Genomic DNA, 576,716 nt, shown 5'->3' on the forward strand with positions numbered 1-576,716 from the left:
CGCTGGCTGTGTCTCTACGTTTCTCCGGGTGGGGGACAGAAGGGAAGGACTTGATTGACCCCCGCAGAGGCCTGAAACTTACAAGAGGTGTCCAGCCTGGGCCCATGACTCCCCATGTCCTTCAGCAGGAAGACCGGTGTGGGACTCCTTTTAGGGATAGAGGGAGGGAGTGATGTTCATACCCTTCATCCCCTGACCTCACAAGCTCTGGGGGGGCGGGGAGGGAAATGGCTCCTACGTGGGGTGAAGGACTGTGGGGCTGAAGTGACACAAAACTATGGCATGGCTGTGGGCGGCCCACAATTTTTCTTAATTAGCTATGGCATCTTGCCCATCATTGAAATAAATAACAGGTGTCCCCTAAGGACACAACATGAGAGGCGCCATTTATCGCCGTTCTGAGAGGAAACTGACAACGTGACGGGTGACATAGCAGAAATAATGAAGAAAAATGGTAGCGGGCAAGGAGGGACCCCATTGAGGAGCCTTGCAGTCAGTCCCCAAGGGGAAGTCCCTGCCCAGCTCCCCCCTCGGGGGAGCAGAGCCTCCCAGGGTGACCCTGGTCTCCAGGCAAGATTGACAGCTTCCATCAGCACCAGGCAGGTGCCACACAGGAGCACTTCAAGGTCACCTGCCATCTCTCCTGTTCCATCATGGGTCACTGTGAACGTGGGTCAGAGCCCCTGACATGCCACTCGGAGAGTTTCATTCATTTAGAGATTTCAAGTTCAGGCCACTCAAATTTGTCTGCGTGGATTCTCTCTGCCAAACGTTAGATGGTAGGCCACCGATCGGCCACCTGACATCCTCTGGTCCCTCGCCTCATCTAAGGGTTGCTAGATCGAGTCCAAAGGCGAGGAGGTGCCTTCTCCTGGCAAAGGTGTATCTCACCACTTGTGCTCAGTATCACCTGCCTGCTGCCTCACCAGCCATTTCTCTCCACCAGTCATGCCCTCTCTGTTACTGACCAGGGTTCTTGGCCATCCTTAATCAATAGAAACTGATAAGAGGCCAGACAAGAAATTCAGGCAAGGCTTTAATGGGGCTCCTGCTGCAGCAGGCGGTGGTGAAAATAAGTAACAGTTTCCCTTGCTTGCTCCCTGAGAAGGGGGGCTAGCGAGCTGGTTCCTTATATGGAGTGAGGGTAGGGGTGTGTGCAGGGGTCGGCCCGGAAAGGTAGCTTAGGTGGTCTGCCCACCCCTTTGGTGGTGCTGTGTGCAGGGGGCATGCACGGTACCCTGCTTTTGCATCCGGCTCTTCAGAGGTGGCAGCTGGGTTTTTGGTCTTTTTGTATCTTGTTGTCCGTAATTTGCCCCAACTGTACATGCACACAGTTATTTTTAGTCCCTTATCATTTCTTTGTATTCTGTTGCTTGAGGAGACGTTTGTCCAGGTGCAAGCACTGCAGCAAAGGATCCCAGGTCCCAGGTCCCAGCCTGTCTCTTAACCATTATATTTAACTCTCTCTACTTGCCTCAGGGCTCAAAAATACACAAGTCTCTTGTACTGAAAACAAAACAATCAAACCAGCCCTGCCTGTAGTTTAAACCCCTCTTCAGCTACTTCTGAAGTAGCTACTTCAGCTACTTCAGCCCCAACGTCTCTTCCCTTCTCAGCCAGCTTTCCCCAAAGCGTCCTCACTTCTTGTATTGACTCCACAGCCAACTTCAGGTTGGCTTTTGCCCCAAGACCCCTGAAACAGTTCCAATGTAACCAATGACATCAGATGACTAAATCCAACAGCCACTCTTCAGCCCTTATCTTACTTACCATTCCTCTTTCTGGAAATTCTTTTCCCCCAGGGACTTGGGGAGGCCATTCTTCCTAAATTCTACTTCAGCTTCTCCAGTTCCTTCTTCTCAGATCCCGAGGCAGCTCCTTTCCCACCACCCATCCCATAAACGCTGGGAAGCTTCAAGGGTCAGGCCTCCAATCCCAGCTCTTCTCATTCACTTCTTAAGCAGACACCTGGATTCAACGCTCTTCCATGTCTTGTTGATTCGCAAGTCTGAGGCTGCAGCCCAGACTTCTCCTTTGAGTTCTGCCCTCATATATCAGATCATCTACTGGAAACCTCTGTGATGTTCTAGAAGCCCCTCATTTTGAATATATCTCAAACTGTATTCCTGTTTTTCTCTCTTTCACACTCATGTGCATGCACACACATGCATATCAGCCAAAACCTCCTGCTTAGGAATGAGGCCATCAGCCACCCTTACAGGGGAAGGGTAGAGACAGAGAGCCAGTAGCTACACAGCTTTTACACTGCTTCACATAATCCCCGGAGCTCTGAGAGCAACTGGCCAAACCTTGCTGGCTGGAACCTTGAGATAGACCCAAAAGTCTAGTGTGTATATGTTTGCCCACACAAAACTGGGCTAAAGACAAACATGAGACTGAGGGCTTCTAAAGATCAGAGATCAATGAGACCAAAGGGAAGGGATACAGCACTGATAATCTAGCCACATGTAGCAAGACTCTTGTAATGGGCAGAGGGATGAAAAGAGATGGAATCCACTCAGGAAGGAACACAAACAAGAACTTTTAGAGACCCCAACGTGCATGAGTTTCAGGGCAGCGGTTCCAGTTGGAAAGGGCTTGGTCTTTCCAGACAGGGAGTCCAGAAGAGAAAATGCCAGAGCGGGGCATTAGAGCAGAAGTCCTAGACAATGAGCTGAGTAATAGCAGATGCATAAGGAAATGCTCTGACTACCAGGCTTCTGGGTACTTCCCAGGACTTATCCAAGGGAACAAGAATCAGTACCAACCTCACCAGATGGTTGGACGGACGCCACTGCCTCAGTCAAGACTTCCTTAAAAACTAGGGAGGCTTAGCTGCAGATCTCTTTGGAAGATGGAGAGATGGGAGAGAACTAAGGCAGGAAAACAAGTTAGGGAGACTGACAGCCTGTGTGCTCTACAATAGTTGACTTGTATGTATTTTGCACTGTAGCGTGTGGGGGTCAGTTCTCTGTGGTCAGCCGACCTTCTCTCCCCCTGTGTACGGTCTGGTTGGGTGTTGCATGTTTGGGGAATGAGTAGCCCAGGGTGACTGAGGGCACTTTCTATGGGCAACAACAGAAGGATGTTGTCCCACCAGAAGTTTTGGCCTCGGACTCATTGATGGGCCAGGAGGGCCTTTCTTGTGTTTCAATTGAGTCTATTGAAGACAACATCAGGAAAAAAATAGCCTTGGTGATGTAATAAATGTGGGAGCCGAATGCCTGCTAAGTATAGATACAGCGGGGACCTTTATGTGTTGACTGAGGATGCCCTTTGTATGGGGATGAGACTGCACTCCAGTCCCCACTCTGCTTTCTGATGGCAGCATGAAGGAGAGGGGCCTCAGCTGGGAAAAATAAGAAATCGGATAAAACTCTTAGAGGAAAACGTAGGAAGAACACTCTTTGACATAAATCACAGCAAGATCTTTTTTGATCTACCTCCTAGAGTAATGGAAATAAAAACAAAAATAAACAATTGGGACCTAATGAAACTTAAAAGCTTTTGCACAGCAAAGGAAACCATAAACAAGACGAAAAGACAACCCTCAGAATGGGAGAAAATATTTGCAAACGAATCAACGGACAAAGGATTCATCTCCAAAATATATAAACAGCTCATGCAGCTCAATATTAAAGAAACAAACAACCCAATCCAAAAATGGGCAGAAGACCTATATAGACATTTCTCCAAAGAAGACATACAGATGGCCAAGAAGCACATGAAAAGATGCTCAACATCACTAATTATTAGAGAAATGTAAATCAAAACTACAATGAGGTATCACCTCATACCAGTTAGAATGGGCATCATCAGAAAATCTACAAACAACAAATACTGGTGAGGGTGTGGAGAAAAGGGAACCCTCTTGCACTGTTGGTGGGAATGTAAATTGATACAGCCACTATAGAGAACAGTATGGAGGTTCCTTAAAAAACTAAAAATAGAATTACCATATGATCCAGCAATCCCACTACAGGGCAAATACCCAGAGAAGACCATAATTCAAAAAGACACATGCACCCCAATGTTCATTGCAGCACTATTTACAATAGTCAGGTCATGGAAGCAACCTAAATGCCCATCGACAGACGAATGGATAAAGAAGTTGTGGTACATATATACAAATGGAATATTACTCAGCCATAAAAAGGAACGAAATTGAGTCATTTGTTGAGACGTGGATGGATCTAAAGACTGTCATACAGAGTGAAGTAAGTCAGAAAGAGAAAAACAAATATTGTATATTAACGCATGTATGTGGAACCTAGAAAAATGGTACAGATGAACCAGTTTGCAGGGCAGAAGTTGAGACATGAATGTAGAGAACAAACGTATGGACACCAAGGGGGGAAAGCTGTGGGGGGGTGGGGATGGTGGTGTGATGAATTGGGCAATAAAATGACTAATGACTAATAAGAACCTGCTGTGTAAAAAAATAAATAAAGTAAACTTCAAAAATTCAAAAAAAAAAAAGAGAAATAGGGAGGAGAAGAGATGAATAATACTTTCCTTTTGTTTCCATTTCCTTTCCATTACTCCTGGATGTCAGGCTACTGGGTAGGTGCTAGAGGAAAAATCTCTACTCTCAGAGAGTTCACAGATTTGGGGAAATGAATATGTAAATGAAACATTCCAATAGTACAATATGATGTGGCAAAACAATAGTAGAGTAATGATGATGCCTGACACGGACTGAGAACTTATCATGTACCAGGTACTGTAGAAAATGCTGTAAATGCATTAGATTCTTTAACCCTCCTACCAACCTCATGAGGAAGACAACTTTATTATTTCCACGTTGCAGATAAGGAAGTTGAGGCTTCCAGAGGTCCAGGCCAAGGAACTCATCTGCGATCACTTAGCTACAAGTTGAAGCACTGAAATTCAAACCCATGATTTGTGCTCCTAGAGCCCATACTCTTAACCCCTCCTCCTGCTGCTGCTTCCCTAGTTTAAGGCAGAGGGAAACAGAAGAAAAGAGAATGAGCATCTCCTCCCAAAAAGTTCAGGGATGGCTGCAAAGAGGCGATGGTCTGAGTTGAATCTTGATAAAATAGTAGGCATTTATGGAATGCGGGGAAGACCAGGGCATTCCAGGTAGAGGGAGAAGCGTGTACAAAGGCAAGGTCCATTTGGAGAACTAGAAAGTATGTCTGCCCCAACACACATGCAGACACACTCACACGCTCACACACAGCCACATATGTGTACACACACTCACATGTGCACACATACACATGCATGCGTTCTTACACATTCTTTCACACACATATACACTCACTCTCACACACACCTATACACACAGCCAGACCCATACACATGCACAGACGTGCACACACACTTTACTCAGTCTGTGATATGTCTGCCTGAAGGTGACCTTCATTCCAGTTATTCCTTTCTCCTTCCTGGTTTCAACTCCACTGGTCCAATAATAGTAATAATAACTGTTCCTTGGGTGCCTCCATGTTCCGGGAACTATACTAGGTGCTGTCTATACATTAACACTAACACTCACAAGAAACCAACAAGGCAGGTACTGTGATCCTCTTTTACGGATGTGGTTACAGGGCCTCTGGCACACTTAGGGTCTCTCCAGGGGCCGCATAATTCATGGATGATTTCTAAACACAAGTCCATCTCTTTCCAGAGCCTGAGCTCTTTAAACCACCAAGCTGCCTCTCAAAAGATAACAGCCCCTAGAGCAGACTTTGTCCCAGGAGTGAGTGGTCCAGCCCATATAGCCTGGAGAGCAGTGGGCTTGACTGGGAGAGTGATGGACCCCATCAAGGCAACCCCTTCTCCCGTCCAGCTGTGGCTTCTGTCAATGATGGCCAAGATGCTGGAGAGTCACTGAGAGAGATGTGAGTGCTTCATATCACTGTGGAGACAATGACTGCCATCATCGCAGAAGTCTGAAGTTCAAACTGATCTTAAAGGATGAGGAAACTGAGGTGTTGGCCAAGGGTTAACGGATCGGTATCCAGAGATTCAGAGAAAACCAGTAACAGGCCTGATTCCAGACCCATCCCACTGGCCACACCGCCTCCCATCAATCACAGTTCTCCTTAGAAATCTTTACCATGGGTACTTTTGATTAATTAACTTTCAGGAGCAAATATATAGGGTTGGAATCATTTGCATGTATGAATTTGTTTTGTTTCTCTGCACATGCTCTAATTCCCAGGAAAGCACAAGACTGAGCGAGGGCCTGGAGAGAGCCCACCTGAACAGATGGCCTAGTTGTAGCCCAAAGAGATTAGCTGAAGCAAGAAGCTTAGAGTAACATCTTGAAGACCAGAGTCTAGATCTCCTTTGTCCCCGATCTGGCCCTGCTGGGTTCGTGCAATTTTTTCTCTTCGTGTTATTTCCTCAAAAGATCGCTCTCCTTTCTTCTCCTGATTTTCCGGGTCTCACACCTCAGGTCTGTATCCTTCCTGAGTGTCTATTTTCCTTCTTACTGGATCCCTTCCTTGAGTTTCCCACTCCATACTGAGCTGATTTATAGGCTAGAGTCGTCCCCTGGGCTGGACAGAAAAATAGCAAGGAGACAGATTAATGATCCCCTCAGCATCCCCAGGAAAATGCCAGCCCAGGAGTGAGACCCTGGTCCAGAGGAAGCTGAAACAGCCTGCATCCCTGACCTGCATGTTTCTCACGGAGGCTGACATACTCAGCTCAGGCCAACACGTGGTCTTGGGGGAAGGGAGGAAAGATTTGGAATGGCTCTGATCATCAATTCCAACTACTGCTTTCCTTTTATTGTTAAGGTAGAAGGGAGGATCTGGGAGAGCAAAGGGAGAGCGGAAGGAGGGGATAGTACACAGGGATTCCCTAGAGAATCTGAACTCCCAAAGTTGACACGGATTAAAGCTTCCAGATAAAAACAACCTTTGCTACATGGCTCCCCCATCTGAAGCACGGCACATCATAAATCCACACCTACATTCATAACACATCTTCACATGCTCACACACACACACACACACACACTCACACTTTTCTAGACACATATCTACATGCAGAGCCATGTGTTCCTGGCTCTGGGGCCTCCTTGACTTGAGGACAGGGCCTGCCCGTGTTGGGAGGTACCGTGGCTGGAAAAGAAGAAAGACACAGAAAACTTTGCAGCCCCACGTCTCCAGCACGCAGCCCCAGCTCCCTCTAAAGCCCTGGTGGGCTAGGATGGCTCCCCTCCTTCCTCCTTTTCTAATTATGACAGGCCCCAGGGGGCCAGAGCAAAGAGAGGGGAAGGCTGAATGAGGACTGCAAGTGAGAAAGGAGGGCACAGGAAGGGGGTGGGGGGAGAGAGAGTGGGAGGTGGCTGAAGCAGATGTTTTGTTCTGGGGAGAAGAAACAAGGATGTGGCCAGACACAAAGCGTGGTCACCCCTCACCTTCCCCACATCCTTGGGGAGGTAAACCCACAAGAATCCCATGGCCAGGCTTGCTGTAGGACCAGCGCAATGGAAAAGGGGAAAAGCCTTTAGGTCTGAGTTTCGGTGGCTGATTTGTCTTGGAACCATAATCAAGTTGGATGTCATTTATTCCGCTAGTCTCTCTGTGAAGCCGAGAGATAAGAAGGGTTTTGTCATTACTTACATGAAGGGAGCCTGAGCTGCCAGAACCACTTGACTGAAACCATAGGATACAAGCTCTTTGCTCCTAGCCCAGGGGATACATCACCGCTCTACCTTCTTGGAGAAGGACCGGCTTCCTCTTCCATCCTTACAAGTGAACAAACAGAGATGTACAACATCATCTGTCACCATTATGAATGAATTCACAGTCATTTGTTCTAAATGAACACATTTTTAGTGAACGTTTGCTATTTGCCAGGCGCTTTGCTGAGTGATGGGATGAAGGTCTGGAGGAGCCCAATCCTGGCCTCGTGGAGCTTGTGATCTAGTGGAGGACAGATGGAGGGTGACACGAATTGTTATTTCATGCACGGTCCTAAGAGCCCTGCTAGGGCAGGGACCATGGGAAGGCACTCACACCTTCTCAGCTGAAAAGAGAAGAATCACCCTGGGGAGGAGGAATTTGCTGTGACACCTACTTCTGTCTTTCTCAGCAGCTCTTGGTTAACCCAGTTCCCCAGGCCCCTTCTCTTGCCCAAGACAGAATTAAATCCGAATGTCAGCTCCTCTCCAGATGATGGAATTTCTTTTCCTCCCAGATCTGTTTTGTTGTGGTCATAAAGACTGCCCGGCCAAAGATTCGGAAATAGCAACTATCCCAATTACGTAAAATGTGATTAAAGCAAGTGTCATGGCCCTTCCCGGGCGCCTTTCACTTAATTCTTGCCTCGCCACCCTTGCTTGGGCTGACAAGCATAATAGATTTGCTTGATACATCTTGTGCTAAAATAAAATGTCTGGTCAAAAGTGCTTAGAATCCGTCAGGCTGGGGTTGGCTAATGATGTCATTACTCCACAGGGCCTGGCGTTATTTTTAGGATGGCCATTTCCTCCCCCATTAAGACCCATTAGGATTTTTTTTTTTTCTCTGTAGTACTCTACCCACACAATAGAGGTCACACACAGGGCTGAGGCCTGGTCTGAGCCCGAGGTGGGTCACTTACCCTTTCTGGATAGCTGAGTTCCGAGGAAGGCCACTTGAAGCTGAAGAAAGCTTTTCTTTAAGGACGGGAGATCAGATCAAGGTCAAAAGCTGTCTGGAATGGGCTTGCATCAACATAGCTGGCTTGCCAATATTGAAATGGCCAGGTTTAGGTAATGTATGCCCCACTTACCTCCTTTTTTTTTTTTTTTTTTTTTTAACACCTCTTGTCCCTTTGTTCCTCTTAGCTACTAGCCTCTTTAAGACACTTCCAGCCTGGCTTAAATCACAGGGCTAAAATAGTCTTGCAAATATTCCATCATCCATGAGATAAATTCTCTGCACTCCAGCGTGAGGCAACCTTCACCATGCAGGGAAAAACATTAATCTAGTTTTACCAGCATAGGCTTTGCAATCAGGTTGGATCTAGGTTCAATTCCTAGGGCTGCCGTTGACTGCCCATGTGACCCAGGGAAAGTTTCTTAATATCTCTGAGCCCATTCCTCTTCCTCACTAAAAGAAAGATAATAATATCAATATCCAGGACTGTTGTTGGAGAACAAATAAGAAAATATATGAAAGGCACTTAGAGTTCCTGGCAAAAGGAAAACACTTATTACATGCAACTGTTTTTATTATTCGTCATCATCTCTAGTATTCTTATAAATCACCAATCTGCAATTTTGAAATCCAAAAAGCTCTGAATACTGGAAGATTCTTCATAACTCATTTGGCAATAAAACCGGACCCGAACTGACCTGGGTTTCTTTGTAGACCTCATTTATTCCACTTAAGATGAATATTTGCTGCAGAAATCAGCATGGTTTTTCCTTCCAAGTTGCTGCTCCAGACTCTGCTGGGGGTTTTATGTAATATCCAGTATCTGTAGCACATGACTTTTCAAAAATCTAAAAAATTCTGAATTCTGAAATACATCTGGCCCCAGGGGGGTTTGATAAGGGATTGTGGCCAATATTCTTTTTCAAGTCAGACAAATCTCACATTGCAGGACCCATGCCACAACTACTCCTTCCTACCTAGAAAAATACCAAAAGTGTGGATTTCCTTACTGGCTGCATCTCCCTGACAAATCACAGGGAGCCCCCAGGCAGAAAGATCTGCCCATTTTGCCACTCATACACCAAATCTATTACTAAACCTAGATAGTTAATTCTTAGAAGTCTGCACCAAAAAAGGCAACAAAATCATCTTGGAGTCATATGTTCTCACTGTGCTCTCATATAAGTAGCATTTCCATTTACCTGCTATGTGCTAGGCTCTTTACATACACTTTAGCCTCATAACAAGAGCAAAGAAGGTATTACTACCCCACTTTACAGATTTCTAAATAGGGACACAGAGATGGTGTGAACTCAGAAAAATTCCACTCTGATTTCAAAACCACTGTGTTTTTCTCTATAGCATTGCTTGCTGATTCTCAAAAACTACAGAAAAAGAACAAAAAGGGAAATCTTATTTCAAATTGATTTTAGTCCCATTGCTATTATATTTGAAGTATGTAGCATTATTTAAGACCCAGGCCCTAAATAGGGGGTCTGTTTGCAAGTTTGGGAAATAGTGACTTTTTCTACTGCCAATGGTCTCTAAGTACCAGTGTTCTCAGAAAATGACATTGACCTGTATTACTCAGCCTTAATCCTTCTTCCGTCTCCTGCAACCTAACTTGTGGGAAGAGTTTCAAGATTGCGTTGGTGGCAGAGGTGGTTGTTTTGGGGGGGTGGATTTGTAGCTGTGTTCTTTGATCTGATGAGATCATTTGAGCACAAAGGCCAAGGAAGGCAATCTGGTAACCTTGTCCCTGAACCCACTGGTGAGGGTTCAGAGAGATGCTCCTCCAGCACACAGCGTGCTACGCCAGGCATGAGGCTCTATCCATGACAGCCTGCCTTCCCTGGAGCCAAATGTAAAAATCAAAGGCAGCAAAAAAGATTAAAAAGCAAGTGTCCAAAACCAGAGAGAGTAACTCACCCTCCCTCATGACACCCGATGAGACAAAGACCACGAAGTAAAGGTGTCGTGCAGCCTGCAGATTAATCTACACTATGCAGAAGTGGTCCGAGTCCTGCTTTCCCCCATAATAAGATGCCCAGGAAGCCTCACAATGAATGCTTCAGTCAACAAGATAGCAAGAACTCTGGCTGGCTGGCACTGCATTGTTTATCTGCTACCTGGGGCTTTGCATTATGAAAAGATGTCAGAAAGAGACTTTGTCATCTCATTGTACTTCTGCAAGTCGCCACTCAGCTCGTGAGCGGCACCGCTCCTCTTAGAATTCCTGACTTTTGATTTGAGGATGCAATTGTTCCTTAGACTGACAATGGTAGGCTTGAAACCCAAGGGTGGCTGCTGGACCTGAGGTCGCCGGCAAAATGGAGGTACAGCTGGGGCTTCTGACGGGTCCCGGTGAATTCCAGGCAGCCTGCCAGGTGGCAAGGTTGTCAGTGATCCACGAGGTCACCAAGGTATGAATCAACGTGGGCAGTACCCATGGTCACATCCGTAATATAGATGGTTCATGTAGCATGTCACAGGCCAATGAGAAAGTGACTTGTCTTGGAGGATTTTTTCTTCTTTTTTAAATCCCAGTAGCAGAGAAAGCAATCATCCAAGAAGTGGAGAGTGTGAAACAGAGACCCCTGTCCAGGTGGGATACTCCTGCAGCTCTGATAATGTGGCCATGGAAGTGGCATAAATTCTGGTCACTGTGCCCCAAATTATAAAGAAACTCTGATCCCCTTCTTTCTCCACCTCAGATAATTAAGGCCATTCCCCTGCTCTACTTTCTCAGTAGCTGCTCAAAGACTCACCAAAAATCTCATCAAATAACCACAATTTATAGATGGGGAAGCTGAGGACCAGAGAAGGGAAGTGATTTTTCCCAGGTCACAGAGTACATGGTAACAAAGCAAGATGAAAGGCATCTTTTCTGATTCTCAGTGCTTTTCTTACCACCACTCACTCAGAAACAAAGACCCTGAGATTTCCTAAGCCTGAAAATCACATATGCAGGAGAATGCTGTAATTTAAAATGAAAATCTGCTCTAGAACTCTGATGACAACTGGTGACTACCGCCGCGTGTAGAGATAGCTTGACATTGACGAAACCAAGTGTTGCAGTGTGAATAAGTGTGATGCTAACAGATGATTCTCCATAATATACTTTTCATGAGCAAACGAGACGATAGGAAATATATATTGTGGAAGATTGTGTTAATGTCATGTTTATTTATGCTGTAGTAACCTGATATTCTTTGCATTGTGCTTTCTCTGTGCCTGAAGATGGTATGATGCTGTGAAACCGGAATTTGGCTCCAAACTTTTCACAAATGCAACCAAGAGTCTGTCCCCGCCACACACACACACACACACACACACACCAATTGAAGGATGGCTTCAAAAGACGGGTCTATAGTCTAACAAGCTGGTCAAGGGTAAAGAATGCCTCCCATCGTGGGTCATCATCTAAGAGTCGCCCCTCTTCTCCCTCTCTGCCATTACATTATTCACACATTGTAGTCACTCAACATAGCCCTCCTCAGGGGTCCCGTATACCTCTTGACTCAGGTAGGAGGAGGGGTCAGTCTCCATTCCTTAGGTGAAGCCCTGCCTGTCCCCACTGAGGCCCTTGGCAGTGGTGGCAGTGGCTCCCTCCTAGGACATTCCTCTCCACGTCTGGCACCGAGGAAGGCAAAGTTAGACTGACAACAACACTAGCAAAGATTAATTCCTGTGTCTGATGAGAGTTAATTTCTCTGATTAGAGGACTCTCAAAGATGTGCAGTGACTAAATCCTGACTGGAAACATTCAGACGGCAGAACAACAGGGCAAAGAGTCCCAGTCACACACAGTGGCTGACACAAGACCTTCTGGGGACCAGGCACTTTACGAGTCAAACAAAGAACCAGGATAAACACACAAGGGCAAGCAGGTAGGTGTTTATGTATTTATCTATTTTAGTCCATTTATTTGTTTATTATTTATTTTCCTTTCCAGAGCTTCTTGGAAAGTCTTACCTGGAACAGCATGTATTCAGAAAGAAGAGACGAGAGGTATGGAGGACATATCCACCTGGAGAAACGTTGGCCCATGGAAACTGATGGCTAACAGGGCTGCCGGACTGGTCCATCTGTCAACCCCTTCCCCAGGAATTTCCTTCGGATTATGGAAGAGGAAGAAGTTGATGGACAGTTGGGATGACCCGCCTCTATCTAGATTGTTACCAAACTAAGGGCAAGTGCACATGGGTCAAGCAGGTGGAGGAGGGCATCTGTTTAGAAACAGTTGACATTCAGGGTGACAGCCTCAGAGGTATCTGTGGTCAGAGGGAAAGTGGGAGGTGGTTGGAGAGATGTGAGCTTGCAAGGCAGACCGACTTGGATTTGAATTCTGGCGCCATCGTTTACATTTGTGTTAATCTGGACAAGGCGCATAACTTCTGAGAGCCTTAGTTCACTCACCCAGAAGGAAGCCTTAGTTAACTCACCCATCTATGTTAATTCCTCAGCATACCCAACTTGTAAAGAACCTGACAACAAGGGTCCCTCTGTCCCCATGCCACTCCCCACCTTTGGGACCTAACAAGAGAAAGGTCCTCTGGCTTCATTCCAGGGAGACATGGATGCTGTGGGGTCTTGTAGAGAAGCTTAGCTACTTCTGGCTGAGGGAGAAATATAGTCTTCCTACTGGCAGGTGCGGGGTGGAGGGAAGAGCTACTTTTCCTTATCTCTCCCCCTTCCCTTCCCTTCCCTTCCCTTCCCTTCCCTTCCCTTCCCTTCCCTTCCCTTCCCTTCCCTTCCTTTCCCTTCCCTTCCTTTCCCTTCCCCTCCACTCCCCTCCCCTCCCCTTCCCTCCCCTCCCCTCCCCTCCCTTCCCTTCCCCTTTAACCCTACCTGTCATTCATTAATCCCATAATCATACACTGAGGGCTCACCAAGGGCCAACACCATGCTGGGAACTGTCCACATTGTGACTCCCTTTAGCAGAAGACTCCCTACCCCACCAAAGACATTTACCAATTCCATTAGCATTTATTGAGAGTCTGTTTTGTGCTGGGCACCAGACGAGCATACCCCCAGACAGGAAGACAAGGTCTCTCTCCTAAGGAGCTCACAGCCTACTGATGGAAAAAGAAGCTGACTTTTGTCTGCAGGTAGTTCGTTCCTTGGGGTTTGGGATGTGAGCGCCCAGCGCTCCGCTCTTGAACTGGGCTGGTACAGATGTAAAGCTGCAGTCAGCACACCACTAATGGGGCTTTGAAAGTCTCTGCTTTATTAGGGCATCCAGGAAAGCCGATTTCAGCTGCAAATGCCTTCATTGCCTCCCCAGCAGAAATGGCTAATACCTGCTTTCTGGGACACGCTCATCAAAAGGAGACTCTCAAAGCCCCATTAGCAGTGTGCTGACGTTGGCTGTACATCCTGAAAGGGCAAAGTCCAGTGGCGTTAAAGGAATCCAGCCTATTTGTCAACACTAGCATGAGTCAGAGCTCCCACACGGTCCCAGCCCGCCACCCTCATTCTTTACAATTTCTCAGCAGGGGGCTCTGCAGTCCTATAACCCACACACTTCCCCCGCCTTCTTTCAGCTCTCCAGCCTCCCTCCCTTCCTGTCTCAATTAATCCTACAATCCCGTGGAAGCCTAAACACCCAGCACAGAACTGTACACCCAGAACTTCCGGCCACCACATGAATCCACCTAGAGAAGCTCTTGGGCTCTGCTCCATCATCACCTTCAGGGGTCACCCAGGCTTCTAGAATCTTGAGGTTGGACGGGATCTTAAAGGTCAGCTGGCCCAACCTGACCCTGTAGAAGAATTTTCCCCTCAGTGCCACCAACATGTGGTCATTCGGTCTCCTAGGGGCAAAGATGGCGGTCACCAGTGAGCCACACGAGGCAGACAGACTTGTGGGTCCAGACTACACACAAGCTATGAGACTATGCTAGTGCACATGGGGCCAACACGGAGAGCTGCCATCACTGCCTGGTGATGCTGGGAACGCCAAGAAGATGGTCTCACCTGAGATCTTCACCAGCCCGCTCTCCCCGACCCAGACCTCATAGGACCTCATCTCAACTTCTGCAATGGCCCAAGCTCACATGAAAAGGATGCCCAGTACCAAGAAAAACTATTCTTGCCCTTTTCTTGGGGACCTCAAGAAGAAAGAATTGAAATTCTCTCCACCTTGTTTATTGTCCCATTACTCAGTAGACAAGCAGGGTCATGCGGACCACTCAGGAACTGGAGTCATTAGACAGTCTAGCTACACCTGTGCTGCAGGCGTGTGCCCACCCCTGGGTGTACGAGGCTGAATAATAAAGTCGGCCCCTTATGTTGAGGACTCACGGCTTAGTGGGTGAAGACAGGCAGAAAGAGGAATTATATGTAGCCTGAAACATGCTTTATCAGCCGTATGAACAAATGGCTTTGTTTTGTTCCTTATCTTATTGGATGTTGCCATGACGTTTGTCACTGTTGACCACGGCCCATTTCTTGAAATTCTCTACTTACTTAGCTTCTGATTTCACTTTCTCCTGGGTCATCTTTACTTCTGAGACCACTCCTAAGTCTCCTTTATTGAACCCTCTCCCTCTGCTGACCCCCTAAATATTGGTATTCCCTAAAGAATCTATTTTTCCCTTTTCACCACTCCTTCTGCAGCTGACATTCTCCCTGGAAAATATCTTTGCTCTTAAGCCCTGACAACACTTACATACTGACAGCCCCCAAATCCACATCTCCTACCCTCACTTTTCTTGAGTGACACCTCCAGAAAATATATTTTTTGGTTTTGTTTGTTTGTTTGTTTTAATTGCATCTTAACCACTACATTGTACCTATTTTTATTTCCTGCTGTTTTTTTAATTACGTACAGTCAAGCATATTATTTTTTAAATTTTTAATTTATTTTTGGTTGCTTTGGGTCTTCATTGTTGCTCGCGGGCTTTCTTTAGTTGTGGTGAGCGGGGGTTACTCTTCATTGTGGTGCATGGGCTTCTCGTTGCGGTGGCTTCTCTTGTTGTGGAGCACGGGCTCTAGGCGCGCAGGCTTCAGTAGTTGCAGCACGCGGGCTCAGTAGCTCTGCGGCCTGTGGGATCTTCCGGACCAGGGATAGAACCCATGTCCCCTGCATTGACAGGCGGATTCTTAACCACTGTGCCACCGGGAAAGTCCCGAGAACATATATTTTTTGAACAAACATTTCTTTACAATACTAACTATCAATAATATTCTAAGTGCTTTAGAAATATCAACGCCTAACGATATAACAACCCTATGAGGTGGGTGCTATTATTATCCTCATCTTAAAGACAAAGAAGTTAAGGCACAGAGAGGTTAGGTAAGTTGTCCAAAATCACACAGCTAGGGAGCATTGAGGCCGAGTTCCAGACACACGTGGTCTGGTCCTAGAGGGTGCCATGCCATGCTGCCTCTCCACCTCTACATATTACAGGCATATGACACATAGCAGGGCAAATATTAACTTGGTTATCAAGAAAATTCATGGAGTGAAATAACATGAATATGTGTGGGAAAGAAAAGAAACTTGGTTATCTTCTCCCCAGGTCTCCTCTTCCGTTTGTATAACCAAATCTTCCACCCTTGTTAATGGCATCATCATCTCTTCAGGCTCAAAGAAAGAAACTTACAGCCTGACATGTTCAGTGAAGCTTTCTGAGTTATACTGAATTGAACTGTTCTAAACTGAATTGAATTGAAGCATAAAGGGAGCTCAGAGTGAGAACTTCCACTGGAGAATCGGGGAAGATTTTAGAGAAGAGGTGACATGTGAGCTGACCAGAATACAACACATTACATCAAACATTCCATATTCACACTGCAAGGGGCTAAGAGGCCAGGCAGTTCTACACTCTCATTTTACAAATGGTGAACTTCAGGCAGATCAGAGGAACCAACAATGGCAACACGTGGAAAACCCAGTGAGGTAGGAGCCTTAGCCCCTTACTATTCAAAGCCTGGCCCACGGGCTGGCTGGACCTGTGATATTGTCATCACATCAAGCCTTCTTCCCACAGACCTGCTCAGTCAGAGTCTGCATGTTAACAAGATCTCGAGGTGATTTATCTGTGCATGAAAGTTGGAGAAGCATTGGCCTAGGATTGTTTCTACAACTGGTCAAGGGAGTCAGATTATTTAGCCAAACCTCAAGATCCTCATGATTTCATTCCCGCTGGAACCCCTCTAAGTTTTGGTAAACACATCTGTTCTCTGGTCTGCTCCTGACAACCTCATGGAAATTAAGAGTAATATGATTGTATACATATCTCTACTGTGTAGAGAAGGCAGCCCAAAGGAGGCACAGCTGTGAACGATGTTGGTAAACGCTCAGCAGTCGGTTTTGACCAAGGAGGGGGGACAGAAGGAAAGAGGATGGTTTTGTTCATGGTGTTAACCCAGTCTCAGGCATTTGTAGTTCACGGGGATACTGGGCCTCCTGCAGTTCAGAATTAAGTGCTAGGAAGGGAGTGAAGAGATCTTGGGAGAACCAACTGCTTGATTAATGTTGTTGGGGGTGGGATGTTGGTTAAAGTCCTGGAAACTGGAAATATTGGGATGACCTCAGCTTCAGAGTATTAACAGGAGCTGGATGGAGAATTGAGGCTTCCAGTGGAAAAGAAACCAAGGTCTGGAGGCCTGGGTTCCCCTCAAAAGTGGATGCCATCGGGATGGAAGTGATGGAATGCCTGACAGAACCAACAATGAAGAGTGGAAAACAAGATCGGGAATCAGGGGAAAGTATAAAAGCATAGGCTACATATAATGGGAAGGAAATAGTTAATTAAAACAGAACAATCTTCAACACAGGATCCAACCATCTTAGGGATGGAAAGAGCTACTGATGGAAGAGGGAAGTCGTCCAGGCAGCTCTTCACCCCAAAGTTACTCCTTTCCTGTCTAACCCCACGGAAGATGATAAAACCCCTTTTTCAACAGCTGGGGAAGACATTCACAGACATTTCATAGAGGTATTTTGTTGCAGAAGGCATTCATGGAACAACAGGTTTACATTGGAAGAGAATTGCACCTCCTGAAATTCCTACATTTTCAGGAATACGTGTGGTAGCAAATAGGAGCAGAAATAGCTAAAGTAGAAGAAATTCAAACATCTGTACACTCTGGAGCGAACAGTTGGAGGCCGACTACAATTCCGCAGTTGGCCTATCAGCTCTGCTGCAAGAAAAGGATGGGTCCAAATTCCACTGGCTGGGGATGCAGAAGCGGACTTGTGGCCAGTGCTGCTCCAGCAGAATAACGCTTAGACAGCATCAGGGCAAGGAGTCTAGGTGTACCTGGCATACGACCGAAGCAGAGTTCTTTTGGAATACTAGGTAGAGCTGTTACCTATAGAGAAACCATACTGTTCATTCCACAAAGTAAGGGCCAAACTGATGTTCCTTGTTTCTGTCCTATAGAGTTTAGAGTTTGGGAGGTGGGGGGGAACCCTTCAAGTATTTAACAGCAGATGGATATGATCTCTGAGACAGAAGATTACGATAGCGTCCCCGTTCCTTTCCTTCCCTTCCCTCCTCTCTTGCACAGTCTCCATCCTCCTTCCTTTTCTCCCCCTACCCCCATCTTTTCTCCTTTTTTTGGCCTTCTTCTGACTCTTCTGGCTGTAAAATGAAACTAACGTTTATCTCATTATTTATTACAGAGAATTTTATGTTTCCTGGTCTTGGTTTAGAAAATGCACAAGTGAACTAGCTTTATTTATTTATACATTTAAATAGACTAGATTAACTCAATTTTTATGTTTTGTGTACCTACCCTCCCACCCTTTGCCCTAAACGATGGCACTTTTGATGCCAAGATGGCATCTACCCAGGTCTGGTACTAACACAGCATTTGCAAAGGATGTTTACAGAGAATGGTGTTGTAGATGCCTCCTGAGCTTGCCTGGTAATTCCAGCCCTTCAGAGCGTAACAGGAAACCTCTTATCTAACACAGTGAACTGAGGATAGAGCCAGGACATAAAGACAGGCAGGTCAGGTAGCGATTCAACTGTGTCCACTGATTCTGGGGCTTTCTGTTTGAAGGTCACAGAATTCCTACTCCCTCACCTCTTAAATCATCTGCTTCTGTCTGCAGGTGGTGACAGAGACTCCAAAAAAATGAAAATAGTCATCTTTCAAGGTTAAAAAGGAGCTGCTTAGAAGCCCCAGCGTGACTGTCAATAGCCAATCAAAGGGAGCTGTCAGTGGCTCCCCTGAGGAAGGGTTTCAGTTAATGCAGAGAGTAAGGCTGGGGAGCCCACATACGGAGAAGAACCAGCTGTTTGGCTTCCTATGTGGGAGTCCAATGCTGAAGGCAAAGGGGTTGGGCTTTGCCATTCCCCCAAGCAGAACGGACCAGAATGGTCCCGGTGGGACGTCTGCAACCAGGGAAAACTTGCTGCAATCTGGGGCTTATTCAGTGAAATCCACTGTTCTCTCCCCATGACAGGGGGTCTCAATTAAATTTCTCCTGAGGTCCTTTCTCTCCCCTAGTGATCTGTTTCTTGCAAAACGTTTTTTTTTTTTTCTCAGCTACTGTAAGGTTGACTCAAGTGAATACTATAGTTCCAGTTTAGGATCAGACTTAACGCCATGCCCTTTACTGAACGTAAGCCTCAGTTTCCTTCTTTGTAAAATGAGAGAGTGGGCAAATACAAAAGGGAAACACAATCACTCAGCCCGACAAGAACGCTATCAGGAATTTTTTTGGAAAGAGAGTCATCTGAGATTAATGAAAATTAAAAGGGCTTGCCTCGGGGCTCCTCCATAAGCTTCCCCCTGAGTTCAGTGCAAGAAGAAGGGGAGAAGGCGGCTGCTTGGAGCAAATGACTTCATGCTGATTGACAGCAGAGAGAGAACAGAACCTCTCAGCTCTTTTTATTTTATTTATTTATTTATTTATTTTTATCGGAGTAGAGTTGCTTTACAAGTTGTGTTAGTTTCTGCTGTACAGCAAAGTGAAGCAGTTATACGTATACACATATCCACTCTTTTTAGATTTCCTTCCAATTTAGGTCACCACAGAGCATTCAATAGAGCTCCCTGTGCTATACAGTAGGTTTTCATTAGTTATCTATTTTATACATAGTAGTGTATATATGTCAATCCCAATCTCCTAATTCCTCCCACCACCCCCCTTTCCCCCTTGGTAACCATACGTTTGTTCTCTACATCTGTGACTCTATTTCTGCTTTGCAAATAAGTTCATCTGTACCATTTTTCTAGATTCCATATTTAAGTAATGTTATACAATATTTGTTTTTCTCTTTCTGACTTACTTTCCTCTGTATGAGCCACGTCTGTGTCAGTTCCTCTTACCTCTGCCTTCTCTACCACAGAGACCAATCTGGGTCTGGGAGGGGGAGGATGAACTCAAGTGGGAACAGCCTGAAGCCGATTATGGGCGGAGAGAGAGAAAAAGAGTTCAAGTCTTCAAGCCTAGACAAATTGCCTCCCAGGCAGGCGGGACTGGGGAACTACAGCTGTAATCTTGGAGAAACAGTCAAGAAGAAGAGGTGCCAAGTGACTGGCAATAGCACGTTTGTCCTGATTTTCAAAGAGAGGGAAAAGCTGCATTCTGGAAATCACAAGCTGCTGAGCTTCATACCAACCCCTCACAAAATTCTAGATTGCAGGATTAAAGAAGAGATTGGGAACAGTTAGTAAGGCAAACAGGAAGCATCAGAAGCTGGCCTGGGTCCGTTAACACAAAGTCATTCCAGGGATGGTTGCTCTGATATAATGCTAAGTTGGGAGAGATAAGCAAGATGCTTTTTAGAGTATCTTTTACTAAAGACTGAGTTTTAAAAAGTATTCATTCATTCATTCATTAATAAACATCTACTAGAATGTAAGCTTCATGTGGGCGGGGATTTTTTGTGGGGGAGGGAGGTTGCTTTTAGTTCACTGCTGCATCTAGAACAATGTCTAGCACATAGAAGGCGCTTAATAAATATTTTTGAATAAATCAATTCATGTGCATAATAAAAGACTGGAAAGAGACATAGCACCAGTTAACTGAGATGATCCCTGGGTAATTAGACGCTGGGTGGTTTTAATTTTCTTCTTAATACTAGGTTTTTTTCCTCTATTTTCCATATTTTCTATAAGCCTAGGTCACTTTTATAATCACAAAAATAAAAACACTATCCTCTTTGAAAGATTCATAACAGCCTGTCCTTATTTTATTCTCTTTGTAAGTATTACAGTACTGGTAAACCAGGGGAATGTGGATTTCCACAAAGTGTTTCCCAAAACCTCCCATGTTACCCTTTGACCCAGAAGGACAGTTAGCAGCTCAGCAAAGGCTGCCCTGGGTGGATTTGTAGAATGACTAAACCCAAGTACTGTTGATTAAAAGATCAATGCCAATGCCAAGGAAAACCTCCAGTGGTTTGATACAGGGATCTGTCTCATTCAGCATGTTCTTCAGAGGCTTGGATGAAGGCCTTCCTTAAAGGCTTACTTACTTAAGCTGTAGACAACAGATAGCTGGGGTACCTAGCTGATACGTGGGAGGGCAGGATTCAGATCAAAAAGATCTCAACAGATTTTATGGACCAAAAACGATAAAGTTAAATTTGATAGGTCCTATGCTCAGTTTCCAAAAATATCTATAGCCCAGATTCTCAAAGGAAAAAACCTGCTTAAGGAGGTTTGTGTGGAAAAAGACCCAAGCAATTTAGCCAGCCTCAAGCTCATGATGAGTCAACAGAACTATGTAGCTGCTCAAAAAGCTAATGCAATCTTAGGTCCCATTAATAGAGTTCTCCTGTCTAGATTTAATGTTGATTCCAGGTTTAGCATTCTACGATCTATGACAGCATTTTCCAGAGTGTCTTCTGGAATATTCCATGTTACATGGGAGTTTGGTGGTCACATATATTTGGGAATCACTTTATACTGGGTTCCCCTTTTGGAGATGCATAGTGCCTATTAGCATATTAAAGGTGATGAGAAGTGCTGTGATAAGAGCCTGCCTAGATTATTTTACCAGGAAATTTTTCTTGTTTTGTGTGTGTGTGTGTTTTGTGTCACATCTGTGGACAACCAGAGCAGGCTTTGGGAAAGGCTGATCTACCATAAACCATACTAGGCATGAACTATATCCTATATATCTTTGTCCTCCTCATCAAATAGCGCAGGGCGGGGCACACAGCAGGTCCTCAGTACCTGCTTGTTGAATGAATGAAAAAGAAAGTACCAGAGCCCTATAGGATCACAAACTCTCCAGATCACATTACAGAAAAGGTGCACAGACACCTGGCACATTTCCAAAGGAGAGCTAACAGGATGGTAGATTTGGAACCTTGGTTATCTAAGGGAGGCTTTGCCTGGAGAAGAGAAGATTGGTCAGAACAAAGCCCTGGTAGGAGGAGGATGGGCTAAACTGAGCCTGGCTGGGGTCTGGAAATGAGAGAGACCCACCAGAAGAGAGTAGGGCATCACAAGTGATTAGCAAAGTCCCAGGGTCAAGCATGGGTAAAGAAGCATGGTTAAGAGCCCCAGGGTCCTGGAGTGCACTTCAGGGGAAGAGACCCCAGAGAGGTCATTTAGTCCAGTGATTCTCAACCCTCGTTGCACATAGTAACCTCTGGCATCATTTTTTAAAAATACCAATTTCTGGGCCTCTTCCTGAACCAAACGGATCAGAATCTCTGGGTGTCGGTCTTCTAGTGGCAGGGCTGGGGCTAGGATGAGGCAAGCCAGACTCCTGGGGCACAAAATGTAGGAAATATCACTCGCAGGGTCACACAAATGTCCCTGAGGGTGAGTCCCTCTTACCCTAGGGGCCTGGCTTGCTTCATCTTAGTCCTTGTCGTGGGCATTGGTACTCTGTAAAGTTTCCCTCAGGTGTTTCTAAGTGGTGGCTGTTTTTAGAACCACTGATACACTCAAACTCATTCAACTTATAGACCAGGAAACAGGGAATCAGAGGTCATGCAGGAAGTTAATGTCAAAGGCAGGGCCAGAAGAGACCAGCAGAGTCTGACAGCAGGCAGTGGGCCAAGGAGAAGCACTTGGCATCAAATACTGAAGACTCATCCGTAGGGATGGGGGTTTGGCTTCAGTCCTAGGAAGGCCTTGTGAGGGAAGATCTAATCCAAGGTAGTGGGTCCCAGACAGGGAGCTGAAGCAGGAATCCAGGCACTAGAGAATAAACATGGCCTCAGGCACAGGAGCTGGACCTCATCGTGAGCAGACGTGACCTCGTGACGGGGCTGTGAGGACGGTGCAGGAGCTGCTGCCCACAGTTCAGAGGCCCTCCAAGTTCCTTCCTGCAGTCCAGCCCCTGGGCAGAGCTGAGCTGGCGTGACAGGGCTCCGCAGCACAGTGGGAAATACAAACATCTGAATGGAAATCATATGGAAAAAGAATCAGGTTTACTCCAAGGGGTTTTGAAAGGCCGGACTCAGGCCAACAAGAGAAATTACAACTTTGCCTCAAGATGAGGCATTTCTACCAATTGGAGATTTCTAAAAATGGAGTCAAGCAGTGTGTGTGATCTGAGTGGAAGGATTAGGGGATGTTTGAAGAGGGCAGACTCCACGGAGGGCGGGGCTGCTTTGTATTCAATGCCTGCTGCTGTCTTTCAATTCAAAGATTCCAAATCCTTGTCTTTAGTTTTTCTTACCTCAAGGAGCTCCGCTTGGATTCTCCAAAATGCTGTATCCAGGTACACAAGCTGGTAAGGAAGACCACATGGGGTATTTGCATATAATTAGATTATGAAAGACTGAAGTTTGAATACACTATATAATCTATTCACAGATAATTTTCTGGTTAAAATTACATCACTCCTCCCCTTATGGTCATCATTCTTTGATTCTCTTCTGTTTCTCCTCCTGTATCTATCTACATGGACCCAGATCAAATCTAATCGAATCGGCCAGCATTCGTGGAGTGTTTGCTGTGAGCCAGGCACTGTGCTAGATGCAGAGAAGAGTGAGCCCCTGCAGTCAGGTTGAGGGGGAAAAAGAAATCCAGGGCCTTGGGAGAACTTCCTGAGGCCACAAACCTTCACTTCCATCGCTAAGGCCCAGTGTGGAGAATAAAGCTGTGGACTCCCCCCCATGCACTCCCTACAACTCTCACTTCAACTGCCCAGAGCCAAAATCAAGACCAGGACACATCACGGGAATTCCAGAATGTATCCACAGGGCTTCTGCAACATAGTACAAGAAAGAAGACTTTAGCACCATCCCTTCCTCCGGAAAGCATTCTTGATCCGCCAGATAAAGCCGGTCATCTGTCCATAACATCTTCAAATTTTCCTGTGTAACATTTTTTTGCAATTGTACCCAGTAACCATTTGTGTCATTTTCTTCTCTCTAGACTATAAGCTCCTTGGGGGTAGGGATCTTGAATGAATAAATGAATGAATGCCATAAGTCAGGGAGCAAAAAGCAGCAGCAGCAGCTAGCTGGAAGCAAGAGAAGCAGGCAAATTGAGACACCAAACCTGGAGGCTTGGCTGGAGCAAATAGGAAACCAGAAGGGCAAAGCCTGGGGTCAGGCACACATCAGGTAAAGAGGGAACAAGGGCTATCGGACCAAGACTGTTAGGCAAAGCTTGCAAATGCTGGATTGCAATAGTATCCCTTGGAGGGAAGGTTTGGTGCTCCCTTCTTGGCACAGGGCAAGCTTTAGAGAAGAGAGCTCCCACTGGACACCTTTGTTTCCAGCCCAGGCAAGATAACCTTCTCATGGCAGAACTAACCATCCAATATAAATTAGGCTGCACATGGGTTTATGGGACATCTGTCTTCACACCACAGGGATTTGAGATCCCTACTTAGCAAGGCTGCCATGTCTTGCTTACAGCTGCCCTGGCCTTCTGTTGAATTTTTTTTTCAGCTAGAGCTAAAGGGACTCTATCAGCCTCTCTCTCTGTACCGTGGATATCTGATGCCCTGAGTACCTCTTGATTACCCAACTGAGACCTCTGCGGGAACTTAAAAGATGGAAGAAGGATGGTTCGTCCCAAGGGGAAGGCAGAGTCATATCTGAGAACACAGTTGGGCATGGACTGATTAACTGCATTAGGACAGGAAAGACAGCAGGAGTCCTGAGATCTGGAATTAGACTCATCTACTCAGGTGGGGCAAACACCGAGGGGAGAGCAGAACAACCAACCCAGTGGGGGGACACAGAATTTGGCAGATATAGGAACAGGCCACATGAGAGTGGGAGCAAGAAGTTAGCTTTGGGGCTTCCCTGGGAAATATTGGGGGTCACCTCCTGGGTGGGTGGGCACAGCGATGCACATAAGTCAAATAAGGGCAGCACTCAGGAGTCCCAGGAGGCAGGAAGCCACCTCTGGGGATGTCTGTTTGCAGGCAGCAAGATCGAAAGGCAAGACGCAGACCCCGAGGGGACTGGAGACCAGGGAAGGACACTTAAGCAAGGAGTGAATGTCCTCAGCCTCTGAGGCCCTGAGAACGGAGAAAATAACCAAGGCAGTGACCTGGGGACAGAGGTATACGTCAGACTATCCACTTGTCAGAATGAGCCACAAGATGAGGGACAAGAAGCAAGTAGCCAGGCTGACAAGAGCAAATCAACGCCGTTGGACGGCAGCAGCTTGAATTCTTCCAGCCTGAAGTCAGAATTGCTCCCGGAGCCTGGGCAAAGCTAAGCCTGCAGACCTGGCAGCCAAACAGAATCAGCATAGGGAGAAGAGGAGCGAAAAGTCCGGGTACGAGGGCGGCAAAGCCCACATCAGAATCGGGCTCCACGTGCACGTGTCCGCAGGCCGCCTCCTCCCTCTCAGGTGTGAGCTGTCCAGGTGTGTTTGTGAGAATGTGGAGCAGCCGCAGAGAGAGAAGCCCTGACCAGCTGGGAAGGAGCGGCTTTTCATGGGTCCGCAGTCGCCGTGTGACATGTGCCAGCACGCGGAATCCTGAGCCAGGGATCTAGGAACAATTCAACATTCATGCTTCCAGGTAACTCTGGGCTGGAGGGGAGGAGGGTCACCACTTGAAGTGAAATGTTTCAAGGAAGACAAAAATAGAAACAAAAAAGTAACAACAATGCCAAAACAGACCCTCAGGGTTAGTGATGGAAATCCGTTGATTTCCCTTGTGGGTGTAAATTACAAACGGGGGCGGAGAACGATCAGTACCAGGGCTGCTCCTGTGAGAGTGTGACCCTTGCTGCGCTTCACCCACTCACTGAGTACCTACCTCTTGTGGTCCAGGTGCAGTACCAGGTGCTAAACTAATAATAATGAAGGAGGTGGGCCTGGCACGTGGAGACACAGACAGTAAGAAGGCAGACACTAGGATCTATAGCAGAGAAAATAGTGCCGGGCAAGCATGAAGAAGGAACACCATATCCAACTTGAGGGGTGGAGTGAGGCCAGGGCAGGCTTCCTAGAAGAAATGACATCCCATTTGAGACCTAAATAGCAAAAGGATCCAGCAAGCCGAGAGAGGGAAGAGGGTTCCAAGAGGAAGCCTCCCCATGCAGGATGCACTGAGTGAGAAGAGAGCAAGGTGCATTTAGGGCACGACCCGGGCTCGGCCTCGTTGGAGTGCAGGAAGGAGTGGTGAGGAAGGAGAGGAAGCAGAGGCCGAGTCCTGAAGGACCTTATAAATTAGCTCCAGAAATTTAGATTTATCATGTTGTCGATGGTGGGGTGGGAGTGCGTGATGGTGGGAGTGCCAGTAGAAGGGTTTTAAGGAAGGGAGTGTGTCCTGGAATAATCTCTCTCTTTCCCTACTGGTTCTTCTTAGAAAACCTCCCTGGTAATGTTTTAGAAGGAGGTGTCTTTCCATTTTCACCAAGTAGTTCCTAAATCCTTCTACTCGGTGACACTGGTTCCCACGGGCTGCATCCCACGGGCTGCATCCCCTGGCACAGAGCCAGGCACACAATACATACTCAACACATGGTGCTGTTCCTTTCAGTAAGATTTAATGGCAGAAAGGACACATTCCTTGCTGTCCTGTCCTTACCTCAGAGAGCTTGGAGGAGGAGACCATGCATACGGGCAGTGAAAGTGGAAATGCTGTCCCAGCCTGCAGCCGAGACTGCTATATACTCATCAAATCCCATTTCCTTTTCCTTCTGGGCAGACTTTCCCCAGCTCCTTAGAGAGAGGTATCACCTTACGACTGAATTCCCAGCACTGAAATGTTGGCAGAAGAGATGTTTTCCACTTACAGGTCTGACCCATAGATCTTCTCTCCTATGATCTGCCATCTCCTTTCCCTTCTTCCAGTTGAGTGAAGAGGATTTTGAAGATCTACAGAAGGCTAGACCACAAGATGGAAGGAGCCTTAGTCCCTGAATGACCACATAGAGTAGGAGCAGCCTCACTGAAGTACAGTGTGAGTTAGGAATGAACTTCTGTGGTTGAACCACTGAGATGTGGGAGCTTATCTGTTATAGCAGCCAGCTCTACTTATCCCAACTAACATGTAGCTTACTCAGCCCCACCTTCACCAGACTCACTCCAAAAAGCCCCAAGAGGGGGCTTAATCTATGCCAGGCTGTCTCATTTTGGATGAGAAGAAGCACCACAGTGCAGAAAATGCCCTTTTCTTTCCCCAAACAAAGTTCTCCTACTGGAAGAACACAGATCTCCCCACTTAAGAGAGTCTCGATACCTATTCGGGAACATTTTGGATTGCTCGTTCTGATGCCCGGTTGATGGAGTTCAAAATAAAATCTCTAAACTGAAATAAGCAACCGAGTCGGTCATTTAATTCTGTGTTTTTGCTGCACATAAATGTTCACATGGATGTGAACTAACATGAGAAATGATATAGAGTCAATGAGTTCTATATGGTGGGGAGACTTGTCTGGCTACTAGTAAAATGAGCAGTGATTCGCTTCTAACCAACCCCTCACCCACCCAAAATAAGTCAGGGACCACAAAGCTCCCCCCAGAGCGCCTCACATTAGCTCAGAGAGTACACAAAGCACAGAGTTCAGCTATGGTCTGTAAAAAGATAATATTCTTGGGGTTTTAGGTAATTTCATAGAAAATTCGTAGAATGAATACAGAAATGGTTCAGTATTGAATGGATCAACACAGTAGCAATTATAAACAGCAGTAGCTAGACCTACAGAAATACAGTGAATGCAGATTCTGTACTTAGGGAGAAAACTAAGAAGCTGCTACCAGAGAGACTGAGAATTTTTTACAATTAGTATAAAAGGGAGCAACCATTCAAAATTAGGTGGAATGTCTATAGAAGCAGGGGATATAGTCAAAGATGCAGAACAAAGGAAATGAAAAAAGAATTTAAACCGAAGCAGGACTTGCCTGGCTAAAGATTTTTAAAAATTTCCTCCTGATTCCTTAAAAAACTAAAAATAGAACTACCATACGACCCAGCAATCCCACTACAGGGCATATACCCTGAGAAAACCATAATTTAAAAAGAGTCATGTACCACAATGTTCACTGCAGCTCTATTTACAATAGCCAGGACATGGAAGCAACCTGTGTCCATCGACAGGTGAATGGATAAAGAAGATGTGGCACATATATACAATGGAATATTACTCAGCCATAAAAAGAAACGAAATTGAGTTATTTACAGTGAGGTGGATGGACCTAGAGTCTGTCATACAGAGTGAAATAAGTCAGAAAGAGAAAAACAAATACCGTATGCTAACACATATATATGGAATCTAAAAAAAAAAAAAAGTTCTAATAAACCTAGGGGCAGGACAGGAATAAAGATGCAGACGTAGAGAGTGGACTTGAGGACACGGGGCGGTGGGGAAGGGTAAGCTGGGACGAAGTGAGAGAGTGGCATGGACATATATACACTACCAAATGTAAAACAGATAGCTAGTGGGAAGCAGCCGCACAGCACAGGGAGATCAGCTCGGTGCTTTGTGTCCACCTAGAGGGGTGCAATAGGGAGGGTGGGAGGGAGATGCAAGAGGGAGGAGATATGGGGATATATGTATACGTATAGCTGATTCACTTTGTTATACAGCAGAAACTAACACACCATTGTAAAGCAATTATACTCCAATAAAGATGTTAAAAATATATATATATTATTGAATGCCTGTTACATATAAGGTACTAGGAGGTAAAAACTAATGAGTTTGAGAAAAAGTTTTAAACCAATGGAGGGGAATATATTTTAGTTTCTAAGAGCCAATCTATTACACACATATTTTTTAAGAAAAAGAGGAAATAAAGCTTATTTAAAAACCTAAAAAAAAAAAAAATTTCCTCCTGAGAAGGGAGCTAGAGTTAGAACCACATTAAATGTGATATCCTGCTTGAGGTGTATCTACAGTTAATTCCATCAGACATCAGTCAAGATGGATGCCTGAACCCATTGACCTGGCTGAAAATTGCAATCAGGTTTCTTGTGTCCCGCAGTGGGGAGTTCAACCCCACAGCACTCTAGAAGAATGAGAACCCTACCAGGTTTTATTCTGCAAGTATGTTGCACATATTATATAATTTCTTAGAAAGCATGTCCAGATTATCAAAGCTCTTGCCCCGCAAATAGCCCTTGTGGAATGCCAGTTAAGTGTCTGAGCCTCGAACGTGATTTGGACAGTAAGATTAGGGCGTGTTACCTAGACTCCGGCAAAGCCATCACTCAATTCTCACTTTTCTTCTCTCCTTGTTCTCCTTTCTCTCCCCAGCCAACCCCATCTTTCAGACTCCCTCTCACTTCCCCATCTTCTTCTCCAGCCCAAGCCCTTGGCTTTCCTTGTCTAGAGATTCTAAAAAGAATGAACCTGGGCTCCGAGTCTGTATCGCATTGAACATGTTCTTGCCTATCTGACCTGATTGAGTGGCCCCTCCTGCGCGTTAAGGCCTGAGCAAATGCTGTGAGAACACCTCTGCATCAAAGGGGTCAGGGTGAGTACCAGCAGCTCAGCTGGGCCCCCAGCAGCACTAAGGGAATTTGACTACTATCCTAAGAGATAGAAAGAGCTGAAGGGGCAGGAGAAAACAGCAGGCAGAAGGCCGGGAGGTAGAGCTGAGGGAAGGGGTCCTTGTGATAGAACCTTTCAGAAGGCGCAGGCTGAGATGAGCTGAGAGTATCGCTCCCTCTGGGTTGATAACGCAGAGGAAGCCCTATCCCTTCCTTCAGAAAGAGAGTGATTTCAACACTCTATCCCAGGACTTCAAAGGGCTCCTTCAACTAATTATTATGGAGATGTGTATTAATTGGGAGGCTGCAACAGCTTCTTAATACTTGCCCTATTACTAGCTTGAAAAGGAACTCTGAGGAGAAAATCCAGTCCAAGGTGATTGGGTGGTGGGTAGGGGAGGGTGAAAGGGACTGACACAAGACTTCAAAGTATTAGGGAACCAAACCAAAACAAGATCTTAGGAGCAGAAACAGCAATGAGGTTATTACTACCACCGTACGAAAAATGGACTTGCCAACTTCAAAGCCCTGCCATACCTCCATCCTTCCCAGCGCCTCACAACAAGGTGTCCTGAGCAAAATAAACACAAAAGGACAAATAGTGTAGGATTCCGCTCACTCTTTGTGAGCAGAATAGGCAAATTCCGCTCACAAATAGTCTAGAATAGGCAAATTCATAGAGACAGAATGTAGATTAGAGGTCCCCAGGGGCTGCGTGTGGGGGGACTATTTAACGTTGCAGAGCTTCTATTCAGCTTGATGAAAACGTTCTGGAAATGCATAGTGGTGATGGCTGAACCTTGTGAACATAATTAATGATATACTGAATTGTATACATAAAAATAGTTTAAATGAACATTTTAGGTTATCTATATTTTACCACAATTTTAAAAATTGATAATGTAATATACCAAAGTGTACCCATTGAATTGTACACTTTAAATGGATGAATTCTATGGTATAGTGAATTATATATCAATAAAGCTATTAAAAAAAAACTAGGTCTACTAATGACCCTCACCTGCAGACACATTCAAGCCTCTTCCAGCTTCTTCTTTCCTCATTCACTGAGAACTCTTTATCTGCCACGTACTCTGCTACGCATTGATGAACAGAATAGACGTGGCAGGAATTGTTTAAGTAGCTTACATCTCTTCCTTCTAGTCATCTGAAAACTTTAGTATTGAGTATCTCTTTATGTTAATACTCAGGTTTACTTTCCTAATACCAACTGCATAATGATTTGGCTCCAGCTTTATTTCTGAGTCTCGGCTCACTGGCAGCCCCTTATTCTGGTACAGAGGTCTCTGTTTTCCTCTCCACCCTGGGTTCCTATTCCACCAGCCTGACCAATCTCCAGTTGACCTAGAAGACTCTGCTTTGTAAGTCCGTTTCTAACCACCCAAGGACAGTGGTCCTGACTGAAACTCCATCCACTGTCTGGTGCCCTGCTAGCCTGTAGAGAGACCTCATTGATGCCCACGGCCCATCTGTCTGAACTTCTAACCCCTCACCACAATTCACCGTATTGTTTTTACCATATTCTTTTCCTTCCTGGCAAGTAACTTTTCAACTTTGCCATGGACCCCCTGTTATTGACTTTATATCTGCAGTGCAATTATAAAGACCATTCTTCAGTCTTTCTTGCAAATGAGTCGGCTCCCTCATCACATGTCCCAAAGGGTAGGTCTTGGTACCACCTCATCTCCCTTGACCCACTCTGAGTAATGAGCCATGATCACAGGATATGACAGTTGTGCCCAGTGCTACATCTGAAACATGGTCCCACCTAGGCCAGGAGGTAGCTTACAAACACACACTGATGGATCTAGAGTGGTAGCTCCCAATCTTGCTCACACTAGAATCACCTGAGGCTTTTAAAAACTACTGATTCCAAGGAGCAGACTGCCTTCAGACTTCATCTGCACCATCAGCTGTCTTGGGTTTCCAGCCTCCTGGCCCACTCTACAGATTTTGGACTTGCCAGATTCCATAATCACATGAGCCAATTATATATGTATATACACTGATTCCTAGACCATATCCTCAAAGATGCTGACCTAAATGGTCTGGGATGGGGTCCAGGAATGGGAATATTTTAAAAGCCTCAGGCGACTCTATTATATACCTAGAGTTAAGAGCTAAGGGGACCATATAATATAAGTATATATTTATTCATTAATTCAACAAGTATTTATTGAACCCCTACTATGTGTCTAAGGCACAGTGAACTAATCCGTAAAGTTTCCTGTTCTTCTGGAGTTTCCAACGTTGGTGGGGAATGCGAAAAAAAAAAAAGTATAATTGTATAGCTAGAGATAGAGCAACTATAAAATATGTAAAGTGGATTTTTAAAATATGTACACAAGTCTCAGGAACCCTAGATTTAGGTTTTCAGAACATATGAGTAGATGACGGGCATCAGGGGATGGAGGTCTCCCAGTGGAGACCAAGCAGGATCCTACTAGCTTTTGGAGTTAAGTGTGACATAGGAAAGTATTCCTTTAGAGAAAGTCAGAAACTCTTTCCCTATGTCTTCCTGAGCTTTAAACCATTCATAAAACTAGGGTGGTCATTGAAAGTCACAGCAGCTGTGTTTTCATGGGGGAGAGAGCCCATGACAGAGCTCTCCTTGGTACTGGGTTTTAAAAGAAAACGAAACAGGTTAAACAGGTTTGATGGCAGCCTGTGGGAGGCAGAGGTGGACTGAACCTTCCACTTCTTTCTTTCCACAACTGACACTTTCTTTCTCTTTCATTTCAAGCTGTTAAGAAGGAAACAATATGGAGGAGGCAGGTTTTCTCAGCTCATTCTCCCTCCCCTGAACTCAGCAGGGCTTTGATTGGAGGTCCCAGGAGAACCAGGCTGACTCAGACCTTGCCAGCCCATGCGGGGAACCAGATCCTGTGAGTCTGTACTGGGTTCTGTGTACCTCATACTTCCGGAGGAAAAAATACAAAAACAGGATGGCAGTTAGTTGGTCCACAGTCAAATATGGAGCCAGTGTCTGACACTGCCATTGTTGCTTTGAGGAAACCCCTGCCCTCAGGGAGCTTATGTTCTGGTGGGGAATTGAATAATAAAGTGACAAACAAATAAAACATGGGATATTTGGACGGAAGTGGACAGAGAGCTAAGTAGGGTACCATTTTAGATGATGTTTTCAAAGAAGTTCTCTCAAAGGAAGTGGCACTGGAGAAAAGGCCTGATTGAAATAAAAGAATAAACTCAAAATTCCCAATAAATAGGAAGCCTCTCACCAACTTATGGCTCTTCCTTTCACCCTTTCAGATAAAAAAATCTGCCCTCCTCCAACCAGCCCCAAGCCCAACTCTCCTCCCCAGAAGCTGCCTTCCAATGGTTTAGGGGTGTAGGCCTCCTGAATCTGGGATCTTGAGCCATGCTTTCTTCAGTGAATGTCTTCATCTATCCCTTGTCTGTGGTCCATAACTCCTGCTGCTGAGTTCAAGGTTCCTTAGAAAGTTGTGACCTCCCAAACCAAGGTTCTTCAAGGCCCCAGCCAGCTCTAACTCATCTTAGTAGATGGAGCCAGAAACCCCTTTCCAGGTGCTCAGATTTGTTATATATCATATATCATCAGGGGAGGATGGTTTCCCCAGATCACCAAGCGTGATCACGGCCCCCAAGCCATCAACCCTGATGCTCACTGTCAGCCCTGTTAGCTAGAAATGAGGGGACAGTGGGACCTGTGACAGCCTCCTTCTCCCAGAGTCCAGGCTGATGAGGTCACAGTCTCTTCTGTTCCCCAAGGAAGGACCTTGGGAAATTCTTCCATGTACTTAAACTTCAGTCTCTTTTCTTCTGACCTCCCCTCTCCTATTGCCTTTACCTGTATTTCAGCAACGAGCTAGAGAGGGAAGGGGCAGGTCTTTCCCAGCCCAAATTCACCCCCAAACTTCTCCTGATTCTTCTGTTGGTGAGGAATAGACCTGAGTAAAGGCTGGAGGAGAAGCGAAGGGTGGACCAAGGCCCTACCAGCCGCTCTTCCTGCAGTGATGGAGTTCAGGGCCAGTGGGCATGTCACAGCCAGAAGGATGATGTAGACAAATTAGATAAAACTCAAGAAAGAGCAACACACCAAAAAAGAAAAAAAAAAAATGATGAAGAGACTGGAGGGATTGAATGATGAGGAGAGATTAAAAGAACTAAATATGGACAGACGGGCTAAACGCCGATTAAAAGCAGCGATCGGAAACGTCTGCGGGTATCTGAACACCAGCAGGGAAGAGGGGCCGCATTGGCAGGTGCGGGGTCAGGCAGGCGGAGAGGGGAGGTGGACTGAGGATAAATGAAGGGAAAGTGTTAGTGGCAAACTGCTGGGTGATGAGAGCCTCTATTAAGGGGGAAAGTGGGGGCGGGGAGGATAGAGGGGCAGTGGGTGTAGAAGGGGGGACATGTAACATCTGGATCTCCCTCGGAGACTTCTAAATATACCCAATGATATTAAGCAGACCCTGAGGGGATAGAGAGCATACCCCAGGAGACCCTAGATGTGTCACGTGGGCTATGTCCTTGTGTAACATCTAAAGCCATAATGGCGAATTCCTGCCGGCCTGGATCCAGGATGGTCAGAAGCCAGGAAGGACAGGATTATCAGCTGGAGTATTGGGACAACACGAAGATCAGACTGTGTGACTGTCCAGTTGACACTGACCTCTTAGGTCCCTTTTTGTTTTAAAAGTAAAATCCTGAACCAGAAATATTCCCCCTTCTGCAGAGAAAGAGGCAGCTGGTCAGCTTGACAGGCGGAAACTGCAGCTTTCTCGTTAATGTGCAATCCTGAAATGGTGATGTATGGCTGGTGATAGATCATGTTGGGTTTCCGGAGAGCAGGGAAGGCTAAAGCCGGAGTCTAATTCATGATGCATGAACGCATTGATCTTCCTGGCTCTGAAAATACAGTGTAATGAACCCCCGCTAACACATCATTTTTATTCCACTGCACCTCGCTAATATCTAATGATTTCACCTTCTACTGTGATCAAATATAATTGTATGGGAGTTCCAACTTTGTTCTTTGATACGGGAACACCACTGCCCGGCACTGTTTTGCTCTTTGCTAGTGGTAGAGCCAGTCTGAAACTTACACATGCAATGATTAAGATCCTACCAATGAGCTGCACTGTGGGCGTTTGAGGGGTCCTATGTATTCACATGTGCATACGAGTGTGTGTAGTTGTGTGTGTGTAGGTAAGCACAAGAATGTGTTCTACGTGTGTGTTGAACCAAAAGCTGATTGAAGGAGGAAAGATATTCAGAAGCAGGTGCATCTTCCCTGGGATGGCTCTACCCTTTCCCACCAACTGGCTCTTGGGAAATGGCAATTACTTAGAATGGAGATTACCTTGTAAATGTTATTGTTTGTGGAATCCCATCTGCTGATTGAAATCACTATAATAATTTGGTTTGAAGTCCATGAAGCTTCCTGGGGGCCCCTTAACAGCCTGTCCTTGACAGTAGCCCATCCTGTGTGCATCTCATGTTTCTTGGACAGAGCTTTCAATTTCACGGCTCCATTCTTCATTCTAAAAAGAGCTTTTTGGAAAAAATTAATATTAGTTTTATCACTCTAGCCATCTGGCCTGAAGGTAGTTGGTTTCTGATGAAGGAACAGATATTTACAACCCTTCTGTGGATGAGCTGAGCTCTCCTTTGCCAGCACTGTACTAGGAGGCAGTGGCAGGAGGCCACTTCTGACACTAGCTGGGTGACCTTGGGTAAATCGCTTAACCAGTTACCTTTTCTGGATCCCAGTTCCCCCCAGACAAAAGGAAATTCTGATGTCTTTCCTTGTCCGAACGCAGGTGGCTGAACCAGATGATTTTTTAATGTATCTTGCAGATCGAGGATTTATGGTTCTGTGATACGGCACCCCTCCATGCTGAAAGCTCCTTTCTTCCTTCTGTCTGCAGAGTCAGCATTCCTTGCGGATCCCGACCCTTCCCACAACAAGAGTTGGATGTGAGTAAATCATAATCTCACAACTTAATAAAGAGAGAGATCTGTACTTCTGTTGTCTTTTTTTCCTTAGATTTGTTTTTAAAAAGAAGAATGACAAAACAAGAGTGAATTAAGGAGAATGGCTGCCCAATTATTTAGATTCTTTAAAGAATCCGTAGTAATATTGTGTTAATGCAAAACTGAGTTCTCAAGGTCAAGCTCCAGCACAGCTTCATAGGTAAAACTTTGACCCTTGTCCAGGCCTTTAATTTTGGCCTCTGCTCTGTTCCATGAGGAGCTGGTAGAAGGTTAATACATAAAAGCTAGTATTCCAGAGAAATACAGTCCAGAGCTTGAGAGGCGGGTCAGAGTACAGCATCTGACTGCAATCAATATGCACTTAAATGTTTGGATCATCTAAACCTCCACTTGGCACAAAGAATCTCCAGAGAGACCTTTCTTAGGAGCAGAGAAATTACTATTCCAGAAGTGACTGTGGGTCTTCTTGGCCCATTTGTGTTTCAAGGGAGATGCTGGTGAAAGGGGCAAGGGAGGTCCATTTGGGATGAATTGGCTGGAAAGTAAATAGTCTGGGGGAGTAGGTAGCCTTGACTCTAATTCTGACCACCACTGCTGAGAACAGTTTGGCCCAATTCCTAATTACCATCTCTCACTCTCTGCCTCTGCAATGGGGTAATTATTGAGACGTGTTAACAAGGTGTGTTGAGACCATTAGATAGAAGACAAATAGTATTGTTTATACTCACAGACTTGACAGAGCTCGAAGAGGAAAACTTTCAGCCACCCATTGTTCTAACTGCAGGAGAATGGAAAATGTCATCTATTCATTTTCATCTTTGCACTCCCAAACCCTATTCATTCTGTGACCAGAATTGAATTTGAATTCTTTATTTTAGTTTTCAATGAGTCACAGACCAGGGCTGGATTAGAACTAGACTTTTTCATCTTACTTTGCCAATTTCTTGAGAGACATAAGAAATGGAAAGTGGAAAAGAAGTAGAAAGACCCCAAGAAGCTTGGGATCATGGCCAAGAATGGGGGCAGGGGTGCAGAGCTAGACTTGGGGTTGAAGGAGGGGGGCTGTACTGGCTCCCATTTTGGTGAGAAACAGAAAGAACAGCTCTATAGCAAGATGGATACATGTTGCATTTATCACATATAGATGTCAATTCATACATTTCCTTAAAAGCTCAATGATATTATGGGGAAGATCTTTGGTTGGGAGTGAAACTGAATTACGGGCAATATCCCAGATCAGAACAATGTGGGTGGTAGGTGTTTTTGAAGAACATGAAATGAATGAAATGAAAAGGACAGATCAGAGGCAAAGTCTTAAATTGTAAGGCAAGTGTTCAAATAGACTCTCTCGGTCTTGCTTAGAGACTGAATATCAGAACCAGCAAGTGAAAAAGCTAGAAAATCTCCTTCCATGAAAAAATTGAACATGTGACACCCTTTCCTAATGGCTTGGTGTACTCCTACCTAGACACCTGGTACTTGACCAGACAATCTTGTGAGGTGCCTTTCAGGTCTAGACGTCAGTGAGGACAAGCCCTGGTTCAGCACGTGGATCAGTTATTCTCCTTTTCCCATCCATTCATTATTTGGCTTTTTTATTTCACTCCATAAATATGTTTCTAAAAAATGTAAATGTTAATGCAAAACCTGGAGGAGGGGAAAAGATGTCAAATATACAAGCATCACTCAGAAGACGTGATGTCTCTGCTGAAGAATTTGACCCCAATAATCTAATTTGCTTTAAATGTGAAACGATCCTTCATTCTCTTATCGTAAGGCTCCATGTCGTTGGCTCATACAGATTACAATTTCTTTTCTTCCAATTGTAATAAATCCAATGCACGTACCCTCTTGACCTGGAAGTTGGAACAACAACACACAGAGGGCCACGCTCCCCTGAGCTGGTTCCTGGGGAGAAGCACACTAGCTTTTTCTGCTGGAGAAAGATGATGCCAGACTATAAAGTGAGCCTCTCTCCCTTCCCCTTTCTCCCCCCCACCCCCCAAACTTCAATATAATCTGTGAAAAGAATACTGTGTCTAAATTATAGCTGATTCCTCATTATCTGGCAGTAAAAAGGTTAGGAAAGCCAGAAAGCCAGACTGACTGCAGCTTCACATTTTATCTTTCCGCCTGGGAATAGTTCAGTTTCTCAAATCCATTTGAAAACACTTCAGCTCATTCTATCCAATCTAGGGATTTTAACCTTTTTCTTCCTTGTTTCTCCTTTTTTTTTCTTTTCTTAAACTGGCAGTTTAGAATTATAACTTGACCAGGCTATAGCCTGCATATCTGTCTATCTGTCTATTGATCAGTCATGGGTCTAGTGTCTTACAACAGAACTTGACTTTTGGATAACATTTGGTATTGATTCAGAGCTAAATTGGATGGATCTTTGAAGGACTTGGTTGTACTATCAAGGGTTTTTTGAGTGATAAATCATCACAATAATTACAGCACTTGATATGAACTTAGTAATCATAAGGCCTCTGGCACCCAAAGATAGTATTTTGCCAACCAGTAACTATCTTGATATAAATGGGAAACTTGACCTCCAAACTGCCACAATTTGTTACATTAATTAATATGAGCTGAAGGAAGCCAGCCACTGTGGTCAGACCTGAAGCTGGGGAGCAAAGGGTCAGGAAGGAATACTGGTGCTCTAGAAAAACAGTAGCTCTCAGACAACGCAGTTAAATCTACAGGCTCAACAATTATTAACAGCGAAGACGCGTCACAATGACAAACCTCTGTCGTAAACGTTATTACCAGATACAGAAGTATACAGGCAGTGGAGGGACGTATGCCAAGATACTAGACAACAAAGATTATGGGCAAAACAATATTAAACACTAACTAAAATATAAAATAATAACTAAAATAACAAAGAATGGATCAGAATACCTAAACTATGCCATCTCCCTGGGGCAGAAGGAAGGATGGGGGAAGAACCAGATCTAATGTTGTGGGAGAAGCAGGGGAAAGGAGGAGGAGAGAGTGAACCCCCAGGGTGGTTCTCAATGTTGGCTACGCACCAGAAAGATCAGAGGAGCTTTTAATAAAAACAGTTTCCTTCCCAGAGACTCCAAGTCAGGAGGTTTGGGGTGTGGTCCAGGAAGAGCTCCCTCCACCAGAGGCTGTGATGCATATATACCCAGGCTTGAAACCACTGCAGTAGACTATGCGTGTCATGGGGACAAGACCAATGCCCTGCTCATCGTTGTCTTTCCAGTGGCCAGCTTAACACCTGGCTCGTAGCAGATGCACACAGTATTTATTTCAATGGCTGAACAAATGGCAGACTGACAAACGGAATGAATGAATAAGCACTTATTGAGTGCCCACCACATGCAGGCTCTGTTCTGCCTTATCTATGGTATCTCCTATTGTTCTGCTGTTCCCAGTGAAGGAGATGTTATTTGTATTTCAAAATTGAGGCACCTAAGACTCAGGAAGGCTAAGTAATTTGTCCAAGTTCACATACTAAACTGGAGAAAGGAGTCTGATGCAAGGGAGGGGAGAGGACAGAGTAATGGTCTGGAACGGTGACCATTTCAGAATTTCTATAAAGAAGGGGTGTATGGATGGCAATCTTGTTGAGTGGGGGTCTGCAGACTTGTCCTGAAATTCTGTTGACCTTGCAGCACATTGATTTTTACATCTCTGTTTACTTGGGGAACTTGACAGGGGGATGGGTTATGGAGATTCTGGGAGTCCCCTCCTCCTACCCCGTCTTATCCCACTCCCCAGCAAGTCACTGGTCTGGAGGAAAGAGTTTGACAGTTCCCAGTTCATCCTTCCAATATCTCAGGGAGACAGAGAAGATAGCCCAGGGTTCTCTTAACCTCCCTCATTTCTCTCTGTCTGCCAGCTAATGCCTGAAATTTATGTTAATGAATAAAAAGTTTTGGTTCTCGTAATTAAATATGAAAGCCTTAAAATACAAATGTGATTATATATTGCGGCTCATTCACACTAAAGTCAATCTACCGATAAGAGTAAATGATTGATAGCAGACACTTTCTTATTTTGAAAGGCAAAGGGAGGAAAGAGCACGCCTGACATTTGCTACCGAGGTGGAATAAAGGAATCCTCCTCGTCTTCAACAGATTTGCCTAGGATGAGCCTTATTTACATTCAACTGGGAAGGGACAAATAGAAGCTGTGCTCAGAGGTATTTTTGTCATGGGCAGCTGTGAATACATGCAGCTTTTCTTCAAATGACATATGAAGGGTTTTTTGTTTGTTTTTAAAATGTGAAATAAAAGAGCTCCATTCCCTGAGGCTTCATTAACCGAGGTACCATCATCCCCAAAGCTGCCTATAAAATCTGCCACGTGCTGAAATCACCCAAATGGGGATCAGGGCCTGGAATTCAAGAAGCTCAGCTCTGCCCCCAGCAAGTTGGGGTCCTTGAGCAAGCTCCTTATTCTTTTAGGACTAGAACAATGGTACCTATGTTCATGGAATATTTATCAAATGTCAGACAGTGTGGGAAGCACTTTTCCTGCTTTATCTCAGTTAATCCTCACAACACCACAAAGTACACACTCATATTTTTCAATTTTAGAGTGAGGAAATGAGTCTTAGAGAGCTTAAACTGGGTTGCCCAAAGGAGCTAGAAATGGGAAAATTGGGTATGGAAACTAAAGCCTGTCTGACCTTAGATACATGATGTTACAATGCTACTTCATGGGGAAGCTATGAGGATAAAAAGAAGTGATCTGAGCAAACATCCTTTAGACAGTTATACATACATGTTCACATATTGTGATATACATATATATATATATACATATATATATATATATATATATATCTCCATTTAACACTGTCCCATGCAGCCCAGGTTGGTTATGTTATTAGTTCTAAAGTAGGTATATAAGTCCATTTCTTGACACCAGTGCTTTTCAAAATGTGGCACCCAGGTCAGCAGCATCTGGGAACTTGTTAGAAATGTAAATCCTAGAGCCCCACTCCAGGCTACTCAATCAGAAACTCTGGAGATGGGGTCCAGCAATCTGTGTTTTAACAAGCTGTCCAGGTGATTCTGATGCCTGTTTCAGACTGAGAGAAACTATTGAGCTAACATGGCAGAGGGTCTGTTCTCAGCCAACGACTGTAAAGGCACCAGCCTACAATATACTCATCCACTGAGCTCTCCATTGTCCTATGGATAAACTTATGGCTTGTCTTTTTTTTTTTTTAATAAATTTATTTATTTTATTTATTTATTTTTGGCTGCGTTGGGTCTTTGTTGCTGCACGCGGGCTTTCTCTAGTTGCGGCGAGCGGGGGCTACTCTTCATTGCGGTGCGTGGGCTTCTCATTGCGGTGGCCGCTCTTGTTGTGGAGCACGGGCTCTAGGCACATGGGCTTCAGTAGTTGTGGGACACGGGCTTCAGTAGTTGTGGCACACGGGCTTCAGTAGTTGTGGCTCACGGGCTTTAGAGCTCAGGCTCAGTAGTTGTGGCACATGGGCTTAGTTGCTCTGCGGCATGTGGGATCTTCCGGGGCCAGGGCTCGAACCCGTGTCCCCTGCATTGGCAAGCAGATTCTCAACGACTGTGCCACCAGGGAAACCCTGGCTTGTCTCCTTGCCATTTATTTTGTATTCTGGTTTTGAACCTTAATGACCAAGAAAAAATTGTGCATGTAATAGTACTGAATTTACCTTGGGAAAAGAGAAGATGACTATTATGCTGAGTGTTAAAGGCTTCATGGAGGATCAAGTTGCATTAAAACAAATGGTCCAGAAAACAGAGAATTACAGATGGGTAGATATTTTTTATGTTATGGAGGCCATGATAAGTATCACTGTATCCTGGGACAATTGACCAACATTTCTAGAAAGAGTAACAGAAAGAAATTGGTTGAAGGCAGGTCATGACATCAGAAGATCTGAAGAGAAGCAAAGAACTATTGTCGAGAACCATCTCCATAAGGGTGATGTTAAAGAGAGTACAATGTGTATGCGTGTGCACGTGTGTGTGTGTGTGTGTGTGTGTGTCGTACATCCATACTGTTTACCATATATTTGGCAATATAACATGAACTTCAGAATTAGACATACAAGTTCCTAACTGGTTCCACCACTTACTAATGGTTATCTTGGGTAAACTACTTAGTATTTTCAACCCACACTTTCTTTATCTGCGGTTAAGGACATGTGGATAAGAATAGTATTTCACTATTATACATAATATTCGACATGATAGAGCTCTCAGCATAAACCCTGGTGTGTATATAGTAAGTGTTCAGTACATTTTCATTATTATCATTATTCTTAATAGACATAGTAGCAACAGTAATATTGTTTCCTTAAGTTAGAAAGGATTCTTGGAAAAAGATGCGGTTTTAGTTGAGTCCCCAAGGCAAGAAAGATGGCATCGAATAGAAACCAGTGACAGGGCCCCAGAAGTTTCTACCTGAGCCTGTTCATGGCGGATGCCTGTCTCCTTTGTGAGAAAACATGGTTTTCAATCATCTTTTTCTCTTAAGCTGTGGATTGCTAAGCATGGGCTGTTCTCCTCAGCCTTTCACAGAGTCTTTACTTGACTCACGCCAGGCTCCATCGCTTTCTTCCTTTCAAAAGTTTCCCCTCTTGCATTTGATTTTGCTTTCCTTCCACTCTTTGATCTCCAGCTTTGGTTGTTTCCAATCATCTTGTCAGCACAGTCCAACTGTCTCTTGTGCGGGTTTTTTTCATTGCAATCTTTGGGATCTAGGTGTGTCTGCTTTAATAGGAAGCAGTCCTCTGAAAGGTTTTTTCTTTTTCCTGCAAGAAAAGCTAGGTTGGATTCTATTCACAGCCCTTTGCTCCTTCTCATTGCCCCTTCCATGAAGCCGCTGTGGCTCACTCCTTTGGCACCAAGCTAAGCCTTAGGACAGTACAAACCCTAACACATGGCATTATATACTATAGGTGCTTGATGGGTGCTTGTGGCGTGAATAGGCCATGCAGCAGTTTACAGTTTATTAGAAAAGAAAGAAGAAGACATAGGGAGCTCAGCCCCAGAAACTTCAAAAGGATTGGGAAAGAGGGTGGTGGGGAGAAGTGGGGGTAAAGAAGCAAAAGGAAAGAGATGGGGGTCGGGGGGGGAGGGTTTCCTCTTTTTCCTGACATCACAGATGATGACTTCAAGAGGGGAATATCATCTGAGAAGACAATTCCGGAGTCATAAAACCCTTGTCCAAAGCTGAGCCTCACGACCAGCGTACCAGTTGGGACTTGTCATTTGACAGCTCCCCATGTGAATTACCCCAGGGAAGAAGTGTTGCCACAGGGCACACCTCCCAGGCTGGGGAGGGAAGGCAACAGCCCTTCAGTCTCCTGCCAGTGGTGTCTGGGCAGCTGGCATCCCCTCCCACCATGCTGTGTATTTACCCAACTTCAAAGGCCAGGGCAGCCATCAAAGGGAGGAAGAGGAAACAGAGATGAAATTAACTACCCCCCCCCCCGCCCCCCCCACCTCAGCCCTCTCCTCTATTAGAAAACCTCCTTTGCCAAAATGTTAACTAGCAATGCACACCGTCAGCGTCAGATAGGTGAGTTTTGCAGCAGTAGCCAGGAGGAACTTTGCAATTTGGGGCGGAGACACAACTCTTCCAGCCAGGTGAGGGTTAAGCCATAAGCACCTGTTCCAAAGGGGGACTCTCAGCCCCAAATCATTGTCAGTTTCCACAGCAAGAAGGCAATGGTGTTTTTTGTTTTGTCAGGATCTGAGTGTATGTGTTGGATTAGAATGGAACCTGTGAGGCAGACAAAAGGAAAGAAATCTACGCATGTACATGTTGAAGCTGGTTACATTTCACATCAGGCTGGGTTATCCTACCCTGACACAAGCATGACTGCCAATCAAGGGAAAAGAAAGGTGCTGAGAAAATATGGTATCGTACAAAGAGCATGGGCTTTTGAAGTCAGATAAATCTGTGCCAGCTGCTTAACCTTTCTGAGCTGCAATTTTCTCATCCACATAATAATACTACTACTCAGTTGTTGCAAGAATTAAATGAGATGTTTTATATAGAGTAACTGACTCATAGAGAACATTCAATAAACATTAGTGTCTGTATTCGTTCTTGAGGCTGCTGTATCAAATCACCACAAACTTGGAGGCTTAGAAAAAGAGAAATTTATTTTCTCACCGTTCTGGGAGCCAAAAGTCCAAAGTGAGTAACATTGTCAAAATCAAGGTGTTGGCAGGGCTGCACAGCCTCCAGAAGCTCCAGGGGAGAATCTGTGCCCTGCCTCTTCCAGCCTCTGGGCACTGCTGTTATTTCTTGGTTTGTGGCAGCATCACTCCAATCTTCAAGGCCAACATCTTTAAATCTCTCTCTGCTCCATCTTTGCCTCACCTCCTCTGTGTGTATGTCACATCTCTTTCTGCCTCCCTTTTATAAAGATAACTGAGATTGCATTTAGGACCCACCTGGATAATCTCCCCATCTCAAGATCCTTACCTTAATCACATCTGCAAAGACCACTTTTCCATAGGAGGTAAAAGTTCCTTGTGAAGGAACATTCAGAAGTTCCAGGAATTAAGACCTGGATATTTTGGGGGGCCATTCATCAGCCTACTACAATGTCCTTCAGGTTTTTGATTGGCAGGAAAGAAGGAGAAAAGAGTAGGAAGGGAGAGGGTACCTTTTTCTATGAAATGAAATCATATGCAAATTTAGCATCCAGTTCTGATTTTTTTTTTTCTCAAGTTGGCAATTCAGAATAATAAGGCATCACTATCAGTAGGTATATCATTTGAATGTACAAGTATAGTAATGTTTTTTGAAGTTTGATTGCATTTATGGTCAATTATGTTATGTAAGGTCTTTTCGTTTTATTCGTATAAGGAATATAAGCAGGTTCTTGAAGTAACTATATATGTACGATAAGAAATCATTTAACAGGATTCTAATATATTTGCCTAGCTTTTTCCCCTCTACATATCAGATGCTTTTCATATACTGCCTTGAGCTATTAGTTAACTTTCCACAGATCTTGCCTCTTTAATTCAATTATAAATTCTTCAAGATAAGATATCATGTCTTGTACACTTCGTGTCTTTCTTAGTGCCAAACGTAGTATATTCATCAATAAATATTTGCTTGACTGATTAATTTTAAAATACCAGGAAAGCAATTGTAAAGGAAGATGAAGGCAGGACCATTTAACTTTTGAGCTTCATGGAAAGAGGTATTAGGAAAAAATATCTTAACCCTTGAGGGAAATATTTACGCTTCTCTCTTTTATTCCATGTTTCTCAGCTTTGATTAAAATTTGTACACCTTTGTCAAAATGCATTTCAAACTAACCAAAGAAAAATAGTTATAAAGCATTTGAATACAGATTTTCTCTTATATCCATATTTCCAGTGATATATCCAGTGACGTAGTTTGACAATCTGAATCCCCTCAGCAAAAATTCAAATAAAGTCTCCTTCACCTATTTTTAGGATCTAAATAAACCTATTTCAAATTTTTCTGCCAAAAAGGGCTTTTGTATGATATACTTATCAGTGTAGGACAAAAAAGGAGAGCCTCCAAAAGAGACTACATGACATATGTAAGGCAAACAAGCACACAGCCTGGCATATAATGTTCTAAAATATCAATTTCCTCCTGCTGTCCATTTCACTTTTTCACCCTAATAAATAAACTTAATAGTCAATGGAATGAGCAACTAACCTTCAGAGAAATGATAATTCCTTCCAGAGTCGAGGGTTTAACCGAAATGCAAAGTGTCTAAAATGATGCATTTTATGGGGGATTGGAAACCTAAAAAGACATCTTATAAATACTAAAAAAGACTGTTTAGTAACGAGTAGGGGGCTATAGTAATGATCTTCCTAATGTGACTTCTAGGTTGTTCTCCTGGTGTCCTTTCAGCGATTCTGAATTAGGGAGCTTTGTGGGAATAGTAGGGACCAAGAGTACTAAGCTCTCTTTGATAAAGAAGATGTAGTACCTATATACAATGGAATATTACTCAGCCATATAAAAGAACGGAATTGTGCCATTTGCAGAGACGTGGATGGACCTAGAGAGTGTCATACAGAGTGAAGTAAGTCAGAAAGAGAAAAAGAAAAATAAATATCATATAATATCGCTTATATGTGGAATCTAGAAAAATGGTACAAATGAACTTATTGAATATTTGCAAAGCAGAAATAGAGACACAGATGTAGAGAACAAACGTATGGATACCAAGAGGGGGAAGGAGGGGTGGGATGAATTGGGAGATTGGGATTGACATATATACACTACTATGTATAAAATAGATAACTAATGAAACCTACTGTATAGCACAGGGAGCTCTACTCAATGCTCCTGGTGACCTAAATGGGAAGGAAATCCAAAAAAGAGGAGATATATGTATACAGATGGCTGATTCACTTTGCTGTACAGCAGAAACTAACACAACATTGTAAAGCAACTATACTCCAATAAAAATTAAAAAAAAAAAAGAATATTAAGTTCTCTTTAGCTGAGTCTTTCCAGAGAAGATACGAGTTTTTTCTTTTCTTCATCATGTTTATTTGCAATGCCTCTCAAAAGTAGAGGAGCAATCTTTTGAAAACGATGAGAACATGGAACTGGTCATTGTAACCTGATTCTGCAAACCAGTTCCATTTAGGTGGTTTTTAGCCTGCCTCCGATAGACAGAAATGGCCAGGCTGGAGTCTCACCAGACCCCAGGTAATTGAGTTGAGCTAGAGTTGTGTACTAGATGTTTGTGCTTTAGCTGCAGCCCTCTTGCCCTCTGCAAAAACAGGTCTCTTTTCTCAATTATTCAAAATAAATCAATGATCCAGTTTTTTAAAAAAGGAGAAGAAGGAGAAGGAGAAGAAACACTAGACATACCATCCCCTCTGTTTCCATACGGAAAGCACAGTCTAAACTTTAGTGATTTTAAAGATGATTTTAGTGAGGGGAGAGAGCCCACCTGTATGGCTTGGCAAATTAATTTTGAATACTCGAAGATAAAAAGGCTGAGTTCCTAGGAACTGGCTTTAAAAGTTACCATCCCTAGTAATCTGAGGGATTCATTGACAGGGGCTCTTCTGTTTATTCCAAATACCTCTTTATCATTGGTTTCAAAAGGATATGGCTCACTGTAAAGCACTGCCAATTGGGAAAAGAAGCAGATAATGAAAAAGTGATGCTTCCATGATGACACGCCTTTAGGTCCTCAACAGGATTTCTTCTAAATCAAAAGACGTGTTTTATTAGCACTTACAATGGAGGAGGGGGAAAAGGAAGGAGAGGGCTTTTTCTTTTTTCTTTTTTATCTTCATAACAAAACACATGTTGAGTAAAAGCCCCTGGATGAGCCACAGTGCAAACCCAGAGGGTGGAAGAGATAATTTTGTAAATTGTAAACCAGAAATTCTATTTGCAGTGGACGTTGAACATATGTAATTTACCAGCGTAACATTGTTATGCTGAATACAAGTGTGATGGACGCCTTGTAAGTTTGAGAAGAGAGGACAGAGTAATTTCAATATCGAGTATGATGTTTCTAGGTTCCCTGGAATTTTTGCCTCCTTGGGAGATCCTTTAGGAGAAGAACATAGACCCACTGGCATCACCTGGAAATGGAGGGCTGGACAAATGACTGTGAACCTCCCCTTTGGGCTGGTGTCATGCTCAAACAGGAATGGAGTCAGATGAAGTGAATTGGTGGTGTCTGATATTAAGATGATCTTGCTTTACAAAGTGCATCTTTAGGAGGCTAATATGCCAGAGACCTTACCAACTTGGAATTGCTAACCTTTCCAAGTTTGAATTGACTTCATAGGATTTTCCCTTCCTTTGCATTAGCAAGCAAAACATAACCTTCATGTTGGTGGTACAAACTGAGAAGCCTGGTAATTGACTTTCCCGTGGAGTATCTCTCCAAGAAAAGTACAGTCATCCCTCGATATCCATGGGGGACTGGTTCCAGGACACACTTAGGTACAAAGATCCCTTATATGAAATGGTGTAGTATTTGTGTATAACTTCCTGTACACTTTAAATCATCTCTAGATTACTTATAATACCTAATACAATGTGAATGTTCTGTAAATTTTTGCTGGCACATGGCAAATTCAAGCTTTGCTTTTTGGAACTCTCTGGAATTTTTTTTCCTGAATATTTTTGATCAGTGATTGGTTGAATCCACAGATTCAGAATCTGCAGATACTGAAGGCAGACTGTAGGAGGTTCTAGGGTCCTGATCCTTAATGTCTCTTCCTTATCCTAGTGTGGTAAGCAGCAGCTGTATACTTTCCCCAGTGGCAATCCTATTTCTGGGCCAAAGCTGACACAGACAAGAGGAACAATTTAGATGAAAGATAAAAAACAATTATTAGAAATCATCAGGACTTTTTTTTTAATAAGTGAAGTCATGAACTGTACTAATTGCCTCTGAAACTATATGCTTTTTACTGCATTTTATTAACTGCAGTGTATAGAGTATGCCTGTTCTATGTATTGGTACCTTGTAGATATATTGAGATTTTTGCATAAATGTGTTATTCATCACAGACTGAGCCACATAAATAAAATATAGAGAGAGATATTAGTACTGTAACGAAGGTCTTAGAGAAATAGCTTAGGAAGTGACAAAGCTGTCAACAAACATGAAAGATTGAAATTAAGTCTTGCTTTTCTTCAAAACATGATCTTTAAACAAACTGAACATCAGTTCTTCACTCTGTGGACAGGTAAAAGAAGACATTCAAAGCGCCACGTAGGGCTCCTGCTAGCTGATAGAAGCGTATCCTTGGAGAGCTGAAATAACTTTTAAAAAAGGAAAAAAAAAAGCTCTACCTAAATCTGCAAAAGAGTAAGATGATTGTTCTTCTTCTGGAACCCTTTTGACAAACCCCTACATTTTCAAAGAGTTACATGGGATTTAGGCAGGCACTGGCTTTAATGTTGACCTGCGTGGCTACACTACATGTAGTCCTTTGAAAATTTAGGATTTGGTTGTTTGCTATAAGTCAGACGATGATTTGATTTAAGTTGACAGAGTTTGAAGAATGAATAAACATGGGCACTTCAGTGCAAAAATACAAAATCTCGAAGTAGCCCATTAATCAGGCAGGGATAACCAGGAAGAAGAAGAAACAAAAGAAGTATAATACCAATTCAAAATGCAGCTGAAGGATTTGCGTGTCATTTGAGATCAGAAGGTCAAACATGAAAACTTGGACAGGGCCATCAAAAGACTCCAAGGATGGGTTTGTGAGACCATTCTCCTAAAAACTTTTCCTGTTTGGGACTGCAAGATAGATGATCAAGACAATTTCTATTCAGAACTTGTCCTGTTTACAACTCATATTACTAAAGTTATATTGCCATTGTCATCTTTTAGCAGCATGAGTGATACAATCTCATATTCATAATATGGCTATTTTATATTTGCAGCTTTATGAAAATCTATGGCTATCAATATCTTTCTTTAATGGATCTTGCTGAAATCCTGCTGCCAGGGAAGTTACGCTGCACTGCTATGGAATTATCACAAAGCTAGATCTGACGATTATGATATCATACCAGGATAATGTGACTTTTAAAATTGTTGGGAAGAACTTTTACAGCATCATCGCCAATCATATTTTAGTTTGGAAATAAAAACTAAGGTCTACATGTGATAATTAGTTGAGTTACCTCAGTTGCAAGGATCCCTCTATCCTACCCAAGGCTGTCTGTCAGTGTCAATGAAATTGAACGTCAAATTGAAAAACTCTAAAGCTATTTCTTCCATATCAGAAAATCACTAGCAAATCACATCTTCCTGCCCTACTGGCAAGATAAGTAAAGTGAGCACATATCTGTCTCCTTGTATTGTCAAACTTGAATCAAGCTGTTTACATGGGATGTCAGACTGGTCACATACTGGACCTCAGCATTTCATTTCTGTTATCAACTCTTGATAATTCTTGTGAAATGTACTTTTTTACTTCTTTGTAGCAAGAAATTGACACGGTTAATCACTGCCTCTTCCTTATTTAGCTCTCTTTTTATTCTTTCCCCATTCCCACGTCTCTCCTTCCTAAGCTCCATCCACTCCTTAAATAATTGGTGTTCATCAGAGTGGTACACCTGGCTTATTTTTCAAAAGTCCTTCAATATATTGTCTCTAGGTAACCACTGCTTCCCCCTTGCCCCACCCCTGCTCAAGTCCCTGGCTTCAACTTCTACCTGCATGCTCTTGACTCCCAGCTCAGTCACTTTTCTGAGTTCTAGACCAGGATTTCAGACTTATAGCCTGGCTAAGTATTTCAAAGACACCTCAAAGCCAAGCTGTCCCGAAGTGAAATCATCTTCTTCCACTGCCCATCCCCCAAACAAACAATAAGCAATCAGATGGACCTATTCCATATCCTTGTACTTGTCTTGGGTGAATCGTACCAACATTTTCTCAAAGGCTGAAAATACAAATCTAAGGTTCATTTTAAGGTCTTTTTTTAAAACCATGATACCACTAAAATAATCTTTCCAGAATGTAAATCTGACCATGAAATTCTCCTAATTCAATGGGTCCCCATTACCTATCATCAACAATGAAAACTTCTCAGCATGTCAGTCAAGACATTTCCCTGATCCCTGTATATTTTCCCCAGCTTCTTCTCTTGCCACCTGTCCTCGGGCGACCTGTGATCCTAAACTTTCCTAAGAGATCCATGCTTTCCTAAGCTTTGGGGCCTTGTAAATGACCTCCCTCGTCACATCTTCCCCCTCTGCCCTTGTCCACCCCGTGGAGTCTTTTTCAACTTCCAGCACTCAGCTCATGAACATTCTCCTGTGGGAATTTTCCCTTGATATATAGACATTCACACTTGCCTCTTGGGTATAATAGGTGCCCCCCTTCTCTGTTCATATAGAGCTGTGTGCACATACTATAAAAACACTTACCCTATATAATAATTGCACTGTTCATGCTATATTCTGAGTTCCTTGACAGTAGATAGTTTGTCATTCATCTTTGTATTCCCACAACTTAACAGTGATTGTTCCATTGGGGTGTGCTATACATCTCTTTCCTTTTAATGAATATATATTTGGATCAGCCATGTATACCTGGATATATTCCTAGATATGATGGAAAAAACTATGACTTGGGTCCCTATGACAAATTTCCCTTCGTGGCCATTGGGGCTGCTTCTTGACCTAGTGTATGTGTAGTAGTTTTCTGCAACCTGCTTCGGTACTTCCCTTTCCTTCACACTGATATTCACCTCTTGATATTCAAGGGTTTGCTGTCAACTCTATGATTCTAGAAGAATAAACCTGTGGGTAAAGTGTTTAACTACTCATTTAAAAATATAGATCTAGCTGGCTTTATATTTCACAAAGATTCATAAACTGATAGTTGCTTGGTCTTAATAACCTAAGAATAGGTGAGATGTCTACTAGGTAGACCAAGAGTCTCTCCAGTCCAATATCTAACATACTGCTAACTCACTTTAATTTATGGAAGACTTTCCATTAAAAGCCGACATTTATTATAATTTTAGTAACTTTTTTGACAATGGAAGTTGAGGTCTAGGGATTATTTTAGTCTGCTCGGGAGGCTATAACAAAATGCCGTAGGCTGGGAGGCTTAAATAACAGACATTTATTTTTTCACAGTTCTGGAGGTTGGAAGTCTGAGATCAGGGTGCCAGTATGGTTGGGCTCTGGTGAGAGCCCTCTTCCTCGCTTGGGATGGCTGCCATCCAGTTGTGCCCACATGGCCTTTCCTCCGTGCCTGCATGTTGGAGAGAGAAAACTCTGTTGTCTCTTCCTAGGGCATTAATTCCATCACAGGGGGTCCACCATCATGACCTCATCTAAACATAATTAACTTCCAAAGGCCCCACCTCCAAATATCATCACATTAGGGGGCGGGGTTAGAGCTTCAACATATGAATTGGGGGTGGGGTGGGGGGACAAAAACATTCAGTTTGTAAACTGTTTAAACCACTTTCCTATGGGTACTCAAATAATCCAGTAGCAAGGAAAATGCTGACTCCATAATATTGTTTTCTTGTCCCTAATAATGGGCCTTTTTATACCTGGCTACTCAAGTAATTAGCATTTTTGAAAAGCAGGACGTCACTAGTTCTCATTGATTGCCTCTGATGTATTTCCCAAAACATGAATCTTCCTTTAATGCTTATTTTTCATATATGTTTATCCATATTTCTCAACTGTTTTAGGGAAGGCAAATAATCTAAGGTCTCTTTCTCTTTTGCTCTTTCAAGTTTTCTTAGGGAAAAGAAAAGAACCGGGCTCTTGGTGCTTCTGGCAATTTTCTTCTAACACAAGTAGCACCCAGATTGTAATTCTGATGACTATTCAGCTCTTTCTTGAAAAATTAAATTCACAAAACAATTGATTATCAGTTATAAATGGCAAAAACACCATCTGGTTTTCAAAAGTGGTTCAATTCATGCAGCAAGGGGAAGAAATGTTGGAACTCATACTTGGGGAGGAGTTCTAGTGCACGAAGCAGAAAATGACGAGCTTTACTATGAGAAAGCCAGAGTAGTCATAACTTGTATTTAGCAGATGCAGGAATTTGATACGTTCTTCACATGTTCCATATGTTAAATCATTTGGCAAGATCTTCAGTGTGAAAGAGCTGAGGGTGGCAGAGGAGTGTGGCTAGTGGATAGGGTAGCAACAGCTTTATCCTAAATTTTCAGCTCTGGTTGTTTCCATGAAGACTTAGTGCTAAAGATGTCCCATGACCTGGGAAATTGGATGTGCAAGTTCCTTAAATGTCTGGCAGGGGTGGCATTTTCTGGTGGAAATTTCTAAAGCTATCTGCATTCTTCTGGGGAGGTAAGTCATACAGCATTAGCATTTCCTACAGAAATGTCCCATGTTGTTCTTTGCCAACTGGAAATCTGCGTAGGTCTTCATTTGATGTGCCAAGAGAATGAAGGGAGATGAAAACACTCCACATCTTCCAATGTCCCCATACTGTGTTCCTAGTGTGGGAGGACTGGGGCCTGACTAGATTCTCTTGGAGCTACAGCCTCATGAGGAATGCTTTTCCTTAGGAGTATAATGCAATCCTGTTATTTAAAAAAATGTTTCTGAGTTGCTGGCATATTTTCACCTTATGTTAAAATGTAGCTTATGCTTATTATTCATGCATTGTAATGTGAAATTTATTCATTCACTTAACAAATATTTATTGAGGCCCAGTATAGCATAGTGGTTAATTGCGTAAGCTTTGCACCTTACAAACTTTGACCTTAGGGCAATTGCTTAATCTTTCTGTGTTTAAAAAATACAAGATGGGAAAGAATACTGTGTGCCCTGAGGACTGTTCCAAGGATTAAATGAGATTACACATGTAACATACTTAATAAGACCTCAATAAATGCAAAAGTAGTAATAATAATAATAATAGCAAGTATAAATTTACACTAGGGTGCTAGATTGACTGGGATATAGGACCTTACTTTATAGTTTATACATCTTTCAGCATATTTATGGCCTCAGTTTTTTTTATCCTGATTGTGGTGGGACTCTGCTTTGCATTTGGTCTGATCGAGGTAGCTTTACTTCTGCAGGTGATAAGAATAGGTAGGACTTTGCGGACTGGACATTATCCCGGTGACCATGTGGTGATGGTTTTCCGCCTCATGTTGTGCTGTTTGCCTGCTGGAGCTTTCCAGACTTCTAGAGGGCTGCCTGCAGTTCATGTATTAGGGACTGTAATTACAGTGCAGAATATCCAGGCCTGTGAAGACAGGGCAGTCTTGAAATTAGTTTATGCATAATGGATAATAGGAGGCTGTTTTTAAGTGTAACTCATTTGGTGGGTTGGCAGATCTTGACTTCCTTTTTGATATGTAACATTTATTTATTTATTTTTTAGCAAGATGAGGACAGAGAGCTCAGACTTAGCAATTTACATTCAGTAATCTCTTGGTCATTTAGCCACAGATAATTTGTCATGGTTTGTTTTAGCTGCTGTGATATTGATATTTATTATGCAAATTGTATTTCCTACATCTTATTGTTCTGCATTCTATGAATACTTAAATTATTATAAACCTTTACACTTAATATGGCTCGTCCTTCAATTTGATGCTTGAGCAACAGAGGGTCAGAGAGCACACGATTTTCTAGAGGGGAAGAAAATAAGTAATTAAAAAGCAGACAAACAAGAGAGCCGGCTGCCTGGCTCAGAAGAAAGCAAAGGCAATTTCGGGGAGGGAGAGCGAGTCCGAGAAGCGAGTCGCTTCAGCCTGGAAAGCCTCTCCCAGAGACGCGGGAAGCTCAGAGCACCTGTTGGTCCCCAGCCGCCTTAGGCGGGACAAGGGGCAAAGGGGCGGTGGGAGGAGTGGGTTTGAGCCCTGAAGGAGGAAGATGGCAGACCTTCTCTTCACACCCCGTCTCCGCCCTCCACCCCGAAGCCTTCACAGAAAAGATTTTTTGTTGAGTGTGTGTAATCGTAATTATCTAATAATACATGTGCATCATGTATATTAAATACACATATATCACATATACATTAAAGCCAGGAAGGAGACCTTCAGCAAGCTGGGGAGCCGGAGCCAACCCTCCTCGATCTACCTTTCCCGAGAATCTACCGCAAACACAGAGACTCGAAAATCCCAGATCCCGATTCCGGCTCCTTTCTCCCAACTATGCCCAAGTCTGCCGCTAGGCTGTTGAGCGGGCTCTCCCGCTCCGCCGGACGTGCAAAGCACGCATGCACTTCTCCCAGATTGTTTTGTCAATCCGGGGACCTGCCTTCTCACTCTCTACTCCCGAACAGCCCCCGTTTCCCAAAGATCTATTCCTTCGGTGCAAGGTGAGTGACGGAAATTTGCAACGTTTTGTTTCCAGGCCAGTTGCACTCTGCGTACCGGGCAGGGGAGCCTCCTAGGGAGATTCTCGTCGTCTGGTTGATGTAGCGATTCCTATAAACATTCCTAATAAAGGTGTACGGGAAGCTAGACCCGCCCCCGGCGCCGGAGCCCCTGTGCGCCACGGGCCCAGGAGAACACTTTTTCCTTGATCCCGGGGAACCGAAAACAAATTTTAACATAAACATATTTGCATACGCCCCTCCCCCTGGCCCCGCCCCTAGGTGGCGCGGGCGCGCTGCCGAAGCCAGCGCCAGGGGGCGGGGTGGGGGAGGGGGTGAGTCCTCCGAGAGCCGGGTTCGGCTCGCGGCGATGTGATTGGTCGGTCCGGACTCCGCCTCCAGCGCATGTCATTAGCATCTCATTAGTTGTCCGCTCGGGCTCGGGAGGAAGCCACAGCCGCCAGTCTGAGGCAGGTGCCCGACATGGCGAGTGCTGTGCTGCCGAGCGGACCCCAGTGTGCGGCGGCGGCGGTGGCGGCGGCGGCGGCGGCGCCTCCCGGTCTCCGACTCCGGCTTCTGCTGTTGCTCCTCTCTGCCGCGGCACTGATCCCCACAGGTAGGTGTGGGCACCGGCCGGTTGGCCCCCGAAATCTCCTAAGGCACCCCGGTGGCCGTAGCCATGGAGGGGGGAAACGTTTCCATGACAACCTTCCCCCACTTCCTAAATCCAAATCGGAGGGAGAGTGGAGAGGAAACTCAGGGCTGAGAATGGAAGGGGTTGAGGGGATCGGTAAATCTCCTCTCCCTTGCCCAGCTCGGTGTGAATTAGAGCTCGTAGGGATGGCTGCACCCACACCTTTTCTCCCCGGCTTGGCGCGGGGCGCGGAGTGGAGTGAGAATGTGGGGCTCGGGGGCTAGAGAATATAGGGGAAGGGGGTGGATCAAAAGCACCCCCCCAAACCTTCCGGACCCTCCCTAACTCGCTGTTGTCCCCGTAACTTGCAGGTCCTCCCGCCTCCCCGGGCTGCCCATTCGCCCCCACCTCTCCAGCGGGCGCCCCGTTCCCCATCCCCGAAACCTCCCCATGGCCGACTAGCGGCCCCCTCCAGCGCGATTCCTCACTGGTCCACAGGACATCTCCAGATTTGTCTGATCGCTCCTGCTTTCCCCGCGCTCTGCCTTTCTCCCCTGTCCACGAACAGTTCGCCCCTCGTGTCTCCTTCCAGCCGGATCGCGGCCCCTCCGCCCCCTCCGCCCCCTCCGCCCGGCTGCGGGTCTCCTTGGCCGGGCTCCAGGCAGCGAAAGTTCCCCGGGCCCGGCCCCGCGGGGGGGCGGTTGCTGTCGCCGCCTCTGCGGGAAGAAGCCGGGAAGCCGCAGCCCGCCTACCCCACAGCGTCCTCCGCCGGGAGTGGGGACCCCGGATTTCCAGGCTGCCTGTCATTTTCGGCAGCTTGGGGGTGGTGGAGGGAGCGTTCGCGGCCTCTGCGGCCAGGCGGTCACCCTCCGGGCCTCCGAGCGTCCCCTGCGTGCAGAGCTGTCTTGGGAATTTGCCCAGGGGCGGCTCTGCGCGCCCCGCTCCTTCCCTGAAGATGCGGAGCACTCGGCTGGAGCACGCTGTTTGGCTGACCGTGTGCCGGGCGCGTTGGCGCGGTCGGGAAAGAAGAGGGCAGTGTTTGCTTTTGCTAACAAAAGGGAGCTGGAGCTCTTCCCTAGCGGAGAGCCCGGCCGTGCTGCACCCTGCCTCCCCTTCCCACCACCGCCGCGCTTGGCGGCCGCACGGCGTCCCAGCGCCCCTGGCCGCCTGCTGCGGGCTGGTAGCAGGGAGCCGGGACTCCAAGGCGCAGGGCCGCGGGGGGCGGGGAGGTGCAGGAGGGGATGCAGCAGGGCTCGGCGCCTGCAAAGCCCCTCCTCGCAGCTCGGAAGCCGCAGGACCCGCGAGCAACAAGTGGCGGAGGACACCGAGAGCTCAGCCCCCACCTGCGGAGCCCCCGACCCGGGCGGGTGCAGCGCCGGGGCCACCGTGCCGCTCCCGGGGTGCCTCTCCGCTTGGGCTGTGCCTTTTGTTTACACGCTAGAGGACACACAGTTACGTAAACACCGCAGGAGACACGCTGTAGGAAACGGGGAGATCTGGGGGTGCTAGCTTTGGATTTGGGGGAATACCGGGGTGGTTGTTTCCCCCCCACTCCCCAAGACAGGCTTGCAAAGGAGCTCGACTTGGGGAACCTTTCGGGGATCCATAGGTGTGGGAATCTGGCGGCAGCTTCAGTTCCAGAGCTGGGGATTTTTTCTTCCATGCCACTGTCTCCGGATGTTGTTTATGTGTTTTTGCACTGTGAATTCCTAATTTATGAGTTACGAGATAATTGGGTTCAGCCGATGCCGGTGTGGTTACAACTTCATTTCGGGTGATGTCTCTGACTCGATGGGTTCCATGAAATGTTCCTGAAAGAGATCCCTCGTTCTGCTGCATTGTAAAAAGCGCCAGTGTCGGTTAAACGTGAGCGTTACAGGCTCGGTAACTGGCGCATAATAGAGGCAACAATAGACTTGTATTGGCTGCAAAAAAAAAAAAAAAAAAAAAAGGCGGGGGTGGGGGGGAAGCGCTGATCGGGATATTGTCTTTGGACTAAAAATGGGAGCCGTGCAATGCCGCTTGCCAGCAGAGCAGCATCAGATTATACCTCCTCTGTCCAGCCTGCTCATTGAAGGCTCCGGGTAGTAGCAACAGTACTGTATTTGTAACTATCTCGCGGTAAGAAGTTGCCTTCCCAGCGAGGGCTATATGCTGACTTAGAAAGGAGCGGTCTGGAACTCAACCGTGCATGTCAAAGCTACAAGAAAATTCTGTTGCCAGTTACCATGGAAGCAGCTTCTTGCTCCTGTGTACATCCCTGTTTGTACGCTGTTATCAGATTGTGTTCAAATTAGAAAGTAATTGGGTTTGATTTGTAGTGAGGGGGTGAGGCGCCTTTCTTTAAATCTTTTTTTTTTTTTTTCCTTTAATGCGTTTTTTTTGGTGCTGAGTTTGAGAAGGGGTCTTGGCCTAGCCCCAGGTCCTAGACCCGGAGAGTAGATTTCAGGTGGGGACCAGGGGACTTCTCTTCCTTACTCCTCTTAGTTTAAGCTTTGTCAGAGACCTCCAGTTCCTACTCCCAGGATTAGAGAAACCTGTTGGCGTTGCCTTTTAACTTCGTAAGGCTTGTTTCATTTACAGCCTTGCTGGGATAGTCATCAAGGGCCATTGTGCAGTGGGTCCAGGTTCTGTCTTCCCCTGTAACTGAATCCATCTATCCCCTGGAGAAAATCTCCCATCCCTCCTGTGGTGTTTGGATGAAATGGATGTTAATGAAATGCAGCTAAAATGGGCTTGTCAAAGCTCACTCCTCAGTGTAAATCACGCCCGTTTAGTTTGGGGTGCTTGCGTGATGTTGTTTCTGACCCACAGTGAACCCGCGGTTGGTCACCCTCCTCTTAACATTTTCAGCAGTAGAGAGGATGGCTGATGGGTGGGGAAGTGTGGTGGTGCTGGGAAGCCCAGGAACTGAGTTTTTGCTTGTCGTGGCCTGTTGGGGCTTGTGTACCGGGGATAGGGACTTTACAAAAGTGCCGCCCTGCTATTGTCGCCTTTCCCTGCCTCAAATCCAATAGCTGCGGGAGGGACTTGCACTTGTCTGTGATAGCTTTGATAAAATATCCCTCATTAATGCCACTTTATATTTACAGTGTGTCACTGGAGACGCACAAGGCTTCATTTAGTGACTTGTGTGACGAGACAAGCTTGCATTATTTGCCTGGGACATTTTGGAGGAACAAGAGAGCCATTGAGCAATCTTTTGAAATGAACAAATACAGAAAAAGGGGGGAATAAAAGAGCAGGCAGTTCTCCGGAACAAAGAGCTTTATTCATATGGATGTCGTACATGCTTTATCCAGTTTTCCCAATGGCCCTCCTGGTAAAGGGGAGTGGGACAGGGAAGAAGCCAAGGCAGGACACTGGCGCTTCCTCTCTCGTTTCCTGACTTCATATTCTTATCTGACTTTGCCCTCGACTCCCTGGACTCCTTGCCTGCTCTGCTCAGCTTGCTCGGCTCCCTCTAAAACCCCAGAAGGTAATGGGTTCCTGGGTCTGAAAAGGAGATTTTCAAATCCTTTCTCCCAGCTCTGAATTACAGCGGAAGAAAGTGCTAGTAGCTACCTGTTGAGATGGATGGTCTTCGGCGGTTATATCGGTTGAATGGAAAGAGATGTCACTTTTCTGTGATATGTGTCAGGAAGTGGTTGATAGTGAATGTCAGATGGGTAAGAGGTCTTGCAATTATAATATTAGCCTTACTATTTATTTTTAAAGAAATGCTGTGAAAACTAAAATCCAAAATTGTCATTGTCATGAATGGTGCTCTTGGAGTTTTCAGTGACTTTTGCCCACACCTGGTACATTTTGGCCTTATTATACATAAGTGAATTTTTATTATTCCTTGGCCTATATTGCTAAGTGATTTTCAGGCTTTAAAAACTTGATAATATTGCTGTGAATATAAACTCAATCTCTCAGTTTCTGTATGTGACATATTAATGCTTAATTGGCCACTTAGAATTTACATTTTAAAAATGGTTTTGTGTGTGCCTGTGTGTTTAACAGAAGGCCCATTTTTATGCAGGGGAATCTCTTAAATTGCACCAAACTAATCAATGTTATGATTTGAATGGAAATTTACCAGCATATAAAGAAATTTTCTACGAAATAAATCCGAAGGATTCAAATGTTGCATCTCTTTCTTGGGAAGAATAGTACTGACCATCATGCTGGGCATTTTCAACTGAAAATCCAGCACAGAAAGGAGAAATCACACAGCGACATCTGTTGCAGAATTGAAAATTTGCTGCTACTAGTTGTAAGCAATTAGTCCCATATAAGCACCTAATGGTATCAGCCTGTGTGTGTGTGTGTGTGTGTGTGTGTGTACTCACACAAATATGTGTGTATCCACATGCATATATGTATATATATGTACGTATACAGAAGCTCAGCCAGCGTTCATAGTCACATTTAAAATTATTTAATAGAAAATATAACATTTTAATGCCAAGTTCTTTTTCTTAATATCACCTGTTGAGGAACTAGACATTCCTATAATCATGGAATTTTTGAAAGGGGAAGGATATTAGAAATCATCTGGCAAAATCTTATTATTTTGCAATGAGGCAGCTGAAGCCCAGAGAGGGAAGGACCGTGCTTACCGCTGAACTGAGGCTAAGTTAGCTATGCTTCCTGGATGGCGAGCTGGTCTCTTGATAGCCAGCCAGTGAACCTTCTCTTCCACCTCCTAGCAAGGATGCCCAGTTAGGGATATGCATCGTGGGTAGATGGTATCTTGGGTAGGAAGAGTTTGTATTCTGAAGGCAGCAAGAGTAATTATTGTTCTGCGTAATAAACCGATGGGTCAGAGGTGTGACCTCTGGGAAGAAAGGACCAGTTTTTGGTAAGGTTGTCTTTAGTGTTGACAAGTCATTCTGAAACCTCTGGACTTCATTTGGCAGTCACACATGAATGTTGTTGTCCAAAGCACCTGAGTAGAGGAGAGCTCTGGATTTGTGTCCCGGTCCTTTAAGTCTGATGCGTGAAAACTAGGCTTCACAGAAGCACAGAAGCCTCAGCTTTAGGCTTTTAAGCTTTTGTTTTGTCATTTCAAGGAGTCAGATTAACAGGAGAACTGGTTCCACATAAGAAAAAAGGAAGGGTCCTTAAGTCAAGAACAAAAACACATCTTGATTTTCTTACCAGGTACTTGTGCCTTTCTGTTAAGGCTGGGAAAAAGCTCAGAATAATTTTTTTTCTTAAAGACAAAATTATTTTATTGTTGCAAGATGACCTTTTTTTTACGTCAATCATATTTTCTTTATTTTTTCACTTTATTATGGAAAATTTCAATTATACACAAATGTAGAGAGAATGCCATAATTAACCCTCTTTGCAGATCATCAGGTTTGGTAATTATCCACGCATGGTTCATTTACCTTCTGTACACCTCCTCCCCTTCCCAGATTATTTTAAACAAATCCTGGACATCCTATCACTTCTTCCATAAATTACTTTAGAATGAATTTCTGTAAGATACAGCTCTTCCTCTATGCCCATAATCACAGTATCATTAGCTGCATGTACATTTTATCCACTGGTATACAGATTTTCATCCTACTCTTGCTTTACCCTGGAAGGTAGAGTGAAGGCTTGTTACAGTGGGTAGAAGCTGAGGCGGGAGCTAGAAAAGCCAGAGCATGATTACTGCCTGCACTGAGGAGACCTTTTCGTGTGGTTTGGTTTATTTTGAGCAAGGTTTTGTTTGGATCGGATAAGATGAGTTTTATTGTGTAAATATGGTTGTGTAAATATGCAGTAATTGTAGCTAATTCCTCAGTGGCGAGCTATGGAAAACACCCTTGGTGAGATTGGCCATTTCTAGATGTTCTCATAATGAATACTCTCCATAGGAGGACTTCTGTAGGAAAGGCTAGTTTAGTTTGATGGCTGTGAGATACCCTCATTCGGAATATTTTCCTTTAAATGTCTCCGTGGTATAAGTGCCTTTGCGTTTTGTAAATATATGGCTTCAAAGAAAAAGATGTCTTTTCCCATTTCTAATTGGCTAAGTGTTAATTTCAGCCTGTATTCTGTAACTGAAGTGATCAGAAAATGCCTTTGGTGTGGGAAACCCCTAGGGAGCTGTAAGTTTTTGGGCCTTATTTTTGTAGGATGGGGGTGTGGGGTGGTAGGAAGAGAAAATGTTACTCTTTTTCACTTTTCAGTGTTTGCCCCATTAATTTAAAATGTGAATTTTTAATTTCAGCTGGAAATGTTAGAATGCTTCAGTGTTAATTTCAGAACTTCTTTGGTTTCTCGGAAGATAGGTTGGTTCCATTTTCCCGGGTTCGTGAAATGTGAGGTTTTGTTTGTGTGTGTGTGTGTCTATCTTTTAAGAAATTCTTTCTCAAATGTATTTAACGTGGACTATAAATCTGAAGCATTTGGGTTTTTGGTTTCTAGCCAAACAAGTAATTACACATGAGATGGTTTTGAGGGGTCCAAGCTGCCCTGGCCGGGTAAAAACCCGCCTCCTGTGCCCCTCTTCTGAGCTGGCCACGGCACCAGAAAAGCACAAAGGAATGTCTACATTTAGGGTTTGGGGAGCGCCACCAAAATCGAATAAAAAGCCTTTGTTTGGAAACCATCAATGAAGGAAGGAACCCACTGGAATGTTTGTAATTACAAGTGGCACCTCCTTGTTTAAATTTCAGAAGCCACAGTTTCTTTTTCAGAGATTTAAATTGCGGGCTCTAGCCAGCAGCTGCTGTTGTGGTTAATGGGCACTTTCTCTTTGAAGATCTTCCAGTGCTGGTTCTCAAAAGCTTTGGAGCAGTTGGCCTTGAACTAGGGTTAGAAGAAAGGGAGATGGAGGTATTTATATACATGCACAGCAAAAGTGATGTGTGGCCTTTATTATTACTCAAAAGAGGAGCTTGGCGGTAAGGTTTCGAGAAAACTGAGCGCTAAGAAAAAAATCTATTATGACTGACAGGTGTCTTGAATGGGGTGATTATCTTACGAGAGATGTGGGGTGGGGAAAAGTTTTTCTTTTAGTAGATGCTTTACTGGAATATAGTCATTTGATATTTCAGAAATGTTAAATAGCCTTGAAATGAAAGTGCTCTGTTTCATATTTAAATGCTACTCAGTGTTTGATGTTGATATTCTAGTGGCATGGACTTTTAAAAATGCCTAGAATAAGTGGCTTGCTCGTGGCAGTCTTCCTTGGTAAGGTAGGCACTCTAAATCCTCTTGAGCCATCCAGCACTAGACGGCAGTGTCAAGTTGGAATTAAGTTATGAGGTCCCTGGAGGGGGTGGGGAGGAATCTCCCTAAAAACAGAGGGCTCCCGGGCCCCATCTCTCCCACTGTCTGTACCATATCTCCACTTGGCTAGGAATAATCTAGAAGTTAACATGTCAGAAATTGAACCTTTCATCTTAGATCTCAACTTTTCACAAAGTCTCCATTATTGCACGTGACACCACTGTCATCCTGGTCTCCAAGGCCCTGAAATTTGGAGTCTTTTTTCCCCTCCTTATCTTTCACCCTTAGACTGAAATAAAATGGGATAAAATGGGGCTGATTATTTCTCCACAACATTCTCTGGAAGCCTCAACGTCCTCTCCAAACCATGTTTTACTAGCAGAAGCTCCCTAGCCAATTCCCCTGATCCTAGGCTCTCTGAGCCAGAATTTAAGTCCTCCTACCACAGCTGTAATTCTTTCCTGGACAGGATCAGGACATGCCCTTGCAGAAAACCTAATCTCAAATTCTTGCTCCTTGCACCGGATTCGAAATCCACATTGTTTTGTCTTAAGGTTGTTCCTTCCTCAATTGCTCTCTCACTCCTTCTCTAATTGCCCTCATTTCTTATTACTTTTCAGCCCAATCCCGATGAGACTGGAAGACTGATGATTCTCCAGTGAAACCCAGGAAGAAAGTGGTTCCCCTGATCAGCCTTCAGCTGGTTGCCTTTGCATAAAACTGCTCTCTGATCGGTTTTCCTCTTAACTGTTTTGGTTTATAATTGTAGGACAGCTGAATCTCCTTGCCCACCTTGAGAACAAACATCTTTCCTTTGCATCTTTCAGTTTAACTAACACATGCCTATCTAAAATATATGCCCACACAGACATTTCCTTTTTCTGCTTTACAGGTGTATACATGAGTTTTTCTTTCCAGTAAGCCACAATATGTAGATATTATTGCCATTATTTTAATGAAATTTTAAACCTTAGAATGCTGAAAGTGTATTGTGCCTATTTGGTAGTACGTGTTGGAATACAGGCATTTACTATAGCATGAAAATAGTGTAACTGAATTCACAAATTACAAGCTGGCAAAGTAAGACTTTGGGGCAAAACGTTAAGCCTTGAGGAGTTGGAGACTTTGGAAGGGTCAGAGTCAGAGAGCCTGGTCTGGAGCTGCTGACTTGGCATTCATGAGATCAGCCCCTCTGAAGATACTCCAAAAGATGCAGCCTTAGAGGAGCATTTGGTGCTCGTTTTCGGTGCATCAGTTACTAAGAAGTACTACCCGGGAAGCCAGAAGGAAGTGCACTAAAACCCAGGTCTTTATTAGCTAACACTTTAAGTAGCGTTGACTTTGGGAGCAGTGCTATCTCACTAAACACAGGCATCTCTCCCATTGTGGCAGATCGCGTTTTAGTTGATTACATAGAGGGTGAATTGTTACTGGCTTAAGATAAAAAATGAAATCTTTGTTTCTCAGTCTAACTGCTAAACCTGTTATCTGAAGGATCTTTTCAAAGCCTTTATCTGGTACTAATATCTGCCATGGTTCTTCCCTTATTTTTTTCCTCGTCTGGCATCCTTCCCCTGCAGAGTTCAGTTTTTGCTACTGGAAGGTTATGCAGCATGATAATTCAGTGGTATGAACACTTGATTATCATGGAGTGTTTGGGGACGGTCTTGGGGGAAAAGGTCGTATGTCAAATGTGGTATGTATTTGGCTCTTTGCTGATTATCAGCCTGGGATAAGCCAAGCCATGCAGAAGTTACTGCACATCAACAGCTTCTGAGTAGAAGAGGAACCCTGCTTCATTTCTCTTGCAGAAACCCTTACTTAAACAATGAAAACTTCAAAGATAGGGAGAAAAAAAAAAGTTAATTCAGTACTAAATTACTGCTCAAATGGTTTTATCTCTTAAAAGGTTCAAATAGAGATTAGCTTAAATGACACTGAACTTCACTTCTCCTTGTGCATATCTTGTGCGCACACATCATTGTGAAGAGACCTCTGTCTCCTTTCTTTTAGTTTTGTTAGTAATCACGTGAATGTTAGTTGCTGTTTGTTTCCCTTTCCTGAAGCAAATCTGTCCATCTCTGGGCCAGGTTGGCAAGCAGAATACCTGGTCTAGATTACAGAACAGTATAAACCTACTGCTTTGCTTAAGAGCTAAAAACAACAAAAACAACCTACCTTACAGGGTGTTAAAAATAAAAGAAGATCATATGTATGAATGTCCTTGAGAAGGAAGTATTTTATATATATGGCTTTCATTAAAACAGCCACGGTTTAGTGATGGGGGTTATGTTTCTGACTACTACTACTGCTAATCACGTTTGTAAATCCCTCACACATTTGAGAATATTGAAAAATTCTGTACTGAAAGGATTAATTCAGGATGTACTCAACTGTCTCTAAGGTGAAACTGAAGAATAAAGTGGCAGTAAGATTAAGATCCCACCCGGAGTTGAATGTTTTTTGGAAGTAAATGGAATTATCCAGTCACCTTGGAGAAATAGACAGTGATTATAATCTCAAGTTTCTGGGCCTTTTAACACAGGCAGGACTTTATGATTTTACTTACCCCTTATATTTTATATACTATATTTAAATCAAGTACTTGTATTTCTGTAGCTGACCCATAAGGCACTTGGAAGAAAAATGAGAATTTAAAAATTATTGTTAAATCAAGTGTCTGCTTTTATACCAGGCATTGTGTTTGGTGCAGTTATAGTTGGGTGCGTTGATTCCTGAGGGATACAGTTGGTTTTCTCAACTTTTATTTTGAAAACTGACAAAACCGCAGGAAAGTTGAAAGTATAACAAATGCTTGTACACCCCTTACTTAGATTCATCAACTGTCAACATTTTGCCCATTTGTTTTATCTCTAGCTCTCTACATAATGTATCCACACATGTCTTTTTTGTTTTTTTCTGATCCATGTGAAAGCAAGTTGCAGGCATAGTGACACGTCACCCTTGAATACTTCAGCACCAGACTCCTGAGAATAGGGACATTTTCTTCCACAACCTCATTATGTTCAAGAAATTTAATATTCACCAATATTATTTAATGTCTAGTCCATGTTCAAAGTTCCCCAATTGTCCCAGTAATATTCTTTATCTGTGTTTCTTTGTCCTCCCTGATCTAGACTCCATTGGAGATCACACATTGGATATGGTTTTCATGTCTCTTTTTCTTTTAATCTAGAACCATTCCCTTGCCCTCCACTTTTTTTTTCGTTTGTTTGTTTGTTAAGGTTCTTTTAAGGAGTGTGTGTGTGGGATGTCTTTCATGGTGTTGACATTTTGTTGAGTCCAGATCTGCAGTTTTGTGGAATGTCCCACGGTTCTACAGATTGTTTGCTTGTTTCCTCCTAGTTTGATTCAGACTGTAATCATAGGAACATGGCACAGCTGATGTTGCCACCTTTTAACATCACATCAAGGGCAACATAATAGCAGTTTGTCCTAATTTTAGCGGTGGCAAGTTTGATCCCTTTGCTAACTGTACGTTTAGTACTTGGTTGATGTGGATTTACAGATTTCTCCACTTCTGTCCCTTTGTCATTAATAAGTGATTTGTGGGATATTTTGAGATTGAAGATCCTGTTCTCAAACACTTCATCTAGTGGTTTTAGCAGCATTGATAAACCTTGTCTAAATCAAATATTACACCAGTGTTTATAAAATTGTGCTTTTTCTGATTGTCATTCCCCTTTATTGGGCAGAGGCCTTCTTGAATAAAGAAGAGCTTGCCTTTCCCCCATCCTTTCCTTTTTATTTGAAAATCACAGTGGACTCATACATTTAAAAAAATTTCAGTGTGATAATATTTCTTTACCGTCAAATTTGGCTAAAGGGAACCCCTTCAGTCTGGCTCTTGTATCCTTCTGACACATCTCTGTTGATTTTTAAGTTCTTTCTTATTTTATGTCACAAGAAGATGTCTAAGCTCACCTTGTATTTTCCCTGCTCCAGATCTGGAATCAGCTATTTCCGCAAGAAGCTGTGGTTCCTTTTGGTGGGCAACTGGTATTTAGATACCAAAGACTTGCGCTCATTGCGGTTGACTTGTTTCAGTGGACAGAACTAGGAGATTACGTGTATATTTATTATTATATAAATAAATTTATTTATATTTATATATATCTGAATACATTTAAAATTTATACTTATTTATTTAAATCATGAGTTCATACTGATGTCTTCAACTCTATTGTAAAACTAAGGTTCTTTCTCCCCTTTTCTCATTCCTTATTTGTACTTTTTTCCCCCCATGGTGAGAACCTTGATTCCCAGCCATATCAGTGTCTTATAATTCATGCAAAAAATAGTTTTGGAATTACTCCACAGATAATACTGTAGATGACAAAACTGCCAAGTGAAGCTCAAGATTTTTGCCATTCTTTTTGCCTTTAAAATAGATCCAGTGAAGGTTGATGGTCAGAGTACTGTGTTCACAAGTTCACAGATTAGTGCCTTGTGTGTGTGTGTGTGTGTGTGTGTGTGTGTGTGTTATCAATGAGATGTATACTTAGGATCATTAATTTCTGTTTCTATTCAATTTTAGTGTTTTACCTATCCTTGCTGATTTAAGTTTATATGTTGAACATGTAAATCATTACCATGGCTCAAAAATCAAAACTATGTAAAGAAGTGTCACTCCCTTCCCTGTACTTCCTGGCCCATTCCCACCCATCTTCCTGTAGTAGCCAATTTCATTCCTTTCTCATGTATCTTTCCTATTTTTCCTTTGAAAAAATAATAGGTAGTGTTGTTCTTTGTTTTCATACTTTTCCATAAACCGTGTTAACATCTGCCTATAATGTCTTATTTGACAAATCCTGGGTTCTCATATTAATTTGATGATTTACCCCCATTTGGCTTTATTTCACTTTAGAAACTTTTTTTTTTTTTTTTAACTATATTCATATCTCTTCCATTTCTTCCTTCTAGGGTAATAGTTGTCTTTGGGTAGTTAGAAGAATGCTTTATTTTTTTCATTTAACTCACCAAATTACTTGCAAGAAAATAGGGACTGCCCTTTTTCATATAATGCAATGTGTGTCTCTGATGTTCATTAACTGTGCCTTACTTTGCTTCTCAGCAGTCATCGTTTACCCTTCTCCTCATCCAGTAAATTGGCAGATCTATGTCTCAAGTCCCAATGCCCCAATTCTTCCTACCCCTTTAAAAAAATTGTGTTATACTTACTGTAAAGTGCACAGCCTTTTGCATCTAAACCTCAGACCATGTTCCAAAGGTGCCTATTGAACATCTCAATCTGGATATTCCACAGTTACCTCAAATAATATTAACAACAAAACAGCAACTATTATTTTGTATCTTCATTCAGGATCTCATTTAATCCCTACTGTCACCCTGTAAGTAATCTCTCTTCCTTCATTTTACAGATGAGGAAGTTGAGAGGATGATAGGACCCTTGTCCAAGAGGCACAAATAATAAGTGGTAGAACCGGGTCTATCTTCAAAACCCATCGTTTTAAACACTTAAGTACATTTTCCTAAAGTTCAAGATGTCTAAAACTGAACTTAGCATGTTTGCTCTCCAAACCTCCCACTATCCTATATTTTCTATGCTGATGAAGGGTATCACCAAGCTGCCCAATGAGTTAAGTGAATCTGGGAGACATCTTAGAGTACTTCCTCCTTCGCTACCCTTTCCCCCTGTGTTAGTAACTAAGTCCTGCTTGTCTCTTGCATTCACTCCTGTCAGTTTCACCACCACTGTCTTAGTTACCCTTATCCTCATTTTACAGTTGAGGAAAGTAGATTTAAACTGATCTGACAGTCCCTTAATTGGTCTGTTTACCTCTAGTCTCATCCCTTCTAATGCATCCTTAACACTGCTTTTAGGCAGATCTTTCTGAAACACATATTAGAGTGTCACTTTCTTGCTTAAAATCTGGAAATGTTCTCTTGGCACCTTAAAGATGACACTTACACTCCTCCAGTGTGGCCTACAGTGCCCTTTATCACCTGACTTATGTCTTCCTCTCAAGCTCACCTCTTGCCAGCTGTGCACACCGTGTTCTTGCTTTAGGAGCTGCACACCGTGTTCTTTACTTAACCAAAGTAAATGTGTCCTAGATACGCCACGCTCTCTCAGCCTTTTGTATGTCACCTCCTCCTCCTGAAGCATGCTTATCTAGATGGCTGAATTCCTACATATCTTTCGAGATCCAGCTCCCAATTTCTCAAGGAAACTTACGTGACCTCTCAGGTGGGTTAGGTGCCTTTTCTTTGTGCCCCTCTTTTGTACTTCCTTAGGGGCTCTCCCAGACTTATCTTCTTTCTTCCTGTCAAGCATCTTTCTCCAAATTGCCCCAGGTTCCCTCTCTATACCTGTGCATTTCATACTTGTCAGACTTGTTTTCACCAGCAGAAACGCCCCATCCTCTGGTCTTCCATATCAGCGTGTTTCAATCCTGTGCGCACATAAGACCCAAGTCCAGTGCTTCTTTTTCAAATCTTAATGTGCTTTCCAGCCTGAATGTAATATTTTCCTTTCAACTTCTTTTACAATTTCTCTAGCCATCCCATGATATTTAACACTTCTTACATTATCATATGTTGACGTGGGTCCATAGATAGGTGTCTCCTAGCCTTTCTACAGGAGGGACTACTGCTTATTCATCTTTGTATCCTTAACAGCATAGAGTTAATGCCCTACACATAGTATGTGTTCAATAAACATTTGTTAAAGCAATGAATGAATTGGAAATTAGGTCTCCATTGCCCATGAAATCATCAGCGTAAATGTGAACAGAGAACATGGTAATAATAATTCAGTCTTGAAGGGCAGTATAAAGATGCATCACTCCGAAGGTTGTTTATTCACTCACCATTTTCCTGTTACACAATCTGATTTCCAGTACGTATATAGCCTATCTTTCCTCATTTGTCATGAATACTGGTAGTTGGGGTTTAGAATTCGCATGAGGCCTTTGTGTATGAATTTAATTTAGTGGTTGTCTAGTTATCGGCTTTTAGAACTGTAATTCTTAGTAGACGTTGTTTGTTCTCTCTTAATGGATGAAGGGCTGTCACTATCTGATGTTTTCGTAGCCTGAAGGACTGACTTCTAGCGTGTTTGTTCATACTTGGTTGTTGGGCAGTCGTTGGGGAGATTTAGATACCAGCCCAAGTAAGAGAACCTCTTTCCATTTACTTAATCACTGTACAGTCCTGATATGGCTGGACTTTGTGTCATTGCTAGGGCCATACTGGCACGTTAGAGTTGCAGCAACAAACCAAGAAACTTCTGTCTGAGGCCATCTGCCCCTCTTCCCCTCAGTTTTCATGAGAGCCTTGTCTTAAAACGGATATATTCTCAGGAGAGGCATGGTACACATAGGAAAATTTAAACCTCAGGGTAACAGTTTTCCTTGTACAGTAATAAAGATATATGTGGAGTCTGTGGCTTCAGGATCAAAAAATAGATCACAGTTGTTGGATCAAACATGAGAAATGGCTTGTTGCTGTGTTTTAAAAAAATGAGATGGGTAGGGCAGTGTGTTTTGTGGAGATGCCTCCACTATTTGTGTGACTGGATAGTTGGTGCTAAATAAGACTGTGGCAAAATTAAGCTTATAAAGTTAATTGCCTACAACTGATCTAGTTTTAAACAGAAAGAAGATTTCCTGTTGTTCTTCCATGGAAGGTGGGAGAGATTTCATATGCAGGCAGAGGGAGAGGGAGTTTGCTAATGTTACCTTTTAATTTAGGAGAAGTTTGGAGTTTGTTCTTTCCTGTGAATATAGAGGTGGAACCCACTCTAACCAGAGTTTATTGCTGTAATATTTTTTAAATGCATTTGTGACACTGATAAATCTGTGACCTTGTCGAGGCGTTTTTGAAGGGGAGGGGGTGGCTAGCCTTTTTCTCACTGTCGTAAGTGATGTCTGCTCAATAACTCTAACTACCTGACGGTATTGGGAGGGGAGGAGGACCTATCATAACTTGTTTTTATGGCCTATTTTTAAAGTGTTTCCTTCATATTCACATCCATCCATTTAGACTTCTCTTCTCCCTGCCTAAGGCATGCATCCAGCCTAGGCTGTGTTTGGTGCTTTAAATGCTTTGAATTATGGGGAATCGTAGCATTTTTTCGATGCTTCCCTTGTAGCTATATAGCTCTCTATTGTCTTAGGTTACACAGCTTGCATTTCTTAGGCGTCGTGTGTGGATTATTGCAATTAGTTGAGGTTTTGACTGGAATGACATATCTTCCTTGATTTTGTGCCATTTGCCATCTTCTCTATCTTGGTAGACACTCTTTCAGAGATTGCCTTCTTAAGAAATCCTTCAAGGCAGAGGAATTAAACCCTTCCTTTCCACTATAAATCTTGGTAAATATATCTTTATCAGTGTGACCTACTGTCAAGTAAATAATGATGTGATAGCGATGTTCACGAAAAATTATATCTTTGAAATATACATTTTGTCAGTGTGTTCATATATAATATATGATTGGTATTATCCAAGAAAAAGAAAAGATTAGTAAGTCAGTTTCTTCTAGAATTAGGTGGCTAATGCTTCAAGCATCCTATTTAAAAACAATTGCTTCTAGGTCCTGTTGGCAGGATTGCTTATGTCATTATTCTGGTCATTTGCATGCAAACAAGTTGATGATTCTTTAAATAACCACCATGTTCAGTCTTCTTTTCCTCTTGAAATGTTATTCCTCCAGCATTGTATTCCATTCATGCAGTAGCATGAATCTGGTCCAGAAAGAATTTCAGGCTAAAGAAGTAGCAGAACTTTTCTTCACCTTTATTTTTTTAACCAAAAATGATGTTTCATTTTTATATTAATTTAGCCATGATGACATCCCTTTATCCTTGTTTCATAAGGTGAGTGCATACAGAGTTAGGCTTTAATAGAATATTTTTCAAGGTCTTAGGATATTTTTAAATGAGGTCATCACCTTCAGGATTTTGGCCTGAACTTTCCATGAACTAAAGGAGGAAGAAAAGGATAGACTAAAAAAAAAAAAAAAAAAAGATGAATATATAATCTACTTATAATGGAATAACTGATGAGAGTTAAATTCATTTTATAACATTTATCTGGTGCTAGTTCCCAGAGCACTGTACCATTTCAGCAAGATAAGTTCCACATTTATATGTTGGATCTCTATAGGAGGCCCCTTGAAAAAGTGTTATACTCTTTTAAAAAAGGTTTGAAAACCACAGATCTAAACAGAATGAGTCCTTCAGGTTCAAAACAACAAGGCTGGAGAGAATGATGCCCTGGTTCCTGAGATCACATCTGGGCTGAGGCTAAAGTCATGGGCAGTAACAAGGAATGCTCATCTGCCTCATCTTTCCTTTCCTCATATTCTCTTTGGGGTCCCCGAAGGTGTGACTGTGGCCACAGCAGAGGACTGGATAAGGAGTTGAGATTTCAGATCACTGTCATCTCTGTCTTTCTATCAGAGGGATATAAAGAAGGGAGCTAACATGGAGTTGGAGTGTAGAAGGCTTTTCATTTAAATGAAGTCTCGAAAACACAGGGAAGATTTCCACCCAGAAAGAGGTGAGGAGAGAGGACATTCCAGGTTGAAGGAGAACCACATGAGTAAAGGCTTACAGGTAGGCAAGCTAAAATGGCATGTGAGAGATGGGATTAGCAAAAGATAACTGGGGGGCAGATTGTGGAAAAAACTTTGAAAGCCAAATTTAGATTTAATTCTGGATGTCATTGGGAACTATTGAAGGGATTTTGAACAGGGAAGTAATGTCAGATTGGTGCTCTAGGACTATGAATCTGGCAATGGTTTGTGATTAGATTAGAAATGAAAGATTGATTAGGGGTATAATAGTTCAGGTATGACTTTATGAAAACTTGAATTAGGGCAGTGGAGGAAGAATGGAGGTGGAATTGACAGGAGAATGGGGATTGAGGGAAAGTAAAGACTAGAAACGAAGGCATGCTTTGATTTGGAACTTGAGTGGCTTAGGAGAGTGGCTGTTCCAATGAACAGAAATCAGAATATCATGGTGGGCTTAGTAAGGGAAGACAATGAGCTTGGTTTTGGACATGTTAAACTTGAGCTACCATTAGAACATAGTAGAAATGTTTAGAAGGTCATTTGAAATGTGATGCTCTAGTTTAGGAGAGAAGCTGAGAGTAGAGCTAGAGATACAGATTTGAAAGTCATCTGTAAAGAGTTGATAGCTGATTCTACATGACGCATTGATTCAGTTACTTATTTGATACACATGTACTGAGATGCCCGATGTGTGCCATTGTGTTAGGTGCTGGAGAGGAGTGTATGAGGGATCCTGAAGAGGGTCATAGAGGTAGAACCTTAAGGGAGGTGTGTTTTTAGGGGACAGGATAAGGAGCTGTGATGAACTAGTCAGGACTCATCAGAGGACTGGAGATGAATGCTGTGGAAGGGGGAGGGAGTTGTAGGCAGGGTTGATGTGGGCTGGAAGTCTGTTAACTAAGTTGCTGAAGAGTCTTGAAGCAGTTAAGGATTGTCTTGAAAGTGGATGAACTCTGGGGAGGAGGTTGTATAAGAATGAAATTAGGTAACTTAGCCAGTCACACAGCTAGGATGTTGGAACACTTATTTGATTCCCGATTCCAGGTTTTTGGACTGAAAGTACTCCAATGAGTCCGGTTCTCATTGTAATACACTGGTACACCACACTGTGCCTTAAAATTCATTGTATAGGGGGCTGTGAGAGCCTGTTCAGTCTGTCCCTAGGACTCAAAAGGTTTAATTACGATTCTAGAGGTTGATGTTGAATAAAAAGCACATTAACGAACCTCACAGTTGTCCTTGTATTTCACGTAATGAATGACAGCTTTGGCAGGCTTAAGCATGTAGGCAGGATAGATGGAAGCTTTTTCTGGAAGTGTGCTTCTTTAACAACCACCACCAGAGAACAAAAACAAATCCTAGTGTAGCGCGGGAAGCCCTTTCAGGATGGCAGGAAGAATCTAGGTCAGCTTAACGGCAACTCCTATTTTTTAGGTAGATGAACGTTTGCTACCCTGGCTTTCAACAAGCTGCGTGAAGTCCAGAAAGACTGGGCATGGTTCCTTTAGTGCATATTAGTCAGCAGGGGGTCACGAATTAAATTGACGTGTGGGAGCATTTTGATTTACATTTGACTAGTGAGAGTGTAGCTCAGGCCAATATGGCAGTCCGCTGACTTGTAGTCTGCATTTCCTTAACTCTTCCATGTAAAAGGTAAATCCTTGTGGAATTTTTGCATATTACCTTTAGGACCTGACAAGTCTCCTCCTATAGGTAGAATGATCAGAAAGGAACTCAGTTGAGCAGTGGAGTGCTGAAACTTTCCAGCCATGTGTCTCCAGCGCTTTTCAGTAGACCTTTCTGTGATGATGGAAGGATTCTGTATCTGTGCCATCCAGTAGTGTAGCCACTAGCCATATGTGACTATTGAGCGCTTGAAATGTGGTTCGTGTAACTGAGGAGCTGAATTTTTAATTCTCTTTCATTTTAATTAACTTAAATTTAAATAGCCCCATATGGCTAGTGGCTGCCGTATTGGACAGCATAGCTCTAGACTAAAAAGTAAGAAGCCAAATTCTCATGCTTATCATTATTGGAAGAGGGGTTGGGTGAGGGTGTTGACTTCACGCCGAATTCAGTAGATTTGTATTGAATCTTGGACTCAGCTGCTGTGGGTCTCCAAATTGTGCATTTTTCTCTACTCTCTCTTGCTTTTCATACCTAAAAGCTTCTAGAATATCTTAATTGTTCTTTCTTCATTTGAAGAATTATCCCTTTTGGCCTTAGAGGGGTATAGCTCATCTAGTGCACAGATTAATAGCTCTAGCTTTGTCCTTAGAAAGCTAAATCTTGGGGCTTCCGTGGTGGCGCAGTGGTTGAGAGTCTGCCTGCCAGTGCAGGGGACACGGGTTCGAGCCCTGGTCTGGGAGAATCCCACATGCCGCAGAGCGACTAGGCCCGTGAGCCACAATTGATGAGCCTGCGCATCTGGAGCCTGTGCTCCGCAACAAGAGAGGCCGCGATAGTGAGAGGCCCGCGCACTGTGATGAAGAGTGGCCCCCGCTTGCCGCAACTAGAGAAAGCCCTCGCACAGAAACGAAGACCCAACACAGCCATAAATAAATAAATACAATTAAAAAAAAAAAAGAAAGCTAAATCTTGGAGGTTACTGTTACATGACTGTACTGCCGTGTGCCAATTCACGTTGTTGTCTTTTCTTTTTTTTTTTTTTTTTTTTAGTTGATGCCGAAAGTGAGTGAAATGTGAAAAAAACATTCTTTATTTTAAATAGTTTTGACTGCCAGGTTAATGCGACTCTTAAGCAGAGCTTCATGAAGTCTGGCCATAGTAACTGCTTTTAACTTGATTTAAAGTTCTTAAACATTCTGAATTGCTTCACCTAATCTTTTTATACTGACGTACAATTTTCAGGCTCTTTTTTATTTTCAAATCCATAACTGACAGCTGCTCAACACCTCATTCAAATAGTTTTAAGAGTTTTAGAGAAATGTTGGGACAGGCTGGATTTACTGACATCAGTTGGATTGAGATATTGTGGATTTAAAGATGATAGAGGAGAAAGAAAAATATGAAATAATTATTGCATGTTCACTGCTTGCCCAGTGACAGTGATTTGAAGCCTAATAACCAGCAAAACTGAGAGATAGCAGAAGGACATTGGAATTCAATGTCAAAACTTAACATAAGGAATGAATTTGGAAACAAAATTTTCATGTGTGGTCCCATTCGTTTTATGACATTTTGAAGAATACTGATGCACAGAAATGCATGTATACCAAAAACTTACTACAGACTTTTTCTTGAAATGTAGTCTACAGATTCTGAGACTGTAAACTCCCAGAAGGAGTGAACTCTTTGGGGGAATCTGTGACGTCTAGTGCACAGCCAGTATTTTTCAAGTGAAATTGATCATTTTATAGAAGAAACAAGATCGTGAGATCTCCCACCATTACTTCCCGTGACAAATGGCACCTACTCCATGACTCGACCCAAGAAGGCTCTGTGCTATAGTGAATATAAAGAAGCTATAGAGTGTAGTGTTTGTCCAAGAGTTAAAATTAATGTGACTATCAATTTTGTCCTCAGCCTTGTAATGCCTTTTGAGTAAATGCTGCGTGCCTATCTGTGTGGGTGTGGGTGTGTGTATGTGTATCCCCTACTATGTGCTGGACACCGTGATAAGTACTAGATTTACAAAGATGAATTATATAGGGTTTCTTTCCTTCAGAGATTTATATTTTAGATTCTTGTGCAGGAGATAGTGAAAATAACAATGCTATGTGCTTAGACCCATAATAGACATAGTTTGGGAGCGCTACAGAAGGAGGAGGAGTACCTACACTCAGTATGGAGACTTAGCATCAGGAAAGACTTTCAGGGGGCCCTTGAGTTGGGACTTGAAAGATCGGTAAGAGAGAGCTGTACAGATGGTATTAGGAGTTTTTCCAGGTAGAGAGATAACATGTGGACAGATGTGGAAGCCTAAAAAGCATGGGGGATTCTGGGAACTGCAAATAGTTTGTCATGGCAGGGGGAAAAAGCCTTTGAGGATGCAGCAAAAGGTGAAGCTGGGGAAGGTACACGGGAGTCAGATCGTGAAGGATCAACTTAGTGATGAGGAGGAGCTGAAGCTTTATCCCATGGAGGGTGTCAGTAGCAGGTGGGGAGAATCCAATTGGCTGTGTGTGAAATGGATTGGGGAGATTAGAAACCAGAGATGGGAGAGCATTTAAGGAGAAGCTGTGGGAGAGTAGCTGGGATTATGAGGGCCTTAGCTAAGGTATCTGATGTGTAGTTTGGGAAGAGTTGCTTTCAGGATATATTGAAGAGGGTGGAATTTCATGACTGAATGAGGAGTGAGAAGAGGGTGAGTCTAGATGAATGATCAAGTTCTGGCTTGGCCACCTAGGTGAGTGATAGGTACACTAGTCAAGACAGAGTTTAGAAGGTGGACAAGATTGGGGATTGAAGATGACGTGCTTAGCTTTGGAGACGGCTCTGGCATGTCCAGGTGGAAGTATCTAGCAGCCCTCTCCAGTACTCAGTGGAGCCATGGCCATGATGAGCTCTCCTAAGAAGAATGTATACACTGGGTAAGGAGAGAAGAGGCATTCCAGGATAGAACTTGAGGGAACATTAACAGTTAAAGATAGACAGAAGATGATGAACCAGGGGCAGGAATGAAGAAGGAACTGTCAAATTTTGAGGAAAACCAGCAAAGACTTTTGTCTTGGGATCCAAGAGAGAAGAGAGTTCTAAGGAGGAGGGAAAAACACTGTCAAATGCTACAGCGAGGTCAGATTAGATAAAGGAGGCTGTTTGTGGACACGGCACTTAGGCATATAAAGGGGAGCTCGGCCTAACAATTTCAGTGCTGGGTGAATGTGGAAACCAGATGGCAGTGGCTGGGGCAAATGGGGAGTGCAGAATAGGAGGTGGGAGAATAGACACGTTCTTTTGTTTGTTTGTTTTTTAAAATTTATTTAATTAGTTAATTTTTTGGCTGCATTGGGTCTTCGTTGCTGTGCGCGGGCTTTCTCTAGTTGTGGTGAGCGGGGGCTACTCTTCTTTGCGGTGCGCGGGCTTCTCATTGCGGTGGCTTCTCTTGTTGCAGAGCACGGGCTCTAGGTGCATGGACTTAAGTAGTTGTGGCACGTGGGCTCAGTAGTTGTGGCTCACGGGCTCTAGAGCGCAGGCTCAGTAGTTGTGGAGCACGGGCTTAGTTGCTCTGCGGCATGTAGGATCTTCCCGGACCAGGGCTCGAACCCGTGTCCCCTGCATTGGCAGGCGGACTCTTAACCACTGCGCCACCAGGGAAGCCCTGACACATGTTTTAAGAGAGGAAGCTGATGAAGTTAGGGCGAGGGAGGAGGAAGTGGAAATAAAGAGATGTAGGAATGAGGGAAATTTAAAAATATATATACTTTAAATTAGGGAGATTTGATAAGGTTTATAGAAAAACCAGAGGGAGATTGAAGATGAAGAAGTGAGAGTTGATCACTGAAGGAGTGAGGGCTGTGATGAAGGCCAGGTGGGGGGGGCATTGGCTTGGAGAGGAGGAGGGAGAGGGACAATTTTTCTTCTGAGATGGAGGTAATGGGAAAGGCCTTGAGGAGAAGGATGGGTGTAAGCTGGACAGTATGTGGGACGGCTGAGGACCAAAGAGACGAAGATTCTCCTTGGGAAAGTTGGAGCCCATGTTGTACCTGCTGACGTTGGATGTGATACCGACCAGGGTTCTTGGCCTTCCCCAATCAATAGAAATTGACTAGAGGCCAGATGGGAAGTTCACGCAAGGCTCTACTGGGGCTCCTGCAGCTACAGCAGGGAGCAAAAACAAGTAACAGGTTCCCTTACTCGCTCCCAAGGCAGGGCGAGCTGGTTTCTTATATGGGGTGAGGGTAGGGGAGTGTCCAGGAGTCGGGCCAGAGGAGAGGCTTGGGTGGTTTGCAGACCCTTTGGTGGTGTTGAGTGCAGGGGGCATGTGCAGTACCCTGCTTTTGCTGCTGACACCGTTTTTGCTCTAGTTCTTCAGAAGTGGTAGTTGGGGTTTTTGGCCTTTTTGTATCTCATCCAGAATTTGCCCCAACTGTGCATGCAAGCAGTTATTTTTAGTCCCTTATAGTTTCTTTGTATGCAAGCGGTTATTTTTAGTCCCTTATAGTTTCTTTGTATTTTCTTGCTGGAGGAGACGTTTGTCCAAGTGCGAGCACTGCAGCAAGGGGTCCCAGGTCCTAGGTCCCAACCTGTCTCAGATGGAGCTGGAGGGAGAAAGGGGAAGGTTTGAAAATTACCTGCCCGCTGCGGGAACTCAGAAGATTGTGGAGAGCACGTGACTGAGATTGGAAACCTCACATTGCGGTGGCCTGACCACAATCCCCCTGGCCTTGCCTCGGCAACAGACGCAATGCTCCTCTTTCCCAGCTGGACACTTTACTACCGAGGGGTCCTTGATCCTTTCTTCCCTTTTAGAGGGGCGGCAGGTCAGTACGTCATGGACATTTAGAGCCAAAGCGACTTCAGAGATCTACAGACTAGCCTCCCCATCTTATAAATCAGGAAACTAAGGCTCAGAAAAGTGAAGTGATTTACTCAAGTAAATCGAAGGCCAAGACTGAGCCCCAGACTCTGACCCGGCAGCACGCGGCTCTTTTCTCTACCCTTGCTGCCTCTTCGATGAGGATTATGAATAAATTCCACGCATTGTAAATGCTCTTAATATCCTATTTTGGACACTGGGAATCCAATGCCATTTTCTTTTCTTCCTCTCTGCCAGGTTCAAGCAGGTATAACTATACTCTCAGCTACTAAAAATAAGTAGGCTTATCTATTTTCTTCCTAAGTGGAGGTGACGTTTGATTAGATGAGAATATTATTTGGGACTTGTAAAAAGGTAGAGCTTAATTGGTGAAATGTTTGAAATTTCTAGTCTTAGAAACTGTCTAATTTGAAAGGTAGGTGGATTTATTCATTCATGCATATATTCATTTAAGTTTCAATTATTCCATATTTCTAGAGTAAGTACCAGCTAGGCGCCAGGCATTGTGATGATGTAGTAGCACGAATTCCCATATCTGTCCGAACGTCTGTTGAGAGTTAGCTCTCATATTATACCTTCCTCATCTAAGGTATCAAGTTTAATATCGGTAACTTGTGAATGCCTCTTTGGGATATGCCATCTCCAACCTGAGCCTAGAGAAGAACTAAGAAGCAGATAATAGCATGTCTGTTGGATAAACACAGATTTGGCAGGAATGATTTAGTGAGGAGCAGGGGGCCCTTAATTAATTACCATTGTTTATAATACATTTTCTCCTTTGTTTCCAAGAATAAGAATTATTCAGCAATATGATTGATAAATAAAACATAAAAGGTCAGTTATGGTTGCCCTGGTAACTATATTTCTCAGTAAGTATTTTGTTTACCATGAAATGTGTCCTGGGTGATTTACTGTAAGTCAGACTCTGAATGTCATGACTTTTTGCATTTGCGTTTCTTATGCACTCATTTAGGAGTGACAATTTTGTAGGGTTTTTTTTTGGGTTGGATTTTAAAGCTCTGTGTGATGGGGATCCTTGTGTTCTTTTCCTTTTTCTGGAAGACAGACAGGAAACTGATTACAGTGAATCTATCTGAGTCAAAGAAGAACTTCGAAGTCTAATGTGGGACTTAAGAGGATTTGAATGACTTGGGGGATACATGAAATCTCTTAAAACTAGAATATTTTCTGTAGAATGTAGACAAAGCATATTTTCTAATAAGTGATCAGGAATGTGTTAAAACATACCTTTTGATTTAATCCCCATGCAAATAATTTTGAGTAGAATAAATTATTCTCAAAAAAGTATTAAAGATGAAAATCAAAATAATTAAGCAATTAAAGCAATTGCTACCTTGAAGATTTTTGGTAGTATGAATTAAAGTTAAGTGGGTAATTAAAAGAAAAAAAGTTGAGCATATTCTATGACCCCAAACAAAAACCTACTTCAAGGAATTCAGCTTACAGAAATAGTTTAAATATATACACAGAAGGATGTAACTGCTGCGTTGTTTTTAATGGCAAAAAATTGGAAACAACCCAAATGTCCGTCTGTAAGAGATTGGTTAAATAAATTGTGGTCTGTTCATATAATAGAATACTTATTAGCCATTAAAAAGAGTGATGTCCATCTATGTCTACTGACAGGAAAAGATTTTCAAGATACATGTCAGTAGGTTGCAAAAAAGCACCTTGCAGAACCGGGTGTATGTGGAATGATCCTATTTCTCTTAAAAACTTATGTTTTATGTATAATTAATCTATAATGCATACTAGCTAATTAGAAGATTCATTTAAAATTTGGAGAATAAACATAAAGCTGTTAACAAAGGTTATGTCTGGAGAATAGGATTATGAAGGACTTTTACTTTCTGTTATATTTGCATGTTGTTTGAAATTTCTATAATGCATATGCGTTACCTTTGTAATTAGAAAAAAAGAAAAGATGCAAAGCTTACTGTTTAAAAGGTCTAAAAAAGAGTCTGTTGAAATGGATGCTGCATGTAAATATATTAGGCTTTGAAGAAACCTTATATTTACAGTTTATTTTTGGCTAGATACCTGGGACTCTGAAGAAGTGTTATTTTTATGTCTCTATACCCTTCATACTGACTGATATCTAGCTCTTTCCTAGGTATCTACCAGCTGTTTTGTTTTCTCACGTTTCACTTGCTTTCCAGCATATCTTTCTCCTTAGATTATCACTTTGCAAGGCAACCTGTTTTATTTCTCTTATTTAGTTGCTATCGATTATGCTTTGATGGACTTTGGCTTTTTGCTAAAAGAATTTTTGGTGGCCCAAATACTGGATTTCTTTTAAAGTTATATAAACTCTGTATACTATGGAATTTAGGAATGGAATTTGTGGTCTTCAGGATTTCATCTGCTTGTGATTGTATTGCACCAAATGTATAGGATTCTTTGTGTGTGTGTGTGTGTGTGTGTGTGTGTTTGATCCCAGTCTCTGCCTGGACCCCAATTGTATCAGCACTCTGGAGAAGAGGCTTCTGTACTACAATCAGTTTTTTTTTTTTTTTTTTTTTTTTGGAGAGGAGTCATCGATGCAAATAGGATTAGGAAGAGAACGCACACGAGCCAGCCCTTTATTGCCTTTTTCAGTGTATAAGCTTAGTTTGTTAGCACACAGAGTGGAGCAGAAAAGGGTCACTATTTCAGACCCTTGCTGTGAGTGAGGCTGTTTCAGTACAGTGATGATGTCTATGAGGATAAAGCTACACGCTGAGGTAGCTCTTAGGTCATAGTGCTGAAATTGTGGGTATATTTTATGGATCTGGTGACATAATACAAATTTAGAAAACAGCGTAACATTTTTTATTTTCTCCCCTTCTGCCTTGGTTACATAGAGCTGGATAGGTAATTCCTTTTCTTGGAAATAACCATTGGATTCTTGTCCTTGGGAAGAGTATGAAAACATGCTTTCAAAGAAGTTTTAGACAAGAGGTTATTATACCATGGGTTAAGATTGAAGGCAGTGGTTTTCAAAAAAATTTTAGACCATGACCCATGCAACCATATACACAATAAATTACTATGTTTGGTGTCCCTTGCTTTTTTTAAGTATACTTTGATGTTTTCCTTCCTTTCCCTTTTCTGTCAATCCTAACCTTTCCACTGTAATCTATCCATTCCTTTTTGTAGCCTATCTTACCCTACTGTACCTTGCTCTATTCTGCCGTATCCATTTCTAGTCTGTTTCACTTAAGCAAATGCTGGGTGGGACCCATTAAATTTATTTTAAGACCCACCGTTTGAAAATCATTGATGGGAAGGATGACAAATGGCGGTAAATAAAATTGCCAAAGGGCTTGGATGTTATATTTATTTCTTGAGTGCTGTCTGCCTTTTCCCGTCGAAGTCAGTGTGTTAGCTCTCAGTTATGGTGTGTCCCCATGGCTTGTTTGCTAGCGTGATGGGATGCCAAAATTAAGCTGCCTCATTTTGCGATAGACGTAATTGTTGATTTCTAAGCCATCTTTCTTCCAGGAGAGTTTTAACCAGGGAATCTTTATCGTCCTGATTCTCTTATCGTGTGAGTGTTGAGCAGTCCAAGTATGTAATGATGCTAATAAAGTCTGCATTTTCTCAGTGTGGATTATGCACGACAGTGTTTAATTCTAGGACTGCTTTCTCCTACCACCCAGCATGTTTCTGGCCCCCTCCTGCTGCCATCTACTGATTTGCATAGAGAATACAAATCCATTGTAATATTGGACTAAGCTTTTGGGCCTAAGCCTCAAAGGTGAGGTAAATATGCCTCTGAGGGAAAAACAAACAAACAAATCACCAATCCCCCCAGTATACTTAAAAACCGCATGGAAATGACCTTGCATTATCTGGCCTTGGTCCTCTTTTATTATTGATAATTTAGTGTTGACTTTGCTCCTGAACAATTTTATAGCTGAATTTTAACCTTAGTTTTTAGATTATGTAACCAGAACATGTTATATTCTTGAAACTCTTGAGAGAGTACAGACACTCTCTATGTCTTATATTTACTGTAGAAGCCAGCTCTCTGCTGGAACATAATTGATCCTTGATAAATGTATTAATTTGATTTGAATGTGGATTGCATATTAAATACTGAGACCAGGTAATACTATAAGAATTTAAAAAATTTACCAAGTGCTTACTCTGAGCACATATTCATCTCATTGAGTTCTCGCAACTGCTCTATGATTTGTCTAGTGATAATTTTGTTTGTTACTTGTAGGAATCTTTAAAAAATTTTACATAAAGACTAAAATTTATTTTTTTGAGGGTGCGGTTCTGTAAATTTTGGCAAATGCACAGAATCGTGTCACTACTGTACGACTACCACAGTCAGGATACTGCTGCCTCATTTACCCAAACCCCTTCATGCTGTCCCTTTGTAGTCAAACCTTTCCCCCACCCTTTTAAAATAATTTATAGTTTAATATGATTTTAAGAAGAGATGTATAGTATTTTAATTAAATAATTTGTAAAATAAACGTTTCATTTTGAATGTGAGTCTCAAATTTTGCAATGACACAAAGTGAAAATTTAAAGGAATCATTAAAAATTCACATTTTTACATTCAGAAGACTTGTCTGTTAAAAAATGTTCATATGCCTTGCTTTTATTTTGTTCTTTATACAAAGAGTTTATTAAATTTGCCAAGAATACAATAAAGAAAAAATTAAAAAAAAACATTCTTTGATATCTTCTGAATTGATACTTGGAGCTCTGTGATTCGTTATGATGTATGTATATCTGCATCTCTTCTCAAGAGGATAGAAAGTCTACTTCCTTAGTGTTCAATTTACTAATCTAAACCCTTTAGTATAAATTTAAAGAATGCACTTTAGTCCACATAGCTTTCGTAGCTACCAATTTGTTCTCCATTTCTATGGTTTTGTGTCTTCTCCAGCATGTCATGTAAGTGGGATCATACTGGATGCAATCTTTTGAATCTGTCTTCTTTCACTTAACGTGTCGCATCTGAAATTCATCAGTGTTGTTGCATATATCAGTAGTTCATTCCTTTATATTGCTAAGCTGTATTCCATTGAATGGATGTACCACAGTTTATCCATTCATCTATTGACAGACATTTAGGCTGTTTTTCAGTTTTTGGCAGTCTCAGTAATGTGACTAGAAATATTTGTGTACAGATTTTTTTGTGGATATAAGTTTTCATTTCTCTTGAGTATATGCCTAGAGGTGGGATTACCAGGCCATGTAGTAAGTATAACTTTTAATAAGTTTATCTTTTAAAGGAACTGCCAAACTAATTTCCGGAGTGGCTGTACCATTTTTCATTCCTGCCAAAAGGCAAAAGGATTTCATTTGCTCTGCATCCTTGTCAGCACTTAACAATGTCACTGAGTGTGTGTGTTTTAATTTTAGTCACTGTAATAGATACATAGTGGTATCCCATTATGGTTTTATTTTATGTTTCTCTAATGACTACTGTTGGGCATCTTTTCATGTGCTTGTTTGCCATCTGTATTTCTTCTTTGGTGAAGTGGTGTCTATTCAGATATTTTGTCCATTTAAAAAAAATTTTTTTTTTTTTTACTCTTGAATATTGAGAGTACTGGATATAAGCCCTTTGTCGGATGTGTGATTTGCATTTATTTTCTCACAGTCTGTAGCTTGTCTTTTTATTCTCTTAAGAGTGTCTTTCACTGAGTTTTAAATTTTTATGAAGTCTAGTTTATCAATTTTGTCTTTTATGGATTGTGCCTTTGATGAGGTAACTAAGAACTTACTACCTAATCCAAGGTCATGAAGATTCTGTCCAGTTTTCTTTGAAAAGTTTTATAGTTTTACATTTTACGTTTAGGTCTGTGATTCGTTTTGAGTTATTTTTTATATAAGGTAGTAAGTATGGATTGAAGTTTATCTTTTTTGCATACGGATGTTCAGTTGTTTCAGAACCCTTTGTTGAAAAGACTAGCCTTTCCTTTGAATTGCCTTTGTACCTTTGTCAAAAATCAGTTGGCCATATTTGTGTGGTTCTACTTTTGGACTTTCGGTTTAATTGATTAATATGAATATCTTTTTGCCAGTTGTGGTAGATGCTTTTTAAATCTCGGATTACTGATGAGGAAACTGAGTCTCAGTCAAATTAAGTTCCTTGTCTAAGGTAATTCAGCTAGCAAATGGTTGAACCAGTGCTCAGACTGGGCTCTCTGACCCCAGAACCCATGCTATGCTGGGAAATTATGTAGGCATCTTAGTTATATTGCTCCTGGTTGAAATTTTTGGTTTTAAGGAAATGTTTGTGCAGTACGTTTCTGGAAGGGTAGATGTGACAAGTAGATTGCATTGAATTACCTAAAATGTGAAATCAAAGTATTTTCTGCTTACTAGGCTATTAATTACCAGACAATAATTAGTTATCAATACCTTTAACAAGGTATAACCTTCTTTCCTAAGTCCAGGATAGCTGTATGTCATTTTCCTTTTATTTTAAAGAGAGCAATAGAAATACATGTTCCTTGTATGGCAAGAAAAGAATGTTTAGGATTTGTGAATGTGAGAACACAGATGGGTGAGAGTGACTTGAATCCAGATGGCTTATGCAAGGAACTCAGTAAGAGGTGAGAGTGTCGCTAATGTGCTGGTGAATAATAAATTAACATTTCAATATTGGCAAACTGGGGAATTTTGAAGAATGTCATATTTAATTAACTTCTGATTTTTAAAAACCAAGCTTGTACATCGATAGGTTAATGCCCAGTGTGCACACACTCCCACACATACCCTCCCCCACACACCTATATATATAGTTTTTGAGAGTCATCTTTAATGACTTCAGCCTAGGTACTCTGTTCTTTTTCTTGTTTTTAAAAATTGAGGCGTAACTGACATATTATATTAATTTCATGTGTACAACATAATGATTCGATATTTGCATACACTGCAAAATGGTCACCACAGTAAGTCTAGTTAATATCCATCATCATTTAACATATCAGTCTGGAAATTCACTTCCTCGAAAAAGGCTCGGCTTTCTCTCGGAGTAACAGGTGTTCAGTTTATACTGTACTCATTTCTCCTTGACTGTGCTCCCCTGTAAGGGCTTTGGTTGATTGCTGTATGTATTCTCCATGTTTTCAACAGGTAGGATGGTGTAATGTGTTCCCTTAAACTGGGGTAGGATGTATTTGGTACATATTTTTGGTGTGTCATTTCACTAGAATATTTGAGAAAAAATAAATTAAAAAATATCAAAATGATAAATGTATATTACCATGTAGAATACAGAACACGCATGAATTTTCAATGTTAGTGATGTCTGTATTCAGGCAACCTTTGGCTATGTCTTAAGCGCCCTAGAATCATTAATTCCCTCTCCTATGATGCTTGAGGCATCCTGGTTAAAAAGGCCGGGACACTTTAGATGACGTGAGGAAAGGGGACATGCACTGTGGACAGTGGAGCCGGTTTTGACTTCTGGGTCCTTCACTTCTTATAGTGATTGATGCACATGTTTGGCCTTAGTTTCCTCATTTGAAAAATTAAGATAATACTGCCTACTTCATGTGATCGTTGTATTGCAAGGATTAAGTGAGATTTCATAGGTAATGTCCTCCTACAATCCCTGTCCTACATTAGGGGATTTATAAATGGTACCTTTTATTACTAATTCAACTAGGACAGGGTATTTTTAAAGAAAATGTCAAACCACAGAAGCAGTTCTGTTCTCTGCAGAGCAGGCACTTAGTAAATGTATTGCCTGGTATATACGGCATTTCATGGTCTTGCTCTACGCCGGCATCCTAATTTGCACAGGGCTTTCAAGTTTTAGTGCTTTATAATTGTTAATGAATAGTAAGAAATACTACTTGACTTTTTGACAAATCCATTGCATTTCTTAAAATTTTTCCATTCAACTTTAGTTTTAATGGATGATAGCTTACTTTCTAATAGGATCTTAAAGGTTTTTATGGTTTTTTCTAGTAGAATAAATTAGGCTAGCTAAATGGGCTTTTTGACATAATGCCCTACCATGAATGTTGTTTCATTGTCAGTGGCTAGTTTAATCAGTCTTATTTGAAGACAGTTTCAAACTACGCTGGGTACTTTGTTCTTTATTTAGTTTTTATTCATTTCCTAACGCATCTAATTAATGGAACTGTCCAGTGGTCTAACACGGAGAAGGAGAGAAGGTGGCATTATGAGAAGTTTAATCATTAAAATGGCACCTAACATTTCAGACAAATGCTATAGTTTACAAAGTACTTAACATGTACTGTATCATATCTCACATTATCATTTGACGTGGGCATTGTTTTTTCTTATTGGGCTGATTAGAGAACTGACTTTCAGATTAATGACTCATCCAAGATCTCAGAACCAGAAATTAAGGGTAATATGGTTATGATTAACAGTACCACTTCCTCATGGGGTAAGACATAGAGACAACTTACAGTTTCATGCCATCCAAAAAGCACCATCTCCCACAATTTACTGATCTGGCACAGGAGTCAGATCACATCGGGTTCAAATCCTGGCCCTGCTACCTTAGGCAAGTCATTGAACCTCTCTGAGCCTCAGTTTCCTCATTTGTCAAATAGAAAGGATAGTAGAGTTGTTGTATTAAAATAGGTTAATAAGTATAAAGCTATTAGAACAATCCCTGGGACATAGTACGCACTATATGAGTGTTAGCTATTATTTTTTTTATTATAGTGGAGAGGTTGAAGTGCCTTACATGAAAGGTAAGTGATTGTGCTTAGACATAACTAAAATTATAGAAGTGGAAATCAGGGCTTCCATAAGAGTTTGTTTTGACAGAACTGTGTAATTCTTAAGCCAGCCTCTATTAGGGTAGAATACATGTATTGTGCATTTTAGGTAGGTATCACTCCCCATCTGAATTTTCATGTAGACTTAGTTCATTTACTGCCCTGGGATAAACGAAAATTTGGAGCACCTGATTTTTGTTTCTAACGACTCAACCCACATGAGAAATACAGTAAGGTGTACCCCTGCCCTATACCAGCAGACTCTTTTTGCCTTCCGAAAGAAACACACTCACGCTACCCACATGGATACCATACAAACACACACACACACACACACACACACCCTGAGACATAAGGTACATTAGCCATTTCCATGATAACTAAGTTTGTTAATTGCTTTCTTTAGAAATTGTAGTCTTACTTTTAGGATTTTCACAAGTGAAACAGATATCCTATTCATGAAGTTTTGTCTGTTCTTTTCTTCTGGATTAGGCAAATCACCTGTTCCAGGAGAGCCTCTATTACTGTAGAGAAAGCTCCAGATCTGGCTGTCTTCAAGCTTTTTTCTTCCCAGTTCTCTGTCTCATCTCACAATGTAGTGCCAGGAGTACAAGACTGATATTATGGTGCTTTACAGCCTTTCTTTTTTGTAATTTTCTGTGTGGCTTGAATTGTTTTTTCAGTGAACATGTAAAACTTAAAATTCTAGTAAATGTTGGAAGTAGGGAATTAACATTTGCAAAATTGCAAATTATTCTTAAAGTTTATGCTTATCTTTCTTATGGATACCATATACAGGCTGCTTTTGCATTAATTAAGTCTCTTTGTATATCAAAGCCACAGGCTGAGTGTTGCACCTGGTTATGAAATGAAATACTTATAGAAATAGATTCACTTTTAATTTATTAATGGCTATAATCAAGATGAAAAGCTTTTCGTAATAATTAATGTCAAGAAGAGAAGTGTAAACGTAAGGCAAGTTTATGACTTCTCTCCAGAGGATGTATAGATGTGACTGGGTTTGTGATTTAAAAAAATTTTTTTTCAGTTCCTTTGGTTTGTTTTCTTTTGTTTGAAGGTCCTTATGTTTCAGCCTTGGCTTGCTGCAGCGTTAGGAGCAACCCCTAGTGTGCCTATAAACTCATTCACTCTTAAAAGGATGAGAATTTTTTAGATTTCTTTCCTCCTTTAAAGAAATTGTTCAGTTGCAATGGTATTGGTCCAGGTGGTCCCTGCTATGTATGGCTCCTCTCTTTTCCATGCTTAACTGAGTGTGTTTATTTCTTAATGTCTTGAAATACCCAGCAAAACCCAAAATGGAAATGTCCTAGAAATCAAGCTGCTTGTATGGCCCCACAAGCATTTAGGAAACACTTTGTGTGAAACTGTTTGTGGGCACCTTTTGTTCTGGTTCCGGTGCTTCTGTCCATCATTTGGGGGTCATGGCTCTTCTAAGGAAAGAGCAGGCCTGCCCCCTCAAGCCTTTCTACCTTCAATCAGTTAGGTGCTCGTATTTGAGCATATTCCGTCCCACGATTCGCAGCCTTTGTGTTAGGTACCCACTCCGAAGTGTTCCTTATCGTTTAGAAGGTCGAAGTAGTCATCAGTGACTGAAGCCCAATTTAGATTCTTAAATCGAAATCACTGTTGAAGAATACTGCTCCTCCACTACAGACGTCTTCTGCATACCATGATTGTGTTCATCAGAGAACAAGCTCTCACCCGGTCTCTCATAAGATAAAAGCTTTTTTTAATCCCTCTTAACAGGTGCTGCTGCAGTTTATTTATAACCAATGCATTAACATGAAAAATACTGAAAGGGTCCTAAGTGGAAGGCGGCTATTGAAATACTGCCGTATTTAAATTACAGAATTTTGTCAGGCTGATTTGTGGAAAGGACGGGTCAGTGTTGCCCGGTAAGTGGTGTACTCACTGGTTTCCTGTAAGTTTGGAAGGTGCTTTCTGCAGTGTGTTTGAGTCATGCAAAATCTGGGGCTTGCAATTGAATTGATTGCTCCCTTGCATATTTATAATCAGATTCATATTTGGCCAGCTTTCATGCTCCTTGACATTTCTGATCTTTCTGAAGCATGGCATATGTTAGAACTCTCTTGGTCTTCTAGACTTACTGCAGCACAGACTGGAGATCCTTCATTGAAAGAATTGCCAAGGAGGTTTCATTTAACCCCTTTCTTCCCAGTCCAAGTTTGAGCTCACACAGAGGGAAGGTAAATGGACCCTTTAATATTGTGCAGTATGTTGGAATTCTTGTTGATTTATATCTCTACCGCATTTTCTCCTTCCTGAAAAATCTCGCCAGAGACTGAAGTAGTTGGGCTGTATTAATGGATGTTTATGTTGTCCTGTGACAGCTGGTTTTGCTAATTTGTTTTTACAGGGCAGTTTATAGTAAATGAATGGCATGCTGAATATTTTACTGAGATTTCAGATTATCTAAAGAATATTTTCCGGTTTACTAATTGGTAGATAATGCTGAGTACATTGATGTTGACATGAGCAAATGGATTTAAAATGATTTGAAGTGAACTTCATTAAAAGATGCTCTAATCACAGTCAGCAGGAAATGTCAAACTAGTTCTGCCTTCGTTCACTCTGGTGGACCAGAACTCTTGTAGACTCAGGGTGTTACACGTCATCATGGTTCTGGTTTTAGGGTAGTCCAGGGTAGGGGAAGTGATAGAGGCTTTTTCATAGCTTTTTTGGCTCTTAAAGTAAAGTAAATAACATATCAATTATTAATTACCTGTATGGTTAAATGAACATTCTCTGAAAATCGTGGTTTTACTGCTGAAGTCCCATAATGCATTATGGATTGGATACATGGAAATCATATTTGCTGCCCACTCTGACCTGGAAGGCAGTAAATTACTTGGTACCCATTCCAGCAGAAACCTATTCTAGAATTCATGCTAATGTGCTCATCAAAACATCAAGAAAAACCTAGGCAAATGCATTCTAAATTCCCAGGTTAAATCTTACAACACTGGTTCTACTTGTCATTCCTGTAAAAGCTGTAGAGGCTTTTTGATCAAAATTGACCATTTGGGGGGGAAAAAAAAACTCTATGGATATCAAATACAGGGAGTAAATTTAACAGTGGAGAAGACAGACTCTGGAATAAGACTTTCCAAGATTCAAATCTCACTTTCTTCCATTCCAACTGTGTGTGTTTGTGCAAGTAACTTAACCTGTCTGAGCCTTACTTTTCTTATCTGTAAAATGGGGATAATAATACCTCCCTTGTGAGGTTGCGGGAATATCTGTGTATCTGTGTCAGTGTTTATATTTCTATCTATAAAATGCTTATCAAAGTATAAGGCACTTGGTAAGGGCTCCATCAGTGTTAGCTCTTGTAACCAAAGTAAATCTATTTTGTCTTTCGGATACCTGTGCTTCATATGCGAAGGCATTAACCAAGCATCTTATTTGTATTGATTTTAAGTTTTAGAAACACCTCTCCTGTCATTCAGAACACAGCTGTCTAGAACCATTGAAAAGTTCCTGATGAGGACATGATATTGGCTGTGATGAGACTACCCCCAGATTCATGCAATCGGTTGTGGGGGAATCTTGCTGCAGAAATCTTATTTTTCTCTTTGAATCCCATCAAAATGCTTTTTTCCTTCCATCCCTGACACAGTGTGCTGAAGGAGTAGTGCTCCCAGGCAGAGATCCAGGGCTCTAATTATTTTCCAGTAAAAATAATATGATGCAGGAACTTGTCTGATGCTAATGAAATCTAGCCACGTGGCAAGCGACCTGTTCTTTTCAGTTTTCTCATTAGCATCAGATTTGCGCTGCTAAACAGCTGTACAGTTGGGGTATCCTTCCAAGAGCATTCGTGGGGGTCAGCCCGACATGTAACATTGAAAGCTCCATGCTCTGTAGTCAGGAGGGCCTCCTGGCAATCACTTTACAGCGTCATACCAGATTAGGAGATTGATAAAGTATGCTGATACCGGCATAGAATGTTCTGAACTACACAAGCAACATCCCTAAGTGACCCAGCATTGTTGGTTCTAAGCTTCTGGCTGTATTACATGTGAATTTGGGCTGTGTGCTTGAGTAAAAATCGTCCAGCTCATCCATTCAGGGTTCTGCAGGGCAGCTGGAGCTGGTTTTTCCCTGCTCCTCAATGGCACCATGTGTTTTCAAGCGGGGAGAGGGAAAAGCAAAACAAAACTTCTCCCTCGAATGACCCTATCAGCTTTTCACTGTTCCCTGTAAACTATGCTGGAAATGTAATAATCTGTGATGGCTTGAGTGCAGGACACAGCCTCTGTTGACAACATCAAATGTGAAAAATGGCCCACCAGACTGCAGATGTGGTTTGTGGGTTAGTACGGACTTCCCTCATCAATGGGGAAATGGGGCCTAAGTCAGGCTTAGAAAATGAGAAAAATGCTTAAGGGACGTGACTAATGTCTGCCATGTGCACTATGCTACATAAACCCATTATGCACTTTAATTTAATGTTCTCTATAAAGATTCAGGACCTGTCAGGAGAAGGAAAGAAACAAGCAATCCATCTTCAGTGAATTGTGAATAGATTTTTATATTTTTTAAAATACACAGTCACCTAAAACCTACTTTTCCCTTCATTCAGTTTTCTCCACGTCTGGTCCGTTCCCTATCTCACATGGCCACTCCCGAGGCTGCTTGTGAATTGTTTTGTTCAGTGAAATAACACTAATGTGTTAAGTATTTAACATTGCTAATTGATTCAACGTAAAGGAAAAGGGAAGAGATGCAGAGTGCCCCGCATCTGTCAGCAGACTTGAGCAGACAAGACTGCATAAAGTCTGAATTGAAGATGATTCATCTCTGAGGCTGTTGGCCTCTGCATAGTATAGCATTTCTTGCAGGTGGTGATGGGGCTGAAATGGGGACAAGATTAACTTCCACCTGGGAGCTGGAAAACCGAGGAACTATTTCCAATAGAGAATTTGGCTCTAATTCTTCTTCTTTTCCCCTCAAAGCTTTTGGTTTTCAGGCTTCAGGTGTAGACTGGGAGATGACCAGGCAATGTTGGACTTCCAGCGGTGTCATCTTTTTTGCGTGTTGGGAACATTAAAACACTTACCTGTACTTCACTAAAGCAAGCTGAAATTTGCTGAAGATTTTAATTGATGAGTGAGGAAGTAGAAACCCCAGTGGGTCAGAGAGAATTTCTCCATTATAAAAACATAACCTTTCAGAGAGTACCCAATGGCAGTGAAATGTCAGGAACCTGGATTTTTACAACGGAAAGGGAGGCAGACCTGCCTTAAGTTTCCTGTAATATGATTCTGAAATATGAATGTACATGTATACCTCCTTTTTTCTTGAAGTTGTTTTGTTGGCCTCTGTGTGTAGGTGAAAAGTCATTGTGATAGTGATATCATTTTTGGCTTTGAATTGGTTTTTTCTTTAAGATCAGAGAAGGCTAATGGCATGATGAGAAATTACTTAAAACCAGGAAATATAAATATTGAAACAAAGGTTGACCTTAGGAGTTAGTCTCAGCTCTTCTTTTTTTCTGGAGGAGAGATGTTAGTAAACTGAGGCAGGGGTAGACTCGTTTCATTGGTTGTGGTCAGAAGTGTAGGTGCTGCAAAAAACCTCAGTCTGGTGACATCAAGCAGTGGGGTCCATGAGGTCCCTCAGGAGATCCATGCCTGGCTTTCAGCAGGTCTGTGAGTTTCCTGAATTACATGCCATGTTCTGTGTGCATTTTTCTGCAAGGATCCGTGTTTTAATAAATAAACATACTGAAATAAAGCCACTTCTGCCAAGCTATCTTAAGTGCCTGTTTCACAGGTTGACATGAGCCTTGTGTGTCTTGTTCTTTCCCTTCCCTGTCACCGTCCCCTTCTGCAGAGCACACCGATGTCCCCTCCGTCATCCCCTGCCCTCCTTTCTCCCCCTTTTATCTTTACACCACTGCCTCTCTTATTTGTGCACTCTTTAAAAAAAAGATGATCTGAGTGCTTGCCAGATTGACTGACACACAGACTTCAAGGGCCTTCCTTAAACCATCCTTGCCTTCAAGTCAAGGAAATTGACTCCCACGCTCTGCTGGGATAGAGCAATTAAGTCTTGTTTGATGATACTCCTTACCTCGTGGTTGCTTGGATACTTGGCAACGTAAGGATGGTTTTCTAACTTCCCTTTCTTCCCTCCCTCCCCCTCCTCCACATCAAAAAGAAATCACTTGTAGAATATTTAATAGGATCATGGGGCTCTGCTTTGGTGTAAGCTGTTTTCATTCTGTATGAGATGAGATGAGGCGCTTGTCAGCAGAGGCCTCTGATGACGTCGGCGCCCCCTAGCTGAGCACGGGTCACCGTGGCCTGCAGACCTCAATTGGGTGGATCATCTGAGGAGCTTCGTGCTGTGGAGTGGGAGAACTTCCGGTTAACCCGAGGTGCCGCTGGCTGTTCTGCAGGTGGGATGCCCAGGTTCTTCCTTTCCGGTTTAACTCTTGCCTTCTCTGCTGCTCTCCGTCCATCCTTGTGGCCAGCTGAAGCAGTCAGCCTTCTGAGCTGGGTCTTGGAGTTTAACTTCTTCCCCCTCCGCTGTCCTGAAACCATACTTCTGAAGGTCACCAAGCACCAGTAGTCCTTAGTTAAGCCTTATCTTCCTTGCCTGCCCTACAGTATTTGGCGCCATTAACTCCTGTTTCCTTTGAAAAATGCCCCTGTTTCTTCTGCAGCACTGCTTCTGCCTTTTAGGTTGGCTTTTTTGGGTGGCACTTGTGCTGGCTCTTTTTCCTTCTTCTCCCAGCCACATGTTTTCCCCAGTGTTTTGTCCTCAGATATTTTCTTCTCTTTTCCATAGGCCCTCTTTAGTGTTCTAGATCTCATTCACTCCCGCAGCTTCGAGTCTGCTTTTCTCTCCAGCGTGACCTTTTTTTTTGGAAATCCCTGCACTGCATTGTCAACTGCCCGCTGTTCCTGCCACCCCTTGGAGTCCCACTGCCCCATCAAACTACTTTGGTTTCCAACAGAATTTATCTCTACCTGTTTCCCATCTCAGATCACCAACAAATATACAGATGCACCCACCAAAGACAAAATCCCCAGTTGGAAAGTCTGCTTCTGCCGCCACCCTACACCTGCTAACCCAGGTCCTTGTGCATCTCCTTTTTCCTTTCATCGCTCACCACCCTTCTCCCAGGCAGCCCCAGGCCTGAGTCTCCGCAGACATCTCTGTTTCCTTCCGTGCTTCATGGGCACACAGGCACCAGGTTCTCTTGACCTTTCTAATAAAACCTTTCTTACCTCACACTTCCCATTGCCATGGCTCACGGTCAGCTATTTATTCCCTTATGGCTTTTGTCTGTACAGACCCCATCCATCCCATGGACTGCGGACGGATTTAACTTCCTCAAGCCCTGTTCTGATCACTCCCTGGTTCCAAAGCATCCTTGTTTTAAAAGCAGAATTCTCTGGCCTGCTGAGCTCACCAGATGCTCCCCTGTGCCAGTCTGTTGACCCAACTTGCCATCAACCATGGTTTGCAATTTCTGACCCCTACAAATTTTTTAAAAACATTTATTGTCTTTCATATTCTTATATTGAGATATTACTCATCCTTTTTCATCTGTTACATTTCTATATGAAGATGAAGCCTTCGCTTATCACCTTGGCTTTATCTGAACTACTATTCTTACTCTCTATGAGATTTATGATATTCAGGTTTGTTTAGAGTTATTTGTGTTTTCATTTTATCACCGTACCGGACTATAAATAGTGACAGAGTAGGAGCTTTATCTATCATGTATATATGCTGCCTAATATAGTACCATCTACATGTTAGGGGGTCCAGTAAATATTTATTGAAAGAATTAATGAACTCCTACACTGAAATTCTACTTCATGTTAGCTGTCTAACCCAAAGTTACTAAAGATCTCTTCCTGCTAAAGATCTTTTGACTGATTTTTTTTTTTTTGGAGCCTTTCTACTGAGTCATGCAAATTAGCATGGGTTCACAGACTCAGAACCTGAAATAAATTAATCTATATTTGAAAGAAACCAGGGTGTGACTGTATAAGGATCTTAGTAAAAGTACGATGGGGAATAGAGAGCCAGTGACCAGTAGTTGATATAAATGACGTGGTTTTCTTTTTCTGTTTTCTAGCACATGGGCAGAATAAGGTGGCTTTTACCTCCAGTAACCCAGGCCAGGACCACCTAAGGTTAAAAGAGCTGAGACATGGGAGAATGAGATCCATGAAAGAAAGGAAGTACAGTGCCTGACCATGTTAATCACTCAGTAACTAACTTCATTACTATTATTACTGTCACCATTGTATTTTCACCATTTATGGTCATTTAAAAAAATACTGGGTACAGTGCATTTAAAGATCATCAGAGGGAATAATGGAAACCCAGTTGTAAAAGGTTAATGCACGGTTCTTAGGCCCTTGGACATGTTTCCACAGCACTTCGTTACTGGCGGGGGAGCATTTTGTCAAACTTACCAGTAACGCTGTGTGTAGCTGAGTTGTATTGTTTCAGGCTATTTGTAAATATTATTTTGTGTGACACACTTCCAGGATCTGGAAAGCCTGGCCTTTGGGACTGATCCGAAGAGCTGTTTACAACTGTGGCAAACCAATACCCATGGCCAAAGGGAAAGGTTTGCACTGGGTGTCAACTTAAATGAAAAGGGAGGGTGTGTGGCTTCCTTAACCCTGCGTGGACTGCCTGTGCTGCAGCATTTGCTGCCAGGAGATAAGATTGCGAGGCTTTGGGCTTCCCTGGTGGCGCAGTGGTTAAGAATCCGCCTGCCAATGCAGGGGACACGGGTTCGAGCCCTGGTCCGGGAAGATCCCACATGCCGCGGAGCAGCTAGGCCCGTGAGCCACAACTACTGAGCCTGCACTCTAGAGCCCGCAGGCCACAGCTGCTGAGCCCACGTGCCTAGAGCCCGTGCCCACGCACCACAACGAAGACCCAACACAGCCAAAAAAACTAAAATAAATAAAATAAATAAATTTACAAAAAAAAAAAAAAAAAAAGCCTCAGCATTGGTGAGAGCTCCTCTGGAAACAGAAACCTCCTTTGTGAGCCTACCTGCCAACTGAAGAAAAAAGGTGTCAGGTGTTCAGGGGCTGCTTTACAGGTACCAAAGCCCCTTAGTACATGTCCAGTTCCAAAATTTAAATCCTATTTGTGGGAAATCAGTAGAGGGTTTAATAGAAGGTTAACCAAATCATACATATACACACAGAAATAGTCTGACCTGAGTATGGAAAGGCCGGGGAGTCTGAATGTTCTGGTGAAGTACTAGGAGGTAATTTATTTTTAAAATTTATTAAACCCACTGAAGCATAAGTGTGAGGATAAGAGAAACCATATGCACATATGGTCCAGAATGAAATTCTTCAGATTTCTGAGATGGTCTCAACCAGTGACTAAGCCATTTTGAATTAACGTGGTGTGTGAAAGTTTTTTCCAATTTAGGCTCTTCAGGTTCACTAGTGGTGGAGAGACAGCTAACTAGTCAGTGATCTCGTTAGACGGGATTTCAGGAGGGAAGTGGCACCCTTCTCATCCTGGCTCTGGGCTGACTCTGTCTTTCAGGGGAAGAAACGGGGTTGGGGGGGCCGTGCGGGAAGGAGATCTCTGCATTTCTTTTCTGGAGAGTAAGACAGGTCTGAATGAAATTTTATCCAAAGCTTTTGGTTTCTCAGGGGAAAATTGTGACACTGTAGTTAGAAATTTTATGTTTTAAAAATATACAGCTCTAACAAGAGACTAGACATTCTTTCGGTTTTCAAGTTATTTGTTAAATTTAGGCCTTTGGTTGCATGGGGGGAGTAGAGACAGTAAGTACGTTTGTGATAGAGAGGAATCTGCAGGACGATCTAATCAGAGGAAGAATTTAGAGGAATCAGACCAGAGACAAATCACTGAGCGGGATACAGAAGGGCATTGTGTGGCAATAACACTTCTTTCCATTCATTATTGCAGTTATAATTATGGAACCCAACATATTTAATTGGCACGGTGTACTCTTCTCTACTGAATAGATTGCATTGTTCCTGTTGAAAAAATACCCTTCTGCATCGGGAATCTCCACATGCGGCTCTTCGGCTCTGGAGAGGTTTCTTTGTTTACGTGATGAGTGATTAACTGAATTGTGGAGACTTGCTAGGCGTCATTCCCGAAGATGAAGAGAAAAGGGGGTATCTGCTCTGCTCTAACTTTGAAGGGCTTTGATTTATTAGAAAAAAATCTATTAGATCTTTGCGAGTATGTATGCCTTAACTTAGAAACACGTAAATGGAAGGATCAGTTGAGTTTGATATCTGGGCTAGTCTTGTATCTGATTCCAGAGACCCCGTTCAGGGAAATGTTGTCTCCTGAGATGTTACTGGTGTGTGCAATGGGATGTCGAGTTGCAGAAGTGGTATGTGATTTCAAGTATCCCTCAAGAGGTGTGTGGCGACTGAACCCCTATAAGTCAGAGCAGTGCTAAATGTGGATGGAGAGAAAAGGGACCTTATATAGGACTTGTTGGTGAATACCGGAGACTTTTTCTTTTCTAACTTGCAAGAAGAAATGCAGGTATGGACTGGGGCAGGGTGTAACATAATAATAATTATAATAATTATTCTTACAGTTATTACAACCAGCATTTATGAGCACAGATGGCCTGCCAAGCACTGTGCTAAAGCATTTTACATTCACTGTCTCCCTGAATTCTCACAACGATTCTAGTGTCTACTATAGTCCCCATTTTACTGATGAGGAAACCGAGCCTTGGATAGATTACTTCATTTTCTTGTCTGAAGATCGCACAGTTGATGAAGCGGGGGGAGGGGGGCGGCGGGGCTTGATCCCACATGCCTCTCAAAGGCCAGGTATGTTTTTGCTCTCTGCTGTAGAACAGGCTGGAAAGGCATAGCTCATTGTTTTAAAGCCTTATGATTTTAGCCATGTTGTTCCTCACTACATATAAGCATTTCTACATCTGAAAATGAATCCGAGCTTAATGTGGTTGGAGGATCTCTGGAGATTTGGGGGTGGGGAACCTTAGCACCCCTGGAGCATCAGGTTGTTTCTTTACCCAGAACTATTTTCTGTGGGCGCCACAGGTAGTCCTGCTGTTCTGGATACAAAAGGTCTCTAGTTCAATTTCTTGCTGGAATGGATGCTTCACAAATAAGGATAATCTTTCATTTGATGTTTACTCACGTGAATTCCTTCTGTATTCTGTACTGTCCACATTGGGCTTTGCAATTTTTATATATTCCTGCCAGAATGCACTTATTCATTAGCTGTTTTTATTAGTGTTATGGTTGAGGTGACATTTTCCATTCGAAACTCCAATTTTCTGTGGCTTTTAATTTTACAGAACAATTACCTATCAGACTGAAACTCCTTAGGCTGGTTTTCCTCTCAGAGAAGAGGTTTGGGGGGAGGTTTTAAAAGTCTGTTCCACTTCTTGGCAGCCTAGGCATTGAGATTTGTGTAAGTGCTCTTTAAATAAAGTTGCAATCACTTAATTATGTAAATAAACGGGAGCTGAATTCTTTAAGGGTTTTCTGGCAAGACAGAAGGTTCCAGATTTTCTCTTCTACCCCTCACTCAGAATTTTCCATCCCATTTTGTGTTGGCCAGTGAAGAATGAATTTTTCAGTTGTGTTTTGCTATGTCTGTGAATCTAGGTGCATTTTGGGGAGGTCTTACCCAGGCTTAAGCCCATGGATTTTAAAAGTCAAGTTTGCAATTTTAGTTGATTGTCAAATGCGTACTTTTAAGTTATGTCTTTTGATGCAATGTGGTTAAAATGAAGCCTTTGATCAAATTCAACTCATTGGGCATCTGTAATGTGAAAGGGAGAGTAGCCGAGTGGAAAGAGTACAGTCTTGGAATTTGAAGGACCTGGGTTTGGATCCTGACCCTGGCATTGATGTGGCTTTATCACCTTGGCAAAGTTATTTAAGCTTTCTGAGGATCAGCTTCCTTTTGTGTTACCCATCTAATAGGCTTGGGGCCGGGCGGGGGGTGGATTAAGGAAATGCATATGAAAGCCCGATGGTACCTAGCGTTTAGTAGACACTCAATATATAGTAACGATAAAGTCTGTGCCAGGCACTATGCCAACTTTTGGGAATTCTGAGGTGGGTAAGACAGAGAGGTTCCTGTCCTTACTGAGCTGTGAATCTGTCAATGGCGAAGCAGAAGAAATTTCAAGCAGAAGGATTAGCCTGAGCAGAGGTAGGTTTGGAACCATGAAAGTCAGTTATTTGGCAAACTGTTAATGTTCCAGGGTGTTTAATCTTAACATGAATATAATTGGAAATATTAAATTGATATGGTGTTTTTGAGGTTTATAATACACATGACGTACATTATTTCATTTGATCCTTGCAAAAACCCTGTGTGGCAGAAAGGGATTACTGTCTGTATTTTATAAGGGATTTGAGTGATTTACCCACATTCATACAGGTAGTGGAAGAGCCAGGATCAAAGTCCAGGTTTTTGCATTTCCTGTTCCAGTGCTCTTTCTACTGTATCATTCGACTAGTCGTATATCTCATCTATATACACAAGTGCTAAGCCTTTAATGATAATTTAATGAGACTTGAAGAATGTTCTTTTTGCTTTTTTTTTTAAACTCAAATTTGTTTTTCCGCAAGTTCATCTGACTTAAGATAAAATTATACAAAATCAAATTGAGGTTATGCTTTAGCCTCTATAGGTATGTCACTTGTGACCTTGTAATTCAAAAAAATTAAAGTTTAGTTGTTTCCTCCCTCGCACCCGAGGATTGTAGAGTCAGATTTCACCTTCGAATTTTACTTAGAGTGCAGGTTCCTTTTCGTATCAATATGTTTTACGTTGTCTTACTGAATGCGCAGGTCACTACTTAGACATTCAGATTCGCCCAGGGTACACATCCACCCCGTTCTCACCGTTCTTCTCCATTAATGGCAACAGTACATCTTTTGGGGGAGGTATTCTCTTTAAAGGGCCACTTTTGTTTCCCTGTACTTTATTCAAACCCATTGGATTTTTGCTGAAACTGTTAAGATTATAGATCTTCGGCCATCATCGAGTTTTAAAAACAAATGCACGGACTAGAAACGAATCCCCCCCCCCCCCCCCCACACACACAGAGCCACTTGTGTTCTCTTTGCTCTCCAGGAACAGTGCCACTGGGCCACCTGTGGGATATGCAACACACGAGGCAGAAGCATGGCCCCACTTCTTAGAGAGGACTTACTTGCACCCCAGAGTTGCTTTTGGACCCTGCCAGTTATTGGCATTTCCCAATAAGAATGCAGAACATGCGCGTGGTGTCAACTTGATCTTTGAACATGAAGTTGCTGTGAATGGATGGCAATGCTAATGTGCCAGCGATCTGTTGGGCACACAGCAGATTAACAGGTTCTTTCCTCTCCCAAGGAGGAGTGTTTACAAGGACCGGCTGCTTCTGGGTTTGCAGGGAAGATATTTTACAGTTAGGGAACAAGTCACAGAACTTGTGTGGCCTTCCTGGAATACTGAAAGATTTTCTTCAGGGACTTGACTCTGTTGGAACCTTTTCCACAGTTGAGAGAGTCAGTGAACATTCCACGGGCTTTGTTCACATTTTGAGTTCTGTGTTTTTTAGAAGAGAGAAACAAACATTTATTTAACATTCGCTGGTATTAAACACTGGCCTTAGTACTTAATCAGATCTGATCCTCATAATAAACATGATTCCTATTTTAGAGATGAGTAAAGCATAACTCAGAGAATTTGTAACTTGCTTAAAGTCACATAACTATTAAATTATAAAAGTGAGAGTTAAAAAAATTTATTGCACTATATAGAAAAGGTACATATTATTCATTCATGTTTCAAAGTATTACAAAGTGAATTACTAGTGAAACTACTACCCAGAAATTCTGAGACAATGGATGAGTTGTCTACTTCTGAAATTTATATAATTTTTTAAATTGAAGTATAGTTGATTTACAATATTGTATTAGTTTCAGGTATACAGCAAAGTGATTCAGTTATATATATATGTGTGTGTTTGTGTGTGTATATATATATGTGTATTTCAGATTATTTTCTACTATAGGTTATTATTGAATATAGTTCCCTACACGTTTTGAGTTCTTAGTACATTTTTATTTAAAGTACATATGGGGATTTTTCCACCAGACACTTCCTCACTGTCTTGGTCTATATTTTTCCCCATTTTTTTCCTTTAAAGTACTTCTGTTCTTAGAGATATCCTGCTCCCTTGCCATACAGACCTTTTTTTTTTTTTTCAAAATACATTGAAGATTTGGAAAGAAATGATTATTGAATTTTTCAGTGAGGGTTGCTCATGAGTTTTTGGAGCTTCATGTATGAGGCTTTTGGAGTTTATTTTGATTTTGCAATCGTGAAAAAAAATGGAAGGACCTAAAGCTAGTAGCTGGTGCGATCCAAGAAGGAGTTGCCATATTGATAAAAAGGATCTGAAAAAGAGAGCCCAGAAAGAGCTGACTTCCCCTCCTTTGAGGCCTTTTCCAGTTTCACCTGAGGGAAGTCACCCCGCCATCTCTGAATGTGGAAGGAAGATCTGAAACTTCTTCTGCAGTCCTTCCAAGAGGTCAAAAGTTTTTATTTTATAAGCCTTTTCATTTTATGAACCAGCAAGAAAATTGGGTGGGGTGGCGCAAGGAAACGGCTTCTTCCTAAAATATCAGAAGATAGGGTGTAAGACTTGTCCCTTAAGATAGAAGGTGGACAGACTTACAGCATAAGCAACAGTAAAAGGCACATCCTTTAGGATGCAATTTGCCTAAAGGAATGGACTTTGACCCTCTCTCGTGGTGTCTGACCTGAAATAAACTCTTGAAAAGACCTAGAGTCTTCTCAGCTTCACAGAGAGGAGGGGGGGCCTTGGCAGTGGGCAAGTGGATCCCAGCGTCCATCAGGAAGGGCAGGCGTTCGTCCCGTCTCCTGCTGGGATTTAATGGGCTTTTTGATTTGTCATTTTGCCAGGAGCTTTCAATGAATTTGAAAGGTGATATGATCTAGTGTCATTGCATTTTATGAGGTTACATTGAAACCCTTTTCCTTGATCCCATGGCAAAACCAGCTTCTTAGGGTTTGAAGATATTTTTAAAACATAGCACAAAAGTGAACATGAAACACTGAAAGAGAAATGCCTGCCTGGCAGACTGTGATTCTGCTCCGAGAGGAGCAGTTTACTTCCACCTTGATTTACCTGGCAGGAAAGTGTCTTTTGCAGACACTGCTGAAGTTTTTCTTAAATTCCTCTGCTTTGAATTGTGTCTCTGGGAGCCATTCATCTTTGTCACCTGCTTTACTTCTGCTATTTTTAGCCAGGTGCCAAAGACCTTACAGCTTCCTCAAGTGAACGATAAAGAAATAAGATCAGTTGTAAACAAAGGCTCATCACAGCATTGTTTTTCTGCTGCAAGAGCTTGCTTCAAGTTTTCCTTTGAGTCAACTTTAATTGCCTAGAACCTAGAGGACTTAGACTTTCTAGGAGAGAGAGCTTTGTCAATTTTGCTTCCAAATCCTTGGAGGGGTAAGGCCTTTTTTTAAAAAAAGAACATTCTAGAAGTAGTGATAAATACAATTCTACAGTAAAGGACTACTTCTCCTCCATCCCTATTCTCATGTTATAATGGTAGGTTATATGTAGTCATTAAAAAAAAAAAAAAGTGAGTGGAGTGCCTTCCAGATCTAGGAGGCTATATCTTATAAGTTGATTGGTTTTGGAATATACCAGTATTTTTTTTAGCTCAATTGGTTAATCTCGGGACTAAGGGATTATAGTGTTTAAATTTTCCTTTTTAGGCTGCTGTGTTTGGGGGGGAATACTTATTTTATTGTTCATGATTTGTGGTCAGAAAGTATGTTTTTGGTGTAATTCGCAACTACCTCTGGGAAGAAAGTTGAGGAAGAAAGTTCAGCCCCGTGATGAGTGCCTCTCTTTCCATGTGACCAGTGTATTTACATGACAACTAGACAACTAATGTAATTTTATCTAAGAAATTAGATTAGATGAAATTGATCCAACTAGTTAAACTAATATAATTTTCCATGCAAATGTTAGATGTTTACAGGTTTGGTTTTTCCCTTTAAGGAAGTGAGTCTACCTCTGAATCATTTCTTCCATCTAAATGTTAAGCACTGCCAACTTCCCCCCTTAAAAATTATTTTGGAGACTGAACTATAGTAGATATTTCCCAGTAGTGATATTTCTTTCCCATATACTTTGTACTTAATTTTTTAAAAGATCAAGAAAAAACATATAATGAAATGTTGCATGTGCACAGAGCCCAGAAATTGTATTTTATTCTACTGTTCTTCCAAGTTGAGTTTTGTTCTGCTCTTATTTTTATCTCTCCATCTATGTTTGCAGGGCTGTCTGTTTCCCCCAAGTGTTAATGTAAATACGTTTTATTTTGAGATAGATCAGTTCACTTCCCTCTGGAAATCCATTCCTATAATGTGGTAAACCTCAATATAACTCTCTGGTCCGAATGACATTTCATAACTGTGTACAAATCAAACACACTGTTGATATTAAATGACAACATTTAATGCTAATGTCAACAATTCACTTAAGTCTCATTTCATTAAAATACTCCTGATCTGGAGAGAAGCCGCTTGTCTGAGCAGATAAAGCACTTGACTTTCACCTCTAGTTTCCAGGTGAAAGTGCAGTTGGTGAGCTGTAATTCAGGTGGATTTCATAGCTTTTGGCCAAGGGGATTGGAACTGAAATCTAGTTCACATAATCAGAGTAAACCTTGGGTCACCTGGATAAGAGAGCATCAAAACCAGAGATTTTGGCTTTATTCCCTGTGTAAATCAGCTGGTCTCTGGGGGTGATTTTTTCCCCCCAAATCTTTGATATAAGAAAGTTAAATAAACAGCTGTGGTAAATCAGAAAGATACTGTGCTGAAGACAGAACTGCAGCTGGCGTTTTGCCATGAAAGAGAGGCTGCTGGCAGATAAGAGAGCAAGCAGGGGCAAACACTGCAGGGGGTGAGACTGGATGGGTGGGAGGATGGGAATTTGATTATAAGCTACATTATTGGACTTTTTAAATGATATGCAAAAGTTAAAAAAAAAAGAAAGTTAAGTAAGAAATTAACATAGTTAAAGTTAACACATATCACTCCTTATTCTCCCTCCATTTCTTATCCTTCACAGCCAGCTTCAGGCCCTTCATTCTTAACTTGAGGCTATTTTGAGAACCTTTCTGTTCCCTTCTAGCACTGAATGCGCTCCTCTCTCTACCCAGGACCATCTTGAGGGGACTGGCTTTTAATGTCTTCCAGGGTATAATCCTAATTTGTGGACTGGTCTTTTATCCACATTTACTCCTCTGCTTGTTTCCCTGCAGTTAGGAAAAAAGTCCAACCCAAATAGGAAACCCCCTCTAATGCCTAAATTAACAAGGACAAGTGTTTCCCACATTTCCAAGATCATGGTATCTCCACTTGGAGAACAGCTTCTTTGTTGGGATGGCTCGTGTCTTAAGCTGAAGCCTATGAATAGTCTGTAACTCCAGGTGGTCTGTAAGGGACATTTGCATAAATAATAATAGTTGCTGCTGTTCTATAAATAATCCCATCATGTTTGTGTTTCATATAACTCATTGAAGTCTGGGGCTTGGCTGCCACTTGCTATCTAAACGCCTTTTGTGTTGCATCTCCGGAGAGCCCTCAGCCAGTGCGGGATAATGGGGGGGGGGGGGGGCGGGGACTGGGCCCGAGCCTTGTGGCTGGGAGTAACTGACATCCTCAAAAGCCTGCAAGTGGTAAAATTCGGGGGTTGTGCTGAATGTACACATACCTGTGTCAATGCAGAAAGACCTTGAGATCAATTACAGCACTTTCCAATGTGGAACAACGGCCATGTGAAATGAATGGCTGTTAGGCTTCTCTCAGCTCTTGATAACTTAGGGAAGGCAGATGATAATTAATACAACCACGATGACAGTGGGTCATAACTGGCTGCGTATTATGAAGTTTAGACATATCCCTCCCTTCTCTCTCTGGGAGAAAGAAATTGTTCTAGCATATGTGTGTAGAAGACATAAAACTTGCTACAGCAGTATTTTTATTTGCAAATTACTCTTAAAGCTGTTTAAAAGTCACCCCAGATTGTGCTTTATAGAAGCAATTTCATGGCTCCTGTAGGTTTTTGTGTAAATCCAGGTAACTGAAGTGTTAGCCCTGATTCATCATTGAATAGGAAGGAAGTACACCAAAGCAGATGCTGAAGTCTGGTTACAGTATAAAGGAATTGGGGGTGGGGGGAAGGATCTCATCAGAGCCTCTTTAGTTCTTTCAAAGAATTTCTGTTGTGATTGGTAATGTCAGGGGCATTTAAAGGATGATCCTTATTTGAGAAATGTTTCTGAACTAGAAACTTGCCCGCTTTGAGTCCTGTTAATACTCACTGGTGATGATAGCCATTTTCCATTCTATGAGATCAATTTGGAACTTGAGCATAATTTTATTTCTGCTTCACAGTTCTTAAAATCCTGTTTGGAAATGTCATTAGGAGGATAAGGGATGTAATGAAAAATACGTTTTCTCATGTACAAAATCAAAGTGTATAGTTTGCAGAGCTGGCTATCTATACCGAACGACATTAACAAAATGAATCGGCCGCTTTCTGCATTTGAAGTTGTATAGTGTAAAATTCAGTGAAACATTCAATAACTGGAAAGATCACATCAGCATCAAGGATGCATTTAACTAGTTTCCTCCTGCCGTGTTACTAGAGAAGAGGCATCGTTTAGAACCAGGAATAAAGGCTGTGAATGAAGTTGAGAATTGTGGGAGGCCTGGACGTACAAGTAAGTAGGAGTGATGGTGCCTGGAAACCCAGACTTGGACGCAGGTGGAAAGAAACTCACCGAAAGATGGGCCTTTGGGGACCAGTATTTCATAAGAGTGGTGCTCTTGTCAACATCTTCTATTGAAGCCTTAAAGCTATATTTCGAAACTGGCACCTGTTAGGCCCCTCCTTAGGGCAAAGGACCTTGTTTTTAGTGGTTGAACTTGCCAGGTCAAATAGAGCAACTATGTTGGATTCCCATGCAGTTTGGAAAAACATAGGGTGGGTGAAAGGAGCTCTCTTTCTAGCCAAAAATTTTAACAGCTTTTTAGTGTGGGAAGTCATTCTGTAAATAAATGAATGAATGAATGAACGAATGAAAAAAATAAACGGCAAGATTTGTTTCTCCTAAACAGGGTTTGTTTGCTGTCAAGAGATCTGGCATAATGTTGTTTTCTCTGGTATAAAATGAAAAATAAAATCCAACAAAATGCACACCTAAGGGGTGTGTTTGTGTTTGTATGTGTTCGTTTCACTATATTATATGAGATGGTTGAACTCACTAGAATGTTTGGAACTATAAAGTTAAACCGTTTTGAAATCTTGCTCTGTTACACACTGGCTTAGAGAAATACACGTTTTCATATAAAACACCAAGAGCATGAAGTGATGACATTGCTGGGAAACACACCTTGCCATCTCAAGCAGTAGATGCAACTTTTAAGAATGCAAATATGCAAAACTGACAGTGGAAAATTACAAGAAGCTCACGTGTTCTCGAATTTTCTCCATCTGAGTTTTAAGTAGGGGCTGCTGCTTCTGGCTCTTCCAGGGGATAAAACAGTTTTACAGGACTGACCTTAGTGCAGAATGGACAGTAATTCAAAGCCCCGAGGGGGCTTAAGAAATGAAGGTAGCTTATTGTTTTTGTCAGGGAAAGACCATTGAGCCCCTTAACTGGAAATGCTGACAAGCTGAGCAGAAAGCCTGTGTGCTATACCAAGCACGATCATTATTTTCATTGGCAGAACGTATTGCTCACAGTTTTGGGTAGTCTGTCCATTTTGTCAGTAATTTAATCTAGGTCGGAAAAGGCATGGGGTATAACTGCTATTGTTGAGCGTCCCTGCAGACATCCCTGGCAGGGTCCTTTCCAACTTTTAATGAGGAGCCTTGCTTTATGTTGGGGTCCTGCGGTGGCTCACAATATCTATTATGGGGTGTTTTAACGTGGGGGTTACCTCTTGAAATTGGACAAGGTGCCTGCCTAAAAGATGATGAGATTTTTTTTTTCCCCCCCTTGGTCTCTGCTCCTTGTTAAATTGATAATTAGGTGAGACTTTTAGACACAAGTAAAAATACAGATGACATGGGATTGTGTCGAAGGTGAGATAGCTTTCCTTTCCGAGGAAGAGTAATTCTGAGGATTAGAAATAAAGAATTTGCAGACAGAAACTTAATACATTTGAGATCGTCTATATTTTTACAGTAATTTCATTTCACAGTGTGTGCCAACAATACATGACATCTTGAATAATGTATTTTTACACTCCTTTACCCAAGAATGTACCCAAGCTGGTACATTTGCAAGATGAGGAAATACATGGTGACTTTGTAATATTGCTGCTAAACCCACTCTGTTTCTTGCTTTCCCTGGGAGTGGTACTCTCATCCCCATCCCCTAACACAAATTCATCTCTTATTCTGGGATAGGTAATGTTCTATATTTTCTATGAGTTTTCAAAATATTGTAATTTATTAACATGAGTTGAGACAAGAGTAAATAAAATGGCTGCTCCTTACATTTTTAAAAATACTAGTGAATTTGGTTCTTTAGATCATTTTGGGAATATCCTTGGCAAGAAGAAGAAGGCATTTTCACATTTTGTCGCATTTAGGTCAGCCAAGGAAGTTGCAGAAAGAATCTTCTAAGGTACATGCTGAATAAGGGGACAGTTAGTTGTGAGGCAGCCTTCTTTTTTATTTGATTCATATATTTGGCAGAAACAGTTGGGGCGTTCTTATTAACTCATTGCTCCACTTACATCATGGAGGGATTTTTGTAGTAGAAATAGGTTCGTGTTCTGGTCAAAGTAGAATGAAAAAGGGAAAGGATTGCCTCTTAAGAATAGGGATGAGAGGAACTCAATCATTTATGGTTGTTATATGTGCTGTTTATTGAACAGGAACTATAAATCAGGCACTGGTCTAGGAAACTGTATTAATCTGGGTCCAATTAAGAGAGAGAAAGCATACAGTAATTTGAAGAGGGAATGTTCAATATAGACTCATTCACTCTAACAGGGGATTCGGATAACAAGGGATTTGCTAGCGAGATTTAAAGAGAATTCTGAAGAGCGTAGGATTAGCAGATACAACCAGCAGCCACGACGCTGAGGTTGAGATAAGAGAACCCTAGGAAGAGCCCCCTTCGTCCTACCCCAGGCTGAGATTCAGAGTGTATTGCCTTGGGCACAGTGACTCACTGTGTCAGGGAAGTTCCTGTGGTGCTGTGGAACTTGCTGGAAATCCGCCCTCTAGGATGCTGGGGAAAACTGTTCATGAGATGGTGCCTCTTTGGAGGCGCTTTGATACAGAATTGCCTGAGGAGGGTGCTGGGGAAGCTGCTAGCCTCTGGATGTTCTTGGTCGCTCTGCTCTGTAGGACCTGGGGAATCGGAGCACCTCAGGAGCTGCATGCTGGAGAAGCCTTATTCCTTCTACAGTGGCCCTCCGGCGCCCTCTACTGACAAAGCTTAACATTGTGCCCGTGGGTAAAGGAAAAACATTCAAAGGGCTCAAATCCATTTTCTCAGAGCAGGCAAAAAGGGTGAATTTGAAGTTAAGAGGCAATAAACCAATACCCAGCAAGGAAATCTCTGCTTCTTATTTAATCCTAAGGAGAGTAGGACTAGCTATTGTTTATCCCTTTTCAACGGGAGAAGATTAAATGACTTTTTCAGGGCCATATGGCTAATAAATGGCAGATCCACATTTCAAACTCAGATTTGTAACTTTTAAGGCCCATGTGCTTTCCACTGGCCTCTTTGAAATACAGATGTTTACAGTCCAATCTAGAACCTGATAATGGCACCAGATACCCTTATCTAGATAATATACCAGAGATCACTGTTTAGTTCATCATATGGTTCACTTCTCACTGGTCCTACGGACAAGGGGGACGACGTGGATAACCACCTGTTCTGTTTTTACCAGAGCTGATCAGATTTTAAGTTTTAAAGGGATAGGTCGTGCCTATTTCAGTGGAGTCCTGAAGCTTCTTTTTAACCATATCTTAGTCAACTTCAGGCTCCATATCTATTTGGCCATTTGACAGCTCCCGGGGTCTCAATGTGGGCTCTCTGGAGAGCAGGGACAGATGATGAGGGTGGCTTTTGGCTTTTTATTTGAAATGTTACTTTTTCTTACCCCAGCCTCTCTCCCCAAGACTGCCTTTCCAGGACACCCTGCTCTTGTTTGTTTCCTGGTTGAGACTGAATTTGCAACCCTGTTCTTTTGGAACCTTTGTGGTCCTATTAGGCTTCTTAGGCTCACCTCATTTGGGATAATAGATTTATTTATACTTCAGATTTTTCTAAAAAGAAGTGTCATTTTCATGCTGATTTACACTATAATTTTTAGAACTACTTTATCTTTTGACTTTAAGTGAATTACTTAACCCCTCTGGGGCTTAGCTCCTTAGTCTGTAAAGGGGGATGGCCTTTCTGAAGCTCGTCTCATCTTAGAAACACTCAGTGCCTTTTTGTAGTTTAACATCTTTTGGCAGCAGTTCCAAACACGTGAGCTTTCAGTTGCCTGATCCCATCCCTGGCAAGTAGCCGATGAATTACAAATAAGTGGAAAACAGTATGATGTACCGATGAGAATGGGGCTTTGAAGTCAGATCCACAAGGGTTGAAATCTTAGCACGAAAACTTTGTTGTTATGAGACCTTGGCCAGTAATTTATTTTTCTGTGTCCTAGCCTTTTGTTTTGTGTAATGGCCACAACAATGCCTGTCCCATTGTATTCATGTGGAGTAAGAGAAATCATACATGTAAAGCACTTTATATAGCTACTGGCACATAGTAGGTGTCTGTAAGTGATAGATACTATTATTACTGTAAAATTGTAAGCTCCTTAAAGCCAGGTCCCCGTCTTGGTCATCCTTGAATTGACTGTAGTTAGTTTTTGACATCTAACAGGCACTCGGTAACATCGTTTTGAACTGAAATGCTTACGGCCACTAGGGGAGTCCTTTCCAAGCTGAGTCTCTTTATAAAGTAAACACTTTTCGTATGAATAATCACCCTGGAGTTTATCTATTTTATAAGCTTGATTGCCCATATTCTTCTGTTGTAAAGCAGTACATCCTTATAATTTTATTAAATGTCTTGTCAGTAATTTTCTGTCTGACTACATGATTTTTTTAAACCACTCTTACGTGGCATAGTAGTAATAGTAGTAACATTGTTAAGGATTGACTATGTGCTAGTCATTATTCCAGGCAGTTTACACGTACTCATGCTTTAGTACTTATAACCCTCTTGTAATCTCCATCGTCTAGACGAAAAACTGAGGCACCCACAGGTTAAATAACTTGCCTCAGGTCACGCAGCTGGCAAGAGGGGGAGCTGCAGTCTGGCTCCAGAGCTGCTGCCCTTCACTCCAGCCCTGAATTACTTGGTTCAACTCTAGTTTTGAAACACTTCATCAGAGGTCACTGATGAAAATCCAATCAAACTCAAATCAGCTCAGGTCTAGAAGGAAAGGGAAGGTGTAAACTTCAAAGCAGCTTGACATAAATCTGTTTTTAAGCCTTTAAATATATTTATGGGGGATTACCTTCCCCTTTCCAAATAACTTCTGAGATCAGGATGAGCAAAAGCCAAACACATGTAACTTTTATGTTTTAATACTAGAACTGTCTTTGATACCAGGGTCTCTGGCAGTCATTATTCGTCTTCGTGCCTGCCTCACCTCTCCCCTCCGCACCCCTGTCCCCCAAAACAGAATGACAGCCATAACCACCTCAAGCTCTATGGATGTCCATCTTCCCTACACGGGATCTAGGGTTAGTTTCTCTCTCTAGTGTCCTAATTTGCTTACTGACGTTGTCTTTGCTATGTGAGTAGTCTTTTAAATATGAGGAAGATAAAGAGGATTTGATTTTCTACTGATAATGTGAAATATTAGTAATTTAATTCCACAATATTGATAAATAAGAAAATGGGACCAATGGCTTATTCTCCATTGAGAATATGTTAATGAGGCCCCAAAAGTTATCATCTGGCCCCTGCCTCTTGACAATTTGGAGATAGAGACCCGAGAACTCAGGAACCTGAATGAAGTGTGTGCTCAGATGCCAACAGCTTATTCCATTTTTCCCTTTATTCTAGTAACAGCATGATTTTCACTGTTAGGAAAAAGATTGGCTTGGTAGACTTCAGGAACCACTTTAGTCAGCGTGGATAAATGAAAAAACACAAGTGATCAGCTTTCATCATGACAAATAGAAACTGTCATTTAATTTTTATCCCCAATTATACAGCTCCGGGACCAATTTTTCAGGTGGAATGTTGGCGCCATTAAAAAGAAATAAGTAAACTATACCATATTCCATCATTTTTCTGGCAGCTAACCAATGATCTGTAGCCATATTACATGTACGTTTTTATAGAGATATTTTTCTCAAGTTTGTAGAAGGCTTTATTAACTCTTTACTGATTTCTTCTGGAATGCATTTTTCCAAATGAATTTTCCCTTTATCACTGAGTGTTGGTTGGGATTTAGTTCTTATTTTTGGCTGGCAGCTATTTTCATCTTTTATGTTCTTCGATTACTAGAATTGAATGGAGCGGTGTTTTTTAAAATTCCAACTAGAGTTATGTTAATGGTCCTAATGTTGGCTACAGACTGTGTTCGTTTGGATTTCAGAATATGATTTATTGGAAATATAATACATATATAAAACCCAACCAACCATCTCTTGTCTCCTACTTTGACAAGATACTGAAAAACATGGGAACTCCCTTCTCTGCACCTGTAGCGTTTTGTCCTTTGTTCTATTGTAGCACTTCGTATGTCATGTTATTATATTACATCTGATTTCATGTTCTCCAGTAATCTGAAATGTAGGGACTATGGGCGCCTTACAATTTGGCTGTTTTATCTTTGCATCCACCAACACAGCTGAATGCCTGGTACATACTAGATATGCAAAAACTAGTTTTTGGAAGACTGATTCAATGCTTTCTTTTTTCCCTGGGTGGATATTTATAATTAAAAATTCTTCAACAATATTGAGATCCAGCATCTTCTGAGGACACTAAAATCCTTCATAACCATGTGTTTTAATCATTTTTATTCCATCTAGAAAAATTTTGCACGTGGCAGGTAGTCTTTGAATTTTATAGGTGAGAGAAATTGAGGGCAAAGGTTACTAATGATTTGCCAGATATTAAGAACTCTGATGATATCACTTATATGTGAAAAGAAAAAATGACACAAATGAACCTATCTATGAAACAGAAACAGAAACAGGGACATAGAGAATAGACTGGAGGTTGCCAAGCGAGAGGAGGGAGGGATGGATTGGGAGTTTGGAATTAGCAGATGCAAACTGGTATATGTAGAATGGAAAAACAACAAGGTCCTACCGTATAGTACATGAAACTATATTCGATAGCCTGTGATAAACCGTAATGGAAAAGAATATGAATAAGAATGTGTGTGTGTGTGTGTATATATATATATATATATATATATATATATATGTGTATAACTGACTCACTTTGCTGTACAGCAGTAATTAACTAACACACATTGTAATTCAACTATATTTCAATTAAAAAAAGAAAGAAAGAAAGAAAGAACTTCAGAGAGAGGCATTGCTGGGATTGCAACCATTGACTTCTGGCTTCCAAACCAAAAGAGGTTTGGAAAAAACTCCAAATTACACTGTTTTGGGGCTTTGTGCTCAGATTGTACAATCTGCCACTACGTGTATTATCAAAAATACCAATGATTATTTTTGATGCATAATTAATCTATAAAGTGGTAGTAGGAGTGATGATTAGAAAACCAGGTGGTTTGGCTTTTGGAGAAGCTGGTTAATGGATGAGGCCTATTAGCTGCATCTATCTACATGTGTTCTTCTGTTTTTTTTCTTGGTTCATTCACCTAATTAGTAAATCATGGGAGCCTTTGGCTCAGAGCTGGAGAATGTTTGTATCTACTTGACGTTAGCATCAGAATAGTTAAACTTAGTTTTCAATAAAAGAGGTCCTGGAGTGTATTGTGAACAATCGGCAGCATTTTCTTCAGATGTATGCCTTGGCATATGCTTGGAGGAGAAATGATACCCTCTTGTATCTACTTATAAATCTGTCATCTGGTACTGTTACCATTAGAATATGCGAGTAAGCTTATAAACATGCTGATGAGAGGACTCTTTTGGCATGGAAACTTGTTAAGTAAAAGGTGTTAGATCATCTATCTTGGCCTCAGGGGTTCTGGGCTAAATAGCTGCACTTATCCTTATTAATGCCTGTAGACTTCTGCTTCTGAAGATGCAAATAGCCTTTTGTAAGAGTTGCTATAGTTTGAAGTTTCTTTTAGACAAGCTGTTTACTGGGAATATGAATATCCTAATATTAGCTTTGCAAAGAGCAAAAAACTTAGCAGTTGGGGAAGGTTTTTCCTAGTTTCTTTTCCATACTTATAGGAGGAGTGAATTCAATGAAATAAATATACATGATTGCTGATCTGTCATAAATCATCGCTTGTGGTAGGAGTCTATTTTTAAGGCTATGTTAGGTCTTCTGATGGGAGGAAGAAATTTTGGATTTGGTTAATGTGCCTGCACTGATGGAGAGATGGTAATATTCTGTCTATTTTCTTGTGTTACAAATGAGGACTTTTCTCGTGGCTTTTTTTGGGGGTGTGGGGATTTGGAATTGGTGAGTCACAGAATTGCAGAGTCGGAAGAGACCTCAGCATAAAGCTTAGAAGTGGGCCTTTTCATGTTTAGATAGCCATACTAGAATGGTCTTACATATATTATGATGATATTAATTATTCTCTGTAACATCCACTCATCGGTCCCTTGCCTTGCATCCCAGAGTCTAATCCTTGCTTGTCGCTGACCATTTAGTGTGACATCCTTGACTGTGCACATTCTTGTTTTGTTTCCTTATATATCTGATGTTTTGTTTTGTTTTGAGATTTTCTTTTTTCTTTTCATTGAAGTATAGTTGATTTACAATGTTGTGTTAGTTCCTGTGGTACAGCAAAGCGATTCAGTTCTCTCTATATACATATATATATTCTTTTTCATATTGTTTTCCATCATGGTTTATTACAGGATATTGAATATAGTTCCCTGTGCTATACAGTAGGACCTTGTTGTTTGTCCATCCTATATATAATAGTTTGCATCTGCTAATCCCAAACTCCCAATCCAACTCTCCCCCGCCCGCCCTCCCCATTGGCAACCACAAGTATGTTCTCTTTGTGAGTCTGTTTCGTAGATAAGTTCATTTGTGTCAAATTTTGATTCAACATATAAGCGATATCATATGATATTTGTCTCTCTCTGTCTGACTGACTTCACTTAGTATGATAATCTCTAGGTCCATCCATGTAGCTGCAAATGGCATTATTTCGTTCTTTTTTATGGCCGAGTAATATTCCATTGTGTATATATCAGCTGTTTTAACATCTCTATGCCTTTGTCATATGCTGTGCCCTCAACCTTCCTTGTCGTCCTAATCATTAAGTCATTCAATTCAGAAGGCAGTTCCTCTGTACATCTATTCCTGTCATTGTTTCTCCATCCCCTAATCCCCAGGTAGAGTTAGATGATCTCACCGTGTTGTGCCCAACTCCCCTCTCCCCTTCAGCCTGCCTCACGCCTTCCTACCCACTTAGCACATGCCTTTTATCTGCCTGTACTTTCTCTATATTTTATTATACTTTCCTATTTGTTCATCAGGCTCCATGCTGGACTGACTTCTGTGAAGGCAGGGATCAGATCTCAATTCATCATAGAATTTGGGGTTCCTACTACAGTGCCCAGCTCTTACTAATTTATGTTACGGAATGTGTATTGTTCCTGTCAGCTTAAAGTGGAAGTAACTATCACTTTTCTTGTTTTTTCCTGTAGGTGCAGCTTTTAAGACACCTGATTACATGTTGCTCATTGAACTTAAGATCAACTGAAACTTTTAGGACTGTCAGAGTTGCCTGATCTAGGGTTTTACATAATACTGGGGATTGTAAAATAACAAGAGGGGTGCTGAAGGGGCCCCAGAACAGCTTTTCATTGATTTCAGAGTCCATATTGTTTTCTGAAAATATTAACCTGCAGTATCCAGGTGGTTGGTGTGCATGAGGGTCAGTATTTTGCTCACTTTCTATAAAGTTTGATCATTTTCACAAATTGACTAGCACTGTGAGCAATTTTCTCACTCGAAATCCCTTACCGGGTCTTTCATGTCATGAGAAAAACTCACCTGTTATTCCCAAGCAGTGAGCCTAATCTTTTTTCCAGTGTTTTTGCAGTTCCGTGTAGGAGTTATAATTATTATTAAATGTCTTGGTAGAAATCAAAGAGTATTCTAGTTTTCTTTCAATCTTGTTTTTGTCTTATGGCATATTCAGTATCTCTGTAAGCTTTATCCATTTTTATGGCGTATTTGAGTGCTTAGACCTTCAAGGCATTCTCTTCATTGTCGAGTTCCACCCTTTGTGGTGCATATCCCCCTCTTTTCATGTAAGGGGAGAGGCCTTCAGCCAAGAAGACCATGATATCTACACCTACAGGGACAGGCCTGAGAAGGCAAGGACTTCACTCTCTCTCGGGGCCTTGTCATTTGTTTAACATTTTTTTTTTCCAGTAAAAAAAAAAGACATATTTCTATTCCATATTTCTAAGAGTGATTGCTAAAATCTTGAGCTAAACTTAAGTTAGGTAATTGTCCTTGAAGAATGAAAGCCAGAGGGCCACTGAGTAGCCACAGTTTTTCAGAAGCTCCAAAGGAAAACTTGAAGAAGCAGAGTCAATTCAATCATTTTTCAAGTGGTGGCCTCCTGGTCTCATTGAACCTAGCGACTCACTCCGTGGTATAAATGGTGTTTCCCCCAAATTCACCTTTGCTGTCTGCATGGAGTTAGTTAATACGTGGATACTTGCATATGACGAGGAACAGTTCAAGGCCCTGGAGTAGTAAAGCATCCTATTGCATTTAGTTAATTACCTTGAGATTTTCCTGGGTGGAGTGCGTAATTTCTTTCTTTATATTTGATTTATTTTTCACTCAAGAATTTAACAAGTATTTACTGTGCACCCATCGTTTACCAGGCACCATGCTGGATATTGGGAAATATTGGTTAACAAGACAGAATCCCTGCCCTCCAAGAGCTTAGGGTCTAGTGAGAATACAGGCAGTGAAACAATTATAGCATATTATGTATGGTAAGTATAGGGAAAACCTCTGTCAGGAGATGAAATGTTTGCTGTTTAGCATATTGATACATATTGATACAGTGATGATATATTCTGAGCCAAAATCCCACAGAAGATTATGGGAAATAAAGATTACGCCAAATAATTTTTTTCCCCAAGACCAACTAGGTATGGAAATGTTGAATATCCAGTTTGGACATTTTGGTGATTTATGAGTACAAAGGAGTAGAATATTTGAAATCAGACCTGCCTTGGCAAATCCAGGATAAATGTTTGCTATACTTTCTGGTTTCTGCCACTTGTAGAGCTGCTAATATAGGGAACAGATTTTAAAAATTTATGAGCATAAAATAAATTCTGTTATTACGAGCATAACAGAATTTATTAAAAATTTGATTCACTTTAGAAATTCTGAACCCTAATCCAGTGTTTTGATGGGAAAAAATAAACTAGAAAAAAGTGAGCAATTGTTCATGCTGTCCGTGCAGATATTATGAAAAGACCTTCTGTTCTACTGGAGTGTAATGGGTTCCCTCTCTCAAAACACCACTTAGCTGTGCTTTGTCACTGGAGTTGATCTGACAATTTCCCATAGATGACTCTGAAATGAGTATACCTTCATGACTTTGCATAATAATTGTATGCCTTTAATATTGCTGAGGTCAGCATGTGGACATCTCTGCAAAACATTAATTAAAGAATTGGTTCTCTTAAGCTGCTATCTGTCAACAGAACACATCCTTTGAGGCCACGAATAGAAATGTGTACTGCTTCAGTGTATTAATCCACACCCGTCAGTGATCCACAGGCCAACAAGGGTAGTATGGGAGAACTGGAAGGCAAACATATTTGAAGTCATGAATGGTTTCTAGAAGAGAGCAGCTATCTGGTCTACCTCTTCCCTGTAGTCAAGTCACCTAAATCATCCAAGACGGGTACCTATCTAGGCTCTTTTTAAGATGCCGTGGCACCAAATCTTTGGGAATATGGTCTTCCTTGTGCCCATAATATTTTCTTTCCCTCCACCCCATTCCTTTACATTTTGGCCAGTTTTTTCTTTGGGAGGTAATGGTTAGCCTTTCCTCATAAAATCATTTCACAAGAGCCCCGTGCTGAAGTAGTGCTGGGGGCTTAATAGATTTCATGTTTGAAAAGTGCTTTGATTTGGAATAAGTTTTGTAACTGCTTTGCGTGGCAGGTGGAAGCCCCACTGATGACTCACTGAGCCACTCTCAGAGTGGGTGCTTTGTTGATAATGCGTCACCTTTAATACTGTTTGACAGGATTTAACCACACATGCAACAAATCAATGCAGTCTAGAGCACAGATGCACTTGATCTATATGTTTGTCTTCCTTTGACTGATGCAGGCAAATAAAACCATCAGATAGTTTCTTGGTTAATACAGCTTTGTTCTGAAAAGCTGGCAGTGATATATTTGGGGGTACATATGGCCAAGGTATGAAACAAGGGGAGGTATTTACCCATCTGGACAATCAATAGTCAATATCCAGCTAAACCATGCTACAAAAGGAACCCGGTTCTTTGGAACAAACAATATTATGTCAAAGTTCTCTAATAGTTTATTAGTATCATTGAAAAATACAGCCCACTAAAAATCATAAATGATCATTTTAATGAAAGCTGCATCATTTGTGAGTGGCACTGACCTATAAATTTTTTTTAGTAAATTAGACATAAGGCTGATGGTTCTTCTTTCTTCCTCTTCTTTTATTTTTTTACCCCTTCCAAACCTCCATGAACAGTTCTGACTGTCTGATTTGTTTCATCGTTTTCCATCCACTGCCTGTAGAACATCTCCTGGAAAATAATGCTTGTCCTGTCAGTTTCCAGAATCAGCAGCAAACCAAAGTGTGTGTTCAAGGTAGATGTCAGCATTATACTGCTGCTGCCACCAGGCTACTGAAAGACAGAATTAATCCTGTACTGGTAAAATTCACTTTTAAAAAAGATCTGGACACCTCGATTCAGGAATAGGAAGTTCATCCCAAAATGGACCAAGCAGAACACTAGCAAAGATGTGATTTTTGGACCGAGGGTGCAAATACAGCATGATGATTGCCTGTTATTTAGTGAATGATTCTTTGTTCTGAGACTAGGTTATACTGTTTTGCTGGAAGCTCACAACAGATCAATAGTAATTTTGTTATGGGCCAGATGTCAAAACAGAAATATGCTCTCAAATCCCACTGACCTGCGATGACAACTAGTATGCTAAAATACATTCACTCAGCAATCAGGCATTTCACAGTACTCCCCTAGTCCTGTTTTCTTTCCTGTGGAGCCTTAAAGCTAGGCATTGTTAGCAGAGATTCTCCTGTTTTTGTTTTCCTTTCTCTAGTACCTACTTCTTTTGATTGAGAGTAGAAAAAACCTCCCCAGACTCTCCCTTTTTCTCCGCCCTGATAATGAGTTAGGTGATGTCTACACTGTAACTTCTGGTGACAGGTATCATTTTCATGGCAATAAATAAAATCTGCGGTAGGAAAGTGGTTCTGAAGGAAAGCCAGCCAGCAAGAAGTGTGTTCTTTGTTTAGTTCCTCTGTCATCCAACTTTGAAGTTGTAATTTTGGTCTGATGAGGATTTGGGAGTTAAACATTTTCTGATGAAAGGGAACTTCAGGGTTATTGACTTGCTTCTTGCTTTGGTACATTCCCGTTTCTCTGTTCTGCTTCTGTCTTTTGTGAAACTGCTGACTGTCTACCAGCTTTTGCGTAGGATTAGGACAGCATTCTGCAGTCCTGAAAACTTCTTGTGCTGATTTGTTTTTATAGAAATATTCAGAATAAATCCGGTGGCAACAACTGGCAGATTTGGGCAGATGCGGCTTGGCAGTGTAATTTAAGATGGTGTTAGTCTCTTAAGTCTATTTGGTCTTGTCCTTGTGTCTTGTCTCTCTGGGCCTAGCCTTCTTCCTCCCCTTGTCCCCAAAACAGGAAAAGGAAAAAGGGAAAGGCTTTCATCTTCAGACCATGAAAGGATTGAACAAGCTCAGAATTTATGTGTTCAATAATGATAGAACTTTCCATTCTGCCTTTGGGCAAGTCTTGCATTTCTTACCATTACCATATCTTTTTGGAGTAGCAATATCTCCAAGTGGGAAGAAATATTCCATCCAAGGATGTAAGTCCTCTTAGAACTTAATACTCTGCCAGATTTTGTTGTGTATTAGTATATATAATCCTTGGTGCTGCCCTGCAGATTTCTCCAACAGACATTTTACTCACAAGAAGGATTACTCTCATTCTGTTGTTCTTTCATATCTTTATTGTCAGTGCTATTCAGAGCATTGAAGCTGCTAGGAGTAAAGTAAAGAGAACAAAGTTCAAATCAGACTCAGGTACCTCTTTTATAGTAGCTCTTCAGTTTATTGACTGACCACTGAAAGAGGGCCTTTTTAAAGCAAAAATTAAGTGCACTGTTAACTGCATTCCAGGCTCTGTGTTAGAAACAGAGGGAACTGCATGATTAGTCAGTCCCTCTATTTCAGAAACTTATAAGCAACTCATCATACGTGAGGCACTGCGCTCATTCTTCTGGGGTGCAGGGGTGGGTGGGTTTGCTTTCATTTATCCTCATTCTCCTGGTTGGTTCTTCTGAAAACTAAGTGCATAAATTACCAATCATGGGACAGAGAAGCTAAATGGTCCACTGAGAGTTAAGGTCAAGTCTTGGACTCGTGGGCCAGAGCTCACTGATTACACTTACTGTCGTTGCTGTTACCTCAGCTGTATTTAAGTCCAAAAGAGTCAAAGTACATAACAAAGGAACTTGAGACATAAAGCAGAGTCAAGAAGAGAGTACCAGGTGGGTCCCCCCGCCCCAAACAAAATTCAGTAAATAGGTAGGGGTTGAGAGCAAAGCAGAAAAGACACTCAGGTGGGTGACATGTTTTCAGGGATACTTTTGGAAAAAGCTCTAACAGTATTTACCCAAATTAAAAGATATAAAAGATTTCAGAATTAGAAAAAAAAGAAGAAAAACGTGTGACCATCTTGACCCTTTGTGTCATATGATGGACATAAAGTAAGCATTTCTTTTTTTTTTTTTAACTGAAGTCTAGTTGATTTACAATATTGTGTTAGTTTCAAGTGTATAGTAAAGTGATTCAGCTTTATATATATATATATGTATACATATATATACTTTTTCAGATTCTTTTCCATTGTAATAGGTTATTACAAGATACTGAGTATAGTTCCCTGTGCTCTACAGTAGGACCTTGTTGTTTATTTTATGTATAGTGGTGTGTATCTGTTAATCCCAAACTCCTAATTTATCCCTCTCCCATCCTTCCCCTCTGGTAACCATAAATTTGTTTTCTATGTCTGTGAGTCTGTTTCTGTATTATAAATAAGTTCATTTGTATCACGAGGTAAGCATTGCTTTATGTGAGGAGTGTATATATATGTGAGATGTATATATGTGTATGTATACATTTACAGTATATAAATACATTTTTTTCCTAATTTATTTTATTGGGCTCAGTGAGTCAGTGAATAAGATGAAGAGCAGAAGATAGTTACCTTTTTCAAGTTCAGAGCCCCCATCACCATGATATATATTAGCCTAAACCCTGTTGCCTAGCGTCTTTGTAGAGATATTCAAGTAGTACCATGTATGGTTTTCCAGAGGGTTTTATAGGTTTCTTAAATGTTCACCATCATGTACTAAGCTTTTTCAAAACCAGAAAATATTGGTGTATGTCAGGAATTGGAAAACTTTTTCTGTAAATATTTGAGGCCTTTTGGGCCATAGGTTTCTGTCACACTGAGTCCACTCTGATGTTGTAATGTGAAAACAGCCATAGGAAATGCATATGCGTGTGGCTGTGTTCCCATAAAACTCTATTATGCATACTGGAAATCTGAATTTCATGTGTCATGAAATATTCTTCTTCTTTTGACTTTCGTCAACCATTTAATGATGTAAAAATCACTCTTAGCTCTCTGGCTGGGTTTGGCCCACAAGTGGTAGTTGGCCAACTCCTGCTCCAGACCCTCTACTGTTCATGTTTCCCAACCCATGTTATTAGTTAATCTGAAGCTTTACCATGTTATAATGAAACGTGGTAGCAACTGTGTAAGAAAGTGAAACATTCATGATAATCCTCAGAGAACTGATACGCTAATCAGAGCTCAACTTTTCTGAAAATCTCTTGTAAAGAGTGTAGTTCATTCCATTTGAATTGGGTCTGGGTAGGAATTCGGTGGCTTGCAGAGTAGGAAGGGAGAGGTGAAAACCAGCAAAAGTGACCGGGTCCTTGCCTCCCACCAACAGTGTGTTAGTGCTGCAGACAGATTGCCTCACTTAATCCTCACAAGATTTGCCTGAGGGGAGAACGATTTTCACCCCATTGTACAGATGAAGAAACCAGGCTTGTAGAGTTCAGAAACTTGAAGGTAAAAGAGTAAAGGGCAGAGCCTGAATTCTAACCTAGCTGAGGCCAGGTGGATAGTCGGAGTAGGAAATGAAAATCACTTGGCTGATTTAGAGCACTATAGGTGGGGGCCTTGCATATGGTAGGTCCTGGGTACCTGTTATCGATGTGTCTGCTTTAAAAGAGAAGGGAGGGGTGATGAGGGAAGTTATAATAAGACCTTAGGGACTAAAGAATTCGATACCTTTGTCAGAGATTCAGTTGAACCTGGTAGTCAGCCTACATCTTGTGAAGCCAGAATATGCTTTTGGAGACCAAAGAGGAGTCCTAAAAAAATAAAAGTTCAGAGAAACTCATGTATTTAAAAATGTGGCAAATCATAGACACGGAGAACCCAGTGTGAAGGTCCTTACTCCTGAGTTCATGAACTCCCATTTGATGGCCAGAGTGTTGTGTTTTAGAAAGCTAGAGGAAATTTTGTGACTCATTGCCAGTCATTTACTTAAACTTAAAAGATCTTAGCATTAAAGTTACTTATTTGAAGCGCTGGCAGGCTAATAAATTCGGGAGGCTATTTTAAACATTGTCAATCTAAGATGTAATCCTATTAAAATAATGGAGTATTTTCTGAGTGGAGAATTCGCTCGTCTTCCTGTGCACAGCTCGCAAGAGAACAACATGAAAGGAATCCCAGAATGTCCTCTGAGCATCATTGAACCAACTGACGTGGTTGCACAGCGTGATTCTCATCAGCAAAGCATTTCCTTGGCTGTACCTCTTTGAAAGGCAAAACGCCACCGTAGTGATGGGTTTATTCTAATACTGGAAAAGGGGGTTTCTATTTGGAACGATCCCTTATAGGTCCTGGGAACTTTCCTGGTTTATTAATTTATGCTCATTTCTCTGTGTGATTGAAGATCCTGTGTAACTTGAAAGGTTTGCATTTTCTTCCTCCTGTTCGTTTCTGGGGCTCCTCTTCACCCAGCAGTGTGGGTTACCTTGAATTAAATTGGTTCATGGCATGCCATTTTCGGTAAAACTCTGCAAAAGAAATGGTCACATAACTCAGAAAGGTTTGCCCTTGGAGTGATTTAGTCATGCTAGATGATAGCTGAGGAGGCTTATTGACTCTGAGCTCCCTTTGGAACCAGATTCAGAAAGCTGTGCACTTCTGTGGCACCTGGGAGACACTCAGTTGAATAGAGCTGCGGAGAAAGCGTTTCAGTTATTGGCATTTTTCCTAATGCATTTTGTATGTGTCTATACCGCAGGGAGAAATGTGTGGTTATTGTTGAAATATTATCTACATGGCTTTGCAGAAGAAAAGGCACCGTACAACAGTCAACACATTAAGTCTCATGGAGTTGTAATGGTTTGGGGACTGTGCATCTGGGGGTATTATTTGGATACCCTTATTGGACTTACAAAAGCTCTTAAAGGGACCTTGAACTTGACAAGTTGGGCCTTGAACATGCCGTGACTTGGAATGTTGTTTAAATACTAGTATTCTTTTTGTTCGCTTGGTTTTAACTAGGAAGCTAGGCCTTGATCATCTAAGTGTGCTGTGCAAATCTAGGGTAGGAAATCAAACTCTCAGAAGTGCACAGAAGTTAATTTCTTTCTCCTTCTGCACAGATAGACTCCTGTTTAAATAAAAATGTGTGTGGACAGATTTTTGTTTGTCATGTGTGAGCTGGGCATGTTGTGTTGGTCTAAAGGGAGCAGTTTTAAGTGGGTGGATGTGTCGGACCCTCAGGCTATCAGAGCCACCTTATTCATTTCCACAAATCTCTTCTCACAGAACAGCATTGCAGGAAGTTTGGATAATTGATTCTCCTGAGCAATACAAATATTGGGATTCTTAATCATTCCAAGAGATGGTCAGAGCTACTGCTTTTATATTTTAAAAACATTTGTTTACTCTTCTCAAGCATTCATTAAGCGCTTATTGATCAACAGTCTACCATGGGCCAAGCTCTAGGCTAGATGCTGAGGATGCCAAGAGGGAAAGAGGCAGAATCTCTGACCTCACAGCCCACTAAAGAAGGCGGATCCCACATGGACAATTGCAATGCATGCAACAATTAATTTGTTTTTATTTAATGAGTATGTGCTAGGTGCTGGGTGGAAGAGGCCGGTGGTAAGCAAAAGCAGACTTGGCCTCTGCCCTAAGGCTCCTTGCAGTCAAGGAGCAATTATTAAATATTTTTAATATAATCATTTATGAAGCAAACATCGCACAAATGTACAATTATAAAGTGGTCCAAGTGTCTTGGAGGAGAAACCTACGGTGCAATGAAATCGTAAACTAAGAGAACTTGATCTGGTCTAGGCGGCCAGAGTGGGCATCACCGAGGAGTGATGATTGAACTGTGGTCTGAAGAAGGGCCGGTGTGAGTTAACCAGGCTATAAAGGGTCAGAAGAGCTTTTCACAGGGAACCAGGTGCATTGAAGGAATTGAAAGAAGGCCATTGTGCCTGGAGTCAGAGGGGCTGGGACAGAGAGGCAAGTGGAGAGGCGGGTAGTAGCCAGATTGCTCGGGGCCCTGCAGGCTGTGGGGAAAGATTGGGGGCTTTATTCTAAGAGGCCTGGGAAGACTTAGAGGGGTTTTAAGTAGGTAGGAAGAGGTAACATGATCCTAGTCATTTTCTGGAAAAGATCACTTTGGCTACAATGTGGAGGGGTGTGAGTGGATGCAGATAGGTACCCACAGTTTAGGAGGCTACTGTCTGGACAGGAGGGGGGCAGTGGCTTTGTATTAGGGTAGTGGTGGGGGGCAAGGAGAGAAGTGGGTGAACTTGAGCCGTAGTTAGGGGCCATATCTACAAGCTTGGTGATGGATTGGATATGGGCTGTGAGGAAGAACGATGGTCCAAGGATGACAGAGTCAGAGGTCATTTAGTGACATTTTGTACTGATGCATTAAATAATCTGAAATAAGTCTTATTTTACTTCTCCAAGATTAAACTTTGTGTGTGTTTTTTTTTTTTTTTTTTAATTAATTAATTTATTTATTTTTGGCTGTGTTGGGTCTTCGTTTCTGTGCGAGGGCTCTCTCCAGTTGCGGCAAGCAGGGGCCACTCTTCATCGCGGTGCGCGGGCCTCTCACCGTCGCGGCCTCTCTCGTTGCGGAGCACAGGCTCCAGACGCGCAGGCTCAGTAACTGTGGCTCACGGGCCCAGTTGCTCCGCGGCACGTGGGATCCTCCCAGACCAGGGCTCGAACCCGTGTCCCCTGCATTGGCAGGCAGATTCTCAACCACTGCGCCACCAGGGAAGCCCTGTGTGTTTTTTTATAGTAGTTGTCAATCTATCTTCCAGTTTTCTGAGACTTTTTTGTATCTTTAAGAAAGGAAATTGCAGTTCTTACCCCTCCTGCTCCTTTTAATATAATTAAGGCAGTGGAAGTGCTCAGTTATGACTCCAGAAAGAAGTGCAAAAAGACGCAGACCCAAGCCAGAAGATAATATCAGAGTAAAATATTTTCAGCAATGTCAGCAAAATGGAAAGATCCCATCAGAAACAAACACGAGCTCCTTCCCACCTTCCCTGCCGATTTTAATTCAGAAAATTTAAATAATTTTTCTCATGTCAAAGATGAGTGAAAATACTAGGGAGTCTTTTTATTCTTTATAAACTGAAGTTGGAGTAATTTATTTTATCTGGAGGAGAGTATTAAATTAGCTGTCAACTGTGCTACACAGGTGGATGGTAACTTTGGAATGAAATGACCAAATCTCTGGTCCTGAGGCATTCATTTTAATCTCTGCTTTCCGTTGAAATAGGCAAAACATGAAATGTTGAGATAATAGCACTAAAATTACAGGTAATTGCTTTTGTTAGCTCAACTCATGTTTACTCATATTAATTACTGAAATTTGATAACCTCTTTGTTTTCTACTTAGCTTGACTCTGAATGCAGGGACAGAGCCATCAATCAGGTAGGCGGTTCTCACCAAAGGCAGGACTCCTTTGCTTTGATGTTGGCAGCTTAAGGCTAATTCCCTCTGCTTGATAGGTTTATATTTCAAGAAGATGTGATTTAATGTTGAAGGAATTTATTTTTGAAACACATAGAGGAGGAAAGCCTTTCAAAGTAAAAAATGAAGTTTTGAGGTAAATCTTAAGTAAACAAAGGCTGTCAGGCTCTCTCAACACCCAATTTTAGAGATCTCTGTAGAATCATGGACCTGTGCCATGCATGTCCACTCTTTAGCTGGAGGCGATGAGGAAGTGAAGAGAGAAAATGCAGGCGCTCTGGAGTTTTATGAAGAAGCTAGGCAATTAAAGGCATCAACTTTTTCTTTCCTCTCCTCTTTCTAAATTTGTTTCACATTACCTTCTTTTCCTCGTTACATTTTATTCATGGTATTCCTTAAATAACAAAAAGTTGTTTTTCTAAAGGTGACCCTGAAATATTAAAATTTTTTATATTTCATTTGAACTATAAGTTTGTAGAGTTTGGAGAAACCCTGAGCCCGTTTTTTTCCAACCTGCTGATTCATACATTTCTTCAGCCTCTCATTCGTCTCATTTATACATTCATCCTCTCAGGAAGTGTTGAGTTCCAAGCACTGCTCTGTGCCTGGGGATTAAGTAGGTAACAAACCACACTAAGTCTTTGCCCTCAAGGACATCTTTGTTTTGGACACTACTATTATTAGTACCACCTAAAATCATCTTATTTTTATTTATTTATTTTTGGTAACCTCATGGCACTGGCAACTCAGTAGAGCTCACCAGACAAACTTAGTGCCTGCTGTTTGATGAAAATGGTACCAAAATAAAATACACAATTCTCTTCCTTTTAAAAAACATAGGAGATTGAATTCCGTTTTGTGTAAATGACCTGAGATCTTGTAGAATACTAATTAACATGTTTTGCTTAGAGACCATTCATATGGATTGGTTGTTTTGTCTCTTCTACACTCGGAGAGATTGCTATGCTTTTCTGAGTTCTCAATAATTTTTAAAAATAGTTTTTCTTGTCTCTTCTTTTGCCCTCAGCTTTTTCTTTTCCCTTAAAATTTTTTTTGTTTTGATTTTGTTGTAGGCCGGAAAACTAGATAACTAAGACTACTAGATGTGTATGAAAAGTATGTTAATGTAGTACATGGTGACAGCCCATCGTCTTGCACTTAATAGAGTTAAGTGTTGTCCATGACTTACGTGGGACTTAAGTAGGCTGGTGACATTTGAGTGACTTAGATGCTCCCCTGTGGAGCTCTGACACTCCCTCTGATGCTCTGGAAAGCTGGGCTTGCTGGATACTGTGGCCTCATAGATGAGATATTACTAGAACAATCTTGCCTAAGGCATGTTTCAATCCTTTGAGGATTGGAACCTCTTCACTATAATGAAGTATAATGTTTTATAATTTTATCCTTTCTGGTTTCCATGCATGCGTGGGGACACACACACACACACAATGCTAACTTTCTTTTTTTCTCCACAGCCAAGCTTTGGTGAGTGAAGTCTTTAAAATGATATCTCTACATTCTGTCAGTTGTATATTAAGAATTATAACAAAGCAAGGAATTGTGAAAATAAGAATTGAGGAGCTTGTAGACAGTTGCAAAACTTCTAGACTGGATACTGGATTGCACGAACACATAACATATTGATTTGGGGAATAAGAGCTATATATAGTTCAGATGCAAGCTGTGACAGATGGGGGTTCACTAGCAACAAATCTGATGACTTCTAGGCACAATTCCAAACACAAAAAAATTCACCAGATGCAAGGACTCTTGCCATTCTTAATGGATTCACTTTTATATAAATGAGTCCAATTTATATATTTTCTCCCATGGCCAATTATCTTGAAGGTGTTATAAGAATTATATTTTATTATTATTTTTCCATTTAATGGATGTATTGCCATGTGATAGTAAGGTAGTTATATTGGTAAAGTTGGCTCTTTTCTAAAGGAACCCATAAATATTTAGATATTTTAAATAAATGTCTAGATATTTAAAACTTAAGGTGACAATCCACTAAAACTTTTTTTTTCTAAATATTTGCACGCTTATCTTGGAACACTTTTCAAAATTAACACTTTCAGAGGAGGTAGAATAAGTTCATCTACTAGTCCTTCGATAGAACTTAGAAGACTCAAGACATATTTCCTTTAGTTCTTGACATTGTCCCCTTTAATTACCTTCCAGTTTATTATAAATATATTTTCATTTTCTTTAATCTCTAATTAGTCAAGAAATACATGAATATATTTCCCTTTCAACATATTTTAGAAAAGGCTGAGTCCTCACTGATGGATTCCCCAATTGTCTCCGTTTAACTAGCTTCTGTTTTCTTCCATACTTTTTCATCTATCTGTCTACTTATCTACCTGCCTGCCTATCTATCTGTCTATCTTGATGTAGATGTAAACATAAAATCCATGGACACACTATGGGGTAGCATATGTGGTATCATACCGTACTCATCATTCTGCAGCTTGCTTTCTTCCCTAGCAGTGTCCTAGAAGCCTGGCCATGTTGTTACATGCAGGTTTTGCTTGTTCCATTTATGTGCTACCTCGTATTCCACAGCACACATACGCCTGTTTATTTAGCCATCCCCCTACTGATAGGCATATAGGTTGTTTGCAGATTTTTCCTACTGTAAACTGTACTCCAATGAAGATTCTTGTACATGTCTCCACGTGCACACGTGCAAGAGTTCGTTGAGAATACACACCCAGAAATAGCATTGCTGGACCAGACAGTATGCACATTTAGAATTTTCATTGTTACCTTCTACATCTGGCTGCTGGTCATTTTAAACTTTCTGTCAGTAACTAGGTGACTTTTTGTTTTAAGTTAATAGAGTGGACCAAGTGATGTTCTCATAAGGAACAGAAAGAAAGATGGATTTATTAATCCCTCCTGTGTTCTTTCACCCTCCCAATTCGTACCGTTCCTGGAGTTTTAGAACAGATTAAGTGAAGTTTGTTAAAATACGTGCCTTGGGAAACATAGCAATGTTTTCCCAGCTCTTGCCTTGTCCATCACATCTCTCTTCCTGTTTCATCTTAGTCTGTCCTCATCTGTGAATGGTAGTGATCCAGCCCTGCCATTCTAACTTAAATTATCCAGATTTTAAAAAGAACTAAAATAGGTCAAACCATCTAAGCTGTGGAGACACCCAGAGGGAGCAAAGGGAAGAAGCGGGTGGTGAGTGAAGGAAGAGCTTCATGGATGACACCAAACATGGTGCAGCGGACCCCACGAAGACCTCGCCCTGCCTGACAGAGTGGAGGTGCTTCTCCGGCCAGGTGCCTCTGCACCAGGTGTATTTAGGGAGGGCCTGGAGGCAAAACCCTTTGAACTCCTACTTCTCAGACCACAAGGGTGCAAATAAGAGGGGAAGGATTGCTCAGTAAGCTAAGGCTTAAGGTAGGGAGTGAATCTGATGTGTGACTCCCACCCCCCTCTGCCTCTAAAGAGATCGGGCAGCCGTACCTTGGGTGGCACTGAAATTATAGGAAACGAAGCTCTGGGTCCACAAGAGGCTGAGGGTCGGAATCTGGTTCCCTGTCTGGGTCCTACTCCTGAGCATGATTAATTTCCTTCAATTTTATATCCTATGTGAGAGAGACCATTCAACCCCATTGATTAGTTTCCTTCAATTTCATATCACATGTGAGAGAGACATTCAGCGCCATTGACAAGTTGAGGTGATAAAACATTTTCTGGCATCCACTAATCATGTAGGATAAAATATTCCTGAAGCTCAAAAGAAAATTCATGTTTGGTAGATGCCTTGTGTCGCTTGCTAAGATTTATTTTCTTTTTAAAATGTCAGTGTCTGTTGCCTTTCCTGCAGGTAGCCCTCCTGCTTCCTTGTCGCCCGAGTCCTTCAGTATCTTAGGTCGGGCTGCATCTGTTCCCGCAGAGCTTTCCCTTTCTCCAGCAGAAAGCTGGTTTGTTTGGCTGACAGATGGGGTTCCCGCTTTGGCCTAGATGTGCCTAGTTAAAGGGTTTCTGCCTGAAGCCCGCAGGTGAGGCCCAACTCCACACAGACCCCTGCTTACAAAGTTCCCTTCATGGCCACGTAAAGCAGTAAGGAAGTTTTTAATTGACATTGTCTACTGTTAAGAGGGCAGAGTGTGGACATCTTTCGAGAGGGTTTACTTTCTCTGTGAAGTGTCAGGCTATCAATTCATTGGATGACGCAGTGGGTTTGCTTTGGGGAAGAGAGAAAGATGTTATTGTAGTGTATCTTTTAGAATCTGGGCACATCAAAAAATCCCCTCAGAAGCAACCATCCCCCAAACCTATGTTGCTGTTGAAACCAAAGCTTAAACTGTTTGAGTGATAGGTATGGTTGAAATAACAGTATTTAATGCCCAGAGCACATCAAATTTGGGTGAAGAGGATGCATTCTGCATAATGCCGAGAGATGTCTCCTTATGGTGTGGTTACCTAGCAACAAGTGGAAACTGTATGAAAATGAGGTGCTTATCTGTTGTTGAAGTGGGTGCAATGAAACTTATTACGCTAGCCTGTTTTGCTTGGCGTGTTATTAAAATCACAGCTAATGTGGAAAGAGCTGGAGCCTGTTCCCATCTGATACAGAAGCAGTGTTAAATGCAGCTACTGTAAAATGCCAGTACTTTGGTCAGGAAAGTAGAAATGTGCAGCCTCCTTAAACACCCAGCGTTGAGATGTTAAAATTTGATTTCTATTGTCAAAGATTTATTAATAATAAAAGCAGACAGAATCTGTAGGGTGACTTAAGAAGCGGCCGGTTGTTTAGATTTCTAAAAAAATTTCCGAGAGCCATTTATAGTCTCGTCTGTAATAATAGCTTGGTACAGCTCCACTTGTCCTCGCCAAATTGTATTTAACTGTCTGCCGAGCTTATCGATGCATCCTAACCACAGCCTTCTTAAGTTTGTTTCATTTATAGAACTGGGATGCACTGTCCCCATTTTTAAAGGTTCTATTTTTATTTAATCACTTTAAAACAAATCTTTCGCAATATATACCAGTATATATTGGGGGCAATGGAAAAGCTTCTTGTCTTTGGTTTACCGCGGAGCTTTGTTGTCATTTGTGTTTCCGAGAAGTGTGTTTTACCACAGGCCTGTCCTACCGCTTCTTTGTGTATACTTCAGGTGGCTTCATATTGAAGTCTTATTTCACATTTATTTTTAAAAAAATCAAACGGAGAACACCTACTGAAATATCTCCTTCTGGGGAGCCCGTGATCCTGAGATGATGATATAGCACCGGTTACCCCACGGAGGAAGAAAAGTTCAAGTACTTTCTGTGCTCATCAAACACCTGTGATGACACACAGAAATCTGGCATACGGGACCCAACTCTGTTAGTTGTATTCTGACATTACTTCTGGGGCTCTGGAAGGTGTTTATGTGTAGCAGATGGAGCTATTAGTTAGCTGTGCTATCTTGAAGAATTGCTTTCCCAGGTAATCAGCTCTGCTCATTTAGGATGTCGTTTCCCCACCTTGCTATGTCAGCTCAAGAAGCAGCAATGATTAATCGCAGTGACCAGGCAGTGTGCTAGAATAACTCTGTAAGGGGAACCATCCCCTGATGCTCCCGTGCAGCAGGGAGTTTGGGGTGCTCTGATGCCAAGCAAACAGCATGGGAACGATGACCAGGATGCTTCCTGAAGCTTACCTGTCAGTGTATAGAGTTGCTGTGGCAACCTGAAGATTTGCAATTCATAGGAAGAGTAGAGCTTGCAATTCATAGGAAGAGTAGAGCGAGACAAAACCTTAAGTCATGGCTGTCATTACAGTGGAATGGGTGCCACCAACACCTGGCAACCTCTATTACTTCAACTTGTTTCTTTTCACGCTTGGAGGAATAAAATGCATAAAAGATTAATATGCCTAGTAAACCTTTTGGTAAAATATGGATGTGCTCTGCATTTCAGATGAGTAAAAAACTTCAAGAGTTCCCGGTCCACTTAAATCAATATTAGTTAATAATGTTCAAAGTGAGCTTGTCGTCATGCTCTTAGAGAGAAGGACCATGATGCAAGGGTAGAGAACATACCACATTCTCTTTCTAGTTAAAAAGAAGGGATAGATCACTATGTATTTAAAAATCTGTTGTCCCTCTGGGAAGTGCTCATAATGTATTAATCTAAATTTTGTGCCTCCCCACCGTTATCCCCCCCTCTCCCATAGTGATGGGTATTTTAAGTTTATCCAGGTGCTAGTACAATCCACCAAGATGAGTGAAAAAGCATACCACTGAAGATTTTCTTTCCGGGAAAAAAAACCCAAACCCACAGATGTTTCTAAATACGGTCACATCATTTATGCATATTCTGTCATTTCATCATTTAATGGAATTATAGGATTCCCAGCATCAAACTAATGTTACAGTTGGCCTCCTTAAGGATTCCCTTGAATGTTGGCGGTCGAGGGCTACATAAATTAGAACATATTTAAGTTTTACCCTGTTGTCACTAAGGCTCAGCTTTTGTCTTTGCGGTCTTAAAAATGCACAAATATTTAAAAAAGCAATGTCTGCAGCATTTTCTAGGTTTATATTTTGTGCACTTACTAACCTGTTAGCATTTTTTTGCTGAAGGAGAAAATGTTTTTTTGTAGAAGAAAATGGTTTTTTTCCAAGTGTGTTTTAAAAAAAGTTAAATTGAACCTTGCTTGGAATTTTCTGGGGTACAGAATCTTTTGAAAATCTGTTTCTGAATGTCAGAAAAATGTATAGTTGCAATAAAACCATCACCGTCAGTATCCTGACAGGTGCATTAAGTCTGGAATTAAATCTAAAGGGCTGATGTGTTAAAAACACATTAAATATTTAATATTAAAGATCAGCCCATAGTTTTTCTCTCCTCTTCTCCAAGGGCAAAGTCAACCCTCAGTGCCCTTTTAAGGAGTTACACTTGTAAAAGGGTCTATTCAGTTTAAACCAGGATCCAGAAATCTAGGTTATGGCTAAGAGGATGAGAAAACAAATAGAGGTGTTCGGCTTCTACAACGGACTTGATAGCTTAGCTGCCATGTTGTCCCTGTTGAGATGGGAAAGCTTTTTGGTTGGTATATTTCTGCTCACCACTGCATTGGACATTTCTTCAGACCAGCATTGTGTTGTAATTGGAAATCATCTTCTCGAAGATGGAGCCGTTTATTTTTGTGGCTTTCTGGGGAGTTGTAATGCCTGCCTGCCTTTCCTTTTAATTAGATGTTTGCGAGCTGCAGCTTCGGGTCAAATGAGCATATTCACACCTGATTTTTACAGGATTTTCAGTAACTTGAGAATTATGTTTAAATGGGAAACTATCCTTTTAGGAAATTGTCTGCCAGAGAGCAGCATTTTCCAGCATTTGGTGGATTTGAGAGAAGGCACTGACATCTGTAATTTGTAACCCAGTTAAAATTGTTTACCTTGTCTGGACACACCTGTGGACAAGGGGAAAGCTGCTTATTTTAAGTTTAGCTGTGTAATTTTACTTGTATGCCCAGATGGCCTTTAATTTATTTTCGGGGGAACTGATAACAGTAGCAAGATGTGAAAGTTAATTGCCAGATTCCAGTAAGGATTCCTATGAATGGGCTGGAAGAATACCCTTAGGGCATAAGCCTGTGTGCAGTTCTGTGACAAAGTGCTAATTCTGAGTTCACGTAATCATCGTACAGAAATATTTAAGATGAGGATCTATCAAGTCGTATCTGTTGAGACGTGATCTCTTTAGTATTTGGCAGGCCTCATGCAACAAATTTTCTTTCTTTTAAGTGATCTCTGAAGCTGTCAAGTTCATTTGAGTGAACCGTGCTTGAGGGAAACATGTACCATTTTCTCTGGCAATGGCATGCTGCTGATGACATATTTTTAGAATTAGCTTTTTCTCTCCCCCACCCTTCTAGAAACTGAACTTTTATTTAAGCTCCCTGCTGTTACCATTGGAAAGAAAGTTTCCCGTGCCAATGTTTGCCCAAATGGAAGGAAATGTTTGCATTTTGTATGCAGTGTTCGTAAACTTGATGAGTCTAACGGTTTGGCACCGCTGGTGAGCACGTCTGCTTCGACTTCTGAAGGGCAGGAAGAAAGAGTGTGGAGAAGCAGTGTGACTATGGTAGAAAGGGGTGGCTGAGGGTGACTGAGACGCTCCTCTTAGAGGCTGGAGGACAGGAATTCAGCATTCACTTTTCCTAGTGTTTTGGAGGTCAGTACTTAGGACAGAGATCTCCAGTTTTGTCAAGTAGATAGATGTGAGCACGAAGATCCTTTCTTCCCTCATGCATTTGGTCAAAGTTAGCTGAAACCCCAGGCTGACTGGATTTCTCCAGGCAGCGTGTTTTAGCAAAGCCATTTGACTCTCTTTATCTAGGCGTTTGGTTTTAGTTGTGAAGATCTCGCCAAACTTTGCCAGGGTGCATTATGGTCTTTAAACCTTTTTTCTGGCAACTCCTGCCATCATATTAAGTATCTGTAACATGTTGTAGGAACACTGTAAAAAAAATCACTGTGGTTTGATTTCACGTAAAGTTAGATTTTGTGTGTGTGCGATGCAGAGCTCAAGGAACAAGGGATTTTAAAAAAATAAAAACCCTACACAAATGAGTCATTTGCATGGAAATGCACCATCGGATGATAAGGCGTGTGAAGGCAGTAGGGAATTAACTGATAAGTGTTTGGCGAATGACGTAGCCAAGGGTCCAAGCAAGAATGATTTGTTCCAAGAACCTGTGTAAGACAATTTAGGAAGATGCATTTTTCTTTGGCTCCCATCCTATAGCAGTGTTGAATCAGGTAAACGAAACTGCTTTGGCTTTGCTTACCATCAGTAAGCCAAGAAGAACATGGCATGGGTCATTAAGATTTACAGCTGAGATGTAAATAATTCAGGACCCACAAACAATAATTAAAAAACCAACTGTGGCACTGCTTGGAGTCAGGTCCTCTGGGCCTCCTTTGAGGGGGAACCTCTCCCGTTTTGGCTGGAGACCTGTCCATCTGGGTACAGATGGTTGTAAGAGCTTTTTAATGACCTTGGCTAATGCTGGTGATGTTGTCTTTGGACACCATCGTAACCAATGGATGAGGAGGGTGGAAACAGCAGGACGGTGGCAGCTGAGGAATTAAATGTCCTGAATTTGTTAGACATCTGCAGAAACATGCAATTTGTTGGGCAGGAAATTGTAAACAAAACAGACTGAGTCAATTATCAATACACCTGTGACACTCCAGGATGCCAGCTCTAGTGGTATAATGGCAACTTTCAAAGTCCATACCCCCTGGAGCAACCTGTTGAACATTGCAGAGGAGTGCCAGGGCTATTGGATGCTTCCTTTGCCCAGGGGGCCAGAGCCTGGCTGACGCTTTCAACCAGCAGAGGAGAGAACATTCACCATCAGGAGGAAGTCAGCTCCAGATTCTCTGCTCTTGCCTGTCTACTTCCTTATGCAGTGATCCTGTGTGTCTTTCCTCGTTACATTATACCCATTGTTTTCAATTCTAAATCACTGGTGCTCAACCAATGGTGTCCTTCAGAGGAGCTTAAGGAGCTTAAAAAGTATACCTGCTTTGGGGCTTCTCCCAGGAGGGTCTAATTCAATAGTTGTGGTAGGAGACTCTGGGCATGTGCATCTCTTTTTTAAAACATCCCTAGGTAATTCTGATTTTCACACCAGTTGAGAAATGTTCTCCAGAGTGTCTCCGAGAAAACATGGAGAGTATGAGAGGTTTTGGACCAGGTCATGGGAAGCCTCAAACGGAATCCATTGATCGAGAAATCAACTCACTATGCAGAGAAATATCATTTGGAGCTTGAGCACAATTGAGATGAAAGTGGGTAAGAACAAAAATGTGTTCCCTTGACTAATCTCTATAGAAGAGCCAAGGGACTGACTTTGGGCTTGGATGGAAGCCACTTCCTGATCTTAGCATCTGTTCCCAGCTCTGGATCTCCCCATCTAAGGTCCATTCTGTCGTCTTGTTCACCCAGTTTAATCAGATTACTGACTCTCGGGGGCTCATTTTCAGGTTCATGGTCAGAGATTTCTTAATTCTCTAGAGGATTCAGTTAATGTCTTACTTTAAAAGACCAGATGGGGTATTGGCTTTATGAACCTGAAAACATAGCTCTCATTAACTGGGAGATTTTTGCAAACTGGACATCTCTGCTGATTGTAATTTTTAATAATTATTAGGAGTAGTTGGAGTTTAAAAAATTTTAAAGTAATATATCTGTTTATGGTGTATTTCTTAAAGGCAGGGGATGGGCGTCAGAGGGAGCCCCCAGCATTCTTTTACCTTATCCTGGGATTCGGGAAAGAGGGCAAAGGGTAGAAATGTTGTTTCAAATTACTGGAGTGTTTCAGAGTGTTTATGAGGGATTAAACATGATTGTGAGAAAGGAGAGTGGTTAGGGGATCAAAACAAAGGCGCAGCCTTTGTACGAAGAAGAGGCAAATGGTTGGAAATTCTTCAGGAACTGGAGAAAAGTGAGAGGTATGTGATCGTGACAGTATAAGGATGGAATGAAATGAGAAGGGGATTCTTTTTTTAAAAATTTTTAAATTTTTTTTAAAAAATAAATTTATTTATTTATTTATTTATTTAATTTATTTTTGGCTGTGTTGGGTCTTCGTTTCTGTGCGAGGGCTTTCTCTAGTTGCGGCGAGCGGGGGCCACTCTTCATCGCGGTGCGCGGGCCTCTCACTATCGCGGCCTCTCTTGTTGCGGAGCACAGGCTCCAGACGCGCAGGCGCAGTAGCTGTGGCTCACGGGCCCAGTTGCTCCGCGGCATGTGGGATCTTCCCAGACCAGGGCTCGAACCCGTGTTCCCTGCATTGGCAGGCGGATTCTCAACCACTGCGCCACCAGGGAAGCCCTTTTTTTATTTTTTAAATACTTATTTATTTATTTTTGGCTGCGTTGGGTCTTGCTGCGCGTGGGCTAGTTGTGGAGAGCGGGGGCTACTCTTCGTTGCGGTGCACGGGCTTATTGCAGTGGTTTCTCTTGTTGTGGAGCACAGGCTCTAGGCACAAGGGCTTAAGTAGTTGTGGCTCGCGGGCTCTAGAGCACAGGCTCAGTAGTTGTGGCGCACGGGCTTAGCTGCTCTGTGGTATGTGGGATCTTCCCAGACCAGGGCTTGAACCCGTGTCCCCTGCATTGGCAGGCGGATTCTTAACCACTGCACCACCAGAGAAGTCCTGGGAAGGGAATTCTTAAGGATAAAAACTTCAAAGGGGACTGTCTAGCCAGTACAACATGCTGTAAGTAGCAGACCATAGCAAAATAAGAATCCCATTTTGCTTTGTGTTAATACATTTACATTTTCACCCCTTATTGATCTTGCCTCTTGCCTTCAAAAGAACTTTCACTGCACATTCATTTATAGGACCCAGTTAGCAGAGCAGTCTCCTTTCCTTCCCTCCTGTAAAATTTGTATTCTAAATTATGATTTAATGGGTTCCTGAATCTTTTATATTTAGTAGATTATGATGTTGTATAGTTCATGTAAATATTTGTCTTGAGGTGCTTTAAGTACTTGCTCCTGTAAAGTCTCACATTTGAATTGTTTTATCGCAGTCACTCTGTTTAAAGTAAGCCCTAATCTCTTCAGTCCTATTGTCAAGGTCTCACTCTTGGCTTGGGTTTAATGGAGATCAAATTTGGTTGGTTGCTTAATGTGGTATGTTTAATTTAATTTTCAGGTAGTGATAAACAGTGGGGTTTGGGCTATGGGCTCCTTGACATTAATATGTATAAACTCTGATCTCAAATATGGTACAGGTTAAAATGTTGCACTGAATGCAATTTGCAGCAGGTTTTTTTTTTAAGTATAATATAGAATAATATTTCTGGTTCAGATTCTGCTGAAGCAAACCCCCAATGGCTCATGCTTTCCTGAGGCTAACAGAATTTTTTGGGGAAGCCTGAAAGGGTAGTAGTTTGATATTTGTCTCTCAGTTCTTAGGTACTGTAGGAATTTTCTAAATATAGCTACCTTGACTGTAAATAGATCACATGAAGCAGTAGAAAAGTGGATGTCCCTTCTTGTTAAGCTAATCATATAAACCACTTGAGTGGTCCACTTATACCCTCGGGCTATGTTATTAAAGAAGTTTCATTTTCTTTTGTGCATTATCAAAATATACAAAGCATCACCATTGAGCCACAGGTGACCTTTGCGTTCCAGAATGGGTGAGGCAAAGGTTTTTCTCTTAGTGTCTTCATTAAATCTTACTTTGTTGAAGAAAGACTTGTTTTTATATGTGAAGGCTGGGAGAGGAGGGAGAGCCAGTTTTTCCTCATGTCAAGTTGAAGTCCCTTACTACTCACCAATATTGCTTCTTAGCTACTTCTGAATAAGGTGTCAAAGAGTCAGAGCCATAGAACTTGAGGTAGATAAGTATAAACGCAGCACCTTTTCACTGCAGGTGTCCCCGGCTTTAAGCAGACTTGATATGTTAAAATCTGAGTTATTTCTATCAGGGGGGGTGTAGTTACTTTAGCGCAGTAATGAATTACTTCACAGATTTCCTCTAAACAGTGAGCTGCCTTAGTCATGTGTTGCATGATTCAATTAAAAATGTTTTGATTTGCATTTAACTTTGCAGGAAGTGACTGTCAAGGTGATGTAACAGTTTAATGAGCTACGGGGGGAAATTGTGTAGTCTCCAGCCAGACAGTTTTCAAGTGAGTTGAAATCTGTTTTCCTCTGGATGGTGAAAGAAAGACATGTATTGGATCACATTTTCCCCTAAACGTTTCCCCCTCTTTTGTGTTTCTATAAACATACCTACACTTACATATAGAATTATTTTTAAATCTGTTTATAGTTAATAAATGTCCATCTCAAAAGCCACTCAATTCACTGAAACTCCTTTTGCTATATTGTTTTACAAGCTTTTCCCTTTTCTTATTTCTACGTTAAATTGAACGCCCTGTGGCTGATAAGATTCAGTCTAAACAATAATTATTTGAATAGTTTGAAAAAGCCAGAAGAGTGTATAGAACATTTTCTAATTTTATTTCTTGACTAGCTGATCACATCTTGCTTGCCTGAGTTTTTAGACTGTGAGTACAAAATCGACCAGTTTGTGCGTGTGTGTGTCTATAATCCTTGCAATTAACCAGCATGAAGGGGCTCAGTGGCTACAGTCTCTGATAGTAGAGCCAACAAGTTAGCATGGTGGTTATGTGTAGAATCTGAGAATAAGCCATCTAGGTTTGTATAGGACAGAATACTAGGACACCAGAACACCAGATGAATTTAAATAGTGTGGTGTGCTTTATCTGTGGTTGTTGGTTCTGTCTCTGCTGCTTAAATACTGATAAGGAGAGTCTACAAGAATACTAGATGTGATTTGTGCTACTTGAGTTTACTGTTACCCAGCAGATTTATTCCTTCCATGTTTACAATCTGAGCAGTTTGCTTCATATCAGGGTTTAGTGATTCTGATGGGCAAAAATAGAAGTACATTGTTTAGTATTTTTTCACTCTGGAGATTTAATATAGGAAAGCAGCAGACAATTGGCCAAAGATGCACAGCTTTTGAATGTGATTCCTGCTTTTCACAAAAATGTGTCTTTGATTATCTCTTCATAAATGCATGACCTGGAGCTAAAATTTTCTGTCAGTGTCTTCAGTGGAGTTGTATATTAATGGTTTGACTTGGTATCATCAGCAGATGAGCTGTGCCACTACAGTATATTTAAACTGCATGTCAGACATGGCAGGTGGCACAGTAGATAATAATGAATTGAACGTCTTCGCAAGCCCCATATTACCTTGTCACCATTGTTTGTGTTTTGAGGACTCTTTTTACAGGGACACAAAAGGAGTAGGATGAACCCAGTGAGGTTGGATGTAAGGTCTTTCAACTCTAAGATAACCCTGACTTAATCTTTCTTTCATGTAGCTTCTTTCAGGAGGCCTACCCTGATTATCCTAGTGGGAATCAAACTATTTCTTAGGAGTTCCAGTGTTTCTTGTTTTTACACCTTTAATGTCATATTACTTATTTGCCTTGTATGCTAATTTTTTAAAGGAAAACCTTTTCTTATAAGCTTTGAAAGCTCACAACTCAAGCAGACTTTTAAAAGCAGATATATTGTTTTATTTTTGGTTACTTCCCTCAGCATCTAAGGTATACAACCAAAAGTCAATCAGTATGTAATCTATGAATGATGAATGCTTGGTGAAATTGACTATCAACTCATGGAATGGCAGTTGAGTTGTAAGAATAACCAACATTTGGTTAGCCATTTACAGCTGAAAAATCGCTCGTAGATGTGCTATCTCATTTTCTACTCATAAGAGCACCATAAGGTAGGGAATATTCCATTTTTCCAAGTGTGCAAACTGTCTGAGATAGGTTAAGAGATTTTTCCCAAACTCACTGCAGCTGTTGTGCAGTTCAGTAGGTATTAGAAACCAGTTTTTCAGACTCAAAACTCTTCCCCCCATTAGATCGCTCTGCTAGAAGATATGCTAGGTCTCCCTCATCCAAGTCTGAAGTTGTGAGTTCCTTTTAAAATGCAGATTGGGTACAGGAGATCCTCCTTATTAGATGATTGATGCCTGGAAAAGGTCACTGAAGTGAATTCACTTAAAGCGGGTACCAGAATTTCATGTAAATAGAGGTAAAGAGATTTGACTGAATTTTATCGTGGAGAGTGAAAGTAAAAATGAGGAATATTATTTTATCTTATATTTAACAACATTTAAAATATACTTGCAACTCTGTAATTCTTAGAATGAGCGAAGGATCAAGTGGTGACTGTATTTGCCATGCAGTTTTTCTGATAAAGTTGGATGACTGAATGTCCCTCCCGTCTCCCAAGTGTTTAGCCTCTTTTTGTCCTTTCTGACTTTCCCTCCTGGTTTTTTATTTGGCTTAACTTTGCCAGATGCTCTTTGATTGGTTAGTGATCTTGCTTGGGATTCGAGCAATCTTTATCATCACTTTCACTGATTTCATGAAATTCTGAATCTTTGATAAGAGCTACAATTTTATATTGAGGGCTGTTGTCTTTGTACATGCAGTGTAGAATCTTCCAGAGACCTATAAAGAATATAATTCTGTGGATAGAGATAGATAGATTGCAGTGTTATTAGGTATGTTTTTTATGTTATGATGACTTTTGCCTTCTTGCTAACTATGGGGGCTCAAATGATTAATATTAAGGTAACTAGGATTCCCTGAACTAACAAAAATATTACATGATTAAATATCATGAAGATGTCCTTTTTTACATAGTAGAAGTGTTGGGTGTTTTCTTTTCCTATTCCCTAATAATATACTTTCATGAAAATAAAAGTCCATTAGGTTAAAAATAATTGAGGTCACAAAAAATAAACAAATGATTCTAGAAGAGGATGTTATTTTAATGCAGCATTACTTGATGAATTAACAATTATATGCTCTGTGTGTATTTACATAAAAATATAATCCATTTGAGTGTGATGTGATGAGAGTGATGGTAGATATTGGCTTGAAATTAATTTTAGCTTAGTGGTTAAGAGCTGAATTCTGGAGCCAGACTCCCTGGGATCCTGTCCTACCTCTGCCATTTATTAACTGTGATCACGTTCAAGTTATGTAGTCACACTATGCCACAGTTTCCCTGTCTGGATAATGGAAATACTTACAGAATCTTTCTTCTAGAGCTGTTTTGAGAATTAAATGAATTAATATTTGCCAAGTGTCTAGAACAGAGCCTGGCACATAGTAAGCACTCAATAAATGTTAGCAGTTGTGATTTGATCATTATTTTAGATTACTATTAATAATGTTGAGTTTTTGCAGAAAGAGGAACCCTGAAGAAAACTGGTTTAAGTTGGGCTGAGAATGTTGGTCTATCTTTTGTTTTGCTGTCCACAAAGTAATAATCTCATAAACATTTGTTGCAAGAAAAAAGTATGATTAATGAATCATTATTGATTTGCTATATATTGAATGACATATGAGAGCTCATAATACTTCCGAGCAAACATTTTGAGGTCTTCTAAACATTTAAATGTATAAATGTTACCTATTCTCAACTCCCCTCCCATGGATAAACCAGGGATTTCTTTAGGTTTTTCACCAAGAAACCTTAAACTGACTAACTTAATGGCTGAAGGAAATGGTAGTTTTAAAATTTCTTTTCTTATGTGTAAACACAGTGGAAGTTCAGTGAGAATTTATCTTTCAGGTGATTACTTGCTTTGGGTTTTAGGAGTGATGGTGACAGATGAACAGTAATTGAGGTGTGAATAAAATTTTGGAAAAGATAAATGATATCATTTCTTGTGGAAAATATTGCATTCTTCCATCACAGTGCGTGGCTATTTATTAGCTATTTTTAATGGGTAAGGGCTCTGGGTGCTTGTAAAATACCTGTAGTTTTGAACTGGCTCAGGATATGTTAATGGTAAATGATGTCGTGGAAGCAGCGACCTCACTCACTGGTTGTCTTAAACAACAGAGCGATTACGAGACAAATTTCGGCAACAAGACTTTGCTTCTGTTTTTCCCAGAGAGATAATGACTCACAGGAGGGCTGTGTCACTGCCTTGCTCACTGCCTCGCTGGCCCTCTACTTTAGGATCAGCTGGGAGTCTCTATCGTTCTCCCTCGTATAGACATGAAATCGTGACTCACTTTTGAAAAGCAGATTCAGTAGAATATTTTTAAATACTGAAGTTTGCTTCATAAAGCTGTTTATAAGAGCAGACTCAGTATTCATTTTTAAAATTTCTTCAGTCCTCTTCATATAGCTGTTTTATACTTTCGCACATCAACTTGATTTAGTCCTGAGCCAAAAAAAAAAAAAAAAAAGAAAAAAGGCATATATTACTAAAAGTGAAACTAGAATATTTCCAAGTTTTACATGAAAAAAATCTAGAAGTCTGTCATTTAGGGTTTTGTAAAAATTTTTGTTTTTAGTCTGGTAAGGAAATGGTTCATAAAGTTCAAACAGCAATTAGAATGAAGAAACAATTACAGTCTTAAGTTATTATTTGAGTTAATGTTTTAATTGACTTTGTTTTTGTTTTTATTAAACTCTGGTTCTCTTTGGAGAAATGAAACTTCAGAAACTTAGGAAGTGACAGTTTTGCAGTGAGGGTATGTAAAATGACATGCAACAAATGACTGATGATTGACTTTGGTTTTGTGAAATTGTTCTAAATAGGATTTCCACTGTCTTCCACTTTCTCTGACCACACTTTTTTAAATTGTTTAAGGATGAAATTAAGTCAGAGACTGCATGAAGTCTACCTATTTCATGAGGTAGACTTGTTTTGCTGTTTAAATACCACATAGCAGATTGGAGTCAGGCTCTCTTAATTCTTAACCTGTCCCACTTTTTATTAAGTTTAAAAATGTAAGCACTTCCTATCATTCCATAACTAAATATAGTAATGCCATTTTATCTGAAGTCAGGAACACTATCCAAATCTGATTTGATGTGTGTAAGACACTGCACATTCATTGAGTGGTACAGATTGTGTTAAATGGGCCTGAAATAATGTTCAGGAAAGAGAATCACTTTCTATTCTTCTTGACACAAACAGTTTGTCACAGATATGCATTCCTATCCCTATCTTGTTAGTGTAGTCGTTATATTTTTCATTACAAGTTTTATGCAACTAATTCTAGTTTTCCTTGATTAGGTTTACATAAATACATTGCAATTATAGACTAGGTGTTATTAATATGTGCGATTAAACTTGTAATTAACATGTGTATTTACATAGTGAGAGGTACACCGTACTGGGCTTTGTGCTGATTTATTGTATAGATGCTGCATGCACAAAGACACGGTTGGGATTTTATGCTCAACATTTACTCCCGCTGTAAATCTGCAGCGGTTTGTTGTTGTATATGCTCTTTCATTTGAGTGCAGGAGACGATACTTATGGTCGTGGGGGCAGCTGGATCATGACTGTCTTTTACTGTGGTTATGACAAATATTCTACCCAGGGAACCCACAGAAGAAAGGTTTAGCGTGATGTCATGGTCCTTCCTGAGTGTGTGACTCCTGTGCTATGCGTAGCCAAACTTGGGAAAGTACAGATTTTATATTTTCTGAAATTTTATTTTATTGAAGTATGGTTGATTTACGATGTTGGGTTAATTTCTGCTGTACAGCAAAGTGATTCAGTTATGTATGTATATATAGTACATTCTTTCTCATCTTCTTTTCCATTATGGTTTACTACAGGATATTGACTGTAGTTCCCTGTGCTATACAGTAGGACCTTGTTGTTTATCCATTCTGTATATAAGAGTTTGCATCTGCTAACCCCAAACTCCAAGTCCATCCCTCCCCCACCCATCCTCCGCCTTGGCAACCACAAGTCTGTTCTCTGTTTTCTGTTTTGTAAGTTCACTTGTGTCATATTTTAGATTCCACATATAAGTGATATCATATAGTATTTGTCTTTCTCTGTCTGACTTACTTCATTTAGTATGATAATCTCTAGGTCCATCCATGTTGCTGCAAATGGTGTTATTTCATTCTTTTTTTATGTCTGAGTAGTACTCCATTGTATATATGTACCACATCTTCTTTATCCATTCATCTGTCGACGGACATTTGGCTTGCTTCCATGTCTTGGCTATTGTACATAGTGCTGCTATGAACATAGGGGTACATGTATGTTTCTGAATTATAGTTTGTCCCCCAGGAGTGGGATTGCTGGATCATATGGTAGCTCTATTTTTAGTTTTTTAAGGAACCTCCATACTGTTCTCGATAGTGGCTGCACCAATTTACATTCCCACCAACAGTGTAGGAGGGTTCCCTTTTCTCCACACCCTCTCCAGCATTCTTAAATTTTATTTTAATTAATTGATTAAATATTTTAAGCTCCAAGTTAAACTTATCTTTAATTAATTTATTTTTTTACAGTCAGATGTGTTAGCAGATAGAAAACCTTTTTCATCTATTTTTTTCATCAATTTTTTATTATGCTAAGCCATTAAGGTACAGAAACTTTTAAAGATCCAGACTCGCAGAGGGCTTGAGATGTACTTGTTTTTTCTTAAAAAAGGCTAAGTATCTGGCAGAGTCCATATAGTAGGCTGGATGTATGCTTTGCCTTACAGGAAAAAAAATCACTTGCAATGGGTAGAAACTACAGCCCACTGCCTGAGAGATCAGATGGACAGATAACATGAATTTCAAATCCTGTGAATTTCAAATAGTCATTGTCATCCATATACAATTAAGCGTATCTTTTAAATGTCTTCTGTTTCTTATATGTTTGGTTACTTTTCAGCTAAGAGGGCTGAACTACCCCCTTTTAAGCATCTTAAGAGCTCCTTTCTGCTTTAATTATGCCCATCTGTGCCCATCATATTCTCACCCATGTCATCATCATGGCACATTTTTTGAAACTCTGTAAACAGGCAGAAGGTACTCTGTTTCCTTTTCAGCATTTATTCTATTGCTCTTTCCCTATCCGCCATCCCCCCCCCCCCCCCACTTCTTGACTGTATATTTCTTTTTCTTAGAGAGGAATTCTGAATTAAACTATGCCAAGAAAAGAAAAATGGCAAAGAGACAGCAGCAGAAAGGACTAAAGGGGGATAGAATCAAGTGAGATTATTGAAATCTTCTGGATGTGAGGAAGTAACAAGGGGAACCGACGTTGATTCTGGGACATACCCTTTCCTCACATAATTATGCTGGACAGATACAAGATCAGATGGAAGCTAAAGAACATAGTTGATAAGAGGTGGAAAGTGGCAGTTGAAGGCATCCTTACACTTGGCGTCCTAAGCGAGCAAAGGAGTCCAGGTCATAGATTGGAGTCTGCTCAAAACCTTGTGTGGAATGTTGTTCTCAAGAGTTTTGGTTAGAATGTGGGGGTGGCCCGAGGGTCCAATAACTGCCAGCATATAATTTTGATTTGAGTGCTTCAGTGGATATGCTTTCCTGAAAAAACATGAGCATTTAAGGTTGACTTGGATTTGTAGTCGGCATGTCTCCAAGGGGGACCTGGGAACAGATGTGTTGTCTGCTCTGAATGCATTGGGATCCATCCATGTTTTGCTTACAGAACCCCTTCTGTCTGGTGCACTCTGCCCTCTAAAAGCTTCCTGAATTGCTTTGTAAACAAGGCAGCTACTACAGCTGCAACTGTTGGATTTGGACTTGTGCCAGCTTGAAATTTATCCCTGCCCTGATGCTATATATCTGGGAGCAGGCAAAGTGGATTTTTTTTTTTTAAGCATATGGAAGCATTCCCTGAGTAAGATTGTATTGAGGGTAAAGGAGCTCAGATTCCTTAAAACTGCACGCTTTCTCCATGGGTTTATGTAGACTTTGCCTCTTTGCCGTGGGGTCAGATTTCAGCACCTTTCCTTTCCTTTTCCCTAGTTACTTAGTCGGTCTATTGCTTCATTAAAAACTCATCATTCCAATGCCCTTTATCTTGGTGGGCCCTGTGGGTTCAAGAGGACTTGATTTAGCCCCTTGAGTGACTGAAGATTGTTTTTTCAAGATTCCTTTCTCTAATATGCTAATATTTAACAATGAAAGAAGAGAAAAAAAAGCAAAACAAAATGAAAAACCAAAAAACAAAAAAGGGATAAAGTGGAGAATTCGATTTCTTAAGAAATCTTGTTTGGGGATTAGCCCTACCTGGCAGTCGCTTCAGTGACTACATGCTACGGGATTTCAGGATTTCACATTTCCTTTGTATACAGAGAGGTGTAGCGACGGCATCTCCTTTGAGTGCCAAAACGCCTGTATTCTTGCAAAAATTGAAGTTTAGTTTCGCTTGATTATATTCTTAGCTTGTTGATGAGTTTTCCATTTATGCCTCTTTCTTTGTCTTCCCTTATCTAGCTTTTGAAGTCTTCTGCTGAGGGGGACTCCTTTATGCCTTCTCACTAGATCAGTATTAAAAAAAAAAAAAGTGCACTGTTCATCTCTTCGGATACTTTATGACTTCCTGGGCTTCTTTTTTGACCTCTTTGAACTGATGGTGTGTGACACTGGGCAACTAGAGTTAGTATTTGCCAGTCTGTCTACTTTTGGTTTGTTTCATGTTACCAGATTAGAACGCAAATCTATTTCATGTTAGTAACAGCAGAAAGCACAAAATCTTGGCAGTTCCTGCCAATATTCTCTTTTTGGAACAATTTCAAAATGTAACATTTCTGTTTAGAGTAAGTATTTTCTGGCCAACATCTCTCCCTGCCCCCACCTTCTGTGCAATGAAATAATGCTGACTTCAGGTTTTGATTATTTAGAAGGCCTTCCACAGAAAAGTGATGTCTTAACTAATTTTCTTGGAGTAGAGTTGATTCTGAGTAAGTGCTAGAAGGAGGCGCTACATAGAACCCTTGTGATTGCAATATGGCAGAGTAACAGGAGGATTAAGTGAGATTTCCTAGAATTAGGATGGGAGCACACCTTTCCCACATCAGGTAATTTTAGCTCACTGACCAGCGCAGCTGTGAGCTTCTCCACTGCTTTTGGCCCCTCCTTATCTTAGAAGAGTCTGGTTTGCTTGGTGGGATAGAAATCCAGGCCTTCATTGATTTATTACTTTTGGTTTCAGTCCCAGATCTTGAGCTGTGCACTGATTTCAGCTCATCAGGGACAGCCAACTAGCAGTAGTATAAAGAAATGAGCTGTTGTGCTGCGGAAAAATTTGTTGTTTGAGGACCTAAAATTGACACATTTTCTTTAGGTAGAGGAAAGATAGCACGTTGGACTGTTATTTTTTTTTTTTAAGGGGAACATCACTGCTTCCTTCTTATTCCCAGTATTCACAAGTAAAAATAAGAAACAGTGTGGCTTTTGTTTAAGCTGTTGCCAACACCAACATTTACCACCTCCTTCCAGTCTTTTAAAGGACTCAGTTTGAACGAAAATTTGCTTAGGGTTGAAACTAGTCGTTCAGTTTCTGAGCCCACGGGCAAATTATTCTCCCTCCCGCCTTTAGAGCAAAGAGAACACGTTTTAGAAATTTGATACTTAAGGGGCTTATTTGCTTTTTAAAATTGCTTATCCTTATTCAATATACAAGAACTAAAACTCTGGCTTTAGAAAACAGCTCGTTATTTCAAAGTGAATCTTGAAATAAAAGTCATCCTCTTGGCATGGGTTTTGGAAACATCCTTGATGTCGACCGTCATCATGTTGGGTGCATATCTAGTTGTTTTAGCAGCGCTTAAAATGCGTGCTCCAGCCTTTCCACACCAAGATGCTGCTGGCCCACCCTCCATACCTGTGCTTTGGTTCTTTTTCCTTATGGTGGTGGCAGATTTGCATTGAACTGTCTAGTGGTTCAACCTGAAAGACAGTAGTAAGCCAGGGTTAGGAAACCATGGCACTAAATTTTTTTCCTGTGTGAAATTAATATGTGGGAGGTTCCTGGTCTCATTGTTAGTAAACATTATTAACCCATAGAGCTCTTAGTCTTGGAAAAGTGCAGTGAATAGGTGAATGGGATCTTTTTAGCCTTCACCCAAACCTTTGTAGCACTTCTAAGGCTAGAATGTGTTGACCTTCTAGGTGGTGAATCAGTATAGTTACTTGTGAAAGTCAGTAGCAATAGCGCATAACACTTAGTGTGATATGGAAAACTGCCTTTCTTGTATATATACTCTGTACTAGATTATTAAATTTTTATCATGCTTCCTCAACCGTGGAGTATTTCACAATTACATATTACTTTTCAACATACAAACTGCACAGTAATGTATAGCCTGACATTCATTATGGAAAATGCAATTGTATTTGGTTATTTAATCTTTGCTAAAGGCATCGTAAGTGATCTGATTTTTTTTTTTTAAATCAAATTTCTTTAAAACATCTTAACATTCTGATTATATTCTGGGGTTCTAACATATTCCAGAAGGATCTGTTTAAAATTTTTCTGAATAGAAATCCTTTAGGAAGCAACTGAGTAATACGAATAACGAGGGAAGAAGTATTTGGATACTTTCAAGGAAACAAAAAGCAGCCTTGTTCTTAGAATATGGGGTCTGAAGATAACCTGTATGTTTTTATACCAATATAAAAATCAAGGAAAAGGAAATACCTTAAAGAAAAAACTGCAAAAACCCATCAAAGTTAAGCAAAATCCAATTGAATAATAAAAGCCCATACTTTATTATGCATATTCTTTTTGAAATGATATATATTGCATTTATAGAAAAACTCATAGAGAATAATATAGGAGATGCATGCGCACACCTGGCTTTGTCACATCTTAATACTTCACCGTGTGTGCAAACTCTGTTTTGCATTTGCCTTTCCCTCACCTCTTTCCAAGGGTTAAACTATAATCCTGCATCTAGTGTTTATTACTTCCTTATCTGTGTTAGTCATTCTCCTATAAACATGTGTCCATATATAGTATGCAGTAATTTTGCATGTTTTTAGGAAAGTATTAAAAATAATGATATAAATACTATCATGCTGCCATATTCTGAAATTTGGTTTTTACCTTCACCCTTTATGTGTGAAATTTATTCATCTTGCTGCATGTAGCTCTAGTTTGTTTATTCTCACTGCCGTATGTTATTCCACTTTGTGAATATACCACTATTTATTTCTTTATTTGCCTTTTGATGACCATCTAGGTTGTTTCCAGTTTTTGACTCTTATCCCCACTGACAGGATGAACGTTCTTGTATGGAGTGCCCAGTACAAGTCTTCTGCTTTTGAACACCTGTGGGAATTTCTCTAGGCTACTATCCGGGAGTGGAGTTACTTTGGACACCCCCCACTTTTCTAGATAAAACAATCTATCTCTTTCCAATGTGATCGTGCTCTCACAGGTGCAGTGTGAGAGCTTCTGTTGCTTCCCATCTTCTCCAACCCTGGTAGCACCAGATAATAAAATTTTTTGTCAATTTGATGGCAGTGAAAAGATATCTCCTTGGTTTAATTTGCATTTTCCTGGCTCGTGAGGTTGAGTATCATTTCATACTTATTGGCCGTTTGGGTTTTCTCTTCTGTCAGTTGCCTGATCAGATCTTTTCTGTTTTTCTATTGGATTGTTTTGTCTTTCTGTTTGATATGTGGACATTCTATATGTTCGGAATACTAATCCATTGTCGCTTATGTGCATTTCAAGTGTATGGCTTGCCTTTTTACTTTCTTTATGCTATCTTTTGTTGTACAAAGTTTAATTTTAATGTAGGCAAACTCAAGGTCATGAAAATGCCCTCTCTTTTTTCTAAGAGTTTCAGAGTTCTGTTTTTTACTTTCAGTTAACAGATCAGAAATTTTTGTGTATGGCTTGAAGTAAGGATCTAATTTTAATTTTTTCCATGTGGATATCTGATTGTCTCAGTGCTGTTTTTTTTTTTTTAAAAAAGCATTTCTCTTTTTCTTTTAAAGAATTTTTTTTAAAATTTTAACATAAAAAAATAACTTCAGACTTGCAAGAAGTTGCAAAAATCACACAAAAAATACCCATAGGGCTTCCCTGGTGGCGCAGTGGTTGAGAATCTGCCTGCCAATGTAGGGGACATGGGTTCGAGCCCTGGTCTGGGAAGATCCCACATGCCGCGGAGCAACTGAGCCCGTGAGCCACAATTACTGAGCCTGCGCGTCTGGAGCCTGTGCTCCGCAACAAGAGAGGCCGTGATAGTGAGAGGCCCGCGCACTGCGATGAAGAGTGGCCCCCGCTTGTCGCAACTAGAGAAAGCCCTCGCACAGAAACGAAGACCCAACACAGCCATAAATAAATTAATTAATTAATTAAAAAAAAATACCCATAGACCTTTCATCCAGGTTCCCCAATTATTAACGTCTTGTATAACCAAAGTGGGCTAAGGGCTATTGGCCACATTTTCCCACAGAGTTACTGTCTTAAACGTTGCCATTTTAGCATCCATTCTTGCTTGTGGTGTTTGCCATATGTTTTTCTATTTCCATAATTCTTCTACATTTATTTATTGGAATTATATTGGCACCATTTATTGAAGAGTCCATTTTTTCTTCACTGTCTTACCCTTTTACCTCTATACTGATTTAGAAATCTACATTTCTGCTGGAAGCTGCCAAGTCCCCTTCTTTAGGAGTTTGTACCATTTTGCCTTCTCACCAGCAGTATACAAAGGTGCTGCTTCCCCTTAGTTTCACAAAGTATGTTGTCAAACTTTTGGATTTTTGCCAATCTAATCAGTGAAAAATGAATGCATGTCTCTTATTATGAGTAACATTGAGTATCTGTTCATATGTTTTGGGCCATTTTCACTTATTTTTCTGTATATTTCCTGTTCATATCTTTTGCCTATTTTGGGGTGAGGGGTGATGTTGATATTTTTCTTCTAGATTTTTTTAAGGAGCTCTTTGTATGTAGGGATATTACCCCTTTGTCCATGATAAGTTGCAAATATTATTTTTTTCAAGTATGTGATTTGTCTTTTGACTAGTGTATTTTTATTTTTAAATACACTTTTATGTAGACAAATTTGTTAATCTTTTATTATTTTTGTCTTATTTTTAGTTATTTATTTTTTTATTGCGGTATAGTTGATTTACAGTATTATATTGGTATCAGGTGTACAACATAGTGATTCAATATTTTTAAAATCTTTTGTTATTTTTGGAGCTGCCTTTTCTCATTCTCAGTTTATAATGGAGTTCACGCAAGTTTTCTTTCTCTCGATAATTGTGTGATTTTATTTTTAAATTTAAATATGTGATTCATTTGGAATGTATTCTGGTATATAATGTGAGATATAAATGTAATTAAATTTTTTTCCAGTAGCTATCCAGTTGTCCAAACACCATTTATTAAAAAGTCCATTTTTTTTCCTTCATTGATTTGAGGTGGTACTTTATCATATACTAATTTTCCATGTATACTTGGGTCAGTTTCTGAGCTTTTGGTTTTGTTCCATTGGTCTGTTTACTTATGTAACAAGCCACACTATTTTACTTACAGAAGCTTTCTAATATGTTACACTATTTAAAGGTTTAGCCCTATCCCCATCCCAACATACAATATAGACACACACACACACACACACACACACACACACACACACACACCCCTTTTCTGTCTCGGATTTTCCTGATAGCTCTTTGTTGGGTTTGTTTGTTTTTAACTTATTTAGTTTTTCAATTTTATTACCAACAGCTCTAGTTGGCATCTAAATAGTTGTAATTTTTTTTGCTATTTCCAGAGACTTTCTTTGCCATCTAGTACTGACCAATTTTTTATGTGTCATTTATGCTTAAAAAGAATGTGTCTTTTCTATATGCTGGGTGCAAACTTTTGTACATACATTGCACACATTTTTAAGAATTTAAAGTTTATGTGGGTTCTGAAGCAATTTGAAGTATATTTAAGCTTCAGGGATATCCTGCAGCCCAATCTTGCGTCAGATATTAGTCATAGGGTCAGTGGGTGGATTGCAGGAGGGCTGTGAACCCACCAAAGCTATGTGAAAGAGATGTCTATATGTAGTTTTCTGGAGAGAGGATTCATTAGTCTTTTAAAGTCTTCTGTCATCTCAAAAAAAATAAAGACTGTGATGGTAAATAGGATCATTTCCTTAATTTCTCTTTCTGATCTTTTGCTGTTAGTGTATAGAAATGCAACAGATTTCTGTGTATTAATTTTATATCCTGCAACTTTACTGAATTCACTGATGAGCTCTAGTAGCTTTCTGGTAGCATCTTTAGGATTTTCTATGTATAGTATCATGTCACTGCAAACAGTGGCAGTTTTACTTCTTCTTTTCCAACTTGGGTTCCTTTTATTTCTTTTTCTTCTCTGATTGCTGTGGCTAGGACTTCCAAAAGGAGTTTGGGATTAACATATACACACTACTATATATAAAATAGCTAACCAACAAGGACATACTGTGTAGCACAGAGAACTATACCCAATATTTTGTAATAACCTATAAAAGAATCTGAAAAAAAAATATATATATACATATATATAAATATATATATGTATATATATATATAAAACTGAATCACTTTGGTGTACACCTGAAACTAACACAACATTGTAATTCAACTATACTTCAATAAAAATAATACTGTTCTAAGTTAAGGAGAATGGAATTTAAATATTCAGTAATGAAGAATGAGAGCCGGCCTTGAAAATTGAGAGATATGAAGAACTAGCTCTTCTTATACTGTCATGCTCAGGATCTATTGATTGTAAAATGAAAGTATATTTTAATATTTTGTTGATAAAGTTTCTAGGAAGTCAATATCCACATTTACAATAATGATGTTTTCTCTCATCTTTTAGGTAAGTGGCTGTCTTATGCTTGAACGCATCAACTTCAGAATGGGTGGAGGTTGGAGCGTTCCCTCTGTCGTCTCGATGCTGTGGTAGTAAGTTATGGTTGACGTGTGTGCTCTGGTCTGGTGTGGGCAGGGGTGTTGCCTTGACAAACTAGATAGTTTCCTATAAATCCTTTGCCTCTTACTTGTACATGTTAATTAAGAACTCTTTGTATGTGTAGTCTCTGAGATTACAGGGAAGAATTAAAAGCCAGGGTTCCTGCTTTCAAGAAGACTGAACTTCAGTAAGGATATAGCGGAAAGAATTTGAGTTTTGGAATTGTATTGGGTTTGGATTTCACACAGCTGCTTCATCAGACTGCTGGGAAGGTTAAATCAGGGAATAACTGTGTTTATCACACTGTTCCAGCATGTAGATTTGTCTCTCATTTCTTCTTCTCAACTCCAGCTCTTTATCCAGAGTCTTAGAAGAAACAGCAAGGTTTAGAAAACAAGAAAATAGAGATCGGCTGTCCTCCTCTTATCTGAAGTGTCTTTGGCTGAGAGTCAGGGAATCTTGGAGACCAGGCGCCAAAGGATTTTGTGAAGGAATCTGTAGTGGGTCTAAGAGGGCACTTTCCAAAGCAGCAAACATCGCCTTGAACTTCGTGTCACACTAGAAAAGCCTAGTTAAGTGTGGCTTAGGTGTTGGTTCACAAGTGGGCCTTAGTGGAATCCCTGAGAATATGCTAGAACATTATGTTGGGAAAATATTCCTTTGTTTAATCTAAGATGGAATTCAAACAAATGACTAAAGAACGTAAGCTGAGGTCTTTTGATCTCATGTGATTTGTTAAATAATTGTCACATTGTTGTGTTCAGAATTATCTAGCTATCTGTCTTAGTAAACAGAAGAGCGAGATTCACTGAGAAGGGGAGTGTCCACAGTCTGGTTTGGAAAGTGGAAGGGAACTGTGCCTTAGCTGGGAAGACACAAATCAGAAAAGGCAGAGGGAACTGCACAGGCAAAATGCAGCTTAGTTGGTGCGGCTCAGATACCTCTTACCAATGGCAAAAGTCCTAACCAGAAATGTCCCTCTCTAAGGAGAGGCTGGGGCCAAGGGAGACTACAGTTCATTGCACATTCAGAGATTAAAATATCTCCAAATTCGTTCCAGTGAATCATTTTAAATTATTTTAAAAGCTCTTTATATTTTAATCAGAGCCTATTCATGACCAGTTAATTTGGATGGTATGTTCTAAAATTACTTTCCTCCAATGATGTGTTGTGCCATTGCCTTAGAATGCAGAAACCTCATGGAAGATGGGAGTAGGGAAGTTTGAAAGTACCAAGGGGCTGTCCATCTTTGTTAAATGTTAACCTTACGAGAGGATTAAAATTTTGTTCTTGCCACCTGATTTAGAATGGATCATGTTAAAATCGCTCCTTTTGTAGAGTAAGGCTAGATGATTCCACAAGGTGCCAGAGGTCTAGCAATGTGCCCACTTTCCCAAACACTCAGGGAAGACTGGATGCTATGACATTGCTCTAGTACATGCGTCTTTAGACTTGGGTGTAGACTTTGGTTTAGTGACGTACTGCTTTAGCAGCCTTTGATAATCTCAAAATGTTTATCCACCATTTTGCTAATCTTTCCTACAGTTAGTGCAGCTGCAGGCCTTGTTAAGCGAAGTTTTAAATGCATGGAACACTTCCTTAGTCATTAAGGTGAACATCATAGAGTACAATGTTCTTTATTGTCACTTTAGAAGAAATAGAGGCCTGTATGGATTGCATGTTGATCCAAGGTGGACTTTTATGTCTCATGCTTAGCAGTCCCTTTCTGCATCCACCATCCCATATCTTTTTTTTTTTAAGCTTGATAAATTAATAGATTTTAATGTTAATTACAGTATTTTTAAATTGTTCCTTACAATTTTATATATACCCCCTGCCCATGTCAGATCATATGTGTGTTGTGAGGGCACATCCCATGCCTTATACATGCCTTGTGTCTTTAGCAATATCCAGTTAATTGATACATTATGAACATGATGAGACTATGGATTAATTTAGCTCAAAACTCTCTCTTTTCCCGTTGCCTTATATTCTTTTTTTTCTTTAACATCTTTATTGGAGTATAATTGCTTTACAAGGTTGTGTTAGTTTCTGCTTTATAACAAAGTGAATCAGCTATACATATACATATATCCCCATATCTCCTCCCTCTTGCGTCTCCCACCCACCCTCCCTATCCCACTCCTCTAGGTGGTCACAAAGCACCGAGCTGATCTCCCTGTGCTGTGCGGCTGTTTCCCACTAGCTATCTGTCTTACATTTGGTAGTGTATATATGTCCATGACACTCTCTCACTTCGTCTCAGCTTACCCTTCCCCCTCCCTGTGTCCTCATATCCATTCTCTACGTCTGCGTCTTTATTCCTGTCCTGCCCCTAGGTTCTTCAGAATCATTTTTTTTTTTTTTTAGATTCCATATATATGTGTTAGCATACGGTATTTGTTTTTCTCTTTCTGACTTACTTCACTCTGTATGACAGACTCTAGGTCCATCCACCTCACTACAAATAACTCCATTTCGTTTCTTTTTATGGCTGAGTAATATTTCGTTGTATATATGTGCCATATCTTCTTTATCCATTCATCTGCCGATGGACACTTAGGTTGCTTCCATGTCCTGGCTATTGTAAATAGTGCTGCAGTGGACATTGTGGTACATGGCTCTTTGAATTACACCATCCCATATCTTGATACATAGACTTTTCATTGTGGGGAGAGGGCAACGTCATTTCCTGGAAGCTGTTCCTTTTGTGGTCAACTAAGGTAGAGGAGCCGTTCTCTTCAATATTTCCATGCTTTTACCCCCGAAGTGTTGGTTCAAATGGTCAGAATCCATCTTGGGATGTTGTGTATTACCCATTAGTCACCAGTCTTCTGCAGGGGAAGAATTAAAACAGAAGAGAGCTAGACAGGATGAGTTTTTAAATTCTAGCACTGAGTAGCAACTGCTAGTCAAGATTTTTTTTGGCGGTTTGTTAGAATCTCATTTTAAAGCAATAACACACTCAGAGTTGTATTCAAACACTGAGATAAATGCATCAACCTCAATTCATGGTTTTGTTTTTTTCCATGTAGCTGCTAATTATTGAACATAACGAGGCTTATTCATAATTTCTTTTCTCCTTCTTGATAGCCATAATCTTGTATTTGTGCTGCTGTCATTCCCATGGTAATAGACTCATGTCTGAAGCATCAGATTATTAAATACAGAACAGTACATTAAAATAATGCTAAGGTTCTGACTTAACAGAGAGACTTTCACTCTGGGGCAAACTTCAAAAAAGAGAACACTTATACAAAAAGCAATTTACTCAACCAGTAATATTTAGTATTCCCATAGCTATTATGGAAGAGATTTGTTTGAATTATAGCCTCTTCCTTCCTGGCCCATCATCTCCTTTGGCTTTGCAGCCAAGTCTTAATCTGGTGTTTATGATGTCAGTCTGTTGCCATGGGACTTATTCTGTCACAGATGCATCGTGACTTCACTGCAGGATAGAGGCAGAAGAAAATTTAGGGCAAAAGAGAACAACTCTAAAGTTAATTTCTAGTATATCTGTTCTGCCAAGAAGTATTCCCTTCACCTTTATGTGCTATGAAAAAAAAAAAGTTAGTTAAGCAGTGCTTTGTCGAAGGTTGGTCTGTCATAAACGTCGTTGAAATCACCAGAATGCCAAAAGCCAGCCCAGAGGAAAAGTGTTATGCAGCTTGACCTTAGGTCTTTGAAGAGTGATCCAGATTTATTTGTTTAATCCTATGCTACAGTGAGGAAGCAAACCATGTTTGTAGCACATAAATTGATGCACCGATTTCCCTGATTTTCTCTAAGAGAATTTCTTGTATCTTAATGGGATGTGATCGCACACACAAGGATGTGCTTCTTGCCTCATGCCCTTTGCTTCCACCACCATTAGCAACTGTGTCTTTACTATTCACGGAGATCTGTGGAAGCACTGCCAGACTCAGAGTGTCTTTGAAGCTAAATTTTATAGTGCTCATAAGCATGTTAGCATTATAGTCCCTCTGGGGCCCCTTCATCATCTGGTATCTGGGACATTCTCCCATTTGGATGGCATAAAAATAATCCATACTCTTTCCTAGGGATGACAGATTTCCGCAGATTGAAGCTAAGTACATAGGTGGTGCTCTGTATGTGATGAACTCTATGAATGTCGTGAACCAATAGTGCAAACAGAACACATGCACCTTTAACCTTTTTTTTTTTTTTTTAGAGATATAGGACATAGAAAGAGCCAGAGGGGAAGAAAATGATATGTAATGAGTAAGATCTTCTGGACATCTTTAAGTTATATGTACAATCAGAAAATTAGCTTCAGTAAGTCCTTTTTTAAATGGAATTAAGGGTTTAGGATATTCTTCTTTCCCTCCTTCTCCATGTTTATACTTAATAGATAGAGAGGGTTTTAACGTTTGTTCCCTTATTAGAAGAAAAACTAAGGTAGGTGAGGCTAAGCAAATTCATGTTCTTCAAACATCTCTTTCTAATTGCTGCCAGCTTGTCACTAGAAAGCTGTGATAGTCACCTTGGAATCTGCATCACCTCATTTTGAGTTTATGATAAGACTCTCTCCCTTCTGCTTCTTCACCCAAATCAGCATCCTTCTCAAAGGAATGATGCTGTGCGGTATAAACTCATGTCAGCATAACGTGCCATGTACCTTAATAATGATTTTTTTCCAGCATTTTGTTGAGCCAGCTTCAGTAATGGCTGTGAGTACATGTGTAAATGATTTTCTTTAAAAAAACAGAGAGTAATGCATTGGTTGAGTGGTATTTCTTTTTTTTTTTCTCTTTTTCCCTTTCTTTTCTTTTTTAATTCCCTGGGATGACATCTATGGTAAATCTCAAAGGAGACAGAAGAATTTACTTGGTTTTCTATACTTTGTGTCAGTGGTTCCCGAACCTGTGGCGCTTCAAAAACTCTGATGCCTAATTTCATTCCTCAAAGATTGTGGTCTACACTACTATATGTAAAATAGATAACCAACAAGGACCTACTGTATAGCACAGGGAATATACTCAATATCTTATAATAATCTATAAGGGAAAAGAATCTGAAAAAGAATATATATATATATATATATACACACACACACACACACACATACATGAAACTGAATCATTTTGCTGTACACCTGAAATTAACACAACATTGTAAATCAACTATACTTCAATTAAAAAAAAGAGGAAAAAAAAGAGCTAAAAGCAAGTGGGACAAAATGTTAGTAACTGTCAATTCTGGATGTGTTGATACATGTTAAAAAAAAGATTGTTTGGGGGTGGGACCTGGGCTTTGGAATTTTTAAGAGATCTCCAGATGATTCTAATATCCAGACAAATTTGCCAACCCTCTACTTTATCTGTAGTAATGGCTGAAAATTAAAATGTCAAGGACGAGTCAAACTATCACAGATACGTTTGATTTTTATAAATCTGCTTTGTCTCTCCTTACTTTATGCTGAATCTCCCTGGTATTCTCTCACTTTTCTCTTTCATAAACACACCAATAAAATAATCCAAAAGTTCTGACCCACTCTTTTGTCTCTTTCTTCTGGAATGAGAACAGTGGGTGGGCAGTAATTACCTCTGATGTTTTCTTTGACATGCTACATTTGTCTGTTAAAAAAAATTGACTCCAAAATTTTAGAACATTTTGAATTAAGACTATGAAAGAAAAACAAAGCACAGGGCTAGTAGGGAAAAGAACAGAGTTCCTGTTTCAGAAACTTGATTAGCAGTGGAAATTGAACTTGAGTTTTTGACATTGGGTTCCACATGATACACCATCGTGCTCAGCCTGTATGAAAATTGTTTTCCTTAAGCTCTTTATAAATGATGAGATGACATTAAAAGAATTGTTTAATCATGTTTTCGTTTTTCAATATGTAATGCTAGAGGAGAAGAGGAAAAGTAGATTTCTTCATCTCATAAAACAAAGTACCTTTGCAATAAAGTTCTGACTAAAACTTAACCCGGCATTTTTTCATTTACCTTGGTTATTGCTTTTCACGTGTCTTGTGGTTCTTGTAAACATGATTTTCCCTCTGGAGCTAGATTCAAAGCAAAGGTTATAAAGGAAAGTCTTGGTATCCAAGCATCATGCTTCTATTGTTTAGCCTTAAGAAATAGATTTGAGCTTAAAAGAAAAGTAATAGGTTTGCTTGAATTTTCTTACCTTTTCTTCGCAGTTGCTTTTACTGCCTCTATGGATAGCCCTAAAACTTGGTTTAGATAGAGATCTGATGTAATTTCATGAAGCAGTGCTGTCAGATGACTGCAAAGGATGTTCATATTTGTTGATACAGTCCTGTAGATTTCCAAAGGGCATGAGCAGATGTTAGTCTGTAGGTCTCTATCTGTAAGCGCAACCGTCTTCTTTGTTTTGAATGTTTAAATTTGTTTTAGAATGGTTTAAATTATTACTCTGCCTGTACAGATTAAGAAAAAGGGCTTTCCTAAGAGCTTGGGTAGTTTTTCTTCTGATCATCTATAAAGATAGAGTTATTTTTATAAATTCAGCCTTTTCCTAGCAGATGATTTATAGCTGTGATCAGTGACTCTATATTTGGCCGATTTATTGAAAAGTCCATTTATTATCAATAATTTTAGTTTATATTCGTGGAGAAGGACAGTGCTAATGCCATAAATGTTTTGTATTTTCTCTCTTTTTTTTTTTTAGACTTCCTCTTTTATAGCTATGTGAGTTAGGAAATAAAATTTACAACATTCCCTGTCTAAAGATTCCCTGTCTAATTTCATATTGAATTTTAAAAGAAAAATTCTAAGAATATACTTTTGGAATGAAAGGACCCTATAGAGGTTATTCAGGACTGTGGTTTCTTAATTTCTGTTTTTTATTTAAGGGGATTAAGGGTGTTCTATTTCTTAAGAATGCTACTTTTGTGTTTTTGCAGATGTTACTAACATTTGCTCGGTTTTTTCAAGTCTTTTCTTTACAAGATTTTCTTCTTCTTGCTAATATTGACAACTCTTAAAAGCATATTTTGTCTCAACTCTTCTATGAAATCTTTCTTTCATTTAAATTTTTTTTCTATTATATAGGTAGAACATGTTTAAAATAAATAAGAAAATTCATAAAAGTATAGTGTAGAGAATAAAATTCATCTATAATCCTACCTCGGAGATAAATACTCTAGATAATAGTATTTTCTGCCTTCCTTGAATATTGCCCTCCATGGTTCAGAACAGATTGGCTTGCTTTCATTTATTTGACATCGTCTTATTCACATTCTTGTCTTTATAAAAGTTCTTCAAGCATACATCTTAAAGACTGTATAATAATTAATTTAGTGGCTGGACCATAATTGACTGAACCATTTCTCCATTGTTAATCCCCTAGATTGTTTCTAGAATTTTGCTGTTATAAATAATGCTTTGATGAACATCTTTGTATTTGATCTTTGTCTATATTTCAAAGTATTTCTTTGGAATAAGGTTTCACAAAATGAAATTCCTAGGTTAGAGATATGGACCTATTTAGCTCTAAATTCTTATTTCCAAATTATTCTCTAGAATTGTTGTTTTAATTTCACTCCTACTGGCTGGGAATGACCGTTTTACTGCACTGTCATTGTGCTGTGAAGTTTTAGTTTTAAAAATCTTTGCTAATTACCCAGTGGAAAAAAAATCTCGTTTTGTTTTATTGTTTATCTGATATTAGTGAGTTTATTTTTCTTAACCATTTGCTGGGCTTTTTTTAGCAGCTGTTGTTTAGGTTCTTTACTCATTTCTGAGTCAGTGTTTGAGCAGTGGGAGGGGGGAGAGAGAGAGAGTGTTTGTGTGTGTGGTCTTTAATCAATGTAAATAGGCTTTTTATAGTAAAGATAATAACCCTTTATCTGACCTATTACAACTGTTTAAAGATTCCCTGCCTAATTTTTGCCTTTTCTGTTTGAATAAGAAGAGCTTTAAGAAATCATTTAGCTTAATGAATGATTCATTCATTTAACTGACATTTATTGAGTGTCTATTATGTACTGGACACCGAGGTATATTAGTGAACTAAACAGACAAATACCCCACCCTCTGTAGAACCTACAATCAGGGAGGGCAGAGGAAGGGGTGAGTGAGAAATAAGCAATTAACATAACAAGTGAGCAAATTATATAGTGTTTTGAGTGTGAGAGCAACTATGGAAAAAATAGAGTAGGGTGAGGGGGACTGGGAGTGCTTGGGTGGGGTTACAGTTTTAAATGGGATGGTCAGCATTGGGCATAATGAGAATAGGACAGCTGAACAAGATTTGGATTTATTGTTTTTACTTTTGTAGAACTCTTTATTCTTAGTGGTGGTATTGTCCCTGTAGCCCTACTATTCTGTTTTCTTTCTTCCTTCCTTCCTTCCTTTCTTTCTTTCTTTCTTTCTTTTTCTTTCTTTCTTTCTTTCTTTCTTTCTTTCTTTCTTTCTTTCTTTCTTTCTTTCTTTCTTTCTTTCTTTCTTTCTTTCTTTCTTCTTTCTTTCTTTCTTTCTTTCTTTCTTTTTTTCTTTCTCCCTTTCTCTCTTTCTCTCTTTCTCTCTCTCTTTCTTTCTTTCTTTCTCTCTCTCTCTTTCTCCCCCCCCCCCTCTCTCTCTCCCTCCCTCCCTTCCTTCCTTTCTTTCTTTCTTTCTTTCTTTCTTTTTTTTTTAAATAATCAAGTTTAATTCTCTGCTATGCAGGTTATCTCTTTTCTGGGATGGCCAACAGAAATCCATCACCTTGGTCCAGGACCTTCCATACACATTGCTGGAGGGTTTTTGAAGCAGGTCTTTCTGTCTGAATGCCTCTGTTGGTAGGTACTCTGCTTTTTATCGGGGCCGCACCAGCTGCAGCACCAGAGCGGTGGCTTTGTGGCCTCTGCACGTCAGAATATGTAGAGCTTTAAAGAAGCTTTGTAAATGTGGAGAGTGGGGAGGCAAGCGGTAAAACTGGAGTGAGATTTATTCCTCACTTGGTAAGAAATAGTCTAGTCTATCCCACAGTAAGTCCCAGTGTTACATTCTGTTTCAGGGGAAAACAGGAAGGACAGTGAAGGGAGTGAATTTCACTTTTCATTATTTATGTGTTGAAATTGCAGGGGTTCCCCCTTCCCCCTCCTCCTCTTCTTTTTTGCCTTTTCCTTCTCCTTTTATTTCTACCCCTTTTTCGTGCTTAATTTTAGAATTTGATAATGTTGCTGGGTGTTATTCATTCTCTGGCATAACCATTGCAGTTGCTTCTTGGAGCTGTGTTCCCAGTCTATTCATATTTGAGAATGGTACTATGTTGTTTTGTCATGCATCACTCGAGTCTGAAAGGCCATTGTAACCGTTTTGCTGATAAAGAACATGAATGCAAAGAAGAAATAGTGGTAAACTAGACAGCCCTGAGAGTTGTGCTGCCTTAAAAGGGAACATGGGATCATAGAGACATTCTTTATTTCTGTTCATTCAAATTGATGAATTCTTTAAATTGTATGTCTAATTCTCATTTTTTATAGTTAAGTGCAGATAGGTTATAAGATTCTAGAAATTAATGCACATTGATTTCTTTCACAAGTTTGGAGACAATTGTTGATTCATAAAACATGGCAGGAACTTTGGGTAATTGTCAATTGTCTATTTTTCTTCTTTGCATTCCTATTGCTTTGCTATTGCAGTCATTAAATTGGTTCAATTTGAAATCTGAATGAGAAATTAGTGTATTCTTATGAATGTACCTCACATAAACTTTAAATGAAGTGTTTGAGTTTTTCATCCAAATCAGGTTGGCAAAAGAATGTTAATTATTTCATTGACTGAGTTATGAGGTTCAGTCGAAGTTCAAGGTTACTCACACCAGAGTATATTGAGAAATAAATATAATTAAATGTTTCCAAATGTGCGTATCTCAAACAGGAACTGAGCTCTAATAATTGTTTAATCGAGAAGCTTCCTCTTTTGTTTACCGTACTCACTTCTCTTAAAAACCCCATTAAAAAAAATAGCCTGACCTTTTGGCAGTGACTGTGGGAGCCTCACGTGCTGTTAGAAAATGAATGGTGGTGTGTTTCCGTTTTCTGTTCAACCTTTCAGTTAACCAAATGTTTACATCTCATCATCTTCGCCTACTTTTTAAAAGCTCTGAAGTTTTCTCCCCCCTCCCCCTCCCTCCCTCCCTCTCTCCCTCTTTCCCTCCCTCTCCCCCAACACACACATACACACACACCTCCTGTCTCTACCTCCCCCCGCCCCGCCGATGAATACCACAATGAACCCTATATGCAGAGGCAAGTTCTCTGCCAGAATAAGTGGGCTGGTCCATTTCCACCTGTGGAACACCAGAGCTGCTGACCAGGACCGAATTGAAGGATTTCAGCTAGAATGTGTGCTCTCCGGCATCTGAGCAAGAGTAGTGAGAAGTGTACTTTTGAGCTTAGCCAGGTACGGTGCGGTAGACTGAGGCCACCACCATGTGCTAGTCCCTGTTGGTGCCCTGCTTCTCTTTTTCCCCTCCTTCGAGGTTGGGTGTGTGTGTGGTGGGGGGATGGGATGGTGTAAAGTAATCTCACCATCTTCCTGTGGCTCAGAATAAGGGGAAAGGAGGCATCTGCGGCTCATGAGTGTATGGTTCACCACCTTAAGTAAGTTCTACTAGAGACCACCATCTCCTAGCATGACTCCCAATTTCTCTCTTTTATTTCCCATCTTTGGAACCAGAAGTAGCTCAAATTAAATTTGGATGGTTGAGGGAACTATATTCAAAGTCCTGTGATAAACCATAATGGAAAAGAATATGAAAAGGAATGTATCCATCTATATATATATATATGTGTAACTGAATCACTTTGCTGTATAGCAGAAATTAACACAACATTGTAAATCAGCTAGACTTCAATAAAATAAATTTTAAAAAATAACTAAAGAAATTTGGATGGTCGGACATCCACAGTAAGTATTTCCTTTTTACAGCAGGTGTCCCTGAAGAACTAGTTTAATAAGTAAATTAAACTTATTTCTTTTTACTTCTATTATATTATTATTCTAAGAATAAACCTTATTTTTATCATAACATTGTAATACAAACATTACATATCTGAAACCTACAGAAAGCAGAAGGGAAAAAGTCCTCGATAAGCCATCTCTGGGAGGGATGACCAGTGTTGGCATTTTCTTGTGTTTCTTTGTAACCTTTTTTCTATGATTTTTTTTTCTCTTTGTCTGCTTTACCTACATGTGATCATGCTATATATCATCTTTAATCCTGTTATTTTCACTTAATATTATATAACATATTTCCGATTGTTATTATAAACTTTTGTACACACATTTAAAGACTGCATAGTGTCCTTTTTTTAAAAAATAAATTTATTTTATTTATTTATTTTTGGCTGCATTGGGTCTCCGTTGCTGCTCGTGGGCTTTCTCTAGTTGTGGCGAGCAGGGGCTGCTCATCATTGCGGTTCGCAGGCTTCTTATTGCGGTGGCTTCTCTTGTTATGGAGCACGGGCTCTAGGTGCGTGGGCTTCATAGTTGTGGCATGCAGGCTTCAGTAGTTGTGGCTCGTGGGCTCTAGAGCACAGGCTCAGTAGTTGTGGTGCACGGGCTTAGTTGCTCCGCGGCATGTGGGATCTTCCTGGACCAGAGATCGAAGCAGTGTCCCCTGCATTGGCAGGCAGATTCTTAACCACAGTGCCACCAGGGAAGTCCCTGCATAGTGTTCTTTTGAATTTACACAGCATAATTTAATTAACCATTAACCCCGGTTTTTTTAAAAATACATATGGTATATTTTTTGCTTTTATAAACAATACTGTAACAAACATCTTTGTGCATAACACTTTCTCCACATTTAGGTGATCTTAACAGAGACAAAGTATGAGATAAGTATGAGATTAGGAACACTGCATTGGGCTGTGTATGCTTTATGGTTTGTGTGTATGAACATCCCTTCCCTCTGTTCTCTTTCCCCATCTTTCGCTATGCATTTTTTCCCTAAATCATTTGAGAGTAAGCTGCATACATCATGTCTCTTTGCTTCCAAATACTTAAGAGTGTATTTCCAAAGAATAAGAACATTTTCTTATATAACTACAGTACACTTATTAACTCTAGGAAACTCAACATTGATATAATGCTATAATCTTGTGTCCATGTTTCAGATTGGTGAGCTGATCTAATGACTTCCTTTTTGTCATTAATCCTCCTGCAGTACTAGGTCCATTCCAGGATCACACATTGCATTTCGTTGTTATATCTCCTCTAATGGGGCTGTCTTTGTCTTTTATGACACTGACATTAAAAAATGTATAGGACCCCCTTCTCTCTCTCTCTTTCTTTTTTAATAAAAATGTGCTCATTTGGGTTCGTCTGATGTTTCCTCATGGTGAAATTAAGGTTATGTATTCCCAGCTGGAATAATAATTAAGTGACATGTCCTTCTTGGAGTATTACAACCAGAGGTACCCAGTGTCCTTCTGCCCTTCATTGGTAATATTAAATTTGATTATCTGGTCAAGGTGTTAGCTGATTTTTCCACTGTATAGTTACTCTACTTTCCCTTGCAACTAATAAGCAATCTGTGGAGAAATGCAAATATCTTATTCTTCTTCAAAAATTTCCCCTTAGGTTTAACTTCTCTTGATGATTCTTGCATGAACTAGTCTTTCCTATGATGAGTTGGAATTAGAGCATCAACAATTACCAGTCAGCAGTCAGCATTCTCCTTTAAAGAAGAATCCTTCATCCCACCCACCACCCATCCATCCATCCATCCATCCATTATCTGTCTCTTCTATCATTGGTATTGACTCTTAGACTCCCCCTTTTTATGGTTTATTACTTATTACTTTTCTTAAATATCTTTGTGCTCAAATTCTAGATTTAATCAGTGAGAGCCCCTTCAGGTTGTTTCCTGTGTTCTTTTGATGTGCCCCCACCATTTTTTTTTCTTTGAGTGCTAACTTTCTTTCTGACATAAGATGTTCTAGTCTCATCTTGTACCTTCTCTGCCATAGCCCTGTAATCAACCATTTCTGTGGAGATTTCTGGTTCCTTTTAGAGGAGAATGGTCTTAGCAACTGATGTTGCAGTGCTAGGTGTGCTACTTACTAATAGAGAAGATTCGCTTCTAGGCCATCTTAGAAGTCAGAGTTAGGAAAAAGACCAGGTGCATGTGTGCTTGCACACATGTCCGTAGTTTAGAAATTGTGAGTTTGCCCTAGTACTTCCAAGTCCAAACATTTGATTCTCCTTCTTCCACATTGAAAACCCTGGCTCCTAATACAGTACTCATTTACTCAGTCTTATAGTACATCTAAACATAGTTCCAGAATTGCTTCACTCATACCACTATGGAAAACAAACTACTAAAAAAAGGTTCAGGACATGTTTGCTGTTTTCCCTTCATGCCTTCTTAGCATGGAGAATATAGTAAAACACTGAGGTCAAACCTGTATCTTTTTCTCCTCTCCTTCATAGTGGTTATGTCATTAATTTCAGGGACATTTGTGTTCATTTGCTTCAGTTTGCTTTCAATTTTAGGTTTTTTCCCCACCCTTGTTTATTTTAATATTAATTTTTGAATATGTAAAACATTAACAAGCTTCCCAAGTTCCAGACTCTATATAAAGGTATACTGAGACATGTATCACTGTAGAAGGTTGGTCATTTATTTAAAGGAAATGTGGTCCATTCTCTTAAAGTTTAAAATCATCCCCTTATTTTATTCTTTGAAAATTTTTTTCCCAATCAAGCATATTTCTCAGGAATTCAAAGGGAACAAAAGCCTCTCTTGATTCTTGCATCCACCCTAAGTTTTTGGTACAGTAGATAATCAGAAGCATTTGGTTCACAGATGGGGAAAGTGCCAGGTAATTTGTGACATGCCCTTTCTTAGCCCCTTTGTCTCTGTATCTTGGGGACTAAGTTCCCTGATTCCGTACACCATTGTTAACTGTTTGGCTTTTTTTTCTCTCTTTGACTCCTTTATAAACTTCCCAGTGATACATTTCACTAGTTTCCACCATTCTAGTTGCAAAAAAACATCTTTCAGTGGTGGGCATATCAAATGAGTGCATTTTTTTAATAGTTAAGCTCCTTATTTAAATATCTTTTGGTTTTTTTGCAACAAGAAGGCTTAAAATGTATTTAATATAAAAAGGCTGGCATATACTCTAGCTCCACATGGGATATGAGTCTGTTCTCCCACTTTGGGTCATGGTGAAATGTATAGTTTTTCTTTATTAAATATTTGGAAATTGTGGACTTGCCCATGAGATATTCTTATATCTTCTTCTTGTTCAAAATTACAATTGGGGTTTATGGAATGATGGACGCACAACAGTTAATCCTGAATGACTAAATGAACTGCCAGATAGCTTCAGGTGAAATGGTGTTCCAGGACAGACTTGATTCGTAGAAATACGGGCACAATGAACTTCGCAGTTGCTCCTTTCAGTTCAGCAGGTAATTTTGTTAGAGGTAGCCCGTGTAATCTTAATATCAGAATGTGTCCAATTTTGTCCTGTTCTTATATAGGAAAAATCCCAGTGAACAGAAGGAAATAAAGCAGCTTGTACACCAAAAACACTTAAGAATTAGTGTCTGAGAGGCTGTCAGCAAGCTTTATTTGTATTTTTGATACTGGCCAGTTGTGACTCTTGTAAGGTGAAGAATTAGAAATGGATTTGAAAGGAGGCTGCCTTTGTGCAGCCCATTAGCTGTTCCGGAGGAGCCTATTTGAATGTTGAAGTCAAGGCTTTATCTACTTGTATTTGTGAGGATTTTCTGACAAACAGATCGTGAAATTTTCTTGATCAAGTTAACCACTAGTCTAATATGTACCTAACTGAGGTGGATGGCTTGTTTGTGTTTTCTTTTCCTTCAGTCCTTCGAATTTTCCTAGCTATAGCAAAAATTTGGCTTCATATTAGATAGACCTCATATACATTCCAAGATAAACTTAAAACCCATTATTTTGAATGCATGTCTAATAGAATAATTGAGATGATCATCAAAAGCCTGTCCCCTAGTAGTGTCATATTCATGACACTGGACAGCTAGATGGAAGCATTTCTTTATAACCTGTTTCAACTATAAGAGAAATGAATAGATGGAGACCTGCATTAAAAAGGACTCACATATAGGAAAAGCTTTGGAGTTTCTTTAGCATTTTACTCAGGAGCAGCAAATCTTATTTCTACGGTTTTTTATTTTTTAACATGTCATGTTGTTGAGCCTTTTTTTTCCACCTGCATTTAATGTTTGTTGTTTTTGTCTTGTTCTTTTGAATTTTTTAATTGAAAACTTATGTTTCTTTAAAAACCCATTAAAAATAAATATATGCTGTTCAGCTGGGTGATAAAAACTAAAATGAGTATGAATGTATGTTTTCTGTAAGGGTTCTGAAAGCAATAATGGGATCTCTTTAAGCTCTACTGTATAGGAAGGCGAGCGGTCCATCAAAAGCACAGTCTTGGATTTGGGTCTTCTATTTAGATTACGAATGTTAGGAAAGATGGATGGTAAATGTCTTTTAGCTGTATTGTCCCCCAAACATGAAATGAAATCTAAAGACTCTCAAAGAAGGTTTCAATTACACTAGCAAATGACTTGAACAAGGATTTGGGTAAGGGGAGGTCATGGGCCAATGGAATGCCAGTTGTGGATTTATACTGTTTAAAATGAAAACATTATTTCCATTAACCCCTTTCCACTAACACCTCCACCAGAGTTATTTTCAGATTGTACGTTTGTAGGTGTTAGTCATACTTGATAGAAATACCTTATCACTAGTGTGAATTGCACAGCCCGTCCATCGGTGCATTTTTTTCCCTGTCCAATCCACAATCCAGGGTTTCATTTGGCTAATCCTCTAGAGAGGTACTGGCATCCTTATGTCCTCCAAACTTGATTTTATAATGTAGCAGTAAGCTATCCAGTTGCAAAGAAGTGTTTATAAATGTTTTAATTAAAAACAGAAGAAATGGATTCTCTGTTGTGATTTTCCATGATAACGGCTAATCAACTGCCATATCACACCACATACTTGAGTTGAGGGAGGGAAAATTCTAGTTTTCAGGGTGACTCTCAATAAATTTGCCCTTAACTGTACATGTGGGTTTGAGTGTGGTTTTTGCCCTCTTATTAAAAACGGAGAAAAGAGTTGGTAAGCAGAAGAAGAAGCATCCTTTTAATGAGTCGGCTATAGTGTGTGCTCAGGACAGACACTTTAAAAGAGCGCCATTAATTTGAATAAAACAGGAGAAAGTAGGTACTTTGTACATCCATAAAGCGCTGAAGGGGATAAATCCAATTATCTGTTCAATATTTAATGTCCATAAAGTTAAAAATTTTAAAGGCAGTACCTCGGAGACTGCTTAGTCAATTCTGTCCATATTATTTTTGACATTCAAAAGTCAAGGTAGACTAGCCATATTGACAGTAGCACTCATCACATGGGTCTGCCGATTTAGTGGCAGTGATCCTGGGATTTGTACTTCTCTACTCTGATGAAGATCAGTGGCTTTTTTTTTTTTTTTTTTTCGAGGAACTCTTATGGGCTCTTTGGGGTCTACTGAGCTTCTACCTTTTTTTTTTTCCAGTTCCTTGCTGTTGGTTCTTGGTATGAAAGGTGTTTAAGGATGACTGATGAAAAAAGCAGAAAACAGAAGAACCAGAATAAAGATCAGCTGTTTGGACTAAATTATTGCTTTTAAAGAAAACAGAGGATTTTAAAAAATATATTTCAAAAATTCCTATCTAAGAAACTCTTTTAGAAATGCCAAGCCTATTTTTACAGATTTTATTTTTTTTGCACCATGCATGTTTCCTAAGCAAGTTGTGAAGAAAAATGATAATTTATTAATTTTGCCACCCTCTATCCATTTCTCTTCTAAAGCTGTATTTAGCTAGTGATGCAGGTGGGCATTGCTCTAACTGTGGTTCAGAGGCAGCTGAATCACGAAGCTTCTAAGAAAATCAATGCACTAGCGACATTTGGAATGAATGTCAATATGACAGAGTGATTTTGTGATATGGTGAAGCTTTATTCTTCTTGCTTATTAGCTAACACAGGATCCTAATTAGGTATTAACATGCTCTCACCTTGTATGGTCCAAACTATAGAAGCATATCTTGTATTTCAGAGAATGTCACTGATAGTTATCTTTTTTACTTACTCTGTTCTATATGTTTCCTTTTGCACATAATGTTCCCCTCTTGTATATCTCCGCTATAGAACTATATGCTCCCTGGTCATTAAATCCCTGTCAATATGGCTTTGGTTGCCTGTATGTAGCTTTTTATTTTTTTATCAAAAAAATTTTTTTAAACTAATACTGTGTGTAGATAAATTTTGACATGATGGAGGTTTACTATTAAAATGTTGTAAAGGAATCACGAAGAAAGACAACCTCAAGAGAGGTTAAAGGGCACAAGTTAATATATTGCATGAATCATGAGATGATAAGGGGACATTTGTTTTTGTTTTAAGATACGTAAGCATTTCAAGAAGGTCCTACCTGTTGTGAGTGCTTTTAAGGAGCCTGTGGTTTTCCTTGGGAATACATACAAAGTGCTTTTCTTTTTCTTTCTTATTTTACTGTTCATTTCCCTTGACAAGGACACTTTGTTTGTTTCACTCAATTCTCAAATGCAAATTCAGCTTATTCTTGTGGCATGTAGGGTCTCTAAGGATGAGACTTGCTGAAATCTAAAACCGTTTCGCGTTCTTGGATCTTACAGTTTTTAGTAGATTGTTCCTTGTTTTGCTCCAAGTGTCTTGAGTGATTTGGCTGTTGAACCAGCAGAACCCTTTGTTTCCTTAGTTTCCCATAAAGAAAATAAAGGTGAGACAAGAATGATTTCCTGGATAATTCAAAGAGAAGATTTAACATACAAATCCCTAACATGATACTATACAAGGACTTCCAAATCAGCTTATGTTACAACTCAGCATGATGATTGTTAAACTCATTTATTTTTAAAGAGCTTTTATATGTGATACATGTTAAAAGAGCCAAGAAGAGGGAGACTTTTAACACCATTCTTCTTGAATATGACTCTGAACTTGGAATATATGTGGTGTTTCATTTGTTTGCTCACTTGTGATCCACATAGTCATTAGATTGTAAACTTTCTGATGACAGAAACACTCTAGTGTATTTGTGTGTGTGTGTGTGTGTGTATACATATATATGTATATATGTGTATATATCTATAAGATAGTGTTTCTTTCCTGTATGATTTTTGCCATATCTTTATATTGCCAATATTATTCTTTACATAATATTTCCCTTTAGGTTGATTAATCTTTTTTACTCAACCTCATCCAAATCAGTATTTGGCATGAAATTACAGGTTTTTGGGGGGCTCTGTTTTCTTTTAATATATGTTTAAATTAAAATCTCAAATATTAAACTTTTAAAGTTTTAGGTACCATTTAAAATTATTTCATGTATCATACTTGAGAAACAGTGTCTTAGCCTGACACATTGTCACATTTAGTGAATATTTGTTTCGTGTTGGGGGGGGGAATTGATTTATGATGTACTTACTGTATCAAGTACTGTTTTCAATAGTTTGTATATGTTTTCTCATTTAATCCTGTTAACAACCCCAGTAAAGAAGGTGTTCCCATTTTACAGATAAGAAACCTGAGGCTCCAAAAGTTTAAGTGACATTCCTAATGTTAAATAGCTTAATAAAAATTAGAACTGAGATGTGAACCCAAGGCCATTGGACCAAAGTCTGTGCTGTTTTTGCTACATGTTGCTGACTCCCTGTTGGCTAATAAGGTTAATGAATTAACCTTATGCATTCATATAATGGTTGGCTTTACCCATTGTTACTCCTCTGTGGTGGAAAGATACTTTCCTCTGAGTGGTGTTTATAGATTGTGATGTTCCTCTGGAATTGCATTTTGCATGACCTTGAAAGTTGTTGTTACTACCTTCCTTTTAGGTTTTGTGTGAAAGGGAGCCTCTCAGCACTTCTGAGAGGAATCTGCTCATTTTTTATTTTTTAAAAGTATCACTAATTAAGAGTTGAAAACAAATATTAAGCTCCTTACTTAATGCTATCTCTGTAGTTGTTTTTCATTTTATGTGGCTTCAGTCATGTTATACTTTGGAGATAAAGCGTGGAGATGATCTGATCCAATTCATCATCCTTATTCAAAATGAATGCTTGAATCCCCTTTTCAGCACACACACATGATCATCTAACCTTTGCTTGGTTACCTCCAATTCTGGAGTCTCACTCTCTGCTTTGTTACTGTTAGTGAAAAATGAAAGAGGGCTTAGGCAACCATAGTCTTTTAAGACTAATTTCCTAGTATTTACAACTTGCAAGTTAGCCTAATGCTTGCTTATTCAATTTATTTATTTTGGTGGCAGAGAACAGAAAAAAGAGTTTTAAAATTACTCTTTGCCTTTTGATAAATTCAGAAAATGTTGTATATTTCCCTTTAAATCATTTGGTTCCCATTTCAGATCATCATTAGGGTTTCCTTTTCATTCAGCCGGATGGCATACCTAGAGATTGTTTAATGGGATCATTTACGTTGATGGACAGTTTAATATTTTGAAGATAGCACACGGTAGCGCTTTTAAGAGAATAATCAGGACTGGCACATGAGGGTTGTGAATTGCTTGAGTTGGACATCACAGCTTGTGTAAGTGCAGTTTTGTGGAACTTCTCTTCAGCAGCTAACAGAGTATTTTATACTCCTTTTTTTTTTTTCCAGATTGTACCCTTTTTGATTTCCTGTCTAGCTTATTTTCCGTATTCATTTTATGTCTTCTAAATATGGGGAAATAGAGGAACTGCATATCTTCCTTTCTGACTATAGATTCTGGCTGCTCTGGTTTTGAGTGGGTTGGAGCCACTGGGTCGTAGGAGTCAATTGTCTTTTGAGGGCTGGAATTAGTGCATCTTCATAGCCAACTTCAAAGAGGTTGTTTTCACCCCATTGATTTGGCCTATATCTGGTGATTTTATTATATAATCTATACTGTAGGCGGAGGAAGAGGCTGCTGTTTTATTATTCCCTCATAAAATTAATTGGGGCCTAAAACAAATATTATTAAAGATACTGTATTTTATAACATACCAAGATGATTGATATAGTTTCAGTATGGAGTTTATGTTCTGTGTGTAACATACCAAGATGATTGGTATAGTTTCAGTATGGAGTTTATGTTCTGTGTGTTTATGTCAATAAATGCATAAAATCTAGAAAATGAAATAAGCCATAATTTCATTTTAGTCTCAAAAGGTAAAGTGAATCAGAGGTGGTGACCATGTAGTTCCCCCAATGACTCAAACAAGCAAATAAGTTAACGTGCCCACGTAGGATCTTGCTCATTTCAAGAAACTGGATCACCGTTCCTTCCTTATTTCATGCAGAGAATTTTAGCTTTAGTGAAGCCAAAAATCTAGTGCAACGTTTTGTCAGTTAGAGAATATTTTGAGCTTCTGTGTTTCGCCTGTTGTTTTTTTCCCCCCCGCAAACCTGTGAAATGTTGGTATCACAAGAAAACCAGGCTATTTTTGATGTTCTAAAATGTAACTCCATGGTCCCCATGCTGGACTGAATTCTTTATAATGTGCTGTTTTCGTCAACCTAACCTTTCTATAGGGAGGAGTAATAAGTTTATTGTCATATAGTGGATATTTTAATTGAAGATAAACGAGTTTTCTTTTTAAATGTCTACCATATTACATGTCTTCGGTTTTATTATCCTAATTTCAGTAGATTGGCAAAACCAGACAACCTTAACAACCCTGACCTGATTCAGCATTCATTACTGTTGCTAAATCAAATAAGACCTGGCTAATAGAAACAGAGCTTGTGCAACCATTTTTCAATTTAATTAGAATATTGTACATTGTGTTCTACTTATATGTATATACTAGAGACAGAACTTGATCATCAATTTGGTAACACTCATGCTGTACCCTCCAGCTAGAGATATTTATCATTTATTGTAAAATCTCCTCTTTGAGGGGTAAGTCTTTAAATTATTAAATATCAGGATTGCTTGAAGGAATGGAGATGGGGCCAGCTCACTTGATACGCCATCCAAGGTGAGGATTTTAGGTCCCACTTCATTATAGCAGAGGTTGGCAAACTTTCTCTGTCAAGGGCAAGGTAGTATATGTTAGGCTTCTGGGGCCATATGCTGTCTTTCACAACCACTCAGCCCTCCGGCTCTAGTGTGAAAGCTGCCGCAGACAATATGTAAACCAATGAGCATGGATATGTTCCAATAAAACTTTATTTATGGACACTGAAATATGAATTTCATATAATTTTCATGAGTTGTGATTTTAGTATTATTCCTAAAGTTTTTTTTTTCAACCAATTAAAAATGTAACAACTACTCTTAGGTTACAGGCTCTAGAAAAACAGACAGCGGGCTGGATTTGGTTCCTGAGCCTTAGTATGCTGGCCCCTGTACTGTCCAGTCCTGCTTCTTTATCCTATCTATCTATCTATTTATCATACATATACATGTGTCAATTATTTTTCAAATTCTTACCCATTTAGGTTATTACAGAATATTGAGCAGGGTTCCCTGTGCTATACAGTAGGTCCTTGTTGGTTATCTATTTTAAATATAGCAATGTGTACATGTCAATCCCAAACTCCCAATCTATCCCTCCCTACCACCCTTTCCCCGCCCCCCCCAGTAACCATAAATTTGTTCTCTAAGTCTGTAAGTCTGTTTCTGTTTTGTAAATAAGTTCATTTGTATCATTTGTTTTTAGATTCCACCTATAAGTGACATCATATGATATTTGTCTTTCTCTGTCTGACTTACTTCACTTAGTATGATAATCTCCAGGTCCATTCATGTTGCTGCAAATGCCATTATTTTATTTTTATTTTATTATTTATATATTTATTCACTTACTTCTCTTAGGTGATTTGCTGTGTGATTCTGCGTGTTCACTTTTCCACAATGCAGGAAATGTGGGTGGACTGATTTTTTTCCTGTCATTCTGTTATCTGCCAGTCTCCGCTTGGTGGGGCAAAGGAGAATCAGGTGTTGAGCCTCCAATGAGAGTAATTTCTGTTATCAGTTGGTAGTTGCTGTTTAATTCTCAAGGTGCAGACCATGCAGCAGAATTGACTTATCTCATTTTCACATTCTGGGAGATGATATGTTAGTCCTGAGGATGCTGTCATTTTTCTGGTGTTCCTTGCCCTGCGTGGTCATTAACAGCAGCGGAGTTCATAAATTGATCCCAGGTTTGAGTTGTAAGTTGTTGGCACTGCAAACTTGGTGGACACGCTTGCTGTCAGTGTTTGTGTTGATGGAAATAGTCTGAGCTTGGCTGCATGACTGTACCTTGTCTAATACTTATGACAGTAGATTTTTAGGTTGTGTTGGAAGAGAGTTCTTGTTCTGGAAATTTGCTACCAGACATATTCACCTAAGATTTTTACAAGACAACGGATCGTTCAAACTTAAGGTTGACATTGTCTTTTTAAAATGGTATTCAAGAAGGAGTGGATTAATTTATAAGATCCAGATTTTGAGAAATTCTTTTCTCTTATAGTGAAAGTTCAATTTGCTAATAAATCAGTGAGAACTCTGTCATTTGACATTATGGACGCTTGTCTCTTTATAAATATAGAATTAGCCATTTAAGCTTGCCACTGGCATCTTTTGCAAGAGTGGACATACTCTTGTCTTTCTGTAAGATACCTTCTAGTTTCACTCAGAAAAAAAAAAAGAGTCTACTAGTTCTCTCTCTTGGTTAGTGGAACTTAAAGATAGCTTTAAGTATATAAATTATTACTGTTGACATTTGTGAATGATGACTATTCAACTTTGGTAATTGTAACCAGCCTATTTCTAGAATTATTTATTAAATAAAACATTTAACTAGCTCTCTCCTTTGTAAGTTTAGCTAAGTCCTTCCTGATCAGATAGCGCTGTGGTTTCCGGCAAAAACTTTTAGTCCTTGTTTCACATCATCATGGAAGAAAATTTAACAAAAAGATGAATGCTTGCTCTAACTCCTGGCATTTTTAAAATTCATTTCTCTTTTCTGTTCTGTGGTATCTTATAAGGTGATTAGAACACCTTTTGAAGTGACTTCTTCAAAAAGGTTCTGCCGTTTCCTTCCCCGCAATAAGCAAGTTATTTGCAAATGACTTGAAAGTAACTCCAAGTATTGGAGAGCTTTCTTGGTAACCACTGCTGGCAGTTTTCTGGGTGGTACACAAAGTTCTGTAGGTCAGCTTGAAATCATAATGCTTGCAAGGAAAAAAAAAATTAAAATTGACTTCAAAGGACAACTCTGACACGGTCAATTAATAATTAAAACAGTTTTTTAATGAGCTATGCAATTACCTGTATGTCCCTGGAGATGATGGTTTATGGTATTATTGCAGTGCCCTTTCTTTAGTCATGGCGCATGACATTTGTAATTTAAAGCCAGCTAGACATTAAAGTGACAGAACTTTCATTAACCTTGTCTAAAGTTTGCTGATGACAAATGACTTATAAAACACGCTGTTGTCAAAACATACCACATATTTAAGTACCTTGAAAGCCCTATGGGCTCTGAGAGACTGTGGAGCCTGAGAGAGAGACCAGGACCACCAGTGTCCTCGGGAATTACCTGACGGATCCCCAGTGACGGGCATTATGTCTTCATACTCAGGTAAGTGGTACCTGCTTCAAACAAGAGCTAATGTACTTTTCATGGCTCTCAGGTTTAGGTGGGGTTCCCATGGGTTTGATACCGCAAGACCTGATTCTCTCGACCCGTGGGTTATGACTATGGAATAATTTCTTCTAAATCTGCTTTGCATTATTTTTTCAGCTTGAAACCAGTGATTATGTTTTGATTTTAGCTTTTCTGATATCTTGCTTTTAAATTTTTAGCCATTTACTTGTGCTTTGTCATTTCCCTCTTTATTTTTTTTGTGTGTTTTCTCCATCTTATTTGAAATAAAACATTCTTTTTTTCTGGCAGAGCCTATATTTGTAATTTTCTTCATCATATTTCTTTAAGAGGAATATTTTGAAACTACCAAGGGAGATATTGCAGAGGGATATCCTTTTATAATTACAACAATAATAAATATATGGTAATTACCGTTTAATGAGCAGCTGCTGCATGCCAGGCACTGAGCTAAGAGTTCTATCTCATTTAATCCCATAGTAACTAGAAGTGATAATACCAGTCCATTCACAAATGTGGAAACGAAGGCACAAAAAGATTAAGTACTTGCTTGATGTCACACAACTTGTAGGTGAGTGAGGATTCCTATCTAAGACTGATTGACACCAAAGATCTTGCTTGTAACCATTTAGCAACATGACCTTCAATTCACTCTGGCTTTTTCACAATAAGTTACATGTTTATTTGCTATACTTTCCTCTTTGTACAGTACAGTAATTTCCTCTTTGTACAATATACCAGTAAATAAATGTAGACTGGTTAGTATATCAGCAAAGATGAATTTAGCATTACAAGTGAAAGTTGAGTATTTATACCTTATCTGAAAGAATAGTTAAAAGAATTTATAACCATCTTTTAACTAACACACGATAGATACTTTATAGGTATTTGCTATTATTATTATTAGTGTATTCCTTATATTTAATATGTCCTGATTCTGTTAGGTCTGTGTCTTATGATTACTTCTCATGAGATTAAAGGCTGTATAATACAACGTTCACAACCCATTGTCTTTTCCTTTTGATCAATGTCCATAAACTTCTTAAACACTATGGAAGTATTATGCATTACAAAGTATTAAATACTTGCATCTTATCGAATGCATTTCCTGTGGTTATACTGATGAATGATGGTCTAGATTTCTGCATACTAATTTTTTAAAAATTAATTAATTAATTAATTTTTGGCTGCATCGGGTCTTAGTTGCAGCACCAGGATGTTTCGTTGTGGCGTGCGTGCTTAGTTGCCCCACAGCATGTCGGATCTTAGTTCCCTGACCAGGGATCGAACCCGCATCCCCTGCATCGGAAGGTGGATTCTTAACCACTGGACCACCAGGGAAGTCCCTTCTGCGTACTGATGTTAACTAATTTTGGTTGAAGTATAACACCAGAAAGTTGCACAAAATATAAATGTTCAATAATAGCACAAAATATAAATGTTCAGTAATACTACAAAATAAGCACCTGAGTTTACTCAGCTCAAGAATTAGACTTTATCCAGTACTCCAGAAGTCTCCCTTCATGCCCTCTCAGAATTACTGCTCTTTTCTCATCCTCAAAGGTAACCCAGATTTGAAATTTAATGCCATAGTTTTGTATCTTTTCTTTGTTTTTTGCTTTTGACATTTTTAAACTCCTTACTGTGAAAAATGTCAAACATACAAAAGCAGAGGGAATAGTGTATTGGACCCCCATGTTCCCATCATTTCAACAATTATTAACTCATGGCCAACATTATTTCATTTATAATCTCACCCATTAATGCCCTTTTCACCCCTCTGAATCATTTTAATGTCAAGTATCTTTTAACCTATAGCTTCTCCCTCATCTTTCTTTTTTCCCCCTTGAAGTTTATTTGTTGAAGAAACTAGACTGTTTGATCTGTAGTTTCCCCCAATCAGATTTTGCTTATTATATCCTCATGATGTTGTTTAGCATATTTATTTCTTAATTTCCCATAAATCAAAGTAGAAGTATATCTGATTTGGGTTTGATTTTCTTTTTCTTTTTTTGAGGGGGTGGGTATATGAAGTGCAAGAATAATCCATAGGCAGGCACATAATATATGTACCTTTTGGGGTATGTGTGACGTTAGTAACCACTCGAAGATCACTGCTTAGATTCTTTCAATAGGGGCTGCAAGATGGTGATAATCTTATTCTGTTATTCCTTGTTCACAAAGAGAAACTTCCCCTTATCATTTACCTTAAGGTGCAGTACATGTAGGAAGGACAAGATAAATGATTGATTCTTTACCTTTATTTAGTAATTTTCCAAATAATTAGTTGGTTCTTCAGTATCCTTTAAAGATAATCGTGGGGGCTTTGTTGTGTTTTGTTTCAGTATTATTTTGACCTCATAGCTTGAAACATACTTTAATCTATTACAATTATTATTCTATTGATGCTCAGCTTATCCTGTTTTTGCCACGGGAACCTCTTCATGTTGGTTCCTGAGACCTTTTAACATGACTCCATGTTAATCTTTGTTAACATCATTTTTCCTGATATGATGAGATATTCCAGGTTTATTTTATAACGTTTGTCGGTTCCCCCCACCCCTTACACCTGGAATCAGCTATTTCTCCTAGGAGCTTGTTCCTTTTAGTGGGAAACGGTATTTAGAAACCATAATCTGGTCACTAGGGGACACTTACTGCTTTCGAGTAAATCATTGTTTTTAGATCTTTTTAGTGTACAGAGCTAGGAAATACATTGTTGTTGTTGTCTTAAAGATAAAATGCATAATGACTTCATCTTGACTCTTCCAATTCAGGACTACACAGTTTTTACTTAAAATCACACACTTACTTAAATCACACATTCTTTTTTCACCTGCCAGCCTTGTGGCATTTCCAGTTTCTCCCTGGACGGTGCCACAGGGCTTGAAGTGGCTTATGCTTGCTGCCCTCTAAATCACACATTTGTATTTTCACTTATTTCTTTATGCCTCAAATCCTGGTTCCTAATGAAATTAATTAACATTAGAGGTTCTCAACATCAGACACACACTGGTATTGCCTCTGGTAGATGAAGTTTGGCATCTGCATTTTTAATTTCCATAAGTGATTCTGATACTCACCAGCATATAAGAACTGCAGATCTATTTTATGAAATGTGTTTGTGGTATAGCTATTTAGCTGTGTCTCCAGTTTTCTTCTGAGAATTCCCCTTTTCTTTCTTGACTCACCATATTTTTGATGAGCCACCTGTGTACCATCTGAATCCTTTTTTCTTGTTTAACTCATTGCTCTACACATCTACTAGAAAAGACTTGCAGTTATTTCAATCCTATAAAAGCTAGGCTGCAGTTATCTTTGACCACGTGGAATGCTAAAATACAGGTGAACCTCACAACTAAGGCTCTGCCTGAGGCCAGAGGGAGAATTCTCACTGCTTAGAGCAGAATGCCTAGTACTGGAGTAGATTTGCTTAAGGGCAATTCTGCATTTGATAAAATATCAGAACAATTTATGTCCTTGTACCCTTGTTCCCTGTCTTTCCTCTTATGCAGAAATGTTAATTGACAATCAAAGGAGTAACAAGTGCATACCTGAATTCACAAGTCTTTGGGGGCCCATCTTTAATACTTCTGCAGATCCAGTCCTGGTTTGGGTTATGCCTTCTTTCCTCCATGCTCACCTGAGAGTGCCACTGTTTTCCTTGTTCTTGTTTCTGGATTCAGAGTTCTGAAATATGACTGTGGCTGGTCATTTTATTGCTTCTCAGAACATACTCTAGGCTGCTGTGGGTTCATCTAGCTTTGAATTGATTTAATATTGATAACAGGGGGAAAAGAGTTAACCTGGAAATGACTACATCATAAGATGAGATTTCAGTTTTAAAAATATAACCACATCAATTTTGATAATCCTTTGGCTTCATTTAATATTAACTCAGCTTTGTGTTTTTAAATTTGTAGACTTTCACATTTTATTAAAATTCTTTTTTTAATTTAATTAAATTATTTTTTTTTGTATAGCAGGTTCTCATTAGTTATCTGTTTTATACACATCAGTGTATACATGTCAATCACAATCTCCCAATTCATCCCACCACCACCCCCACACCCCCGCTTTCCCCCCTTGGTGTCCATACGTTTGTTCTCTACATCTGTGTCTCTATTTCTGCCCTGCAAACCAGTTCATCTGTACCATTTTTCTAGATTCCACATATATGTGTTAATATACAACATTTGTTTTTCTCTTTCTGACTCACTTCACTCTGTATGACACTCTCTAGGTCCATCCATGTCTCTACAAATGACCCGATTTCGTTCCTTTTTTATGACTGAGTAATATTCCATTGTATATATGTACCACATCTTCTTTATCCATTCATCTGTTGATGGGCATTTAGGTTGCTTCCATGACCTGGCTATTATAAATAGTGCTGCAGTGAACATTGGGGTGCATGTGTCTTTTTGAATTATGTTTTTCTCTGGCTATATGCCCAGTAGTGGGATTGCTGGGTCATATGGTAATTCTATTTTAGTTTTTTAAGGAACCTCCATAGTGGAGGTTCTCCATAGTGGCTGTATCAATTTACATTCCCACCAACAGTGCAGTTATTAAAATTCTTAAGAGAGAGACAAAGTGGCCACTGTTATTCTCACTTTATGGTGCAAAATGAAACCTCAGAGCTGTTATTCAACCCCTTTGTGATTTACATCACACATGTTATAAGTGGTGGAACAAATACTCATGTCTCATTCCTGATATTCTTTCTGTTATAAAACATGACTCTTAAAAAAAAGAATTCAAAGTAGTTTCCAGTATTACGGTGAAAGTAAAATGATTTTAGGAGAGGTCAACAACCAATTAGAAGGAGAGAGTGAGTATCCTCCGAAGTGCCTGGGGTGGATTTATTTTTAGACTTTGGCACTAAGTTGAGCTTTGGCTTTCTGATTGTTAGGCAAGACATAAAGGGAAAACTGGCTCCTATAGTACTTACATGATTTAAGAAAGCATGTGAATTCACATGGAATGAAGACATTTTCCTGGCACTGAATTATGTGAAGAGAATATATTATATGATTCTCTAAAGGATATTTGTTACAATGAATTATACCTTCCCAGATGATTTTGTAAACGATATGAAAATAAATTCAAAAGAGCCATTTTCATACTTCTCTTAGCCAATGTCATGTGAATTCTTTGATAGAGTATTACACTTGAGGTATATCACACACTAGAAGTGCAGTGCTTAAGTGAAGCATTTATACTAGCTTTTAGTGTTGACACGAGAAGTCTTTTTTCATCTTTTTACTTTTAACCTATTTGTGTCTTTGTATTTAAAGTGTTTTTCTTGTAGTAAGTATATCGTTGAGGCTTGCTTTTTAAAAAACATGCAGTCTGACAATCTCTGCCTTTTAATTAGGGGTATTTAGACCATTTACTTTTAATGTGATTATTGACATAGGTTAATTCATCTTGCTGTTTGTTTTTTATTTGTCCCATCTGTATTTTCTTCTCCTTTTCTTCTTTTTTGGCCTTCTTTTGTGTTAAGTGAGTACTTTTTATGATGCCAATTTATCTCCTTTGTTGGCTTATTAGCTGTAATTGCTTTTAAAAACATTTGTGGTTGTTTTAGGGTTTATAGTATATATCTTTAACTTGTTAAAGACTATCTGCAAGTGATATAATACCACTTCACGTGTAGTATAAGAACCTTAAATCCTATACTTCTAATTTTCTTTCCCAGCTTATGTGCTACTTTTGTCATACATTTTACTTTTACATATACTATAAACTTCACATTATTATTATAACAGCACATTATTATTATTTTTGTTTAAACAGTCTATTAATTGGCTTTAAAAATAAATAAATAAATATTTAAAGATATCTTTTAAATACTAATAGAACATTCTTATACATTTATCCACGTAGTTATTATTTTTGGTATACTTTATTTCCTCTTTGCATACAAATATTATACTCATATTTCCACCTGATATCATCTTTCTTTTGCCTTATCAAGTTTCCTTAACATTTCTTGTAATGCGGAACTATTGATGATTAATTCTTTCAACTTTTGTATAACTTAAAAAGCCTTTTTTTTTTTAGAAGCGAATGTCACTGGATATTTAATTCTAGGTTGACAGATTTTTTTCTTTAAATGCTTTAAAGATGTTGTTCTACTCTATTTTTGATTGCATAATCCTAATGATAAATTTGATGTTATCTTTATCTTCCTTTTTATATAAATAGCGTGTCATTTTCTTTGGCTCCTATTAAGGTTTTCTTGTTATCATTGGTTTTGAGCAGTTTTATAGTGACACGACTGGGTGTAATTTTCATCCTGTTTCTGTGCTTGAAGTTCATTGAACTTCTTACATCTGTGGTTGTCCCACAGCTTAATGATTATTTTTGTTTTGTTTTATTTTGTTCTGATTTCTTTATTTTGTCTCAGTGTTTCATTTTGGGCAGTTTCTACTGTTATATCTTGAAAACTAAATTTTTTTTTCTTCTGAAATGTCTAATTAGCTGTTAATTTCAGTTTTCTTTTCATTTCATGTGTTGAAGACTATCTCTAGAAGTTCTATTTGAGATTTTATTTTATTTATTTATTTTGGCTGCACTACGCAGCTTGTGGGATCTTAGTTCCCCGACCAGGGATTGAACCTGGGCCTTGGCATTGGAAGTGTGGAGTCCTCATTACTGGACTGCCAGGGAATTCCCTATTTGAGCTTTAAAAAAAAAAAATCTTCTATGTCTCTATTTTAAACACACCTAGTGCAGTTATATTAAGTCTTTTAAGATCTTTGTCTGCTAATTCTATCATTTGTATCAGTCTGGGTCAGTTTTGATTGATTGATTTTTCTTCTCAATATGGATCTTATTTTCCTGCTTCTTTGCATGCCTGCTAATCTTTGATTAAATGCTAGACATTGTGATTTTTCTGGTTTGGTGCTGGATATTTTTGTGTGTACTCTTGAGTTTTGTTTTGGTATGCAGTTAGTTATGTTACTTGGAAATACTTTGATCCTTTTGGTTCTGCTTTTAAGATTTGTTTGGTGGAACTGGAGCAGTGTTTAGTCTAGGACCAATTATTCCCACTACTGAGGCAATACCTTTCTAAGTACTCTATATAGCCTGGGAACTATGAGGTTTTTCTTCTGTCCAGTGGGAACAGGCACTATTCCCAGCCTGATGTGTGTTGCTTACCATTTCCTCTAACACTTCAGATAGTTTTTTCCGCAACCAAGTTAGTTCATCACACTCAAGCCCTGATGAGTGTTCTGCTGAGTACTTGAGAGGGAACCTCTACAGATCTCTGGGGTTCTACATCTGTGTGGCTTCTCCTCAGTACTTGGTCCTGCACACTCTAGCTGCCTTGGTCTCTCTGGGCTTCACTTCAATTTCCCCTCCCTAGGCTGCGTCCTGGAAAGTAAGATTGAGCCAGTAGTAAGGCTCACCTCATTTGTTTCCCGTCTCTCAGGAACCACTGTCCTTTGTTGTCTCATGTCCAGTGTCTTGAAAAACATTGTTTTTCAAACTCATTTTGTTGTTGTTGTTTCAGATGAGAGGGTAAATCTGGTTCCTGTGACTCTGTATTGGCAGAAAGCAGAAGTCTTCATTAGTTTTAAATATAGGTTAAATAGCCAGTAATTAATGCTGACTTCTTTAATAGCTGGGTTGTGGTGGCGTTAGGTATTTCACTGTGGACGCTCCTGACTCTTCCTTCAGAGGTGGGGATATAGGGATCAGGGAGACCAACTTTAAATCCAAATTGAGGGTGCAGCTGCGTTAGTCCCCTTGGGCTGCTGAAACAAAATACCATAGGCTGGGTGGCTTTAACAACAGGAATTTATTTCTCACAGTTCTGGAGTCTGAGAAGTCCAAGAGCAAGGTGCCAGCAAGGTAGATTTCACTCTGAGACCTTTTCTCTCGGCTGCCTCGTGGGAACAGGCACTAGTCCCAGCTTGGTGTGTGTTGCTCAGCATTCCCTCTAACATTTCAGGTAGTTTTTTCCCCAGCCCCAGGTAGTTCATCACACTCATGCCCTGATTAGTGCTGTGGGTGGGTGCCATCTTGCTCTGTGCTCACATGACCTCTTTGTGCACAGAGAGGAAAAGCAAGCTGTCTGGTGACTCTTCTTATAAAGGCACAAATTCCATCATGAGAGCCCCAATCTGTGACCTCATCTAACCCTAGTTACCTCCCACAGGTCTCATCTCTAAATATCATCATATGGGGGGAGGTGGTTAGGGCTTCAACATATGAATTTTATGGGGATACATTCAGTTCACAACAGCAGCCGTAAGTGTAATGTTCTGTGACCTGAATCTTTCTCTATATAACTCGCACAGATTATCATTAAGGTCCCCTGAAACATACATCTGCTCTGATCGCTCTCTTACTGTTCTAGCACGCTCTGTGGCAAAATAAGGAACACTTACCCATCAATAGACTAGAGCCTTACCTGTACTTTTCTGGCAAGAGAATTTTTGTTCCCATAATTCTTTTTGAAGTGCCAAGAACTTATTCAGTTCCAGTGTATTAAAGAGAGCAAAATTATCTGCTTGAATCAGGAGCAACTTATAGGAAGAGATAGGGCTATGAAGCCTGTTGGGAGATCTGCATTTATAAGAAGGTGGCTTCAGCAAGGATAAGTCATATCTTAACATCTTAGTCTTAAATGACAGATTTGTTGCAAAGAAAATGGAAGTGGATGGAATCAGTGCTGTGTCTTTTTTCCTGTGGCAGCATTTCAGAATAATGTATTGTAGCTCGATTTTTGCTTGTGCTTCTCCCTTCAGTTAATACTAGAATCAGAAGCCTGATCAGACACAGTGCTGTTGTTGTTTTTTTTTCCCCTCTAATCAATGCTTATGGACAGGTAAAATCTGTAAGGATATTAATAAAATCAAAAATCTTCTGTGAGTGAGATGGTTGAATTTTATTTCAGTTGTTAATGTTGTGCAAATGCAAATATACTTCTTTTGTTACAGAGATTCTGGGATGCCAGTATGCCCTTAGATTTGTTTGGAATTTTATGTGGCATCAGAATTTTGTATTTTAATTTAGTGTATAGCTTGTTAGCTGTCTTTCCTCTGCAAGTCTGAGAAAGAATTTTCTTCCCAGTTTTAACAAATAATTGAAAAATAAAATGGTGACTATGTTTTGTTAATTAATGCATCTTCTGCCAGGCTTCTTGTAGCAAATGGGATTATAAAATCTTACATGTCCAGTTTATATTTCTCCCTCTGAACGAATGATGAACCGTTCCCATAGAATCTTAGACAGTTCAAAAATAAAATAATTGCCTCTCTAGTGTTTTGTAGGTTTTCCCAAGGGTTGCAAAGAAGGTGCCATAGGAAATATTAAGTTTGGATTGTGGAATTTGTCTTTCTTTTAGTGGCTGCTTTGCAGTGAGACTGGGTGGTTCTGCTCCTTTCAGGGATTCCATGATGCCCTTATTAAGGAAAAGAGGCCTTTCTCCTTAGGATTCATCTAGCAAATTATTATTACTTACATAAAAATGCAAAACAAAACAAAACAAAAAACAATGTTCCGCTCACTCTGCTGAACACTGGGAAGCGGGGAGCTGTCAGAAGGACTGACACATCCCTTCCCCTCTAGAGCTGCACTGTCAGACGGGGTAGCCAGTAGCTCACTGTGGCTATTTAAATTGACAACTAAAGTTCATTTCCTCAGTCGCATTAGCCACGTGACAAGTGCTCAATAGCCACATGTGGTCATTGGCTACCACGTTGGACAGTACAGATAAGAAGATTTCCGTCACTGCAGAAAGTTCTCTTGGACGGTACTGCACAAGAGGTTATTGTACAAATGCATTTGCCCCCAAATGTGGTTGTCATAGTGCTCTTTTCAGTCTTAGAATCACAGTAACCAGGGAAACAAAACACAAACAAAAACATGCTGCAAGAAAAATTACTGTTGGCTATTGATGTGTTCTTGTCACTATGTGTGCCCCTAATATTAGGATTTTTCCCCAGAAATATTATTCCCCAAAAGAGAAGTCATTATATATATTCAAGTTTATTAAAAGGCTCTCCTATTATAGATCAATGTCCCAATTACTTTGAACATCAAAACGGCTTTCATGAATGCTTGCTGAAGATGCAGAGTCAGATTAAAAAAAGAGAGAGAGAAATTTAACACAAATTTAATCATTTAGGTATGACCTCTCAGTTACAAGTGGTGGATATTATTGTAAACAAGCCTTTTTTTATCCCTTTTAAAAAATTAGTTCTTTTTACAATGTTGCGTTGATTTCTGCTGTACAGCGAAGTGATTCAGTTATACACATATATACTTTTTTTTTCATATTCTTTTACGTTATGGTTTATCACAGGACATTAAATATAGTTCCCTGTACTACACAGTAGGACCTTGTTGTTTATCCATTTTATATAACATAGTTTGCATCTGCTAATCCCAAACTCCCAATCCATCCTTCCCCACCACCTGCCTTGGCAACCACAAGTCTGTTCTCTATGTCTGTGAGTCTGTCTCTGTTTCGTAGATAAGTTCATATGTGCCATATTTTAGATTCCACATGTAAGTGATATCATATGGTATTTGTCTTTCTCTTTCTGACTTACTTCACTTAGTATGATCATCTAAGTCCATCCATGTTGCTGCAAATGGCATTATTTCATTCTTTTTTTATGTCTGAGTAGTATTGCATGGTACATATATATATATCACATCTTCTTTATCCATTCGTCAGTCAATGGACATTTAGGTTGTTTCCATGTCTTGGCTATTGTGCCTAGTGCTGCTATGAACATAGGGATGCATGTATCTTTTCCAGTTATAGTTTTGTCTGGATATATGCCCAGGAGTGGGATTGCTGGATCATACGGCAACTCTATTAAACAAGCCTTTTAAAGGACAGATGAAACAGTATTGCAAGTGCCTTTGCCATGGAGATCACAACTGTGTGCTTGCAAGACATGTGAAAACCCGTCCTTCTATTTAGTGACTTGGAGCTTGTGGCAACTGTGTCATACATGAATTTTAAAAAGTGCTATGTCTCAAACAACCTCCAAGGGGAGATGATTTGCTCAGGAAGGTGTCCCTAAAAAAAGTAGCTTTAGTGATAGTAAAGACACTTTTGTGCCTGGGGAGTTCTTCATGAAATGTGAGAGGAGAAAAAAACAAAGCACTTTCCTAAATTAAACATACTCTGATATTCCATATGATTTTGAACATATACATAAAACTAAATACAGGAAATATACCTAGACATTTAGCCATCTCAATCTCAGTCCTAAAAGTTAATATAGTCAAGTTTTTTTTAAAAAGCTTCATTTTTTGAGGGGATCATCTCATATGGAAAAAGGGAGATTTTCTTATATTTAGGATTTACTTAAATTTGAACTTACAAAATGTCTACTAGAGATGACCTTACTGGTTTTGTTTTGTTTTTTTTTTTATGAGAAACTCATGTTCACAGGGGAGGATTGACTTAAATTTATTAAACCAATGAAAGTAAAATCAGAAGATGACTGAATAATCCTCTTAAAATACTGTTAAAATTTATAAAATTGATGCATATATTAATGTGCTACAAGTGCACAGGAAAATAAAAACATAGAGTAAAACAAAATGTTAACGGTGGTTGACTCTGAGCGGTGCGATTCCTGTGAACTCTGTTTGCTCCTTTATTTTTTTCTGTTTCATTTTCTATGATGAATATGCATTTGTTTTATAATTAGAATAAAAAGAAAACTTGAATTATCACTTAAGAAAAGAACGTATTCAAGAGAACTCTTGATTTGATTTACGGGTCTGTACTTCGTTCGTTAACTTAAGTAAATGGAAAGGAGCTTTTCTGCACAAAGACTAGTTATGTGGACACTGGATGGTTTTCTAAGAGAAAACGTACTGTCTGGCCGGCACCTGTTGTTTGTTTTCATCTTTAAGAGTACTCAGAATGTCATGCAAAAAATAAGTCTTAGCAATTTTTAATGTAAATTATTGAGACTTTTGTTTTCCTCAGTGTACATGAGGGCATGACCCAGCCAAGGTCTGAAATATCCCAAATTCCAACTGCCAGGATGCTAGGATACTAGGAGGAAGGACTGACTGCATGTAAAATAGTTTAAAAAGCGCTCAGCTCTTTTCAGACCATTTCACGTTAATTCCTGGTGAAAAATTGTAGAAAGATTACTTTGGAGGTGAAGGTAATTTAGGTCTGCTTTTTTTTTTTTTTTTTGTCATTTTCTTGCTATAACCTTGAGTAAGTCAAATTGTATATTTCTCATTTCCTCTGTATTATTCTTCATTTGATACCTTAAGGGAGCTTTTTTTTTTTTTTGTAAATTATTTTGACCTATTTGGAAGAAATGCATGTTCTAAGAAATGTGAACACAAATCTCTTCTTGGTATGAGATTTCTCTTCTTTTCTACTCCAGTGCCACTTGTTACATTACACGTACTCAGTAACCAGAAGACTTACTTCTTTACACGTTGTTGTGAGGAGTGGAAGAAAGAAAAAGTTTAGAAACTTGCTGCATTTCGAAAGGGACTTTTTTCAAGGTATCCCAGGGGGTGTGGACTCTAGGTTCTAGAAGACTAACCCTCTTTACTGCCTTACAAAAATGCAGTACAGATGACCTGCATGTAAAACATGCTGCCTGTTGCTTTGGACATCACTTGACACAAAAAGCTATGCATTTTGGATTTTTGCATGTCAGAATCTTAGCCAGAGGAATTAAAAATAAATATTTAAGTAGGTTCCTGACTTTTCCTATCAAGGAGGCACGGAGACAGGCAATTTGCTTATCAAGTCTTTTTGTTCGCCTGTTTTTGTGCTGTAGAGAAATGTGATGTTTGCTTCTGATGATTCCAAATGCGCATGCATTATATGATCAGAGCGGAGTCGAGAGTATGCCAGCGCTATCTGTGGAGGGCTGTATGATAACATGTGACCCTAGAGACAGGAATCACCGGGCCCTGGCAAAAACAGGAGCCATAAATCTAGATGAAAATATTACCACACAGTGTGTAGATTAATCCTGGCCCTTTCATGGCAGCAGCCCACATGTAGAAAACCTCCTCTGTGCTCTCACAAGGGGGTAAAATCCTCCCATATTATCAAGACTGAATTTCTAAATGCTCTGGTCCTGAAAATTGATTCTTGGTTTTAAGCAAGATTAGCAATGTGAGCATTTTGGATTTGATATTTTGAAAATATTCATAAATTTGGCCCCCCCCCCCATTTTTTTTGGCTGCATTTAGGACACCCGAGCTATTACATGAGGTGATTAAAAAGTTATAGTAGGTCTTCTTCTCCAGTTTGGTTGATTCTAGTAGTTGGCTAATCAAAAAAGTTTTAACAAATTATAAATACATACTTTCAGCTTTTTAACATTTATAGCTATATTTATCATACACATATATTTTTTTCTTTTTTTATTTGCCAATCTTTGATGTTAGTTCAAAACATTTTCTTTTCTAGTTGGACTTCCCTGTCATCTTTCTTGCATAAACCACACCCACAATGAAATCCCTCTGATTTCCAATCCATGTCTGTCTAAATTGGAGTAGTTATTTAAAGACATGTGTAACAATCTCTGCGCAGAATCCTGCTAGACTTTTACTAAATGTCCCCCGAAACTGTTCAATTATTTAACCTACATGTATTCAGTGATTATTGTTATATGACTCATCTTTATGAAGTTCTTTGAAACATTCTGCTTAATTTTGATAGAAACAAATCACTTTCTTTTCCACTTAGATTTCATTGATTTACATGGTATCATCTGTTCACATACTATTTAGTTACATTTTGTAATTACATTAGCAAACAGAACTGGAATAAACAGGTTTGGGAACACACCCAGTGAACTGATGGTAAAGCGCAACTCACCTGGTGGGACTAGTCTTGCATGGGCATAGTAGAGAATCCCACATGTATGACTTCAGAATACCCTGAGCATCGGTTAGCATGTTTTACAGGGGAATGGAGAGCATTGTTTAATCAAGCCTATCAAGTTTTTCTGTAAACATCTACAAAGAGCTACAGCTGAAAAAGCGATGAAGAGTTTAATTTTCACCATTGTTTTTCTTTCTCTTTTCCAAATTAAAATATTAAGTAAATATTAATGAAACTGTTAAGTGAGGTACATGTCAACATTGATATTAAGTATATAAGTTGTGAATTGGCTATTTTACTACTTTGAGCATTTATTATGTATGTAGCATATTAATTGATTGGTTTGTGATGCTATTTAAAATTTTCAAGAGTACAGAGTGATATCGTGCCAAATGTGTAATAGTAACTGACTGTGACAGGATTCTAGAAGTGTCATGGATATGTATATACTGTGTCAGAAATACGACGTTGCCAGAGTGGATCTGGTCCCTACCAAACAAGTTAAATAAAAGGCTTCTCCTCCTCCCTCTCCTCCTCCTTCTCCTTCTTCTTCTTCTTCTTCTTCTTCTCCTTCTCGCTTTATAATTTACTCCACTATAGAAAATGCATGGGGGACTTTGTAAATGGTGACATTTCTGGCCGTGATAGATGTGTGCTTCTACCAGACCAAGTCCAGGTGTTTCCGTTAGGAATCCGAGGAAGAGGTTGATTTAAAAAGGAGTTTACTTAAAAAGGAAAAGGAGTGAAAGAAAGTTATAAGAGAATGTTAATTGGAAGGGTTTCATGTATAAAAGAGACTTAATGATTGGTGTAAATGTAAATGTTAGGAACACTTTTGAAAGGAAAACCTGGCCTTAGAAAAGAGTTTATAGAAGCAAACATTCCAGGAACTGTAGGTTTGAAAATGAGACACATTCGATGCTAGAATAAGAATGAACATATCTTAGATTTCACTGAGAGGGATCACACGTGTATTCAGAATTACCAGAAGAAGCAGTCCCAAGATCATTTGATTCAGGCCCCAGTGAAAGCACTAGAGTAGTCCAAGAAACTTAGCCTTTCCTATTAGAGAACGAAGTACATTCTTCAGCCTTTCCTAGCTGAACTGATGAACTGATCAGTGGACCTTGAATCGAAGGAAACAAATTTCTGTTTATCTTAAACCTCCTCTATTGTGTTTTTGCATTCATTCATCTTATTCTTTCCATTATTCTTAACTTAGTCATCCAGATTGCTGCTTAAAAAGGAAAATTACCCTAAAACGGACTTGGCAAATAAACAAATCTATCACTGTCTGGGGTTTTTGAATCCTTCTTAACACATTTCTTATAAGAAGAGAAGGAACTGTTTTCTTTAATATTGAAAAGCCATTACCTGGATCACCCCTCATCAACCTTGGTCCAAATGTTCAATGATTCAGTAGAATTTAGAGGGTTCTGACATTCAGAGAACAGCGGCCAACTGTCAAAAAACGGTAGGAGATGGTAATAGTGACCTCCATTTAAGGTCACTGGTGCTCGAATGCATGCGGTACTTTGGCACTAGTTATGCCATGTCCTGCTGGTCGTGGAAGTGGTGCCAGGTTTAATCTGCGGCGTCAAAGGAACTTTGTAGCGACAAGAGGCCAAAGAACCTGAGCTCTCGGCTTCTACCGTTGATCCTTAAGGGAAGATTTATCTGGACTGGGCATGTCTGTCTGATTCTCCTGTTGGTAGAGACTTGAAGAAATCAGTGAATGAGATAAACATTAAGTTCAGATCCTTTAACAGATAATGGCAGCTTTCCTCTGTGTTCCTGGCACCTAGCGCCTAGTAGGTGCTTGATTATTGAATGAAAGATCAGCTGCACTACATTTTCTGGATAAGAAACATTGTGTAGAAGTCTAATAAATTGAATTCCTGCATTGGATTTGTAAAAGTGGTGATGTTACTGGTACGCAAATAAACAATGAGAGGAGTACTTCTTTGGGGGTTATATAAGCATAAAAATACTCAACGACCTCATAGCTTTATTGATGTTTATTTGTGAGAAGGATTAAATAGTATCTGGCGTCTTTTACTCTGCTTTTAATCATTCATTGTTAAATACAGGCTTAGGCCCTCTGTCTCTGCCCAGATCTGCCTAGATATGGAAGACTGTATTATAGAGCAACTAAAAAAAAAACAAACACTCTAATAATCTGTTTATACTATTATTCTCCAGGCATTTCCCTAAAACACTTTTAAGTAAATTTCCTACCAACTAAACCACACATTTATCTGTTAATTAAAACTATTTTTGTTGACTAGGTCTCAGTGCTCTTGAGGCCTGTGGGGATTGTACTTCGCTCCTTTTTGTCTTGAAGATAAGATAGAAAACAGAAAACCTTGTCAGGTTTAAAAGGTAAAATACAAAACTGTAGTTGCCTGATATCAAGGTACATTCTTTTGAGAATCAACATTCCAAATGGCTAATTTAGTTCATTTTCAGTGGTACAAGATAGGGCAGAGGGGATTGACCGTGTTTTGGCACTTGATTTCATTTTATTTTATACCAAGTGCTTCTTAGGCAAATTCTGCCTCATTAATATTCCATAGGTGTAGGCATTGTTAACCTCAGAGAAGAGTTTATTACAAGCCATTGTTAGACCTTGTTTTTGAATAATATTACTCCATTATTTAAATGAGACAAACTACCTATACTCAAACGGAATCAACAGAGTTTAAAATTGGAAGGACCAGGTTTGGGTGTGTGATTTGGGGCAGGATTGCTCGCTTGTGTGTGTGTGTGTGTGTGTGCAGGGACGTGTGGGGATGGGTGCACATGTGCCCCCAGACATGCACCATCTGAAGATACAATATGAAGTCTCTGTGGCATAAATTTGGTTCTTAGAATTACTTCCCTCTCAATCAGATGCAAAATATGGTGGAGAACCATAAGCAATCATAAATAATGGCTGTATACACACACCATTCAGGGTCAACTTCAACAAGACACAGGTCACTCAGTATAGTCAGAGGCTACAGTGCTGAATCTACTCTGGGGCTCTTAAAATGTTTCCAGTGAGTCCTGGGTAGTCAGAGGCAGAATCTGAGTTATACAATCTGATTTCCTTTATGAGCTGCAGATTAACTACAGCACTGACTACTACCTCATTATAATCCTCCTGGCTTCTCTCTGGTAAGAGAATTTCCAGCATACCCAACTTTGAGTGTCTGGAAAACTGTCAGTAACACCAGTTTAAAAAGGATTATTTGTTAGTGATATCGCAGAGACAAACACTAGGTATTGATGGCGATTCAGTTGTTTTATGCTGTATGAATGGTGTTTTACTTGCTTTGATGCTTTTTCGTTTTCTGTTTTTGTAATATAGTTCCCGCCCCCCCCCCCCCGCCCCCTTTTCTCTTTTTAGCGGAATTTGAGATCCAAGAAGCAGGGCATTCGCAGTTACATCTAGACAGAGTCTTTTAGGGATTCTTAGTCAAAATGTAAATTATAGGTTAAAACACAGGTTGAGTACTTTGAAGCCCAAGTACATTTGTACCTGGTAAATATTAGTGATCGCCAGGAGGACCACAAATGTATCCAGGCAGTTTCATCTTACCGTCAAATTAAAATCTCAAAAAAATAAATTCTTGTTGGATCTTGTGAGTAGGCTACAGGGGCCCAGTAAGACTTTAAAGAAAGCACGCCTTTTAGAAGGGGCTCAAGGTCACAGTCATCAGTCTTTCTCTGAAAACGTGTGAAGTGCCTCCCAGACACTTTTATTTCTCCTTCAGACTGCAACAGTGTTCCGTCTAGGGGCTCTGCTGACAGCACGGCCACACGTGTACAGTTCCCTTTCTGTGCATCAGCACAATCGGAGATTGCAAGGCTGCTCGTGGCCATTAGGATTTAGTCATGGAATGTAAGGAATTTGCAACAGGAAATGTATCTGGCTTTGAAATATTTTCATCTGCTGCAGTCGCTGAACCTACATGCCTTTTGGGTGTCAGCATTTCATTCTAGGATTTCGTCTGGAATGTGTGCGTGTATGGTTTTCTCTCTCAAGTTACTCATTGGATTCTGTTCATGTACGGTCCCGGTTACCATTCATAATCACGTAAGCAGTGTTAGCAGGTTTTGGCAAATGCTCCATTTCGTCTGTGCCTAAGAACGGAAAACTTTGATCAGCAAGATAAATTAATTTCACTGTATATTTTTGGTTAGGATGCGGCCACAAAGTCAGCAAAAAGTTCAAGTTGTTGTTCAGGAGGCTCATTTGTATTGTAGTTGGACTTCGATGATTTGGCAGCTTTTTGAGTCTTCAGTAACAAGTACAATATCAATGTCAGCTTTTCTGTGGAACTTAAGCAAAAGTCAAAATAACAAGTATATTATTTTGTTGCCAAAGAAAGGCTTACATATGCCCTCCTCTATATGATTAATCTTCTTACCCACTTGCCTGCAGAATTTGGCGTAGCAGTGCCCGCAGGTAGTAGGTACACAATAAATGGATGCAGCCATTAGTGTGGTTGTTATTCAAGGCTCTCAAAATAAATTTGAGTGACAGAGACCCAGAAATTGAAATATCCTGGTTCACATTTTAGTGTAGGCCTTCTTATTTTCAAGGGTCTCAAACTTAACCCTACTAGAAGAATTGTATTTGGAACAGTACAAAGCCAGTGTGTGTGTGTATGTTTGCATGTGCCATTCTCTTATATTTAAACTAAAGAAATCTGGAACATTCAACAGAGGTTGAGTTGGGAACATTTTATCTTACTCATCCTTAAAAAAGCCTTGTTCAGTGCTAGGCGCAGGAGACACTTGGTAAATATTTATTGGCCAACTAGCCCAGGGCTGAACACATAGGAGATGTGCAATTTTGTGGAATGACTGATTGAAAAGGTAGGAGTCACTGTAATCAAGGAAGGGACCCATTTCTCTAAGGAGGTTTGTAGTATGACTATGTCTTATCTTTACCTTGGGCTGGTTTTCTACCAAGGATGTTACTGTAATGGCTGTGCTATACTGAGGTACCTACTACGTACCAACCATTGTACTTAGTACTTGATATCATCTCATCTTGACGTATGACACTAGTTAGAAATATAAGAAATTTCATGTCGAAATGAAAGAGAATTTTTAGTGCAACTTTTATATCCTACCATTACCTAATAATCTGGTAAAGAGAATCACTTGCCTTACCTTCTGCACTGGTTCTTGACTAGAAGCCCATGCCTTTGAGCAGTGTACTTGACCGCTCAGCTAGAAAATAATCAGTCTTCATAGGAACAATACTTTAGATCCTAGAACATCTGTAGAACAGTTTCTCAAAAATCCCCACCATCTTATGACAAGCCACACAGATGTGCCTCTCATTTTGTAGTGTTTTTTTTAAATGGTAATGCATGTATGTATACAAAGCTATACTGAGAGTCTGCTTTGATGATTGTTTCAAGATTACTCATCTTGGTTTTGCCTGCTTGATGTGAGAGGTGCAAAACATTGCTCTTTCTGTTCTGACAATAAAAATAGTGATTAGTATGAAATACTCAGTGGGCATGTGAAACACTGAATAATGGGGGGAAAGTATTCAACACGTTGCAGTTGGGAGGCAAACCCTTAGAAAAGCAGTTAATTCTAGATTGATCTGTACTCCTCAGGGTTTAAAGGGGTGAGTTTAGTGGGAGAGATGGTATTTGAATCAAAAGGTAGAGGTTTATGTGTGGTGGAGTAGATGAGATGGTCCTGTTTTCCAGTGTGGTTTTTTTTTTTTTTTAATTTATTTATTTTTATTTTTGGCTGTGTTGGGTCTTCGTTTCTGCGCAAGGGCTTTCTCTAGTTGTGGCAAGCGGGGGCCACTCTTCACCGCGGTGCGTGGGCCCCTCACCATCGCGGCCTCTCTTGCTGTGGAGCACAGGCTCCAGACGCGCAGGCTCAGCAGTTGTGGCTCACGGGCCCAGTTGCTCCGCGGCACGTGGGATCCTCCCAGACCAGGGCTCGAACCCGTGTCCCCTGCACCGGCAGGCAGACTCTCAACCACTGCGCCACCAGGGAAGCCCCTCCAGTGTGTTTTAAAATTACTGACGTAACATGAACGAATCTCAAAATAATTGCTCTGAGTGAAATAAGTCAGGTAAAAAGAATACATACTGTATGATTCCTTTTATATGGAATTCTAGAAAAATGCAAAAGAAACTGCAGTGAGACAAAAAAGGATGAATGACTGCTTGAGAGGTAGTGGGAGGTGGTGGTACCTGAAGGAGGGATTCCAGGTGTGTACAAGGACGTTTGGGGGATGGTACATCTGTTCATTATCTTGATTGTGGTGATGGTTTTGCAGCTGTATACATATGTCAGCTCTATATACGTTACACATGTGGAGTTTACTGTGTCAATTACACCTCAATAAAGCTGTTAGGAAAAAAAATATTTTTTATGGCACTTACCACATTATAATCAACTAATTGTTTAGTATCTGGCTCTCATACTAGACTGTAAGCTCCAGGAAGACAGGCTCTTTCTGTTTTGTTTCTGTCTGTGTCCTCAGTACTTAACATGTGAGTGGTACCTACTAAGTACTCATCTGAGTATGATGAGTGACTAAATAGCCGTGGTACTCATGTTGCGTGACCCACAAAGACAGCTCTCATTCACTGAGCACTTGCTATGTGCCAGGTACTGTGCTAAAAATATATTATTTTATTAATCTTCTCAACATATTTTTTGGGAGAGACAATCTCATTATCCCCATTTGACAGAAAAGGAAACAGGACTCAGAACAGTTACATAACATGCTGGAGACTACTGGCTTGGGGTGGAGGGAAAGATAAGAGCAGGCCGTCTGAGTTAGTCTGTGATAACCTTTGCCCTTGGGCCCTTTGGCATTTCTTTATGGCTTATGTGGATTTTTATGAAGCTGGGACAGGGAAATTTGCAAGAATATAAGACTCAGTTCCTGGCACTTTATCTTCAACACAATAGGAACTCAGTAAACGTTTAAAAATGAATGAGTGAACCCAGTGCTGAAAGGTCTTCTTACAGGAAAATCCTTTTCCTTTTGTTTATTTTCCCAGTATTAATAGAGCAAAGTTGACATATTACATGTGACTCTGTCTGTACTGCGTGAAACCTGAATGTGGTGTGGGGCCAGGCAAGCAGAAGAAAGCCCTCTGGGGTGGGTTTCTGCCCTCACCTCCAGCGCGGGCTCCTGAGCACTTGCTCTCCATTGTCACGTTGGGAGTTTGTGCCAGGAGGGGAGAAGAGAGCATATATTTAAATTTCCTTCACAGTTGTATTATTTGTTAGGTTCTTCTAAAAGCCAGTTGAATTTTGTAAGCTAACATTAGAATTCCAAAAAGGGATTACAAAAATGTTTGCATTGTGCTATTATAACATGGTTGGAATACATTCCTTCCCCCTTTTGGTTATAAAACCCATCTTGTTTGAATTGTAGAATACAAAGAATGGATACATTGCTAAAATACATACTTTTTTTTTTAGGTAATTGAGTTTTCTTTTAAAGCGTGTTATATATAACATCTGTTTATCTAAAGTTTGTGTGTGTGTGTCTTTTAATGGTAGTGCATTAAACTTACAAACACTGCCAATATTTTCTGAGTTTAAAGGTAGTAGTTCCCAAACAGTGGTGTTATTTCTCATATACTACTAGGTAGAAGTCATTTTGGGAATTTATGTGGACTGCTATTTTCCCTGTAAAGTGCTACTTAAAAAAAAAACAAAAAAAAACTTGAAATGCTTTATAGCTCCATTCAAAAAATATAATATACCACCGATTTCATTAGACTCATCATTCATTGACATTCTCTTATTTGTCCATCTGTTCATTCAGAAACTATATATCAAAGCCACATTCTGTGCCAGGGTCTATGTTAAGTGTTGACGATAAATGCCTTCTGTTTTCATGGAGGGAATTTGTCCTTTCTGCCAATAGTTTTGCTTCTGGAGATATTAGAAGTTTCAGAATTGTAAATCCTTTTATATTGATTTGTCAGCTCTACCAAAATCACAGGTTATTTAGGTCAAGTTCCTTGGCCTTACTGCCCTAGTTTCTTATGTTATAAAATGGGCATAGCAACTGCTTCTCCCATGTGAGTTACGTAACAAATAATGTACTTCAGGAAGAGAGTTATAAAAATGCATAAGGTATAAGAGAATAATTTAGTGATTAACCCACTTTCCGAGTTTGTGCATGTGACTCTGTGTGTGTGTGTGTGTGTGTGTGTCGTGTGTGCGTGCATGAAATTGGAAGTTGAACTATATCTATTTAGTTTTCAGTTTCTAGGTAGTTTGCCCATAACTTGATTTCTCTTGAGATGGCCTTTGAATTAATTATTTCCTTATCTTTGTGTTCTGGATCGAAAATCCTGAAAATTTGGGATTTGGAGTTTGATAATTTCAATTAGTGTCATTTCAGCAAATTAAACTTCTCCAAGATGTATAGGAGTGGTTTTGTTCAAGTAGAAGGGAAATTAGCACGGACAGGATTCCTTTTAACTGACATAGGTGGCTACATTAGAGATGTTTAGGGAAATCCTCTCTACAGTGTGTTGGTGGTGAATAAAATGAATGCATAATATCTTATAATTAAGTTAATGATCATAATTTGTAGAGAGTCCTTCTTTTTAATGATATCGAGGAACACTCTGGAAACTCTGAGGTGGTTATCCTTAATTTCAGTATTATTTGAAAAATTCTAGTTACTGTAGTTCTATAGTTCCCAGGGAAATTTCTTATGCACATAAACTTGCTTTTTCTCATGACCTCCCTATTGCTATTTAGGGTTTAATTTATCTTAGTTTGTAATTATCTGGCCACTTGCAAATCCCTTAAAGGCAAAGACTATGTCACATTGAAGTTTGTGTCTCCAGTACTTTGATCAGGGCCTGTTACACTGTCAGCTTTAGAAATTGTTGGCTCACTTAACAGAAAGGTACATAAGAAAAGGCTCAGAAACCTCCTAGTATTTCTTGACCCTCCCTCTTGCCCTTCTTCGTGCAGTTGATTTCCAAGTCTTGAGAATCAGGGTTGCGTGGGTGGATAGAGTGCTTGGTACCTGACTGCAGACAGATCTAAGACTGCATATCTCCCACCAGCTGTGTGACCTTGGGTAAGTTACACATTCTTGGTGCCTTATTTTTTTAATTTGAGAGCATGAATCATCATGCTTACTTTATAGATTTGTGAAGACTAATTAAAATAATGACCAGCATAATGGTTGGCACATAGTGGATCCTCAGTAAGTTATACTTTCCCTTTTTCAAACAGTTAAGCCTCTTCAATAATTTAAAAAAATCTTTCTTTGCCCTAGATTATTGTAATAGCCTCTTAACTGTTTTCCCGATGTTTTCAGTCTCTCCTGCTTTCAGATCAGGTTAGATATAGCTGCCAGATTAAATATTTATTATTTACTGTATGCTAGGTACTAGGCTTTTTCTGTCCTGTTCATGATTTAAAATAAACAAACAAGGAACCCATCACTGCTTTGAACCTAGAGACTAAAATTTACTTAGGTTGGTAGTCAATCTGACCAAAACCTAGTTTTCTAGCCTTATTTTCTACCACTTCCCTTCACTTTACAATCCTTACAAATTAAACACTCTTTTCTTCCTATTTGTTAGTGATTGGGATGAGATATGCAAGGACGCAGATAGGCTCAGACCCTGTCCTGTCAATCACCTCTCCCATTTACTACCCTCTCTTCCCAGAGCAAGAAGGTACAGAATGGCAATCTAAGTACCAGCACTTGGGACTCCAGTGCAGAGCTCTGATAGAAGCTGGATCGGATCATGGGTTTAGGCTTGAACCCAAGTGATGCCTTCAACTCCTCTGTCTGTTCCAAGTCTTAATCTTGGAATCTTACTGCCTTTTGGCAGCCACACTAAAGACAAACTGAGAAGAGAGAAGGAACAGATAGAGCTCCTAAGTGAAAGTGAATGCAAATAGGACAGCCATTCTGCCTCAAGAGACTAGGCCTTGCTTGGCTCTGCTTACTGCACGAAGCCAAGAAGCAAGAAGTTAAAGAGAGTATTAAAAATAGGTGCTGAACCATCAACACCCAATGCCTGTCCAGTTGGGACCCTCAGTGCCATAGCCTTTGTGCTCTCATGATAGGTGGAAAAGTCCTTCTTTCTTGGAGGTGAGTTGGACGGTATCTAGGAAGGCAGTGGGCCAAAGTGGATGGCCTGGAGAAAATGGGATAAATGTTTTATTCTCTCCACTCCTATTACATGACATGAGCTGATAATTGATAATGTTTGTGGTATTCGCTCTACTTAAAATTTACTGTAGCTCATACGCCCCTTAGAATGTCTTCCCAATTCATTCTTTGTTCCTTTTCCTATCAGCCCAGAGCAGTCTATAAGTTGTTTGTATCCATTATGGCAAATATAACTTCCATCTTTCATTATCAATTTTCTCATATTTTATTTAGTTCAATAAGTGTCTCTTCAGTGCCTACTGCCTGAGAAGTATTGTACTCAATCCTGGAGATAAACAATGTAAGGCTTAATTTACAGTCCTTGAAAAAATTAAGGTCTACAAATATATAAACAGAACACTACGGAGGTGTTCGTTAGTTCCCAAAAACGGGCAAGTGAGTGATGAGGCCAGGAGGATTGTCACTGACCAAGTTACCATGTCCAGGAGGTACCAAACTAAGGAGCTTGGATTTTATCTTATAAGAGTGAGAACCGACTGAAGGATTTTAACTGGAGGTGTGCCCATGTCAGATCTACATTTTGGGAAAGTCACTCTAGGAGTTTTGTGAAAGATGGGTTTAAAGGAAGCAATACTGGAGGAAGGAAGCCCAGGACAGAGACCATTACAAAGATCCAAATGAAATGATGCACTTATTGAGTATATACTATGTGGCAAATTCTGGGCAAAAATGTGTATATAGTGTGTGAGTATGTGCTTTTGTAGTATTATATGTTTATCCTCATCATAGCCTATAGTAGTTGCCTGGTGATATTTGTTGAATGAATTAGATGAAAGATTCCTTGAGGATTGTTTGAGAAATATGACTTAGAATGAGAATACCTGCTATTGACTCCATCCCCACCCCCACCACACACATATATTTGCAGGGAAGTATGGACAATAGGACATTTACAAGTTATAAAACTCTCTGTGTCAGACTACTTTTATCACTCATATGACAAAATGAGTAGTTATCGAACTTTGACTTGTGAACTCCTAGACAGAAAATTGCTAAGAGTTGATTTCACAAAGGGTGGCATCTACAGTATCTTGCATTTCATTAGCTGAACAAATTGTCTATGTTATAGAATTAAACTGAAGTGTAAGTAGCAGCATGTGGCTATTTACATTTAAACTTAATTAAGTAAAATGAAAACTTTGGTTCTCCAGTTGCTGTAGTGACATTGCGAAGGCTCAGTAGCTACACGTGGCGAGTGGTTTCTGTATTGGACAGTGTAGATGTAGACATGCCCATCATCACAGAAAGTTCTATTGAATAGCGCTGTTATAAATAGTGTAGTGTAGGTTAAAGCATAGATTCAGGATCTAACTGCCTGGCCTTGCAGTCTGGCTGTGCCAGGCACTAGCTGAATGAAACTTACCTCTGTCTTAACTCAGCTGTAGGATGGGCATAGTAATACCGATTTGATAGGCAGTTGTGAGGGTGAAACTAGTAAATTCATGTAAGATACTTCAACAAATGCTATGTGTTTGCCATCATCATCATCATCATCTTCTCTCTTCTTATTGGGAAACACATGTTCCTTGAATATGGAAGAGAAAGGAATTTACTTTGCCCACTCTACTATTTTTTTTTTTTTCCTGCAGATGAGCTCTTATCCGGCTCCTGGAAGAAAAAAAAAATCCGTCTATTTCAGCCAGCACTCTACATTGCCTGTGTTGGTTTAGATGTGTTAGAGGCTGCTTTGGAAGACTATTCCATCTAAATTGTTCATTTGTTCCTTCATTCAACAAGTGTTCAGGGATTGCTTCTTGCGTGCAGGGCGCTGTATTTGCATGAGCTGGGGACGAAGCGGCATCACTCAGTGCCAAAAAGCCCTGTGCCGAAGGAATGCCTACTCATTGTAGGAAGCCGAGACAGGCTTTCCTTTACAGGTCTGTTGTGAGACTCTCGGCTGAGTGTGGCACTGAATTCCCTTTTGTAGATTTATACTATTTGGGAATTTTTGTCATGGTAGCTTGGGGACCTTTCATTATTTTTTATAATAATTTTTTTTTCTGGATTCTTAAGGCAGCATCCTTTTCATCACTGCACATGTACAAGTTGTTCTTGGTGTTGCTGGGAATTGCCGATGTTAAACATTCTGTGACTTTTGGGAATATTAATAAGCCTCTTAAAGTACACGTTCAATTAGATTCCCTGATCTGCTGTCCAGAGGTTGAGGCATCATTAACCTAGGAAGCTTTCTATGGTTTAAGCAGTAGTGGGGAAAACCATTGACTTTCTCCTCACCTTTGTCTTGCCTGTTTCATTGGCTGTCTTCCTGGGAACAGTGGAAGAGCAGGGTACCCCATTCTAGAGCTCCAGAGGGGCTTTCATGCCCTAGAGAAGGAGAAAGGGAGAGCCAGTTAGGTTTTAGATTACTCTTGTGCCTGTTTGTTTTATTTTAAAATGTTTGCTATATCCAGAGGTTTGACAGATGAATAACTTGTTTTCCTTATGTGGAGAATTGCATCTTTTTGCCTCATGCATCAGAGTCAGGGTGCCATATTTTATTTGCATAAAATTTGAAGTATTTTCTTTTAGGTCTTATAGGAGTGAATTTGGAGACTTAAATTGTTCACTGGCTTCAGTCTTACTAATGCTGGGCCTTCAGATCAACTTGCCTAGGATAGAAAAACCATTCTTTCTTTAAGGACACTAAATACTGTCCTTCCGGACTCCAGGTGGCCATGAAATACTTGGGTTTGATGTTGGTACCTCAGGCTCTCAGCCATCTATCTGTTGTGAAATTCTTTTGTTGTCAGATTTGTAGTTTCCTTTTCAGATAATAGCTCATCTGATTTCGAGCATGAAGGTACACCTTCCTAAGTTTCTACGACAGAAAGATATTGAGGAAGAGGGAGAAAAGCCAAATAGCAGAGACCAGACAAGCCGGCAGGAAATTGCAAACATGGTGGAATTTCCAGTGCTTCCCATTTTTTGAAGTCATGGGTAATTTAAAAAGTACTCGCTTTTACTTTTGTTTGTTTCTTTGCTTGGAACCACGTCTATCTGCCAACCTTTCTAAAATGTCATGATGTAATTATTTTAACAGGCACTGTATGCTCCTTTATTTGGGGGATATTAACCTTTCTAAACAAAAGGAATGTTAATATACACTGGAGACACAACTAATGGGATTTCATTTTTCTTGTTAGGCAGGAAGCTTGATTTTTTTTTAACTTCTCGTAAAAGAATGCAGCCAGTGAAATAATTGCCTTAAGCTAATCCATGATAGCGATTTTAAACGTGACTTTCCAGATCACTTTTGTATGGCTTAGAAAGAATAATGTGATTTTCTTGTTTTTGTTTGCTTTAGCTAAACAGTGTTGAAGGATGATATAAATTCAATGAATCCAAAACAAAGAAAATGCTAATTGCTAATGCGCTGAGTTCTTTTGAGGCATGAAATACAGTGTTTAATTCATAAGCGTTGTTTAATTTTATATAGATTTAGTTAATGTTTTGAAAGTTAGCATAGGACAAACTCAGAATAAATTAGCTAGCTAGCCATTTTCTTTACCACTATGTATTCCTATTTGTAGTGGTCACAGGCTCTGAGACAGTAAGGCAGAGCACTTTTAAGATTTTGCAGGGCAAAAAAAATCTTCCTCTCTCCCTGGTTCTTTCCCTCCTCCCTTCCTTTTTCCTTCCCTTCCTTTCATGACTGGGATCCACTGAACCATTTTCATGCACTTCCTGAATCACCCTTTGGCCAATAGCGTACGTTTGCAATGGGATGGCTAGTGCTAAAGATGGTAAGGCAGTGAAACAGAGGAAAGAAGATTGGTCCACGTGGGTGTCAAGCCCATGATTTTGGCCTTGTTATTAAGGACTGTGTCACGGAACTGCCCAGCCTCACAGTTCTGTAGACATGTACCATCTGAGTGAAATATGCATCATTAATCCCTTTGCTGATGGGATGGACCTAGAACAGTGGGGTGGGGAGGGGAAGGGTGGAGAATGCTGTTAAGTTGAACTGTGATCTCTGCCAAGCCCTGGAACAGCTTTCCCTTTAAGCAACAAAGATGACAAGTTTTTGCTATTTTGGATTAGTGAGATGGTATGAAATGGTTTCCCTTTCCTTCCAGGCAAAAATACCAACAGACTCTGCCTTTGGAATGAAAGTGCTAATTTCATTTGGTGACTTTCAGACTTGAAATATGGGCTTGAGCAGGAATTGTGCATTAGTCAGCTGAGGCAGTGGAGGTTATTTTTACAATGCTAATTATTATTTCATGACAGTGATTTACTTTAGGATGTCTGCCGTTTACACCCCCAAACTAGCCATTGTTTTGGGAACAGAATTGGTTGGGCTGTCAGGCTCTTTTTCAAAGACAAATCTTGCTGTTTCATGGGTATAGATACTTTCCTACAATAAAGAAGAGAGCTTTCTTGAAGAGAGTCTTGCATATGAAATGTAATCTGGATAAATATTCAAAACTAATAGGTTTATATTTCAGTCTTGATTTTTAAAGTATATTTTTCTGACACCTTCATCACCTACCTTTATCTGCACTAAACTTCATCTTTACTGGGATGTTTTACTAGGATGCAGCTACATTTTTGTTGCTCACATTGAACTTCGAAAGGAGCGACACACATAGTTAACAAATAAATACAAAATGAAATTTAATATAACTCTTTGATGCGTAAAGGAGAATGAGTGGAAGACAGAGTTGATTGCACGTCTGGAAGCATATCTGCCTGATTTATGCTCTAATTTTAGTACTGAGTTTCCTTTGTAATAGTAAAATGTCACATTAGCATGTCCCTTTTAATAATCTAATATGCTCCCAGTGACAATGAATACACGCACTGAGTCCAGCTAGCTGAGGGTTTCTCAAACTTCGTAGGCCTGTGACCCTTCCCGATGTAGTTAAATTGCCCAGATGACCCTCCTGTCATATATTTTTAATTGTAAAGCACTTGAAAGGAATCATGTTTTATTTCTTTTTAAATAAGCACCTCGAGAGCAGTGGTGAGACGTTTTGCTCACGACACTTATCCACTCTTCAAGAAAATTAAAGATTGGAAAGGGCCTTCAGTCTCAGTGGCAGCAAAGCCATCCATCCACATTGGGGGACAAACAGCAGACAAGAACTGCGGTGAATACCTCTCCCCATAGTCCCTTGCCTGTGCACTTAGTGAAAATTGGCATCGGTGAATAGAACAAAGTAAAAGCATTTTGAATTATTACTGCAAACCTTCAAGTGGCCATAATCCAAGATTTCAAGTACCTCAGTGAAGGCTCAGGTTTTCAACAATTTGTATGGTAACCGAGTGCCATACAAACCTAAACTACGCCGAGCTAATCTTCAGGAGAATTGGAATCTGCCTCTGAACTAATTATGATTTACATAAATTGATAATTTGTCTTCTTCATGTGTCTGCAGGAAGGAATTACTATTCAATTTGATTAACAAACGACAGAATTCAGCCTGGTAATTTGCCATCCTTATTAGCAAACTTAGAAAACTTCTAATAGTCATCTCTCCACTTGTATCAACTCTATTCTGGTAAAGTTTATCTAGAAATAACAGAGGTAGTATGACCCACCTCACCTTTAACAAAGAATTCTGGGTGTGGTTTATCTTTTCAATCCTTGAGCACAACCCAAGCGCTCAGACTGAATTCCCATGAAACTCACAGTATATAACACTGTATAAAAGGAAGCAGACATTGTCAAATGTCTTTCTTTCTCTTTAAACAGGTTGTAGTTGTGTGTAATGGACAAAACTATCCGTGGAAACTGAGCCATAATACGCAATTGACATTGTGAATAATTCTGAAACCTATTTCGGAGGCGCATGACCGAGATGTAAAACTACTGTAGCACGGCATTAAAGTGAGGGCATTCAGCTTTCTTTACATGGGTAACATGGCGCGTTTTAAAAATATATTAGTGTACATATGTTTATACAGTTGAAAAAAAAATAATCTACTGGACTGAGCAGCCTAGTAGAATTGTCACAGTGCTTACAGATGCCCTTTCCTATTTTAGTGTCAGGAGAATCTTATCTTCTTGCATGTCAAAAAGGGAAGTTGAACTATTAGCCTTTTCAAGACCCAGAGGTAAAGTTTAATTTTATAATGACGTGAAATAAATGTTCTGTTATCTAAGTAATAGTTCACCAGAAAAGTCTGAAACGGCCTCCTTTCTCAAGGATGCAGCTTGTGTGTGATGCTAATATTAAAATGGACCTGCCAAATTGAGTGACGGGAGGTGCTAATAACTCCAAGTGGGGAGATGCAAACAGCATATTGCACACACCTGCTCTCTGCTTTACGTCAGTCTCATTAAGTTATTGAATGGGTGAATGTAATGGTGAAGGAGGGGAGTAAGACGTATGCCAGGAAGAAGCTATGTGTGGGGCTGGTGCCCTGCAACATTACGAGTAAGCTGGGTGTCTTTTGCTTAGAAGTCCATCCCTGATGTTAATCCTTGATGTTAGACTTGAGAATGCAAAAGAAGTTTAGATCGTTAATAGCGGTCTATCCTGGGCAGATGTATTGGCAATGAGGATGGTTTTATTCACCTGTACCCCCAGCTCAGTTTATTGGTGTTGCATTGAAAATGGGTATTTATATACCCATTTTGTTTGGGTACCCTCAATTTTGTTCTATCTCTTTGACTTTTGAAATAAATCAATAGGTATCTTACCCTGACAATGTAGGGTGTTAATATTCTTTTTTTTTTTTTTTAATATTCTTTTTAAATAGGGCTGTACGTCATCTGATCAGGTAGAAGGAATTACTTCAGACAGTTTGCTAGCAGTTGTTTCTAGTAATGGTCACTAATTTCAACCGGAACAATTTAACAACAAGCAAAATATAAACCCAGGAACTGAATTGTGGGGCAAGTCCTCATAAGGCATGATGGGTTCTTAGGTGCTCCAGACGGGAATCCGTCTCCATTTGGTCCAATCTAGGCCTCTCCCTGGCAGCTTCTATTCGTCCCAAAGAAGCCAGGGCAAAGTTGAGTTCCAAAAAGAATGCTGGTCAGCTCTTCATTATTCGCCCCAACAGAGAAGAAGCTTCGTGGAATGTCTTTCAACCGTGGGTTCCTAAAATTATTTAGAGTTGATTTTGCGATGTATTATAAAATTTACCCCTGTTTTGCTTATTCTCACACTGACATTCATTTATGTCCCTAAGCACATAACTTCTGAAGACAAGCCACGCCGTGTAGTGGGTGGCAAGGTATCAAAGTGGGATTAAAAAGGCTGGGATAATGCTAAACCACATGTGGATATTTGAGAGGGGACTGCTTCTGCTGTGCCACTGTCCAGCCTGCATACTGAGGATCTCTGGGAAGAGGAACTTTTTTAAGATAATAGGATTCACGTGAGCAAAAGGGCCCATCAGAGGTTGTCTGGTTTCAGTGGTATGATCAACAGATAATGTACTGAATGTGGGCTAAGAAGAAAGGACATCTGGAAAACCTAATGAAGATGATTTCAGCTCATGTTTTCAGAGAACCAGTTAGATGCATGTACATTTTCTCTTTTGATTTAGAATTTTTTAAAAAATTGAAGTGCAAAAAAAAATAATTGAGTAAAGAAATGCTTGAACATCTGGGAGGTGAAGCAAGAGGGTTCCTGGTTTCTGGTAGGGTAAGAAGCACTGTGGTTAAGCTCTGACAAATGGCACCCCTGCCTCTGGCCTCTATCAACAAAAAGTGCTTCTTGGAAAGAACAATAAAACAAGCAGGATGTAAACATCAGCAACTTAAGTACTTGCCAGCTCAGTTGTTAGGGATGGAGGTGAAACTAAAGATTAAAGACAGCTTGACAAAATCCTACACACTATCCAGCCGGGCTTTACACATTGTGAGATGTGGTAGGACAGAATGAGGGTATTTAAAAAAATTATTGCTATTATGCAGCTGGAGGGCATTGGGCTGAGTTGGGAATATGCCAGGAGAACTTGTGCTGCTTGTGTAGATAAACTTGCAGGACTTCAGCTCTCAACTCCATCCAATCCTTTCTGTCAGATTCTCTTAACCTTGTCCTGTCCCTTGCTGAGCACTGACATTTTCAGAGCAGAAGAAAATCATGTTAAATTTATGTATGAGGAGGGGGGATGTCTGTGTGTTTTGCGGACTCTGGGTTTAAGTGTTTGGGCTCTTTTGATTAGTTCTGTCCTGGGTTTGTTTTGTAGTCTCAGAAGAGCTTATAAACCAGTGCTGGTTAGGAGTCTACTTTGGATTCTCGTGTTCTCTGGCCAGCATGGTGGCGGTTGGTTCTGCAGAAGAGCTTCAGCCCCTTCTGAGGAGCCAAAGGGCCCCTGAGTCGCGTGCTGTCGCTGGACCGTTAGGTCTGTTTCAACCCAGGCAGTGCTGTTTTGTCAATTTAATTTATTGGGATTTGGCCCAAGATTTTGTTGGATGAAAGAGTTAAAAAACTGAGAAATATTTGAAAAACTCTGTTGTTGGATTATGAGAGACAGGCCAGAGAGGAAGATTTGGACCAAATTGTAGAGGATCTTGAACATCTGAAGAGGTGAACATGTTTTTATTTTCCCTGTAGACGGATAGATAATGGGGAGCCATTGAGGACGACTAGGCTGGAGAGAGACAAGGTAAGGATGACTTAGAGAGAGACTCGTATCAGAGAGTGGTTAGAGGGCTATTGCAGTAGTGCAGTCGTGATGTGATAAATGGTTTGTAGAAGAGAGGCAGGAGTAGTCATGGTTACCAGGATGGAGACCAGCGATGAGAGCTGGGCTTCATCTGACATCTCAGCTCCAGTCAATGGCTGTGGCTCCCTGAAGTGCTATGATAGTGAGGATTGTAAAGCTATGTCTGGACTCAAGCGAGGGAGTTCTGTGGTCAGTTAGTGATGTCTGTCATGGGTGAAAGAATAGGGGATGGTGCACCTCTTCTGTGCATATGTTGTCCCTGGTAAATGTAATCCATAATCCAATAGAAGTACTGGGGATAAGTGACAAACTGAAGGAGAGAATCAGGATGCTGGAGGAGTAAATTGTGACTGATGTTTAAGCCTGCCTGACCTGATTTAGAAAAGTGCCAATTAAAGGAGAAACATCCAGTAAATAGAGATATGATATTCAAGTTTTGGACTGAGATCTGTGCCAGAGAATTAGACTGGAGGTGGTTTGCAGAGATGTGAAATTGATTTTGCTCTTGCGATTCGGTTGGGGGCGGGGAGCAGGAGAAGGCTCAGGACAGATTAGTAGAGATCAGCTTGAGTTGCTATGTCCATATTGGTGCTGAACTCTGAATACAGACATTTTTACATCTTGAGTCGTATTGCAGGGAGATCAAGAATAATCTTGTAATTAATGCTGGTGTAGCGTAATAAGCATTTGGAAGTAGGTAAGTGTTCAGAGTGCTCTATCTGGACAACATATAAATTTTGTTAAAACTCCATTGAAGTTTTTTGTTTATATTTTTATTTTTATTTATTTATTTATTTATTTATGGCTGCATTGGGTCTTCATTGCTGCGCGTGGGCTTTCTCTAGCTGTGGCGATCAGGAGCTACTCTTTGTTGCGGTGCGCGGGCTTCTCATTGCGGTGGCTTCTCTTGTTGCGGAGCACGGGCTCTAGGCACGCAGGCTTCAGTAGTTGCAGCACGCGGGCTCATTAGTTGCGACACATGGACCCTAGAGCACGCGGGCTTCAGTAGTTGTGGCTCGTGGGCTCTAGAGCGCAGGCTCAGTAGTTGTGGCACACGGGCTTAGTTGCTCCACGGCATGTGGGATCTTCCCGGACCAGGGATTGAACCCATGTCCCCTGCGTTGGCAGGCGGATTCTTAACCACTGCGCCACCAGGGAAGTCCCTTTTTGTTTATTTTAAACTCTTATCTGAACTCTACCTTGTTTATTAATTGGCACATTTTAGTGTTGACTTGAGCAAAAGGTCTCTTCTCTGCTATCTTGAGATTATATAGAATATTGATGCTGAGAAGAAACTCCATCTGAACTCTTACTATAGAAGAAAAAACAAGGGCTCAGAGAGGTTAAGATTTTGACTAACATCACAAAGATAATAGGTGGTATGGTTGGATCTGAGACTCAGGTCTTAAGATTCTCCTTCAACATCCTTTTTCTGTTATTCCATGCTATCTTTTCTAGACTGTATATGATATGGAAGTGAACTTTATGTATAAGAATAAAGGATAAATGATGTGCATATTCTGACGGAATAATTTGGAGAAATGGAGATACTGGCAAGCCACAACTTTTTGCCCTTTATGTTTTTTTTTGTTTTTTTTAGAGAGGGCTGTTCACAGTGCTGAATAGGCAGGTGACTTGGAGAAATACGGAATATATTTGAGCAGTTTGGAAACAGTACTGCATTTGTTCACCCACAATTAGCATAATACTCAAAGCTCAGACATTAGATTTTAAAGGGGGCTTGCACTGCAGGGCAAGACTGTACAGAACTAGGGAAAATGTTATGTTGCGTACTTTATCACAGTTATTTAGTTTCATCTCTTAATCCTCACATTAGATTATAAGGTTATTACAATAAGGAAATGTTCATTCTTGAATAACCTACCATGCCTAGATTGGTAAATTGCACTCTTACGTGCACAATAAAAGTTGGCCTTTCTAAAAAATATACAAAGGTTTATTAAAGTCATTTTAGAAAGTCAAAAGGAGCAAAGCAGTTCTACTTCTAAGAATTTACCCTAAGGAAACATTCACGAAGACGTACAAAGGTTTATGTGTACGGAGGTTCATTACAGCATTATTCATAACTATAATGATTATGATGGTAATAATAAAAACAATTACCATGTACTGTGTCCTTATTTTAAGTCAAGCACTGTGAAAGCACTTTATATTACCTCACTGAATGCTCATAGCTGCCTATAAGAAAGATATTATTATATAAGCTCAGAGAAGTTAAGGTAATTGTCCAAGGTCAAACAACTAGTAAAAGATGGAGCTAGAATTTGAACCCACAAGGTCTGACTCCAAAGTCTATGTTCTTACTATATAGAGCTTGCCAAGTACCAAAGATTGTCCTAAATACTTTACACATCCATCCTCATTTAACCCTCATAGGAACCCTCTGAGGTCAGCAGATTATCATCCCCATTCTACAGATAAAGAAACTGGGGCACAATGGTTAAGACACTGATCAGAGATCACACAGGCAAGAAATGGTAAACCTTGGATTTAAACCTAGGCGGTGTAGCTGTCTTTTCCTGTTTAACAGAGCAAATGACTAGAAATGACCTAAATATTCAAAGACTGGTTTAAATATATTTTGGAATATGTGAACAAAGCAGCAAACTAACAGCAACAAACAAAGCAGCAACACATCACTGAAAAGGAAGACAGTTATATGGAAGAACATCAGTTGGAGAGATTAGCTTTGGCTGGGGGAAATCAAGAAAGGCTTCGCGAAAGAGATGACAGAATTGGATATTAATGGTGCATAGTCTTTTGATAGATGGAGATCAGGAAGGTTATTCTTGGCAGAGCAAGTCCTGCCGTATGGCTGTTTCCATCATTGGGGTCTTAGGGTTTAAGCACATATACTAACCATTGGCTTTGGAGACTTAAAAACTGGTAAGGAGCTTATCTTCTCCACTCACTGTTCCTCCAGCTAGATTTAGATTCTCTTTATCTTCCCTCTGTCACAGGCAGTTTTTGGATTTCCTAATTTCTCTTAGAAATATGGTTACCACGTCATGTGTTACTTAAGTCTGATTCAGGCCAGAGTACACATGCAACTCTTTAATTCCTCACATTGGAGTTCACTTTCTAGGTTCTCTATGATTTTTTTTAATCTGATTTCTCTGAAGAAAAGTTAATCTCTTGTTATAGTGTGATGACAAGGCTTTTGCAAGTAGAGGTATTTTAATGTAGTCAAAATTCTTAAGGTAAGTTAAAGCCTTTTCAGTTGTTACTTATTTTTCAGTGACAGTTATGACAAATGGCTGGCATAATTTATTTTTGCTGTGTAGATGGCTCTAACTGGGGATCTTATATATCGGGTATGCACTTTTTTATGAATTCATAAAATTTCAGCCTAAAGCACTGGATTAGACGTTAAAGCATTTATGTTGACAAGCAAGAAGTAAATTGTATTCCGATCCAGTTTGTATAATAAGGTGCAACTCAATTCACTAAGTTTGTATTGGTAATTTTGCATTGCTGTGAGACTTAAGTTACATGTATAAGAGTTGACAGTCATTTCAGCATGTGTTAGACTTGAACTCCAGAAGGTAAAGAAGAAGTTCTGCTACTTAATATCTGTTCAAACAGTGAAAAAAGGATCCCCATATAATTCTCTGCCACACACTGGTAAATCCACAGTCTAACTGAATCCACTAATAACCAGTGCTGTGAGAGGCTTGTTTCCTTAAAGCTTTCATGTGACCGGTTTATAATTTTATATGTTATTTCTAGGTCAACAGTTAGATTAATGTTTTATCTACTGAGCAAAACACAGTGCTTCTTTGTAAACTTTCTTATCTTACTCAAACTGAAATTGCAAAACAAAGAATTTTCTAGTTCTCACATTCCTCCGTGGAGAGCTTTGTTTATATAGAGGTTATCTTGTGGTTTATTTTATATTCTACTTAAGTCTAAATTTTCTGCAGGTGGAATAAATATCCTATTTAAGGCTTTCAAATCTTATTAATTAAAGCTAGTTAGTAGTCATTACCAATCGTTTACTTACTTTATTTTTGCTTTGTTATAGCCCAGCAGGAGGCTACTTAAATTGATCAGAATATAAGCCTGTTTGCTCACTAAAACATACCTAGTGCCTGGCCACAGAAAAATACTCAAGAACTATCTGTTGAATGAGTAAACTGATTATGTCTCTGACTTAGGAGGATATAAATCTAGAAAAGGAGTTTAGAATATGCAGACCTCTGCATCAGTCTGAGAGCTGGTAACTTTGGACATTTTCTGTTTGAGCTAGTATGAACTTAATGTTTTTCAAGTAGGATATGTCACCAGTTCTTAAGTACACACGGGAACTCCTCTTAATGTTACTTTTGAAATGTATTACATTTTAGGACTTTCTACCCATATTTCCTTCCACTTGCATGGATTGAAAGTTTATTTTGTTCTGTGAATCTCACACTGTGGGAAATTTAATTTGAAATGCATCCAATTATACCACATGTATTATGATGTGACTTTTTTTCTTTCTGCAGTTTCACCCTAAAATTCTAGTACATTTTAGCCACTGCGTAAGCCTCATTATTAAAAACTCTGTTTTCAGTACAGTCAATTCTAGCTGTTTGTCAGAGAGTTCCTAGAAAGACACATCGTAAAAGGGATTGTCATAAAGGGTTTTGTATCTCCTCATAGGAACAATGGAGCTTGCATTTACGACCAAAGATGCAACTAAGATAATCGTAGATGTGACCCAAATGCCATAAAAGCAAAAATTCAGCCATAAACCTACATGTTGCTGTATCTTTCTTTTTATTTAATAAACATTTTAGGTATGTCAGATAGGAATCTTAAGTAGTCACTATGCTCAAAACAATTTTTCAGTCATTGAGGGAGAAAGACACTATCAAAGTAGACTCGGGAATAACCATGTATGAAGTCAGCCCGTGTTCAGCATGCATGCTGGATGATTTGGAATCTCATCCTTATAACTCAGATGCCCTGATTGGGGTAGTGAAGCAGACCTTGTTAAATAAACTGATTTTAAATGTGATCCTAGGTAGTTTGGTGATCTTATTGGAAATACAGATAAAATTTAGAATACCTAGAGAGATCAATACATTTTTCCTCTACCTCTTTTCATGTAAAATATTATGAATCTCAGTTGGGCTTATGAAATGGCAGATTGAAGAGGGTTCGTGCCTGAGCTCTCTGGTAAAAGCTTTGATGCACTTATTCTGTGTTGTAGATTGGAAGGAAATTCGCTCTCTTATTTGACGGTTAAGACACTTGGCCAAAACTAAAGTTGCCCAACTGGTAATTTGACTTTGGAGCTAATACTCTCTTCTGCGTTTCCTATATTCTGATATTAGATATCTGCTTGTATGGTCATAAATCATTGAATAATTGGAGAATTTAAAAATTAAAATAATTCTGAATTAAGTAAAATTAGTGAAGAGGCAAAAGGTAAGGACAGCTTCCTGTGGAGCAGGTGTGACCAAAGCTCCATGAAACTATGATGAGATGTGTTTGCTTTTTAAATTACAACAACTTTAAACGGTAAAAAAGATGGCACAAGCCTCTTTAACATGAAGGTACAGGGTCTTATAAAATGTACAGCACTTGCAGTCTTCTTCCCCTTCCTTAACAGTTTTATGCCAGGAAAAATTGAGAAATCTGGATGTTTGGAGAGAAAGCAGAGGGAGATGTAATTGCCCAGTATTTAAGGAGACTTGAGCCATGGCAAGACCAGAGGAGGGATGCTGTGACCAATTATGGCAGCAGGCAGAGACAGTGAATCCTGCACAGCGTGGCTCCTGTGTGTAGACATCTGCCGTTGGTCACTAGCAGCCTTCAGAAGGCTTAAGTGATCATGATACTTGAAAGCATATTGGGTTCACGGATTTCTAATATTCTTCAAAAAGACAGTAACTTCAAGGTTATGGAGAGAGAGTGCATTAGTGTGTGCCTAGATATTAGCAGTTCTTTAAATCTTTCTCCAAATGGTAATTTAGTGTTGGGCAAGTATTTCAAACATTTAAGTGAATTTACTGCGTCCCGTCTCTACTACTTACTAGCTGTGTAACCTTAGGCAGTTACTTATTTTTCGTATGTGACTTAATTTTCTCGTCTATAAAATCCAGTTACAAACTCTTAGGGTTTTGTGAGTATTAAATGAGTTAACACGTCAGGTGCTTAGAACAGTGTCTAGCTGCTAGTAACACTGTACATGTGTCAGCTCGCATGGTGATGATGATGGTGATGTTGTTTTCCTCCTTCTTCCTCTAGTATTTATATAGAAGTGTGAGCTTTCTCCCAGTTCAGTCATTCACTACTTCAGGAGAACCAAGCTTCCAGACTAGTATTTTATATCCCAAGATAATTACAGTCCACTCAGGGCCAATCAGTTATGTCACCCGCTTTGTGCTTAAGTTATTCCCAACTAATCTCTTGGAGGCAGGACTTACAAATTCACTCTCAGTTCAGTAATGGTAGTTGTTTTTCTGTGGAGGTGATTTATTACTAGAAGCACCAGTGTGACCCTCTTAAAACACGTTTATCTAATATAAATTCCTTAAGAAATGGATTTTTAATAAATCCTTATCACAACTCCATAGAGTATTAATTCAACAACATTTGCGGGCCTCTAGTTTATATATAGTATTGTGATAGAAGTTGTGGGGGATACAAAGAGGGCAGAAAAACAATTACAACTTAGTTGAGAAGATACAACAAATGCATATGAAAAGTTAAGTAGCATTAAGAAAGATATAGAGCCAAGGGGTAGAGGGTAAGGAGACAGAACACCCATCTCCTGTCTTAGGGAAGACTTCACAGAAGTATAAAAGGCAGGATTTCAATAGGCAGAATGGAGGGGTACAGGCTGAATGGTAGAGGAAGACTGTGGTGTAATCAAAGAAATCACGAGCCACCTAGTTTTACTGGAAAAGAGAGTTTATGTTGAGGAATAACTGAATAGCAAGTTGGTGAAGTAGAAAGATATACAGTTATGCAGAAAGAATGAAATTTGTGTTGATTATGAGACAATGTCTACAGCACATCAAATTAATACATGTATTTAGCCTTGACTCCACCAACTGCATCTCAATAGGAGGCTAACTAACTGGGGAAAACCAGGGATCTAGTTGCAGGTGCCCATCAGAGCTGCCGGCCCGGGAACCCACGAAAAGAGGCAGGAACTGATCGATTCATCTTTGGAGTCAGTCAAGCTTAGACAGACTGGTTTTAAATTCAGCTCAGCTACTAACTACTTGTATTAGGAGACAGTTAATTCCCTGAACCTCAATTGCCTCATCTGTAAAATGGTGGTAATATTAATAAGAAGGTGGCAACTTTGATGTGTTGTGAAGATTAAATGAGGTGGATAATATATGTAAAACTTGTACAAATTCAAACATATTGTGAGTACTTAATTAAGGGTGACTACTAATAACAGCAACACAGTATGTTTCAACCAGAGAGAATAACTTCGATTTATTTTTTTTCCCATATTGAGATGCCACGTAAAGTGTTAACTATTCAGTGTTCTACTTCTTGAAGAAAAAGTTGGAACAACACTCCTGGTGTACATTTATTTTTAGCCTTACTACTGTGAAATGATAGTGCTTCCAATTATGGCTCTGAGATCTAGTAATGCTTTTAAAAGAACTAAATTATGAATGTACACATCAGGAAAGGACTTAAATTTGGTATTTTACTGAATTCATGTTTTGGTCCCAATTAATATATTGTAAATTTTTAAGAAGAATAGGCATCTAAAGAGCAGGTATATGGAAGCGTTAAGGATAAAATAAGGGTTTCCCTTTACCAACTGTTTTAGGAATAGAGGTTTTTCTGTACTATGAATCCCTACTTCTCATTTCCCCCCAAATTTGTCACTCAGTTTATTTATTTTTTAATTATTTTTAAAAAATTTATTTAATTTATTTATTTTTTTGGCTGCATTGGGTCTTCGTTGCGGCGCATGGGCTTCTCATTGTGGTGGCTTCTCTTGTTGTGGAGCACGGGCTCTAGGTGTGCGGCCTTCAGTAGTTGTGGCACACGGGCTCAGCAGTTGCAGCTCACGGGCTCCAGAGCACAGGCTCAGTAGTTGTGGCGCACGGGCCCAGTTGCTCCGTGGCATGTGGGATCTTCCCGGACCAGGGCTCGAACCCGTGTCCCCTGCATTGGCAGGTGGATTCTCAACCACTGCTCCACCAGGGAAGCCCTCAGTTTATTTTTAAATGCTGTCATAAGTCCATTTTAGTTTTCTGTGCGGTGTAATAAAAGTGAAAAGAGTACAGACTGAACAAGACCCTAAGTTAAATTCCCTCTGTGCCATGTTCTAGCTTTTGTGATCTTGCATAAATACTTTCATAATCTTGAGCCTCACCTTCTACAAAATGGGGATAGGATACTTAACCTACATATTTCACAAAGTATTTAGGATTGAATAAAATAATATATTTGAATATACATTATATATACATTGAATATATGTATTATATCTTTTATAAACTCAAGTGTGGTTCTCAAAGTGTGGTCCAGGGATCCCTGGGGATCTCTGAGATCCTTTCAGGGGATCCATAAGATCAAAAATATTCTTATAATACTAAGATGTCATTTGTCTTTTCGATATCTTGACGTTTGCACTAATGGCACAAAAGCAGTGGTGGGTAAAACTGCTGGCACCTTAACCTGAATCAAGTCAGTGGCACCAAACTGTCCTAGAAATCATTATATTCTTCACCCCCGCACACTCTCAGTAAAAAAGAATGTCCTGATGAAGCAGTAGGACTTATTAATCTTATCATATCTTGGCCTTGAGTACACATCTTTTTAATAGTCTGTGTGATGAAAGGGGAGGTGCACATGAAGTGCTTCTGCTTCATACCAGTATGATGATTGTCTTAAGGAAGAGTACTCGTGAGACTGGCTTACAAGCTGAGCTAGCTGAATGTTTCATGGAACGCCATTTTACTCGAAAGAACGATTAAACTATGGGTATGCAGACTTGGGTATTTTCTTGAAAGTAAAGTGAGCCTGTCCTTTTGAGGGAAACAGCGGACAGTGTTTGTTGTTAGTGATACAATTCAAGCTTTTGAATGAAAACAGGAATTTTAGAAAACTTGAATCTCACTGAGAACTTGACAGCTTCCACATACTTAAAGACTTTTCTGATGAGCTTGGTGGTGATAAATGAATGTGTTTTTTTAAAAAAAATAATGAAATGTGTCAACATTTGGAAGATCTGCATAACTTAGTGAACTAATATTTTCCAAATGACCAATGCATGTTGTTACAAAAAAAAAAATCAGGCCTGGGTAAAAGATACATTCAAAATGCAAGATAGACCAATGGATTCTATGTAGTAGAGTCGGAAAGTTCTTTAATACGGTTTCTGATTCCGCATTCTAACTTAGCATTAAGAAACTACCACTTGTTGAGTTTTGGTATAGTATCGAAGAAGGATATTCATAATTATCTGAAAAGACTGTTAAAAGATTTTCTGTTTTCAAGTACATATCTGCCTGAGGCTGAGCTTTCTTCATTTACCTCAATCAAAGCAACATATCACAGCAGATTGAATGAAGAAACAGTTAGAAGAATCCAGGTCTCTTCGTTTAAGCTAGGCATACATTAAAGAGATTTGTAAAAATCTCTCACTACTCTTTTTGCTTTGGACAATGTAGTTATTTCACAAAAAATATATTACTTGTGTTAATAAGTAATGCATTTATTAGTATTTTAAGTGCATTAATAGAAATATGTAAACTTTTTTCAATTTAAGCTACTAATAAGGTAAAAATCGATAGATATAACCTACATAAGCAGAAGCTCTCTGAGGTCCTCAATAATTTTGAAGAGTTTTAAAGGGTCCTGACATCCTCAAGTTTGAGAACCGCACTTCTAGAGAGATAAATTAATACTTAATGGTTTTTATGGTTTACTAATGCATGATATCGCCATCTCGTGACAAAACAGGAAAATGCAGGCATTTTTGAAGCAGTCATCTGTAAGGCCCTTTAATGATTTCGAATGACTGCTTCTTGGAAATTTATCAAGAGAAAAAAGACATAAGTTCATATTTCCAGGGAATATGTCTGAGATATATGTGCCAAAAATATTAATTTTCAGAAGGCAAACAACGGTTCATTAAATGGTTATTTTTGAAGGCTAACATTGGTTTTAGGCCAATCTTATAATAAGAACACATTTAGTTTTTGTACTCAATATGTATATTTCATACTACATAGAGCCCCCTCATATGTGGTATTGTATGCTATGGAATGTGTTTCTACTGTTTGATGTATAGGCTATGGAACGTGTATCTACTGTTTGATATATAGGCTATGGAACGTGTATCTACTGTTTGATATATAGGCTATGGAACGTGTATCTACTGTTTGATATATAGGCTATGGAACGTGTATCTACTGTTTGATATATAGGCTGTGGAACGTGTATCTACTGTTTGATATATAGGCTGTGGAACGTGTATCTACTGTGTGATATATAGGCTGTGGAACGTGTATCTACTGTGTGATATATAGGCTATGGAACGTGTATCTACTGTTTGATATATAGGCTATGGAACGTGTATCTACTGTTTGATATATAGGCTATGGAACGTGTATCTACTGTGTGATATATAGGCTATGGAACGTGTATCTACTGTGTGATATATACTGATCAATGTCTTTCGTGGTATTTCACTTTGATGGCATAGCATCATCATCTGTGATTGACTGAAGATTTAGTCATTGGTCAGTAGCACAAACTTTGATGATCACATTCTTCTGAAGGCGGATGGATCAATTTTTTATGATGAGGATTTTAGGCCCACGCTTGGTACGGAATTTGGGTCTGCTGCCGTTGGATACAGCCCGGCAGTCCCGGGTGATGGGTCCTGTACAGACGTGCAGAGTTAAGCATTGTTCCTTGCCTTTTAGCTTCTGAGAACTAAAATATACGGTGTAAATATGTACAAACGTGTTGCAGGACATATGGACAAATAGAGCCAAAGCCAGATCGTGGAAGATACAGCTGCAAGAAACAGCCTTCATGAATAATACACATTTATGCTGTAGATTCAGTGTGCCTATTTTTGCATCGATGGGCTGTGTGAGAAGGAAGGAACCTTACTTCATTTTCATTCAGTTAGATGAAGGCCCACTGGCTAGTTTTTTTGACTCAATTCAGCTGATTGTTTTCAAAATAACCTGTTCTTTTCAAACAGTTGCGTGTGTAGGGACAGCTGCGCTCCAATGAAATGACTGTGAGCCCTACCCTCTAACTACTGTACTAATTTTCCGCCTATATTCACTGTGCACCCATTGACCCTGCTGATGAATATTTTAGACATCTGCATGAATAATCAGACTGCCCACAGGAGAGCCACTTGCTTGTTTACGAGGCTGGAAATGCCATCTAGATGCTGCTGGCTCTAATTCTGTGTACCAACGTGAAAATAATAAATACCTAAGTAAGGTCTTAATCTGGATGGTCTTTCAGCATCCACAGATGCCCTGAAACTGGATGCTGAGGTGTACCTGCAGGTAGATGCTGACGTGTGTGTTTTTGAGAAAACTCCAGAGCTTATATCAGACTCGTCCAAGGGACTGTGACCCCATAAAGGCTAAGAACCACTGGATAATCCTTTAGAGCTTTGAAAGTGCATCTACATACATTTTTATTTGATCCTCCCAACATTTTTATTTGATCCTCCCAACAGTTCTGAGGGAGATGTGGCAGGAATTTGCTCTCTCTTTCTCTCTCTCTCTCTCCTTAAAGAAGAACGTGACTGGGAGCTCGGGTAGTTTTGAGTTTCATCCTATAGGCACAAGGAGCCATTGAAAGTTTTAAGCGTGCAAGTGATCTGATCAGATCATTGTTTAGAGAGAATGCCCTGGTGATAGTGTAGAGGATGTTTCTGAAGAGTGAGAAGCTAGTTAGGAGGCCATTTGGAAGATGAGGTGAGATCAGGTGAGAAAAGATAGTTGACCCTAAGTGTGTAGTAGTCAGATTTGAAAATAGATGATGGATTTGCAAAATCATTGAAATCCTTGGGAACTGTTTACCAATTGGTTTTGGAGGGAGGGAGAGGGGAATGGGGGGCAAACGTTTTTGAAGATGACTTTCTCAGTTGATGAAGTGAATAGAAGCAGGGTGGGTGGGGGGCAGGAATATTATAAACTTAATTTTAACCATGTTGATTTGAAGAACTGATGAGACCGCCAGCGAGAAAGACGAGCGATCAATTTAGAGTGCTGGGCTGGAACCGGTGAGATGAGCTTGACATTGCTTAGAGTGTGTAGGCAAAACAGAGAAGAGTGCCAGGGATGGAACTGTGAGAAAATATCAGCCAGTGATATTTCAGGGAAGCCCTAGGGAAATCCAAGAGGAACGTCACTTCATTTTTTCCCTCTATTCCAGAGTAGAGTAGTAGGAATTAGAGATATTTCTTGACTCTTTATTTACTATCAGATTACTCCATCATTCCGTAAATCAGATATCCCTGTAATCTACCTTCAAGTCAGTGGAGGCATCAAGCCAAAGATGGTTGAGGGGACTCTTTATGATCTCTTTAATCTTACCCATTCTTAGATATGGAAATAGACACTGTGTCAAGTATATGTAAATATCATACCCATCCAACTTTAAATACCTCCCCACTCCCCCTACCCCACCTCACCTCCCCAATAACAATTCTGGAGCCACAGCTACTTCGAGACCGTCTCAGTTTCCCCAGTGATTTTTAAGTCAGGATCCTCACTAAGTATGTGTAGCATTCCTTTCGAAGACCCTGCTACTACCCACATCTCATAGTTCTTCTCCTTCAACTGAAGTGACCTTCATCTTCAGTCCACTTCAGCTGTGCACACACACGCCACACCTAATAGACCTGCTCCACTTTCAATATTTCAAACTCCATTAGGCTCCTCTTTGAAAGAGCCTTCTCACTTCTATCTGCCCATCCCTCTTTTGCTTCTGAGCTTGCTGTTTTTTCTCCTCCTCCTTCCCTTCCCTTGTTCGCATCCTTTCTTCTGTCCTTGTTTTTCAGTGGGGGAGGGGAGGAGGGGGCAAGAGCAGGTTGGTTACTCCCTTCAGATATCCTCCTTCTGTGCCCAGCTCAGAAATAATCAGATGGTTGAGTAATGATTGTGCTGGCCTGTAGATTTCCTCACACAGTGTGCTTTGATAATTTCCAGTCCAAGTTCCTTCCCTGTCATCTGTTTACTTTGTTTGTTTTTCCCCCTCCAACTTTCTGGCAGTGGGGCATTGTTAGAAAACCTCACAAAAACTGGGGCAACTGGATCGATAAATGTATGGTGAATAAAGAAATCTATCAACACCCCCCCTTCCTGCAACACACACATGCACACACACATGCCCACACACACACACACACACACACACACACACACACAAAGGGAGAAGGGAATGATAGAACTGTGTTGAAGAAAAATAGATCCGTATTTCATTTTAGTTTTGTTTGATCATTGTGTGTGTGTATGTTTAAATATTTTGTATGTGTCAACTGATAGCTCAGAAATTTGGGATCTTAACTTTGTATGTTTTTGTTAGAAAATCAGCCTTTGTACCCCCATGGTTTTCATTTACAGGTATAGATTTGATTAAAAAATCTCCCCCAGATATTTACCCTTTTCCAATTAGGAATGGGACTGTGCAGGTGCTTTTTCTTACTTCTAAACTGTGAACGATATTTATTTATTTTGTTTTTGTCAGTTGGTTCCATGGTTCATGAAATCTTTATTATAGTAGGAGTCATCAGCTGGATGGAGAATCATTGAAATTGTAAATTTAGGACATTAGTTGGGATAACCTGAACAATGTGCTTACTTTTGGGGCCCTTAATTTAACTTAAAATTAAAGGAGTCTTATGATGGCAAGTTTCACAGATGCGCCTGCAGGGCTCTCGGGATGGAAATGTGTGTCTCGGGGGTCTCTTTTGTTTAGCTGGATAGGCTAGGAAGTCTGTCCCGCAACACTCATTGTTTTTAGTGCATCAATAACTGAATGTACTGTTAGCAAGAAGTTTCCTTTGAGATTGAACCACTGACTTCCAAGAATGTAGCAAACTGAGTGGAAGTGCTGTGAACAATGTCTTCCTTATTTCCTTTAAAAGACCCATGAAATTGTCTGAAGAGGAAACAAATCCCCAGAAGTCACCGCGATGAGTATCAGGCATTGAGCCCATTCTAGTTTCTGGAAGGAATTTTTATTCTTCCTTGCGGTTGAAACCAGATGAAGAGGTGCCCCTTCTTCAGCTACCCCCATTCTGACCTGACCCCCTCTGCCCCTGCATCCCCCCCACCAGCCCTTTACTGCCTCTGGTTCTGGAATCCTGCTCTCTCTCTCCTTGTACTGACCTGTTTTCCCTTTTGTTCGTCTCCAGCGCTGCTCATTGCTTTAGCTGATTTGGTAAATTGTGCTACCTGCTCCTTCTCTGGCTTAGCTTTTTTGTAGGGTTCAGGGAAGGGAGTGGAGACTGATCTCATTCCAAATAGACTCTACCTCCCCCCCTCCCCTCCCCCCCCCCCCAGCTTCTGGCTTGGTCTGTGACCCTTGGTACTCCAGCATTTGCACCTGCCACACCTACCACCAGTCATCCTTTGTCGCCCCACCCCTTCATCACAGTGTATGTTTTGTTTGTCTCCTGGGTTGGTAAGCTCCATAAGGGCTGGGAAGGGAAGTTGGAGGGGTGGTGGATTCCTTCTTATTGAATCCCCAGCGCCTTGCTCAGTTCCTAGTTGTGATCATTGAAGAGACTGTCAAATTCATTAATGAAACTCAGTTATTGGTAAGGGCTTTAAAGCGGTCCTCATGTAGGGTAAGCATTGAAGACCAAGGTCAACAAACCAAGCTCAAGGATGTAAAAAAGGAAGCAAGGCAAATATTATAGATGAATAATTAAAGCAAAAAACAACAGCTCTAAAGCAAAGGAGTTGTAGGAACCTGCAGTAAAATCTCTCTGAAACAGATCTGCTTTATGAAACAAGAAACTGTCCGAAAAGCTCTACTTTGTAAATTCAGTGAGATACACAAAGAGGTTGCATTACGTAAATGAGAATTTTAGAAAGGTATAATGAAATGAAAACTATAATAGGTAAAGTAAATCTTCGTTGTAAATATTAGAAGGAGACTTAGAAAACTCAGCCAGTGATAGAGAATAAAGTTCAGGAAAATGCCCAGAATGCAGCGGAGAAGCCTAGAAAGATACAGCGCCACCTAGAAATGAGAGAGCGTATTGAGGAAGGCAGTGCAAAACTAATGCATCAACTGTGATAATTATTGGAGGGACATTTTTCAGATATAAAAGAGACTCAACCTTAGGTACTGATACCACATTCCAGGTGGAGTTTCTAATTCCAAATCAACACTGAACAATATTCTGATGACTTTCTTAACTGGAAAACTGGTAGGTAGTGTAAGGGAAATAAAAGTGCTAAATTATGAGTCTTTCATTAAAAGAAGACTAATGTGATCTTTTCGGGTTAACGTTGAGAGTAGATACATAGTGTTTTAAGATTTATTAAAAGGTTTTATAACTAAGTGAAGAAACAGGATGCCTATAAAACTCAATACAGAAAACAGAATCAAACTCCATAATCCCATCTAGCTATAGAAAAACAGAATAGTTTCATATGCCTTTCCTTTTTTCATTTGCAGACTCACTTTTATATCTCATTTCAAAGAGCGATTGAATTTGGAAATATAAATATAATATACGTATATACTTCTAAACAATATATGTATAATTAATTTGACTCTTAAAAGTTTTAACTGCTCTTTTCAAACAACCTGTGTGATCTAGGCAGACAACAGAATTTAGCGCCTAAGCTTTCATCTTTTCATTGCACAAGCGTATTATCCACCCACTATGGCACATAGTAGGCACAAAGAAATATTTGTTGAAGAAATGAATGAAGACATATATAAATTAACTAACTAACACTATATATTTGGAAAATGTAATTTCATCTACAAACAACAACTTTGTAAGTAATGGCACTGTTTCTCCCTCATTATGAGAGAAAAAAGTTTTTACTCTGAAATGTGATGAAACGTCTGTCCTGAGGTAAGACATGGAGGAAAGGTGGAGATTAGCATGCAGTAAGGAACATGTTTCTAAGTGCTGGGGGAGGCGGAAATCAGAATTCAAATAAGTCCTGATTTTTAGGCTCTCAAAAGGTTAATTCAGATTGTTCTGGATGTCGTCATATCAGAAAGATTTGGCCAATCTGGTAGAAAATCAGAGGTCAACAGAAGTGATTAAGCAGCTAGAAAAATCAGGTTCAAAAAGAAGATCTTAGTCTATAATTTAGAAAAAGAATTTGAATCTCTCTAAGCCCAGGGAAACAGAAGAATAATTTAGAATGATTTGGAGAGCTGTAGAGCTGATAGCATAAAATTGAGTAGAAAAAATACTTATTGAGTGTAAGACAGTTCTTAATAGACAAATTAAAGAACCATATAGCATCCAAGGGAAGTAGTAAAGATGTTTTGATAAAATCTGACACCCCAAAGAAAGCCAACAGCTAACATTTATTGAGTACTCACTATGTCTACCCTGTATGCATCATTTCATTTAACCTCCTCAGTAATCTATGAGCTAGGTACTATCGACTTCATTGTCAAATGAGGCTGTTGAGGCTTGGTCGCAATACCGGTAGGAAGTAGCACTGTATTTTCAACTCCAGCTACAGAGCCCAATCCCAATCACTTCCACCTTCCAGGCTAGGCAGTTGGGTATATTGTTGGTACATTGAACAGGTATATTTTGCAGAGATTTGACAGAGTTGTTTTTTTTTAAATTTTATTGAAGTATAGTTGATTTACAGTGTTGTGTTAATTTCTGCTGTACAAGTGATTCAGTTATACATATATATACATTCTTTTTCATGTCCTTTCCCCTTGTGGTTTATCACAGGATATTGAATCTAGTTCCCTGTGCTATACAGTAGGACCTTGTTGTTTATCCATCTTCTCTGTAATAGTTTGCATCTGCTAATCCCAAACTCCCAATCCAACTCTCCCCCACCCGCCCTCCCCATTGGCAACCACAAGTGTGTTCTCTTTGTGAGTCTGTTTCGTAGATAAGTTCATTTGTGTCAAATTTTGATTCAACATATAAGCAATATCATATGATATTTGTCTCTCTGTCTGACTGACTTCACTTAGTATGATAATCTCTAGGTCCATGCATGTTGCTGCAAATGGCATTATTTCATTCTTTTTGATGGCTGAGTAATATTCCATTGTATATATGTACCATATCTTGTTTATCCATTCATCTGTTGATGGACATTTAGGTTGTTTCCATGTCTTGGCTATTATAAATAGTGCTGCTGTGAACAGAGGGGTGCATGTATCTTTTTGAATAATAGTTTTATCTGGGTATATGCCCAGGAGTGGGATTGCTGGATCATATGGCACAGAGTTGGGTAAGAACAGGTGTATTGTACAGAGATTTGACAGAGTAAACCAGCTGCTCTTCCATGTACTAAAGAGGTGATCCCAATAAGCCATTTTTAATTAAGTAAAAAATAATAGTAATAATAATCTTTTCTATAGTCCCATCAAAGGTGCACTTTTGTTCAGTCTTCTGGATGAATGAATCCTTGCAGAAATAATATTTGTATACGAGAAGGTTTTCTTAATGCAAATGTAAAATAAATAGGTATTAAGCTCTGGACCCAACAGAGTAAGCAGTATCCAGCAAATGTCAGCCCTTCAGGAGGTGGGTTTTTTTTTTTTAATAAATTTATTTATTTATTTATTTTGGGCCATGTTGGGTCTTCGTTGCTGGGTGCGGGCTTTCTCTAGTTGTGGCAAGTGGGGGCTGCTCTTCCTTGTGGTGCACGGGCTTCTCATTGTGGTGGCTTCTCTTGTTGCGGAGCACGGGCTCTAGGCGTGTGGGCTTCAATAGTTGTGGCACGCAGGCTCAGTAGTTGTGGCTCGCAGGCTCTAGAGCACAGGCTCAGTAGTTGTGGCGCATGGGCTTAGCTGCTCCACAGCACGTGGGATCTTCCTGGACCAGGGCCCGAACCCGTGTCCCCTGCATTGGCAGGCGGATTCTTAACCACTGCGCCACCAGGGAAGTCCCCAGGAGGTTTTATATGACAGAAAATTGGCTGCATAGTAATGTATAGGGGATTGGAGAGATAAACCTGGGTTGGAATTCTGGTTCTACCTTTCCTTTGCTCATGACCTCAAGTAAGTCATCTAACCTCCCCAAGGAAAACAATAGCTTACCTTATAGAGTAGGAAGTTTCATATTGTGTTGTGTATGTAAAGGTAGCATGCATGTATGCAAATAAGGTAGCATGTATGTGAAGATGGCATGTAGATAAGATAGCATGTATATTTCAAAAGCATGCATGTATGTATATATGTAAAATGCTCAGTGCCTGGCACATAATGACTGTTCAGTTCATAGCAGCTGGCATTGTTCAAATGTAGTCCTCAGGGAAATATTTTAGAAAGTACAGCCAAGTGTTACTGTGAGGTGGTAAGTTTTTAAAAAGATTTAAATTTCGTGCAGTCCTCTCAGCTGATGTATTTAACAGTAAAATTTCACCCTCTGTGTACCTTTTTCACAATTTGGGAATGTACGGAATGCCTTGGTGCTTTAAAGGCAGTAGTTTGTTTACCGAAAATGTAGCTTATGACAAATTCAGTGGTTGCCAGCCTCTAATATGTTAGCAGGCAGAAGCATGCTTTTAATATTCATCATCTTTAAGTGCTACCGATTGACATTCAGTACTAAACGTGCAGATATGGGTGCGGAGCAAAACAGAGCAAGGAAGAGGACGTGCTAATTTGTATTCTAGATGGAAATCTTAAATTAGTTTCCAAGATTTTTAAATGGATTTTTAAATGCTGGGCACATAGGAGATTGAGGTCATATTAATATTTATAAGGTTTGAGAAGATATTTAGTGAAATATTTGTATAATTTAATTTTGGTCATAATCAAGTAGGAAACCATAACCAGAAAGACACTGTACTTTAGTTTGGTGACTGTTTTGTGCCTTATAGTTGGGAATAGCCTGGAAAAACCTTGGACAACAGATACATGCTTAAAGAGCCCTTCTTTCTTAGAACCCAGAAGTCAGAGGTTACTTGTGTATAAATTCCTTGGCTTGGACTGTTTTATGTTAATTTCATTTACGTTAATTAATTTAGAAATCAGTCTTGGTAATGATTTTTGAAAAGCATTTATTGACAATTCTGCAGAACCCTGTAATCTCGCTGCTTTTATATTCTTTATTATACAGAGCAGCTACTCCGTTGGTTCACAGAAAAACCTGCTTCCTATAGTTTTTGCTTAGGGCTAATTGAGTTTAATGTAGTTTTGTGTGCAGAAGGTATTGACTTTTTGCATAGTATTTAATTTGTGTAAATATGTGTGTATGTAGTGTTTTGCCCCTCTGAGTTTTATTTTAAATGTAACCCTTGAAACTGGGATAATAGAAATTCTTAGCTTAGGCCTGCTAGCAGTTGCAGGTGCCAACAGTTTAAACTGCTGTAGAAATACAATTATGAGCAGCCAAGAGCAAATCTTGTTTTAAGGTCCGTGTGTAATGAATGCCCGTTAGTATCATAGAATACAATTAAAAAGAGGTTTACGTCTCCTGAGCTGTGATTGGTTCTTTCTGATGGAAGTGTAGACTCCCACGAGTAGCATGTGTATTCAGCTCCTGGTGATTTAGACACCAGTGAGCCTGGCATGCTGCAGGCTTGGATAAATTCAGGGCGGTTATAGTCAGGCAGAGATGGGAAAAGACTGAAAGATTAATGAGGGAGCTTAAAACAAAGCTCCAAAAATGAGAGCAGTGCACTGCTTGGTCTTATGTAATTGTGCCGAATGGAAGTCAGTCTTGGCTGCTGTTGTTTAAAAATTTTAGGAGGTTGGCAGGGAATGTTTGTTTGTTATAAACATTGGATCTAGAGGAGGATAGTGAAAACCTGGGACAAGATAGCTAACTCTCGCCTGCCTGCGTTTGCCCGCAGAGACACACCCTTCTCTTCATCCTCCTTTTATCCCAGCTTGACCAACCCTTCCATCCCAGCCCTACCTCAGCTCCTCACCACTGCTTCTCTGGGGGAGAGGACCCTTGTTGAGGATGCACTGAGATCTGACCCATGGCTGCCTTCAGAGCAGGGCTACCAGGAGATGCATGTCTGAGGCGTGTTTCTGACACTCTTCCACCTCAAGGCCTGAAAGATTGGGAGCATATGTGGGTGTCAGAGCCCCCTGAGAAGGTAATCCCACTTACTGTTGCTTCCCTGTGGCTATTGTGGGGACCAGAAACAGGGTTTCATTTTGGTTGATGGTTGTCAATAGCAGTTTTGTAACATTTCTTCCTAGAGATTTTAACTTCCGGGATCCAAATGGCTTTAAAATGCTATTTTCCCTTTGAAAATGCTTTTAATAGGTGCTGTCATGAACCTTCCATTCCATTTATGTGATGGATACAGTTGAGTTGTGCAATGAAGGTGGTCATACTGTTAACGCGAAGCTGGGCACTTAGAGGGGAAAAAAGAAGCGCATAAATAACCTGACGTAGGTGAATCACTTCTGAAATGTAAAGCTTGCCAATACCAGTGAAGAAAAGCTGCCTTGAAAGAAAAATTGCCAACTCACAAGCAAATTCTTGAGCCCTTCAATCTAGACACACACGAGCCCTTTAACTTGGCTTTCTGTTTCCTCTTCAAGGAGTTTGGCGCCACCTACCGGGAGCAGGAAGTACAGAAATCCGTGCAGCCACTCTCCGTAGCACCTGGGGTTCTCCCATTGGTCATTCCTCATCTTTAGTTTTTATAAATTTGATCACTTTTTCATCATGTAGTATTTATCAAGCTGTTTCTTGTCCATGGAATGAAGCTAAGCTCTGTGAAAAAAAAGGTTACATCTGTACTAGCGGTTTGGCAGGAGATTCCTCACCCTTAATTGCTTTTTAAGGTCTCTGTCTGTTTCTGCTGTCGTGCACCTTTTCCACGGGCATACCAACAAGAGAGAACAGAGTTATCGATTGGGGGCCTGGAATATATCGCTGGTAAAGGTACTGCTGACTCCTTTACAGTTTTGCCTTCTTTTGTTTCTTGTAGAGAACGTAGCATCCAAATCATCATGCTTATTGTTGCTGTCGTTTATTTGTTTTGTTTTTATTTGTCTTATGTGGAGAGAAATGTTACGAAGTTTTAAAAACCTGCACAGCGAAGAAAGTTGAAGGTGCGTGATTCAGTTCAGAGAAGTCTAAAGGGAGACACGTGATTACTTTTACGGGCGCAGTAAGGAGGATCAATTAGTTTCATTCATCGTATCTCATAACTATATCACTGAATTAAGTTCCCCATTGTTTCCAACTAGGATGATTTGGCTTGAAAGGAGTTAAGAATAATGTCAGGCTTTTTTCTCTGTTGTGTGAACAGACTGCAGCTCTTTTGTTTCCCACAAGCATCTCTAACCCACACCCTCTCCTGAGTGCCATCCTGCTTGGGTTCTTTGCATGGTCTTCCCGTCTCCTGCCCTGGAACAACAACGCACATATCCCAGACCAAATCCATTGTGGCCCAGATTGGATTAATCCCATTGTTTTTTCCTTTTTCAAATCTCTTCCCTTAAAAGAGCAACAAAATCCACTAGTCCTCCTTCAGTGGGTCTGCATTTTGTTTTGCTCCCCTCCTTCCCATCCCCATCCTTGCTCTTCTTCTGAGCTAGTGACACCATGATTCATCCACTTTCCTAGGAAATAACTCTTAGTTATCTACAAAATCTCTCTACTACTGTCTAAATCAGTCAAGCTCTCCTGAGGTTGTGTTATCTCTCTAACATTTCTTGAATTTGCTTGTTGTGAAGCTGAATTTGTCCTTCATTCTTCTCACCATCATTTCCTCCTCTTGAATTTCCTATAATTCATCTACTTCCAAGTTACATATCTTCTTCAGAAATTCTTATTAGTTGACTTCTAGTAGACTTGGAAAATGGGCTATTGGCTAGAAAGAACGAACTAGTCGAGTAAAATTTCACCCACCTATTCTCACCCACCACCCTTTAAATTATGCCATAGAGTTTCAAGACTTCTTTGTATTTGGACATATATATTAGTGTGTGCATTTAAACATCAAAAGGAACTTTAGGGTGAAAAGATATATTAGAGTTTTGATGGAAAATGTCACACATTGGTGCTGGGAGATCACAAATATAATGCTTCATATATTTCTACCGAGTGGTTGATTAAAAGTTGCTCAAAATATATAACACATCTCTCCAAAGAAGATATATAATTGGCCAATAAGCACATAAGCTCAACATTATTAGTCACTAGAGAAATGCAAATCAAAACCAAAATGAGATACCACTTCACATCCACAAGGATGACTAAACTAAAAAAAGATAGACAATAATAAGTGTTGACAAGGATGTGGGAAATTGGAATCTTCATACATTGCCAGTGGTAATGTAAAATAGTGCAGCTAATTTGGAAAACAGCTTGGCAGTCCCTCAAAAAGTTAAACATAGAGTTACCATATGACCCACCAATTGCACTCCTAACTGCATACCCTAGAGAATTAAAACATATGTCCACACAAAAACATGTACAGCAATGTTTATAGCAGCATTATTCATGATAACCAAAAAATGGAAAGAACGCAAATGTCCAACAGCTGATGAATGAATAAACAGAATGTATACACACAGACACACACGCACACACAAACACAGACACACACAGGAATATTATTGAGCAACAGAAAAGAATGAGGTTCTGACACATGCTGTACCATGGTTTTGAACCTTGAAAACATTATGCTAAGTGAAAAAAGCCCAAAGGCCACATATTGTGTGATTCCATTTACATGAAATGTCCAGAATAGGTAGATCTATAGAGACAGAAAGTAGGTCAGTGGTCTGCTAGGGACTGGGAGACGATAACAGGAGTGGCTGCTTGTGGGTATAAAATTATTTTTGGAATGAAGATGATGTTCTGAAATTGGATAAGGGGTGATAGTTGCACAACTCTGTGTGAATATATTATACTAAATTATACTAAAAACCACTGTGAATATACTAAAATATACTATGAATGAATATACTAAAAACCACTGAATTGTGCACTGAGTAAGTTGTATGCTCTATGAATTGCACTGCAATAAAGCTATTATATATATGCACACACATATACCCGTGTATATATATCATTAGCAGCTGTGCATGCTGAGAGTATGCATCTGATTCATCTTTGTATCTTCTAAGGTACCAAACCGAATGCCGTGCATAAATAAGCCTTTGATCAATGGTTGAAGCATGAACGAATGAATGATACAACAAACAAATTTATGAGTGGTCTTATAATGTGAGGAAGAATTTTTTTTGGCAAGTGCTCTAGGAGAGAGGTAAAGACAACGGCCAAGAATTGAACCTTCTGTTCACTCAGGCTGACAGTTCAGCTGTCCCGTCATTGATCTGCGATCGTGACTGATAGAATCACGCAATGCCTTGACGTCAGCTAGATGGTGTGTTTCTTTTTTCTTCTGAGTGATAGGTTGACAAAATAGACTTTAGCAACTGTATGTTATGTGGGTGATGCATGATGCTCATACTCTGTTGTGACCTTTATTTTTATGAGCTGTGAGAATTAAGAACCTACCAGTTTTAGTTTAATTAAGCAGTAAGGCAGAACAGATGGTGCATTTGTGGGTGATGATTGCGTTCCTCTGGTTCCCTCAAGCAGGGCTCTAACCCTATGGCATGCTTTGCCTAGAGTGTTGCACCACTGTTGCAAAATGACTAGGAAGACAAACAAGTGGTACTAATGTAGTCAGAAAATCTTAGAGGACAATTTACAGCAGGACCTGGCTACCGTAGGAAGTTCTGGTAGGTAGCAGCTCTTGGAACTAGGGTGTTAGGAAGAGGAATCCATGACATTATATGGTTGTAGTAGTTTCTGCCTATCTTTATTCTCCAACATTTGTGAGTAAAGCATAGGAAGATTTTTATTACCCTGGTATTCTTTTGTGTAATCTGGGTCAAACATTAAGAATGCACTGGAATATGATTTGCATGTTTTAAAGTGTTCAGACAAGAATAGGTAAATGAGGAAGCACTGAATTTATGGCAGGTTGTTTTATTATGTTTGCTTTTAGTCACTAGGAGAGCCTAGAGAGTGTCCTACAACACGCATTTTTCCCAAGTAGTATGTGCTTACCGCTAGCATATTTACTCCAGAGGATGTTTAAAAACATACATAAGCAGAGAAAATATGGAATTAATCCAGTGCTTCTCACTGATCACGCAGCTCTTCAGGGAGAGAACCGAACTGTTAAGTTGAATTACTTACTCTTATTGTTAAGAGAGAGAATATCTGTCTAGCTCAGATTCTTCTCCCTTTACTGTCTTTGAAAAACGGAATTACTTGAAAGCTGGCATAAAACTTGTAATTACACAATATTTTAGATCCTCAGATAATATGCCTCGGTTTTTCTCATTAATGCAATATATGAAATCATCAAAATGAAATACATTCACTTCCTGGCTATAATGTTGTTAAAAGTATGAACTATGTGGATATTTAAAAATATAGCTATCATTGCTTTAGATAGAAGAAACCATTTGTCTTGTCTCTCTGCTACAGAGACTGGAATTCCAGTTAAATCATGAACTTCAAAAATAATATTTTAACAAAGAGGATATAATTTCTCTTTGGGAAAACCCACGTTTTATATTGAATTAAAAAAAAAATTTATAAAGAAAGGATTTCCTTTGCTTTTTAAGGGTGTTGTCACCGCAAAACCTGAAACTACATCATCCTTCCAGATATTCTTCTAGGAGACCTTTTCTAATTAATTAAATGAAGCGTTTCTTTTCTGAATTCCCACCAACTCCAGCACACCCAGGCATTGACGACATAAAAGTGAAGGTGTAAATACTAATTTTGCAATTCTTCTTGTAGGAATAAAAGGTTATTAACCTTTAGTTAAAACTCACCAGTGTGTAATACAGGGAAGATATCTATAAACACCTAACTGCATAGGAAATCCAAATCCAATCATAATAACTGATTTTAGCCTATAAATTATTAATGCTTTTGACAGGAGAAATTGTAAGTTATTTTTATATGGAAACATACTTCATTGCAAAATCATTAGTATTTCATTTCTTTACAGAACTGGATTTTTATCCAATTAAAATTTAGGAAAGAAGGCACTAGATTATTTCCCATTTACTCAGTATATAAGTAACTTGCCAATTCTTTTGTAGCTCTGTTTAATAAAAATATTCTACAGGACTCCAAAATGAGACCTCAACAGGAAGATAAAATTATGCCTGATAATTTTAGGAATGTTAGAGTTATTTATTTTAGTTCTCTAAAGTCAGTAATATGTTAATTCTCTATCACCCAGATTGTTTATCTAATGATAATACTTCCCTTCTATGATGATGCTGAATAGTTTGCATTATTTTTGTATTAGAGGAAGTAACGAGATCTGTCAAGATGTGCATACACCAGTAATTGACAATCTGCACCTATAGCCTCAGTCTCTCCTGAGTAGTCCAGCCCTTTTGTTACGAGCATAGGATTTGGAATCAGAAAGACTTGAGTTTTAAATCCTGCCTGTGCTACTTACTCGCTGTGTGACTATATCATTTAGGAATTCCTTTTGGCTCTAAAAGAGACCCCCCAAAATGATGGTTTAAACACTAGTTGATTTTGTCACCTGAAAGAAGTCTGGAGGTGCGCAATTCAGAGCCTCCACCCGATCTTCAGGAATTCAGCCTCCTTCTTTCTGCTTCACAATCCCCAGTTGGTGCCTTCTAATCCAGGATGACTGCTGGGGGCTTAGGTAGAGCAGCTGCCTCTTAGGCAGCAGGAAAGACAATGAAAAGTCCTCCAGGCAGAACCAGTTTCTTTTCCAACCCACCCAGCCCTTCTACTTAGAGAGCATGCCCTAGATGTGAGGGAGGTGGGAAATGTTATCTTTACCATGGCCAGCTAAAAAAGAAGGGTTCTGTTAACCAAGGACTAAGGGAAGAGTGGATATTTGCTAAGCAACTAGCCTCCTCTGCCCTAGTGACCTTGGGTCATTGAGCCTCAGCTTTCCTGTCCTTAAAAATGGTTGTAAAAATAGAATCTACTTCATAGATCCTACTGTTTTGAGTATCAAGTGAGTTGATACATCTAATGCATTTAGCACAGTGCCTGACGTATAATTAATAAGCCATAAATGTTAATTATTATTTTTTCTAGCTATTTCCTTAATATCGCTAGGTTAATATCCTATAGATATTGAAAACTTGAAGTGTTCAAATGTATTACAGGTCCTTATTGCATTCCCTAGCTCATCGTCTGTCTATTCTTACAAGCTAGAAACCATAGAGCAGTCTCTGAATAGCTCTCTATTCCCATCTGTACTCAACAGTTACCAAGTATAATTCTGCCTGCAAAATTGTTCATGGATTTCTCCACCCTCTCCCTCCATGTCCATTACCACCACCTGATTTCAAGCTGTCTTCATCCCTTGCTTTGCACAGGTCTTCGCTGTCTACCAGGTAACATCCAAACTCCTTAGGATAGTATTCAAGTCTTCATATAATCTAACTGCGGTATTAGCTTTATCTTGATTCAACCATACTCTCCTAGTTTCTCCAGATCACACCTTTCTTGTTCTCTAACTCCATTGAAAACTCAGTATTCTCCAAATAGGACATTGTGACTCTAATTTCATCTTCAGGATAAATGTTGAACAATTCTCAAATTGAAACACGAGGAAACGAAGCATAAATGTGTTTCAGTCTGTAATTTTGAATATCTAGATGTGATTTCTGGAAACTACTTTGTGATTTCGTGTATGAGGCCAGCAGGTAGATAGGTGTACCAACACTCCTTATCATAGCTGGGTATCTAAGTGTATAAGTATAAAAGAACAAAGGGCTCTTGAGTGAAAGGAATGGGTTTGGGGGGAGGGGAGTTGATGTCTCTCTAATGGATGGGTTAGCGTGTTCAGCAATTCTCAAAGTATAGGTTTTGATCTAGAAACTCATTATTTTTACTTTGCTGGACAATAGCATTAGTTTAGGTGCTTAATGTGAATGTTATGGATGCATTTTGCTTTCAAATTGAAATAAAGAAGTAGAGAAGGTTAGCTTTATTGGGGTGTGTGTGTCTGCGCGTGTGGAGTGCCTAACAGGGTGTATAATATAATTTCAAAGCCCTCTGATGCAATATTTGGAAAACTAAGTTTGTAGTACAACTAAAACATATCTTTGGTCATAGATTACTTGGCCTTTTGCCATTTTCGTAGGCAATGTCCTACTTAAATAGCCTGGATTGGCTGAGAAAAATAATTGCTGCTATGAAATAATTTCGCAATTACTGCTGTAATTAAGGGCAGTTTGTTAATGAAAGTGCTTGGTGAATAATGATTGCAGGGCACTCCATCTTGCAGCTTCATGCCAGATGATTGGTTCATGTGGTGGAGGCAGTTAGGGAATTAGTGACACAGCTGTCATGGTTACAGGATGGATGTAAATATCCTTTGCGGTTGATGATGAAGAACCGTCATTAGCCTCCTGCCCCTTGGGAACTGGTCAGAAGAACAAAAATAAACTTAACACACGATGGTAAAAGCCATTCCTTCTGTCTCCTTTTCTTCAGTTTGAACAATTAACATTCTAATGGAAGCTGCAGAGAGTGTACAGATGAGCCCTCTCCACTTTTTCAGGCATGTTAGTGTGATAAATGTTTCTCCTGGTAGGGCACTGGTTGTTCACAGTTTATAACTGCTCTTATTAGCTTATGGGCCAGTTAAAAACTGCTCCTTAGGGACCCACTGGCCCCATTTAAGTTCTTCTTGTTCATCTCCAGGTGTTGTGGATTCAGTCCGACCCTTTGAAGAGTGCCCACGGATGGATTTTTGCATGCTGTCTGCATGGCTGCAGGGGCAATGGAAGATCAATTTTCTGTAGTTGGGCTTTTTTGCTTGTGTAAAATTTATGTTGTTGTAAAGATGACCTGGATGCTTATCTGATCTTGCTTTGTAGTTTGAAAAAGTCCTTGTTGAAGTGAGGATCTTTTTTTTTTTCTTCTTAAAATAAGACACCCTTGGTGTCTAAGTGTGCTTCCTATTTATATTCATTCCACTTCCTTGGTGTTTTGATGTTGTTTTTCATTGTAAATTTGCTTAAGCAATCTTTTGTAGAGTAATTTCATAACATGCACACACCGTGGTTTTACATTGAGATGCTCGTGGTCTGCAACTCATTAACTTTTGCTGACTGGGAAGTCAGTATTGCACTTTGCATTTTCTCTTGCTTTATCTTGCTCTCTAGTCAGTTTTGTTCCTTGTAAAAGATGTTGGTCGAACACTTCCAAGGAACTTAAGCACAGCTTCTCTCGATATCTAGTATGCTACATCTTCTCTTTGAGACCCTAAAGATAGATCACTGGAGTTTGTGTCATTACATGAGAGTCATTACATACCCTCACGGAAGGGACCTAACAGTTTTCTGGGTTTCAGTTCACAATGACTGTTCATGGCAACGCTATACATTTGAAGGATGAGTTTCTTGCTCCCTGTGTTTGGGTAAGTGTTTCCTGCACTTGCCTAATGCCGCTTTTGATGCCTGGATCTCCTCTTGGCTTTAGCAAGAGGTGCCAGATGGAAAGGATCAGAATTCTCACACTCAGAACTATCACACACTGTGGCCCAAACCTCTTCCTCTTCATTTTACCTTCACTGGCTGTCACAGAGAATGAAAAATGTCAATAAGCTTAGGTATGAACAGAGCCTTGTTCTGATGTTGAAATGCTCCCTTGGCTACTGAGTCATCTGACTCCCCCTAGGTGAACTCCTTCCTCCTTTTCTCATTATTCATAGATAAGCCACTCTAGAGATTTTTCTGGCTAACTTCATTGTGATCAGATATTCTAAGATAGACGTTACCCTGCTGGTCCCAAATGGTGAGTCCTTAAAAGCCAAATAGCTTGAAAAGCCTCACATGTTAAGCTTTAAAAAAAGTTACATATATGTGTGTGTGTGTATATACATACACACACGCGCACACACACATATATATATTTTATATATTTTATATATATATATATATATATATATATATATATATATATATATATATAATATATATATATCTCAGTCCAATAAATGACAACTTCCTTTGGAAGATGAAGGGTATTCTCAGGCATGGCCATGGCTGGCAAAATTATTTGGTTTCTGATGGAGTGTGACTTTCCAGGCATTTCTCTTCACAGAGTGCCTGCGTGCAAGAGGAGCTGGCACCAGGCTTTGCATTAAATCAACAGTGGAAAGGAGGCAGAGAGATGTGTGCTAGAAAACACCTTCTGAGCCTAACGAAAATTGCGGTGTATTATTATTACTTAGTCTGTTTTTAGCTAGAGTATGGGCTTTTGTGGTAGGTCAAGATAACTAAAATAGGAAAAGAAAAAACAATTGTGTCTTTAATTGGTGTGGCTTGAGGTAGGGGGACTGGGGAACTCTTTCCTCCCTCAGGAGAGATGTGACACACTGCAGTGTTTAGATATTCAGTGTGTGTTTCCATTTTTGTTTGGTTTGGTGGCGTTTTGATTTTTTTTTTTTTTTTTGGCTAAACATATGAGACATGAGTTTAATTGAATTTCTAAGCCAACTCTGCAGGCACCCTCATAAAGTATATTTAAAGATGCTCTACAGATTCTTAGGAGAGGTGGCCATGTGAATTTAAGAATCTGTTGGGGGTAGAGGGGCGGTTTCTGAGTTTGGATAAGTAGTTGAAATTCCCAAGTAAAACAGAATCTGTTCTCCTACAGTTTTCTGGGATAGTTTGGACAAGAATTGGAGTCTCCCTTTTTCACGTAACAGCTTTTATCAGGTTTCCCTCATTTCCCCAGGACAAGTCAAAAACTTCCATAGTTCTCCACAATGAAAACGGATCGTGTCCCATCCTGTCCTATTGCCATCCTTTCTATGAAAGCAACACTAATTATAAAAATTGAACGTAAATTTGTACTGTTTAATAGGTTTGGGTTTAATTTTGCCTTAGTGGGAAGACATTCGATTAAAATAACCTTTTTTTCCTCCTCCTCCCCCCTTTTTTTTTTTGTAGAACAGTTAGTAAAGGCGTAGGGAATTGATTTTAGTGTCACAAAGGACATTTCTGACAGGAATGTACTTTGAAATGATTCAAGGCATCTGTTTCTCTTGCATATGCCCAGCGCAGCTGAGAGCTGTACCTAAATTAAACTGTTCAACGTGTCAGCTCTGAGTCTGATCACAATTTACATCCAGTTGCTTGGTTGGAATTTTTAACATTTCATGAACTTCCTCCCCTAATTTATGAAACGAGTACTCACTCAAAGTGACCGTTTGTTCTGGGTGCCAGTATGTCATGGTAAAATTGATTGAGCTTTAGAGTTACTTGTTTTCGTATGGTCACTTTGCCTGTGAAACGAAATCCTCTCTGCAGTCTGTATTTCTCCTGGCAGGACTGGTGATGATGGCTTGCTGGGTGTTTTTGTTACTGTTCACCTTCCCCCTGGTGCTGTGTCTGTCATACAATCTGGCTCCAGGAATTCCACTGGTAATAGTTCCTGAGCACAGGAATTACGTGTACTCTGTTTGCTACCATATCTGGGGCCTCCAGCATAATACCTGGAAGGCACTAAATGAATGGGGCATGAACACTTTCTACGTGATCATACTATCGTCTTAGACTCTCGACTCCGAGGGCTCGCTTGTCTACCCTGCTCATGTTTTCTTAGAAATTAGTAAGGCTCGCTTGTATCAATTATAGTCAGGCATGTCCTTTGAAGTTGAAGGGCAGGGGCAATTATTTTGACAATGCTTTTCTCCCCCAGTGTTCACCCGCTTACCCTTACACAGTAATTATCAGTGGCCTTAGAATACAGAATCCTGAGGAGAGTGTCTTCTACCCCTGCCCTTCCCTGTGCTTGCAAGTCCACAACAAACCGAGGTCACGGTGCTGTTTGTACAGGGGTGTCCTGGGGCACTAGTGCTGCAGTGACCTCACTTGGTTGACCTTGAAGATTAACTGGTCACTCCTGATGAGTCTGTTGAGAACATTATCCATAATATTGTCATCGATACACTTGCAACTCGAATTGCAGTCCTCTGAGAATCTATTAGTGAGGATAGAAAAGCTGCAAGTTTTGCAGTGAGTTAGATATTTAGAAATTACGTGTTTTTTTTTTTTTTAACTTCGTAGTCTAGGGTAGATGTTCCGGTTCTGTGGATAGCCTAACTCCACCCAGCCATTCAGTGACCTAGGCTAACGATGCTTCTGCCACCCTCAACACGGAGCTTCTGGAGCCACGCCGGTCATACCGTTTTGTCCTCTCGGAAGGGAGAGAGAAAAGGGGGCAGCCTGCCCTTTAGGCACTAGGTTGGAACTGGCACAAGTCCCTCCTGCTCACGTTGCAAGGACTTAGTCACCTGACCAACCTAGCTGCAGGGAAGGCTGGGAAATGCAGCAGCCAGCCTTGTTCCAGGCTGCCTGGAAGAAGGTGAGAATGGGTGAGCGACAGTCAGCAGTCTCTCGGACCACAGGCTTGCTTTGTCTTGCAAAGTCCCACAGTTGACCATAGACGTTAAACTGTCTACAATGATCATTTCCCCCCTGTAGTTTCTTGGGGCCAAAGCTATTTATAAAGATGAGTGTAATCACTGGCCGAGCATCTAGCTCACCTCCTTCTGGTTAATATCAAGGGCTCGGCACTTTGTACACACATATTTTTACACTTTGAAAACAGAACGTAAGTCGTCTGACAGATACTTGCTGTTTTACCACATTTGAATGCTTGCTTAATTTCCTTCCACTTTTTTGTCTTTGGGAAGCATGGTAGTGTAGGTTAGAGATATTTTGGTAGACTTGTAATTCCTTCTTCTTCATTTGGGAAGATACTGTACATACCCTTGGTATGTTAATCATTATTCAGGAAAACCCAGAAGGCATAATCACTATTGTCTGCAAATATTATTGTCTAGTATATACAGATGGTCACTGCCTAATGTAAAATTAGGTTTCCGTTCAGGATCTTTGTTCAGAAACAGTTCTTGAGTTGACATGAGAAATTGTTGCCAATATTATTGCTTTTGGCTTTTCTAGTATATTTCCTCCAAGTATCTACAACAGACCTTGATTAGATTTTAGAGACAATGTCTGATTTCCTGTTCACATTGTTTAGAGAAATTATACTCCCGACCATCTCCTGATGGTTTAGTATGGAATATGTCAAGATCTTTGAGACATTTCAACCTGTGTTGAGATTGGCTTAGTCTCTTCTGCTACTTTACCACAAACAAGGGATTGTCAGAGTTCTTGCTGTGCAATAGATGTTATTTTTAAACAGAGGATTTAGATGATAGTCATCTGACTTTTTTTTTTTCCACATCTTTATTGGAGTATAAATGCTTTACAATGTGTTGTGTTAGTTTCTACTGTACAACAAAGTGAATCAGCTATATGTATACATATATCCCCATATCTCCTCCACCTTGCGTCTCCCTCCCACCCTCCCTATCCCATCCCTCTAGGTGGTCACAAAGCACTGAGCTGATCTCCCTGTGCTATGCAGCAGCTTCCCACTAGCCATGCATTTTACATTTGGTAGTGCTTATATGCCAGTGCCACTCTCTCACTTCATCCCAGCTTCCCCTTCCCCCCGTGCCCTCAAGTCCGTTCTCTACATCTGCGTCTTTATTCCTGCCCTGCCACTAGGTTCATCAGTACTGCTTTTTTAAATTCCATATATATGCGTTAGCATACGGTATTTGTTTTTCTCTTTCTGACTTACTTCACTCTGTATGACAGATTCTAGGTCCATCTACCTCACTACAAATAACTCAATTTCGTTCCTTTTTATGGCTGAGTAATATTCCATTGTATATACGTGTCACATCTTCTTTATCCATTCGTCTGTCGGTGGGCATTTAGGTTGCTTCCATGTCCTGACTATTGTAAATAGAGCTGCAATGCACATTGAGTCATCTGACTTCTTAAATCTTAGCGCAACCAGACAATTTTGGTTTTGTGCAGACAAAATCACCTTGAGTTTTGCTTCATTTTTGGTGAGGGAGGGCCTAGAAATAAGTTAGGTATATTCTAAGCCAGGGTCAATAGATGTTGTTTATTTTATGTAGAAGATAGTTTCATTTTAAATATACAGTTTTTTGATATATCTTATTGCTCTAGTATTGATACTGCATGAAATAGGAGTTGATATTTTTTGAAGTGTTTTGAGTGTGATTCATTATTAAGGTCACAGTCCTGTGATTTCAGCTATATTGAGGCTACTATTAATGAATTAGTACACTTCCGCAGTGTATTTATATAGCATCCTACCCTCCAGTGATCAAAACATGAGATGCTTCAGTGTAGAAGTGCTTGCTAAAGGTGAAAGGGAGAAAACACACCTAACCAGTGGTGATATTAATCTGTTTTCAATGTCTTGTGAATGTGCTTAATGTCTAGGGCATGTTAAATTGGAGTTATCAAAAAATAGAGTCCCTGAAATTTAAATAAAGTAGCATTGGAGCAAGAAACAAATCATTTTTTCTTTTCCTGATAGTTAACCAACTGCCACCTTGTCTTACTCACTTATTAGCATCTTGTATGACTGTCACTGCACTGTCACATCTTTCTGTAACTCTGTGTTTATATTTCCATCTTCTGTACTAGACCGTGAGCTTCTTGGAGGAAGGGGACATGTTAATTTCAAGTTTGCATGGCATATCTAACAATAAATGGGTGATGAATGAACTAAAGGAGGAATAAATATCTTAAAGTAGGAAAATTTTATCCCTATGTCAGTTGGTGGAAACTAATCTAAAGACACTTCCTTGGAGTTGGAAAAACTGGTATTTATATTTTCTGGATATAGGGAATCTTTTGCTGTACTTCTCTGCTCATCTGCCCATCTGATTATTTAGCCTTTTCTTAAAAATCAAGAAAAAAATACACACCAGGTACATTGGTCTAAAATGATGAAACTCTTGTTTTATTCTCCTCGTTGTAAAAACAGAAGCTTTTTGTGGGGGGGAGGGATTTTCTTCCATGACATGTGTCTGACCCCCCCTGGCAAGCTTGTTGCCCACCCTAAGCCTGTTTACTCCTCTGTGATACTGACGACTTCACCAGCTCTGTGTGGACTGAAGGAGGTGCTTTAGCCCAGAGGCTCACACGTATTAAGCTTCCAACAAGCATTAGTTATAAAGATAACGATGATTATTACAGTTTGTTCTTTTCCTCGGAAGTCTTCCTTGATTTACAATTTCTATTACTTATTTGTGGTTGTTGTTTTCCTTTATTATGCTCTTAAACAGAACTGTTTCCATAGAAATCAAGTGGCATCCTCCATCACTATGAACAGGGCTTAGGGAAAGTTAGGTATAGTTAGTTCTACTCAGTCATGGATAGCAGGATGCAATAAGATTGTCTTTCTCCCTGCTTTGTAGAGGTGTCAGATCATGCATTAGTTGAACTATGTAAAGTGGCACTTGTTTGTTTTTCCAGCGTGTAATGCACGTAACTAATAGAATCCCTTCCTATCAGATGGTTCTGAAAGCTTGCTCAAAGCACAGTGAAATGATAAGATGCCACAGACTTTTGTGTTACCTACAAATAATACTCTTTTTTCCTTCAATTTAAAGACCAGATTTCTAGGTCAGCAGTTGTGTTCAGGAATTTTCTGTTCTTTCTAGGATCTAGTGATGTGGTACAGTGCCTCCTCATTTATCTGGAGGTCTTGTATCAGATGACCTCAGCTATCTGGAACACAGCTGAGGGGCCCAGAGTAAACCAGAAAAGCCTCTTGAACTTTCTGCCATGAAAGATGTCACAAAGTCTTTGCATTAAAATGTATGCAAATTACTCAAAGAAAACTCCCCAGGGTTTCACCAAGACCAAATTATTTCTGAATTTTACAATCCTATAGAACTTGTACAAAATCTTATCTATTTTGTAATCTTTTCTCCAGTGTCCACACATTGGAGTCAGAAGATTGGAGGTTTGAGAAGTAGAGAGTAGAGGGCTGCTGCTAGATTCTAGAAGCCTCAAGGGGAAGGAGAAGTTCATTGGTAACACCGGGCAGGATGCCGATGTGAAAGTGCTCAGTAATCCTCGTGGCAACAATTGTTTGAGATAGAAACTGTTTTTATCCCCATTTACAGATGAGGATTTGGAAGTTCAGAGAGACTGAGTGGTTTGCCTCACGTCACTGCCAGAGGGGGTAGAGCCAGATCGAGCATGGGCTGTAGTCTCTGTTGCCAAAGCTGTATTAGCTGCCTGGCTTACTGCTCAACTTAGAGAAGCTTGGTATTCCTGGACTTGCCATTTCAATTCTACATAACTTACAAGAACTGAGTTCCTGTTTCTTAATTGACAAAAAGTGAAAAGAAGAAAAGGACTGATTGAAATCCATTATTAAACTTCTCTGGTTGATTGAATTGGCATAGCTGCCTAGCTCAGAAAAGGAACTATTTTAAGAGCACTGAGATTTCATGCTCACCCCCTACCCCATTCACCTACTCTTTTATTTTCTTTTTTACTTTGACAGAATTCTTGGGTTGTATACTGAAAAGCCCATGAGTTACAGCTAATCTGTACGTTTAAAATTATGCATTGACACTCCTTTTGGTTTTACTTTTTTTAACTTTTTTTTAGAGGGTTGACAACTTTAAAAGAAATAGCATATTCCTTTAACCTCAAGAACATTTTATTTAAATTTAGTCACTGGTTTGGAGAAAGAATAAACAGAACCTTCACTTAACTGTTCCCATGTCTTAGAAGAATGAATGGGTAGTGATATGATTTATAGCTGGAATAAGAATAAAGAAGATAAAAGAAAAATGAAACCCCAAATTATTGGTTTCAGCAGAGCATTTCTGATTTAATTCAAAATCGTGAATACAGTTTACGCCTTGCTTAAATGTTTCTTGCCAGGTTGTGGAAGCAAATCTCTACCCTTTGTGTAACATGTAGCTTAATTCAATGCTCATTGTCTATATAGATAATTTAAAGTGAAAAGAGGTAAATCATCATCCATGTTTATATCCAGCACAGTGCCTCAATATATATTTGTTGATTGAATAAATAGAAGAATGAATGAATGAATTTCATTCAAAAAGTAAAAATTGATGAATTAGCATTTAGGCTATGTGTAACAGTTATATTTTACAAAAGTTAGTGATTAAAAACTAGGAAGAAAGTTTTTACTGTCATTGATACCTGTACCTTGCTAGAAGAAAACCCAAATATGGCAAATGGAATAGGTTGCTTTGTTAAAGAATTCACTCTAAGATTCTAATATTTTCCTTAGAGACCCCAAAGGTCAGCTTTGTACTAAATGGAAGTTATCTTTCATGGTCTTTTAAATGCTTTCTAATATATTTAGTGAGTGAAAGCACAGATTTAGAATAAATAGTGGTTACAGGTTCTATATATATGAGCACATTTACTGCTGTCTATGACTTACCCTTCTTATGTCTGAACTTCAACCATGGGTTTCCCAAAAATTACTTCTAGAAAACAGCATTGGATTTATTCAGCTGAGAGTAGCATGTTTTGCTCCACAGTACTGAAATTTTCTGTTGTGATGTTTAAAACTTTCACCAGTTAAGGACAAAAACCTCGTTGCAGGTAAAAATATATATATATATGTATATACTTTGTGTCTTTTATAGTAGTCACTTTAGAAAGTCATATAGAGGTATTTCATTGAGGCTGCCGTTGAGCAAAACCTTTTTTCTACTTCTCTTTATGCATTTTATTTGGATTATTTGAATAGTCTCAGCAGTAGCAGATCTTTATCCATTGGGGTAATTTAATATATTTGGAACCAGCCCAAAGTCACTTGGAATCGCTCTTTGAGGTGGGCGTTGTAGTTGTGGCCTTTTAAAAAAGGAATGGCCAAGCGTAGCTATGAAACACTAGGATATAAGTGTGTCACACTGACTGTCATGGAAGGGGAGGTAAAAGGAGTAGTTCAGACTGTGTGAGGGCAATGGCAGCATTACTTGGATAAGCAGATGGCCTTTCAGGGCATAATATAAATTTGATAATAATAATAATGATGATAATAATATAATATTAAGGATAATATGCATTTAAATTTTTAAATCTGTAAACTCCAGTGATTTTTCTTGAATGTTTTAACTTCATTAATTAAAGCCTCACCCTATAAAGACCTAAACACTGGTTTGCAACACTAGGATGGGAAGAACCCAGGCACTTAGGACCTAGTTGGTCTTAAAGACCTGAAGGAGAACGTAAGGATCAAGATCAACCTTGGCATTAGATGACGCTAGTAATTGGGCCGCAGCATATTTTTGTTTCTGGCTTAAATAGTTGAGAATCCATTTTAAAATCTTCTTCTGACCTTATTCTTTGGTGTTTATATTTTTTGCCTTCTGTCTCATTGGAAACAGAGTAAGTGTTTTGGGGGCCTTTCTACTGATGGAAGGTAGTAGGGCCCTTTGCGGAACATTTTCTGACTTGCAGAATCTAGCCACCCGGGGCATTTTACCTTTTCAAGTTGCTTTTTGCAAAGGAAAATTACATTGACAAAAAATTATTTAGGCTCTAGTTTTCACACAAGCTTACTTCTGTTTGAAGTTTTTACCAAGCAAGCAAGACCAACAAATACTTTTAATGGGTTGGAGGAGAATCTATAACAAATACCTCTGCAATGTGGGAAATTAAATTTGCACTCAAGTATGGAAATCCAGATCAACAGAAATGAAAGCATTTAAAATCTATGTTATACATATCTTGTAATGAGCATCAGATGGGCCTGAAATACAACATGCATTTTTACTGCGACAGCATGATGCCAGCTCTGACATTCTGACTCTGCATCACTCACTCACCCGATCGATTATTCATGGACAACTTAAATATTTCTCATTTTGAAAAGTGAAGCCTGAGTAATTGATGCATCCATAAGTTGGAAATCAGGTTTTTACTGAAGCCCAATAATGAATAAAAAATGCATTAGCCAAATTAGAACTCTTGCATGTCTATATATTGGCTATTGATGTGACTTTGTGAATTTCATTACTGTAGAGTGGAATCATGTTCATCAAAGAGCTTCCCAGAATTTCCCTTGTATTAAAGCTCTGGTTTACTTCTAAATTGGTTAGGGGAGATAACCCTGTGACAGTTCATCTTGCTCACTAATTTATGTAAGATAATTCTAATTCTCAATGACTCGGAATTCTAGAAAACATATTACAGGCCTTTTCTCTCGAGCTGTATTCAGTACACAAATAAATGTTTTCTCAGATTCTGTTGTATATCAGTGTTCTATATATGGAAATCATTAAAATGGTGCACTGCTGAAGTGAGTGGATGACTAGAGTAGTCTTAGTAGGTGATGTATGTGGGTATGTCTGTGTGTGTGTGTCTGTGTATTTCCCCCACAAATATATCTTAAGTAAAGTTTTGAGGTTAAATAATACTTATTTTTGAAAGTGATTTGATGCATAGAAAGACGTGTTAGAATTGAATATAATAGAAATTGGATATTACACTGCCTGAAAGTTTACATTGCATATTCTTTTGTTTCATTTGAAATAGAATTTTTTCAGAACTAAACATCCTAAAATGAATGACCAATCTGTTTCTACCTCTAACATGAGCCACGATTGAAACATTGAGGGCACCCTTGGTGCTTCACCTTTTTGAATGCTGTTGTCCATCCTCCAAAAATCTGAAGTCAAGATGCCAGTTACCTATTAGCTGCAGAAAATACAAAAGGGGGGGAGCTAGTGGTGGTGGAAGGAACTAGGTTTTAATAGAACTTTAAAGAATCCCTCTTCTATTGTGGCCAGCCAATGCTCTATTTATTCTTTATCTCATTGTGCTGTGACTCTCCAAGCTAGAGAGGAGAGAAAAGATTGAGAATCAAAGTGTGGATAAGAAGAAGAGACCAAAAGGACAAAAAAGCAAAAGCTGTCTAGAGGAAGCAGAGGACTGCCAACACAGAAAAGGAGAGGAATTTCAAAGACAGAATTGGATGGATACATGTTGAAACTAGTAAGAGAAAAAGTTCTTTCGGATAATGCAAACTGAGTTGAGGTCTGTGTACGTAATCAGAGAATTGTCTGAGCTGGAAGAAGCCCATGACTGGAAGTCTAGATAAATCCTCTGGCCTTCTGGGGGTTGGATGGCAGGTGAGGCTAGAATCTAATTTTTTTCTGTCTTTGACATCATCTCCACTAAGCACTGTCAAGCAGTGATTTGAGGGCTCCAAGGGATTTGGATTCTAGTGTAACCCTCAGAAGTTGGTTTCACACTTAGTTGAATGAGTCTTCATTTCACTGTCTGAGCTTCTGTGTCTTCCCCCTAAGTTTCTGTTCCTTGCATGGGGAGATGGTCTACGCCATCTTGGATTGCTGTACCTACTAACAGGAGTAGTAGTCATTCCCTCACTCTCCATCTCTCATCAGAGATGGTAGGTTGATGGGTTTTTTCCATTGTTTGCATAATTGTCGTGCACAGCTATAAACACAGAGGCAGTAATCACATATTACCAGGTAACATGACTACTCCAAAAACAAGGACAAAAATTGACTCTATAAACATAGGGACTTAATAAAGTGAAGCTTGTCATTTGTTTTGTTTTCCTTATTTGAGTTGTGAATTGAAATATATTTGTTTGTTATCCATTTTATTAATATTTATGTGTATATGTAATAGGGCTTTATCTTAGGCAGTTTTAATTCTTTGTATGTCTGTATACCTGTTTGAAGTATGATATCCGATCAGACTATTTCTTTGATAATTCTAAGATGAAATGCATAGGTAGTGGATGTGTCATTTTTAGCACAATGTCTCTATTTAAGTTTCCTTTGAAGCCAGGAAGTTTGGACATAAGCTGTTTATTATGCCACAGTTATATATCTTCCTAAAGAAAACCACCATTGAATTAACTTTTGCATACTGTATTTCTATCAGAGGATTTGATCCTTGTTTCTGCAAGATAATCCTAAGAACTTTTTATTTTGAGAATAGAAAACCATGATGGATTTAATTCATAAAGGGAAGCTGCTGCAAGGAATGTAAATGTAAGCGCTTGATAAGGTAGGATTTCCTAGTTGCTATGGCAACCCTTGGGTCATGAGCCTGAGAAAATATAAAGTAAGTCCTGAAGCTGTGAAGATGATTATAAAATTTAACTGTCATTCTTCATTTAGAGTTGATGGCAAACATTATTTACTTAAGTTTATCTCAAGGCAAGTGAGGATCCATTTTTAAAAATCTGAGGCTCAGATCACAAATGAATCCATGTTTCACATGTCTAACATTATAAAGCACATGCAGCATTTATTATTCTAACCAGACTATTTGTACATAATATCCCGGTAGATCTGGTCACCTTCCTATGGAAGCCAACAGTTTTCGTCTCTTGAATTCTTAATGAAAACTGTAGAATGCAGCCATATACATTGAGTAATTTTGCAAAAATGAGTGTGCTTTCCACGCCAAAAAAGAAGGCCTAGGGGATTGTGTAGGAAGGAGGCCTTAGTGCCTTCTTTTCAGGTTCAAATATAAATAAACTGTTTAGGGTGGACAAGTGCCAGGAAGGGATGTTAATACAGTTGTATATTTTCAAAATATATCACAACCTGGAGATTAAAGACGTGGGTTAGAATCTCTTTCATTAATGCTTCCCTGCTCCCTGCCAGGAGGTGGTGGTGGTGAAATCCACTTTTTTCTACTATGGAAGAATGAATACAAGGTGTCAGATCCCTAAATTGAAATATGATGCTTAACCGTGCACTATGGCAAAGTCCCCGCTTTTCTTGCTTCGTCTTTTACAGAATGCTGTTAATTTGCACTAATGACCTATGAGACCCATTGCAAATTACCCAGTCTTGCAAATTAGTGAGTATGTGAACAAATACTATAAAGCTATCAGATACAGCATCAAACAACTGTAGTTTATTGCAGGAAGAAAAATAGACCTGCATATTGAGAGGGAACATATTTTTACAACCAGATAAGTGCTTTCCTGTCGTCTGCTTGCCCTTCGGGAGCGTCAACACATTATATGGTCTGTGGCAGCCAATGGCTTACTGGCTCTTGAGCAGAAACATCATTTTTTAAAAATGCAGGCATAGAAAATCTCAGTGATTACATGCATACTGGAATCTGGTATTGAATTTTTTCCCATATCCTTTGCCTCCTTTAAAAAAAAAAAAAATTCCTCTTTCCAACTTTGTATGCTGAACCTTTACACCAAAAAGGAGAACAGAATTTAATGGTATTAAGAACAGAATGTATACTTGGCTGGCTTTTCTGCACTGCACCCATTCGAGTCTGAACCTGAAGCATTATTCATCCCCTCCCTTTTGGAGGATGAGGTAGAATCCAGCCCACACACACAGCAGCATACACTCTGCTCATCAAAGCACTTTTCTCCGTTGGTTTGTTTTCATGTCTAGCAGCAGAAATAGCTGCTCTTTTTCTTCCTTTTTTTTATTCTGGCATCCTGTAATTGTAACTGGTAATGCGTCTTCTTCCTAACCTGGGAGCAGCACAGAGATGGCAGCATTCTCCCACTCACACACAGCCTGGCTCCCAGCTGGATCCCAGTGGCCGTTGGTGCAGCTCCACTTCCCTTTCCAATGTTCCATCCCCCTTCGTCGGTGAACCTTACCTGGGTCTACCAGTTGCCTCCTTTATTTTTGTCCTCCTTGTTACTCATATTCTACATGGCTTGCTAATAACAACCGCAGCAGCAGCCTCAGCAGCAAAAGCCACATCGCTAATGGGCACTTTTAAATGCTTATTATGTGCTATAAACTGTGATCAGTTCTGTGTTGTTTGTATTTATTGAATGCTTTACCCAATGTTATACACACATACACGCACACACATATATGTATATATATAATACATATATGTTTAAAATTTCATTTTAAATTATCATACAGTAAGATTTCCATTGTTTTCCTTTTTGTGTACAGTTCTATAAATTTTTTTTTAAGTATTTATTTATTTTACTCATTTATTTGGCTGGGCCAGGTCTTAGTTGCGGCATGTGGGATCTAGTTCCCTGACCAGGGATCGAACCCAGGCCCCCTGCATTGGGAGCACGGAGTGTTAGCCACTGGACCACCAGGGAACCCCAGTTCTATAAATTTTAACAAATGTGTATGTGTTATCAAGCTATAGAACATTTCCATCACCCCAAACGAACTCCTTTGTGTTATGTGATTAGAATTTTGAATGCATTTGCTGTTTAATCCTCATGATGTTGTGGGGTATGTACTATTATCTCTCTTTTTAATTTTTTAATTGTTATTTTTTTTGATGAGGAAAGTCAAAGTCAGAGAAATGAAGTAACTGAGTCAAGGTTGTACACCTGATAAACAGTGAAGCCAAGATTGGAACTCAGATCTGTCTCAGTCTAGAACTCCAGCTTTCGTGCACTGTTCCCTACTACCAATCACGAAAAGCGGCTTTGGGGGTTGTGTTCTCAGTAAAGTACAAAGGTCTACATATGAGTTTTAAATGATGTTGCAGCTTGTAAAGGATCACAGATATATTTATGTGATGCACTCCCCAAAGACCCTAGTAGACTAGGGCTTTGTTTGTTTGTTTTATCTTGTTTTGACTTCAGGTAAGACTGGTAAGGGGACTGAATTGAACATCTTCTTGGTTCAGCTAGAAACCGTGAATGCTTTTTGGACTAAACTGTCCAACACCCACGTCTCATTACCATCATGCTGTACCACCACCCACCCCAGGCAGTGCCATCCAGCTACACATAGAAACCGAAGCTAGGCTTTTCCATTAGCCATGGTCAGCTCACACTATCCTATCTGTCTTTTCAAAAATAAAACCCTTTTCAGTAGCTGTGGGCTCTTCTGTGAGGGTGAGTCAGCTTTCGGAATAATAACCAGAATCTTTCACCCACGCTTTCACTCTAATGTGCTGATGCTCAAATCATCCTAAATATCAATACAGAATTTTGCTTTAGACTAGGGATTCTTCTGCCATCACTCAGTATAAATCCCCTGAAGTGCAAAAGAAACTATGAGCAATAAAGGAAGTACTAAATTTCTATTTGGAGATTTAAAAAGGGGGCAAAATGCTTTGTTCAGGGAAAGGCAAATGCTTCATAAATGGTCGGAGAAGCTCCTCTCTCAAAACTTTCCCAGTGTAGAGCACCAGCTTAAATTGAGCTTGACGAGGATAAATGGGATTATGACCGGAGCCTACATGGATGTTTAACAGTTTTAAATAACGTATTTACCTCTTTAGGATGACCATAATCAATGATGATCATGGAGAAACTACATGTTCTCATTTTATTCTTTCCTTCTCCTGGTTTTGCTTCTAATATAATCATAATAGATCTAGGCTAAGATACATTGTGAATAAAAAATATGAGCATTCCCTTTGTACAAGTTCAGGAATATTCCTCCTGAAATTTTGTCTCAAGAGTTCTTCTCCGGGACAGAATTTGGATAGTACTTGCTTTGTGTAATATATTTATATGTGCTTAAGAAATAAGATCCACCTTGTATTGGTAAGAAAAAAGGAAAGACACCAGATACTAACACAAAATTGTATCTTGGATTCTTTGATCCCTTAATTTGATCCTTCTCAAAGCAGCATCTTAGACCTTCCCTCCTTGTTGGAAAAGACATTCCTGTCTGAAGACAGATAATAAGGTCTGTTTTTTGTTTTTGTTTTTTAAATTTATTTATTATTTATTTAATAATTTTTGGCTGTGTTGGGTCTTTGTTGCTGCACGCGGGCTTTCTCTAGTTGTGGCGAGCAGGGGCTACTCTTTGTTGCAGTGTGCAGGCTTCTCATTGCGGTGGCTTCTCTTGTTGTGGAGCACGGGCTCTAGGCGCACGGGCTTCAGTAGTTGTGGCACGCAGGCTCAGTAGTTGTGGCTCACGGGCTTAGTTGCTCCGCGGCATGTGGGATCTTCCCGGACCAGGGCTCGAACCCGTGTCCCCTGCATTGGCAGGCGGATTCTTAACCACTGCGCCACCAGGGAAGTCCCATAAGGTCTGTCTTTAAAGTGAGGATGTGAGTATCAAAAGCCTAAAGCCAGGGAAAGAGTTTCTTTCTTCTATTTGTAAAACTATTCATGATGAAGAGGGTAGGAATTATTGCCATAATTTAGCTGAGGGAGCCCCCTGAAAATTCTTATCTTGCAATAACTCCTCTCTAGTAATGTTATTCATGATTATCATTGAGCAGCTAATAGCACTCTGAGTTTTACATATCTATTTAAGTAGGTGTGGGATTTTTTTATTATTTTACTATTTTACTTCCCTATTTGTGGCCTCATTTAGGCTGGATCAACCGAAAAGTCTGTTGCATTTGCCTTTTATAGTACATTTAGAGTAGCTAGTCTGAAATCACACTTTTCAATCAGAAAGGACTATTGGATGCCTTTATGGAAAGATTACTACAAACTAAGTTTTCTTTCCTTTTTTTCTGAGTTCGATTCCTTGAGTGCACTTTGCTAATGGTTGAACATTGAATCAAACAGTATATTTCTCCCATTTTTAAACATTGCAAATTCAAGGCAGAGGCTTCTGCTTTTGTCTTCAAATGAATGAGAATACCATTTTAAGGGAAAATGGCGGCTAAAGTGTCAGTGCTCTGTATCACCTCTATCAAAGAGACCGATTACAATGTTGATGGTGATTTTCAAGGCCATCTCCATCTTGCTTCTGCTTCTTAAGAATATATAATGCAGTCCAACCTTAAGACAAATAGGTCAAACTGCAAAACTCTGCAGGAATAGAAGAATGAATTTCAAAATAATAAAGCAGTCCAACTTTGCGATTCTATATACTGTATAAGTATCTCCCAACTTAGAGGAAATACCTGTTAAACGGCTTTTCCATGATGACGCATACTGTTGTCTAGGCTTGCCATTCTCACTCATTTTTAGCTCTTGCTTCTAGAGTTTATTAAGAGTTACTGATGTTTAATCTTTAATGATGGTTGAAGGAAAAAAAGTCCATATGCAGTGTTCACCAATTTTTCCTGTTAATGAACTCTGGAAAAAAAAAACTATTCTCCTGTGGGGCAAGAAAACATATTTTTGAGAATATCTCAGCTGCAGATAAAGTAAGTGGCCATTTCTGGACCTGTCAAAGATAAAAAGAAATGCAGTGTTCAACTGTATTAAATACCATACTTGAGCATAAGGGAGAGTGCATTTGTCTTATTTCATTTGTCTTCCCAGCCTGTGCCCATTTAGCACTGCAGTAGCAGTGGGCTTCACGGGCAGTCAAGCCTACTCTTTCATGTTTCCTTCCAGTTCTAAATTGAAAATATTTTTTTTTGAAAAGAACTATGACAAAAGCAATTTGAGTTATTGATATCTTGAAAGAGAACCTAATTTAAGATTACCTTTGTGGTTGGTCATTGTTACCTACAGTAGGCAGATGTCATGGTGATCTTCTTAACATTAGTATTCTGAGAGAATCTGACCTGACAGTGTTCAGGTAACACCACAGATTGGGCTGTCATATTGAGATTTCAAGTGGTTGTGCAAAGGGCTGCGCACAGAAATCTACGGTCACAGAGAGAAGCTCAGTAACTGAGAAGGAGTGGGCCATGCTCTTCCCTTGGCTTGTGCTCTGTGACATACTTTTATATTTGGCAAAAGCCATGTGATATTGAGTGGCTGATTAAAGTGTGTTGGGAATGGGCTTTGTAACTGTAAAATGTAGAGAAGGAAAGGGGAAAACAGCGGTGTGTCTTACCTGATTTTCCAACCTATACATGAAAATGTTGGCTCTCTCTATTTCCTCATCAAAGACCCCCCCACCCCACCCCATGCCGGTGTAGTGCGATCAGATCTTTCAGAGGCGTGCCCTTACAATTGTCGCAGGATCAGTGATTCATGAACATATGGAACTAAAGTCTTTCACAGGATAAAGTGATGACTCTAGAAGGAGACATTGTTGTTAAAGAAGGCCATCTGTCTTTGGAAGTATGATTTACAGGGGCATTCACCTCTTCCCCAAGCCGTAAAAATAGTTCTAGTGACTGGATCTCTTCCTCCTTCTCTCTCTGCCTACTTCCCTTTCTCCTCGCCCTCCTCAATCTAACCCTAGAGCCAGAATCAGTCAACAGATTTTGTGAGAAATGATGCTGTCACTTAGCTTCTTCTGAAGAGAGGAATGCAATATACCGACATCTTAGTTATACTCTTGAAATCCCCCCGCAGACAGAAAACAAGTGTTACAGTTGTCTCCATGCGTCAGAGGAGGAACCCAAGGCAAGGAGATGAATTGGAATGCCTAACACAGAAGGGTGTCCATAACACTGCTGAGACTCACGCTCAAGTCTCTACCATGTGGATTATTCACAGCAACTATTATCCCCCAGAGAATCCCTGATTACCACCTACATCCCTGTCAGCTGGTGTATGACCAGGAAACCTACTCTCATTTCAAACTATGTGGAAACGAAACGAGAAGCCGTTACTTCTACGGGACCACGCAGTGCATTCCAGAGGCAAATATGAATGACATTTAGCGCTGCCATCTTGGCTCATCCACATTAGCGCAGCTCTCCATTCTCTCTCCTAAATAACGAAGAGTTAGTTATTCTTTAAGCCCCTGTGTCCTGCCTCCTGATTCACGATTTACCTTCATTTTCCAGATTTCCAATCCCGTAGTTTGCTTGGCTTTTAAATCCACTTTGGTGCTTACAGTTTGTGTCGTGTTCTCGGCCCTTGGGGATGTTTCAGATCACATAGAATACTCTATTGAGTGTGTATTAGTTTCTTGATCTCAGCAGAGTAATGGATGCTGAAATATTTCAGATAGATGTGTTCTGTAAAGATACACGAACTGCTTACTCTGCCTGTGTCAGAAGCACAACATGTATGATTTTATTTGTGGCTTAATCAACAGGAAAAAAATGCCAAGCAGCTTTGACTAGCTGGCAGTGGATCTGTTTGTGTTTGCCTTGTTTTCTCTGTAAGACACCTGCTGGAGATGAGAGCCGGCGGAAACACCGAGTAGATATCCAGAGCTTCATTATAGCAGTGTCTCTAATGATCAAAGAAGCCTTTTTATACCATCTTGTTCCTGATCATGCAGCTCAGCATCTGTCTACCTGTCTGTCCACCTTTTAATTGTATCATCCCCATCTCTCTGACCCTCGATGGTTCTGTCAATGCAGTTCTGCTTTCTACCATTTCTGATCCTAGTTAACACAAAATTTTCTGCAAAGCTAACCAGTAAAACTGAGAGCTTTCTAATAAACTTGAACCAAACCATTTTAGGAGAAGTTAATTTTCTATTGCATATCCAGTGAAGCCCTTGCGCTAATTTATTCTTCGAAGCCAAATACTGTATAGCAAGGAGGGGAGTGTGGTTTAGGAGTACTTGAAGCATTATGTTTATTGGATACAAAAGGAGCTTGTTCTCAGATGCTGCAATCTACTAAATACTGATTCGTTAAAAAAAATTGGCAGTAGGAAGTCAGGAATTTAATTCACTTGATTTGTTCATTTGTCAAATACTTATTCAGACAAGCCCATTATGTGTAGGACTATGTGTTTGATTCAAAAGTGAGATACTGCCTGAATTCTAAAATGAGATGAGGTATGTATAGATTAATTATCAGAGAAATATTATATGTTGATTTCGATAGAAAAATACTCAGAAAGTGGTCTGATACTCAGTGGAGGAAGAACTTACTTCTAGTTGAGCGGATCAAAAATAGCTTCATGAAAGGAGCAACCCTGAAGTTGGGCATTGACAAATGGGGAAGATTTGTGACATGTAAGATTATAATAGTTGAAGATGTTCTAAATAGAGGGACCAGCATGAGATAAAGCATGGAAGCAGGAAACCCCCATTCATGTTGAGAGGTTGGTGTGTGTGTTGTAGGCTAGCTTGTCTGAAACCTGGGGAGGCTAATCACGAGAAATAATGCTGAAAAGGGAGATTATAGAGGATCCTTTAGAGATTTCAGTATCATGTTAGCAACTCTGGATTTTCTTCAGAAGGAACCAAGAAGGGGAAGTAGGGGTAGTACGTATGGATTGCAGAAGGGAGTGACTGAAGACTGGAAGATCATAGTGGTCCAGCCAAGGGGTAGTGAGAACTTTAACCAGGGCCAGCACAGTGAAGAATAGATATGAAGACCAGGGCAATGAGAGGGGTCAGATGACTAGGGAGGATGCCCTTAACAGTGATGGAGGGGCCAGGAGGAGGGCCAGCTGGGTGGATGGGTGTGATAGGCTTTGTTGTGGACTTACTGAGTGCTCATTGATCCAGGTGAAAATGTCCCGGACTCTGTTGTCATTATGGACATGGGATTGGATGAAGTGTGTTAGGGCGCTGGGGAGAGATTTGAGAGTCTTCTATATATAATTAATAGTTGAACTGATAGGAAATTTTTGATAAAATTTGTCTATGGAAGCAATATTTATTAAGTAATAAGCATTGTGTTTCATTGAGCTGATTAATGCAAACACATTTTGTAAGTTTGGCAGTTGTCTGAGATACCTCTCTTTATTACTTATAAGGACCCTCAGGGATAACTACATTTAGTGGGCAGGAAGAAGAGGCGGAATGGGGAGGGAGGTACAAAAACCAGAAAAATTAGCCAGGAAAATGGGGACTCTCAAAGTTGAAGGGGGGAAAGTTTTGAAGTGGGAGTGCATCAGTACAGTGTTAAACACTGGAAGAGATTGAGGTAGATGAGAACAGGCTATTGGATGCAGCGCCCTAGGAAGAAGCTGTTTTAAGAGCGTAGGTTCTGTGGTTTGCTTGCAATTAAATTGTAAAAACTGGCAGCCACTTTGGAGAATAGTATGGAGGTTCCTTCAAAAACTAAAAATAGAGTTACTATGTGATCCGGCAATCCCACTCCTGAGCATATATCCAGAAAAGATGAAAACACTTAATTTGAAAAGTTATGTGCACCCCAATGTTCACAGCAGCACTGTTTACAATAGCCAAGACAGGGAGGCAACCTAAGTGTTCATCAACACATGAATGGATAAAGAAGATGTGGTACATACGTACAATGGAATATTACTCAGCCATCAAAAAGAATGCGATAATGTCATTTGCAGCAACATGGACGGACCTAGAGATTATCATACTAAGTGAAGTAAGTTAGACAGAGAAAGACAACTATCATATGATATCACTTACAAGTGGAATGTAAAATGTGACACAAATGAACCTATCTATGAAACAGAAACAGACTCACAGACATAGAAAACAAACACATGGTTACCAAAGGGGAAAGGGGTAGAGGGATAAATTAGGAGCTTGGGATTAACATATACACACTACTGTATATAAAATAGATAAACAAGGACTACTGTTCTGTATAGCATAGGGAACTATACTCAATACCTTGTAGTAACCAATAATGGAAAATAATCTGAAAAAGAATATATATGTGTGTGTGTGTGTTTTATAATATATATATATTTATATATATTATAAAACTGAATCACTTTGCTATATACCCTGAAACTAACACAACATTGTAAATCAACTATACTTCAACTTAAAAAAAATCGTAAGAACTGAGGGAAGGAGTGTTTGGTGAGGAAGTGGAAGTGCTGAGTATAGACACTAATGGAGAGAAGGCTGGATTTCCCTGGTTTACAAGCCTTGGCCTCCTCTCCTTGCAAATGTGTGACTCGAGTGTCCCCGTGAGGAGCCTTCAGGGGCAGGTGGTAGGGGCCTCCTGAAGGCTGCATCTGAAGAGGCAGGCTGGCTCTGATCGTGTGTCCTTGCCAATAACCATATGAGCACTGTCCTGGTTAGTGCCTGTACTGCCAAGATACACCTCTCCACCTGGTGCTCTAAACTGTACTGTGGTGGCCATTGGGAAGCCGTATCTCAAAACTTGGATCTCTTATTTGTGCTTGTGAAATAACTTAAGATGTGTTGTCTTGATTATCTTATTTACTTCTCTTAATTATAGAGTCTGATCCAAAAGATTATTTATGAAGTATAACCAGCCTAATGGTTTAGAAGAAAGAAGGTTTGCTTTTTGTTCTGTTCCTAGGCCTGAAATTAGGATTTAAATTAGAGTATGTTGATTACTAATCAAAATCTGCAAAATCCTGTGTTGTTTTTTCGCTTAAGCAGCATAATAATAACAGAACTAATCATAGCCAATAATAATAAATAGTATTAAACGATGATGATACAAAAACTACTATGTTTATCTCATCAGCGATACTGACTGGAGAGCAGTACAGTGTAACATTTATTTGTTTGCTTCAAATTAGTGGTTTTGGATTAGATGAGACCGTCGGGTAGAAACTTTAAGCACAAGTTAGCTTGTGTTGTTCATGTAGTAGAATAAAGGATAAGAACCTCTGAGATCTTTAATGGATTTTGTGGGATCTCTGTAGGACAGAAGAGTTATATTTAATCTTTTAGCTGTAAAGAAGTCATTGAAAGTTTTGGTTTTCTGTTTATTTCCCTTTTTTAATGTGATTTCTTCACAGAAGTTTAAATGACAACTAATTGTGCTACAGCATTTGGTAAATGTCATGTACCCTACTCTTCTAAAAGCAGTGAAGTAGTGTAAACATGTGGCTTCCTTTTTCAAAAGATCTATCCAATAATTATCCTGAAGGCTATTACAATATGCAAATAGCAAGGGGGCGGCCTTGTCTCCTAAATTAGAATATCAATATTGATTCAACATGTGCAAAAAGAAAACAATATTTCTGACCAAATATTAATCCTGTTTCAGGATAGTGAAAATACCACGGGATGTCAAGGTTTCCATCAGGGTTTGGGTTCTAGCTGCCCCAGTGAGTGATCTTCTGTGAGTTATTAGCTGCACGGCCACCCCCTAGTGTCATTTTCTCATCCACAGAATGGATGTCCACTGTCTGTCCTGCCTGATAACAGGCTCCTGGGAGCATCAAATGTGATGGTGTACTCAGCACACCATAATGTCCTAGACAAGTGTAGATTATTATTACTTCAGAAGAAACTTTGTCTTCTCTGAATTCTTAATTAGCACTAGTTTAAAACGTATTAAGCATCTGATTTGTCCTGGCTTCCACATAGAATTTAAATTGGCCTTGGGTAGGGATGTGATGGATTTCCACTCTCTCGTGTTAGGGAAACTGAGGCATGTAGAAATAAAATCGACTGCTTTTTTGTGTTCCATTTAAAGCATTTTCTCTTGCATATTATTAAGGAACTTAAAACACTTAGAAATTAAATGCAGATTGCCTGAGATTACCGCATGAAGCTACAACAAAGAATTTCTTCTGAAAATTAAATGATAGTCTTACAGTCGCCTGCCATTTTGATGTAAACAGGACAGCTTGCATTCTGTTCAGTTCTCCCATCTGGCTGTGCATATATGTATTTAGAACCCTTGGACTTCAGACTTGAACAAGGTTGGCAGTGACTGTTCAGAAATGAGTGTTTTTGCCATCACACCAGGTCACGGACCCCTCCAGCTGTCGTTTCAGTGGGTGGTAAGAAACCAAGACAAGCCCCCAGTCGTCATTACTCTTAGGCTTGAAATTCTCCCAGTGTGTTTTCCATAGGTTCCCAACATACAGATTACTTCCTAATGTCACTCAGACGCCTGTATTCTCAGAAATGCCAGAGGAAGGACTCCTCTGTAATCTCTTAGAATTATTTTCCCAGCTGAATTTGTCAGGCCAAATTTAAAAGAGCAACATGCAGTTAGATACTCATTTTTCCTTTTTTTTTTTATTCGATTACTGCTCCAGATCACAGGTGTTATAAGATTTCTCTGACTCTGTAGTATTCTATTCTGTTTTTATTATTATTATTATTATTATTATTATTATTATTATTATTATTATTCCTTTTCAGGGCCAAGTGATTGTGAGAGAGATTTAGCTGGCCATTTTGGCAAAGTAATGCTAATTCATAGGTCCTTTCCACGGAATATTCTGGAAGGGTGTGATGATAATATCAAAACTGCATTTAATTCGTGAAGAGGAAGGAAGGGTAGCACATGAGAGACAGAAATCTGCTGTTCTCTTTGTAAGTGAAAGGTCACGCTACTGAGCGCTGCAGGGTGGATTGGTGAGAAATGAGCTCCCGTTTGCTAGGAATTAGAATGAGTCTATCTGATTTTCCTTCACTTGTGACCTTTAAAGATGCAGCTTTTAGATTGATAAGCAGGTGGATGCTTTTAGTAACCCAATGCAGAATTTGTTTCATATAAAAAGACTATCTTTCAGACACCGAAGATATTGCTTCCACAAAGGGTTTTTTTTTCCTCCAAAGCCTCTGGAGAAAGAAATTCAATGATCATATCTTATCTGTCACACAAAAAGAAAATTCAGAATTACTGTATGTTCAATTAGAACACGTTTTTTCCCTCAAAGCATTAATCATTTTCTGGAATACACATCCTCATGTTAAGAATCTCGAGGATGGTTTGACAGTGGGCAGTCCTCAAAGCTCTCCCCTCCGCATCTTCCATCCGGCTCCACTCTAGGAAACCTCCTCCAGGCCGATAAAAGAGCTTCCCGGGTTGCTATAGTGATCCTTTCATGTTGGGCCCTGTGCGATCTTGAAGGCAATCAGAGGAGAACAAGGAGTGGGGAGCAATATGGAGTTAATGTCAGGCAGCCGAAGGGGGTCTGCACTATTATATTTGGAGATGCTTTGGTTTGCTGAAGACGGGATGGCGGTCAATGCAAACCCTCAACCCACCATGGACCCAATTTGAGGCTTGGATATTTAAACATAGAATTTTTTTATGATATATGTAGACTCTAAACCTGCCCTCCTTTGTGTTTAAACAGGTTGAAATAGCTTACTTCCCATGGCCAACAAGCTCAAATTTCTCTTCCTCTCTACTGGTTTTCAGTTCTTAATTACATCATCCATCTTATTTGTTCTAATTTCCTCCTTTTCTTTTCCTTATCCCCTCAGCCATCAAGTCCTCCAGCCCATCAGCATGTTTTATTTTGTCAAATGCTGGTGTTTTATTGGGCTTCTGTGCTGTTCCGGCTTCTCATTTGATATTCCTCCCTGATAATAAATTCTTCATAAAGAGCCCCTGATCAGATACATCGGGTCTTCTTTCTTTTCCTGTGTACAGGTTTTAATTTCCTACTCAAAATCACAAATGAGGTTAAAAAAATGCATGCCTCCTGCACAGTGTATCCAACTTTTGAAATGTTCAGGGAGAGAAGAGGAACTAGCTGGGTGACTTCTGTCCTGCAGCCCCTCTGTGGCAGTCAATAATAGCAAGAATGGTCAGCGCTTAGAGTCAGCTTTCATGTAAGCGGTTCTTCTTTCATTTAAAAATACTGTTTACGGAAACACAGTCGTGTGTTGTAGAGTCCACATAGAAAAACAGTCCCGTCGGAAGTGTCTCAGAACTTCAGAGCTCCGGGGCACGGAAGATGCCAGCGTATCCACAGTCAGTACGGCCGGACCTCTGCAAATGCCAAGCCGAGCCTCTCACCCCTTCCTTCAGCCATTCGTGCGTGCGTGTGTGATTCCTCAGACACTCACTGAGAACCTCCCAGATCCCATCACAGGCTGTGAGCGTGACGAACAAGGCTCTGGTCCTCATGGAACTTGCATTCAAATCAATTTGGACCTGTCTGAAGGAGAGCCCATCATGATAGAAAATTCCAGAACTGTGCTGTGCCTCACAGAAGGCACTCAGCCCCATATGGGTATTTGAATTTAAGTCAATCAAAACTGAATACAATTAAAATTCAGGTGGTCAAGCGCTCTAGCCACACTCCCAAGTGCCTCAGACGTCCTATTGGACGGTGCAGATGGAGAACACTTCCATTATCACAGAAATTTCTACCCTCCACTGCTGCTCTGGAACGTGCCCCCTTCTTAAAGCTAAATCATGATTAAAGCGGCAACTATGTAAGTAAATAACACTCTTTTATCTTTGACCTCCAGAAATGTTTAAGCTTCTCTGGATGTCTCAGTTCTTCTTGAGAAGACTCATCCTGCAAAGCCATTTGTAAGCAAAATCAGCATGGTGCGTATCCTGATCTGGGGGGAGTGTGAGGTGGCCAGGCACAGGGCAGGGAGAGAGGAGGCCCGGGGGAAGTGAGGCTGCCCCTAGGCCGTCTGAGTCATCCCCATCGAGGTGGAGTGAGCAAGGTCAAGACGGGGAGGCTGAGCCCTACCCAGCTTTTCATTCAGCTCTTCCAACAAACTCTTCTTAGGCATTGCGAGGCCATTGCAGTGAAGTAAGTAAAACCTTTTCGTCTCTAGTGGAAGGAGACAAGTGTCAAACAGTGACAGGGCAGCATGGTGAGTACCATGGCACGGGAATTCATGAAAGTCTCTGGGAAGACCGAGGGCATTGACCCTGACTTCTGAGGGGGTGTGGGAGGCGGGAGAGAAGTGGAGGGAGGTCCTCAGGGAGGGTCTGAGTGGATTTTTTGTTCAATGTACCCTTCTTTAGCATCATCTAGTTTAAAAATCTAGGCTGTGTAGAGACGGGTCTCTACACAGCCTAGATGGTCGATTACATAACATAAGCCATCGGAAAATTCTTCAAGTAGCAAAGCTCGGTGGTTCATTTGAAACGTTTGCTGTAAAATGTAACTTTTCTCCTGGTATTCTGGAAGGGGAGTATTATTTTATTTTGTTCTAGGTGTGAATTCCTAGAAGATGAGCCAGTCTCTCTCTGTCGCCATCTCTTACTCTTGGCCATGCTGGCTTCCGTGCTGTTTCTGGAACACACTGAGCCCATTCTCCCCGGAGGGCCCTTGCTTTATTGCTCCATTTGCCTGGAACTAAAACATGCTTCCTCTCAGATACCCATTTTGCTCTCCCACATGTCCTCCAGATTCTGCTCAAATGTCCCTCCATCACACAGGCCTTGCCTGTATAAAGGCCTATATAAAATATGAGGTCTACATAAATATTAGCCTCCTCCACATGGTACTTCCCACCCACCCCCTCCCTTAACCTGCTGTATTTTTCAAAGTACTGATCATCACCTGGTATATTATATGTTACTGTCTCTTCATGGTCTGCCTCCCATCTTTAGAATGTGAGCTCCATGAAAACAGGAACTCAGATTTGTTCAGTGTCATATGCCCAGCACCTACAAGAGTACCTGTCATAGAGTAGGTCTCAATAAATACATAGTGAGTGAATAAATTCTATCTTGATATATATTATAGGCCCCCAAAGGAATGGTTAGATTCACCATTTTTTTGGTTTTTTATTGTTTGTGTAAAGATAACTGATATTTACACTTTGTAATTCAGTAATTCTCTGTGACCAGGTATTAGAGTCGACTCTAACATTTCGCTGCACCAGGTAACCATTTGGCAAAGCTGATGCCCTGTGCTGTCCATCAGATGCCCAGGTGGACTCTAGGATGGCATCGTTCAAGTACAATTCGCTGTGTTTGAACACTCCTCCCTGGCACGTGACTGGAATGGTGCCAGTGTGTGACCAGATCATGGAAATGTCAAAGGACCACCCTATTGCTCTGATTTTAAATCAAGCACCTGGGCTTGCCTTTTCCCCCTCCCTTCCTTCCTTCCATCATACCTTTCAATAGAATAACAGCACTAATAATAAAACAATCTTCGAGTTACATCCCCAGGAACCTTGTTATCAGTGCTGTAGATTATCAATGTAGAAACCTTAGAAGAAAAACTTTGGTGCAAGATGTACGAGGCCCTTTTCTTTTGTAGCGTGTCCTTCTTAATTCAGAGACCGCAGTATGTTCTTGCCTCTCTTTGGATACTTGGCCCTAAATCTAAACAGGAGAGAAAAGGAAAGGCAGTATTTCAGACAGGCAATGGTTAGGATAAGGGGTCAGGAGAGACCTACTTCTCCTTTATTGATTTTGTGAAATTGTTGGAAGAATGATTCAGCATTTTGGGGTATAAAAATAACAGCTTCGAGTTGCTTTTCAATTAGGCGAATGTACTTTTGCTGAAAGGTTCTGTTGTTCTTGAAATGCACTTGCCTTCTGTTCTTTCAGAGCCCCTTTCATCAGGAGTGATGTGACAGGAGGTACAGCTACCTTCCTGACACCCCCTGCTTCTTCCCTTCCCTCTCTCTTTTGTGAGGCTGAGTCGCCAGGAAAACTGATTGGCAAAATTGTTCCTTAATTGGGGAGAAAGGTAGTTCTCTAAAGACAGACGCTATCCAGAGCGTAACAAATTGAACTACCAGAATGTATGTTTTACCCTGGTTAGGTTTTGTTTCAACTAGGAATCCTGAGCAGCCAGGGATTGGGTTTAAAGCAGGCATTTATCTGAACATTAAAGTATTACTGAAGTTTAGTTTTTTTATATTATTATTTAGAGCATGGTAATGAGATTCTTGTTTCATTATTGTGTCCATGGTCAGGTCACTGCCTTTAAATTCCTTTTAAAAATGCAGACAGTAATGAATTTTGTATATAAGCTGAATGCCCTGGGCTTTAACAAAATGGCTAATAGGTGTTTCTGTGGCCTAAGCAAAAGAAAACCCCCTTTGATGTCCTTTTTTGTTTATTTGTTTGTGTGTCTGTGCGTGTGAAAAGATTATGATGTGTCATTATATTACCCCTTGTTGAATATTTATTACAATGGGTGATACATGTCTGCCCTACATGCAGAGTAAACGTCAGTGGGCATAGGGCTAGTAACAATTTTAAGTTCTCTATTTTTTAAAAAAAATTAATTATTCACATCTAATAAAATACCACTCCCTTTAGAAGATAAATGGAAGAACTAAGAAGTGATTGTCTTATTATTGTCTATTATTGTCTTACTTCTACAGTTATTATTATTGTCTATACTTCTTATTGTCTGTACTTCTACAGTTATTGTCTCTACTTCTACAGTTTCCCCGTGTCTTTGACTTTAGAGTGTCTGTGATGCTTTCTGCGAAATTATTTCAGTAACTAAGAGAAGTGGTGGGTGTGTGTTACTTAACTTGATTGTGGTAATCATTTCCCAATGTATGAGTATATTAAACCATCATGTTGTGCACTTTTCAAGAAAATCACGTTGTACAACCTAAATACATACAATATGTATTCATCATTTATACCCCAACAGAGCTGGAAAAAAAATATTTCATCTTCTCACAACAGCCACATCTATGATAATTTTATAGATGAAAAATGCTGAGGCTCAGAGGAGTTAATGTCACCAGGTAAAAAGCAAATATTGAGTGTCAAGGTTTCAGGCTCCTACTAGGTTCAGGGGACTGTTGGTCACCAAGAGCCAAGCTCTGTCCTCCAGGAAGGGACCTGCAGTGGGGCTTCACCTAGAGGTCATGAGTTTTGGGCTCAGCCATAACCACCTATGTGCTCTTGGATAAGTGACTTAATTTCTCTGTTTCCTCATCGAGCAAAATGAGGCTACTGATACCCACTATGTCTTTGTTCTAGGATTAAATGAAATAGTTGAAAACACTTAATAGACATTCAGTGAATGTTAATTTTTCTTATATTTCTAGTCCAAGTCTAATGTTTCCCCTTGTAACCACACTTTGCATCACAGACATGACACCTATAAACCTCTATCCAAGTTTCCAGACTTAAACACTTACTAGCTGGGTGGCCTTGAACAGGTAAGTAAACTCTCCCTGTCTCAGTTTCCTCATCTGTAAAATGGCGATAAGAGCACCACTTCATTGGGTTTTTGCTGAGGATATACGAGTTAATGCATCTGAAGTACTTTGAACAGTTCCTATCAGAGTAAGTGCTCAACACATATTGGATATGATGAGCTACAATATTAGCCTTTCTCCTTTAAATTGTATTCACAAGTATTTTCACTGTGCATCTATTAAAACATTTTAGTGAGTTCTAATGTGTTTGATCTGATTTTAAACCTGAGTCTCTGGACTGTATAAATCAAGGGGTTGGCAATTTGGTTTCTGATTCCTTGGCATTGACTGATCAACATTTGGTTCATTGGTGAGCGTTTAAGAACCACCAGTGAGAGCGTTAGAAATTAGCAATCCTTCATACTGTCAGGAAGCATTGAGATTGAGCTGTCAGAGGCCGAGGGTGAATGCTTCATTGGATTGAGCCACTGAACCAGTTGGATTCTTTGTCTTCCATGGCATTCTTGGATAGAGTCCATTTCACTAGGAAGTAAAGACTTTGGTCAGTTCATTTAATAGGAAAGAACTTAGAAAATCCTGTGTTAACCATTTAGACATATTGGAAATAGGAGAATGGTAGTTATTGAGCTAAACGCCTTTAAAAAGAAATCAGGAAAATACTATGGCATGAAGGAATACGTAACCTTTGGCTTTAATATACGGCCTAAACCATACCTTTAAAGCATTAGAAAAATTTTTTCCTCGTCTTTCTTTTTTAAGTCATCAGAGTGACCCTGTTTATTGGATGCTGGGATGGAGTAGTGGTGAGGAGAAAATGAGAAAGGAGAAACTGAGCCTTTGGCATTGTGGCTGGTGACAGATTCTAAACTTACGTGAATGTGCTTTATTCTTTTTTGATAACTATCTTCCCCTGTGTTTTTCCTTTTTTATTTTTTTTAAACAAACCTTGTCTGACTGACTATAACCTTTAAATAATTGGTAAACTGAAGCAGTGAAACTGACATTAAAATCTAATGAACAGAAATGGAAGGAGGGAGCGTTATTCTAGTAAAGCGCTGGCCAGCCCATTGTCCCCCTATTTTGCGCTGAATGATTTCTTCTTGCAACGGACAACATCGGCAGTGGTAGAATTAAAATATTTCACATCTATTTCTGTTAGTAATAGTACAATAATGCATCATCTCTAGGCCATGAAATGAGTGACCCATTTCTAGGACCAGAAAGTCTTCAAACAGAAAGCGCTTCTCTGTCCAGCCCTGGTCTGTCTGTCTTACCTTCTCTCCCTGGGCGCACGCGCGCGCGCACACACGCACACACACACACACACACACACACACACACACAGAGCCCATGCTCTTAAGCCTCCGCCCTGGTTCCTGCAGGTCCCCCTGCCTGGAATGGCTCCTTCGGCCTCAGTAATTCTGTCATCTTTAGGAGCTAGTCCAAGGCCCAACCCCCTCAAGAGCTTCTCCTTACTCTTCCTCCCTGGATTGGATTCAGTCCAACTCTAGACGTATTTCTTGAGTGTGAGAGGCCCTGGAGTTGCCACACTGAGCAAGGTGGGCATGGCCTCTGCTCTCAAAGACCTTATGGGGGGGGGGGTGGTGACGTGGGTGAGGAAAGGCTTTGCAGCAGCATCGTAGGTGCTAAGACACGGGGTACAGGGTACTCAGGGAGCTCGGACAGGGTGCCTTGTCTAGACCTTGCCCAGGCTTCTCACAGATCTCACCTTGCCCTGAACATCTCGAGTAGCTCTAGAAGGTTCCAGGGAAAATTGACATTTCATTTTATGCTGCCTTGCATTGTTTTCTTTCTTCTGTGTCTCCCCAGCTGGATGGTAACTCCCTTGAGGGTAATAGCCTTTATTTTATTTTATTTTTTATGCTGCCTTTTAAAACTCTGTAGGGGTCTTACACAACACCCAGTGGATGGAGAATACTCAGTCAACCCCAGTTTACTTAGCACCTCTTCCCTTTCCTCCTCTTCTTTTGGCTTTGCACAGAAATGCTTCCCCCAACTGCATTCCTGCATGAGGCTCTATAATTTGAAAATGGCTGTTCTCTGAACCTTGTTTGCTTCCGGCTAGTGAACTACAGCCGATTGGTTCCCAGGCAGCCATGTGTTTTCTTTCTGCCACCACATCCTTCATTCCTCAGGGCCCATCAATTTAATTATATACTCCAGGCTCTCCAGACCTACCATCCCCTCTTTTGCATAGCCTCTAAAATGGTGTCCTCTTTCTGGGACTGTTTTCCTAATGAGGGTGGAGTATAATTTAAGGGCTTAATTTTAGAAAACTATAAGAAGCAGCAGACCCATAAAATGTTACGATTCACGACCACTTGTTTTGTTCTCATAATGCAACCTAAACTAAAAAGCCACTCCTCAAAGCTATAAAAACTGTTCATGGCTGTCTTTAGCGTGTCGTGTGGAGTATAATTCAGCCCACAGAGAGGCAAAAGATGGATTCATGGGCCATTCGCCTTGGTATATGTTAAAGGCCAGTCATTTCTAAGCTCTGTGAAAGACCCTATTTTACTATAAACCCTGGGCTCTTTCTTAATCCCGCTTAGTTTTCCTTTCCATTTTAATATCACTGTGTCCTCATTTATAGACCCTTTCTTGCCCCTATAAATTATTTCCAAGACCCTGACTGTGCCCTCATCCATGGCCCTTCTAGTCTCTGCTACCTTCGCCTGTTGAGATTGGTATATGAAGATGCATTGGCTAGAAAGCCAAAATGCAGCCTCCTTGGAGAGTTAACCTGGTCATTTATCAGCTCTGACAACCCCTGGGAGAACACTTGGTCCTCCCCTCACACCTCCTCAGAGGACAAATAACCAACATTTTCCTGGAAATGAATGAAAGAAAGAAGCCCATGGGCATTCTAGGCTCTGCTTTTCTAGTGTTATGATAGAACCTCAGTGTTGATCGTTAACCCAGATTGCTAACTGTAGTTTCCTCAGTAAGATACCTCAACTTAAGATACCTCTTGTTTGGATCCATATTTGAACACTGAGGGTAGATGCCGTGTCTTACCTTTTACTTTTCTTCATGATGACGTTATCTAGGTCATCGCACTTTAGAAAGTACACGTGTGATAATATCCTGGAAATTAAACGTTTAGGCCATAGAGTAGATGAACCTGGTTTGGAATCCTGACTTAGGCACTTATTCAGTTGTGCTCCTTAGACAGATTACTCAGCCTCTCTGTTTTCTCATGTGCAAAATGAGGTTAATCACCAAACCTATCCCATGAGATTACTGTGAAGATAGCATGAGATAATCTATATAAAAACCATCATAGTACTTGGCACGCATTAATCAGCAATACTTACTTACCAACGCTTATTTGTATTAAAGGCCTACCAAAAATAGTCATTAGAAGGAGAGGAACTAGGAGCAACTTAACCAAATTCAGATAAACTCAACGGTTTCAGTAAAACTCCAAGATGGACGACTTGTATGTCTTTGATCCCTGCTGCACTTGGTGAAGCCAGTTGAGATTGTGTTGTAAATAGAAGTACACCTGAAAAATGAACCACTTATTAAACTCTATGATTAAATGTCAATGACAAGGTGTTTTGTTTCTTTCCTCATTAAATACACTATTATGACTTTTAACTTACTTCTTGCACATCAGTTGTTTAGCTGAAAAGGAAATTCTTTTTTGTCTTAGGAACTAAGCTTTTTTTCATTGAAAACCACTGTAGTTATAGACAGCTCATGTATTTCCACTTAAGGTGTACCTTGTACTGCATATTTGCCCTGGATCTGAAGATCCGTCTTTTTTAGCAGCCTCATTTTAAACTCTCATAGAACTAAATGATTTCCTTGAAGGACGAGTTTCATTATTTGGCAGATGAAACTGGCAGTGGCCATTCAGAATCTTAAGCTAGAGAGCAATGATTTACAAAAACTCAGCAACTTTGAAATAAGTTTATGCATAATTAATAATAGGATATTGGCTAAAAAATATTGGAGAATTGTTTTGAAAGTATCTTTGTGGCCCTTTTAAAAAATCTATTTCCCCCCAAGAGGTAAAAATAACGTTTATCTTGGTATTCTCTTTAAGCTCAAGTCTTGAGGGGGGAAAAATTCTCCAGAGCCAAACCCTTGATTTGGTGGAATTAATACTCCCATTATTTCTTATTTATTTTCATTGGGAGTTCTGGGCCCTTCCCTGTACTTCAAAAGAGCTCACCCTCTATGCTCTGGAGAAGTTTGGTAGCTCAGCGTGGCTTGGCGTCACTGTGGTCAAGGGTCTTCCATGACCCATGCCTTTAGGAAGGCTCAGGCAAAAAGACACAGCCTGGTTCTCTTTCAGCCCTTTTCCCTAATGAGAGAAATAGATTCTGCCTTGTACTTGGGTGGGTTTCCCGATCTACTGGGAGTCCAATCCATTAGTAGGTAACATTAGGTCACCGCCAGAGGGGCCATGGTCCCCGCAGTTGTCATTAGTGAGCTCTTATTTCTATTCCACTGAGAAGCTGAAATTGACAAACTGTCTAGGGAGCTGTGTGGCTCTTTGCTGCCTACTTTTGAGCAGGACACATTAAGGATAAGTTACTTGTCGTGGTGGAATTCCTCACCATTAATCAGTGAGAGACCACATTCCTAGGGAAATCAGTAAGCTTGTTGATAAAGCCACATCTTGATAGAGGATGTACCTTCTGGGCGTCCTCTTGCCTGCTGGCCTGGTCGCAGTGTTGCCACACACCCGGAGCAAGCTGCCTCATTCCGTTCTGACGATGGCGTTGCACCGTGGATCTGGGTGGATCTGAGCCATCGCTGCTGCGTGAGACCTGCTCTGATTTGTACACAATATGAATAACTGTCTGTGTGTTAGGCATGCTATAATTTTTTCATCTTCTCTGCCTACAGGGACTGTATTACCTTATCAGGGTAAAGTTCATTCTGTAGGACTGATAATTAATCCCCTGTTCCTTTTCTTTTCCTCCTTTCTTATCTGGTGGTTACATTATATATAAATGCCAGCATTTTTCATCACTATGCCAAATAAAGCAGTTTGGAGATGCAAGCAATAAAAAGCTTATTTTTATAAGCCCTCTAGAAAGAAAACTGCACAGATTCCATTTTAGTGAAAAAAAGGCATTCCCTCATGTGGCCACATGTACATCTACTACTAAAACCAAGTGCTGGATGAGTAGGACGACCAGCTGCAACTGATGAGTTTCTGGTCTTCTGAGAGTATCCCAGAAAAGGTGCTGTGTTTGTTTGAGATATTTCCACTACCGATGCATTTCCTGCACACACCACGTTGTCTGTGCTCCTCCTCTTGCTTTATAATTTTAAAAACAGAAATAAAATAGGCCTTCTCTTGCTTTATAATTTTAAAAAACAGAAATAAGATAGTCTGTAGAGGTTATTAACCCAAGATTCACATCCCTAACTGGATAGCAAATGTCTTACTAATTGAAGCTTGTATTTCACTGGATTAAAATCCAGTGGCTTGATGTTAACATACAGTGCAGCCAAGTCCATTGTCCTTTGATGAGAGGGGCTCAACTTTGTACCGCCCTGCAATATTCAAGTCTCACACTCCTCCTAGGGTGCTGGCTTGCTATAATTTCATTTGGGGACCAGGGAACATTGCAGCACGGTGAGCTGGGTAGGAGCTAAATATTTCCGATGTAGGAAGGAATATTGTTCTAATTAAACTGAATCTGGTGCCCGTGGCAAAATATGTGCTTAATATATTGGGGTATGTGTGAAAAATTACATGTATTTTCATAAATTATTTTTTCCCCCTCTCCTGCTTGCTGAAGGGCTTTTGTGTTGGATATTGTTTACTGCAGAGGAACTATTTCATTACTGATATGGGATAACACAATAAAATCTGGAGAGTCGTAACAGTTACCCTGGCCCTTAAATATTTGTCTTCTTTGGATGAATAGGGAAGAGTTCAGACTTCTCCTATAAGGTGGAAAACGAAAGAGCATAATTTTTCTGAATTATCTAATACAGAATCCCAGGTACAGATCCCTGGGCTCTTATCTGTTTTTCATTTAGAAGAGAAAAGCAATTTTAGCATAAAGTAGATCTTGAATATTCAAGGGAAGGTCAAGGCTGAGCACAGGATTTTCGTAGCCTGACACTTTTATGTTAGGTGCTCTTTGTGAAATATTTGATTTGAGGGGTCAAAAATGTTCAATGTGGCCGATTTCACTTGATAGCCCATTGATAGGCATTGACTGTACCCAAACTCCATTTTTGTCACCTAGGAACATCATATCATGATACTGTAATTAGAAATAAGTGCTAGTGCATCTAATTTTCTGATCTGTGTGTTGTCATAGGGTCTGTTGACAAAGGGCCCAGTAGGAGGTGGACTTGGGAAGGATGACATTCTTAGAGACTGTCTTGCCTGATCCTGTTTTGCCTACTTTCCAGTGACCTCTGAGGGCCTGATTCAGCTGTCATCTTGATTTACAGGACTCCCAAATCCGCATCTTTCTTTCTTTTTTTTTTTTTAATTAATTTATTTATTTTTATGTTTATTTTTGTCTGTGTTGGGTTTTCGTTTCTGAGCGAGGGCTTTCTCTAGTTGTGGCAAGCGGGGGCCACTCTTCATCGCGGTGTGCGGGCCTCTCGCTATCGTGGCCTCTCTTGTTGCGGAGCACAGGCTCCAGTCGCGCAGGCTCAGTAGTTGTGGCTCACGGGCCTAGTTGCTCTGCGGCGTGTGGGATCTTCCCAGACCAGGGCTCGAACCCGTGTCCCCTGCATTGGCAGGCGGATTCTCAACCACTGTGCCACCAGGGAAGCCCCGCATCTTTCTTTATGCTTTGAAAATGTAGAGCTACACATCACTCAGCTGTTGAATACACCATCTGTCTTCCCTGCCCGTATCTTCCAGGCCTCGCATCTTCATTGATGAGTCTTAGCCCTCCAGACTCACTCTTGGCACTTACATGCGTTCTCTCCACGCTTCTCCCACACCACCGTTCAGAGGTCGACCAGGTTGTGTAACTTCTCCTTTGTGATTCTAAGATCAGATCTCTCCTCTTTCTGACTGCTGCTCCTCCCCCCCTCATTCAGGCCAGCCTCAGCTTGCCTGGCGACGCTCCAGTAACCTCTCGGGTAGTCTCTGCACGTCTGTGGTCCCCCCACTTCCCACCCTCATCACACACACAGCATTCAATCCATCTAACCTCTGTAGAATTCCTCTTCCTGGAGGATGGTGTGGTACGTGATACCTCTTCACTCCGTTCCATCCACACTCATAGGCTTAACCACCTTCTCTCACTTTGCAGCATCCAAAGGTTAAAGGCTGTATTTTCTTCCCCGACGTTCAGAGCCCTGAATAGTCATCTCCAAGTAAGGCCCTGCTTCGCCCATTCCTCTGGAACATTCACAGGATCTTTATCATATCCTGTCTTTTATAAGACATATCCTGTCTTATTCTATGAAGACCTGTCTTATCTATCCTACTAAATCCTGAATTGCTGGAGGACAAGTGGTTTTTCTTTAACTTGCTTATATCTACCACCTGCCATTATAATCAACTGACCAATAATACATACAGCTAACATTTACTGAGCATTTACTATGTGCTGATTACTCTTCTGAGTGCTTTACATACATATTTTTTCTCATTTTAGCTCATGAAAAGTTATTATTATTATTATTATTTGCATTTATAACAGTGCACAAGGAATTCAAAGAGGCAGGAAAGGTCACTTTTCTGCAACATAGTCAGGCAAGGCTTCATGACAATCCACAGGACATGGTAAGGAGGGAATTTATTGTACAGATGAGCAGCTGTGAAACGGGCATGAGGACATGATTGGGGAGGGGGCGAGAATTGCAGGGTAGGTAGAGCAATACACGGGACTGTAAGTATGATATCAGGGGTGAAAGAAACTGATGATGGGAATGAATACTGCACCTCGGCAAGCAGCAGGAAAAGGAGTTCCACAAAGCTTAGTGCCCACACCCCTCACTCAGTACTCAGCACAACGGGCTTTGTATTCTTCTCCTTTTTACTTGTCTGTCCTGTCTCTACCACTAAACCCTGAGGTCCTTGAGAAAGAGAAATGTAGCTGATTCATTTTTGTAATTTCAACATTCAGTCTGTAGTACGTGCACAATCAGTGTCATTTGATGATGACCATGGAGCAAAAAAATAAAATATTATAACAGGCAGCCTTCCCTCCCTCAATAGAAGCCTCCTTCCTGTGAAGCAGGCAGGAGAATAGCGTGGAAACCCTATTTGGAGGAGGGACTTTACAGAGTACAGAAGGGCTTCTCAGTTCCCCCCTGCCTTTTTTTTTTTACCAATTTGACCACATACATTGTATTGCCGTAACCTCTGTCATCAGAAAGGATGGATTGGGGTGATTATAACTAGCACTCCTACTAGTTAAGTTCTGGTTTGATCTTGACATTCAGTGGAATGGTCGCCAGGATTTCAGTGGACTGTTGTTGCTGTCATTGTTAATGATGGTGTTCTGCAATTCTGTGCTACTAAATTGAAAAAAGCATACCTTACTCTTTTAGCCTGCATTTCAGGGAGTTGTGAGCCCTGTGTATTTTGTCAGGCTGTGCTTTCATCAAGTCTCTGTAGCAACATTAGAGCACGGTGGCTGATCGTCAGCTTTCAGGGTGTCAGTGCTGTACAATAATAATAGGTAAGACAAAACAAAACAAAAACGTATCACAGCAGAAGAGATGTCTATGGCCACCTTGGTGGTGGGCATGGTACTGCTGGCCAGCACTATGTTCTTGTCTACTCAGGCTGGCTGTTGGCTACCAACTGTGAGATGCCCCCTTGCTGACAAGCCTCCCCCACTCTGTACTTTGCCCTCAGGCTCACAATTTGCTGGATGCAATCTTGTTGAGAAAATGTGGTCTTTATTAGTGTTCGGCACAGATCGACTTTCCTTTGTCCGCTTCTGCAGAGCTGGTAGGGTGCTTAGTGCGGGGAAGAAACAGGGGACAGATGACAGTATGAGGACAGGAGAGTGGGAGTTTTCAGGTGCTCAGAACCAGACTGCCGGCTTAGTAGAGAGGTGATTTGAGCACACGGGGTAGAAATAGCTCATTGGCACCCATGAACTTTTTGCAGCATTTCAGTCGACGACTAATTATCAAAGAGGGTATACTTGTCAATAAAAATGGAGTAAGTTCGTTTCTAGATACATGAAAAATAAATGTATATGTCAAAAACAGCTTTTGCCATCCAGATGTTTATGATGTGATGAGAACACAAAACTAATACATATGTTGATAACCCTCCAAGTGATATGGCGGCATGTACGACTTTATGTATAATATTCTGTTTTTCATTGTGAGGATGTACTGCATATTCTCATGTGTATTTCTCTATTGGTCTCCACCTAGCTTTGTCTGTTGCCTTGGCTCTGTTATGTTGGTCTAATGTATTCTACAGAGAGATTTGTGAGTGGCGTGCTGCACCTACCCTTTTTCTCCCATATGCTGTCTCTTTAACAAAGGCCCAAACGTGTGACTTTTTTCCCTCCTAATCTTGATGGTGCCTGTTGTTTTAAACAGTTCCTCGATTTATAGGTATTACTGGGTAGCTTCTTAAGCACAGATACAAATGCTTTGCGAGTAGAAATGAAATGCCAGAGAATCTGTAAGACATAGAAATCATAGTCATTTAAAATAGTCATTCTGTAAAGAACTGTAGAAAGGCGAAATTAATAAATACTAGCATGAGCATTAAATATTCACTGCCTGCCACTTCTGAAATGGTACAACGGCATCATTTTTTAATGATGGGTAATGATAAAACACATCAATTTTAAATAACCTGTTTTCTCCTTCCCTCTTTCCAAAGCTATGAGTTGGCAAGCTTGAAATTAAACACAGGTAATGGAAATAACTAAGCTTCCGCTAAACAATCATGGAATAGACAGTTTGTTTTCTGGATGTTCTGTGGCTATTTGAGAAGACTGGGAAATTGCAAATTGGTGCTAATGGGATCAGCTTGAATTTAAAGAAAAAATACATCTCTGTTAGTGGCAAACAAGAAATGTAGAACCTTAAATAGCAAGTGCACCATTATCCTCTAATGCATTCTTGTCTCCTTATTAAGGTTCACCAAGTCCTCTTAGAATAGTTGAAATGAACCTTTAACTATAACACATTTCTACTCGTTTCCCTCCAACCCCCCTCTAAAATCCCTTTAAAAATACTTCTATTTTTAGTTGTGCTTCACTTGTTATTTAATAAGTGATTTGCAAAATACAAGAGGAGCAAATAATGATAATATCTTGAATTCATATGTTTCTTTGCTATCAAAGAACTGTATATACGTTTTATCTTCAATCTTATATGCCACGCACATTTAATTGACAGATTTTTCTCCCTGTCTTATAGATGGGAAACACCAAAGCATCCGTTTCCTAAGCTTATGTTGTAAAGTGATTTAAGGGCTTGTAAGTCCTGAGATGGGGAAACACAGGGTGCTGTGGGACCGATCCTATAGGGATCCTGAGCCTATCTGGAGAAGGTGGAGTCTGGTCAGGTCTCATGAAGGAAATGGTATCTGAGCAGAGATCTGAAAAATGAATTGGAATTAATCAGGCAGCAAAGGGGTGTGAAGGAAGTAGGGGAGAGCAGGTTGCTTTGGGAACACATAGAAATAGCTGTATCCCTGCAACCATGGAGAAGCTGAAGGGGCAACATGATGCTGAGCAATGATGCAACATGAGAAAGGTTTTTTTGTGTGTGGAATTGAAAGAACTGGGTTTTCCCAAGTGTTTTTTGATAATTCTGTACCTCAAGAGAATAGTGGCTGACCCTTTAGAGTGATTGAGATGTGTAATCTTGATTGATGTGAAAAAAATACCTCATGTACCTTTGCTGAAAGGGACCACGGTGGGGATGGAGGGTGTCCTGAATCAAGTTCATGGGAAGGGGTTTGTAGAGGAACTAGCACATGTGGGAAAAGTCAAGACAGGGACAAAAGGAGGAGTGCTTGTGGGGGAAACAAGTCCAGGTTGGGGAGAAGACACAAGCTCTGCACTCCTATTGCAGCTGCTGGGTCACTGGGAAGCGACCCCACCCAGGAAATCCTGGTACTTAGAGATGCTTGAAGCATGTAGCTGGTAAGGAAAGGTAAAATGAAGTTATCAACAGCATGAGGTCTATATACATCAACGTCTCTTCCGAGGGATCTACTTCCTTTTTACGCCAGTTCGAGAGCTGCCTCTTGTTCCTCCCAGCTTTTGTTGCTGTTGTCTTCCACACCGGTAGTTTTTAGGCACCGAGCTACAAAGGACAGAAACATTGCCAACGGTGTTACTACCCTGGCCCATTGTCAAGATTTTATATTAACAAGTTGTGTGAAACTGAAATGGGGACAAGGGGAGAAGTAGACTCTTTCAAGCCCAGCCATTTTGTTTTTCAAAGGACACATCTCCCTGGGTGATAGCTACCAGATTGATGGGGATAGTGAAATGGCACTCAGAAAGGAGAACCGTTCACACAGTGTGCTAGCAGAGCTCGTGCTCGTGCTTAAGCACCTGGGCTGTTCCGTGATTCAGAGCAAGAAATGGGAAACAAGCCCCGGTTGTCTAAAGAGAACCTGGCAGGAACAGTCCCTGGGTTTCCATTTGAACACAACTCCATTAAGAGATTACTAACTAAGAAGCACTAAGGTTTGTGGTTGAATAAGCAATTGAAATCAAACCCGCAAGCTCATCTGGATGAATTCACACGTTCCTCTACCTGCAGAAGTTGGCTGGGATTACACACATCTGATGGCAATATTTAGGAGTGTGGGGAAGGGGGTATGATTTTCCAGGGAGGAAAACCGATCTTGAAACCCCACTGAATTGTACTGTGATTGGGAGACTTCTCTGGAGAGAACAGAATTTCTATTAAATGGGTATGCAGATCACCACTGTAGTATGTCAGTTGTATGTTTTTTGGTGACACTTCTTTGTCATGTACTTTCAAAGATGGCATTAAATTTGTCACTCGCTCTAGGCGTCTTCTTTCTCCAGGCGATGTTTTGATAAATGTTGATGAGTTTATAACGGTAAAACCAAATGACATTTACAGCGTGATACACGCTTTGCCCATTGCATAATTATATCTAATGGCTTCGCATGTAGAAAGGCATTTACCATTTACTTTTGTGTAAAATGACAATCTAAACCCCCAGGCCTAAATTTTTTTTCTTACACAAAGGCTTAATTAAAAACCAAACGCCATTTATTTTTGCATCTGGCATTTAAGGTACCTAATTCTTTGGTTAAATTTGTGATAATCATGACGTTTCTAGTAACAAAGATCAGTGGGTTTCCTTTTTTCCCCCTCTGTCTTTGAAACATTGGTGAACTCGTTTAATTATCAAGCTGATATCTGGTATGACTTCTTGTTTCTCGTTTCTAGTTAAAAGAGCTATTTTGAAATTTAGCACAGAATTGAATTATGTGTTCAGTGAATGAGGAACATTTAAGAGGCGTTTCTAAAATTAATGTGATAGCAAGATGATAAACCACCATGGAGGTGTAGACATACTTAGACAGTGATGATGTTTGAAGCCTGTTGATTGTGGTTGGGCAAAGTTTTGTGGGTTTTGGGGCTTCCCTGGTGGCACAGTGGTTGAGAGTCCGCCTGCCAATGCAAGGGACACGGGTTCGAGCCCTGGTCTGGGATGATCCCACATGCTGTGGAGCAACTAGACCCGTGAGCCACAATTATCGAGCTTGCGCGTCTGGAGCCTGTGCTCCGCAACAAGAGAGGCCGCGATAAGGCCCGCGCACCGCGATGAAGAGTGGCCCCCGCTTACCGCAACTAGAGAAAGCCCTCGCACAGAAACGAAGACCCAACACAGCCAAAAATAAATAAATAAATAAATAAATAATAAAAATAAAGGAATTCCTTAAAAAAAAAAAAAGTTTTGTGGGTTTTTACATTTTGGTTTGATATTTTTTTGTATTCTGACATCTAGCATGGAGATAGCCATTTAGACCTTTTAGAGTACTTATGGTCATAAAGGAGGTGACTTAATACAGCAAATACAGTTTTGTTCTCTAGCCTGCATGTCAGACCAGAAATACAGCTTCTAGTATCTTGCTAGGATATCTACTGTGTGTTCATGAGTAGATAACTGAGTAGCTCTTGAGGAAACAGGCCTGTATAGTAGTGGTTTATCTTTCCAGCCCTGTCTTGACCCTACCACCCCGATATGAAGTCCTCTGACCTGCTTACCAATGAGCAGAAGTTAAAGTTGTTCTCTCCGTCTGCCTTTCCATCGTATAAACTTTGTGGTGTTGCTTTCTTTCTAACAGACAAAAATAAAGCTCCATCAAAATAGGTCTCTTCTCAAGTGTTTGGTCATAGGAATATTCTTGCTTTGAGTCTCTTCTGAAAAACAGTTACTGAGTTATTCCTGAATATCATGGAATTTGTCCCCCTGAAATGGCTCATGTTGGATCCTATTGGAAACTTAAGCTTCATGGAATGCTGGAGAGTTAAAAGATTTTCTTTTTTTTTTTTTTGAGGTTAAACTCATCACGATCTGGTTGTTGTGTAAGTTTCATTTAGTTCTAAGTGACTTTTAAATTAATTTGTGGGGTTTTTTGCATATTAAAATATGAGCACCAGTTACTTATAAGCACTTGACTAAACCTGAAACCCGAGGGAACTAGTTGATAATAAGCAAAAAAAAAAAAAATTCTGTTTAGAGTGAATGAGCTCAAAAAACCAATTTCTGAGCTGGGATACAACAGCTGAAGACTTGTTGCAGCTGAATATAATCCCTTGGCTAGGAGGCTTAATAGAAATGAGAAATGCAATGACTACAATTAAAATGCAGGTGTGAGACTGTGGCTGGTGTCTCAGGTCAGGATTTTAATAACGCATCTTTGAACTGCTTTCTTTTGCCTTTAACAAAATCATACAGCAATAGTCTTTGCAAGTTCGTAAAAAAAAATCTATAATAGAAGAAGTGTTGTTAAACCAACATTTAAGACCTTCCAGAGAGCCTTCAGAATTTATTGGAAGAAGGAACAGAATAATTTTCTGGGCAAGGGTGGTTAAGAAGAACCATTTTCATGCTTTTAGTCTGGGACAGGTGGTATAGATTAATGTTGAATACATATAAAATCTATTGAGACTAATTAAAGATGCATATCCACATGGAATACCACATCTCAGTGGGTCTTTGGCAGCCAATCCAACCAGCACATATAGTGTTTATGCCAAGCATTTTTCTAATTTCGCCAAGAATGGTATTAGTGAAACTTCTGAAAACTGCGTTGAAAATCCTTAGTCTCTTTGTATTGTAGAGTCTCTCTTAAGAGTCTCCATCTCCAAGAAGGACTTCTTTGAATAGAGAAGATTATAACCTATGTTCACCTATAATGGGTACAAATATACAGGAATACAGAGTAAGTAGTTGACTGTACCTAGCCCAAAATCTTATATGTAGAAGAACTTCAATTTAATTATTTGGCAATGGCTATAATTATATATCTTGGCCCTTTACCTCCTGGGAAGACATCCATTTGTAACCCGGTGCTTAGCCCAGTGACAGTGAAGCTCTACTAAGGACCTGTCTCTGGTGTTTAATCTAGGACAGTGAATTAACACATCAGTCCACAAGCCTCTGCCCCTCATCTAGGTTGGCTTAATACCCTTTGGTGACTTGGTCGTTTCTCACAAATGCTAATGAACGGTTCACTTTGACACTGTAGACAAACACAGGCTGGTGGTTGTATTCAGATGTTTTTCATACCTGCTAATGAATAAACTCCCAGTGGTTTACAAGTAGCTGAAGGAAGTAGCAACTTGAGGTGTATCCCCAAAATGATTTATTAACTGTGTCTTAAACCAAGAAAACGGGATTTTGGAGAAAGTGGGAGCGTTTTTTTGAATTCAAGGGTCAAGGTAAGGAGGATTCTGTTTTAAATAAAGGAACTTAATCATCTTAGATTGTACTCCATATTGAAGTTTTTATTGGGAGTAGAGGTGAGAGTAGGGAGTACATACAGGCAGATAAGAGTGCCTGTTTATCAGTTAATAAAAGAGGTATCGACATTTGTCCATAGAGCTTCCTTTTATTTATTTATTTATTTATTTATTTATTTATTTATTTATTTATTTATTTATGGCTGTGTTGGGTCTTCGTTTCTGTGCGAGGGCTTTCTCTAGCTGCGGCAAGCGGGGGCCACTCTTCATCACGGTGTGCAGGCCTCTCACTGTCGCGGCCTCTCTTGTTGCAGAGCACAGGCTCCAGACGCGCAGGCTCAGTAGTTGTGGCTCACGGGCCTAGTTGCTCCGCGGGATGTGGGATCTTCCCGGACCAGGTCTCGAACCCGTGTCTCCTGCATTGGCAGGCAGACTCTCAACCACTGCGCCACCAGGGAAGCCCTTCCATTTAAATAAACATTGAACTGGAGCTTTATTGGGCCATCACCTACCCAGTCAGTAATGGGCTTCAAAGAGGCTACCCTTTCCAGTCCTTTTAAGGTTTAAGCCAATAAAGCAAATCCTGTAGATGCAGCAAGAATAAGGGGGAAATGTTCTGGAAGAAAAGGGGAAGGGGCTGCCCAGAACTTATGACAAATAGATTAATATTTATAGACATCAGCACTGGTCTCTTACCAACATTTATAACTCCAACAGTGGCAGATTGAAGGCTGAATCAACATTTTTCCCCCTCTGTAAAATAATAAATATGGTAAAGTAGCTCTCAGAACTGCCTTTATCATAGGGATAAATCAGGACAGTTTGTGTTGCAGGAGAGACTTAAAACTTATAAATATGTTGCCCTTTAGGCTACTATTCATCAAAATGTCTGATATGAAATCTAGACTAAAGGCTTTTGTTATTGTGTCTGCTTATTCTCTTTTAGAAGTATAAATTGGAAAGAGCACTGTCATTTTGGTCACACGGGCCTGCTGTGCTACTTAAATGCATGTCCCTTTTGGGATGTATTTGAGAAGGAAATCGTGGGAGCTGACTACTGCACACTTCTACACAAATCCTCTTCATCACCTAAACCTTCCTCGAAGAAGGCATAATTTCCAGCAGGAAAAATACAACACATAACTGCCTGACAAATGGCCTATTTTGGTGCAGTCAACTTTCTTTCTAAGATACTAGAGCAGAGAAGTTGGTCCTTAAAAGCCTCATAAAATCCAGAGGGACCTAACTTTCCTTCTGGGGGCTCCTGTCCAACTGTGCACCAGTGGGCACGGGTTCTTCCACTGTGCAGAGTGTAAGCAGGCCTGGCTGGTGACAGATGCTTTAAGTCACATGACTTGATAGGTATTATTGCTTGTGAAACCTCATACTACTTTGCAGTTCTGAATCTGAATTTCTTGGCTTCTGTGGTTTGGAGTCAAAGTGGAGGCCCCAGCTCTGCCCTCTCCTCCCCACCCCTGACCCCAGTGCCTTTAGATTTTGGATCACAGATGGTGTGTGGCATCACCTGCCGTTTGGAGGACCCCAGAGTATGTACTAAGCAGTTTTCTTTTTTGAATGCGTAGTACAGCTCCTGGTTTTCAAGAATAACTAACTGGGAGCACCAACCTCACTTTGCCCTTGAATGGTTTACAATTTAGGAGACCTGAATGACGGAAATGGAGGGCCTACAAAGGAGACATTGAAGCCGGCTGCAGTTTGATGATTTGCCCACTTGGCTGGGGGAAGCTGCTGGTGTAGAGTTGCCCTGGGAAGAAACGCCCGGCTCTCTCAGGTCTGCGGGTTGTTTCTGACGGTAGTTAGGGGGAATTTAGAGAGTTGGGGAGCTCTCACTGACCACTTGGGGTCCTTTCCTGCCATATGAACGTTGCACAGGAGCACAGTGTGGACCCCTGGGTTAGTTTGGATTTGCTTGAATGCCAGCACATCGGACTGACGTCACACCATGACGCTGGATCATGTGTGGGGATAGTTTTTCTTTCTTTCTTTTTTTCTTTCTTTCTTTGTTTTGGCCACACCACACAGCTTGTGGGATCTTAGTTCCCCGACCAGGGATTGAACCCAGGCCATGGCAGTGAAAACACCAAGTCCTCACCACTGGACCACCAGGGAAGTCCCATGGGGGGGATAGTTATTCTTGGAACGCCAGTCTAGGAGCCATGTTAAGGGAGAGAAATACTTCGAGCCAGGGCATCCAAAAATACCAGTCCCTATGTGATACCCAAGCATTTTCACCCCCTTCTGGTCAGTGCAGCCAACCAGAATGGGGCAGTGTTGTGATGTCAAGTTCTACCCACGTGAGGGACTGAAAGGAGGGCAGCTTGGGGGTCCCACGTGTCCTGTCGAGTTGGTGGCAGTTTGACTTGCCAAGTCAAATTTCTCGCCCTCCGTACGAGTCAGAATGCCCAACCTTATCACCGACAACTGACTCTAAAGAGGGGCTCAGGACCAGGAGAGCACAGGTTTTCTCTTTATCAGATGCCTTTAAAGCCGCTTCGCAGCACATCCCTACGATTGCTAACACCATTATGAAGATTGACAGTTTCATCAAGAAAGGAAAGAAGAAAATGTGCAGACAATAAACGGACGCATTGCTGGGCCTGGCTCCGGGTCCTCTCAATATAGTGCTTCCAGAGCACTGAGCCGGGGGCCGGGGGTCCTTTGCTCCTCCCAGACCTGGGGCTTTTTTACTGAGCACAGAGCCCGAGGTCTTTGGTGACCCCTTTCCTGGCACTAATAGGTACTCTAAGACTGACTGAGGAGAGAGCTGAGAGAGAGAGAGACTGGCTTTGTTGTGATGGTGAGGATTTTTTTTTTTCTTTGCATGAAGAGGATATTCTGAGAATAAGCCTCCAGTGTTTTCTAGCAACTTTCCCATTCCCCAAGCTGAAATACATATCCCTAGGTCTGCAAATATTTTAGTACAGTGGCCAGACCAAGTGGACCCAAAGCTCAAATGTAAAAATCAAGAATGTCTTCAAAGGACATAGAGCATCTCTGAATTGTGAGCATGTATCCACAGCTGAGAATTCCAGGCACCAGCCTCTTACCCCCAGGCAGCTGCCCCCCAAATGTGTGGGCTGTCACCTGAAAGGCCAGCGGTGTGACAATTCAGTGCAAACCCATCAACACCACTGGCAAAACAATTCTTAGTAAAGACTTACTGAAAGATGATTCCGTGAAACCATCGCAGAAGGGAGCCGCTATGTGACATCACCACTTCTCTGAGTTTGCTATGTGTTAACGATATATTCTCAGAGGTAAATAACCCTCTGCTTACAAGACCAACCTTAGTTACTGAGTTTTGTTCCCTTGAGGTTTGAATTCAGCCCCATGACCATGTCATAAACACAGTTCTGACCTCCAAGGGGGCTATTCCTCATCTTACTTCTTTTGGAAGTGTTCTTCTCAAAGGTTAAACTTTCCACCCAGCTCGGTTGCCTTCTGGTCATCATATGCTTTAAAGGAATCAAAGGGGTTAATTGGTTTCTTCAGTAAGGAGACTTGTGTGGAAGAAAGCAATTTTAGGTTAGTTTGAATAGTAGCCAGGGAAAGGCACTGAAAGGGGTGGCACGTGTTTCTGTTGGGCAGATAACCTACATACAGCTTTCGCAATGTGTGATTTCCAGCGTGTGCTAAAATAAGAAGTGCTTGTTTGATTTATTTCCCACAATGGTATGGCATTCTCTTCTTAAGTGGCATTTCATTCGCAAGCCAGGTACTGTAAATTTGAACTGAATATGTAAGTAAATATCCCTCAAGGAGATAGCGGAGTGGCTGGCCTCGGCTGAGACCACACTGCTCAAAATGCAGCTCTTGGCTTTTGGAAAAGCCTCCACACCTTAAATGCATAAGCTTCCAAAAGGGGGCACGGTGGACCAGCCAGCCCAACCAGCTGAAGGTTAGTCTGAGCTATAATTTTGGAGGGTCACCTACAAACAAAGTCATATTTGGGTGATGGCGCCTACATCAGCCCTCCAGCACTTCAAATTATATTGAATCCATTGGAACTCTGCTTTGAACTTTCTTGTTTGGGCACATCGCCTTAGTGCAGGCAGCTTGGTACATTATAGCTTTTACTGTAGCATCTTTGCATGGCAGGGACAAAGACAGTGACAGTGTTTTATCAAGTCCTAACAAGATTGCCTCTGTGCATAATTGTTAAACTAAAGGGCTGTCGATCCACTGATGTGGAACAGGCAAGAAGCTTAAAGAATGGAGAAAACCCATAATTGCAGAGTAACTTGTATTCTGATTTATTATTTATCACATCATGGTTAAAACAATTTCCTACAGTTTTGTGTGTTCTTAATATTATTTTGACATTGAATTTTCAATGTAAGATGCAAAGGCAGGTTTCAGAAACTTTTTAAACATTTATATATTCAGGTAGTTAAGGGGGAAAATCCCTTTTTTATTAAGATACAAAATGCATGTTTATCAAAATTCATCTCAGATGCCATTTAGAAATAAAGCTATCTCGGCTTTGAAAGAGCTTACCGAACTACAAAGGATGACAGATATTACTGACAGAACAAAGTTATGAATGATAAAAGAACCCAGGAAATGTTTATGCTCATGTGGCTATAAATTAGCAAGTAGTAGAAGAAAGAGCGCTGTTCTTTGGTTCGCATAGGGCAGGCACTGAGTTGGTGAATATGGAAGACAGCACACGGTGTACGTTGTGGTGTGCTTCGCGGGGAGGTATCCAACCTCCTCTGTGGTCCAGTCCTGCGTGGCTGGGGGTGTGAGTGCACCGCCCCCACCGGGTTTCACTGGCTGATGGATGCAGACACAGCAGTCAGGATGACTGGCTGCTTCTCTCCTCTCTCACAGAAATGATTAACAGGAGGCCAGAGGCAGAGTAGGGTAGCACCGTAAGCCTTGTGCAGAAAAGCTGGGAGTTGTGAGTGTTAGTAATGGCTCAGAGACGTTACATTTCGCAGCTATGAACAGCATCCGTGGAAGCCACTCTGAAGGACCGTTGCCTGATATTAAGGCACGGCCGACTGATGCTGTGTTTAAGTACAGTAACCGGTTCACTGGAGTAGTAACCAGCGGACCCAGGCACTCTGCACGTCCTATTGGCTGACGCTCACGACACACTGGACGTTGGCAGGTGGATGCCACTCATCTACACGAGTCGGTCTCACCTGTCACCACAGTGCCGCTCAGACTTCAGGAGACATCAGACTCACCTGGAAGCTTATTGAAACAGAGGGCTGGGCCCCACCCAGAGGGTTACTGATTTAGTAGGTCTGGATAGGAGCCTGAGAATTCGATTCCTAACCAGTTTTCCTTGTGATGTGAGACTGTGGTCCGGGGACCACGATTTGAGGACACCGTCCTGCTAGTTGAGTTATACGCTCACCAAGAAGCAACCTCACTGATTCTCAGACCATTTGAAAGAAAAGGCTTGGATTTTACACCCAGAGGTTGGTCAGTGAAAGTACAGCTATATGTTTTAAATTAAAATAAAATATTTACAGCATGTAAAAATAAATAAATAAATAAATAAATAAATAGATAAATAAATAAATGCAACCCTAGAAAGAATCAAGATAGTAAGAACAGCTTTATTTAAAAAAAAATTTTTTTTTTTTTTCTGTGCTTCCCCACTATGTCATGTTTTTGACCAATGAACTGCTGGCCCCAAAGACATCTGATAAGACAATCTGTACTGTAGGAGGAGCGTTTGTGCTTATGGCACAGGGAGGTATGGTCAGTGGTGGAGAGGAGGAAATCTTTTTCACAATTTTATGAGGGGTCAGTGCTGGGGCATGTACGAACATAAGAAATAGGTGCAGAAAAGCATTTCCATATGGATAGAAACAGCACTCAGTGACTGCTGTGAGCAGTGATGAAACTGTAGGAGCTTAAAAAAAATACGACAGTAGGAATGGACCAGCCACGGTGCCCAAATTTGGCATAAGACACAGAGGCCCAGGAAGATTAAGAGCCAGGCATTATTCTCATTTGGAGCAACATGGATGGACCTAGAGCTGATCATACTCAGTGAAGTAAGTCAGAAAGAGAAAGACAAATACCACATGATATCACATATGTGGCATCTAAAATATGACACAAATGAACCTATCTACGAAACAGAAACAGACTCACAGACATAGAGAACAGACTTGTGGTGGCCAAGGGGGAGGGGGAGTGGGAGAGGGATGGATTGAGAGTTTGGGATTAGCAGATGCAAACTATTATATGTAGCATGGATAAACAACAAGGTCCTACTGCATAGTACAGGGAACTATATTTAATGCCCTGTGATAAACCATATGGAAAAGAATATGAAAAAGAATGCATATGTATGTATAACTGAATCACTTTGCTGTACAGCAGAAATTAACACAACACTGTAAGTCAACTATACTTCAATAGAATAAATTTTTTAAGAAAAAGAGCCAGACACTATTCTAGGCACTGGAGAAGGAGCCAAGAACAAAACACACAAGTTCCTTCCCTCAAAGAGGTTAGACTCAGTTTTTTCTTATGAGAAAAGAGGAAAATTTCAATATTGGTATTGAATTCCTATAAACAAGAAGATGTTAGGATTCCTTGGTTTTAAAAATTATCAGACCATTATTCTCCAGATAAAGCCAAGGCTGTTGTCTAGTCTACTTCGTGTCAAGTGCAAACACAGTCTACTGAATGCCGTAAATTTTCCTTAATGCTGACTGGCTTTTCATTACTAAGGTAATGGTTTGCATGTATCCATTTCCTTCCTAAGAGGTGGAGAAGTGCAACCATTTGCTTACCTCCATGGCACTCCTATTTGGTAAGGTCACCCCACTTGCAGCTTATCCTCGTTTTTAGGAAATGAGGATAGTAAGAGAAATCATCATTATCATACAATCTCCAGTGTTTATTGAACCCTTATATCGTCAGGCCCTGGGCACAGTCATCGTCTCATTTAATCTTCACAGTAGTCTTCTGCAATGGTTCCTTTTTTTTTTTTTTAATTGAAGTATAGTTGATTTACAATGTTGTGTTAGTTTCAGGTGTACAGCAAAGCGATTCAGATAGATAGATAGATAGATAGATAGATAGATAGATAGATAGATATACAGATATATTCTTTTCCAGATTCTTTTCCCTTATAGGTTATTACAAAATATTGCGTATAGGTCCCTGTGCTATACAGTAGGTCCTTGCTGGTTATCTATTTTATACATAGCAGTGTGTATATGTTTATCTCAAACTCCTAATTTATCCCTCCCCCTCTTTCCCCCTTGGTAACCACAAGTTTGTTTTCTATGTCTGTGGGTCTATTTCTGTTTTGTATATAAGTTCATTTATATCATTCATTTTTTTAAAAAAAATTCCACATATAAGCAATACCATACAATATTTGTCTTAATAGTTCCATTTCTGTAGATGACAAAATGGAGGCTCAGGTGAAATTACTTACTCAAGGTCACAAAGCTTCACAAGTGGAAAGAGGATTTGAGCCTAGATCCATCTGACTTCACCATTCCTACCACACACATCCTTGTACAGGAGCTTTCATTGTGTTTGTGGAAACACTAGGTCTCTTAAACCAGCGTTTTGCACAGAATGTTTTTCTGTGGTCTTGAGATAGGGTACACCTGTCCTTGGTCACTGCAATAGGTGACAAGAGATGGAAGTGACTATTTTAGAACTGAATGTGCCATATATTAGCCCATAGAAGGGAGCCATTTTTGAATGTTTGTTTTTTCTAATTGTGTGTGTTAAGTAAAGTGATTGCACAAACAGTCCTCTCCCTCCCACCTGCTAATCTGCTATAAATCAACCTTCAGATGTTAATAAAACAAGTCAAGACAGACGAAGTTCCATTTGTATTTTAAACTCCCAATTCATCAGGGTCTCCTCCTTGATATCTTCTGTGCGAGTGTCCTTGGTCTTAACATAGCTGGAAGATAAAACGCAGATAAAAGAGCCATTGTCTCAGAAGAGCATTAATAAAAAATGAATGTTGATCCTAATTGAGTGGTATTTAAACATACAGGGTGGAGGCTGCAGTCTGCAGTAAGCATCTGAGTCTCTTGGAATTTGACTCTCTGTCTCATCTTCCTCCTCTTATTAGTGGTGCCCTTACCTCCCAGCTGCCTTATAAGAATGGTAAATGGTCCTTCTGGACCACTGGAAAGTGACCACTTTTCACTGGAATTAGAAAAGGTTTATATAAACATAGTATTACAGCAGATTCCCAGATCTTTTGCTATTGTTGTTCTTATTTTGAAGCGATGTACTTTTCCTCTCCTTATCTTTTTCTAAGATCTGTTTCAAAAATGTTGCTCATTTGACTCTTTTTCTGTTCGATCTTTTTCATTGTTTGCCTATTTCTACTGGTTTCTGGTAACTTTTAAAGTTCTCCTTAATTTTGTTGTGCTGAATGTAATAGAAAGAGCTCCCAATGGCCAAGGTGGAACAGTTTGCACAATAATATTAATCACGCTAATTATCAGATTAAAGCCAAAGGATAAAATAAACATCCATTTGAGTCCATACTAATATAAAAAAATGACTGAATAAAAAAATAAATAGATAGACAGGAAAAAAGGGAAAGCTCTTCTACACACAAGAACTTCAGTTAAAGGAGTGGGAGAAATAAAATTTTACCACTTGAACACCATAGTAGTGATTGCTACAGGCAAGAGCCATCCATGAATGCTAAAATTAACGAGCGAAAGTTGAAGGAGACAACAGGATAGTTGCATAGCCTCAAAGTATCTCCCCCAAAATATTTAATTGCTCTAGTGATTTGAACATGTACATATATCCACAAATTCTTTAGATTTCTCCCTCTAAGAGGTGGAGCTGAATTCCTCTCCCCAGGAGCATGGGCTGGACTTTAGTGACTCCAATTCTCACAAATGGAAAGGGAAGAATAATTATTTTCCAGTGGTGAAACCTTCCATATGTCACCATAGCCAAGTGGCCAAGGTTAACATCACCAGTAGAAACTGATATCGTGTCTATTCTCATGTGATGTGAGAAGGGTACATGACCTCTGTGATATTCTTCCCCTAAATCCATGACCTCAGTCCATTTATGGGAAAACGTTAATCAAACCTAAATGGAGGGACATACAAAATAGCTGACCGGTACTCTTCAAACTGTCCAGGTGATGTGGTGGTATTTACAGTGTCAATTTTATAGTTTTGATAATTGTGCCATGTTCACCTTAGGGGAAAGGAGTTTATGAGAACTCTCTGTACTATTTTTGCAACTTTTCTGTAAGTCTTAAAGCATTTCCAAATAAAATGTTAAGAAAATGACACCTCAAGGGCATAGAAAGCTTAAGGTAAAGAAATGGTCAGTTGAATTCTCTTTTATTCACTCATTTATTCGTTCATTCATTCAGCAAATATTTGCTACCAGACACTATGGAATCCTGAGGATATGGTGGTGGTGTAAAAGATACGTACATGCTCTTCCTTTGCAGAACTTGGTACAGCGCCTTGGTCAGAGGAAATATTTGGTCATCACTTGCTTCTGTTAGTATCACAGCTTAGTGGGGCATGTGAAGGTTTAAACAGGTGCTGAAATAGGACAAGTGGTGTACTTTTGGGAGCACGTAGGAGTGGTACTTAACCCAGTGGTGAAAGACTATAAGGGTTCCCTGGTCATTCTTTGTAATATGAGTAAACCCATTGTTTAGTCTTTCGTTTAAAGTGTGTTCAGTGTTCTCTGTAGGAATGACGTACTCATGACCTAAATTTTGAAGTTGATTTCATCTTCTTAGTTTCTGAATGCCTTAAAAGTAAGAATAGTGTCATAAGTGTTTTTGCATGCCTCAGATCCTGAGAGATGCAAAGAGTTTTTGTATGAGGTCAAAGAGGCCTCAAATTCCTTTGGGTCGGAATCACTATTACTTTGAGTTAACAACAAAAAATATGTAACATAGAGTATATAGATGCTGCTGTGATTTTTAAAAAATTGAATAGTAAAACTATACTGGAGTGCATGAAATTTATGATGTTAAAAAGATGTTCTCGATATACGTGGAAATCAGAACGAATATATTTGCAGAAGGATTTTCATTGCAGCATTTGTTAGAATCATAAAGCTTAGAAACAATCTAAATATATAACAAGAGCAGGATGTCTAAATTACTTTTCTGGTATACTTATATGATGTACCATAATACAGTAATTAAGAATTTTATACACACAAATGCGCGAGCGTGCACACACACACACACACACACACGTCCCATATATGGAAAGGAACATACCAAAATATTAATAATAATTATCTCAGAGTTGTGGGGGTTTTTTTGTGTATACTTTATTTTTTCTTCCATGAGTATGTATAATTTTTATAATTAGAATACAAGTTAAATTTTTGAGAAGGGTAGTAATTCTTAAAAGTGGTCAGGTAGAGGTCCCAGGACTCCTAATGCAGTGGTTGAATAACCAATGCTTTCAGTAAGATGAGAATCCTTCCAGAGGATTCTCAGGAAAGCTGGCCTCATTCTTCTTGTGTGGCATAAATAATAAATTTATATTAGCTTCATTTTTGTGCACCATTTCTCAGTATGCTTTTAAATAATGTCTTTGATGGTTTTGTGTAGGAAGAAAACATTGCGTCCATAATAGGTCACCCTCAGGACACTTAGCCCACCTCATGGCTCCTCTCTCATGGCTAGTAAATCTCAAGCGTTGAAAAGTATTTGGCCTGTGTAGCAAGTGAGTGAATTCTACATTGCAAATTCCTAAAAGGTACGGATAGTCTCATTAAAAGCATTTGTAAATCTTTTTCTTAAAATCAGTTACAACCTGGTAAATAAGCATGGTCCCTCATTTATCGGTGTTGGTCATTCTCATGTGACTATCTCACCTGTTGTGAGCAACTGTGCCCATCGTTATTCTGAAAACTTAGGTCTGACCTAGGACACTCAGGCCATCAGGCACAAAGGTAGAAGCCCACTGGCCACACTGGGAGCTTCTTGATACAATATGCTTAGGTTTCAAACCAAGGAAGGGAACAGTTCTTAAAATGCTAAGCCCAGCCTGCCTCCGACTCACTCTATGTCCCTAGATCATTAGAGGCTGTCCTAAGACCAAGCCAGAGAGGTCAGTCTAAGCACATGCAAACAAGAGGGTGAAGAAGAGCTGCCATCTTGAAAATGGAGCAAATGATGGAGAAGCAAGTCAGTTGATAAAGGCACCAGAGCTCAAGACAGAACTGAGCAAATGGGAGGCTAGAACCAAGGTGGAATGAGGAGGGGAGAGGCATGGGTCCAGGAGTGGGAGAGGGAGGCAGTGATGCAGAAGAGTCCAAGAGATCTTTGGATGGCATGATTTCTGCTTGTAGGATTTTGAGGAACCCTTCCTTTAGCTCCACTTGGGCTGTACTCAGACTTAAAGGGGCAGACTTCTAACAGGCAGGTGGGGACCCTAGGCCTGCTTTTTTCTGTAGATAAAGCAACTTTCCCTTGGGGAAGAAAAATCAAGTTAGAAAATTAACTTGCCTCCTCTTTACAAAAAAAAAAGGTTTCTAGGACATCTATAACTAGATGTTTTCTTAATGTGTTGAGCAACAAGCATTTAAAATATATATGTGTATGTGTGTGTGTGTATATGTATATATATATATAGTGCTTTTTATTTTCACCCAAACTAAGACTCTTCCTATTGAAAGATGGATGGAGAAAACAAAAAATATGTGAACCTACCATATCTCCTTAGATTTATTTAGCCTTTGCCTCCAAAGAGCTCAAATATCTTATCGATCTTGGTCGCGTGTTATAATAAAAGTAGATTTTTAGCCTTTTGGCCTCACCTCGCAGTGTCCATGTCAAGGGTCACCAGAGATGGTGTTGGACCCAGGGCCTAGTTCTGAGCCCCACTATATTATATGGTCCAAACCTTAAACGGAGAGTTGAGAGCCAAAGCCAGGTTCTGGACTAGGTAGGGAAACAAAAACTGGTGACCCCGTGCAGCTGGGATTCTCTCTTTGACCTGTTCACAGGCCTTTCATTGAGCCTTGTTTACCGTGCTTTTCTTGTGGTTTGTGACAGATAAGAACTGTATTGATTCCTAGCATCTGCTGGCAGTAACCTTTGGAAGGGCAGGCGATGCATCACCACAGAATTTTATCTATCGATATCGGAGTAATAGAAAGACAGGGATGACACCTAATCACAACACGGCTGGCAGAGCATAAATCTGAGCTGATACGGTCCTAGTAATGGGCGGTAGAAACGGGACACGGATTAACGTTCGGATAAAGTCAGGGGGACATTTAGATAGAAAGGACAAGATTTGGCCATGGGAGAAGTCCTAATGGGAATGGTCACCCTCACAGAGACCTGAGGAAGTTAAGTATCTTGGCCAAATGTATACAGCTATTAAGTGGCAGAGCCCCTGTCTGAGCCTCAGTTTCCTCATCTATAAAACGGGCACAGTGAAGGATTCAATAAGATGCTGTGTGCCAGTTCTCAAAGTGTGGCCCCTAGGGTAGCAGCATCACATCGCCTGGGAATTTACTAGGAACGCAAATCCTTGGGCCCCACCCCCAGACCTGCCAAATTAAAAACCCCAGGGTCGGGCCCAGGATTCTGATGCGTGCTAAAACAAGTTGAGAACCACGGGTGTGGCAAAACACTCAACGGAGTGCCTGGCACAGAGCTAGGGTTCAAAGAAGCAGCATTTAATTGGTGGGTTTTTTTTAAATTATTAATAGTATTTAGCCTTACCATTTATATTAATAATGTATTCTGCTTACAAACTCTACAATCCTCATACTTTTTTTATTTTATTTTAATTAATTAATTAATTAATTAATTTATGGCTGTGTTGGGTCTTCGTTTTCTATGCGAGGGCTTCCTCTAGTTGTGGCAAGCGGGGGCCACTCTTCATCGCGGTGCGCGGGCCTCCCACTATCGCGGCATCTCTTGTTGTGGAGCACAGGCTCCAGACGCGCAGGCTCAGTAGCTGTGGCTCACGGGCCCAGTTGCTCCGCGCCATGTGGGATCTTCCCAGACCAGGGCTCGAACCCGTGTCCCCTGCATTAGCAGGCAGATTCTCAACCACTGTGCCACCAGGGAAGCCCCCTCATACTTTTTTTGACTCTCAGGTGAATTAGTAGGAAAAAGAAACATTTTTTGACAGATAGACATTTGTGACATGTAAGCAATGTCATAGGACTGGATATCTAATTCTACACTCTGAATTGCAAGGCTAGAGGATACCAGCATTCTAGAGGTTAATGTTCTAATGTGTGCTTTGGACATACCGATATTAGTGCCTTTGACATGTCGGGAAGCTTCCAGCCCGGACAGTGAATAGTGCTACAATTTAATAACATAAACAGAGTCTGTCTGATTCTGCAAAGAAATGGCCTTCCTTAGGGCCCAGAATATATAGTCCCTTCTGTGGTTACACTCACAGTATTTTTAATCATTGCATGTTTTTATTATATCCCAATTACAGGGTGTTACAAAGAGTCCCTGGTGCTGGCAGTCACTCAAAAATTGACAAATCTAAAAAGTGAATAGAACAGCAAGTAGCCCATTAGAGGTTTTCTTTTTTTTTCCTTTATTTAAGAAAAAAAAAAACTTTTTTAAAAAGAAAAACTACCTTATAATGTAAGGAGGGTTGATTTTGGCTTCTTAAAAATGAAAACTAGTAGTAATAAAGCTCCCCAATTGTTGCTCTTTTCTCTGCAGAAATTATGGCTGTGCACAACTGTGGCAGTTTAACTGTGTTTCCACGAAGTCCGTAATTCACACGCTAAATGTGACAAGCGTGACTGCCCGTAAACCCAACGACTTTTTTAAGAGACTGAAATTCAGAACATTATTCTCTCTGAAACTGCACTTTAGTAACCCAGCAGAAAACCCTTCAGAGATATTCTCCCACTGCAGGAAAGGCATCTGGGTACGCCAGGAGTAAAAATCCTGAAAGCTTTCACGTAAGAACACATTGGTTAGGGGAATGAAGTGTGAACCAGTTGCAATTGCCATACATTAAGGAACAGGAAGAACAGAAACTAGATCGTGGCAATGATCATTGTGCTGCTCTACCCTCTCTTCCCCCCACCAAAAAAATAAAATTCGAAAAGTTTATTAGGAAACTTACACAATGGTTGAAATTCTAAACTTTATATACTTAAGTTTCAGCGTGATAGGAGAGAACCTCTCCAAGCTGAGGTTCTTACACTTAGGTGAAACCTTTGCTTCTTTGCTTTCAAGGTGTCATTTCCTTCTGTGAGCTGCTGCTAAGGATGCTGTTAGCCTGCATCCGGAAGGCAAGGCACATTCACTCTAGCATCTGCTCCAGGCTGATCCATGGATGTTCATTAAGAGGCCGTGTAAAAGTGAAACTCTTGTTTACCTTTTCTTCCCCTGAGCATTCTACGAGGCTCTTTCTGTGTCTGCTTCTTTCTGCCTACAGCTTATGACTCTTATTATTTCCCTTAAACCTCTGTTTATGTCATTAGTTACAGTTTTGCAGCAAATTTTTTTTTTTCACAATTCCAGTTTCTGGGTGTTCCCAGAGTACCCAGAATTTTATTTTATTTTATTTTAACATCTTTACTGGAGTATAATTTTATTTTAACATCTTTAGTGGAGTATAATTGCTTTATAATGGTATGTTAGTTTCTGCTTTGTAACAAAGTGAATCAGCTATACATATCCATATATCCCCATATCTCCTCCCTCTTGCGTCTCCCTCCCACCCTCCCTATCCCACCCCTCGAGGCAGTCACAAAGCACTGAGCTGGTCTCCCTGTGCTATGCGGCTGCTTCCCACTAGCTATCTATTTTACATTTGGTAGTGTATATATGTCCATGCCACTCTCTCACTTCGTCTCAGCTTACCCTTCCCCTTCCCCGTGTCCTCAAGTCCATTCTCTACGTCTGTGTCTTCATTCCTGTCCTGCCCCTAGGTTCTTCAGAACCATTTTTTTTTAGATTCCATATATATTTGTTAGCATACGGTATTTGTTTTTCTCTTTCTGACTTACTTCACTCTGTATGACAGACTCTAGGTCCATCCACCTCACTACAAATAACTCAATTTCGTTTCTTTTTATGGCTGAGTAATATTCCATTGTATACATGTGCCACATCTTTATCCATTCATCTGTCGATGGACACTTAGGTTGCTTCAATGTCCTGGCTATTGTAAATAGTGCTTTTGCAGCAAATTTTATGTCCTGGACACAGAGTGAAAAGTCTGCTGTAATGGGGTAGTATAGATTTTTTTTCCCCTCCCTTCAGATTGTATAGTTGAATCTCATCACTTTTGTAACAAACCTGGACTGCCTCTTTCAGTTTTCATTTTGGACTGCTTGCTTTATTTCCCTATTTGTTGTTTTGTCTTCACTGGCTCAACACACACGAGCACAAAACATACAGTAACAATGAAACCAAAGAAGAAAAAATTAACCAGAGTGCAGCATGCGAACTTACAAACCCACTGAGTGTGGGAGCACCAGCTGGAAGAAGTCGGGGTTTTTTTTGCAGCTGAATGCAGAATAATCTATTTGCTTTGGTTGCAGTCAGCTAGCTGCTTTGGGAGAGGATTTTTCATTTGTGTAGTGGCGGTTCTGTGAAACTTGAAAAAGAACCCAAGGTTCTAGTTCCTGTTGACTTCATGAACGATTCACGTCAATTGATTGTCATCGTGCAAACTTGAAGTCGGTTTTTACAGAAGGAGAAGTTGCAGAAGCCATGTTACTCCCTGGAGACGGGCCTCACTTGGTGGTGCGGATTCACGTTCTTCTTCACCCCATGACTCACTGATTCACTCATAATCAATTATGAATTGATTATGAGTCAATTCATAATTGACTCACTGATTCAATGATGTGCACAGCCATAATTTCTGTTTCCTTGAAACCTGTTGTCTAGGAACAACACACTTCCTTCTGTGATCTTCCTTGGTTAAGCCGTCAGTCTCAGTGTTTATGATCATGAGAGGATTACTGTCCTCTAGGCCAGAGCTCCTCAAACTGTAACGCGCACATGAATGATTAGAGCCTCTTCTTAAAATGCAGATTCTTTTTTTTTTTTTTTAATTTATTTATTTATTTATTTATGGCTGTGTTGGGTCTCCGTCTCTGTGTGAGGGCTTTCTCTAGTTGCGGCAAGCGGGGGCCACTCTTCATCGCGGTGCGCGGGCCTCTCACTGTCGCGGCCTCTCTTGTTGCGGACCACAGGCTCCAGACGCGCAGGCTCAGTAGTTGTGGCTCATGGGCCTAGTTGCTCCGCGGCATGTGGGATCTTCCCAGACCAGGGCTCGAACCCGTGTGCCCTGCATTGGCAGGCAGAGTCTCAACCACTGCGCCACCAGGGAAGCCCTAAAATGCAGATTCTGACTCAGTCAGTCTGGCGTGATTTGAGAGTCTTCATTTTTAATCATCTCGCAGGGATTTTCAAAACTACTGGTCGACCACACTGAACTAGCAAGGCTCTATTGGGGGTGAGGGTGGCAGGGGCGGAGGGACACCCAGGTACCCTAATTCTATTTTTGGTATAAGTGAGGCTGCAAAAACCCATCTCCGTGGTGACCAGCAGTGGGGATGAGAATGGTTGTGTGAACTGCCGTCCAGCTCCTTTTGAAAGTTAGCTCTTTGCTGGTCCTTCCTTAGAAGGCCACTAGACACTAACTGGAGTTGAGCAGAGGTGACTGAGGAATACCCAGGGCCCCCTTAACGGAGCTGAAAGCCCACTAATGTGCCTCACCTGGAAGGGCTCCCCACTCCTCCTCACTCTCCCTCCTCCCACCCTGAGCTCTGCCGTCCCCCCTCCGGATTCCCTTACCTGGCTCTTATCAGCTTTGAGTACTCTGTGGCTGAAGTCTCTTAACTGATCTTCTTGGCTCCAGCCTTTTCCCACCTCCCGTCTTCCCTCCCTCTCTGCACAGACGTTATCTTTCAGAACACAGGTGTGATCATATCACTCCCTGGATTAAAATCACTTAATGGCTCCCTATTAATTACAATATAAAGTGCAAATTCCCTAGCCTGGCATACAGTGTCCTTCAATATCTGGACCTAATGACCTTTTTAGAAAGCGCCCGTTCCTGGCACTCTTCAGAGCATATCACACTCTTCCCTTTGTTCTAAACACACCATGATCCTTCTTGCTAGTGTCTCTTCTTCATCCTCTCTGGAATTTGCACCCCCATCCTGAGAGGGTCATTCCTGGCTTCTCCAGGTTCCCATAGTGCATTCGCATCCTTGTGGCTTACAAGTCTCACCACACTGTGCTGTCCTTGTACGTACACATGTCTGTCTCCCTCGCAACATCGGGAACTTCTTTTGTTTTTGAATGTTATTTTATTTATTTTTTTATACAGCAGGTTCTTATTACTTACCTATTTTATACATATTAGTGTATACATGTCAATTCCAATCTCCCAATTCATCCCACCACCACCCCCCCACCACTTTCCCCCCTTGGTGTCCATATGTTTGTTCTCTACATCTGTGTCTCTATTTCTGCCCTGCAAACTGGTTCATCTGTGCCATTTTTCTCGGGTCCCCATACATGCGTTAATATACGATATTTGTTTTTCTCTTCCTGACTCATTTCACTCTGTGTGACAGTCTCTAGGTTCATCCATGTCTCTACAAATGACCCCATTTCGTTCCTTTTAATGGCTGAGTAGTATTCCATCGTATATATGCCCATCGACAGACAAATGGATAAAGAAGATGCAATACATATATATACATCAGGGACTTCTTAAAGCTGGGCTGTTTGCTCTGTTGACTACTGGAGACACAGCACTAGGGCTGTTTCTTTTCAACCTTGTGAAAATGTCTGAGCCATGGAAAAGCAAATGGTTAGCTTCAGAATACAACAGACAATTGGAATTAATCATTTCGAAAGCAAAATTAAGGAAATTCTTAATTAAATTCATTTGAAGTTCACAATTATATTTAATAAGGGAGATGGGTACAACTTAATGTTTTGACGTTAAGAGACTTGTCTCCAAAAATGAGAGTGCCTCAGTGTGAAGGTCTTAGTAACTCCCCTAACAAGGATTGATTGAACACTTGCTCTATAAACTGACCCTCTATTATGCTTTGGGAATGCAAAGATGAAGAAGATAGTATGGCTGTTCTCAAGGAGATACAATAATTATAATTTTTAGACCCATTTTACATGTGTAAAACCTGAGGCTTCAAGAGCTTAAGTAACTTTTGCAAGGTTTAGCTAATAACTGGCAGCGCTAGCAGTTGAACCTAGATCAAAAATTTTTTAAAAAGGAAACCACCCTGTAAATAAATGACCATAGAACTATCAGTGTAATAAGTGCCGAGACTGACAATTACAACACACCATGAGCCAGACGTCTAGGAACATGGGGCGGTATCAGAGCTTCATAGGGAAAGCGAATGACTTCCAGCTGGATCCTGCAGCATCCTCCATGGTCAGTTTACCTGCCTTTATACATAGCTTAGTAATAGATGGGTTTGAACTAATAATAATAATAACATTAAAAAACAAACTAGAGTCAGTCACCAATTTTTTTATTGGTTTGCTTCCTACGTTCAAAGGCGTATTTTTACCTAAGAAGATCTATTAGTGTCAAAGTATTATTGTCAAACTAAGCCAAATATTATTGTTAATTAAATTTTGTCTGTGCACTTTTCTTTCCTCCAGTGTCAAGTGGAGGGGGAAATTACACCCCCCTCATGCCACAGTGACACACCGCTTAGTGAAGGTTAGGTTTCTAGAGACCTCAAACATCCTGGATTAGTAAGCAGGAAAGGTCTTAGCACCAGTAGCTTTCTCAAAGCTCTTGCACTTAGTAATAAAGGAAGGAATTATCTTCAAGAAGTGACAGCCAGCATTGGAGGGAAACAGCAAGCACACGTACAAGCCTGACAGCTGAGATTGTTTAGAGAAGGGCCACATGGTCCTACGTGTGTCATTAACTCATGTCATCCTCCTTAAATAGGAGCATAGGACAAGTCAGCAAGCTTTGTGGAAATTGTTTTTGTTTCATTTCATTTCGTTTTAATTTTGGCCTTCAGAGAGAGATTCAATGATATGGAAAGCTCACTTTTGTGGAACAGCATATTCAGTAACTTGATATCTGAGGTGTCGACGGTTGAGGTTTTCCAGCAGGGGTGTTGTGTGTTACATGACTAACCTAACACAACCTTAGAACACGGAAATTGTTCACTGAACTGATTATGGCCGTATAATTAAAGGAGGGAAAACAGAAAATAAGTCATGTTTGTAGTGCTATAGATTGAACCTAATTTTAAATGTCCACTCCTTTGCCTCCATCTGCTATTATTCATCTTATACTTTTCATACTGAGGATGGTTTTAGTTTGCAATTTAACATTAGTGATGAAGATGTTTTAATTTACTCTGTGCTTTTTTAGTTAGCCTTAGAATGAAAAGAATGATAGCTAAAGCTCTGAAATTGAAAAAAAAAAATTCCAGCAGATCATGGAAACTCATAAGAAGGTCCTAGCACTATAGACAGAGGCTGCATGGAGATAGCCATGATGCTAATTAAGAAGCTGGAGAAGGAAAAGATGATATCCCTTATTTAGCATTTTTGGAGCTTGAAAAATACTGTTACACACATTTCCTCACTCGATCCTCATGATAACCTTGGAGGAGAGATGCCATTTACCCTTTTTAAAATGTGAAAACAGATTCGGAGTTTTTTCCCGGTTTCACCACCAGTAAGCTCAGAACTGCAGCACAAATTCCTGTTTTCCGAGTTTTATGGTCTCATTTTCCTTAGATGACCTCTTAAGTGAAAATAAGGTACAAGTGATGTCCTTATCACATATCTCTAATTTCAACGATGATTAATCAGCAGCCCACATTCAGATGGTAACTAATCAAGTTATTTTCATAATGGCACCACTTTGGATAGTTGCAATGCCCCTCTGACTGACACAGGCTTTCCGCCGGGGACTCGGCAGTCAGGAAAGTAGAATCTGGAATTTCCTTTGGCCACTCTCCACATGCAATCCCTTCATCAAACCCTGGCTTAAGAAGAGCTTTCTAACTCGTATGTTTCTTCTCAGACTCAGCTGGGGCCAGCAATTCAAGAGCCCAGAGGTTAAAAAACCACCACTTGCTTTGTGACTGACGGATAATAGAGGGAATAACTCACCATAAGGGCCTTAGTCACAGAACCCAATTTTCCAGCTAAGAAACTGTCGTTTCATAAAATAGTCCAAGGCTGCTTGGATTCCTGGTAGGAGATGTGAATAAGTTGAATGTTGCCACATTATTCAGCATGATGCTTATCATGGATTTACAGCTGTTTCTTGAACAAACCATATTACACACGCTCAGAATACTCTCTAGAATAAGAATATGAAACATCTATCCCCTCCCATTTCCCCGGTTTCTGTTTCTGTAGTCATGTCAGTTGAGGTTGACGTTCACTCTGAGTCCATATCTGATGTGTTCCAACTGATATCCTTACTTGCTTGTCCTGTCGGCTCTAAGCTTTAAATTTGGAAGGTGTTCAATGGCTCTTGTTGGCAGGAAAAATGAACGAGGAGATGTAGAGAGAGACTGCTGTTACAGCCAAATTTCAGTCACATAGATTGTCAGTACTAATGAATGCCCTTGAAGCAGACACTCTAAATGCCTGAAGTTGGAGTTGAACTGCATTTGGAGTCGGAATCATTCGGCAGAACAGAGATCCTCTCTCTAAATACTAAAGGACCAGTATTTGGACTCTGGTTATAGAGCTAATTATGTCGCTGTCACATATTGGAACATGCTGATTGCTGATGGATAGGCTTCAAATTCCTTCTAAGCTGTATTATTTTAGTTTTAATCCTAACTCATATAAATCAGATACAGTAGATTCTTCCATTAGTTCCCCACCGTTCTTTTAGCGTCATAAAATAAAGCCTCATTAACATACTGTTATTGTGACTAGTGCCAGAGTGAAATAGACGGACGTTTGGATATTGGTTCCAGCCACTTATTTAACCTCTCTAAATCTCAGTTTCCTCATCTGTATAATGGGGATGATGATAAGATATTGAACCACATAGGACTGTTGTGAGGATTAAATAAAATAACACAAAAAACAACGCATAGTGCCTGGCACACAGAAAACATTTTTAAAGTATTTAGCTATTGTTGTCATACAGATAATTAAAATAATGCTCCCTCCAGAAATAATGGGAGTTTTCTTGATATTAAAAAAATTAAAATAATAATGAACGCTTTAGAAAAGAAATGTGTTTCTCTTGCCTCCAGACGTGGAGAAAAGCAGTCACTTCCCTTTTCTTTTCTGTGTGTAGTAATCATTGTTACATGTGATAGCTTTGTGATTTTAAATATCTTACACTAATTGTTAAGTCTTTTAACACCCTGGAGGCAAACGTAAAGAAAAAAAAAAAATCAGCTTTTAGTAAGTTGAAGCAAGTGACCCGGGTTTAATAATGGTATCTCTCATCAAAGGGAAAGATGATATTAAATGGGGTGCTTAAAAGCAGGGTATAAAAAATAAGGGAACTGCACGTGCCATCTCCATTGAGACTTGAGCTTAAGGGTTGTAAGGAAATTCAATTTAAAAGCACTTTGTAGAGGGGCAGTTATTGTAAACAATCTGCATCTCTAAATATGCTTAGAATGTAAGGAAATTGAGAAGTGTCAGTTAAGAAGAGACCACAGTAGAGCCTGCTGTCTCCATAGCTTTGAGACAGAAATTGTGAATTTCTTTTCATTTGGTTAGAAAAAAAGGCAACATTATATTTTCTTACAGAGTGAGGGCTCTCCAGAGGCTGCTGCAGTGTGTATAGTAAATGGCTTGGCTACCAAGATCTCTTCCCGGGTAAGGAAGAAGTCCAAGTTCCCTTAAATCTTTATAGGAATAGTAGAACCTAATATGTGTGTCGTCCTTTGTGGTTTTCAAATATGTTAATGCGTATTTTGAGTTGTAATCATTTAAACCTTTTGTTTTCATTATGACTAGCTCATGGTTTGAGAAATGTGGATAGTTCTCTATATGAATTTAAGTCGTCCGTTCCCATTATCCCAGGCTTCAGGTAACTTTGGGACCAGTGACCATCTCACTGGATGGTGTGAGGGTCTGTGCTTCATCAGTTACTGGCTTCTACCTGCACAGTGCATCCATTTTAGAATGTGATTTTCTTTCCCAATAGTCCATGCTCATGGACAGCAGAATTGTACAACCAGTTTTCAGTCTGCAAAGTAGCCATTTAATATATCCCAGGGAATGGAATATCATATTATCAGTTCATTAGCAAAGTGGTTGGTGCAGAAGATCAACAGTTGGCCTTCAGCAGGCTCTGTCTGAAAGAGACAATGTATTTTGAAATGCTGGAACACTCCCCCGCTTTGAATTGCTACTGCAGCAGAGCAATATAAAACTGTTCTTTTATTCTTCTTTTGCCATAAACGAGCATCACAGAATCAAATCCATTGAGAAGAAACTCCTTGCTTTGCCAACACAATTAGTTTTGTAAGAAGCCTCTGTATTCAGATTGTTCTCCTCCAAGGTCCAAGTTGGATGGCTGTGGTTATTTTTTAATTAATTTTTTTTTAAGAACCTCTTTTCTCCCAAGAGCCTCTAAGCAGATTTAGCAGGCTTAAAATGACTGTTCCTCAAGGTGATTTCAGTGCCATCTCACAAGCAAATAAAACAGTGACTTTCCTACTTCGGGGGCTCTGTTTTTTTTCTCTCTCTTTTAATTCTCAGAAAACCTGTCCACTGGAGGAAGTTTCTCTTCAGGGTGAGGCTATCTTCTCTCCAAAAAAGATGCTATCTTTTTTTTTTTTAATGAAAGCTTCATTATTTATTTATTTTTGGCTGTGTTGGGTCTTTATTTCTGTGTGAGGGCTTCCTCTAGTTGCGGCGAGCGGGAGCCACTCTTCATCGTGGTGCGTGGGGCTCTCACTATTGCGGCCTCTCTTGTTGCGGAGCACAGGCTCCAGATGCGCAGGCTCAGTAATGGTGGCTCACGGGCCCAGTTGCTCCGCGGCACGTGGGATCTTCCCAGACCAGGGCTCGAACCCGTGTCGCCTGCATTGGCAGGCAGACTCTCAACCACTGCGCCACCAGGGAAGCCCGATGCTATCTTTTTGATGAACGAAAAGGCCGTGAAAGCTGTCCAGCTATGAAAAGGAGTGAGAGGAGAAGAAAGTCTGGGATTTTCACGTTTCAGTGTGCAGAGCAAAAGGATTCAGTGATTATTATTATCTTTTATGGTTTATTCTTATATTCCTCTTTCTTTGATTGCCTTCGCTTCTTGGATAAGTGGATTTTAATGGAAGAGCTAATTCAGATCTTCATGTTTAGCGGATGGGTATCACTCCCCACAAACATTCTATAGAGGGCATTGAACCTCTGCGCTTTATGGGATCAGGCAGCTCAGATCATAGGCATCATAATTGCTGGGCCCCCTTAGTGCTGTGGGCTCTGATTAAAAAGTCCTATTGAGCTCAGTCTTAAGAGGAAGGCTTCTAATGTGATGGTTAAAACTGAAATAGCATAGGCGCAGCTGCTGTAACTACTTTCTTTTGTCACAGTATTCCTGGAAAAGAGTTTTCACACATCTAATCAATGTTTCCTTTCACAAAAGAGGTTCTCATCCTATATGTAAATACCAGTTGGACTGTATTGACCAACAGTCAATACAGTTGAACTGCTTGACCGCGGTTCTTCAGCCTTAATGCTGAAAACCAATAGACCCAAAGGTAAAAACAGCTTGATGCTTATTGGTCTTTAAAGTTAAGACTCGGGTCACCTTTGGTTTGGCATGGTATAAGAGCTCATTCTCTTGGAAGAGAAAAGCAGAAACAGATCTTCTTACAAATGAAATAGCACAAGATTAAAGGATTTCACGGGGACAAGAGAATCTTGACATCGTTCTTTGCAATAACTTTTGTCCTGTTTTAAATCCTGAACTTTCCAATTTGTAAGGTGATGGTGGAATTATCAAAAATCTATTCAGTAGGTCGATTTTGTTAGCCTTAGATCCATCAAAACCTGGGTGTGGGAACTCTGAAGGCAAAATCTGGCCGTGCTCTTTCAGAGCTACCCCTTCTAAAAGGGATATTGCAAGACATGAGTTTTGCAGAACTGGACCTTTGTGTAAGTTGCTGTGGCTGAACGCATTGTGACAAGTCACCACTGTGACCATCAGTATTCTCGGCTGTCCCTCCTTCGTGTGCCTTTTCGAGTTAAAGGTGAAATTCCATCTTTAACCCCCTTGTGGTTGTCTGAACAGTGATTAATGAACTAGATGTGATTCCTTGCAGACCTTTCAAAGGGTGGATGACGGATGGAATTTCAGCCTTTTTTTTTTTTTTTTGAAACCAGGCCTTTTGCATCATACAGCTTTTAAAATCAATGTCCTTTTTTGAATGCCGAGAAAACAAAGGGAACTTCTGGAAAAGTGTATGCAGCTTGACACAATAGGCCTTAATTGGTGTCAAGGAGATGTTGGGATGAATGGGGAAATGCCCATTTAGCTGATAAGACTAAAAAGTGGAGCCTTGTTATGAGCTCTCATCTCAACGTATTTAAACTATAGCAAAACTGAAACATATTTGCAATATAGATCATAATGACTCCAAAGGAGCCATTATACTCTATTATGTAATTACATAATCAAAGCATGCATAGTAATCAGCTTTTGGAATTCAATGCTAATCAAACATACCTATAGTATGTGTTTAAGCTAAAATAGAGAACGTTAATTTGCCATTAGTCAACTAAACAAGAACGTGTATACAGAATATTCATGAATTGCTTAATGTTGTGTCAGATGATATTTTTTTGTTTTGTATTCAGGGGAAATCAACAATTTTAATTGAAGAAAAAACCAGCACTGAGGGAAGATTACTCTTTAACTTGCCGTTCAGAAATTTGCCTCACCTTTTACTGATTATAAAAGGAGATTAGATTAAATTCAATATTTTTTTTTTCCTTCCATAAGTTCAAGTGATACAGCAGTAATTATATTACAGGAGATTCTTAGGAGATCCTGACCATCTCCATGCCATAGGATAAAGTGTTACGAATACTACACTTGAAACAAAGCTATTAATAGATAAATAAATAAATAAACAAACCTTGAGCATATATTGCTTTTGTAATTAGAAGCAAATCAATAAATGTTATTTAGAAATACCTTGATGAGCCATTAGGAGATGGGGCCTCATAAATGCCATGTGATCTTACTTAATATCTCCTCCCTGGACCTCACTGTCTTAATCTATAAAATGAGAGAGTTGATCTGGAGGTTCCTTTTAGTTCTGTTGACCTTTGTTTCCACAAGGGTTCTATGGAAAAGAAGGTGACCCAAAGGAAGTGTTTTGGTCCATGCCACACACTCTTGCCCACTCGGTTATTTATTGAGTTGGTTTAGCTTATTTTAACTCTCAGCTTATGAACTGTATGATTTGCATTCATACTTAGTTTGACCATTGAGTAGACAGTTCTTGGAGCAGACAGTCAACAAATTCGACTTTACTGTTTGGGATAGCAAAACGTGGATGGGGATCAAAAAGGTTAAGGGTAGCTTTGTAAACAGCAGGCAGATTGAATGCTTTTGACTTTAAATAAATATTCTAGTATTCACAAAGGTTGAAGTATTGTCTCTCTTTGAAATAAAGAATTGTATTTATGTTGAAGAGGGCTCACCCTTGACCTTAATCCACGGTTGATAGACCCATCGTTTTCTGTTTCGGTTTTTTTTTTTTGGCCGCGCCTCGCGGCACGTGGGACCTCAATTCCCCGACCAGGGATGGAATCTGCGTCCCCTGCAGTGGAAGCGTGGAGTCTTAACCACTGGACTGCCAGGGAAGCCCTGGACCCATCGTTTTCGACACAGGTTCTCACTGTCTTTTATTTGCACATTGGATGACTGAAAATGTTACTGTAATATTTAAAGGGGACTAAATTCTTTCATCAAAAGCTTTTGTGGCTTGAACTTCAAATCATTTATTTTCAAATTACTTTTACTGTAATTCTTATTAATTCAAATAGGTTTCTGATTTGATATAAAACTCTGTAAATGCAAGGAACAGTTTAATGAATTGAAAGATAAGATTGAGTCTTTTAAAGGAAGTGTACGAAATATGCTGACAATAATTGCTTAGATAGAAATCAAATCTTAATGGCTTTGTTAATGATTTATAGTGAACACTGTTTACATTGACTTGGAAGAACATGTGCAGTTAGAAAGATTTCTCCCTCTGGGTTTCAACAGAATCTTAATTTTTTTTTTCTTTTCCTGAAATGTACTCAATTCTAAGCCTAGCTCTCAGAAACGTTAGCAGGAATTGCAGTGCCTCTGTTGGTGATGGTTGTATTTGGGTTGAGGTAAGGGGTTTCTCTTTCAAGTTGGGCACGTAACTGATATGGTTGTAAAAATGGGATCCAACAGAAATGAGAGTGGGGGAAAAGCCATTTGAAGCTTTAAGACACAGGGCTCACATACCACTAAGAAATAAGTGTTTCAAAAACATGCAAGTTTTTTGCCTCTTTAGAAAGTCTCAACTTAGATACCATTTGGAGGGGAAGAATTAATAACCCCAAAGCTTTAATTAGTGTAAAATTTCGATAACTCTGGTGGCTTTTTTAATGGCTACGTTAATCATTGGCAGGATGATTTTTTTGTTGGTTTGGTTGGTTTTTTTTGGACAGCCTGTATTGTTGGTTGGACTTTTGCCTATTTTAGACAACCTGACTATGCTGATTTAATGTTAGGTTCAGTCTTCCACACAGCAGAGGATTTAAAAAAAGGTTCCCCTAATACGATTTTGCAACTGAAGGAGTAGAACAGGGGACCTTATTTGCTCTTTCTCTGGGCAAGCTGTCTTCCCAGTAAAGAGTCATTGGTGCTCCTCCGGAGTCAGGAAGAGTTTACATAGTTGCCATAGTATAAACCGAATTCTGTTCCAACTGTGACTTGCCCTTTTATTATAGACTTGACTGGAGAGACTTCCCCGGTGTAAATGAAGTGCTTTATTTATTAACAGACAGGCAGTGGGGGCCAGAGCTCTCAGTGCTGGCAAACGCTGGCCGTGCACTGGTAATAAAGGCATTCTCCAGGGGCAGTGTGCTGAGTGCTAAAAGAAGGAAGCAGTAGTAAACAAGGTGTTTTACATTCAGGACAGTCTCTCTCTCATCTTGAAGTGTGTAATTGTGTTCTGGATAAATTATGGAAATAAAAAAAAATCAGAAGTTGCTCATAGGGAAATCACCCTCTTTAAAAACAAGTAAATTTTCCAAGGCAGAGCCAGTAGAACCTTGGCAACAAATCTTGAGGTTGGCCGGTTAAAAAGTACAAACTGTATGGGCTGGAGAAGCTGATGTAACTGGGTTCAAACACCAGCTCGGCCACTTAGCTGAATTCCATTAGGCAGCTTATTTCAATTTCTCCGCGTCTCAGGTTCTTAATCTTTAAAGTGGGGACATTGAAAACTACAGGAGCTTGAGAAGGAAAAGCGTGCGAAGCCACTAACACAACGCCTGGCGTCAGAGCAACATACGTTCCCTTCCCCAAGTCCCGGTGCCTGAGCTATTTCTCATTTCAGCTTCTGGCTCGAAGATTTGCCCCATCACCCGCTTCAGGCAGTTCTCTTGTTGGTCAAATAGATTCCAGCCCAGGCTTAGTGTTCTGTGTAATGCATTTACATAGTGTTTATAACAAGATGAGATTTCAGGAAAGAATCCATGAGTTAAGTCAATTGATGATTGAATTAATGGGGGATTTCTGAGTCCACTGCCTTCCCAGCCCCACTCCAGCCCTAACCAACTCAGCTGAAATGGTCTTTACTGATCATCAAAATAAATTTTATCTTTTTTTTTTTTTTTTTTTTGCTTTAGGTAATATGCTTTTTCTTCCTTGTAACGAATGTCCTGGCAACTTCTAGAGTACTTTGGGAGACCTGCTTGCGAGTGAATGGGCCTCTCTAATGCCAGAGTTTTATTTTTAGAATTTGTGGGGCAGATAGGGAAGTTATAGGGAATACAGTTGCTGGTATAAATTAAAAGCCAGTTTGATTCCGTCTCTTAAACCTCACCCACGTATACCAATGAGCAGTCAAAGATGTCTATACGTGTCAGACGTTGTTCCACCCTTAAAATAAATTACCTTGCTGATAACAGCCTTATTTAATGGCTACAGTATATATTGTACCTACTTGATTTCTTTTGCCCAGAACGTGTGCTATTTCTGCCCTGACGGTATATCTGCTGATTGAATTTTAGAAAATCGGAAGGGTTTTTTAAATGGATTATTTAAGAAAGGCACCAAAGTTACCTGTTTGTAGTCTTCTGCTACACATCAGATTGTGTTTTGTAACAACCTAATTGTCATGATATCTGTTTCACGGGGAAATTTATCAAGTCACAGTGAACCCTTCTGTTTGGAAGAAATAGTTGAGGACGTGAGCAGAAATTATTTTTACATAAAGGCTTCAGGCGGTTAGGAGTACTGACATACATATCATATTTTCATCACTGTCATTCGCTTCCTTTGCCTCAAATAAATAGGTCATTATTATTCCATTGCAGCCATCTTACGACGCTCCAAGTATGGAGCTCTGTGTAATATAACTACTGTCCAGCTGACCCATATAATTTATTGGTGATTTTTACAGAGTGACATCCTTGGGCCACCACCATCAGTCAAGGCACTTTGATATCTTTCAGCACTTATAATTTTTTAGCATTTGTATCGTAACCATGTTAACATAGCTAGGAATTGTCATTTTCTGAGACACTGGATTTTAGGTTGGCCTTAGCAATTTCAAAAAATAATACAGTTAATGATGATGATACCACCGTGGATTTGCAGAGCCTGTTATGTGCCACATAACACAGCAAGGGCAAACATTTGCAGATGGCAAAAGTTTTACCTGAATGATTTATTCAGCAATGACACATTAAAGGGATCTGGTCTTATATTATTTAATTATAAGTAATAAATAAGAATGTTTAGACTTTTTAAGAAACGTACAAACAAAAAAATCCCTCTGGTTCTGTTTTATTACTTTCCTTGCTTTAAATACAAAATCACAGTCAACTCCTCTGCTCCTGTCTCCTTTGCAAATGTTTTATAGCCTTAATATGAATATAGACAGAATATACTAGGGTTCTGAGTAAAGACTAAAATTAGAGTGGATGCTTATTTCCACAGAAACTATTCTATTAGAGCTTAATTGAATTGCACTTGGCTTTAAGTCCCAGCATCTGCAAGATGGTAGTCAGGATCTATAAGGCCAAAGGGATTAAGGCCTTTCACTGGGTAGCCTTTCCATGTGTTCCTTTTATAAGCTGAAGATTCTTATTTGTGTTGCTAATAGACTTCCTTTAGGTAGAAGAAATCTCCTCCACAATCCAGGTAGACTGGTTTGATAGTCTAATCTCCTCAAGGCAAGTCCCATGTTTTGAGACAGAATAGCTTTTGAATCATGCAGTTTAATGTTTCCTTACTAGATTGGGTTACCCTGAGGAAATAGGGTATTGTCCTTTCTGTACAGACCTCCGCCAGGGCCAGCAAAACCACCTTGAAAAGCTTGCTCAATTGGCAGGAATTCCCTTTCCCTTGTTTTAGTCTCAGATCTGGGAATAAACTGCTCCCCCCAGCTGGGTTCTGAATTCTGTGTTTGTCACGGTGACCCACTGAGGAAAAAATAAGCATGACTTCGTCTCCTCTGATCACTCTTCCTCTTTGTTATTATTCTCTAACAGTCTTCAGCCCACTAAGCTTTCACTGCTGGATTTACCTTTTCACTTGCTACAAGCCCTGTGGACCTCGTTCTCACACCCAGGTTACTTCCCTGGATCAGAGGTCTCAAGGTTGGGTTTCATTTTGCTCTGCTCCTCAAGCATCAAGAATTTTTGTTTATCTGTGGCTCTAATAATGTTTTCCTTATCCCTCTAGTTGCCTCTTTTCTAATCCTCTCCCGTAGGCTGGTTTATTTCTAGGTGGATTTGGCTTAAAGCCATCTTAGACGTCCCTTCTCACACTTCCCCGCTGTGTCCCGCCAAAAAAGGATCCTTCAGCAGAAATATGAGAGCAGGTGGAAATCCTCCATTTACTCAAATTGCGTCTCTATTTATGCGGTCTCATTTTTTTTTTTTAGAATAGTACTTATCTTTGACCTTTGTTTCTTAATGTGACAGGTTTTTTTTAGAGAGTGAATAAGCCACCCTGAGTTGATATATAATTACATAGAGAGCTCCTTGAGAGCAGGGACCGTGAGCTTTCATTCTTGTATCCACACTACTCGCAACATGTACAGTTGCTTAGTTGGGATTTGACATCTAGAGAAGTGATGGTGGTGATGATGATCACAGCTACCGTTTATTCAGTTTTACGAAAGGTAGCCACAGTGCTAGATGCTTTACATTGATTATCTTTCTTTTTTTTTCCTTTAAATTTGTTTATTTATGTATTTATTTTTGGCTGCGTTGGGTCTTCATTGCTGTGCGCGAGCTTTCTCTAGTCGTGGTGAGCGGGGGCTACTCTTCGTTGCGGAGCACGGGCTCTAGAGCGCAGGCTCAGTAGTTGTGGCACGCAGGCTCAGTAGTTGTGGCTCGCAGGCTCTAGAGCGCAGGCTCAGTAGTTGTGGCGCATGGACTTAGTTGCTCCGTGGCATGTGGGATCTTCCCAGATCAGGGTTCGAACTCGTGTCGCCTGCATTGGCAGGTAGATTCTTAACCACTGTGCCACCAGGGAAGTCCCTGATTATCTTTCTTAATCCTCCCAACAGCTCTGTGAGATAGCTTTTAATTACTATCCCCACTTTACAGATGAGACATTGTCTCAGGGACTTTAAATAGTTTGCCTAAAATCTTACAGCTAAAAAGCAATCTCTCTTGTCCCCTCCCTGATTGACCGTTGTACCTATTGCCTGTATTATACTTTTTGTTCTGTATGTGGGAATTAGGGATCAGTTTTCACCAACATTGCAGCTTCTTAGAGGCTAGGACAATGTCTTATACTGCTAAATCCCCTGCTATGCCCGGTGTGGAATTGGACATTCAACAATTATTTCATCTTTTGCTTTTGAAGTCTCCTCTCCTCCTACCTGTGCTGTGGATCGTTTAGGACATTTATGAGGGGCCCTGGCTACTGTCACTTATCTTAGAAGTAACAAACTAGAGCCGATCTGGAGATAATCCAGATATCAGTGGATCTGAAAGCCTAGACTTTTTGACATGTTCTGTAAGAGATTTTCTAAATGGCTGCAAGGGGTTAGTCTGTAGAAGGGACGTGGCTCAGGACTGCCTGGAGCTTTGGGTGAGTCACGAAGATGTAGTTTCTGAGAACAGAGTAACAAAGTGAACTGTAAGGCTTCCCAGGATTTTACTGAGTTTCCAAAGGGTCACAGTCAGGTCCCCACTCCTACGCAATAAATAACGGGACTGCCTATACTTCGGGAATCTTGACATCCACTAACAAGGTGAGATTGTTTACTGAGCCCTCCCACCTACTTCTATTAAGTGACCCCTTGAGTTTTCTGTGAGGTGACCAAATAGCTCAAGGGCATGTGAGCTGAGGTTGAGTACAGTCATTCCTTGGTATCCATGGGGGATTGGTTCCAGGACCCCCACGGACACCAACAATCTCAGGATGCTCAAGTCCCTTCTATAAAATGTATACTTTAAGTCATCTCTAGATTACTTATAATACCCAGTACAATGTAAATGTTATGTAAATAGTGGTAAAAACAATGTAAGCACTATGTAAATAGTTGCTGTCGTGCAAATTCAAGTTTTGCTTTGGGGAACATTCTGGAATTTTTTTTTTTTTTTTTTTTTTAGTATTTTCTATCTGCGGTTGGTTGAATCTGCAGATGCCGAACCCGCAGATAAGGAAGGATGATGTATACGTATTTCCCCTACTCCGTTTGTGGGAGCTGCTGTTCCTCATGACGGCCAATACGCTTACCTTTCCGTACCTCTCCAGCATACTACTTGGCTAGTAAAAACATTGGAGGCTGGAGCGTGGACATCACAACTTCTGACAGCACGTTGATTCCAGGCTTAGTTGTATTTTGCCCCTAGATCTAGCTCAGCTTAATAGACTCGTTTTGTGGACTATGGAGAAAGGTGTGTGAGCCTTACCAAATGTGGCTACTCCTGTCTATTTTCTTTTTTGGCCGCGCAGCTTGTGGGATGTTAGTTCCCTGACCAGGGCGTGAACCCTCTCCCTTGGCAGTGAAAGCTCGGAGTCCTAACCACTGGACCGTCAGGGAATTCCCATCGTGTCTATTTTCTAATTCACTTCTTGTTTCTCATTTTAATTGATCCTATTAACCAAATTTTAATTGATGGAATTTTTTTCTCCTTTTTTTAAAGGTGATGGACAGAATTTGTTTACGAAAGACGTGACAGTGATCGAGGGAGAAGTTGCAACCATCAGCTGCCAGGTCAATAAGAGTGACGACTCTGTTATCCAACTACTGAATCCCAACAGACAGACCATTTATTTCAGGGACTTCCGGCGTAAGTTTCCATCTCTATAGCATTAGATGGCAACTTTTTTTCCTACATGTTGTCTTGATAAAGAGGTTGCCAAGGCCTCCTTTTTTTTTCTTTTTAATTTAATGTGAGATGCTTAAAGTTTAATCAGTTCTTCAGAGGGAAGAAGAGACATGCAATCATAATCTTCCTACTTAATAGAAACCTTGAATGGTCCTTTTTTAAAAGTAAGACAGTCTTCCTTTGCAATAGGAATTGATTGTAGTAATTCAAGGTGAATTTCTGTTGAGTCCCAAATACTTAGCTGACACAAACAACTCAAATAGGGTAAAGCAAGGAAAATATAGCATTCTCAAAGGTAATCTGTTTGGTTTGAAGACTGAAGTTTCCTAGGCAATCTGTGCCTATAAAGACAAAACCAAATCTCCTGTCATCATAGCCTGTGGTAGATGGAGGTGCCCATGTGCTGAAATCCTTCCAAATGTAAGATCACAAAAGCCAGTAATCGAAACTTAATTGTATATCATAGCAATGGTTCAAATGGGTGTCAGGGTTTGGCAAGAGCAAGAATCAGGTCTCTCGAAAAACTGTGATTTGAGAGCATTGGTGCCTAACCAAAGCGGGTGTCAGGCATGTCGCCTCCTGCCCACTTGTCCCCATTCCCCCCAACACCTCAGAACATTCATGACCTGTGGAAAGAGTTATAAACCTAAGGAACATTAAGAGGACTATGGAGGGTAAAAGGAGAGAAGCCAGCTTCTCATTGTTAGAATGCGTTTTTGTCATTAGTATATACTGATGTAGCCTTTGCCAAATTAATATAAGGATTTTAAAAGTGAATATTAGAAATCAATAAAAAGCCCACATACATTACTTTTGGGATGACTCTGACTTCCTACTTTATGCCTAATCAGTTTCATCCCCGTGGAGCTGAATGCAGTTAGAAAATGGGGTCAGGTCTAAGGCCCCTGTAGGCCCCAGGCCATGGACTTTTGGCAGCGCCACCTCAAATCACATCAAACGCAAAGATGCATCAAAGTTAAATTGGATTGTTTTGCTATAAAGTTTTTTTTTTTTAATGATTTTCATTTTGCTTTTGCAATTACTAATAATGCTTTTTTAAAATTTTCTCTCATAATATTAGAACCTCTATTTCTTTTAAGGCCTCAGATTTTTAGAGACAATTTAAAAGCCTGTAGGGTCTACTCCCTGAAATTTCAGTGCCAAAGGGGGCTCATTGCCTGCCCTTTCCTCCTGTTCTCATTCTGCCTGTCTCCAATAGAAGATCCGAAACAATTTATGAATAAGTGCTCAAAACTGACAGCAAGGGATATGCGTGTGTACACAGACGACACACACACCCATGTGTGTGAGTTTCCTTTTGGGGCAGGGATATATATGTGTCTACAAGCAGTTATTGCAGAAGCCCTAACTAGGAACTCAAGAAGCACAAAGAAGTACCCACCAGGTGCAGAAAGACTTAATCCGTGTGTCCGCTCTGTAGCTGCCTTTCTAGTCACTTGCCTTTTGCCTCCCCTCGGGAAGGCAAATAGACTGTCATCTTTCTCACAACACTAACTCTGTGTTTTGTTTTCCAGCTTTGAAGGACAGCAGGTTCCAGCTGCTGAATTTTTCAAGCAGTGAACTCAGAGTGTCGTTGACAAATGTCTCAATTTCTGATGAAGGAAGATACTTCTGCCAGCTCTACACTGACCCCCCTCAGGAAAGTTACACCACCATCACTGTCCTGGGTAAGCAACGCACCAGGGCTTGTCCTGGGCAACGAGGGGGTGGTACTTACTGCCACATGGCTTCCAGCAGCTAGGAAAAGGTTAACAGTAAATTTTACTGTTTTAGGAGGACTCACCGCCCATCTTGCTGAATTTTAAAAATAGCCTGTTTCACCAAACACTCTAAGCAATGGCAATCAGCAGGCTTTCTAGATTTCACCTGCTCTTGGGTTTCAACCCTCAAGCTTCAGAAGCAAAGATCAAGAGAATTTAGAGCCCTCAAATGAATAACTCACCACATGTAATGTCGTTGCTTCTAACTACCAGGACTTTTTTGTTCCCTTCTGTGCAGTAGAGGGGGAAACAGGCTACCGCATCTGCACCCTGTGGCAGAGCTCTGATATGAAATCCACTTAATGATTTTTCCTTCTGAGTTACATCTCGTTTAATATTGTTGATCTCCTTTTCTTCGGCTTGACTTATTGCCTCATTTATTGCTCCCACTCAAGATTATGCTGTAAAAATCATACCCCATGAACACATACTTTGCCACAAATTGCAACCATTAGGTGTAAAAGAATGTGTAAAAGAATGTAAAAGAATGAAGAGCTTCTAGGGAGAGAAGGCTGATAATAAGCAAGAACTGTGGATTGGCTGCTGGTTACACCTCTACCTCTAGCGGGTTAAGTATCTTCACGTACGATGGCTAGATTGCGACTTTCAGCAGAATCCCGGTAGCCAGGTTTCCATGTGTATGTTTTGATAGAGTCAGCAGATATTCCTGTGGTGAAGGTGGTCTGAACTAGTCACCTTTTAGACAAACATATACTCCAGTGCCTAACACCAGCCAATTTGGATTTTTGAAACTGAGTTTTCAAGGACCTACACTATAGCGTGAGGCAAGATCTCTGATTTACACCTTCGGAAAGATGATGAATCAAAGCCTATTTGAGGCGGCAGACTGCAGCTTTTCAGTGTAATGATATGAAGATTAAAGGGGAAAGATAAATATGAAGGATGTTTTTGCTTAGTGTGTGTGAACATATATGTATTTATGGGTGTATGTATTGATCTGCTGCCTCATTACTTTATTTAAACACAGCTGTAATAGGGAACATTTTTTTAATTCATTAAACTAAAACATATCCCTAATGCTTACATTTATGTTATTGATAAGAGGAACACTGATTTTAGACAGTCAGGTTTCATGTCTGGCCATGTTGCTTCTGCTGTGGTCTGTGTTTGGTGATGTGTACATGTTTATCTCTACTTGCGCCTTTGATCCCTATTAGATCTGCAGAAATAGTAAGTGTGGAAGGTTTGGCTGGGATGACTGTTTTGGAATTTGGCAGATGTACTGAAAGTTTTCTGGAGAAGTCTTTGAAACACTGTTTGCTTGTTGGAGTAAGTCATCAGCTGCATAAACTTCAAATAGGCCATCTTCCCACTGACCCACCATTGTTTATGGTGTGTCCACGAAAGTGACGGCAATTAGATGGAATATACTTAACGGCATTTTGCATTTTCAGAATGTTTCGCTACGTATACCTTTAAGTATGAATGTCTTTATTTCAAAGAAAGAGATGATAATAATAGAGGTTAGCCGTCTTGCCCAGGTTACAAAGCACGTGGTGAGAATCAAGAATCTTAGACTTCGAAACAGACCTTACTCTTCTGCTTCAGAACCTCTGGGTCTTCTGGTCTAGGTTGTTTTCAACAAAATTCTGAAGGCTGCTGTTTCAAGATTTTCTCCCTGAAGGTGCACATCTTCTGTTTGCAGGAGTGTATCTGGTCTTTGACAAGCAGTTACTGCCTGTCAGTTTTCAGTGTTTGATACATTTGTTCTCAGACCCACTAGACTGGGCCAGTTGGACTGAATACACCCAGCACTAGTCTTTTGAGAAGCATTATGCCTGTAATCCTTTTGGAGGTCTGATTGTTCTAGAAATAATAGGTTCCTTGCTTGTATTGTATAGAAACATTAACTTAAATATTCTTGAAAGGAATACTGGTAGATGCTCTTTTTGCAGATATTATGCATTCATTTAATATTCCTTCCACTGAATTTATTCTAGGATTCCTTGACGGAGTCAAATTGTTGTCATCAGTGCTTGAGTCTTTCATATTCCAAAATCTGACAATTTCCACTGATACTCCTATATTCAAAGCTTCCTCCTAAGGTTTAGAGTTTTCAGGTATTATAATGAGTGAAGAATGATCTATTAGCATCGTCTTCGTTTCTATCTGTGGTCCTCTGAAAAGGACCCCATATGTACTTACACAGCTGTCAAACTTCTTGATCGGATGAAGATGCTCATTTTAGTGCATGCATCTTTATTTGTTGTTTGAAGCATTCAGCAAAAATTTCAGCATAATTATAAGACATAGAGATGGGTATTTGTTAGTTACTATTATGTTTATTATCTTATCCGTGTAAAAACTGAAAACTCCCCTACGATATTTTGCATGCATTTGGGTGCCTTTTAGGATATTCGTTCACTCCTTCCACTTGTGATGAGTTTGTTTCTTTCTCCAGATCATACTGCTGTTCATGAGAGGAGATGAGTGAGAGAGAGAATAGGCTGCCTTAACATTAGTGTAGTTACTGATTATAGTAGCTAATATTATTACAGTCCTGTCCCTCTAAGATCAGTGTTCACTCTTAAGATTCCTGGAGCAGGAGAACCTAATTATTTTAAAGGATCTTAGAGTGAGATTCCACATACCCATCAGCTTTAAGTCTCCTCTTTTGTTGTAATTAACGTGACTCATCTTGATATTGCTGATTTTTTGTAACGTTGTAGGCGTAATGTTTATAATTAGCACTCTTACAGATGTGAGGTTAGCTAAGAAGAACGTCAACATTTCTTTGCTATTTTCTACTACTTCCCTCTACATGACTTTTATCCAGGTTTCCATCTCTATGCACCTCCTTAGATATATCTTTGGTTATTTTCATTCATGGCTGCAGGCAATTTTCACTAAATGTGTCTGTTTTCATGGACGATGTATAAGTGTATTCTCTGGTTAGTAGCAGTTCTAATTCATTTTTTTCTTATAAATGGATTTTGATACCTTACTAACTGCTTTCGTATTTGAGTAGACATTATGAAGTTAAAGGGAAAAACGGGAGAATGAATAGACCAAAATAAACTTTAAGATTTTCTTGTCCTACCCCCCTTCTTTTCAGAAAGATAGACTTAAATCACTTCATTTATATTTTCTATAGCTCTCTTGCTTTAAAAAAAAATCTGAGAGAAGTTAGCTTTATAACTGATATCAGTGAACCATTATGACTCACATTTTATTTTATATTTGTAAACCAAACAACTCCTACTACATTTGACTCTTTCTTCTTCTAAGCTTTGTAAAGATCAGTAATACTGGTCACAATCTTGAGAAAACTGTTTATGGACTTGGAAAAAGTCATTCAGCCATTTCTCAGGATGTTCTTCTCAACAATAAACAAGTCCTTTATTTTTCTACACTGGTCATACTTTCCACCACTTTTGAAGTTTTCCACATGTCTACCTTGGCTGTCAAGTTACAGGTGATGTCAGCTCTTCAGGAGGAGCTAGCATTAGTACAGGAACCACTAGGAAGGATTAGGGAAGTGTAGATTATACCTGCTGCAGTAGAGGAGGTATTAACATGGATAAAACCAAGCAACAGGTAATCTAGATAAGGACCTATTTGCTGCCATTCACACTCTCAACCCCCACACAAAATCTAAGAGACATTGGTAAGTTTTCCTCTGGCCTAATTTATACATACCGCTTGCTATTTCCTTACTTTGAACTAGCAGACATTATTGATAATGTGAAAAGAACACGCCATCATCCTTATGACCTTCTCCATCTGATGGAGAGAATTAAGTACTTCCTCTACTAAGAAATACCACTGAAGGTGAATTGCTAGTGGAGGTTAGAAGAAGCCTGTGAGGAGGAGAGAGAGCTCTCCAGTATCTTCAGACTCAACATGAAAAAGGAGAGGATGAAGGAAAGATAGCCAGGAACACGCAGAAAACTAATATCTGACAAAGACTATGTTTGAGCCTTAATGCCGTCAAGACCTGACAATTGATATTTGCTGGAACCTTTTAACAACTCCTGGATCTGTTCCCATCAGGAAGATTCCCAGGTTACCACAGAATGACCATCAAAGTGTTTCTCCCAAAGTTATCCATGCATACTGAAATCTGCTCTATCCCATCCTGTAGTATTTTCCAAGGAAGAGAGCTTTGTGTATTACACAGTATCTTTAGCTATTTGCCCTCTTTGTCTCATCCGAAGAGAACCGCTTCTGTGAGTATCCCATACTCAATTTGAGTTTCCTTAAATTGAGTAGTACCCCATCAATTACATTACTCAATTACATTTCTCGTTGAAAATCATTGCACATGTCAATATCAGAAATTATTTTCATCACTCCGTTTTTATTTCTGCCTGGACCTTGAAAAAAATTAATACTGTTTGACTTTCAGCCCTACATTTGTTGGGAGGACATTCCTAGCTCTTTCACTCCTTAGTTATTCCCTTTTTATCTAAGCCTCTTCTTCTGTTCCTCATAGCTCACCAAGATCTTATTTTCTTTAGGCTTGGACAGTCTTTTCCTCTGACATTTGCTCTAACAAAAGCATTTTTTTCAATATTCCTATTATACGGCACGCAGAATTTAGTAGTATTTGTTGGACGTAAACATCTAGTCTCTCTGTGTACCCCATATCAGCTGTCTAGGTACATGTAATGAAAATCTTTAACCTACCTGATTGTCATCTAGGAAGGATAAACTGCGTTGAGGAAATAGCTAGCCAAAGTCATCCCATTTACTTTTATACCTGCCTTTCTGTCTCTTAAAATGTTGGCAGATGTGCAACTCCAAATTGGATGTTAGACTATCTCTCTTTATGCTTATTTTTTCTTAAAATGTAAACTAGGGTAGTTCTTTGCCATGTTTAACTACTCATTGGGGCCACATCACTTTAGCTACACGTCCAGTTGAGCAACTGTGTTAGCTTCCGGTTATACAGGGAACAAAGAAGAGGCCTGCTTTTGCTCTAATAGTTACACTCTGCCTACCAACTATCTTGCTGAGAATCATAAACAACAAATCATTTTCCTTTTCCTTTTCCATAATTCTCTATAGAAATTTTCAACTGCTTCAATTCAGTGTAAAAGTCTTCCTGTGGGTAGAATTTTCACATTGGACTAGAACAGTTGGAAATCTCAAATACATGGTTTAATCCCATAATTTATTGAAGCAGTATCAGAGATTTATTATTCAACTTGATCATCAGGATGGCATGTTTATACATATTTAATTTCTTGTTTCTCTTCTGAGTCAAGAAACTTATTAATCATAAGTCTTAGAACCGTCTTTGCTTATTCATGGTGGTCAGGACATATATTCTTAGATTCAGTCTGCTGAATTCAGTATTCTTACTGATTTTTATTTCAAGAAGCTCAGTCTTGACATAAGGTTGCACTTATATGAAGTTTCATTGTCAACTCAGTTTCCGAAAAGATAACATGCTTTCTTTATCAACCACCATCATTACTCTTTATTTGATATTCAGCATTTTAGCCCCCAAATATTTTATTCTAATCATTTTATTACATATATGTTTAATATGCTTAGAGAAGAGTGGTTTTAATTCTGAGGTAGAAATCTAACCTACAAACACTCAATAGTCTTTTTCACCTTTGGTTTCCAAAATTTGTAGCTTTAGATTTCAGAATATAGAAAATCATTACAAATTAACTGGCATTTCCTATATTACTACATCTTCATAGCTAAAGGATTTTATTACTACACCATCCATCAGAGGTCAAGATCATATTCTAGATCTCTATAAATAATTTGAATTAAATGGAAGTGGCTCTGAGGCACAGTTTTTCTGTGTATGTTTATGGGAAGTGATTCTTTTATGGGACTCCATGTTTTTGATCTTTGCTGATTGACTTTGGAATCTTTCATATGAAGATTGAAATCCAAGGGTTGAGTTTAAGGAGAAATATTCCTTTCAGAGACTTCCAGATAAGGAGGGTAATGTCAATAGTGTGTACTCCTCTTGCTTTTATATCTACTTTCTGGTCAATTTTCTAATGACCGATTGATAGCAAATCTAGTATCTATATTTTTATAACTTGGTCACTGATAACTTAGGAGTGGAAGACTGGTCATTTTATCAGATAACTTTAGGACAGATTCTAAAGTAAGGGATTTTACGTAACTCACTTTATTTGATAATGACTTTGTCTTTCTTCTGTTTCCTCCAGTGGCAGTTTGTTTTAAATTCCCATCAGGAATGTCTATTATTTAACTCCTTTTTTTGAGAGCAGTTGTCCTAGTTTCTAAAGAATAGAAGAATATGCCCAGAAATAGATTCTGTGTTTAAAAAGCACACATGTTTAATTTGTAGTCCCACCACGTAATCTGATGATCGATATCCAGAAAGACACTGCGGTGGAAGGTGAGGAGATTGAAGTCAACTGCACTGCCATGGCCAGCAAACCAGCCACGACCATCAGGTGGTTCAAAGGGAACAAGGAGCTCAAAGGTAAGATGCGAATTGCCTCGTACTGAGGTAGCCAGTCCACACTCGATCCCAGCAGGAGTACACCTTTGTGGACGTTAAAGACAAATGCAAAACACACCCCTGAACAAAAATGCTCATTTATATTGGGTTGGCCAAAAAGTCCCTTCTGTTATAAGCAAAAATGAAAGACACATTTTTCATTTTCACCGAGAACTTTTATCAAACAACGTATTTCTTAACCGAACGAACTTTTTGGCCAACCTAACATATGGTTTGCAATCAGTTACTAAGTGTGTCTGAGCCCAAGGCGTAACGGCATTTTACTGTTCTAATTCATATCCTCATTCTGTTGTTTGAGGGTTCATGGTGCTATGTGCTGCTAGAGGTTTACTCAGAGGCTCAGAGAGAACCAGACCTGTAAACTAGAACTCTCTAGACCAGTTAGAATCACTGAGGTATCCCCTGAGCTCAGGCTGGCCATGTCTGTACCCTTAGTTCTCCTTGCTTTTACCCTGTGACTCAGGGTGGGTCAGGACCCCAGATTCTTGTGTTACACCTTGAAAAAAATGTATAGCAGTCCTGGCCATGGTGAATACCAAGTCATTCTAACATCTATTGGACTATCGGTTGTTTTGACAACGTGCTTTCCTGCAAGGGTGCTTGTGCTAATAAGCAGCTGAGAATCTATCTTCATAGCGAACTTGCAGGCACCACCCTTCTTGAGAAATCTGTGATTCAGTTGCCCGTGTCAGCAGTCTATTCTTCTGCAACGTTTCTGACTTTGTGCTGGCAGCACAGGCAACTTTTTTAACCCTGCTCCTATTGTCTCTCCCTCAGTACCAGGCCATCCAGATTTGATTCCTGGATCCTCGGACACCTGCCCTCTTAGCCACTGCATCGGCTGAAGGATACAGCCTAGCCCCTATTTTTGACTCTCTTTTTGCCAGTTATCCTAAGTTCCTCTTGCATGTCTGCATTCCGATTCCTTTCTTTGCAAAAGGTTGCCTTGCAAGTAGTACCCAGGACAGAGGACTCAGGGCCTGAACTCCTCTGATCATTTGACAGAAATGCTTGCTGTGTGCCTCAGTTTCCTCTAAAATGGGGATATTAATATTTACATACCTTGTGTGATTCTTATGAAGATGAAGTGAGTGAATATTTGTAAAGCATGGGGCTAGTGTCTGGGCCAAGGTAAGTGCTCTGTATGTGCTTGTTAAATAAATAAATAGTTCCAGGAAGAAAAGAAAGTCCCTTTAGAAAGAGGATATAAAAATCTATATCTAGAAACAGAAAAATCTATATATAATGGCTTAAGTTTCAAAAAGCTTGCTCTGTTTTAATCTCCTATTTGCTAGGTATGGTTTTGGAAGGAAGGAGTTTCTCATTTCCCCTCTGCTTTTCAGTCTAAGTGAATTGAGCCATTAAATGTGTACCAATAAGTACAAAACATTAAAAGAAAGTTAACGGTGCGCCATGTCCCAGGGAGTGCTGAGTTCAGGAAAGGGGCCTCCTTGGCCTATTCATCCCATCCGGAAGCCTCCTCCCCCCTTTTCTGGGTGTTCTTGGATGTGGCTCCCTTCTGGCCTGAAGCCTATATCTTACTTTGCTCTACCCACTGCCACTGCATTTTTTTGTGTTCTTCCAAAAGTCTCCGAGTTTAAACATTTCAATTCCAATTTCATTTAATTGTAGTTGCTTTCCCTGTTAATGGTTGCTGATGGGGGTGGGCAAAGGGGGTTGTTTATATCTTTACTCCTGATTGAATTACTTAAGGGATTTGGATGACGTCCTGGAATTTTTAAACCGCATGACAGCCTAGTAGATGTGTTAAGTTCAGATGGTTGTAGGGGGAAAAAGCACTTCTCTTTTCTTCCTCCCTAATGCCTTGAGCAGTCAAATGTCAAAATGGGTCAACTTTCAGCTGCATTTTTTGTGGGAAAATTTAAGACAGAAGAAACATATATTTACATAAAAATAATAAATAGTATGTGGAGTTGGTTTTATCTTAAATACTATCCTGCAAGGCTGAAAAGTAGGAAATTATCATTTTGTCAGTTATCTACCCCCCAGATTACCCTTATCTGGAGTGACTTCCATTATGTTTATTAAAATAGTAATGTTGGGGCAGAGGGAGGGTGGGGAGGATATTTAAGAAAAGAGGGAGATTCACTCAGCTCTGGTTTCTTGGTATGTCCCCCCAGGCAAATCGGAGGTGGAGGAGTGGTCAGACATGTACACTGTGACCAGTCAGCTGATGCTGAAGGTGCACAAGGAGGATGACGGGGTCCCGGTGATCTGTCAGGTGGAGCATCCTGCCGTCACTGGAAACTTGCAGACCCAGCGGTATCTAGAAGTACAGTGTGAGTACCTGTCTTAGCCCTTTCTGGCCGCTGTGACAAACTACCACAGGCTGGTGGCTTATAAACCACAGAAATCTACTGCTCACGGTTCTGGAGGCTGGGAATTCCAAGGTCAGGGTACCAGCATGGTCAAGTTCCAGTGAGATCCCTCTTCCTGGTTCATGGCTGGCGCCTTCTCACTATGTCCTTACATGGTGGAAGGGGCTAGAGATCTCTCTGCAGCCTCTTTTATAAGGGCACGAATCCCAGGCATGAGGGTTTCACCCTCCTGACCTAATCACCTCCCAAAGGCCCCACCTCCTAATGCCATCACATTGGGGATCAGCATTTCAACGTATAAGTTTTGTGGGGTGGGGGGGGCACAAACACTCAAACCATAGCATTACCCAAGTATTTTATCCTGAGGGTATAGAGTAGCAGTTTTTTTAAAATACTTCAGAAGCCACTTATTGAATACATATGTTTTTATATAGTTTAGGTAGAATTTTTATCTTGTTGTCTTGGTAGAAAAATAATCAAAGGATTATTTTACTGAAACACTGCCATATTATAGAGTGCCAGTGAGGATTTTGAAAATACTACATTTAACCCAAATGTAAAACTTGAAAATGATTCCATCTGCTCTAGCGCATGACTTAATTAATTAAATTTTGTGAATATTGACTGTAATCATTTCTATGCCAACTTCAAAATCTAGGGTAATTCCAGCCGCCCCCCCCACCTGGCTTTATTAACCCCATCATAAGTGCTGAATTTTTTTATAGAAGGGATTTTATTCCCACTGAACATCGGCATCTTGTTTTAGATTGCAAGTTCTCTTCTATTTTAGCTTAAATGATAGCGATGAGTTTAAAAGTGGAACTCTTTGGGATGAGTGCCGTGGTCTTGATGGCTTCATCAGTAAAAGCTGGCTCATGGTGAGTGAGGTTTCTCCTCACTGTGCCCTATGGACTAAAGATGCTCTCCTCATCTTCTCCTCTGGGCTCTCCTACTTGTGGAAAAAATACCTGCTTTCTGCACAAAATTATCCTTGCACCAAAGTTGTGGCTGAGTAGCCAGCTTCTCACTTTTTATCAAAAGACTTCTTTAACTTGACCTCTGCAAAATTCCAGGTGGCATTTGAGTGTGCCTAGTGAAAATGTTGCAAGAGTTTGATTGGATGTCAATGATTGGGCATCAGATAAAGGAAAAGCATTACTCTCTGTGAATTATTCTATTAATTTTCTAGGGCTGCCATAGCAGATTACCACAAATTTAATGACTTGATAAACAACAGACATTTATTCTCTCACAGTTCTAGGGGACAGAAGTCTGAAATCAAGGTGTCGACAGGGCCAAATTCCCTCTGAAGGCTCTAGGGAGAGGATCCTTCCTTGCCTTTTCTGGCTGCTGGTGGCTCCAGGTGTTCCTTGGCTTGTGGCCACATCACTCCACTCTCTGTCTCCATCTTGACCTGGCCTTCTTCTCTTCTCTTTGTGTCTCTTATAAGGACACTTGTCATTGGACTTAGGGCCCACCCGGCTAACCCAGAATGGTCTCAATTCAATATCCTTAACTTAATTACATCTGCAAAGAATCCTTTTCCAAATAAGGCCACAGTCACAGGTTCCAGAGGTTAGGAATTAGGTATGTATTTGGTGGTGGCAGGGGTGGGCATCATTAATCCCCCTATGATTTGTATCACCTGCTTAGGTTGCCTGAGCAAAACAGGGGATGGAGAAAGTTATAAAAAGTTGCTTCTACGAGGCCATCCCATTCCACTTTGTGAGCTTGGCTCAATTTAACATTACATAATGCCAGTTTTTCTTGTTAATTCATTTCATCTACTTCATTATGTGGCTTCATTATGGGCATCATGCTTATAATTTTCATATCACTAAAACTATTGTGGTGTAATGTCCCTATAATGGGAAAACAGAAAAGATCAGATATTATCTAAATTGGTAGATAGTAGATTTCTTGTGACTTTGTTAATATGTAATTCATTTAAGCAAACTTAATACCCATTAACTTTCCTTGTAGGGGCCCATTAGCTTTAATAATACATTAGCTCCTTTGTGAGACCTGAGTAGCTGTTCACCCAGTTCCCACCCCTAAACTCTTAGTTTCCCAGAGTATCTTCTAAATAGAATATAGCCCCACCCACCTACAAAATTATACTCATTTCCAAATGCAAAATATTTCAAGCACTACACCTCCTACCCCTTGGAAGACTTGCCAATGATCTTTATAAAGCCTTTTCTTTTGAAGATTCAAGTGAGATTTGTCCTTCTAAGAAAAGGAATAAAGCTGCATATCTGAATCCATTTGACTTCAATCTTACAAAGTACTGCTAGCCCTTAACTGCCCGAAAGTGACTTTAATGCCTTCCCCAAATTGAAGACACATTCCTGGGTCATTTTTAACTTTAACATGGCACCTTTTTATGGGAGACTCTGTTCTTTTACCCAACGTAAGCCACACAAACATTTTATCCTTTGATATTCCATTTCTTGGAATGTATATAAGGAAAAATGTCTTTTTGCATAAAAGAAGGTTAAGAATTACAAAGCATTGTGTTAATCTGCATGTAGTTTAGAGTCTGATCTGGCATCTTAATACGATGCTTCATGCTCAAGAAAGTCACATGACAGTTCACAACCCTCCCTCTCTAGAACACTACTGAAAAATTTGCAGAGTCAGCCAGGAATTCCTTACGTAGCATCTTCAGACACATCGGAATTCTCTACTTCATTACCTACCAGCTTTACTCTCCTTGAACACCAGCAGCTATGGACAACAAAAAGCCTCATGTCTCAGGTGCTCAAGGCACTCGGTCATTGGGTGCTAGAACTTTCTCAGACCTTGGCCAGTGGTGTTGGGGATTCAGCTCCATTCCCCCCATAGGAGGCCCCTCTCTGCAGACAAGCCACACCATGTCTCTCTCTTTTTTTTTTGAAGTATAGTTGATTTACAGTGTTGTGCCAGTCTCTGCTGTACAGCAAAGTGACTCGGTTATACACATATATACATTCTTGATGGCCATGAAAAAAGAAGAGATACTTGAATGCATGAGATTCAGTAGCCAGTCTGCATGGATGGTGAATTATTTTGGATATTCTGTGAGGAGTAACATTAGACCTTTTTTTTTTTTTTTTTAAGTTTTATTTATTTATTTATTTATTTATGGCTGTGTTGGGTCTTCGTTTCTGTTCGAGGGCTTTCTCTAGTTGCGGCAAGTGGGGGCCACTCTTCATCGCGGTGCACGGGCCTCTCACTATCGTGGCCTCTCTTGTTGCGGAGCACAGGCTCCAGACGCGCAGGCTCAGTAATTGTGGCTCACGGGCCCAGTTGCTCCACGGCATGTGGGATCTTCCCAGACCAGGGCTCGAACCCGTGTCCCCTGCATTGGCAGGCAGATTCTCAACCACTGCACCACCAGGGAGGCCCAAGACCATTATTTTTTAATTGGCCCAAACTCTGGACTCAGCAATTCTTAAACTTTTGGGGATTGTTGACCCCTTTAAAAATCCTTTGACAGCTATAGAGCTGGAAATAATGACATTCACCACATTTTACTTCCAGTATAAGGAGTGTATTTACAGTTTTCCTAATTTTAGGTATTCAAGGGCCACTTTCACAAGTTTTACCAAATCCACAGGTCATCTGTGTTCGTCTCACATTTAGAATTTTTAAGTCATTTTATTGCTTTAACCTAACCAAGACCTGTGTAAAAACACCTGTAAAATTATGAGTTTTATTTGCTATGTATAGTCTATCTAGTAAACTTTAAAATAAATATACAACTGTTATTTTTTAATGTCCTTTCCTTTGCCACCTAAAAAGATTTCTTATACTATCAGTGATAAACATTAGTTTATCACCAGAACATTCTGAGCTGGTCCATGGACCTCAGATTAAGAATCACTCTACTCTGGGGAAATGAGACTACCTTCGAGGCAAATCTAACCTGATAGGATTGGTGTTAAGTATACTCAGTTCAACCTTGGCCCATTTTGCTACATGAAGTTTTTTGGAAACCTCTCTCTACCTCATCTAAGATGGATGGATATTAATCAGGATAAGAACAGAGTAAAATGACAGATAATGGATTTGAATGCTGTATAAATTACGTCCTTTTAGAAAACACTATTTTTTAAAAAGGAAATGAAAACCTACGTTGTATGCCACTAAATATCTTACTTTAAAAATGACAGGAGCAAGGAGGAGGGATAAAATGAAGGGAAGGGTTGCACACTCCCCTTGACACGGAGAGCCACCATATTGTCTAGAAGACAAGGCTTGAGCTCCAACTTGGAATCCCTTTTGTGGTGTGGATTTAAGTCCTAATTAATTGAACACAGAATTTTGCAGCGTTTGTTTGTTAAGACACTTGTATGTGGTACCAGCAGAAATTGTGGTGCCCAATTATGTGAAAAATCAGCCAGATGTGTATGCTGTCATACTTTAAATAATCCTTAAGTTTTTGGTGAGTACGGATATTAATTGTGTAGTATGCATTGAAGTGATTAACGTCAATGTAATTTATCATCTGGAGATTTCTGAACATAAATAAGTGAGTTGTTTTGTTCAGCAAGGTGTTGACCTCTCAGAATTAGTGAATTAAAGTCCCCCCTCCCTTTTTTTTATTATAAATATGAAAGGCATCACAATCAGCCAAGTGTTCAGTTATTTGATTTTCCGGGGCATTAGCTGCTCTTGTTTGTGGCATTTCCCTGTTGGGTGCTTGTTTGCAAGCTCATTAATAAGGTTTTCTCATAGGACCGTTGCTGGGAAGGAAGAACATACAGTAGGGCTCTTAGTTTTCTAGCTTTCATTCTGAGACTCAGCAAGGATACGGCAGCACGCAGTTAAATGTTTAAAACAGAAAGTAATTGTGCTCGCGACCTGGAATTCAAAGCTCTCTTTCCTTAGATGTTAGGCAGAGAACAGTTTTGCTTTTTAATGTTCTGAGCTATATGACCCTAAACTCTTTCTGTGCAGTTTTTTCTTTCCAATGTCTGTGTATATAGCGTTGCTCAAATTTACAACAGGGTTGATTATAGCAGAACGTGGTAGAATTGTAGCACGGTTAGTGGAGCTTCAGATCTGAGCGAACATACTCTTGTCAAATAAAAGCCTGTTTTAAAGGAGAACAGTTCACTGTCTGCGCGTTAAAAGAAAACTGTCTAAATAGCATCAAGGTGGAAACACATAGCGACATAAGCTGGGAATTCAAAGAAAAGGTGTGACCCTCAGTATGGAATTCAGATTGCTGTGCAAGGGGGGAAGCCTTACTCTGGACCGAGGTGAATCGGAAGCTCTGGAATTACTGCTGTGTGTCTTTTGCTTTCCCCCATCGTAGCCTTGCTCTTTAAAATGTTTTGCAAAAATCCTCATCTAGTGAGGGTTTTGTGTGTGTGCATATCTGAAAAAAAAAAAAATTTAAGAGAGACGTTTTGAAATGGAGAATGAAACCAAAGGCTCAAAAAATGGGTGTTTGAACGCCTTCCCTGCTCTGATTATCATCTGCCAGTTAATTATGTTCGTGGGCATCATTTTCAAAATGAGTTTTATTGACTCAATGTAGCCAGGTATTTTGTACATCCATATTCCTGTTCATCGAGGGTCCACAGAAGGCTAGATTTTTTTTTTTCTTTCATTCCCTCAATTGGGGGAAAATTGGGCATTGAGGAGATGATCAAAACCTGTTCTTTGTGCCAAAATAAATGTTTCTCTGGTATCGATAGTGTCCTGCAGTGAAGGAGGGAGAAAAACCTGGAAATGGGAAAATCTTTCCTGTTTGGAATGGAGGATAACACACAGTTTACCACGGCAGCTCCCATATCCCATCCTCTCCCCCATCGATTCTGCTCCCAGGTTATATTCTTCAAAGCATAATAGCTGGCGTTTTCATATTTGGCCTGTTTCTCTCTGATCTCCGGTCTCGTTTTTTTAACAGAATAGGCTCTTCCTCCCACTCTCCCTTTCTTTTATTTTTTTAAAGCAATGAATTGAGTTCCAGGGAAGTTATTTCAGTATTTATTATTCCTCCTGAAAAATAATCAAGGCATGGAGACCCCCTGATTCAAACTAATGTTCTAACCTATCATTTTTTGCGTTAACACACAGTAGAAGCGGGTCCAAGTTCCTGATGCCATTAACTCTATAGAGTGTTAGCGAGGCATTCTGCAGTGCCAAAGGGGGCGGGAGACTGAGTCACTGATACTCAAAAAACAAAGAGTAAATATTGGGCCAACTCCATTGTGAGCAAGACTTGAATGACATGACTCTTAGGGAAGAAAGCCTTTGCCATCATCCCTGCCTTCTGAAGGCACACCCTGTAGAAAGAGGCCTCTTCCCACATCTCACTGTCTGACCTAATGTATTTGGAAAAGGTGTGTCTCTGTGGCTGTGGACATTGAATACTATGTAGTGAAACAGTTCTTCTAATGTGCGCTCTTAATGGTTTTTAACTCAAGGTCAGATTTTGATTCTGTGGAAGGTTAAATGGTTGTAAAGCTAACATCTCAAAATCTAAAAAGAATGGTCCAAGGGGGATCGCTGGGGGAAGTGGGGGATTAATCAGGAGTTTGGGATTAACATATACACACGACTATATGTAAAATAGGTAAACAACAAGGACCTACTGTATAGCACAGGGAACTATACTCAATATCTTGTATTGATAATAACCTATAATGGAAAAGAATCTGAAAAAGAATATATATATATATATATATATATATATATATATATATATATAGACCTGAATCCCTTTGCTGTACACTTGAAACCAACACAACATTGTAAATTAACTATACTTCAATTTAAAAAAAATATGTTTTTAAAAATGTTGGACAACCAAATAAAACTTCCTATACTTAAGGTGGTTAACAAAAAATAAATAAAAAGAATGGTTCAACAACATTCTTTATGATTTCATTTAAGATACCACCTTGAAATATACCCAAAATGCTAAATAAATGTGTAGTGAAGTGGAAGTATGTAAATCAGACACGCGGGTTGAACCTCAAATTTTGGGAGCTGGATTGACCTTCTAAAAGAAAAATAGAATTGTATTTTGCAATGAGGGCTGTTAAAGTGATTAAACAAGGAGGACATTAGACCAATCTAATAAGGTGACTCTGATACCTTGGTAGCTTATGTAGGCAAACCTAAACCTAAACCAAAGCCAATGCCCTCCAAGGCAATGAAACTCAAGCCCAGCCAATCACAAATAGCTAACCAGGCTTCCCAAATTAGGCAACTGCTCAAGCTTTAGCCAATCAAATAATTCACTTGCTTTACTTCCGTGTCTTTTCTATTAAAACCTTTCCCCCAGCTCCTATTGGAGCACTTTCAGTTTGGGCTGCCCTGTTCAAATGGATGCTCAAATAAACACTTGAAAATTTTAATGTGCCTTGTCTATCTTATAACAGGGCTTAGAGGGATTCACGGTCTGCTTGTTTTTGTTTTGTTTTTGTTTAACTGGTAGCAGAGCTTAGAAGTCCATGCCCCAATGTTTCCCCACTTTCTCATTCATTCATTCACTTGGTAAATATGTATTGAACGCCTACTATGTGCCAGGCACTGACACTGTTCTAGGCACCAGGGATACAAAAAAAACCTTTTCTTGTTAACAGAGCTAACGTTCTTGTGCAGAAAATCTTGCTATGAGAATTTTCTCACCCAGTGTTCACTTTCTAATTCTGAAGATTTCTCAAAGATATGGAAGAGTGCTGTGTGGGTGAGTGTGCACCCCACTTCAAAGGCACTGGAAACTACTCTCTGCCACAACATCACAGAATAAAATTTGATTCTGTTGGGTAAACAGTAATCTCAATATCCACAGAACTACTCACAAGTTGCAACAAGAGGAAACTGCATTTTACTGTGTAATGTGGCACATGCTCTTCGGTCCCACATCCGTCCCCCCAGGTTTGACTCACCCCACTCATCATAGCTCAGCCCTCCTCAAGAAGAACAGTTTAAGTGCTCCGATTCATACAACAGATGTAACAGCAGGAGGTCCTTCACCTTGCAAACAAACAAAATAAATGGCAGTGAAAATTATTCGTGAACGTATTGTGACAATGGGAAGCAAACCTTTTGCAAGATGTTCTCTTTAAGTCCTCTGAGAGCTCGCTGTGACTGTGTTCTCTCACCAGCCCCAATGACCTCGTGATACATCGCCCTCCTTCAGAGCAAAGCCGGGCTCTCCCAGCAGCTTAGGCGGCCGTGTTATAGGGGTTGATTCTTGCTTTGAGCTCAAGCAGCCCCTCATACTCACCAAATCTCAGGTGCATCTCGGCATTGTCGTGCTTCTCCAAACTGCCGTAATCCCCCATGATTGACAAAGGCCCTTCTGTCAGTGCTTCCCCACCTGAATGCACAGGCACTGACCCAAACCGTCCTCGCAGCCATTCTGATCCATCTGGGCCCACACTGCCCTTGAGTTCTCCCTGGTGGGCCCGAAACAATGAACACTTGGTCGACAGGCATCCAGTCTCACTCTAACAGGTGTTTCAGAATGTTGGATGAAATCTAAGTAAGGGACGTGAAGAGCCTGCAGGAACAGATTTGCACTTGGGGTCCTGGACCTGCTTGCAGTCAGCGCATCAATGAACATTTGAGGCCCACGTCCCCTGCTTTAGAAAATCTCAGGCAGGGAAAGCGTCAGGAGCCCCTGGGCTAACAGGTCTCCTCCTGCCGCGGTGTCAGGGCGCCTTCCCTCTTATCTCAGCAATGCTCCTCTCTGGTACATGGGGAGGATAATATCCCAGGCAAAAGGAAACCGCAGTGTACTTTTTTTAACTAAGAAATTTTAAAGACCTGATATGTTACTGCGGTAATCTAGAGGGAAGGAGACTGTGACTTTTCATTTACATAGGAAAGTGAAATACACGTTCCAGAATCTTGAGTTTCATCTTCTGAAAAGATCATAGAATATGGTGCAAGGTCAGACTGGCATGAAATCAATTGTAATCTGCCAGCAAGCCATTCTAACCTCTTTTAAGAGTTTCCTTTTATATATATTTTTTTTCCCTTTATAGAGAGAGCAAAGTCCATTTAAAGAAAGTCTCATCAAATCAGAATGTCTTTCTAATATGATTTTTTTAATTGGTTGCTACTGTAGTGTGACCTAAAGCCTCCTGGTATTTAACCCTCTGTGCGACTTTGACCAATGGACGAATTTTGTCTGCTGTAGTAATCTTGCTAAATGTCTTTTATGGGGTTTTTAAACAATTACAGTGTATTATGAAAACCTCAGATCCCTCGACCTAATTGATTGGCTGTTGGTGGTACCATCTCTGTAGCTGTAATGTTCCATGAGTGCACAGACCTAACTATTTTTCTTATTTTTATATAGCAGTTCCATTTTATAGTGACATTAAGCCATTCTGCAGTACATTTCTAGACAGTTATTGCACTTGGGCAGAAAGTGTCATCTGGCTTTTAGCCTTGTGCCTTCCAACACCAACCGAGGCGTAAAATGATCACCCAGAAGATGTTCTGGGCCTTACCTCATTACTTAAAAATAAATCTTGGAGTCTGGTTCTGTTTCAGAAAAGATGCGGCGGGTTATAACATTTGATTTATGAACATAATTAAAATATATAAATGATGAGCTTCTGGGCTATGCAATCAGCCATCTGGATTGTTCAGTATTTTGACATAATCGGATTGTGGTCAGGATCATCCTGGGAAGGTGTAGCAGCCCTGGGTTCTAGAGGTGCCAGTGGAGTCCCAGGGTTTCTATTCCACCTGTTGGGAAGGCTCAAGTTCCTCTTTCAGGGCAAAGGAGGGGGAATTGAATTTGTTTTTTAAGTTTCCTTCACCCAGAGATGGATCTTGGCACACAGACCCTCTATTTGGCTCCTAAGCTGGGCGTGAAGATAGCTCAGCTGCCCACAGTCGAATAACATGCCTATAAATACTGCACGTGTCAACAGAGGAGGACATTTTTCTGTATAATACAAGCAAGATTAATATTTACCTTTCCAGTGACCTATTAAGGTAACTGTGGCAGCTGTACCCATAAGTAGATGGTAGATGTTTCTCCAGAAACCTAGAGAGTAAATTGGGAAAATCAGTTATCAAAATTGAAGGGGTATTTCCTGTGGCTTAGTATATGATTTTTTTAAACGGTAAATTCCAGGTATAGCAAGGCCTTAGCTTGTTAGTCCTAATTTATGTGAGTAATTGACAACTGGCAAACAGCCATTAGGAACATAAAAAGCATTTAACTAAAACAAACTCAGTGGTACTGAAAAGGCAGGGTGGATGGATTTTCAACACCGTCTTTATTATTAATGGAAGTTGAGCGTGTAAAAACCCTTAGTGCACCGTGCTGAAAAATATACTCTCTCTGTTTGCTTGTAAATTACACAAAGGAGAAAAAAGGACAAAAGAGCCTTCCACATTGGCCAGCAAGCATTCTGCTTCTCCTTAATTAATGGGCCAAAGTCAGCAGTGCATGGAAAATGTAGACCTTCTGTGGATCAGAGATTAACCTATAAGAAAATGTTACATTTCAGCCCAAATTTGGGGCTTTAAATTTAGCTTTCCTCAGAATGGTTCCTGGATAAGGATGACAGAGGTTCCCTAACCAGGAACTCCGGAAGTACTGCTGTTTCTGAGCATGAACTGTAAGGGAGCCGGTCTTTTGTTGTCTGTGTTTTCAGTGGCATAACCTTCTACCATTTTTTTTTTTTCTTGGTATCTTGTGGGTTGTTTTTTTAATAAACTTTACCAACTAGCTCTGTGTGCAAGTGTATTATACCACCAAAAATAATAGACCCACATATGTCACCCAATGGTTGTATTTAGCCTACAGTATTGTCTATAGCTCTCAAAGGTGGGCACCCAGGACACTTGCCCAGCAGCCAGTGTTCATTTAAGGTCATCCTGTTTATCCTTTTTGAGTATTTTTGCCTTTCTTTAATGATTAGCTTCCCCACACAGCTATCAGTATCTGGAGACCTGTACGCCATTTTCCTCTTAAACATTGCCTTTGCCAACAAGTCTAAGAATAGCATCGTGTTACTTTCAGGGGTCAGCTGGAGCTTTTGGTCCCAGTTAACTTAAGTTCTCTGGCAAGTGACTTAGCTCCTCAGAAAGCATTACCAATTCAGCGTGCAGTGCCCACCGATGTACAAGAAGCCTCTCTTAAAAGGTTTTGAATGCCACGTGGTTTTCAGAGACAGAAAGATCCAGCGCTAGTAACACGACTGTAAAAACACATCCAGAAAACAGCCATCCCTAGAGAGGACCTCGTGCAGCTTGTTTGGCTGTGTACAGGTAGAGATGGTTGAGCCCCGCCATATTTCTCTTTGCTCCCTGATACCATAGGGTGAATGATAATGAGCGAACCACTGCTTGTAAAAGGCCAAGGGGCTGTTGTTTGGGTGGTGTGATTGTCCGAGAAAGTAAAGTTATGGCAACTGTTTTGACCTTTCAGCCAACTGATGTCTTGCCCTCTCACATTTATTACCTCTTGGGTACATTTCCAAAGTCATGAAATTAAATGAGAAAAATTATTTAGGGATTAATAGCTTATTAGTTCAGCAAATGGAAAAAAAAACCCTCCCAATTCCATTCAGGTTTTATTTGTAAATGTATTTGTGTGTGTATCTAAGTTAATTCCAACCCCTCCCCATTCCCTGTACCTCCTAGCGTTCCTCTCTCATTCCCACAGCCCCACAAACTCACAAACACAGTTTTTAAATAGCTAGTGGAAATAAGAATACCTACATCACTAAAGTATTCACTTACACTTAGGAATACATCACTTAGGGATACCTAAATACTTGACTGCGTTAGGAAGCTATACTCAGTATACTTGGCTTTAATTATGGATTGCCATTGGGAAACGTGGGTTTGAATCAATAATCCCTCCAAACATACATTTCACGAGGCTGTCTCTCATTATGTTATCTCTATGACCTTGGACAACCTACATCATTCTCTAGGTACCAATGTTCTCGTCCCTAAAACTGGGCTTTTTCCGCCACCAAGGATGGTTCCTACCATAGTAGACTCGGTAACTGTCAGTTTCCTTCCTTCTGATTTGTTTACGTTGAGCCATCATAGAGTTTCATTAGGGGCCACCAGAACCTCCCAGTTCTTTATTCTTAGAGACATTTGAGTGGAATTCAGGAGTTTTGCCTTTCCCATTTGAAAACAAGAGCATAGAAGGGGCAAACTTATTAATATGCAGTGTCAAAACATATTGTCACATAGTAATATATGATCTATGATAAAATGTATCAATTCTGAGCACCGCAGATATCTGTGGCTTCACCTCAGCATGAAGGCAAATGAGTTTCCTTTAGCTTGAGTGAGTCTGGAGATAAACTTAAATGTAACAAAATGTATTTCACAGGAAATGTTTGATGTGGCGTGGTTGGCTTATGAATCTCTTATCTGTTCGTGGTTCACTCCTTAGAGTTATTAGTCAATTTAATTTGAGCAAATGCCAGGATTACTTACTAATTAGAAGGATTTTACTGAAGACATGAGGGTGGGAAGCACGTGAGTGCTGGTAGTATGGGGTTTGTGACAGCATGCAAGTCTGGTTCTGCCTGATGATATCATTTGCTAAACATTGTACTTTGTGTTGTTGTCACACAGATAAGCCTCAAGTGCATATTCAGATGACTTATCCTCTACAAGGCCTAACCCGGGAAGGGGACGCGCTTGAGTTAACATGTGAAGCCATCGGGAAGCCCCAGTAAGTTCTGAAGGCCAAGGTTGGCAGAGGGTCATGAGCAGTAAATGTCACAACACACAGACGTGCATTCACAACTCATTGGCCTGTCACCTGTCTCCTGCTGTAAAGGATGGAAGATTTTTCAGGAACTAAAAGAATATTCAGTGAAAAGGGGAATAAATATCTGTGGTTCTTAAGGGTGAGGATTGGGAGAAAAATGAAATGCCAGCTAAGATTGAAATCTCAGCTAATTCTCTTTTATCATCATCAACATGATTGTCAGAACTATTTTCTCTCACCCACATAAAATAATCCTAATAACTTTTTAGCGTGCCCACAATCTAATGATATATCTGCTACCTTCTGTGTTAATGTCTAACTAAGCTGTTGGAAAGATGGTTTTCAGACTTAAATTAAGCTGCTGTGTTTAGGGCCAGCTGTAGGCAAATGAATTTGCCTTACTTTTCATTTTGCTTCTTCCCTCAAGGAAAAGTGACTACTAGAAATATTTTTGTTAGTAAGGAATGGTTTGGGACTTTTTCTCAAGGAATATGTATACATACTACATAAGGGAAAAGACTTACACTCTTATTTTATTGAAAAGTGTAAAAAAAGCTACTGCACTTGCCCCTGCTAAATTAATGAAAGTGAATTAGAGAAACTACATGTATTATCACTAATAAAGCAAAAGCCATGTGGTGGTACCACTTTAGCTATTATTCCGTTTCGTTTGGGGAGGAGGAAGAATCCTTTCATCTTTCTAATAGAGTGAAGATTGTTTTTAACTGTTTCTGAGGGAAAAAAAACAATCCATTTCACATGGAACAACAGGTCAACCTAGTGATTGGGTTCACTCAGATTCTTATTGGTCCCCAACAAAAAACAGCATTGAGCTCCCTCTGCTGTCCCCTCGCTATGATTTTTTCCCCTCTCAGAGTTTTGCTAACTAGCATATTCATACAAGGACCTCAGAGCATTTTCACAAAGCTTCCCCCAAGTCTTTGGAAAGAATTCTCCCCATGACAGCTAAGCAATGCTCTCTGAGAGAACAGAGAGCCGGAGGGAGCCTAGCTGCAATGGTCTCTTTTCCCACGTCAGCCCTCCCTATTTTGTGTGTCCTTCTCCAGGGCCGAGGATTTGCTTCTCTCTCTACTCACCGTTTGGAGTTGTAAAGATGGCCTTTAGGAAGGAGGAGGTGGTCTTGCTTCTGCTTTGCTTTTCCTTGGGTGTTTCGAAGTTATTTGGTTTTAAGTACTTCCGGCTTTACCAGAGCAGTCTTCTTCTGCTTTGAACACTGCAAAAGAGTCAGCTCTTTCTTTGCGTAAACTGTTTGAATTAGGCCCCAGGTAGCAAATTGCCTTCCTTCCAAAACAATCCAGTGGCAAAAAAAATTAATTCTCTCAGGCCTCTTGCCACTTAAAGTACCAGCCACATTAACTACATTTACAGACTATGGCTTGCTAACCTATATTTTGTTTCTATATTTTTTTTCCCCTGAAGAAGGTACTGTGTTCAGTCGAATGTGCCACGGGGACAGTAAATTGTATGCTTCCTTCGGGACATTGATGCCAGAGAGGGTATTTGCTTGTTCCTCTCAGATCGGCCCGGGTCCACGGTTGTCTGAGCAAAGCACGGGTTACTTGACCGCTATCCCTTCTAGCATATCACCTATTTATTTTCTCAAGAAATTGCATACAATAAAAATGGTAATTTAACTTGCCGTTAAATGCTGTGAACGTTCTCAGCATTTACCCCCACTGATGGTTTCAGCTGTCAAGCAGCGGGACAATAGGTCTGATTGCCAGGCAGAGCCGTTCGCCTTTGCCTGCGAGGAGGACGGATGCAGGGCTCATTTTTAAATAATTTACTGGGTTGTGATAACAAACCCATGTGTCATTAAAGAAAAATTGTGACTTCACATCCCATTGGAAAAGCGGAATGCTACTTGACAGGGCTGTCTTGAGTGCCCATTCGTATGAAGCACAGGTCTTAGGTTCTGATGCCGCTCCTAGAGGTAGTGCAGGAGATGAAAGGAAGCTGCTTCTGTGCCCGAATCTCTGTGGCCCTGCCTTGGAAATGGCAGCTTTCAGGGCCAGCCCTAGATGTGGCCTCGATTTCATAGGGGCTGCCTTGAAGGATTATAAATTCAGTGAGTTTGAAAAAGACTCTGTGTGTGTGCAATTTGGGCCCTGGAGCATCTTGTGAAATTTGCTTTTTCCTGATGGATACAAATGTGGTCTTTAAATCACGGAAACAAACTCCCCTCTGATGAGCAAGTGCCGTAGGACCCCAGGAGTTCACGTGGAGGTGCTGTCACTCCGCAGCCATTGATCTGGGAGCCTGTCCCTCGAGCTGGGGGCCTGCAGGTGCACACACAGGGGAACGGGAGCAGCGTGAGGGCCTTGGAGAGCCAGGGAAGACAGGCATTTTGCCAAAGAGCACATAGATAAGGTGGCTTGGGGCCTCGGAAGGTGCGGTGGGGTCTTGGGTTGCCGGAGGGTGTGTTATGGGTAGGGGGTAAGGGGACAGGAAGTGATTACATCTTTCCAGAATGAGAAGAGGTCATTTTTTTTCAAACAGCAGAGGCCAAAGAAAGCACTATTCAGTTGTAAAAGTCCATTCCTTTCTGCGAAACTCGAAATCCACTTAAATATCACAACTTTCTATGCCACTATCTCGGCGTGTTAGTAACCATGAGATTAATGTATGTATCACCAGCCCAGGATTTGATTTTTTTCCCCCTAATTAATGAGATGATTAACAATGGGTGAGCTCTGTCCTGTCTGAATTGGTGTGAAAGCACACAGCAGGGCATAAAAATAGGGCACATTGGTTTATTTGCTGATTTGTTGAAGATGAATTGGAAATGATGAGACCCCTGCTTGTGGTCTGTTGAAAGTTTTTCAACACCTGATAATATTTTTTTAAAAATTATATTCCAAACAGATTTGTGAAGCCTTCACAGCTGTAATTCTCTGAACTTAAAATAGGTCCTCTTTAATTGTGTCATCCTGCATGGGATTCATTTACTGTGTGGGTGAGAGGTTTGATGCAGACATCTTGGTGGGAAATCATAATGCAACCTGTCTCTCTCCCATTCCCTCTGCAGGCCTGTGATGGTAACTTGGGTGAGAGTCGATGATGAAATGCCTCAACACGCCGTACTGTCGGGGCCCAACCTGTTCATCAATAACCTAAACAAAACAGATAACGGTACATACCGCTGTGAGGCTTCAAACATAGTGGGCAAAGCTCATTCGGATTATATGCTGTATGTATACGGTACGTGAGAAGATGAAGCCCTCTTCCATTTGACTCATTTATTATGTAGCTGCTGCTTGTGATTCAGTCCTAGAGCTTTTGGTCAAGTTGAAAACCAAAAAACCAGTTTGTTTCCTTCAAGAATTAAAAGAAGCCTGGCCCAAGGTGGACCCCAGTGCTACTACTAGGAGGACAGCAACTTTTCTTCTCCCCTTCTAATCATGGGGGCTTCCCTCTAGATCACAGGCTCTGGTCATGCTGAGTAGGAAAGCTCTGTCCTCAGGCGCACGCTATGGAGATTATGTTAGAAATAATGACTGCGAAATTCAACCTTACCCATTAATGGCTTTTCAACTCAGAAAGTCTATTCCCAGCGGTATTTTCCGATGATACCTGGGCTAGCCTTTCTCCTGCTTTGATGAACAGAACTATCCTATTTTCAGCATGAAGCTATTACATTCCATATGTCGCAAGCCAGTAAATACTTGGAAAAAAAAAATAGAAGGTCCTTGGTAGCTCTGTTAACCACCTATAGCTACTGCTTTAGACACAAGTGCTTTTTTTTAAATTTGTCTGTTTTCTTAATATCTTTTTGCAGGATTATTAAAGCCTATGATCATGAATTTCACTTTCTAGTCAACAAATATTTATTGTGCACCTACTTGTACCAGCCATTTTAAACTTATTTCCCATTTATAGCTCATGGTCAATTTTGTGTCTGGTGAATATTCTCTGTTTAGTTGAGGAGTGCACTGCCTATCTAGTCTTATGATGACGAATTGAGTCTCTTCTGTCCAGTTGACTCTCTCGGTTACTTTTACACCAGGAAAAATAGTCATGAGCTGACATGACACAGAATGAGTAACCATAGGCATGACAATTTCAGTATCTTGTAAATATATGAACATGTGTGTGCATTTCTCTCTTCATGTGAGCCATGTAAATAATCCAAGTGTAAGTGTATGTGAATATACACATACACACATGTAAATCTACATACGGGATATTTACACCATAACGTCTTAGAACCTGGCCACTTTCCTTATGAAGAAAATAGGAGTAGCAGTCTCTTTGATGAAATAGAACCATGCTTTACCTCATATCTACATGGATATTAAAATATAATCTTTAGCCTGTACCTGAGTTTTGTTTTCCTTAGCATAATGCAAAGTTAAAGGCTCACATCTAATCACTTTATGTATAGACTTCTGAGGTGTGATTTCTTTGCACACTACCCATGTTGTCTGTGGTCTACACATAATAGCATTAATTCTCCCCGGTAGTTAAGGAGATCAGAGTGAAGGGAATGGCTCTCCGTGTAGGTGCAAGGAGGTGCCGAGTGCCCCGTTTCCAGCCATCCCCCTTTTGTTTCTGCATCCCTCCCATGCTCAGCATCAGGGTTTGAGCCTCATGTGAGGCCCCAACCTTGCTGTTATCCAGGTTTACAGACTTTCATTCAGCTCTTTTTAAAAACGGCAGATTATGAAAAGCAGAGACAAATTTCCACCGGTCTATTATGTGCTTCCTTGATTCAGAAGACTCAGGTATCTGGAAAAACAGTTTTGACTTATTGTACCCACTGTTCCGACATCTCAAGATGAGAAACGTTTTGATAGACAGATAGATTTGAATAATTTTGGATCCTAGCTCTGGCTAGCATTTATTGAGGGCTTGCTCACTTCGTTCCATGCGCTAGGGTGACAGTTTTACATGCACGATCACCTCTGATCTCCACGATAACATGACGAGGTAAGCGCCATCATCATGCCATTTTACAGGTGATAAAAGGAAGCTTAGAAAGGTCACCTAAGTTGCCCAAGTTCACACGGTTACTAAATATGTTTCAGAGCCACGATACTTTGACTCCAAAGTCTACAGTGAAATGTGTGTCTTTCTTTGTAGTTTCTCTTACTCTCTCTGCTTCCCGGTAGAACATTTCCCTCCAATGCAAGATGGTCGTTTGGGAATGAACTCGCTGGGCCAGAATGCATTATTTGAAAGCCAGGAAACAGAGACCTGCCCATGTAGGCAAGCGCATCTACATCCAACTATCTCCCCAACCCAAGATGGTGCACTTCGCCTGGTCTAGGAATTTGCTAGATCCACAATATGCTACCTCCCTCCCGTAACCTGTACTAGCAGTAATGTTTGGGATGACAGGCTAGAATACTCACCTGAGGTGTTGCTTGTCTAGTAATAAAATATTCTAGCAGTTTGAGAAGATGGTGAGTAGGTTTTCTTTTCAAAGCCAATTTATTGTCCTACTACAGTAGCTTTCAAAGTTCTTTATGAACTCAGAGTTAACATGCTTTTAAAATGTTTAATTCTCTAGAAGTAACTTCTATACTTGGCGAATCTATCTGGTTAGCGCCTGAGCCCCAGTTGGTTTTGTTCTTTTAGCCTCTATGTGTCAAACATAGCTTATTAGCTCCAACTCTGTATTTTCTTAAATAGTGACCTCACATTGCTCTTATCGCTAGAAATGGTCTAAGCATTACACCTGGTAACGGAATCTAATTCATTTAGGTCACTTGAGCCACATGTGAAGGACAAGTTACCCCAGTAGTGATGAAAATAATTGAAAGTGTGTGATTTTCACAAAATGAAAGGAACTAGTGACCTTTTTTCTGAAGCCTCTGCCCTCGTTAGTCTCTGTTCCACTCCTGTTGGTAATCGTAATTTCAAATCACCTTCAGGTGCACTTTGATTGTATTGTGGACATCGCACATTTTGTGCCAATACTTTTAGAAATAGAGACAGAAATAGCATTATAGCATACCAGCTACAGATGTTCCTTTTCAGTGATAAATATTGTCATTGAATCAGAACAGAGAAGGCACATCTCTGGGTACAGCTGAATTGGGGCGTGGAGAGAGCAGGTTGTCTTCAGGGACCGGTGCCCCTCGCTCACCTGCGTCCCTACCTGCACCTGTACCTGCACCTGTACCTGCACCTGTACCTGCACCTGCCGCAGGATGTAGGTGCATCCAGTGGTCTCCCAGGTCACAAAATGCTTCCCCACCTGTGGCCTCCATAAGAAAGTACTCCAAAAAGCAAGACTGGACGTGTATTGTCCGTTCTTCTTCTAACAAGGTAGTTTGAAATTATGAATCATTTCTACTTCTTGGAAGAAAATGAGATTTTTTTTTTAATGGATTCTTTTTTTGCACTCGTGTGAGGCTGCTTTCAATAGTCGTTTAAACTGCTGGCATCCCCAACTTCAGTGAACAGTCTCCCCTAAAACAGACAGGTTTGCTCTTGATTCTTCCCTGTCAAATTCGTACATTTGTGTACGTGTGAGAGAAGTTTGTGAGGAAAATTAAAACTGATTATTGATCAACGGTAGGAATCTTTTAAGCAGACCTCATAACCAAACGCCAGGATAATGTTTTCGTAAACTTCCAGGAAGTTCCACCAAACCCAATAAAGACACAGTATATAATTAAAGTTAGGATGTATTAATTAGACAGTCTGAGAGCTCACTTGGAGATAAAAGGACAACAGATGTGTCAGGGAGAAAAAGTTGACGGGCATTAGATAAAATTTAAAATCAAAAGCCTTCAAATCGTCTTATGCTCTATTATAGCAGAATGATTGATTAGGTCAAAGTCTTGCTGACAATTTAACACATTCAGTTTGATCAGTTGGGCTGAGAATTTTTTTTTTCTCTTTCATATTTGCCTTCCCTTTTCCCCCAAATGATTTTGGAGATGATAGAAGAATATACAGTATATCAGACACCTGACAGAGGATTCCCTATCAGATTCCTGGCTTGGAGGGTTAAGCCTTGTTTGTATTTAATTCTTTTGTTTACAAGATGGAAACGTTCTTCAGTTTTATCATTGTCACCCACGTAGGTCAGGCTTGAGCAAAGGCAACGAACTGATTAATATTTATAAGTTGTAAAATTTACTGACTTTTAAAAAATAAAATCTCAGTAAAATCTCACATGCCTGGAACTTGATATTTAGTGGTGACATTCTCTCTTCTGTGTATTTATTACAAGTATAGAAGTAGTTTTACTTCCTGCTGGGATGTATTGATGGAGAATAATGAAGTTAACAGTCAGAGAGCAAGAGGCAGGCGCACACTTTCCCTTGGCCGATAGGAGCCCTTTAGATAGATCAGCGCCATCTCCTCTTTTCTCCCACCGGTGAAAGTATAAAACGAAATGACAACCGTCGGACCCTCTCAGGGGCTGAGTTGGTCTAACCTCACCTTTTGAAATAGGATGGGGGGGGTGCGTGTCATATGTTTTGATTTTTCCTCCCTTCTCTACTTCTCATCTCCTCATCCCTAGTTCACTTCATTGATACAAATCTCTTTTCTTTTTTTTTTTAATTTTTGAAATTTATTTTATTTATTTATGGCTGCGTTGGGTCTTCGTTGCTATGCGTAGGCTTTTCTCTAGTTGCGGCGAGCGGGGGCTACTCTTCGTCGTGGTGCGCGGGCTTCTCATTGCGGTGGCTTCTCGCTGCGGAGCACGGGCTCTACATGTGCGGGCTCAGTAGTTGCAGCACGTGGGCTCAGTAGTTGTGGCTCGCGGGCTCTAGAGCGCAGGCTCAGTAGTTGTGGTGCACGGGCTTAGTTGCTCCGCGGCATGTGGGATCTTCCCGGACCGGGGTTCGAACCCGTGTCCCCTGCATTGGCAGGCGGATTCTTAACCACTGCGCCACCAGGGAAGCCCCCAGATCTCTTTTCTTCTTTTCTTCTTTTCTTAGCTTTTCCGAATAAGGCCTTGGGATATGATTATAAGACATAAATCTTTGCAGGGCCGGGGGTGGGTGGGGTGGGGAGTCTTTGGATTTTAAAGGGAGAAGTCATCAAACAACGTGTCAGTGTCTTCACGCCTTTGTTGTGTCGTTACTGATCACCTCTGTGCTCAGCATTGTGGGTTTGATTCTCCTTTTTTTCTTTATCCAGATCCCCCCACAACTATCCCTCCTCTCACAACAACCACCACCACCACCACCACCACCACCACCACCACCATCCTTACCATCATCGCAGGTATGGTACCTTCATTGCCATTGCAGATGTCCTGAATGTACACTGTCTTTCTGGTATGTATAACAAGAAGCCTAAAAGGTCCCTTTAACTCCTTGGAATGGAATTATTCCTTTATTTGGGAACTTGACAGACATTAGATACTGTGTTCTCAAGTCGACTCTTAAGGACCTCAGAAAAGTCTTTAACATCCAAGCATTTAACAGTAGATCAGCTATTTTGCAGAATTCTTTTTTAAGCATCACCATGCAAAGCAAAATGCTAGGGGGAAAATGGCAGCCTGGCTCTTAGAGAACACGCGGATAGCTTGTGCTGAGCCACGGTTGACGAAACGGTAAGTATACCGGCTTTGGATCTTCTTCTTGCCTTAATTTCATCTTAATATACGAGAAGGAAAATACACACCCTTTAACATGTCCCCGTGGGCCATGTTCCTAAATGCATCATCCTTCCTGCCCCAGAGAGTACCCACTGACCGTGTGTCACCTGGGTAGTCACCGTCTGTTCCACTCTGGGCACTTGAGTACCCCTTCCTGCCCTCCGTTAAACATTGGAGGAACCACTGCGGTTGTCACTCTGTGGTTTAGCTCTTTGGACTGTCTGAAACTCCTATTCGAAGTGAGTTTCGCGGTCTCCTTTTTCTGACTGTCACTGAGGGAGGAGGTTATGCCCTCCAGCCCCTTCCTGGTTGGTCCCCAGCGGCTCTCAGTGCTTGATGTCGCTTGTCCGGGAGACTTGTTGGAGTTTTCTCTGCCGACCAGGGTGGGAAAGGTTATGGCCGCACCATGTCGACTAGACGTGCAAGATTTCCTTAGGTAAGACCATCCTTTACATTGACTTTCTGGAGACATTTTCAGTTTTCACAGGAGTTGGTGTGATAGACATGATGAAAATTCTAAGTGTTCAGGGAAAGAGGAGCCCTCATCGGTTTATGAAATATAACAATAGATTGTTTAATTTCAGTTTTCTTCACCTTTCTAACCATTACAGTGGAACAAAGAACTTTTAAATAAGCCACTAGTGAGCATGGTTCTGAATGATGTTTGCGAAAACATCAGTGCCTGCACTTAATTAAAAAGCTTCTGAAAAATCCATCCATCCATCCAGTTGGTTTTTGTGTCTCACCCTAAACTCAGCTCCATCCAGGCTGCTTCCTAAATTCTTGTCTGTGTGTATTCCCCTTTTAGCTTTTTGTTAGTTTCTTCTGCTTCTTTAGTAAACTCAGTTTGTTAGCAGAGCGGAGAGATTCCCCCCACTTTCTGCATCCTTAATAAGCGCAACAAAGATGCTCCTCCCTGACTGATTTCCAGAGCAACCATGCTAACGACTTCCCTTGCTGCGAACCAGGTGTTTACCTTTCATGATTTCTTACCTTATCCGGGTAGTAAACCAATTAAGCTTGAGCTGCTGTGTACCAGGTTTTCATAGTTTCCTAGGAACGGCCCTTTGGATGTCAGTGTAAATTACATCGCCCCTTTCGCCACTGCCCTGCGTGTGTGAACCCATTAAGAAAACCCTTCCGTGGTCTGTTTTGTCTTTGCGGAAGTTGTCCGGGTGTGAGCCAGCCTTGATTACCTCTCCTTGTAGAAGGTTCCGTCTAGGTAGCTAGTCAGGTTTACATTTTAAGGCGGTCAAGGCCTTCATTCATTCGGCATAAATACCACATTTCTCTTTAATGTGGAACAGCACTTTTTATTTGTGGCTGGCCTCTCACTAGCTTAGGCTTTTTTAAAAAAAGACCTTTCTTAACACTTTCTGAAATCCTCCCCCCTCACCGTCAATCTCAGCAACTCAGCAGAGGTGCTTCAGTTCACAGCTCCTAAGCCTTCACTCCGGACTAAAGCTAATCGCACGTCTTCAAACAGCTACAACTCTGTTATCACAGTTACAACCACAGAGACTCCATTTAAGAGGAAATTTTAAAAACAAACAATGCTATATTTCTGTCCACATCCCAGGTACCTTTATAGGGACTTGTCTGCTCCTCTGTCTCGCCTCCTGGCCTCTTTGCTCAAGGTAATATAAGATGATCTCATAGGTGCACTTTGGCCTCTTGGTATTAGTAGCTGAACCCGCTCTACACACAAAATGCATTTGTGGTGATGAATGCCCTGATTCTCACTGGCACACCCAAGAGTCCTTACACTAAAATTGCCACTAAAACAACACTGTAGAATCCACTGCCTTAATGGATGTGATCTTACAGGCTTGCTGTGTCTTAACAAGCAGTCTTACATATATTTATCTTGCCCAGAAAGTGTACTTGTGGAATTTAACATTTGCTCCTTTCTTCAAACAGATGAAAGGTTATGGAGCTGAATGATTCCGTGTCCCATTTTAAAGGTCCAGGCTATCCCCTAGATTTAGATTGGTTCCTAAGAAATCTTCCAGACTGAATCCTGACAAATGGAGAGCTAAATTAATCTCCACTCTTCTTCTCTCTTGTACTGTTTGGTACATTACAGCCACCATTAGCCTTAAAAGCTTCAACAGCTAAATCTAGTGATATTAACATAAAGCCTTAGCTTAAAAAAAAAAGAGAGAAGAGGAAGAGGAAGCCCACGGGCATCTATTTCTTTTCTCCCAGGCAAATGCAGTGACTGAAACCCATTCCCTAGGTCAGCGTTTCGTTACAAGAAAAATGTACAAATTGTTTTTAAATGCAATCAAAAAATGTTTTTAAACTCGAAAGGTCATAGTTGATTTCTGATGTCTCTGAAAGGAAGTGTTCCAGTGTTGTCTTTTATCTTCCATAACCAGAATAATCGAATTGTTCTCCCTGTTAGGGAGGCAGGCCTTCGTGAGTTCCCAGTCGCCTGACTCCCTCAAAATACGTTAAATCTTTATCCTGGAGGCCCTTGAAAAAGAGGAGTTGTAAGCTCAATCTGACCCGATGCTGCTCACCCAGAATCACAGGTGGGAGGGAGGAGCAGGGCGTCTCTGCCTCCCATCCGTCCTGTGTGGGGAAGCTCTCCTGACTTACCTGTGAAGGCCACGTCTAAAGGCAGATTCACCTGCGGAAGATTTTTGCAAGCTCTGGAGTACTGAAAGGAGTATTTGATGTCAATTTGCCATATCAACATTGTTATGGTTTTCTAACTATTCAGCCATTAATGTCATTAGAATCGCTTTCCAAATAAGAAACCATCTGAGGGATAAAATTGGGATGGGAGCCACGCAGAGCCTCCTGTGATTTCCCATAAGATTCTTTGGTGTCTCTGTTCTCTTTCATGTACGTTAATCTTCTGACCATATATTTCTGTTTTGACTATTGCTACTGGCAGACCCCCACTCCCTTTTTTTTTTTTTAATATCAAGTTGTCCATGTGGTTTCACTCATGAAGATATATGCTATAATATGGGAGAGCAAAATGCCTAATTTAAATTGCACTTTAAATCCATCCCTGGCATCCTCTGCGAAAATACAGAGACAGCCAACCATTACGGGGTAAGAGGCCTCGATGCAAATTCCTTTCAAAAGCCAGAATCAAAGAAAAATCTTTGATTTTTAAAGTGGGTGGGGAGGGGGGAGGGCGTTGTTTGTTTTGTTTTGAACTTTCTTTGAAATTAGTTGACTTTGTATATTAGATGTACATAAAAATACCTGTTTTTGTGTTTGGTGATAGCTTTTGCCCCAGTCTGCCAGTTGGATCAATCATCTTAGGAAAATATTCTGTGTTTCCCTCCCTAGTTAATGTGGATATTGTTTTATTTCTGCCTGGTTTTGCCCTGAGTTACATGCTTGATGAGAAGTACCATAGAAAACACTCAGCACTCAGTTTGAAACACCCTTAGCAGCTTAAATATAAAATTCAGGCCAGGAGGAGCTCAACCTGTAGGTCACATTTATACATGTGACTGTCATAAATTAAAAAATTAAAATCACCTTAGAATAAGAAATGAATAGCTACAGGGCCAAATTCTGAAACACATTTAAGAATCCTTTCATAAGAATGAAGTAGGTCATTTCTAAATGAGTTTTTCTCTTTTTGAAAGTACATATCCAATTAAATATTTTGTGTTTCTTGGAAAAGAAAACAGTAAGGTTTTTCTTATTGTTGTCTAATCACTCAGTACCCAATATACCTTGGAGAAAGTAAGTCCCACCCCCAGGCTCACATTGTTATTTTGGCATTCATAGCCTCCCATCCTAAGCTTTTTTGTGTGTGTAACATGGGTCAGGTCACATAAATAATGAAGGTGAGAACAGCCCTTATCCTTCAGGCGGATGCCAAATTGGGGAAACTCAACAACCAAGCACATGTTTTCAGTTTCCTAAGTACAAAGGAAAGAATTACACCTGTCTTAAGACTGACTCTGTAGCATGACCAGCTAAATTACAATAGAGAGCTTTGCTCCACATAGAGCTGTCTGTTTTCCAGGGTCTTAGCGTCATGATTCCTGCTGTGTGCTATTGATATCTGCATGACATAAGGGGTAATGCTTTTAGGCATTCATTCAGCGCGTATCAAGGACCCATAATATGTACAGCACTGTGCTAGTGCCCAAGGAGACAGAAAATTCTTGGAACCCCTTAAAATATAGCTGAGGAAATAGGTTATACCCACTGGAACTCCTTAGCAGGAGATACTGTGCACTTAGGGCTGATTCAGAAGATTGAAGAGACTGTCACAGGAGACGTAGAATTTGGTCTGTGCCATCAAAGAATGGATAGAATGTGGATAAGAAAGGATGGCATTTGGGAAATTAAGCATGAAGGCCTAACTTTACTTCAAGCATCCATCGTCAGTGTTTGTGTCTGTTGTGTGTATTTATGTTTGGGATATATATTAAGCCACTGTTGCTAGGAAATACACATCTCTCATCCTAGAATGTTTACTAAATTGCCTTTTTTCGAGAGTTGGCATCTACTCCATTAAGACTGTTTTTCATTCATCATTTATTGAATACTTATCGAACGTTAGTGATATACATACCAGTATGCCTGGTGACAAGAATATTATTAGGGCACTAGTAGACACTCATGAGCCACCTGTTTTATAATGAGCTCCCTTTCCAAGTTTTTGCCCCAAAAGTGCATGGACCATGTTTTTCCATACTGTCTTAAGTGTGTACATTTTTATTTTTTTGATGATGATAAATTTATTACAAATAGCATCATAGCCAACCAGTTTTTGACCCATATTGACTTATGAGGGAATGGAAGAAATTAGTGATGAAGGTCACCTGATTCTGCATTTTTTTTATAAAAGGAATGAGAGATGGGAAGTCAGTGAGATTTTTTTTTTTTTCCTAATGCTTCTATCATCATTTCCATACTCTTATGTTCCTTGTTGAAAAATAATCCAAGAGAGAGGGAATTGACATGTTTTCATACTAAAGATTCATGCACAACAGTGCAAAAGAATAATCTCATAAATACAGGTTTCTTAGGATTAGAAAGTTGGAGCTATCTCAGTGGTGGGAAATAAAGGACTTGGCAGGAAGGACCCAGCCCTCCAGGAGATGAATATAAACTACTACTTCTAGAGCTGCTCCCCTCCCCGCCATCGCCCTCCTGCATCCCTCTTTTCCTCCCCTCACCGGTGCCTCACCCGTCTCTGTCCCTCCTCCCGTCCAGCACTGACACACAGCATAGGATAGGAATTGCTTTCCTTGTTAAATGAAACCACGGTACAGGTGGTTATTATTATTATTATTTTGAGAACATCTGGTTTGCAAATGAAAAGATCTCAGGGGCACAGTAGCACTTTTGAACAATTCTGAAGAAGCTTTTAACAAAACTTGAAATTAACCGAAAAGAAAAAAAAACAACCTACTCCCCTTCCTGCTGTTCCGGGGCACACAATCTCTTCACTCAAAGGGGAGATGACAGGAAGACAGAAGAAAGCTTTCTTAGGGTTCTCCTATTCAGGCCTTTTAGCTTCAGTTCCGTTCCTATCCATTTCTCCCATCCCTGAGCAATGGGAGTTTAATTAAAGCTGAACATAGATGGAAAGAAAATTAACCGGGAAACCAGTAGAAAATAAATTTCAAAGTTTAATTTTCCAGCAGGTATGTTTGCTTTCAATAGATTTCAAATATGTCAAAAAGAAAGAAAAAGAGGGAACTATACTTAATATATATTGGCCAGCACAGCACCATCGTGAGAATAAAACTGTCAGGGGAATTCCTTGCCTACCCTAGCGTCTAGCTTTAAAGCAGCTCCATAACACAAACTGAAGGGGAATTCAATTAAGAAAACCCATTGGCTCCTTATTGACTTTAGTTAAGAAAATAAACCGAGGGAAAGTGTATTAAAATATGTCTGGACTGCTTAGCATGCTTTCATTTAAGCTTATGACAATCAAAATGGCAGAATTTAAATTCTTTACAATTAAGCTCTGCTTTCGAGCAGATTGGGTTCTCCGGGTTATTACCCTATGCATTTTTTAATGTACACCCTACTCACACCCTCCCCCCTCCCCCCCAAATGCAGCCTTGCAGTGAATCTGGGCATTATAAAGCAGGAGTACCATAGAGCAGTTGGAGAAGAAAAAGTATTTAAGGTTGTGAATTTAATTTCGTTCCTGGATTTTCATTTTCATTTATGGCACCCGTTGTGTTTGAGACCACGGACTAATTTATGGATTAGTTTTAAACCCCCAGTCTGTCACACTCAATGAACAATTCTAAGTTGGAGAGAATCCATATGAAAGGATTAGAATGTGCCACAGTGGAGCTTACACATGACTGTTTCGGCTAAACATTGCCCAGCTGCCTCGCATGCGGTTTTTTTGTTGTTGTTTTTGGTTTTGGGGTTTTTTTTTTGCTACTTGGTTAAATGGATGGTGTCTCTAATCTGACACATTGTCTGAGCCTTTTGATTTTGAAAATATCTGATACTGCCATGTGAAATATAGGTGATGTTTTAATTTATTCAAGGTAGGGTCCCATAAACTGTTTGTATGGCTGGGAGACTGAAAGTCGATATTCAGTGAAATGTTCATCTTTCAAATAGCAGTGCAGGCCCTGCCCTTGGATACCTTGTTTAATTATACTCATAAAACAGCTAGAGAGTGACTATTGAGACCATACACACTTAACTGGGTTTGCAGGAACGTGGGATTGTTTTTTCTTGACCATATAAAATAAATGTACAATAAATTTCTCCCTCATTGTAATTAAAATTAAAATAGAGACAGTAGCTCAAAGAGGCTTTTTTAATTTCATAACCCTACACCACCGTAAGTCCAGCTCAACTTTCTGTGACCTATTTTTCTCCTAGGCCTAGCGCAAAGATTATTTTTTAAAGGCAGCCGCAGAATGAAGTTTGAAACAGCCTCTGTTAGGGCAATTAGGCACTCTCATTTTTCAAGTTAATCAGAGCCTCCGTTATTTTCTATTGGAAAGTTACTGTTTGCATTTTGCCTGTACACTTAGAATGTTATCAAACAATATCGTGACCCCACAAGTTGATGCACAGGGGTGGGCTAGCACATCTCTCCAGTCTCCTGATTAGGATACCTTAATAAATCCTACTTCACAGAGCCGCACTCACTTCAGAGCCAGGGTGTCTGTGGTTTCTGCATGAAGTCGTAATGCAATTATGAAGGAGAATTAGATTCTGTCACAGTGCTCTCCTGCGGGGAGCACAAAGTCACTTCTAAAGATTTTTTTTTTTCATTCTTTACTTGAAATAGCCTCTGTTCAGATACCACACCAGATGCTCTTAGAGAAATGGAATCAGCAACTCCCCCGATAACACCCTCAATCTCCGTCTCAACTTTGTAGCCAAGCCTGTGTGTCTGCTGCCGTCTCCCACTCCATTACTGATCCCTGGTTTTGCCATTCCCAGCTGCAGTAACTGTGTTGTTTGACTTGAACATGTGTTTGCTTTTCACTGTTTTAGAACCGTGTGTTTTCCTTCTCAACATCCCTTTCTCTTCCCTGTTGGGTGCAATTGATGGATTTCCCATCCCCAGAATGGGGAGGCAAGCTGCACTGTGAACTTTTCTTCATTTATTCCCTGGAAGTGTACACCCAGGGGAGTGTACACCCAGCTTCCCCCTTAGCTTGATTTCGTCATAAAGCTGACATGATGTTGTGACGTAGGCAGGCAGTAAATTGGGGAGTTGTCGGTTAATGCTAAGACATTATTTTTGAGGACCCTTAGATTTTACTCCAACCCCTTTCTTTCATTTTATACTAATGATTTACCTGGTGAAAATAAAGCATATTAGAAGTGCTGCTACAAAAATAACGAGCCAAAATGTTTATTGCTTTTTCAAAAAATTAATTTTGGAAAAAAGCCAGTGTCTAGTCATAAAATATATTAACTTTCATATAAGTGTTTCTGTACAAATGTGCATTTGATTTTGCCCCTCCATTTGAAAGCACCTCAAACTAACTCTTGACTTGGATGTTTCAAGTAAGGAGACGTGTCAGACGTGTCATGAGCATCTGATGTAGAGATGTTTCATCTGAACAATTTTCGGTATTGTTTTTTAACTGCTTCTTTATGCATACAGACTTGTAAGTAAGTATTGCGTTCTGATGTGGTTTATTTTATGTTTTTCTTTCCTTCATCTGTTCTTCAGAAACTCAGCTATAAGTTATATTAAGCTGTAGTGGCCTCTCGGACTTCTGGTTAATTCTGGCTCCTTAGAAGGGCTCTGATTTTTTGATGGTCTAGGGTTCTGAGGAAAGGGGAGTTGAAGGGGAACACTGGTGTGAATTCATGTGTCATATTTATAAATCAGAAGCACCAGGCTTGTTAGACCAAAAAAAAAAAAAAAAAAAGTTACATTTGGCATTCTGGTGCATTTAAACATTGCCTCTGTCAAGTCCAAAAGAGTCTTTTGGTATCTCCAGAACTCATGAAAATAATTACCAGCTTATTAAATAGCTGCATGATAAAAAAGGACGGGTAACTACTTGCAGTGTCAACCCAGAATCCCACTACAGCTCGACATGACCAGCTCATGTGTGAGTGTCTCCACTCCTTTCTGGCCAGAAGGGGATCGTGGAGGGAGACACCTTGAGAAGATAGAACTGAAAATTAAAACCCGGCCAGATGGGTTGACATTGGAATGAAGTTGGCTAGAAGAGGGGTATTAAAACGACTCTGGGAAAAGAAAGTTGCCGTGCATTTTGTTAGATATTTATCCCACTTCCCCTCGAGCCAAAAAGAAAAAGAAAATTTCTGGAGTCCCCTGAGGAATTTGCTGTGAAGAGGAACCAATATAGCAGGCCTGGTTTTGAAGCCTGGTAGAAGGAGAAAACTTGAACGGCATTAGAAATAGAAGAAGAGACAAAGCACGGTTTCTTCCATAACAAGTGCATCTGGCAGTGAAAAAACCTCACGTGCCATCTCCTGATTCACCCTGAAGGCAGGACTCCTGGCAGCTCACAACAGTGAATGTGGTTCTGGATCGTGAGCAAAGGGACGGCTGGATGCTTTAATTTTTGGAATGTCACATGATGAGAAGTGGCATTTGGCAAATTATGTGGACTTGGGTGTTTTCCATGCAAGACTTCTTGCCCTTAGATTGTAACATAGTAAGATCCGCAGAGTGGAGGATGGGTGAGTGGTGAGTATGAGTGTGTGTGTGTGTGTGTGTGTGTGTATAGAAACTAATCTGAAAAACTTTTAACATGTTCATTCCCCTGGCCTCCCAGTTAATTGAACTTTCCAGCTGAACCCTGCTGAAATAACACACTGGATGGAAAACTTGAACCCATATATTCATCTACAGGCATCTGCGCATGAACCATAAAAGGATCCTAAACGTGCAGTTGATTCAGCGACGCCTGATTGGCGGTCGTAAAGCCTGAGCGCCTGGGTGGGTTGGGTTAAAACAAAGGCAATGTTTGAATGTATGAATCTGTTGTTCAGCCAGCCTTCCGACTGAGCTACTCTGTCACAGTCCTGAGCCTTGATGCGTTCCGAGCCATCTATCAGTCACTGAGTTTGCACTGGTGTTTCTCATCACTTCGCATGTTCCCCTGACTATTGACTAGCAAGTAGATGTATCCTGGCAAGACCCCCAGAACCAAAGAATCTACTGTTTTCCTCACTGGCTCGCAGCTTTGAGCTGAAGGCATGTCTTAAAACAGTGCAACTCACTTCAAATGCTTTTGGCTTTTCATTTATTATTGCTTGTCACGCGATGTTCTTTGAAAGCTTGCTCATATATTATCTGTTCCATTTTTTTCCATTTTCCCTTTTTTTGCATGCCGTTCCTCCTGTTTCTTCCCTTCCTCCAATCCTCTGTTCCCGTCTGTAGACACCACGGCGACGACAGAACCAGCAGTCCACGGTTGGTACCACATTACTGTTTATCTACTTTCTCAGCACTGCTGAGCGGCAAGGCAAGCCTGGGAAAAAGAGAAATGTAGTCTTCAAGGGAAACTGTGTTCCGAGTAGACTGACCTCATAAATATACTCTAATTTGTGAGGCTTGAAAGGATTTCGAGTCTTGTCATTTCTGTTGTGAGTTCAGTGTTCAGTGGTTGCAATCTGAGATCAGGCCTCCCTGTCGGCTGGCTGGGCTGCAGGAGTTTTAGCTGCACGTAGCCCTTAATTCTATAATGCCGCCAGACATTGAAATATAAGGGACTCCAAAAAAACCTAATATTTGCCTAAAAATCATAGCATCTGAATTAAAGGCCCAGTTGCTTTCTTCGTTCATAGGCTAGAATCTTAGGTACATTTTGAAGAGGAGTCATTTATGTCACTTAGTAGTCGAGACTGAAGGACAGGTCAGGGCGGAAGGTTCCTGTTTAAATTCATGACGTAGGGATGAGGAAGAACATTGTTGTTCTTTAATTATCATCTTTACCTCCACGGCCTCTTGCAGGTTCACGCTTAATCTCCATGTGTGCATAAAAGTTTATGCTACCCTTTGGCAGGAAACATCTCCAAACAAGAATGATACCATATGTACGTTTCAACAGCATTAACTGGGACTTAAAAAAAATCATTTCTGTGTGGGTACCTTGTAGGCAGAATACTAAAAAACAAAAAACTCCTCACGATGTTAGCCAAAATCTGATAAAAACCGAGTAAATGAAGCTCAGCAGGGGGCATCAGGAAATCCTTTTCCGAATTTCTCCACTGACTTCCTAGGTTGGAATAGGTCCATTCACTTTTCTATATGTCTCCAATCAGAAAATGATAATCAAGTTTCATCCGTATATTACTTTATTACTTAGCTCACATCTCACCCTGGCGATATTGTGCTTTGGAGAAAGATACGTTAGTTAAAAATGGGCTGAATTTTAATAACTGAATTCAAGGGAATTATTTGGTAAAGGGCCTTTTTACATCGCTTTGCACATTGTGCAGGATTGAAATCTATCAGTTAAATGACAAGAGGTGATCAGCCAACCCTATGGTGTTCATTCAACTTCTGGAGAAACAGTTCTTCCTGGCACGACTGACCTTCTTAAACAGACCTGCATTTGAGGACTTAACCAGTTAGAAATCTCTGAGCAAAACCTGTGCTGTGTGAGCTGTCCTTGAAGGTCAGGCCTTTATGCTTGGCTGACCACGCCCCATATTTGGACCTTCTGATGAGAAATTCTGAGAAAGCAAAACAGACTTGGGTATAGGGCAGTATCCCTCCCCACCCTAACCCACCTCCCCATGCCCTCCCTGTCACTGGCACAAAGGGAAAAGTTCATAAAATTAGTTAAAGGGCCAGATACACCGACAGTCATGAGAAATCAATTAGGTAAAAAACTTCCACTTTCCAAGGTAATGCCCCATGGTGCTCTCTACATCTCAGATACTGCACTCCATTAAGCTCAGTTATTTGTAGGTTTCATCATTAATTGGGCACTTTCTGACTTTTATCGATTATTCTCAGAGCTTTAAGGCTATTTTAATGTAGTTCAAGAGACTTTTGTTCTATTCTTTTCAAGATGCTTTAAGTTCTGAGCCTTCTATAATTAACTCCAGGGTCAAATGTAATCATAAGATTCCTGAATTCTGTGAGATCTTTGAAGAGATACTGATCATTTATCTCAAGACTCCAGACTTCTGTTTTCTAGGTCCCTTCAGTAACATTTGTGTAGTTACATGACTCTAATAGTTGTAGGTCTTGGAGTTGGGTGGGGTATTCAAGGTAAAAAATATGTCCCCTGAGCTGAAAAATGAGAAGTTAATTTAGGGGCCAGTCCTGATCTTAGGATACTGGTATTTCAACATGTATTTCTCTATGGAGAAAGAAAGTGAAGGTGATCTCTTTTTGTGGTATAATAAAGAGACACTTGGAATAGGACTCTAGCATTCATGTGACAGGAAACAGAGATGCCTGTGTACTGTGAGAAACAACCACTGTCTTACTAGTTCAGGAATAGTGTTCAAGCCAGCAATGTCTCAGTAGGATGTTATTGACCAGCAGTGAATGAGAAGTATACCTACAGCCAAGAAATTTGGGGAGAAAAAAAAGGAAGTAAGAATAGTATAATATATATATATGTGTGTATGTGTGTGTATATATATATGTATATATAATATATGATCATCATATATAATATATGATTCCTTAGCAGGTAGAGAGAAGTGATAACCCAGGTTGATTCCTATAAAATGCATTTATAAATACATGCTCCAACTTGTCTAAAACCCTCACAGCATCCTCCCAAAGGGATCTGACCCCTCTTTTCAACAGCATACTCTCCAGCCCACAGCAAAAAGCTTTAATGAAAGCCAAAGTAATATCTAGAATTTTACTTGACAGGGGGAGAAAGTCTTCCAGGTCAGTTGTCAGGATAGAAAAGGCAATAGAATATGATTGGAGTTACAAAGCAGGGGACCACATTTCCAAGGAGATGAGGATATAGAACTGATTTTATTCAAATGACTTATGGGTAAAACCCAGCTTCTTCCGTATAACAACCATGTGACTTAGATTCATTTGAGAATAATCTTGAGATGCTCATGTTGGAGATCTGGGCCTAGAAAAATGTTGTGGTTTGATAACTTGGCAACTTAAATGACAAGACGTACTGGGTCAGCCAGTTGTGACCATTGTACTGGTCTTAAAAGTTTTCATACTGGATTTCCTTCCATACTTCTCTTTTCTTTTCTAAAAAGGAAAAAAAAAAATTTTACAAAACGTTTTCCCTTTGAAGACTCATTAAAATATTTTATTCAAGCTTGTGTTGCTAGAGTATGTATGAAGTATATCAGTTGTTTATGTATGTTGACCTTTTGTTCTTACCAATATCTGATTAGAATAAGCATGTATGGGAAGGTTAGAAGTGCATGGGCATGATTCAAAAGCAAATGGATTTTCTCCAAAAAGAAATCAAACAACAGTCAGCCACAGTGTGTCTTTAAGGATATAATTGATAGTACAGTGAAGATAAGTGTGAGTGTAAGAATGGGATTCCTAGACTAGGGTGACGGAAGGGATCTTTGAAGAAAGATCTTGAGCATTTGTGTTTTTGGAGCTCATCCTTAAGGCCTGGACAGGGAAGAATCCTGTGTTATGTGTGCATGTTGAGCAATGCAAAAAACACTCTGCCAAATCCTGGTACCACATGGTCTGAAATTTATGGCAGAAATGCATGAGTGACGTTAAGCACGGATGGTGTACTCGTTCCTATGATTATAGATGTGTGGGTGCGTGTGATGGTTTTTCTTTGTTTGTTCCAATGTGGGGCGCTTCTCTGTAAGTGTCTTGTGCCTTGTTCTTTTTCTGCCCCATGTGTCCCCTCTCCCTTCCCCCACCCACCTCCCTCGTGTGAGGTTTTGGGTGACAGCATGCCCATGGTCTGGAATAGTGCTTGTGCTTTTGCTGCACTGCAGTCAGCTGGCTTCCTCTGGGTTTGGGGTTCTCTCTCTCTCTCTGTCTTTCTCTTTCTCTCTCTCTCTCTGTCTTTCTCTTTCTCTGTCTCTCCCCCCCTCCGCCCCACCGCTATTTCATTATTTTCAAGTCTACCTGTCCTTTTGCTTTCTACCTCTTGGTACAGTAGAAGCTGATGATCTCATGAATTTATGATCCCAAATGAGTTATTAACTAGTTTTTAATTTAGTATGCAATTGTAGTGAGACTCAAACTGGGAACCCCTCTGACATAATTTTTCACTTTCAGTTTTGGTTTCAAAATATTTGGCGTGTGCTAGATACATGCTTATCCCCTAGACCTCTGCCCTTAGGCTACTACCCCATGGATCTCCCTTTCCCTGACTTACTTTATAAGTCGTGCAAGCCGTGATGGAATTCTAAAAGCACATGAAATTTCTTCTCTTTCTATTCAATTGTGGGGAAATTCTGAAGCCCATTTTAAAGAAAAACAGCCAGCAGTGCGCATTATTACAACCTCTATGTCCACCATCTGTGTATGCACCCCTCTGCACATCTCTCTGTATGAGTACACAACAGTGGCATTCGAAGGCTGTCATTCAGTCAAGGGACTCTGCAGACATTGTATGTTCTACTCAAGAGCAAAGCTAAAGAGGTTTATGTACGAATGGCTGCAGGACCTGAAGATTGTGTTTCAGCCTTGATATGCAGTTTGGAAACAATGTGCTACTGTTTAACGGCGTGAACCAAATTTCTGCTAATGGGACGAAGGGAAAAACTCTCCACAAAAGCTGACAAAGCAGGAAGAACAGGATGACTGACTGAGCATTTAGATTAAAACTGCCGGGGCGTCTAAACTCTTATGGCTGGTGATGGAAGTAACAGATTCCATAATATGGCCAAGTGATCAGACATATGCTGCTTAGGTAAGAGAGAGACCATCGCCTACTTTTTCATAATGGGAATGATACTAGGGCCAGTGGGAAGTTTTTGTTTCCTAGAGGTTTTATTTGATCATTCTGTTTTGAAATTTTCAGGAAAAATAAAAAATGGAAACCCTGATGAATTGAGCCCCGAACATTTAGATTTTACTTGACCTTGACCTTGAATTTAACTAACTCTAGGATTTCTTGCTGTTTCTAATTTTTGAGGTTTTCCTTAACCTGGTTTAAAATTGCTACGCCATACATACCATTTTTAGAAGCCAGCGATTTCTGCTGGAAAGGAGAAGTAACAATACCAACAGCAGAAGCACTGTCTGAGGAGGCTTAGGGCACGTGCAGCACGTGATTGACAGCAACACGAAGGAGCAAAAATCATGTCTGCGGAAGAGACGATTCTCGTGCGTGTATTAAATTATCATGTTTGCACCTTAGGATTTTATTAATTGCTCAAAAGAAGATCCCATATGGACCAAAAGTAAACTTTCATTTGTTTAACAAAGTTTAAAGAAATGTGTTGAATACATTTTAATTGAAGTGACCAGGAAGGGCTTGAGTGGATGATATGAAAAGTTCAAGAGAAAAACCCCAGAAGTAATTTCCCACTTATTGTTAAATGGTGGAGTTTCCTTTTGAAGACTATTCTCTGCCTCACAAAATGCACCTTTGTCTTTTTCTTTGAGAAAATGAGAGCTGTATAATTTTTATCACGAAAGAAAGCTACCTAAGCCAAAGCAATTTTTAGGAGGTAAATTTTGCTTGTCCTCACTTGTACACTCAGTGCTTCAGTAAACTCTTCCTAATTATATTTATTTTGAAATTATCCAACTATGGCAGAGCACTATAGATTCATAAAATACAATAGTAGTACAAAAACAAATTTAACGTCACTAACCTAGATGGCTTCCCACTTTCAGACATAATCTGAGCTGTAGATTCCAGATGATTTGGTATATTTTAAAGTTTATGCCATTAAAAATGACAGTTTCATCTTTAATGAGGTGTGTATAAACTGTCTGTCGCTTTTTAATGGGAAACTTTGCATATCAATGATATTTCATAAACATATTTGTCTTTATTTTTTAAAATTAGCTTTCTAATGCCCTCCCCAGGGAAACAAGCCTTCAGCAGTAAAGCTACCTACTTGAAACATCCTTGTTTAATATGGTTCAGTGGCTGCCAAGCATGTATGTAGAATGCTTTGATATTCATTGGGCCACCTAGAAGTGAGGGATTAGCCTCCTGAGAACTGCAAATTCATAATTAACTACAGAGGAGAACTTTATGTTGCCCATTTATAACAATTATTCAAATAATTGTATTCATCAGTCTTTATACAATGAATAAAGCCAGTTAGAAATAGGAACACTTTCAACCAATCAGATTTCAGAACCAGTGGATAACATCCCTACTCAGTTGCCTCTCTAATTTATTGCATTACTCATTGCTTTCCCATAGTTGCCTAAATCCATAGTTTGGGAACATCCGTGGACTTCAAATCATCCCATTTTTAATTGGCACGTGCCATTGAATATTGGTAAGGGTCATGATGGAAATTCTTCAAGAGCTGGTATGACGCTTCCTTTCACAGCACCAACCTAGCTATCAATATTCATTTGGCTTCTTTATAAAACAACTTACAAAATCCAAGCTTTTACTGTCCATTTCTACATTAAGTGTTTCTGTTGATTTGGGAGCTTTTGAATAGTGCGGCCAGTTTGACATTGCTTGTTTCCAGAGCATTTGTTTTAGTTGGTAGTTCACTTAGCATTACTCCCAAATCATTAATTCAGCAAATACTTACTGAGCTTATATTTTGCACTTGGCTATAAGAGAAGGGAAAGCTGAACAAAGAAACAAGACATGCCCCTCATTCCTGTTTAATAGGTCCGCAAGTATCTTCAAAAGTGACAAATCTCATCAGAGAAGGATTAGCCAGTTGTTGTGCAAATGAGAAGACCTGGAGGTCTGCACAAACCAGACACGACTTTGTGGTGTTTTTGACTTCATTAAAGGAGCAGCCTGCAAATACAGGAAGAGGAAAGGGAAGCCATCTCCTAACTGCGCCCCCCATGGTTTATCTGCTTTCCCCTTGACCTCTTTTCCTTCCAGGCAGAGCTAGCCGAGAGCCATCCCAGCTGGGCAACATTGGTGCTAACTTGGATACAGGCATTTCAAGCTCCACTTGATTATCTCCTGACCTAACTGCTTTTTCAGCTTTGAGGGTTTCATTTTTTCAGGAATACCACTGATTTTTGAAATTCTCTTTTTGAAAAAAAAAATCATTTTGCAAATCAGATTTTCTGATGAAGGCAAACTGCAGTTAGCAGATGCCATACCATTTTGAAATAGATGATCCAAGATCATCATCAATTGATAATGAACTGTGTTTGTCATTCTTGCCCAAGGATTTCAATTTACAGTAAAATGTGAACTAAAACTTAAATACATCAGTATGTAACCTCTAAATATATTTGTATTTAAGAGATCTATCAGAACATCAATAGCTAACAATCAGGCTTTATTGTTTTCTTTCTGCATGCTGTTATGAACGAGTGATTTGAAACATTCACCTTCACGTTTCATGTGCTTTGAAAGTGGAGACTGAGGAATCTTTCTGCCTCAATTGTGTATCTATAACAAAATGAAATGATTGGAGAAACGTACTTATGGATTAATACATTCAAGCTATCCATAAAAGAGAGCGAGAGATGGCAAGAGATTTGGCTCATGTTTTTTTTTTAAGAAATTCATCCTCAGTTCTTAAGTGTTTTGTTTATGTGCCTTGAGGAATGAAAAGAAAAACGATTTGTTTTTACTTGTAAGGCGTTACTCAGTTGCCCAATTCCGCAGAAGAGCTGGCCAGTGAGGACCTCTCAGGTAAGGGCTAGTCATTAGGTAAAAGGCTCTGCAGTGTCCAACCTGTGGGCCCTCCATCCACTTCCACAATACGGCCATTTGGATCGCTGAGCAGTCAATTCGCAATTGTGGATTTTAAGACTAAAGGAAAAAAAAACAGATTTTTATGAACACTTTCTTCCTCCCCCCACCTCTCTTCCCTGTGTATTTTCAGATTGTATATTGTGTGTATATTTCAGATTGGGGGCTGACCTGCTGTAATGACCTCCAGGTCAATAATGACCTCCAGGTCGAATCATCTTTGGGATTACACCAAAGCCACTCTGTTCAGTGGCTGAAAATAATTTTTATGTTCTAGGCATATAATGGTTCATGAGAAATTTGTTGCATTTCAAAGCTGTTTAAGGATGTTGGATTATGAGACAAGATCTTTATTTTTAAAAAAAACAAACCCTCATATTGACCATCTCCTTCTGTGGAATAGACTAGAAAAGCCAGGTCATAGTTAATCTTAGAAGGAGGGGGAGGGGAGGGGAAGGAAGGAAGGGGGGGGCAATTGTTTTGTCACACACCATGATGCAAACTAATTATCCACCTCAGACCTTTTTCACAGCACACTGAGCTCTTGCAAAAGTAGGTTTCATGCTTGATTCCAGGATTTAGGTGTTACTAATCCAAAATAAGAAGCATATCCTAAAAAGGAGGGGAAGGAGATTTAAAATGGTCAGAGCTAAACAATTATATGAGCTCCCATGATGTTGTGGGACTTCACTGCCAACCAGCTGCAGCTTTTGAAACATTTTGATCAGTTGCTTCTTAATAAGTCAATAAGGAAGGGCCCTTCCTCATCAGGAGAAACCAAGGCAGAGGACTGTAGGTGCTGACTCCAGCCTTTTGGAAACAAGGGTTCCATGTTGCCCTTCTTGAAGAGATTTCACTGCAGCTCCCTTGAATAGCTGGTTGCTGAGGTGCAGCTTTAACTACAGGTCTTACTTACCCAGTGAGAGAATAAGATAGTACCACTGTCTTTCACAAGCAATAGATTTATTGCCTCCTCTGTGCTTCTGTCAAACCTCAGGGACGCCTTTATTTTTCTGCTATGTAGCATGTCCCAGTTTGAACTTGGCTGATGGATTTTCCCACAGAGTGGAAGCTCCAGGAGGCCATATTGGTTTTGTTCACTGCTGTACACCTGTCATATCATAAGCACGCAATTGATACTTGTTGGGACGAATAAATGAATCCCAAATCCCAAGGAGTTTAGGTAGATAAATAAATAGACGATTAGAAACGTAGCCGGCCATCAAAGGAGTGTTTTATTTTTGCCTCTTGTTTGTGGTATATTTAGAGAAGTTGCAAACACGTTAGCCTGATAGTCTTTGGAAATAGGAGCGAGTCCTTCTCCCTCCTTAGAATATCATGCTGAGTGTAAGAAGACTGACTCCTCAGTTCAGATCCTGACCCTAAATAAAACAGCCCTCTGACACAGTGGCAATTTTATCTTCTCAAGGATCCTAAGAAGGGACCAAGTTCTCCTTGGCCCTGATCCCTCTCAGCATATCAGCCAGACAAGGATCACTCGGATACGCAGAAGTCATTTTTCTCCTCTTTAGGAAAAGGGGACTAAATCAGCCCTTATCCCTTCCCCGAACATCATCAATTAAGGAATAGTCCAGGTCTCTCGGCTCTGCACCAAGTCAGAGGCAGCCTTGCTGCAGCTCTATCAATCACCCCTGAGTCGGGAGTGATAAACCAACAACTGTTTGTGTTCATAATAATTTGGTTAAATTAATAATTACGTTGTCCCCCTCCCCTCCCCCGTCCAGGAACGCTGCAGTTGTGTATTGCGAGGGAGCCATAAGTCAAGTAGAATCCTGATGATCTATCAGGCTGGGGCTGGGCTGCCTTCGCATCCGGTTTGATGAACTAATCAAAAACTGATTAGCACCTTTGTTCAAAGGGGATGCTGATTAATCAATTACTATTGATTGTGAGCGTGGCTTCACTCGGCAGCAAAGAGACATCTGAAGGGAAAAAAAAACACCCGATAAAAATTGAGCAGCTGTCATAGTGTTTAAATTTATTAAAACAAAATACATTATTTTTTATGAAGCTGTCTTGAAATGGGTCACTGAAGGAGAGCATATTGATTGAGAAAGGATGAACTTCTTAAATTTCTGTAGCCCAGAGACTGAATTCAATTATAATACAAGACAAACAGGTTAACACCCGTCTTAAACAGTCCATCAATAAATTAGAGGAGGTGTGGTACATGTAATGCTAAACTGTGGTAATGAATAATATTACCATCCATTCCCTGCTCCATCTGGGTAGAAATTTCATTCTTTGCTTATTGTGGATAAATGTTATATCCTGCGTTTCCTTCACAATAATGATGGTCTGTCTTCGGCTGGCCCCTTGTCCCCCTTCCTCCCCCATACACCACTGCCGCCTCAGCTAATGACGGTTTCCTAAGCACCATATGGTGCCCCAGCCTCACCCAGCAAAGCAAGCTGCCCAGCTGATCCTCCTCTTCAATCTGCATTAAAAAATTACGCTTGTGTGTAGTTCAGTGTTTTAATTATTGGAGGACCTGGGGAGCTTCTCCAGTTCTACTTTGAACCTTTTCATGGACTTTTTGGGTGTTAACTTTATTGATGACGGATCCACAAGAGTTTTGCGTTGCTTTATCAATTACATCTGCTATTTCCCGGTGACAGCTGGTGGTTATGGCCACCCATGTGGAATAGAATAGCTTCAAGCCTATTTATCCTTCTATTTTAGTTTAAAACTTTTTAAAAAATGCCTCCAACTGCCTCCCTCCCTTCAGCAATGGAAGGAAGGTCCTTCGGGGACTGTTTAGTGGAGTGCGGTGGTAAATATGCCGCGTGCCAGGGAATGGCCCTCCGGCACAATCAGAGCAATCCATCAGGCTTCTGCTTTTGAAGCAAAGGCACCAACAAGAAATTTCAGAGCTCTCATGCTTCCCAGAGAGAGACACGTTTTCAACTCTGGCCCTACATACAAGAAAGTGATCCGGAAAAATCAACGCCTCCCTCACAGTGCATAGAAAAGTACGGATGGAAGGCAGATTCTAAGTGGCTTTGAAAATCCATGCCAGGTGTTGAGGAAGAATCTAGGTGAGCCAGCTATAGTTCCTTAAATGGATTACAGAGGAAGCATGGGCTCAAAATATGGTCTAGATTTAGTTAATGGAAGCACTTAAAGGCCTTCAGATCCAGATTATCAGTTCTGGGGTGGGATATAAGACCATCTGGCTGTCGTGAGTGTCCGCAAAGTCTGGCTGAACTTGCTTGAAATGTGTGTAAGAAATTGTCAATAGACATAGCATGTGGGGGGACTCTTTCCTTACTGGCTCTCACGTAAAGTATGGCCCAGACTTGGCAAACAGCCGATTGCATTTTTTTGTTAAGCTAGTAATAATAATGATGATGATAAAGAAAAACATCAAAAACCAGCTGGACTATGTAGACAAATTCAAGATCTGGCCCCTAAATCGCAGGTGAGGTCTTACTTAGCTTGTACTTGTATAGTACTTGAGCGCTCAGGAAGCTTGTGCACACATATGATCTCATTTGATCTGCATTCATTCAACAATTGTTTGAGCTCCTCCTACGTGCTAGGCTCTGGCCTGGGCACCAGGGATACAGCAGTGAACAAGACCAACCAGAGGCTGGAGCTGCCCCAGATTTCACGTGCCAGGATCCTGCCCTCATACAGTTACATTCTAGTCAGGGAGACAAGCTCAAAACACAAGATAATGTCAGCCTAATGCTGTGGGAAAAAATAAACCTGGGTAAAGTGAAAGTGAGTGACTGGGGCTGGGAAGAGGTGGAGGGTAGCTTAGAAATGCTCACCAGGGGAGGCCATTGGGACAGGAAGACCAAGAGATGAGCATGAGAACATAAGCCAGCCATGGGAGGATTGTCATGCAAATCCTGGGAGATTGTTAAGGAAGGGGTTGTTCACAAATGAGGGAAGTGGGGCTCCAGAGGTTAAATAATTTACTCAAGAGACAGAATCAGAATTTCAACATACGGGTCTTCCTGGCTCTTCAGGAAACAGAGACTTAGGTTTAAAGTGGTTATCGTTCCCCTGTGAAATCCACACTTCCTTTGCTCTGGTATCTTCTTGGGAATTCTTTCCCTCTTGGACCCTTTTCGATTCAGACTGTGCATCCAAGGAATAAAGCAGGGAAAGCTGGGCTCTCCAGAGCCCATCAGGTATAGAGCCACGTGCTGACGACCGGGAAAGATCTCTTCCAGCGTTGAATCATGCTCTTTCCCATTCAAAGGGGACCTTAAACTCTGCTCAGATGTTTTCAGTGCCACTGTCCCATTGATCTCCTAAATTATGGGATGGACTTCCCACTGAGACGGTCCTAAATGCCATGGGAAAGTGTTGAGTTGCAGAAGGTTAAAACATGTAGATCCCCTTATTTTAAAATTCCTTTTAGTACAAGGCAGTAGACTGACAAATCATATTGGGTCCGTGCCAGCTTGGCCATGACTTTACCACCACGATGTAAGTTTGAATTTCATGGTATTGCTGATCTTCCCATAATCCAACATGCTACTGTGTCCCCCATGGGGAGGAAGGAGACCATCAAATAGGAAATTTTCCTCCAAATTAAAGAGTTGGCAGGCTACAACACAAAATATGAATTCCAGTTCTACAGGTTGGACACTGCTTTGGGGTGACTTCACCATATTCATTAATCCATCCTCACACCCCCAAATGCCTGAGGTCCACTGAAGCATCTTTCTCCAGAGAGAGATTCTAGTGGGAAATGTATGTTTAGAAATACTTTTACAACGCTGTTCTCTTTATCAGATGTATACTCCTTTAAGGAAAACTCCAGTCTCATCCTCAGTGCCTTCCTGTTGCTTAAAATGGAAAAGGCCATCACACTTCTAAGTCCTTATTGTTAGATGAATAGAGAGGACTCAGGAGCGTGCCTTGTGGTCTCTTTGGTGATGCTTAATGTCTTTGGGAGGATTTGCATCCTGTTGCCTCAAGTCATTTCCACTGTTGGTTACATTAACAAAATCAAGTTACTTGAGAAGGGAGAAAAATCAACATAAAAAAAAAAATCTTGTTCTCATGTTTAGCTGACAAGAAGAATTTAATATCCTGATACTTAAATGGTACACCTGAGTGATAACTTGGATTGGGTGGCCTTCAGCCGCCAGGCCCACAGCCTTGACCACCACCCAGGACCACCAGTCACACTGTGTGCCATTCTACATAAATGAAAAGAAGGGGTTTGGTGACTTCAACTCAGCTAGTGTCTGTGGGGCATCTTACCCTCTGAGAACAATGTTGAGTGTGCAGTACGACCCTTACCCCAAAGAGCTGATAAGTATTTGCCTGGAATCAGGGATTGGAACTGGAATAAAGCCCTCTGTAGGCTTTATTACAGCAGATTTCAATTTGGCAAACACTTACTGAGTGCCTATGATATGCCAAGCCCTGGCCCAGAGAGGCCGCTTCATATTCAGCGACACACTGGCCTCTCAAAACACCCCTGTGAATTGTATGATGGTGCCCCATGGCTCAGAGTAGCTGATTGACCTGCCTGAAGTCTCACAGAAAAGCAGTGAAGCCCAGCTTCTAGGCCAGATCTGTGGGCAAGTCCAGCGCACTTTCCAGTGGGCCATACAGGAGGTGAAGTCCTAACTCTTCCTGCATCTCCTGTTTGGGCCTGTTTCTGGAGGATAACATAGGCAGTAACCGCCAAAGAGCCCCAGGTCCTGATCAACGTACAGCCAGAGCCCGTGTGCGGTACTTCTGATTTCTGTGAATGCCTGCGGAGCTCTGGGTGGCAGGATGATGATGATGATGGTGACTGCAGTTTTCCTTTAAGTAGCTTAACATAGTTCCTTTGAAACGATAGCGTAGCTGCAGTTACGTTGCTAGAATGAGATGCAGCCGAGGGGTAGTCCTAGATGCCTGGGATGCTGTATGAGAACCTTCATGATTTTTCTTGCCTTACATTTATTCCTTCCCTTCCACTTTCTCAGAAGACAGAAAAGAAATGTTATGCTGCACGGAGGCTAGTGTGCTCCAATATATATTAACATCTTAATGGGAAAGCTGTGCATGTACTGTATACATTTACTACTCTCTGACAAGAGGGAATTAAATGTCAGAAGGATTTGTAGCATCTATAATTGAATTGCTGCTGAGAAAAGCAAATCTTAAAGAAGAATAACATATTAGGATTAGCAAATAATGTGGCATTTTGTCAGTGCATGCCATTCAGTTTGTTCCCCTTCAGTAATAAAGTTGTGCTTTTTAAAATGCACACTTATTTTTGTTGCCATGGCGGGAGCTGCGATAGGTGATGAGAATGAGAAGCTGCGGGTTTCAGATGGTGCCAGGTTTGGGGCTTGGTTTTGTTTAGTCTTTGAGGTCAGATTTTGGGTTTGTCTCAGATGTGGAAAATCCACTGTCAGGTTTTTTCTTTCTAGTAAGAAGTAACAAATGACATCATAGTCATTAAGCTTCCTATGCGATAGACTAATCCCTACAGCCCTAGGAAGCAGGGGGCAGCGATTCCACCGTCAGCACCGCTTCTCGAAGTTTCTAATTAAACTGACATGTCTAGCCAGACCTCAGCCCAGGAAAAAGACTAGAACTAAAGCAAGTGACAGAACTGCTGTGAAAAGTCAACAGTTTCACTTTTTTCCCAGCTATTCATCGATAGAGAAATTACGGAAGGTTGACCATATGAATTGTCCAATAAATAGAGGTAGGAAGACCCATCTCCTTAGAACCTCCCCTATGTTTTAGGGATTAATTTTAGAGATGAGACCTCAGGTAGTTTATAACGTTTGTTTAAAAATAGCATGTGCATTTAAGGGGAGTGTCTAACTCTCCCCAAGTTTTTAAGCGTGCTTTCTAGCCCAGGCCAAGGGTGGGTTGAAAGGTGAACGAAAGCCAAGGCAGGGTGGTCCTCCCGCCCTCTGCCGTGTGCTTGAACCGTATTACTGTATCACACTTCCTCTCGTCGGAGGTGGCAATCTTAGTGTCCGCCGTCTCTGTGGCCTGGGCTCAAGGTAGGCCGGCTGCGGCTGCAGCGGGCTGTCTGCTCAGCAGCCCCTCTGCCAACGTCGCTGTCTGCCAGGAACTTGTCTAGGACATCCTGGCCATTCCCTGGCTATCCACGGATCTCTGCCTCGGACAACAGAGCCTCCCAGGCTTTTCACAGATCCACGATTAGGGCATTCACATGGCAGTTTATGTCAGGCATCCCGTGCCAGCTGGTAAAGTAGCCATAGCAACCGGGATCTGTTAGGCAGCGTGACCGCCCGAGCCCCTACACTCAGTCATTTGAGGAGTAGGAACGAGTAGAGAAAAGGAAGCCCCTGCAGGGAGGGGAAGGAGGCTGAAGTTCCTCTAGCAGTCACTCTTCTTGTCAGGCCCTAAGGAACGAGTGTCTTTAGAACTCCCCCTTGCATATTGCCCACGAGGAAAGGATCAAGCCAGCTCACCTGGCCCAAAGTAAAGAAAACTGAGCAGATTGGGACATCACTCTTGGGAGAGTCTTTGAATTTTTTTGTCCTGGCGGTTTCTAAGATGCTAATGGGAACCCCATGTGGGTGAAGCTGTGACCCAAGCAGTGGTAGCCAACTTAGCATTCTGCAAGCAGCTCGGAAACCCTCACCTGGAGCCAAGTTGTTCCAGCTTTTTGCCCAAAGAAGAGCTAACTCACGAATGAATACTAAACAGTTCATGACTGAGCTGTCCTTAAAGAGTCTCGTGCTACACGTAGAGCCGTAGACGGGGCTGCAGCACGGGACAGTGCAGGCAGGAAGGATTGTGCCCCAACTCTGAGTTGACACTTCCCAGCATCTACAAAGTGCCCCTGAAAATCAGGCTCATGGAAGGACAACGCCTCCGTTACTTGAAGTCCCATGTGAAGTGATCGGGATGGCATTCCACACTCCAGTGGGAATGTGTCACCCAAACTTGCTTGGTTCGTCAAGGCTGGAATAACCTCTGTGCCATAAATGTACACCAGGTCAAAACGTGGCTTTCCTCTTTGCGATGATGGGGAAAAGCTAAGTCCCAGCAGGATGAACACGGTTACAGCCGTTACTGAGAGGAGTAATCGTGTCCCTTAGAGACAGGAAAATACTCCCTCTAAACCAAAGAGCTGTCCACTTGCCTGAGGATCGGGCATGTTGCTAGTGTTTATTTTTCAGTGTAGAAGCTGAGGACAGCTGTAGAATCCGGTAGGTTTCCTTCTCTGCCTGATTGAGAAAAGCAGCCCGAAATCTGGAGAGGATGTCCCCCGGCAAGTTCACGGGACCTGAGGGAAAGGGTCTGCACCCCAAGAGGAGCAGGATCTGTGGGTGACAGTGAAAGTCATAGACTTTCCCAGGGTTTTCAGTTCGAGGTAATCACTCACGGAACTGGCCAGAGCTTTTGCTCTGTGAGCAGAACAGGAAAGGCCACACAGCCGATGGACTTTGTCAGAGCCGCGCTCCTGTTGGTGGCTGATAACCACCCTGGGTTCCAGTTTGCATCCTACTGCTTTAGCCCGGTGCCTCTCTGTGTAGAGTCTTGTGTTCCTGCTTCGTGCAGTGAATGAGGCACCAGTCCACAGCATCTAGGGGTAGGTAACCAGCCTTCAGCTGTGCCCCTCACCACCTTGGACCAATCAATGGCACTGTAAAAACTCCCCACCCAACCCACACGTGGACACACAAAAAGGAGTGAGACGAGTCTGGAAACAGTGCCACTCTTCGTATCGGACGCCAGGCCATGCCGGGCAACGGAGGATGGCCAGGACTGCATCAGTGCCCGCTGCAGTAAACCCCGGGGCGGGCCAGGGGTGGCAAGAGGCGGGGCAGAGCTGCAACCCACACTGTGCCCTGTAAATTCAGCATCACTTACCTTCTGGGTCCGTCTGCAGTAACTGAAGGCAGGAAAGATGTCTCGGGGATTAACTGGTGGTAGTAAACTTTCTGATCAAAGTGAGTATCAGAAGATAGCTGGAGAGGTTACCCCTATAAATAAGTATCTGTAAAATACGTATGTCCTTGAGGGTAGGGAAGGTAATTAGAGCCCAGGTATTTCATGTGGGCACAGGGCAGGGAGAAAAGAGCCGCACTGAGCCTCTTCAGCTCTGAGCTCATGGGGAGCAAAGGTCAAAAGAATGGTTTTGGCTGGAAAAACTAATCCCACAGATACGTACCCTGTGAGGTTGGTTGGTTGGTTCTTCTTTATCACAGAGCTTCCCCCTCCTTCCTCATCTCTCCTGCCTCTCTCCCTCCCTCCCCCCTGTTCTCTCTCTGGCTCTCTTTTCCTAGGCTTCTAGAATGTTCCTGTGCCTAGGCATGGAGAAGTCAGTCCTGTAACAGAGGACAGGGGAGTGCTTCTCCCGGTGGGTTAAGCCTGTGCTGGGGCAGCTTCCCTCCCCTCCATCTTCCCGGGACAGGACCTCTCTTCACCTCTCGCCTCTTGTACCTAACTTTCCCCGCTGCTCAGTAGCTGGCATCACTTTGCTTTTCTCACCCAATTCTTAAGACACAGGGAGTTAATAGAAAGAGCCTTATCTCTCAACAGGTCTGAAGCTCATGGCCATTGGAGATGAGTTAATTCTCATTCCCACAAGATCCCCTATTTTGACAGCTCCCTAAGGAAAGCACAACTTTCTGGTTTTTCCAGGACTTTGGTCTCCCCGTGAGCAATTTTGAACATGTGCAGTTGGGGTGAGAGTCTCCAGCGTGTAAAGCACCATCCTCCAGCAGATACCCCAGGGGCACCCTCCAGGGCACGCTCCCCTTCAACAAGCTCTGTTGTCTTAAAAGAAAAAAAAAAAAAACCATTTCCTTAGCTGAGTTCTGCCTCGTTGAAATGACTTTCAAGACGCAGAGGCTGTTGACTCTGCAGTAGGCAGCACGTTGGGCTGCGAAGGGAGATTCCACTCTGCCACATTTCAAGTTGAGCTTATTAGACATGTGGCTGGAGGGGCCCACACATCACGGAGTGGGCTAATTAGCTGCAGTGCACTCCGCCTCCAACCCATCTCCATTCTCCTATTAAACTCCCTTCACCCTGTTGTCCTGGGCGACCCGCTGCTGCCTCTGATTTGGCACTTCTGTTTGGGTTTGGATTTGGGATTTTTTTTTTTTTTTTGGTCGTCCTTTCAAAGGTAACTTAATGAAATACTTTAAATATTTCATTTTTTAATTTAAACTCTTAATTAAAGCACTTTTCATGGAACCCTCAGTCACGAGTTATTTCCCCACATCCTTCAGTACTTAATCTCAGAGCAGAATTGGAAATATCGATAGAAAGTGTAAATCGTGCCCTCCTGCTGAGAGCGTTGTATCAGGTTTCGGCTCAGAAGAGCACCATTACCTTTAGCTGTCACGGATCTGTACCCTTGATCGATAAACTTCAAATATTATTAGAGGTGGAGGCTTCAGAGATTTGCTCTGTTCTTTGGAGAGAGACAGAGAGAAATCTTTCTTAAAAATTGACTCGAATTTGCACTCTCCGTCTTCCTGGTGAAATGCATTTCTCTTAGGCGTCCAGCAACTGCTACAGGGACAGATTTATAGGCCATGTGCTTCTTGTACTGAAAGATTTAAATGGTAAATCCTTCACATATGACTTCACAAATCATGTAAAGTTAAAAGTTTTTTACCGTTTCTGTTGCTGCTGTGCTTAAATTGTAAGGTGCAGCTAGTAAATCATTTTAATGGAGGTGTCGTACTTGACTCAATAAAAAAAAAAAAAGACAATGGTTTGGCTTCCACTCCAAAATGTTAATGTATTAATCAACGGGAGAATAATTGTTTTTTACTACATTATAAATCTCGGGTGCCATTAGGATTTCAGCAAGGGGTGATGTAGACACATTCCTAAATTAAAATTGTTTACACTGCCATACATCCATTCTGCATGGCCATAGCTCATTCGGGGTTCACTTTGGATTTGTTCCTCAGCCAAACATGTCGTTCCTCAGTCGAAAGAAGACATCCCGAGGGAGTGATGCTTATAAAGGAAAATTAATTGCATCGTGAAGTGTTAAATAAATAAAAGAAAAACCATCTGTGGCAATGGACAATTATTCCTTGCTGTCTTTTTTGAAATAGGTTTTTAGGTTTTTAGACTGAGGCTTACTCCCTCATACATCCCAAATGTAGCAGGTACGTCACTTGTCTCTAGTCCCCTGATCCTTGTTTTATCTCTAGGCAGCTGGGGCTTTTGAGCTCCTTACTGTTCCCATGCAAATGCCTGGCAGGGAATAAGTCCCTGGGCATCTCTAGAAAGATGCTCCAGTCACCCCTCCACAGCTCCCGTTACGGCCTGAAGGTGCCATTCTGAGCGCCCTTAAATAGTTAGGTCGGCCTCCTGAATAGGATCTGCAGCTGGATACAGAGAGAGGGAATGCCAAGACCAGGTCAGGACTGGACAGACTCTATTTCTTCTCTCCCTGCTCCCTAAGCTTGTTTACATGCGTTAGCATCCGATGCCGCTTAGAATGAAATGCCTTGAGGGGAGAACAGATCAGTGCAGCACTGAACAGGTCCCCTCAGGGGAACTTGGTCCATCTTGACTGTTCTCTCTGACTCTTCCATTAAGAAAGAAGGTGACCTCTGACCCTGGAGGCAGTGTCGCCAGGGCTTCTGGTGTCTCGTAATACCCTCTACATCCCTATTCCTCTTCTGATTTCAACAGATTCTCGAGCAGGTGAAGAAGGCGCGATCAGGGCAGTGGATCACGCCGTGATTGGCGGCGTCGTGGCCGTGGTGGTGTTTGCCATGCTGTGTTTGCTCATCATCCTGGGGCGCTATTTTGCCAGACATAAAGGTAAGTCAGGCGCTTGGGCAGCCAGGAGGCCTTGTATCACCACGGCGCCTGCCTTTGGGGGACTTAGCAAGGTTGTCCTTGATAGGCAGTTTGGTTTCTGTGGCCACACAGCCTCCTTGATTCCTGAAACTGGGAGAGAAAAAAATAGAAATCTTAGCAGCGGCTGATTAGGACTCTGAGAGCTGATGAGTAGCACTCCTTGATTTGGATTTTTCTCTAAATGAAAAGCTTTATAGGTGTGTTATTCTACAGTTCATTATTGGGGATAGAGTAAAAATTATAAGGGGCTGGTGTGTGAGGTGTGGCGTAAACTCCAAAATGATAAACAGGGAAAAAGCAGCTGCATAACCTTCTGCTTTGCGGGATGCAGGTAGACTAGCCCTGCTCCCCGACCCCCAACTCTGGGTAAGCTGGTCACAGCGGCTAGAATACTTTCTTGGTTTGATGTGCCTTAAAAGCCACATAAATATGTATTTTTAAAATTATGAGTGCAATTGATTTAAATTGCCATTAATCATCACACTTATCAACTGTGCCGTCTGGATGGGCAATCATCTCTGGGAAGGCTCCTCCTCTCTGCCCCATGCTGCTCTGAGCCTCTTCTCCCCTCTCCATAATTTATCCTTCCTTTTGTTTGTCGGCCCTTGTCTTTCTCGGGTATTTTTCTCAAGCGCTGTGCAGTGGGCTCCCAAGCCTTTCCTATAGTATAAACTCCAGGCACTGGCAGTCTGCTTGATTGTAGAACTCGGGTTTGGGGAGGGTCCCCTGAGCGCAGCAACAGAGGTCCAAGGTGTTTGACAATCACCTTAAGAATCCGAAGTGCCCATCTCGAGTGTAAAACGGTTTGGGGCCCTCAGTACTGGGGGTCCTTCAATGAGTGCTGCCCATGCCCAGCACTCTGTATACCCTCTGCCCACGCCCAGGAGGCAGTCTGTTCGGCCAGAGAGCAGGGCCAAAGTCTGCACAGCAGCTGACGGGACCCAGGGAAGAGGGCATACTCTATAGCGGAAAGGGACATGGGGGACCATCTGACCGCCTGCCTTCTCAGACTTGTCACTTTGAAAACTTGAAAAATACAACAAATAGATCAGCCTTTCTTACTTAAGAATCCTGGAGAATACAGTACCTAATGGGAGGAGGGTGATTTGATTATGATGGGCAGTGGAAGCTCTACCCGTATTTCATACTGAGGTGCAACCCTTGTCTTTCTCCGTGTAAACCATTGGGACTTGCTGATAAAGAGTGTCACCAACTCCGTAACGTTCTGTCTATTGTCATTATAAAGTGACTATGCCAATTAGCAAATCCATGAATCTGGGTCCGGGCTAGAGTGACATCAGGAGCGAGAATCACTTGTTCCTTAAGGCAGATCCCACGCCTTGATTCCGGCTGTTACAATATCAAATTATTTCTCGATCTGGAACCCCACTCTGTGATGGAAGGCAGAAGAAAACCAAACCTACTTGTACAAATTCAAGCACATTCTCACTTACGGACAGGCAACAGTGCTTCCTGAAGACAGGAGACGAGGGTTCAGATAAATGATTTGAGATGACAGTAGAACATCAGCAGGGCCCTAATTCATTTATTGGCTAATTGCTCTTCCTTGCTTTGGTCTTTAACCATGTACGTGCACATATCTGGCCATTGGTCCTGGGCGTTTACTGTCAGCAGCTCTCCAGCTTTCTGCATTTTTAGCTCCCACTCACGTCTTCTTCTGCTGACATCCTCTGGTCATAATCACGGCTCTAATGTCTCATTTGCTGAATTATATCGCAGCGGTTCAGTTGGAGTGGTGCCTTTGGAACCCCCGGATCCCCATTTGTCTCACCCACCTCGCTCTCTTCTTCCAATTGTTTTTTCCCCTCTGCTGCCTGCACACCACTTCGGCTGATGATGGCCATAAAGCAAGTTGCCATCTCTGTACCACTTGACACAGAGGCCATCAGACAGTCACGGTGCTTTACCCCTTCATCTTTCAGGTACATACTTCACTCATGAAGCCAAAGGAGCCGATGACGCAGCAGACGCAGACACAGCTATAATCAATGCAGAAGGAGGACAGAACAACTCCGAAGAAAAGAAAGAGTACTTCATCTAGATCAGCCTTTTTGTTTCAATGAGGTGTCCAACTGGCCCTATTTAGATGATAAAGAGACAGTGATATCGGAACTTGCGAGAAATTCGTGTGTTTTTTTACGAATGGGTGGAAAGGTGTGAGACTGGGAAGGCTTGGGATTTGCTGTGTAAAAAAAAAAAAAAAGAAAAGAAAAGAAAGAAATGTTCTTTGAAAAGTACACTCTGCTGTTTGACACCTCTTTTTTTGTTTGTTTGGTTTTTCAATTTTTATTTCTTCCTACCAAGTCAAACTTGGACACTTGGATTTAGTTTGGATAGATTGCAGAAAATTCTGTGCCTTGTTTTTCGTTTGTTGGTTGTGTTCCTTTTTTTTTTTTTTTTTCCTCCCTCCTTTGTGCGCATTTATTTTTCCCAAAAAACTTTGGATTTTTTTTTTTTTCCAAAATCTCCCATTTTGGAATTTGCCTGCTGGGATTCCTTAGAATCTTACCCCCCACCCCTTATTTTCTTATTGTTTTTCCTTTCCTTTGTTTATTTTTTGAAGTAACTGCTTTCTGTTCAAAATTCAGTTTCATAAAAGGAGAACCAGCACAGTTTAGATTTCATAGTTCAGAATTTAGTGTATCCATAATGCATTTCTTCTCTGTTGTCGTAAAGATTTGGGTGAACAAACAATGAGAACTCTTTGCTGCTGCCCATGTTTCAAATACTTAGAGCAGTGAAGACTAGAAAACTTAGACTGTGATTCAGAAACTGTTCTGTTTGCTGTGGAACTACATTACTGTACAGGGTTATCTGCAAGTGAGGTGTGTCACAATGAGATTGAATCTGTCTTTAATTCTGTATCTGTAGACGGCTCAGTATAGATACCCCACGCTGTCCAGAAAGGTTTGGGGCGGAAAGGCCTCCTCCTTTTTCAGTGCCCTAAACAGACCTGACAGGTGAGGTCTGTTCCTTTTATATAAGTGGATAAATTTGAGTTGCCACAGAAGGGGAAGTAGGGAGGGGGGAAAGATAGTTCTGCTCTGGTTATTTCTGTTCCAAATGATTCCATCCACCTTTCCCAATCGGCCTTACTTCTCACTAATTTGTAGGAAAAAGCAAGTCTGTGTCATGTGCGAATGACTGAATGGGACAGGGGGTTTTTTTTGTTTTGTTTTTGTTTTGTTTTGTTTTTTCCTTTGTGCTTAGTTAGGAAGGCAGTAGGATGTGACCTGCATGTACTGTATATTACAGATATTTGTCATGCTGGGATTTCCAACTCGAATCCGTGTGAAACTTTCATTCCTTCAGATTAGGCTTGACAAAGGCAGGAGGTACAAAAGAAGGGCCAGTATTGTTCTCAAACTGGTCTGCCGTCCATCTCAGTTCTCAAAAGGTCAGAGCAGAGGTGGAAACACAGCATGTAGGGATTTTTCAGTTACTTAATCAAAACTCAGATGTGAGTGTTTTTATCTTTTTACCTTTCATACACTAGCCTTGGCCTCTTTCCTCAGCCTTAAGAACCATCTGCCAAAAAATTACTGATCCTCGCATGATGGCAGCCATAGTGCATAGCTACTAAAATAAGTTACCTTGAACATATCTTAGATGGGGAGCCTTGGGAAAAGGCAGAGGAGTCAAGTTACCATTTACATTTTTTTAAAGAAATGTGGGGATTTTCACTGAAACGTCTAGGAAATCTAGAAGTAGTCCTGAAGGACGAAAACTAAACTCTTACCATATGTTTTGGTAAGGCTCCAGACTCCAGAATACAGTCCCTTTGGAAAGATGGCATCAAAAAAAAGATAGATCTATATATATATAAATATATATTATATAACATTTTCAGTGAGTAATTTTGGATTTTGCAAGATGCATTTTTACTATTGTTACATTATGTGGAAAACTTACGCTGATTTATTTAAGGGGAAAAAAAGTGTCAACTCTTTGTTGTTTGAAAGCGTGTTTATTTTTCTTGTCTTTATTTTAACCTTTGATAGAACCATTGCAATACGGGGGCCTTTTGGGAACGGACTGGTATGTAAAAGAAAATCCATATTGAGCAGCGTTTTGTTTTCCCCTCTCCTATCCCTAGGCACTTAACCAAGACAAAAAGCCACGACAAACATCCCTTTTTCAGTGAATTTTATAACGTGCAGCTCTATTCCGAGCCCTTAGCACTCATTCCGACCATAGTATAATCGTATCGAAGGGTGAGAACCATTTAGCATGTCGTTGAAAGGTTTTTTTCAGTTGTTCTTTTTAGGAAAAAAAAAAAAAAAAAACGAAAAAAAAAAACATAAACCCTACCATTGCTCACTGAATTGGCATCTCATTTTGGGGACCTCCCATCTTTCCGTTTTGAAAAGTGTACAGTAGTGCAGTGCTCCTGATGTGACTCTATGGCTTACAATGTTGACATGTCTCAGGTTCATGTGTTTTGATTGGTGTTTTCCGTCTCAGGTAGATTGCAAAGTGTAGGCCCCATGCATTGGAAAAAGATAATAATAATAATAAAACAAAGCAAAAACAGGAAATTATGGATTTTAGTTGTATATCGGTTTATGTATTTTTTTCTTAAGTATACAGTGCACTGTTTGAAATGTATTGTTGAGTATTACTTTGTACAGGTTGATCACTTTTTTGAGAGTGAAGAAAGAACAAACTTGTTTTTTGTGTTTTTTAAAGGAATATAAAATAATGAAGGATGTATAATTGATGCCAAATAAGCTTGTTCTTTAGTCACACCGACGTCTGACTTTTCCCTTTAGGCAGTTCTGTTTTTGAGGTGTACATGGACGATGTTACGGTGTATGAAACTCCACATCCATGTGTTCCATTCGCATTTTGTATTGGTTCATGTATACCATTTTTACAAAAAAAAAAGAAAAAAAAGAAGTACTATAAAATATCTGTCTTCTTAATAAAAAAAATTAATGTTACCAAGTGATCCTTTTTTCTCATTATGGACTTCTTACGGACGTCTCGGCCTGGGAGAAGATGGGCCCCTAGTCCGGCTTCCTCCTTAGCACCTCGCGCAGGGCCAGGAGCACGGGCGGTAGATGCTAGGAGGTGCTGCCGGCTGGGCTTCTTGGGACCGCCTTCTCTCCTCTGCTCATCCTTCCTGTACTTGATCTCTCCTCCCCTCTCAGCAGACAGGTGGGCCAGGTGCTCTGGCATCGCGGACTCAGTGATCTGTGCAGGTGCGCAGGCTGCAGCGCGGGCCAGCCTGGGACGGCCCCTCCCGTGGATGCGTCTCCCGCCCTCACTCCCCTATTTCCACCCAGCACCCCACACCCACTCCCCTGTGTTGGCTGCTCCACTTGTCTCTTCCTTTGGGATTTCGTGTCTTCACAATTCATCCTTCTTCATTTCAAGTTCTCTCTCCTTTAACAAAAAGACGTGATCTGCAGAGGACGAGCCTGGCCGCCAACGGAAGATTGTTCTCACTTACTGTTTAGGCTGCTGGGGCTTCCGGGCCGGGTGTACAGCAGGATTCAGTCTGTCACCGTCCCCCTTGCCTTGCAGGCCGAGGCGAGCAATGACTGCACTTCATGGTGACTGATCTTTCAAATGCTCAGATCACACGTGAGCCGCCCTGAAAGGCCCTTTCCCACTGTCCACCCAGCTGTAGCTGAGTTCCCCTTTTCTCTCTCGGGCAGGTGGTGGGGAAGGTTCAGCAGTGGGAGAAAAGGTAAGCTCCGGAAAAACCAAAGGCTGCGTACTTCATTTCAGCCCTTCCATCCTGGCCTGGTCTCTCGCCTGTCTCTGTAAAAATCTGCTAATCGGACATGCAGTTACTGGGCGCCCGCTGTATGTTCAGCATCGTGAGAAACACAGGGAAGTGTAAGATCATCTCTGGAGACCAACCGGGGCATCGGTCACACCCACATAAAAACATGAAATGGTCCCCAGCTGTGGGGGGCACCCCAAAAATGGTTAAGGGGCCCAGAGAGTGCCGTGGAAATTTCTTGGAGAACGGAAATCAGTGAAGCCTGGAGAGTCAAGACAGCTTCTTGGAGGAGCTGGGATTCCAGCTAGACCTTAAAGGATGGCTAGTGGAGAGCGAAGTGAGTTGGAGGTATAGTCGGCAATAAGCCCAGCCAGCCCGCTGATTCGCATGGGAAGAAGAAAGCAAAATCAGGCGAGGTGTGGAGCGTGGGGTCCGTCTTCTGGCTGTTCTCAAAGTCCAGACAGGAGTCAAGACTTCAGGGGCCTCTCCCAGCCTCTGCCCCAGGGCAGGGAGCAGTGGGGAGCCCTGGTTCATCATAGCTCTGTAAAAAGACCTATAGGTGATAGAGGCTAGAGATCAAGAGTACGTGCTAAGAGACAGCCTGGCTTCCGACCCCCACTCCACCACTTGTTAGCTGTGGAACCTCAGGCGAGTTCCCCAACCTGCCCGGCCTTAGTCTCCTGCTCTGTAAGGGAGGGGTCACAGTGTTAGGAGAGAGAAGTGAGATTGGCAGTAAGTGCTGAGTGAATAATATGCCAGATGCAGAGTAAGCATGTTACATGTTAATCATGATACAGGATAGAGGCAAATGGTGGTTAAAGAGACAGAGGTTACCCAAGGCTACCAAGAAGTGGTCACGACTCAAGTGAAGGGAGCCATCTGGGTTCCTGTGGACACCTCATGCCCTTGTGAAGTTTGCCTTAGCATGTTTAAGGGCCCCTTTGTCCTCACCACTCACTAGGGTAGTTATTCCAGGCCACGTGGCACGTGGTATGTTTAGTGTCCCCAGCCCTCTCCCTTTGTCTGTAGCATGAGGCTCCAGATTCAGCTGCGACCTGCAGAGAAGGGGGACCCAGGATGTTCAGTGAACGGAGGCAGATGTGAGGTGGCGGCTTGCTGCACTTCTGCCGCTTGAGTCCCACAGGGTATGCAAGGAGAAGTTGCCAGAAGCAGTCCACATCAGCAGGAGCTTGATAAGTTGCCCGGTCCTCCCTTTGGTGTGGGAATGAAAATGGTCCTCATTTCCCCCAGAGAGTTTTCACGAATGTTTTGGCCTGCTTGCCTTCTCCAAATACATCAGCTGGAACCCCGAGGTGCTATGCGGATGTTAATTGGCATGATCTTTCACTGTCCTCCGTCTGTTGGCAATGTAATCCTTGTACTGCTGTGGACTTAGTCCACAGAGAAGTGTTCCTTTGATTCTGTCATCCAGAGCTTTAAAGCAACCGGGCAGTCACCATGCTACAGGTGGAAGGACCCTACATGGCCCTTAGTCATGAAGAGCTGGCTGCCAAATTCCTTCAGAGTGAAATTTCTATCCACAGCCGCACATGTATGGTTTGGAAATATTTCCAGAATGAAGTACTTGGATGTCCTGGCACACTGTGCAGGAGAAGGGGAGGGGACTCTTGGCCGTCATCCAAAAGACTCTGTGGCCAATACACTGAAGTCAGTCGTAGGCACGTAGTAGGCACTTAGCAAGTAGTAGATCACTACAGGGAGACAGCCCAAGCATCTGGTTGCCCGAATCTCACTTTATACTTAGTCTGAACAGGTCACCAATTCTGTATTTCAACCTTGACATTTAGAAGTTCATCCTCAATATAGGTAGCTTTCGGGTTGGCCTTGAACAAGTTAGCCAGCCAGCCCTGAGTTTATTGCTATTAGTCCCATCGTTCTCAGGGACCCGCTGGGACAGAATATCTGCTCTTCCCTACAGAGAGAGAATGACATTTTTGCTAATGGCTAAGCGAAGCCTCACCATTGCCACATACATTGTGAGGGGCCTTCAGAATGAGGTATGGCATGTTGCAAAAATTCAAACCATATTCCTTGCCTTGTGTTCATCTCAAAATTGTGAAATGTGCCTCCATAAGAGCCACGTGTCATCCCCACACCACATCGTTACACGTGCCAGCAAGAGGGTATTAGGCACAAGGATAATGTCAGCACCCCAAAACTGAGACTTGAAAGCCAGAATCTTCTGTTTTCAAGTCTTCTAGTCCTCAGCTTCCAGGCTCTTTTGTACACAGGAGATGTTATCTGGTTTGTTTTTTGTGTTTTTATTTTTCCTCCCAAAGCAAACATGTCTACTGCCCCTGGTGGTCAGTGCAGGAAATGCAACTCGGACCTTCCATATTTAAATACAGAATTAATTACAGCAAGGAATGGGACTTAAAGTCTACTGCTTTTTGTCTTCACACACACGCATACCCACCCTCAACTCCCACTTTACTCCCTCCTAATCCTTGGAGGTGTTGAGCTGTGGGTGGTGATTCTGGGGAAAATGAAGACTACCACTGAGGGTCAAATCGACGCAGGACTCCAGCTGCCCTCCAAACGTGCACTGCTCACAATCATATTGCAGACATGATCGCCTTAAAACTTCCGTAAGTGCTATCTTCTCAGGTTAATTAATCACCAGGCTTAAACTTGCTGTTACCAGCAGGAAGTCCATCCTAAAGTCAGCAATGTTACGATTGCATCTTCTAATACTGTTTATCCTGCATTAGTGTTTACTTAGGGGGAAAATTGATCCGTAATTGATATTTCAGTCTTCCAGAGCTGGTGTTGGAAGAGTGTAATGCAAGCCTTTAATAGCAAGCAAATATTTAAATCCCTTAATGGTTACCGAATATTGAAATGTGTGACTTTATTACTCTTTTTGGTTTGTTTTCTCTGTGGTTGTGTATTTCATCATTTAAACTTGCAACGGATGCTGGCAGGCTCGAGTCTAGCTAATCCACAAAAGCTGTTTGCCCAGACACAGCAGCCCTGATTAAAAAGTATTGCTATGGAAGGGAGCCTTCTGTACTAATCAGTCTCTGTTAGCTAGTGACGAAATTACTATCCATCTCTTTCTCTCTCTCTCTCTCTCTCTTTCTCTCCCTCTCTCTAGGCCTGTTTTCTCTAACCTCCTCTCCCAGAATAAAGTGATGGGGAAAGCTATAGTGTTGCAATTAGGAGCATGAATCTTTTATCGTTTGGACAAGGAAGGGAAAATGCCATTACTGTCAACCGAAATGTCCTACTTGGGTTTTTTTGCTCCTACTTCCCTGCCAAAGCCCATTGCTGCTGCTGAAAGTGTATAACATTCACAGCTGTTCTTGATGGCTTGATTCTTAACACAGCCAGAAATGTAGCCCGGGAGATGCTTAAGACAGTTTATGGAAAATAATAGATTTCCTTGCAGAGACACCAATGCATCAAGAAGGGTTTTGAGTCACGCTAGACCCAGCCAAGATCACCAAGTTTCTCCCTCTCTGGCTTCAGTAACAGAGGCTATTGCTTAAAAAAAAAAAAATCAGGCCCTCTTGAATCCTCTGTGTTTTCCCGGTTGGTTTCTATCAGCACCCTCAAGTCTCTGGCTACGGCGGCCTTTGTCTCACCACTCATCTCCAGCAGCCGTGAGATCTGACCAGAAGCAGTGCCTACAGAAGTGGAAAGGAAGGGATGCTGCAGAGAGGAGAAGAAGAACTCCCGGGACAGCCAGCCACTGAGAGCTGAGACTAGGTCCACCAGCCGGGCTCCAGAGACAGAGGTGGCCATGTTGAAGGTCACCGCTACCGTACTAGCACAAAGGTGGGGTCCTTCCCTGTGTGGCATCCCCACGTGGCCATCAGGAATGCCAAGAAGTGGTGTAGGTAGTTCCGCTGAGTTTCAGCCAGCCAGCCCCATCACCATGCTGCCTCTCAGACCCAGCCCTTAGTTAGGAACCTCTGGGAAGGAAACACTCTCCCTTTGGCAGGTCAAGAGGGAGTAGCTTCTCAGACACAAGTGTTTGGAAGGCTGCAAGGAGGAAACAGCAAGCAGTGCATCACAAGGTTGCAGCTTTCAGACTGTTCCTGCAAATGCATGTCAAAAGCCATGTGTTTCTTCGCCCCAGAGTGCCTCCCCAGTCGTGCCAGAAGGAAAGGTAGAGGCCACCACGGGCCAGATCTCCCTCGCCCTTCTGCCCAAGGTGCAACCACAAACACCCCCAGCCGAGTTGCCACCACTCCCCCACTGTTTTCATTCTCAGCTTCTCCTAAATGGAAACCATTAATCATACTAAACTGTGCAATGATTCCGTGATAAGGAGAACGCTGACGGCAAAAATCATTCTCCTTTGTTGTGCCAGGCAGGCAAAAGGCAGACGTATTAGCTTGTTGCCCTGCCTGGCTCCTTGCAAATGCTGACCGTGTGTTTGCCCACGCAGCTGCCTCTATGCACACAGCTTATTTTAGCACCAGTCTAAGGCATCCGACTGTTGACAGAATACGAGGCGCCCAGCCACCTCTTCCTTATTCCGAGGACCGCCAGTAAACTTGTAACTGTGGGCGCTCCCTGAAGTCTTTCCCATCTCAAGGGCCCCAGAGCTGGGGGAGAAATGCCATGGGACCCGGGGGAGAGATGCTGTGGGACTCGTGGAAGACCCGAGGTGGCCTCAGACAGGGTGAGCTGGTGGGGTAAGCTACGCCGCCAACCACACGTTTCTGCCAGCTGAATTTTGGGAAGAAGCCAGGTGTGGGTACCAAGGAGGATTTTGGCCTTTCAGAATTTGATGTCTGCTTTGCTTTCAACAAGGCTCTTTGTAAGCCACCCCTTCTGAATTAGAATCATTTTCCAAAAGCTCTTAAGCTATGATTAATGCCAGGGCTGTTTTTAACAATCATCTTGCCAGTCTTGAGCTGTAGTCATTTTCAATAATTTGGCGCGCTCAAAGGCAAGCCAGGAGTTTGCTGACAACAAAACCCATAAGAGCGCACAGCCAGACAACCACAAAAGATGGAAAAGCCAAGGGACCCTTTGGGCTTAGCTGGCTTTCTGCTCCCAGAGTTTCACCACTAAAAGTTTGATTGAATGCTCACAATGCATTAAGGATCCAACTGTGAACATGGCTTGGCGAGAGGGCTGCCAGCCTAGCTTTTGTGTGAACAAACGAGCGTGTTTGGAGGGCTCCTGGTTTATCTATGGACGCGTGTGGTTCATTCACGCCATCCCCAAACCAGAGAACCCTCATTTGTCTTCCCTTTGCCAACATCAAAAACTGGGAAAGAAAAGTAGTTGCTTTGCTCTGGGGCTGTTTTCTTCCTGTGAAGGCTGAGCAAGTCCTGAGCCAGGATTTGGGAACCCAGCTCCATGGATGGCCCCGGCCATTTCCCCAGCCATGTGTATTAAACTAATGTTCTCTTTTTAATCTTGGCAATTTCATGCTAGAGTATCCATCTGTTTGAAAGCCCAAACTGAAGCTATGGCTTGAAATGTCCATGATCACAGATTTACTTAGACTCGGCTTCGGATGGCACTTATTTCTAGCTCATTACTTCCTCCAGTAGGAAAGGGTCAGCTCTGGGTGATGGAGTTTAACACAATGAATTTGGTATGATTGATAGATGTCTGTGTCTCAATCCAGCACTAGCTGTTACATAGGTTCTGTTGCTAGCCAGGAAGAATACAGATTTCTGTGTGTAGCTCGGAGCTTTCATGAGCTAACTTCCAATAAACTCCCTTCAACCATGAATCACAACTGGAGCCCCAGTCCAGCGTCCAACATGGCCCTAGAGGTGCCTGTCATGTTCCCTCTTGGTCCCTACTGATTTCAAGCCCCTTTCTTCTGAAGCCAAATGGACAGATTTCTAGGGTTTGGTCTCTGGGTCATGCTTCTGTTTTGGCCAAAGAGAAACACATAGTCTACCAGTGACTCTCCACATCCCTGCTCTCCCCACCTCTTAAAGAGTTTTGCTGGTTTTTCCTGGCCGCTTTTCAAGGGACCCGTTGGGACATAGCACCTTCCTTAGGATCACAAGGCTTTGGGGAAACGAAAAGTGTCCCCCAAACCTGCTTCTTCTCTTATATCCCCTTTCTCAATGAATAACCATCATCATTCAGTTGAACCAGAAACCTGAGAGTCATTCTTGATTCCTCCGTTGCCCTCATCTCCCACTTCCAACTGGTTCCCAAACCCTGCCCGCTGCCCCCTAAACACTTCTCCAAGGTGACCCAGCCTCATCATTCCCATGTCATGCGCCTGGTCCAGGCCCTTTACCTTCAATGGCAGGAATGCAATGGCCTCTTCTCTGGTTCCCCAGTGCCTCGGCCCCTAGCTCCATCATCAGCCCTAACTGGAGTGAATGGGGTCCCTCCCCTGCTTGGAAACCATTCTTGGTTAATCTTAGACTGCAGAATACAATAAGTGCCCTACATATGAACCTTCAAGTTGCAAACTTTCAAAGATGTGAAAGTGCATTTGCATATCCAAGCATGTAAGTTAGTTCATGTGTCTGGCATACATTGTCACGCGTGTGCATCCTCTACAAGTGGTTGTGCTTTTATGTACTTTACTGTACAGTACTGTATAGAGTACAGTAGTGCAGTATCTTTATTTCAAGCCCAAGATGTCCGGAAGCAAGTGTAAAAGCAGCGGTGACGTAGCTGGTACTACTGTACTGTAAGATGAAAAATGCCTTCTTTATTTTTTGTGTTTGTTTGTTTTTTATGTATTATTTGTGTGAAAAGTATTATAAACCTATTACAGTACAGTACTATATAGACGATTATGTTAGTTGGCTACCTAGGCTAACTTTGTTGGACTTACGAACAAATTGGACTTACAAATGCACTCTCAGAACGTAACTGGTTCGTATATAGGGGACTTACTGTAAATCCAAATGCTCACAATCTGCTATCAATTTAGTTTGGCCTTTCAGTCCCACCCTGTGACCCTCCACCTCCACTCACACCCCCTGCCCCCCAACCCCTACCTGACTTCCCCTCAAGTTCCATTTCATCACTGGTCACACCTCTGTGCCTTTGAACATTCCGGGAGCATCTCCTCCCTTAGGTTACTGCTCTGTGCTTTCCCAACCTCTCATGCTTACTGCAATTCATGTCCTTATCACATATCTGAACTGCTTGTTTACCTTTCTGTCTCCCTCAATAAAACAGTAAATTCCTTGAGAATAGAGACTGTGTCTCATCCAGCTCTGTATCTGGAGCTGGAAGCCAAGCACAATATCTGGCCCTGTGCTCAATAAATTATTGAATAATCAGAGAGAGTTTTTTTTCATCTGTGGTTGGATTGGTCTTTCATCTCTTCGTCTTTTTTTCCTGGAAATATCCTGGTAAGGGCTGCTTCCTTTCTTCTTTCTAACCAGCAATTCTATAGTTTCGAGAACTCCCTCTGTCTGCTTTGTAAATGTTTGCCTCAGTGTGGTTTTGATTTTGTTTCTTGCTGTCCTAGTCAACATTCTTTCTTTCCCATCTCTCCCTTCTTCTAGCCCTCTGGGCTGTTTTAAGGTCAATATGTATAGTGCCTATGTCTTATAAACATTTCAAGAGCCTGGAAAGAAAAAAATATGAGCTCCAAAAGACAGAGAAGGAAAGTGTAAAATCAAAATTATTAAATGTTTAAATATCTACAAAACCATAACATTGTCAACCAGCAAACTGCAACCAAACTGAACTGGTAAATAATCAGGTATAAACTGTATTCAGTGTGGGATTGTAATGTATTTGATACACTGTGGGCACAGCTTCCTGACAAAGAGGTCCTGGGGCCTGCAAAGGTTTAAAACAAGCCCACCTCTCTCTGTTTTCCTTTTTCCTTTCTTTCCTTTTCCTCTCTCTTCTTTTCTTTTTTCTTTTCCTCTCTCTCTCTTCCACCCTTTCTCATTCTCTTTCTCCTCTCCTTCTCTGAATCTCTCACCCCAACCCTGGGTACATAGACCAGGTTCTGGAGAGAACCAACCAGAGAAAGGCCCAGACCTGCCAGGTGGGCTGAGCACAGCTGTGGTGCAAACCATCAAGCCCTCCTGGAAGGCTGACACTTTGAAGAATCTGACGAGCATACTCAGAAGCTCAGGATGGAAAGCCAGGCTGACCCAAATAAGCATAGAACCCTATATGTTTTCACTAGCAACTACTTCTCCTGGTTTCAGCAACTGCAGTCTGTGAAGACCTTTGACCTGCACACCCAGCTTCCATTCTGTAGAGCAAATTGTCAGCGTGGACATGTTGGGCTTTGGAGGGCAGGTGACTTCTCTTCCCTGCTGCTATCTCCTGACTTTGGGGGTTTGTTTTGGTGTGTGTGGGAGGGGGTAGGCTGGTGGTGGTGAGCTCCGACTCTAGGAACCAGTATTCATGAGTACTGTTTCCAGCCGTGCCTCTGATTCAGCCCGTGACCTTGGGCAAATCGCTTCCACTGTGGGCCCTTCTCTCCAGCTATAATGAGCCTCCACCCCAAAATGTTTCCAGTTACTTGTTTGTGAAGTACTTTGACATCTAAGGTCTGAAGCACGGTAAAGTACTGCTGTTGGTATAGTGCGTTTAAAACCCCAAATAAAATGTGTTGTCAGCTCTTGAGTTGAAAATTAAAAAGGTGTTGTAATTGACAACGAATTCCACTGTTGCTTTATGGTATCCTTGCCATGCTGAAATCATCCCGTTTTTGCCATTTTTCTTGAAAAATAAATAAAGGCTCCTTTGTGAAGAATGGATGTCATGTAGTAAATAATTTTGACTTGTGTAATTACTTCTGTGACTTTTATGAACAACTTGGCTTAGCCGAAGAAAGCCTCACCCCCGCCACAGTCTTCCGTCCCTGGCGCTCCATAAAGTAATTGTGTGATTAAGAAGAAGTGGCTGGAGCATCAGTTTTCTCTATATTTTAAGTTGGGAGTCTGACTTTGACTCCCCGCTTGCCGGAGTACGTGAGCCAGCCGGTTATTAAAAAAACAATTATGCTGTTAAAAAATCAGGAGCTCCACAAGTAAAGAGCATCGATTGAAGAGAGCTGGTCAGTTATCACCTGTGTTGTCCTGACAACACACTAATAGGTTTTTCTGAAGATCCAATCAAATTTTCTAGGCAGAGGCTTGAGGTGTTCCACATGGGATAATGCTTGTCCTGGCCAGTATTGATTTCAGTGTGGCTCTCCCCTCTTTCCCCTCTTGCTGGCACGCACTCTTCAGCTGCTGCTACCTTTTTCTTTTCTTTTCTTTTTTCTAATAAAGACTTGAGCATTGCATTGCGTGTTAACAGTTTGATGGGGGGAGGGGGCTCCTCGAAAGCCTTGTCTGCCCTTGACGGTGCCTCTCCACCCTATCTTCTTTGTTACTCCAGCCTTAAAGTCAGATATAACATCGCTGCTTTCTGCTCTACTTCTCCCTGACCTTGTGGATTTTATTCTCAGGGCAGCTCCCAGCCCAGCCAGCAGCCCCTCTTAGAAGAGATTCGGTTAGAAAGACCGCGGGAAAAGAGGGATGAAGCGCTTCAAGTCACACAGGTTTCCAGTCTCTCCCCCCAACCCCGGGAAAGTGAATTCCCTGGGCAAGGAGAGGGTGTCGGGTCCACGTGTGAGTGTGTGTGTGTGTGTGTGTGTGCACGTGCGCATGTGTAGTGGGAGGGAAGCAAGTCTCCCAGATACAGTTGTAGAGATCGTTCACTTGACCACAGTATCAGATCAGGCGGGTGCGGGGGTCAGAGATCCAGCCCAGCCTCTGCTAGTGAAACTTGGGAACTTGATGCCCAGTTGCATCTGCTTGGAGGAAGGCGCGCCTTTTTTCCAATCCTCACAAAGATGCTGTATAAGAGAAGCGGCCTGGAGAGAAGTGGTGGAAACCGAGAGCCTCCAGGATCCTGAGTACCTCAGCTGCTGCGTGCACTGCTCCGTCTGGGCCCCGGCCCCTCCCCATGGACATCCCTGGACAACAAAGTTAGCAACACAGAACACTTCTTGCAGCCATTCCACGATCCTGAGCTTCCCATCATACTCAGGGACCCCAGGGAGGCTTTGGGGGTCTACCAAGTCAGCGTACACCTCACCCACCCAGCCTACTCAGACCCCCCCTCACTTGCACAATCGCTCTGGCTCCCCGGCCCAGTGTTTCAAAGAACGTGGGCTTTGTTATCAGTAGAGCCGGGTTCAACTACCAACTTCTTCACTTCATAAAAGTTGACTATGGGCAAGACTCTGAGTCTCTTTCTTCATCCTTAAAATCCCCACCTACCACCAGGCTGTGGGGACCACGGAGGTAAACGCCATGCTGCCTCACAAATGGTAGTTATAGGTTATTGTCAAAATTCTAGACCCCTCCCTGGGGCTTCCCAAACCCTGCCTGGAGCCCCTCAACAGACTCGCGCCAATTAGCACCCGGTTATACGCTGACACATTTTCCTCCCCTGGTTTCAAGCATGTGTCTTGTCGCCACAGCAGGCTGTTGGTGCCTCGCACAGTCGGGTCACATCCCACACTCGTCCTGGATTCCCCAGAGCCCCAGGGTACGCCCAAGCACACAATGACTCCCCCAGAACTCCTTGACTTCCCTGGGCGTTTACTGTTACACAATTTTCCGTCTGTAGCACTGCCCACCTAGGAAGAGACTTAAATGGACTCTGCAGCTCTGGTTGAGTTCATCCAATCACGGAATGCAGAGTGTCCGATCTGCAGAACACCTCAGAGCTCGCGGCCCGACCCCCTGGTTTTATACGCGTGGATCGCAGGCAACCTCACAGACAAGGACCAAATACCAGCCACCCAGGGGCTGTGCTGCCAGTCCCCACCTCCCCCAGCCAGGACCCCTGAGCCAAGTTCATGAGGGAAGGGCGCTTGCCCCTCACCACCAGGCAGCACACTGCAGGCCAGAGGGTCTCCAATGGTGGGAACAGACCCTACAGCAGGGTGTCACCTGGAGCTCATTAAAAATGCAGATTCTCAGGCCCCGCCCATATCTATTGAACTGAAAACTGGGAATGGGGCCTAGCCCTCCGTATGTCAGGGAGTCCTCCAGGCAATTCTGATGCCTGCTCTAGTATGAGAGCCCCTGGCTGCTACAGGGGAAAGGGCGCTGGTCTTAAAGCCAGCAAACCCGCATTTAAATCCAGGTCCCACTCACTATGGAGTGTTAGTAGCTTCATTGGGAAAGTAGGAAGCAGGGCTCACCTCGCCAGGCTTTCCTGCACACTAGCCGAGGTGACACGCCTGGTACATAGCAGGCACTTAGGAAACGTTCGCTGAATTTGAACTGCCACTTGTGTTGGGTGAGTGGCTGAATGGCTAATTGCAAAGCTGATTGGAGGACATGCAACTTTCATCACTTTCATCAGGAAAAACAAATCTATTAGGGCCTAAATGCATGATATTCTGTTCTCTATATTCTGAGAAAAGAAGCACGCCAAAAACCTGGGAAGACGCGGTACGGTGCAGAGGCCAAAGGTTTTGAACCTGGGAGGATCACGGTCCAAAGCCAGCTCCTCCACAGTGCACTCACTGGGAGACTCTCGACCTACACCCAATGACACCCCCATTCATTCAGCAGATATTTGGGTGGGGGGCTGCTACTATGTGCCAAGCAATGTGCTAGGCATGGAAAACACTACAAGCGAACAAGCTGGACCAGGTCCCTGTGGCAGAGCAAATATTTCACTTGTTCCCCTATACATCCCAGCCTCCTAGCAGCTGGGCAGACAATGTGAAAGGGAGCAGAAGGGATGCCCATCATCTGGGGCTGAGCCCACGATTTCCCTGCTCACACCTGATTCTCCAGTCTTTCTCTTCCCCTACTGCAGCCTCCAAGGAGCCTTGGTGTTCCAGATGGTGCAGCCACAAGGCGCTGAAGCCTCCAATGACCTGGATCCCTGAGTGACCAGGTGGAGTAGAGGATTTTGCTGTCCTACATGGGGCATGTAGCAGGAGAGACAAATGTGAGATTTGGAATTTATGTTTCCACTGCTTAGCCCAGCCTCTCCTGACTAACACAGACTCTGTCTATGAGTCTTGCACTCTAATAAGACAGAAAACACACACACAGTTGAGTGTTTAGTCACAGTTGTAAGAGATTTAATGAAGGAGACACAAGGGTTGTTATCAAAGCATACATTACTGGAGCCTTACCAAGTCTGGGGGACTCCAGGAAGGCTTCTCTTTAGATGTGCAGGTTGAGACCTGAGCGATGAATAGAAACTATTTGGGCAAAAAGGGAAGGGGAGGTCAAGCCCAGGCAGAAGAAACAGCATGTGCAAAGGCCCTGAAGCAGGAGGATGCATGACATGGACAAAGAACAGGTTGGTGAGGTGATAAGACCAGGCGTGAGCAAAGGGTGAACGAGGAGGTGTGTGAGAACAAGACTATGGAGGATTTTATAAGCCATTCAAGAATTTGGGATGGCTTCTCTGCCTTTTGGCTAAGATCAAGTGAAGAATTTGGGAATTGGGCTTCCCTGGTGGCTCAGTGGTTGAGAGTCTGCCTGCCAATGCAGGGGACATGGGTTCGAGCCCTAGTCTGGGAAGATCCCACATGCCGCGGAGCAACTAGGCCCGTGAGCCACAACTACTGAGCCTAAGCATCTGGAGCCTGTGCTCCGCAACAAGAGAGGCCGCGATAGTGAGAGGCCCGCGCACCGCGATGAAGAGTGGCCCCCACTTGCCACAACTAGAGAAAGCCCTCGCACAGAAACGAAGACCCAACACAGCCAAAAATAAATAAATAAATAAATAAATAAATAAATAAATAAGAAAAAGGTTTAAAAAAAAAAAGAATTTGGGGATTTATTATAAAGCAAAAGGTAAACTGAAAGTTTTAAACAAGGCAGCAACAAGAAATCTGCTTTTTAAAATTCTTTGAGCCTCACCTCCTCATCTGTACAATGGGCATAATAATATACATGCTTCAAGATCTGTGAGGATAGAATGAAATAAGCTCTGCAAAATGTGCTGCCCGGTGCGCTGTTAACCTAAAAGGATCCAGCCTTTTCTCTTTGTCTGGTTCCTTCCTGCCTGGAGTTTACTTCTAGCACAAGCACTCTGCATGTTCTTTGTGGGGGATGCTGAGATCTGAGGAAGAGATTCAAAATACCTTTGCAATAACATAATAGCTAAAGTTTGTTGAGCACTTACTGTATGCCAGGTACTGTTCTAAATATTAACTCACCACCATCCTCTGAGATAGGTTATTATTATTATACCCATTTTACAGATGGAGAAACCTGGACACAGAGTGATTAAACTATGTACTCAGGATCACACCTGGTCAATAACGGAGCAGGATTTAAATCCAGACACTCCAATGCCAGATCCTCACTCTTAATTACAACATTTCACTGCCTCTTTGAAAGACATAGTATTTTAGGGACACAAAGTGATCACAAGGAACAGCTCTGGCCAGAAGCAAAGGGGTGAGAGGAAGAGACAGACCCAGCCTTGATGCTGAACAGACAGCCTGTGAGAACCGTGGGTGCGTTGCTCCCTGTTACAGACCGTCTGCCCTGCAAGGCAGAGGCAGAACTTCAGATGACCAGGGCGTTGCCTAGACCCCACAGAACCCTGGGCTATTCTCTAAGTCAGCTCCATCAGCCTTGCCCACCCCTTCTAGAGATGATCCCCGCCAGCATAGCCCCACTGCACACGGGTCCCTGCTGGGTGAGAACTTGGGAGCCACAGGAGGCATTAGTGCGGGTGTGTCCCCTTAGAAGAGGAGGCCGGCGGGGTTGGCACGGCCTGGGGGAAGGTGCCCGAGGCACATGGCGTGGGCAGAGTCCTCCATGAAGGCCGGCCTAGCTGGGCTTTGAGGCCGGCTGGCATGATGGCCACCTCACTCCTGCCACTCTCTGCAGTCAACCAGAAAGTCAGAAAATGTGTTCGGCGACCAGCGAAGCAGATGGTTGAGAATATCATGTGTCTACAATATTTATGAAATGTGAGCCGAGCAGAGCTGTGGCTGAGACTCCCGTCCCAGGCAGAGTAATTCAGCCCTGTGTGATGAACAAGATTGTAATTGGGGTAGTTCCAATTTACTAACCATTTGCAAAAGATTACATACCTCTCACATATTATCCTCTCCTAATCTTACTTTAATGAACACTACTCTATCTGGATGTATAATTTCAGGCCGGGGGAGGCCGGAAAACAATTTCTAGCCTAGAAGGCAAAGCTGTAGCTAATACATTAACATCCAAATTAGAGAGAGGGAGAGTAATTGTGAGATCTATAGCTGAAGTCACTTAAAGTCTCTCTCCCCTTCCTCGCATTAACAGACAGATGTACAGCTCCTGTGACAACCAACCATGTGGATATGGGGCTTGAGGACCTTCCCTCCACGATGGCAGCCTCACCTGAAACCGTTCTCTTCACCTAAAGAGGGGCCCCCCATGAATGTGCTCCTCAGCTGGTCTTCACTGCTGGCAATGGGCCCTCCTTCAATTAGGAGGGAAGCAAGTCAGACTAGCAGAAGAACTTCCCGGGAGTACTGAGTTGGTGAGCATGCCTTCCCTAAAAGCCCAAGGCTAGGAGGGATCGTGAGTTAATTAACCCAACTCTACCTCAGTTTCATCATCTGTGAAATGGGAGTGGGGTGGAATGATAATGCTGCTAGTTTATTCCTCCACCCAACAATTTTTATTGAGACCTACTATGTGCCCGGCACTCTTCTAGGTGTTGGGGAGACAGAAGTTAAGAAAAAAATGAAGTTCCTGCTCTCATGAAACTTACATTTTCTTGGGGAAAGAAATACAAACATCCAGTATCTTAGATGATAGGACAAGGACAGGCCCCTGCCTCTAGAGGACTCGTGATGGGTTTGCACCCCTTCAAAACCGAGGGTGACACAACTGACTTCACGGCCCTTGGACCTGGGAAAGGCTTTCGAGCCAGCATCCTGCCTGTGGCAGGAATGGGGGTGGTGCAGCCCTGAGGCGTCCCCACCCTTCCACCGGTTCCCTTTGTGAAGGGTGGTTTGCATTTGAAGTTTGAGTGACATCCCAGACTTTGGAGGAGGCAGCAGCCGCCCAGCTTCCGCTGCAGAGAGCAGAGGAGCCCGTGCCCAGCGCCCTCTCCTGCCCAGAGCTCTGTCCCTGGCCAATGGAGGTAAGAAGCCTCCTTCCACTGGCCCAGCCATTCACCGTGGCAGCTGTAAAAGGGGCCAAGGACCCAGGAGGTCAGGGAACGCAGGCAGCAGAAGACAACACTTGCAATCCTGGAAGCCACCCTCCGGAACACCTTCCCTGGTTGTCAATGGCAAGGCAGGGCAAGACCGCAGGGGAGAGGCGCTCAGCCTTACGTTGGTTCCCATCTGAGGCTGCATAGAAATGCCCTCAGAGCCTTCGCTACCCACCTTCTCCGCTGCCTCTTTCTAGCAAGAGAGGACGTGGGCCTTGGGAGGAGAGAGACATTTGAAACCAGTCAGACTCGGGTTCAGATTCAACTCCCATGTCTGGCCAGCGGTGACCCTGGCAAGGCCACCAAACTTCTGTGTGCTTATTTTAGGATAAAGCACCCACCTGCTAGGTCTGAATGGAGGGATACTGAAACAGTATTCCAAGAGTGTCCGGAGGTGGGCCCAGGCGGTAGAGGAACTTCACAGATAGATTCACCGCCACCTCCGAAAGGCACATTCAGAGTCTAGCCCACTCTGCGATTCTAGAAAATTCTACAAAAAAAGGAAGTTTTGAAACTTCCTGTAGTATCCAGTTTCATGCTTGTTTTTTTTTTTTTTTAATTAATTAATTAATTAATTTTATTTTTGGCTGTGTTGGGTCTTCGTTTCTGTGCGAGGGCTTTCTCCAGTTGCGGCGAGCGGGGGCCACTCTTCATCGCGGTGCGCGGGCCTCTCATTATTGTGGCCTCTCTTGTTGCGGAGCACAGGCTCCAGACGCGCAGGCTCAATAGTTGTGGCTCACGGGCCTAGTTGCTTCGCGGCATGTGGGATCTTCCCAGACCAGGGCTCGAACCCGTGTCCCCTGCATTGGCAGGCAGATTCTCAACCGCTGCGCCACCAGGGAAGCCTCAGTTTCACGTTTTAACAACTCCCCTCTATTGGTAATTCTTTTTTCAGGTCTAGCCTGAGTCCCTCAGCTGCAACTCAAGTTAATTTTCTTAAGTCTCCTTTTCAGAAGAGATTGAGAACCACCCAGTCTCCTTCTGATATTTCTTCGGGAGTATAAAGACGTTTTCCCTCCAGCTGTGAAGCATAGAACAGCGATGCTCACTTGATCCTACACCTGCTTCTGAGGAGCAGGCCATGGGTCCAGAGGGGCACTTGCCCCAGATGCATGAAGGTGCACCTGTGGCAGGTGCAGGGACCAGAACCCAGGCCCTCTGACTCCCTGAATCTGGCTCCCATGATCCGGCCTGCTGTAATCCCAAGCGCTCTGCCTTCTCTGAATTCTCTGCATTACAGACCATTCTTTGCTCCTTTTTTTGGATTAAAAGAAGGGTGGGTATGAACTGGAGGAAAAAAAGAACTTTCCAAGAAGCCTAAACGTGTCCGCATTCAAGGAAGAGACACGAGACCCCCGGCTGCAGTTCAGTCAGGGCAGGAGCGCTGGGACCCGCGAGCTCGCCAAGATACACGACCGGGCCGCCCAGCATCCCCGCCCCGAGCATCCCCCGCCCTGCGCATCCTCGGCCGGCCCGCGCCTCTCCTCATCTGTAAGCGCCGGCTGCACTTCCAGCCACTTGCTGTCCCGTAATCAGCACCATTATCTCTGGATAATTTTCCCTTCTCTCGGCAATTCGGCCTGTGAAAAGAGCCCGAGGAAGGCCCGGTGTTTCTGAAACTACGAGAAGGGGGGACGTGGCCTTGATTGCAAATGAAAAATTAAGCCCGCGTGTCTCGCGTTCATGCCGGCGTGATTGCGCGCCCCCCGCCGGCCCACCCCGGCTGCCTGAAGGGTAGCAATGATCTGTCTACCTTTTCTTTCGCTTGCCTCGCGTTTAGCAAATCTATAATGCATTTAATCTCCGAAAGCCACAGCGCTTGGCTCTAAATGCCTGATTTGCTGTCGAGAGCTCCTGCAATTCTCTCTCCGCTGCCGTCCCTGTCGTCGAACCCCAGGCTTTTGTTTGTCCCATGGGCGGGGCGCCCCTCAGGGTGGAGCGCACTGAATTGTGCCTTTGATCCTCCTCTAGAGGGGGAGGAAGAAAACAACGCTGGCTCCTGGGCTGACTCCCACAGCTCACCCCACAGGCAGGCTGCCCGGGGAGGCGGGGACATCCCCTCCCTCACACAAAACCCGCCTGCCTACCAAGATGACAAGGAACCAGCTCCTTCCTTAAGGAACTTGCAGGCTGTTGCGGGGAGACAAACCGATACACGAATTACTACCGCACAATGGAATCAATGTCTTAATAGAGGTGTGTGCCAGATGCCGGGAGAGCGCAGAGGAGGAAGTGACTCAGGTTCTCTCGGAAAGCTGATGAAATCTTCTGCAGCCTGGCGGGGTGAGCAGAAGTTCATCGGGTGGGCAGGTTGAGACCGGGCGCTTCCGGCTGGGGACAGTTGTGCCACGAGGGTGACCCGTCTGGGAGATGGCCACGAGTGGGGTGACGGTGAAGCTGTGCAAGGAGAGTGCTGGAGTGGTGGAAACTGAGAAGGAAAGGAGAGCCCCCAATTCTGGGATTAAGATCCTGTGCTGTGACCATGGAGAAGCAATGGAGGTTTCATGCAAGAGTACACATACATATGCAGAGGAGATAGAGTCCTAGATGTATGGATACAGATACACACATATACACATGTATACGCATCTATATTTAAAAGTATATATCTATTTTCCTATTTATATAGCTATTATGTGATTTACTTTATACATTGTATTAGTTTGCTAAGGCTGCTATAACAAAATATTATAGACTGGGGGTGGAGGGTTGCAGAGGAGCAGGGGGTTTGGCTGGAAGTCCAAGATCAAGGTGTCTGCAGGGTCTGTTTCTTCTGAGGCCTCTCTTCTTTGTTTGTAGATAGCTGCCTTCTTCTGTGTCCTCACATGGTTTTCCTGTGTGTGTGTGTGTGTGTGTGTGTCCTAATCCCCTTTTCTCCTAAGGACATCAGTCATATTGGACTAGGGCCCACCCATATGACCTCATTTTACCATAAAAACCTCTTTAAAGGCCCTAAATCCAAATGCAGTCAGATTCTGAGGTATTAGGGGTTAGGACTTCAATAAATGGAATGGTGGGGTGGGAGGGGCACAATGAATTTACATTGGCTTATACATTTATGAATTTTAATTTTCCTTCCAGAAGTGTTCCCCAGTCCTTAGACTTTCCCAGCAGTGGCTTGATGGGAGAGGAGGGCACTGCTGCAGACTCACTACCACCCCCTTCCCCAGGGCAGCAATGACATGTCTCACCATCTGCTCTTACCACCAACTCTTGGGCTTTTGTACCATTTAGCCCAGTTGTTCCACTGGCCCCAGAAGCAGCCTTGATTATCAGGTAAAGCCCAGGCACCCCTCAGTTCAGAGGATCAGGGATCCCCAGAAATGCCAGGCAGATTGTGGTCTTTTCTAGAACGGAAGTGCGTCACCTCCAACCAGGATGGGGGCTGAAGCCAGATAATTGGGCTTCTTGACTCCTGTAACTGCTTTTTCTTGGTCAATTAGGACTCTTCAGGTTGTAAGTGATAGACCGCAAGACTCCAACAGGCTTAAAATCAAGAGAGGATTTTATTGGCATATGTAACTGCAAATACCAGTGGATAGACCTAGATTTTCAGGAGAAGCTGGCTATGGGGGTGTATGACATTTCCATCCACTAGCTCTGCTCTCTTTTTTTATGTCAGCTTCTTTCTCAGGCAGGGCTGAGGTTGTGGCAATATGACTGGCCTCAGTTCTAAGCCCACGTCCAGCCAGGCCAAGTCCAATGTCACACACAGAGAGAAAAGAGTTCTCAACAGGCCCCTTAAAAAAAAAAATTACATTTGAATGTCTTGTGACTCATTGGATCTGTCCAGGTCACAGGAACATCTCCAAAACCATCACTGTGGCCAGGGAAATGACTGACCATTCCAGGGTTACCTGACATACCCACCCCATGGAGCCAACTACATCCAAGGCAGGGGTAGGAGTGATTCCCCAGAGAGAAAGTGGATTTCTTTTCCCCCAAAGAAAGCCTTCTGAACGGCCGCTGGTTAGTAAAAGCAAAAAGCATCCACTATAGAATCTGAGAGAAGAGCTTTTGGAACAAAATCTTAGCAAACAATCATGTATGAGACGGTCCTGGTTGAATGGTAGCATTGAATGCAATTATATTACAAGTTTGCTGCTTCTTACCTAAACTAATTTCATTTCTGTGAAGTGGAATATTGTTTTGAAAAGAAAAAAATAATAAATACTTTTCGTAAGCTGTTTGAAAAAGTACAGTAGGCGGTTAAGCAAGACCTAAAACTCTCAAGCCCCACTCGGCCCTTTGACAGTCATTTGATGTTGTCAGTGACTTAACCTCTCTTTACCTGTTTTCTACTTACTCACTAGGGTTAATAAAAGCTGCTCCTCATTACGAGCCTTCAGTGAGAGGATGGGCACAAAGCACTTAGCACACAGAGCCGGTAAATGTGAGCTGTTATTTTTAAGAGATTTCAACACACCACGGACTCACTGCATTGGCCCTGAAAGGCTGTTTCATCTACATTTTCCAGTTGAGAACGCTGAGCAAAAAGTGGGTAGGCAGCTACTGCAAGGTCGCGCAGCTCACTAGGCACAGAGGTGGTTTGGAATCCAGGACCCCTAATTCCCGGGGGAGCCAGCTGCACCATGTTTTCGCCAATCTCCTGCAGCAAGTCCAGGACGATGACCCCATGCCTGGGACATGCAGTCCGCAACCCGAGTCTCTTTGAGCATCTGCCTGGGAGGTGAGCTGCATCTTTGCCTTTGTAGAGTCTCCTGCATGGTGAGGGGTGAGCTCTTGTCCCTGAGCTCTAGAGACCTGGTGTGTGTGTGTGTGTGTGTGTGCACGTGTGTGTGTGCACGTGTGCGTGCTTGCACGTGAGCTCTGGCCCCACCTGGCCATAATCATGGAGCAGGAGGCAGCCTCCAACCTGACCCTGAACCTGTGTCATCTCCACTGCCTGAGAGACATCACTTCGCCAGAGTGGCCCTATGCACCCCATGGTTTCAGGCCCCAAAAAGACAAGCAGAGAATCTTGTTAAAGGCTACAGATCCTGACAAGAGCCCACTCTCCTCTGAACAAGGCAAGAGCTGAACGCTCCTGTGATTGGTGTCTTCTTGAGAGAAGATGTAAGATCTTACTCTGGTTATTTAGGGGTAGAGATGCCAACCTCCAACCCTGATAAACCCAGCGTCTTTGGCCGGCAGAGTGCTGGTGTCCTGAGCCCAGCTCACTGAACGCCTACAAATGTCTTTGGAGAGGACACAGCATTTAAAGTGAGGCCTCCTTCTGCCTCATCCATACCAGTCATGTGCCTGGGGCAAGTCCCTTGTCCTATCTGAACCTGTTTCCTGCCTGAGATAAGCCAGCTGCCTAAGAGTGGCTGTCTTAGTCTGTCTGGGCTGATATAACAAAATACCACGGACTGGGTAGCTTATAAACAACAGAAGTATTTCTCCCAATTCTGGAGGCTGGAAGTCTTCCAGATCAAGGTGCCGGCAGATTCCTTGTGGTGATGGCCCACTTCCAGATTCATAGATGGAGTCCTTTGGCTGTGTCCTCACGTGGCAGGAGGGGTCTGGGAGCTCCTGGGGCCTCTTTTTATAAAAGGGCACTAATCCCATTCCTGAGGGCTCAACCTTCATGACCTAATCACTTCCCAAATCCCCCACCTCTAATACCATCACATTTGGGGTTGGGACCTCAAAAGATGAATTTGGGGGTGGGACACATTCTGTCTGTAGCAGATGCCATAAAGAGGAAATGAAATGATGCATGTGCAAACTACTTTGCAAACCATAAAGTGCTCTATGATGCTATGACTGGGATTAAGTTTTAAAAATTGGTAACAGGGAAGTGACTGGTCATGCTCCAGAGGGAGACAATCATCAAGTCTTGGGCAGGTGATCAAACTGGGGCTAAAAAGTGACAATGAATCATGTCAGGGAGGCCAGGGTGCCCCACGGCGATGGGAGACAACCTTGTGTCAGTTTCCTGCTCCATCCCTTGTGGTTGATATCCTCCCCCTGATATACACACTACACACACACACACACACACACACACACACACACACACGCACACACCCCTTTCCCCAGCAATGGCAGCTTCAGTTAGAAGCCACTGTGGAAAAGATCTAGAAGGCTAATCAAGGTGTCATAGTACCTCCACCTTAACCAAGTGTTATCCCAGAGAAGGAGGCACTAAGGCAGCTGAGGCAGCACCCCTAAATGGGGGCCTCTTAGGGGGAGAAGGCCTCCAAATCCTGTCATATGGTCCACTGGTTCTCAAACCTGCCTGCACATCAGAGTCATTTTAGGAGTTTCGAAAAAAAGCACACACAGCTCCACAGGCCCTAACCAGGCTCCTCTGAATCCAGATATCTGAAACTGGGTGCTAGGAATCTATAATTCTATAAAGCATCCCAAATTATTCTGATGCACAGCAAGTTGGAAATCCCTCAGAGAGTGACTGTTGACTCGTAAAACCAGTGCTCAGAAGCAGCCCCTCTTTCTCCTGAGTTTCCCAGCCCTTAGCTACAAACCGTCCCTCCTAGGCCCCTGTGTCAATTGCTTCTGAAAACAGAAATGAACCTTCTTTAAAGATTTATGTGGCTGCTGGCAGACGGGGCTGCCAAGTCCCTGGAAAGGCTGGTGTGGGAGGCGGCAGCTCCCACCCCTGCTGGACAGCTGGGTGGGCCGGGTTTCTGAAGCAGGCGTGCCCGCCGGGGCTGGGTCTCCCGCCTGCAGATGCCCGTGTTTACCCGGGACGAGCTGGAGGGACCTGGATGCGGAGCCCAGTTCTTGGGAATTTGGACAGCTGTCCCTGGACAGCCACCAAGACTCTGCCTCCCAGACCAAGATGGAGAGCCGAGCATGTGGCAAGCTACAGGTAAGTAGCTTGGTCTTCCTGGTGTTTTCTGCCAGACTGGCATCTGTCACCTTACATTATTGTCATCTTCCATTTAGGTCCCTGCGTTGTGATTCTTTTTTAAATAATATTAAAAAAAAAAAAAAGGCAAGGAAAGCGGTCTGTGGCAGGGCTCCAAGCTTCTCTTAATTGCAAATTCCGTTAAGTACCACTTCCCTGGAGCTACAGGCCCTGTCTGCTAGTCAGGACTGCTTGAGCCTGGCTGATTTTTAATAGGCATGCAGTAATTTTCAGCCTCTTCTAACTTTCCCTTTTGTTCATCTGCAAATCCTGGCATGTCCTCATCCTGTGCAAGGGATCTCAAATTATTGGAAGGAATCCTCCTATTTCTTTCGTCTTTATATTTATTTATTTTAAAATAAAATTTTAAAATTTATTTATCTATGGCTGCGTTGGGTCTTTGTTGCTGCGCACGGGCTTTCTCTAGTTGTGGCAAGTGGGGGCTACTCTTCGTTGCGGTGCACAGGCTTCTCATTGCGGTGGCTTCTCTTGTTGCGGAGCACGGGCTCTAGGCACGCGGGTTCAGTAGTTGTGGCACGTGGGCTCAGTAGTTGTGGCTCGCGGTCTCTAGAGCACAGGCTCAGTAGTTGTGGCGCACAGGCTTAGTTGCTCCGTGGCATGTGGGATCTTCCCGGACCGGGGCTCGAACCCGTGTCACCTGCATTGGCAGGCGGGTTATTAACACTGCGCCACCAGGGAAGTCCCTTTTGTCTTTATATTTAAAGGAAAGAAAGAGAAAGGGTGGATGAAGCGGGGAAGGGGGGGTGGAGAGAAGGAGAGGGAGAGAGGGTGGGGAAGGCATGTTTGAAATTGAATGCTGGAGTATTAGCGTTCACAGGTGGGGCTGATACTGCAGCAGTAGGACTGTGGGAGTTGATCAAACATTGAAATACATACGACTCACTGCCCTGAGGTCCTCACCCACTTCTCTTGCTCTGGTCTCTCCCTTAAAACCCCATGGGCCGGGCTTCCCTGGTGGCGCAGTGGTTAAGAATCTGTCTGCCAATGCAGGGGACTCGGGTTCGAGCCCTGGACCAGGAAGATCCCACATGCCGAGCAGCAACTAAGCCCATGTGCGCAACTACTGAAGCCCGCGCTCCTAGAGCCCGTGCTCCGTAACAAGAGAAGCCACCGCAGCAAGAAGCCTGAGCACCGCAATGAAGAGTAGCCCCACTCACTGCAAATAGAGAAAGCCCACATGCAGCAATGAAGACCCAAAGCAGCCATAAATAAATAAATAAATTTATTTTTAAAAAAACACAAAAAACCCATGGGCCTTGAAAGGGTACACGCTAAGGGTCTTTTTTTTCCCGTTTTTATTTTTTTTTTTATTTTATTTATTTATTTTTTAAACATACAATTTTTTTTTTAAGTACATTTTTTTTTAAATTAATTAATTAATTTATATTTATTTTTGACTGCGTTGGGTCTTCACTTCTGTGCGAGGGCTTTCTCTAGTTGTGGCAAGTGGGGGCCACTCTTCATCGCGGTGCACGGGCCTCTCACTATCGCGGCCTCTCTTGTTGCGGAGCACAGGCTCCAGACGCGCAGGCTCAGTAGTTGTGGCTCACGGGCCTAGTTGCTCCACGGCATGTGGGATCTTCCCAGACCAGGGCTCGAACCCGTGTCCCCTGCACTGGCAGGCGGATTCTCAACCACTGCGCCACCAGGGAAGCCCTTCCCGTTTTTATTTTATCGTACTGAGGTATAGCCGATATACCATATGATGTTAATTTCAGTTGTAGACACTAAAGGGTTAACCTGGCGCAACAGGGGGCTTTCAAGACCATGCTGGGCCCTAACGCATTTGTTCTTCGTGTTTGGTGCCCTAGCCTTAGAGGGTGCTAAATATTTTGAATATCACCTTAGGCCAAAGCATGGAGAAAAATGGGGGTAGTTTTGCTTTATCGCTTAGGGGAGATGGGAAGAAGAATGGGGGAATGAAAACCAAAGGCAGACGTGGAAATCAGTAGGCAGCATCCAATGGGGCCGGTCAAGTATGCTTTGTGCGACTCAGCTTCTGCCTTTGTAAAATGGGCCCGATCATATCTGCTGTCACAGTGCTTGGAAGTAATGCAAGTATATCATCAAAGGTCCCAGCCAGCCGTAAGAGCCACGAGGCCTTGCTCTAAGAGAGTCCAGCTTGGAGCGGGTCTGTCTTCCAGGGAAGCAGGGCTGGCCCCCGGTGACGCCCGCTGCTGACCCTTGCAGCCAAGAGAGGTGATGTCCATGCAGGAGAGGCAGCCCCGAGAAAGCCCTGGGAGAGTTAATATCAGAAATTGCTGGACTGATGCAAAATACACTTGCTAAATTGCCCTGGTGCCCAAGGAAACAGTTGCACAGTAACATGGAGGGCGTGAAGGCCAGGAAATGGGAATTGTTCTGGACACTTCATTCTTCCCTGACTCAATAGGCCTTCTCTCCTGTGATTGCCAGGCCAGTAACCTGGCCTGCCCGAGCCCTGCAGGGCCACCGGGGACCCAAGAGCGGGCTCTTGGCTCTCTGAAGGCAGCAGGCAGCCGTCCAACCCAGGGGCGACCGGTGGGGGTGGGGAGGCATGGCATGTGTTGTGGGTGGAGCCAAGGAGCCAAAAAACTGGGCTTACAGTCCCGCAGCCCGGTGACTACTCAGGACAGCAAGAGCCCTGGAAGCTGGCTGGACTGTTGCCATTGCTTGAAAAAGAGGATGAGGGAGCTGATTCCCCACTTTTGTCCCCCGCATACAAACCCATTTAAGGCTCAGTTTCTTTGTTTTTTTTTTTTAATATTTATTTATTTATTTATTTATTTTTGGCTGTGTCGGGTCTTAGTTGCGGCACACGGGCTCCTCTCTAGTTGCGGCGCGTGGGCTCTCTAGTGGTGGCAAGTGGGCTTAGTTGCCCTGCGGCATGTGAGATCTTAGTTCCCTGACCAGGGATCGAACCCGAGTCCCCTGTATTGAAAGGCAGATTCTTAACCACTGGACCACCAGGGAAGTCCCAAGGCTCAGTTTCTATAGCTCAAACCAAGTGGGAAACTCCACCTAAAACTCAGTGACACTTAATATATCTCCTCATTCCCTTAAGGCTGTCTACAAATCATCCCTGTTAGAAAGAGAATGGAATCTGGAGCCAGACACAGTTGGGACTTCTGCTTTGAAACTGCACACTCTAGACTTCACTGAGTCCCAGTTGCCTAATCTGTAAAAATGGGGTCAGTGGTCCCCACAGCCAGGTTGTCAGGAGTCACCGAACTAGATAAAGAATCCACGCAGTGAGAGCTCAGGCAGCGAGCTGCCCCCTTCTCTCTGCACCTCACCTCGCGGTCATCCATCCCCACAGCCTCGGCCCCCTTTCCATAAGGTGTCGACGCAGATGCCCATCTCCCAGGGCTGTCAGGAGGAGGAAGTGGACATGGGTGTAAAGGGCCTGGCCCTGTAGGCGCCAGGCAGATTGAGGCTGCCTCTCTCCGCTTATTCCATCTCCCTGCTTGTTCCCTTCCAGCTTTGATCTAGAGAATCACAACGTTTGATTCTAGAGATGGAATTCTGGTAATCTGGGATTTCTGGACGTGCAATCACTCTGCACATGTTTCTGACCAGAAACCATATTCTGCCCCAGGCTCAAGGAACACTGGCTCCATCTGCTGTCATCTGGATTCTCTCCTGGCTCCTCGTTCTGTCTCGGCAATGCCTGACCTTGCTCTTCCCCAGCACCTCTCCTCTCTGGGGCCTCAGAGCCCCATCCCCGCCAGTAATCCTGGCTCTTGGCTGCCCCATGCCCAAGGCAGATGGTGTTGAGTAATGGGGCTTCTCCCTTCGTTGGATGGGCCAGCGTCAGCAGAACTGACTTCAGCATCATGCTGGCAAGCAGCTTTTGGAGCTTAGCACTTTCTTTTCTTCACGATCTGGGTGAGGAAGGGGGAGGGAAGCGGGATGACTGTCTTGGAATCTTTCCTGCAGCTGGGGTATTTGTGGGCAGATTGCATTCTGAGCCTCCAACTTCCCTGCCACTGAACTTTCCTGAAGACATCTCTCTTTGTTTGCCTGTATTTCACTCTGTCGGTGTCTAAAAGGCTTCTTCCATGTGCTTTTATATATTCATTTGAAATGACTCCTCCAATATTTAATCTTTATCAGAACCTGGAAGCCTGGTATTTATTTTGCAGGTCAGTTGCTCATCCATTTTCCTTGAGGCCTCTGGCAGGAGGCTGGAGAGCCCGACACCCCCAGGGGGTGCTGCCATCAACATTAGTCCTGGTGACAGGAGGACAAATCAAAGCGCTGCAGGCTACCAGGAAGAAGATAAATCTGGCAAAAGGCTAATGAGTAAACTTGGCTGCGACAAGAGAGGGCCTTCAAGATTGCGGGGTGTAGGTCATCTTCCGGCGGGCTGGAGTGAGCAGGCATGTGGTTGACATGAGTTGGGCTTTTCTAGAACGAGGCGCTGGGTGCCAGAGTTTAAACTTCTGGGCAGTGGCAACGGGCAGTGAGCAAGGATATCATCTGTCAAACCATCTGACTTTATCTCCCATGGAAGAGAAGCCCAGGAATATACTTATACGGCAGCATGAAGGATTTGGGTTAGACGTACGAAAGAATTTTTAGAGGGTTAAGCCTTGACCAGATACTTACAGAAAGTTGTGGAATAGATTTCTTTTGTAGGTCCAGGGGTGGTTTAGAGTGCACACTCACGTCTAGGTAGGGGAACGGTCATCTATTTCATCTTCAAATATGTGTGGAACACCTATTTTATATGGGACATACTACCAGGTTCTTAGCATATAAAGGTAGTGTCTGATTGCAAGGAACTTACAGGGGGAAACCAGAGAACCAGCATGGCAAATGTTTTTTGGTTCTTTTTTTAACTCTCCTACTTAATTCCATTTGATTAGAAGTGGCTGCTTGGAGCCTCATGTTGAGAAAAATTGGAACTCTTCGTCTAGGTTTAGGAAGAAAGAGCGTAGAAATCATTTAGCAATGCCTGCATTGGTACAGCACAGGTAGTGGTATCTGCTGGCCAACCCTGCCAAGGGAGCATATCTAATTCAGCAAAGATGTTTCAAACAGCTACTGTGTGCCCATTCCTGTGCTAGGAACTTGGAGCGGGGGAGGGCAAGTGTAAGTCTTCACGCAGACTCCAGTCCAGTTGGGAAAATACAGGAAATAGTGATGAAACACTGTTACCAGGACTGTCTAAAGTCCTCAAAGATGGGAGCTGGAGGAACTCATGGAAAAGAGCATGGCCTGGAATTCTCGGGAAGGTTTCTTGGAGCAGTGAGGGAGAAGAGGAACCCAGCACAGGACCCAGCGAAGCCACCTGGAATATCAGTATTCCGCCATCAAAAGCTGTTCTTGGGCTTCCCTGGTGGTGCAGTGGTTGAGAATCTGCCTGCCAATGCAGGGGACACGGGTTCGAGCCCTGGTCTGGGAAGATCCCACATGCCGCGGAGCAACTGGGCCCGTGAGCCACAATTACTGAAGCCTGCGCGTCTGGAGCCTGTGCTCCACAACAAGAGAGGCCGCGATAGTGAGAGGCCCGCGCACCGCGATGAAGAGCGGCCCCCACTTGCCGCAACTAGAGAAAGCCCTCGCACAGAAACGAAGACCCAACACAGCCAAAAATAAATAAATAAATAAATAAAAATTAAAAAAAAAAAAAAAAAAAAAGCTGTTCTTGAAGAGCAGGTGAGAAAGGAGGGACCAAGGAGGACAGGAAAACCCAAGTTAGCCAGTTTGTTCTTCCTTCCTTTTAACTTTCTCTGCCCCCTTCTCTCAGCAGCCTCTCCGGCCGCTCCCAGCCTGCCTGGGCTGGTGCATTTCAAAGCGCTGCCTGGGTGGAGGGAGCTGTCCCTGGGGAAGGAGTGCTGACCCTGCTCTTGCAGGCGTGTGATGAATATTTCAGAGCCCAGATGTAATCCTGGCCACAATTGTCTCTCCTTCCCCTCGCCAGCACCCCTCTCCTCATGGCCCTTCACCCTCACCCCAGCCCCAGTCTCCAGCCGCTCCTAAGTCAGGAAAATCAGTCCAAACATTTATCAGGAATCGGTATGAACCAGCCAAGCGCTGTGAAGAGCTAATCTGTACAGAGCTAATGAGAATGAACAAAGTCACCACAGACTTCACCATGGGCATTGCTGATAAGGATTTGTCAGAAGAATGGCAGGTAAGATCAGAACAGCCCCGGGGAAGTGGAATGCAAATGCCTCCCTTCCCATGGCTCTGACGTCCCCCCTGCACAGACTGGAGGCTCCAGAACAGTCAGAGAGTGGGGCAGGCAGGGAAGAGGGCCAGACACGGGTCTTGCAGAAACGTGGAGCAAAATCAGCTGAGCCAGGGGGAGGGTGCACATGGACAAGGGGTGGGGGCCAGAGGGTGGGAAGGGGGAGGAGTGGGACCAGAAGAGCTCCCTTTCTCTACTCGTTAGCAGAGGGGACATGGTATGCAGGCTAATGATGGGGGATTAGATACAGATACATTAGATGCAGAAGATAACATCCCAAACAACTGGAAGGTGCTGAAGACCCGAAGAGGGTTTCAGAATTGCCCACCTGGAAACCAGATGCTCTAGAGTGGCGGCCAGAGCTAGGGCCGTGGAGTCACACAGACATGGCTGTGAATCCCAATTCTAATGGTTTCTAGCTGTTGAAACCTTGAGAAAGTTGCTTTACTTCCCTGAGCCTCAGCTTTCTCATCTATCCGAACAACTAGTATTACCTACTTCACAGGACCACTCGTGAGAATTTAAATAGGGTAACATTCCTATGGGCATGGCACCATGCATGGCACAGAATAAAGTTCAAAAAATATTAGCTGTTGTCCTGTAATTAGCTTTATGGGCAGTTTTGCCTAAAGACAACCTATAACCTAATGGTGTCATCCAGTCATCAGCAAACTTTTTCTGTAAAGGCCAAAAAATATATATTTTAGACTTTCAGGCCATACGATCTTACTTGCAATTGCTGAACTCTCCTATTAGAGCACCAAAGTAGTCATAGGTGAAACCAGCATGGCTGTGATCCAATAAAGCTTTATTACAAGAACAGGAAGCCAGCTAGATTGGGTCTGGGGACTGTAGTTTCCCACCCCTAGTGTAATTGGTCTGCAAACTGTTTCAGCCTGAATATCTTATAGGGACCTCAAAGGGAGACCAAGGGCCAAGCTGCCTTTGAGCCAACAGGCTCCCTGCAGAGGCTGGAGGTTAGCTGGAAGGGTGAGACCCCATGGTTTTCAGAGGCTGTGCACAGGGCATGGGTGGGAGGCAAATTTTCCTATAAATGAGACATTACTGCCCTGACTACATTATGTCTCCCCTCTATGCATCTTCACTGCAGAGTTTATTGTGGGGCTGATGCATTTTTACTGCGTCTCCTAAAAGTAAACACATTTTCATCTTCTTCTTGAAATACATATCGTTAAATCTCTCTACCAATTCCTTCTGGCTTATTGGACTCGGGAGCAAGCTGTGAGGAATGCTTTGTTTTCAGGCCACAAGGCCACTCCCAAGACAGGCCTCTATCACATCCCTGGAGCCACAGGAGAGAGTCGAGGTAGGGAGAGTGGGAGGCTTTGGTGTGGGGTGTAAATGAGGTTTTGGAATAACATTGGTTTCCTATTCCCTCACAAGTTTTAAAATCTGATAGTTTCGTCAGGTGCTGAACTTGCCACTCTCCCAGTGCAATAATATTGTCTTGCATTTGTGTGGAGCTTTACAGGTCAGAAAATGCTTTCAATATATATATTACCTCTCAGTCCTCACCACCACTCTGTGAAGAAGCCAGCAGATGCATAAAATCGTTCCTGTACCACAGAGGGATAAGCAAGACTCAGAGAGTCTGATCTAGGACATTTGTACACTCGTTCAAGATCAGAAGAGATGGTGGTGGGCGGTGCAGGAGGTGAATAGTGACCCCCAAAGATATCAGGTCCTAATCGTGGAAGACTGTGAATGGGTCCTTATTTGAAAAAAGGGTCTTTTTGCAGATGAGATTAAGATAAGGATTTTGAGATGGGGACATAATCTTGGATTTTCCCCCGTGGAAAATGCCCTGGAGAAAGACCCCTGCCCCAGAAGGAGGGTCAGGTTGGTGGGGATGATGCTGAGCTCAGCCAATCAGCTGATATGCACTGAGCCCTCACCATGATGCTTGGAACTTCGCAGAGAATTGGAAGCTGTGGTCCACACCCTCAAGATGTTCACAGGCTGGCTCGGGAAGCAGGAGGCACAGGCGTGAAACAATTAGCAAGGCCAACAGCACAGTGCTTGATGAAGTGCCTGCCCATGAAATATGCACCTTAATTTCTGAGTTTGTCAAGCTTCTAGCACAGGCTGGAAAATGCCCTGGCTCCTCTGCGGAGGGTCCAGGAAGAGGACCGAGCACTGCCCAGATCATGTGTTCCCCAAGAGACTCTGAGACCCTTTGCTTTAAGAATACTATTGGTGTAAAGTTAAACACACTCTACCAGGCAGGCGCTTTCCTTCTGTTGTGAGAATGGAGGTGACCATGTCCAGGCAGGACCAGTGACCAAGACCAAGTGGCAGATGTCCAGGCTCTGCCCAGTGGAGGGGATGGTGAGGGTGACATTAGATGTGATCTCGAGGAGGCGGTGGGGGCAATAAAGAGAAGAGTGAAAATAAATTAAAACAGAACTGATTTTTTGTGTCTAAGAGTTTTTCTTTCTCTGTGTCTTTTAATTTTTTTTCTGAAACAGCATTTGGCATAGGTAATAAGACACTGTCTGAAGCCACTACAAGGAGTTGGAACCAAACAGAAAAAAATGTGATGGGGGGGACTCAGCTTCATGTGAATTTCCCCCAGCCTTCCAGTGTCCCAGGGAGGGGCTCATTCTCAGCTATCCTAGGACCACCCTGCCGTCCAATCTCTTGACAGCGCAGTTAGGAGAGCTCTACCCTCCGGCCCACCTCTGGGAAAGTGGGCCTAACTTTAGGTTGAACCCAAAATGTAAATATCCTAATTGGCATCCTATTAGTACAAGAGGAAAAGCCCATTGTTATGGAAGAGAAATCTCCCAATCCCCCACCGATTAATCTTTGAATACAGGAGGCTTGTGCTCACCTATCAATGGGGGCCCGGGGCTCTGGAGTGAGCTGGGGAAGGGGGAACAGTGACAGCAGCAGATGTGCCTGCAGAATCTCTGAGCTGGAGAATCCCGTCCTCCAGGGGTCCAGGCTCTGGCCACCCTCCCCAGGGAGTGTCCCCACCACGAGCGCAGGGAAGATGCCTGCCATTGGGCCCTCCCGTGGGCAGCGCAGAGGGAGACTGCTGCGGAGGAGAGGATGGGTGGTGGACGGTTGTGACGGACACCTGTCATTTCTTTTTCTTTTTTGCGGGGAGGGATCAGAGGCATCTGAGTACTTTGCTGGTAGGATGGGAAGTCCCCACCATCTGAGTCTTGGCGAGAGGCAGATCATGCTCTTCTAAAAAAAAAAGGGACAATTCCAGCTACTTGCTTTCCGAGCAGGGCAGGCACATGTCCCCGGCTGGGCCAGTCTGGTCCTCCAAACTTAGGCTGATCCACCCAGCGGCAAAGACACAGGACAAGGGAAATCCGGGCCACGGAGGCTGGTGGCGCTGGTGGTGATGCTGGCGCCATCTGAGGAGGGCCAGGCGTCTCCTCAGCTTCATTTTGCCGGTGCCCTTGGCCGCATACTCACCCGTTTCCAAGCCTGGTTTTCCTGATGACCTTCCTGATAACTGGGAACTACTGGACATCTTTTATTAAATAAATTCATTTTCTGCCAAATCTGCCAGAGTCCGTTCTATTGCTTGGAACTAACATATCTGACTACAGCTATGCATTTCACCGTACAGAACAGGAGGCAAGGAGGGAAATTCAGATTTCTGGAGAGTCTGGCATAGGCTAGGCTTGGGAATTGTTGCATTTGATCCTCACAAAACCTTTTGAAGTACCTAATGAATTACTTCCTTCTCACTCATCTCTTAAGGGTTGACGTACACTCTTCCTGGGAAGTTCCCCAAGATCCTGCACCCCAGGCCAGATTTTATGCCCCTCTTCTCTGCTCCCACAGGGTCTGAGGCAGAGTCCTGTCCTAGCACCTACCCTGCTCCTCCATAATGCTGCCTGCTCACCTTTTCTAGAGACCGTAAGTTCCTTAAGCCCAAGAATAAGGCCTTTGACTCACCAGGTCTCCTAACGTTAGCATCTAGCACAATGCCTCACACTTCTTTTGAAGCTCAATAAATGCTTATCAAATGAAATTAATAATGATCCAAGTCTGGACAATACAGATAAAACCAAATATCTAAATTTTTCTCTACAAAAGGCACATCTGACCCAATAGAGGGAAATCTCCTTTGTGTTTTCATAGTAGAACCCAGAGGCGGGAATGGCCTGGGTTATGTAGAGGCCTTTGTCCTAATGAGGACGATTCAAGGATGAATTCAAGGCTGGGGGTCTAATATGTACGCCCTTCATTTGGCCTCAGGGCTGGGCATTAGTGAACACTTGTCATGGGACTGAGGTAGTGGTGAGGGCTGCGTCTGCCCTTGTCTGCGTGCTGCCCAATTATTGGCCTCGTGGGGGGTTCAAACGCTTCCTCTGCGTGATGGTAGATGCCCAGTAGTATACTTCACATCTCCAGTTTTCCGCTGGTACCTCCTGAGAATGGCCCAGCTGCAGGCACTTTTCTGGAAAATGAATTTTAAGCTACTAGGGCAAAGGAAAGCAGCCTGAGGGATGGCAAAGGTGATCGGGCTTGTTCTCACTCAGCCTGGCTCCCGACTCCCTTGCTGGGCTGTACTAAAACTCCGGCTGCAAGAGACATCTTGCCTGTAGGCGGTGATGCCGCCGCCAGTCAGCTTCGAGAGGCCATGCTTGCTTTCAGAACAACTTTGATCAGGGCGGCGCTCTATAAACATGACTCAAAAGACCATCTCGGCCACCTGTTCTGCATCCAGAGGTGGCCTTGGGAGGCAGCTCTTGTCTGAGAGAACTTCCCTCCATTTCATTATAAAACTCCACTTTCCGTGGCCCAATGTCCCCACCTGCCTGGAACTCAGCTGAATGAGGGGAGAGAAGACTGTCCTTGGCTTGTTTGCACCACTAAATAATCTCCAGGCAGCTACGCGGGAGCCTCAGAACCATGCGAAGTGTTGTCTGGAGAAATCTTGCCCAGACAGAACATTGAGACAACATTTAAAACCTCATTTAAGTGAACACAAAGAGAGGGCTCCTGGGTAAAGAGACTTAATTAATCTTGTTTCTGTGTAGATACTTTTAATTAAATGTAAGTCCACGTTCTTTCCAAATAGATTGGAAGGGCCGGGCAGTCTTGCTACTGGGTGAGGCTGAGTTGGGGGAGGCTGGCAGGTGGGCACAGGTAATCAGAGGTGCTGGGAAGTGTGCTGCCAGCCCAGGGCTAGAAACCTGGGATGCGGCCCTGCTTCCTCCCTCTCTCCATCTCCGAAGCCAGATGTGCCTCCAAGCATAGGCTCAGCCTTCCCGGTCATCCCCTAAATGCCTCCTCTCTCTTCATCCCCCAAGCTCAGCTCCAGCGAAGGCCCTTGACATCCCTCTCCTAGATGATAGCAGTCATCTCCTAATTTCTTCCTCTCCCCAATCTCGATCCCTTTCAGTCCATTCTAATTCATCCAGCTAAATGACTCTTCTTTTTTAAAAAAATTTTATTGGAGTATAATTGATTTACAATGTTGTGTTAGTTTCAGGAGTACAGAAAAGTGATTATACATATACATATATCCACTCTTTTTTTGATTCTTTTCCCATATAGGCCATTACAGAGTATTGAGTAGAGTTCCCTGTGCTATACAGTAGGTCTTTATTAGTTATCTATTTTTTTTTAAATTAATTAATTAATTAATTTATTTTTGGCTGTGTTGGGTCTTCGTTTCTGTGCAAGCGCTTTCGCCAGTTGCGGTGAGCAGGGGTCACTCTTCATCACGGTGCGTGGGCCTCTCACTGTCGCGGCCTCTCCCGTTGCGGAGCACAGGCTCCAGACACGCAGGCTCAGTAGTTGTGGCTCACGGGCCTAGCCGCTCCGCGGCATGTGGGATCTTCCCAGACCGGGGCACGAACCCATGTCCCCTGCATTGACAGGCGGATTCCTAACCACTGCGCCACCAGGGAAGCCCCTAGTTATCTATTTTATATATAGTAGTGTGTATATGTCAATCCCAATTTCCCAATTTATCCCTCCCTACCCCCTTACCCCCTGGTAACCATAAGTTTGTTTTCTACATCTGTAACTCTCTGTTTTGTAGATAAGTTCATTTGTACCCTTTTTTAGATTCCACATGTAAGCGATACCATATGATATTTGTCTTTCTCTGTCTGACTTACTTCGCTCAGGGTGACAATCTCTAGGTCCATCCCCATCACTGCAAATGGCATTATTTCCTTCTTTTTTATGGCTGAGTAATATTCCATTGCACATAAATGACTCTTCTTAAAGCCTTACTCTCACTGTAATGTTACAGCCCTGGTCAATAACTCAAAATAGCTTCCAATTTTTGGGTTAAATGCAAGCTTTTCCTCTCGTCATGGCCAGAGTACGGTATCTCAGAAGACCGGTCAAGTTGAGGAGCAGTTGTAGTGTCTGGAGAAGGAAGTGAGATGGGGTGGATCCAAGAAGAAATCTCCTGGGGGGGACTATACAGAGTCAGGCAAGCTGTAAGGCAAGTCTAGGCGTGGTGGGGATTTGGACCTGAGGCAGCAGGAACAGGCATCTAGAAGAGAGGCAGAAATCCAATTGCAGGTGAAAGCTAGAGAAATTTTATGAGCCCGTGAGAAGTTAGCGGAGCTTCTCCCAACCCTACCACCATATTGGATTGTGACATGATCAAGAAATAAACATGCACTGTGTCAAGCCACTGAGATCTGGGGATAGTTTGAGATAGCACTTAACTGTCCTGACTGATAAATTAGGTATCCTGCCATTAGGGAGACATAGGAGAAAAAGAAACAGATAGACCTGGACCACATTCAGCCTCTACAGTGAGGGCTTGGGAAGGTTGCTCTACAAGGGTAGGGCCACCTCTCAGCCTCATCAGTGTCTCTCGGCCCTTCTTCCCCGTTTGTAGACTAGGGTGGCAGCCCTGCTTCAGGCTGAGGGCTGTGCTCAGATTTGCTCCACCTGTCTCTAATTCTGGGACTGCAGCCTCATGGCAGACGGCAGAGGCCCAAGCCACCAAGCTAAACCACTCAGGCACACTTCAGCTCCTTCTCATGGTGCACCCACTCACGTCCCATCCATCAAAGCAAGTCACGAGCCCAGAGTTGATAGGGTGGAGATGTTTACTCTGCAGACCGTGAGACACGGTGGAGTCTGAAAGGAGGAAGGATTGTGGACAAATCATAAAATGTACCCTGAGGACCATCTTTAATAAGGCATTAACCTGCCTAAAATCCAATGTCCCTGGGCCTGTAGGACTGTGTTTGAGTGAGTGATGTCAGAGGCTTCAGAGAGCTGCAAGGATTGGCCAGGCTGTTTTGGGTTATAGGGAAGGGAAATTGGAGTGAAAAGCCTTAGTTTCATAGAAAACAAACTTATCGTTACCAAAAGGGCAAGGGGGGGCGGGGAGGGCTAAATTAGGAGTTTGGGATTAGCAGATATACACTACTATATATAAAATAGATAAACAACAAGATCCTACTGTATAACACAGGGAACTATATTCAATACCTTGTAATAAACTATAATGAAAAAGCGTCTGAAAAAGAATATATATATATATCTATATATATATCTGAATCACTTTGCTGTACACCTGAAACTAACACAACGTTGTCAATCAACTCTACTTCAATTAAAAAAAACAGTCTTAATTTCTTGTCCGGCTGCCGAGTGACCATGGACCTTTGGCAAGTCACTTCTCTCTGGGCCTCAGTGTAACTATCTGAGACATGAGAGAGGTGGGCAGGGTGATTTCTAATGTGCTTTCAACCTCATATTGTTGAAGACTCTATGAAACCTAACTCTGTCATCCTAAGCCCTGACTTCTGAGATCCTATTGTCTTCAAGCCAGAGGTGTGTGCTCTGCCCCAGCAGAGAGTCTGGGAGGAGATGCTTTTTGCAGAGCCCTCCCCAGAGGGACAGTGGGGAGGAGAGAGGAGGTTGAAAGAGGACTCAAGTATATTTCCCTGTGCGCTTCTAAAAGCCCTTAGATCAGAGTGCTCAGGGCCTGATAATTCTTCCATTAAGAGGAAATAATTTTCTAGGTCTGTTTCGGTTGTATTTATCCGCAGTTGACAGCATCAGCCGCTGCAGCTGTGACGCGCCCCCCATCCCCACCCCAGACCGGGCATGTATTTGTTGGGGGGAAGAAGGGGCCAGAGGTCTCCGCATCTCCCAGCCCGGATAGAGGGACCAGACAGCTACCGCATGACCCTGGTATCTGTCTCATCTGACCCAGTTGTGACCTCAGGTACCTCCCACTCCATTTTCTAGCCTAAAAAAAGAAATGTAAACAATAGCCCAACCAAGAAACCACCCCCGCCCCCCGCTGTGCTGTCTCCGCCCCGGCCCCCCCCCCCACCTCCTGCCTATTGCTTCTTCTAAGCTGGCTTGACAATAACCATTCATCATGAAAAAGAAAACAAAGTATGGAGAAACAAAAACCAATCTAAGGCCGCAAATTGACGTCAAACTTTGAAAAATGGACTGCGAAATGGTGGTGCGGTGAGCTCCTTCTGCCTTCCAGAACAGATGGGCCTGGGCAGCTCCTGTCACAAGCCGACATGGCCCCAAGTTCAGCTTGGAGGTGACTACAGTCCAGGGAGCAGATCTGACTTTCAGAGGTGACATTGGGCAGAGGAAGGGAGGAAGAGTCCTCCAGGCATTGTGGCAAAGGAAAGTCACCTCTGGTGCCGGGAGGAGGCTTGCCCTGGGCGAAGGTCTTGAATGGGCCTGGCCCGGAAGAGGGTGATTCTGGCTCCATGCCATCCTTCTGGATTCTGTTCCCTCTGGAGCTGCGGTATGAGTGAGATCCTGGCAGATCTGGCTTTAGGAGAGGCTGGGAAGGGAAGAATTCACAGGTTTTGATTCCTCACACATGTACGTGTAAAGGGCTTTACCAAGTTCAAAGCATTTTCATAGGCACCGTCTCACTCTGGGCGAGCCTGGGGAACTCAGCAGAGTAGCTTGTCCTGTCCCACTGCTGAGAGTGAGGTGCGAAGGTATTATATGACTCACCCAGAGTCACTCAACTTATAAGCAACAGGGTTGGACTTGAACCTAGGTCTTCCTGGCTCCAGAGCTGATGATCGATCTTCTTTCTCTACAGGCTGTTTTGAACTGGTGGGAGTCTGAGGCATCATCACAGTATCACTAGATGCCTATGTTTTTCAGAAGGGGAATCTCAAGACCAAAGAGAGGAGAGCTGACTTAGCTGAGGTTCCAAATTCCTCAGGGTCCAGAGTGTGGGTCTCCTGAGCCCCAAACTAGTGGAAAGTGCCATGTCTGCAACATCCCAGTGAAAGCTAGGAATCCTACAGTGAGATTCCCCTGGGAAGCACCTGGGACGGTGATTGGTGGGGGCCAGATGGAATGTTTTGCTCCTTGGCTTTGTCTAGGGATGTGGTAGCCTTTTGACTCTTAGACCAGACCCAAGGCAGCCAAACGATGGCAGAAAGCTGGGAGGGATGGCCATATCACATAATGATATGTGAAGAAGGGTTGTTCTGTCTCCTCGGGAAACCATTTTCTTCCCTCACGTCTCCTCCTCTTGGGATCACATACCTACTCTCTAGCCTGGTCACCTGTGCCCTTGGCCTGTCCCCAGATGCTCAGGAATCCCTGAGGCCCTGGTCCAGATCTTATCTCCTCAAGGAGCACCAGAAACTGTGAGCGTCCCCCACCCCATCTCTGCCCACGGACAGACTTCCCTCTCTCCTGATCCATTTCCTCGGGACCTGCACTTCAAGAGGATACAGCTAATCTGACAGGCTTAGTGGAGGCGGACTCTCCAGGTTCAAATCCGGGTTCTACCACGTATTAGCCCTGTATCCCTGGGCAAGTTAATTAACCTCGTTTAGCTGCAGTTTCCTTATCTGAGAAATGAGGGTACCCATACTTACTTCATAGGGTTATTGGGAGTTTAAATGAATTTATGTAAAGAACTGAGCACCATGCCTGAAGTATAATAAACATTCAATAAATGTTAGCTATTTTTAGCTTTTAAAACTGTTCATGCTCCTACCTGGGTGGAGGCTAATTATTTACTCCAAAGTTAAAACGGACATGTTTTTCCAGCGATGTAATTGAGGAGAGGCCTTACCAGAAAGGGATGGAGATTTTAGTCCCAAGTCATTCCTCTGGGACAGATCCCCTTTGAGTGGTGGGGTCTTCCAGCTAACCTCAGAGCACATCACAGGTTCCAGATGTGAATCACCAGGTGAAGTTTGGATCTGCCTGCCAAGGTCCTGATTTGAACTAGAACTCACATTCCTCAGCTGAAGCATGGAGCAAGAGGCTTTAGAACCACAGCTAGGTGACAAAGGGGGTGCAGGTGGAAAAGTGAAATGAGACAGGGCAACAGGTCCCCTATGGGCTGGGTACCATCTCAGCAGGGCAGGGTAGAACACATATGGGATTTGCAACCAATGACCTAGATTCCAGGATTGCCTCGCACCCCCCATCTATTAATAGTGTATTTTTGGAGAAGGTATTTCATTTCTTTGAACTTCTATTTCCTCTTTGGGACAGGCTGAAATAGATAATATAGCACTTTGTAAAATGACATAAAAGCACTTTGATAAAAGCACTTTGTAAATGACATACTGAGATATTATCTTTTTCTTTGCCTAGCTTTCACTTGAAGTCAAATAATTTTAGATTCGGTAAATACTCAAATATTCATGAACTCTGGTGGCCTTGTTGTTCTTGACAGATCTGTTGGTTATAAGGGGCAGAGATCCCTAAAAGGACTCAAGTGGTATGGAGGGGAGGGGAGAGGTGATTGAGGAAACAGGCATCTCATAGGTGTCTGAGGGCAGGGGCTGCAGTACTGCAAGGCTGCATGGGGGATGAAGGTGAAGATGAGTCTGGGTTCACAGTGGCCCTTGGGAACTGTTTCTCTGTCTCCCTTGGCAGCCTGGTTTTTCCTTCTCAGCATTTTGGCCTTTCTCTGTGTATCTGCTCTGTTCCTTCTCCATTCGGTCAGCTTACACAGCTCACTCATGATTTCTCCTCACTTATCATTTCAACTGATTTGTGCCCATGGCCTCCCCAGCCCTGTCTTTGCACAAACTTTCTGCCGTACCACCCGCTACCACCAACAGCAGTTTTCCTCTGAAAGTCTTTGCTCAAACCCCGGAAAGAACCTGATCTTTCTTAGCCTCCTAGACCATAGATCACTAGCCACTGTAAACATCAGTTTTTCTTAGGTCCCGTGCTCACCTCTCATGGAGTTATCTCAGGCTGGAAGAGTGCGGTCACGTGCTACTTAGGTGATGGGGCTTTAAGGTGGGGCAGGTTCTCTTAGGATGAGCTATAGATGGGTTAGGAAGTGATGAGCAACCCTTGGACATGTAGGCAAGTCACAGTGTCTCAATATCAAACTCTCTAAATTCTCATCTATAGATGGTGTCGATTATTATGTAGATTAAATGAGTCAGTTAGTGAAAGTACCCACCATAGATCAGGCCCCTCCTCCCCATTCCCACAGCCACTTTCTTTCTTTCTTTCTTTTTTTTTAAATTTTATTGGAGTATAGTTGATTCAAAACATGGTGTTAGTTTCAGGTGTACAGCAAAGTGATTCAGTTATACGTATACATATATTCATTCTTTTTCAGATTCTTTTCTCATATAGGTTATCACAGAATATTGAGTAGAGTTCCCTGTGCTATACAGGAGGTCCTTGTTGGTTATCTATCTTATGTAGAGTAGTGTGTGTATATTAATCCCAAGCTCCTGATTTATCCCTCTCCCTCATGTTTCCTCTTTGGTAACCATAAGTTTGTTTTCGATATCTGTAAGTCTGTTTCTGTTTTGTAAATAAGTTCATTTGTGTCATTTTTTAAAAAGAATTAGATTTCATGTATGAGTGATATCATATGATATTTGTCTGTCTTTGACTTACTTCACTTAGTATGATAATCTCTAGGGCCATCCACGTTGCTGCAAATGGCATTATTTCATTCTTTTTTATGGCTGAGTAGTATTCCATTGTATATATGTACCACATCTTCCTTATCCATTCCTCTGTCAATGGACATTTAGGTTGTTTCCATGTCTTGGCTATTGTAAATAGTGCCCATGGTGACTTTCTTAATTCAGGCCTTTACAATCTTTCACCTGGCCTAATTCAATAGTCCTCCAACTGGACTCTTGGCCTCCAGTTTTGCCCCTCTCCCCATTGAATCAGATCTATTTTGAACAGAATTGCCATAGTGAGTTTTCTAAAATATTCATCTGAAAAGCTATAAGATCAAGGGCTGATCAAGGATGTGATAAAACAGGGATCCTTGATTTTACTGATAGGACCGTATATTGCTACAATTTTAGGAAAAGTAAGCTAGCAATATCTATTAAAATTAAAAATACTGTAACCTTTGATTCTGCATTCCCACTTGACAATCTATCCTATGGGAATAAAAGCACCCGTACGTACTACTACATGGGTAAGGCTATTTATTGTAGCATTATTGTAGGTGTCAAAATAATTGTAAATGACCTGAATGTCCAACAGTAAATGGTTGAATAAATTTACTACATTCATGAACTGGAGAGTTAAACAGATATTTAAAAAAATGAGTTATTTCTCTATCTGTCGACTAGAAGGTGTGTTGCCATATGAGTTAGCAGGTTTCTTAGTAAAGGGTATGATGCATTTTTGAAAAAAAATCAGTGCAAAAAATGGCATTATATTGTGTAAATGTTCATATTTGCTTGATGAACACAGAAACAGGTGTGGAAAATTGCTGGGTGTGGGGCAAGGGTTCTCAACCTTTGTAAGCATCAGAATCACCTGAAGGGCTGGTAGCTCTTGCATTTATTCTGTGGTTTTTTTGGGGTTTTTTTTCAATTTTTCTGAGGTATAATTGACATATAACATTATATTAGTTTCGAGTACAACATAATGATTCGATATTTGTATATATTGTGAAATTATCACCACAATAGGTCTAGTTAACACCTGCCACCACACAGTTATAATTTTTTTCTTGTGATGAGAGGTTTGATGATTTACTTTCTTAGCAACTTTCATGTGTATAAGACAGTATTATTAATTACAGTCAGATTGCATTTCTAACAAGCTCCTGGGTGGAATACTATTCTTTTGGGGAATACACAGTCACTGGTGTAGAGGGGTAATAGAATTGGAGTGAGAGAAATTGTGGAGGTTTTCTTCACATAGCATTTCATTCTTTCACCAGTTTTAGTACACTTAGGTAACTGTTACCAACTTTCAAGAGGAATATAGTAAAAGAGAAAGAGAGGGGAAAGATACTTTAAAAAAAAAATAAGAAAGGAAATCTGCTTAGTCCTGTCACTTCCTTTCCTAACATCCTTTAGTGGTTCCCATTGCACACAGGATGGAATCTAAACTCATCAGTGTGGCACGAAGGGCTCTTGGGATGGGCCCCTGCCTCTGACCTCTTCATCCCCATTGGCTTGGCCCATCTACTCTGTCCAATCAGAGCAGCTGACCATTCCTGAATGTGTTCACTGTATCAGACAGCCTGGTGCTGCTTCTGTAATTGCCCTTGTGAGCTCCTCAAAGGGAGGGATGACTTGCTTGTCTTTGGAGTCCCAGCAGGAAGTGCATGTCTCTTGGGATATAGTAGGTGCTTGGTAAATTTTGTTGAATGGAAGGATGAATGAATGAAGAGCAGACACCCAAAGAAAGCTGCTGAATCTGAGCCTCCCATCCAGAGTTAGCCATGCTCTGCCAAGCACTTTCTCCAACGGGGTAGGCTGTTTCTTTGGTTTCCACATGCCTCTTAGTCAAGGAAATGCAAACAAATCCAAACACTGGGGCAGAACGTGCAGGTGTGGGTTGAGCAGTCTGTGCTCCAGACCCACCTGCTTCTCCCTGAAGCTCTTCAGCCCCTCCTCAATCTTCCTGAACCCACTCAGTCTAAGTGCGTAATGGACCAGGGAGGACGGAGGGCACAGGGAGGTTCCAGCATGTGATTTCACAAGGGGCCACAGCATAATGCTAATTTCTGTTTGGAGCAAGAGTGTGTGCATTTGAGTGAACGGCTGCCTGTGGATGTGGGTGTGTGGGCATGTGTGTGCTCATCTATAATTAATGAAAAAGCCTCACATTTGCGTGGTATTTTACAGTTTATAAAGTGTTTGACATCCATTATGCCATTAAGTCCCCATGAAACCCTGTGACTTTTGCAGAGTGAGTCTTATCACTTCCATTTTTCAAATGATGAAGAAAATAAGACTTAGAGCATTTAAGTGACGTTTTCAGAATTACACTTTGAGGACGCCCAACCAATGTAGAGAACAAGGGCATCTCCTGGTTCTGTTTCCAGGGACCCTGCCTTCCTCCTGGCATTCTCAGCAGTGACTGAGATGAGGGGAGGGCTGAGCTCGACTCCCAGCATCTCCCGGATCCACAGGTCCTCCTTCCTGGGACCCAATCACCACTTCTTCTGATGGTGCTTCTCCAGCATCCTCACGCCCTATTAGCTCGTCACTCATCAGATGTTTGTTGAATATGGTGACATGATAAGAAATATATCTTTAGTCTTTGATCCTGGTTCCTGACACAAAGCTCCTAAATCCCTCAGACTTCCCTGGGTGATAAGAGGGTCTTTTGTATGCTAATGAATGACTGGTGACTGGGGACCCATGGAGAGCTTCAGGATGGGGACTGGTTGCCAGAAAGACCAAGATGTGATTAGAAGGTTGGAACTTTCAGCCCCACCCCCTGACCTCTGGGGATGGGGGAGGAGTTGGAGATTGAGTGAACAATTGATCGTGCCGATATGATGAAGCCTCCATAAACATTCCTAGAGCGTGGGGTTTGGAGAACTTCTGGATTGGTGAACACATCCACATATGTTGGGAGGATGGAGTACCTTCGCTCCATGGGGACAGAAGTTCCTGGGCTCAGAACTCTTCTGGACCTCTACTCTCTATACCTGTTCATCTGGCTGTTCATCTGTATTCTTTATCCTATCCTTTATAATAAAGGCAAATGTAAGTGTTTCTCCAAGTTTTGTGAGCCATTACAGCAAATTATTGAACCTGAGGAGAGAGTCATGGGAATGCCTGATTTCTAGCCTGTTGGTCAGGTGACAACCTGGACTTGCATTCTGACTTCCCAGCTGGAAGGAAGGGCTTGGGGTTGAACCCTTAACCTGTGGGGTCTGGACTGACTCAGATAGTTAGTGCCCTAACTGCATTGAGTGAACGGACACCCAGTTCCACTGAAGAGTTGAATTGGTTGGTGTGGGAAAAACCTCCACACATTGGTGTCGGAAGTATCCTGTGGGTAGAAAAGAACAGTGTGTTTCTTTTTAAAATACCTACTCTATGTCCAGTCACCATGGGGGGCACAGAGCTGCTTGTAGGAGGAAGGGTGCTGTAACGGACAAGAGTGAACTCTTTGGAGTCAGGCAGGCCTGGGTTCAGATGCTGTTTCTGACTCTCTTACTGGCGTGGGCTTTGGGGCAGGTTATTTAACCTCTCCCCCCCTCCATCACTGTATCCTCACAGGGTTGCTGTGAGTATTAAAGGAGGAAGTGTATGTAAGATGCTCTGCCGAATGTCTGGTACAGAGTAAGCCTTAAACAACAGCACAGTAACAATAATAATTATTCCAGGTGATGCGGTCAAGGAAGGCTTCACCGAAGAGGTGCCTCTTTAACTGGGTCTCACTGGGTCCAACTGAGCCTCAGAGGCCCCAGGAGCTCCTTCAGATGTTAGGAGATGGGCACCAGGGTGCCTGGGTGGACCAGTCCAGTCTGTTTTACTTTGTGGATTAGCTCCAGGTCTGTGGGCCTCCCTAGGACCGTGAGCACGTGGAGAGTAGGAGGGGCCTCTGAGAAGAGGGCAGGCCTCCCAGGGGCACTGGGACAGCTAGTGGGAGGAGGCCGGGGGATGAGCTCAGAGCGGATACGGTGCAGAGTGACACACACAGGTAGACAGTGCAGGACTCAGCCTGCACCTGCTGTAAAAGGAGAGGGCGGGTGGGCGTCAGCTGCCCCCATGAAGGCTGGAGGGTAGGACCCATCGTACATGTACCGCCCTCACATCTACTCTACAATCTTTCTTACTCTGACACTTTCTTTTAGCATCTGTGTTACTATCTGCTATGATCTGAATGTCTGTGCCCCCCTCAAAGTTCATATGTTGCATCCTAACCCACAGGGGGATGGTATTAGGAGGTGGGTCTTTGGGAGGTGGAATGGGATTAGTGCCCTTATAAAAGCAGCCCAAGAAAACTCCCCCACCCCTCCCATTCTCGTGTGAGAATGCAGCAAAAAGTCACCATCTATGAACCAGGAAGAGGATCCCCACGGATACTGAATCTGCCGGTGCCTTGATGTTGAATTTCCCAGCCTCCGAGCACTTTGAGAAATTAATGTCGGTTGTTAATATGCCAGCCAGTCTGTGGTATTTTATCAGAGCTGCCAAATGGACTAAAACCCTATCATTTATCTTTTTCTCTTTCAGTCGCTGGCTCTTCAGAAGGGGCAATGGAAAACCAAGGGTTCTGGAGCCAGGTAATCTGGTTGGACCCTGCCTTCCCTACTTTCTAGCTGTGTGATCTTAGATTAGTCCCTTAGCTTCTCTGAGCCTCATTTTCCTCTTCCGTGAAATGTGGTTGATGGTAGTAGTACTAAACACACAAATTTATTGCGGGAATTAAGTGGAATACTTCCCGAGCCTGGCACATAGAGGCCATGTGATGAACTTGAGTCCCCTTCCCCTACTGATCACGACTCTCCTTTCTCTCCCCTTCACCAGATAGCAGAACAGCCATCCACCATGGAAAGCTGAAGTGAATATGCATTTTTATTTTCTTTTAAAAATGTGTAGGGAACTAAATATTGATAGGAGCAGAACATTCCCAAGGGCAAGAATTTGGCCGTGGTGGCAGGATGAGGCAGCCTTTGGGACGTGAGGAGAACGGTTGGTGGAAGTCAGGACGGCAGAAGGGGAGGCTCCCCCAGCAGCCGTATCAGCTCCCTCCCGTCTACCTTCAACACCCAGCCAAGAGATATGGAGAACAGTATGGAGGTTCCTTAAAAAACTAAAAATAGAACTACTATTCGACCCAGCAATCCCACTACTGGGCATATACCCTGAGAAAACCATAATTCAAAAAGAGTCATGTACCAAAATGTTCATTGCAGCTCTATTTACAATAGCCAGGACATGGAAGCAACCTAAGTGTCCATCACTGGATGAATGGATAAAGAAGATGTGGCACATATATACAATGGAATATTACTCAGCCATAAAAAGAAATGAAATGGAGGTATTTGTAATGAGGTGGATGGAGTTAGAGTCTGTCATACAGAGTGAAGTAAGTCAGAAAGAGAAAAACAAATACAGTATGCTAACACATATATATGGAATCTAAGGAAAAAAAAAAAAGTCATGAAGAACCTAGTGGTAAGACGGGAATAAAGACACAGACCTACTAGAGAATGGACTTGAGGACACGGGAAGGGGGAAGGGTAAGCTGGGACAAAGTGGGAGAGTGGCATGGACATATATACACTACCAAACGTAAAATAGATAGCTAGTGGGAAGCAACCGCATAGCACAGGAAGATCAGCTTGGTGCTTTGTGACCACCTAGAGGGGTGGGATAGGGAGGGTGGGAGGGAGGGAGATGCAAGAGGGAAGATATATGGGGACATATGTATATGTATAACTGATTCACTTTGTTATAAAGCAGAAACTAACACACCATTGTAAAGCAATTATACTCCAATAAAGATGTTAAAAAAAAAGAGAGATCCTTCTAGAACCTTCAGAATCATCTTTGACTCCTTTCTCCCCCTTCATCCAGATTTAGTTTGTTATTCTTTCTACAAATATTTTTCGAGTGCCTACTGTTAGCTAGACACTCGTTTGCACCCTTCACTTTTATATCAAACACATCCTTCTTATGATTTTGCCTGAAGGCGAACCGTCATTGTTTGAACGCCTAACGTGAGCTAGAACCACCCTGTTGGGTGGCTGATAATATTCTCTCAGTGACTCCTCACCACAACCACAAAGGCGGTATTATCTATATCCCCATTTTACAGACAGGGCTCCTGGGGATCAGTGAGGCTCCCTCCCTGATGAGAGCTAGGGTGGGAGCCAGCATTACCGTTTCTTGAGCTCAGTTAAAGTCATACTGTTAGAGTTATCTCCTCACACACTCCCTGCCTGGGTCTGCTTTCTGGGCACTGTTCTCTGTGAGACCCATGCCCACCTATGCCCCCTCCAAACCTCCCCTAGCTCTCTTTCCTTCAGGAGCTGTTGACCGAGAGTCTAGTCTTGACAGGACCATCACCTTCCTCTGTGACGGTAGCGGGACTCTGGCCTCTCTGAGTCCCTGTGGCCCTGTCACCCCCATCCCTTCCAGCCCCTCATCATCCAGAGGAGGGCTTTGTGCCTCTGGGAGGGCTAAGGGCCTCCCCTGGGACTCACTGGATCCTCCCGGACCGGGTGAGGATGGGGAGGTCACGTTCACTGAGAACTTCTCCTGGGCGTTATAAACACCGTACAACTGACCCCACAAACCCCTAGGGGGTCCCACTATCACCCTCACCTCCCTGAGAAGGAAACTGAGCTGGGAGGGGGTGTCCCGGTCATCAGAGAGCAAAAGTTTAAAGAAATGCTACAAAGTAACTTATATACAAAACAGAAATAGACTCATAGACATAGAAGACAAATTTATGGTTACCAAAGGGGAAGGCGGGGGAGGGATAAATTAGAAATTCGGGATTAACAGTTACACACTATTATATATAAAATAGATAAACAGCAAAGACCTACTGTATAGCACAGGGAACTCTACTCAATATCTTGTAATAACCTATAATGGAAAAGAATCTGAAAAAGAATAGATGTACATATATATGTATAACTGAGTCACTTTGCTGTACACCTGAAACATTGTAAATCAACTATACTTCAAAAAATAATATCATCGAAAAAAAGAAAGAGAATATTAAACTTTTAATGAATACATTGGTGTTTTATGAAAAAGTCTTTAGGAAACATTGCAGGACAATAGGTTCCAGTCTCATTTACATAAAAAATTCAAAATTGAGATATATATTATTATTAAATTTTTGTTAATAAATAGAACCCTTCTACACATATTTAAATGAAATTGCAATTTCCCAATTTTGATAAATATGTCAATAAAAATTAAAAAAGGAAGTGAGGGAATTCCCTGGCAGTCTGATGGTTAGGACTCAGCGCTTTCACAGCCATGGGGCGGAGTTCAATCCCTGGTCGGGGAGCTAAGATCCGCAAGCCATGTGACGTGGCCAAGAACATTGTTTTAAAAATAATAAATAAATAAAAGGAAGTGAAATTACTATGGTTGGAAATGAAAGAGATTCTAAAAAATAAAAAAGTTGAGGTAGGATTGGAATCCCTTTCTGAGGGAAGGCCGAGGGCATCACATCTCTTGGGTATCAGAAATGACTTGACTTATTATGATGGTGAAGGCTGCTAGGATTCCTGAGTCTGGCCTGCAGCCGGTGCAGGAGGAAGCTCCCCGAGTCTCACCCAGCCCTCTCGGGGCTGCCCTGTGCAGTCCGCTCTTCCTAGCTGGCTGCCCATTGAGTGGTTTTGCCTCCCCATCCCATTTCTCCTCCTGCTCTCTCTCCCCCCCCACCCGTCCCCAGTTCCTTTCCAGTGGTGGGTGATGAAGGCTCTCCTGACCAAACTTGGGTCGGGCTTCTCTGATCCTGTTCCTCTTCTAGGTCTCACTCGGGCTTCCGAGTCCGTCCCTGGCAGAGTCCAGTTTGAGCAAGGATGCTACTAAACCAGCTTCCAGAGAATCCCCCGACTCTTGATCTCTGATCTCGCTGGCCTGCCTTCAGCAAGAATCCCCTGCCCTGGAGAATTCCCTGGCCGTCCAGCGGGTTAGGATTGGGTTCGATCCCTGGTAGGGGAGCTAAGATCCCGCAAGCCGCGCGTGGCGGCCCCTAGCCTGGATGTCTCCTCTCTCGGCAACTTTCCATGCACTCTGCTCCTTGGCTCTAAAACCACACTGGTCCTTGCTGTATTCCCGATTGAGCCCCATCTCTCTCGCCTATCGCAGCAGTCCTGAATAAAGGCTTCCTTGCTGTTTTAACGAATGTCAGATTAATTTTTTCCTGCCCCAACCTCCTGAGCATGGGCAAAGACAAGCGAAAGCAAGTGAGTCACTCTCACACCTTCCCACCCCTGTCTGTCTTTGGTCCTGCCTGGCACCGTGAGTGGGAGCTGCTGCAGGCATCCGGGTGGGGCTGGGAGCCTCAGGACCCCAGGAAGGAGCCGGGCAGGGCAAGAATGATGAGCCCGCTGAAGATCAGGCTGCCTGGGAGTGGTGTCTCCCTGGTTACCGGAGCTGCCAGCCTGTGCAGTGAGTCTGGAGTTTACCACGCACTCCAGTGTACAAGGACTGTCACGCTTCTGCTCTATTGACTTTTTAAATTAAATGAGATCTGACGCTGGGTCCCATCCACCAGGTTGGCAGAGACTCTCCCCGACCCTTTCCCTTGGGCCAGGGTTCAGGCACTGAGGAAGCTGTGGGAAGGTCCTTCCGCCCTTGGTCCCCACTGGTCCCCACTGATGTAGCCGTTTCCAGGCCTGCATGAACCTGGAGGGTAGGTGATTCTGTTGCTTTCATATCAGATCTGGGACGCATGCCGAGGCTCTCGGCGACACCAACGAGCCCTTCCCTCGAAGACCCTCTCCCCTGCCTGGCCTTGGAAATTCCTCGACTCCCCCTGTACACACCCAGCCCTCTTTCTTCCCTCTCCGGGAAGGCCTGGCAAAATGCATCCAAGAAACCAAGGGTGGAAGTTGTCTTCCTGTATCTTCTGCTTTAGGAAATGCCTGCTGCCTTCTGAAGAGGGAGAGGAATGACCTTCCGGGTAAAGCACAAATGAATATCTCACTGAGTCATGCTGCCTGGGCCTCTCTTCACCAGGATGAGGTGAACGTGTGTGATCTCTTGCCAGGCTGGGTGGAGTGGCAAGGGGATGGCAAAGAGCAGGCCCTGGAGTAGAGTGGAGAGTTTTCAAAAAAGGAGAACCGCCAGTAGTTTCCCCTCCTAGTCCTGAACTACCAACTGTGAAGGCCTCCTGGAACGGGGATGGGCTATTTTCCCCTGAGAGCTTGGCTGAGTTAAACGGGGCACTGTATTTATCACATTTGAAACAGGAAAGGGTTCAGAGGGAAGGGTGAAAAATAATAAAAGTACGACTGAAAACACCTACTGGGGCCAAGCCTAGGTCTGGGTCCATCTGCTTGCCTTGGGATCTAGGTGTGCACTGGGGGTCTCCCTGCAGGGGAGTGAGTCTTGCAATGACCTCTAGACCAAGTCCATTTCTGTGTGTGTGTGTGTGTGTGTGTGTGTGTGTGTGTGTGTGCGCGCGCGCGCGCGCGCGCGAGCTTGGATGGTGCTGGGTGCTGAGGGACCAGAGGGAGTGGCTGTGTGCCCACCCACCTTGAACGCACGTTGCTAATGAATGAGGCGTTACAATGCCAATCCCCAGGGTCCCAGCTCCGCTCACATCTCCATTAATACACTCCCGGTGTTCATTGTGATTGGCATCGCCACAGTAAACAGTAAATGAGTGAATAATAATTGGCTATCTATTTGAAAGTGCTACTGAGGTTGCCATGGCAATCACACCTTTTATTAAGCTTTATTAAGCTGCAGCTGCAGGGAGTGAGGTGGTGGGAGACCAGGCTCCCTGGGCCCCCAAAGAGGGGCTGACCTGCTGGGTGACCTTTCCCAGGAGCTCTGGAGACACAGGGGCCAGAAGGGGCACTGCTTTTTTTTTTTTTTTTTTTAAACAATTCACCTGCTTTGGGGCCTTTAGGAGGAGTCATTGAATCCTCAACTAGGAAAAAAAAATAAATTTCTTTCCTGCCTTTTTTCTTTCCTCAAATACTTGAAGGATGGGAATGCGGGACAATGTTGTTTTATTTTTGCCCTGAGCATTTTTCCCCCTGAACAATGGTAAACATGAAAATTAGAAACATTTTGGAAAATAAAATTCATTTCAGGGACAAAAATTATATTCATTTTATTTTAGAATAAAATAGATTTAGATTTAGAATGACTACAATCTTTCAGATAAGGTGCTATTATCCTGTCTTTATTATTCCTCTGCTTCCCTACCCTCCACCAATGAATTCTAAATCCCTCGATGCAAGGAAAAGATTTTAATGGGAAACTACCTAGAATATCAGATCATTGTAATTCTTGGCCACCAGGAACAAGCAGTGCAGTATCATTCTCACAGGCAAGAGTAAAAGACACATTTCTGCATCCAGGGGCGAGACCATTACACACACACACACACACACACACACACACACACACACACACACACAAACAGGAGATTCAGGAAATTCTTTCTCTGTTTGTGGGTCTGCTCTTGCTGTATTTTGATCCCAATGTCAATGGATGTGTTCCTAGGCATCGAGGATTGAAAGGAAGGACCACGGAGAGAGGCAGGAAAATTCCTTCATTTCTGTGCATTTTAAAACAAGTAGCAAATTGTTACACCTGCTCAGAACTGTCTGCCTTCTGCAGCAGGAGAAGAGTCAGGCTTGGAAATGTTCACAATCAAATCAGGGAAACATTAACTTATAACATTTTTTTCCTACCAAAGGTATATGTTACACTGTCTGTAGTTCATTTCAAAACATTTTTGGCACTGTATCGAGTATGAGCAGAGTTGCCAAATTTAGCCAATAAAAATACAGAACGCAGAGTTCAATGTGAATTTCAGATAAATACCAAACAATTTCTTAGTGTAAGTATGTCCCAAATATTATATATATTTTATCTGGCAAACCCTGACTGTGAGATATCCTTTTGATCCACATTCTAGGGGGCAATTAGTTAACATGGGAAGAATCCTAATCAGGAATACAGACTTCAGGGCTGGTTAGTTAACATTTGAAAGACTCCAAGCAGAAACCACACTCTCTGGGCAGCTACTCCAAGACTTTCAGCTATTTTTATCTCCTGTCAACAATAGAGGCTTTGCTCATTAGCATAATGGATGTTAGAAATGGTTCTCTTTGGAGAAACAAGTAGGCTCTGACATGTGCAAACTGGCCAGAAGTATCATACAGGAGCTCTCCCCACCGTGCGTGGGAAAGGTCTATAAATTTACCAAGGCCAATGGTAACGTGTGCTCTTTGGAATGGCGCCCTAAGATTTAAAACCAGTTCTATTTATTTATTTATTTTCAGCTGCATTGGGTCTTCGTTGCTGCGCGGGCGCTTTTTCCAGTTGCAGCGAGCGGGGGCTACTCTTCGTTGTGGTGCGCGGGCTTCTCATTGCAGTGGCTTCTCGTTGCGGAGCACAGGCTCTAAGCGCGGGCTTCAGTAGTTGTGGCACAGGGTCTTAGTTGCTCCGCGGCATGTGGGATCTTCCTGGAACAGGGCTCGAGCCCGTGTCCCCTGCATTGGCAGGCGGATTCTTAACCACTGCACCACCAGGGAAGTCCCAAAACCAGTTCTATTTACAGCCACAAATCAGAGAATTTGAAAGCCTGCCTCCTAACCCATCCGTAGAATTTTGCCACACCTTTGTTCAGGATACTCTCACATGGCCTCAAAGGTCAGAAGGCTGGGGCTTCACTGAGTTTGTTGGATAGGCTGTTTGTTTGAGGCCAGCTTGCCAATAAATCTGTGTCTGCGTGGGAGAAGCCAGCCTGAAACTTGTTTTTATTGTAACATACCACCTGCAAATGAGAGCATGGCCCTCCACTATCTACAAAAAGGACCAAATTGGTTTAGGTTGGTTTGTAATGGAAGAGAATCTTACAGTAACCAAGGCAAAGCTTTCGTTCTCAAGAAGTGTGTAAATGGGAAGGAATGGGGGATTTGGAAGCAGCAGAAAGTGCTGAAAAGACTAGCTGAGCAAATAAAGTGGCTTCCTTGGGGGCAAAAATTATGTTCAGGACATATTCCTTTCTTTTTTTTAATTGAAGTAAAATTGCTTTACAATGTTGTGTTAGCTTCTGCTGTACAGTGAAGTGAATCAGCTACATGCATACCTATATCCCCTCCCTCTTAGACCTATACCTCCCCTCCAATCCCCCCATCTAGGTCATCACAGACCACCGAGCTGAGCTCCGTGTGCTATACAGCAGGTTGCCTTAGCTAACTATTTTACACATGGTAGTGTATTTATGTCAAACCTAATCTCCCAATTCATCCCACCCTCCCCTTCCCCCACTGTGTCCACATGTCCGTTCTCTACGTCTACGTCTCTATTCCTGCCCTACAAATAGGTTCATCTGTACCATTTTTCTAAATTCCACATATATGTGTTAATATTTGCAAATGAAGCAATGGTCAGAGGATTAATCTCCAAAATATACAAACAGCTCATGAAACTCAATATCAAAAAAACAAACAACCTAATTAAAAAATGGGCAGAAGACCTAAATAGACATTTCTCCAAAGAAGACATACAGATGGCCAAGAGGCACATGAAAAGATGCTCAACATCACTAATTATTAGAGGGCATATCCTTTTAAGTTACCATTTTAACCATTTCAAAATGTATAGTTCAGTGGCATTAAGCACATTTACAATGTGCCAACCATCTCCACTGTCCATCTGCAGAACATTTTTATCACCCCAAACTGAAACCCTGCACCCATTCAACAAAAACTCCCCACTCCTCCCTCCCCCCAGCACCCGGCAACCACCATTCTACTTTCAGTGTCTATGAATTTGCCTATTCTAGATAGCTGATGTAATTGGACACCTGCAATATTTGTCCTTTTCTGCTGGCTTATTTCACTGAGCATCGTGCGTTCAGGTTTCATCCATGTTATAGCAGGTATTAGAATTTTAAGGCTGTATGATATTTCATGGTATGTATATACCATGTTTTGTCAATCCAGTTGTCTGTTGAGGACATTTTATCCGGGAATCTTTTCTAACGGTGAGTGAGCCCGGGCTCTGGGGTCAGAAGACAAATCTAAGCTCTGCCATTCCTGTGTGACCTTGGGCAAGTCACTCAGCTTCTCTGAGTTCCATTTTCCTTATCTTAAAATACACAGCCCTTTCTTTTTCTGCTTAGACTCCTGTTGTGAAAATCAAATAAGGTAATGTATATAAAGGAGCCTTATAAAGTAAGGCACTGTGTCGTGTATTGTTTGGTTTCTTGTCCTTCTGGGCACTAGAAAATGCCAGAAAACAAACCCTTTTTCTCATTTTACTCTAATGCTAGTGATTTCTTCTGTTCTCCAGGTTTTGCCTATTTCTCAGACACCATTGAATACAAATACCTTGAGGCTTAGTATCTTGTAGCTCAATTTATTAAAAAACTTTGAAATATTTAAAGATAAATTCAATTAGTAAAAGTGTAATTACTGCCTGAATAAACTATACTTTAAATTTCAATATGCCAAAGAGGATCACTTTATGAGCAGAACCAGCTTTATGTTATACATTTTTAATGCTCCTAAACTAACAAGTGACATGCCATCTATAAAAGACACTAAAAAAATTATCTCATTCATTTTCACATTCCCCCCCAAATCTCCACCCTGCCCTCAGCCAGAACAAACAAACCCATTTTATTCAATAGCTTCAACGGTTCCAGACGTTTTGCATGTTTAATCACTCCCATTTTTTTCTGGGTTAACTAGTCCAACTTGGTTAACTACAGTAAAGGAGCTACAAGGGATTAGGCCTCACACTTCAAAAGAGAAGAGAGAAAAAGACATTTGCAAAGAAGCTGCACATTTTTTTTTAACATCTTTATTGGAGTATAATTGCTTTATAATGGTGTGTTAGTTTCTGCTTTATAACAAAGTGAATCAGCTATACGTATACATATATCCCCATATCCCCTCCCTCTTGCGTCTCCCTCCCACCCTCCCTATCCCACCCCTCTAGGTGGTCACAAAGCACCGAGCTGGTCTCCCTGTGCTATGCGGCTGCTTCCCACTATCGATTTTACATTTGGCAGTGTATATATGTCCATGCCACTCTCTTCGTCCCAGCTTACCCTTCCCCCTCCCCGTGTCCTCAAGTCCATTCTCTATGTCTGTGTCTTTATTCCTGTCCTGCCCCTAGGTTCTTCAGAACCATTTTCTTTTTTTTAGGTTCCATATATATGTGTTAGCATACAGTATTTGTTTTTCTCTTTCTGACTTACTTCACTCTGTATGACAGACTCTAGGTCCGTCCACCTCACTACAAATAAGTCAGTTTCGTTCCTTTTTATGGCTGAGTAATATTCCATTGTATATATGTGCCACATCTTCTTTATCCAGTCATCTGTCGGTGGATGAGAAGCTGCACTTTGACACCAAGTCGCTAGCCTGCAGCGACATGATTGCCTCAGCCTCTGCGGGCAGGTGGGGCGCAGCTGGACCTGTCCCAGTCTTGGTTCTGGGGTGGGAGTCCTGTAAGCAGTTGCCCCCATCAGAGAGTGCAGGAGCTCAGCTTTGTGGGACGGAGCAGGTTGAGTGGGACGGAGCAGGTAGGCTGGGGCTGAGTCTGGTCTTCAAAGATGCCAGGAAAATCTGCAGCAGCCTCGATCTCCCAGCCAAAACCCAGGCCTCTGGCACTTGCTGACAGCCTTGAACCTGTGCCAGAAGGAGAGGGAAAGGAAAAAAGAGCCGAGAAAAGATGAAATGTCTGTTCACAAAGCAGCCTCACCCTCGCCCATCCACATTGTCTAATTTTCAGCTGGGCCTCCAGCTCACGAGAGACGCGTGAGGCCTTGAGTTGGCCAAGTTCTCTCACCTGCAGTTTCCCAGACACTTGGAGGGCCAGTAATTACCCAGTAATTACCCTGTTTATTGCCTCATTATGGGTGACCACCTCTTGGCAGGCACTTCCCTGGGAAGGTCTCCTCCCGGCTCAGGCTTCTCAGCAGTGGGAAGGGAGCAGGCAGGCCTGCTGGGTTCTGGTGCTGCAGCCGAGCTGAACTGAGCTCCCCACGATCACCCGCAGGCCACTCGAGCTTGCCCCCCTCCTGACCCTGCACCAAGCCCTCCACCTCTGCTTTCACTAATGATTAGCTGCGTCGGGTACGACACACTAGGACCACTTCCTCCCCTTTGACAGCGGCCCATCTCCTGATTCCCGGCTCCATCACAATGGCAAAGACCCCACCAGGAGTCTCTTTAGCATCTGATCCACCCCCCCAGACCTTCCCTGATTCAGGGGCTTATTTCAAAGGGCTCCTCTCAGGTGCTGTAGATTCCAGACACCTCGACACCTCCTGGTCCCGACAGCTTCTCACTCTCACCCTGGCTCTGGGGCAGCTACTCTGAGTACATCTCCCACTCTGGTTAACAGCATTGGCTGGTGATGGTGCAGGTTGGGGAGGGGGCAGTGGGGATGGGGAGCTGGATATGCCAGTGCTTGTATCTTCCAAGAAAGTTACATGTAAATTCAAGTTGGAGCTGGAAAAAGGAACTTGGGATGCTTTTAAAAAAAAAAAAAAATACAAATGAGTAATCTTTAGTGGGGGGGTCGTGGAGCGGGTACTGGCATGGATTCATGGCCAGTAGCTCTAGAGGGACCTAGATCTTGTCCATCCCCTTATTTTACAAAGGAAAGAACGCTTCCTGGATCAAAGTGGTGACACAGCCACAGCTGATCATCGCCAGAATCCCTGTCCCTTCACTCCCAGCCCAGAGCTATCCCTACTGGGTGCGGGCATCTTATTTGGCACATTCCAGTCTGTTGATGCTGTTTCTGCCTTCCCTGCCATAACAGGTCTCGGCCACCTTCATCCTGAGATCATCTGGTCTGTTTAACTGTGGCTTGTGTAAGATCCTGGATCCTCTGCCCACCAGCCCGGACCTCACATCATGGCTGAAATAGGGTTTTGGGGGGGATGCTTCCATACTACCCCCGCCTTCAGCTTTTTCTCCCTGTTGAGTCCGGGGTACCAAAGGCCTCCCATCCTCTCACAGTTCCCCTGGGCTGGCGGGACATCCCATAGGGCATCCTGTCCCTTCACCTCCGCAAGCATATCAGTGGGGCCAAGACTGTTCCTAGAAGCAGTGTCAAGGCTTGAAGGGACTCAGGGGCAGAGGTGCAGGCTCCTGTTTGCATATACCCTGTTCTCAAGTGCGGGGTGGCATCGGGCGCCTGCTCTTATCGTCCGCAGCTTCATCTCTACAGAAACCCTCGTTGCTAAGTTACCGCAGCCCCTTCCATGCAGCCGTTAGAGCTGAGGAAGGGGAGATGCACAGATGGCATCGGGGACCTGTGTAAGCAGTACTCAAGGCCTCGGGCCAGAAGCCTTTGTTTAGGAGGAGGATTCTATCTCATCCATCCATCCGTCCATCCACCCACCCATCCACCCATCCATCCATCAAATAATTATTGAACACTTCCTACATGCCAGGCTCCGTGGCAGGTCGTGAGGATACAGGAGTGAGTCTGCCTCTCCAGTCTTACCTGGCAGCTCACTCTACTTTTTGTTAATTAAGCTGCAGTACTTCCATCAACACGGCACACTTCACAGTGATTGCTGTGAGCCAGGCACTCTTCTAAGAAGAACTTAACAGATATCTACTCCTTTGATCCTCACAACTATCCCGTGATGTGATGGTCCCATGATTATCCCCGTTTTACTGAGGAAACGGAGGCACAGAGATGGTGCCAACAATTTACTAGCCAACAACTAGTGAATGGCAGAGTCATGATTAAATCCAGTGCATCTGGTTCCTGAGTTTGTCCTTTTAACCAAAAGATTCTACTGTTGAGATTTGTCTTTATCCAGAGCAACGGGAATGCAATAGAGGATTTTAAGCGGGATGTTAACATGATCAGAAGGTTTTTAAAAAAATCAAGCTGACTATTGCCTGGAAAGGGAATTGGATCAGGGCAACAGTGGATGAAGATGGATCTGTAGGGAGGCTTTGGCAGGAATCCCCCCTGAGAGATGATGGGGATTAAATCACAGTGGGGGGAGTGGGGTCACAAGGAATCGGACCCATTTAAAAAATCATGTAAATGTTAATGGACTTGGTTTAAATTTCTTATTTTGCAGTGTCTGTTTCCAACGATGCTTCTTTCCTTCCCCTTGACACCTTGGAAAAAAGCCTTTAGTTTTATGGTGACCTTTGGTTTTGGAAAAAGACACACTCCAGTCAAGTTTAAAATTCAGATCCCAAATCAGACTCAAACTTCATCTGTTCCACTTCCCTCATTTCTAACCAGGCTTTGGATTTGGAGCAGAAATGATATATGGCCTTGTCTTTCTTACTCTTCCTGCTTCAGCACCTCTTTTGGAGTGGAGGTGGTGAGCTTGGTCTGGCGAGGGGGTAGGCACTTCCTCCTCTTCCCTCTTCTGCATCTATTTCATCAGTGTTAAGACCAGGGGAGGAGATAGAGCCACTGTGACACCAGAAGTTACCTTTCTGAGAATAGTCCTTTACCCAGAGGAAGCACTTGATAAATATGTGCAGAATGAATGAATGAAACATGAATAAAAAAATGAATGAATGAATTTATGATCCTGTTGGTAAGGCGGTGATGTCTGCTCTAAAATAGAAGCTCATGAAAGGCAGGTACTGTGTGTGTGTGTGTGTGTGTGTGTGTGTGTGTGTGTGTGTGTTTACTGAGAGAGGGAGAAAGAGAGAGCGAGAGCAGACAGACAGACACATACGTTTATCTGTACTTTGTTCCATTTGGTATCCAACACAATGGTGGACTTTGGTGGTGATTTTTGGCAGTGATGATTCTGGCATTCAGTGTTCCATGGTCCAACCCATCTCACCAAATTTAACTCCTCAGCACAATTTTTCTACCTCAATAAAACTCATTGCTTCCTAATATGTTTGGTGTCTTTTTCTTGGATGTTGCCTGTATGTGGGGGCTGAAATGAGGTCTCCCCAAGAATCTGTAGATAAGGGAACTAGGATTATCTGCCAAGAATTAAACTTTAAGATCTGTACAGAGCAGAGATATGCAAAGTCACCTTCAGGAGACAGAATAGTTCCCTGGGAGGTAAGACTTGACAGTAACCTGATTGAATGTATTAACACACCTACAGGAAACATGTGTTAATCAGAAGTGACACTGCTCAGCCCTAATGCATAAAGAAAAGACAGTCACCAAGGCAATGACCATACAAAGAGGACAGAGTTTGGGCCAAGAGCCCCATTATGGTGATGGAGGCAGGCATCACCATTATATTACAAGTGTTTTTGTCTCACTGGCCAGGACATCCACATTGGGGAGATGGACACGTCAGTTCGTCTTAGTGTGATGCCATTGTATATTAAATTTATCTAACTCCCTTTTGTTTTGTTACTTACATAATGCTTCAAGCATGCACTACAGGGCAAGAACTCAACAAATGTGAGCTGTTATTATTATTCTGATTATGAGCTGGTTTTCTGCATATGGAAAAGGTGTACTAGTCAAATAAACAGAACTACTCTGTTTCAAGGCAATATGATTCTAATATGCTAAGCGTTTGCATTAGATCACCTCTAAAATAGGACTCTTTTCTTGGTGAGCTGAGAAAATCCAGTGCTACAGCCTGCAAGACTGACAATCAAACCCTGGATGGGGTAAATTCATGAAGAGCATGGATGCCACCTTGAGCAGCCTCTTGGAGACTGCCAATTCGGAGCAAGATCAGTCAGTGCCCTACCCCTGGCCTCCCCAACTTCTTTCTTCATCTAAAACCTGTCCTTCTGGAAGGCTCGGCTTAGTCATGTGCAACGGTGAAGCCGGCAATGTGTATTTCTTCATGTAAATTCCCTAGTACCTGCTCTCTGCACCTGGAGCGTGGTGAGGTGGGGCAAGTGAACTACGGAGTTATGCTTATGAGCTTATGAGTCATGGGCTTTTGTCTTGGACTAGCTGTGGAATGTTGGGCAAGCTACTTGAGCTCTCTGTGCTTCGGTTTTCTTCTCTGGGAAATGGCTATAATAATAGTGTTGACCTTATAGGGGCATTGCAAAGCTTCATGAACTAATGCACTCGAAGCCCTTGGTGCTGTGCCTATTACATAGTAAGTGCTCAATAAACGTTAGTCATTGTTGTGAGTGGCTACATAGTAAGTGCTCAATAAATGTTAGGTATCAGTTGTGAGTGGCTGCTTATCTTTCTAAGCACGTCCTGCCTCTGCAACTCATCTCTAAATCCCTTACAGTGGAGACCGTGTCCATGAATTCCTCCATTTATAAAACAAGAATAATAATAACTGTGCTGTAGGTTTATTGGGGGAATAAGTTAGAGAATAAGCATAAAGAGACCAGGCGGTACCTATACATATTAGGTGTTCAATAACTCCTTTCGTTGTTATTATTGTTTAGTATTGTTATATGTATTTGTAGGTTCCATACTTGGCATGGGCCTTAAACATGGTTGGTTTTAGATGTATATGTGATTGTGTGGTGATGACAAGGGTCTTGCACACAGTGATAGAATGATGCGGTTACCCTTCTTGAGGTGATTAGAGCTCATGCACGTGGGATAATTACTTGATTCCCATGGACTTTGACATTGGCTATTGGGAAATGGTTTATGCTATCCAGTGACATGGGTCAAGGACTTGTACATCTTTGTGCCTTTGCACAAGCTGCTCCTCCCTCTGAGATGCCCTCCCCTTCTCATCCTTTAAGGCCCAATCCAATGTTATTTTCTTGGCTCTTTCTGACTTTCTCCCTCCATTGCACATCCCCTTACCTCTAACTGTTCCTTCCTCAAGCTATTTATGCATGTATCAAATGGCATGAATCATACTTTAGCATTCATTCATTCATTCATACTATACATATATATATACACACATAGATACATATACTCTATATGGTATATCTATATCTCTAGATCTGTAGTAGTGAGCAGAGACTATGCCTTTTTCATAATTTAGTCGTCAGCATCTATTGATGCTCTATTGATGTTATACATGAGGATAAAATGGCTTAAATGCTTGGTGGCACATGTGCCTTAAGCTTCTTTTTCCAATGCTGGAAAACCACCTGTATTCTTGCTCTAGGTCCCTGCTGTGACCAGTTGACCCCCTGGGAATAAGTGTGTAGCTTTGGAGCCAAGAAAGATCAAAATAACCTAGACCCTTCATACAGAGCCTGGCACAGACACATGGCAGATCTTACTATTGTGCGCATGTGCAGAGTGGCGAGTGCCCACAGAGCCCAGGACAGCAGGAGCAGAGGTGGTCTGTGTCCAGTTGTCACTGCAGATTGCCTCTGGGAGATGAAGCTTCCTGTCCTTATTTTCTGGAAACCCTAGAGAAGACGTGGGGCTGTTTTTGTTTTTCCCTTTGGTGCCGGCTGGGAGGGAGGGGTGCATGGCCTTGATCTGCTGGACCCTCAGGACTGCAGACATTATGAGTGATCAGGGACGAGGTAGGAGGTTTTAGGACTATAGGGACAAACATGCGTTCAAGAATCTTAAGAAAAGGATCATTACCAATAAATAAACACAGGCACTGTTCTAAAGCAGAATTTGTGTTTTTCTCTCAAGGGCCCCAGGAAATCAGCAAGCAGCCCCCCGTAGCTGGGAACAGTCAGGCAACCCCTCCTGACCTCAGATTACTGCTAATGATAAGAGCTGGAAGCCCAGTTCCATGCACGTGAGGGAGGGCCGCTCGACCCCCTGAGGTTAGAGATGCGCTTCATCTTTTGGGATTTTCCACAATAGATTTATTTTTAGCAAGAAAAGATTTAAAATCCCAGCAACTCAGTACAACCTGTTTGCTTAAAGCAAGTTTCTTTTCAGGAGAGAGTTGGCCATAGGAGGTAATATCACTTTTGTAGAAGTCACCCAAGAGTCCTGGTGCCCAGCAGGTAAGCCTCTGGGGACCCCTGTGAAAGATGAGAAATGTTCTGCTCCTATGAGCCCTTCAACCACTCATTATGTCTTTATTCCTTCCAGTTTTATTGAGATATAATTGACACACAGCGCTGTATAAGTTTAAGGAGGAAAGTGTAATGACTTGGCATACATATATTGCAAAATAATTACAGTAAGTTTAGTTGACATCTATCACCTCACAGAGTTACACATTTTTTTCCCTCGTGACGAGAACCTTTAGGACCTATTCTCTTAGCAACTTTCAAATATACCATTAAACGGCATTAACTATAGTCATCATGTTATACATTATATCCCCAGTACTTATTTATCTTATAACTGGAAGTTTATACTTTTTGAACACCTTCACCCAATTCCCCCTCCCCCTCTGGCAGCCACTAATCTGATCTCTTTTTCTATGAGTTTGGCTTTTTAGATTTCACATGTGAGTTCATACAGTATGTGTCTTTCTCTGACTTATTTCACTTAGCATAATGTCCTCAAGATCCAGCCATATCATTGCCCCTTTTCTAAACTGAGATAGTCTAGGTCTTTGTTTCTCAAAGAATTTCCATGGGTCAACAGTCCCAGAAGTTGTGGTTCCTGGAGAAAATACTATGTAGTCAGGGGGTCTGGCAAACACTGCCCACTCTACTCCCTTTGGTTCATTCCAGCCAAACTGGCTCCTTTGTTCTTTGTCAGATACGCCAGGCACACACTGTCTCAGGACTTTCGCACTTGCTGTTACTTCTGGTTGGTATGTTCTCCTTCCAGATATCTGCATGGCCAACTCCTTCTTTAAGTCTTTACTCAAAATTACCTTTGCAGTGGGGTCTTCACTAGACACTTTTATATCCCCCTTCTCTGCTTTTTTTCTTAGCACTCAGCGTGAACTTCAATAAATCAGGTCACTTTCTGCTCTATTTCAGTTAGGATTACTGAGTTCCATCTTGAGGGTCACCAAGGCTGGGGGAAATAGACATGCAAATTTTTCCTTGGCTTTTAAAGCTTCCACAGAAAGTAACATGCATCACTTGGGCTCATATTTCACGGGACCAAACAAGTTCATGTGGCTACATCTAACTTCAAAAGGGAGAGGAAAATACATTGCTAACTTGAGCCAAAAAGGAGAGCTGTCAATAGTTCCATCAATAGTTCCAATGATTACCATGCCTGTTTAATAGTCTCCAGTGGTTCTCCATGGCTCATGGGATTAAGTCCAGATTCCTTTACAGAACTAAAAATCTCTGCATGATCTGGCTCCTCACAACTCAGCTTAGAGGTCATTTCTTCCAAGAAGCCCTCCCTGATCCTTCCGACTGGATGAGGGGCTTCTCATCCCATGCGCTTCCATAAACCTGGAACTTCTTAGCACGTTACTACTTACTTGGCTGTATCTCCTACGAGAAGTTTTTCTGGTGATCCATCAGTTAAAGTCAATCCAATTGTTCATGATTAGTATTTTAAACACTGAAACAGAATCTAATAGGACACAATATAGTATCATATGTAGTAAGGATTAGTAAAGGTCTGTGAAACTGGTTTTAGTATGTGTGTGTGGATTGGTCCTGAGTATTAGGTTGACTTGTGAAATGTACCTCTTAATCTGGCTTGTGGTCTTTTGAAGAGACAGCCCTACCAGGTCCGTAAAACCCATGTGGCCTGGGGCTAGGTCGGTCTCGTTTATTCTGAGCCACCGGTGCCTAGCACAGTGCCTTGCACAAAGGGCCTTCAAAAAAATTAGTTCATGAATGAATTCTCAGTGATCTGAGCTACAAATGACTTTAAGTAGAAGCAGTGTAGATGGCTTGGGCTGCCTGTCAGTCACATCTCCCTTGATGAGTAGATGCCAGCTGAGATTTCCAACGCCAAGGCTGCCCTCACTTCCTGAGCCAGGTTGAATGGTCCTGGACAGCACTCTACCATCTCAGCAGCCCTCTGGGCCTGGGCTTGGAAGCCGGAAGAGCCATTTCTTTTAATCAAGTGTCTCTTGGCCTCCTTAAACCCCGTATCATCCTTATGCGTAGGGGTAGTAGGATACTATTATGCTACCAAAAGTACTGTCAGGGTCAGAAAAAAAGCGAGTTCAAATCCCATTTTATTACTTACTGGTTGCATGACTCTTGGCAAGGTACCTCTCTGAACCTCAGTTTCTTCCTCTGTAAAACAGAGGTAATATTATCTTCCTTCCAGACGTGATGTAAGGATTAGAGATACTGGTTTTTTATCCATGTCTGGCAACATAGGCATTCAATAAACCATGGTTATTTATTATCATTGTTATTATCCTGACTTTCTAAAGGACTTAAAGTCCTGCTAGTAGTAACTCACTTCTTTGAGTTAAGGCACTGTTTACAACAAAAATGCTCTAGTTTCCCTGGGAGGGGTAAAGATGTGAAGTCATCATCAACATCTTTAGTATCTTTTTGTATCTTTATAGTACGCCTAACTACATCTTTTTTCAGTGTAGGGTCAGCTAAGATCTAGCTTTGATAGAGGAAGAGAGGAGAAATAGAATTAGAGACAAGAAGCCTGGGGTGAAGGGGTGTGGCCAGAGTCCACGGGGGTGTGTAGAATAAAGTGGTTTATCCCTCACAATGTGCCACTTCTGCTGCAAGGGGCTAGTGGGACGGTGTTACATCTCTGTCTCAGTTTCCCCCTGACACAAGGTCAGTGACATAATTTCCAGGGATGAGTGAGAAATGAAAAATGTGGGGCTTCTTGTTCAAAAGCTTTTTCCTTGCTCTGGGCGGCTGGCTCATGGTGTTTTTATTTGCTGTTTAGTATGTGCTCATTCGGGCAGGTGATACCTGTGGGCAAATACAGACCTTCATAGGCATCTGGGGCCCGGGCCTGTGACTTGGCATGTGGGGCAGGCTCTCTGGACAGTCCCACACCTGCATCCTCAGGGGACTTGGCTGCTGAGAACCAGTCCTGGGTAGGTGGGAGGTGGGAGAGTTGGGACCACACGCCAGCTGATGCTCCAAGCCCCAGCGCATGCTCCGTGGTCCAGTTGGACTTTCTCACAAAACCCAGATTCAAAGATAAAACTATTAAGAATTTCAAAATGACAGCTACAGAGCATGAAAACCCAGGCATGGGGCTCCCTTCAGAGCACGGGTCCCTGGGAAGCCACTGTGGAGCCAACCCTGTTTTTAGCTCTGCTGGGTGCTGCTTCCATGATCGCACTGTCCCTGGTCTGGCCTTCGTCTTCCTCCTCCGGAATTTTCATCTTCATCCCAGCCACTTCTGGGTCCTGGGCAGAATCCCTGGGGGCTGACCTACTGCTGGCCCCTGCCTCTGCCCGATTCTGCCTAAGGGGTCGCTAATGCGGTGACTGTCTGTCTCTACCTGTGCAGTCTTATCATGGGTGCAGCTGGGAACTGGGGCCAAAAGAGAGCAGAATATTCTCCTGCCCAGTGTGTCTGCATCTCCCGTTCCCAGTGCTTGTCAAGAGGTCTCCCAGCGTGAGAAAGTATTTATGCACGTTATCCATCACCCTACCCTTTCATAGGAAAATGACTGTAACCTTTCTATCCTGGCGGCAGCAGAACCCTGCCTTGGCTGGAAGAGACTTGGAGGTTTCAGATGCCAGCCAGGGCCCAGGAATGTCTACAAACGGCGGGCCTGGCTGCCCCAGGTTCTCTTTGCTTTCTTTTTCTGCCTGGAAAAGCTCTTTGACAGGGAACAGAGCAGGCTGGGTAAAAAGAGTCAGGGCATGGAAGTCTCAAACAGAGGCTCACTCACTGTCGGAAAAAAAGCATGGATCGAAGACACCAGAGGAAATAGGGTCAAAGCCTGGGGTCTGGAATTCTCCAAGCTGGGTTCAAGTCTTGGCTCAGACATCTGCAAACTGTGTGACACTGAGACTTTGCTTTCTTATCTGCAGCATGTGTATCAAACTCACTCCTGCTTCATACCCTTGATGGGAGGAGCAAATGAACTAATGTGCAAAGTGCTTCTCCAGAAGCTGTAACAACATTTGCCAGCCTCACTGGAGGTAATACAGAAAAAGAACATAATTCATGACGGCAATCCTGGTTTGGGGTATTCCAGCATTATGGGTACTATACTATTTTTAAGTACAAAAGTACTGGTATTTTTGTTGGTGCAAAATACTGTTATTTTTATAATAGTAAAATCATAGGATTTAACTATTATAATTTATATAATCCTATACTATTATATACTAGTAAAATGTTTATATACTATAAATAAAATTTAAAGGCGATTATTATTGCATTCTAATAAATACTGAATACTGTTATTTCAAAAGTTTGAAAAATATGAAATCGGAGTTATTCACATCCTGGGAGGGATTTGCTGCATTAAAACTCCTAATCAAAGAAGTATTATTTAGAGAGCATTTTGACTATATTCTTCCTCCCTTTAAAACCTTCCAAAGCATCTTATTTCCATTTTTAGTCCCATTTCCTAGTATTACCAGTGGGCATTCCTGCTTATGGTTATTAATGATTTGTATTTTCTCCAGAGCCAGTTTGGATCTCCATCCGCTGCCAGAGGTTCCTGAAGGAGTTTTCTTAGAATCAGGGAGTGAAGGAGGATTTTAGGAAAAGCTGGAGCAGTAAGAGGGGTATTAAGCAGGGTGGGGAAGAAGAGGGGGAGAGGGTCCCCTCCTTCCTTCTTAAACTTGACTGACCTCCTGTCCTCCATACTCCTGAGCTGGATTTCCTCTGCTCCCCTTCCCTTTAATCCACCAGATCTAAAGTATCCTCTTAGGGACTAGGACAAAGGACCCTCAGTCCTGGAAGTGGTTTTCTTTCAGCTGGAACAGCCTCTGAGAATAAACCTCGGAAGAACTGCAATTCAATCTCTCATCGTCATAAAATTCAAGTATTCAATATAAGGAGAATTAACTGTGCTATTTTGCTGTGATATTTCCATCATGTGGATAAAATATGGAAATTTGGTGTCTACCATATCTGTGACCTTAGCAAATCACGTCACCTTTCTGAGCCTCAGTTTCTTTATCTTTAAAATGGGAATCATATTAAATTGACTTGTTGCCAGAAGTAAATGTGATCATCCCTGAAGGGCTTTGCATGGTACCTGGTACATGGTAGGAGCTCAGTGAAGATGGGTCTTCTTCTTAACTATTATTAGACTTCCCTATCTCACCCTAGTCCAAGAATCATCTAATTAAATGAATCCCATTACTCTCCCCCCTTTCAACCCCAGACAACGTTTAGTGGCTCAGTCTAACATCTCAATTACACAACGTTTGTGGCAACATCTGTGGCAGTGAATTCAATTCTCTGATTAACTGAGTGTTACTGAGAAAACCCCTTTTGTCTTCACCTGGGAAGCCACACATCTTTGTAAAACAGAGTATAATCAATTTCGCACCTTAGCAAGTAGGGCTGGAAACAAAATAGCCTATCTGTCTCTTTGATGACCTAGTGCCCCTCGCTAAACACTGCACAGTCCTGAAGAGAAAGAGTAGAAGATTCTGAGCTGAGCATATCCTGACCAGGAAGATGGATTCCAGAATAAAACCTACACCCACTTGTTAGCTTGCCAGCCTCTTCTGTCTTGAGAAAATTGAGAATCAAAGGTATATGAATGTATGTGGGTTGAATGGAAATAGCTGTGGTCAAGCTGAATTCATAAACGAATTAAGGGTTTCTGGTTCACAGTGGTTGGTTTTGGGTTTTGCAGAATTTCTTTTAGTGTAGGGGACACTTTGAGAAGTCCTACAGCCAGGCCAACCTTTGGAAAGTGCATTTTGTTGGGGACAGAGGGGGCAGGAAAGGCTGGGAGCTTTTGGAAGTTCCCTTTGACGCACACATTCCAACAACTAGAGAGTCACTCGGTGCGGTGAACGAACATCTGTAGTTGTGCTGCCATTTCACGTGCATGATTGTCCTATTTCTTCTCCCCAAACAACCTCTATTTTATAGGAGAAGAATCTGAGGTTCAGAGAAGTCAAATGACTTGTCCAAGGTGACCCAGCTGGAGTTGGGCTGATTTGGGGGTGTGTAAACTCCAAGGCATTTTGGTCTTCAAGGCTGTATCTCATTTACATAGTAAATGTATCATGCTTAAATGATATCCTAACTTCTAACTTCTAGGTGATAGCCACTAAACAAACTGTGTGTCGATGGGAGTATGGGAGGAGATGCAGGGCAGTTCACAGAGAGGGGAGAACAGCAGAAGAGAGGGGAACCCCAGCACCACCACGTGCCAGGTTATCCTGTTTGATCCCTGCAACCTGCTAACTTGGATAATATCATCCCCATTTTACAGATGACAAAACTGAGGCTCAGAGAGATGAAGCAGTTTTCCTGAGGTCATAGAGCTGGGAAACAGTAAGGGCAGGCTAAACTTTTTGTCTCTCAAAGCTTAGACTTTTCCTCTCCACTTTGCTGCTTTCTAGGACATTGGACACCTGACGAATATATTAAAAGGATTGTTTAGAATCCCAGAGTAATTTGGGGCAGGGGGTCATCTAGATTCAAGTCTTGTTTTAGTTGTCCAAGGCCTCGGTGGCCATGGGAAAACCCACAGTTCGCAAGGATATTACTGCAACGTGTGTGGATGAGGAAGCTTGTTATGGAAATTTTGGGTGTGACAGAAACAATGAAAACAGCAGCGGCAAAGCACAACAGCCATGCCCAATCTTGAACCTTGGAAGGGGCCACCTGCAAGAAGCTCAGAGGCTGTGTTTGAAATCTGTAGCATTTCCTGAGCTGAGAGGCAGGGCTGGCACTTCCCAAGTGCAGGTGGCACCATTGTCCCAGTAGTGACGCAAAGGAACCCAAGCATGGGCTCCAAATCCCCTGCTGTTACTAATGTGCTCTGCACAGACAGTGAACAGGCTGTGGTTCTGGGTCAGGGCGGATGGCCTCCCAACACTCCTCATCCCGGAGCCTTTCAGTAGCGAACTTTGTGGGGCACCTGAAGCACCAGGTACTGACTGTCCCCAGATGACTAATTTCAGTCCCACAGATGCCTGTGGGGTGTCTCGCCCCATGTCTTATTCTTACACGTGTTATTTCACTTTTACAACCCGAGAGGTATTAGGAAGAGGTCCGTTTTACAGATGGGGAAACTGAGACCTAGGGAAGGTAACTTCCCGAAGGGCACATAGGTAATGAGTGGTAGGTGCAAAATTTGAACCCAGGTCTTTGAGACTCCTCAATCCATCCTCTTACAAGAAATCCAAAGTCCCCCACCTTCTGACTTACACGACGGTGTTCGTTGTTTACATCAGAATCACCTGGGAGCTATACAGTTCCTATTGCTGGGCCCACCTTGGCGATTCAGGTTAAGCGGTTTTGGAACGGGGTCCCCAGCTGCGTTTTTAACAAGCTCCTCAACTCCAGCCCCCGGAAGAGCAAATAACCCTAAATCCCCGCGTTCCTTCAGTTGTCTCCAGCTGCCCGTGGTGCCCTCTAGTTGGCAGCCCACCATCCCACCCAGACCCCTGGCCAAATCCCAAGATAAAGATTAATTGTTAACTTTGGGATTTGTTCTTTACCTCTGTGCCTCGCTCTACCCATTTCTCCTCCTGGAACAGCATAGTTTTTTTGCGTCCACTTGGCGAGGCTACAGTACCCAGTGACTTAATCAAATGCTAATCTAGGTGTTGCTGTGAAGGTATTTTGTCGATGGGGGTCAACATCTGCAATCAGTTGGCTTTAAGGGGAAGAGATGACCTTTGATAATGTGGGTGGGCCTTATCCAGTCAGTAGAAGGCATTACAAACAAAAACTGAGGTTTCTCCAAAAAGAGGAAATTCTGCATTAACTACTGCCTGAGCTTCCAGTCTGCCAGCCTACCGTACGGATTTTGAAATTGCCAGCCCCTTCAATTGCTTAAACAAAAACTTAAAATAAATCCCTTACTATATGTATACATGTATGTATGATGCTATTGGCTTTGTTTCTCTGGAGAGCCCGTCTTCCTATCCTTCCCTTCTTCCTTCCTCCCTCCCTCCCTCCCTCCTTCCCTCCCTCCCTCCCTTCCTTCCTTCCTTCCTCCCCTTCCCTTCTTTCTATGATTCAACAATGCCTGTTGCATGTCAGACACTCTGCTGAGCAAAGATCATACAATTAATGAATAAGATGTTTCTTGTGCCCTCAAGGAGCTCACAATCCACTAGTTATACATAAAATCAATAAGGGATTTACAATTTATACATCACTTTTGCTTATACTCTCTCCTATAAATCTGGACACAACCCCTTGAGTTAAAAAGTACAGCCATTATTCTCGTGCTAGACATGGGAAGGTGCAGAGACACCTTGTCATTTGTCCTGATGACAGACAGTGCAAGAGGAGACCTGGATCTCCTGGCTCCACCCACTGTGTCCCCACCTCCACTCTTTCCCTGTGCTATGCTCCACCCCCCAGTCTCCTGGTTGGATCTCACCACTCCGTTCTCAGCATGTCTATTCGCCCATTTGTACTTGTTTATGTTTTTCTTCTGACACATATCATATCTGCATCTCCATTATTTGTTTACATAAATGTTTCCTTTCTGTATTGTAAGCTTCTCTGGGGCAAGATACAATGCTTTATTCAACAAACATTTATTCAGCACTTGCAATGATATGGGCACATGGTTCCTCTGTAGTGAGTCAGAGGGCTGACTCTGGACCCAGGCTGTCAGTGACATGGTTTCCTCAATGTGTGACCTTGGGCAAGTGACTTAACCTTGTGGTACCCTCCCTCCGTCATCTGTAAAATGGAGAGCAGAGCAGTATTTACCCCTGAGGGTTACCGTCAGGGAGAAATGATTTCATGTACATTAAGTACTTAGAAAGGTTGTCAGGCACTCAAGAATATTAGCTATTGATAATGATAATTATCGTCCTCAGCATCTCAGCAAAGAGTAAATATTTGCTAACACAATGACTGAATGAATAAATGTAGGATTCATATAACCTCGGAATCATCCCATGTAATGTCTGCTAAAAAGTCAGAGTGCCTGAGATGACAGTTAAGCAAAAATACACTTTGAACCGACTTGGGTTCAAATCCCAGTTCTGCTTCTAACTGGACATACGCATTTGGGCAAGTCATTATTTACGCTTCCAGTTGCTAATTTGCAAAGAAAGTATATCGAAGTAGATGGTCTAAAAGTCTGACCTCAATCCTCATGCCGGCCTGCAGGTGTGGTCCAGAAGCTTGCAGGACAGAGCACCCGACCCAGATCTGAAGGGTGGATGTTCATAGCTCTGGACTTGCTGGCTTCGGTTATTAGCCGTGAGGATCCTGATACCAGATTTATAAAGTCAGCATTTGCTGAGTGGTCTATTGTGATCGGCTCAAAATAGCCTTCCGCCTCTGTGAGGGTATCAGGACTTCTAATACCCGGTAACTTCATACTCAAAACATCAGCCAGCTATTGTGTAACTCCAATGACAGCAGGTTCTTGCTACAAATCCTGAAAGCTGTCTCTTGGATACCCTTAACGTATTCATAACATTGGTATTTATGTATTTATCTCTGAAAACCATAACCTTGGAAAAAAGCATTTAGGGGAAAGAAGGCTGTAGTGATTAAAGAAAGCTCTGTTCATTTGAACAACATTAAATACAACTGGCATAATGACAACTGTGAGATCTGATAGAATATAGAGAAGGCTGCAAATAAAGGGCTTGTATTTTTCCCTGATGTAACATAATGGTCACATTTTTCTTTCACAATGGTTTTGCCGAGATAAAGAACAAATTATACTGATTTGATTGCTACTTAGAAATACTTAAAATTGAAAAAGACAGCAGGTGGGCCTGGTTAGAAAGGATGGTTATTTTAGCATAACAGATGCATGCATAAAACATCGCCTAGACAATTTTTTAATCATAACACCCCCCAAACTTTTTCTCTACTACTTTTCCTTGGGATGTGAGCAAGTGGGGGAAATAAGGAGGTGCTGCTTGAAGGTACCCTCTGCGTCCAAAGAGCCAGCCAGCCCCGGAGCAGCCTCTGTGAGGAGGGCATTCTGGGGGGGAAGTAATCCCCAGGACTGGTAGATTACAGATGGGGAGGCGGGGCTGACCCCACGGCTAGCAGGAAGCCCCCCGAGTCAGGGGCTAAGCACACACGCATCTAAGGTCACAGGAAACTAAGTTCTGCCCTTTTACAATTTCACTTTTTGATTTCTGAGCAAGGGATGTGTTCAGCTTCCCAGCGTTTCATTCATTACTGGATCCCCTTTTCCTCGAATCTCTCCCGGCCTCAGTGTCACCCGAGTTCCAGGATGGCAGAAGCCAGGGGCTCCCATCCATCCTCTTTGGCTTCGGGTTTTTCTGCTTCCAGGAAACATGAGTTGGCGACTGAAACGCAGATGTGCCCTGTGCCACTCCAAATGATGCCTTGTGGACCTTGCTCCCGCTCCTGGTCTATACCACCGTCTTCTCTGCTGGAAGGTGCCTGAGCCATCGACTTGCTCGCTATTTGTTAAAAATGAAAGAACGACTTCGTTCCACGTGAGTGAGTCCCGGAGTTCAGACTGTAGAACATAACACAGGTTTTCAAATGGCTGGTGTGCGACAGAGTTTCAGAGTGTGGCTATGTCTTGCTTAACACAGAGCCTCTGATCTTCGCGCCAGCTTTCCTCACAACCAGGCAGACGATCTCTTTCAGATCTGGAGGACAGAGTAAGCTGGAGCATTTCCGGCAGGGACCAGGCAAAACCCCAGGTTCAGGATGAAACTAGCTCTCCCCAAAGTGCCCCGCTTCTCCTTGCCTATTGCTTTGTTCTTCTTGGTCTGCCAATGTTAGAAATCCATCCAATTTGTTTTTCTCTGAGCATCTGGCCTCAGTCAATTTCCACAAAGTGCTCCCACAGGTCAAATCCTCTCCTGTTTCTTCTTTAGACTTCTTTTTTTAGATAGTTTTTATTGTACAATAGTTTTAGGTTTACAGAAAAATTGGAAGAGATTTCAGAGAGTTCCCATATACCCCATCCCAATTTCCCCTATTGTTAATATCTTACATTAGGGTGATACGTTTGTCATAAGTAACAAACCAGTGGAAGCCTTATGATTAACTAAAGTTGGTATTTTCTTCAGATTTCCTTATTTTTCACCCATGTCTTTTTTCTGTTCCAGGATCCCACCCAGGACACCACATGACATTTAGTTGTCATGTCTCCTTAGGCTCTTCTTGGCTGTAACAGGTTTCTCAGACTTTCCTTAGTTTTGATGACTTGGATAGTTTCGAGGAGCACTGGCCAGGTCTTCTGTAGAATGTGTCTCAATTAGGAATTTCCTGATGTTTTCCTCATGGTTAGATTGCGATTATGGGGTTTAGGAGGAAGACTACAGAGGTAAAGGATGCTTCTCATCATGTTATATCAAGGGTACATACTATCACTGTGACTTATCACTGTTGATATTGACCTTAATCACCTGGCTGAGGTCTTGTTTGCCAGGTTTCTTCACTGTAAAGTTCCTTTTTTTCCCCACACTACACTCTTTGCAACACGCACTTAAGGAGGGAGGAGTTCTGCTCACCCCCTCACTGAGGGCGAAGTATCTACATAAATTATTTGGAATTCTTTTGCCCAGGAGATTTGTCTCTCCTTCCCCATTTATTTATTTATTCAATCCTTTATTTATATCAGTATGGACTCATGGATATTTATTTTATATTTTGGATTATAATAACATGCTACATTATTTATTTGGTTGCTCAATTTTTTTTTCAGTTTTGGCCAATGGGAGTTCATTTGGGTTGGCTCCTGTATCCCTTCGATCTGCTTATCCTTTTATTTTTATTTATTTTTTAAAAAGTATTTATTTATTTATTTATTTATTTATTTATGGCTGTGTTGGGTCTTCGTTTCTGTGCGAGGGCTTTCTCCAGTTGCGGCGAGCGGGGGCCACTCTTCATCGCGGTGCGCGGGCCTCTCACTATCGCGGCCTCTCTTGTTGCGGAGCACAGGCTCCAGACGCGCAGGCTCAGTAGTTGTGGCTCACGGGCCTAGTTGCTCTGCGGCGTGTGGGATCTTCCCAGACCAGGGCTCGAACCCGTGTCCCCTGCAATGGCAGGCAGATTCTCAACCACTGCGCCACCCGGGAAGCCCTATCCTTTTATTTTTTGAGCTTTTCCTTATTTTCTGGTACTATAAGATGCTCTGGGCTCATCTTGCGTGTTTCCAGCTCCAGCCCTAGAATCAGCCATTTCTCCAAGGAGCCTTAATTCCTTTTACTGCAGAGTGGTATTAAAAATCAAGGTCTGGGTGCTAAGTGCTCCTTAGACCTTTTGAAAGCTCAGCTCTTCAGGATCCTCTTTGTCTCACACAAATCTCCTCTCTTTAGCATTTCCAAGGTAACTTTTCCATCCTTTCACAGTGGGCTGTCATCAACTGGAGGTTGCCTCATAACGCAGGATTTTCCAAAGTCCCCGTATAAACTACACATACGCACAACAAGCCTGATGTACAGCTGGTGAAGGAGTGAGCTATACCACGGTGAAGCTATTTTTACAAAGGACAGTAGTCATCCCAGACTGCTCTGTCCTTCCAGCTCTGTATTACAAGTCTCTTCAATGAGGGCCATAGCTCTCCATGCTGAAAACGTGAATATAGGTTCCAAGTGGACAAGGATGGAAGGACTGTCTCATACAGACCAGGCCACTGAGGAAGAGAAAAGAATTTCTTTGGAAGGACCAAAGACTGACCCACATGGTCTGAGTGAGGGGCATCTACGCTTTCATAAAATACGGTCCAGGGAAGGCTCTAAGCTGGACCCATCTGCTGTCACTTGGGAAACTTTATGGCTGATCAGACTTTCTACTTGACCTGCTCATGCCTTGATTCTCCATGCCTTCTCTGTTTAGTCTTCTTCAACACTGACCATGCTCAGATACATGGTTAGAATACAAAAGCTCTAACACAGTCTTATAATATCAGAGGAAGAAGGACCCTTGAGAATTATCTGGGTCAGTGCCACATTCAGTGTCCAAGTCTGCTTTTCGATGTCCCTTTCTAGTGGTTGCCCAGCCATGGTTTGAATTCCTTCTATATGGGGGAGATCATTACTTATCCAGGAAATCTTTTACAACTTTGGACAACTATAACCATTAGAAAAATTGTAGTTGCTTCCAAAAATGTTTCTAGGTAGCTTTCTCTTATTGGTGTTACTTCTGCCTCTCCCCAAAGAGCCACTGAGAATAAGCTAACTCCCTCTTCACTTACATATTTGAAAGTGGCTTTCTTTTCTTTCTTTTAAGAAAATCTAATTCTATATTGTGTACATTTTCCCGTGTCTTTACATATTCTTAGAAAACATGATCTTTAAATCTTCCTATTATTCCATTGTAGTTATGCACTGTAATTTATTTAACCATTTTTTTATTGTTGACATTGAGATGGTTCCCGGTTTTTGGTTGTTCTATAAAATGTGCAGTGAACATCACATAAATCTGTGTCTGTATTTCAATTATTTCCTCAGGGTAGATTATTAGAAGTGGTATTACTGAGTCAAAGGGTGACTTTTAGCTTGTATTTTTTTTTTAACATCTTTATTGGAGTATAATTGCTTTACAATGGTGTGTTAGTTTCTGCTTTATAACAAAGTGAATCAGCTATACATATACATATAACCCCATAACCCCTCCCTCTTGCGTCTCCCTCCCACCCTCCCTATCCCACCCCTCTAGGTGGTCACAAAGCACCGAGCTGATCTCCCTGTTTAGCTTGTATTTTGATAGAGAGTAGAGTCATTATTATATGAAGAGATCTGGGTATCACTCAGTGCCGTGAATCTAGAATGCTGAGATGAAATTTTTGAGTGGTTTGGGGAAGATGAGGATCCTCACTGAAATACAGTAGATTACTCTGCCTTTGAAGAAGTAGCTTAGGTGACCAGAAGTGTGTGTTGTCCTGTGTTGACATGAAAGTACATGTCTGATGTTTGAGCAAAAGTTTCAAGTCCCATTTTGGATGAGGGCAAATAAATCTGCAGGTGAGACCCTTGGCAAGTTAAGAGTGGCATAGGCAGATGGAATCATGCCAGAGCCAGTTTGTGCGAAGGCATCCACATTTTGGAGACCAAAGTCAAGCTGTCTACAGTGATACATGGAGCAGCTGTCCGATGGCCCAATGGAAATATTGAAAAGGTCAGAGATTTCGCACATTCAGAAAGAAGGATGGCTGAAGAGTTAAAATTAGATAAAGGGACAGATTCTTTCTAGAAGGAAATCTGAACTGGAGCAAAGTTTTTATTCTACTATGTAGCTGGAAGGATGAAAAGAAACAAAGTCTTGGCATTTATTTCTGCTTTTCTTTTTTTTTTTTTTTTTTAAAGAAGACAGATGAAACAATACATGTTGAGATAAAATGTTCACTTGGGATGCTGTGTGGTATTGAAGAAGAGTATCAACATTAGCATCAGAGGGAGCTAGGATTAACTCTGGCTTCTTCCACACCCAGCCAGGTAACCATGGATAAGTTAATTTCCCTCTTGAGCCTTGGTTTCCTCCTCTAGAAAACGGGGATTAGTATTCTAACTTCACAGGCCTGCTGGGAGGGTTACATAAGATTAGATGCAAATAATAGTTTAGTACCTGCCATAGAGTAGGTGCCTTGTTAGTGTTCGCTGTTGCTGCCATTTCTACTGTGAGCTGGAAGCTAAGAGCCCATGCACGCCATGGAGAATTTCAGGATCGCTCAGACCATAGAAAGCGTGAGCCAAGACCAAAAGTAAAGATAATGTTGATTTATTTTATTGACATCAATAACATTATTCACACAGAATTAATTCCAGAAGGTCAAACACTCAACCAGACTTGTAATGTAGAAATTCTGAAGCATTCGAGAGAGTTTGTGCTACACAAAAGGAGTCAAATCTGACCCCTCGCTCGGGCCAGTCTTTTAGGAAGAGGAAGAAGAAGTACCAGTGTTTCTGTAGTGCCTTCAATGTGGCCGATGTTGGACCAGGCCCTTTCCATGCGCCATTTTATTACAGCCTTAGAACAATGCTGTGCGCTGGGTATTTGTATCATTATTTGATAGATATAGAAAATGACAGAACCATTGTCTGAACTTGAAGGCTGGGCTTGCCACTCAACCACACCAACTCTAAGAGCAGACTTGTGTGATCTTGGACAAAAATTTACTCTTCTGAACCTCAGAGTTTTTATTGTTGGAAATGGCAACTGTTACCCAAAAAAGTGGTTATTGACCAAAGTATGATATTACCCACCATGGTCACCCACTTTATTCACTGTGATTGCCTCTAGCAGACGTTAGACTCTTTGCGAGTCTCAAAGAATGCTCAAAGAATGGAGATTGGACTCCATGGCAAGCATGCGTGTATGCTTAAGGTCGCAGGGCACAGCAGCACCGAGTGGAAGGGCATAGGTAGCCATAAAGGATTACTGATCTTTCCTCTCAGCTCTCACAGCTTCTCAGAACCTTCCCTTCTGTTCCCTACTGTTCCCTGCTGTACCGAGGTGTGGTCTTCTCCTGGGGACCATGTAAGTCTTCTTTTAAAGGTAAAGGGGCCGGTCTCCCTTCTCTCCAGCCTCTTGGCATCTGCAGTTGCCATCTCAACTGTGGCTTTGGATCACATGGCCCTACTCCATCTTATTTTGGGGTCTGGTGTCTCTCCACAAGAGAATGTTATTTCTGTTTTCTCTCCTGTTTCCTGAACAGTCCTCAACTCCAACAGTAGTGTATCACCCCCTTCCTCAGCTCCCTACCCCATCCCCAGGACTAATGGTTCAATGACAACTCTAATACCCTTTGTTCTAAAACTTTCAGAATCTGTGCAGGGCTCCTTTAAGAATGAGAGGAAGAAAGCAAAGTGGCAATGTGGTCAAAGGGCCATCGTCTGGACCATCTCATTCCACTGCGTCTGGTCTGAGCTCCACTCTTCCTGTGGGGCCTGCCTCTCTCTCTCTGAGGAGTTCCTGACCTCAGACCCACGTTTAGGTTCTAGGTTTTCCCTGAGCTCATCCTTGGTCTCTGCTCTGTTGCCTTGCCTCCCTCTGATCACAAACACATGCAGGCCTCTGTCCTGGTCCACCTTTTATCCAATCCCGATCTGGACAATTATTGCCCCAAGAGCCTCTCCTCCCCTCCTGCCCAAGCCTGGCTCCACTGTGTCCCCTGCTTCTCTCTGAGCCAGTGCTTGTTCATAGGTCTTTCATGTGGCTCCTTCTTTCATATTTTATGGCTCCCCTTTCCTGAACTTGGCACCAAGTCCCTCTGGAACCGTGCTGGGAGATAACACAAATGTCACTGCTAAGGGCAGTAATTGGCCCTCTTCTTCAACGATCTAGCATTGATCCCTGAACTGAACTCCATCTGTCCACTGGGAGAAGTCAATGGAGGTCACTGCCCAAGACATTAAGGTTCAGTCTTTGTCTGCCTTCTGGACGGCTCCAAAGTCTCATATTTCTCATGAGATCTATCGAAGTCTTATGAGAAGAAAAACTCTAGTGGTTTAAACCAGCATGCCTGGATTCTTCTGGAACAGCAGAAAGCCCCTTTGGGGGCTGTTTGTTATTTATTAAGTTGATGACAGTGCATTCCAGGAGAGACGTTCCCCCAAAATGCTGGAGCAATGGTAGCCCAGCAGGGAGAAGGGCGAGAACATAGAACATGGAACCAGCAGACCCAAGTTCGGACGGGCAGAGCCAGCTCTTCACTTGCCACCTGCACAGCCTGGCAAGTCATCAAACCTCTCGAGCCTTCGCTGCTTCATCCGTAAAGTGAGGATGAAAGGAAGACCTATCTGATGGCTCTGGTTTGAAGATCAAATAAAATAATAAATGTGAAAACGTATTGTGAAATGTCAGGTGCTTTTAAATGTTAGCTATTAATAGTAATATGTATTACTATTAGCCTGTGGTTCCACAGGACACTCTAGCAAACAAAGAACAGAAAAAAACGGACTCAGACTGGCTTAACAACAGGGAAATTTATTATCTCCTATAATAGGAGATTCAAAGGTAGATCAGGCTTCAGGGTAGGTGGGCTCAAGGTCTCAGCGGTGTCTTCAGCACCTGCCTTCTTTGTTTTTCCTGCCATCCTGGTTATCAGCTTTATCTGCAGCATGGCCTAAAATGGCTTAACTGATGCAGGCATCACCTGCAGACACAGTGCTATTCTGAGAAAGGAGAGAGATTGTCTCTCCCTGTGACTCTCTCTTGGGAGAGAGAGAGGAAGCTTCTCCTGGGCCCTCTAGCACCTTCCTCTCACATTTCTATAGAAATTGGTTCATAGACCCATTCCTAGGACAATCAAAGGCAGGGGACACTTGGGCCAATCAGGCTCATGGGTTTGCAGGAGGGATGGTTCAGGACCACATGGGGGCTCTAGCAGGAAGAAAGATGGGATGATGGATGCTGAGTAGAGACCGTAGCATCTGGTACTGACTGTGATATTGTCATTATTATCATTAGACTGTATGCTCTGAAGGTAGGGACTATTTCTCTGTGGCTTCATATATCCCCAGTGCCTTTTACAGTACCTGGGACATTGCATATGCTCCAAAAATATTTGTTGAATGAAATAAATGACAGGCGAAGTGAGATTTGATGGGCTACCACCACTTAGGTGAACATGCTTGGGTGTAACTCACCATGTAACAGACACCCCTGGCTGAGAATCAGGGCTGTGTTCTCACTTGCTCTCATGCTCCCATCTACATGATAAACGCTCCACAAAAATGTAAGTAAGTGAGTGGATGGCACTTATTTTATGGAAGACATTATTATTTAATAATAATAGTGCTGCTTCTATTCCAAGTGTTGGGATAAGGAAGCACTTTATATGTATTAATTCCTACAATTCTCATGACAACCCTGTGAGTCAGGTACTATAATAATTCCCACTTTACAGCTGGGACAACTGAGGCACAGAGACCTTGGTCTGGATATGTAGGTGGTTCACATCTGGGGCTGGGATTTGGACCAGCTCGGGGGGTCTCAGAGTATCTGTTCCTAACGTGGTGTGCAGCAAAGCTGCTCCTTCAGACAGGCCTTCTGGTAGACCCGGTCAGAACGGCGTCTCACTTGGTGGATGGAGGAGACCATGGCGGGAGAGGGAAAGTACAGGGTGGGTCAGGAGCCTCCTGTGACAACCCTTCTTCTGATCACAGACTCGGGTCACTCCCACATCCTCCTCCCTCCCCCGGCAGCATTGTTTGGCTGGAGAAGCCTGCCGTACATCACTGTTTATCAGCAAGCACCCCCATCGGGCCGTCCCTCCTGTTTGTCACGAAGGGGGACTACTTATGGGGCTGCCACTCTGCAGAGCTAGGAGGGAGTCAGGCTGCGTTAGCCGTGGTATTGCTGCTGTCGCTGGCTGGGCCAGGTGGGGCTGACTTGTCCATTCGTTGGCAGGGCCTTGTGCCTCGGGGAGGCAAGTGGTGAGGGGAACTGGCCTTGTGAGCTTTGGGTTCCACGTCCCTGACTTGGTCACAATGTTAAAAAGGGTGTCTATGCAGGAATAAAGATGCAGGCGTAGAGAAAGGACTTGAAGACAAGGGGGGAAGGGTAAGCCGGGACGAAGTGAGAGAGTGGCATGGACATATATACACTACCAAATGTAAAATAGATAGCTAGTGGGAAGCAGCCGCATAGCACAGGGAGATCAGCTCAGTGCTTTGTGACCACGTAGAGGAGTGGGATAGGGAGGGTGGGAGGGAGACGCAAGAGAGAGGGGATATGGGGATATATGTATATGTATAGCTGATTCACTTTGTTATACAGCAGAAACTCGCACCACGTTGTAAAGAAATTATACTCCAATAAAGATGTTAAAAAAATAGGGTGTCTATGAAATAATAATAGTAGTAATATTAATGACCACTTATTGAACATTTATTATGCACCAGACACTATTCTACTATTCTAAGTACTTTGCTTGTATTAAATTGTTTACTTCTCAGAACAATAACGTCCTTTGCTGTCCACCATGCAGATGAGGAAACTGAGGCCTGGAGTAGTTGGGATACTGGTAAATGGCCAGGTTGGGCTTCATACCCATTGTCAATGCTTCCTGAGTCCTTGCTGCGTGCCAGGCCGCTCCTCAGGGCCTTACCTGCTCTCTCTTGTTGATTCTTCCCAGCAGCTCTCAAAGATAGGGACAATTATTATGCAAGGAAACCAAGGTTGAGGGGTTAGGTAACTTGCCAAAGGTCACAAAGCAGCAAGATGAGCAGGGATTCCAATCCAGGCAGCCCGCCTGGGTCCTTAACCAGCTGGCTCTAAGCTTCTGATACTCTTTTGCAAGAAATAAGGACGAGTTATACAGCAGAAACTAACACACCGTTGTAAAGCAATTATACTCCAATAAAGATGTTAAAAAAAAAAGAAAAGAAAGAAGGATCGTTCGTCAGCAGAAACAGTTCAGTCCAGCTTGTTTCTTATATTAACTCCCTGACATCCTTCCAGTTCTTTCCTTTGGGAAGCTCTTCCTCAGGTCCACGAATCCGGAATATGGCTTAAGGATAGAAGGGCCTTGGCCCTGGATCCTCTAAGCCCGTGTTTCATAGAACTGCAGGTCCCTGTGGCTAGAAGGGGCCCCCTGAGGTCACCGTGCTGTCTTCAGGCCCCAGGCAGAGCTGCTCCAACACAGCCCTTCTGTCCTGATGATGGTTTTCTTCCTGACTGTTTCCAGGGAGGAATGAGGGTACCCGACGTGAAGATACAAAGGTCAGGCCTGGACCTTCGCTCAGAGGATCTTGTTCCAACAGTGACCTGAGTTCATGGAAGGGCAGGTGACAAAGAGGTACTGTCTGCGGAGCACCGGCCAAAATAACCCACAGCATACTGCCAGCCCTGCCCCTGCCCGCCTTTGTGACAGCCTGAAAACAATTTGTCCGGCCGGTGAGTAATGTCTAGTGACTAAATGCTAATTAATTTGCTGTTGCGTTTGAGTTAATTTATGGGTTGTTCTCTTCACCAAGTAAATTTTAATTAAGAAGAGGAAAACAAATGACAAAGTAATTTCCAAAAAAATTAATTTTCAAGTAAACACAAGCCATTGTTTTTCTTTGTATCAGTCATAAAAGTTAAAATGATGCCTCCCCACGTCTGCTCCCCCATCTCTCCTGCTTCTAAAGATGAAGTCTGAGCTAAAGCCAGGCTATAGGGGGAGGGCAAATTAGCAGTTAGGCAGGACCAAAGGAACTGGGCAAAGAGCCTGGGAGAGAGAGGGTAACAGGCCTCCAAGAAACGCACCAATTGCTACTTCTCTGGTGTTGACTGTGTAGAATTTTCATCCAACGCTGCACCTTTTAGGCGCTCAGAAGGGAAAAGGGCACTGTATGTGCTTCTGGTAGAAAAACAAAATGAGGAAGCAAGAGGTGGAGGCGTTTTATTATTATTTTTTAATTCATCAAATTGCATAGCCAAATACGAAAAGGAGAAAGGAAGTTGGAAAGCCTCTACTTGCAGACTTGCCCAGACACTGCACCGGGAAACATTACAGAGCTTCTCTCAGCTTGTTTGTCTAACAGTTCTCAGAGGAGGGTCTCATATTAGAGGCGAGGAAACTGAGGCTTTTAAGGCCACATGAGCAGTGGGTCAGATCTGAAACCCACTTTGTAGCCTCCAAGCTTTCCACATCATCATGCTGTCTCTTTGATTACATGTGTCACAAAATGATTTTTGAACTCAATTTGCAAGGCTGTGCTGGGTCTACCGCTCTGAGTTTGGTGTTGCTGCCATTCTGAATTGGGGTGGTGATGGTGGACCTCTGTGGCTGGTGGGGTAGATCTGGGGAAGGCCATCCGAGACCCACCCCAGAGGGGCCTCGGGAGGTCAGAGTGGCTCTGAGTGAAGTGCAGGGTCGAGGTGGGGACAGACTGAGCGGGAACTCAGAGGGGTGGGTTTCTCCCAAGCTGTCCCCTGCCCACCCGACCTCTCCAGCTCCCCTCCAGCCTCCCGGTGCTAAATCAATGCTGCATCGAGCAGGCTGAGCTGAGCCTCCTCGCTGGAGAGAGTGAAAGCGTCAAATCCAATCTCGGGGCAGCTGGGCAGAGGTGAGGGGTGCCAGCCTGGGGAGGAGAGTCCCTGCCATGGTCACCCGAGGAAGAAGCTAACTTTAGGGTCTCTGGTTTTCGAGAATCCTGTTTGTCCTGCCGCAGTCACTGGGGGCTCCTATGAAAGTATGGATTTGTCTGGGTTTCTCTGTTTAATCCCAAATCTGTCAGGCCTTGTTAAATTTGATGGGGCCTGAAAGGTCTGGTGTTAAGCAAATACTCAGTGACCAGAGTTTTTGATGAGAATCAAACTGCAGCTTAATCCTGAGGTAATGGCTTTGCCCGTAATCCCAGGAGGCTGGGGATAAGTGAGGCAGATGCAGGATCCAGGAGGCTGCCTGAAGCAGAGCTCAGAGTGAGTGGGGAACAGGAGAAGGAAGGGAGGAGAGGTCGGCTGCTCCTTGCAGCTGGGAGTCCCCGATGGCCCCAGCGTCCTACCCCTCGGAGGTGGAGGCCATCCAAAGAGCGAGTCACCTGGGGCACGCGTCCTGCCAGAATGGGGGTGAGGTGGGGAGAGGTCCCTGTTTATGCAGATGGCTTTGGGCAAAAAGAAAGAAAGCTGAAGGGAGGCCGGGAAAAGGGGATTAATAAGCCACTTCAAGATCCTCGAGGGGGCAAGCCCAGGGTTTCCTTTGCCTGGTCTGGGCTCTGAGAGGCAGAATTGTCCAAGCAGGGGTTTTGCCTGGGGCTGCCTGGGGGACCCCCACCTCCTCCCTGCAGGAGGCCAAGCTCTGCAGGCAGCAGACTGGGGGAGAGTGTGAACCCCCATCGCCTCCAGACTGGGACGTAAGGTTCAACGTGGCCGCACCTCAGTCCTCCTGCCGGCTGGGGAGCTGGGCGCTCTGGGCTCGGCACGGTGAGGTGGGAGACCCGGAGGCATGGGCTGGGGACAGTGAGGCAGTGAGTGTGGGGCGATGGCCACCCTCCGCCACCGTCCATAAAAGCCAGGGCTGATCACGCCGCCTCCAGCTGCTCTCTGGAGAGGGCTGCCGTGCATCTCGTCAAGGTACTGATTAAACATTCATGGGGAAAAAAATAAAATAAACATTTTGCAAAGAGATGCTTAAGCAATCAGGCCTTCAGGGGGTGGGTTCCCACAGTGCTATAACCACAAGCCCTGGGGGTAATCGGCATTTAATATCTCCAGCAGCTCCTGGGTTCCACACTGAGGGGTTGATGCCACGGCTTCCCTCCCCAGAGGCCCTGGCCCACCTGGGGAGGCTGGGATCTCAGGGCCATTTACGCTCAGCTGTTTATTCATTTCTCTTTCTCCTTCTCACTTTGCTTTATTGCATCAAATAAACCTGTACGGGAGGGAAGAGACGGCTCTCCCAGGGAGGGGAGGTGGGGACGGAGAGTCACGCTGAGGGATAAGTCAGACTCTACTGCAAGCTGTGGGCTTCCAGAAGCCTGTCTGGTCTCTGATATGGAGGCACAGGCTACCCAGTCCTTCCTTTTGTCACTGAGCAAGTGTTTATGGAGCTACGAGAAAGGTGTGTGTGTGTGTGTCCTGCCTTCTCAGAACTGGCAAGTTCCCAGAGGGGTATTAATAAGGAAGCAGAAAATGAGGATGGTGGTGATGGTAGGCACTTACCATGTGACAGATGCTGTTCCAGATGCTTTAGTGCATTTTCTCATTTAACTTTCATAACAACTCGATGAGGAAGATGCTGCTAGCCCATTTGACAGATGGGAACAGTCAGGCACTGAGAAGTGACTTGCCTGAAGTTATACAGAGCAGGGATCTGAACCCAGATACTTAGACTCCAGGTTTGTGTTTCACCACTAGCTGCCTCTAGATAACTTACAATAGAAAATAATGTGTTGGGTTCCTTACAAAGCTTAGGCGGTCAGGGGAGGCCTTCCAGAAGAGATGGTACCTTAGCTGAGTCCCCAGAAGCAAGGGATTTGTCCAGCTCCATAGCAAAGGGGGGTACGCTCACAGAGGAATGCACAGAATTTAAATTCCAGGCATCTTCCTGTTCCCAGACCGTCCCAGGACTCACTTCCTCTCCTAACCCCACTGCCCACAGAAATAAACACACAGTGACTGCAGCCAGGGGCTCTTCCTTCTCGGGGTGCTGCAGGGGCTGCTTGGGCACCACAGGAAGAGGGATGCTGGCACCCAGGCAGCTGTGCGGATGTTAGACTAATACGGCCATTAAAGAAGTGAGTCAAATATCCTGAGCCTCCCTCCTGCACCGAGCTCCCCTGAATTGCAGGGGCTCATCTGCTGGAGGTTTCCATCTCTCTGGCAGCAAAAGCAAGCTCTACAGACCCAGAAGAGTTTTCTTGGCAAATTACAGTAATTCACTGTGAATCTTCAGTCAAATACACACCCACACCCTCTTATTAATATGGTCTCTGCTTTAATTGGCTTTCTCCATAGCTAATTACCTGTCAGATAAAGGGTTACTCATTGTGCAGAGGGCATCTATCCATCAGGGCATGGGCAAAGCCAGGGTCACAACTCTGCAGGAAAACCATCATTCAAGTGTGGGCCATAGGGCCAGGTGGGGTCCTGAAGTGGACCCTGGAGGGTGGTCACCTTGGGGTAGACCAGGAAATGATGGAGGGAGCGGACCAAAAAGCCAAAGACGTGCATTCATTTCCTCATCCCTCCATCCAGCCAACCTTTCCATAACACCCTTTCTGAGCCAGTCACTTTGCCAGGAGCTAGATTTATCACCATTCAGGATGGTGGCTGTGTGACGTGTCCCAAGATGGGACTTGTGGAATCTGAAGGCCTCAGATCTCCAGCTTTCAAGGAGAAGCTAGACTTTTCTAGTCATCCCTGACTGCTCCTCTGCATTCCATGCAGGACACTGGGAAATGAACTTCTCTGGTAGAGACTGTGGGTATAGACTCTTACAGTTCAGAATCCAACCCCTTGATTTTCCAGAGGAGGGAAGAGAAGGCCAGAGAGAGCAACTAAACTACTTGACAGCACACAGCAAAGTTGGGACTTGCACCCAGATCTCTAGATTCTAAGTGCATGGCTTTTGTTCACACCACCTTGCCCGTTATGGGGCTGAGTGCACCCTTGATGACAGACAGGAGAAGGTTTTTCAGCAGCTGGCCTAGGAAGGGGTGCGTTTTCTTCTGGACAATGTTCTCGACCACCCTCTTTTTTGCATTAAGAAACGTTTTCTTTAGGAAGTGGGAATCTTGGGGCAGGGTAGGGCTTGCTGTGGACTTCACTTTCTGTATCCGCCCGGCAGAGTCCATCGAGAGAGACAGGCCTCTCGGAGGTGACTGAAGAGTGTTGCCCTGCTGTCAGGGAGGATGAGGGCTGAGCTGCTGATTGATGGCTTCTGCAGGTGACATCCTGGTGAGGCGGCTAGCGGGTGCTGGGGCTTGAAGTCACGTGGGGTGGAGGTTCTCTGTCTGGCCCACACACGTGCACACGCATTAGAGGAAGGGACACTGCACTAGGGACAGTGGCCATGATCTGCAGCTTCTCTGCAAGGAGTGATACTTTATGTTTTGCTAAGGATTTCCCAGCCTCCTCTGGCATTTGGTACCAGCTCCTATCCTGAGAGTTTTGTCCCCAAGGAGAACCCCCTCTACCTCTTGGGGTGAGTTTAGTAAGAGCCCTCAGAGGTGCTTTCAGTGGTACATCTCAGGGTTTAGTGGAAAGTTTATGGATGGGTTCAAATCCCAGGTGTGCCTCTTACTAGTCATGTGACCTTAGTATCTCTGAGCCTCAGATTTCCCATCTGTATAATGGGATTATTGTCGGTGATCCCATGACAGAGACCATAACAAGGTATTCACTAAATGGTGGGCCCCCTATTCCTAAGCTAGTTTCATATTAGCCTGGCGCCCTCCCAACAAAGGGCCCATATGAGCATTTTCAAAGAAAACAAGGTAATAGGCTAAAAAATATGTGTTAACTCTAAATCATCATTCATAAGTTTGTAGTAGTATTTACTAATGTGACAAAAAGGAGGATTGCCATAGACGATGGATGTTTGCTAAGCACAAACCCTTACCTATGCAACACAGCTTTAATGTTAGATCCTGAGCAAGGAGCTATTTCCACTTTGGGGTGAAGAATCGAAGTAACCAGAATCCTTGGCTTCTTCCCCAACCCGATCGGGCATTTTGGACATCCGAGATGCCCTTAATTCAAGTTGGACATAATGGATGCGGTGGTTTCACTAGCTGTGAAACCTTGTGAAAGTTACCTAAACGGTATGTGCCTCAAGTTCTCTCATCTGTAAAATGAGATGAGACAATACAATCCCTATATCCTAGGCCAGAACTAACTGGGTTAATGCATGGGAGACATTGGAACCCACTCTGCACACGTTGGGCACTCATGAAATGTTAGCAGCTATTACTGTTACTTGGCTTTGGTATCAGACAGAACTAAGTTGATAAGTCCCAGCTGTGCCACTAATCAGATGTGGTAAATTGGGTTGTGGCTCTGTCTCCCTGAACCTCAGTTTCTCATCCGTTGAATAGGGGATACTCATGGGACTGTCTTACAGGGCTGGTAGGAGGATTAAATGAGATCATGGACTTGAAGTGTGTGGTACAGTGTCTGGAACATGGCAAGTGTTCAACAAAATTTCTATGTTATGTTACATTATGTGGGCCCTGCACTGCCTGCTGTGGCCCTCTTCATGGCCCATGGCCTCCTGGTATCCACTCCCAGACCCAGTGGTACACACCTGGGAGAGTGAGATCAGTGAAGTCTCCAGAACCTGGGGATCTGCCATTCAGTTCTTTTAAATTTATTTTATTGAAGTATAGTTGGTTTCCAATTTCTGCTGTATAGCAAAGTGATTCAGTTATACATATACATAATTTTTCATATTCTCTTCCATTATGATTTATAACAGGATATTTCTCTTAAAGAAAGTCAATTAATTTTTAAAGCATATTTTTTATTATTTAAAAAAATTTTTGGCCTCATGGCATATGGGATTAATTCCCTGACCAGGGTCCGAACCCACGCCCCCTGCATTGGAAGCATGGAATCCTAAACCCTGGACCGCCGGGGAAGTCCCTATCACAGGATATTGAATATAGATCCCTGTGCTATACAGTGGGACTTTGTTGTCTATCTATTCTATATATAATAGTCTGCATCTGCTAACCCCAAACTCCCAATTCATCCCTCCCCCACCCCCGTCCCTGGATCTCCCATTCTGATTTGCAATCCTGCTTTAAATGACACCACTGCCTCACAGGTATGGAGCTCTTTCTATTTTTCACAGTGATTTCCTGTCTTGAACCTTGGTTGGTCCTCACAACAATTCTAGGAGATAGGGTGTATATTATGAATCTTGTTTTATAGATAAGGAAACAGAGGCTCAGAGAGGTTAAGTGATTTATACGAAGTCATTCAACAAGTTAACTACATGCTCCGGTCCAAAATTCATGGTTCTGCAAGAATAATAAACATTTATTGATTGTTTTACAGTTAAGAAAGACTTTCTCATACACTATCTCATCTGATTGTCACAGCAATGCTGTCGGGATAGGTATTCTTATCATACCCATTGCAGAGACCCAGAAAGGTTATATGACCTGCTCGCAATCACCTAGCAAATAAATGATAAATGTGAGGTTTAAATTCATATTTTCTGACTTCATCTGTATGTTCTTTCTACTTGTCATTTTTCAGTCCTCCCTTCAAAAGCCAGCTTTACCTGAAGCCAAAAAAGGGCAAAAACAAAAACAAACCAAAAAAAAACCCAAATAATACACCAGCTAAAGAGAAGCAGCTCCCCCTACACAGACAGGCCACACGGAAACTTTCTGACAATAGCATGGAGCAAGGTACACGACAGAAAGCGTGGAACTCTCCCAGCCAGGCTTCCGCCAAAGGGTGTAATTAGGGAGCTGACAGGCTATACACGCGATGTTGCTAATGGGTCCACCTGTGAGAGGGACCTGGCAAGCCCAGGTAATTTGGACAGAGTGGTGCACTCAAAGGAGACCTGGGCTTCAGGTGCCCATCCTGACCACACACACCCCCCAAGCCAGAAGCCTCCCCAGGACACAGGAGGAAGGGCTCGGCCTGGACCCCGCCTGCGACACAGAGCTATTTGCTGTGGTGCTCGCTGAACATTATGCTGAACGTGTGACAGATTTTAGAGGCAGTCTGGGTGGCAACCATGGAAACAGGTTAGGGAAGAGAAGAAGCTGATTGCTGTTGTCGTGTTCGGGAGAGAAGGGTGAGCTGGAAGGATGTGCCCTCCCTCCTCCACCATCCTTGGCCACAGCTCCCGGTCCCGACCCCACTCCCCACCCTGGCCGTCTGTAAGAAGCATCCCTCCCAAGCACACAGCCAAACTGGGGAAGGGAGGTGTGAGGTAGTGAAGGGCAAGGACAGATTGTGTTTCTCTGCAAGTCTGCTCCTCTGGGCTCTTACATAGGCCCCCGTCATAATAATAAGTTCCCACATGCTGAATACCCACCAGGTGCCAGGCATGGTGTGGGATGCTTCCCATATAGTATCTCCAACACTCTCAGCAACTCTACAAGTTGGTATCATTACCCTCATCCCGTGTAGGAGCAATCTGGGGGCCGAGAGACCAAGCATCTTGCCCTAAGTCACACGACTATGAACGGATGAAGAATTTGCATCTGGAATGATCTGACCCCAAAGGCTGTGCTCCATCCTTTATACCATGCCCACCTCCAAGACAACAGCGTCCCTCTAGGAACATTTACAAGACAAGTGTTCAGACGAATCATTTAGGAAAGAAAAAGAGTCAGTGAACTCCCCTTTCAATTTGTATGAGGTCACTGGGATTTTCCACAGGATGGTTCTGTCTTCAGAAAAGGATCGAGATAGGATCGTTTCACTTTCTGCTGATGGGGCTTTTCGGTGCACCCAGACAGCAGGCATTGATGCCCCATCCTGTAAGATTTCTTTCTCTGTGAGCCCTCACCAGCTGCCCTCTTTTCCTGCGCCTTAGCAATGGCCATCACCATGGTTCCCAGACTCTTGAGCAGAGAATCCATTTTCTCTTCTAGTCAAGAGGAGGAAAACGGCTCTGGATGAAAAGGCTCTTGAAGAGGAGCCCGGGTCAAATGGGGGTGTGGATGTGGGACAGAGAGGCTGATGGTTCAGCCTACACGGCAGAGTCTGAGAGGAGCCGCGGCTTCTGGCTATAGATCCAGCTCCCAATTCAGAGAGCTGTTTGTGAGAGTGAAGGCGGAGGAGCCAGAACCCATCCCAGGAGGACAGCGCCCAGCTCTGAGACGTCACGACAGGTGTTTTCAGCACCCAGAACCTTCTGGCCTCTGAGAGCCTTGAGCTTTGCTTTCAAGTGACTGAGATCAGAAACTCACACCAAGGGGAACTGGTTCCATGCAGAGAGTAGGGTCGGGGAGGTCATGGGGAGAATACCCCAGTGGGGAGAGAGGGACAGAGACCTTTCGACAGGTGTTTTCTGATTGGCTGGGGAGGATGTGCCCTGGGTTCCATGCCACAGTGGATGGAGAACCAGGGCTGTCTAAGGGAGGGACACTTTTTACTCTTCTCTGCGAGCAAGGTTGAAAAAGTCCACAAATAACTCCTTATTTGTAAATTCAAGTTGAAAACAGTACCCCCATGACAGGGCAGATAAGATGCCAGCGTAGGTGTTGTGGACACCTAATTGTTGTGTGCAGTATCTGCTTCTCTCTGTTCTGGAAGAGACATGTTCTTCTGTTCTGGGCAAAACCTTTTGTCTGTTTTTATGATCTCATTCCTCTGGAAACCTGGCCCAGTGTTATCACCCCAACCTGCGTGACCTTGTAACTCCAGTCTCTACCTGCCACTGCTGCCTCCCCTCAGTCTTTAGAAAGTCTTTTCCTCTTAAGACCCTTCTAAATCCCGCATTCCTTTTCCCTTCTGTACTATCTCTTGCCTTTCATCATACATTTTCTTGAAAGAGTGATCAACATTTGTTACCCCGGTTTTTTTCCATTTGGTCTCTGGTCCATGAAAATGAGTTTCTGCACCCACTGTTCATGCCTGCTTCATTGATTGACCATGTGCTACACACACACACACACACACACACACACACACCAGGTACTGGGGATACAGCCAAATAGTCCCTTCCTTTCAGGACCTTAGTCCCGCCTCTTAGAGCAGGCAGACATTAACATAGATGGCATAGACAAATACCAGATGATAATGGTAATAAGTGTTAAGGAGGCATGAGATGTGGGGCTACAAGAGCAACTAATTGGTAGACATGACCTAGGTATAGGACCAGGGACAGGGTCCAGCGGCCACCTGATTGCCAAATCCAATAGACACTTTACAGTTGTGAGATTACTATGAGCTTTCCCTTGAGAGAGACATCGAGGAGTGCTCAGAGGGCAGAGAAGAGCCGTAACAGAATGGTACACCTGAAGCCATGGGGGGAGAGAGTTTTAGGAGCAGCGTCCTTGGGTTCTATCTGCCCAGAGCCCCTTCTTTCCTTTCTGTGATTGGCCACCATCTATTATTTATTTGAGAAAATGCACTTGGACCTTTTTTTGGTGAAGCCTTCTCAAATCTCTCCGCCCCCATTCTACCTGATCTACTCTATACTCTGTGCTAAATAGCACTTTGTACCTACGCTAACTCTCAGCGTATTGGGCTGGGGTATATTTTTCATGTCTATAGGCCTCCCCCTCTCAGGAGTGAGGGGCACAGGGAACTGGGCGGGACGTGGTTTGAGTCATCTTCTTACACTCCTGCCCCCCATTATCCCATGCATACACCCAGCCTTGACTTGCAGAAGGGAAGGGGGAATGGGTAAATGGATGGGTGGGTGGATGGATGGATGAAGGGGTGCCTCTGAACATGGGCAGACGCATGAAGAGGCAACAAGGCGTCACGGAAAGAACAGTGAGATAAGGACTCAGAAGACCTGGGTTTGAGGCCTGGCTGAGTCACTAAGAGTTGTGTCATTGTTTGCAATTTTCTTTGCGCTCAGTTTTCCAATGAATGAAGTGAGAAAATTCAATGATTTGATTTCGAAGGCTCCTTTGCACTCTAAACTTCTATTTGTTCTCTATCTCATCAAGGGAGATAAGACCATCTCTTGGGCAGAAACGATGTTTTCTTTCAGATCAACAAGTCTTTACTGGCTGCCCAGTGTGAGGCCAGCAACTGTTTGATGGTGTACAGTTTTATGAAGGTAAGAGGATGTCCTCCTCGCCTTCAGTGAAATGACTGTTTAGTTGGAGAGAGAAGTTTGGGCAACTGTCCAGGTCAGGAATGATGAAAAGCAACCACTGCTTTCCCTGGTCTGTTTTGCTCTCAGAAGCCAAGATAAATGCCATCTTGAGCTATCCCATTTTCTTAGGAAAGGATTTGGCTTCTTCCATCTCAGTGCCTCTGTACAGAAGATTCTGCTCTGCAGGTCTAAGGACCTGCCCTGGTTGCATAGACTATAATCTAAACTGACAACAGACTTTCTGTTTTTTTAAGAATAAAAAGTCCTATCATTTTCTTCCTCTCTGTTCAGCTTCTTCCCTCCTCGCTCACTCCCCCAGCTCCATCATCCCCCTTCCTAAGTTGATAGTGAGTCTTATTAAGTGGTGCTGTGTCATAAACCGTTGAGTTATGTCAGCTGGAAATGGAGCATGATTAAGTATATAAAGGAGCCCCAGCCTTACCTGCCATAACATTATACAACAGAAGCCTTGGCAATGTGTGAGCATCTTTTCTTTCTCTCTTTCCTTCCTGGTGAGTGGTGAGACCCACCTCTCACCCTGGGGGTGCTGATTCTAGGTCCTTGGCTCAAGTTGGCTAGGTGTGGAGGAAGAAGAGGGTATGGGGAGGGTCACGGAGAGTGGTGGCAGGGGGCGATGCTTTGGGGGTAGAATAAAACCATGCTTGGTTAGTCATGCTGGCATCATAAAAGCTTTCTTACAGAGACTGACTATAGTTCAGATGGATCCATGCCTGCAGCGCTTCCTTCTTTGTCCTTTTTGCCCCCAAAACATGTCATCAAGCCTGGAAAAGTGGAAGGAATTTGGATAGTGTGCTCTTGAGAGAGGCCTGGGGTCAGGCAGAGATGCCAAAGGTGAGTGGGTGCCCAGCATCCTTGGTCAGCGTTCTCTTCTCCTCCCCTCCCGTGCGGACACCACAGAAGCACACGCTGCTTTCTTCCCTATTCCCTCTGAAAGTGCACCAACTCCCACAAAGCTTTCAGGGCCGATCATACCATGCCTACCTTGTCCCCACCAGCTATCCCTGTCAGTAAGAAGGTGCTAAAGAGTCAGAGGAAAGATATGACCAAGCCCTTATCTGGGACCCAGGCAGGATATCTGCTGGTGGCAGGTCTGAGCATCTTGAGTGTAAGGCAGGGCCCAGGAACTGAGACCTCTCTTTGGTCCAGCTGCCCTCGAGCTGGCAGAATGTGGCAGAAATTGCTGAGGAGTCAGTGCATGGTACAGGTTAAGCACGAGGCTGGAGACTTTCTTGATAAACCTGTAGACAGACATAGGAGAGCCCAGGACATCTTGCGGCAGGAAGCTGAATATCCCATGACTCATCTGCCTGCCTATTTCTGATTTGGTACCTTTCTGTCTGATTGCCTTGAACACATCTGACAGAACAGATGTCAATGTTGTGGGGAATCCGGGGCCCTCTAACCACATCACCCCAATTCTGGTGTTCCTCCTGGCCCCAGACACTCCAGTCTGCATCTAGACTTTTAAGGGGCCTTACTTCTGAGTTCAATATACCTCAATATACCTCCTCTGTGTCTTATAACTGCCTCACTTTATAGACGAAGCTGAGGCCCTGACAAGGCAGTTGACACAATGACCTATGTGTTTCCCAACTTCTTTTTCTCTTTCATTTCACAGCAATCTCTGTTTTGTTTTGGAGCTACGAGTTTTGACCCACAGCAAAGGATCACTGGGGCCCATGAATCTGGGAACCATGGCTGTCCTCCAGGACATAGGATAGTCCTGCCCCTCTGTGACCTTGAGCAGAGGTTGTGGCACCCGTGAGGCCCCAAACTCCCCCTGAGTCCTAGACCCTTATTTCCAAAATGCCTGCTGGATATCTCTGCTGCAGATTCATTCTCGAAGTCTCCCTTTCCTTTATTGCTCACATTCAATCAACACCGAGTGTTATAGATACTGTCTAAATACCTCTTAAATCAACCACCATCTGATCACCTCTCCAGCCACAGCCTTTGCTCAGACCCTCGTGGTTTCTTTCCAGGATTATTGCCTCTTCTCCTCCTACCTTTTCTCTCTGCCTTCATCCCACCCCCTTCAATCTACCGCATCGCCGCCAGAGCTCTCTTTCTCAGACACACACCTCATTATGTCACTGCCCTGCTGAAAAACTCTCAGTGATTCTCCATCATCCTTTGTGTGGTGTCTGTCTGAGGGCCTTCACAATTTGGCTTCAGTCTGTCTTTCTCATCTTCTGCCCCTCTCACTTTCCCGTCCTGCACTCTGGCCTTGCTGATCTATTAACCATCCCCTGACATGCCGTTTCTATTCACATCGTAGTGCCTTTTGTATACCCTCTGTCCACGTGGGAGGCCCACCCCTGCCTCCCTCTGTCCATCTCCCCTACGCCACTGACACTTATCCCACCCTCGAGACGAGGTTGCCCAAACCTTCTCCCTGAAGCCTCTGCTGACTGCCCTGGGGAGTTAGGGCATCTTTCTCTGTGCTCTTATAGCATCTTGTTCACATGGATTTATAATTATTTGTACATGTATATAATTTCCCTCACTAAATAAAGGGCTTCTTGGGTGCAGGAACTCAACTCCTAGCATGATGCTTGGCATAGACTGTAGGTGCTCAGCAAACAGTACTGAATAAATGCAGAAAGTTTGCAAGATTCCAGTGGAGGGTGTATGGGGGAGGGTCCACGGGGAGCTGAGAGGAGGCTGGGAGAGGGAGCCTTTGTCTCCTTGCAACGTCCCCGATGGTCACCTGTCATTGATTTTTAGGGACTCCCTTAAGGTATTTAGTCCTAAGGTATTTAGTCCTCTCCTAAGGTATTTAGGTCTGTTTTCTTCTTATGTACATACATTCACAAGTCAGATCAAGTCCTTCGTCTGTGTGCGTTTCTATTTCTGCTTTAGATAACATCATCATTGTAACCAATAGGTCACTTGAGCCTGTGCAAAGTGGCCCCATTCCTCCTCCCTGGTGCCTTCTTGCTCACAAATTTCTGACACTCCTCGCCTCTGTTTCATTTCATAGAGGTCTGTGCGTGTCCAGTGTGTTGGGACTTCGGGTATGAGTGAGTCTAGGCTTGAAAATATGATGAGAGAGGGCAGAACCTGTCAGTTTCCTCGCTGGCCCATCAGTTGTGAGAGGCTGCTGTGTTTTGGTTGCTGGAGCAGCAGAGAGAAAAATCCATGTGTGGTTCATGAATGCAGGAGGTCGCTTCAGCCGCCCTTGGGAATGTGGCATTTAGCTAGCTTTTATTTGCCTTGCAATGTTTTGTCCAATTCTAATACACGGCTTTATGTGTTTAGCTTGTGTACAAAGTTTACTCTCATAAATGGCTTATATTCTGTCCAGAGGGACCGTGAGTCCTGGGCTAGAGTCTGCAAGCAGAGTGTAATATAATTCTTGTGTTTTATTAGCCATAATAACCAGAAGTCTCCAGCCGCTAATCTATCTGCATAAAGGGTTTTTTTCGGAATTTCCAATTATTTTAGCCTTCAATATAAACTGGACAGAAAATTCATTTCAGTGCAGTTGGGCTTTTGATTCTTTCTAAGCTGCGAGTAAGTCATCTGCAATGTGAACCGTAAGTCCAAGGACAGCATGAGGCTGTCATCATGGACTCGTCCCTTCACCAGGAGTGCTCTTGGGAGGAAAAGATTTGGAGGAGTTACTCTCCCATTTACCTGCCACTTCCCTGTGAAACTAACACCCTCAGCACCCCACTTTGGCCCTATGAAAACTGCCAGAAAATATCTGAGAGATTTACACCCCCCCACCTCTTCCTGCCCCCCGACCAAAATATATATCTGTTAGGCCAAGTGGTTGCTGGTTCTTTAAATTTTTTTTTTTTTTTAATTTTCTGTCTGTCCCTTTAATGGGTGATACAATTGATTGAATCTCTGGCTGTAGATGACTTCAGAATATTAGTCGGGGTGGTATTGATTTTTTTTTTTTCTCTTTATAAAGCTTTTCTATAAAGTAAGCACCTGACGACTTTAAGTTCCAAACTTTGAGTTAAATTATGAACCTTTTAGCTTTGCATTAGAAGTGGTATCTGGAACCTGATTTGCTAGATCAAACCACATTAGTTGTGTTATGTTATTTTCTAAAAACACATTTCAGAGAAATAACTCCAATCTGTGTTGCATTTTACAGAGCAAAATAATTGAACGGCGGCTGTTTGTAATTTTCGCAATCTCTTAACCTTAATCATATTTAATGGCTTTTCTCTTCAGGCTAACAGGAGAGAGGAAAAAAAAGGTTCCAGCTCCGTTATATAACGGCACTACAGTAATGCACCCCGGTCCTTGGCAGCCCTGGAAATTCTTCCTCTCTGAATTGTTGGTTCGGGACAATCATTCAGCAGGGAATTACTTTCTCATCTGTGAAATAAATGAGATGTTAAACTAGTTTTCTGCTTCCTGTGGTACAAATGTATCAGTGTGCAACCTCGCGCAGTGAGAAAACAAATGCCCAGGGCCTCTGACGAGGGCAGCCAGAAGCTCAAGAGGGCTCAGGGCTCTGGGATCCGTGAGTGAGAGTGCGGCCTGGGGAAGGCAGATGTAATGAAATGAGATGTAAAGGAGCAAGAGGGACAGCGCTTTGAAGGTGCTGGAGGTGCAAAGCCCTGGATGCAGCAGAGTGAGGGAAGCATCTCACCGCTGCAGGTGAGGGGTGGGTGGGGGGGGGTGTCTCCATTCCTGAGGGTCTCAGTGCTGCCATCTGTTTGCACGGAGAAAAAAAGACTTATGGGTTGCAGGTGACACTCCTTGGGATTTCTTCTTTAGAGCGTAAAACACATTTCTACCCAGGATCTCATTGGCTTTTACAATCTGCGTAGGACGTTGGACAAAACTGGGGAGGATTCTTTCCATTTTAGAGATGGGGAAGCTGAGAACCTGGGAAGGGGGCGGAGATAAAGGCCACTGAGTTAGGGGTGAAGTTGGGATTAAAACTCATGTCTCCCAAGGGAATGTGGTCAGAGGATCCAAGACCCCCAGTTATAGGTGGTGGCCGTCCGCTGCTCCTGCAAAGCCAGGGGCGCCCAGCCCTGCAGCCTGAGTATAGGAAGCACTGTCTTCTCTCCTGGCCTCGGTCTTCCTTCTCACAATGCTCACCTCCGCTCCAGCCTTGGAAGGCCTGGTGGGATTTGATTCATTTACAAGGTGGGCTCCTTAATGACGTGCCCTCCCCTGCACCTGTTTGCTCATCCTGTCAGGTCCTGCAGATTCTCTTTAGAAACAGGGCCCAGCTCTCTTGGCCGGGTCCCTGAGACCCTGCTTAGCTAACTTGTCCAGCCCCCTTTGGGAGGAGGGATAGAAGATTGAGCTGTGCTCCCTGTACATCCCATCAGCCACAGGTTGGGAAGCCTCCTGAAATCATAACAAGAGGTATTTTTATTGAGCACCTATTAAGTGCCTTAAATGGTGCCAGGCACTCTAAGTACATTATCTTAATAGATCCTTATAGTAAACCTGTGAGTGGTTATTATGGACCCATTTTATAGGTGAAGATACTGAGACCCAGAGAGTAAGACTAACTTGCCAAAATGTATACCTAAAATAAATGATATGGTTGGAATTCAGATCCACCTCAGTATACTTAAGCATCACTTCCTTTGAGAAAATTTTCTCTACCTTTCAGATTGGCTAGGATCCTTGTCATAGCCCTTTCTGCTACTCCTTAGTTATTCAATTATTTGAGTGATAATGTCTGAATTTTCCAGTAAACCATAAGCTCCCAGAAGGCAAGAATTACGTCTTTCCGGTCCACACCCTTGGCAAGTCTTCAGTAAATGTTGAATGGATGAATATATTATACTGCCTACTAAGCCCCTGTGGCTCCCAGCCCTGGCTGTAAGAGAAAGGGTCTTGGTGGAGGGGAAGATTCACTTCTTTGTCTGCTGCTACTCCATTCCAAACCAAGGCCCGAGGGTTTGCAGAAGCCTGTCTTGGTCCAGGGAGGCATCTGGTACCTCATTCTTGGGCTTAGATTAGCTCAAGACCAGTGCTGCTGAGAACTGCTTTCAGATTGCCAAGGCTTTGCGTGTCGTTACTAATTAGAAAATTGCCTTTGGAATTGAAATATGTTTCACAGATGAATTTACTGAACTCCTTGCCGAGGTGTGATTCTCTCATGCTTGTTGTGAGACAATCCCACTCTGAGGCGGCATATGGAGATATCAACATTTCTGCAAATTACAAGATCATCAGCGTTCAAAATACTCCCAACATCTTGGGGGCCCACAGTAGTGGGGCTGACCACTGGGGAGATCTGGGGTCTGGATCCGTCCCTGGGAGGGCTCCCATCGCTTAGTTTAGTACCCTCTGCTGTGAGTTCTCTGCTCCTGGCCCAGGGCTCCGAGAGAGGCCTTCTAGAAATAAATCTAGAAGCATGGTCTGTGGCTCACTCATATGCCAAGTGAGACCTGAGTTAAAAATGCACTGGTGTTTATTTAAAATTGTACCATTCTTCCCTTTAGCTGGGATAATATTTCTGGCATTATCAGAGAATAATCCATTAATGTGCATCATGTACCTGATATCTTTGGGTACCTTTTAAAAAAAAATTCCCAGTAAATGGCAAATGTAGGTAGATGGGCCAAGAGGTCTCACTAAGTTGTGATCAGAAAGACTTTGAGAACCATGGTGTGTGGCACAGACCCTGGGGAAGGTATAAGTTCAGAAGATCTTTGTAGCCGATGAGTTCCCATCTGTGAAGAAAGCATAGGTACAGCAGAGATCCTACGGTGTAGCATTATTACTATCACAATGGCTACATTTTATGTATCATTTTACTTACTTTTCTCAACAGCCCCCCATCTAGAGGCAAGAAAACAATCTCCAACAGACCAAGTAATTACCCAAGATTACACAGCTTGTATGTAGTTGAACCGGGTTCTTTCCATGGGGTGGTAGACCCCAGGGAACAGCCTGCAGTCACAAAGCATGAGGAGGAGGCCAGGGGGAAGTGCGGTGCATTGAAGCAGTGGCATTTCACAGCTTTCGTGGCTGCTGACCCTGGTTACTCAATTCTTTCTGGGCCTTTCCGTCCACTCCTAGCTCACTTCTTGGCACGCTCCCCTCAATATATGTCTGAGTGAATGAATACGTGTAGGAACAAAGTGGGTTAACATGAATACTGTCTTCAGAGGCCTCCCCACGGGCAGGTAAGAATAAGCATAGGTGCTGGGCAGGAGAGACAAAGCTCGCTGCTCCCTGGAAACTCGGGGGGGGGGGGCGGGGGCAGGGGGAGACATTCAATGAGGGTTCAGATGCCTGTTACAAGAGAGGAGCTCCATGCTGAGACTGGCAAGAGGTCCTTCTCACTTCCCTCCCTCCAGCCACCATAGCTCAGAAGCCCCCGGGGTTTTGGCTCACACCTGGCATTAACCAAGGACATAGGCAGGGACCTGTCACCAGTGTCACCTGGCTCCTTTAGAGGCAGCCCCCCAAGGCATTCTCTTGGTTTCAGGGGCCACTTCGGGAAGGCAGGTGCCATGCTTCTCCGCGTGGGCCCTGCACAGGGAGGGCTTTCTCAGTGCCGTGGGCTCATCCAAACCCCAAACCCAGTTCTTACTGGTTCTGGCCCTCCCTCTCTGCGCCCCCTCAGCCTGCTGGGCATGGCAGAGTGTCAGAGGCTTTGCCAAAGAGATATCTGCTGTTTCTCCAGCTCTCTTCATTGGCAGTGCCTCCTAAAGCATTAAAATTGCATTTGTCTCGTCACCCGGGAATGCTGCTTGTGTGTGTGTATATGTGCGTGTGTGCGTGCGCGCGCGCGTGTCCAGAGCTCCCATCTGATATCGAAGGGGAAATACTAAAGAAACCAATCATCTCCCTCTTCCCCATCAAAAGTACAAATAACTTAGTTATCTGGTGAGCATAATGGCCTCCCTTCCCCATCCCCCTACCTAACGAGCTCTTTCGGAGCTGCCCCACCACGATCCTAATTGGTTTTAAATGTCTGTGCTAACCACTTCATACCGAGACCATCAATCTGCATGCGGGTAACTGAGAACCACGCTGCCACTTCGCATGACACATTTCTGCAGTAATTAAAAACATGCTTAAGGAGGTACAACCCCTCTGCTTCTCAGACGTGACCGGCAAGGGTGAGGGCAGAGCTTCTGGCCTCTGCTTTGGCCGCTGAGCGCAAGACCTCCCCAGGCGGGGGGAGGAGTCCGCCCGCCTAAATAGGCGGTGCTCAGGGCTGCTGCCCACAGGGTCTATGCTTCTGAAAACGGTCTGTTAGCCCCTCCAGGGCAGGAACAGACTTCTGTCCACTTGGTACTACTCCCCCACTCCTCGATGCCTGGTGTGAGAGCTTTGGGGGCAGCACTCAATCCTCATGGCCTGCCTGACAGCCCCAGGTCAAACCGCTTATTAGCTGCCATTCATGGGCTGGCCATGGACAGCCTGTGCATTTGAAACTGGGCAAGAGACAGAAGGAAGAGCTGGGATGAATGAATAATTTTAGTGTCTCCTTTTGCTTCTCTGAGTTCCTGGAATCTTGGGCAGGGGAAGACGTGGTTCTCGATACGTTTTCTGTAAGCAGATATTTATGTTGCTGTATCATCAGGGAGCCGGCATCTGTAGGACGGAAGGATGGGGAAAGCATGGAGTTGGGTCGGGATGGAGTGGGAAGCACAGTGAGCCAGTACCCACGGTCCAGCTTCAGAGTACTTTTTGCATCTGTGTAAGTTTTAATAACTGTTTGCCAGGATGGCTGGGAGAAAAATAAAAGCTCTCCTGGGAAAGACAGGAGCGGGACGACAGAAACATTATAAAGTTCTTGAAGGCTTATTAGGTAGATGATGGTGTAACAACACTAGGACTGGCAGAAACGGGCTGGGGGTGAAGTGGGGTGAGATTTAGGATGATGGAAGTGATTATAAATCCTGAAATCAACACCCATCGTCATCCGTACACATTCTAAGCCCACCAGGGCTGGGCTGAGGCTGGGGCCGGCTGAGGGCTGGGAGTGAAAAACTCCAGTCAGAGGATCTCATGCTTCTGGCTAGAAAGAGCTAGAACAGCCTCCGGAGTGACAGTGTCTGCTGGAGGAGAAGTTGGTGCAGGCATATCCTGTTGCTCCCACCAGGAGCAAGGCCCCTGACACGCTGCAGGACCTGCGCGCTGACCCCAACGTCAACTCCCACCCCACCAGCTGTTCCAGCTGCTGCAACATCTGCTGCGGCCAGGCAAACAGAAAGCCGGACCTGCTTGAGGGAGTTCCCTCCTCTCTGGACTCCAAGCTCAGAAAATTCCTTTCAGCCACACTGCACGCCCTCCCCGCTTCCCTGCCAGATATGAAGGGGTTGTGTGTGTGTGTGTGTGTTGTATGCACAAGAGTACAGAAAAACATAGATAAGGTCTTACAAATACATTTAGCCCACCAAACCCTAACTCGCCACGGAATTCATTTATGCACCAGCTTCCAACCAAACTTGAACCTTGGTACTCGTTTAAACTTAAGCTGCATGAAAACAGTGCATTCCTCCCAGGTCTCAGGCAAAAAATCCAACCAACCAACCAGTAAATAAATAAATAAGAAATGAAATTCACAAAGAGCAGAGCTCTGAGGTTGATCCGTTGCTGGCAGGAATTCTACTCCGATGCCCCCTCTGTCTGCACAGGGAGGTGACGCTCACGCAGAGAGATGCAAATCCAGCTCAACCCCCAAGCTGTTTTCCTTTAACCAGCTCATTATGCATTAACCTGTAAGACAATATGTTTTAAAGAGAACCACATTCATCACCTCAGAAAAGTCATATTAACATAATTTCTGGGAAAGAACAATCGGGGGAGAAATGTTAGTCATTGTTGATGGAACAGGTAAGTTTCAGTAGCATGATCTGTTGAATATTCATACGATATTGTTTTTGACATTTAAGAACTCAATTATCCGATGACTAATCAGTCTTTTACAGTATGTTATTTTTGTGACTAGAGCTGAAATACTGATAAGCCCCAAGAGAGTACAGTGCTCAGATGGATTTATTAGTATTTTTCAACCCTGGCTTTCTCGGGCATGCATGTCCAGGGGAATTTAGTACCTGTGACAGTGAGGTGGCCCAGGGCCTGGCTGTACTCATCCGGTGTATGGAGACCAGATGCTGTGCGGATTGACTTTGCTCCAGTGATATTTGCCATTAGTGAGGGGCAGCCAGGATTGTGACGTGCCCTAAAGCTCTGGGCTCAGAATCAGCTCAGCTCCTCCAGCGATCACATGCCCTGTAGATCAGGGGTGAGGCTGCCTGGCCAGTCTTCACCCAAATCCCTGCCCGTGAACATCGAACTATTTGTATAGCGAGGCAGTTTGACGCTGTGACAGTTGAAGGAAGCCTATTTTTGGAAAATGTCATTGATAACTTTCTCTAGAACCCAGGTCCCTGTGTGGATTAAAGATTACTGCAAATTCTCTTCTACCTTCCCTTTGAGAGGTGTGGTCTAATTTTCCTCCTCTTGAATCTGGGTTGGCCTTTGTGACTTCCTCAGTCAAGAGAAGACAGAGGAAATTACTTTCCGGAACTTCCAAGACTAGGTCAGAAGAAACCAAGTGGGACTTTGAGACATTTGTTCTTGGAACCTGGCCACCATGTTGAGAGGAAGCCCAAGTCATTCCAATGGAGAGGTCCATGTGAACAGGAATCCTGACCCCTAGATGACAGCCCTAGTTCAGCTCCCAGGTGACAGCATCTTAGGAGTGAATTCTCTCACCCCAATCAAACTATTCCTGCTGAAGCCACATAGATCAGAGACCAGCCATTCCCACCAAGCCCTGCCCAAACGACAGGCTTTGGCACAAAATCAATCCTCGTTTTTGTTTTAACACACTGTGTTTTTGGGGTGGCTTGTTATGTACCAGTAGACGACCAGGACTGTCCCCAACCAGTCAGTAACAATCGTTCATTGGACTTGGAAACAGAAAACCAGGTTCCAATGCTAGCTGTGCTGCATAGTTCTTTTCTTGAGGCAGCCTGGTATGATGGAAAGAACTTATGCTTCAGGGCCAAAGAAATCCAAGTTCAAATCCTTGTTCTGGCACTTACTCATATGACTTAGGACAGTCCATTCAGCCTTTTCCAGGCTCTGTTTTCTTGTGTGTTAGGTGGGGACAGTAATTCTCACTTGCAGTGTAATTCGAAGAATTGGCTCATGGTAAGTGTGTGGTAGCCCCTGTGTCCTCATCTGTAAAGTGAAGATGCTGGAGTTTGGGGGGACAGCAGGGAATTGTGGGAAGTGCTCAGACTCTGGAGATGGGCTAAGCGGGCTCCCAACTCAGGCTGCTACTACCCCACAGGGCACCTTTGTCTGACAGGGAGAAGGCAGATGCAGCCTGACGGATGATGGCATGGCAAGCAGACGGTGCCCTGGTGAAACTGGGAACAGGTGTCCCTTCCTTCAGGTGGCTGCAGCCCCGGGCCAGGTGCTTATCTGGGTAAGCAGACCACAGGTTGGATTCTGGCCCCTCAGCTGTATGCCTTTGGCCACTGGTTGTCCGGCACAACTGTGTGAGCTGGGTCTGCCCAGAGCAGGCTTTCTATGTAACTTAGTAACTAACGTCAAACGAGTATTTTATACCCTTAGTGTCCATATCTGTGGGATGGGTAAAGCAATGCTTGTCTGTCCTAGAGAGCCGCTGGGAGAATGAAGCCAGCAAGTGTGAAATGCCCCCGGGATGCCTGGCACAAAGTAGGCATACAGTAAGTGGTAGTTTCCGTCTTCTTCCCACACAAAATAATATTGGAGACTTTTTTTTTCTTTAAACCTCTTGCCTACCCCAGGAGGGGGTAAAGGAAGAGAGAGGAGTCGGCAGCAGCACCTCGTGCTACAGAAGGGCAAGGGAAGAGTGGAAAGAAGGGGTAAACAACTGTCTGGAATGGTCTGCTCCGTGGGTTTTGGAAAATTCTGTATTTGAATGTCTACAGTTCTAGAACCTGTTAGTTAATCTTGGACCTCAACGGAGCCAATGATTTCCACCGTCAGGCCTGGGTGCTGGCTACCTGAACCAGATTAAGGATTCATGCACAGGTAGAGTCAGATGGTCAGAGGTGGGTACCCATTTCAGGACCTTCACATCCACTTTGCATTTCCTATTGTCCTGACCTAGATTTATGCAATTATCTGCTGAATTGGCCCCTCCCCCTACCCCAGACCAGGAATTCTTGGAGCGCCGTGCTTATGTCTTTTCATCTTCATAATCCCCAGCACCCAGCACAATGCCTGGCACACCGTTGGGCCCAGTGAATGTTTTCTTTCATGACTGAATGAACATAGGGACAAAGGAGCTAGCATGTATTAGGCAACATAAATACGAAAGGAATGTTATCTAAGTTATCCATTGACTCTTGACGGACATCTCTGTGTGTGGGAAAGTGGAGAAAGGAATAATAATTGCTGAACCTGATCTATGCTCCAGGAATTCTACTAGGGACTTTACGTACATAATTTAATCTTTTTTTTTTTTAAATATGTAAATTTATTTATTTATTTATTTATTTTTGGCTGTGTTGGGCCTTCGTTGCACGCGGGCTTTCTCTAGTTGCGGCGAGCGGGGGCTACTCTTTGTTGCGGTGCACGGGCTTCTCATTGTGGTGGCTTCTCTTGTTGTGGAGCACGGGCTTTAGGTGCGTGGGCTTCAGTAGTTGTGGCATGCAGGCTCAGTAGCTGTGGTACACAGGCTTAGTTGCCCCGGGGCATGTGGGATCTTCCCAGACCAGGGCTCGAACCTGTGTCCCCTGCATTGGCAGGCGGATTCTATAACTTAATCTTTTAAACAAGTTAAGCTCAGGTAAAAAATTAATCAACTTAGCCAGATCTACATAACTTAGAGGTGGTAGAGTTGAGACTTAAATCTAGATCTGTCTGCCTGTAAAGTCCTGAACTTTCCACTGTACATAACACCTTTCAGGGGAAAGTCAGAGACTGGGTGTTCCAGAGATGGGAACACAAGAACCTGTATTCAATGCTTGATCCCTCAGATTCAGATTCAACAAGATTTATTGATGTGTCAGGCACGGTGATAAGCACTTTAACGTCTCTATTTCGTTTAATCTGCCCAATGGCCTCGTAATGGAGGTATTATTATCCCCAAATTACCAAAGAGGAAATTGGACCTATGCTTCAAAGTTACATAGCTCAGAGTTGCACAGAGCCAAGATTTGACCCCAGGTTTTCTTGTTAAAAGCCCACAGTTCTTTCCACATCTGGCTCAAATGTGCAACACCATCCATCCAAGCAGTGTTCAGTGAACGCCTGGATGTGTCACCTGAGATATGGAGATGAATAAGGCTTTGCTTCAGGATGCCGGGTGAGGCACCAAAGCTTGCCTCCCTTCTAAAAATCAGATGAAAGCAAGATAAATGCCATGAATTAATCAGAGAATTTTAAACAAGTCCCTCGGTGGCTTATATCCGGAGGTTGTACCTGCTTCAGGGAAGGGAGGTGGGAGGTGGTGTACGTGGCTGACAAATTCAGGTGTGTCCTTGTGTCTTGTCACCATTGTTCAGGCAAGTGTGGATCCTGTGGCCTCCCTACCCCAGATAGTTCAAACTGGTCCTGTGTCCATTTTTTATTTATAGATCCCAGAATAGGCAGTTTCTCTGCTTCCATCAAAGTAGCTGAGAAGACAGATAGGAGAGGCTGGACCACGCTCTCTGGCCTCCTCATAATGGACAGACTGCTTTTCATTTTGCTCTGGAATCTCTCCCACCGGCCCTGCTGACTTCATTATTGTCCGTCCCGCCCACAGAGTGGGGGAAGCGGGCCGATGTTCCCCAGCCCAAGGATGGCTCATCTCTCTCTCTAGGGCACCTTCTACTTTCTGAAGAGAAACAAGTGGTGGTTTGGGTCTCTCTGCTGAAGCCACTCTGTCTTGGATAAAATTTCCTGGGGCTCTGGAAGTCAATGGCGACAGGAGCATTCATAGTAACTGCCAAGCATAACTGCATCTTGTGATGAAGTTTTACTGTAAACAGCGGAGAGGGTGGAAGGCAGCGAGTGGGGCCTCCCTCATCCTGGCAGTGTGGAGTGCTTTGTCCCCACTCAGAAATAACACTTCTCGTGCGCTTCTTTACCAGCTCTTTACATTGTTCCACGTGCCAGAGTCCTGGGATTGATACCAATGTCACCTGCTGATTTGATTGTGCTTCTTACCATTTTTCTTTTTCTTTTTTTTTTTTTGAGAGTAGTTGGGGAAGAGGAGGAGGGACTTGTGAAGGCCTTTTATGGTAAGCTGGCCCTGGCCACGGAGAATGCATTCCAGAATGTTCTCATTCTCGTTCCAAGCAGGCCCTGCCTTCCTCTGCCCTGGGCCTCCCAGTTTCTGGTAGACGGGGAGGGAATGCCAATGGCCATTGGAGACAAAGCCAGTCCAGATCTCAGTCCTGAGATTCCAGGGCCACCTGGGACACCCCCGCCTCCATCCCAAAGGCCTCACCTTCTGGACCATTCCACTAGCCAGTGAGTCATCTGGGAATGTCTGGACTTGGGACTGGCATGGTGCCTCAGCTGCTGGGATGTGCAGAAGGATTACCAGGAAAGGAGGAAAGGGCTGGGCTGCAAACAGCTGGCCACCCAGGATGGCTCTCAGGGCCACCGGCGGCTGGGCAGTGTCCTTTCTCAGAGCGCTGCTGAGGTGGGGGGATGGAAAAGGCAGGCCTGTCACTCAATTCCCAACACCGTGGCTTGCGTTTGGATCGTGGCTGTGTCCTGTGGGTTCCCTGTGTGCGCTCCACCACCCCCTGCCCCCCCCCTCATTTATCTCACATCATTGGAGGGAGAGAAGCAAGGGCATGCCCTCCCTGCTGGCATGGGACCAAGGCCTGGCAGGGATGGGGGTGGGAAGGTGCAAGAGTGACTCACTCTGCTTTCTTGCTGGCTCTCCCACTGACTACTGTTTGTGTTGCTGGAAGCTGGGTGGTGCAGGAAAACTGGGGAAGGCGGGGGTTCTGTGTGTGCAAATGGCTGTAGAAGCAAGCAGCAGGCCATCAGACCTCCACTGGGACATACCTGTGGGTCTGCTGCAGGAGCAATAGGCAGAATACAGGGTGGAGTCTCAGGGTGAGACCGCTGTGCATCACTCGTGTAGCATCAGAGCCGGAAGATGACGACGATGAGGATACCGACGACAGAAGCCGTCTTGAATTGCTGAGGCATTTTTCCTCCCTGGCTCTTCCTTATCTTTGCTTCTTTTCAAACTCTCACCATACCTGGAAGATGGGAAGCATCTCTCATCATTATTTACGAGTGGAGAACCCAGGACCAAGGTCATACTGTATATCAGCGGTAGCAAGATATCAATAAGCATGACAGATATTTTATTGAGTGCCTACTCTGTGCTGTTACTTAATTGTATTTTTTACTACAAGTCTATGATAAGGGAACAATTATCATCCCATTTGACAGATGAGGATCCTTGGGCATAGAAAGGAAAATTAACCTCCCATGGGCCCAGTTCATTAATTCAAAGCTCATATCCTTAACCGTTAGGCAACACCATCCTTGAATCCAGTGTGTAGCATTTGTCCTCCACACCAATTTGTGGTGGTTAACTGGAGTCAGAATGACTTCTCCTCCTCTCCAGGAAGACACCGAGGTGCCCAGAGGCAGAGAGACAAGGCAGGTGTATTAGTCAGCTAGGGCTGCCATACAGAATCTCACAGACTGGGGGGCCTCAACAACAGATATTTAATTCTCACAGTTCTGTAGGCTGGAAGCCCAAGATCAAGGTGCCGGCAGGGCTGGTGTCCTATGAGGACTCTCTCCTTGGCTTGCAGTCGGCTACCTTACCACCGTGTTCTCACCCGGCCTTTCCTCCGCACACATGCACTCCTGGTATCTCTTCTTCTTATAAAGAAACCAGTTATTTTGGAGTAGAGCCCTGTCTTTATGACCCGTCTTAACCTTAATTACCTCCCTAAAGGCCCTATCTCTATAAGGTCATATTGGAGTTAGGGCTCCATTTGATAGTTGGGGTGGGGAGACGACAAAATTCAGCCCACAACAGTAGAGAGTGAAGAGCTGGACTGACAGGAGTAGTTGAAAATGCAAAGGGGAAAGAAGGAAGGACCCCCAAACCAAAGGTACCACCAAGCCTCCCTCTCCAAAGGGAGCCCCGGACCTTGCTGTATCATAGGGCAGGGCCTCTTCAGAGAACCCGGCTCTTCCAGGGGCCTGGAGCCTAGGGACTGTGGGGCAGGTTCCATCCAAAGAGGACAGTGTGAGTCCCACGTTTCCTCCTGTTTCTCTTGCTCTACCGGGCATCTGAGATTTACCCCAAGGCTTGCCTGGGGCCCTTGTCAGATGAGCCCTGGGAGGACAGACACCCTGCAGAGAGCTTGTGAGGGTGGCACAGGTCCCTAAAGCCCCTCTCAGGCCTTCATGGCCTTCCACTAGCGTCCAGAGCTTTCTGTTTGAGAAGAGGAGTGAGTGACATAGACCTGGCAGGGGAAGCGGGACGAAGCTATGTGCCATCTCTCCCGGGATGCCTGGTAACCCTCCGGTCAAGGGCACAACAGTGAGGGGAGCTTGTGCTCCTACCTGCTGCCTTTGCCCTCGGAAGTTCTCCCAGGTGAGGAGGGGGCTGATATGTCTTACTGAAGGAAAAGCCTCCAGCAGGGCTCTACCCCTTTGACATGTTTGCTACTGGAGCCCTTTCTTGAGGGTTCTGGGGCACCTTTGTGAAAGGCAATAGAGACAACCACACTCCAGTCACTGTCTGAGGGCCCAGAGGGGAAAGGAGTGTCACCAGCTTGGGCAGAACTTGTCCCCGAGGAGCCCCCCTGCCTGAGCCCCAGCTCCAGAGTCCAGTTTTCTGCAGAACATCCAGACCTTACGTTCTCTTCCCTTCTCCCTTCAGCTCCTGCCATGTTCGGATCCTTCCCAGGAGCCGGAGACATGAAGCCCAGACAAAGGTGGCTTTTCTTTGGAGTGACTGCCTGGGCCAGGAAAGAGGTCAAGGCTGCCCATGGAAGCCAGGTTTGGGGATGACGTGTGAATTTCAAATACCCATGCTTTTGCCTGAGGCGAAGGGAGGCAAGTTTGTTCCTGCTTTTGCATTTACCAGGTGACAATCCTTCCCCGGGACAATTACTTACCCCCGCCTGCGTGGCTGCAGGAAAAGATGTCTGAAGAGAGAGCTGTGACGGCCAGACTCGGGAAAGTCCCTGTTGGTTGGTTTTAATCTATAGTAGAAAACCTCCACATTCTTCTGCCATCCGGGGATGTGACGGGTATTAATAACCCTATTAGCTGCAAGCCCGTCCGGTGCTATTTACAGAGGCCGTGTCGACGTCGCAGCAGCCGCTGTTGCTAGGTCCTGCGCACGTTCAAAGCTAACGAGGCTCTGGCTCCTGTTTTTCTCCTCTGAACCGAGGGTGTTGACAAATTAGGTTTTTGCAAGGAGATTCCCCATCCCCACGTGCCAACGCTGCCTATGGCCCGGTGCCAAAGAGCTTTCAGCAGCGCTAAGGTGGTTCTGGAACTTTGAGGAAGGCGTACGCGCCTGTTCTCCCGCCGCTTCCCCTGCCTGAAGGGCTTCACCTTCCCCAGCCTCCCTTTCTCTGCATCTGCAAAGCCTTTCCATCCTTCAAGATCGAGTTCAAAGTCACCTCTTCCTTGAAAGCTCCCCTGAGAGCCTCAGCTAAAAGTAAACTTCTCTCCTGAACGCTGATGGCCCTTCATCTGGAGCTCATTGGAGAGGCTGACATTTCTGCTGGGCTGTCTTGCCTCTCCTCCCAGGCGATGAGAGGAGCTGGGCAGTCATTTTGCCTACTGCGCATCTGCACCCTGTTTGGCTCATAGAACGTGGCTGACCTTGGCTTCTGGGGCTCAGAAGCGGGCTAATGCAGCAGGGAGTCAACACAGGGCAGCCCACAGCCTACTCAGCACGGGGACAGTGTTACTGGATGAATCGGGCCCTGCTGCTCGCTGCTTACAAAACTAAACTCATAAACGTTGGTAGAGGGGAAAGTTGTCCTTAATCAGAAAGCCGGCAACGTGGGGAGATGGTGGACTCAGTGTCCCAAAAGAACCACCTCCGAAGATTCTGTTTGGCCAGGAAAGTTTGAAAGGAAAGGAGGGAAGTCATCTCAGTTAATCATTGAGACAGGTCACCATCCCCCACTGAGTGCAGGCTCGTGGACTCCTTGTGACCTTCCTCTAGATGTTATCTTGTTCACGCAGTTTGGTCACACTGTTTGTTCATTTGTGAAATTCCTGAAGGGGAAGCTGGGGGAGAGATCTGGTCATCTGTTAATTACTTATTCTTCATTCCTACTTCTTTGATCTACGGAAAGAACCAAGTTAGGCAAGGTATTGTGAGATTAAAAGATTTTTTTTTTTTTTTTTTTAGCATATAGTTGAGTTTTTTCCGTTTTTTTTTTTTTTTTGGCTGTGTTGGGTCTTCGTTTCTGTGCGAGCGCTTTCTCTAGTTGTGGCAAGCGGGGGCCACTCTTCATCACGGTGCGCGGGCCTCTCACTGTCGTGGCCTCTCCCGTTGCGGAGCACAGGCTCCACACGCGCAAGCTCAGTAGTTGTGGTTCACGGGCCTAGTTGCTCCGTGGCATGTGGGATCTTCCCAGACCAGGGCTCGAACCCGTGTCCCCTGCATTGGCAGGCGGATTCTCAACCACTGCACCACCAGAGAAGCCCAGATTAAAAGATTTGAAAGGTGTGCTGGAGGGAAATGAGTAGAGCAGGGGGACGCCTAGTTACAAGTTAGTTACAATATAGCTTTGCTAAAGTGACAAGGAAAGGGGCTTCCTGCTGACAGCGGTTTCCTGCAAAGAGCTGCTTACAACAGCCCTGCCACGCTGCGGGACCGTGGCTGCTGGAGACTCACCAGCCAGACCCTTCATCCAACTGTGCAGAGGAAGAAAGAGAAAGCAAAGCCTGGGGCTGGCCAGGGCAGGGGATGGTCACAGGAATATTACCAAACCCAACTTGAGTCCGCTCACCCATGCACAGCAAAGCCAATCTACTGACACCGGCTTGTGGTGAAGGAAAGTGCCGAGTTTACTGCAGGGCAGCTAGTGCTCAAAACACCTGGGGATGCATTTTTAACGGCCAGGTGAGGGAGGGGAGTTGGGGTGGGGGGGGGAAATCAGCTCATGCACAGTTCTCTGATTGGTTGATGGTGAGGTAACAGGGTGCTGTCACAGGGGTTAATATTATCAATCCTTAGGCTCCAGTAGGTCTGGAGGCTACGTGCTCATGATCATCAAGTAGTTAATTTCTTCCATCTGCTGGTGGTTTTAGCACCTGTAAAACAACTCAGGAAATGTGCATCAGAGAGTGTTATCTAGGTACTTCAGAGAGGAGCTACGGCAGAGGATATGGGGGAGGGGTCTGTCCCAGGAAGGCCCCAGAGGGTCCTGCTCAGTTACAGAAAGAGCTTTAGAAGGACAGGTCGTAGGAGAGTCTAGAGTGTCAGCAAGAATGAGGCTGAGAAGGCTGGATTTCAGGCTGATATGAGGAGGCCAAGGAAAGCTAAGAGGAGGCTTTTAGACTGGGAGGACTGGGAGAATGGAGAAGAGAGGTGGGGAATGGACAGCCCGGATTTTTACAGGAACTGCCACTAACCCACACAGAGCCTTTGAGCGAGTCAGAAAAGAGAGTCTTTTACTCAGGGGACACGGCTTCAGGGGCAGGCTGCACAGCAGGGCGCAGGCTGGATTTTCACCCCTCAGCTGGACATCTGTATCAGTTAGTTATTGCCACCAAATGCCATATAACTGGCCACACCAAAACTCTGTGGCAGAAAGTGGCAGTCTTCCATTCTCGTGAATCTGCTGGTTAATCAGGGGTTGGCTGAGCTCCTGAGAGGCTCATTTGCATGGTTGGAGTGGTCACGGGTTGGGTGATTAGGCAAGGCTCAGCTGGGCAGTTCACCCTGTTCCATAGGTACCTCACCCCCCTCCTGGGACAAACAGGCTAGTCCGTGCCTAGTATTCCCCCGACAATGTCGAAGTGCTGAAAGCAGGCCCAAGTGCTTTGAAGCCCTGGACCCTTATGTTGGCTAACATTCCACTGGCCAGAACGAGTCACATGGCCAAATCCAAAGTCAAGGAGTAGGGAACTATAATTGGACTGTTTGGTGAGAGGAACTATAGAGTCACAAGGTACAGAGTGAAGAAGTGGTACCATTAATGCAAGAAGGCACCACGTACAGGACACAACATGTCTGGCCAGGCACTGCAGCCCTGCCTGGCTCAGAGGTTCTTTTTGAGCCCTGATCTCTCGGCCCAACCTGAATTTGCGTCTCATTCTGTGTCTGCCTCAAACTCGCTGCATTTACCACTTAGGATGTGATACAAACTCCTGTCTTACTGCTGGTGATTTTTGTCTTTTCAGACCAGTATCCTGGCTTTCTCTCATGGCAAATCATCCTCTGACCACTTCTTTTTTAAATTAATTTTTATTGGAGTGTAGTTGATTTACAGTGTTGTATTAGTTTCTGCTGTACAGCAAAGTGAATCAGTTATACATGTACCACTCTTTTTTAGATTCTTTTCCCATGTAGGTCATTACAGAATATTGAGTAGAGTTACCTGTGCTATACAGTAGGTGCTTATTAGTTATCTGTTTTATATATAGTAGTGTGTATATGTCAGTTCCAATCTCCCAATCTATCCCCCTGCTTTTCCCCGTTGGTAACCATAATTTTGTTTTCCTCATCTGTGACTCTATTTCTGTTTTGTAAATAGGTTCATTTGTACCTTTTTTTTTTTTTTAAGATTCCACATATAAGCAATATCATATGATATTTGTCTTTCTTTGTCTGACTTACTTCACTCAGTATGACAAACTCTAGGTCCATCCATGTTGCTGCAAAAGGCATTATTTCATTCTTTTTTACGGCAGCGTAATATTCCATTGTATGTATGGAATCTTTATGCATTCCTCTGTCGATGGACTCCTCTGACCACTTTAGGAGGCATCCCCATCTCTCAACCCCTACAAGCATTCTTCCCACCTGGCAAGGTGATGCCAGGACATGACGTGATCCAAAGGTATGTTGAGGAGGAGTCAGGAACTAGAAAAAGGGGAAATCATAAGGAACTGAGAGAAGAAAGTCTTTTCCAGAATCCACGGAGTTGATGATCTAGCTAGTCCATTCCACCAGTCTGATGCTGGCAGACATTTGAACTGACTTACAAAGGTCACCTTGGATCCATCTTCAAAATACCTGTTGGCTGTATGTCTCAGGGGTTCAGACACAGGATGTCTGGAGGTTCTCCCCAGTATCTAACTCCAACGCCCACTGCCTTTGAAGTCTATTCTGATTTTGCTCAGCATTATTGCTTGTTTTTTGGCCAGGTGCTTTTTTATGTTTAAACCAGCCATTTTTCTTTTTATACTGAAAAAGACACACACTTGCTGTGTGTGTGTGTGTGTGTGTGTGTGTGTGTATTATCCCAATTAAGGAAAGAAACAGCGCCCCATTCTTCCTGCAAATGCTTCTATTGTGAAGCAAAGTATCCAAACATTTAATCCTTGACATCTGGACCCCACTTGAAGCAGACCCTTATTTTGTGCACTTACCTTCTCTCAATACACACAATTCCTTCTTGATGGAAACACTTGTCTGTTTTCTCAGTGGACACTTTGGGGAATCAAGCCCTTCACGCTGCTTTTTGGGTTATTACACTGTCACATTTTACCACTTTGCAGAGAGAAAGTATTAAGCAAAATAGAGTTCTCAGGAGCAGGGATTGCTATTGTTAGAGAAACAATACTTGGGAAATAATTCCCCCCCAATTTCATCTTCATCTTTTCTCTGCTGTGCAAAGAGAGGAAGAATTTATTAACAGAAGGCAGAAAATGTTACTACTGCTTATGGGCAATGGAGGTTTATGGGGTCCGCAATATATGTAGTTTCAGTGGTTTAGAAGGCAAGATACTTTAGGAGCTGGAAAAAAAGAATGAATTCCCACTGGGAGAGGGTTGCTAAGGAAAAGAGCCTCATTTGAATTTCACAAAGGTTTTGGAAATCGTGGCGGCGGTGCCCTCCTGTCTGTATCGCAGACCCTCGTTGTTTCAAGGGCTGTCTGCGTGGGCGAAGGGAATCTGGGGAAGAGAAGGGGCAGCCTCGTGACTCTGTGCGGGTAAGCCAGGATCCCGCCCTGTGCCCGCAAGCCAGGACAAGAAGCCATGATTATAGCATAGAGCTTAGGATCCATTGCCTTCACGGCTGCCCTTGATCTTGGATAGTTTGGCTCCTGGCTTTGGTTTTGCCTTATTTCCAAGTTCGAGTTTGTCCTTAGACCTAGTGCTGGATTGTGGTTTCCTGTTTTGACAGTGACCACTGTCCCCTGAGTACGGACGGCGCTCACATCCGTGGTTCACCATGCTTTCGGCTGCTGCGGCTCGCACCCAGCCTAACAAACTCTGGTCCTAGGATCCCCTTCTTAGCTGTGGCTCATGTGGTCGTTGTTGGCATGATTTGCCCCTGCCTCATCCTGGCGGGTGATTACTGTCTGGTTAACATGTGTAGCGGAGGTTACTTCCCAGGGTCCCAGTGGGTCAGTGACATGCCTCGTAGACTGTAAATAACCATCAGGCTGAAAGTGAACTAGGCCACAGGTATGAGTTTTAGGAGGTAATACAGATTCCTAAAACTGCATAGGGTTTCCTTAAGATCTGCACTGCCTTGAATCGGCACTGGAATCATCTTGTTAAAGCTAAACCAGCCCTATGGAAAGCATTTTCATGTTACCTTGGGTCAAACTGGAGATCCTGGGCTAGCAGAGTTCAGGAAAACGTGCACCTGGGGTCTGCCTGTAGCTTGAGGCTCAAAATACAGCCCTGCCCAAACGCAGCCACAAGCAGGCATGTAGGCAGGAGCCTTACTCAGCTCCATAGGAGGGGCCTGTGTGACTCTATTAATGAAGCAAAAGCTATTGGAATCCAATTGTTGATGGGTCATCACGTGCCGAGAAAACTCTCAGCTGCATTGACTGGGCAAGCAGGGGGTATCATTTTGAACTTCTGGAGTTAATGAACTATGGCCTGAAATTTACAACCTGGTCATGTTATGGATTTAACTCCAGAGCAGAACGCTGGGGAGCTGGCACTCTCCTCTGGCCTCTGTGCAGCCCAGAGGCCCTCCAGGATTTGGCTTCTGTAGTCTCCCATTTCTGGGCAGCCCATTACAGGGAGCTCAAGAGGCCTGCTGCTGCCCATGGGCCCCCTTGCTGTTTGCTGGTTGCAACTATTGTAGCACAGGACAGACAACAAAAAAGATGGACTGGAGCTGCCGTTCTAGTTGTTTCTGTTGCCTTGAAAGAATTTAGAAAATCAATTAGTACCTGTGTAGGGTAGGTGAAGATTGGGTATTCTTTCAAGCCACTACTTTTTAGAACACAGCATTTTTTTTCCATCTGGACATATCATTTACTTATGGATTCAGTCCACAAAGAGATTTTGAGTCCTAAGAGGGAAAAGAAAATGAGTTTATAAAGGTTACCCACCAATCTTGTTTGGAAGCCAGTTATATACACATATACCCAAACTACGCATATTCTTAAAAAAACTAAACAAAACAAAACTCTTCTAATAGAAAACGAGAAAGAGAGGGAGAGGGAGAGAGTTTCTACAGGTAAAAACAGTACATAAGTAGTGATCAGTAAATGTATTAAATATATGATTAGTAAATTATAGCAGTGCTTCCCTTGAAAACAATGTGAAAAGTCATAGCGAAGACTGGCTTTGTGTGAAGTGAGAAGAGTTCTATTTTGACAGCTTTCCTCTTTCATTTGTTTCCATTTGCTTTCACTGCTTAATGTCAAACATAGTCAATAGTTGCTGCTTCCTCTTCCTAATTTGCCATTTCTCCTTGGCTTAGTTTGGTCTTGGCTTCCTGCCCACCTTGTTATGAAATTTGCTTTTTTGAGAGTAACGGGTGCTGTTTTGCTTGCCAGATCCAGGGGTCACACCTGGACCCCAGTCTGGTCCCTCTCTTGTTAATGTTCAGTGCTGTTTCTCACCCCCACTTCTTAAAGTTTTTTTTCCCCTGGTTTTTATGACTTTTTTTTTTTTTTTTTTTTTTTTTTTTTACTATCTCAAGTCTCATCTAGCCTTGGTGGCCTCATTTGTTGATTCTTCTACTTCTACTTCTATGTGTTGATTCTTCTACTTCTACTTCTTCTTATAGATGTCAAGAAAAAATAAACATTCAGACCTTAATTTCTTTTTACATTCTAGTTTCTTTCTCTCTATTCTGTTTCTCACTTTTAAAACTTTGTGTCATTTCTTAAAAAATGACTGCTAAGTCTGTGCATGATGTCTCTCCCAGGGTCTAGCTTCATTCATCTGACAGACATTTACTGAGCACCTAAGAAATGCCAGGCACTTTCCCTGGTACTGGTAACAGAGCAATGAACAAAACACACAACACTGAAGACAGTATGGAGGTTTCTCAAAAAACTAAAGATAGAACTACCATATGACTCAGCAATTCTGCTCCTGGGTATATACCCGAAAAAACCAAAAACAGTAATTTGAAAAGATACCTCAGTGTTCATAACATTATTTACAATTGCCAAGACATGGAAACAACCTAAGTGTCCATCAACAGATGAATGGATAAAGAAGGTATGGTACATCTATAATGGAGTACTACTCAGCCATAAAAAAGCATGAAATTTTGCTATTTGCAGCAACATGGATGGACTTGGAGGGCATTATGCTAAGTAAAATAAGTCAGAGAGAGAAAGATAAATACGATATGATACCACTTATATGTGGAATCTAAAGAATACAACAAACTAGTGAATAAAACACAAAAGAAGCAGACTCACAGATATAGAGAACAAACTAGTGGTTACCAGTGGGGAGAGGGAAGGTAGGAGGGGCATGATAGGGGTAGGGGAAAAAAAGAGTTATTGTGGGATTATATGAAATCATGTATGTGAAACTTTTGAAAATTGTAGAGCACTATAGAATTTAAAGAATCTTTCATTCAGTTAAAATACCACACACGACACTGCCTTTTATATGGAAATTTGCATTCTAGTGGAAAAGACACATAATAAGCCAAATTAATAGTAGCTAATGCTTATAGAGTGCTTACTTTATGCCAGGCATTGCTCTAGATGCTTTATATATGTTACCTCATTTAATCATCCCAACAACCTCATTTTAAAGATGAAGAAGTGGAGGCACAGAAAGGCTAAGTAACTTGCCAAAGATCACACAGCTCTTAAGGGGTGGAGCTGTGACTCAGCCTAGGTAATTTGGCTCTAGATTTCATGAACTTGATCAGTAAGCTCTATCTTGTCTCCCTATAGAATGTTGCATGGTGTTAAGTGCTACTCAGAGAAAATAAAGCAGAGCAGAAGGGTAGGGTGTCTGTGTGTGTGTTGGGGGGCTTGTGATTTTAGACAGAGTGGTCAGGGACGAGCCTATGAGGTGATATTTAAGATCTAAAGGCGGTAAGAGAGAGCCTTCAGGAATCTAGGGAAGAGGGAAGAGAAAACAGTTTGACGTGAGGGCATGCCTACCTGTCTCAAGGAAGGGCAGGAGGTGAGTGGCCGGGAAGGGCTGAGGGTCAGAGGGGACCTATAACCTATAGGGCAGGCCATCTGGAGCTTGGTAGGTCACGGTAAAGGCTTTGGCTTCTGCTATGAGTGAAATGAGAAGCTGAGTCATATTTTGGCAGGATCACTCTGGGTGCTGCTTTGGAAACAGATGGATGGGGCTGGGGACTGGGAAAGATAAAACCTGTTAGGAAGCTACTGCAAGAATCCAGGTGTCCTTGAGTTGGGTGACAGGAATAAAGTGGTGAGAAGTGGTCAACTTCTGGGTCTATTTTGAAGGTAGAGCCAAAGGATTTCCTGATGGATCGGATGTGGGGTGTGAGAGAAGCAGATTTAAAGGAGATTTAAAGTTTTTGGCCTAAGTGGAAGAGTGGGGTTTCCACTTGTCTGAAATGAGGAAGAAGACTGTAGGAAGGAAATATTTGGATGGTAATATAAGGAGTTCAGTTCGGGACGTGTTTGAGGTGTCTATTAGGTATAGAAGTGAAAGTAACACATAGGTGGTTAGATATACAAGGCTGGAGTTCAGGAAAGAGTCCTGGCTTAGAGATATAAATCATTTTCAACACACATGCACATAAATGTTCTATGGACACCTAGAAGAATATTCTGGTTCTCCCTCCTCCCTCTCCTCATCTTCCTTAACATTTGAGTGTTTATAATATGCCAGGCTCTTTCTCATGTGTTTCAAGTTTCAATTCATATGATCCTCACAACGACCTTGTGATGTAGGGACTATTGTATTCCCCATTTTACAGATGAGGAAACTGAGGTCCACCTACTCCAGACTACTATCAGACATCCAAAAAGAAAGTGAGGTGGCTTATAATAAAATACATGGGTAAAAAATTCATAAAGCTATTAATATAAGAGCACAAGGATAACATATATTTAAGGTCAAATAATAAAGGGGGTATAATTGTACCAGAATATTTAGACTGAATATAACAAGTCTTCTAAAGAAAAAAAACATAGCCTTGAGTTTCTTGGCAGCAGAAATAAAAAGGGAAACAGCATGAACATCAGTTCATCAGGCGGGATGAATTTTTCTTAAGTACGTGGTTATTTAGTTTTTAAAATAACTCTCCTGGGGGAGTAAAGTATATTCTTGGAGAGATTCTCAGGAGGCAAAATAACTTATAGAAAAGACTGAAATTGGTTAGATTAATTTCTTTTTTTCTCTTCACCATGTTAATCAGTAATCATTTATTAAGCAATTAGAGATGTAAGACACTGTGAAAAATAATAATAAATAATAAGAATGCTGTGAGAAATACAAAGATGCATCAAACACGGTCTTGGCCTTCAAATATCTTATGATTTAATTAAAGATGAAACATAGACACCAAAAATGACCAACAATGAATAATCAGCAACACATGATAAATGGACGAGGGCTTGTTGTCATAGAAAGAATTTTATTCTGATACTTATGGGACCTGAATTGTAAAGCCAGACTTCCACGCTTCAATCAGGCGTCACTACTTGCTAGTACACAAAGTTACTTTACCTCTCTGCCAGTTTCTACACCTAAAATATACAGATGATGGTAAGAGAACTTGCTTCAAAGGGCTGTTGTGGGGATCGAGTGGGTTAATAATACCTGTTAAGTGTATAGTGCAATGCAAGGCACATAGTAAGCACTACAGAAGTACTTGCATCATTAAGAGAGTACTTACATCATTCAGAGGAGAGATCCAGGCTTTATGACTGGTTGATATCACCAAGGTCTCCACCTCTATCACCAAAATGACTATCATCCAACTTTTCCAGCCGTGTCTTCTGGTAGCAGCTTCTGGAAGGTGATGGGGTGCAGAAGTGACCTTGTTAAACGCAGCTTAGTTAAGGAAGGCATCATATTAGGTCTGAATCATTTTTCGAAGACTTGGGAACATCTGAAGTTAACCAGATGACAACAGAAAGAAGAGTTAGCTGCTCTTTCCCAACCAGCTACAAACCGATCCTTTTCATGTCTAGACTACGGTCAATGGGGAGACTCACAGCCAGAGTAATTATGTGCACACAATAGCTGTCCAGAGCTCCAGAGTCCCATTGCTTCCAGGGCCTGGGTTCTCAGGCCTTAAGAGGATTGTTGTCATTCCATCATGAAGGGCTTTAGCCTCTGACCTCAGTGAGACCAAGAGCCATGTACACATCTTCTGAAAAGCAGAGCCACAGTCAAGTCGAACCAGTTATTTTGTTCAGACTCAGGGTGAACCTTCAAGAGGCAAAGATGAGGAGAGGGGATGCTGTCACGTGAGGTGAGAATAAAGCAGAGGGCCGGAGAGTAAAGCCACGTAGGGAGTGGGGAAGTAAGGGGGGTGTGAGGGCAAGTGGGTCTGTAATAGCATTTTCTGGAGTCCCTGAACATTACTGAGAGAGTCAGTTTTGTCCTTTGTCATTAAATAAACATGAAAACTGTATTAAGAGTGTCTGGAAATGGTGCCTTTGTCATTTTGGAGGTTAGCTGGTAAGGTCCCTCCAGCATGGGGCAGGGCCCCTGCCAAGTGGCCCCTTGCTTTCTCCCAGGCCCCCAGCGCTCACAGCACCCAGGCCCCGTCCTGGTGCTGGATGTTGCTCTTAGGAATGCCCTGCTCAGCTTGGATTCTCTGGAGCAGAAATCTTGTCTGCGGCTCATTGGAGACAGCTGCTCAGGCGGGTCTAGGAAATGGGAAACATACGGGCGGCAGCGACAGACGGAGGTGTTTTTCTGAACAGGGGACCACCTTCTGGAGTCAAGAGCTGCAGCTGCAAATACAATTAGGGACTAACATGGCCTTGCAAATAAGCACTGAGGACATATCAGACCTCCAAAGAACCGGGTCACCCTAACCCTGTAGGAACCACGAAAGGGAGCCAAGAATAGGCAAGTGAAATTTTTCAACTCTTTTTTTTCCTGGAAAAAAATCTCCTTTTTCCTTCCTGACCCCTTGTAGGTGGGCATGACACCCTTGGGGATGACCAGCCTGATGGGTTTTGCAAGGGACAGTTTGAGGAAGATGGCCCTACCCTATTGCCCACTTGTACAAAAAGTTTCAACTTAAGGACAAAGCAGACTGGGCTTGAGCTGGGGTTGGAGCTCAGGAAGACCAGGCCTCGGTGTTCTGTGGTCTCAAGTAGAATGGGCTGGCAGGATGGGGAGGGAACACATAGAAACCAAAGGCCTTAAGAAGAGACAAGTATCGGAATTAGTGAGAACAAATACCAAGAGGGACCTCAAAGGTCAGGGTAAGAATCATAACACAGAATGGAGCCGAGTCAGGAGCTGGTTGGAAGCAGCACCTGGACAGGGTCCACCTGGGATGATGCTGGGACGAACAAAGGAGGTACCTGAGGCTGACTTCACTCCCGGAAATCAGAAGGTGGATGCGGCTGGCTGAAAGGCATGGTGATGGGCAGCTGTTGACAACCGTAAAGCGCCCCATTGAAATGTACATGCCGTGCCTTGAATGGGTCACATCTGGCCACTAAGAATCAAGGCTGTGGAAGCCCAGCCAGCTCCCGGCAGCCCCCTCCCACCCTCCTTCTGTGCCGAGAGTCAACACCAGTTTTAATTTTATTCATGGGGCTGCACTTGTTCCACGCTGCATCTCCTCCATGAATACTAATGGAACTCCAGATTGTTTTAAGTGAAGATCTGAGCAAGACACTTCCTTTCATCTTGTCAAGAGCTGTCATTTCTGACAGAGGTTTTTTTTGAGTTTCCTTTCTAGCGGATTCAATGCAAACTCCTCTCTACACAGAGCTGCATATGTATTGCTGGCACTGGGCAATTGCAAAGTAGTCCTCACGGAAACGAAATCCTCCTTGGCCTCCTGCCCCCTCCGTGGTCACTGTCAATGGACAATCCTCCTGCAGGAGGACAGAAGGAGTGAAGAAGGAAGCCAGCAAGGAGGCAGTTCAGAGGGCATCTTTTGGAAGGTGGTGGAAGCCGGGGTTCTCTTTCCTTTGCAAGGCTGTTTTGATCATTTTAAATGTCATTTCCATGATTTTCATAGACATGAGGTTTTTAAGGTTTAGAAGAATGGCTTCATGACCATTTGAACTGCTTCCTTAATTCCCATCTTTTCTTGCTCCTGTTCATTCCGCATACAAATGTTATACATACACAGTCGTTAGACAAAAACTATTTTAAATCATGACTCTGCCCTACTCAAAAGTCTTCAGTGGCTCTGATAGCATCTCAGGTAACCTTCACTGACTAACCCTCTAAGACTTCCTTCTCCCTCCCCGACCATTTCAATGCCTCCCATCCATTGCTTCTGCCTGCCTGCCCTTACCTTGCCCAGCTGCAGGGGCTGAAGGCCAACTTCTTGCATGCTCAGTCTGGCGTGTTTCCTAAGCCAATGAGACTCAGGCATGCAGTTAATGGATTTGCTATTCCACGAGTGAGGACAGTCTGGACTCATCCTTTACCCTAAGTCCACCTGGGCTATCACCAAACCAGTGCCTTTCTACCCTAACCCCAACCGTGTATACTTAACTTCATCGTCCTCAACCCCAAGTGGTTTGGAAAGACCACAGCCCAAAGTAAACATAAGCTTTTTGATTGACCTAGCGTGTCTAGCTCAAAACCTAGCCTCTAATTGTTTGGAAGGTAGTAGAGTGTAATATCCAAGAACCAGGGACAAATGGGTCAATCCTGGCACTCAGGCTTTATCATCTTGGGCCAGTTATTTAACCCAAGTCTCACTGCCTCATCTATAAAATTAGAGTGATCACAGCACTTACTTCCTAAGTTTGTGATGATTAGCTGAGATGATAGATATGAAGAATCAGCATGGAGCACGGTATACAATTCAGTATCCAACACATCTTAGCTATTATGACTATTTCTCAACTAGTGTTGATTGAGTCTATACATGAAATTAGCAAGGCTTAATGTGTGCCTAGATGGATAATAATTTGTTGTGATTTGACAGTCCCTTTTCTTCCTCAGTCACCCCACCCCAAACAAAAATCAAGCAAACCCCACAAACCATCATGTTTTCTTTTCTGACCTACCATTATGCAAGAAGTGTTCATTTAGGTAAAGGCACTGCCTCTCAGGCATCCTGCTGGCCTGCCGGATGGTCCTGATCTATCCAGTAAGAGACACCCTCCCCTTGCCCATTGGTGATGGTGGGGAGGGAGGTGTAACATCTGCTGAAGCCCAGCTCTCCAGGGGCGAGCCAGCTGCCCCTGCAGCAGAGGCAATGTTCTGCTGTAATGGCCCACGACATGACAGCTCCCAGGGGCCTCTGGCAGGGGAGCAGGCCAGGGCTGAGTGGGCTGAGAACACTCCAGGGCACTACTGGGTGGCTGCTGGCCAGAGTGGTCCATCTGTGAGGCTGGCCAGAGGGCAGGAGGCAGACATCATGCAGCGTCTTCCTAGGAAGGTACTTTCCTTCCTTTAGAAAAAACCCAACCCACAGAGCGATGCAAACCTAAATTCTGGGGATGGGATGGGTGGGGGGGCTTTGCTGTTACATTCAGCCAGGAGGGGATGATTTGGGGTTCCATCAAAGATGCAGTGTGTGGACCAGTCTCTCTGCAGAAGTACCGTGCCTCTATAGAACCCTGAAGTTTCATGTTTGCGTTCAGGATTGGAAAGTCTTCTCCCAGGACTCTGGAGGACTCCAATCCTCATTTTCCAATCTCCACTGAACGCTCTTGCTTTTTCCCCTTCTCTGTCTCCTATTCCAATTTACAGTTAGATAAGGGGCTGCCTCAGATTAGCTATTAATTTGATACTTCTTCCAAATGTCGTTCTTTTGCCCATATGTATCTTTTTGTCTAATTTCTCAAATTATACATGAGTGCATTTTCTTTGAGACCAAAAACAATATTGAAGTAAACGGAGCAAAACATGAGTCACCCCCCTCCTCCCCACGCCCACATCTCACTCCCTTCACTAAGAGGAAAGGAGCCGCTCTCTGTGGTTGGCACGCACACCTCTTGATCTATGTACATCTATATGTCTATATATGCATATGTGATTTGTGGCGGGCTTTGCTTACGTTTAATGTAGTTTTTATTTTTATCACAGTCTTACATGCATATAGTTTAGAGAATCAGTTATTTCTCCAGGCTTATTATGAAAAACTAAAATCCTCCCCCATGCCCACCCCTCCATTTCCCTCTTTCCAGAAACAATCAATCTGTCGCCGCTTAGCCGATTCTTTGGGTATTTATCTCCATATCGCCAAATACATTTCTTATATTACTGCTTCCTGAGTTTCTTGTTTCAGGCATAATCCCTTGACTCCCCATATGGAAAATAAGGGTTTGGTTGTCGTCTTCCCTGGTCCCTGATGACACGCTCACATTGATGTTCTGTGCTTATGTTATTATGACTGTTATAGGCCACGGGGTACACTGTGTGCCAACTTTTCCTCTTCTGTCAAACATGTTGTTCCCTGTAGTTAATAATTGTCTTGCTTGTTTGTTTTTCCCTGTTACTGTCAATAATTCAACATCAAATACTTCCTCGGTTGCATAAATTTCCTTTTGATATATTCCACCATCTTAGTTATTGAGTCAGTTTCATCTTCTTGAAATCTCTCGGGAGCCTTGTAAGTTGCTCCAGTCTGGACCTGTCAGCCTCCCGCCTGTTGCACAGCTGTTGGGCTTTTCTTTCCTCATCATCCTGGATAGGCCCTTTGAGTCTCTCTTATACATGATCCATGGATTTTGAACTCCATGTCTTCCTATCATTTGATTTAGCCCTTGTTTGGGGGTGCCCATGCTTCAGCTGCTTCTTAAAAGAAAACACCTAGAATTAAGCCATGCATTAGTTCATTCAACTTCACTGAGCTCTTATGAAGAATTCTAGGAAGGAATTGTGTTTTAAGTGTTGGGCACTGTTCTAGGTATTTGAGACTCCTCAGTGAATAATATTCCAAGATTCCTGCCTTTGAGGATCTTACATTCTAGCAGAGAAAGTCTAATGACAAAAATAAACGTAATGAATATGTCAATTATATAGTATTTTAGAAAGTGGTAAGTGCCAAGGAGGAAGAAAAAATAGAGAAGGACAAGGGGATCAGCCCTGCCCCTAACATCTGTGGAGCCTGAAGCAAGAGATCAGGTAAGGACCCATTTAATTAGCATCACACTTGACTTATGTTTTCTCTAGACCTAGATATATACAACTTTAAGAGCAACGTGGATCATTTCATATTGCAAAATATTCTTCAGCTGCCATGTGCAACTGCTGTGGGTATCTCTTGATTTTGTGAGTACCTTAGAACCACAAATTGGAATTCAAAGAAAAATAATAAAATGATGTGCTAGAAAATGTACTTTCTAGCACTTTCTTACTTTCTTATGTAAGAATCTACTGCATTCACGCTATCTGAGAGAACAGATTTGACAAGTTAATTAGTCTCTTGTTTAAGTGTTTCTGCAGCTCAAATTCTACCTGAACTCCAAAGCAGTGTCCCTCTTTGATGTTGGCAATGACCCAATCCACAAAACTTCATGTTTGCAGATATAGTTTCCTTTTATTTCAAGGACAGAAAGAAAGAGATGGAGAGATACATTTTCCTGGGGCCTGAATGGCATTAGTATTGAGAGTGGACATTCACAGTTAGAGAGAGTGCTGGGCCAGCTTGGAGGACCAGATTCCAGTTGACAGAGGTATGCATATATTTTTTAATAATGTGTGTGTGTATGTGATGCAATGGACCCTACAAAACCTAGACCCAGGTCAGAGGCCCTCTTGTCTGGATCTTAGGGGAGTATTGGGGTCAGGGGCACTAGGACAGAGTTAGAGGAACTCGGTAGCCTTGTTGAGAAGCTGACATGTGAGAAAAGACTTAAAGGAGGTGTAGCAGTTAACTGTAATGTTATTTAGGGGAAGAATATTTCATGAAGAGGGACTAACTGGTACAAAGGCCTTAAGGCATGTTTGTAAGTGTCTTTAGTGTACATTTACATTTAATTGACATTTTGGGTATAGATTTCTAGAAAGGAGTTTTTTTTTAAAGGAATTTTGAAGAAATTACTCCATTGCATTTACCTTCTGTTATTACTGTTGAAAGATTGATGCCATTCTGATTCTCCATCCTTTATCAATGACCTATTTTTTTGCAAGTTGTAGGGTCTTTTTTTCCCCTTCCTCCTTACCATATTCTTGGTATAGATCTATTTCCATCCATTGTGCTGTGCACTCAGTGAGCAGTCATTTATTCAATCATTCATTCCCCAAATATTTATCGAGTGCTCCCTAAGCTCCATGCATTGTTCTCTATGCTGGTGACACAACAGGGAGTAAAACAGTGAAAACTCCCAGCCCTCAGGGAGCTTCCATTCTGCTAAAAGGGAAAGATCATAAACAAACACAGTAAAACAGCTGGTGTGTTACATGATGCCAAAGACTATGGAGAAAAATAAAATGGGGAGGAGGGAAAAGGAATTCTGGGGGGTAGAGAGTTGGGATAGTTGCAGTTTTAAGTAAGGTGAGCAAGGAGAGCCTCACCAAGGTGACATTTGAGTTAAGTACTGAAAGAGTTAAGGGGACAAGCTGTACTGATATCTGGAAGAAGAACATATTGACATGACACAAGGGTGAAGGCTGTCAGGCTAGAGCATGTCTGGTGGACCCAAGGGACCACAGAAGACTAGTGTCACTAGAGCAGAGTTAGCAGAGGGGCTAGCAGAGGAGATAAGAGGAGGTGAGAGATAAGAGGAGAAAGGTAAGAGGAGTCAGATCACCTAGGGCCTTATACGCCATTAAACATGCTTTGGTTTTCACTCAGAATGAAATGGGAAACATTTGGCCAAACTCTGGTTCTCTTTGAAGTTGGGACCAGCAAGATTTTGGGGTGGTATGGATGTGGGCTTATGTGAGAGAGAAAAGAATCAGAATTGATGACAGTTTCTTTTTCTGAGCAACAGGAAAGAGGAAGGTGTCATCAGAAGAGTCGGGCAAGATCTGAGAAGTCGCAGATGTGGAGGGGTGGTAAAGGATAGAGAGTTGGCCATGGACTTCTTAAATTATTATTGTTATTATCTTAATGATTTCCTCCCCTTCGTTGTCTTTGCTTTTTCTTTGAAACTGCATTTTCTGAATGCTGGATTAGTTCTCAAATTTTCTTATATTTTTCCTCTCCTATTTTCTATTTGTGTTTTTGTTCTAATTACTGGGCCTTTTTCCTCAATTGTATCTTTTACTTCTATTGAGTTTTAAAATGTTCTGTATGTTCCATTCTTACAGCATTCTATTCTTGTTTCATTGATACAATATGGTCGCTGTTTCTGAGGATTTTAAGGATAGTTTTTTAATTAAGGTTTGTTGTCTTGAATTGTTCTGTTTCCTTAGTTATCCCCTCCACCATCCCCTTGTTCTTTTGATCTCCTTTTTTCACATTAAATATTTTCTCAAATGTTCATGATCCTTGCTTGTTTATATCTACGCCTGGGGCACTTTGGTTATGTGGTGGAACTTGTCAACTGTGGCTCTCCTGTTAGTGTGATCTGTCTGGGCTGTAGTATGGGGGAACCCCCTGTGTCACTATCTTTAAGTCTGTTTGGGGGCTGGTCACTTCAGCCTGGACTTCGAATTTCCTGTTTGGTTGTTAAATGCCTGGCTCCCAGCTTACCAGAAGACAAGTGGAAAAAGAAGTTTGGAAGCCAGTTCTCAGTAGTCTGATGTAAACTTTTATTTAATCTCTCTATTTTCATTATGGTACTCTTACCCTCAATATGCCTGTTTTATGCTTTCCAGAGAATAAACCTCCAGTTTATGGCGAAGGGACAGACTCATAGCTACTAAGAGTGCAAAAGAGATACAGCTTTTTAAAATAAACATGTAGCCAGTCCTTCTCTTTTTAAGCCACCTTCACCCCCCACTTCCCAAAATACCTTGTGTTGCCTACTTCTGAACCTCTTTTATGGCTTCTGCAATGTAAATTGAGTTGCTTTGTGGTTTTCCCCATCACAAATGTTTAGGACGCAGTGACTTCTCAACTGCTGAGTTAGGCACTACCTGCCCATCCATTTTTTAGCTTTCAGAATTTTGTTACTGTAGTTTCCTCTCCAGTCTAAGTCCTCATGCGCTCATTTGAAAAGCTAAAATAAAATAAATCTGGAATCCGGAGGAGAGCAGAGCTAAATGCATATGTTAAATCCTCTGTCTTGAACTAAAAGCGCAAAATGATAGTGTTTACATTTTTCAATGTTTTATTAGTGAAGACGTGAGAAGATTGAATTTTCTTTATTAAAATTATACACTTTTTCTTAATACCCCAAATCACATAACATTTTATTATTTTTTCTTTTTACATTTTATAGTTTTATCATCCTTCTTAGCTGTAACTTGGCTACTCAGTTATTTACAAGAGAAGTAATTTATTTACATGGTTATAGTTACAAATCATGCTACAATATATTTCAATTTCCCATTTTCACTCATTTACAAGTCTACAAACTATTTCTAACTTTTGTATATTTTTTCAAGTTTTTATTTTGAAAAGTTTCAAATCTAGAGAAAAATTGCAATAAACATCAATATATACTCACATTTAATTTATCAGTTGCTGATATTTTGCCATATTTGTACTTGCTTTCTCTCTCTCACTCTTGCTTTAGCTCTCTCTGTGTCTTTCACTGTATGCACATATATTTTTATTTCTCAATCACTGGCAGGTAAGTTGCAGACATCCTGACATTTCATCCCTAAACTACCAGCATGATTCTTCTAAGAATAAGACTATTTTCCTACATGACCACAACTCATGCATTGAGTAAGGAGGCATATAACATCAGGTAGTTTTATTATTGGTGGTGTTAAATTTGATCACTTGGGTAAGGTGGTGTATTCCAGATCTTTCTATTTTAAAGGTAGCTCATTATCTTTATATGTAAGAAGTAAACTGGGGTGTGAGGGTGGGGGATAAGGGTGGGTGAGACTTTGAAATCTTGTAAATGTACTGTGCCCCAACAATCTTTAATCCAATCTTTAATCCAATCCAATTTAGCATCCATTGAAGATCCTTGCTGGAAGCAACAATTATATTGATGACTGCAAAATCATGATTTTTCTAATTCTCATCCTTTCTGTCTTTCTTAGATGGCAAGCTCCCATAAAGAACTTTATTCTTCATCCCCCCCTCAACTTTTCTATCTCTCTTTGAGTATGACTATGAATTTATGGATTTTTAAATTCAATATATTATGGCCTATTACCTTCACTAGTAATTTTGATGTTCAAATTATCCAACATTTTTCTAATGAGAGCCCTTTCAAGCTAGCTCCTATGTCCTTTGTTTATATCCTCTTCAGTCTTTGAGTCTCCCTTGCTTTCTAGCACAAAACATGTTCTAAGCTTACTTTGTAATTTCTACACCTCAGATATGGAATCAGTCATTTTTTAAGGAGACTTCTTTTAGTGAGGACTGGTATTTAGAAATCAAGTGCTGGGCATGAAGTTTCATTATATGCCACCTTCTGTGTAAGAAAGGAGAAATGAGAATGTTTTGTATACTTATGTATGTTTTTGCTTATTTTGCAAAAAGAAACTAAATAAGGATAAATCAGAAACAAAAGGAAATTGTCACCTACAGGAAGTGGATGGGAATGGAGTGGAGAACTAGGCATGGAAATGAAGCTTCTCTGAGGATATCATTTAATATGCTGGGGGTCATTTCCTTTAGGCCCTTTCAGTGGACAGAACTAGGGAACATTACAAAATTGTGAGTTTATAATTGATATCTGCAGATGAAATCGAACACCACCCACCTTCACCCATTCCATATTTGATTCTCCCCTGTCCACGGTGAGAACCCCATTCCCCAAAACATAGCTATATTTATTCATTTATATATTTACTATGTACAATAAAGAGTTTCAGATTTACCAATACCACCTTTAATAGCAAACTTATGAAATAATGTTCAGATATTTTTGCTTCTTTAAAAATCTTAGAATATATGCCGCGAGTGTATACAACCAGAGTGCTATGTTCCAGAGCTACTTCGAAATTTCTTTTTCTATGTGTGATTGTGTTACTGCTAAATAGTACCATATAGTACTATACTGTGAGACAATAAATCACACAATCTTTTATGCACAGGCATTTAGGTTGCTTCCAATATTTTGTTAGGTTCATTTATTTCTGTTTGCATTCACTTTTTGGATCTGCTTTTTTCATCCTTTTTTGATGTAATTTTACTTTTGAATATGCAAAAGGGTTACATGGCTCAACAGTCAAAATCATGCAAAAGTTGCATTTAGGGAAGTCTCACTTCCATCCCCATCTTTTCCTCCCCATTTTCACTCACCCACTAAGATAACAATTTTTATTGACTTCTAATTCATCTTTCTTGTGTTTCTTTTTGCAAAAATAAGCCCATCTTTCTCACCAAAAAAAAAAAAATAGTATTCTAATATCTATATCTATTTATATATCTATACATCTATGAATAATATATCATGTAATATGTAAAGATACAAATAATATGTATATGTTTTGTACTTTTAAAGAAAATCTAAATTATGTTTTAATTAAAATATAACAATATATCCCAGAAATCTCTCCATGTCAGCTAATGGAGATTTTCTCCATTCTTTCTTGCTGCTATATAGTACTGTGCTGTCAGGGGATAAATCATAGTTTATTTATTCAGTCTTTCATAGATAGACATTTTGGTTGTTTCCAATATTTTGCTGCTACAAATAGTGCTTCACTGAGTGGCCATGTGCATATGTTGTTTTGTGTTTGTGGAGGTGTATGTCTTCTGTTCCTTTCTCTGTTTCTTCTCCTTCTGTCATTCTCATCATGCATATGCTATATCTTTTATAATTGTCTCCCCATAGTTCTTGGCTATTCTGTTTTTTTTTTTTTTCTTTTTAATTCTTTGTCTTTCAGTTAGGGAAGTTTCTAGTGAGATATATTCAAGCTCACTGATTCTTTCCTCAGCTGTGTCCACTCTACTGAGGAGCCCATCAAAGGCATTCTTCATTTCTGTTACTGTGTTTTTTATTTCTAGCATATCCTTTTGATTCTTTATTAGAGTTTCCATCTCTCTGCTTACACAGCCCATCTGTTCTTTTTTTTTTCTTTTTTAATTAATTATTTATTTATTTATTTTTGGCTGCGTTGGGTCTTCGTTTCTGTGCGAGGGCTTTCTCTAGTTGCGGCAAGCGGGGGCCACTCTTCATCGCGGTGGGCGGGCCTCTCACTGTCGCGGCCTCTCTTGTTGCGGAGCACAGGCTCCAGACGCGCAGGCTCGGTAGTTGTGGCTCACGGGCCCAGTCGCTCCGCGGCACGTGGGATCCTCCCAGACCAGGGCTCAAACCCGTGTTCCCTGCATTGGCAGGCAGATTCTCAACCACTGCGCCACCAGGGAAGCCCAGCCCATATGTTCTTGCATGTGGTCCACTTTTTCCTTTAGAGCTCTTAGCACATTAATCATAGTTATTTTAAATGTCTGGTCTGATAATTCCAAAATCTACCATATCTAAGTCTGGTTCTGATGCTTCCTCTGTCTTTTCAGACTCTATGTTTTGCCTTCTAGCATTTTTTTTTTTTTTTGGATGAAAATTGGGCATACTCTGCCAAATAAAAGAAACTGAGATAAACAGGCCATTAGTATGAGGTTTTATGTTTATCTGGCTAGGAGTTAGGCTCTGTTTACTGTTTGCTGTGACTGCAGGTGTCAGAAGCTAAAATTTTCCCCCTGGTATCCTTCTATTTTTGTCTCCTCTGCTGTCTTTGGGTTTCCCTAGAGACTTCTTCTTAAACAATATCTGAGACTTGCAGTTCTTCCAGTTATATTACCCTGATATTATATGGGAGCCCTATTTTTGGAGTGGCGAGGGGGTGGGAGGGAGAGAGGGGAAATATTCTATAATCCTATGATCAGGTCTCAGTCTTTTAGAGAGTCTTTGCCTAAGGCTGTGACCTTCACAAGTGCTTCTCAGTTTGTTCCCCACCTCCTACCTTTAGGTGGGACAGGAAGGCCAGAGGAGGATGAATTTGGGCACTTCCCTTCCCTCATGTCAATTAGGCCCCGACAGAATGTTTTTCCTGAGGGCAGACCTTTGCTAAGGAAAAAGGAAAACTTTGGGTGTATTTTAAATAGTTAATCTCCCCCTCCCCCTCCCCCTCCAGCTCCTGGAAATACAAGGGGATTATTCTCAGTTCTTTAGAACCAAAGAACTCAGAACCAATAAGCCTCCTGGAGATAAAACTCAGGAAACTGTAGGCCCCCTTATGGATGGTCTCCAAGACTTTTTCTCAAACTAGTGCACATTCAGTCCCCAGCAATTAGTCAATTACCTTTGTTTTCCTACTGATTTCCTACCAGTTGCTGGCTCCAACACTGGTTTCTGCTCCCTGAGGCTGTGGTTCTCTATGTTTTCCTGTTCAATTTTCAGGCCAGTGGTTTCCCCTTTGACCTCAGTTCTCTGATGGACCTAAGAAGAGTTGTTGATTTTCAGTTTGTTCAGCATTTTTTTCTCATCATGGGGGTGAAAGTGATCATTTCCAAGCTTTTTACATGTCAAAGTGGGAACCAGAAGTTCATATAAATCCTGGAGGTGTATGTTTTCCAGTTTTATTGAGATCTAATTGACATATGGCATCACATTAAGGTATACAGCATAATGATTTGATAGATGAATATTTTTTGAAATGATTACCACAGTAAGTTTAGCTAACATCCATCACCTCACATAGTGATTCTTAAGGTGTATCTTAAGGGTAAAACACTGGAAGTGGTATTACAGAGTCAAAGGGTTAAGATGTATGCAATTTTGTTTGATATTGTGAGTTCCTCCTCCACTGGGTTGTACTGTTTTGCACTTCCACCAGCTACGTGTGAGATTGTTGGTTTCCCAACAGCTTTGCTAACAGAATGTTGTCAAGCTTTTGACTTCTTGGCAATCTGATGGTGAGAAAGGATGTCTTGATATAGTTTTATTTTGCATTTCTCTTATTATGAGTGAAGCTGAGCATTTTTTTCATATTTAAAGGACATTTGTATATCTTTTCTGGTGAACTATCTGCTCATGCTTTTTGCTCCATCTCCTACATTTAAAAAAATAGAGTTTTTACATGTTAGGAAAATTAATCCTTTATACATGATATATTTTGCAGTTGTTTTTAATAGTTGATCATTTGTTTGTATTGATTTTTCTTTTTCATCTTGGTCATGCAAAATTTTTTTATGTAGCAGTTGAATTTATCCTTCTTTTATATGGATTCTGAGTTTTAGTTTAGAAAGTCTTTCTCCACTTTTAGGTTATAAAGGAATTCACCCATATTTTCTTTTAGCTCTTCAATAGTTTAATTTTAGATCTTTGATCCATTTAGAGTTTATTTTGGTATATGATTTCAGGAATGAATGCTAGTTGTCCCATTACCATCTATTAAAAAATCATTTTTATCCCAGTCGTATGAGATGCAATCTTTTTTATACAGTTAGTTTCCAGATGGACTTGGGTCTGTTTCTTGATTTGCTATTTATTTCCACTGGTCTGTCTACTACGTGATCATTTCCATAATGTTTTCATTACCATGGCTTTGTAGTATGTTCTAGTTTCTGGTATGGCTGGCCTCTTCTCAGTTCTCTTGTTTTCAGAGTTTTTCACATATATATGAAGTGAACAAGTTGGATGCAAGTTCTCTAATTCCAGAAAATAAAAATTTAATGATATTTTTATTGGGATCATCTTAAATATATGCTAATGTGGGAGAACTGGTATTTCTAATGCTGTTGAGTCATTAAATCTTTATTAGTTTTCTTATGACTGCTGTAACAGATTATCACAAATTAAGTGACTTAAAACAATACAAATTTATCATCCTACAATTCTGCATGTCAGAAGTCCAAGGTCAGTCTCACTGGGCTAAAATCAAGATGTCAGTAGTGTTGTGTTAGTTCTGGAGACTTAGGGGAGAATCTGTTTCTTTGCTTTTCTATCTTCTTTGGCTTGTGGCCTTCCTCCATCCTCAAAGCCAGCAGTACGGTAGCTTTAAATCCCACCCCCCTCTACCTTTATGTTCAAATTGTCTTCTCTGACTCTGATCCCCCTACTTCCCTCTTAGAAGGACGCTTGTGATTATGTTGGACCCACTCAGATAATCCAGGATAATCTCCCCATCTCTATATCTTTAATGTAATTGTACCTGCAAAGTCCCTTTTGCCATATAAGGTAACACATCATGAGCTCTGGGAATTAGGGCATGGACGTCTTTGGGGGACAATTATTCTATCTACCACACTATCCAAGGAAAAGTGATGTCTCCATTGTTCAAGTCTATTTTTGTGATTTCAGGACTCTTTTCAAGTTTTCTTTATACAGGTTTTGCACACTTTGTGTTAGGCCTAGTTCCTGATTTTTTCCATTGCTTGTGTAAACTGAGTATTCTCCTTCATTATATATTTGAATTAGTTATTGATTGGATACATGAACGCTATTGATTTGTTTGTTAATTCAATATCTTGGTATCTTACTGAAGTATTTTATTTTTTGTATTGATTGTCCTTTGACATACACTTTCAGGTAATTATCAAATGAATATAGATAGATACACTTCTTTTCTAATTCATAGATGTCAAAAGATTTTCTCTTATCTGATTGCATTGCCTAATGCCTCCAATACATAGTGGGCTACATTGCCTTCATCCTGACTTTTGAGGGAATACCTCTGATGTTTCCACACTGAGTAAAAATCTAGTTTCAGGACTGAGATATGCATTTTTTATTTTGCTGAGAAAGTATTCATCAATCCTTACCAGGATTATGTTTGGGATTTTTATCTAAGGCATTTGCAGGTTCTTTAGAGAAAATAATATTCATTTTCTATTTGCCTCTATTAATATGTTAAATTATATAGATTTCTTAATATTGATCTATCCTTGCCTTACTGGAATAAATCCTATTTAGTCATAATATATTCTCTCTATTTTTAATGTGATCTTTAATTCTGTTTGCTTTTATTTAGGCTTTGTTACATCAATATTTATAAGCGACATTGGTTTGTAATTTTGTGGGGGCACCATTTTTACCAGGTTTTTGTAGAAATGTTATATTTGCTTTATAAAAAGAATTTGGGTGTTGCCTTAGTTCATTCAGGCTGATATAACAAGATACCATAGACTGAATGGACGGCTTATAAACAACAGAAATTTTTTCTCACAGTTCTGGAGGCTTGGAATATCAAGATGAGGTGTTGGCAGATTCGTTGTCTGGTGAAGGCCTGCTTCCTCGTTCACGGATGGCCATCTTCTTACTACATCCTCACATGGCAGAAAAGGGGAAAAGGGAGCTCTCTGCAGTCTCCTTTATAAGGGCACTAATCCCATTTGTGAGGGTTCCACCCTCATGACTTAATCACCTCCCAGTAGCCCCACCTCCTAATACCATCACTTACAGGTTAGGATTTCAACATATGAATTTTGGGAAGACACAAACATTCAGTTTATGCAGATGTTCTTTCTTTTTCTGTGCTCTGAAACAGTTTAGGTAGCATTCAGATTTTCTGATCTTTGGAGGCTTGGTAGAGTTCACCTGTAAAATCATCTGGGCCTGACCTTTCTTTTGTAGTATAGTTCTAGGACAGCTTTCTTTGTTTCTTTATAGAAAGTGGTTTATGTAAGCTTTCTATTTTCACTGAGGTCAAATTTTGTACATTGCATTGTCCTGCAAATTTATCCATTTTACTTTTTAGTTTATTTGCATAATTATGCTAAGTAGTGTCTCATTTTTACTTCCTCTATTTCAATGGTTATTTCCACATTTTAATCATTAATTTTTATACTTATGCTTTATTCCTTTTTATTGATTAGATTAGGTAGTAGCTTGTGCATTACATTGATTTTTTTTTCAAGCAAGAAACATTTTCATTTATTTATTACTTTCTCTGTTTTCTGTTTTCTACCTCAATAATTTCTGGTTTTATTATTACCATTTCCATCCTTCTGCATTATTTTTGTTTAATTTTCTGTTCTTTTTCTTGCCATTTGAGTTGGAAATTTCATTCATTTATTTTCAGTCTTGATTTTTTAAAAAATTAATTGAATTAGGACACATATAAAGTAGACAAATTTTACATGATTGAATTTTAAAAGTGGAAAAACCCTGGTAACCACTACCTAGATCAAGATCTAGGCTATTACTAGCACTCCAGAAGCATCCAGCATATTGTTTGGTAGCCAATATCTCTCCAATTCTGCTTCTATCTCTATACATTAGTTTTGTTTACTTTTGAACTTCACATAAATGGACTGATATAGTTTGTACACTTTTATGTCTGGCATTTTTGCTCAAAATTTATGTCTCAGAGATGACTGCTTTTAGCTATGCATTGTGACTGTAATATATTACCTTTCATGAATACACTACCCTTTATTTGGATAGTCTACAGTTGATAGATATTTATATTGCTTCCAGTTTCAGTCTATTGTAAGTAAAGCTACTATAAATATGCTTGTTCATGTCAATGTGTGTACATATGCATACATTTCTGTTGGGTACATACATATCAGGAGCCTAATTTCTAGGTCAGGTTTAGTAGATACTGATTACAGTACATAATTTTTCAAAGTAGTTGTACAATTTACACACCCATCTTCAGTGTACACAATTTTAATTTACTGCCCAGTCTCTCCAACATTTCGTACTGTTAGTTTTTAAATTTTAGTCATTCTGAAGCATTTATATAGGTAGTTTATTGCTGTTGTGCCTCTCTTCATATGCATATTGGTCATTTGGATATTTTATTTTTTTTTTGCAAATGTTTGTTAAGACTTTTGTCCATTAAAAAAAATAGATTGTTATGTCATTTTCTCATTGATTTAACATTTTTCTCTATGTGATATTTTTTCTTTCTTTTTTTTTTTGTAACTCTTTTGGTATTTAGGAAGTCTCATTTTATTTGTTCTAGAACTTACCTTTATACCGATAACTTTTAATGCCTGAAGTTCTCTTTTTTCTTACACAGGCTACTACTGCTGAGTTTATAAGACTTAAATAATATCCTCTGTCTCCTACTTACTGTCTGTATGTCAATCAATGAGTTTATTCTGTTTCCCTCATTTTCTTTTCCCTCTCTCCCCATTTTAGTTGTTTGGTTTCTTCTTTTTCAGAACCTATAACATTTACATACTGTTCTTCCACTCTTGTCTTCATCATCATTTTAGCCTTAGTTCTATGCTTAAATATATTCAATGTTCATCATCAGTCATTTTGCTCAAGATTCTCCAGTCATCTATTTGTTGGATGAAGATTGTCCTGAGTAGACTTCTCACAAGGCTTATGAGTATAATATTCTTTGTTCCTTGTAGGCTTAAGATAGTTTTTCCAATGCTATTAATAGCATATATCTCAGAGTTGATTGCTATAGGTCAGTATTCCCAGGTACATGTTCTTAGATATTATTTCTTCAAATATTTCTTTTTCTCTCTTTTACCCTTCCTTTCCTTCTGATAGTCCATTTACACATGTTAGACTACTGACATTGCTCCACTGCTCCTTTTTGTTTTTCTCCCCTCCACTCTTTTTTCTTTTTTCTTTTTTGTCTTTATATTTCAATTTGGATAGTTTCTTTTAACTTGTCTTCTAGTTCACCAATCCTTTCCTTGTTTGTGTTCATTCTTCTGTTAAGCCCATTTAATCAACTAATTTTTTTATATTGTTTTTCATTTCTAGCATTTTAATTTCATTCTATTTTATAGTTTCCATGCTTCTACTGAAATGTTCCATCTTTTCATCCACCTTCTCCATCTTTTACACTAGATTTGTTAGCATTTTTAACAGAGTTATTTTAAAGTCCCTCTCTGTCCTCTGGGTCATCTCTGTGTCTGCTTCCATGACTACTATTTACTCTCTTAACCATGGGTATCCTTTTCATTTTTTCTTTTTGTGAGTTTTTAAATTTTTTCTGGACATTTTGCATGAAAGCAAAGTAGAGACCGACAAATAATGTTTGACTTCAGGGAGTGGCATGCCCTGTTTTATGTCAGGCCACCAGATCTGTAGTTGAACTGGGTCTGGTCTTTGTTGTGGTTTTAGTTTGATTCAATTTATCACTGACTGCAAATATTTTGAGGATAAATTAGGACATATTCTTCAGTAGTCCCTGAGCCCTGAGAACTAATAAAAGCTTTCTGAACTATGCAAGATCTCTCCTTGGTTTACAGCCCAGTGATCTGTCTTTTGGGTCTCTGAGGTGTTCTCTTTCCTCCTGAGTCTAGCCCTCCTTTTTCTGAGCCTGGGGATATCTTTATCAGTCCTGTTGTTCTACCCCTGGGTCTTCTTAGGGCAGCATCACAGCCCTCTGCAAAGACCTGGAATGAATGAAGGGATTTCTTTCAGAAATTCTGCCTCTCGCCTAGTCTTTGGCAGTTGAAAACCTTAAGTGCCTTGGGCTCTTTTTTTTTTTTTTTTTTGTCTTTTCTCCTCTGTTCCAATCTCCCTTAGGTTAAAGTCTGGAGTACCTAAGATGCTGATGGTTTCAGCTCTTCTCTTTGCTGTCAGCCTGAGAGCCTAGAATGTTTTTGTTGCATTTCTCTCAGCTCTTTTATTCTATCCCTCCCTCTGATTTCAAATGGCATATGCCTTGCCTTTGGTGATGGTCTCATCTGTCTTATGGCGTATCGCACTCAGCTCTCCTTCGCCCCCTTCTTTTTGGCATATTATCCACAAATGCTTTGCAAAAACCCATAAAAATTGGAGTTGGGGTGGGGGGTGCTCTGTGGCTACGGTTCTTCAGGACTCCACTCTATCATGCTTGTCCACACATGGCCTTAACAAGTTCTTTAGACTTTCCTTCTAAGTTCTCCTTACCCCACCACTGTGGATTTCTCTGCCTCCTGAAGTTTCACCAGGGATGAGAGTAACAGCAAGTCTCTTCTTTTCTATAAAGGATTCCTAATATTCTGGAGTTTATTTCATTTGGGTTTCTCTGTGTTCTCCTCTGATGGACTTTTTAAATCTATGGTTTCGTATATTACCTGGGCTGTTTTGGTGGTTAGGCTGAAAGGGAGGCTCCTGCAAAATTGTATATCCAAACCAGAAGTGGAATTAAATTTTTAAAAATATTTTTTGGTTTCTAGTTTAAGAAAATTATTTTCAAATATTCAAGCCAGAAAACTTCTTGGGAGACATATTAAAGTGATTTAAATTTAAATAAAATATAGATTCTAGGATGTAGAGTGAACACATCTATTCTAATCTTCTAATCTAAATTTTAAATGATCTAAAACCAAATTTAAAATGATTCTGAGGGAATAAAACAATGCATAATCACCCCCCCACACACAACTAGCAGCATCACACACATGAAAGAATAAAACAGAGAGCTGGAGATGAGCCATTAACCAGAGAAAGAGCTCGACAAACTTCTGGAAGATGGAAAGCCACCCCCCCAACCCTGCCCCCAACAAGTCATGACTGACAAGCAGTGGAGGGGAGATGAGCTGAGAAAAATCTACCCAAGTGACTGCTTTTGAGAAGGGAGTGTGTCTGCCATTCAGTGCCCCAGAGTCTTAGGACTGAGCCTAGGCAAGCAGCAGGAGAGTTGAGGTGTGTATATGGAATAGTTTACGCATCTTGTCCCATCCTTCCTTCGCCTTCACCTGCCCAAAGAGAAGACTGCAGCAGGCCAAGAAAAAAAATCATACGGTTCTTTTCTAAAGAACACTCCAGAAAGAACTAAGGAAACTTGTGTAGGTTTTGGTGCTCTAGAGCTAAGCTCTCCGCCTTGCAGTATTGAAGGTCTCAAAGATAAGTTTCAATCAATATCTTTAGGTTGAAGGCCACCAGCCCAATAAGCCCAGCCCAGATGCTTCCAGTCTTCCTCTTGCCACAGTTTAAATATGAATGAGAAACCAATTGTCCTGGTGATCTATTGCTGCCTGAAGAACCACTCCAGAATTCAATGGCTTAAAATAACAATTTATTATTATCTCTCATGGTTCTCTAGGTTGTCTGAGCTCACCTAGGTGGTTCTCCCTTGGAATCTCTCATACAGTTAGAATCAGGTGGCCGTTGGGCAGCAAGTCATCTAATGCTCCTTTAAGCTGAGTGTCTGAGATGGCTTCCTACTTACATGCCTGGTGCTTTACTTCTTGGCCTTTCTGTGTGTGTGTGTGTGTGTGTGTGTGTGTGTGTGTGTGTGTGTGTGTGTGTGGCTTGGCCTTCTCACAGCATGGCAGTCTCAGGGTATCACACTTTTTACCTGGAGGCTGGTTTCCAAGAGAAAGAAAGCAGAAGGTACTGAGCCAGTTAAGGGCATACTCAGAACTGTCACAGAGCACTTCAGCCTTACTCTATTGGTCAAAGCAATCACAGAGTCTTCCCAGATCCAGATTGATGGGGGAGTGGATTATGTTGTAGAAAAGCATGTGGGGTGCAATATATTATTGCAGCCATCTTTTGAAAATACAATCTACCACATTAATTATTACAAGCCCTTGAGAAAAACCTGCAACTTACGGAAGATGAAGAAAAATAAGTAGAAAATTAAAGATCTTGGAGAACATAAAGATTCTTCAAAAGGTGGGAAAGTCTCTATGAAACAAAACAAAATGATCAGAGCTTCAAAACTTATTAGTGCCGCTCAGAGAAAGTCAAGACAATATTACAGCCATAGAAAAAGGAATTGGGTGTTATGAGACAGGATGATCAGAAAATAGGAAAGAGCTCTTGAAATGCAAAAAGTGAGTGCTGAAATTAAAAGAAAAAGAATGGTTGACCTGGGCTGCATTTGATTGTATGCATTGAAAAACAGACAGATAAACAAACAACCATATCTCAAGAGAGGTGTGTAGAAACAGAGCTTTCTTTATTTCTTCTTGATGAGTTTGTCTACACTTGTGAGAGAGGAGAGAGGAACAAAGGTACATTTTGGTGTGTATGTCAGGATTTTGGTATAAAAAACCTGAGTTAAGTGACCCTGTATTTCCAGCCAATTCACGTTACGTTTTAAGGGCCCTTCTTGACTGGAGTTCTGGGCAGCTGGTGGCTTGGTTGGCCCAGGCCTTATTTGATGCCACTCCCATTCCTTCCATCCCCAGAGCCTGTTGAATTAGGGAAACCCTCCTCAATGGTCTCCTCCATCCCCTCCCAAAATCTGTATCCATATGAAACCAGACCAATATAAACGGCAACAGCTAACCGCCCTGAACAGGGTTAAGTCATAAGATAGCCGTGCGCAACCTTTGAGGTTTCAATAAAGGGTGAAGGGCAGTCTAACACCTGGACCTTGCTGGCAACAAGGAGGGCAGCTTTAGGCTGAGTATAAAATGGACACTTTGATGGAGGCATCACCGCATTCTCCCTTCTGACATTTTCCCGGGTATTACTCAGGCACCTACGGAGAATGTTATTAGTTTCCTGAAGCTTTTGTCACAAATTAGCACACATTTGGTGGTTTAAAACAACAGAAATTATTCTCTCACAGTTCTGGAGGCCAGAAGACAGAAAACAAGCATTGACAGGGCCTCATTTCCTCTGGGGGCTCGAGGGGAGAATCCTTCCTTGGCTCTAACACTTTCTCGTAGCAGTCGGCATTCCTTAGCTTGTGGCTGCATCTCCCCAATCTCTGCCTTCATCTTCCCATCACCTTCTCCTCTGTGTCTTCTCTTCTCTTGTCTGCATCTTGTCTCCTTCTGTGTTTCTCTTCTAAGGACACTTGTCATTGGATTTAGGACCCATTTTATCATCCTGGATGGTTTCCTCATCTCAAGATCTTTAGCTTAAATTACATCTGCAAAGACCCCTTTCCAAATAAGGTAACATTCAACCTTTTAACCTGTAAGATAATATCCACAGGTTCCAGTGATTAGGACATGGACATATCTTTTTCAAGTTACTATTTAACTCATTACGGAGAAGTTCCTTGAAGCATGGGGACTGAAATATTCACACCAATTCCTTACACAATTCCTGCTGACCGTGTCCTGCTGGGCTTATTTGATTGTAACTGCCTGGGCTTCCCATATGCAATCTTGTGCCTCCATCTTGTGAGCTCTTCTTAGAATTTAGAGTACCAGGGAGGGAGAGCTAGTGAGGGGTTTAAATGCCCCAGATGAGGCCAGAGGGCAAAATTTTGACATCACAAAATGAGCAGCCCTCTCCAAAGGACTGTGTCCCCTCCTCATTATGCCAGTACAAGATCGCTAAAGTTTGGCTCCCAAGGCACTCCTTAGCAGGCTGAATCTCAGATGAGAACTACTCCACTTAGCAAAGAGGATTAATGCTTCCTAACAGAAGGTAATTTATTCAATTGTATGCAAAAGAGGTGGTAGGAATGGCATGTATAAAGCATGCTTATTTTTGTCTATTGTATCATATGTTTAATTCCTATAAAAACACCAGTAACTCTGTTGAGTACCTTTCGGAGAACTTGACCACTTCCAGAATGAATTGGATTGTGTTAATTAAATACACTTGACTTTGATGAAACCGAAACCTGATAGGCTTTCAAGGAAATGAGGCTTAGCAAGCTTTAGTGAATTTTAATAGATAGTGGATAGGATTAAATACAAGATCAGGCAGCTCTGGTTTTCATCAATTGGAATGGCAAGAAGACACCAGTCACTCCTGCCCATCTGGAATTTACCTTTTAAGGGCTTATATGGCTAGGCAGAGAGTATGTCTACGGCACCCTAAAAGTTCTGTCCATCATCCTAGCCAAGAAAGTTTGATTCTTCCATATTTAGAACTGATAACTAATATTAAAGATCAAAGAATCAGATTTTTATATCTTAACACGATGGGCCATGAGGGTAACAAAGTGAGATGAAACTGAACAGGAAAAACTATAAAGTCTTTAATTCAAAAAGTGTATTGCACAATTGTGGGGTTGGGGATACCTGGCTCTGCAGAATTCATGTGAAAACTGGAGATTCAGAATAAATACAATCTCAGTTTAGCCAAGAATAATGGAGTTGCCTAAAATATTGACTTTGCCTTAGGTTGTATTAACAGAAGAATTTGCACCCAGAGTGTGGGCCAGTCACTGATAAGACCAAGTTGGGGGCACCTTACTTATTAGGTCTACATATTTCAGGATGATCACAGGCAACTGGAAAATACCCCAAGTAGAGTAACCAGCATAGGGAGGGGCCTGGAAACCATGGAATATTAGGACTAGTTGAAAGAACTGGAATATTTTTCTTGGAAAAAATTACATACTTTAGGAATGATGTAATACTAATTTTCAAATATCTAAAGAAGTGTCATGGGGAACAAGGACTAAATGTATTCTCTCTTTCTTCAGAAATTAGATATAAGAAATCACAGTGTATTCCTTATATCTTCTTTTGATGCAGAGAAAAGAAAGCCAGTTTGAATTAGTTTAGGAAAAATGGGGAATTTGTTGTCTCACATAATGACGGCATCAGGAATGCCCAAACCTAATAACTTAAATCCCTAAAGATCTTTCTCACTCCATTTATCATTTCTACTTCTTTCTGTATCATCTTTTCTTTCTAATCACTAACAACATTTTCCTTGAGGATGTGGCCATCTGCAGTTTCTAAGATCCCATCATCCTTGGTTTACCACCATAGAGGAAGGAAGTTCTTCTCCCAGTTCTTGTGTGAAAAAAAATTCCAAGGAAGAGCTCTGATTGGCCTGCCTTAGACCACGTGTCCACCTCCTGAGGAGTCACTCTGGTCTGGGGCTGACACAGCGGCTTAGCTAGACCCTGAGTCCACTCTCTGTGGGCTCATGTCAGAAGATGGCCACCCCATTCAGGCCCCAGGTTGTAGGAGGAGGGGGATGCAATTGACCAGAAGAAAAAAGGGAGGGGTGCTGGGAGAGTAATAGTTCTCCACTACTTAGAAAATTGGTCTGTGTAAGATACGGGGAAGACTATTTTAAGAGTTAGAAGTTTCCAGATATTTAGCCCAGGGCAGTCCTTAAAGTAACCACTCATGATTCTACAAAAGAGCCAGTAACAGAGCACCAGGGACCCTGAAGGAAGACGCCCAGCATCATCTGTTTATCATCTGCCCCTTTGTCTCACCATCTCAATCATCCTCTTGAATCTCAACAGTTACAACCCAGAGCCTCTAGACCGTGACTCTGCCTCACGGTTCTGGTAACATTCACAGATTACCATGTTGAATAGCCTTTCAGGTGAGACCAAGTCACCAGCCCTTGTCCTCATCCCTCCTTAAACTCCTCACCACCCCTGCAAGTCTTCAGTTTAGTGGAAGGGCATTGGGTAGTTTCTCCACATGCATGTTCTGGTCAGTGCTCAGTGGTAGACTGGAAGGGGACCCCTACAGATGTCTGGGGGGCTCTCTGTGCCACTGTCTCCTCTCTGCTACTCTGCCCTTGAACTCCAGCTACCTTGGCCTCCCCAGACTCTAAGCTCTACCTCCTCAACTCAGGAAGGCCTCTGGGATCCCATTGGGATGTCTCTCACCCTCCCCCCCCCGCGCCCCCCCCCCCCCGCCCACCATGCTATGGGCTACATCTCAGGCAGGAAGCTGGGGCAACCCTAAGACTCACCTGATTTGTTTCCCAACTCTAAGGGATCACTGTCCTTCCTTGTCTGATGTCTATTTTCTGGAAAACTGTTGTTTCATATATTTCGTTGTTTTAAATATTTGTTTCAGGTGGGAGGGTAAATCCAATCCTGTTACGTCATCTTAGCCAGAGTGAAATTCCATAACCAAAGGTTTACTATGTTTAAAAATATTGTTGAAATGGGTTAGGTCTTCCCACAGTCTCCTGCAGCTCTTGAGCTCTCTGTTAAAAGTCGGAAGAAATTAGGATTTGTTTTGCCCTTCAGTACAAGTTAGTAGAAGCCATGAGATTGTATTTTCTCCAAATAAATGAAAGTTTCCATTCAACTGACCAATTTATCTTTTCCTTACTCCTGCTTCTCTCATTCCAAATCAGTGCTTTTAAATGAGCAGTGTTTACATATATTCATTACCTACTTTATTCATTAAACTCTAGCTCAAAGGGTGAGCAATAAATTGTTTCTCAAAAATGCCTAAAGTTATAAGAAAATGTCAGTTTTTATCAGAATAAAAATAAAATGTGTTTAGAGCCTCAAACGGTGGAGAAATGGTCATTATTTACTAAGAAAATTGTAATTGTGAGGACCAGAGTTCCTTTACCGGCAAAGAAAAAATGACATCAGCAGTGGGAGGGACCCTGGAGGGAAGAACTGTGTCCTTTATTGCATTCTTTGCTTCCTCTTTTATTCCATATGTACTTGAACAGGGCTTGGCTAAAACTTTCACTTAAATATGGCCAATACTTGAATATACAAGATAACTATGTTAAAAATTGGTAATACATTGCTATCACCTTATAATCATATCAATTTCTTAACATCATCTAATAAACTAAGTTTTTAAACAACTTTTATACTTTCAATAATTTGAACTATACTTTGAATCGGGGCCTGCTTTCCTCCTGTGTAGATAAGAAACTTTTGTAATTAGCACATCCATTATTTGTATGTAAATGACTATTTCTAAAGTAACAGTGAATGGTTCATTAACTTAAATAGTCCCCTCATAAATTTGTTTGAACCTCCCTGTTACTTTTTTTAAAGATAGCCCTTATAAAAGTAAATTTCAGCTTGGGCCACTGATGAATTATCATAAATTCTAAGTGAGTAAGGTGCAAATTAATGAGGCTTTACTATAAATTCATACAGGGCCATAGTAGCTGACTGTCCCGAGAGAGAGCAGATGTGTGGTTGACAGGAGGGCCCCTGAGAAATTGTACTTATTGAGGGCTTATATGTGCCAGGCACTTAGCTAAGTGCTTTACATGCATGATCTCATTTAATGCTCCCAACAACACAGTGATTTAGGTGATGCTACCCATTTCAGATGATAACACAAAGACTCAAAACAATTTGATAATCCAACCAAGACACACTTATAAGAGGTAGCCACACAGAGAGTGCAGCTCAGATCTGCCTGGGGGCGAAGTTCCTGCACTTCACCACAGGGCATGGGGCATGTCTGGGGGTACCCAGGGCTGCCCTCCATGCTTCTCCACATGCGCTGGCGATGCTTTCTGTTCTCTCTGCCTTCCCCCACTTCTTGGCAGCCCTCCCACACTCCCCATCCATCCCTCAGCCTTTTGAGTCTTAGTCTCTTGGGGCTTATTCAAGCCCATTGCCAAAATGGAGAGTCTAAATCAGCCGAGGTTATTGGCTGTCGAAGGCCATGGAAAGTGTTATGTCTTTTGTGAAAATGGCAGTTAAGTTTCTAACTAACAGCAATGGAGGATATTGGAGATGGTTTAAAAAGGGGTTTTGTTGGCTGATTTATAACCAACTTTTGAAATGAAATTTAATAAATCTAGGAAGACATATGAGCCTTCCAGGGCTTGTTATATGAATTGTTTGTAACCATTTTTCCCCACAGAGCCTCATATCAATTTCTTTTATATATTTCATGTATTCTTAGAAAATGAGCTCTAGGAATCAGAGTTCCTGTCTAACCTCTTTTGTCTCTTGTTTTTGGACAAATGCTGATCACGTCATGTTAGGGAGGATTCCTTCCTGTAGAAGGAGAGGAACGTGATGGCACTCAGGAGACTTGGATTCTGACCCACCTGCCTTTCCTGCCTTGATGAGTGGCTATGAACCTAACACATCCTTCTTTGAAATGTAACCATAATCTGCCGCCCTCTCCCCCATCCCAATCACCTCCCACCCTTATCAACACACTTCAGAGAGGGTGACATTTATGATAAAAACTCTCCAGAAAGTGGGCATAGAGGGAAACTACCTCAACATAATAAAGGCCATATATGACAAACCCACAGCAAACATCAATCTCAATGGTGAAAAACTGAAAGTATTTCCTCTAAGATCAGGAACAAGACATGGATGTCCACTCTGGCCACTGTTATTCAACATAGTTTTGGAAGTCCTAGCCATGGCAATCAGAGAAGAAAAAGAAATAAAAGGAATACAAATTGGAGAAGAATAAGTAAAAGTGTCACTGTTTGCAAATGACATGATACTATACATAGAGAATCCTAAAGATGCCACCAGAAAACTACTAGAGCTAAGCAATGAATCTGGTAAAGCTGCAGGGTACAAAATTAATGCACAGATATCACTTGCATTCCTATACACTAACAACAAAAGATCAGAAAGAGAAATTAAGGAAACAATCCCATTCACCACAGCAACAAAAAGAATAAAATACCTAGGAATAAATCTACCTAAGGAGGTAAAAGACCTGTACTCAGAAAACTATAAGACACTGATGAAAGAAATCAAAGATGACACAAAGAGATGGAGAGATATACCATACCATGTTCTTGGATTGGAAGAATCAATACCGTGAAAATGACAATACTACCCAAAGCAATCTACAGATTCAATGCAATCTCTATCAAATTACCAATGGCATTTTTTACAGACTAGAACAAAAAATCTTAAAATTTGTATGGAGACACAAAAGACCCCGAATAGCCAAAGCGATCTTGAGGGAAAAAAACGGAGCTGGAGGAATCAGGCTCCCTGACTTCAGACTATACTACAAAGCTACAGTAATCAAGACAGTATGGTACTGGCACAAAAGCAGAAATATAGATCAATGGAACAGGATAGAAAGCCCAGAGATAAACCACGTACCTATGGTCAACTAATTTTTGACAAAGGAGGCAAGGATATACAATGGAGAAAAGACAGTCTCTTCAATAAGTGGTGCTGGGAAAACTGGACAGCTACATGTAAAAGAATGTAATTAGAACACTCCCTAACACCATACACAAAAGTAAACTCAAAATGGATTAAAGACCTAAATGTAAGACCGGACACTATAAAACTCTTAGAGGAAAACATAGGAGGAATACTCTTTGACATAAATCACAGCAAGATCTTTTTTGGCCCACCTCGTAGAGTAATGAAAATAAAACAAAAATAAACAAATGGGACCTAATGAAACTTAAAACCTTTTGCACAGCAAAGGAAACCATAAACAGGACTGAAAGACAACACTCAGAATGCAAGAAAGTATTTGCAAATGAAGCAATGGACAAAGGATTAATCTCCAAAATATACAAATAGCTCATGCAGCTCAATATCAAAAAAACTAACAAGCCAATTAAAAAATGGGCAGGAGACCTAAATAGACATTTCAACAAAGAAGACATACAGATGGCCAAGAGGCACGTGAAAAGCTGCTCAACATCACTAATTATTAGAGAAATGCAAATCAAAACTACAATGAGGTATCATCTCACACCGGTTAGAATGGGCATCATTAGAAAATCTACAAACAACAAATGCTGGAGAGGGTGTGGAGAAAAGGGAACCTTCTTGCACTGTTGGTGGGAATGTAAATTGATACAGCCACTATGGAGAACAGGATGGAGGTTCCTTAAAAAAGTAAAAATAGAACTACCATATGATCCAGCAATCCCACTACTGGGCATATATCCAGAGAAAACCATAATTCAAAAAGACACAGGCACCCCAATGTTCATTGCAGCACTGTTTACAATAGCCAGGTCATGCAAGCAACCTAAATGCCCATTGACAGACAAATGGATAAAGAAGATGTGGCACATATATACAATGGACTATTACTCAGCCATAAAAAGGAACGAAATTGGGTCATTTGTAGAGACGTGGATGGACCTAGAGACTGTCATACAGAGTGAAGTAAGTCAGATAGAGAAAAACAAATATCGTATATCAACGCATATATGTGGAATCTAGATTCGCATATATGTGAATCTTTGACTCCACACAGCCAATAACCTCTCACAGAATCTGTCCTGCGTCATTTACTCTTTCACTCTGCAGAGGTTTATTGAGCGACTGCTAAGTGTCAGGCACTGTCGTAGCACTGAACAAGGCAAAATAAAGGTCCTGCCCTAAAGAAGCTTTTACGACACTGGGGAAAAAAATTTCAATAAAGGAGAGATACCATAAAGAAAACAAGAAGAGTATACAGTGATGGGGTAATTGGGAGGGTATGATTTTATATGGAATGGTCAGGAAAAGTCTAACTTTCTGTGGGGAGGACCCATGTGATATGGAGGATAACTAGTGCAAAGGTCCTGAGGTAGAAATCAAGTTGGCACCAAAAGAAGGCCATTGTAGCTATAATATAGTGAAAAGCTGTCCCTTTTAGGTAGGGTTTGTATGCTATCATTAAGATATCAAATTTTATTCTAAATGCAGTGGATATTTTAGATACTATTTTAAAAGAGTACTCTCACTGTCTGGTGAATAATAGACAGTCAAAATGACAGTGCTCTTGCTTTAGGTGAGAAATGACAGTGGCTGGGATTAGAGGAAAACAGATCCATGGTAAGAATTGGTTAGATTCAGGAAATATTTTCGAGTTATTGTTGATAGTTCTTACTGGTGGATGAGGTGGGAGGGGTAAGGAAAAGAGAAGAATCACCTGTGATTCTCCATGAAGATACCTAGGCACACAAACAGACAAAACCCCCCAAAATGCTGCAGAAAACTAAGACCTAGACCAAATCTCAACAAACTCTAGGTCAGTCTCTCCTTTCCCTTCCTACCCATACTCAGATTTTTCTTTAAGCCATCAATCCCTTCCCCAAGGGACCACATCTTCACCGCTAGGGATCCGGGGACCATCCCCATTTCACAGTGATTGTTTTAAGAGACCTAAGCCAGTCCATGCATGCATTTCCTCAGACACAGTGATTAACCAATCAGAGTGGTTAACCAAAGGCGGCCAATCAGAGTGAAGCTTAGGACTTTTTTTCCCCCCCAATAATTGTAAGAGGTGGTGCTCTTTTTTTTTTTTTTTTAATATATTTATTTATTTATCTTTGGCTATGCTGGGTCTTCGTTTCTGTGTGAGGGCTTTTTCTAGTTGCAGCGAGCGGGGGCCACTCTTCATCATGGTGCGCGGGCCTCTCACTATCACGGCCTCTCTTGTTGAGGAGCACAGGCTCCAGACGCGCAGGCTCAGTAGTTGTGGCTCACGGGCCTAGTCGCTCCGCGGCATGTGGGATCTTCCCAGACCAGGGCTCGAACCCGTGTCCCCTGCATTGGCAGGCAGATTCTCAACCACTGCGCCACCAGGGAAGCCCCTGTGCTCTTTTTTTATGTGGATGGATTGTGCCTGCTTCGCATCTCGGAAAGCCAGCCCGGTGAAGAAACTGACATGTGGAGGAGGGCAGAACAAGAAAAGCACTGAGGCCTGGAGCTGAGCTCTGTCCAAAATGTCCCTGAAATGCTTTGCTGCAGTGTAAATTGGTTTTGTATTATTTGCAACCTAAAGCATCCCAAGCGCTACAAGCTACTTACTTGCTGTTTTCATTGGGATGTAAGGACACGGTCTCCTTGAAATAGGACCTGAAAGCCACTGGAAAAGAGCGAGTTTGGGTGAGAGGATTAAATAAGGATATGGACCAAGAAGAAAACAGGCTGAGTTAGGGGTGGATTCCAAGGATACTAGAATTGCAATAGAAGAATTAAAATCCCATTGGAAGCAATGAAGAGCAGATCTGACTTTGTGGAAAATTAAAACAGCGATGCTTACTACACACACACAAAAACTCTTGTCTATTGCAGAGAAAGCTTGAAGAGAATAGAACAGATGAGGAAGAGAGAGAACAGAGCTCTGCCGGTGTCTTCAAGGTACAGTCAACGTCAAGTGTAGCAAACTCAACAAACAAGGCAGAATGGAAGAAACCTTTCCAGAAATGAAGAACACTCTGCATATGCAGATCACAAGGGCTCACTTTGTTCCAGGAAACCATCATGGAAAGTGCACCATGCTGCCACCATAAGCGGCATCGCAGGAAAACAGAACAAAACAGGCCACCACCACTGAGGACAACAACAAGACAGGCGGCTGCCAAGGGACAAAAATCCTGCTGACCTTTGACTTCCTCTCAGCAACACTAAATACGAAAATCAATAGAGAAATTTGTATTTGGATTGCCTGTGTCGAGAATGTGGCTGACTCAAGAATTATACACCCTGGTCTGTTGTTGTTTATGTTCTCAGATGTTCAAGGTCTTGTAAATTGCACAAAGTGGGGACGATAGTACTATTAAGTGCCTTATATAGAACTGCAATATCATGTAGAGTTATTTTGAATCTTAAAAGATATAATCCACATAAAGCATTTAGAAGACTGTCTTGCTCACCTATCAGCTCTAAAAATGTTAGCTCTTATTGTTGGTAATAATAATATTCTTCATTGGGAAAACTACTTGAGGATGTACTTCATCTGATTAAGATGGAACAAAAGTGTGAATTCAGGAATAAAGAATTCATTATGCAAAAGAACCTTATGAGTATCAAAACTACTTAGACATATAAGTAAAAGCTATAGGCTAAATAACTCAAATTCATGAAGAAAATTAAAACTATCAATTTTTATAATTATGTCAGAATAACATATATAAACATTTCAAGTTTTCAAGAAGTCTTGGCCAATGGATTGTTTTCTCAGAAATAAAGATTCTCAATCCAGGGACTTTGACCAGAGGATAGTTTCAACTTTCAAGAAACACATAACCTTTGTGTTATATGAACTGTCCCAGAACATCAAAATAGATCAATCTCTCTACCTAATTCAGTTTATGAGGCTATTGAGGGACAACTGTCACAATGTGTGTGGCAGTGTCCTTAGGCTTCACGGGTAGAAATTGAATTGCAGGACCAAATTTTCGTCCTCTCAAGTTTTCTGCCAACCCCCAATTTCACCTGCTCAAAACAAAATAACTGTGAATAACCACATATTTAATCATTTTTCTTTTCTTTTCTGTTTTGTGTTCCTAGCTAATTTCTTTAGAATACTTGTAACTTTTCAAATCCTTCCCATAGAAAACTTAGATCCAGGTTTATATAAACTTTAAATAAGTTGGGGTCTTCAGAGGGCATAAACAAGCTCTACACGTCAAAGAATGGATCCTATACATGAGACAGGAGGGCATGTTTCATATCTGGTGGGAGGGAGCGCACGGTGTTGGAAGGACACTAAGAAGCTACCGGAATAGTCATGCTTAAAAATCATTGCTAGTTTGATCTTTCTGGGTCCAACCTGGGCTCAGTTTGCTACCCAACCAAACTTGGGTCCACTCGCACCCGCGCAGCAAAGCCAATCTACTGACAGCGGCTTGTGGTGAAGGGAAGTGCAGAGTTTACTGCAGGGCGGCTAGTGCTCAAAACACTGGAATTCTCTGATGGGTTTCGGGGAAGCGTTTTGAAAGGCGAGTCGCAGGGTATGTGATCAGCTCGTGCACAATGTGATCAGCTCGTGCACAATTCTCTGATCGGTTGATGGTGGGATAACAGGGCATGTCACAGGGGTTAACATTATCAATCCTTAGGCACCAGTAGGTCTGGGGGCTATGTGCTCATGGTCATCAAGTAGTTAATGTCTTCCATCTGGTGGAGGTTTTTGCATCTGTAAAACAACTCGGGAAATGTGCATCAGATAGTGTTATCTAGGTACTTCAGAGAGGAACTAAAGTAGAGGATGTGTAGAGTCCTACTGGGTTATAGAAAGAGCTTTAGAAGGACAGGTTGTAAGAGAGACTAGAGTGTTAGCAAGAATGAAGCTGAAAAGGCTGAGTCTGGATTTCAGGCTGATATGAGGAGGCCAAGGAAAGCTAGCGTCTGTCCCGGGAAGGCCCCATAGGGTCCTGCCCAGTTACAAGTTGGTACTCAATTTTCATGGCATGGTGAATGTCTCATGATCAGTCAAATTTTCTAAGACTCCTACAGCTAGTTCTCACTATTGTTATGTTTTTGTTTGTTTGTTTATTGTTTTTTAAAATTTATTTATTTATGGCTGTGTTGGGTCTTCGTTTCTGCGTGAGGGCTTTCTCCAGTTGTGGTAAGCGGGGGCCACTCTTCATCGCGGTGCACGGGCATCTCACTGTCGCGGCCTCTCTTGTTACGGAGCACAGGTTCCAGACGCGCAGGCTCAGTAGTTGTGGCTCACGGGCCCAGTTGCTCCGCGGCATGTGGGATCCTCCCAGACCAGGGCTCGAACCCGTGTCCCCTGCACGGGCAGGCGGACTGTCAACCACTGCACCACCAGGGAAGCCCCCTATTGTTCTGTTTTAGTGCAACATCTCAAGGGCTAGCGCTACTGGAGGAATGGATCCTCACTGTCGTAACAGCCCAGCTAACGTGGTGGAGGCAGCAGAGGAGGAAGTAAGACATGCTGGTTTCTAGATGACAACAGGGAACTACAGCTGTATTGTTCCAGACATACAAGTGACTTATTACTAATTCCTTTCTTTCTCCAGCACAATAAACTACAGTTATCAAAATAGCCTGAATATTATTTTTAAACTCTGACAGAGACTAACAAATGCCAAAGATTACTTTCTGCCAGTGTAATACCTTGCCCTAGAGAAACGTTTCATCAATAGCAATAGAATTGCTATTGGAAAAGATGTTCTTGCGGTTTCTTCAACAAAGGTATTGACATTTTCAGTGTTATGCCATTTTTAATGGACTAAACTTGGTTATTTTGTTTTTGCTTACATGTTTTTTTCTTTCAAAATGTCCAAAAAATTTTAATGTTCAGAAAATAAAACTAACATCAGTGTACCCACTATCCAGAATTTTTAAATGCTAATACTTTGTATATTTTGCTTCACATTTTTAGATAAAATAAATAGAACAGTACAGATAAAACTAAAGTTTCCTTTTTTCTCATCTCCCTTCCATTCCTCACCCTCCCTTTCAGAGAAAACACCCATCATGAATTTTCTCTGTATCCTTCTGGTCCATGTTTTTATGCTTTTTCTACTTAAAAGTATATCTGTAAAAAGTAAATGTAGTATTGTTTTGGGTTTTTAACATCTGTATAAATCTTTTATATTGTGTGTATCTATTTTATGATTTTTAGATATTTTCACATCGATACACAGATCCAGCTCATTCTTTTTAGCTATTGTACTGTATTCCATTGTGTGTGACTATATCACAATTTATCCATTCCTCTATTGATGAACACTTTGTTTTTTTAAAAGTTTTTCGCTTTTACAAGCACTGGTGAGATGACATCCTTGTATGTGTGTGCGACAGTGTCTTTAGGGTTTATGGGCAGAAAATCAATTGCTGGACAATAGAATGTGTATTTTCTGCTTTACTAGATATTGTCAAATTGTTTTCCAAAGTGGTTGTATCAATAAATGCTATCAACAGCAGTAATCTCAAGACTTCTCCCTGCCTTTGTCTCCTCTGCTCCTCTGTCCCCAATGGCTTCTGTTGGCTTGGGGCGTCTACTCTCATGGGCTCTGACTAAACTGCTTTCTCTACTGCTTCATCTTACCTTAAATGGCGCTCTTTTGGAAAAACCAGCCCGACTGGGTCCACTTGTGTTCTAAAAATGCTTACCACATTTGTAACTCATAAATCATTGTGTGTTTATTTAGTATTTGCCTTCCCATTAGGCCCAAAGCTATATGAGAGCAAGAACCTTTCTGCCTTATTTATTTCTCTACTCCCAACATCTACCATGGTACTTGCTAAATAGTTATTAAAGAAATGAATGCATTCAATGCCCCCTCTCCCAAGAAAGACTCCGATTGTCTTGTCCAGGCGTCACTCAATACGAGGTGCCTCTGTTTAGAGTACAGTGTTGGATTAAGCACAGGAGTTTGAGAGCCAAGGAGACTTGGGTTTGAGTCATGGCTCAGCAGCTAATTAAATGCATATGACATTGCAAGAGTTATTAAAGCTTTCTAAATCACAGTTTCGGTCTTGATAAAAGGGAGTTAATAATATTACTTGCTTCACAGGGTTGTTATGAGAATTAAATGATATAGAAAATATAAAGCACTTAAATGGTACCAAACATATATTACCCACCAAAAAAATGTCAGCTGTAAAGATACAAATAGGCAATATAGAGAGAAAAACCCTAAAGAGGAATAAGCATATGGAGAGATGCTGAAATTAATTAGTGATCAAAGAAAGAGAAATTATAACCTAGTAGAATGGCAAAATAAGGATAATGCCAAGTTTTTGGTGGGAAGGGGTGCAGAGCCTTTGTGCCTGGCTAGAGGACTATTGAGTGGTGCAACGGTGTTGACACACTTAAGCAAATTACAATCTAGCAAACTCTGTGTCCAGCACTTGTGGAATATAACTGAGACAGATTCTTACACAGATCCATAAGGATGAGTCAGGTTGGGACCTGGGACCTGGGACCCTTTGCTGCAGTGCTTGCACCTAGACAAACGTCTCCTCAAGCAACAGAATACAAAGAAACTATAGGGACTAAAATAACTGGGTACATGCACAGTTGGGGCAAATTATGAACAAGATACAAAAAGACCAAAACCCAACTGCCCTTCCAAGGTGCCGAGGTGCTGGGAGCAAAAGCTGGGTACTGCGCATGATCTCTGCACACAGCACCACCAAGGGGGTGGGCAGACCACCTCAGCCACCCCTCCAACCCAACCCACCCATCTGCCCCTACGCTCACAGCATTTCAGGAAACAGCCCACAGTCCTCGGAAAGTGGGCAAGGGCACCTCTTTCTTGTTCTCGCTCCCTCGTGCTGCAGCACGAGTCCCAGTAAAGCCTTGCCTGAATTTCTCATCTGACCTCTTATCAATTTCTCCTGATTAAAGCGTCCAAGGGCTCAGGTTGGTAATCCGTTGCAACATTATTCGTGGCGAGGGAGCTGAAGGCAATCTAGTGTCCGTTGCTGGGAGTGTGGGCAGATGCGATGGGGTGGGAGCACATACTAGAGTACCAGCAGCGCCAAAGAGCGGCAAACTGGATATATTCATGGTTAGATCCTAAAAACTGTGCTAAGGGGAAAAAAAAAGAAAGAAAGAAAAAGAAGTTGATATATAATGCAATACACATTTTACATGACAAAAAGGACAAAAAATACTTAGTAAACACAATAGTCTGGCTGCCTGTGAGGTTGGAACAAGAACGGGAGTGAGGAATTGGAATTAAAAGAGATAACATTTTAAAAATATATCGCAATAGAGGGGCCCTGCACAGACAATAGTATGGTGGTTCACTGAGGACTATGAAGAGCTCAACTCTCTATACCTGAAGCATAAAAAAAAATTAGCAAAGGGAATAGCCTGGCGCATCCTGTGATAAAAGCAGGGTGATCTATGTGGATTATCAGTTTCACTTCTGGCATGACAGTGCGAGGAGATCCAAGGAGCTGTCCCCTTGCAAATCTGGTGAAAATCATTTAAAAAAAAAAAAAAAGTTAAGTTCTCTGGAAATGGTCCTGAGAGCATACAGAAAATAAAGAAACATTTATTTAAGAAAATCTACTAAACTCTAAGGAAAGCAAAAGTCTTGGGGTTTAAACCAAAACCTGCTCCCTCCTCCCAGCCCAGGGAGACAGAAACTCCACTCCAGGCTGGGGCAGCCAGCTCCCAGAGGGCTAGCTTCTCATGAGGGGCTGATCACCAGCATTTCTCATCCTGCCCCCAGCCAGCTGCAGCTGAGGCTAACTTCTGTCCACATGGTTCTTAGTTTAAAGAATAAAAGGAATAAGGAATATCTGTTTTTATTGAAGTATAATTGATCTATAATGTTGTGTCAACTACTGCTGTACAGCAAAGTGATTCAGTTGTAAATATATTCAGTTATACATAAATACATATATACATATATATATATTCTTTTTTTATATTCTTTTCCATTATGGTTTATCATAGGATAATGAATATAGTTCTCTGTGCTATACAGTGGGACCTTGCCGTTTATCCATTCTCTCTCTCTCTCTCTCTCTCTATATATATATACATAATAGCTTACATCTGCACACCCCAACTCCCACTCCTCTCCCACAACCCCCTCCCCCTTGCAACCATCAATCTGTTCTCTATGTCTGTGATTCTGTTTCTGTTTCATAGATAGGTTCATTTGTGTCGTATTTTAGATTCCACGTATAAGTGATATCATATGATAGTTGCCTTTCTCTGTCTGACTCACTTCACTTACTATGATAATCTCTAGGTCCATCCATGTTGCTGCAAATGCATTATTCCATTCCTTTTTATGGCTGAGTAATATTCCATTGTATATATATGGACTACATCTTCTTTAGGAATAAGGAATATTCTTTTTTTTTTTAACATCTTTATTGGAGTATAATTGCTTTACAATGGTGTGTTCGTTTCTGCTGTATAACAAAGTGAATCAGCTATACATATACATGCATCCCCATATCCCCTCCCTCTTGCATCTCCCTCCCACCCTCCCTATCCCACCCCTCTAGGTGGTCACAAAGCACCGAGCTGATCTCCCAGTGCTATGCGGCTGCTTCCCACTAGCTATCTATTTTACATTTGGTAGTGTATATATTCCATGTCACTCTCTCACTTTGTCCCAGCTTACCCTTCCCCCTTCCCCTTGTCCTCAAGTCCATTCTCTACATCTGCATCTTTAAGAATAAGGAATATTCTTGATGCCTCTGTTATTCAAGCACTATTCTAGGTGCTGGAGATTAGCAGGAGGAGAAAGGGGCAAAGTGCCTATTTTTGTACAGCTTACATTTTTGTGAGGAGAAACATACAGTAAACAGAGAAATAAATACATAGATAATATAATATCAGGCAGTGATAAATTCTATAAAGACAGGAAAGCAATCTAAGGGACAGAGATTGATGGAGGGGGTGGGTGCTATTTTGGATAGGATGGTCAGGGAAACCCTCTCTGACAAGAGGCATTTTGAGCAGACACCTAAGTGAAGGGAGGGAGGGAAATGTGAGTATCTGGGGGAAGAACATTTCAGGCATCAGGAGCCTCATGGTCAAGGGCTCTAAGGCAGGAGTGTGCTTGGCAGGTTGCAGGACCAGCAAGGAGGCAGTGTGACTGGAACAAAGAAGGAGATGGGCAAAGAGGTCACAGGTGAAACAACAGAGGTAGCCAGGGAACAGATTCTAGTATATGGTGTCCTTGCAGTTGTCCCAGGAAGGGATAACTGGCTTGGACAAAGGTAGGAGCAAAGGAAAGTGGGAAAGTAATTAATTTCTGGACACATTCTTAAAGCAGAGTTGACAGGCTATGCTAACAGATTAGATGGGGAGTCAACAAGAGAGAGTCAAGAATGAAAAAGAGAGAGGGAGGGAAAAAAAGAGGATTGAAGAGTGACTCCAAGGGTTTTGGGCCTGAGCAACTAGGCGAATGGAGGAACCACTTGTTAGGATGGTCCTGCCTCGGGGAAGAGTACTCAGTGTTTCTGTGGTCACGTCCACCTAAGGGCAGCCTAGTTTCCCCTCTTTACACAAGTCTAGCATTGTCAGAAATTTGATTTTGGTTGTGTTAACTTTAAAATCCTTATTAGTCATCCAACTGGAGATGTGGAATAGGCAGTTGGAAATATCGAAATATAAGTCTGGAGTTCAGGAAAGAGGTCAAACCTACCAAAATGAAATGAGAAGTGATCAGTTTATGGATGGTAACTAAAGCCATTGGACTGGATGAGATTAGAAGAGGTCTGTGGCCCGAGGCCAAGGGCACATGATCACTTAGAGGTCAAAGAAATGAGGAAGAACCAGCCAAGAGACTGAAAGGAGCAGCCTGTGCAGCAGGAAGAAATTAAAAGAGAGGAGTGTCCCCCAAACGAAGTGAAGACAATGTCTGCAGTTGGAGGTGTTAATCCACCGTGCTGACTTACTGCTGAGATTTCAGGTGACAGGAGGAGTGAGAATTGACTCTTGGATTTGGAGAAGTGGAGGTTGTTGCCACCTTGCAAAGAGGATTTTCATAATATCATGGAAATGAAAGCCTAGTGGAATGATGCTCAAAAAAGAATGGGAAGAGAGGAGACTTGGAGAATAGACACCTAGTAAGTAAGGGGTTTTGTTATAAAGCAACAGAGGGAAATGGCTGGAGAATGCTATGAAGTCAGTGTACTTTTGCGTTTTGTTGTTTTCTTGAAGTATGAGAGAAAGTGAAGCTTTTTAAAAAAAATTATTTATTTATTTATTTTATTTTTGGCTGTGTTGGGTCTTCGTTTCTGTGCGAGGGCTTTCTCTAGTTGCGGCAAGCCGGGGCCACTCTTCATCGCGGTGTGTGGGCCTCTCACTATCGCGGCCTCTCTTGTTGCGGAGCACAGGCTCCAGACGCGCAGGCTCAGTAATTGTGGCTCACGGGCCTAGTCGCTCCGCAGCATGTGGTATCTTCCTGGACCACGGCTCGAACCCGTGTCCCCTGCATTAGCAGGCAGATTCTCAACCACTGCGCCACCAGGGAAGCCCCGAAAGTGAAGCTTTTTAAATGTTATTTGGAGTGATCCTTTATAATGGGAAATGCTGATAATGCAAGAGAGAGAGGAAAAACTGAAGGAACGAAATCCTTGAGTAGATGAGAGGGAGGCTCCATTGCACCAGTGGAGGAACAGGAACAGTTGGGCTGGTCCAGTATCAAGAAAGGATGGCAGAGGATGTACATACAGATGCAGGTAGGTTGACAGGTTTCGTGATGGGCGGATGTGGAAATTCCTTTATGACTGCATCTATCTTTTTGGCAAAATAAGAAGCAAGATTATCAGCTGAGAGTAAGAGTAAGAAGGGGGGTGTTAGACGTTAAGGAGAGAGTATGTATGGGTTAAGGCAGCGGTACCCGACCTTTTTGGCACCAGGGACCGGTTTCGTGGAAGACAGTTTTTCCACAGAGCCGGGGGAGTGGGGGGGGGGCGTTGGGGATGGTTCAGGCAGTATTGTGAGTGACCGGGAGGGATGGTTCAGGTGATAATGCAAGCGATGGAGAGCAGCAGATGAAGCTTTGCTCGCTCGCCCGCCACTCACCTCCTGGTGCGTGGCCCAGTTCCTCACAGGCCACGGACTGCTATCGGTCCACGGCCTGGGGGTTGGGGACCCCTGAGTTAAGGTATTATTCTTCTATGAGTAGCAGAAGCTCAAAATAACAGTGGCTTACATAAGTTAGAAATTTGTAAGTAGGCTACCCAGTGCTGATGTGGGAGACCTCCTCCGTGGGGTCTAGGGGTCTTCCAGCTTTCTATTCCTCCATTCTTGGGACATGACCCTCATCCTCATAGTCTGAAATGAAGGTCCAGCTGTCAAATACATGTTTCAAGCAGCAAAATAAAGAAGAGAGAAGAGGTAAACTGATTGGGCATCTGCAGTCTTTTAAAGGAAGTTTTCGAAAGTTGCCACATGAAGATTCCACTGGGCACAATTGGGCTACAGTCCCACACATGGAAGATGGGGAAATGTAGTCTTCTGGGCAACCACATATCCAACTCAAGATTTGATTACTAAGGATATTACAGATATTGTGGGATGACTACCTGTTGGTACCACAATATGAAATAGTTATTTTGGAGAATGGGATAAGGAATGAAGGAAACGTAGTAAAATTTTTGAGTAGCTATATCCTACTTCTTCAGTGTGAGTGAGTAGAGAGAGCTGGGGTTTTGCCAGATGCACTTAACAGAGGAAAAGAGCAAGGGAGTTGAGGATATACTCAAGGGAAAGATTATAGTGATGTGATTTGGAATCCAAGCTGAGTAACAAGGAGGAGAGGGCAAGAGACAATGGAGAGAAGTTTCAGAGAGCAAAAAATCGAAGAGAAGCCAATGCGTAGAAGTTAGTGATGGGATTCAGATAATTTTGGAGGAGAGGTGCTGACATGAGCGAGAGAAGGAGATTAGCTGGGAGTCAGAATGGGAAGGCAGAGCGGTTACTGGGAGTGACAAAGTCTAGGGCATGAGTGAAGTTGGAGGACAACTCCTCACTTCGTTGGAATTGAAGGCTTCAAAGACGTGAAAAGGTCAGGTGTTGTGTGAATCATCCATGTAGATGATGAAGTGGCTCAGACCGATGACAGGAAGAGGTGAAGGGAATCATTCCAGCGAGGATGGCTAACAGGTAACTGCAACGGGGGCTAACGGATAACAGGTGCTTCAAAGGAGCTGGTGATTTAGAGGCAGGGTGGAAGACAGATGGCCTGGAAGCAGCAAGGAAGGAAAGGGGAACCCTTGGCGCACTCCAGATCGCAGTAGGTGGGTTGTGGATGCACCAGCATCCACCATTTGGAGGGGTTCCTGGGAAGCGATGCTTCGGGGCACAGTCAGGATTGACTGAGCAAGAAGGTGATGAGCCAGGATTCACTGAGCAAGGCGAGTAGAGCTCGAGCATCCCCTAAGGGGGTGTTGCCAGTGATAGATACCGTGGGTTCCAGAGGTACAGGGAAAGGTCTTGTGGGTCTGAAGAGGTGGGAAACTGAGTGGCATTTGTATTGGAACATTTTTGTGTGGGGATATAAGTAGAGTGGGAAAGGAGGTAAACAGTGTTGTAGGGCCTGATGAGATTAGCCCTGAAAGTCTTTAGGGGAAGATGTATCATCGGTTCTACATGTAGCCTCCTTTGGGGATTGGTGTGCCAGGAAATGTCTTCACAACAGGGGTGGGGTGTCTTACCAGGGACAGATGGAGCCCTAGGGGCTTCCCTTAAATCTTCTGAGGACCATGTCACAGCCACAGGTGGGCTGTTCAACTGTGAGCAGGCCGAGCTTTGATAGCCTGGAATTCTGGAGGCACTCTTGATAGAGTTCAGGGCGTGGGTTTGCAGCAGGGGGTCAGTCAAACCAGGATAATCCTCCTTGGGATTATCTCAAAAGATGCTGAATGAAAACGCATTTGACAAAATGCAATTCCTGTTCCTGATTTAAATTCAGAAGAGAGGGATGTTTTCTTCATGTAGAATTAAAGCCAACATCATGCTTAAAAGTTAAAAAAGCATTTCTGTTAACGTCAGGAATAAGAAAAGGATGCCCACTGTCATCACAATTATTCAACATTATTTTGGAGACAATGGTGTACATACTGGAAAAAGTAATACATTTTGAAAAGGAAGTTGAAAAATAACCATTTTAAGATATGAGTGTAAGTCTGGAAAAACTAAGAGCTGCACTTTAAAAAGTATTAACAGCTAAAAAAGAATTTAGCAAAATGGCTGGTTAAAAAATTCAGAATGTGAAAATAAATGGCTGTCTTTTATTTTATTTTATTAACATTAACTAGCTAGAAAATATTACCTCGTTTAGCCTCACAATGATATACTCACGAAAAGAGTGTTACTCCATTTTTTAAAATAGATAAAGAAATTGGAGCTCAGAGTAGTTAATTTACTTGTCCAAAATCACACAGCTGGTAAGTGGAAGAATTGAAATTTGATCTCAGGTTTTAAGCTGGATATCTTCTGTTTGCTCACCTGGATGCTCTCTTCACCTTCCTCACCCTGATTTGTTCCCTGGAGAATCAGACTCATGAATTTTGTCAATGTTCTCCCCTCCCCTCGGCTTCCTATTGTGTTTTGCCAATGGGAGGCTCTGGCAGTTTACTGACTGGGGGGGAGTGAGGTCAGGATATTTATCTCCCACCTTCCTCCCCACTGGTGCCTCTTCGGAAAGCCACAGTGCAGGTCTGCTGATTTCCTTTTCACATCTTCTTTGCAGGCTTCCCTTCTTTTGCCCTTCTGACCTAGGGGTGGTAAGGCTCCCTGCTGCTGCTGGCCCGTCTCTTCATCACCCCTTGTTGGTTTCCCTAAGGCTGCCCACACTTATGTAGACAGTGCCTATATTGAGTTCCCCATCAATTACCTTGTTTTCAGTGCACCCTGCTCCCTGCTGGGGCCCCACTGATACAAATCTGATTCTAAAACCTAGGCTCTTTCTTAGCAGGGGTCACATGTAAGCACGGGGTGGGAATGAGTCAGAGTCTGGTGTGTGGTCTGATGGAGGGGGGCTTGGATAGGCAAATGGCAGGAGAAAGATATTCTGGAATCAGACAAGGAGAGTGTTAATTGCACCGTTGAGAAGTTTCAAGACTTTCCAAGTTTTCAAGCAACCAAAACCAGCGATTCATTGGCAAGGCTGGCAGATTCCCGAGGACCACACCGGCCTGGGGGGGATGAATCAAACACGTGTGTGTGTGTGTTTTGGGGTGGGGTGGGTGGGAGTTAGAAGGCATGGCTGGGATGGGAGAGGATGGGTATAGGAAATGCATCTAACAACTCTGGTTTGATGGTGCCTCCTTTCTCTTCTCCTGCATTTCCTGGGCAAGGTCTTTTGGCCCCCGCCCCCCAGGCCTCTGTTACCTTTTCTCTCTGGCTGTAGCATTCCAGAAAAATCTCAGCTCAAGATTGATGGCTTCATAACCTGCCTGGAGTCCTTGTGCTACTGCGGCTAAGTCATGAATCATCAATGCCTGATCACCACACTCCCACCAAAGAAGACCCGAAGGACACTCCTGAGCGTGGGCAGACGCTGGAACTGCTCCTCCTTGCCGGACACTGGAGCCGTGGCTGTGAGGAGGGGGTGCGGTGAGGCGCTGCAGGCAGGTGAAACTGCTTTCTGGGTGCCAGGACCCAGCAGCTTTGAATCAGAGAGCTACAGCAAGATCTCTCTGAAGTGCTCACATCTGCCTATCTTTTCGGCATCTTTCTTTGGTATTCATTTAATAGTTATTACAATCACAACAACAGGAATTAGCAGTCTCAATTGATTGAATCGGGTGCTTATGTCAAATTGGACTTTTACATACATTTTCTAGTCTGATTTTCTTGGCAGAAATGCGAGCTCAGTCTTCTATCCCATTTTACAGAGGGAGAAACTGAAGCACGGTGAGTGGGAAAACAGAGTCAAACATGGCTCTGATCCAAAGCCTGAGCTCTTTTGACTACGGCTTTGGGGCCACAAAACAGATTGGAGAGACATCTCTTCTGCATCCTTTCTGTGATGGCTTCCATTGTCCCCTCTGTCTCAGGAATGACCTGGTTAGGCTCTCTACTGTTTTCTAGGGTGGCTGTAACAAAGTACCCCAAACTGCATGGCTTAAACAACAGAAATTCCTTGTCTCACAGTTTTGGAGGCTAGAAGTCCAAGATCAAGGTGTCAGCCGGGCCCTGCTCCTCTGAAGGCGCTAGAGGATGATCTGTTCTGGGCCTCTCTCTTACCTTCTGGCAGTTTCTTGGCTGTGGCAGCGTAGCTCCAATCTTCCTATGGTGTTCTCTTTGTGTGCAGGTCTCTGTCGAAATTTCCTATGAGGACATTTTTTTCGTCAAGGACCCCAGTCCTATTGGATTCAGGCTCACCCAAATGATCTCATGTTAACTTGATAATCAGAAAAGGCCTTATTTCTGAAGGTCATATTGACAGGTACTAGGGGTTAGGACTGCAACATCCTTCTGGGGGGCACAACTGAACCCATAATATGTTCCCTTCCATACATCCTGGCTGCCCTGCTTGCTGTGCTCCGTGGCCTTCTTGACAAGATATCCAGGCATCCTGTTAGGTCTCCAGCCTCAAGAACATCAAGAGGAGGCTAGGAACATGGGCCTCCTTTTGGAAGGTGGGGGTAGGGAATGAAGCCAAGGGAGGGAAAGCAGCAAATCCATCTGCCCTTTGCTGCCCTTGAGGAGAGTTAGTACTGTAAGAGGATTTGTGGCCTTGCTAACTCCCCAGCATCTCCATTTTGTGAAATGAGGGCTTGAGGCCGAAGCTCATCCAAGCGCACAGATTACTATTAGCGATAGCACGTCACAAGCACTGTACCTATTGTCCCGGCTGGCTCTCCAAATGCCAGACAGCCCTCCCGCGGGGGAATCTCTCAGCTAAGAGGGCCCAGCTGCACCAGCAGGCTCAGTATCTCTCCCTGCCTGACAGCCCTGCCACTCAATATCCTGGAAGATAGAGAATCAATCCCAGCGCACCAGAGAGGAAACCGATCAGTCCAGGAAGAGAGGGCCTCGCGCAGAGATTAGCAGATCTTGGGGGAAAAAAAAGAGTAACAGCAGCTAATTCAGTCACACTTAATTTAAAGTCTTCCCAATAAGAGGTTTAATCTAGATTGAATAAAGTAGGATCTGTGCATTTGCCAGTAACTGGAAAACTCTTGATGAAATTTTGCAGGAGTTGTTGATCACCGAGTTTTCTTATTTCCTGCATATCTCCAGTCCTGTGGATGATTATTGCTGAAGTGTCAGACTCTGTAAAAGGTTTTGCACTTGATAACAACATCGAATAAGCTGGGAGGCATCATATTTGAATACAAATGACAGATTGAAGTACACATACCACGTATTTATTCTTCATTCACTGTTCATTCAGCAAACGTTTAATAAGCATCTGTTATGTGCTGGGTGTTGTGGTGGGCAGGTGTGGAGGTCACAGTTATGAATACAGTATGTTTTCTTTCCTTCAAGTGGTCTTGGTCTAGAAAACAGAATTGTAAATGATGAAACCATCACTCAGAGTGATAAGTACTCTGGCAGATATTTGAGCAATGTGATTTGGGAAATGAAGAAGAGGGACAATTAATTCAGGGAGGGGGACAAGATGCTGGTTGGGAAAGGAGTCACAGAGGGAGTGATATTTGAGCTACGTTTTGAAGGATGAGTAGAATTTTCCAGGAAGACACAACTTATTTTCAATCTCCTTTTTGCAACAGAGGGGCAACAGTGTCAAGTAACGTTTCCAAAGGTCCAGGCTGAGAATGGCAGAGCCACCCTTGAACCCTAGGTGTCTGACCTCAGAGGCAACATTCTTTCTGTGGCTCCATTCTTGCCATTTTCCCCCCCTTTGAGCCTGGGATTTGGGGGAGCTGGAGGCAGAAGCACCCAGAGAAGGCCCCGTGATGCCAAGAGAGGCTTGGAGCTCAGGATGGTTGGGGGCAGTGGTGCCACCTCGGCAGCCCTTCTGGCATGTGGTGGTGATGAACGCCATCCTCCCAGCACAAGCCCGGCTGCATTTCTTCCTTCAACAACTGAACTGATTAGAAGGAAACTTCGACTTGATTAGCGATTATTGTCTCCGTGCAGCCGTGGCTGTAAGCCTGCTCATTTTGGGGAGGGGAGGGATGTTGTGCAAAAACACGAGCAAGCATCTTGTCTGTTGCCTGAGTGACAGGCAGGCTTCTTTCAGCCCCTCCCCACATCTGGTCTTTCTCTGCTTTGCTTCCAAACTGGTGTCAGCCTTTCCTGGGAGAGGGCTGGGCGGTCAGGGCAGAGCGGAATCCTTCCCTGAACCACCGCTCCGTGCAGAGAGGCTCCGGGGTCACGTGCATCTGGGATTGTGTGCCCATCTCTGAATCCAGAGTCACAGAAGCTACACTTGAGCTGTGTGAAGTCTTCAGGCATCAGACATCTGCTCAGTCTGTAGTCAGACCCGCCTGGGTTCAACCACATGGGACCTGGGGAAAGTTGCTTGACTTCTCTGTGCCTCAGTTTCCTCATCTGTAAAATGAGGATAATAATAGTATCTGTCTCATTAGTTTGTTGAGAGACCCAAATGAGATAATGTCAATAGTGCTATATGTTCACCATTATTATTAGTGTTGTTGTTGTTAAATATGGAAATCCTGGCTTGGCTTCTTAGGATCTGTGTGGCTTTGGGCAAACTCCTCCCATCTCTGGACCTCAGTTCTCTCATTGATAAGAGAGAGATTACCTCTTGGGATTTGGGGGAAGATTAAACGGGACAATAAGTGTGACATGTCCTACACAGGCAGGATGTGGAACAGGACAGGGACTCCATATACATTAGATGGATCCGACATCAAGTTGTGTTGGACACAGTCATTCAGCCCAAACGCCCCCAGGACCAGGGTCCTGGAGGGAGATGTACTGTGGAGGTTTAAAGGGAATGGGAGGTGCCGTCTCTATGCTGGGGAAGTTCAACCAAAGGGACAGAAATACAACACAAAGACTTGAGGATCTCTAAACCCCTGCACATGGGCAAGGCTGAGCCTCGTGCTTAAGGCTGAAGCATCGTAGAGGGAAGGCGTGATCAGCGTGGGAAGGGGCTGAGGACGGGGGTGGGGGGAGGATTAAAGACACAGGAAAGGGCACTCCTCAAGTAGATGTGGGAGGAGGGAGCGGGCATTTACTGGATGCCACGAGTCAGATGTCTGCTCTGGGTCTCTCATCTATCACCTCACAAGTCTTTGAAGGGACAGCATCAGCCCAATGTGACAACTGAAGAACCTCAGAGAGGTTCCGGAATGGCTCAAGTTCACACCATCAGCAGCGCGGCTCTGGGCTTCACTCTGCCTCCCAAACTCGTGTTCTTGCCACTGCATTTGCTATTTGGAGTCCGGTCCTAACTGAGCTCCCTTTTGCAGGCTGTGAAGCTGTGGGCCTGAGCTAATCCGAAGACTCCAGGCCCATTGTGGTACCTCAGCATGCTTGTCTGTATCAGTGCCCCGTTCCCGCACCCAGCAGTTCTAGGTGCCGAGTAGGTGCTCACTCGATACGTCTGTGCTTCACAGGGACAAACATCCGATGCCCTTTGTTGGGCCCCTCCGAGAAGAGGGCACTTGTGGCATTTTAAGAGCACATAGAGGCAGCGTCCCTGGTGTCCCACTCCATCGTACACGTTCCAAGGATGGGCGGCCCCTGGCCCAGTGCTGCAGAGTCACTCTTCCGGCCGTGTCGGGCCCCAGCTTCCCACCTCCTGGGCCTCCTGTGCACCCTCCCCCTCTCTCTTTTCCTCATCTCTCATTCTCCTGCCCATGGCTCTTGCCCTTTGATGTTCCCTTTCTCTTCTTCCAACTCTTCCCGCTTCCTTTAGTCTCCTTACCTTTTTCCTCGCCGTCTTTCTGTTTTGGGGGCCTGTCCCCTGCAGGCCTGAGCCTGATCCAGGGTCTGAGGGAGCTCACTCTTGCTTTGGGGGCCGTAGGTGGTGCGTCAGCCTGGCTTGCAGCCCAGGTAGAACAAGTACCGGATGGGGCGTTCCTCAGCCCAGCTGCGCACCAGCCTTCAGACCCCAGGCAGGCACTTCAGCTCTGAGTCATATTTTCCTTTTTGTTCCATCTTTTCAGGGAACTGTGGTGGGAGTCAAACATGGCCAATGCAGACCCTGTGATGTGAGTGACAGAGCACTGGAGTCGTGACATCTTGATTCAAGCTCTGCCTCTGCCATGTGGCTTCGGCCAAGGCACCATCCTTGAACCTCAGTTTCCCTATCTGCAAAACTAAATACCTTGCCAGGTCGCGGTGAGGATTCTGGGTGGCGACTATGGGAAAGTTCTTGTAAATGCTAAAGCTTGGGTCTCAGCTGCAGTTTTGTGGATAGAGGCCCAAGCCATCCTCCATCCACAGCTTCCCCCTGGGAAAGGGCTGGTCACTCTCTCACGGCTGCCTCTGAAGATGCCCTTCCCCCGCCCTCCCAATGGGACTCTGTTCTGCCACTTAACACCGCCAGCCGCCTTCTCTGCCAGCTTGGGCACGTCACCCGAGGGGCGCCCCTCCCAGCAGGCCCCGTGTCCGAGAGTCGAGAGTCTGGCCATGTTGGGTTTGTCCGCAAACTCCTGGCAGCCAGGCCGCTGATTTATCTCCCGATGCACTCTTTGCCATCTGTTTTTATATTGCTTTCAGCACAAGATAAGTGGCTCCCATACAGTGCTGAGCTTCAGAGATTGCAAAGTTCATGAGTTTGCAGAATTTATGATAAGGCAGAGAATTGTCTTAGCGCATCATTCATGTGCGCAAGGTCCAGAACCGAATGCTGCTGCTTCCAGAGGTTTCTTTCTTCCCTCCAGTCTCCTCCTCAGGAGGTGAGATGGCCAGCCAGCATCCCCACCACTCGTGCCTGGACCCCGTGGATGCTCAGTGCCTTACTAGCTTCTGCAGTGACACAGTAGGGAGCACCTCTCCACAGGAAGGGGGAGGAGGGGGAAGAAAACAGGCAGGAGGTGGCTGGTCACCATACCCTGTGTCCCCCAAGGGTGGTCGCTGACAGCCGAGGTGCTAGGCAGGTGTTCCGTGAGCAGAGCGACAGTGAAAACCACTGTTCAGTGTTTTATTTCTCTTTGAGTTTTGGTTCTGTAAAATATTTCACCAGCAAGAGTGATGATATATATCATAAATTATCAATAGGCAATAAAAAGACCACAAATGATCGTTCAAAGAGTCTACTTCTCTACATCACTGCTCTACCCTTTGAACCTGATTGTGTCATTCATTCATTCCTTCATTGGTCCTTGCATTGCCCAGGCTTCGGGGTGAGATGACTCCAGGTTGGAATCTCCACCCCCTCACACAGTTGGTTTTTACCAGGACAAGTTATTTAATGCCTAGACGCCGCAAGTGCTGAAAAACAGAGCTAATGACAGTGTCCACTTCATAGGTGATGGAGGATTAGGTGATCCTCCTTGGAAAAAGGGCGAACACTCACTACATATTTGCTTTTCTTAACTCTTTTTTCTGTGGCAGGCACGTAAGTGGCCCTGCTCTCAGAGTTTTGGGTTAGAGGTTTCAGCACAAAGAGCAGAGATACGGCCAAGGGGCTGACGAGGGGCCTTAGACTCTGCAGAGGGGGAAGCCCCGCGCTTCAGGTGGAGGGTTAGGGAAGGCTCTGGAGGACATGGCTTGGGGGCTGATTGGTGGGTGTCGGAGCCTGTCAGGTGAAGACGGTGGGAGAGAGCATCCTAAGAAAGAGAGGTGGCTTGTGCAAAATCTCAGTGGCAGCAGGGCATGTGGCTGGTTCTGGAACTATGTGTGGTTGAGTATGGATGGAGGGAAGAGGATCTGTGGAGAGTGTGAAAGATGAGATGGAGGGGATTCAGGATCAGCTTGCTCAGGGCCTTGTGGGCCAGGCTAGGGATTTTGCACTCCATCCATCATCAGCCACTGGAGGTGTTCACGTGTTGTTTAAATTAAGCTACCATGGATGGAGTGCTTGCTACATGCTAGGTACTGAATGCACTTTACATACTCTCCTTTATATTTCCTGGCAACTCTGTAAGATAGATCTTATTACACCCATTTCACAGAGGAGAAAATTGAGATGAAAGCCCTTGATTAACATTGTACAAGTGGTAGAGCTGGGATTTCTATTTGGGTCTTTCTGACACTAAAGCCTTTCATTGGTAGCCTATGCTACCTCCTAGCTGGATCAACCTAACCCTTCCAAACGGTAAGCATCCGAATGTCATGACTCAGGATTAGGTGGGCATGGCCTGTAAATTAGAGCAAGGCTGGCGAGGCCATGAGCTGGAAGGATTGGGAGGCATAGGAACTGTCTTCAGGATGGCCACGTGTACTGATTTAGCTGCCACAGCCCACTGAGTGGCTGGCAGTGATGGGGACAAGTCCAAGTTGAAATGGCAGGTGTTTTCAACACATGGGCAGGAGTGTTTGCAAGGCATTTGAGGTGTTTGCAAACGCTGGCAAACAAACAAGGAGGCTTTGGGCACTCCCACCCCCAAGATCCTACGTAGGCCTCGATGGAAAGGATTGTTCTGAAACCAACACCTCATTTGCGCACTTAGCTTCCGGGACTGCCTGACCCATTCATGGGTCATTCCCTTGTTTCTCTTGACAGCCCCAGACTTCTGCTCACACCTCTCCTTATGTCATTAGGCCTTTCACTGGTCTTCGTGGCTCAAAGCAGTATGCTCTTTTTTATGGACTTTTCCTCTTGACTATGGCTTTTTCCATTTATCCCAGAAATCCACCCCTGGCCCTTGGGTAACACCCAACATGTAGACCTCGGCCCCCAGGGCTCTTCTACTTGTGCTTACCTCCACACATGGCCTCTCACACAACTTGCCTTTGCCTCATTGGTGGGACAAGACAAAGTCAAGTGACAGACTGTGTGTGACAAAGTAACAGAAACAAGTCCTAGGCCCTGGAGAGGCAGCTTGTAGAAGGCAAATAATTAGAAGAGGCATTAGTGGATGGACCAGAGGGAGAGTCCACTTCTCGGACTGGGTCTGATGGGAGCCAGCACACTGAGGGCCAGGCTGCTGTACCCCACGGCCCAGGAGCAGGGGCCCAGGCAGGGGTAGAGGAGGGGTACAGAGACTGAGACCAGGTTCCAAGGGAGAGGCAGAGTCATAATGGACCTCAAAATCATCAGACCAGTACTGGCACTGAAACAACGTTTATAACCATGATGCAATTTTTGGGGACCCCCTTGATGCCTCACTTTCTAGGAACATTGACTCTCAACAAATCCTTGTGAGAGTCAATCAAGCAGGGCCCATTGGGTGACTCATCTGGGTAGAAACCTTAAAGGGGTTTCTATGCAATAGAGGAGGGGTAGGGAGAGGGACACACAGTGACACAGAGGTCGATGGAAAAGGAGGTGAGCTGACACTTTTTGAGCCCCTGTCCTGGCACTGTAAGCCTTCTCTCGCTCGATCCTAATGTCTCCTTATCTCACAGATAAGGAAACTGGGCTCAGCCATGTTAAAGGACTCAGCCCAGGTCACAGGAATTGTAAGATGGCAGAGTCATGATTGGAACTCAGGTCTGTCCAGCTCCGGGATTCACATCTTTAACCACCGAAGGTATTTCTGAGTGTCGCCGCTAGCCTAAGATGCAACATTGGCCCAACTTCAGCATCAGTTGATATTTCCCAGAAGTATTTACATTTTAATGACGAGCTGTTGAAAAGAGAAAATTCATCGTAACTCAAATAGCGGAAGTTTGACTTCATAATAGGATTTTCAGAGAGGGTTTTTTTTCTTAGATCTGCTAGATCTGTGTTGCCTGATATGGTAGCTATTGGCCACATGTAGCTTTTGAATATTTGAAATGTGCAGTCCAAAATGAGAGTGCTCTAATCCCACTACTGGGCATATACCCTGAGAAAACCATCATTCAAAAAGAGTCATGTACCACAACGTTCACTGAAGCTCTATTTACAATAGCCAGGACATGGAAGCAACCTAAGTGTCCATCGACAGATGAATGGATAAAGAAGATGTAGCACATGTATACAATGGAATATTACTCAGCCATAAAAAGGAATGAAACTGAGTTATTTGTATTGAGGTGGATGGACCTAGAGTCTGTCATACAGAGTGAAGTAAGTCAGAAAGAGAAAAGCAAATACCGTATGCTAACACGTATATATGGAATCTAAAAAAAAAAAAAAAAAGTGGTCTGAAGAACCTAGGGGCAGGGCAGGAATAAAGACGCAGACATAGAGAATGGACTTGAGGACATGGGGAGGGGGAAGGGTAAGCTGGGATGAAGTGAGAGAGTGGCATGGACATATATATATTACCAAATGTAAAATAGATAGCTAGTGGGAAGCAGCCGCATGGCACAGGGAGATCAGCTCTGTGCTTTGTGTCCACCTAGAGGGGTGGGATAGGGAAGGTGGGAGGGAGACACAAGAGGGAGGGGATATGGGGATGCATGTATATGTATAGCTGATTCACTTTGTTATACAGCAGAAACTAACACACCATTGTAAAGCAATTATACTCCAATAAAGATGTTAAAAAACAAAACAAAGTGAGAGTGCTCTAAGTATAAAATACAAGCCAGATTTTGAAGACTTACTATAAAGAAATAAAGTAAAATATCTTATTGAGATTTTTATATTGATTCCGTGTTGAGATAACAAAATTTTGGATATATTGGGTTAAATAAAGTATCTTATTAAAGTTAATTTTATTTTGTTTTGCCTTTATTAGAAAAATTTAAATAACATGTATGGCTTGCATTGTATTTCCATTGGATATACTACTCTGGATGACAAATTCTTTACTTCTTTCATTCAAAACATTTATGAATTGTGACCACTTTTTATTGGAGCTATATTACATTCCAGGAATCTACATAATTAATATATAATTATTATATATACATATATAATTTTTGAGTATTATTATCCCCATTTTACAGATGAAGAAGGTGAGAATCAGGTTAATTAAACCCAAGGTCCATCAACCAGTAATGCACAGCCCAGCACCTGGTTACAGGTGTGGACTCAGGACCAGCTGGCTTGGGTTCAAATCTCACTTCTGTCCCTTACAGCACTCAGCCTCTCTGTGTCTCTGTTTCCTGTTCTGCACTTGGAGACAGAACTTACCTAGACTAGTCAGGGAAATTCAGTAACTTCGTACATGTTAAGCACTTTTAACAGTGCCTGACACACATAAAAATAAATGATGATTAGCTATTATTGTCTTCAAGTGACAAGAGCTGGAATCTAAACCTGCTTTGCCCAATATTCTTTCCACAAGACAGCCTAGGAAACATCTTGCATGTGCCAAGTACACCACTTTGATGCTATGGGGTATGTGATATTAACAAGAAACAGGTCTTGCCCTTAGGGGGCTCACTGTCTAGTAGAAAAGATAAGACACGTAAAAACTACCACACAGGGTAGAAAAAGGTAAATGGTGACCCCAAAATGATGACATGAGGATATAGAGATAAAGTCCTGCAAGAGCTTAAGTTACGACAAGATCACTTTGACTTGGAGGCAATCAGAGGAGGCTTCTTGGAGGAGGTGGTATTAGAGCAGGACCTTAAAAATGCATATGGTAATGTTAGGCAAAGATATGGTTAGGGCATTACAGCTAAAAAGAACAGTAGTAGCAAAAGTATAAATAAACGTGAGGATGTGAATGCAGGCTTGGAGAATGGTTAGGACTTGCCTTCTGCTGGAGGGTGGGTTTGTGGCTAGAGGTATGAGAGATTGAGATGGACAGTCAGAGTGGGGCTGGCTCGTAGAGGGCCAGGAATGCCAGGCTAAGGAGTTTGTTTATCAAAGGCTGGTTTTCATGGCTGCTGCATATGGCTGGGCAGATGGTACTCTGAACAAGTGTGCCCAGCCAGGGGGTCAAGTGGAGGCCGACTGCATCCCTCCTCCCCCTTTCCATCAAGCCATGCATCCTTCACTAGTAGGACAATGCCTTTTTCTAATTCAAAGGCGCCTGAGCCCTGCCAGCTTTGTCACCAGTTTTCCCCTTTACCAGACTTGCTGACCACTGGCACACCTCGGTGTCACCTTCCCCATCCTTAGCAGCTGCAGCAGTTAAAAGGCTCCCCCCCTGCCCCATCCAGGTACAGAGTCTCCTCAGGAATAGGCGCTGTCCCTCCCCGCTGTAACCATAAATGACAGCTCTGTCCCCTGCTGCTCAGGATCATTTCCATACAGGTTGGCATTGCTGACGAGCCCTAGGATGTCTCAGGGTCATGGCAGGAGGAGCTGCAGGGTTACTTCCCAGAGGACCTCGTTCGTGTTTATTCAGGTAAAAGTGCCCAATACGAGTCTCTGCTGTGACCCCAACAGCAACCCGGTCCCCATGGGGCCAAACAGAAAAATGGTACTTCTGCTGTCGTTTCCCCGGGAGCTTGGCTCTCTCAAATTGAGTTACTCACTGCTCCTAACTTTGCCGTCATCATTTCCTTCTGCAGCCCTATTAAAACTCCATCCCTGACTAATGTAGCTGAACACATTCTCCCACTCTGTTCTGCTGCCAGCAGCATCTGTACAAAAAAAAAAAACAAACTCAGCTTTGTCAGGCGGACTCTTCTTTCCCTCTCACTCCCTCTCCTCTCCAAGAGTCCACCCAGCAATTTGTCCTCCCCAAATATTCCAGAAAGCTCCCCATGTCCTTGAGCCGTCCTCAGCCTGGATTCCGCAACTCTGGGGCAGGCTTCTCGTCTCTCGGCCTGGCAGGCGGCAAGGTCCTCACCCAGCTGTCACCTCCACCAGCCCATATGGGCTCACAATATACTTTCTATAGAAGCCCTCATAGCTCCATCCAGCGCAGGGCACCCGATTTCCAGCCCTGCCTGACAGGGTTTCAGTGGAAGACAGGAACAAATGAGACAGTTTGTTGACACGTTCAGCACATGTGGGTTGGCACTGGTTCAGGGTGAATATGTTTGGATGTGTGTTAAGTATGTTTGCAATTTGCAGCTTTGGTTTCATGCCTGTACGTGTCTCACACACACACATTGATATTACAAAGCCATATAAACACAAAGCCACAACATTTCAAAGTCAGCAGGCAGCCGGCTTCTTTGTAGATGCTGCCTCTTCCAATGATTGCCTGTTTTCTTTGATTTTCATGGAATTCTGTGCTAGTGAATTCTGGGGATATTGGCCACAGACCCTGAGAAAAAGATAAGAGGCATGTCAGTCTTGACCCAGGTTGGATGGGATGCAGGCATTTTGCACATGTCAGAGAGTAGAAGGCATGAAAATATTTCTTCCATCTGAAGAGTATTTTTCTCTCTCTCTTTTTTTAAATATGCCTCATCTAAAGATAGAGGCTGACTAATGTCCACAGCAGGAAATAAGAACAAGCAAATCTGTCTATTAGAATCTTGTTTGCACTTCTGTTGCCCACGTCAATCATTTCACTAATTAGTTAATTCATTCATTCATTGATTTATTCACTTATTCATTCATTCAACATCAATTTATTTTTTAAAAATAACATTTTTTTCTGATTATAATAGCAATACATATTCATTGCAGAAATTTGGGAAATCCATTAAAGTACCAAGAGGAAATGAAAATCACCTTTTTCTCTCTTAACCCAAAGCTAATGTTTGCTTACTATTTTGGTGCATTTTCTTTCATAAAGATCTCTGAGGCACGCCGGGCCCTCTGGTACCCTTGTGTCTTGCCCCTGAGCAAGAGTCACGCGGTGGACATCTCCTTTCAAAGTAAATCTACCTTCACATAGTAGAAGAGAAAAAAGGAGATTTTGCCAAAGTTTTCAGGGGAAGGCAAAGGAGAAGGATGCAATACATACTGTACAGCAACATGGAATAAGAAGTCTCCACCCTACATCCGAGTTCTCTGTCATCAACTGCCAACTGCCTCAGTTCCTTGCTTGTCCTAAGTCTTGCCACAGAGAGCCTGCCTGGTCCCCAGCCCCAGACTCACCTCTCTCCACATCTTCACATGTATCTCTCCTCTCTGTAGACGAAGTATCCCCCATCTTTATAAGCCAGAAGGGGCTTGAAAGAAACATGTGATTTTCTCCCTTGTAACAGATCATTTTTTTTTCTGTTTTGTTCAGATACATATGCATGCATGTAGGTATGTGTGTGTGTGAATATATATGTGTACATTTATATCTGAATTTTATTAAAATGCGATTTTATTGTACCTACTAGTTTTTTAACTGCTTTTTCTCCCACATAGTATATTTCATTTTCCCTTACAATCAAATGTTCTTTGAACACATGGTTTTTCATAATTGCATAACATTTCATTATATGATATGCTATTATGTATTTGACGAGTACTCTGTTGTCAGATATTTTAGTTGTTAATATTTTTGCTATTACATATAGGACTGAGGTAAACATCATATATATCTCCAATTATTTTCTTTGTGAACATCTCCAATTATTTTCTTAGGGTGGATTTCTAAAATGGGAATTTCAGGGTCAAGTTGATGAGCATTTTGAAATTTGATATAACATGTTAGCATGAAACATTTATTGAGAACTTACTGGGTACTTAGCTAGCTGCTGGAGATCCAAAAATATTTAAGATGTGTTCTCTGTTATTAAGGAGCTTGTGGTTGAGTATTTGCTTTAACTTAACGGTAGACCCCTGCTCCCCTTCTAAAATGTCTGTTTGAAGTTGCACTTAATGATGTGATTGAGAAGGTGCTGGATATGACCTTAAATTTTTTTTAATATGTCTGTGACATACAGAGAAAACCTAATTCTTAAAGCCAACCAAAATCTTCTGTGTACAGTATTTGCCAGTTTATAGAATACATCGGCATACAAAATGCTTCTAATTTTACAAAAAAACAATCACGTGCTTTGAAGAAAAGGTAAATATTCCTTATTTATGGATTGAAATTTATTTCATTTGGTCATAAAGAGGAAACCATTGTGTTCTGCATATAGCTATTATATACTGAAATATTGCAGGAGATCTGACATTCTGGCTCTGCAGGATTAGTAATATTTGAAATTTGTGTCTTTGCGAGGATATTTCCTGCTACATGACTCCATCACAAGCATCATCTGTTGTCTCTAAGTGCACTTCCTATGTAGATCATATATAAGTATTTCTTAGCATTCTTACAGTAATGGAAATAATGTCAGCAATGAACTTGACTTATACATGTCATGGTAGGTTGCATTTTTACCACCAGATATTTGCAGGAATTTCACAACCTTGACTCAGTGATGCCCATCTTGGCCATGTGATCAACTTTGGCCAATGAACTGTGACATTAGCTACTTTCAAACATAAGCTTTAAGAGTCATGACTCGGTTCTGCCATCTCTTTCTTCCCTCTGCCTCCAGACCAACATGATAGGAGCTGCTGCTTCAGCCTGGCCCAGGGAATAGAGGTGAACCAAACACCCACATAACATGAGTGAGAAATGAATCCCTGGTGTGGAAGCCACTAAGATTTGGGGATCATTTACTACCACAGCATGATGTAGCCTAAGATGATTGTCATATATGCTGAGAAGAAGATGTAGTGAATAAGACAGGATCCTTGTTCCGTTCTTAACTCAATTCATTCATTTATACCTGCAGCATGCAGTTTTCCATTCATAATGTTGGTACATTGATTGGACTGAGTAGAATTTTTGGACTATCTTTTTGAAGGGTGAAGGAGGGGAAATGCATTTTAGATACCAGCCAATTAATTATCTCATTAGAAGTACTGAGACTATATTTTACACTGATACTCAAAATTTCCAGCTCTTATCTCCAGCATCAGGTGATTACCTGAGTTGACTTCAAGCTAAAATGCAAGGATAAATTTCAATTTTGATTCAATCAACTGCACATAAAAAATTAAAATCTACCAAATCCCTGTCATGTGTAGTAAGTACCCATGCCATCTATTTATCAGCTTTATGTGAAGTCTTCTACAAATTCCCCAGGCAGGGCTGATTGTGCTTACCTCTGCATTTCCATACCATTTGGACTATGCTTCTCACAGAAGAAATAACTGTGTTACAATTATGAGTTTATATTCTACTGAGTGGTTCATCCCCGGAGAGCAAGGACTGTGTCTTATCCAACTTTTTGTGCATATTAAAGTTGCATTCATTTTCCAAACATTCACTCATTCCACAAATATTTATTGAGCAATTACTATGTACCAATGTTCTCCGTGTTGGGAATCCAGTGGCTAAAAAAACTGATATGGTCTCTACCCTCATGGAGAAGACAGGCAATAAACAAACAAGGAACGAATCCAGAAAGCAGTTAAATACCATGAGGGAAAGGTAATAAAATGGTGGATAAGCAAGTACAAACCTACCGAAGAATGTCAGGAAGCCTTCTAAGAGGAGGTCAAATTTATGTTGAGACATGAAGGTCAAAGAAGAACAATCTTGGGAACCTCCCTGGTGGCGCAGTGGTTAAGAATCTGCCTGCCAATACAGGGGGCACGGGTTCAAGCCCTGGTCCAGGAAGATCCCACATGCCGCAGAGCAGCTAAGTCCGTGCACCACAACTACTGAGCCTGAGCTCTAGAGCCCGTGCTCCACAACAAGAGAAGCCACAACAATGAGATGCATGTGCACCACAACGAAGAGTAGCCCCTGCTCGAAGCAACTAGAGAAAGCCCGCGTGCAGCAACGAAGACCCAACGCAGCCAAAAATAAATAAATAAATTTATTTTTTAAAAAAAGGAACAATCTTGGGAAAAGTATCACGGTCAGAGGAAAAAGGAATCATAAAGTCTCCAGGATGAGAAAGAGCCTGGCTTGTTCCTTACGTGAAGAACTTGAAGAAGTCCGATGATTACAGATAGACCTGAGGGCATGAGGGCACTTCGGAGAGACAACGTGCTTATAGGACATGAGAAGGAATTTGGAGTTTATTCTCAGAGAAATGGGAGGCCACTGATGATAGGTTTGAAATAGGAGAATGACATGATCCTGTTTACGGTTTTAAAATTGTTTTCTTGTCCAGGGTACAGATGAGTTTGGAGGGAAGTGAGTATAGAGCAAAAGACCCCAACGAGGCAATTGGAATTGTCCATGGAAATGGTGATTATAGCCTAGACCATGGGAGTGGCAGTGAAAGTGGGGAGAAAACATGGATTCTGGATATATTTTAGAACAAGAAATCATGAGATTTGCTACTAAGCTGAATTATGTGGATGAGGAAGAGGAAGGAATTAAGGGGATGTTCATGTTTTGGGCTTAAGTAAATGCATGGTTGGAGGTGCCATTTACTAATATGGGTTCAAATGGAAAAGGGACAGTCATGGTGGAGAGAGGTAAGAATTCTGTTTTGGATACATTAAGTTTGAGGTGCCTGTGAGGTAAGTCACAGGAGGAGAGGTTGAGTAGGCAGTAGGGCATCTGAGTCTGTAGCTGAGAGGAGAGATATAAATTTGGGAGTCATCAGCAAAGAGATGTTATTTAGAGCCAAGGGAATGAATGAGATTACATGGGGGAAAGACCCCATCAATGTTTACTGAGCGACTCAATGGATGCCGGGAGAGGGCTGGAGGCTGGTGATTCCCTAACTGAATGAAGAGTCGGCTGGGCAGTGGGGATGGAGGGGACGATGACCATGGTTTGGACTGGTGAGTTGGAGGTGCCGGCTCCTCACTCAGTCAGAGATTTCCAGCAGCTGTTCACACAGGCGTGCGTGTGCTTTGGGGAGAATCACAGCTAAAGAGAAACACGTAGGATTCATGGGCGCCTTGGGAGGTTGTGCTGTTGGAGTGAATAAGATGGCTGGGAAGGTCGTATAGAGCGGGAAGAGAGGAGCATTTATTCCCTTTATTCCCTGGCCCAGGGAATTGGATGGGATGCAGGCCACCAGTGGCCACAGGGAATTGGATGGGATGCAGGCCACCAGTGGCCACAGCGTTCAAGGTGGGAAGAGGAGAAGGGAGCCTTTGAGGAGGAATGGCCAGAGATGGGGGTGCGGAGCAGCTGTGACAGCATTGGGTAGACCCAGGTCAGAAAGAATTCACTGTCAACAGCACCAGTGGCTACAGAGTGGGGCTAAGGTCGCTGGATTGGGCAAATTCAAGTTGACCTTTCAGAGAGCAGTCTCAGAAGAATGGAGGCAGCATCTTCCTGAACAGTGAATGAGAGATGGGCTGGAGGAAAGGGTGGCTTATTCCTAGAGACAGGAAAAGATCATTTGAGGGAACGGTGGTCTCAGAAAAGATCTTCTTTAGTATGAAGGAGTAAAGAGCTACTAACCTCTATTGGCTGAGGATCTGTGTAGTAGGAAGAACGTAATTGTTGCACTAACAGCTGGCACCAGACTTCCTCACGGGGAAAGGACTGACTTTATTCAGGAAAGTTCTTTGACAGGGTGTTTTGGATGAGAAAGATAAAGTTCCAAGCACTGGTATGGAAAGATAAAGCAAAATAAGGAAATAAGCAAACTGCTCTGTGCAAGGAAATGAACACAAATTTGGGGTCTGGGATGGGCAGAAAGAGGGAAGAAGGAGGGTGATGAAAGGGAAAAGGAGGGAGGGGAGAGACGAGATGGCAGAGGCTGAAGTGTGCAGAGAGCTGGCCAGTGAGGAAACCTTGGAGCAACCCTTGGGGAGGGTTGAAGGACATTTAAAAATAGGAGTGTTATCATAATCACTTAAAATTGTTTGGGGTACCACCATGCAAACGCTCTCTGCTCCCTCACATTTCAGTCAAAACCCACTGCACCCACAGACTCAGAGTAAGAGAATTTGGGGGAATGAAGGAATCAGGATGGTGTCCAATATGAGTTTGCTTGGAGTGGAAGGGGATACTTATCTTTAGATGATAAAATGAGTCCCAAACTGAACAATCTCAGAGGTGACCGGGAGAAGCGTAAATGCCTCCTCCAAGCATCTTTGGAAAGACTGGGTTTTCTCCTACAAGTGGGACTGGGGGTGCAGGCCAATTTCATTTGAATCTCGGAGGGCAGGGCTGACTCCCATTGACATCAGTGTATGCATACTCTGGGCAAGACACGGTCTGCTAAAGACTTTCATAGTTATTTATTTTTCAGAACGACCCTGAAAGGTAAATATTAGAGTATTAGCTCCTATTTTCACATGAGCAAAGTGTGACTCAAAGAGGTTAATTGTCCAAGGTCACACAGACTTTATTAGTGAAGGGATGATTCCAATTCAGATCTGACTCTGATGCTCTTTTTATGTCACCAAACGGACTGTACCTGTGCCCTGGGCTGATGGGAGGCGGGTAGAAAGACTGAAAACATTAATAGGTTGAACAGGGCTTCCCTGGTGGCGCAGTGGTTGAGAATCTGCCTGCCTATGCAGGGGACACGGGTTCAAGCCCTGGTCTGGGAAGATCCCACATGCCGCCGAGCAACTGTGCCCGTGAGCCACAGCTACTGAGCCTGCGCGTCTGGAGCCTGTGCTCCGCAAAAAGAGAGGCTGCGACAGTGAGAGGCCCGCGCACCGCGATGAAGAGTGGCCCCCACTTGCCACAACTTGAGAAAGCCCACGCACAGAAACGAAGACCTAACACAGGCAAAAATAAATAAATAAATAAATAATAATTAAAAAAAAATAGGTTGAACAAAAGGAGAAAGAGGGGGGAGCTCTATGAGGGTGGGAGGAGTTGGTTGATGAAGTGAAGTGATTCCCCTATCCCTCTCTACCCCTACCTTCCTTCCATCTGCTCAGGAGATTCTGAGACTGGCACCACGCTGCTGGGCAAAAAATGAGAGCAATTAGAGGCCTTCCTCCCCTGTTTAATTTTGGATGCTCAGCCCCTTTATAGAGTAGTTACTTTGTATTTGGCTGAGCAGATATGAGCAATGTTAATTCTCTAATTGGGCCGACCACCCTGGGTGCCTGATAAGCATTTGGTGCCAAACAGCGTTGTTCCAACTGAAATAGCCTCTCCTTAAAGCTATCCGTGCCCATGCATAGGCCCTTAGGCCTTTACACGCTTCAAATAAGCTTAAACTGCGCACTTAATATTTCTCAGCAGGAACCCAGGCTCCCTTAGCACTTTGTTTTTGCCGAGGATTACTCTAGGTTATGCTCTGGCTTACTTATGTTAAATGATAATTCCCCCGTGCCCGGACGTGAAAACATGGCCTCGATTCATCAATCTGCTGCTTCTTGGTCTCCGCTACCATCCATAGGCCCTTAGTAATCATCGATGTGATGTTTGCTTTGCTTGTGAGTGTTTGGGAAATGGCAACGCATGTGTGTGCTGGAGAGAACTCTGGGCTGTGAATTGGAAAACCTGGCTGGTAGTCCAGATTTCCACTAAAGAGCCAGTCAAGGCATCTGCTTTCTTAGTCCTCAGTTTTCTCATATTCAGTGAGGGGGTTGGGCTAGATGGGGAGAGCAAACATGTCACCTCCTCGTCCTAAGCCCATGGCAGACAAGACTAATTGATCTCCTGCCTCAGGAGCCAAGCTCATCACAGGGCTCTAGGCAGCCATTATTAGTCGATTAGATGTAACACCGTGGGTCATCTTCATTTTTTCCATTCAAAGAAGAAACGGCCCACTCTGAGGATTGGGAGTTGTTCCCAGCCTCAAGGAAGGGCTGCATCTAACCTGTCCCAGACATAAAGGACTCTGTCAGGATCTTAATTTCATCCAGGATCCTACCATTTTCTTTAATAACCTTTATGGCCTGTTAGTAGCCCTTCCTGTTGGATATTTCTTTGGCTTCAGTCTTTACACTCTCCTGTTAAAATGTTAGCCTGTGTCTCCATTTTTTGTTCTTTAGTAGGATAGAAGAATATTAGGTTTTATCATTTCAAATCACCAACTGATGGCTGTTAAGAAGAGCCAACATTTATTGAAGGCTATGTACCTGTCACTGTGTTGGGTGCCTTACATACTTTAGCTCCTTTATATGCACGTGGTCACGGCCGGGCCACCAGTGACCTTGGGGTTGATGGTCTCTATACCAATATGACCCCAATAGGGTCATATACCCTATTCGGCTGGCAAACTCCCTTGCCTCTATAATTGAATTGCTGAGAATTCCAAGGGGAAATCCCATACCAGTGTCAATCTTAACTCTGTACCGCAGCTACATTTTGGCCAATTATTTTGTCATTGGGCAGCTTTCATTCTTACCCCTCCCCACTCTCATCCTCTTCTCTCTTCTCAAGAATCCTTCAAGTCTTCTTCCTTCACACTCTAAGCAGATGTTTTCATCATGATTTCATTTTAAAAGTTAGAAAATTGAAGTGATAGAGCATTATCTCTCAGATGTCCTCACTTCAGCTTTATGCTCTAGGATCTTTCTTTTTGTACAAGGCTAACTCCCTACCATCTCTTGAACCCATTCTCCTCCATCAACCTGGGACCTCATTCCCTTGTTCTTTCTCTCTCCACCAACTTCCTTCTCCTTGCCCTTGTCTTCATCCTTTAAAGAGACTCAGATTTCTCATGTCCTAAACAACTCTCCCTTGATCCCGGGTCCTTTGTATTTTTTTTTTCCGATCTAGACAACTTGCTTGCAAGAACAACCTACTACACCTGTTTTCATACCTTGTATTCACTCCATTCATTGGGACCTGACTTAACTTCTCTCCCTCCCCCTATCCCGTGACCTCACTGGTCTGTCAAAGGTCAGTGAGGGACTACATATTACTAAACCAGACGATGTTTTCAGTCCTTTTGCTGGACTTTTCTGTATCGTTAAATGTAATAACCACTCTCTCCTTCCTGAAACTCTCTGCTCCCTTATTTTTCTTTTTTTAAAAACATCTTTATTGGAGTATAATTGCTTTACAATGGTGTATTAGTTTCTGCTTTATAACAAAGTGAATCAGTTATACATATACATATGTCCCCATATCTCTTCCCTCTTGCATCTCCCTCCCTCCCACCCTCCCTATCCCACCCTCTAGGTGGTCACAAAGCACCGAGCTGATCTCCCTGTGCTATGCGGCTGCTTCCCACTAACTATCTATTTTATGTTTGGTAGTGTATATATGTCCATGCCACTCTCTCACTTCGTCCCAGCTTACCCTTCCCCATCCCTGTATCCTCAAGTCCATTCTCTAGTAGGTCTGCCTCTTTATTCCCGTCTTGCCCCTAGGTTCTTCATGACCATTTTTTTTTTTTTTAGATTCCATATATATGTGTTAGCATACGGTATTTGTTTTTCTCTTTCTGACTTACTTCACTCTGTATGACAGACTCTATGTCCATCCACCTCACTACAAATAACGCAATTTCATTTCTTTTTATGGCTGAGTAATATTCCATTGTATATATGTGCCACATCTTCTTTATCCATTCATCTGTTGATAGACACGTAGGTTGCTTCCATGTCCTGGTTATTGTAAATAGAGCTGAACTGAACATTTTGGGACATGACTGTTTTTGAATTATGGTTTTCTCAGGGTATATGCCCAGTAGTGGGATTGCTGGGTCATATGGTAGTTCTATTTTTAGTTTTTTAAGGAAGCACCATACTGTTCTCATAGTGGCTGTATCAATTTACATTCCCACCAACAGTGCAAGAGGGTTCCCTTTTCTCCACACGCTCTCCAGCATTTATTGTTTGTAGATTTTTTGATGATGGCCATTCTGACCAGTGTGAGATGATATCTCATTGTAGTTTTGATTTGAATTTCTTTAATGATTAAGGATGTTGAGCATTCTTTCATGTGCTTGTTGGCAATCTGTATATCTTCTTTGGAGAAATGTCTATTTAGGTCTTCTGCCCGTTTTTGGATTGGGTTGTTTGTTTTTTTGATATTGAGCTGCATAAGCTGCTTGTAAATTTTGGAGATTAATCCTTTGTCAGTTTCCTCATTTGCAAATACTTTCTCCCATTCCAAGGGTTGTCTTTTCATCTTGTTTATGGTTTCCTTTGCTGTGCAAAAGCTTTTAAGTTTCATTAGGTCCCATTTGTTTATTTGTGTTTTTATTTCCATTTCTCTAGGAGCTGGGTCAAAAAGAATCTTGCTGTGATTTATGTCATAGAGTGTTCTGCCTATGTTTTCCTCTAAGAGTTTGATAGTGTCTGGCCTTACACTTAGGTCTTTAATCCATTTTGAGTTTATTTTTGTGCATGGTGTCAGGGAGTGTTCTAATTTCATACTTTTATATGTATCTGTCCAATTTTCCCAGCACCACTTATTGAAGAGGCTGTCTTTTCTCCACTGTATATGCTTGCCTCCTTTATTGAAAATAAGGTGACCATATGTGCATGGGTTTATCTCTGGGCTTTCTATCCTGTTCCATTGATCTATATTTCTGTTTTTGTGCCAGTACCATACTGTCTTGATTACTGTAGCTTTGTTGTATAGTCTGAAGTCAGGGAGCCTGATTCCTCCAGCTCTGTTTTTCTTTCTCAAGATTGCTTTGGCTATTCGGGGTCTTTTGTGTTTCCATACAAATTGTGAAATTTTTTGTTCTTGCTCTGTGAAAAATGCCATTGGTAGTTTGATAGGGATTGCTTTGAATCTTTAGATTGCTTTGGGTAGTATACTCATTTTCACAATGTTGATTCTTCCAATCCAAGAACATGGTATATCTCTCCATCTATTTGTATCATCTTTAATTTATTTCATCGGTGTCTTATAATTTTATGCATACAGGTCTTTTGTCTCCTTAGGTAGGTTTATTCCTACATATTTTATTATTTCTGTTGCAATGGTAAATGGGAGTGTTTTCTTAATTTCACTTTCAGATGTTTCATCATTAGTGCATAGGAATGCAAGAGATTTCTGTGCATTAATTTTGTATCCTGCTAGTTTACCAAATTCATTGATTAGCACTAGTAGTTTTCTGGTAGCATCTTTAGGATTCTCTATGTATAGTATCATGTCATCTGCAAAAGTGACAGCTTTACTTCTTCTTTTCCGATTTGGATTCTTTTTATTTCTTTTTCTTCTCTGATTGCTGTGGCTAAAACTTCCAAAACTATGTTGAATAATAGTGGTGAGGGTGGGCAACCTTGTCTTGTTCCTGATCTTAGTAGAAATGGTTTCAGTTTTTCACCATTGAGGATGATGTTGGCTGTGGGTTTGTCACATATGGCCTTTATTATGTTGAGGGAAGTTCCCTCTATGCCTACTTTCTGGAGGGTTTTTATCATAAATGGGTGTTGAATTTTGTCTAAAGCTTTCTCTGCATCTATTGAGATGATCGTATGGTTTTTCTCCTTCAGTTTGTTAATATGGTGTATCACATTGATTGTTTTGCGTATCTTGAAGAATCCTTGCATTCCTGGGGTAAACCCCACTTGATCATGGTGTATGATACTTTTAATGTGCTGTTGGATTCTGTTTGCTAGTATTTTGTTGAGGATTTTTGCATCTATGTTCATCAGTGATATTGGCCTGTAGTTTTCTCTCTTTGTGACATCTTTGTCTTGTTTTGGTATCAGGGTGAAGGTGGCCTCGTAGAATGAGTTTGGGAGTGTTCCTCCCTCTGCTATATTTTGGCAGAGTTTGAGAAGGTTAGGTGTAAGCTCTTCTCTAAATGTCTGATAGAATTCGCCTGTGAAGCCGTCTGGTCCTGGGCTTCTGTTTGTTGGGAGATTTAAAATCACAATTTCAATTTCAGTGCTTGTGATTGGTCTGTTCATATTTTCTGTTTCTTCCTGGTTCAGTCTCGGAAGGTTGTGCATTTCTAAGAATTTGTCCATTTCTTCCAGGTTGTCCATTTTATTGGCATATAGTTGCTTATAGTAATCTCTCATGATCCTTTGTATTTCTGCAGTGTCAGTTGTTATTCTCCTTTTTCATTTCTAATTCTACTGATTTGAGTCTTCTCCCTTTTTTTCTTGATAAGTCTGGCTAATGGTTTATTAATTTTGTTTATCTTCTCAAAGAAGCAGCTTTTAGTTTTATTGATCTTTGCTATGGTTTCCTTCATTTCTTTTTCATTTATTTCTAATCTGATCTTTATGATTTCTTTCCTTCTGCTAACTTTGGGGTTTTTTTGTTCTTCTTTCCCTAATTGCTTTAAGTGTAAGGTTAGGTTGTTTATTTTAGATGTTTCTTGTTTCTTAAGGTAGGATTGTATTGCTGTAAACTTCTCTCTTAGAACTGCTTTTGCTGCATCCCATAGGTTTTGGGTCGTCGTGTTTTCATTGTCATTTGTTTCAAGGTATTTTTAGATTTCCTCTTTGATTTCTTCAGTGATCTCTTGGTTATTAAGTAGTGTATTGTTTAGTCTCCATGTGTTTGTATTTTTTACAGATTTTTTCCTGTGACTGATATCTAGTGTCATAGCGTTGTGGGCGGAAAAGATACTGATACAATTTCAATTTTCTTAAATTTACAAAGGCTTGATTTGGGACCCAAGATTTGATCTATCCTGGAGAATGTTCCATGAGCACTTGAGAAGAATGTGTATTCTGTTGTTTTTGGATGGAATGTCCTGTAAATATCAATTAAGTCCGTCTTTTTTAATGTATCATTTAAAATTTGTGTTTCCTTATTTATTTTCATTTTGGATGATCTGTCCATTGGTGAGAGTGGGGTGTTAAAGTCCCCTACTATGATTATGTTACTGTCAATTTCCCCTTTTATGGATGCTAGTATTTGCCTTATGTATTGAGGTGCTCCTATGTTGGGTGCATAAATATTTACAATTGTTATATCTTCTTGGATTGATCCCTTGATCATTATGTAATGTCCTTCTTTGTCTCTTGTAACAGTCTTTGTTTTAAAGTCTATTTTGTATGATATGAGACTTGCTACTCCAGCTTTCTTTTGATTTCCATTTGCATGGAATATCTTTTTCCATCCCCTCACTTTCAGTTTGTATGTGTCCCTAGGTCTGAAGTGGGTCTCTTGTAGACAGCATATATACGGGTCTTGTTTTTGTATCCATTCAGCCAGTCTATGTCTTTTGGTTGGAGCATTTAATCCATTTACATTTAAGGTAATTATCGAGATGTATGTTCCTGTTACCATTTTCTTAATTGTTTTGGGTTTGTTATTGTAGGTCTCTTCCTTCTCTTGTGTTTCTTGCCTAGAGAAGTTCCTTTAGCATTTGTTATAAAGCTGGTTTGGAGGTGCTGAATTCTCTTAGCTTTTGCTTGTCTGTAAAGGTTTTAATTTCTCCGTCAAATCCGAATGAGATCCTTGCTGGGTAGAATAGTCTTGGTTGTACTTTTTTCTCCTTCATCACTTTAAATATGTCCTGCCACTCCCTTCTGGCTTGCAGAGTTTCTGCTGAAAGATCAGCTGTTAACCTTATGGGGAGTCCCTTGTGTGTTATTTGTTGTTTTTCCCTTGCTGCTTTTAATATTTGTTCTTTTTATTTAATTTTTGATAGTTTGAGTAACATGTGTCTTGGCGTGTTTCTCCTTTGATTTATCCTGTATGGGACTCTCTGTGTTTCCTGGACTTGATTGACTATTTCTTTTCCCACATTAGGGAAATTTTCAACTATAATCTCTTCAAATATTTTCTCAGTTCCTTTCTTTTTCTCTTTTTCTTCTGGGACCCCTAAAATTCGAATGTTGGTGCATTTAATGTTGTCCAACAGTTCTCTGAGACTGTCCTCAATTCTTTTCATTCTTTTTTCTTTCTTCTGCTCTGCAGTAGTTATTTCCACTATTTTATCTTCCAGGTCACTTACCCATTCTTCTGCCTCAGTTATTCTGCTATTGATCCCTTGTAGAGAACTTTTAATTTCATTTATTGTGTTGTTCATCACTGTTTGTTTGCTCTTTAGTTCTTCTAGGTCCTTGTTAAACGCTTCTTGTATTTTCTTCATTCTATTTCCAAGATTTTGGATCATCTTTACTATCTTTATTCTGAATTCTTTTTCAGGTAGACTGCCTATTTCTTCTTCATTTGTTAGGTCTGGTGGGGTTTTGCCTTGCTCCTTCATCTGCTGTGTGTTTCTCTGTCTTCTCATTTTGCTTAACTTACTGTGTTTGGGGTCTCCTTTTCGCAGGCTACACGTTAGTAGTTCCTGTTGCTTTTGGTGTCTGTCCCTAGTGGCTAAGGTTGGTTCAGTGGGTTGTGTAGGCTTCCTGGTGGAGGGGACTAGTGCTTGTGTTCTGGTGGATGAGGCTGGATCTTGTCTTTCTGGTGGGCAGGTTCATGTCTGGTGGTGTGTTTTGGGGTTTCTGTGGCCTTATTATGATTTTAGGCAGCCTCTCTGCTAATGGATGGGGTTGTGTTCCTGTCTTGCTAGTTGTTTGGCATAGGGTGTCCAGCACTGTAGCTTGCTGGTCATTGAGTGGAGCTGGGTCTTGGCGTTGAGATGGAGATCTCTGGGAGATTTTCGCCATTTGATATTACATGGAGCTGGGAGGGCTCTTGTGGACCAGTGTCCTGAACTTGGCTCTCCCACCTCAGAGGCACAGCCCTGATGCCTGGCTGGAGCACCAAGAGCGTGTCATCCACACAGCTCAGAATAAAAGGGAGAAAAGAAAGAAAGAAAGAAGAAGATAAAATAAAATAAAGTAAAATAAAATAAAATAAAGTTATTAAAATAAATAATAATTACTAAAAAAATATTTTTAAAGTAATTTAAAAAAAAGAAAGAAAGAAAGAAGAGAGCCACCAAGCCAAAAAACAAATCCACCAATGATAACAAGTGCTAAAAACTATACTATAAAAAAAAAAAAAAAAGGACAGACAGAACCCCAAGACAAATGGTAAAAGCAGAGCTATGCAGAGAAAATCACACACAGAAGCATACACATACACACTCACATAAAGAGAAAAAGGGAAAAATATATATATATCCTTCTTCCCAAAGTCCACCTCCTGAATTTGGGATGATTTGTTGTCTATTCAGGTATTCCACAGATGCAGGTACATCAAGTTGATTGTGGAGCTTTAATCCGCTGCTCCTGAGGCTGCTGGGAGAAATTTCCGTTTCTCTTCTTTGTTGGCACAGCTCCTTGGTTTCAGTTTTGGATTTGGCCCCGCCTCTGCGTGTAGGTCGCCTGAGGGCGTCTGTTCTGCGCTCAGACAGCACGGGGTTAAAGGAGCAGCTGCTTCGGGGGCTCTGGCTCACTCAGGCCGCGGGGAGGGAGGGGTACAGAGGAGGCGGGGCGAGCCTGCGGCGGCAGAGGCCGGCGTGACGTTGCAGCAGCCTGAGGCGCACCGTGTGTTCTCCCGGGGAAGTTGTCCCTGGATCACGGGAGCCTGGCCGTGGCGGGCTGCACCGGCTCCCGGGAGGGGCGGTGTGGAGAGTGACCTGTGCTCACACACAGGCTTCTTGGTGGCGGCAGCAGCAGCCTTAGCGTCTCACGCTCGTCTCTGGGGTCCGTGCTGATCGCCGCGGCTCACGCCCATCTCTGGAGTTCGTTTAGGCGGCGCTCTGAATCCCCTCTCCTCGCGCACCAGGAAACAAAGAGGTAAGAAAAAGTCTCTTGCCTCTTCGGCAGCTCCAGACCTTTTCCCGGACTCCCTCCCGGCTAGCACCGAAGCCCGAGCCTCAGCTCCCAGCCCCGCCCGCCCCGGTGGGGGAGCAGACAAGCCTCTCGGGCTGGTGAGTGCTGCTCGGCGCCGAGCCTCCGTGCGGGAATCTCTCTGCTTTGCCCTCCGCACCCCTGTGGCTGCGCTCTCCTCCGTGGCTCTGAAGTTTCCCCCCTCCGCCACCCGCAGTCTCCGCCCGCGAAGGGGCTTCCTAGTGTGTGGAAACCTTTCCTCCTTCACGGCTCCCTCCCACTGGTGCAGGTCCCATCCCTATTCTTTTGTCTCTTGTTGTTTCTTTTTTCTTTTGCCCTACCCAGGTACGTGGGGAGTTTCTTGCCTTTTGGGAGGTCTGACGTCTTCTGCCAGCTTTCAGTAGGTGTTCTGTAGGAGTTGTTCCATGTGTAGATGTATTTCTGTTGTATTTGTGGGGAGGAAGGTGATCTCCACGTCTTACTCTTCCGCCATCTTGAAGCTCCTCCCCCCCTTATTTTTTTATGGTTCCATTTTTTTCTGGATTCTTCTCCTACCTCTTAGATATTTTTTATGGGCAACTTTCCAGCTTCTCCTTCCTGTTTGCCCTTCAAATACAGGTGTTCTCTCCATCTGCCCTTTCTGGGGAGGCTCATCACCTCCCGTGGTTTTAATTACTAACTTTGTGTGGATGATACTCCAGCTCTAACATCTTAGCTCAGCTTCTGGGTCTTCTACCCACGTGACTTCCTCTCATCTCCACTTGGATGCCCCACAGCCCTTTACATCAGCAGGCAGGTCTAAAGCTTGAGGAGCGCCTCTCTCTCCACATCTCCCTTCACCTTCTGACGCCTACGCCTACCCTGCCTCCAGTATTTTCTAGATGGTTAATGGCGCTTCCACCCACACTGGCCATAAATCTGGGAATCATCTTAGATGCCTTCTCATGCACCCTTCACTTTCAGTCGCTAATACAGGTCCAGTTTTTATCTCAAACATTTCTCAAGTTTGACCCTTCCTTCTCATCCCCAGCCCCCCCTTTAGGCCCTCATATTCTCTCACCTGGAACTTGTAACCCTCCTAATTTATCACCTCACCTCCAGCATTACCACCCTCCAATCCTTTCCCACCTAGCGTGGATTGGCCATTAAAACACAAATCTGACTATGTCCCTTTCCTGCTTAAAATCCTTCAGTGCCTATAATTGTTTATAGGATAAAGAACTGTGGCTGGCAGGAGATCAGAGGCTAAGAGCGTGAAGCTGGAGCTCGACTCTCTTCCTCGGTTTAAATTCCAACTTCATCACCTGTGACTTTGGGAAAGTTCCTTAATCTGAGTGTGACTTGGTTCTAATTTATAAAATGGGGAGAAGTTAGATTTATCGTTAAGATTAAATGCAGTAATCCATACCAAGCGCTTTATACTTGGCCAGATATTTATGGTAGTAGAGTCATTACTACTGCTTCTACTACTGTGATTACTATGTCTTTGTTCGTGCAATTACTTCTCTAGAATACCATCCCCCACAACTAGCCCCCCAACACATCCTCCACCCCGATTTTCACTCTCTCTCCCCCCCTCACACACAATCAACTAATTCAGAGCTTAGAGCCTCATCAACCTCCAGAAACCTGCTTCAAACCTTGAAACTGGCCAAGAAGCCCTTTCTCTCCATTCTCATCACACCCTGTGCTTCAGTCTATTGTGGCATTATCATTCAGTAATCAACTCACCAGCTTATTTATGCCACCCATTGAACTGTGAGTAACCAGAGGAAAGAAACTAGCACGGATCCTGGTATAGGGATGTTGCCCAGTAGATATTAAATAAATAAATAAGTGAATGCATTGCAAACTGTGTCTATACTTCCTCAATACTGGGAAAGCTCTTTCTTTTCTCTGCACTTACTCTTGATGTAGGGCCCTATCTCCATCACGGTCCCCTAGGCCTCAGCTCTAGATCACCAAATGCCTGTGGCATCTCTTTTGGCAGCTGGAGGATGAAGAGTGGAAACGGAGATACTTTGCTTTCTCTAAACCCCTGAGGTCCCCTATAGCCTCTTGGATGTGAATGTGAACAAACCCCAAAGTTTTCCCATGACTGAGGGGTCCCGTTAACTCTGAGTACAAGTTGGATACTGTCGGGTTAACTACTATTCCAAAGAAGAACAGGCTCAGTGATAAAGAAAAAAATGTAAAGGGCCCTTCAAAGTGTTTTTGTATTTGCTACTAATCATTCAAAAATATTAACCTATCCCTGCCACCCCAACCAATCCTCTTCTTTCTCCATTAAACGTACAAGGCCAGCATCCAAGTAAGAATCGGTCTTTGGTTTTAGAAGAAAAGGGTAGATTCAGAGGCTGAGAGGAGCTAATTGTTTTTGATTAGTTAGTTTCAGACTTCATTGAGTTTTGTTTGGTAGGTTATCTGAATCTTTATTAAGGGAGCTGGAATTGGCAGCAACAACTCCAGGAGCAGTAACGTTTGCGTGAGGGTGCGTTTGTGCAGTGGTCGCCCCATGTGCATGTAGATGGTTCATGGCTGCCTGTGCACATCTGCGGTCCATCGGGCGTCTGGGCGGGGGATGCGGCATGGGCCTGTGACGTGTGCCTGTGTGGGAAAGAGAAATGAAATTTTCCAAGGTACAGGCTCTCCCGGAAGACCAGGGGCATCTTCTCTGTCTGTTTTCTTCTAGCCCAGCTCCTGTGAGGCTTGCCTGCCTGGAGGTAATTTTATTTTATCTCTGCAATCTTCCGGGATAGACCTAAGTAAACAAGGATAAAGCCACTCACAACCTTAATTAGGCTACACATAAAGAATGGATTTCCTGATTAGCTGAGAACATACAGGAGGGTTGTGAAGGCAATAAAACCAACTTTCCTTAAGTGGTCCCTTCCTTCAAGGAGCTGCTATTTCTTCACACAGATGTCTGTATCAGGTGCCATGGAGACATTCTGGCAGTTCATTTCTCATTCATTTATTCATTTGTTTGTTTATTCATTCATCACACAAATTTTTACCGAAACTTCTGAAAGCAAGATGTGAGGTTAGATGGTGTGGGGAAGATACAGTTGAATCCAACAAGAGCTCTTTCTCAGTTGCTCACAGTTACAAGATGAGCTGATCATTGTAAGTGAAAATTGACAAAAGGATTTCCTGGTAGGACATTATGGCAGATTGTCTTTCCCAAGAATGATCACAACAAAATTTCCCATTCCACATTCTTTTCTTACAATATGACCTTGACACTTCTCCCATCCAGTGGTGAAGTCTATGAACCTGACAGTCTATTGACCTTGAGCAGACCTTTGTGGCTGTCTTAACCAACAGAGTGCAGTGGAAGAGATAGTATGTGACTTCCAAGGCTAGGTAGAAAGGCCATGCACCTCTCTCTTGGAACCCAACCACCATGTTGTGAGGAAGCCCAAACCAGCCCAGACCACAAGGCCTGGTCCACAGTTCAGCTGAGGTCTAGATTGATAGCCAGCAGTAACCACCAGAGGAAGGAATGAAGGTACCTCCAGATGATTTCTGCCCCAGCTGTCAAGTCATTCCAGCCTCCAAGTCTTCCTAGCTGAGGCCCTAGACGTTGTGAAGTGCCAAGCCATCCCTGCTTTACCCCTCTCCACTCCTAATTACAGAATCTGTGAGCTTAATAAAATAGTCGTTTGGAGTTGCTAAGTTAGGAGATCATTTGTTACCTAGCAACAATGACTGCAACATGCACTTGGAGAAAACTTGGAGTCTGGACCTTTTCTTTCTCCCACTCAATGACCCATAGTTAGCAAGTCTAGTCAATTCCATATAGAAAACTTCCCTTGTATCTGTTCTCTCCTCTTCATTTCTATAACTGTTGCTCTTCTTAGCCAATGCCACTTCTTATCTGGTCTTCCTGCCTCTGGCCTCATCCGCCTCCCATCCACCTCCTTAACTTGGCGTGGGAGTACACCATGAGGAACTTGCTAAGAGAAAGCACAAGATGAACAGGCAAGTCCTTGTTTTACTCACTGGAAAGTGATTGCAAATATTATTTTTATATTAAAAGAGACATAGATAAGTTATAGCATAAAACCAAAATTGGCAACAATTTAAAAAAAAAATTTATTTATTTTTGGCTGCGTTGGGTCTTCATTGCTGTGCGTGGGCTTTCTCTAGTCGTGGCGAGCGGGGGCTTCTCTGCGTTGCGGTGTGTGGGCTTCTCATTGCAGTGGCTTCTCTTGTTGTGGAGCACAGGCTGTAGGTGCATGGGCTTCAGTAGTTGTGGCATGCGGACTCAGGAGTTGTGGCGCACGGGCTTAGCTGCTCCACAGCATGTGGGATCTGCCCGGACCAGGGCGCGAACCCGTGTCCCCTGCATTGGCAGGTGGATTCTTAACCACGTGCCACCAGGGAAGTCCCAAAATTGGCAAGAATTTTATAAAGATGAAACCAAGACTTCAAGGGCACTTCTCTTGCAGCAAGGACTTCCTAAAACTGCTAGTCGTATGGTTTCACCCACTCCCCTCTGATCTTTGCAACATGCCTGTGGGAGAAGTTCGATAGGAGCTGCTTTTAACTGTGTCTTAGCAGTGGCTTGAGATGAAGCTCCCAGACTTCACACAGTATTCTAGGCCTGCCACAGTCTACCTCTAGCCCACAGTTTCAGGCTGGCTTCTTACTAGTAAGCTTCCTACTCAGAGCAGCTGGTGGATGTCCTTGGTACATGCACAGACATCTACCTGGAGAAAGGAGAGACTCTTGGAAGATATCTTAAGGAAGATATTGCTCATCAGTCAAATTATTATTATTATTACTATTATCTTTGTAGTTCCCAGCCTACCATACCCTTTAAGCCTCTGTGTTTTCGTACTTACTGCTTTCTATCTCTGGAAAGACTTTGCTCATTTCCTTCCTCTCGTTCATCCTTCAGTATAAAGTTCCAATGTGTCTTTGAAGCTTCTCCTGGCATCCCTGTGGAATGAGGTGCCCCCTTTCTGGGCTCCCATGGCACTCTGTTCATGTCATATATAACGTGAGGTGTTATGGTGTGCTGTGGATGTGGCCATCTTGGCCGCTAGACTTTGAGTTCCTTAAGGACAGTAGTACAATTTTACTTTTTTTTCAAAACTGCCCTCACCACTCTTTGCTCCTCACCTGACTTTCCACTCAGTGCCTCTTAAAAAGTTGGATCTCAATCATTATTTGAGGAAGTAAGTTACTCTGTTTACTTTTATTTGGAGTTATATGAATAAATATCTCCAAAGAGGTTGGTCCTTGGGCCAGGTTTGCCCCGCCACCACCCCGGCCCCTCATCTAGATGGGCTTACACAGTCTCAAGAGAGGTGGTCCATCACTGGCTCCAGAACTCACTTTTTTCCTCATTAGGACATGCTTCAGGTCTAACCCAGGTCCTTCGCATTGTAACAGAAGGGAACGGTAGAATGGGGCACGGATAGTCACTTTCTTTAGTGAGTGAGAAGCAGTTCAAGTTTCTCCAAAGTTCCACAGGTGGGCCACATGTCGGTGTGAGGAGTGGATTGAGAAGATAACGTCCCGGTGTGTCTCCCCTAGCCACAAAAGAGCTCTCCCATCATCTATCCTAATGTTTGAAATTCTACCATTAGAGATTCATTCCTTGACATCGAAGGTTTTAAACGTGAAGATTTCCCTGTCAAAACGCAGATGCTCCTGGGAAGGGGAAGAACTTGAGTCTTTTTTAAACTACCACCTCTGTGAAGATTCAGTGATAGCTGGGCTGAGAGCAGCAGCCCTTAAAGAATTGGGACAAAAGGTAGGAACGATTCCATTGAAGAGAAAGTAAGAAAGAAGTTATGTTCCCCAAATTGTGTCAGTGCATCAAAAAGCCCTCTGGTTGCATTGTGTGTGTTTGAGGCTGGCTGCTATGCAACATAATGGGGGTTAATTTCAGGGCTTAGAGCACTGCCTGGGAATTGGAAGCTTCTATTAGGAAAGAGAAACAGGGTGATGGTGGGTTTGATTCTCTTGTGTAATGTCCTTTTTTCCCTGGAAGACGGAGACTTCCCTCTCTCAGGATTCCAGACCCAAGAAAACATGAAAAGGGGGTTAAAAGATGTCTTTTGTCTTTGTAGAAAATAAGATCTTTTGTAAAATTTCAAAAATTGGCAAATACCGTATCTCAGCATCAGAGGGCAGAGAAACACAATTGCGGAAGAGAGTAGAGTGTTGCATTAATATGAGGATGATTTTCCACTCCAACTGCTCAGTTTATCAGTTTAAAAAATTGCTTTAATATCTATATGTTTAGTTAAGAGAAGCCCAACTCATAATTGGAACTCTTAAAACCAGATGGCTCCTTGGAGATCAACTGATTTAACCCTCACTCAGAGAGGTGAAGAGAGGTGTCCCAGATCACACAGCAAGGTTGTGGTCCAGACTGACACAAGCACCCCCTCCCCCCATCTCCCAGCTCCCTCTCCTGGGTTCCACTGAGGAGGTGCTGGGCTTACTCTGGTCTCCCTCTGTTGGAGTGGAGATACAGGTAGTTTCCTTTTCTCTTAGCGGCTTGAATGCTATGGCAATGGTGGTCCTTCAACCAGGAATCTGGATGTGCTGACCCATGATATGGTCAGGCAGAACCCAAGGGAGCTTGAAAAAGGCTGAAGCTCTGTGGTCTTTATTGACTGTTTTTATGTTACAGACCCAAGAATTAAGGTCCTGCGTACCCTAGACCTCTGTTTCTGGGGATTGGCCAAGAACCAACTACAGACACTTTCTGGGCAGGCAGAGCATGGTCTGGAGGCAGCAAGCCTTGCGGTCTTTGGGGGGAGTCTCCATCCTCAGTTCACCATTGCCCAGGATCCAGTCTGCTGCTCTGCCCTCAAGGGTCTCAGTGAGAAGCGTCTCCCTCCCCCCACCCAGTCTCTGTGTGATCCCGGGGCTGGGCTGAATCACATATAATTCTTTCAGTGGTGGCAGTTTGCCCTGGTTCAGCAGCCCGTGTGGTCACGATCGATCGGCAAGTGTCCCTCTCCTAATGATGCGAGAGCTGTGAGAAGTTGAGCTCTTTACACAAGGTCACTTTATTAACAGGGAAATCGCTCTCATGATGAATGAACATTCTCATGCTGCTGTCCTCTCTCTCCCTCTCTCTCCCTGTCTGTCTCTCTCTCTCACACACACATTCTCTCTCCTTTCTGCTCCAAGCTGTGGACCCACAGCTTCTCTCTCCTC

The 576,716-nt window shown here is 42.1% G+C and overlaps 1 protein-coding gene and 1 long non-coding RNA gene across 5 annotated transcripts; both read left to right on the top strand.

Moving 5' to 3' along the window:
* Positions 1-54,716: 54,716 nt before the first annotated feature.
* CADM1 (cell adhesion molecule 1) lies at positions 54,717-380,181 on the top strand. 4 transcript variants are annotated; one of them, XM_082411115.1, is made up of 12 exons: positions 54,717-54,886; positions 314,054-314,200; positions 315,775-315,927; positions 322,328-322,465; positions 324,646-324,804; positions 337,420-337,519; positions 340,608-340,780; positions 345,683-345,769; positions 355,996-356,028; positions 363,293-363,346; positions 375,047-375,178; positions 377,161-380,181. In XM_082411115.1, the coding sequence occupies exons 1-12, from the start codon at positions 54,754-54,756 to the stop codon at positions 377,277-377,279; spliced, it is 1,428 nt and encodes a 475-aa protein (XP_082267241.1). In that variant the 5' UTR covers positions 54,717-54,753; the 3' UTR covers positions 377,280-380,181. The 4 variants fall into 4 exon arrangements, with proteins under 4 accessions (XP_082267241.1, XP_082267242.1, XP_082267243.1 ...); XM_082411116.1 differs by lacking the exon at positions 363,293-363,346; XM_082411117.1 differs by lacking the exons at positions 355,996-356,028; positions 363,293-363,346.
* On the top strand, positions 356,039-363,208 carry LOC309637119. The gene is made up of 2 exons (XR_014250421.1): positions 356,039-362,036; positions 362,354-363,208. It is a non-coding gene; the product is annotated as an uncharacterized lncRNA (long non-coding RNA).
* Positions 380,182-576,716: the final 196,535 nt, after the last annotated feature.

Source organism: Balaenoptera physalus, assembly GCF_965194825.1.
Source record: "Balaenoptera physalus genome assembly, chromosome: 10".
Classification (NCBI taxonomy): domain Eukaryota; kingdom Metazoa; phylum Chordata; class Mammalia; order Artiodactyla; family Balaenopteridae; genus Balaenoptera; species Balaenoptera physalus.

What these genes read in the sequence shown, in the direction of transcription:
- CADM1 (XM_082411115.1), top strand. Translation starts at nt 54,754, where the DNA reads ATGGCGAGTGCTGTGCTGCCGAGCGGACCCCAGTGTGCGGCGGCGGCG. An exon ending in GACAGAACCAGCAGTCCACG is followed by an intron (nt 356,029 to 363,292) that starts GTTGGTACCACA and finishes TTTACTTGTAAG; the next exon opens with GCGTTACTCAGTTGCCCAAT. An exon ending in GGCCAGTGAGGACCTCTCAG is followed by an intron (nt 363,347 to 375,046) that starts GTAAGGGCTAGT and finishes TGATTTCAACAG; the next exon opens with ATTCTCGAGCAGGTGAAGAA.